The 534,902-nt window shown below is 42.1% G+C and overlaps 16 protein-coding genes across 44 annotated transcripts; 7 read left to right on the top strand and 9 right to left on the bottom strand.

The window, feature by feature from the left end:
• Window positions 1-58,160: 58,160 nt before the first annotated feature.
• Window positions 58,161-64,370, top strand: ATP5PO (ATP synthase peripheral stalk subunit OSCP). The gene is made up of 7 exons (XM_079974999.1): window positions 58,161-58,321; window positions 60,121-60,171; window positions 61,134-61,244; window positions 61,488-61,617; window positions 61,819-61,931; window positions 63,049-63,135; window positions 64,179-64,370. Exons 1-7 carry the CDS (start codon window positions 58,283-58,285, stop codon window positions 64,290-64,292), a joined length of 645 nt encoding a protein of 214 aa, XP_079831125.1. The 5' UTR covers window positions 58,161-58,282; the 3' UTR covers window positions 64,293-64,370.
• Window positions 64,371-66,329: 1,959 nt separating this feature from the next.
• On the bottom strand, window positions 66,330-149,823 carry ITSN1 (intersectin 1). Of its 3 annotated transcripts, none has more exons than XM_079974883.1 (39): window positions 149,525-149,823; window positions 132,015-132,074; window positions 130,926-131,018; window positions 128,549-128,612; window positions 124,603-124,763; window positions 123,146-123,325; window positions 122,744-122,837; window positions 122,417-122,517; window positions 120,564-120,627; window positions 120,156-120,293; window positions 119,135-119,247; window positions 118,195-118,457; window positions 115,842-115,991; window positions 115,493-115,633; window positions 112,726-112,813; window positions 112,445-112,584; window positions 109,005-109,126; window positions 107,589-107,812; window positions 105,925-106,046; window positions 104,738-104,985; window positions 103,657-103,816; window positions 102,281-102,486; window positions 101,040-101,119; window positions 100,196-100,362; window positions 99,419-99,464; window positions 98,726-98,847; window positions 96,645-96,762; window positions 93,366-93,557; window positions 80,817-80,938; window positions 80,088-80,194; window positions 78,798-78,981; window positions 76,955-77,053; window positions 75,582-75,749; window positions 74,166-74,378; window positions 71,894-72,015; window positions 71,032-71,114; window positions 70,862-70,945; window positions 69,795-69,968; window positions 66,330-68,609 (listed from the first exon to the last, which is right to left on the bottom strand). In XM_079974883.1, the coding sequence occupies exons 2-39, from the start codon at window positions 132,040-132,042 to the stop codon at window positions 68,461-68,463; spliced, it is 5,130 nt and encodes a 1,709-aa protein (XP_079831009.1). In that variant the 5' UTR covers window positions 132,043-132,074; window positions 149,525-149,823; the 3' UTR covers window positions 66,330-68,460. The 3 variants fall into 3 exon arrangements, with proteins under 3 accessions (XP_079831009.1, XP_079831008.1, XP_079831010.1); XM_079974882.1 differs by having other exon boundaries at window positions 119,135-119,250; window positions 149,525-149,822; XM_079974884.1 differs by lacking the exons at window positions 66,330-68,609; window positions 69,795-69,968; window positions 70,862-70,945; ... (6 more) ...; window positions 80,088-80,194; window positions 80,817-80,938 and adding an exon at window positions 88,441-93,061 and having other exon boundaries at window positions 119,135-119,250; window positions 149,525-149,808.
• A 48-nt stretch (window positions 149,824-149,871) lies between these two features.
• On the top strand, window positions 149,872-180,223 carry CRYZL1 (crystallin zeta like 1). 10 transcript variants are annotated; one of them, XM_079974956.1, is made up of 16 exons: window positions 149,908-150,015; window positions 151,428-151,522; window positions 151,767-151,911; window positions 153,096-153,167; window positions 155,275-155,352; window positions 157,214-157,286; window positions 161,902-161,946; window positions 162,946-163,014; window positions 168,226-168,359; window positions 170,282-170,393; window positions 173,222-173,242; window positions 173,950-174,048; window positions 175,185-175,303; window positions 176,163-176,268; window positions 176,791-176,836; window positions 178,962-180,223. In XM_079974956.1, exons 3-16 carry the CDS (start codon window positions 151,867-151,869, stop codon window positions 179,059-179,061), a joined length of 1,119 nt encoding a protein of 372 aa, XP_079831082.1. In that variant the 5' UTR covers window positions 149,908-150,015; window positions 151,428-151,522; window positions 151,767-151,866; the 3' UTR covers window positions 179,062-180,223. The 10 variants fall into 10 exon arrangements, with proteins under 10 accessions (XP_079831086.1, XP_079831082.1, XP_079831085.1 ...); XM_079974953.1 differs by lacking the exon at window positions 149,908-150,015 and adding an exon at window positions 150,025-150,507; XM_079974955.1 differs by lacking the exon at window positions 149,908-150,015 and adding an exon at window positions 150,518-150,829.
• Window positions 180,224-181,946: 1,723 nt separating this feature from the next.
• Window positions 181,947-192,390, top strand: DONSON (DNA replication fork stabilization factor DONSON). The gene is made up of 10 exons (XM_079972050.1): window positions 181,947-182,379; window positions 183,559-183,639; window positions 184,202-184,405; window positions 186,366-186,544; window positions 188,271-188,449; window positions 188,544-188,667; window positions 188,860-188,964; window positions 190,098-190,296; window positions 191,272-191,484; window positions 191,994-192,390. The coding sequence occupies exons 1-10, from the start codon at window positions 182,080-182,082 to the stop codon at window positions 192,129-192,131; spliced, it is 1,722 nt and encodes a 573-aa protein (XP_079828176.1). The 5' UTR covers window positions 181,947-182,079; the 3' UTR covers window positions 192,132-192,390.
• Window positions 192,391-192,516: 126 nt separating this feature from the next.
• SON (SON DNA and RNA binding protein) lies at window positions 192,517-228,245 on the bottom strand. 5 transcript variants are annotated; one of them, XM_079971978.1, is made up of 12 exons: window positions 228,086-228,245; window positions 225,940-226,106; window positions 212,489-220,102; window positions 211,314-211,477; window positions 209,853-209,996; window positions 209,030-209,212; window positions 208,239-208,349; window positions 207,130-207,246; window positions 197,603-197,750; window positions 195,141-195,209; window positions 194,422-194,537; window positions 192,517-193,432 (listed from the first exon to the last, which is right to left on the bottom strand). In XM_079971978.1, the coding sequence occupies exons 1-12, from the start codon at window positions 228,163-228,165 to the stop codon at window positions 193,274-193,276; spliced, it is 9,072 nt and encodes a 3,023-aa protein (XP_079828104.1). In that variant the 5' UTR covers window positions 228,166-228,245; the 3' UTR covers window positions 192,517-193,273. The 5 variants fall into 5 exon arrangements, 4 of the variants coding, with proteins under 4 accessions (XP_079828104.1, XP_079828105.1, XP_079828106.1 ...); XR_013837697.1 differs by lacking the exons at window positions 192,517-193,432; window positions 194,422-194,537; window positions 195,141-195,209 and adding exons at window positions 198,359-198,441; window positions 199,093-199,210; window positions 200,939-201,017 and having other exon boundaries at window positions 197,694-197,750; XM_079971979.1 differs by lacking the exons at window positions 192,517-193,432; window positions 194,422-194,537; window positions 195,141-195,209 and adding exons at window positions 198,359-198,441; window positions 200,939-201,017 and having other exon boundaries at window positions 197,611-197,750.
• A 2,808-nt stretch (window positions 228,246-231,053) lies between these two features.
• Window positions 231,054-258,143, top strand: LOC307213817 (trifunctional purine biosynthetic protein adenosine-3). Its single transcript, XM_079972027.1, has 23 exons — window positions 231,054-231,366; window positions 233,026-233,046; window positions 235,037-235,185; window positions 237,703-237,798; window positions 238,592-238,766; window positions 238,942-239,053; window positions 239,743-239,811; window positions 241,312-241,437; window positions 241,634-241,721; window positions 242,134-242,219; window positions 243,776-243,944; window positions 245,481-245,712; window positions 247,586-247,680; window positions 248,398-248,507; window positions 249,157-249,355; window positions 250,929-251,180; window positions 252,452-252,604; window positions 253,425-253,628; window positions 254,198-254,326; window positions 255,235-255,365; window positions 255,532-255,673; window positions 256,161-256,276; window positions 256,911-258,143. The coding sequence occupies exons 3-23, from the start codon at window positions 235,041-235,043 to the stop codon at window positions 257,106-257,108; spliced, it is 3,027 nt and encodes a 1,008-aa protein (XP_079828153.1). The 5' UTR covers window positions 231,054-231,366; window positions 233,026-233,046; window positions 235,037-235,040; the 3' UTR covers window positions 257,109-258,143.
• LOC307213815 (trifunctional purine biosynthetic protein adenosine-3-like) lies at window positions 257,138-282,957 on the bottom strand. 3 transcript variants are annotated; one of them, XM_079972022.1, is made up of 23 exons: window positions 282,845-282,957; window positions 280,158-280,302; window positions 278,681-278,776; window positions 277,364-277,538; window positions 276,432-276,543; window positions 275,526-275,594; window positions 273,819-273,944; window positions 272,889-272,976; window positions 272,463-272,548; window positions 271,802-271,970; window positions 271,262-271,493; window positions 270,847-270,941; window positions 268,894-269,003; window positions 268,290-268,488; window positions 266,607-266,858; window positions 266,008-266,160; window positions 264,144-264,347; window positions 263,170-263,319; window positions 261,840-261,970; window positions 261,407-261,548; window positions 261,039-261,154; window positions 259,709-259,978; window positions 257,138-258,286 (listed from the first exon to the last, which is right to left on the bottom strand). In XM_079972022.1, exons 1-22 carry the CDS (start codon window positions 282,914-282,916, stop codon window positions 259,745-259,747), a joined length of 3,156 nt encoding a protein of 1,051 aa, XP_079828148.1. In that variant the 5' UTR covers window positions 282,917-282,957; the 3' UTR covers window positions 257,138-258,286; window positions 259,709-259,744. The 3 variants fall into 3 exon arrangements, with proteins under 3 accessions (XP_079828148.1, XP_079828147.1, XP_079828149.1); XM_079972021.1 differs by having other exon boundaries at window positions 257,138-259,978; XM_079972023.1 differs by having other exon boundaries at window positions 257,138-259,978; window positions 264,144-264,302.
• A 4,417-nt stretch (window positions 282,958-287,374) lies between these two features.
• Window positions 287,375-291,466, top strand: DNAJC28 (DnaJ heat shock protein family (Hsp40) member C28). The gene is made up of 3 exons (XM_079972070.1): window positions 287,375-287,455; window positions 288,846-288,905; window positions 290,113-291,466. The coding sequence occupies exon 3, from the start codon at window positions 290,203-290,205 to the stop codon at window positions 291,322-291,324; it is 1,122 nt and encodes a 373-aa protein (XP_079828196.1). The 5' UTR covers window positions 287,375-287,455; window positions 288,846-288,905; window positions 290,113-290,202; the 3' UTR covers window positions 291,325-291,466.
• Window positions 287,399-304,276, top strand: TMEM50B (transmembrane protein 50B). 2 transcript variants are annotated; one of them, XM_079972105.1, is made up of 8 exons: window positions 287,399-287,455; window positions 288,846-288,905; window positions 297,820-297,985; window positions 299,709-299,821; window positions 300,498-300,565; window positions 301,539-301,631; window positions 303,613-303,670; window positions 303,990-304,276. In XM_079972105.1, the coding sequence occupies exons 3-8, from the start codon at window positions 297,887-297,889 to the stop codon at window positions 304,033-304,035; spliced, it is 477 nt and encodes a 158-aa protein (XP_079828231.1). In that variant the 5' UTR covers window positions 287,399-287,455; window positions 288,846-288,905; window positions 297,820-297,886; the 3' UTR covers window positions 304,036-304,276. The 2 variants fall into 2 exon arrangements, with proteins under 2 accessions (XP_079828231.1, XP_079828230.1); XM_079972104.1 differs by lacking the exons at window positions 287,399-287,455; window positions 288,846-288,905 and adding an exon at window positions 293,537-293,684.
• A 1,109-nt stretch (window positions 304,277-305,385) lies between these two features.
• Window positions 305,386-325,276, bottom strand: IFNGR2 (interferon gamma receptor 2). The gene is made up of 7 exons (XM_079972082.1): window positions 325,006-325,276; window positions 320,566-320,701; window positions 318,077-318,249; window positions 316,214-316,362; window positions 314,940-315,084; window positions 312,183-312,337; window positions 305,386-308,910 (listed from the first exon to the last, which is right to left on the bottom strand). Exons 1-7 carry the CDS (start codon window positions 325,073-325,075, stop codon window positions 308,752-308,754), a joined length of 987 nt encoding a protein of 328 aa, XP_079828208.1. The 5' UTR covers window positions 325,076-325,276; the 3' UTR covers window positions 305,386-308,751.
• Window positions 325,277-329,253: 3,977 nt separating this feature from the next.
• IFNAR1 (interferon alpha and beta receptor subunit 1) lies at window positions 329,254-349,658 on the bottom strand. Of its 2 annotated transcripts, none has more exons than XM_079972048.1 (11): window positions 349,421-349,658; window positions 343,365-343,488; window positions 342,506-342,699; window positions 340,993-341,147; window positions 339,370-339,508; window positions 338,867-338,984; window positions 338,006-338,205; window positions 337,288-337,448; window positions 336,561-336,705; window positions 335,662-335,813; window positions 329,254-333,353 (listed from the first exon to the last, which is right to left on the bottom strand). In XM_079972048.1, exons 1-11 carry the CDS (start codon window positions 349,641-349,643, stop codon window positions 333,123-333,125), a joined length of 1,842 nt encoding a protein of 613 aa, XP_079828174.1. In that variant the 5' UTR covers window positions 349,644-349,658; the 3' UTR covers window positions 329,254-333,122. The 2 variants fall into 2 exon arrangements, with proteins under 2 accessions (XP_079828174.1, XP_079828175.1); XM_079972049.1 differs by lacking the exon at window positions 349,421-349,658 and adding an exon at window positions 343,687-344,929.
• A 968-nt stretch (window positions 349,659-350,626) lies between these two features.
• IL10RB (interleukin 10 receptor subunit beta) lies at window positions 350,627-367,025 on the bottom strand. 5 transcript variants are annotated; one of them, XM_079972073.1, is made up of 7 exons: window positions 366,653-367,025; window positions 359,509-359,638; window positions 358,682-358,842; window positions 356,535-356,713; window positions 355,855-356,005; window positions 354,753-354,895; window positions 350,627-352,901 (listed from the first exon to the last, which is right to left on the bottom strand). In XM_079972073.1, exons 1-7 carry the CDS (start codon window positions 366,702-366,704, stop codon window positions 352,683-352,685), a joined length of 1,035 nt encoding a protein of 344 aa, XP_079828199.1. In that variant the 5' UTR covers window positions 366,705-367,025; the 3' UTR covers window positions 350,627-352,682. The 5 variants fall into 5 exon arrangements, with proteins under 5 accessions (XP_079828199.1, XP_079828200.1, XP_079828201.1 ...); XM_079972074.1 differs by having other exon boundaries at window positions 359,515-359,638; XM_079972075.1 differs by having other exon boundaries at window positions 359,610-359,638; window positions 366,653-367,022.
• A 4,764-nt stretch (window positions 367,026-371,789) lies between these two features.
• On the top strand, window positions 371,790-390,153 carry LOC307213829 (interferon alpha/beta receptor 2-like). 6 transcript variants are annotated; one of them, XM_079972052.1, is made up of 14 exons: window positions 371,796-371,931; window positions 375,105-375,209; window positions 375,945-376,041; window positions 376,940-376,998; window positions 379,544-379,585; window positions 379,719-379,839; window positions 381,041-381,112; window positions 381,358-381,438; window positions 382,848-383,020; window positions 383,887-384,029; window positions 384,654-384,816; window positions 385,045-385,166; window positions 385,988-387,351; window positions 388,530-390,153. In XM_079972052.1, exons 4-13 carry the CDS (start codon window positions 376,956-376,958, stop codon window positions 386,714-386,716), a joined length of 1,689 nt encoding a protein of 562 aa, XP_079828178.1. In that variant the 5' UTR covers window positions 371,796-371,931; window positions 375,105-375,209; window positions 375,945-376,041; window positions 376,940-376,955; the 3' UTR covers window positions 386,717-387,351; window positions 388,530-390,153. The 6 variants fall into 6 exon arrangements, with proteins under 6 accessions (XP_079828180.1, XP_079828178.1, XP_079828179.1 ...); XM_079972053.1 differs by lacking the exon at window positions 371,796-371,931 and adding an exon at window positions 372,060-373,171; XM_079972054.1 differs by lacking the exon at window positions 375,105-375,209 and having other exon boundaries at window positions 371,790-371,931.
• A 6,161-nt stretch (window positions 390,154-396,314) lies between these two features.
• On the bottom strand, window positions 396,315-407,311 carry IFNAR2 (interferon alpha and beta receptor subunit 2). The gene is made up of 9 exons (XM_079974558.1): window positions 407,157-407,311; window positions 404,635-404,736; window positions 403,320-403,361; window positions 401,822-401,942; window positions 401,389-401,561; window positions 400,334-400,476; window positions 399,035-399,197; window positions 398,653-398,774; window positions 396,315-397,826 (listed from the first exon to the last, which is right to left on the bottom strand). The coding sequence occupies exons 2-9, from the start codon at window positions 404,675-404,677 to the stop codon at window positions 397,098-397,100; spliced, it is 1,536 nt and encodes a 511-aa protein (XP_079830684.1). The 5' UTR covers window positions 404,678-404,736; window positions 407,157-407,311; the 3' UTR covers window positions 396,315-397,097.
• Window positions 407,312-468,486: 61,175 nt separating this feature from the next.
• Window positions 468,487-472,188, bottom strand: OLIG1 (oligodendrocyte transcription factor 1). Its single transcript, XM_079972094.1, has one exon. It carries the CDS (start codon window positions 470,627-470,629, stop codon window positions 469,931-469,933), a length of 699 nt encoding a protein of 232 aa, XP_079828220.1. The 5' UTR covers window positions 470,630-472,188; the 3' UTR covers window positions 468,487-469,930.
• Window positions 472,189-495,559: 23,371 nt separating this feature from the next.
• Window positions 495,560-498,696, bottom strand: OLIG2 (oligodendrocyte transcription factor 2). Its single transcript, XM_079974636.1, has 2 exons — window positions 498,574-498,696; window positions 495,560-496,918 (listed from the first exon to the last, which is right to left on the bottom strand). Exons 1-2 carry the CDS (start codon window positions 498,660-498,662, stop codon window positions 495,952-495,954), a joined length of 1,056 nt encoding a protein of 351 aa, XP_079830762.1. The 5' UTR covers window positions 498,663-498,696; the 3' UTR covers window positions 495,560-495,951.
• Between the last annotated feature and the right edge of the window lie 36,206 nt (window positions 498,697-534,902).

Genomic DNA, 534,902 nt, shown 5'->3' with positions numbered 1-534,902 from the left:
CGCTTGAGACAATTCCCACGATAAGTGGTTACACGAGCGCACGCAGGTGCTTCGGTGTTGCAGGAACGTCAGCACAACTTGGTTCCTCCAGTGCATCCGCCAGCCCAGTATTTCTGTAGTGTCAAACTAGGGAGGGGAAAGGGAATTGCCTGCACACACACGCATACGTAGCAGGAGTCTCTTTTGCAACACGTATGATCTGACCTCTGTCACAAGGGAAGCTCATGTATATTCCTGAACTCTAAAGTTTATATGCCCTCATCCCCAAAATAAACATTGGGCCACCCCGTAGATGTACATGATCAGTTAATGTTACTCAGTCAAAATGATGCTTTCAAAATGCTCATCAATACATGATGGTAGAACACCATAAAATAAGTAACTGGGGGTGCCCACCCCAAAATATGCTTTAGGCAAGCACAAGCCAATAGATCATCCTCTCCAAGGTGCAATGGATCCTGCGGAGCCCTGAGCTTCTTGTGGACACGGGACAGTCAAGTGTATCAAAGCAAGGCAACAGTTGCCAATATATAAATATAATAAGTACGGTAACTGAAGGTGTCCACCCCAAAAATATCCTTTGGGACAGCACTAGCCACACACTTAAGCAAATGGGAGAGTGTCTACTACAAGATGCCAATGGATTCTGCTCAGCAAATAGCTTCCTATGGCTGCATACCATGGACAAGGGCACCTAGGCACACCAACAATAGCTAAAGTATATTGGGGGGAGGGAATAAGTAACTGGCAGTACCCATCACAAAATATGCTTTGGGCCATAGCTGTCAACTTACAGATTTGAAAATAAGGGACCAGCAGCCTTGAAAATAAGGGACCAGCAGCCTTGAAAATAAGGGACCAGCAGCCAAAATAAGGGACCTGTTCCAGGCACTCCAGTCTTCTTGTCCTCCTGCAGTCTGGTCAAACTCATGCTGGTAGCTTCGAGAACACTGTCCAACCAACTTTGTAACCAGAGGTTCAACTGAATAGAATCTGAATCACATGCACCACAAGGCCTATGCATCCTCAACTTAAGGTGGCTCCCCGGTCTGGCTTTGCATTGCAAAGTTTGCAGCAGCACGTGCAACAAAATGGCATCCAGCATTCAAAACCCCCCTCAGCTTGCATTAACTAGCCACACACAAGGCATGCAAGCTTCACCCCCCAGTCTTTCTTAGACTTTTATTGGGTGAGCAACACAGCCAAGCAACACAGTTGGAGCCTCCCTCCTCCCTGGCTGACAGGGAGGGAGGGAGAGGAGCTGCTTCCTTTGAAGTTTAAGGGACATCATTTAATAATAATAATAATAATAATAATAATAATAATAATAATTTTTTATTTATACCCCGCCCTCCCCAGCCAAGGCCGGGCTCAGAGCGGCTTACAAGCAATAATAAAAACAAGATGAATGATTACAACTTAAAAACAAAAATAAAATACAACATTAAAATAATGGAACATTAAAATATTAAAATGTAGCCTCATCGCAGGAGGAGAAGGGGGAAAAAAGAGAGAGAGGGAGGGAGGGAATCAAATTGGCTCCAAGCCAAAGGCCAGGCGGAACAACTCTGTCTTACAGGCCCTGCGGAAAGAAATCAGATCCTGCAGGGCCCTGGTCTCATGAGGCAGAGCGTTCCACCAGGCCGGAGCCAGAGTTGAAAAGGCCCTGGCTCTGGTTGAAGCCAATCTAACTTCCTTAGGGCCTGAGACCACTAGGGTGTTGTTATTTATGGACCTTGAGGCTCTCCGTGGGGCATACCAGGGACATTTAAGGGACATCCATCAATAAGGGACAGCAGCGGGACATGGCGCTGGAATAAGGGACTGTCCCTTCAAATAAGGGACACTTGACAGCTATGCTTTGGGCAAGCACAACTCATACACAAAAGCAAACAGGAAACTATCCTCTAAGAGACACTTGTGGGTCCTGCTCAGCCCAGAGCTTTCTGTGGGCACATCATGGCAGAGTTAAGGATGTTGAAGGAAACCAGCAATCACCAATATACATTGATAAAAATAAGAAACTCTGGGTGTCCACCCCAAAATATGCTTCGAGAAAGCATACACTCTAGAAATGGGAGAGTGCCTTCTAGCCCAGAGTTTAGTGTGAGCACATGCTACAAACAAGGGCATCTGTGCATACCAATTATAGCCAGAATATGTACCCCAAAAAAGCAACTGGTGGTGCCCACCCCAAAATATGCTTTGGGAAAGCACAAATATATCCAAACAAACTGAAGTGTCTTTTACGAGATGGCAATGGATGCCACCCAGCCCAGAGCTTTCTGCAGGCATATCACCATTTGCCTTCTGATACTACCTTCCTCTCTTCAGCCAAATATTCCAGTTCACAACATCCTTCCCTGCCCCATCTTTCCCTAATTATACTACATTACTGTATAACATTTCATGTGTGCTTGTAGAACTGGTAGCTTGCCTGCTTAGCTTTAAATTCATAAAATTAGCCTATTGTTAGCATGCTATTTATTAAGGTTTATGTCAATTAACATTTGTTCAGATATAAGTATGTGAACTCCCTCGTCTTCATATAATAAAATGTACTTCTGATTTATCTTTGTTGTTCTAGTTAACCATTTGTTTCCCAAAAGTCTGGGCTATGTTCAAGTCTCAATGTACTAAGTCTCAAGTCTTGTTCAAGTCTCAAGGGTATAAATGCATACCAGAAATATGTCCGCAACATCTTCAAGGAAACCTCAAAGTTCCAAAATATTGCTGTGGTGTTAAGTGGTGGTCAAGGAGAAGGGCTATGGAAAATAAAGTTAGTTTCCATAGTTGCTACTTAAGTTAATGTCCAGGCATGACACAATGATTGCTCTTTCTGTACAGTGATAGACACTTTACCAAGAGAAGACCCAAAGGAACCCAAAAATACTGTTACCAAAAGTAGAGAGAGAACTTAGCTATTGTGGCTAGTACCCATTGTTAGCCTTTTCCTCCATGAAATTGTATACTCTTCTTTTTAAACCACTTTTAAAATTGTCTCAACGTAAACAACCAGTCCTACAATCTCTTTAAAAGACCTGATTAACTTTGATGTTGTGAGATGGTGTGATGAAGCTCAATTTATAATGTAAGGTCTCTCTTGAGATTTTTCTTTGGAATTGTCCCCAAAACAACACGGGGTTGGCATTGATCAGGTTATTTCTCCTTGGAAACTGAGCAAGATAGACAGTGAAATCCCAAGTTAACTCCATATTTGACCATCACCATTTATGGTGTGGTGTTTTAGAGCTTGACTTTATGCCCACCCTTACATTTTATCTGGCTTTTTTCTGCTATTCTGCTTGTAATACTCACTAACCAGGGCCTCCTGTCATACAGTTAAGCTAGTTTCCAGGGAGACAAAGCAGAGGGGATTTTGATCTTTTGCACACTTATTCAGTTTTCTAGGTGTTTTCCTTAGACACGTACCAGTGCACGATTTCCCATGAGATTAAATTAAAAGCAAATGTTAAAAACTGTACATGCCTGGTGAGGATGGCAGTAACGCATGGATGAACCAACATTCTCGAATGGTTCTTATTCTGTGTGTATTCTAGTCCTTTAATGACAATTTCATAAAACTAATCTTTCTCTTTAGACAGCATGGGTCACATATACAGTGGTGCCCCGCAAGACGAACGCCTTGCAAGACGGAAAACCCGCTAGACGAAAGGGTTTTCCGTTTTGGAGGCGCTTCGCAAAACGAATTTCCCTATGGACTTGCTTCGCAAGACGAAAATGTCTTGCGAGTTCCTGCGGGGTTTTTTCCCTTTTTTTCCCCTTTTCCTAAGCCCTAAGCCGCTTATCAGCTGATCCGCTGATAAGCCACTTATCAGCTGATCCGCTAAAAGCTGCTAAACTGCTAATAGCGCTAATCCGCTAAGTTGTCAATGGGCTTGCTTCGCAAGACGAAAAAACCGCTATACGAAGAGCCTCACGGAACGGATTAATTTCGTCTTGCGAGGCACCACTGTATAGCAGATCCCAGCAGGAGCTCCTGAAAAACTAGCTGCTTAGCATCCTGTTCTGCTATAGGCCATTTTCCCAGCAAGGCATAAGACAGAACTGAAGTCAAGTGTTGTGGTTGCTAAGCAATCCCCAGGTGGTTAGGGATTAACAGCTCCCTTCTCTCTTTGTAACCCACCTGTAGTACAATATCTGTTCTTCAGTCCGCCTGCGTGAAACACTTTCCAGTGTTTAACAGATGAAAATGGCCATAATGTCTCTGTACCAACTTCATCAAATCTGATGCTGAAGAAACCAAGTTTTTACACTTAAAAGTAATCCATGATGATAAAAAAACCTATATGTTTACAGCTTCTTATTTTGCTTAAAGTTGCTCAATTGGAGTTTTATGGAGTCTGGATTGTTTTGACAGGGAGGCATGTGATAGCAAAATGTTAGTTTCTAGGAGTGCATGACTAGGAGACCTTCATACACAAGGCCAACCCAAAACATTTGGCAAAGTATCGAAATAGCACTCCATAGGGCACAATCCACCTAGAAATTCTCCTGTGCACATTCCATTAGATCTTGTGCAGCTCCAGTTCACTGCAGTGGAGCTTACACAAGAGAGCCTTCTGGTAAATCATAGAATCAGAATTATAGAGTTGGAAGGGACCACGAGGGTCACCTAATCCAACCAGGGTCCATGATTCAGATCTGACTGTCTCCCACTCTGCCATTCTTAGCAATGCTCCAAAATCTGTCAGCCTAAGCAATTATCTCACCTTGCCTCATTGTAAATAAATCATTAGGCAGAGAAATGTCACTCTAAGAGCTCTACAGTCACTTGCAGATGCTGCTGATGTCCTTTCAAATTATACCTGCAAGTCTGAGGACTAGGAACATGGGGGTTTTTTTAAAAAAAAAATTGAAAGCTAGGATTATTATCAATTCTGTTTCAGAGCCACAATTTCACACTTAATGTGCACAGAATTTTAAAAGACAAAGTGAGCTTGAGGCTGCAAAAGCTCACACCATAATATATGTCTTTGTCTTAAAAGGCACGACACAAAAAGGCAAGTGCAATATGGAAAACAAGCAAAGAAAGATACCAGTTCTTAAAGTTACCTTTAAAAATGAGCAGCTGCAACCAGACTGAGCTGGTCTTTCAGTAAAATTGATGGGGTGGCTGCTTCTCAACTCTGCCTCTGCTTCAGCCCAATCCAAGGACTGTTTCTAGAAGACAGTTGAGGGAGGCAGGGGCCTAACAGAGCTGATCTGTTAGCCAAACTGATAGCACGGCTCTGCTTCCCACCTCCCTAGTATTTCAGCCTGATGGAATGGCTCCTGGCTTTATGGCCTAGTCAAGTGTTTTTCTCTCCACATGAGGAAGCGGTAAGCTGCTGAGCTCACCCTACCCCCATGCTCTCCACGCATTGAGGGAAGTTCCGCAACTCACAGCCACGGTCTGCTGCGCTTGCGCTGAATACCACCCACTAACTCTGCTGTAGATCTGACGGGATTTGAGAGGTGGCTTTTACAACAGGATTTTTAAAATATGAAATCAAAGTTTATAACTGGGTATCATTGGGTATCACAATAAGAAACTTTACACAGTGGTGTTTAGACAAGAGGTTTTGGTTTGAATTTTTTGTTCCAGACCTCTATTAGTACATTATAATTAATTGCTGGTTTGCTGTTGTTGTGTAGTTGTTCAGTCGTGTCCGACTCTTCATGGCCCCATGGACCAGAGACCAGAGCACGCCAGACACTCCTGTCTTCCACTGCCTCCCACAATTTCGTGAAACTCATGTTAGTAGCTTCGAGAACACTGTCCAACCATCTCGTCCTCTGTCATCCCCTCCTCCCTGTGCCCTCAATCTTTCCCAACATCAGGGTCTTCTCTTCTCATGAGGTGGCCAAAGTATTGAAGCCTCAGCTTCAGGATCTGTCCTTCCAGTGAGCACTCAGGGCTGATTTCCTGAAGAATGGATAGGTTTGATCTTCTTGCCATCCATGGGACTCTCAAGAGTCTCCTCCAGCACCATAATTCAAAAGCATCAATTCTTCGACGATCAGCCTTCTTTATGGTTCAGCTCTCACTTTTTTTTAAATTGCTGATTAGGGGTTATTTTTTTTAAAAAAAACACACACACATTTGGTTTAGCAAGTGGGGAATGCGGGTGGTGCTGTGGTCTAAACCACTGAGCCTCTTGGACTTGCTGATCAGAAGGTCGGCGGTTTGAATCCCAGCAATGGGGTGAGCTCCGGTTGCTCTGTCTCAGCTCCTGCCAACCTAGCAGTTCGAAAGCATGCCAGAAACGCAAGTAGATAAATAGTTATCGCTCTGGCGGGAAGGTAAATGGCATTTCCATGCATTGCTCTGGTTTCACCAGAAGCGGTCCAGTCATGCTGGCCACATGACCCAAAAAAACTGTCTGCGGTCAAACGCCAGCTCCCTCGGCCTGTAAAGCAAGATGAGCGCCGCAACCCCAGAATCGTCTGCAACTGGACTTAACTGTCGGGGTCCTTTACCTTTTTTTAGTTGCTAAAAATAAGTTATTCATTATATTTTACTTATTTATTACATTTTTATCCTGTCTGGGACTCAAGGTGGTATAGATAGGGGCTGGAATTCAATGTTATGGTCCTTTGAACGTCCTGTCAACACAAGCATTGTAGCATTCCGGATGAAATGAGCCCCCTCTCTTCCCCCCTCATGCTGTTCTGGGGGTCCACCCAACATCCTCCAAGCCAATTTCAGTGGGGTGCACAGGGAGAGGGGGGAGTCCTGAATGAGGTCAATGAGACTTACTCCAGGTATATAAGAGCACAAACTAAGTCAATTCCAGACTATCAAATCTTTTCTTTGTGTTCTTAATAAGGCAGTATTACCTATGGTTATGTGTTCAATTGGGAAGACTCCTCATCTGGCTTATCATAGAAGAACCAGCTTCGTCACCCAATATAGGTGTGCAGATTTATTTTTAAGGCCAGTATATGTATTTTTGATTTTTTTTAAAGAAACATCCCCCAACTCCCATAGGACATTTCCCCATGACATATGAATATGAAAGCAGCATGCTAGGGAAAAGGTGCCAGAAGAATGTTTTGATACAACTTGTCTATCCATTATAATTAATTGGCTGGCAGGCAGCAGCAAGCACAGGCTGGGGATGTGTTAGGATATAAAAGAAGCAGCATTATTACAGCCCACGATATGAATTCCGCAGGACTGTGGCATCTTTGTTGGCAAGGCACAACAAATTATCACATTGTGTCAGTCGGGGCAGGTGGGGGGGGGGAGCCAATGCGTAAGATGAAATTGTGAATAACATTCTAACAAAATAGAACGTTTCCTTGTTAATAATGTATTGGCTAATTCTAGTTTAACCTTTTAAGATAATGAACCTACTTTGGATTCTTATTTGAGCTGACAAATAAAATCAATTGAAGTGAAATGATAGTCTATTTTGTTCTTCAAAATAAATGAAACAGTGTGAAAATAACAGGAAATTGCACTGAGACCTGAGATTTTCCTTTTCCTTTTTATTTCTTTATTATTATTATTATTGTCATTATTATTATTGTATATGCAGGGATGGGGTGGGGGTGGGATGGATGTTTTGTTGGGAATTTGTTTGATTTTGATGGATTTGTAATTTTTACAGTTTTTTATTTGTATTGTTTTTTGGGGGGTTTCTTTTTTGTTTTGTTTTCATTGTTTTAAGGTCTTATTTTGTTCTTAAGGGGAGGGGTCAGGGCTGCCGGGGAGTGGGTCCCAGCCAACAAAATGGCTGCGGCATGTTCCACGGGGGGGATACATTGGGACAACCGATCTCAGTGATCTCGGGTAGGAGGAGGAGTTACACTAAGACCAGACCATGTCATTACAGAGGAGGCAGGTTTAGTCGTTGTCTGAGGACTATCCCTGCCTCCAGGTCTGGTCCTGACCAGATGGATACTAGAATCAGCAAGGGATACCCACATGACCTGAAGGTGCTGCTGTGCAATGCCAGGTCAATGATTCATAAGACCACTGCCATCCATGACCTGATCATGGATGGAGGATTTGACCTGGCATGTGTAACAGAGACTTGGTTGAATGAAGCAGATGGGCCTGTTCTTGCCACTGCTTGTCCACCAGGTTTCTCTTATGCACAGCAACCCAGGCCTTGTGGGCGGGGAGGGGGGGTTGCAGTGATTTTTAGGAAGTCATTAGTTTGCACCAGGCGTCCTATTGGGAAGACCCAGTTCTCTGAGTGCATGTTCTGGAAGTTGGGCAATAGGGGCAGTACAGGATTCCTTTTGGTGTACCGACCTCCCCGCTGCACCAAGGATTCCCTGCCCGAGCTGCTTCAGGTCGTGGCGGATGTTCTCCTGGAGACGCCTAGTTTGGTTGTCCTAGGGGATTTTAATATCCATGCCAACACGACCTTACAAGGGGCTGCTCGGGACTTCGTGGAAAGCATGGCCTCCATGGGGCTGTCCCTGAACAAGTTTGGCCCAACCCATAGCCGCGGACATGCCTTGGACCTGGTGTTTACCTCTACGGATGTTGGTGACCTGACACTAACTAAAAGTGAAACAAAAGAAGTGCCATGGTCAGATCACTTCCTGGTGCAACTGGACTTCTCCACGACCCTTCCCCTCTGCAGGAAGGTGGGACCGATTCGGATGGTCCGCCCCCGCCACTTAATGGATCCAAATGGTTTCCAGAGAGTGGTAGGGGATGCTTTATCCCATGTTGATGGCCTTTCAGCTGATTCCCTGGTGGCCCGCTGGAATGTGGAGTTAACCAGGGCTATTGACTGTTTGGCTCCGAAGCGCCCTCTCTGATTGCATGGAGCCCGGAGAGCCCCGTGGTTTTCCACGGATCTGAGGGCAATGAAACAATAGTTGAGACGGCTAGAGCGCCGGTGGCGGATAACTCATTCTGAAGCTGACCGGACACAGGTTAGAGCTCAATGTCGAGCCTACCAAGTGGCGGTAGCAACGGCGAAGAAGACTTTCTTCACCGCCTCTATTGCATCTGCAGAAAACAGCAGCAGGAGACTTTTTCAGGTGGTCCGCAATTTAGCGGAACCACCTGCTACATCAGGGCCCAGTACGGGCCACATGATCTTCTGCAATGATTTTGCAAAGTTTTTTGCTGATAAAGTCGCTCAGATTCGGGAAGAGGTAGACGCCACCGTGGGAGCAGGGCCGGGGCGGGAGAGTGCTAGAGTCCTGTCTAGTCAAATTGCATGGGATCAATTCCAATCTGTTACCTCCGAGGATGTGGACAGGCTGCTTGGACGAGTGAAACCAACCACCTGTCTCCTTGATCCTTGCCCATCCTGGCTTATAAAAGCTAGCCGGGAAGGACTGGGCGATGGGCTTCGTGGGGTGGTGAATGCTTCCCTCCGTGAGGGAGCCTTCCCAGACCCGCTGAAAGAGGCGGTTATCAAACCACTTCTTAAAAAACCATCTTTAGATGCGGCCACGATGGCCAACTATCGCCCAGTCTCAAATCTTCCATTCTTGGGCAAGGTGATTGAGCGAGTGGTTGCCAAACAACTCCAGGCATGCCTGGAAGAAGCGGACCATTTGGATCCCTTCCAGTCGGGATTCAGGCCTCATCATGGGACTGAAACTGCCTTGGTCGCACTGGTTGATGATCTCCAGCGGGCTAGGGACAAAGGTGAGAGCTGTTTCCTAGTTCTGCTGGATCTCTCAGCGACGTTTGATACCATCGACCATAACATCCTTCTGGACCGTCTTGAGGGGCTGGGAGCTGGGGGCACTGTCATACAGTGGTTCCGCTCCTTCCTCCTGGGCCATGTTCAGAAAGTGGTGGGGGGGGATGAGTGTTCAGACCCCTGGGCTCTCACTTGTGGGGTGCCTCAGGGTTCTGTCCTCTCCCCCATGCTTTTCAACATCTACATGCAGCCACTGGGAGAGATCATCAGGGGGTTTGGGCTGGGTGTTCATCAGTATGCGGATGATACCCAGCTCTACCTCTCTTTCAAATCAGAACCAGTGAAGGCAGTGACGGTCCTGTGTGAGTGTCTGGAGGTGGTTGGAGGATGGATGGCGGCTAACAGATTGAGATTGAATCCTGACAAGACAGAAGTACTGTTTCTGGGGGACAGGAGGCGGGCAGGTGTGGAGGTCCTGAATGGGGTAACTGTGCCCCTGAAGGACCAGGTGCGCAGCCTGGGAGTCATTTTGGACTCACAGCTGTCCATGGAGGCACAGGTTAAATCCGTGTCCAGGGCAGCTGTGTACCAGCTCCATCTGGTACAATGGCTGAGACCCTATCTGCCTGTGGACTGCCTCGCCAGAGTGGTGCATGCTCTGGTTATCTCCCGCTTGGACTACTGCAATGCACTCTACGTGGGGCTACCTTTGAAGGTGACCCGGAAACTACAACTAATCCAGAACGCAGCAGCCAGACTGGTGACAGGGAGCGGCCGCCGAGACCATATAACACCGGTCTTGAAAGACCTACATTGGCTCCCAGTACGTTTCCGAGCACAATTCAAAGTGTTGGTGCTGACCTTTAAAGCCCTAAACGGCCTCGGTCCAGTATACCTGAAGGAGTGTCTCCACCCCCATCGTTCTACCCGGACACTGAGGTCCAGCACCGAGGGCCTTCTGGCGGTTCCCTCACTGCGAGAAGCCAAGTTACAGGGAACCAGGCAGGGGGCCTTCTCGGTAGTGGCGCCCGCCCTGTGGAACGCCCTCCCACCAGATGTCAAAGAGAACAACAACTACCAGACTTTTAGAAGACATCTGAAGGCAGCCCTGTTTAGGGATGCTTTTAATGTTTGATGTATCATAGTATTTTAATATTCTTTTGGAAGCCGCCCAGAGTGGCTGGGGAGGCCCAGCCAGATGGGCGGGGTATAAATAATAAATTATTATTATTATTATTATTATTATTATTATTATTACCTATGCAAGGGAAACATAGCCTACAGGGAACCACATACCACGATTTGTGTGGCAACCCCACACACTCTCAGCTGTGGGAGGGGGCAGTATTACCCAGCATAATATTTTGTGTGTTCCCCCCCCACACACACACTTTTTTTGCTGTTGCTGCCCAAATTAGTAGAGGGCCAGAAAAACTGTTTGAGGACATCATACTCAGCCCCTGAACTGGTAGTCAGCTCTGACCTATGCAACAGATTCATCTTGATCAACTTTCTAGCCCAAGATTTCTAAAGATCTGTGCATGCCACCAGAGTAAGTGTCGTCTGAGAATAGTGCAGGCACATCAAAGGCAGGTAGATGTCATTCATACATAAGTGCTGGGGGTGAACATTCAGGACTAAACCAAGAAATGTTGCTGCTTCAGATAGAACAGTAAATGTTCTCCGCCATCATCACCAGACAAGGTTCATAATACCCAAGGTTGACTAAGCTATTTTAAGAGCTACACAACCTCCTGATTTGTACAGCACTTCCTTATGCATAAGGTCTTCTTTGCAAATCTAAATGGAGAATTTACAAGTGAACTTTAAAGGGGAACATTTCTCCAGGCTTATTCCTCATCTTTGTAATTTCAGATTAGACAGGACACATGCTTGCGCTGGTTCAACGACAACCAAATAGGTCTAGTATGATGCTGATGCCTAGCACTACAATAATCTGGTTAAGTATGACTTCTGTCCACCACTGCTGGCACCTACTTTCTAAAAAAGTAGATATAACTGGCTTTTACCTTTATGTCTGCATTTATTTTTTGCATTCTGCTTTTACTGGAGACCACTAATCTACACTACAGCTAAAACTGTTCGGGGGGGGGCAGCAATTGTGGTGTGTGCTGCAACTCTTAACAAGCTTAATATTGCCTTAAATATTGTTCTTTGTTTAATTTTCATGGGGAACTGTACAGTGATGTGTGCTGGGCTTAAGCCTTACTGATGCTGCCCTTGAACAACAGAAATGGGACTGAACAGTTCCTTTGCTTGCTAGCTCTGGAGTCCAGCTGCCTGACTAGCAACAGTGTATTTGTTTTGGTATTTTGCTTTAAATATCAGGACTATGAAATGCTGCAGTTAAAACAAGGAGGCTTGTGGCCCATCCAGTCCACCATCTTGTTCTTGCAGTGCCCAACCTATGGGAATTCTGCAAGCAGGACCTTAGCACAACAGCACTCTCCCTTCCTTCCATTCCCAGCAACTGGAGTATTACTGCCTCCAACAGTGGAGCTAGGGAACAGCCATCTTGGCTAGGAGTAGCCATTGGTCGCCTTATCCTCAATGGATTTGTCTAATCCTCTTTTAAAGCCATCCAAGTTGATGCCCATCACTGCCTTCATGGGATTTCATATATTTGTATCTTGCTTTTTCACCTAAGAGTGCAAGGCTGTGCACTCCTCTGCCCCTTTTATATTTGCAACAGCCCTGTGAGGTAGGCTAGGCTAAGTTACGTACATAAGCTGCACTTGTTGTCATTAGATTGCAGGGGTGGGTGCAGGCCCCCCCCTCCACATACAATGGACCATGCCCAGGAAATCCTATTGGTGCCCCTGGGCTCTGTCTTGTGCACCTGGACTCCACTCTGGCCATATTGGACCCCCATTCACTGACACTTCCTGGGTACCATCCTGTTCAGGATCCAATGGGTGAAACTGCCCTCCATGTGTATATTTCCCCCAGTTACGGCCATCTGTACTGGGCTTTGTACTCTTAAGTAAAACAAATGTTTTCCTAGTGGCTTTCTAATTTTTTATTTTTGCAATATTATTGCTACAGCATTACTACATTTGGGTGAACCTTATCTAGCTTTCTGTAAGGCACAAGCAGTTTCCATATGCAGAAAATTTAAATTTGATAAAATCTCTTAGGAAATTGTAACCAGAATGGGAAATGTTACGATTTCGGTCCATACCCGAACACATTTTTACAGTTCTCCATAAAGAGAACATTCCTCTCTGACTAAGATATCAGGTGTCTTTGATGGGATTGTGCTGTTCTTTAAGAACTGAACGTTTGTTACCTTTTCTTTTTCATGCCAGCTGGCTGTGACCTGTAATTTGACACTCTTTCTTTAAAAGAATAGCTCTGATTGGGCAGAAAGCTGGGCGAGAAGCAAGTTGTGGAATTTTCCTTTGCTTCTCAATCATATGAGCCAAGCAAGCACTGCACATCAGTGGAATGGCAGACAGGATTCTCCTATGGTCCAGCCTAGATGGCCACCATTATTCTGGAACTTACACCAGTGCTCTTGCAGCAGCAATGTTAAAAAGCACAATCATAGCAATAGACAAGGCACTTAACGTAGTGTTATAAGTTTGTGGGTTGCAGACCCATTTGAACCCCTGGATCCAGCAAATGCTAAAATATAAGCTAGGCTAGCTTGCTATGTTCAGGTAATTGTCCAGGTGAAGGGCCATTAAGAGAACAAAGGAGAGGGGACTCTGTGCCAGAGGAGAAATTTGGTGGGGCCACTCCTCCAGTGCTTAGATAGTAAGGAGATCAAGAGCCAGAGGGTAAAGCTGCAGGCTGGAAGGCCAGTGAGTCAGAGCATGATGTTTGATTTCTGTCTGAATCCAAGGCTGTGGCTATGGGAGAAACAAGACCCTCTTGGGGTCTTTATTGTAGGCTCAGGTTGTATATATGTGTAAATAAACCATATATCATAAAGACACCGCAGTCTGTACTGTGACTCATTCCCCAAACAAAACACAAACCCTGGGTGAGCTCCTGGAACCCCTGGAATCTCGCACTGCTCAGAGATTGGGGTGACGTCCAACAATAGAAATGGCAGCCACCCCCAAAGTCCCTGTTGATGGCATCTCCATCCCTTGTTCATTACATTGGCGGCAAAGGCACTCCCTAAATGAGTGTCTTCCATAACTAACGAACTGACAAGCAATAGTGGGAATACCATGATGCCACTTAAAACCTTCCATACCTACTCCCACGCAGAGGGCATAAGCATGGTGCCCAAATGAATTAGCAGTGCTATCAAAGCTCAGTGGCTTTCCTCAATTGCAAAGGGAGGAAGAGGAGTTTGGCACCACAGGTGTTTGGATGCTTTGCAAACTCACCTCTTTGCTCAGAGTGGAGGGCAGAGGAGGAATGCCTGCTTTTGAGGCATGGGCTCCTTTCCCTGGTCTTCTCTGTGTGGAATTATTTACTTTTTCCATATGAGTGGCAGACCCCACCCCACATCCAAAGCTGCTTTGCAAATTTTGATCCCTCTCAAATGAGGCGTACCATGCAAAATGGAGGACTACATATTTGACTGCATAAAACAAATCAAACCCTGCTCACGACCCAGACAATATCAATCTCCAAAATCACATGCACTATCAATTACTGCTATGCTTTTTTCCAACAGATCCCCTTCTTTGATTTTTTTTTAACAAAAATCACATTAGAACCCTGTCACACAATCCTATGGAACAATTAAGAACAGAACAATTTTGTAAAGATAAATGGGAGCTGAGCTTTCTGATGAAAACAGGAAAGGAATTCATAGTCAGTGGAATTTTCCTATACGTCTGTGTTTTATCTGAAGTGTCAGTATCCAAGTTACTAAAGGTGAGCTAAAACTGAAGCAATAAAATGTCATTACTGTACAGTAGTATTAGGGGTCTAAAGTTAAGGCAGGATTGAAAATGACTCATCTTTGCTAGGGTAGAATCATGGTGTAGATAATATGATATAGAGGCCCAATCACAATGAAATACATAGTAATGCCCTGTAAATTTTACATTGTTCATGCCTCTTCCATGTCACAATACCTTCATACTTAGGAACACAGGAAGCTTCCCTCTGATCCATCTAACTGAGGTTCATTATGAATCTGGAGGGGTCAGTCTGGATGAAACTCTGTGTCCTCTTCCAAACCTGTAGTCTTGTACTTGTGAGGGCAGAATGTACCAGAGGAAGTTTGTCAGACTGGTCCCTTTGCCAAGGTAATGGCTTTAGCTGGCCAGTGAAGTGCTCATCAGCATCTCAAAGTATGAGCCGAGTGATGGTGCTTTCTGGGAAAGGGGGTAGGCATTCCACATACATATTCTCCCCACACCTGGCTGGAGGCCAGGTGATCCTAGGGAGAAGAACAACAGCCAGAGTTGTTATATGTGTGAGCTGGAAGCTGAATACTAGAATCTGTAGACAGAGAGAAACATCTTGCTGTGCACTGAACATGTGCTGGACTTTAGAGCTTCTCTGGAAACCTCATGGAGAAAGCAAGATCCGTTAGGGTGTTAAAGCTGTGAGCCACTCCATTCTATGCATAGGTTGCATATATGGGTAAATAAAACCATGCATCCTAAAGACATCACCGTCTCCTTTGACCTTCATTCCAAGGAAACCGAACCCTGAGTAAATCACAGGTTCTCCTGGAGTCTCTCACTGCTCAGAGATTGGGGTGGAACATAACCGCATTGCCTACAACACTAACTGGCAGTGACTTTCTGGGATTCCAGATGGGAGTCGCTCGGACACCAGGGATTGAAATTGGGACCTTCTGTATACAAAGCAAATGCTCTATTCCTGAGCTACAGCCCTCATATTTTGTATGAATTCTAAGTGCAATATGCTGCTCACATTACCAGTTGAATTACAGCATAACAGAGCAAATCCCTCTCTTCCTCAGAAGCCTCCTGGAATCTTTTGGTCCATGATCCTCAAAGTGAGCCAAAACATTCTAACGTGAGACCACACAGATTCATGAAGGAGATGAGTATTAATGGCTACAAGTCATGGTGCCACCCATTACTTCCCAATATGCTTCTGAATATCAGCTGCAGGAGAATACAATGAGAGAGAGAGATTGCAACCATGTCCTTCTTCTGAGCTTCCCATAGGCATCTGATTGGCTGTTGCAGAACAGAACCCTGGAACAGATGGGCTGCTTGTCAGATCCGGTGGGGCCTTTCCTCATGCTCTTAGAACACGCTGAAGAATGCTCTGCTCCTATGTAAGTTAGTGACTCGTCACTGGAGGCTGTAACAATCTAGGATCAGTTTGCAACTACTGTCACCTTCAATTTATCTTTTATTTTCAAATCAAGGAACTATCTCCTTTCTTTCCTTAACTGAAGACTCTAATAAAAACACATTAAATCAGGCTAACTTGACACATACTGTAGCTTGGAACTTCACACCCACATTTATTTGGCTTGAATCCATGCTATAGTTTCATGAAGAAAAACAAATGTGAGTCTGGTGGGTAGGGACTGGCAGGCGTGAGAAGCATTGCTTCCCTACTCTCATGAAACAGTATGGCTGTTAAGCACCTCTCTCCTTTTGAGCAAGGGGACAAGCTGGGAGGTAGCAGTGGCAGGCAGTGACTGATCTCACAGAAGCGCCTCTCCACAGGGAGCCCCTCCCTATTAGTCACACACAGTATGGAAGCTATCTGAGTTAGTCTCTTCAGATTTCAGTATTTTTGAAATAAAATCAAAGGCTTCCCTCACAATATTTATTTGACGAGAAGATTTCATGCTATGGAAGACTAACAGAAACAGCATCATACCCCCTTAAAATGAGGAGTTAACCCACAGGACAGCAGTCAATGAATTGTGGGTCAAAATTTAAGCGACTTAAGAGTGCTCTGGAAAACCAACAGTGATTCAAATTATTGGACTGAAGCAAATCACAATCAGAATTACCATATCCAGTCTTGAAATAACATTTGTGGACAGTCAGAAAGCAGGGACAACAACAAAAAAAGGCTTCTGGGTCCCAGAAAAAAACTATTGAGGTTACTAATGAAAATATTTTTTGGAGATCAACAACTTGGGTGGCATGCTAGATTGGGCTGCAGGTTCCATAGTTGTACTCTTTAATGCCTAGGTTGTCCTTTTTATCTTTGAAATAATTTGCTAACCCTTGTACCACTCACAATAGATAGTAGAATCAAGTTAATGCCACACCCACTGTCAAGGTGGTATATAAAGGCTGTCTGGAATGTTGTAATTAATTATAACCAATATGTTAATATGTGACAGTGCACATGCATATCCTAGCTCTTTCTTGTCGTGCTGGTAATCTCAAATGGTCTTTGGGGAGTGTATGTATTTGAATGTATTCTAGTGGCTGATTTGAGATCATAACAATAGAGATTGATTGATTGATTGATTGATTGATTGATTGAGATCCAGTATACTAAATAGTATGCTATTTGCCTAAAGTGATAAGAAGTGAAAGATGGCAATTAACCATCTTATGAACAAAGTTTGATTTACACCACCACTAGTGATATCTAAACCTAAATTATGACCTCTTCTCATATACGTTCAATTGAGGCTAATAAATCTGACAGGAAATCAAGGGTCAACATGACTGGACATCAATTTACCTCAAGCAAGAAGTATTAACAAAGGGCAGAAAGAATTGGGAAGTCAAGAGTGCCATTCCTGGGATAGGGAAGGTGAATGGTACAATTCAAAGCATTACTCACAGACAACAATGATCACGTTTTGCTCAGTATAAGTATGTGTAGCATAAATAGAATGCACTTAATACAGCAGTCTTGTTCTTCGTTCCACATATTCACACAATTTCCCCATTTAGATAGATAATGTTGTGCATTCCCCACTTGAGAATGTTCATCAGCGCTGGATGGATCTTGAATCCCAAGCTCGAGTGAGGTGCCTGAGGGGGATTTGGGGTTTGTCAGGAGGTGAAGTGGGATTTGTACCAGGCAGCATGAGTCTTTGAAGTGTTCCGTGTAGCCTTGGCTACCCAGACATCAATACTCTGCTATAGACAAGCATTTGCTAAAAATGAAAGTACTATGGCTAACTTTATTGTATAAGAAATTACACCACAGAGGGCAGGGGGGAGGTTCACTGTAACTGCCAGGTCAAACCTGTAATCGGAAGGAATGATTTTATATGGAAAGTGTATGCCTTGTAATTCTCCCAACTACTGCCACTTTAAACTACAGTATAGAAAAAATTAAATTTGCAGGCATAGTAGCTGGTCTATGATAAATAAAACCTGCTTCACTCTGAGAAAAGGCCAGGGTGAATCCTTCATCAGAGCAATGCATTCTGAGTGAGGTGGCTAGGAGATCGCCACCACATAGCAGCTTGAAGTTTTGTTTAAACTACAGTAAAGAAAAAATAAAACCTGCAGCTATAACTATTTTTACTTTTGACAGATGCACATTAAATTTGCAGGCACAGTAGCTGGTCTATGGTAAATAAAACCTGCCAAATAATAGGCAAAGATGTCTAGGGCCTGGACCAGCAGAAGGATGGGAGAGCAAGTCACCATCTCCCACACTCACTGTTTGAGATAATGGTTTCAGTTCATCTCATGATTGCACTGGTCCTGAAGCTTTCAAAGCCTCCAGCACTCCTCATCAGGCAGCATGTTGCAGAAACCAGAAAGTGGTGGAATTGGGGGAGGGGTGTGGAGAACTAAACATAGAAAAGTTAGGTTAAATGTTATAGCCATGGGATTAGTTTTTAGCCTCAATTCCACTGGCCACGTTCAGATGAAGGATTAAACCTGGGAAAGAGGCGGAGGCACACAGTGTCCTAAGGAACACCTCCTGCTCTTCCAATCTTCATGTGATTAGCACAAAAGCCTGAAGAGTTTTTTAAGCACTTTGATTGAAATCTTCCTGCGATCGGAAACCCTGATAAACCTGTAGAGCAGCCAGCATGACTAGGGATGTTGTCTGAAGAGCAGCCAGCAGGCCTGAGGATGTTGGGGGCTGGGATCTGTGTGATGCTCTAGCCCTCATCTCTGTTCTTAACCTTTTGCATATTCACACAGATATAGACTTCCCGCATACACTGAACCTCAGAGAAACCAGTTCAACAGTGGGGGGGGGGGTTATGTATGGCCTCATATTTTCTCTCATGCCAGTAATCAAGGCAGAAATAAAGGTGGGAAGGAAATATGGAAATCCTGGCCTTCTGTTCAGTGTTTGTAATCTGCCACACACACTCCTGCCCCTCAAACATGCAAAATAATATGCCACTTGTTCCTCTTAGGGTGAATACAAATCCTTGCCTTCTTCGTCAACAGATTTTAAAAGTCACTGCCTCGTGACAACAGAGGGATCCAAAGGGTAGTCAAGCGAATGCCCCAGAGTTTAAAATGTGGCTGTGCCAATTTCAGTGCTGATTTATTGAAACTCCGACTGAAGCATTTAGGTTTTGCTTCTGCCAAATGATGTGGTTGGAATGCCCAGTTATTTTCCCATGTGAATAACAGGAACACAGAAAATAGATCTGGAAGACTTCACAGAATTAACTTCCCCTCTCCCACACACCCCTTCTCCCCCTCCCCTCCCCAAGTGCATACGAAGCAAACACTCCAGCTCCTTGCTTCTTTTAAAATGTTTAATCTGTGGCTACATAGTAAAAATACAGCACACCAATGTTTTCAAAGGGACTGCACTGCGTAAGATGTAGTTTCTAGGCCCTTTCCTCCAAATCCGTTCTCTCCTGCCCACTTTTTCTTGAGCGGCTGCCTAAAACTGTAAATGCCTCAAAACAAACTCCTCGCTTTGGACTCTTACTTATGTGCGCTACCAAGTAGGTGGGTATTTTTATTTTTCTTCTAAAATGAAAGAGCCAATTTATACTCTTTTATGGAATTTTTTTTTTACATTAGTAACAGCAATGGAAATATTTTCTAAAATAAAGGCTCCTTTGTTTATATAAGTCTTTTGTGTTGCAATGAACAATATCACTTGTTGTGCTTAGGGAGTGTCCCAAGAGCTCTTTTATACATAACAATAATTCACGTATTTTTCTAACCCTTTCTTACAGGATTGGAGACTATTGTTCACTGAATATTTGTGAACAGGACTGTGTGTTTTAATTATGGATTGGTTTTATGGTTGTAAACCACGTGGAAGCCACTTTGGCACATAAGTGGCAACTAAATAAATAAATGGAGTTGTGTCAAGTGAGGAAGTGTCCATCTCTTTAGGTTTTTCCATGCCTTGCTTTTTAAAGTTGCTTATTTATTGGGAGCTTAAAAAGACCTGCATACCAATCTGTAAAGATGAGGCTATAAGAAACAGTTTTTCAGCCTTAGAAAGTCGCCAGGGAAAGAGAGAGGGTTGAGTTTTTGCAATTGGCCAACGAGCAGCAGCCTTGGGAGCTATAAGGATGCTGACACCACTTTATATCTAGTGTGTCTGCCCCACTCCATCGCACGTGCATCTTCTCTGAGGGAAAACGACCCTGTAAAAGTCTGCCCTTGGAATGTCCAACTTCTCTGAGAAGTGGGGATCATGGAGCTTTGTGTTAGCAATAGTATTCTGTTTCCTTTGACGGAAAAGTGCTAAAAACTATCATCTGCAAAGGCTCAGAGTCTTAATTGGCAACTGATTTAACAGAATCAAAAAAACAGGTGTTTTGGTGGCCTGTTGTTATTATAATAATAATTTTATTATTTATACCCCACCCATATGGTTGTGCCTCCCCAGCCACTCTGGGCGGCTTCCAGCACATAGAAAATCATAAAACGTTAGACATAAAAAAATTCCTGACACAGGGTTGCCTTCAGATGTCTTCTAAAAGTTAAATTGTTTTTTATTTCCTTGACATCTGATGGGAGGGCATTCCACAGGGCGGGCACCACCACTGAGAAGGCCCTCTGCCTGGTTCCCTGTAACCTCACTTCTCACAGTGAAGGAACTGCCAGAAGGCCCTTGGCCCTGGACCTCAGTGTCTGGGCAGAACAATGGGGGTGAAGATGCTCCTTCAGGTATACTGGGTATACAAGAGCCAACTGCATGTTTGACTATCTTTTCTAATGAATTGACCAGGATCAAATTTAATTGATGTGACCGGAGTTTGCTATTTGATATGCAATCAAGAGAAATTCAGGCTACATATACACATTAGGAATTAAGTTTTGCTTAAATTAAGGAGATGTTAACAATTACTGGCAAACGGAGATTTATACAGCCCTCGGGAAAGTAACCAAGTGTCCAGGCCAGTTGATCACTGACCTGATATATTTATGCACATACTATAAAACACATTCAAAGCACATTTCCCCCCTCAAAGAATTATGGGCACTGTAGTTTAACCCTACACAGAATTCCAGTTCTCAGTACCCCTTAACAAACTGCAGTGCCCAGAGCTCTTTGAGGGGAAATATGTTCTTTAAAAGTACAGTGTGTACATAGAGTACAGTTTAATTCTATGCTTCGGTATTCTGCTATCCCTTTTTATTACTCTTTCCCAATCTCTGAAGTGAAATCATGACAATAATAATCATCACAATAATAACCCTATGTAAATTCATTTTAAAAGATTAACAAAGATTTTACAAACACAGTGAAAAAATCTTCTATTTTTACTGGCAAACGTATCAGGAACACATAAAAGTACACACACACACACACACACACACACACACCCTTCCTACCTTCTACAATCATAAATGGAAACAATCAGATTGTGACTGCCTCAGTAAAACAAAACAAAACAAAACTAATGGAATTAGACCAATCCTGTGGTGACCTTCTTAGTTTCTTGATGTGAAAAAGATAATCATGTGGATACACGAAATACCACTGCACAGAACCTTTCAAAATGTATGCCTTTCCTCAGGCTAATGATTTCTTAGTCGGTGTCTTTCTTAACAAGTAGGCTTAATTCTGGATATAATTTCAAGCAAGCTATTCCTTGTGCCAACCTCACTTTTGAAATCCTGGAGAGTAGGAAACACCAGCTCAGAAGCTATGCCACTTGTACTGATATGCTGCTGAAATATAAGAAATTGGTTATGGCCTGCCCAAGGTTCTTATGGCCAAGCTGTGGATCCTATCCACATGCATGAGGACCTGTTCTCTGATATGACCACACATAGTGAGACCTGGTAGCTTTGAGCTGGGCTGATGGCACCTGGGTACTTAGGGGGTGACTGTGAAATTTCAATAAGAAAATGGAAAGCAGGAACATATGAAGCTGCCTTATACTGAGTCATACCATTGGTTCTATACTGGGGGGGGGGCACTGTGGCACCCAGGGGTGCCAACTTGAATAAAATATTGTGGGGGCCCAGGTAAGCCCTTCCCTCGCATAATTGATTACATGACACAGTGCACACACACGATTTGAATGGGAATGTCCATCAACTTTGAGGGCACCCAGCCCCCTCAGATATTTTATTGTGGGGGCCGAAGCCTCCACAGCCCCTAGGAGTTGGCTCCTATGGTGGCACCTGTGGGTGCCGGTGTGCCCAACAGTACCTCCTATGGTGCCAGCAAAAGGTCTTGGTAAATATCCTCTTAAAAATCCACAATATATGAGAAACTGTTTGCTCTACCTGCTCAGTAGAAGCTCAGGTCACAACCCCACCACACATTTAAAGCATATTTATGCCCCATTATCAGGAATGGCTTCCCTCAAAGAGTTCTTAGAACTGTAGTTTGCTTCTCACAAAGCTACAGTTCCCTTGACACACACTATAGGATTCTTTGGGGCAAGCCATGTGCTTTAGATGGAGTGGGATGTGACCTCAGATACATTGAACACCTCCCTTAAACATGGCCATATTTCATTGGATGCAAGGATTAGATGCCAAGCCTCCCGTCTGTTCTGAATAGATTATTTCATATAAAACCCTTAAATTTGCTTATAGGTAGATTATTCTGGATTTCCCCACAGTCAATAAAAGTGTTACAATATGTGTGTGGTTTGTTTTCCTTCCCTAAAGTTTTGCATTATTCTTCAGCAGCTAGGAGAAGTGTGAAACACAACACAGAGATGCTATTAGATACTGCAGGGAAGGCTAGTCCTTTGGGGCAAATGAGGTGCTGCCCCATCAACTTGAGTCTGTCCTCAGCCAGCTCCCAGTTTCCTTTATTCTTACCAGTCCAGGGAATGGCTCTGTCAGTCAGCTTCATCCACCTTAAGTCTCACAGGGTTGCCTTTGTAGAACCCATCAGGGAAGAGGATGAAGGAAAAATTAGAATGAGCTGACTCCTGCCTGCCATTGGCTCAGTCTCCACCTACAGCTGGTTTGTCTGCCTTCCAAACCACCAGTCCCAATGGGCACCACTCACTACTGGTTACAAGATCCCTGACTAGGGCATGGTATTCTGGTGGATTTTTTCCTTTGATTTGCAGTTCCCCATTCCGCATCACCCACTCTAGGAAACCCCCTGGATACATAAGGGACTTCGCATGGAATTTGCAGACATGTAGGCTCTTCTTAAGAAGTACCTTTGGGAGTGTGAAACAAGTGGAGCTGATCCTTGGATCCTGGCCCATAAGTATTGCATGAAGACAAGGGGCTTTTGTATGGTGCCAAGTGGATATAAATAAGATGAGCCATGTTAAAAAATCCCTGAGTTAAAACATACACACTAGTATACTAGTAATGACAATAATCTTACTGCTTTCTACTCCGTTCAGTACATACAATAAAAAGCAGTAGACACTGCATCCCACAAAACACTTAAAATTTGTAAATTATAACCCTGTCCTTATTTGTTTCTCCTGCAGTGGAGCATATCTTGAAATTTCTATACTCAGAGTAAGCCGCTGTATTTCGCAAATGCCAAGAAAACCACGTCAGATGGTAAGCAGCACTTCTCCTGCATGTGCTCTCAGATAGGCAGGAGGAAAACACACGCTGTAACAATCTGATGCCATATATATGTCCTCCTGAGCTAGACTCAGGGTGGGGGGAGTCAGGGACTTGTCAATGCCAGTCTCAAAGGAGAGGCAAGTTTTGCAAGACCTCTGATTTTTATCCTAGTTCGGATCTAAACTATCAGCTTCCCCAGAGGCCTCAAGCTTGTGGCTTCAGATATGTGCTGCGACTTTCCTCTCCAGCCTGCAGTGTTTGTGTAGGGGCTGGTGTGCACTAACTGTCATAGAGGCACCTGCCAACCTGACTGATACTTTTCATGTACAGATAATGTGGGAGTGTCAGCTGCCGTGCACAACATTGTGTTTAGTGAATGGGTGACAAGATTTCCATGAGCACAGTGTGGGAGTGTCTGCCGCTGTTGCTAAGTTCTGTTTTCCACCAGCATTATTTTATTTTCTGCTTGGCTGCTGGAAATGCGTAAGACTGTGGCTACATTATGCTGGCCTAGCCATGGTATAGCATGGCTGCCTGAGATGTAATCTATGAGTCCAGCACAATACTTCCGCTGGCAGAAAGTATTAGGGCAGAATATCGTTCCATAAATGACTAAATGTCAGCAACTTTATTGTGACAAGTGAAACTATGGAGTACACCACAGATTTTCCTATGTTATGCAAAGGACTATAATTTCAGTAGGCATTGATACAGAAAATTCTTTCAGAGTACCTTGCAGATTGTTCTTAACAAGAATATTTTGCTCTAATGTACACAACTTTTTATTGCACATATTTCCTCATTGACCCAAATGGCTCAGTTGTGAAATGCATTTCCCTGGAAATGGCAGAAAATAATCAAACCGACAAACTTCTCTTTAGGCTAGGAAATAAAAGGTCATTGGTATCCCCTCCTGCACCATCACCAGCTTTCTTTTATCTATCTATACCCTATGAGACTTCACTGAGCACCATGAACCTGAGGCCCTTGGCTCATGCCAAAGAAATATCAGTGTTTGCAGAACTGTACATGTAAGTCCTAAGTGCTGTACCCAATGGCACTGCTCAGTATGGCAGTAGAATAGAAAGGGAATCCGTTTTCAGCTAATTCCGCTCTTCAGCCCCACTCGTAAATCTGCACTGGAGGGTCCCCCAACCCTCGGATCAGATTTAGGGTGGTTACAGAGAGTTGGGAAATCAGTAATGGCTTCCTGCTCTAATTCTGCTGACAGAAGGTTATGGGAAAGTAAAACACACTTGTTCATTCCAGTTCATTGCTGGGAATACATACATAAAATATCAAACTTTCAAGTTCATCTAGTGGAACTTCAAGTTGAAAATTAGAATACATATAGCACACTCAAAAAATAAACATAAGCAGGCCTTTTAGAAACCCATAAAAAGTTATTCTACCTATTTGTAAAGTAGAATATACATTTTCATATCCAATAACAATGGGCCAATCCACATAAAACAAACCAAGGATGGCTGTTCCTGGTGCCGTTTGGGGACAGCCCCTGCCATCCTCATTGTACAGGTCAGACACTTCATTTCCAGTACTTGGCTCAGATAAATGTGAGTATGGAACAAAGGTGATGTTAAGCTATTTTTGCCTTTTCTGTCCCAATCCCAGTCTGCTTCAAATTCTGCTGGGTTTGGTAACAGGCCCTCAGGGACAGTTATGCCAGCCAAGAATAGCTGGCTGGATTGTGCTCTGGTTGAAGTTCAGTCTTCTTTGGGTTGTTGTTGTTTCCAGTAAAAGCTTGCCTGGCTGAGGGCATATGGGAGCTGCAGTGTGGAACTCATCTCCATATCTTCTCTCTCATCATCAATTCTTCCCAGGAGAGCTTCTGCTACCATTTTATGCAGGACTAAAGCCTTGCTCTCCACTGTTTTTGATATCTCGAATGTGTGTGGTTTGGATATTTTAGTTTGTTATAATGGAATGGCAACAGCCTTCCCGTCCCCCTAAGAAATGGTTTCCTGGCACATGCTGAGGTCCTCTTCTTTCTTCCACTCATTGACATCATCCTCCATTTTTCATCTTGGTTTTGACATGACCTAGTTCCTTCTAGTCTATTTGTTCTCCTCATTCCAAGCCCATTTTCCCAAGGACTGTGTGACTTTGGGGTGTGTTCGGGTGGCCAATAGAGAGTAGAGTATTGGTGGCTTCTTCTGGGTGGTGATGGGGAAGGTGTGGCACTCAGGAATGTTGTTGCATTTCCTCCTTTCATCCATGACCATCGCCCATGCTGGCTGGGGCTGATAGGGGTTGGAGTCCAGCAACACCAGGAGGACTACAGGTTCCTCATACTGTCCTAAGCAGCTGAGATTCAAGATGGAGCAATCTGCAGTGGACAAACAACAATTGTTTGCTTTCCCCCACAGCAACCTCACTGGTACTCTAGCTGCTTTTCTTCTTGTGGGATTCCAGATGCATATTTATCATTCAGTTGCTTATCTGGAACCTCAGCAGGGGGAAAGTGACTTGGGTGGGAGTTTCAGCCAAAAAGTGATGGGAAAGGCTAAGTTTGGGGTCACCTGTGTGGCACCTATAGTCTATGGTTACCAGATTTTTTTCAATGAATCCATTTTTTTATTTTGAAGCTGAGTAGCAACAGGGAGTCAGTAGTGGGGATGGTGAGGCAAAAGACCCTGGGCCCAAGCACACATGCATATTGTATGAAGGTGCAAAGACCTTCTTTTGCACCCTGTGAAACATAAATGCACAGAGTTTTTTTAAAAAAAACTGGGCAATGGCTGCGTGTCAGTGGCTCCCGAGCCTCCCTTGATCTGTCAAAACAAAGGGGGAAGGGGGCAGGAGATTGGGGGAGGCTCGGGAGTCATGGGTGGGCGGTGCGCCATTGCCCAGTTTTTTAATAATTCTGCACATTTATGTTTCACAGGGTGCGAAAGAAGGGCTTTGCACCTTGCCCAGCAGACAAACGACGCGTTTTGCGCCCCTCCTGGGCAACGGCCACCTGCCCGCAACTCCCGAGCCTCCCCCATCAGTCAAAACAAAGGGGGAAGGGGGCAGGAGATCTGTACCACTGGACGTCCCCGGTTCCCCTTCAGCAGTGGTGGCGGCAGCAGTGGCAGTCAGCAGCCTGGAGCCAGCCAGAGCCAACTGTGCTACCAGGCTGGCTCCTGGCTGATGAGTCTGCCGCTGCCACGTTTCCCAGGGACAAATTTGCAAATCCAGGGACTGTACCCGGGAATGTCTGGTAACCCTACTATAGTCACTGTGGCACCCTCAGGGACTTCCCCTGGCACCTGTAAAACCTTGTAGCATCCTCACTCTCTTCCTTCTTTCACAGAAGGTGGCAATGCTGGTGACCTTTCCTCCCCTTGAAAACTACATAAAGCTGAAGGAGGAAGTTGGAAGGGTGACGGTATCACCCACTTCCTTTTAGCTGTATGTGCTTTTCAAGCCTCAGATCGATATCCAAGCTGCCAATCTAAGCTTTGAAAAGTACATGAACATAGTGTGTGTGAACCTTCTCTTTGGCCATCTAATGGGAGGGGAAGAATCCAGAGGAAGGGAAGGGAAACAGCTCAAGGGGTTGGTGCCCATGGCACTATCTCCAAATACCAAACATGCCCATAGGCCAAAAAGAAACTGGCAACCCTTGATCTAAGCAATGCCCGTCCTTCTTCTGCAACAGCTTTCCCTAGAAGAAGCTTTTGGGCTTTCATTATCCACATTTGCATGTAAAGTATAGTTCTGCCCAGGCTATTTCTGGAAGTTCTATTGTTTCAGAAACATCAAACAAAAGAAGGAGTCTGATAACCCTCACTGCACTTTCTGAGCTGACACAATACCCTTTGAAGGCTCCCACTTACTTCATTAGACTGACATAGGCTGATATAACCTTCTTAATTAATGTTGGCTGCTAGTCTTGTGACAAGCTCACAAGGCATTCTGGATTCACAACAACACAACATGGTCACTAAGATAGGTCTTTGAAGTTTATGCAACCTGGGGAGGTGTTCTTGTATCTTGTAATGACGAGAGACATTGACACTCACACCCCCCCCCCCCGAGGATGAGACTATAGTCAGCCCTGCTCCATATTATACTAGATGTATAGCTTCCAAATTTAAAAATAAACTTGATAGCGAGCTTCTGAGATATCATCTTAGAAGGAATGATAAATTAATTTCACTTAGTTCTCATGTGGAGTTGGAAAACACAGGGCTCACCCCACATTTTCTACACACTTTGTATAAGGGGAATAGCCATTGAAATCATAGCACATTGGTAGAACATATGATTTGCATGCAGAACATTCTAGATTCAATCCTTGGCATTTAGATGTATGGAAATGACCCCAGCCAGAAATCCTGGAGAGCTGCTGCCAGTCCGTGTAGACTGAGTTAGACAGACCAATGATCTGACTTAATATAAGGCAGCACATATGCTCCCATGTATCTAAGAGAGCGCAAAAGCAAATCAGAAATTGATATATGTGCATAAGAACATGTCCTCTGTGCCCATTCTGTCACTGCATGTAGTTTCTTCTTGTTAAGGTTGAGGCATATGACCAGAACCAGGAAATCTGTTTTCTCTTAGCAGCTGTGACAGAAATGCCATATAAGACCTGGACACTGGAGGAGTGGAAGCCTGAAACTTTTTACTCAAGCATGAACAAGAGGCAGCTGCAGTCAACAAAGAGTTCCACGTATTTCTTGGCCAGAGTTCAAATCTCCCCTCAAGCCATTTTCCAGTATACCACGCTAGTACAATTAATACAAACCAATCATCTGTGGCCTATTTAGCCATTTCTGCCATATACAACTGCATGGACTGGTGCAGGACCAAGCAAAGGAACGTTGCAGTCTTCAGGAAAAGACAAGCATCTTGGGGTTACCACGTATTTCTGGTATCTCTTTGGTCATAATGCATGGCAGGAGGATCCAAGACACAAATCTTTCTCTGGTTCTCTTCTCTGTGCACATAGTAAAGCGGCTGTGTGTGCAATTATTACATGCAATATGCACCCTTTGCAAGCTGATTCATACACATAGGTATAAATTTTGAATGTTCCCGTTTATGAAAGAAGGCAAATGCTTTAGAGTTCTGTGACACGGTTCTATTTAGAACCAGTTTGCATATTCATATTCAAGACACATGTTAAGGGCTCACCCTGCTTGTCACATGCCTAGAAAGAACAGGTCCAAGAGATCTTCTGCTTCACCCATGCTTTCTAGAAAACCTGGTTGCCGTTTGCTCCAATTTAGCAGGGGGGAGGGGGGGTGTCCCTGGGGGAAAGCAGCAGAGCAAAAGGAAGTGTGGATTGAATGCCTAGTAGGAACTGAGTAATCATGGTTACAGCATGCATCAAGTTTGGTGTTTCAAAGGGGTACTCTCCACAGCTGCCACTAATACAGTGGTACCTCGGGTTACAGATGTTTCAGGTTACATATGCTTCAGGTTACAGACTCCGCTAACCCAGAAATAGTACCTCAGGTTGTTACAGGAAAGTCTGAGGGCTCTCTTTGACAAATGAAGACACCAACCAGAGCAATACAGAGCAAAACAGCAGCCAGTAGGCTCGGTCTTTATTTAAGAAAAGACTGTCGCGACAGGACTCCCACCGCCCACGAGGTGAAGCAAGATGGAAGCCCCGAACAAAGGAAGACCCTAACTTTTATTAGTTGCTAATCCCCCAAGCTACACCCCCAGAATTACATCATATCTACATCATATCTACATCATGATTACATTAAAAATAGGAGGAGTCGAGGAGGGGCTACACAGGTAATCCGAGTGTCCTGACACCTGGCCGGAGCCTCCTCTCCCCTCCCCACATGAGTCATTTTTAAGAACAAAAGAGAAGGGCAAAGTTTCCTGCCCCCTGAGGGGAATCCGGTCAGAGCCCTTTGTAAGAGTCCGCGCGGAATACACTAAAATATGCAGGTTATTGTGTCCCTGATGGCCTTCTGTCTGAGCCCATCACGATGGCCATCAAGGTTGTCACGTCCGCTGGGAAGGTCCGCAGAGTATGTGACCGTTCGGTCAAAGGATTATGGTTGCCCTGTATCAGGTCACCCCCCTTTGATAGTCCTTGTAATATGTAGTGAAATAAAAGTGGTCCGATGAAAATCCGATGTACGGCTGATTTTTGGTGAATTTATAAAGAATATGGTCCTTGAAGTTCAAAGTACTTTCGCCTTTCGGACGCAACTTGCTACATTTTGATTAAATCAGTCACGGTCAATTGAACTCGGAAACATTGTATTGAGAGCTGTCAAAAGGTGAGGGAAAAGGTGCTTGCAGCCTGCAGTACCAGCGTGGCCGCCGCAAGGGACGCTGTTCGACAATGTTGATTGGCTGAGGCGGCTGCCGTTTGACCTAGAGTTCAGGCGGCCGGTCTACTCACAATAAAGATAGGGCGAAGCGGAGCGCTATGGCGAAAAGCTGTCAGACTAGCGCTTCCTTATTTACGGAAGGCTTTCAAGAGATGGCCCTCTAAAGGGACATCTCTAGGGTCAGGGAGGGGGGATGCGTGTATGTGTGAGTGTGGTGCTTGTGCGGTACACGTGTCAATGGAGGGGGGGGGTGTTTTCCGGCGACAAGGTTAAAAACTTTACTTCAGGATGAGAACAGAAATCGTGCAGCAGCAGTGGGAGGCCCCATTAGCTAAAGTGGTGCTTCAGGTTAAGAACAGTTTCAGGTTAAGAACGGACCTCCAGAACGAATTAAGTTCTTAACTCGAGGTACCACTGTACAGGAATTGGTGGTAGTGGTCATAATCATGATTGCCGTATCACAGAAACATATGACCCCTACAAATGCATTCCTGCAATGAATACAACTGCCCACATGAAGAAAAAAACTTACTGTGTGAACTGATCTGCCTTACAGAAAGGCCAGTAAACATAAACTTTGAGAGGCTGCAAAGTCATGTGAAAGGTTCTTTGTGTGCATGCTCTCTGCTGCTTGTTTACCTGTGATAAGCAGCCTGCCAGACAAAATGGGAAAGACTAGAGCATAGTGCCCTCTGATAATGAGCAGGGAAAGAAACTGCAGAAAGAATTGTGCCTTTCAGCAGTTGTGAACGAGAGGAGATAGGGGAACCACCCCTCTTGAATAGCTCCACCCCTCCCTCTTTCCATTTCCATCTATCCAGTGCACATGAAGGGCTCATTTTCCACCAAATTGCCTCTTTTCCTTCCTTCCTGAAAGCCACCTGCCAATTCTTCTCAGAAGAGCTGCTGTGACTACATTGGTGTGTGTCCATTAAGCTTTACTGTCAACTGTTTTTTTTTTGAGCTGGTGACTTGGATGTGGGCCAACCTTTCCTGGCTTTCTCCTCCCCGCAACTGGAGGCCATATTAACAGCTCCACAGAGGTACAAATGCAGCTGCAGGCAACTGGCTAGGCTCCAAGAGGAAGTTTGTGGAGGACCCAAAACAACAAGCAACACTCCAGATAGGCCAGGCGGCCTATCAGCCCATCCAAGGCACTGGCCTCTGGGAAGTCAACAGAATATGGCATGGGGAGCTGTGGGGGTTGTTTGCTAAAGATTCAAAAAGCACCCAAGTTTATAACTGCCATAATACAACGCAGGAGGACCTTGATAACAAGATCACCAGAGAACAAAATTGGCAGTCACTAGCAATCAACAGAAAAGGAACATAAAAGAAACGAGATTGGGCAACATAAGCGTTGTAATTTACTGTACTTCTCATCTGCTCCTATATAACTTTGTAGGCTAAGAATTAGCTCTGTGAGTGGGATGTTTGCATTCTAGTCTTGGTGCCTCCGTTCTGTTTGTATCTACAATCACTGTTGCTGTCTGAATTGTTCTGAGGTAAGCTTTGCCTTGTACTGGTGCCTTGAATGTGTTCCCATAATAACACATCTGTTGTAGAAAAGCACTTTCCCACTGAGCTATGAGATGGTTCATAGCACAGGTCCCTGCGAACTTCTTGCAGTGGTTTCCACCCTGCTTTGGGCTTGTGGCCCTGTCTTGCAAAGAAAATGGTTCACTTCGAGCAGGCAGCTGTATTTATTTATTCAATACAGGTATAGCCTGCCTTTCTCCCAACACAGAACTCAAAAAGCTTACACACAATTTTGCGATGTTTTAGTTGGTCTTATAAAGGTATTGCCGGGATACAGAAGAAGAATGTTATGCATCAAAATAACAGCCACATTTTTTCAATGGATATATTTCTACAAAGCCACATCACTTTACAGCAATAAACTTTGAGCTTCCATGTAACCAATCCATGTGACTGTAAGCCAACGTCACAAACTTGATATAGTAAGGTAAAGCCTTCTGCAGCGGTGGCAGGAAAGGAGCAAAGGGCAACCCCATTCACCATCATCAAAATATTTCTCATTCACAATAGACCAGCCAAAGGCATGAGTAAACTACTTGGCAGTTACAATGCTGCCCTCACTTAGCAATTAATTTGTGTCTTGGACGGAAGGGTCCTGAATTAAATCTTGTTAATATTTTAAAATGTTTTAAACGGGTGTTTGGCACTAAAGGTGTGCCCCTAAAGTTACAAAAATTCTAGGTAAAATATATGTAAAATGTCATTTAATGCAAATATTCAATTAAATGCAATAATTCCTGTGAACATATCCTCCTAACAGGTTCTTGCCTAAAGCAACTGCATTTTGATAATGTATATGTGTGTACAACTCACCTCTATTTTCCATTTGATTCCTTCCTGCTTTATAGTCCCTTTCTGGAGATCTTAATATAATATAGAGCAGGGACGGGGAACAATTGGCCTCCAGATGTTATTGGACTCCAACTTTTAAAATGACATTTCAGGTTCTTTCTAGAAAATCTTCAATCCAGATATTTCCAGACATGCATTAATTGTACTCAAAAAGTACAATGTTAAAAGTAACCAACTTCTCGGAGTCAGTAGCTCCATACTTTAAAATGAGTTAAGAGTGCATATGCTATATGGCTATGCAATTTCCTTTCATTGGACTTGCACAGAATGTCTACACTGCAAGCTTTTCAAAAGGTCCCAAACCTATTCCCCCCCCCAAAAAAAAAAAACTGGCCTTGCAGGGATGATGTTTATTAGCTGGGTTAAATTATGTTCATTCCAGCTGTGTTGGAAAAATATATGGATACATAGATATAGTGTTGTATAATTTACAGCTACATTATTATTAGCAAATATATATTTGCTAAATTGTAGTTTTACAGTTATTTTAATTGCAAGCCACTTTGGATGGGCATTTGTCCAGAAAAGCAGCCTGTGTGTCTGTGTGTGTATACACACACACACACACATATGTGTGTGTGCACACGCATGCTTTATAGTTCTTTTTTCTATATAGAGAGGAAGTTTACCCATTTGAACCATCCATGATCAGCTGATCTACAGTGGAGAACCCACCCAGTTCCCTCCTTTGGCAATTAGAAATGGGGATACCCCACTGAAAAACAGCACAAAAGGAGATTCAACACTTGATGCATACTGAAATGAGGCGTTTGTAGGTTTGTAATTTGAAGTGACACAGCTAATTGGATTTTCTAATGATTTGTTTATTTTTGTCCTGTCAGACAGCAGTTTCATTTAGCAATCGCAGTTTAGGTGCCAGGCATTTCCTGGGGATTAATAACTAGCCAGTGGGTGTGGAGGAACTGAAGTACAGCTGAGAGAGCCATTAACTCCAGCTGGACATTAATCCCCAGGAAATTTCCCTGAACCAACGAAGTTATTGTAATGGGAATATGGAAAAAGTGACAATATCTCATTGGTTTTTTTATTTTTTCCTTGGAGTGGGGAGTTCACAGGTGATATTGCCTTAGTTATGTTTCTCTGGAAAACAAATCCTGAATCAGTGAGCTAACTGGAGACCAGTTTGTGCTGCTGGCAAAATAGCACATCTATCAGCTCACTTTAAAATAGCTTTTAAGCTGCAAAGGATAGAGGGGGGTTTGCCCTGCCGGACTTAAGACTTTACTATGAATCGGCAGCTTTCTGCTGGTTGAAACACTGGCTACTTCTTGAGAACACTGACATTTTGGACCTGGAAGGGTACGACAATAGCTTTGGTTGGCATGCATATTTATGGTATGACAAGGTAAAGGTGTACAAAAGTTTTAAAAACCATATTGTGAGGAAAGCATTGTATAATGTTTGGATTAGATATAAAGATCTGCTGGAAAGTAAAACCCCTAGGTGGGTGTCACCAATGGAAGCTAGGGAAGTAAAAAAGCTTAATATGGACTCTAAATGGCCAAAATATCATGAAATTTTAGAATATGATGGTGAAAGGGTGAAGCTTCAGAGTTATGAGAAACTAAAGCCTAAGGTTCGAGATTGGTTGCATTATCATCAGATTAATAAGACATTTAAACAGGACAGAAAAATAGGATTTCAGAAAGAGAAGTCAAAATTAGAAACAGAACTGTTGGAACCCAATACTAAGAACTTATCAAAAATGTATAACTTGCTGTTGAAATGGAATACACAGGATGAAATGGTGAAATCAGCTATGATTAAATGGGCACAAGATATCGGTCATGATATTATGTTTGCTGACTGGGAACAGTTATGGACCACCGGTATCAAATTTACTGCATGTAATGCTTTAAAAGAAAATATTATGAAAATGATCTATCGGTGGTACATGACCCCAGTCAAGCTTGCAAAAATTTACCATTTGCCTAATAATAAATGTTGGAAATGTAATGAGACTGAAGGCACCTTCTACCATCTTTGGTGGACCTGCCCAAGGGTTAAAGCTTTCTGGGAAATGATCTATAATGAAATTAAAAAGGTCCTTAAGTGGACTTTTCCTAAGAAACCAGAGGCTTTCCTTTTGGGCATGGTTGGCCAAGTGGTGTTAAAGAAGGATAGGATTTTTTTTATGTACGCCACTACAGCAGCAAGAATTCTACTGGCAAAGTATTGGAAGACGCAAGAACTACCTACTCTGGAAGAATGGCAAACAAAGGTGATTGACTTTATGGGACTGGCCGAGATGACGGGCAGAATCCGTGACCAGGGGAAAGAGACAGTGGAAGAGGACTGGAAGAAATTTAAAATATATCTTAAGAACAATTGTAAAATTGATGAATGTTAAGATGTCAGGGGGTAAGAGGTAAAGAAATTGCAGCAGTAATCAAAAAAAACTAAATGAACTTTTATGAAAGGGAATTAAGATAATGGACCTAAGGGTTGCTAAAGAATCAATAAACAAGGATGCAGGGATGGGGAGGTATGGGGAAGTCAAAAGAAAGAAGGGTATGAAACGATCAGTTGGAAATTCTGTTGATTTGTGTTGCTTTTGTTATCTGCTTGAAAAAAGAATAAAAATTATTATAAAAAAAAAAATAGCTTTTAAGCGACTTCCGGAGGCGGCGCGAAACAGCAATGGCGGTCCTCTTCGTGCTCTGAAGAGGGGCTCCACAGAAAAGGGTCGTTCGCTGCGGCATAGCGGCGACCCATCAAGAAAAACCACGGGCAGAGTGAGCTCGTGGCCGTGGGACTCGGCGGGCGCCGGAAGCCCCCCCCAGAAACGGAGAAGGAACCCCGTAAGGGGCTCCGGAACGTGAAAGGGGGAGCGGCGCTGTGAGTTCATCGCTCTTTCTGCGGGAAGCAAAGCCGCGCGGCTGCTGCTGATGAGCGCCGACCTTTCTTCTTGGAACATCAGATTTGCAACTACAACCCGTGAGTAAGGGGACTTAAAAATTATCGGGACTAAAGTATTTAATTTGGCTGAAAATGGGAAACGTAACCAGGAAGTCCGTTTCCCGACCGTGCTAAAGAGATCAAAGCAAAGTTTGACAAGCGGGAAGCGCTTTGAAAGAACTATAAAAAAGATTGGATTATCGTGCAGACTATTGAACTTTTGGCAGGGATTAAAAGAGACAATTTCGGAGTATCTATGCTGATTTTCTGACTGGATCTTCCTTCTTCCTTTGGGATTTATAAATAATTGAAGAAACCAAATCTGTGGGCTGCCAGGGTAAAGAAGAACTGTCAAACTGCTGATATTGTTTTTAAGGTTGAAAGTGTTGCATGTAAACGTTACACCATAGAAGAAATAGGGAAACTGTTTCTTGCACCCTCTCTGAGACTTTGTATTAAGTTGGGAAAAGCTTAATGCTAAAAAGAAACTAAAAGACCTTTTAGAACTTCAGTTGTTTCTTCTTTGGATTATTGGGACTGTAAAGAAGGAAAAACCTCTTTCTTTCAGTTGAACTTTATTACTCCCCCTAGAGGACTTTGGATTTATAATTCTCTGGGAACTATATTTTGTTTTGATTCTCTGCTGCCTGGTTGATTATACTTTGGAACTGTCTCTCTCATGGGAACACATACAGTCTGACCTTGATACACAGACGGGATTGGAATGAGTGACGCAGGGAAAACAAGGCTGGCTAAAATAAAGGCAAAACAATTGGTACAAACAACTTTGACTTCCCAACCACGTAGATCATCTGTCCCAGCTGTTCTAGAAATACAAAAAGGGGCTGTTGAGCAGACATCTACAGGGGATATGGCTTCAGGAGGATCTGAAAAAGTTTTAAATCAGATCCTAGAACAACTGGCAATTCTAAATAAAAAGGCGGACGAACATTCGACTAAAATTGATCAAGCCACATCCTCAATAAATAAATTGACTGACCAGGTGGCTCAATACACACAAGCAATTGGGAATCTTCAAGAAGCAACAGCAGAGAATCACAAACTGGCTGAGGAAGCCAAACAAAAAGCAGAGGAAGCCAACTTGAAAGTTGAGGCATTAAAGGTGGAGGTGAAGCCGTTGCATAAACAGATTAGTGAACAGCAGGCCTACTGGTCGATGACTGAACTGAGAAATCGGGAAAGCAATCTTAGACTTAGAGCTATTCCAGAACTTGAACAGGAAGATCTGATTGGTTATCTGACATTAGAATTTTCAAAGTTCTGGGGTATTGAAGAGGATAAGGATTTTAAAATTGTGACTGCTTTCAGATTGGGAAGAGTGACGAGGAGGGATAAACCCAGAGACTGTTTGATCATTTTAAGATCTAAGCAAGAGAGAGATAAAATATTAGGCCTTCATTTTGGAAAATTACTTGACATCCACGGCAACAGAGCTGAAATTTACAGAGACATACCAAAACAGCTTTTGGATCTTAGAGCGACGTATATAGAACTTGCAAAATTACTGAGAGGCAACTCAATTCCTTATAGGTGGGAGTTTCCTCAAGGACTATCTTTTAATTTCAAAGGAAAGAAAGTTAAAATTAGAACAGCAGAAGACCAACAAAAGTTCTTGAACGACCACGAAGAGGATCTACAGAAAGGGACAACAGGAGCCTGGCCACCGCCACCGCTTACACCTATACTGGCACCTACACCCTCGGGACCAGAGGACCAAAAGAAAGGGACGTCACCACAGGACCAATAGATTGGCCCAGGATGTCTCTGCAGCTTCTTAGTTGGAATATAAATGGCGGAAATTCCCCAGAGAAAAGAAGAAGAATTTTTCATCTATTGAAAAAAGAACAATTGGACATCATCTGCTTGCAGGAAACACATGTGACCAGGCTCCATAGAAAAGTCTTGATTAATAAAAGATTAGGCCAAGAATTCATCTCATCGGATAAAGTAAAGAAAAGAGGAGTGGTGATTTATGCAAAGGAGAGCCTGTCACCAAAATTTTTATTCAAAGATGAGCTAGGAAGAGTTTTGGCTATTGAAATACAGGCCCAAGGAGAAAAATTTTTGCTATTACAAATTTATGCACCGAACGAGGGGAAATCAGAATTTTATAGGAAACTGCATGAGACAATCCTGGACTATTTGGACTACACCAACATCATTATGATGGGAGATATGAACGGAGTGGTCTCTACAAATATGGATAAGTCACAAGACCTAAGTCTAACAAAAGATGGCAGACTACCCAAAACTTTTTTTGAACTAACTGACAATATGGACTTAATCGATATTTGGAGGACTAAGAATCCCTTAGGTAGAGAAGGAACTTTCTTTTCTGAGGCTCATCTGTCATGGACAAGAATAGACCAAATATGGACAACTAGAAGGCTGGCACCTATGATTAGAAAAGTGGAAATCTGCCCAAAAACTTGCTCCGACCATAACGCTATGAAAATGGAATTAAGACTTACTCCAATCGGCTCCTTTAGATGGAAAATGAATGACACCCTATTAAGAGATCAGGAGATTGTGAAGAAGGCCCAAAAAACCTTGAAAGATTATTTTGAAATAAATTTGAATACTACGGTGGAAAGGAGAACAATCTGGGATGCAAGCAAAGCAGTTATGAGAGGGTTTCTGATACAACAGAACACGATAAAGAAAAGAATCTGGAATGGGAAAAAAGATAAGATTTTAGAGAAGATAAGAGATGGAGAGAAAAAGTTGAGATCTAAGCCAAAATCGAAGGAGATCTTGAGAGAAATTAAATTTTACCAAGCACAGTTCGCGAAACTGATAAATCAAGAAGTTGAGTGGAAAATTAAACAAATGAAACAAAGATCATTTGAATCAGCTAACAAGTGTGGGAAACTATTAGCATGGCAATTGAAAAAGAGACAAAAATTGAATACAGTCACCAATCTAGAGATTGAAGGGAAAGATATCCAGAAACCCGAAGAAATTAGGAAGTGTTTCCAGAGATATTTCAAAAAGCTCTATACTCAAGGGCCACAAGAGAAGAAGGAGATATACCAATTTTTGAAAACAAATGGTTTACCAAAACTTGCTCAGGAAAAGAGAACAATCCTGAATCATAAAATAACACAACAAGAAATAGAGGGTGCCATCCAGAATATGCAACTAGGCAAATCTCCAGGTCCGGATGGGCTTACCTCCAAGTATTATAAGATATTGAAAGATTATTTGATACAACCATTAATGGAGGTATGCAATCAGATTTTGGAGGGGAAGAAGGCACCGGAATCGTGGAAAGAAGCCTTCATCACATTGATCCCTAAAGTGGAAACTGAAAAGACTCAACTTAAGAACTACCGTCCCATCTCACTCCTAAATGTGGATTACAAAATTTTTGCAGATATTTTGGCAAGTAGATTTAAAAAAGTATTAAATGAAGTAATTCACAAGGACCAGGCAGGCTTTCTCCCAGGAAGACATTTGTCTGATAATACTAGGAATATTATTGATATTTTGGAACTTTTGCAAACCAACATTAATACAAAATCAGTGTTAATTTTTGTTGATGCGGAGAAGGCCTTTGATAACATTTCTTGGAGGTTTATGAAGAAAAATTTGGAAGGGATGGGAGTGGGACGGGGGTTTGAAAATGAAATAGAGGCAATTTATTCAGAGCAGAAAGCTAAACTGATAGTAAACAATGTGGTGACAGAAGAATTTAAAATTGAAAAAGGAACACGACAAGGTTGCCCCCTATCCCCTCTGTTATTTATTTCTGTTCTGGAGGTGCTTTTGAACATGATTAGGGAAGACCGGTTGGTACAAGGAATACAGGTCGGAGTGAAACAATTTAAATTGAAAGCTTTTGCAGATGATTTGGTTTTAACACTACAGGAGCCAGAATCTAGTACGAAGAGAGTGTTAGAATTAATTTATGAATTTGGTCGGGTAGCGGGGTTCAAACTGAACAAGCAAAAAACCAAGGTTTTGGAGAAAAATCTGACACCTTTGGAAATAGATGGGTTTCAGAAAGAGACAGAGTTAAATGTTGTTAAAAAGGTAAAATACCTAGGGGTAAACTTGTCTGCCAAAAATTTGAATCTATTTAAAGATAATTATGAAAAATGCTGGTCAGAAATTAAGAAAGATTTAGAGATCTGGTCAAGATTGAAACTTTCCTTGTTGGGTCGAATTGCAGCTATAAAGATGAATGTATTGCCGAAGATGTTATTTTTGTTTCAGACCCTACAGATCGTGGACAGAGTGGAGTGTTTTGGGAAGTGGCAGAAAGATATTTCTAGGTTTGTCTGGCAGGGCAAAAAGCCCCGAATAAAATTTAAAATATTAACGGATGCAAAAGAGAGAGGGGGGTTTGCCCTGCCAGATTTAAGGTTATATTATGAAGTTGCGGCTTTCTGCTGGATGAAAGATTGGTTACTCCTTGAGAACACTGACGTCCTAGATCTGGAAGGGTATAATCATGTTTTTGGATGGCATGCATATTTGTGGTACGATAAGGTAAAGGTTCATAAAATGTTTAAAAACCATATTGTCAGGAAAGCTATATTTATGGTCTGGACAAAATACAAAGACTTATTGGAAGGTAAGACCCCGAGGTGGTTATCACCAGCGGAGGCCAAGGTTCGAAAAAAACCCAATATGGAGGCCGGATGGCCGAAATACTGGGAAATAATAGAAAAAAATTGGAGATAATTGGAGGCTGCAGAGCTTTGAAAAATTAAAGAATAGGGTGCAAGACTGGTTTCATTATGCTCAAATTCAAGAGGTTTTTAAGTCAGACAAAAAAATAGGATTCCAGGTGGAAAAATCGAAATTAGAGACAGAACTGTTAGAACCTAAGACCAAGGCGCTTTCGAGAATGTATAACTTGCTGCTTAAATGGAACACCCAGGATGAGATAGTCAAATCAGCCATGATAAAATGGGCTCAGGATATTGGGTACAACATTATGTTAGAAGACTGGGAAAGGTTATGGACCACTGGAATGAAATTCACGGCATGTAATGCCCTGAAGGAAAATATTATGAAAATGATATATAGGTGGTACATGACCCCAGTCAAACTTGCAAAAATATATCATCGGTCTGATAATAAATGTTGGAAATGTAAGGAGGCGGACTTGTCCAAAAGTGAAGGCCTTCTGGGAAATGATCTATAATGAGTTAAAAAAGGTGTTTAGGTACACCTTCCCTAAGAAACCAGAGGCCTTCCTCCTGGGCATTGTGGACCAAAAGGTGTTAAAGAAGGATAGAACTTTTTTTATGTATGCAACTACAGCAGCAAGAATACTCATTGCAAAATATTGGAAGATACAAGACCTTCCCACGCTGGAAGAGTGGCAGACGCAGTTGATGGATTATATGGAACTGGCTGAAATGACTGGCAGAATCCGAGATCTGGGAGAAGAGACAATGGAAGAGGACTGGAAGAAATTTAAGGACTATTTACAAAAACATTATAAGTTGTATGAATGTTAAGAATCTGCATGACTTGGAAATTTTAGCTCCTGCAATTAGATTAGGAAAATAGAAAGTTAAGTTATAAGTAAGAAAAAGTTGAAATTTAAAGTTATTTTATGTATTATCTTAAGGTATAAATATTTGACAAAAGGTACTTTAAATTTAGAAGTAAAACACTCTGAAACATATAAATAAGATACGAAACAAGGTAATAATTTGCTGATATGTTTATTGTAAAGAACGCAGGGTGAGGGAGATGTGGGGAAGTCCAGTTAGTAACCTAAAAATGTATTTTGAAAGTTGGATTGTTTTTCTTTCTTTCTTTTTTCTGGTTTGTCCTTCTTTTTCTTTTCTGTAAACTGAAAATGTAATAAAAATTTTAATAATAATAAAAAAAAAGCTTTTAAGCTATTAGCCTATGACATTTCGGAGATATGGCAGAGATCTGTGAATCAAGGACCATAGACTAGACATGTTCAGAGTACTGAAATCCCAGACACAAACTATAAATTTGCTAGGAGTTAATGTCACATTCCCCAGATCTGCATATTCTGAAGTGTTGCGTTCTGAATAGTTGCTACAGGGGACTAACGTTCAGAAGGTTACAATTTTATACACCTTTTGCAGTGACAGAAGACTCATGGAGAATCCACCCTGGATTTATTTGATCATTCTTAAATTAATTGATGTAAGTGTTACCTTGCTCACGTGCTGTTAAATTGGTTACCGGATTGATTCCATTTTAGTTTTGTGGATAATGGGAAATATGACTGTTCCTGGTCTCCCGCAGTTTTATTATCAATTATTCAAAAGTATGAGGTGGCGGCAAATGTTGCCATTATATATTTATTAGACTGATGCAGAAACGCAATTCGAAACATTAGAGAGTAGATGAGAAAGCTCATGCTCATGGCATTACGGTTTAGTATCCTGGGCTATTATTTGTTCCTCCACCTTAATGTCTTGTTTATTTGTCTATACAGCATTCTGTACTGTCCATCCTCCTCCTCCTCCTCATTTTATTTGTATGCCGTCTTTCCAGTGTGGTGTAGTGGTTAAGAGCGGTAGTCTCGTGATCTGGGGAACCGGGTTCGCTTCCCTTCCCTGCTCCTCCACATGCAGCTGCTGGGTGACCTTGGGCCAGTCACACTTCTCTGAAGTCTCTTAGCCTCCCTCACCTCACAGAGTGTTTGTTGTGGGGGAGGAAGGGAAGGGAGATTGTTAGCCGCTTTGAGACTCCTTAGGGTAGTGAAAAAGCGAGATATCAAATCCAAACTCCTCCTCCTCCTCCTCCTCCTCCTCCTCTTCTTCTTCTTCTTCTCATAGTGAAAACAATGCTCAAGGCGGCTTACAACATGACAAGATGTACATAATTACCAACATAACAAAAGTCACAAACAATAAATAAAACACATCAAAAGGTACACAACCAAATGGAAAAAAAATTCCGCATAAATCATAAAATCTAAAACTAAAAATACATTAATATCAACTACAGTTTAAAATGACATACATAAAAAATAAAAACTATTTTAAAAAGGAGCCCTCTCTGTCGAGCAGCAGCAGCAGCAGGCCTTTATGAAGCCTGTCAGGCCCTGCCCCAAGCCAGGTGGAGAGAGGCAGGGCAGGGCCTTTCAGGCTCCCAGCAGGTCAGTCCTCTGCTTCCAAACCAAGGAGATCCTGGCACACAGGTTTTGTAAGGAAACTTGTAGGTGATTCCTTTCAGGTCCTGAATGGTCAATTAGTCCTCTCTCAGAATAAACCTCCAGCGCTTGCCTGTCATGGACTGGTCGGGTGCAGAGGAGTTGATGGGAGTCACCAACTGGGGAACCCCCAGGGGAAGAAGGCTCAGAGCCAGGGGGATGAAAATGTGTGGTCAGAGGGAGCAGAAGGAGTTGGAAGCTGAAGAAGTCACAGGGCTTAGTGAGCAGGAAGAGGCCATGGCAGTGAGCAGTCCAGAATCAGAGGCTGGAGAAGAGCGGGGCTAAGAGGCAGAGATACAGCAGGCTGTTGAAGAGACCAGGGGATTTCCCTCTCCTGCTGCGACTAGCTCCCCCCTTCCCTGGTCTCCCAGAACCTGCAGAGGTATGAAGAGGGTGGAACAGAGACAGACAAGGAGTCAGTGTCTCAGATTGTTTGGGAAGGAACCGGGAAGGAGGAGCCTTAAGATCTGTGGAAAGGTGGGGACTTCAGTCCTCGCAACTGCCTCATTGGGGCAAGACCTACTGGGAAGAGTTGCTGTGCTCACTAGGCCCGGGTTTTGTTTCTCTGCATAAAGAGTTAACTTCACAGACACCTTGTGAGTTATTGCTGACCTGCTCCCAACACCCACCTAGACATTGCCAAGACACTCAGCTTGCAATCCTCATCCCAGCCTCCCCCAGTTCCCCCCCCCTTGGACTACAACTCCCATTGGCCGCAGCCAGCGTGGGGAAGGTTGTGCTAGAAATTCAACATTCTAAACTTGTGGGTAATGAAATCTCTGTTGCTGTGCATTTGGGAGAATGCTATGAAAATGTTGCATACTGTACTCTGTCAAGCTGACATACACATGCTGAAAAATATATCCCCAAATGGTTGGAAAGGATGTGAAGGGAAGCAGGCTTGCCTTTGGCAGGAATGTTGGCAGGTGTGTGGGAGGGGGTGTTCTGGAATAAGGGGCTACCAGAAATGTCTAAATGATAGTGCAAAAAACTGAGAATTTCCTATTAGGGCTTTGTGTGAGAACCTTATTATAAAATGCTGGCAGTTTGCATTGCTGCATTTTGAACCAGTTAAGTTTCTGAAAAGTTTTAAACAGCAGCCTCACATTGCATTGTAGTAGCCTAGATAGTAAAGGTAAAGGGACCCCTGACTGTTAGGTCCAGTCGTGGTTGACTGGGGTTGCAGCACTCATCTCGCTTTACTGGCCAAGGGAGCCAGTGTACAGCTTTCGGGTCATGTGGCCAGCATGACTAAGCCGCTTCTGGCAAACCAGAGAAGCACATGGAAACGCCGTTTACCTTCCTGCTGCAGTGGTACCTATTTATCTACTTGCATTTTTGGCATGCTTTTGAATTGCTAGGTGGGCAGGAGCTGGGACCGAGCAACGGGAGCTCACCCCGTCGTGGGGATTTGAACTGCTGACCTTCTGATCAGCAGGCCCTAGGCTCTGTGGTTTAACCCACAGCGCCACCCACGTCCCATAGCCTAGATATTACTAAGACACAAATGAGGTCTGTCCTCGCTAGAAAAAAGCATAGTTGCAAACCAATCTAAGTTGATTAAAAGCATTTCTGGCAATCACTGCTATATGACTATCGAGAAATAGCACCAGGTTCAGAACCAGAACCAACCCAAACGATGAAACTGATTTTTAAATCCAATAGATGGAAGTCTTGAACCATAATCCTAAACGGTATGCCTGGAATTAAGTCCCATTGTTCATGTGGTACATAGATTTTCCTAACTTTGCATATTTGTCATAGCAGGGCAAGTTTAATATTTAATTGCTAATTGCTAACTTGAACATGGTTCATGGAGAATATGCACTGCAAGATTTGAATGGTAATTGCCAAAGCTATTGAGATTAATTTAGAACTGAACTGGAAAAAGTGCTTGCGAATATCCTGTAGGGAACAGTATTGTGCTGGCAGGGGGCTGATGAGCTAATAGATTTTCCCATCATTATATTATATGATTACCCTTTTTAATAACCTTCTAGAGGATCGGTAGCATTGGTTCACACCTTGCATTTCTTTATTTTAGCACTTGTTACTATCAAGGCATGATAGGATTATACCCAAGTGCTCATGTCAGCAATGACTTTATTACAGATCTCCAACACTGTACCTGTGCAAAGGGCTCAATAAGTAGGGCTGCCATACATCCAGGATTTGGAATTTGGCCGCCAGAAACAGTGTGTGGGCGGAAATCGCTTAAATGTCTGGGAACATCCGAATGTATGGCAGCTCATGTCAGAAGTGTAGATTTTTGAGATTTTGGAAAAACAGAATCACAGCTGTGATATTGTATCTATGTGGGTGTACAGACAATCCCCGTTTTAGGTGCGACCAATATGTGCACAATTGCACACACATGTACAGCACCAAACCCGGAAGTAACCTGGAAGCAGTGCTTTTTTTCTAAAAAAATGTTTAGGGGTAATCAATTTTTCCTACTCATATTGAAATACTGCCCCTCAATGAGGCCAAACTTAGCTTCAAAAAATGTTTAGGGGTATGCGTACCCCTGTGTACCCCCGAAAAAAAGCACTGCCCGGAAGTATCATAATAGATGTCACTAAAAGGGCAGGGTGAGGTGGGGCAGAGCAGGGTGTTTCAATTGCACACAACTTCATGCAAGCGCACAATGACCTGGAACACAAGCCCCACGCAAATCAGGGGTTTCCTGTATTCATGCACTGTAAGGCCTAACATGACACACAAGTAGATACAAATGCAATTTGGTGCACCCTAAGGCTTAAGTCATGTGAATAGTTGAACTGCCCATAATTTCTTCTTCTGACTAGCTGCTCCGGGAATGCAGTCAATCAGAGTGTGATCCACAGGGCTCTGGGCCCAATAGATATGGAGGGAAGGAACATGGGAGGAGTATTGCCAGTCTGCATTATTTCCAGGATGCCAGGAACAGGACTGGTCCACTTGCCAAAGTATAATAAAAAAGTATTAAGTCAAAACATAATACAGTGGTACCTGGAGTTACAAATGCCTCAGGTTACAAACTCCGCTAACCTGGAAGAGTTATCTCGAGTTGAGAACTTTGCCCCAGGATGAGAATGGAAATCATGTGCTGGCGGTGCAGCGGCGGCAGCAGGAGGCCCCATTAGCGAAAGCACACCTCTAGTTAAGAACAGTTTCAGGTGAATTAAGTTCGTAACTAGAGATACCACTATACTGTGGACAAGGCTCCTAAATTGTTCATAAATATACAAAACAAACATATTTTGCAGTCATTAGAAATTATGTACCTTATTATTTAATCAGAAGCTTGTAATTAGAAGTATGAATAATCTGATCAGCCAAGCATGGTATAAATCAGGGATGTAGGAAAGATGTGCCCCTCTAGACGTTGTTAGACTCTGAACATTATTAGCCCCAGCTAGCACAGCCAATGGGCTGGATTACAACTCCCAACAGGAATGATGGGGTGGTTGGTGACCACACCTGAATCTAGTGGTGGGAGCTGCAGATCAGTAATATCTGGATCAGTTTCCCTGTCACTGGTATAAATATTAGAAGCCTGGTCTTCTGCCCTTGCCTGATTCATAAAGCAGTACCTTCTGCCTGCTGCACTTCTGGCTCCAGCAGATTGACCACAGGTGCCTTGACCTGAAGAAAATACATCCACAACTGGACACAGATATGGCTGCTAACAGCCCCAGCCTGGCTCTAACACCTTTTTGCTACAAAATCTCGCTGGAAGCTTGAGTTCACTTTCTCATCCACAATGACTACCCCCCAACCCTTTGCAGCATTGCTTCTGCTATTCACTCACTTCTGATTATTTTGTTTTGGCATGATCTGTGAGAGCAGTTTCACAGATGCACATATAACACTTGGACTCTCATTACTTGATCACTCAACAGCTAATGGCTCTCAGCAGAAGGTGCAAATGCTTCCACTGAAAAATGCTGTCTGTGTAGCTCCTTTTATATGTGAGGATGAATCATACACAGAACTTGGGCTAGAGGAGTGAGCCTCTAGTCTCCCCACCAAGGTTGTGTGGCACTGTTAGATCTGCCTACAACATCCATATGTTAAGCATCAATGTCTGCAAGGGAAATCCTATGCACAAAGAAACTTCTATGCACCTAGACTTTCCCCATCATTCTGCAACCTTGCTTATTTGGGATTTCAAAATATGGAGAAAGTCTACACCAGAGGTTACCAACCTGTTGATTTCACTGTGCTCACCAGTACCTCCTGGTACCCACATGAAGACCTCTTCTACACTGAACACACACCCTTAAACATGTTCACATTTCATTGTTTGTCAGGATTGGATGCCCACCCTTCCGTGAGTTCTGAACAGAGGAAATTTGGCTCCAGGCTGAATGCACTGCAGTGTGTAGCGCCAGCCAACTTAAATGGGATGAGAGTGGACCAGAGTGAAGACTCCCGCTGCACGGCCCGCACCCCTGAGCCTGCTGCAGATTGGACAGATTTAAAAATTGGGTTTGGCAGAAACCCAGGATGCTCTGCAATGGCTGGGGGAAGCACCAATGGACACAGGAAAAAATGATGTGGCTCCAGGAGGATCCAGAGCCACCGTGCTGGGTCACAACCAGTGTCCACCCTTGGATTGGGTAAACGGCCATTTTAAACAGAGGAAATGTACAAAGAGCTTCTTTCCATGAGCGAGTGCAGTGGTGGCTAATGTAGGTGTCTTTCTCCTCACTGATGGGAGAGCACAGCTCTTTTGGATATACAATGGTACCTCGAGTTACAGACACTTCAGGTTACAGACTCCGCCAACCCAGAAATAGTACCTCGGGTTAAGAACTTTGCTTCAGATTGAGAACAGAAATTGCACGGTGGCAGTGCGGCAGCAGTGGGAGGCCCCATTAGCTAAAGTGGTGCTTCAGGTTAAGAACAGTTTCAGGTTAAGAACGGACCTCCAGAACGAATTCTTAACCCGAGATACCACTGTGATAGCCATTTTATACACACATAGAACAGCCATTTTGTGACTGGCACCCACAGCAGTTCTTCATGTTTTATTATGTTATTTATTGCTGGTAACCCGCTTTGGGATTCATTTGAATGAAAAGTGGCACAGAAATTTAATCAACCAACCAAATGTGTTTACTAGCTCGAAAAGGTTTGCGACCCCTGATATAGGCACACCTTTCAGAAACAGGAGTGTAGAGTTTGGGGAAACTGTACTAGTTGCTCACTGGAAATCTAATGAGGAACAGCCATTTTAGATCTGGTCCTAACCAATGTTGATGACCTGGTTAGTGGGGTAGAAGTGGAAGGATCATTAGGTGCGAGTGATCATGCTCTTCGGAAGTTTACTATACAGCGGAAAGGAGCAGCCAAGCATACTAGGACTCAATTTCTTGACTTTAAGAAAGCCGAGTTCATAAAACTTAGGGAAGTGCTGGGTGAGATCCCATGGACAGTAATACTAAAAGGAAAGGGAGTTCATGATGGCTGGGAGTTTGTTAAGAGGGAGATAGTAAAAGCACAACTTCAGGCAATACCAATGAGACGGAAACAGGGAAGGTGCCTAAAGAAGCCAGGGTGGCTATCTAAAGAACTTTTAACTGAGTTAACATTAAAAAAGGATGTGTACAAAAAATGGAAAAGGGGGGAAACCACCAAAGAGGAATTCAAACAAATAGCCAGCACGTGTAGACACAAAGTCAGAAAATCTAAAGCACAGAATGAACTCAGGCTTGCTAGAGAGGTTAAAAGCAACAAAAAAGGCTTTTATGGGTATGTTTGTAGCAAAAGGAAGAACAAAGAAACAGTGGGGTCACTCAGAGGAGAAGATGGTGAAATGCAAACAGGGGACACAGAAAGGGCTGAACTCCTCAATGCCTTCTTTGCCTCAGTCTTCTCCGATAAAGAAAACAATGCCTGACCTGAAGAATTTGGAGCAAATTATTCAGCAGAGGAAATACAGCCCAGAATAACTAAGGAGATAGTACAAGAATACTTGGCTAGTTTAGATGTATTCAAGTCTCCAGGGCCAGATGAACTGCATCCAAGAGTATTAAAAGAACTGGCAGATGTGATCTCAGAACCACTGGCAGTCATCTTTGAGAACTCCTGGAGAACAGGCGAAGTCCCGGCAGACTGGAGGAGGGCAAATGTTGTCCCTATTTTCAAAAAGGGGAAAAGAGAGGACCCAAATAATTACCGCCCAGTCAGTCTGACATCAATACCAGGGAAGATTCTGGAGCAGATCATTAAGCAAGCAGTCTGTGAGCACCTAGAAAGGAATGCTGTGATCACCAATAGTCAGCATGGATTTCTGAAAAATAAGTCATGTCAGACTAACCTGATCTCGTTTTTTGACAGAATTAGAAGCCTGGTAGATGAAGGGAACGCAGTGGATGTAGCCTACCTTGATTTCAGCAAGGCATTCGACAAGGTACCCCATGATATTCTTGTAAAGAAGCTGGTAAAATGCGGTCTTGACTATGCTACCACTCAGTGGATTTGTAACTGGCTGACTGACCGAACCCAAAGGGTGCTCATCAATGGTTCCTCTTCATCCTGGAGAAGAGTGAGCCCGGTCATATTCAACATCTTTATCAACGACTTGGATGATGGACTCAAGGGCATCCTGATCAAATTTGCAGATGACACCAAACTGGGAGGGGTGGCTAACACCCCAGAGGACAGGATCACACTTCAAAACGACCTTGACAGATTAGAGAGCTGGGCCAAAACAAACAAGATGAATTTTAACAGGGAGAAATGTAAAGTATTGCACTTGGGCAAAAAAAATGAGAGGCACAAATACAAGATGGGTGACACCTGGCTTGAGAGCAGTACATGTGAAAAGGATCTAGGAGTCTTGGTTGACCACAAACTTGGCATGAGCCAACAGTGTGACGCGGCAGCTAAAAAAGCCAATGCAATTCTGGGTTGCATCAATAGGAGTATAGCATCTAGATCAAGGGAAGTAATAGTGCCACTGTATTCTGCTCTGGTCAGACCTCACCTGGAGTACTGTGTCCAGTTCTGGGCACCACAGTTCAAGAAGGACACTGACAAACTGGAACGTGTCCAGAGGAGGGCAACCAAAATGGTCAAAGGCCTGGAAACGATGCCTTATGAGGAACGGCTAAGGGAGCTGGGCATGTTTAGCCTGGAGAAGAGGAGGTTAAGGGGTGATACGATAGCCGTGTTCAAATATATAAAAGGATGTCACATAGAGGAGGGAGAAAGGTTGTTTTCTGCTGCTCCAGAGAAGCGGACATGGAGCAATGGATCCAAATGGATCCAAACTACAAGAAAGAAGATTCCGCCTAAACATTAGGAAGAACTTCCTGACAGTAAGAGCTGTTCGACAGTGGAATTTGCTGCCAAGGAGTGTGGTGGAGTCTCCTTCTTTGGAGGTCTTTAGAAGATTCCGCCTAAACATTAGGAAGAACTTCCTGACAGTAAGAGCTGTTCGACAGTGGAATTTGCTGCCAAGGAGTGTGGTGGAGTCTCCTTCTTTGGAGGTCTTTAGGCAGAGGCTTGACAACCATATGTCAGGAGTGCTCTGATGGTGTTTCCTGCTTGGCAGGGGGTTGGACTCGATGGCCCTTGTGGTCTCTTCCAACTCTATGATTCTATGATTCTAATGCAGGCTGTTACCTACGCATAGGAATATATCTGTTAACAGTTCCACCAAAGATCTATCTGTGTTTTCTCCCTCTGAATACCACCCTTCCCAATCACATGTTCATGCAACTAGGAAAAATAGGGGTTATTCCTCCCTCCCCTTTGAGTGCTTGTACATAAATGCCACATAATTTGTGCGATGTCACCTTGAGAAGTGTTTGCATACGTCAGCCTCTTTTACCTCAGGCATGAGAATGTATTTGTATCTCATGAATTCTATCCCATGTTTTCCATGTCTGAGGCCAAATTCCCCCTGGGCTGCCTGTAGTCTCCACTAAAGTCAACAGGAGCTTGCAAGCCGCCAGTGAAGGTGGGGGCAGCAGAAGTAGGCCCCTAATCTCTGAGCATAGTTTCTATTTGCAAACTGAGAATTAATATTTTACAGCTTAAGAAACAGTAATTGAAATCTGTCCTGCACAACACAGTAGCCAGTTCTGTGCATCATGTATAGCCCTGCTGCCTAGCAATGTTGCTAAGCAACACGGCACCATCCAAGAAAATCCAGCATTAGCTTGGAGTGGCTGGTGGGGCCGGTTGGACGTGACACTTTGCAGATCGAGATACATAGAAATGCACACACTTTGCTCAAGGGAATTTTGGGTGGGTTCCAGATATTATTCTATTTTATAACTCCTTGAAGATGTGTGGAGCTACATCATATTATACAACATTCTGTAATTATTATTTGACTGAAAACAAATAACCATAGTCTCTTAAGTCCCCATAAACCTGATTTGGAGAGTAGTGGAATTTTACAGCTTAATCCCATCATGCTTTGTCTCAGTCCCCTGGCCTGCGTATTACCTCAGCCTAGCCATAGTCAGATCACAATGATGTGACTCACTATTGCAGCTAAAGATAGACGCTGCCAAAGCAGTCCTCAATTCTGCATGCTAAGTTTGCTTGTTTTTCTGCTCTCTTGAAGTTCGCTATGACATTTGGAGGTTTTTCTTCTAGGCTAGTGTGTGGGTGAGTAAACAGGTACTTACCATAAATATTTCCAGAAGACTGGGGAGGGGAAAGGCATTCAGAAGAGCCAAATGAGCTGCTGAAAGGGCTGGGACTTGCACAATTAAAGTGGATTTTTACAGATTAAAAGGCCAACACTATTTGCCCTCATGACAGACCTCATGAGTGACAGTGTGCCTGCCAATACTTCCTATTATGCCTACGAAAGATCTCAGTAAATATTCCCTCAAAAATCCACAATACATGAGATTGCTTGTTCTTTCTGCCCAGTTCCTTCTTACACTGATTCGGCCTGTCCTAAGCAACCCCACGGCAGCCATTTTTGTTATGCCACACCTTTACTGGCAGCCATTTTGTAACTGACGCCCACATTGTTTAAACAGAAGTGGAATCAAGCCTTCAAAGCAAATCCTAATGCTTCAATGTAAGGCTCTTCCTATGGCTAAACACAATAACATTTAGCTACCCCATGAATCTTACTGAAGAGTGAGGGTTGTATATGCAAGAACATTGCAAAATAAATACTTTCCCCCAAATTGTTTCCTCAAAGTGATACAGTGGTACCTCGGGTTAAGAACTTAATACGTTCTGGAGGTCTGTTCTTAACCTGAAACTGTTCTTAACCTGAGGTACCACTTTAGCTAATGGGGCCTCCCTCCGCCACACAATTTCTGTTCTCATCCTGAAGCAAAATTCTTAACCTGAGATACTATTTCTGGGTTAGCAGAGTCTGTAACTTGAAGCGCCTTTAACCTGAAGCTTCTGCAACCCGAGGTACCACTGTATTTGTTTGCCCATAATCATGCCTCTGTGGTTAGAAGACTGCAAGCAATTAGCTAGATATTTAGACTGTGCTTCTGTAAGAAAAACACTGGGGCCTGATTTGAATAGTAGAGTGCAGGGTATCTGGTGGGCGGGGCTTGTGTGTTTTGCTCCGGAATCAGCCAATCCCTTCAGTGTGTGTTCAGTGAAGAATGTCAGTTAAGGGGGACCAAGTGCCTCTTCTTGTTTCTTGCCTCATGTTGTTGTACAGTGGTACCTCAGGGTACATATGCTTCAGGTTACATGCGCTTCAGGTTGCACACTCCGCTAACCCAGAAATAGTGCTTCAGGTTAAGAACTTTGCTTCAGGATGAGAACAGAAATCTTGCTCCAGCGGCGCGTCGGCAGCGGTAGGCCCCATTAGCTAAAGTGGTGCTTCAGGTTAAGATCAGTTTCAGGTTAAGAACGGACCTCCGGAACGAATTAAGTACTTAACCCAAGGTACCACTGTATTTACTTTTCTCTCATTATGTTATTTTGTTAAAGTTTTCTTTATTATTAAAGCTTAGTTTACATTTACTTGAGCCACTTCTTTTTCTCAAAGAAAAAAACTCTGCTGAAGAATGATGGAATATCCTAAACTTGGGTGAGTGAGGGGATATTCCCAGTTTGCCAGGAAGATTGATTTTGTCAATCATCCCCCGCCCTTCACTTCCACAACAGCTTCTTCCACATTAAGCCAGGTAGGTCTCATCCACATTCTGTCTATGAATTACATCCACGGGAGGATAAGAGAGCCAGTGGGGGGAAAAGACTTTTATTCCTTCCCACCTAGTACAGGAACATAAGGGGCTGCCAGAGAAGGGACAGATTGCTCTGTTCCTCTTCCTGCAGCTTGTTTAGTTTAAGAGCTGGTCAAGCTGAAAGAGGCTCCTTTGCCTCCCTGCTCAGCATGGAAATGCAGCAACCTGCAGGAAGAGAGACAGATTGTTCTATCTCTTCTTTGGTTGGTTGGTTGGTTACTTAGTTCCGGTGAAAAAAGTGAGGGTGAAGTTGTAGGTCAGAGAGGAATGTACTGTGGGCCAGATGTGACTCAAGGGCTAGCAGTTCTCTACCCACTTTTAATAAAAAAAAACCTGAAACTGCTAAGGCAAAAGCAGTTGCAAACAGAACAAAATAAAAACACCACACATAATTGATCTAAAACACTTTACAAATATTATTTATAAGGTTATCACTGCTGCATTTCAACATGCGGAAAGATTCTTGAACCCATATCTCAGCTAGGATCTCAAATGTAGTTCTGCATATCCACCCACATTTTTCTGAGAGAGAAATTATCAGAAGTTGCCACCACAGTCATCACCAAGAACTCTTTAAACTTCCCTGTTTTGAAAAAGACATCTAGGGATTTGGAGTGGCAATGTTTTAAAGGGTTAAATAGCATGCACTCTCTTTTCATTCTGAGGTCAAGATTATGGCCTAGACCAAGCGCTGGTACATGTCTGATACATGTGCACTGGATTTAAATGGACTGTTCACTAAGACTGTACTGCAAAGGACAGAAATGCAAAAGCACTGCATAGCGTCTCGGTACTTTAATTTTCATAACTTTGTATTTGCATTTAATGAAACACTTGTTTGAGTTATGGGAAAGGGGTGTTGTCCACTGATCCAAGAAACACAATGTAAAATAGGTCTGTGTTTCACTGCTTCTTCTTGTGCAATGGCAAGGGGATAGACAACATTTTAATGTTTAATATTGCTGTGTTCTTAAAGTTTATTATTAGTTATATTATGTCATTCCACAATTATGGCAGCCAAAGCTCCACAGTAGCATTCTGATACGCCAAGTTTTGAAGATTTCCCTAGTTAGTCAACATTTCTAAATGTTTCCCAAAGCTAGCAAATATTCTGTGCTATACAGAGGATCCGTAAACAGGCCCCTTCCTAAACACCAACATTTCAGTCCAAACACTTAACACCACCCAAAACAACTTATCTAATTAAATAATTGACAGCTGCTATGTTACACCCCATCCTGTTGCTGGAGAAGCTTGGGACTGGCTATTTCCTGGGTACACATTAAAAAAGGTTGTACAAGAATGTTTTAATGCCTGCACCCAATAAGAACACTAAGTATATCAAGGGTCATGCTTCAAATCCCATTTGATTATAATCACAACAGAGGCTACTTGCTCCCAAAATGTTCAAGCTGCCAGACTTACTTGGTGGCTGCTCTACTAAATGTTACTAGATCAGCCACAAATATCCAAAATGTTGATGCTCATCTTAAACAAAAAGGCTTTATTTCTGAAGCCAAATGACCATGGGATTTGTTAAAAATATTTACGCCTTAGAAGTCTGAGAGCATTCAGGTCAAATGAGGGGGAACAGAATTTTCAACTTATTAGATTTAATATGAGCCAAGTTTCCCTCTGCGTGTGAGTAGGCTGTTCAAATTCACCAGAAAAATGATGAATATTGTGCTGTCCCAGCTTTCAGCTTCATACAAGCTGCTTGGACATTGCCGGCAAAACCATTAAATGCAACTTACACTACATTCAACAAACATTATTTTTAAGTGCCCCAATGTACATCTGCCTTAAGGAAATAAAGTATTTGTCTGGACAGGGAGACAGGACTTGTTTTCATATGCATTTTTTTCTCTAGCAATGATGAGAAAGTCCTGTTTCCAACACATATGTGAAATATAAGCAATATATAAGGCCCGAACCCTAGCTACACATTCATACTTCTTTAATGTTAAATGTTTGGGTTACCCCTTCCTCTTGCTTTACACATGAGTAATACAGATAAATGAACGACAAACATAACTGCTACTGGCATGTCTAGTCTGTCCCGAACACCCTTCACAGCCTAGGACCGAAACACCCGCGAGAGACAACTAATCCTGTATAATACTCATCCCAGTAAAAATCTTCTGATCAGGCCTTGTTACATGAGCTAAAATGAACAGTAAGCTGGGCCTTTATGGCACCAGAACAAGTGGGGGGGGGGACCTTTGGCCTTTCAGATGTTGTTGGACCACACCATTGCTAATTCTAAACTGTTAATTCTAATCTGCCTACAGAGATCAGGATTAGCACCTAGCGACTGGACTTAACTGTCAGGGGTCCTTTACCTTTACCTTTTTATGGCTCCCTGTGTGGTAGCATGTGCCTGACAAAGGTTAGCACATACTATCAAGGCAGGGCTTTTTTTCAGCCAGAACCCGCCAGAACTCAGTTCCGGCACCTCTCAGGTGGGCGCCATTGCCACTGAAAGAGAACAAGGGAGATGTTCATGGTGAGTTCCGGCACCTCTTTTTCTAGAAAAATAGCACTGAAATCTTCCTTCATTCTTGGCCAACAATCTGTCCCTTCCTGCTGTCTAAAACCATTTGGAAGATGGGAAAGAGAAGCAGGAAGCTGAGGGCAAGCATGCTAAAGAAGAAGGAAAACAAGTAGGCCTCACAACCATGCATTACTTCCTTATTCAGGTACTGGCTACAGAGGATATGCTTTTAGCAGAAAGTTGCAGGTTCAATCTTAGTACAGTTGGGAAAGGGCCCTGACCAAGACCTTGGAGACAGTACTGAGGTAGGTGGATCCATGGTCTGATGCAGTAGGAGTCTCAGACTTACACCCCACACATATCAAGGGGGACTACAGGGGTGCCTGGCAACCATGCCCTCCAGGCCACCAACATGTGCACCAGACCCCCCTCCCTGCTGGCACACAAGGGGCCTATGCATATAGGAATATATGTGCACAGAACTCTTCATGCAAGGGGATTCCTTTTGTGGAGGAAGCTCTACATGTGTACATTGATTCGGTACACGTTTAGAACTCCTCCTCAGAGTCTCTGAGCACATGGCCAGCAGGGGTCAGGGCTACCCTCTGTGGCCCCGCAACCCACTTGTGCACTGTTTCAGCATGTGAGAAGGTTCATAGGAACATAGAAAAGCTGCTTTCTACTATGTGAGACCAACATTCCATCTCACATCCTCAGCTCTACCTGGAGATACCAGGGATTGAACATGGCAACTTTTAAATGCAAAACATGTGCAAAACATGTGCTCTACCACTGAGCCACAGCCCTTCCCATTAGTATAAAGAAGCTTCAATTTCTCTCATGGGTCACACACTAACTTTGATCTCTTCTTGCCTCTCTACTTAAAGCTGCTACATAGATGAGAGGGGCAGTGATTGATAGAACGACTAATGTCAACATGCTAGCTGCTACCTATAGCGGAGAGGCCCTAAATTATTTGCCACTCCCCCTGCATTTACATCAAGGCTAAGGTATTACAGTAATGTCATCTCCAAATATGGCTCTGCTAGTTATCAGGCCTCTCAATCTGTAACAAGAGCAACATCTAGTGTTCAAAATATCTCCTGCACAATTTACACCATGCAAGTTGAAGAAATGCAGACCTCAGACCAGAATTAAGGCAAAACAGCCCACCTCTGCCACTCCTAAGTTGTTTCATAACAAATACATGTCTGAGACACACGTATATGGAACACAATGTTTAAGTATATATTGCTAGCTGGGGGTGAAGAGGGATGCTGGTTGCATTAGGATGGGATGGAAGGACAATTACTCACATTGTCACTGACTCTTGCACCCTCCACCCACAAAATCCGTCACATACAGTTATACCTAAAGCACTTGGCTTTCCTTCTTAAGCAAAGCCTTCCCAACAGAATGTCAGTGCTTGTTAAATGCTGAAGCTGCTAGTCACTTATTTTTCACCTGGTCATTTAATTAACAAGACTCCATGATGGCTTACAATGAAACAACAAAGCTACATTAAAATCTAGTAATAAAAGCGTAACTGATCATTCAAACAACAAAAAACAAAGTATTTTCTAACAAAGACCAGGTTGGATGTATTTGGATGGGGAGGTGGGATGTGTGTGAAATAGGCAGCCATGTTAGCCATTCCCCAAAGACCTGGCTGAAGTTCTGTTTGGGAGGCCTGAGCCTTGCAGGGATGCTCTCCTTTATAAGGTTAAATGGGCTGGTAGCTATGGGGGCAGCAGGTGTTGGGTTAAGAAACTCTGTGAATGCATGAGGGAGTGGAGCAAGGGATGGTCACACAAAGGAAGAGAGAATCATTTTCCAACCCCTACTACAACCCCTCCACTCACTATAGCTTTCAGTAGGTAACTGCTTGTATAATCATAATATCATTCACTATGGAGAAGGAATTGTATAGGTTTAGGAATTCCAATTTAGGAGTTACTGACACCACAATACGACATTCTTAACAAAGCAACTTGGTTGTGCATGTGTGTGAGAGAGATCATGAAGTTTACAGAAAACAGTACTAAAAAAAGTGGTTTGAACTACAGTGGTACTTCGGGTTACATACGTTTCAGGTTACAGACTCCGTTAACCCAGAAATAGTGCTTCAGGTTAAGAAGTTTGCTTCAGGATGAGAACAGAAATTGCGTGGTGGCAGCAGGAGGCCCCATTAGCTAAAGTGGTGCTTCAGGTTAAGAACAGTTTCAGGTTAAGTATGGACCTCCAGAATGAATTAAGTACTTAACCCGAGGTACCACTGTAGTTCAAACCAGGACAGGGAAAGGCACTTTTAAAAGGATTAAACCAAATTTAAGCATTTTGTGAAATTAGAATCACTTACAGACCATCTTGGCTTTGAGTCCATTATAACATCCACTCAATATTTTTCAACCGCATTGCCACTTGATTCTGATGCATGTGCAGACAAGATGTTACTCTGACAAGCGATATAACACTCTACAGCATGCTTTCACTCAGGTCCAGGATGATTTAAGCTTTAGGACTGGAAAACAGGTGCCATAATTTAGATGAAAAAAGGGGCCTGGCAGTTTTGGCAAGCAAAAAGCTATTATTTGATGAAAACAGGAGTCACACCAGTGAGAAAAATAATGGTTAAAAGAAACTAGGTTGGCAACACAGAGAGGATCTTACCAGTCACCTGATAAACAAAATGAAAACTTACAACACGTTTGAGAAACGAGCGTGCTAATATTAAGTACGACCGCAACGTGTATGCCTTCATGCGTAATAAGCATTAAGCTCCGTTTCAAAAAAGGCACGTAATAAATTCAGGGTAGCTTATTATTATTATTATTATTATTATTATTATTATTATTAATACCCCGCCCATCTGGCTGGGTTTCCCCAGCCACTCTGGGCGGCTTCCAACAAAAGAATAAAAATACATTAAAATATCAGTTATTAAAAACTTCCCTAAGGTGTAAATTACGCTTATGCATTAAAAAACACACAAAACGTTTGCCTTGCTTTCTTTAAGCACACTTTCTTCTCTCGGCGCTTTGCAAAGCAGGATACAGCACTCGGAACATGAAGCTGCATTCCCCGGAACCTTACGATCCCAAGAAAAAAATAATGTTCCTTCTCGCATACCAAGCTCGCACGTGCCGCCCTCCACGCAAACTTACGGTCTTCCGCCTTGCCTCTTTCCGTCCCGCCCACTCGGGCGGCTAGTTCTACAGAAACTACGATTCCCAGAAAGCCTTGCGCCTGCGTGCCCGGAGCCGAGACCTTGCGCCTGCGCTCCTCTCGTCTCGAGGACGGGGAAGGGCCCGGCTTGACCTACAGGAGGAGAAGATGGCTGCTGCTGCTGCTGCTGCAGGGTTGGCTCAGAAGGTGAGCAACGAAGCCTTGGGAAGGAAGAGGGAGTTCTGCTGGGGGCAGGTCTCTTACCTGAGGATGCCTCACTTGGCTTCCGAGACTGAAGCCTGGAGGCTTTGGGAGGAGAAGGAAGAGGAGGAGAGGGGAAAGTCTTAAACCCAAGTGGCCCCCCGAGGACTTGGAGGGTTTCCGGGGCTGCTGTGTGAGTGCCTGTCTGCAGCCTGGGCTTCCCTTGATGCCAGAGATAAGGAAGGAAGCTCAGCAAGCCAGGCTCCTCTGCTACATCCTCCTGCCACTGGAACCTAGGAAGGGGCCTGACTCTGAGTCAAACCATTGGCCTATCTAGAGCATGCATCCCCAAACTTGGCCCTCCAGATGTTTTGGGACTACAACTCTCATCATCCCTAGCTAACAGGACCAGTGGTCAGGGATGATGGGAATTGTAGTCCCCAAACATCTGGAGGGCCGAGTTTGAGGATGCCTGATCTAGAGCAGTACTACTACTACTACTAATTTATTACTTATACCTTGCCCAGCTGGCTGGATTTCCCCAGCCACTCTGGGCGGCTTCCAACAGATTAAACATACATTAAAACATCAGTCATTAAAAAACTTCCCTAAACAGGGCTGCCTTCAGATGTCTTCTAAACGTCAGATAGTTGTTTATTTCCTTGACGTCTGGTGGGAGGGTGTTCCACAGGGTGGGCGCCACCACTGAGAAGGCCCGCTGCCTGGTTCCCTGTAACCTCACTTCTCACAAGGAGGGAACCACCAGAAGGCCCTCTGCGCTGGACCTCAGTGTCTGGGCAGAACGATGGAGGTGGAGACGCTCCTTCAGGTATACTGGACCGAGGCCCTTTAGGGCTTTAAAGGCCAACACTTTGAATTGTGCTCAGAAACATACTGGGAGCCAATGTAGGACTTTCAAGACTTCTTTCAGGACTGGCTTTGACCAGGGTTTTGGGTAGGGGTCTCTCCCAGCCCAACTGGAGATGCTGGGACCATCTCCATAAAAGAGATGTGCTGCCATACTGACCTGTGGCCCATTGGCCCTGTTTGGTTTGCCTCCTTGGATCTTGCCCCAGCCCTGACCTCTCCTCTGTAGTTCGTGGTAGACAAGCGTAGGGTTCTGATGGGAGACCTGTGTGGTTTCTTGCCTACCAAAAGATGAAAGCAACACAAGAAATGCTTGGGAAGGAGCAGGGTGGATTTGATTTAAATCAAATCAATTTAAATCACTAGTCAGTAAGCCTTGATTTAAATCATTTTTTTACAGAAAGACATTCTTGCTGGTATAATCTTAATATTTACAACCAGATGAAGGTTTCATTTTGGAATAATAAATTTTCATAGTAGTTTTTACATTTACATCAAAAATTACTGATTTGGTTATACTGTACTATTAGAAATACCTAAACAGATAATTATGAAATTATTGTGAGGTTTAATAAGTTAACTGTTTATATTTGGACAACTTTTCTGCTGTACAGTTGTTTATTGGAAGGAGAAAAATAATAATTTCCTTAATAACAATTTAAACAATTTATTTAAAAAAAAAAATTATTTTAAAAAAAACCTTAGAATGAGTTTCACCACACATGAAAAACTTAAAACAAATCCTTATTTCCTGAAGAATAGCCTTTGGACTGTATAATGTAACTTAAATAGAAAACTATATTTAGAAAGATTTTTCCTCCAAAAGCATTTTCTTTTAAAAATCAGATTTAAATTAAAAAAATCAATTTTTGACTAATGTTGGATTTCACTGCTTTTTAAAATAATATAATGTAAATAACAACTTTTTCTTACTGTAGGTGCGCCACTTCAGCACCTCCCTAATCAGGCCAGCATCAAAACTGGTACAGGTAAGTTTGTTTATTTATTTTACAAAACTGTGCAGATTAATTGCACCAAGTTGCAGGTGGATATTGTTGCAGGTGGCAAGTGTACAGGAGCAACCTGATAAGAACCTGAAAATGTTTACCAGGAAAGAGGCTCAATTGCAGTTAGGGTGATTTACTTCCAATTAAAGATCAGGGTTCTAGATAAATATATCTAGATTGCAGAATGCAGGGCCATGTGTGCCACTTAAACTAGTGTCAATGTCCATATTTATAGCTAGCAATCATGAGGAATCTAACCTCAATATGATAGACGCAAGGTTTATAATGTGGCCAGTCACAATTGAAAACCAGCTCTTCATGTGGCTGAAGCTGCTATGTAGTGTGTTTAATGAACCATCTTATGCCTCTGCATTGTCTTACTGACCAATTTCCAGTGGATCAGCTAGCACCTGTCAGTTTCTGGGATTCCTGGGAAGGCTAGGGGTTTGGATGAATCTTGGTTTCATCTGCTGGATTTCTCTTATGCCCTTAAGCAAGAGTACAAATTGGCAAATACTTAAAACAAATTAGTTATGCCTTAATATTAAGAGTTCCTAATTATGCATTTTTGTTTTCTTAAAACACAGCAACGGACTATGGGAATTGTGTGTTGTTTTTTTTAAAAAATAAATAAATTCTGGTATTACACCTATCACTCCCTCTATTAGCAGTGCTGGCAGGGTGGAGTGCCAATCTTCATGTAGCCAACACAGCACCACTGACATGCAAGAGTAAAGTATTGCCATGCCTGGGAGAACTCAGAAGTTTACAGAAATACACACAAAAATTTGAAATTAATTTAAGGGAGAACCCCGCTCCCCACAAAAAGGCCCCATTGAGGAATTAGTATGCTTCCTAGGCAATGGATCATTGAGAATCAATTGAAATAGACAGCTTTGTCTTGTGCGTTAATTTTTATACCTTGTATTTTTTTTTCTCTGAAGCCACCAATTCAAGTATTTGGGCTGGAAGGTCGATATGCCACTGCGCTCTACTCTGCTGCTTCTAAGCAGAAGAAGTTGGACCAGGTTGAGAAAGAGCTGACTCGAGTTCTGGTAATGTGATTTTATATAGTCCTATTGCACACCACTTAGCATCCATTTCCACTGAAGATGCTGATGCAAGTCCTTTTTTTACTTATGCTGTTTCCTTCTTAGGGGAAAATCTTTTCTCCGTGGTTTGTTATATTTAGTTAAAAGGGCAACTTAAATACCTTTATGTTGCATTATAGTTATGTTGCTTTGACTAGAAGCAAACCTGATTTTGACCAAGAGATGCTTTTCTTGTTCCAAATCCAGACACTTCTGAAGGACCCTAAATTATCTGCCGTTGTCATGAATCCTCACGTAAAGAGTGCAGTAAAGCAAAAGACCGTGAATGAAATTTTAGCTAAAGAGAAAATGTCACCTGTCACTGTCAACTTTATCAGTAAGTAGTAGCAGTCTCTCTGTGGATGAACAAAGTAAAGTGGGTTGAGTTTCACAAATGGGCTTCGAATAATAGAACTGTAATATTGTAAACACAGTTTAGACTGGAAGGAGATTTTCTTTGTAATTTGGCACTGTTTCATTACACTTTTAGTACAGTTTGAATGTACATAATGTAACACCTGCTCAATCTTTTCCCAAGATTTGCTTGCTGAAAATGGTCGCTTGAAAAACACGCCAGGTGTAATTTCTGCATTTGCTAAGATTATGAGTGCATTCCGCGGAGAAGTTTTATGCTCCGTAACCACTGCTCAGGTAAGCAAATGGCATGCAAAACTTCATTTAGAGGTTTTGCGGTCTTCAGGGTTTCTTAGTCTAAAGCCACCTTCCCGAGCCTGATGTTCTCCAGATGTTTTGGAGTACTACTTTCATCCTTCTCATTGACCAGGAAGATGGAGCTTGTAGTCTTAGCATCATCTACAGGACCGCAGTCTGACCTATAGTGTAAAGAAGTTGGGGAAGGGTTATATTTGCAAAATGAATGGTACTTGGTTTACTAGCACTTAACATATGTCTGCAAAAGGGTTATTGGAACTTCAGTATTCATGTCACATTGAACTGTTGCAAGCACTTGTTCCTCTTCTGACTTTAATCTATTTAATCTATCTATTCCTCTTCTGACTTTAATCTATTCTTAAATTCATCTCTACAAATAGCTAGCAAACAGTTTTTCCTGTTCACTTTATATGCTCTCTTAATTTTAGGTGGCAAAATGTTCATATTCTGAGACAGGACCAACATCTTGCTTTTTTGGTAATAACTGAGGACAATGCTATATAACACTTGGATTAGTCATTAATTAGTACTCCTGTTTTCAGCTTTTTTTCAACATTTTCTAGCATTCTAGATCCTCTAAACAATTCTGCCACTCCATTCCTTAGAGCTTTCCTAGTTTTCCACTCTTGTTCTCTGCAGTGGAGAGGGCAACATGAGACAAGGGAAGAAGTCAACTTATTTTTCGCCTTGCTTTTAGCATTGGGATTTGTGAAAAACTCTTAGCCAAGTTTTTTTAAAATAAATAAATAAAACATACTGCAGCCTAACTTTAATGTTAGTCCAGACCCTATACTGAAAACATCATTGTGAGTGCATGGTACATCTTAAAACCTTTTTTACTCAGAAGATGTCACAGATTAAAACACATATTGCAGACATTTTGACTCCTAAAAAGTGAATTTCAGTTAACTCGTGTAAAATATCAAATTGCTATTTACTAAGCCAAGCAAGGATGCTGCCACTTTGTTTCCAAGCAGAAAAATGCCACAACCTTATTGTATTGTATGTCAGTCATGGGGGCTGATCGTTTATCTTTCTGTTACATCGTTGCTTGTTGACTTTCTGAAGCTCTCTGTTTTTGTCTCAATATGTTAAGCCCTTGGATGAAGCTAATCTTACGGAGTTGAAGGCAGCTTTGAATGGCTTTCTAGCTAAAGGAGAAATACTGAAACTGGAGATAAAGGTATGGTTAGAGCTATGTAAAACAGAACAAGAACACTCTCTAATAAATTAAAAGTGACTAAGAAGGGCCATCTCAACAATCTATAAGAACTTCCCCATCGGCCATAGAAAGCTTCCCTTAAAGGAAAATACATCCTCTTCCAGATGTGGATAATGCGTATTGGGCAGCCTAGCTGTCCAAGCTTATCATAAGCCAGGGATGAGGTATCATTATGACTTGGCAGGTCAAATTACTTTGTTCCCACCCTCTTATGTCAACATTGGCAGGCAGGCAGGCTAACTAACCTTTCAGTCACCTGACCATTATTCAACCGTGTCTTCTGCAGGGAATACCTGTACGGCTGAGTTCCCTACAGGGAGCTTTGCTGTACAGCAGATCCAACCACATCTCTTTATCTGCCCCACATCGGCCATCACTTATTATATCAAGTGTGAAGCAGATGGGCATGACTTGGGGAAAGAGCTTCATGGACCAAATTTGGCCTGATGGCTGGAGCTTCCCCATTGCTCTCATAAACCATAGGGACTTGGCCCTGAATCAAGGCTGCTGGCTTGCTGTAGCCACTGGTTTCAAACAGGCGCCCAAAGAAATGTCTTCCTATGGTCTGTTGGCTGTTCAATTGCTTTGGACTTAGAATAGCCAATTCAATTGGAAGCAACAAGCAAATCTACCCCTCCCGCCCCCCAAAAAACCCATAGGGACAAAGAGGCATAAGAGCCATAGGGTGGAATCTAATGTAGCGCTAATCGTAATATTTCTTCTGATCTCTGAAAACTTAAACATTGACAACAGAGGTATCAGTAAAAAAAAGAACCATTATATTATCCTGTCTTGTGCAGGATAAGAACCGTTCCTTAGCCAAACATAATGAGTTTTGGCCCGAGTAGCCTACAAAAATACTTCTTTGCAAAGGAACTTGAACATATGTCTAACACGATTGATTTGTCAAGATCTAAACCCAAGCATTGTAGTCTTTTATGTTATCATGTAGCCCATTATTCTTACTAGGGAATTCTAATTAGGAATCTTGGTTTCCCCCCTAGACTGACCCAACAATCTTGGGTGGAATGGTTGTCAGCATTGGAGAGAAATTCGTTGACATGTCGACAAAGACCAAGATTCAGAAACTAAGCAAGATCATGAGAGAGACTGTCTAAACATCTTGAGATGCTTCTTCCTTCTGCAAAAAACCTAGTCAGCTGTATGATGAAAACAATAAAAATGGTTCTCCTTAAGCAGTTGTTGTTGGTGCTTCAGTGTTTGGATTTGGTAGTTTGAAATGGATCAATATTTAGTGTTTCTTTGCCTTTAAGTCACCATCTCAGTACCTTTTTGCAAGAATTATTCCTTTATCATAGGTTTGCTGTTAAGTGCTAGTGACTGCAAAATTGGCAGTTGCAATCATATTGAAATTTCTTTCTTGGTTTTGACAAATATTTGTGAGTGATCAGCCCCCCCCCTGAAACTGACTGATGCTCTTATGGTCCAGCATACTTTTAAAATGGCACTTTTGAATGATTAAATAAATATTTGATTATGAACATTACGTGTGGAATCTTTCCAAAGGAATGGCTTACGTGACCTTGGCTTATTTTTACTCATTAATGTTAAAAGCACTAAATGGACTCTGTTGCTGGCCATTCATCTGTTCAAATATAAATGCAGTGCCAGGGGTAATAATTTGCATGCAGATTACACAGCTTAACGATATTGACATGGCATAGCCTCCTATTGGAAGGCTAGTGTCCAGATGAAGGGAAGTAATAGTACCATTCTATTCTGCCTCGGTCAGACTACACCTGGAGTCCTGTGCCAAGTCCTGGGTGCCACAATTTAAGGAGGATATTGATAAGCTGGAATGTGTGCAGAGGAGGGCAACCAAAATGATCAAGGGTATGGAAACAAAGACTTGAGGGAACTGGGTTTGCTTAGCCTGGAAAAGAGGCGACTGAGAGGAGATATGATAGCCATCTTCAAATATATCAAGGACTGTCACATGAAAGATACATGTCCTACTCCAGAGGGTAGGACCCACACCAATGGTTTCAAGTTGCAAGAAAAGAACTTTCAACTAAACATGAGGAAGACCTTTTTGTTCAACAGCTGAAGAGTCTGTTTTTGTCTCAATATGTTAAGCCCTTGGATGAAGCTAATCTTACGGAGTTGAAGGCAGCTTTGAATGGCTCCCTCAGGAGGTGGTGGACTCTCCTTCCTTGGAGGTTTTTAAGAAGAGGTTGGATGGTCATCTGCCATGGATGCTTTAGCTGAGATTCCTGCATTTCAGGGGGTTGGACTAGATGACCCTTAGGTCCCTTCCAGCTCTACAGTTCTGTGATTTTATAATGGAACCTTATTTATGCAGACTGATAAGGACCCATGTTTGTGGAACGTAATTTTTTAAGGGTGCTGAGATCTGTGTAGAGTGACTGGAATTACTGTTAATAGGCTGAAGTTAAGAGTTCTGCAGAATATTACAAAGACTGGGGTCAAGACTGGACCTACGATTTGCCTTTCCAAGGTTGTAGAATCTTAGAGCTGGAAGGGTCATCTAGTCCAACCCCTGCAGTGCAGGAATCTCAGCTGAAGCATCCATGACAGATGGACATCCAACCTCTGCTTAAAAACCTCCAAGGAAGGAGAGTCCACCACCTCCTGAGGGAGACTCTTCCACGGTTTAACAGCTCTTACTGTCAGAAAGTTTTCCCATAAGTCTATTACTCTTAAGTGCTTAATTCCCTAAGGCTTCTGTTTTCCTTTTAAACCTGGAATTAATATTTTCTTTTGCAGTTAAAAAATGGCAAGAGTGGTTTAGAAAGGAGCTTGGCAAAGCAATTATCTCAGGGGTGAAGAATCTACGGTCCTCTGGACTACAAAGTCCTATCTTATCTGACCATTAGCCATGCTGGCTGGGGCTGTTGGGAGTTCTAATCCAACAACATCTGGAAGGCCACAAATTCCCCACCCCTAGAATATACTATCAGGGTTATATAGGCAATCCCTTTCTTCCTCTGCGAGTCCCCCGGCTTCTCCAAAGACAGATAATTCATGTTCACCTCAGGGAGTATGGTCCCGGCTTTTTTCACAGTCTGAATGATAGGATTCTTTCCACATTATGATTATTTTTGTATCTATAAAAATACAGTAACACTCATCTTCATTACAACTCTGAGTAAAATTAGCCCAGCCAAAGAAGGTTAGAACGATGACATTTAATATTTTTCTGCCACTAAAGGATTTGTACCTTTTTTCCTCTACCACAACAATGTGTTATTTTCATATACATTATATTTCATAAAATGTTTTGATATGGAAAAAGGAAATCATGGGTTTAGTTCTATTTACATACTTTTAATTGAAACATTTTTGTACCAACATTGAAAAATAGAAACTTAAAAGTTTTTTTTAAATTGTGTTTTCAACCAGTCAGTGGTAAACAATTGCATGCCTGTTAAGTTAAACTTCCTCTAAAACTTGGTCATTTGAAAGTTTCTAACTAAAGTGTGTTTCTCTGTTCCAAAAAATACATAAGTATGTCATTTCTGATACAAAATTCTACACTATCTTCAATAAATAAATAATAAAGCGATTCTTAAAAGTATGAAATGTAAACTTTTTCGTCCCTCCAACATACAGGATTTTTTAAAAAATAATTGCTGAAAATAATACAGTGGTCTCCTTGGAAATAATAGTACACAGACACTTTCAAGCACAGTTTACACTTATCACCAGACCTTAGCTACCTATCAAGTATAAAGCTATCCTAATTTCCTAAAGGAAATCATAAAATTTTGCTGTGCTAGAGAACACCATCTCCACAGGAAACATGGAAACTGATACCAAAAACAACATGCAAAGAACAGTAAAGCCAACACGTTTCACAAGAACATTGACATGCTAACAGAACAGTCAACACCTCCCATTCTTAAAGTCCTTACAAAAATACCCATTTCTGCATGATCCTTGGGTAACAAACTGAAGAACTGGAAACACAAAGAATGAATGTGCCTGGTGCTGAAATGAACCCACTTGCAAAATTCCACCACTAACACTGTCCCTAGTTCAGCAAAGTTCTCAGGAACATCCTTCTCTTGTTTGAATAACTTTGCTGAATCAAGGTGGTCCTATGTGGGTCACTGTGAGAGTGAATCCTTACATCTGCAACATAGCAATAAATCCCTTTGCAAAAACTTGTGACACCCAATGTTGAAACTGAATTTTTTTTAGTGAACCACTTTTGCAGTTAACACTTCGTTGAGCTACAGTATGCTACCACCCTGATTTCAAAACCATGGTGTCAAATTTATTTAGGCACAGTACTATTTTCAATAAATTAAGTCCCTTCTGACTGCTGCTAGCCTCAGCTTTCCTGAGCTAGAGCAGCTGTTTTCTTGTCACTGCCTTTGCACAATTGAGCAGCAGTTTAATCATGTTTAAATGGTACAGTAGAACACACAGAACGACTCCGCCAAACCTTGGTCTACAATTATTTACAACCCCATTGAAATGTAACCACAAAAAGCATTGATGTGTGGATACACAGTACTCCATTTGGGTGAAAGACACCCCAATGGGAAGCAGCAGGGATCAGGTCCCATTTATATTCTTCCTAAACAGGGGGTACGCTTTGAATTACTGGTCCATAGACCGGGAATCCACCTACTATTTGCTGCTTCCTAATAAATACTTGGAAAAACCAACCTTCCACTCATTGAGAGCCTTCCAGATTATGGGCAGCTGCCATTTAAATTTCAACTTGGAATAGTCTTTTCTTCTTCTCCCCCACCCCCACCCCTTTTATTTTTCAAAAACAGATTCAAAGATCACCATAAATTTCTTAAAAGAAACCCAAATATCTTACATGGCAAGAATTCATTCATGTCATAGGTATTTTCTATATAAATATATTCACATTATGTTTATACACCACTCTGTGGGGCAGTAGGCACAACATTTCTAGGGGTAATTTACAGAAGTCTGCAAAGACATGTCAGTGCCACCCTCTCTTGTTGACACCACATGCTGCAGTACCCAGAAAAATGTGCAGTGTTTTAGCACGGGCTACAGCTCTGTTTTTCTAGAAATCCTGAAAGCCACAGCAGAAGTTCCACAGAAAACAAAACAAACAAAAACAAACAAACAAAATCCCCCAAAGTTATATTTTCCTCACAAACTTGGAATTCAATTTTCTGCAAGGATTATCCAGCTACAAAGAGTTGTGTGGCATTGATAAGTATTTTGTTTCATATAAAAGGTCTGAGGATTCCTAGACAGATTTTGTAGGCGCCTATTGCAGTGTTTTCAGGTTAGAAGAAGCGTCTTCCTTTTTTAAGGTTCATCGAACAGCTGCAGATCCAATCGGACAACTATCTCTCCTGTTGGAACTTCATGCAAGAGAAGACACTTTGTCACTGGTCCCTTTGAGCCCTGGTCCTTCTTAATGTCTGCTACTCGGATTTCTGTTCGGCCTAAAAAGTCTGAAACAGAAAACATACATAATGGTTAGAAATTACATATTCCCTGCTCCCATGAAGAACCACCTCTGGCAAGATGTTAATTCAGAAACAGCATGAGCAAACCAAAAACAGAAGCAGAAAATCTTGCTACGCATGCAGCAGTTTTATAATCTGTCAATGGAGATTTTCAGTTTCATTTCACTGGTGTTCTAGTGCTAGAGAAGAAGGGGCAGGGACATAAACCTGCAGCAAAACCTTCAAACTAAACAATTAATTGAAGCAGTCAGTGAGGATAGAGGCAATAGGAACAAGAAAATGAATATTGACAGAAAAAGGGATGGAAACAGGAGATGGGGAGTTCCTCTGCTATGTGCAGGCCAGAGCAAAAAACTGAGCAGGAAACAATCATGTACAGTGGTACCTCGGGTTACATACGCTTCAGGTTACATACGCTTCAGGTTACATACGCCTCAGGTTACAGACTCCGCTAACCCAGAAATAGTGCTTCAGGAACTTTGCTTCAGGATAAGAACAGAAATCGTGCTCCGGCGGCACAGCAGCAGCAAGAGGCCCCATTAGCTAAAGTGGTGCTTCAGGTTAAGAACCGTTTCACGTTAAGAACGGACCTCCGGAATGAATTAAGTACTTAACCCGAGGTACCACTGTACTGTAAAAAGGTAAACGGACCCCTGACCATTAGGTCGAGTCGTGACCAACTCTGGGGTTGCGGCACTCATCTTGCTTTACTGGCCGAGGGAGCCGGCGTACAGCTTCCGGGTCATGTGGCCAGCATGACTAAGCCGCTTCTGGCGAACCAGAGCAGCGCACAGAAACGCCGCTTACCTTCCCGCCGGAGTGGTATCTATTTACCTACTTGCACTTTGACATGCTTTTGAACTGCTAGGTTGGCAGGAGCAGGGACCGAGCAACAGGAGCTCACCCTGTCGTGGGGATTCGAACCGCCGACCTTCTGATTGGCAAGTCCTAGGCTCTGTGGTTTAACCCACAGCGCCACCCGTGTCCCCAATCATGTACTGTCTCTAGGAGTTTTTTTCACTCCTGTCTAGAGACCAAGATAGAGCCTGAGCCCACACACACGGACCTCAGCAGAGGGACAGCAAAAATGAGATACCCTACGTTGTCGTACACTCACATAGATGTGTACATAACCAAAAGACCAAGCTCAGAAGCAAGAGTGTCACTTACCATCTGGTGAGAACTGATCCCTCTCAAACACTGTTATGCAAAGAACATCCTGTTCCAAATCTTTGATAAAGAACTGGCAGTTAGAATTCCACTTGGGGTTCAGTGTGTCCTGTATGGTCTTGGTAATATGACACTGAGAGCCCATCGTCACTTCACAATATGGGTTACTCTTTCCTGAAAGCAGAAGGCAAGTAGATGCACAGCCATGATCAAACATTTGCACACACAAATTTGGTAACTTGCTTCTGTGGTTTTGACACGAGAGAATCGGAAAAGGCTTTTTGTACCTCCACCATTTGATTTAGCGAAGAAAACAATCAAATGCATCGGGCAGCCTGTGCTGCCTGTGGGTGAGTGCGCCAAAACTGAATCTGGCATCAGGTATACAAGACTGCTTTCTACATCAAATCTGACCCAGCCAGGGCTGGCCCAAGACATTTTGGCACCAGAAGGGAACCACAAAATGGCACCCCACCAGCTCGCCAAGGAAGAAGGGGTGACGGAAAACCTACACCAGGAACAAGGGGGGAGTGAAATTCTACACTGGAAACAAGGAGGGAGAATAGCAGCAGCAACAGCAAATGATGCATTCATTTGGGTGCCAGATCTGCCCCTATGGATCCTGCCACCTGAGGAGGTTGGCTCACCTTGCCTCATGGTGTTGGCCAATAAATAGGGCCATGAATACCATGGGTGGCAAATTTGGGTGGACATTTCTCCGGGGGGGGTGTAGTGGTCGGTAATCCTTATGTTTGACTGTGTGCCTGAGAATGCAGAAAGAGCTGGGACTGGCAAGCTACAAAACATGGCTAAAGGGGGCATCTAATGCTGATGGGAGGCTTTTACCATGTGAAAATCACTAACACTATTCTAAAATTTGCTGGCTATATCAGTCTATATAGAGTGCAACAAAACACCATTTTACAGAACTTAACATTTCCCCCCTGACTACCTGTTTTACATTAAATGATCAAAGCACCCAAGAAGTTTCCCTTCTTTTTGTCACATTTTACACACAACACACACTCTTATATACACACACACAGAGAGAGAAATGAAGTTCTTACCGTGGGATCTGCAGGGCTTCAGTTCAATACCTTCAACAATGTTCACCATTAACCTTCCAATACCGGTTGCCCTTTGGGATCGGACTGTGGCAAGAACAGGCAAGAGTCATTAAAATACTCTCTTGAAATTTTGGGGAAAACGTCTAAATACTGTACCCCCATTGCGGTACCTAAATAGGCCTTTTCCCTCTTCTTCTTCTCTGTTTCTATGTAAAGTTCAGAAGCAGCTTTGATTTTCTGAACCCAGGCCGTCCTTGAGAGAGAGAAAGAGAAGGTGAAAAGGAAATTACGTATCATTATGAAGTACATGTAAGTGAGCAAAGCTGACTGCATGCAGGTAGGAAGAAGATCTAGATAATGGCATTAACGTCTTTGCATTACAGTCATACCTTGGAAGTTGAACAGAATCCATTCCGGAAGTCCATTCAACTTCCAAAACATTTGGAAACCAAAGCGCAGCTTCTGATTGGCTGCAGGAAGCTCCTGCAGCCAATCAGAAGTTGAGGAACCCACGTTGGACATTCAGCTTCCAAAAATAGTTCACAAACCAGAACAGTCACTTCCGGGTTTGCGGTGTTCAGGAACCAAAACATTTGAGAACTAAGCTGTTTGAAAACCAAGGTACGACTGCATGTTTAGTTCTCAGGAGAAATATGGATGTGATGTGAGAGATCTGGGAATAGGACCTTCATTGCCATTGTTGAATGTTTTCAAGTTAATATTGGCCACAGGGACCCCAATTCAGTTTGGGATAGTAGTGCTGGTACAGAGGAGGTTTAACCTTTTTCCCTGCACTGTTTTCCCAGTTAAAATTTCTCTAAGACTCAAAGCAGGCAGCCCATGGTTGCTAGGGGAGGATAAACAAATCAGGGAAAGTGCAAGTAAAAAAGATGGCAACATCAGAAACGGAAGAAATCTCATTATGAAACTGTGTGTGTGTGTGTGTGTGTGTGTGTGTGTGTGTGTAAAAGAGCTTTTACATATTCCCATATTCCCATTATGTTCAGTGCCAATACAGAGATATTTTTTTACCTTTCATTTATGCTTTCTGCACGGAGTGTGTAGACCCGATCAATGTGAGAGATATGAAAGATGGGCTCATCGCCAGAAGGATCCGTGGGCAGTTTAACCAAGACCTCGTTTAGAAATATGGGCTGCAAGAAAAAAAATAGTTAGGTGTTAAGCTAGGTCAAGTCAGAATGAATGCTCTATAACAGGAGTCAAGTTCAGCAAAAAAAAATGACTAGCATGCTGTGCTTGGGACAGCTGGGCAGACATACCCTTAAGAACTAGGAGTGCCTCCGAGCACATGCTCAGCCCAGGAATTTGTGATCAGTACCAGAAGAAAGATCACACATCCTTTCACACAAAAATTCATTTCTGGTCTCCATCCCACCCAGGACCATTTTTCAGAAACCAATTTTTAAGGGAGAGTATGAAACTTTTTAGCTGTTGCGATTGTTAAGATACTTTTTAAAAAATCTTCTTACTGAAAACACATAGTGCAATAATATACTGAAATAAATATATATAGAGAGAAAACAAAACAATTACAAAAACTCTACAGTGCAACATTTTGTTGCAGATCCCACTGTTTTCTACTAGCATGGTACAATTTCTACGTGATTTTTAGCATTCACAGACTTTACCATAAAGAAAGAGGATAAGCATCTTACCAGACTGCACGAGGGAAATGGTATCCCAAAAGCAAATCCAAAACTCAATAAAAGTAAACAAGAAAGATGTGTTTTTCAACCATCTATGGCTAGTTAACAGAAACCTGGACCCTTAACACAGTATAGCTTTTCTTTTGGATTAAGATACATATACTCATTGGCGTTATCTGCCTGAACCATGAAAATATTTGAAAGTTTCTAGCCTGGGCATCAATCCAGATAAAGCTTTGGCCTGGGCCAATATCCACACAAGACTTTAGCATAATGATGATAGAGCAGGGTGGGGACTCTACAGCTAGAAATGTTGTGATGTTTTTCCTTGAAGGAATGTGTCAATAATGCATTAAATGTCAGCTTTACTCCCACTCATAGCAAGTAGCAACCTATGCTTTTCTTTATTCACCGGCATGGTAAAAACAGGGGGTTAGCTCACATATTATATGGTAACTAAACCAGGGTTATTACATGCAGCCAATTACATGGTGGGCATTCTCACTTCACATCTTTACATCATCATTGTGTACTTATGTGTGCACCTAAAAAAAGGGCTATATTTAAGCTGCATCAAAACTTGTTGAGTGGAGTGCTCCTGTACAATGTTGCAGTCAGCTAGGAAGCTATTATTCCATTCTCCCTTCCTGCCCCCCTCCCAGTTTATCATTGTGTCTGTTTGTTCCATCCTCACTAGGTTCTTTTGAGGGATTCCGCCTTAGTTGCCACCCCCAAGGTTTTCATATGTTTGCAGGTCTTGCTGTTTCCTTGCATGTGCTGACACCACAGTGGCCCTATTTGACTACAGTCCTGTTGGCAATCATCAGGTGAGTTCACTGTTAGAATACACGAGGTATGGGGAACTTTTGACCCTCCAGATGTTGCTGAATTACAACTGCCATCAGCCCCAGCAAGCATTGCTAATGACGGGGGGGGTGAGGGGAGTTGTAGTTCAACAGCATCTGGAGGGCCAAAGGTTCCCTGCACCTGGTAAATATGCCTGGAAAGATCTCACCTCATATTGCAAAACAGACACATTTGTGGTGTCCATGTGGTTTTCCTATACAGAAAATATATCCAAATAAGAAATTTCCGTATAATTAAAGCTATGGTTTCCCAGTAGTGATGTAATGGAAGTGAGAGCTGGACCATAAAGAAGGCTGATCACCGAAGAATTGATGCTTTTGAATTATGGTGCTGGAGGAGACTCTTGAGAGTCCCATGGAGTGCAAGAAGATCAAACCTCTCCATTCTGAAGAAAATCAGCCCTGAGTGCTCACTGGAAGGACAGATCCTGAAACTGAGGCTCCAATACTTTGGCCACCTCATGAGAAGAGAAGACTCCCTGGAAAAGACCCTGATGTTGGGAAAGATTGAGGGCACAAGGAGAAGGGGACGACAGAGGACGAGATGGTTGGACAGTGTTCTCGAAGCCACAAACATGAGTCTGACCAAACTGCGGGAGGCAGTGGAAGACAGGAGTGCCTGGCGTGCTCTGGTCCATGGGGCCACGAAGAGTCAGACACAACTAAACAACAACAAAGAAATTTCTTGTGTTGCCTAAACACCTTTTTCACGTGAAAAAGTAATTGGATGTTATCAATATTTCTGAATTTCCATTTAAAATAAATTCTTACCGTTTTGTACATTTTATACTGCAGATTAGACTTGGGGCTGAAGACCTTATCTGTGCCAGACGAGCCGAGAGGTTTTATTATCTGTGTCAGCAGGAGGAAGTCGTTGAACAGAAAGCCATACAGCTCCTTGTTGCTCTTGGCCTTGTAGAGTTTCCCACTGTGTAGAAATTTGCGTGGCCCCAAGCAGTTTGTAACAGAGTTAAAAACAAGTTGCTGATGGGAACAGAAAGGGAGGGTGGGGAGGGGGGGAAACCACAACAAGTGAGATGAATAAAAATATACTTGTTCTGATACTGTTGGATACAGCTGCAGAAAACTGACAGAATCTGCAGAAATATGGCAACAGCTTCAGCTCATTTGCAGGCATAATGATGGCTTAGTGCTTGACTCTCAGCAGTGAAGTGCTAGCACTTGGTGGAATGGCAGGGACACTTCCGTTATTCCTAGAATTATCCCTTTGCCCTTGTACCCTTAAACAAGGGTGGGTTTACTTACAATGAGAGGAGAAGGATTCTGACTGATGGCTGATCTTCTTCACTGGTGCTACACATTTGTGTACAATGTAGGAGGAATGTGCGGACCTAGTTAATGGCTGCATTAGCAGCTCAAACTAAGCCATAGTTTAGTGTGATGTCCACAAGTAGGAATGAGAGGCCGTGATCACTGGGCTCATGTTCTCCCCATCTCCATTCCACACACATGTGCAGTGAAAAAGGGGGAACATGAGATGGCAGCAGCTCGTTCCGGCTTGTGCACTGTACCTTAACCTGATGTGCAAACATGGTAGGTGAGTTATTACAGATTGGGGTCAAAGATTTAAAATGAATTCACCTAGTTTAGCTGACCATTTCCCTCCACTGTGCTGAATTGTAATCTGTACACTCTTTGGGGGCAGGGAGTTGTCTTGCTTTTATACCACAAAATGCTAAAACCACAAGGCACGTTGATGGGCCTTAGTAAGTAAGTAAAAAACAAATGCACAAGAATTTCAAGTGGTTATTTGTCTGGAATGCCTACTTTATACATTCCAGAAATTTCTCAATTATCCTAGAGTGATATGGCTAACAATTCCACTTTGCATCCTTCGTAAACAGAACTTGCTGAACTTTTCTGAATCAAAACTAGATTTTGCAACATACTTTATTGGGGGGAGGAGAGGGAAATTATGAACTGAATAAAAGCTGTGGTCCTCATTTCATTGCAGAAATGTTAAGTGACAGATGGCTGATGTAAGGGGTTCAAGAGATAAGTGGAAAGAGAAAATTGGCAGGAAAAAATGCCAAATGAAGAGCAGGATGAATTTGTGAAGACTTACCAGCATCTCTTTAGCTAGAGAAGTTTATCAGCATTGTTTCATAAGCCATCTTTTCTGGAAGATTAGTAACTACAGTCTGATTCTACGTATTTCAGCTTTACCTCTGATAGTCCTTCACACTGAACGTGAGCCTGGATCCATTCAAGCCTGTCTGAGTTTTCCTTCTCACGCACCCCTTCATTAACCTGAGAACAAAGTTCTTCCGCTTTCTCCAAAGCCTGTTTCAAGTGGCTGTGATCAGGGTGATTTTCAGGAGTATTTTCTAATATCTGCAGGCAAATAAACTGGATCAGGTTCTTATAAAACTGCATATCTATTCCTTCTTAAGCACCTGAAAAATTAAATGTATCTTTACAGATATAAAGAACATTAAGCACCCAAAGTAAATGTTATTAAATAAATCCTGCCCTAAATCAATGAAAAAGAAAAATATCACTGCCTCTTGATTGCCAAAACGCTATGAAGATTACTTCTCTTCAAATCAATCCCTTTTTTATCTTCCCTGTGTTAATCTAATAGAAATGGAACATTTCATTCTCTTACACAATCACTTATTTAAAGAAAAATGGGCCTGATCAGTCCCCACTGGACTTTTTGCCCTGTAGGTCAGGGTCTATCCTTCTGATTAAACTGCATGCTGGAAGTGAAGAAAGATGAGGAAGAGAACAGTCCTCTTACCCCAGGCTATAAACAATTCACATAACTAAAGAAAGCAACTTGCACTAAGAAGGGGGAGGATTTCTCTTTTGCACCAAGTGGTGCAAAACGTTGCAGCTAGACTGTTGATGGGAAAAGACTATTGCCAGCAAATAACTCCCATGCTCAAAAGCTTGCACCAGCTGCCTAGACATTACAGGGCCAGGTTCAAGGTACCTGTATTAATTGATAAGGCCTTTAACAACTTGGGTTCAAGATACCCCAAGGGCCCCCTAATTGGTTATATCCCTGTTGAATCACTGAGGTCTTCAGGGGAGTCATTCTTAATCTACTGACTCACAGTCAGTAGGCCCAGCAAGCAGTTGGCCTGCTGGGCCATTCTAGGCAGACCACCATGTCCTGAGCCCAATTTCATGTATGGAAAAGTTCAAGCCATGACAGAAGAAGAAGAAGAAGAAGAAGAAGAAGAAGAAGAAGAAGAAGAAGAAGAAGAAGAAGAAGAAGAATCAGGAGCTCTAAGCGTGCTTCTAGATCTTCCTTTGCATCAAAAATTCAGCATTTTGCTCTCTTTTTCTGTTGTCCTATAGAAGACACCAGAAGTAGTGCAGGGCACCCAGTTGAAAGAATACTAACTTTTAATGTGCTCCCTATTGTTCCTTTGCATCTTTGGTTTGAATTCAGACATACTGCACATCCTCATGACTTAATAGACTATAGAAATACGGATCCCATGCAAGAAAAACTTAAACTCTGACTCTGGCTTCTTAACAATAGCAGTTTTGGCAACATATTACCACACGTTCGCAAAAGGACTTACATTTTTAATTATCAGAGGGTATCGCGTCACTCGTTGCATAGGCTTTAGCAGAAAACTTGACAATGGCATTCCTTTACAGCGAGGCTCCATAGCTAACCTCTGAAATATTGAGAGCAAAAAATGTTGGCAGCTAGTTTATGAAGGTCAGACATAAGTATTTACAAAAATGCCCAAAGCACACTGTGGTCTCCATTTATTCTCTACAAATGTGGCTTCCTTGGAGTGGTGAGGACATGCCAGGAAGCAATTTCAGTGGCTGCTCACCAGTTGTGAAGTGTTCTTCCTTCAGAACGTTGACAAAGGCTAGGTCTGTTCTCGAGGCCATAAATGGTCTTTTGTGGTTGGAAATAAGCAGGCGGTTCTTTTATTGGCACATTTAAGTCAACATTTTAAATCCAAGTAGACTTTTTATTATGTGATCTCAAACATTGTTTCCCTTAGGTGGCAGAGACAGAATAGTTTAAAAATGAGGCCTGGATCACAATTACTAGTTGTTTGTTGTACTCTAAGATTCTGTAAAACAGTTAAGCGTATGCCTCAAGGAAACAACTGTTCAAGTGTTTTGAGGCCTGTGTTGATATACCACATGTTATTCCATTTATGTGTTGTATTGGGAGGAATCACACTGTCTATAATGTGTAGAGCAGTGAAAATTCAGCATTTAACACCTTCCTGTATCTAATTATCTGTCAACACACATGCTTCAGCAAGGCCAAAAGAGAAGGAGGGGAGGGGGAAAGCCACCTAGGTTTTAAAAACAGAACTCTCAAAATAACGCCATCATTCCACAAGTACAATGGGCAAGGGAAGACCCCCCTCCCACCCCATGCTCCTGTCCCAGAATGGAAAGAAGGGGATACAAAGCCGAAGAGCATTTATAACCAATTCACATAAGCAAGGGTAAAAAAGACAGAATTTCCATTTCCAATTCTTGCGTACAATCCTTTCCTGAATGGGCACAATACCCACATGCAGAAGGGTTCTCTATACTACCCTGGTGCATGTGTATAGGCACACTACAACTATCGCATCAGGCCATTAGGGGGAACAGAGAGCTAATATCCTGTGACCACGAGGAGGGAAGTGCTAGGCAGAATATGAGAGACTCATACAGTTCTGTCATTACTTCTGAAAGTCTAAGATCCACACTGGTGTGGGGGAAGAACCAAGGCTCTGTTATGTCCTTCAGCACATAGGCACTGTGCCCTGGGGGAGCATATATTATTATATAATAGATATATTTTCTTCGCTTGCTTGCCATGAACCTCTATTGTCTATTCATAGCAAGAGTACAGAATTTTTCCACAACGTGGCAATACAAACAGCTTTTTATTGGATTTGGTTGACCACTTTTGGAAACATGATTTTGGGAACAGATGGGTCCTTGGCCCGAACAAGCAGAACTCTTCATGCCTCTTTTGTGTACTCAAGGAGGATATATATATATAAAAGCAGTCTGCCATGCTGAATCACAAACTGTTTTTGAAACTCTGCTGATTTTCAAAAGCAACCTGCCACACTGTACAGAGGACTTCGGTTTGAAAAGATGTCAAAAGGCTTGTTGACAGATCTCTAAACCATGACCCAGTTATAGAGGAACATGACAGAATCAGGATCCTGGTTGGCAACCCTAGGTGGCAGTGTAGTGACTATCTCCACTGCCACTTTCATCTAATCTCCAGTCAATTGGTCACTAGTATAGGACAAATGCAGAGAAATCAGTTAAAATGTGTGAAGCTGCTTTTGGTTACATTTCCTATATGGCTCTTTTTAAATAAACTAAACCCAGAAAGTAGATGCACAAGTTTCTTTGAATAAATTACCAACGTGGATATTTTCTTACTTTAACGAAGTCCTTGAACTCGGGGACTTCGTCTGTCTTCTGCTGGATGAGGGCTGCTCCGTTCAGCTGGCAGCTACAGAATCGAATGTAAGGCTGCATGTGTGGAAGCTGTGCTGTCAGGATATCACCAATCATTTTGACAGGCATCCTCTCTCCTGACATTTTCTTACGAACACGCAGCGCCCTGAACGCAAAACAGAAAACGGGGAGAGATGTTGATACATGTTCAGTTTAATATAGTTGTACTATGTCTCCTGCCAACCTAGCAGTTCGAAAGCACCTCAAAGTGCAAGTAGATAAATAGGTACCGCTCCGGCGGGAAGGTAAACGGCGTTTCCGTGCGCTGCTCTGGTTCGCCAGAAGTAACTTAGTCATGCTGGCCACATGACCCAGAAGCTGTACGCCGGCTCCCTTGGCCAATAAAGCAAGATGAGCGCCGCAACCCCAGAGTCATTCATGACTGGACCTAATGGTCAGGGGTCCCTTTACCTTTACTATGTTTCCATATAAAAGCAGCAGAGATCTATTATGGTAATGAAACAATGCTGTCTTATTGTAAATTGCTTTGAGGTTTTTTGCTTTGAGTGATATTGAGATCAATCAAACCATAACAGGTTAGCCATAATGTATGCATTAATATAGAGCAGGGGTAGGAAACTTCTTTGGCCTAGCAGGTTAACTCTGGCAGGTGGGTGCAACAGCACACTTGTCAAGCTCCTGACACCAGATGATTGACATGTGGCTTGTCCCACCTGCCTGTCCCTTGCGTAGTGTGTGTTTCCTAAGCACCTAACAGCCAGCCGGTTACAGAGGATTATGTGAGTAGTGATCTCCCATTGCTTGTTTGGAAATGGCCTGTTAAAAATTCCCACCACTTACAAACCCAAGATCTGTACAAAAAGAAGAGACTGCTTAAAAAAGAAGAAAATAAATTGCACAGTAGGATTCATAAGTCGCTGGAGTGTAATGTGTCTCACTAGAAACATGCCCATTAAAAACTTGACTTTGACTTCAAAATTATATCTGGTGGGAAATTTTGTAAATGCACATTGCTTCTTTACTGCACCATCATATTTTGCAATTACGTTCCACCTATGTAAAGATTTATATACACCCCCTTTGCACAAACCATATTCAGCCATCATCATGAAAGAAAAAAACAGACTTAATGCATTATTTCAATCCCTACAATATTTTTTCTTTCCATGTGCTGCTGAAAAATGAGGAAAAATGAAGGAGAAAGCATCCAAATATGTAATTGGCAATAAAACATTTTCAAAAGCAACTTACTTCAGTAATTTGATATTGCACATAATCAGCTCTTTCCAATTTACAAAAATCATAGCAACCTCTTTTTCTGTCAACAGCTCGGAGTCCATCAGTGGCTTCTGGAAGATCTGGAGATTCAAAGGAACAATTTAGAACACACAATAAGCTTATTCACTGTGATTCATCTGCAGCCACTGCTTTGAATTAAAGCTCTGCAGATCTCACTTCCTGCCTCATTCTGATCATTTGATGGAGTGAAATGCAGTCAAAGATAAGCACTTTTAATTCCTTTGGTTTCAGCAGAAGATACTTAACTCTCCAATTCAAAGCAATCAGAGTTCAATAGCCTTAACTGCAGCGGGATCATATCCACACCTATTAGAATAGTTGATGGTGGGGGACTACATGCTGGCTTCTCCTACAGGAAACTGCAATAAACTGTTAGATTTTAGACTGTATTTTTTTAGTCCCTTCCAAAAACACTGCCTTCAGAAAAACAGTGAACAAAAATGCCTTTTATTTTCCTATTCGTTTGCAGTCTCCTTCAGGGAAGCTATTGATCATGGGATAACTGGGACACACAGTTTTGATTTCCAAAGTTCTCAAGTTGCACAATTCCCATTCAATCCTGCAAAGGTCTCCGGAGCTCCGGGTTTCAAAAATTTCATGTTTGACCCCTTTTACGATGAGGCCAGGGTGAGAAAACACACCAGGAGAAGTTGTTGTTAAAATGTATACAGTCAGCCTCACCTCTGTTACCAGCTGCAAGTCATTCACATAGTTCTCTTCTGTTACTATGAGTTCATGGATGTAGCCCTGCCGTTTCCTTTCAGTAGGTGTCAACATGTCTAGGAGGTGCAGATCAGCACACCCTGGAAAACACAAGGAAAGGAACAGCATTCACTCTTTGGAACACTAACCCAGTTCCTCATAAAAGGCAAGTTACAGTGCTGAGTTAACCATTCTTGTTATCTGTGCTACAAATAGCACAGAATGGAATGTGTGGGGTGTCTGGCTTGTTTGAAAAGAGTATTAAAACTGCGCCCAAGGCATAATTCTCTTGGAGATGGTAAACCTGTGTTTGAATCCAACCACTTCAGAGTGCAGGCTGAGGCTTAACATGTGTCTGAAGTGACAACGACTTGCAATGTCAGCCAGAACTAGGTCTATTGTGCTAACCTATTTAAAGCTGACAAACTAAGCTTTCAGACACAGCAAAAGGTAAATTATAAGGCATTGGTTGGAACCACCTCCCTTGCATTGTGTTACTGAGACAGAACACTCTATGTTTCTACACCTAGGAAGGAATAGTCTCTCAAGCAATTGTACACTGGATTCAGTTTTCAGTTGATAGCGCTTTGGAAAGCATCTTTGAACTGGCGATATTAACTATAATACTTTCACTAAATTGTGGACTGAATTTTTACACAGGTGCCCCGTTTTGCTTATCTAAATTGAGTTTTATAATTTACACTGAGATTTTATCATTCTTTATCTTACGCTACCTAGGATGCTTAACTGAAGCCCAATCTAAAAAACTGCTAAATTAAAAAATAATAATAAAGCTTACATTAAGACTTCAGGGTGATCTCTTCTTTCTGATGTGACAAGCAACTCATTTCCACCAGGATCTGAGTGTCATGCTTTTAGATGCCAAAGTTGAGAGCCTACTCTGGTATACAGACTTTAACAACTAGACAAATGGCCAACACCATTTGAGGAGAGGCAGTAACTCAGTGGTAGAGCACACTTTTTACATGCTGAAGGTCCCAAGTTGAATCCCTGGCATCCCTAGCTAATTCTGGGAAAGGGCCTGTTTGACACCCTGGAGAGTCACTGTAGATAAAAATGAGCTAGAAGATCCAGTGATCAGACTCAATAGAAGGCAGCTTTGTATGTTCCCAAGATCCAAATCTGAAGCTTGACAAACCCACAAATGCAGATCTTTCTGGAGAGGTGCCCTATAGCTAGGGAAAAATTATATTGAGCAATTGTTCACCTTGGAGCCCCATGTGCAAGATGAAGAGAGGCATAATATATTATTAAAATCTGTACTCATAGCAATAAGAGGCAAGTCTCAAGCTTATGCTGATTGCTGAATAAGGAGGTTTGTTATTGTACCATAAAAATCATGATAAAACATATTTTGATTCAAAATATTCCTCAGAGGCATTCCAATTCAATGCTCTTCTTTTTAAATTAAGATTTCTTTAGGTAGCCTTTCTTTGATAGCCAGCTCTAACAATATGCGGGTAGCTGACTTTAGCCAAAAAAAATTTTTTAGAAATGGCTCATCCAAGTTGTTTCTTTCACAGAACAGAAGTCACAGTCTCACGTCAGTTTGCAGCCCCAATAACACACTGCTAATTTTAGGCAGTTTAAGTGGGGTATTTTTTGCTCAAGTTGGTTGCCAGGGTATCAGTGAAATTAGCTCTACAAGGTCAGGGTAGGAAGCCTGTGGTCCTCCAGACATTGAACTACATCTCTCATCATCACCATCCCTGGCTGTTGGCCATGCCAGCTTGGGCTGATTGCAGATGGAGCCAAATAACAAATATGGGGGCGCTATTCTCTCTGAAGAAACACAGTATCAGATTCATCCTGGAGGAAGACTTTAGCTGAAATGTATTGTATTATTACTTTTTCAGTTCTTCATCAATAAACCCATTCTGTTCAGTGGGATTTGGTTTGTATCTTTTCACATGCCGTCCCCTTTCTGATGCTGCCTCCTGCCTTTTGATCTGTCAGTAAGGAAGAAACGGCAGCCCAATGACTGAAGAGTACTGCCATTAAGTAACTAAAAGTACTTACATCAGGTAATACACCAGTATGTCTCTTCTATACTATTGACCTAATCATATACTATACTAATTATTAATATCACTTTTCAGAAGTTTTCATCATTTTTTAAAGCAGCGTTTTCTTTTAAAAATAATAATGACAACCTATAGTATTATTTCAGCATAATGAGCGACAAGTTGGCAGTAGGGGGCTTTTCAAGTCAGTTGAGAGATACTTAACTCATACTTAATAATCATGGCAATCATGTGGACAGGAGCAGATTTTAGTAATACAGTCGTAACTTGGATCCCGAACACCTTGCGAGTTAAACATTTTGGCTCCTGAACGCCGCAAACCTGAAAGTGAATGTTCCGGTTTGTGAATGTTCTTTGGAACCCGAACATCCGACGCAACTTCCGCGGCTTCCGACTGGCTGCAGGAGCCTGGTTTCCGAACATTTTGGAAATTGAACAGACTTCCGGAATGGATTCTGTTCGAGTTCCAAGGTACCATTGTATGGACCCGATTTGGTGCCCTAAATACAGTGGTACCTCGCAAGACGAATGCCTCGCAAGACGAAAAACGCGCAAGACAAAAGAGTTTTCCGTTTTTTTGAGTCGTTCCGCAAGATGAATTTCCCTATGGGCTTGCTTCGCAAGAGGAAACGTCTTGCGAGTTATTGCGAGTTTGTTTCCTTTTTCTTAAAGCCGCTAAGCCGTTAATAGCCGCTAAGCCGCTAAGCCGTTAATAGCCGCTAAGCCGCTAATAGCCGTGCTTTGCAAGACGAAAAAACCGCAAGACGAAGAGACTCGTGGAACGGATTAATTTCGTCTTGCGAGGCACCACTGTACATAATAATTGTGGCCACTCTATCACACGTCTGATCACGGCCTAACTTTGAGTGGGTCCCTGTATAAAAATATTATTTTGTGCCCCCTCACTCAGCATACTGTGCTGATGTGGAGGGCAAACTGCAGCAGATGTATTTTTGTCTCAAGCCGACATGCTATCCCAACAGCCTGCACCACTGCTGGAAATTGGTGAAAACTGCTAGGCTGCCATTTTTAGGGGCAAAGACAGATCTGGTTCTCACACAGCAGGAACTAGGCTCACTGATGTCCCACAGAAGCAGTTGCTTCTCTACCGTGAATGCCTGAGTTGGGCTTTGATTTTAAGCATTCCCAGCCTTTGCAACAGCAGGTACCGTATTTTTTGCTCCATAAGACACACCAAGTTTTTAGAGGAGGAAAGGGGGAAAGCCCCGGTTTTTTTGGAATCAGCTCACAGTTGTGCAGCTTCTTTTGCAAAGAGGAAAAGCCCCATTTTTTTTGAGGATCAGCTCAAAGTTGTTGATCAGCTCAACTTTGAGGATCAGCTCAAAGTTACTTTGCAAAGGGGTTCAACTCACAGTTCTGCAGCTTCTTTAGGAAAGGGAGCCATTTCTAAAGTTTCCAGACAGATAATCTATTCAGCCAGTCACATGTCACTGGGGAAACAAACAGCCTCCGTCTGCAGAACATTCAACAATGGAGGCATGGGCAAGGGGACGGGGCCAGAAAGGGGGCCAGCAATCAACCACACATTTGCTCCATAAGATGCACAGACATTTCCCCTTACTTTTTAGGAGGAAAAAAGTGCAACTTATGGAACAAAAAATACGGCAATAGGAAATTATTATTATGTATTCTGTGCCATCAGTGGGCATGACTCCTTAATGAGTTTCGTAGGTAAGATAGCTATATTCTTGTTCCCAAGGAGTCTACAGTCTAACATAGGAAAGAACGGAATAACGTGGGCAGAAACTATCACATTTACTTGAAGGTCGGTTGCAATTCAGAATAAGCACGAACGCAATTGGCAGCACAGGGACGCACAGTGCTGTGCTATTCTAACTGACTCCCTGCTACGATGAAGAATCCATGTCACGTGTCACAGGATTGTAGGGTCAAGGGTCATCTACTCCAACCCCTTGCACTGCAGGAGTCTTTTGCCCAATGTGGGGCTCAAACTCATGACCCTGATATTAAGAGTCTCATGTTCGACTGACAGCTGTTCCAGTGTCAGCTTGCATCTCACTAGAAGACCAATATGAACATGAGACAGGCAAGTAGATAGATGGATATTTCCTTGTTTTGCTTTCAGTTGCCAGTCAACAACACGGAAGTATCAAATACAGTTGAGATATTTTATCAAATAAAATGTTAGTGGAATGCTTGTCTTAGGGGAAGTGTCATCTTAAGTTATAGCCACTTCTTAATCAAATTGAAGATGAAGTTCAATTTCTTGTTAAGCTACTTGCTAGCCATTTCACACCCTAACATTTAAAACGACTAATTTCCCTCCATAATATTGCTGGGACAGAAGAACACAACAGCTTTTACATTAAGAATCTTGGGGATGTGAGGAAAATAATTTAAGAAGCAAAACTCAGTTCCAACAGCAGCAGGTTTCTCTACTTTATTGTGAAAATAAGTAACACATTTCAAAAATGAAACACTGTGTCATTTGCAAATGAAAAATCACAAATCACTCGGCCATCTCCTTTTTCTCTGTTTAGGAATGCATCTCTTTCTAGAACAATAACTATCTCCAAGGGAGGTTAATGATATATATATCAGGGGGTGATTAATGTTCTTTGGGCCAAGGGCTGCATTGACCCATGATCAACCCTCCAAGAGCTGCATAATAATATTATTATAATGATAATGATAATGATAATAATGATAATGATAACAATTTTTAATACCCTGCCCATCTGGCTGGGTTTCCCCAGCCACTCTGGGCGGCTTCCAACAAAGGATTAAAAATACATTAAAACATCAGTCATTAAAAACTTCCCTAAACAGGGCTGCATGGTAAGATGGGTGTAGCGGAGGCGGAAAAGAGAGCCTGTCCAAAGTGGAAAGTTCATATATTTCATTTTCTTTCTATGCAAAGTCAGTCTAATCCCTTCCCAAACACATTCCATTTGTATTTTCTTTTAATTTTTAGATTCAATTACAGTATATTTTTCTGAATAAAATAAAGGTTAATAAGATAACGTATTGTGTCTTCCATCCAAAGTCAGTCTGTTCTGTTCTATCAGTTTTTCCTTATCCTTTTTTTAAGTGAACAGTCTGCTAATAAGTAGCACTATTAATAACAGAAGCAGCAACAGGAAATAATCAATTACCGTATTTTTTGCACCATAACACTCACTTTTTTCCTCCTAGAAAGTAAGGGGAAATGTCTGTGCGTGTTATGGAGGGAATGCCTACGGGTGGCATGCCTACAGATTTTCCTCCTCTAAAAACTATGTGCGTGTTATGGTCGGGTGCGTGTTATAGAGCGAAAAATACGGGTAGTTTAGAAGCCCCAGCTGACTTAAATGTGGAGAAAATAACCCAAGGACAATCAGGGAAGCCCAATGAAAGTAATCAACCACAGAAAAAGTGTATATAGGAGCAGGGGAAAGAGAAAATCACCAACAAATAAATAAAAATTAAGACACATAATTGTTGGAGATCCCTGTGGATCACCCAAAACCTCTTGACTGTATACAGCCCACAGGTCATTGGTTAGCTACCCTTGATGTATATGATTATTGCAGAATTTTAATATGGCAATTTGTAATGAATGACAAGTTCTGTATGAAGATCGTTTTAATAGTATTTCAAATATGCAAAATACCTTACAATCTTTGTGGCACCTTAGAGCTCAATACACTTGACCAGCATAATTAGGGTACCATTTCAATGGAAGGCCATATTCTTAGAATGCTGCTGGATGCTACAATATTCTCTTTTTCTGGCTGTCTTGCACTAATTTATCCAATTAATTTAGTAAACTTGGTGATTTGCTAGAGAAGAGACAAGTGATGGGATTCTAGAAATGGGAGAGACTCAACTTATGAAACTTCAAAGACCTGGAGTTGTTTCCTATGGACATCAGAGTGAAGTTAGAATTTGAGGGGGCCAGCTCTACCTGCCTTTGGTTTTAATGGAGTTATTACCCAATGACAGTGGTGGGATGAAACCAATTGATCCATTGGTGTCAGCTCACAGATGTAAAGTATGCAAGTTACTATAATTCAGGACCTTGTAAATGGACTGCTCTGCCATTCTGGTCAACATGTAGTTAAGCAACAAATTACTGCACATAAATTCAGATTCTTCTTAAAAATGTCATAGAACCACTGTCAGCCCTTTTATTTTGTGGCCTCAATTGTTCACAGAAACATTCTCTCTCGCCATCAGGGTGTGTGCAGTGGCAGCACACATCTGATACTCAAAAGCACATTACCTCTGAACAGATTGGGTTCCAAAGAACTAGCCTTACAAATAGCTTTTGATCATTTGCCCTGCATTTACTTTCTTTCTTGTTCCTGTTGACGCAGAAAGCTGGAATTCCCTAATCTTGGCCCAGAAAACCAGTTCTCGTTTTCATTTTCACTGCTCTGGAGATGCAGCCAAGTGATTAAAACAAACCCAGGTCCAAAACAATAGGTCTTCTGCAATACAAATCAAGCATCTCTTGCTTCTTTGAATTCACACACTCTCTGAAGAGGAGTTCAAAGTCATGATCTGAAGTAATTGGTTAGTTTTTTTACATTGAAAGTAAGGAATGCATGGGCCATTCATATTCAGGTTAAATGAGCAGCGAAGAGATTTATGTATAGGAGAGGGGAGACGAATGTTCAGTGTTCGTAATACTCTAGAGTAGAGCCACTGAAATCACACTATGTTCCTATCCCGAGGCTCACTTTCCGACTTCTGTTCTCTACTCAACACATGCAGTTCATGGGTAACTAGTTTATCCATTCAATTTAAGTTTGTTTTGATCACTGGCTTTAACAAAACATGCAACAGAACAAAAACAATAAAACAAACCAATAATCGGGCAGTAAAGAAAGGAGCACATACAAAAGGGCCCCATTGGTGTTAAAACTGCCCAATGTCAAGTGACACACAGTAGCAAACATGCTTCACATATCAGCGTAATCTAAGGTGGCTCTTACTTTTTTTGTATTAGTGAATAATTAATTTCTGGTGGTTGGACCAAAGTTTATGAACTTACAGGAGCAAATGTAGAAGTCTTCCATTGAAATAATTCCTGAAAAGGCCATTATCATTGGATGAAATTTTGGTTTTGTAGAGCCAGGTCCTTTAACAAGTCCATATAAATTGATGAGACATTGTCTCTATTTTCAACATAACAAAAGACGCTTCTAGAAAATAACATTCCAGTTCTATGGCTGTCAATATATCATATGCACTTTGGTGACTTATGGCCAAACATGATCATTTTAGCCTTATAATAATTTGTGGCCTGAAGACTTCTGGCTCAGGGCAGTGGGCAAGTGGTGTTAAGCCTATGTGAGGGTGGGAGAGAATCACTAAATACTCATAATAAAACCGAAAACGTTGCTTTGTTTAAATGATAGGGGGTTCTCACGTGTTATTTTAAAAATACGTAAAAAAAAAAATTGGGGCAAGGATGCAATCTTGTTTCACTACCTAGGTAGTTGGACCACTTTTTAACCAGCAAGCCTATGGAAGATAGCACTTATTCTCCATACTGTATCTTAATTGCTGTCAATAATCTGCAGTCAACATTGCTTTCAGGAAGTTTTTATTTTGATTTCTCAATCACCTTTATCAAAGGCTGCCTTGAAGTCCACGAAGGGAGCATGCCCCGACTGACATCTGCATTAATGTATACATGAAATACAAATCCTAGCACAAGAGGTGTAGAAATACCCAGCTCTAAAGCCTGCATTTCCATCTGGAAAAAACCCTCCCTCAGATTCAGCCCACATCTGAAGTTTTAACAGCAAAATGTTGGGATGATGCTTTGCCAGAATTTTGAGATGAACAGGCCTGTAGTTTCAGGCTATATTTGTTCCTCTGTTTTATTTATTTATTAAAAGTATATACTGCCCTTCATCAGAGGATCACAGGATAGCTTACAGTATAAAAACATCAAAATATGTAACATTATAACGAATAAAGCAATAACCACCACCCTGCAGAGCTTAAAAGGCTAAATGCTTACTTAGTCAAAGGCCTGAGAGAAGAGGAATGTTTTTGCCTGGCACCTAAAGATATGAATGAAGGTGCCAGGCAAGCTTCCCTTGGGAGAGCATTCCGCAAACAGGGGGCCACCACAGAAAAGGCCCATTCTCATGTTGCCACCCTCCAGATCTCTCATGTTTGTATCAGAACAATATAAATTATAGACTGGAGGCACAAGTCCAACAGAACAATTTCCCTTGGATTAATTCTTGCTGATCCATACTGAATTTAAATATTTCACTGGATTTACCAACTTTGACAAAATATTTGTGTACTTGCTTCTGTACTTCAACTGCCTGACTGTCTTGTAAGGTTCCCAGTAAACAGATTACAGGTTAGACCAATTTATTTAGCACCATAGCTCGATGACATGTTATTAAACACAGAATAAAAATGACGCTCCCATGCCAAGTTTGAGAGGTTGGAAGTAATGGAGCGGCAGTAGCTGCAGCACCTCTCACCCACCATTCCAAGAAGTATGAGAGCAAAATCCAAACACAGATAGTTTACAGTGTCTCTTCAAGTCCAGAAGCTCTTTTAGCTGTCACGCTTGTTTTTCTTTCTTTATTAAGAGTTCCATGCCACCCTTCACTAAAATAGCCACAGGGCAGTTTACAAAAAATAAATGAATTACATAATAAGCAAAACATTAAGAATCTCTCTCATCAATTACCTAAATAACATTGTTAGCTGCATTAGAAGCTTCTAAAACCCTGACAAATAGGGTAAGTTTTTACCAGGCATCTAAAATACATAAGGTTGGAGGCAGCAGTTCTTCAGTGAAGAGGTCATTCCACACACACTAAGCTACCACTGAGAGGACTATTTTTTAAAATAAGTAAATAAAATAAGCTGGATTTTCAATTTTATCCACTTTAAACTTTCAATTTTATGCAGCTCTCAAACTTTATCTTCAGTGTACTTAAAACTGAATCAGGTGGATCAATCCTAGAAAAAGAATTAGGGCATTTAAGTTGAAGCTACTGAAAGTGTCTTTAAAATACCCCATTATCACTCTGTGCACAACTAAATGCTGGCAGAGAAATTCTCAAGGTTCACGAGTTCTGTAAATACATATGAAAACCTGTTGAATTTATCCTTAATACTCTCATCAAAGTCTTGTTCCATTTAAGGTGCTTTGTGCCTCCAAGTTCTAGATTATTACTATCTGGAGAGTGCTACTAAAGCTTACTTTTGTCTGCTGAAACTTTAAAGATCACCAGCCAATCATCACAGCTACATGGTAGCAGCTCAGTGTTAAGATAATGCTTCCATTGTAGAGATGTAGAGACAGTCCACAATGCTGGGTCCCAAGGCAAAAATAAAATGTAGTATCTCCATTTTGATCCTCAGATACCTTATCATTCAATAATCTGGTTTAATTTATAAAAGGGTCTTCACAAAGTGCATGCCTTCAGAGTTTAACATCCCTCAGGGGCCAGAAGAAATATTCCGTCTAGTTTGTTATTAGCATTTGCATTTCTACAGGATTAATTGTGCAAAGGCTTTACAGTAATCATTTCATCAACAATTAGACAAGGTCATTTTCTTGTCTAGTGAAGTACTTCTGCATGAGTGCATAAAACTATAGAGGATAAGGTTAAGCTTCCTAAAGGAATCTTAACATGCAGTTTCCACACTCCTTCAAGGATTAGATTTCTCTTGCCCTAGAAGGCCACAAGGCACTTTGAAGAAGGCCTACTCTGCACTGAGATTCTGCAGTCCAGAACATTAAATAATTCACTGACCACTTTGAGAAACCTCAGTGTATTGATATTCTGCAGTGAATGGAATGGATGGCAATTTAATCAAAATCAAGGGAACTCGATACCACAAAATACACTGGGGATTAGGGTGTTAATTTCATTTCAGTCTTTTGGCAGCCCTAGTTATGGTGGTAAGGTAAGTTAATTTAAAGTTGTTGCAGCTAACCCTTCACTGCCTTCCCATTGCCAATTTTCATGTTGTTGGTTATGCTGGACAAGATTACATCACAGTGCTAGCTGGGCTCCACGGTCTTCAAATGGTTGACTCTACTATGGTCTCACAAAACACATTTTAATTATCAATATATTTATTTTTAAAAAACACTGCCAGGTTCAATTGCCTTTTTGCATCTTTTTATCATCCTATATAGCCCAGAACTGTTGTTTATAATTAGACTATTACGATTATTTTAAATTGTTAATTCACTGCAACGCACATGAAATTGGCTAAATGATTGTTAGGAAGTTAAGTGGCAGGCACTCTAGATATAAAAGGTATAGAATGGTATTTTAAACATCATGCTAGATAAAATAATGTGGCCCTATTGAAGTGTACAGCAGAATCGGATGATAAGGGAATGTTCTTTTATGTAATCAAAAATATATTGACCGAGAAAGAGACCACAATCGAGAAGGAGCAAAGAAAACAAATAAGTGACCTCATATATAATGGATAAAAAGCAGCACCTTTATAATAACAAGATGAAAACCCCACAGCAACCATTTAAAAATGGCATTACTGAAACACTGGCATTAGGGATGCATGTTGAAAAACAACCAGCTGTCCTTGGGTATTTAAAAAGTAGCCACTGCTGATCTTGGTCAGCAATGAAAAACCTGAAGTTTGGACTATTCTCTTGCAGTTAGTGTCACTTGCTAAATATACACAGTAACAATAAAACAGAGACATTTAGTCTAGCTTTTATATGAAGAATTTAATTATCTATACATGTAGCTAATTGTAAAGGCTGTATTACAGTTGTTAAAGCTGCAGGTTTCATATATTTATATATTTTACATTCATATCAATTAAAATACTGAAGTGCAATTGAATAAGGAACTTCACTTGTTCTTTGCACCACATGAATGAAGATAAAAGGAATTCTACATCGCCAGCATGAAATTTAGAAATAGAAGAAATACATAAACAAAAAGAAAAATGTTAAAGTTATTAGTAGAGTTGCTATATTGTGCTTGAGGCATAGGGCTTTTCTTCCTATGTGCTGGCCGCACCAGGCAATAAAGAGCTTATAACTAATATTTAAAAGACAAACATAGCTTAGAGTACAGCACAGCTACATAAAATTTGACTATAAGCTCCATTTAATGTTACTTGTATAAATTCCACAGTCTAGTTTAAAAAATGTAAACATTGGAAATTAATTGCAGGAAGGTATTTCTATACATTCTTTTTGTCAAGATAAGATAATTACTTCCTCAAGGGATGCTGTTCCATAGTTATTAACGTAACAGTGATGATAAAACGTAACTTGAAAAAAGTCATGTTAATTCTGAAGAAACAGATAAATGTACTCTTTTGATTTTATACCAAAATGCCAAAAAAATAAAAAATAAAATCTGAGACACAGAACAAAAAGGTGCTTACTATATGTAGTTACAAATAAGAGTGCAAAATATAACATAATGGGAATAACTGCATTATACATGTATATTCTTTCTTGCACATGGAAGGAAATTAATTTCTTATCCATGATGAATTACACGCACAAACATTCACTACAAGAACATGTAACAGTACAAGAAACAAAATACCTTAGTTGAACTTGTAATTGAGCACATTTTAATTTCCGTTAAACCAAACCAGACTAAATCCTGTTTTAGTAGTACACAAAAAGAAAAAAAAAAAGACAGACACCAACAACATTGGGACAAGTGGAAAAGCAAAAATACAAGTCTCAGATTTATGGACATTTGGAACAATTTTAATAGCACATGCAGCATTCCTTGATAGTGGGTCTTTTTGCAATTACAAAATTGCAATGACAAAATGCTTGTTTTTCTTTAAAAGGCTAAAATAGGCATTTAAAAATATTTCTACTACTGAAAGCACCTGTGCCAAGGTGGAGAAATAGGTGGGTAACTATGAAAGCCACAAAAGGACCCACTATCCTGTGTTGTTGTTTTTTTGTCTTTTTGTAATTTTGCATCTATATCTGTAGATATTAAATAAAAACATTGCGATTACATGCAACTAATGTAAAATGAGGTAAACTGCTCTGCAGTGTGTTCTTCTACTCAGAAGGCAGTAGATGATCATGCTGGAAGTCACATGATCAAGGCTGCATCTCCCATCATCCCTCTGGACAGTGATATGGGATAGTGGGTCTCTTTGAGGACTTTCAAGCCTGAGTGGGGGATGGACAACATATGATTCCTAGAAAAAGGAGGAAAACAACACATAAGCAAAACAAAACAATGAGCAAAATTCAAGCTAGGAAAATGAGCCAGGCATGTAAACAGCATGGTGCAAAAATGATAAAGGTAACATGCTACAAGGGGGATGGAACTAAAAACCAACACAAGTTTAGGCTTGCAATATAGAAGGTCTTCAAAGAGAGTTAGGCAAATATATAGCAGTGGCCAAGCTTCTGCAAAACACAGCAGAATCACAGCAATGCTGCATGTTTCTTTAAAAAAAATACTATGTAAGCAACTACTGAGATAAAATAGTCACTTACATTGCTGGCTTGGGTCCATATCTGTTGTCAGTTTCACATAGTTGGATGGGAAGAGACCCACTTGCCCATTCACTTCTCCTTTCCACCAGTCTGGGTCTTCCTTATTCAGGACGTTAATGATCTGGCCTTTGCTGAATGCTAATTCATCATCATTCTGTGCAATGTAGTCATACATACCAATTACTTGGCACACTGTTAAGACAATAAACAACATTTGAAACTGATAATATCCATGTCTACATATTTTTGAAACAATATGCTAGTGCTCCTAAAACATCTCCCCACTTAAGTCACTATATTGTTACTACATAGAAGAAGAAGAGGAGTTTGGATTTGATATCCCACTTTACCACTACCCTAAGGAGTCTCAAAGCGGCTAACAATCTCCTTTTTCCTTCCTTTCCCACAAGAAACACTCTGTGAGGTGAGTGAGGCTGAGAGACTTCAGAGAAGTGTGACTAGCCCAAGGTGACCCAGCAGCTGCATGTGGAGGAGTAGGGAATCAAACCCAGTTCACCAGATTACGAGTCCACCACTCTTAACCACTACACCACACTGGCTCTGTGCTTTAAAAGAGGAAGCTAAGCTATCAGGTCACCAATTAAAAAGTTAATTCCACCTCTCAGCTCACGAAAGGGGGTATAATGCACCCACTGACCTCACTCTAGCACATCTCAGTTCTAAACTATGACAATCTCACCTAATTGCTATTTTACTAGGGGCCAAAAATAGGGATATTGTTAATCCAAGTTTTTTTGAAATGCTTAGCAAAATTGGGGAAATGTAGTGATGAATACACTAGCCAGAAGATCACCAGATCTTCTGAAGATCAGAGAAATGATGTATTACAATGTGACTAACACAGCAACTTTAAATGACCATAATGAGCAGGCTGACTTCACCAGTCAAAGAATACAACAGAGTGTGGGAATATTTCAACATGTAGAAATTCCAGAGGAAATCATCATCAAACTGGATCAATACATTAAGATACTATTAGGGGTAAACATTCAAATTGATGGTTTCCATAGAGTGCTATGATAAAGGGGCTTGTATTCCATGAAGAATTAAGTAAGCATCCCGCTAGCACAATGATTTCTACTTGCACAAAAGGACTCCCCCCCCCACCCTTAAACCTCTCATTTCTCCAACCCTCTGAAGCAGATTTGGGGAGAGAGTGCTGTGCACACAGTGGAGGACAGGGTGGGATGTCCTGTTGCATAAGAATAAATCCTTTCACTGATAGGACAAAGGAGCTGGATACCACCCATAGTCTACAGCAGGGGTTGTCAACCTGGTTCCTACCACCCACTAGTGGGTGCTTCAGGATTCTAGGTGGGCGGCAGGGGGTTCTACGTAACAAGCTGAATCCTCCTTCCATCGAGCACTGGTGGGCGGGTAAGGAAATTCTACCATCAAGAAAGATGCATTAGTGTAAGTATAAAAAGGTTGACTACCCCGGTCTACAGAATGCTATCAAACAAAGTCTATATATATCTATGTACTTTTAAAATCACTCTGCTTTGTTTATATGTTCTCTTGACTTAAAGAAGATTCTGACCTATACTCCTGTTTTAGATGTGAGTTGTGATAATGAATCTAACAATTCTTCAAGAGCATGCAAATGATGGTGTTAGATTGGTGGATAAGATACATTCTACATCTGCACCAAAATTACCATCATATGTACATTTATTTTTAATCACTAATTATTATACTGAAGAACCATCTTTCTCCCACTGTTGCACCTATCATTCTTTATGAAGAATTACAACTGGATATACAGCCCAAAATTATTACAGAAACTATTTCCATTTGGATGGATATTTCTCATCTTTCAACTAGCTTGGCTGAAAACAACACACAATAGTAGATTGTAGGCCATATGAACTTCTGCCCCCTGCAATGAATAGTATATTTATTTAGGGTATTTATGTATCACCCATCACAATACTTTTACAGGGCAGTTTCCAACATGACTTAAACAAAATAATTATAAAATATACAATAAATCCATTAAAATTAATAGATATTAGATAATGCACAAATTAAAATAGTGATTAAAACAGTGAGGTAACTCCCAGTGTAGTAAAATAAAATACAGCACCATTTTAAAAGTACAAACTTTTATAAAGCTAGCACCAGGCAAGTAGGTGTTAGGAAGGAGATGTAGGACATTATTTCATCACCATCATCAATTTAAGTGGTTGTCAATCTATGTTTGATGGACTGATAAAATAGCTTAGAAGCTTATAAAGGGCTCCTTAATGAGAAAAGTCAAGCATGGTGGACAAGCTTAACTGAAAGACAGCTTGGCTACAACTACCTATTTCAATCTGCAATGTAAGGCTGCAGGGGAGGTATATTCTAGGGTACACTCTCCAGTCACACAGGGAAATAGATGTCAGTATATGAAAACATCGCAGCTGCAGACAGCCAGCTTGTTGACATCACATGATGCGGCTAGCTGTGGGAAAGAATTTCCCCGGAAGTTCACAGGCTTCTCAGAGCTCTGTGAAGAGTGTAATTTGAAACCTTCCGTTTGCGTATGTACAGGAAGTTTGTCAGACTTGCTAGAAGAACTGAATTGATCGGACATGCTTTTCTGTAGTGCTGTAAAGGTCAGAAATAAAAGAATGTAAATAGACGTTTCTGACTGTCTCCTTTTCCCTGCTAGGGAAGCAGGAGGAGGGGGTGTGCATTTACCCACGCTGGGAAAATGTCGCCTATCAAAATCTCCCTGGTCTGTCTGGGATGTCAGCCAGAGGAGGTTACCGGTAAACAAGCTCCGAGGACAGCGTGAGGGGCCAGCCTCTCTGAAGGGGGCTTGTAAACCAACAAGTGGTAGCAGAGCTCGATGGTTGCTACAACAAGTGGTAGCACGGTGGATGGCTGAGACTGTGCAGCACTGCTAAAGACAGCTGTAGAACCAGGTGGGAGACGGTTTTTTGCTGATAAGCAACGATCCACGGACCTCTGCGATTGCTGGTTTATAGCTGGATGGTGAACGCGAATTGTCAGCCAGAGGAGGTTACTGGTAAACAAGCTTCGAGGACAGTGTGAGGGGCCAGCCTCTCTGGAGGGGGCTTGTAAACCAACAATAATGAGTCCCCAAAGCCTGTCCAGCACTCTTCTGCATTACCCTGGGGGTTTCGCAGCTGAGATTCATGCAACCGTTAAATTTATACAAAAAAGGTCCTCTGAACATAGAAAGTTTGGAAACCTCCTGATCTAAAGCATAGGCAATAACATGTAATCAAATGCTACAGCATTACTTACCTGAAGGTAACACTACTGATTTAGATGGCTCGGTTGGTGTAGTTTTACTAGTACCAGGACTTAAGAGTTTCACATAGTTAGCAGGAAACCATCCTAACTGTCGTTTTTTCCCACGAGCCTAGTAAGAAAACAATAGCTTAGAATTTTGACTATCAAAATTATCTTGGCAGGAGCAGCTCTGTCTGAATTCTGTATTTGAAATACAAAAAAACCAGTCACTCAACAGTGCAGTGCTCTGAACTTGTTCAAAGTTTAGAGTTTGGATCCAGGATGAACAGAAGCAATATGCAGTGTTCAATGCCTCCCTGAAGCCCTCAATATATCACATAAGAACAGCCTCATGGATCAGGTGAATGGCTCCTCTAGTCCAGCATCCTGTTCTCACAGTGGCCAAGTAAATGCCTATGGGAAAGTTGTAAGAAGCAGAAGAGCACTCTCCCATCTTGCAATTTCCAGCAACTGGTATTCAGAAGCATACAGCATCCAACTGTGGAGATGGAGCATGCTGCTCTGGAGTTCCTACTGACCCACAGAAAAAGCTTATTGGATGTGCAAGACGCAGACTAGAAAGGGTGAGTCAGGAAAATACCATTGCACAAATGGAACTCCACCCAGAGTTGTTTGGATCTAAGTTTATGGATGGAATTCAACTTTGGAATTCATTTCAGGCAAGCAGAAATGAACTGATAGAACCATCTTCCCACAGAGCCAATTGCCGGGGGGACAAAGGGGGGAAACCATGTTGCACTAGCAGGATCCCATTAGTGCGACTGTTTAGTTGACTTTGGCGTTAGGCCTTTGAAAATAGTATATCCGACTGTCAATACTGTACCCTAAAGTATGGCCCTCCTAATAAAGTTGACCTGATTTTCCATTAGTTATGGCTGTAAATGTAATGACATCTGTTGCTGTGTGGTAATTGGTTAAGTAGATATAGCTGCCTCATCAATACACTTCCTTTACTGCATTGCAAAAAGTGAATTACAGATCTGATAGTTTTGACATTATCAAGAAAAAAATTGCCAAGGACCTCTAGCCCCTAGTATGGACCATAGATTTCAAAAGCAACTCTTAATAGTTGAGGTAACAACTATTCATTTTGTCCTGTTTTGACATTCATTATCATCCAGAGAGAAATAATTCTTAAATCATCACTCTCTTTACCGGTATAAAAAGGTAAAGGTACCCCTGCCCGTACGGGCCAGTCTTGACAGACTCTGGGGTTGTGCGCCCATCTCACTTAAGAGGCCAGGGGCCAGCGCTGTCCGGAGACACTTCCGGGTCACGTGGCCAGCGTGACATCGCTGCTCTGGCGAGCCAGAGCCGCACACGGAAACGCCGTTTACCTTCCCGCTGGTAAGCGGTCCCTATTTATCTACTTGCACCCGGAGGTGCTTTCGAACTGCTAGGTTGGCAGGCGCTGGGACCGAGCAGCGGGAGCGCACCCCGCCGCAGGGATTCGAACCGCCGACCTTTCGATCGGCAAGTCCTAGGCGCTGAGGCTTTAACCCACAGCGCCACCTGCGTCCCAATCTTTACCGGTATAGCTCCTTTTAAACAGGAGGTTTTTATATGCTGTTTTTATATATTTCCATTCTTTCTAAGTTTTAATGCCGTTAACTGTGTATGTGCAAAGCCTAATTAAGCAAAGGTATAAATACACAGCAACAGGCAAGCATGATTGCCATGGCCACAGCACCATAATCTCTTCAGTTTAAAGAGTGCTACTATCATTGCCTTCAAGGGTTTAATTCATATAGAGGGAACTGCTGTGCTGCCCTATTTAATAGTCTAAATGGGGCAGCATAGCAGTTCACTCCACACCAAGTTAAAAACTACATGCCATTTTTCTCATGAGTGATGGAATTGTTATCCCAAACCTAAAAAGGAAAAGAAGTGCCAGGAAGCTGTTGATGAAAAAAAATGATTGGTTTGAAAAGATATCACTTTCATTTCAGACTAGGTTTAAAAATAAATAAATAGCAACACCAGATAAATATTTCCTTTTATGTCTACAGTTTTTGTAGCTTTCATTCTCTTTATACATAAGTAAAAGGTAAGAACCAAAAATAGTCACTAACTTGAAGCTCTCCTTCCCACCATCCACCAGGATTCTTCTTCCTGATAAGTATTAGCTGACCAGGAGCAAGCGTAAGCTGTTCAGGACCTGTTGCTATGTACGAAGCAATAACTTGAGCAATTTCTGTTAATTCAAAAAGAAATTATTTTCATTAATCTGAAAATCACTTCCATTGTATTGTGTCTCCAATTGTTATAGTGTGGTTCTTGCCATTTCATCTACGGATTGCAAATAGGACAGTTTTCAATATAGCTATCAGGGAGTTTCTGTTTTTTAAACAGCAAAATTAGACCACACCAGAAACAATTGAATGATATGATGCAATGCAATCAGAACATTTTACTACACTACTTCAATTTATGCTTCCTCTTAAGCTAATCACTTGAAGGTCAGTTGTAATAGGAGCTCCAACAACGCAGAGCTGAGCTAAATGTAATGCCAGTCCTCAACACTGTGTTCTAAAAAGAAAGTCATGTGTCTCAAAGCTCATTATCAATTAGAGGATAAAGAGTCAGGCACCCCATCTTGCAAAATCTTCACATATAAGTCATGCCACTGGTATGATATTAAAAAGCTGTAGGGCAAATGCACTTATTCTTTAAAATCCTTTGTATAGTTATATCTGTAAAATGATTCAAGAGTGGGAAAAAAAATATTTTGAAAAAGTTATTTTGTTTCTCAGAGTACAACTTACCAGGTTTCTTGCCTAAGCTTCCTGTTTTTCCAGCTGTTCCAGGCACCTTTAAATAATAGAACAAACATAACTCACACTTCCATAACTCACACTTCCATGGCAAGCTGCTTTGGAAATAGAGAAGTTTTCAAAACTGTAATTTTGTAAGGTAAGATATTCTGCTGCTGAAAGTAAGTGGCAAAAATCTCACAGGGTTCATGTAAGCCCTTGGGCAAATTACAAGTCCTCATTCCTGGGCTAGGTATAGAGCAAGGAAAATTGATGGTTCTCATATATGGGAGGCCCTTTTCTATTATTCCTATCTTAAATGACAACATTAGAGTTAGAGCTATGTATACTCTGATGAAGGAAAACAGAACCTACGTTCTGGCAATCCGAACTGGGCACCAAGAAAGTTTGCAGCCATGAGGGCAAATCTGCTTAATTTAATTTGCATAATTTCATCTGAGTTCTTTTCACTTTGACTTTCAACGACAGCAATTGCACACACACATGACACAGCTACTGTATTACATGCAGATATAACATGTAAAAACACAAGCAATTTTACAGGATTGTCACACATTACAGTCTACATGAATGTTTAACGTAGGCAATTTGTAAATGTGTCAAGTCATATTCAGTAATTCTGAAAGTCAAACATAATACCACCTTGTGGTATACTGAAATCTAAATCCATTCTACTTTCAACTCTGCTTTATAAAATTAGCCCTCCACATGTGGCCCACTAATTATTAGGTTTTTTTAATAAAATGCATGCATATGTGTGCATTTTACCTCAGAGTCTTTGAGTCTAACATAGTTAGATGGAAATACTCCTGATTTATCGCCCAACGTTCCTGTCCACCAGTCTCCATCCTTCTTGGTCACAAGAATTAAATCCCCTTGCTGAAATGTTAAATCTCCTTGTTCAGAACTTTCGTAAGTGTACATGGCAACATATTCTGGAGGGAGGAAATTTTTAGAAATGAGAAGGTACTTGTCAATCATATTGTCCTAATGCCCAATAGAAAAAGGGTAATGTAATACAGGATACATTCTGCTCTCAAGTGCAGTGGTACCTCGGGTTAAGAACTTAATTCATTCTGGAGGTCTGTTCTTAACCTGAAACTGTTCTTAACCTGAAGCACCACTTTAGCTAATGGGGCCTCCTGCTGCCACTGCGCCACTGGAGCACAATTTCTGTTCTCATCCTGAAGCAAAGTTCTTAACCCAAGGTACTATTTCTGGGTTAGCAGAGTCTGTAACCTGAAGCATCTGTAACCCAAGGTACCACTGTACTGAAATCCACCAGCTATTTCTGTTCTCACAAAATGACTTCAAGCCAGTGCAAGATGAAAACAAGGCCTGAGGCTCATAACAATCAATAATAGTTTGCCATAATGTGCAAACTGTGCAATTTAGTTATCAAAACAATTGCTTTGCAGAAAATGTAACACAGGAAAGTTTGATGATACTGTTTATTTCACATAGTTTTGCTCTCAAACACCCAGTATTTAGGCAATAGTATCAACTACAACAACTTTATTATTTACATGCCACCCATCAGACTGGGTTGCCCTAGCCACTCTGGGTAACAAATCATGGTATTTTCAGGGCTCTCCAGTTAAAACATTCTTACCTTCCCCTGAAACTGAAGATTTTGTAACTGGTGATGTTCTCTTCAGGTTAGCAGGACTCTCTGAAGACCCAGAATCCATGCTTAAAGAAACAAGTGTAAACATTTTATTGTCTAAATTAATATGGTTACAGAATATGAAAAGAGTGCAGAGCACAATGATAAAAGTGGAAGTATTTCTTTTATAAACATTGTTCTAATTTTTATTTGCAATCTTAATAGTACTTCCACATCGTACAAAAGTAGTTAAGTCTTCATCAGTCCCCTCTAGGGATGGATAGTTTGAGGGTGTGAGACGCTGCCTTGTCTGAGCATTTAACCCATCAAAGGAAGGTTCTAAGATGGGTCTCCGTTTATATGCTTTATAAATAAAAATAGTGAACTCCATGGGCCTCCAACAACACAAAGCTCTGTGTGGTGAGGCTATTTTATTGATATGTTCCAAAATGTCCCTTTGTGGAATCTACTTTATTAAGATTTCTGGAAAAACATACTGAACTTTGTTTGTTTATTTTTTCTAAATGCAATAATGTGCTCCACACAATTCTTGTTCTTTGTTTTATTTGTGTTGTGCTTATTAGTTTCCAAAAACAACAGTTTTTTGAAGGTACTTAATACTTCCTCTGCCTCTCTTTTGTTAAAGGCACTCGGACCACCGTCCTATACATGCACATTAAAGAGAAACATGGCAAGGGCCTAAATAAAATTTTAGTGGGATTCTTTTCAAATGTTATTACACACCAGGGCTTCTGTTCCTGCTTGCTGCGCTCACCAGCTCTGCCTACTCCTGTGCCAATCGCACTTTCCCCACACCTGACCCCTCCCTTTACACCTCACCCACCCCTCTCGTCTCCCCTCCCCCCCCCCCGCACAGCTTGCCCCTCTCTCTCCTTTCACAGCCCAGCTCAACCTCCACCCACTTTAAAAGAGGGGAGTGCTTTACACAGCGCCTTGCTAAACACTCTGTGAAGCGCCTCTGCCCCCCCTCTCTGCAGCTGCACTTAACACAGACTCTGTGTGTGCTTCACAGCACAGCTTACTATACTGCTTTGTGAAGCATCTCTTCTTCCCACAGTAAACGCCTGCCACTAGTGCTGCTTCCTCACTCTCCTGCCTGCCGATTGTTACACTGGAGTTGGTGTAGCTGCCAATGAACTGCACATGAACTGCAGAACATGATGGCAGCTTTAAACTTTCATGTATAGAAAAAGAAAGGTCCTATAACATCTGACAAAATCAAATACCTTGTTGATTTCCTTATAGGACCTGAAATAAGCTTCACATAGGATTTAGGAAACCAGCCTTTTTGCCCTTGAACTTCACCAAACCACCACATGTCTTGCTGTTCTAACACTGTGATAATATCATTCTTGTTAAAATTAAGATGGTTGTCCTTTTTGGCTCTCCAAGGATACAGGGCCTGTGCTTGAAGTCCCTCCACTTTTTCACCCTGGTTAGATATAGGAAGAGAACAGTAATTTATGCAGTGTGTTTCAGGAAACAAGAGTGGTTTATCATGCTTTCTAAGCTCTTCCCATCTACTCCGTAAGAGTAAATTGTTTCTGCATTTGCATGAATTGTACACCACAATTCATTCTATCTGCAGCTCTACATTTATTTGCAAGTACTTAACATGAAAAGCTGTATTGTTTGTCATCAAGTTTGTTTGTATCAAGTTTGTATCTACACTGTCTGGAAGTGGCTTTCCAGGATTTCAGGCAGGAGTTATTTCTACCCACAGCAGAGATGTCAACTGCTAGGCATGTGCTCTCCCACTGAACTACTCCTGGAAAGCACTGATTTACTGAGAAGCTTATTTATATTTAACACACATGAAAACTATTTAATAAATTTAAAGGCTGACTTTAATGCATATAGCAAATGTACAAAATTATTTTGAGTTTGTCATTGTGCCACTATGTTTACATGGTATCAGGGTAGCACTACTGTGTACACCAGAGCTTTCCAAACTTTTCATGTTGGTGACACACTTTTTAGACATGCATCATTTCGCAACACAGTAACTCAGTTTAACTAGCAAACCAAAGGTTAAACTAACCCCTTTACAGTTCCATGGAAAGTGTTCACACGACACACCTACACACTTCAGCCAACACACTAATGTCTTGTGACACACAGTTTGGAAAGCTCTGGGGTACACTAATGACTGGAGAATCAAGAATACAGTCATACCTCTGGTTGCGAACGTGATCCGTGCGGGAGGCACATTCGCAACCCGCAGTGTTCGCAGCCTGAAGCACAGCATCTGCGCACGTGCGTGATGCGATTTGGCGCTTCTGCGCATGATGTCATTTTGCACTTCTGCGCCGTAACCCGTTCTGGTACTTCCGGGTTCGGCGCAAGCCGCAACCCGAAAACGCGCAACCCGCAGTGTTCGTAACCCGAGGTATGACTGTACCTGAAATGTTAATCACACTTATCATTCCAACTCTACAATTATATGATTCTATGTCTATATAGAATTTTAGCCCCCCCCCATTTATTTGTGTGATAATCTTAGAACTAACTCATTGACATATGCAGTACACAACATTAAACTTAACTTTAGACTTACAACCACATAGTACTACTCTACTCCTGTTGTGAAATGACAACGCACCTGACCCAAGACAGGAGAAGGAGATGATCCAGTAACAGTGGCTGGGGTGAAGGCAGATCTTTGCCTCAACTGCCCTGTGCTTGGAACAGTAAGGGAAGGTTGTGCTGCCCAAGCATCCCAGTTATCAGTCTCTTGTTTATCACTAGTACTTGCTGGCCATCTGAAAAAGAAAAGTATGATGGGTCTGAACTGAAAACACACACAATTCTGTTCCTCTTATTTCTTGAATATTGCATACTCTTCAAATTAATGCTTATTCCTGCCCCAGACTGTATTATCCTAAATCTCCCTCATCTACAAAATATTAACTGCTGCTGTGGCAATCTTTACCCAAACCTGAGAACTCAGAAAGAGATACTGATATTCACCAGCACATTTTTGCGACAGTCAGGTATTAGCTGGGTGCTGGTGCCTCTTTCCTCAGACACTTAGGATCAGCTAAGAGGAACCAGCAATGAAAGGCTCCCAGGCAACTATGATCATATTTTGTCTCACTGCCTTTGAAGTTACATGAACGGTGTTTTTTTAAAAAACCATTTTATTTCTTTGGGTTTTTTAAAGTTTGTAATATGAGGAAAAACAAGGTTTTTCCTGACAAACAAGCTTGTTTGATGTATAGGTCTTGGCTACAAAGTGTAATAATATAATGTTACTAAAATTATATATACATAAAAATTGCTACCACAAAAATGAAGCAGAATCTTAAACTGCTTCTGTGAGATGACTGGTGCTCCAGAATTGGAATTTTAAGAGAGAGAATTCTTCCTGCCACCAATAGGTGGATCTGAATTCCATCCTGATGTACTCTTACATGCACAGGAGAAAATATTTTCAATAAAGCAATTCATTACATGTGGCAGGCTAGTAATAATTTTGTTAGTATGAACTTTTGTAAGTGTATTTGCTATGATGCTGAATTGACTTCATAATGCTACCAATATGCCATAAACAACTAAGATATTATAGGTGGCTCAAATGTTTTGCAGACATAACTGCAAGACTACTTTAAACCATGTGGATTATTCACCTTTACAGTTATAAAGAAGAAAGAAAGGAAAATTGAACCCCAATGAAACCGTACGTTGAACTGAAGTCTGCCCAGTTGTTGGCAGTTGTACTTGAATCTGTAGGAACAGGCGGTGCCAGTGGTGTTGTGGGGGTTTCACGCAATGAAACTTTAGGTGCAGCTCCAGCATCAGTTACCGGCTTTACAGAATTTGTAATTTCATTTTCAGAAATTCTCTCTGCATAGTTTGCAGGAAACCATCCTGTTTTCCCTTTCAGTTCACCTCCAAGCCACCCAGGCTCTCCAGTTTGGCTTTCATCCACCTGCACAAATAAACCATGTATTATATAAGATACAATACACAATTAATAAATTTTCTCCAAAAAGCATGGCATCTGAAAGTTAAGGAACAGTGTTATTGCTGCATGTACTAACTATTCCATGACGTTACAGCTACTTAAAAACAACAACCCCAAAGTACATTTGTAGTGATTATGGCTTTAATAAAATCCAAATGTGAAATAAAAGCAGATATTTTGCAGAAACTGCTGTTGTCTCAAAATAACCAGTTGTAATAAATCAATTACAGACTGCAAAATTTTTGCAGCAATGTAATCTAAATCTTTCTAGATTTTCCAAAGGGTAGGAGAAACAATGAGTTGGAACAACTGTAATTGTACTGATATCTATAGATTGGTTTTTTAATGTTTTATGTTGTAAGCCGACTTCATATATTTTATGAAACTGCAGATCATAAGTACTTAAAAATGCTTCAATGAAGGTAGGAAAACACAAACAAGTGCATTCTGGGACAGCCACATCCCTCCCTCAGTTTGATTTCCTGCCTTTGACAACAAGGTGGAGCAATAGCTCATGTTGAAGACCTTTATGGTCATTGGGGAAGCCTGCATTATGGGCTGCACCTACTAAGACTGTGGGCAGGAAGGAACCTGATCTGGAATAAATCTCTCCCCAGTTTGGGGATGAATGATCCTTCAGATCCAAGTCTTTTTTCCTCCCCAACACACTCCCTTTTTGGCCCTACTAATGGAGCATCAACTTCATTCAGGTTAGGGCGGTGACAGTGTTCCATTTCCATTGTCAGTTCTATTTCCTCTAGGCTAAGTACACTACTTTAAGACACCACTCCATCTTAATTTGACCTTTCAGCCTCTAGGACGTTACAGTTTCACAACATGTTATCTATCATTATGATAGATACAACATTTGTGTTTTTGTGTAACACTGTATTCTTCTCTTACCATGATTATGTCTCCTGGCTGGATAGTGATTTCATCATGACTTCGGGATTCAAATGGATAAAGTGCTCGATAATAGACTATTTTTACATCTTCCGGAGCAGAAATTGTTAATGGAGCCTTTTCTATATGCACAAAAGCAAAAGCATAACAAGGTTTATTATATCTTTGAAAAAAGGGCAGTTTTGCTTGCCCAAATGTTACACTATTTTTCATTATACTTCTGCTGAACAGAATAAATGTTGTCTTCATTTTACCAAAGGAGAAACAAAGGAAAGTCAATCACATTTGCATGTAAAACTTTTGAAACTAAGTCAGAATCTAATCTGTATGTGATTTTTTTTTACTCTGTTGTATCTAAAGAATTGAGGATGCATTGCAACAAACTCATAATTGAAGTGTAATAGCCCTTATGGCATATATACTAAAGGGCTTTGTATCAGTACACTGCACACCCATGCATACAATAAAAAGTATATTCATAGGATACATAAAATCTATCAAAAATATAATGCCTGTTTTGGGAAAACATGTTCAAAGCATTATGAAAGATAAAGTTAACTAAGCATACAGGGAAAGCTAACCTCTGGAACACCAAGCACTCCCACTCTTTACTTACACTAGGAGGGAGGGAGAGTGTGGCTGCCATCATTGATGCTGAGGTTGCACTATAAAAGGGGTATAAATTTATCATTCGTGTGGAGAAAGTCATGAGACAAGTCTCTCTCTTTTTCATAATGCTATAACCATGGCTATTCAACAACCCCAAGGTGTGGGCAATTCAGGACGGACAAAAGGAAGTACTTCTACACAGAACACTGCTGAACAATGGATTTTGCTCCAACAAGATGGAGTAATTGCCACCAACCTGGATGGCTTTAAAAGAGGGTCAAGGATGGAGGATAAGATAAGACTATCAATCGATACTAGCCATGATGGCTATTATTACTTTGGTATCATAAGCCCTATGCCTCTGAACACCAGTTGCTGGGAAAGAGGGGAGCCAATTTGGGCCCCAGGTTATGCCCAGTGTGTGCGACATCATAACATCATGCCCCCCGCCCGCCTGGCCTTGGAACCTGACTTCTGGTGCCACCGGAAGTCGGGTTCCAAGGTCTCGCAAGCCCTTGGACAGCATCTCTGAGGTCTCACAAGGCCTCCAACGTTGACTTCCGGTGCTTTGCCGCGTTCGCAAGCCGAAATGATGCAACATGAACCAAACGCAACATGAGGTATGACTGTACATTTTTCTCAGAGGTCCAAGACTGGAAACAATGTGTCCTGGTATCATCTAACATTGACTTCTCCCAGTGATGGAGAATCTTTATGGAACTTACATTCCAAGTAATGCCATTTACCTATCCTGCAGGTCTATATAAGTTTGGGGTGGGAAGAATGAATAGATTTTCACCACAAGAGGCAAACTCTGAACCCAGTAACTAGAATGTATTTTCAGTTCTGTTCTAGTTTGGGTTTAGAGACTTTCAAGAAATGGTGCAGATTCATTTGGAACTGGGTTAAATAAAATACAGATTCAGACTTGCTTCTGTTTTGGATTAAGTTTTCCTCCCTGACGAAACTTGAATATTTTATTTTAAAAAGATACACATCTGTACATAATAATATGACGGGGATAACACTTCTCATGTACATAACAGGATTTGTACCTGCAGTTGACCAGGGAGCTTGGAGAGCTGGTTTTGTTGCATCTTTAAATGGATGAAAAAGTTTATCTAATTTTTCTTGCACTTCTTGTTTGCTCTTCTCATCATTCTCCTTCTTTTTGCTTAATTCCTCCCATTTTTGCTTTTCTTCTTCTTGAATTTTTCTTGGCCGTGGGAGTTCTTCCTCCTGTTGTATTCTGTCTAGCCACTGTCTCTCTCGGGTTCTTCTAATTGGTGCAGAAGAATAAAACAGGCATGATATAGGCACGTTGCCTGAATAGATCAGTGGGAGAGATCCAATGTAGTGTGAGTGGGTGTTTCTTCATGTAATGGTCCTTCTTTTCCCTGCCCCTCCCTGAAGCCCCCTGCACACCCAAAATCTGCTCTTGAGGATTGGAAGTATCTGCAGACCAGATGTTGGGGGTGCATGGAGGGTGGGAGGGAGAAGAAGAGAAACGTGAATTCCTGTAGTTTATGTGGATGTCTGTTGATTTAAAGGTGTATTATATTATATTGTTAAAATTGCTATAACCTTCCCTGGAGCCTTATGGTAAATGGTGGATAATAAAATAATTTTTATTTATTTCATAAAATATATACACCACTTGACTGAGAGGAAAAACACATCAAAGTGGTTTACAAAAAGATAATAAAATCAAGAAAAATTTACACCCCTACTTTAAAACATTAAAAACTTAAAACATTAAGAGATTAAAATTACTTCAAATTTCTAAGCATCAGGGTAGGCTTGTCTAAACAAGAATAGAGTGAAACTGCCTGCTTGATCTCAATAGGCAGGAAGTTCCAAAATGTAGGCGATGCCACACTAAACAATCAAGTTATTACAAAAGCAGAACAGGCACCTCTAGTATTAATCATAACAACAATTCTGTTTTTTGTAGGGCTGAGGCCTCTGCGTTCCTTGCATGAAATTCCCTTGCTCACCCAAATCAAGCAGCACTGAGCAGCCTGCACACAGTTCAGTTCTGTTTCGGGCAGGGATTAGTTGCACATGCTAGTTCTTCATGGGCAGAACTGAACTGTGCAGTCATACCAAGGACTGAATCCTCCACCCATCAACTGATAGGTGGAAGATTCACACCTGCTTTCTACAGGGATCAACTGTGTGTGCCAGGGAACTAGCATACGTAGTCAGGCTAAACAGGACTGGATCCCAACCAATCAGGTGACATCACCTGACAGGTTGGTGTGATTCACAGAAAATGGCCTTGTGTGTCAAATCAGAAACCCTGCCAGGCCAAGGCTGGACCAGAAGTTCTCTACACCCTACGCAGCCTTTCCTATATTTGTAGGCAATGTGTTCTTCTCTAGAATGCCAAATATATTGATGCACAAAGTTCTGATTGTATCCTTTTCACAGAGAATGTGAAAAGTACATTTTTAATAAATTTTACTTACCTCTGACTATCTTTTTGATTTTCCATTTCTGATTTCCTCTCTTGCTCCTTCTGCTTTAGCCTGTCAGCTTCAATGTTCTTTTGCTTCTGCAGCTGCTGCTTGTTATGTATCTCCCTCAGCTCCTGCAACATGGGGTGGCATGTTTTTCAGCATAAAGAACAAACGTTCATGTTTTGAACAGCCAAATGAACTAGTATTAGGAATATTGTTAAACGTTACTTTGGTACCCAGGACTGGTTACAACATGGGTTGCTAGTTAAAGTTTGCTGTTCTGATTGATTTTAATTTTAAAATTTCTACCCTATTTCTCCGAAGAGACTCAAGATGGCTAGTGAACAGTAACAGAAACCTCAGAAATCCCTTAAAAAAAAATCCTTGATTTTTAAAAACAATATCTAGTCCATTTAACAAACAAACATCTGATCTGGCCTGCATAACAGACACCTGAGTAGATGAGCCATGCCTGTCTGGGTACTTGGTACACCACCAGTCTAAGCTGTGTGTGTGTGTGTGTGTGTGTGTGTGTGTGAGAGAGAGAGAGAGAGAGAGAGAGAGAGAGAGAATCATCTATTAAAAGTGTGTCTTCTACATCAGGAGACCAATCCATATTGTATATTGTGAGGGGCAGTTTCTGGTACTGGGTCAAAGGGACACAACAGTGGTGTTGTTAGTGTACTGCCCACCGCAGTGAACTTTCCCCGACCAAGCTGGATGTGTTAGAGGACTTCAACATTCATGCTAAGACTGCTTCAAATGGGTCAACTCAGGATTTATTGACAAGCATGGGCCTGTCCCAGTACAATGGCCCAATCCATGTGCTCAGAGCCACCCTCAACTTGCTTGGTTCCCCCCAGCAAGTCAGCAGTACTTTGTTGATTGTGGAGTTTACTGTCATGGACAAATCATTCCCTGGTGAGGATTGAATTAGGAGCAACTATCCCACTCCGCAAGGGTGGAGGACCCATTGAGATGGTCCACTCATGGAGAATTACGAAATGGTTCCTGAATACTCTGGGGGATTTTCTGGCTGAGATGGCTGGTACTGAGGGTATTGCTATGGATTTGAGACATGTATACGGTGATTGATATTATTGTTCCTGAAAGCCCTTGCCACTGTGGAGTTCACAGGTCACCTTGGTACTGTAGTGACCTGCATGTAATGAAGCAGGACAGTCAAAGGCTAGAGTGGTGTACATCCCAATCTGAACCTGAAGAAACATGGATAAGAGCACTCTAACATATCTACCATGGGGTGGTAGGCATGATAAAGGGCTTTCTTTGTGGCAGCCTCAAAAATGTGGAACTCCTGTTTTATTAAGGTGCATCTTGCATCATCGTTCTTGAGTTTTTATTGCCAGCTGAAGACACAGCTATAAAAGTATTTTTTGTGATCTATGTAAAAACTGTTAATATGTGAATATTGTTGCATTTGTGTTTTAAAATTGTATTACTTCACTTATGCTCTTGTAACCAACCCTGTTGTGGACTATTGATCCACATTTACAACCCTTTAATAATTTCCTGAGTCTGCTGTCCCAAGCCTTAAGTTTTTAATTAGGATGTTAGAAAGGCTTACAAGGAACAAGAGTTCACAAGAGTACACAAGTTCTACTACAATCAGTACACAAGATTTGTAATCAAATTTTGCTGCTAAAAGGGATATCCTGTGGCCTCCAGAAACACTATTGCCCCAGCTATGAGGAAGGAAGTTATTTGATGAGAAACTGGGACATTCTTGGAAGACTACTGAACCTGGAAGCTGTCACTGAAAGGAAAGATACCTCTCAAACTTTGGATTCTGAATGCAAAGTTCAATTGGTCAACACCCAATGCGTACATTGCTTACTCAAGAGAGTGCTAACAGTAAAGCAGAGTATTTACTAATCACTTGGCTCAAATGTGGTGCTTATGGAAGCTCATATATGTAATTTTAATATATAAGCTGAAAGCTAATTTGTATACTATAGGCAGGGATATAAGTTGGTGACAGTAATATGGGACACATTTCATGCTCAAAGTCAAATTAGGGGATACCTTCAAAGAATAAGTGGCTTAGATTTCAAAGGCTCTCGGTGCCTTGAAACTTCCATTGACTTTTTTATTGGGCTGGCGGAGACAGTGTCTGGGGTACAGTAGTGCTGGGTGACTTCAATTCATACAGAGGCTGCTGCTGGGCAGGCTCAAGACTTCATGGCCTCCATAACCATTTGAATCTTAATGTCTGCTTGTGATGACTGTTTGAATCTCAATGAACATTTGAATCTTATGTCTGGTTATGATGGCCACAACAGCAAGCCATACGTAATGCTGGAATCACTGTAACCTCAAGAGTAACAGGTTACGTTCTTAAATAGTAAAGGAGACAGCCATCACCTTTGCTAATTATTCAACTGATCTATTGTGTCTTAACTGAATGTCTCGTTAATAGCGAGCACTTAAGGTGAGCTCTAATATTTCTGGATGTTATTTAAGAACTAACTAGATTACTGGTGAGCGATTTATGTTGAAAACTTAAGTAATCTCTAAAAATCATTAATTAGATGAGTTGTTTGGTGGGTTATGAAATCTCACATCAAAAGTAAAGTCCTAATCTTGTCTGCAATGCTGAAGTGAAAAAGGCAGCTTTGGCCAGAAAGCAGCTAACAATAATGAAAGGAAAGGGTCCAATTAGCTTTAAGAGAAATCACAGAATTCACAGGATGAGAGAAAAAAAGCTTTCACTAATGCCTAAGGATATCAGTTTACTGTATGGCTACGATTATGCTACAAGTAATGGATTTGTGCTTTTAGCATCACATTCAGCGCATCTCTTTTATTCAGAGCAATTTTCATTTTAGAAAGGGTGAAATGAAGGGCAAGGATAAGGAGGAACTTGATCTTTTTTCAATGCTCTCTATCTGCACAATCAGCTCATCCTTTCTTTTGCTTTCAATTATTTCATTTTTAGTACAGAAAAGAGCATCTAACCTACTAAGAAAGTAAGTGCTATGTGTCTGTTGATATAAAAATGGATTTACAAGCTTAAATCAAATATTACCACAATTTATTCTGTGTACCATGAACTTACATAGTAAAGCAAGTAAAATTCTGTAATTTAGACGTCTGACTTTCATGGTAATTTTATTTACCGGTAATGTTTTGCCTGCCTTTTAGGCAAAGCGCTCACAATGTTTTTTGAATGGTCAAGGATACACTTCTGCTACCTTGTAGCCATAGCACTGGCAAGGCATGGCTGTCGCTCAGTAGTAGTGCATCTGCTTCGCATACAGAAGATCTTGGGTTCAATCCCTAACCTCTCTAGGTAGGGCTGTCAGTCAGTGAGGACAGTACTAAGCTAGATGGGCCAATGGTCTGGCTCAGTATAAGGCGGCTTCCTAAAGTCCTAAATTCTTGGGCTTTCTGGATTTACTCAGAAAATGTCACAGCTTAGACATGATTACCTTTAGCTGATTATTGAAAATATCTATCTCTTGAAGTTTTGATCTTGTTTCTTTTTCTACTTCATCCAGCTGATCACGAAGCTGCTGGTGTGCTAACTCCTTTGCTTCTAAGGCTCTTTTGACAGTGATAAGTGAGTCTCCTGTTTTTAAAAACGTTGACAAATAAAGATACTTTCTTACAAATACGTAGATCACACAGTTTGGCAATTTTCAAGGCAAAAAAAAAAGGTTAGTAATAAATGTATGTTTCAAACATAGAACTGTGTTTTAATTATACTTACTGTGCAAACTGTTTTGCTGAACCTGCTTCAGCTGATCATTGAGTAATTGCTTTTCTGGAATCAACCTTCCAAGCATCTGTTGAGACTCCTACAAAAATAAAAAAACAGCAAAAAATAATCAATTTCAGCTTCAACTAAAATACCATGTTGTTAATTGCTCGACTGTACTATGGCAAAAGTCACCACCTACTACTGTAAATAAACCAGATCTGGGCGAGTTATATGTTAATATCCAAAGCAATGTCCTCACATGTCACAACCTCATCTCCCAGAGAGGTTCTGTCACTCTTTTTAAATGGATTTTTTTTTCATATTTTAGAAAATGCTACAAACGAATAGTTAAAAAAACCCCATTCATATCATGCTTTTTGAATGGGAAAAAGTAGACAACCACTTGAAAACTGATTGTAGGGAGGGGAGAAAGACAGATGAATATGATCAACTCCAAAGCACTAATATCAAGATGTTGCGAAGGTGAGGAAAAGGTGAAGTTATGGAATCTATATAAAACTACACAAGCACCATTTATTGCTGAAATGTACAGTGGCTTTCGACAATGGTTTCATTCAGATGTAATAATAAAATGATGGTTTCTTGTTGCATGAATGAGTCTTGGACACATCAGCTCCCCTCTCTTCCTCCAGCACTGCTGCAAGGAAGAAATTAGAAGCTTTTAATTTCATTTTTAATGAACCACAGGTGAGCAATGACATGTGGTCATGTGATATGTGGTTAGCCTTAACTATGGTTACTGAAACAAGGTCACTTGATCAGGAAGCTGCCTTATTTAAGTAAACCTCAGATAGGATTAACCACAGTTTAGGGTTTAGATGGAACACTGAACTTTGGTTACTTGAAAACAGAAGTGAAAGCTTCTGATCTCTGCCCTGCAGCCAGGAGTGTTTGAACTGAAGACCTGCTCATGTAACCACCACTTGATTCCTACCTATCATACTAATCAACATTAAAAACTGGTGTTCAAGGCGTACTATTTATCTTTGGCTAGACTGGGGGCGGGCGGGGAGAGAGAGAAGAGAGCCAGTGTTCAAAAATAAGCAATTTTCCATAGGTCTAGAAGGATAAGCTGAGCAACTGGTCGGAGTATTGTACTCTATGGGGGCTTACTTTGTTCCTGGTCCAGTTAGTACAGAATGCTGCAGCACAACTGACGAGAGCCGTTTGCAAATCAAGCTCTGAAGCACCTCCCTCTCTGTTAAGCATCAATGCAGTACAGTGGTGCCTCGCAAGACGAAAAGAATCCGTTCCGCGATTCTCTTCGTCTAGCGGTTTTTTCATCTTGCGAAGCAAGCCCATTGACGTCTTAGCGCGGCTTTTAGCTGCTTATCAGCTTAGCGGATAAGCAGATAAGCGGCTTAGCGGCTTAGAAAAAGGGGGGGAAAGGAAAAAAAAGTCAGAAAAACTTGCAAGACATTTCGTCTTGCGAAGCAAGCCCATAGGGAAATTTGTTTTGCGAAGCGCCTCCAAAACGGAAAACCCTTTCGTCTAGCGGGTTTTTCGTCTTGCGGGGCACCACTGTATTGCTTAAAGGAGGGTAGGAGGCACTTCAGAGATCGGCAAACTACTCTCTGAATTGCCTCACACCCTCCTTTAAAAGGCATTGGGGGGAGCTGTGAGGGAAGGAGGGGTTTGGGCCAAGCTATGAGGGGGAGTGATGGTTCAGAGACATGGGAGGGTACAGAGGAAGAGGTGGGTGAGGTGTAAAGAGAGGGGGGGTCTGCTTGGGCGTAAAGGGAGGAGAGGTTGGCCAGGTGTGTGAGGAAAGGCATTGGCAAAGGGGTTGCCTGCTAGGCTGAGTTGCTGAGCAGAATGAGCAGGGATGGCAGCCCCTTATTACTTATATTTTGATAATTTTTTTAGGTTAACTTGCTTCCTATGATCCAGCTTCTGAATTCTTTTAAATGCTCATTTTATATTCTATGTAACTACTTAGAGGTTATAGATGATAAAGCAGTATTAATCCTCTTGTGTAAATTAATAAAATAAAAATCAAAGATTAGTGTAATGTGCACAAGCAGAAATGAGATACATAGCATCTTGAATTTGTGTGCTGCCTACTTTTCCTTCTCCTGCACAGCCAATGAGTAGCTCAAAAGATATCACTTCCACATTTAGTGGAACAGTGGTTAAGATTATCTGTGGTTAGTTTAAAACAAGCTAACTTCAGAAAACATAGTTTTAATTTTGTTTGTTTAAAACTAAGTATTACAGTGGTACCTCCGGTTGCAGACGGGATCCATTCTGGAGATCCAGTCGGATCCCGAGGTTTCCACAACCGGAAGGACCGCTTCTGTGCGTGCGGCGAAACCCAAAAAAATACTTCCGGGTTTGCCACTTTCGCATCCTGAAGGATACACAACCGGAGGTGTGCGTATCCAGAGGTACCACTGTAATGTTAACCACAATGTGTTGCTCCAAATAGCACAATAAAAAGCAGTTAACCAAAAAGCAGAAGCTTGCAAACGTCTCCTCTTGGCTGTATGGTGGCAGGGAATCCAAAGCTCACGGTGCTTGCTTCTGTATGATGCAATAAACTAAGGTTTAGTGGTGCACCAATATGATAAAAGGGGGACTTCATGGCACAAGAAGTATGTAACAAAAATTAAACATGTTATTTTCTGTTATAATAAAATTTGACAACTACTAGTTTCGACCTTCATGCATTATTGCATTATGCTCTATTTAGTTTCATCAACAGCAGAACAGACAGCGTTTAGTAACTAAATATTTTCAGTAACTGCATACTCACTTGTAACTGCTGCTGCAAATGTGTTATTTCTGCAATTCTTAGCTCTCTAGATTTGTTTGTGCTCTCAATTTCTTGTCTTTGAGTAGACAATCTGCATCGGATATCCTGAAGTTTGCCCTCCAGTTGATGTTTTTTATCATTCTTCAACAAGAAAATAAAGAATTGGTTTAATCAAAATTTAAATTAGAATGCAATATTTGCTGCAAATACTTCTAGGCTGGTCTGTAAGTCGAAGAAGAAAAACAATCATTATGGAAATGATGTATTTGTATGGTTGTTTCAAATCGTTAGTTATATCCAAGGTGAAATACATTACTTTGAAAGATTCTGGCCAGTATTTCTCACTTACTAGAGCTTCTAATTCAAACTCCAATGTTTTTTTCTTAGCTTTCAGAACAACTATATCCTCTTGCTCTTTGTTCCTTTGATTCAGGAGCTCTTGCCGCCGATTGCGTTCCCACTCAAGTTGCCTTTGTCTTTCAAGTTCCCTTTTTGCAGCCTATAGAAGATTAAAATTATGTACACATAATTTGTAGACTTTTGTAATCTGTGCCACATTACAAGCCATTCAAATGCAAACTTTGCAATTTAGCAGATGTACCGCTTCCTGTCATCCCTTTATGTGTAACAAGACTGAATGGATTCTGGGCTTCTATACATTCTCTAAGTTCTCCCTTTCCCACCATGTACAAAGTATCATCTAAGCCAGGAGATTCTGTGAGTACATAAACAAACACATTGCTATTCTGGAAATTGCATCAATAGAGAATGTCTGTGGAACGGACAGGTAAGAGAATTCCTGCATTCAAATGATAATATCCTGGTTCAAATGTTACTACTACCCTGGAGTAAAAGATTACGTGGGCGGGGGAAGGGAGCTACAAAGCACTGGAGGGGGGGTTAAGAGGCTATTGAAACATTATTCCACTTCCAAGCAGTTTCATGTTATAGAGCAGGGGTTGTCAACCTGGTCCCTACCACCCACTAGTGGGCGTTTCAGGATTCTAGGTGGGCGGTAGGGGGTTCTATGGCACAAGCTGAATCCTCCTTCCATTGAGCACTGGTGGGCGGTAAGGAAATTTTACCAACAAGAAAATTGCATTAGTGGGTGGTAGATATAAAAAGGTTGACTACCCCTGTTATAGAGGGTTGTTGTATGTTACTAAGAATATTTCTCATATTAATTTCCATAACTGAAAGAAAAGGGAACTTGGGTCAAATAAAACACTAGTCAACTAGTTATGCTGACTGCTCTTTATTCTATTTAAATCAATACATTTAGTCCAAACAGTCTTTCAAAGCAGCTTACAAGCTAAACCACCACAATAAATATCACAAGATGACCTTCACAGATTGGAGAACTGGGCCCAAAACTAACAAAATTAATTTGAATAGGGACAAATGTAAGGTTCTACACTTAGGCAGGAAGAACCAGCTGCACAGATATAAGGCGGGGGACACCTAGCTTGCCAATTGTACATGTGAAAAGGATCTAGGGGACTTAGTAGATCACAAGCTTAGCATGAGTCAACAGTGTGATGCAACAGCAAAAAAGGTAATGCTATTCTAGGCTGCATCAACAGAAGTCTGGTGTCCCAATCAAGGAAAGCAATAGCCTGCTCTATTTTGCCTTGGTCAGACCACACCTGGAGCACTGTGTCCAGTTTTGGACGCCACAATTTAAGGAGGATATTGACAAGCTGGAATGTGTGCAGAGGGCAGCAACCAAGATGATGAAGGGTCTGGAAACCAAGCCTTATGAGAAACGGTTAAAGGAGTTGGGTATGTTTAGCCTAGAGAAGAGGAGACTGAGAGGACACATGAGAGCCATCTTTAAATATCTAAATGGCTGTGACATGGAAGATGGAGCAAGCTTGTTTTTTCCTGCTCTGGAGGGCAGGACCCAAACCAATGGATTCCACTTACAAAGAATGAGATTCTGATTAAACATTAGGAAGAGCTTTCTGATGGTAGGAGCTATTTCAGTGTACCAGACTCCCCTTGGAAAGTGGTGGAAGCTTTTAAGCAGAGGCTGGATGACCGTCTGCCATGCATGCTTTAGTTGAGATTCCTGCATTGCAGGGGGCTGGACTAGATGAGATTTGAGGTCCCTCCAAACCCTATACTGTAGTTCTGTGTTCCTAAACATGCCAGACACTACCAGAAGCCCAATAAACAAGCCTGGCAGGTCACTCATGGAAGCAAGCTCTACAGTGGAGAGAAAAATCACCTGTTTTAACTCTGAAGGAAGTGGTGGCAGGGAATTCAAAGCAGGGCCTCCTTGGATACTCATAAAATATGCAGGAGTATATACAGAAGAAGGCAGTCCTTAACGTAACATGGAACCAAGCTGTGCAGGGCTTTAAAAAGGTCAAAATCTGGAGTTTCAGTTTTGTTCCAAAGCTAAGGAATAGCCAGTATTGTACAGTGTAGCTATCAAGGGAGCATACATGAATCTATGTAGATTTAATTCAACATAGTCTCAAAACTCACATGATCATTTATCAGATCCAAGTGAAGAAATGGGTAATTACCTACACCCTTCCTGAGAAAATGTTGCACTGACATTAGATCATTTCTAATTTTATTTTTAAAATGATTTCACTTTGTACACATTTTGAAGAAAGCATAATATTCCGCAATATACCTTTTAAAATTTGTTTTTAGACAAGTAGGTATTTCTTCTGAAATTGTCCATTTACCTCACGCCTTTCTATTTCTTTCCTCCTTTCCTCTTCTCTCTGGCGTTCCAACTCTCTCTGTTTTTCTAACTGTTTTTCTAATTCCAGTTGCCTTTTCCGTTCCTGCTCCTGCCGTTCACGCTCTTTCCTCTCCTGCTCTGCCCTTTCTAACTGGGCAAGGCGCTCTTGCTCTTTTCTTTGCTGCTCCAAAAGGGCTTGTCTCCGCTTTTCAAGCTCTAGATTACCACGTTCAAAGTTCTCACGTTTCTTATCTTCAAACGTTACTTTAAGAAAAAGAATTACAGTAAGAAATCAATTTTGGGGAGGGGGTGAGATATATACATACATACATATATATATGTATATACACACACATATACACACACACACACATACACACACACACACACAAATACTACAATACAATACAAAACAATACAAAACACAATATAATATAATATAATATAATATAATATAATATAATATAATATAATATAATATTACTATATCCAACTGGAATTGACTTTAAAATATTAACAATTTGAGCAAACATCCTATTTTCATTCATTTCAGTATTCCTACAGATGGTTACACAAGAGAAAAATATTCTAAAATGTTTTGACGTTAAATGGACTTGGAGTGTGATAGGAAAACTTCTCATTTGTTAAAAATTCACCTCCATGTTGATTACAATAATTTGTGGAAGATAACGGGTTTTGCTAGTCACAACTCTTAGGCACAGACATGCAGTTCCTCTCTGTATATTATACTGGTCATTGTAAAGGTGTAAAGCAGTTAAATATGAACTAATTCCTATGAAACAAATGAGGCTATCCTTCCAGGAATGACAGCACTTCACCTGTTGACTCCAGGTGGCATTCTCCACCCCACCCCGATTCCTAAATGTTTTAGTGTCTCCCCAAAAGATGGTCAAAGTGCGCTTATTTACAACAACACTCACCTGGCAATTTCTTTTCTAATTGCTGCTGTTCTTCTTCTAACACTGGTTCTTCTGGTAACCTTTGGTCTGTGGACACCGAGCTTGCAACAGATACACCACTGCCAGAGCGAACTCTTCTGTCAGGAAGAGATAGTAGGTTAAAATGTGTATATGAATAATGCTTCTGTTATTAATTCTATTACAATTTAGTTGCCGAGTCAGAGTGCTGTGCAGGCTACTAACTTACTCATATAAAATTAAAATTCAGTAAGTAAAGGCCTCAACAAGGCCTGCCTTGAAAGCCACCAACAGGCCAGTTTACATATACATTTGTTGATTCCTCACCATTTAATTCATATATAAACCAATTCCGCTTACATTGTGGTGGGTTTGAGAGATAGTATTCTGTTTGTGATGGTGCATTTAATTTGCAAGCTACCACTGGGCAAATGAATGTGCATGTGTGAATCAATCGTATGACCAATCACAGTCAATGTAAATACTACACTATAGGAGGCAATTTCTACTGTGGCCCTAGACACACAAATACTGCACACATCTTGTTTTTTAGTTTCTTTGCCTTTGATGCAAACAGGTCATCCAGTGAATTCATTATGAGATTGCATGTCAGTGTTTCATACTGCCACAACTGTAAAAGGATTTGTGATGCCATGACACACTACAATTTGCATTCATGATTAATGATTGGGACAATGCCATGAATATTTCAATCCAGGCTAAAGAAAAGCAGTCTTCAATACACACAGTCAATGTGTGCCGGCCTAATGAAATATTTAATTTAGCTAACTTAAAATGATACATTCACCCAAAAATAACAACTACTACCATTCTTCAGTACAATTTTGACAAAGAGAACAACCAACTTCAACATAAAGGAATATGGCTCGTTTTTTGCATAATGCACACAGGAGATTATAACATTAACCTTTTCTTAATGCATTTTTCAGAAATCAAGCAAAACATAAATAATCTTCTAATTAATCACGGTTCAGGATCAAAATCAAAGCTATAATAATTTTACCTAAATGAAGGAGGAATATATTCCGGAGACAAGACAGGTGGCAATGGCTGTCCTGACATAGCCATATCAATTAAGTGCATAGCCAAAATAAACTCTTCTGCTGTAAGTTTTCCATCCTGGTCAATATCTGAAAGATTCCTATTGAAAAAAGATCCAATTACATGTTTGGAGTTTTTGCCCACTATCAAAACCAAGAAAAAACACAATCTACAACACTTGTTCCTAGAAAAATACAGTATATTGAAAACTTTCTTAGGGTGGGATAAGCTCTGTTTCTGGAAAGCCCTGCCAAGTACAGACTAAACTGTCATATTAATAACAACAAGGAAGACAGCTGAAAAAACTTAAGGATATGGAGAATTAAAGTAGCTCTGATGCTTAAAGCACAATTTTATGAAAAATATTTACCATATTGTAGCCAATTGAGCTTGTGGTAAGCTTGATTGCATAAGGATAGTTCTTGCTTGTGGACCTAAAGCATTGGAAACATAAGACCATGAAACTGACAAAATGTTCAAATTTTAGTATTTGATTTTCAAAACAGTCACTTATGTGATAAACCTTTAAGATCTTACAGTATCTATTTTCAACATAAACAGTAACACTGGGTCAATCTTTAAAATTGCAACAGAAATAAAGCCTTCCAATATCTACCTTTCTGAAAGCTATCAATCTAATTTTATGGGAAAGGTAGATACGCCTAATTAATTAATGAGTGAAGTTGTATATAGCATTTTACACTTTGAGTTGCCACAGAGTTTACTGTGGGGAAGCTGCACATTTGGTGGTCCTCATGAAGCAGCCCTAAGTCATAGCCAGTTACCACACCAACCCAACAATGTCCTCAACCCAACAATATTTACATAGTTATATACTCTGTTTCTTATTAATTTCAAATACTGTCCATAAACTACAAACATAAACACCCATAATACAATCTAAATAAACCAATACCGTGGTATCTCGAAAGTTGAACAGATTCCATTACGGAAGTCTGTTCGATTTCGAAAACATTCGGAAACCAAGGCGCAGCTTCCGATTGGCTGCAGGAAGCTTCTGCAGCCAATCGGAAGCTGCGTCAGACATTCGGGTTCCAAAGAACGTTTGCAAACTGGAACACTCACTTCCAGGTTTGCGGCGTTCGGGAGCCAAAACATTCGACTCACAAGGAATTCGGGGTCCAAGGTACAACTGTGTAACATTAAAATACAGTACCACAATAACAATACAAAGGCTAGAGAAGAAAGCAGTTATTTTCAAACTAACTAACTAAAAAGTAAAACACTGTAGAAGAGGAAGTGGAGGCAAACTTGGCCTCTTCGTAGGAATTCAGAGCGGGGCCTGAATCAAAATGCTGCCAAGAGGGAAGATGGCACATACACAAGATAAGCTGTTCTCTAGATAATCAGGACCCAAACTGCATAGGGATTTGTGACAGAAGAGTGAATGTTTGACAGCAGGGCAGTGGGACAGAATGCTGGGTGGAGTTCAAGTGAGTAACAAGGAGAATGACAGTCAAAAAATGACAGTTGAAAAGAATAGTGGCTGAAGATACAAAAAGAAAGAGGGAACGAGGTGAGAGAGATAATGAAAGCATATAATAGCACCATCATTAAAGAGATTTATGTTAGAACAGCATAACAGAACTCCGAGTATCCTGTAAAAATGATTACTTTTTCTGGATGTTATCTTCCTTAAATATTTGTTTTTGTTTTAATTATCTGTGTTCTGGCCTGGGTGGATTATAGGGGAAGTCTGCCTCCACCCATATATGTAGTAGCAACAGGTATGTCAAGGGAAGTCTGAATACAGCGAGCAGGTGAATGACCAACCTAGTGACTTCCTGGGGACAGGGCCATAGGGGTCGGCAACCTAAGGCCTACGGGCCACAAGCGGCCCACGGGGGTCATTTTACCAGCCCATGAGCTGCCCCCGAACTGAGCCGCCCGCTCGGTGAGTCTCTGCGCGATGCGCTAAACCAGCGCAATGCAGCGTGGGGACTCACTTTCGTGGCGCCGGAAATCACATAGTCCTATAGGGCGCAGTGGCCAACTAGATGTTGACTCACAGCATAGCAGAGCATAAAAGCCTTCCACGGCTGTTTGTTCCTCAAGCAACTGGTTGCCTCTGAATCTGGAAATTTCATCTCAGTATCATGGCCAAGAGACATTGATGGACCTGCCTCTTAACCCCTGCACTACACAATCTCTAACACATTTAGCAGAGTCCACAAATTTTTAAAATTAAAAACGAAAGAATACCTGTTAAGTGTCCACTCATTGTTTTATCATGGCTATTGAAAAGCTGCCTATATTTCAGTCTTGATGATTGAGGAACAGCCCATTCTGCTGCTGGAGATGCACTGGAGTTATAAAACAGAGACAGTTATCCCATTATCATTCCATCACAATCAAACATGACAGAGCATCTGATTAATTTTAAACTATGAATACATCTCTGAAACCACTTATTTACAACCAATCCCCTTAAACTGAATGGGAACATTGTGTCTGAGTAGCTGCAGGACTGTCACCTGTAACAATGCTGCCAAAGTGCGTTAAAAAGAAAAAGAAAACAGTCATACTTACCCAGGTACATCAAATGATTGTGCCTTTTGCAGTTTTGCATTTAACTGAGACCCTGCACCAGATCGACTGAAGGAAGAACTCTTTGGCAATGTGGCTGAAATAGAACAATTATGTTTCAAGGTCAGGGCAATTAAATATAAAGTACAGTCAACCAGTTAATGATACATAATACATTTTGGTAAGTAAAGGACAAGCTGTTAACTTAAGGAATTGATTTTTAGGTTAGCATGCTGCCTTTTGTTTTAAAATAGGCACTAAGACAGCTTACAACAAAAGCACTTTTTAAAAACAATAAAAAACTATACGCAAGAAAAGGCAAAAATAAAAAAGAGTCAAAAGATAAAATAATACTAAAGGAGAGAAAAAGAACACTAGAATGATACTGCAAGTAACACAGCTTACCAGGATGACCAAAAGCAGGTAGAGGTTGTATAACAGCTGGTGCTCCATTAGCAAGGGGGGGCACAGCTGCTGTAGGAACAGAAGATACTAAAGGTGGAGACATTCCCACTACTGGAATAGACGCCATTGGCACTGGAGCAACAGCCGTAAGAGGAGGCATACTGGGTAGGCCCCCAATACCTAGAAGAGAGAGATTTTCATAGTTACCATCATTTACAAGTTGAATGGCCTTGGGTTTGCCAACTACCTCTTTTGTGTCTTCTACCAACATGGCTACTAGGAAGAGGTTGGAAACTTTCACTTCCATTTTCAACTAGCTTCTGCTTATTAGTATGTTTGACAGTAACAATAACTTAACTTGGAGATATTGAAACAAGACAACTTAATCATTCAAAGTTAGGTCTAAACCATTGTTCGGGTTTGTATGCAAGAATGTAACTGCTTTTCATTGAAAACAAAGCAAGGTCTGCCAGTCTCTTTCTTGCTGTTGCACCAGGGGAGCAGAGTGGAGTGCAGGACTCAAGGTTCATGCATGCAATACCCAGCTTATTTCCTTGTCCTAAGCCCTGGAGTACACCAGGGAGCTAAGCGGACTCCATGAGGGCACTCAGTTCCATCAAATCAAATGCAATCAAAACCACCTCAGAATCTCCTATAGAAATTGGGTTTACTCTGTATTAGACTGAAAATAAATACTCTTAAAAGATTAAAATGTGAAGATCTTAACAGTGAGAATAAACGAATATGCTGGAAGAACTGCTTGCAGAGTGGTGGTTAAGTATGAAGTAAACTGAATTAGGCCAAAAAACCTAGTTTATTGGTGTAAATATTGTACACTATAAGGAAAAAAGGCAGGAAACTAAAAAACAAAACAAAACAAAACCCAATTCCTTGGACTGCTGAATGCAATCAAAAAGCAAAATTAGTAGTGTTTCCTCTTCTAGTAAAGGTAAAAGGTAAAGGGATCCCTGACCATTAGGTCCAGTCGCGGCCGACTCTGGGGTTGCGGTGCTCATCTCGCTTTATTGGCTGAGGGAGCCAGCGTACAGCTTCCGGGTTATGTGGCCAGCATGACTAAGCCGCTTCTGGTGAACCAGAGCAGCGCACAGAAACGCTGTTTACCTTCCCGCCAGAGTGGTACCTATTTATCTATTTGCACTTTTATGCGCTTTCAAACTGCTAGGTTGGCAGGAGCAGGGACCGAGCAACGGGAGCTCACCCCGTGGTGGGGATTCGAACCGTCGACCTTCTGATCGGCAAGTCCTAGGCTCTGTGCTTTAACCCACAGCACCACCCGTGTCCCTTCCTCTTCTAGTATCTCTGATCAATGTTGCACTTGATATTACTATGACTTTTGCAATGACTTTTGAGAGTTGACTAGAGCATCAAGAAATGGGGGAGGGAGGGGAGAAAGGCAAGTAAGATACCACATAAACATAAATGAAGTCTGCCCTTACCAAATCCTGGTGCAGTAGAAATGGCAATGGGAGGCTGTATCATAATAGGAGGCAATGCAGAAGGAAGCTGATAACCTTGAAGTTTTAGTTTGATAAGTTTCATAGCGATAGAAAACTCCAGCTGGTCCATTCTCCCATCATTGTTCATATCTGCCAGAGCCCTACATACAAATAAAGGTAATTCATGACTTGCACACCCTTCCAAAAGATGTAAAATGTTTCCTTATGTCCACCATCGGCAGTCAGTAACACTGAGCAGTGGTGGACAAAAACATTATGTTGTGACGCAGGTATACATGCCCAAATATCAAAGAGGAAGGAGGGAGGGAAAATTCAGTATCAGATTATTTTCTTTTGATGTTAGTCTCAAGTTGTCCATAAAGTTATTATTCCTCATATTATTTAGGTGCAATGTTTTTACTTCATCTGCATTTCCTACCATTTCCATAAATTAATGCCCTGCAGAGAAAACAACTATTTAAGACTGTGCAAACAGTACTATTGCCTAACAGAAAACACAAGTATAAAATAGTCAGCCCAACTAATCAAATCCAGCTTTAATGTTTAACATAGTAAACAACCTCAAGGAAGCCTGTTTTATCACCTTCTAGACTGAGAACTTCCTCAGTCAAAGGTGAACTAGATGTCAGTGACTCTAGAGTATTGTGGCTGCAAAAGGAGAGATGGAAATACAAAGTCCAGGAAATGATCTGATGTTAAAAATATTTAGTTTTTCCACAAATGAAGGTGGTACAGAAATTGTAAGATCATGGTTACAACAGGAATAGTGTAATACTGCCATTTAGTGATTTGTTTGTCTTCCCTCCCTCCAGTTTTCATATGTTTCAAGATGAAAGACTGACATCATTTTGACTTGAGTATAAGGACACTTCAAAGTCTGACCCTAAACCAGGCTTCCTCAACCTCTGCCCTCCAGATGTTTTGAGACTACAATTCCCATCATCCCTGACCACTGGTCCTGCTAGCTAGGGATCATGGGGGTCGTAGGCCAAAAACATATGGAGGGCCGAAGTTGAGGAAGCCTGCCCTAAACCTAGAGTGCTATTAAGATACACATCATGTTTGTATTAATATAACGCTACTCAACCTTTTTCCTTTTCAAAAACAACATGCTTACTCTAGGGGAGGAGCCAAAGCATAATGCTTTGAATGCAAAAGTTCCCAGGTTCAAAAGCCCTGCCCTCCTCAGCTAAAAACAGTGCAATAAAGTGTTAAAAGCAACTGTATAATCAGCAAGGAAACAAATCAATTACATAGTTGTAGGTGAATCTCACACAGTCACCACAAAATGCAGCAAAACACAGACTTCCAGAGAAAATACTTTAGACAGAAAAACAAAACCTTGAAGAAAGAAAGAACCTTGAAGGCGGGGACACCGAGAGGAAAATGTAACCAAAATCCTCAACACAGAATCACTTGTACACCCAGTGACAAAGCTCACAACTCTGAACCAAAACAAAGATCGCATACTGAACCAGAACAAAAGACCAGAAGAGCATCAGTGAAAACAGGTCTGCTTCAAGTGAGGCAGGAAAAACGAACTGTCACGCCAAGGGAGGGGATGACTCAGAGATTCCCTTGAAGTGATGACATTATTTCCCGCTTAAGTGACTGAAGGATTACAAACCACTTTGTGGTGTCCTAGTGTCCACTCGAGAATAATACTGAACAAAATGGACCAATGCTTTGACTCAGCTTCATGTGCAGATTTACTTAGCAGTAAGTTCCACTGAGTTTAATCAGTTTTACTGGAGTGTTGTATTTTTCATTGTTGTGTCTCAAAACGCTTTCCTTTCCTTGGTTTCATTATCTACCCCAGAGCCTAATTTTCTAGATCTCTACTTAATATTTATGATGTACTTCTATCACCATTTTACAACTACACACAGGTCCTGCTATCGGAGCACTTGTTATCCAAAATGACCACGTCCTTACTTCTTTCTGTTTGCAGGTTGGCAGCAGCCATTTTGGGCAGAAACCATGGAGAAAGGGAAGGGAGAGATGTGACAAATCAGAGCTAGTTGGCTGCAGCAGTTTGGGGTGGAAACCAGGGAGGGAGGGAGACTGGACAAATCATGGATTAGAAATGTTTCCATAGGATAATTGGAATGTATTTGGAATTTATTTGTATTTGTATAAATTGTACAACTGGGGTAATATTGGGGTAATATTAGAAAACTAATAAAAATTTATTTGGCAAAAAAGAAAAGAAAAAAGAAATGTTTCCATAGGAAATAATTGAAATCATCAGCTAATTATGTGAACACTCATCTAACAATCAATTTCCTGGGGACATGTTATGTTTGGATAGTAAGACCTGTGTGTAATTGAGTTATAATGTAAATGGTCATCCATCAATGCAAATAGTGCTCAGAAATCTACTTGGAAACCCCTAACTGAGGTCCCCCTTGTCTCCAAGGACAGACAGGGATGTCAAAGATACACCAAGTTAAAACAAGACACAATACAGACCAAGTGATACCCACTACTTTCCTGATGGTGAAGAGGTTGAGTGTAGAAAAGGCCAATACACATAATGGGTTGAGCTGTGTCTCTGGAATGTAATGAGTGAATGGGCTCAGAGGAAATGCCCTAATTTCTGGCTATGCTTCTTCATGCTACTATCAGCTTTTTTTGCTCCTTCCCAGGTAACATTTTCACAAGGATAGATCATAGCCACAGTCTAGAGAAATGGTCACGGAAACCTCAGCAATCTATGGCAATAAATCCAGTAACATATTTATTACTTTATGAACTCTACTCTGGTGAAGTCTTGTATCTACCATTTTCAATGTTTGAAATGTAGCACATTGAGCGATGTGTCTCATTTCAAACTGCAAGTGCCATAAATTACCACCTTGTTTACTATGATTAAATAAAACCTTTGCTTTCATTTGAAGTGTATGTTAACAATTCATTAGCTACTCAGGAAAGTATAACCTGCTTGGTCTCAAACAGCACTACTGAAAGTACATGGAACTTTTGTTAATTATGCTCACCAGAGGGAAGGATACACCCAACAAGTGGTTTTCAGGGAGTACAATTATCCTAGTAAAGCAAAAATCCAGTAATCCAGATTATACCTACTTAAATGCAGTTACTGTCTTCAGAACCATTACAGTTTGATTTGAAAGCCTACATAAGACACTTCTTAATGGATTATTGGCTTGCCAACTACAAATACTGTAAGAGGCCAGTAAAAGAAGGATTCAAGTAATAGATGCTATACTGTTTTTTAGTTCTACACATGTTACAAGAATTTAAGAATGTCAACATACATTCTACAAGTCTGTACAAATGTAATTTTTTTCCCCATCTTAAAGCACAACCACCTTTCACATCACCATGGCTGTCAAATTTGTTTGCAGTATCTTTGATTTAAAACAAAGAGACTTTTGTGACATAGCAGTCCTTGGCAAATAAGTTATGTGCCAAGACAGAACTTTATTAAGGCTTCAACAGATATGCATATTTAAAAGGCAATTACACAGAAATCCTAAAATTCAGTAAATAAAGGCAGTTTGCAGGTCAGAGCTTATGCTTTAGGTGACTTGTTGCTCTTCCCTAGACAATAAAAAACTTGCATGTATAGAATTTCTTTCGGCTTCTAATTTTAGAATCATGCTTCTACTTATTCAGCAAGTATTTCAGGTGGTTAATTTAAGGCTGCCTACACAAAGATATCAGAATGCAGTTTCTCAACTGCTGTATTCATGTTTACCACTTATTTCATTTCTTCATTTCTATTAGTTCTTTGGACTGTTAAAAAAATGGTTTCACAAAGGCCTCAATGATAGCCATTTTAACAAAAGTCCTTGTCTTGAAAAGTGCACTTTGAATAAAATAGATGAAATGTAACTGTAGAAAGTTAATATATTGCTTGTGCAATTTTTGTCTGAAATGAACTCCTGAAATTTACACTTACCATATCTGTGCTAAAACTGGTTGAGGTAACCCAGACTGGAAAAAAAAGTTTCTGGCTTGATCACCTGTCAGAAAGGAGGAAGTATTTCAAATGGAATGTCTTAAGAATGATAAGAGAACCAATGTACAATAAATAAAATTTCTAGGTTGCGCTTTTAGGGTGTTCAGTATATTGCCAGTTATCCTTACACCAGGGATGGGGAACTTGTAGCCCTCTGTTTGTCACTTGATTGACTCCAATCATCCTTGACCCAGGGTTTACCAAGCATGTATGGTAGATCAGTATTATATAAACTGGAGACAGGGGAGATTACGCCATTGAGCAATCTGCTCCCTTTTGCCTTGAAGGAGCCTCTACCTTCAGAAAGAACCCTATGTCAAGTTCAGTCTGGCCGCACCCATCAGTCAGAGAAAGAGCAGCTGTATGGTGCCTGCTTACCTCCTCCGTGCCAGAAAGAAAACTTGGTTCCAACTACCAATTGCCCTGGGATTGCAGGACTGAAGGGAGAACTCTCTGGCCTCAGCCTTAACAAGAGGAACAATGGCTGGATTATCAGCAGCACCTCTGTTGTCCAAGCAAAACCAACAGCAAGGGAAGAACACTGTGGCTCAGCTGGATGTAGTTGTCTGATTATAGCTCTTTATTCCTTGCAATGTCAAACCAATATTCTTTTACCTCTACTTCCCTTCCCTTGCATGCTTTGTGTTTTTAGTTTGTAAGGTTGAGGGACAGGCCTATATCTCATCTTTATTTATGTGAACTCCTCTGGGATGCAAAAATTATAAACAAATAAAGAGGGTGTGATTTGAACTGGGCACTTCTAAGTCCACAAGTAAGCCCCTTAGCTACAATGCCACACTAGTTTTAAAAAATCCACATTACAGCCACCAAAGACTACGTTTTATTAGATGAATACTGAGATACTGTATTGAAATGTGTTAAAGGGGACGTGAACAAATTCTGAACTGCACATTACTACAAACTGAAACATCCTCAATTTAGTTACCAGGAAATTCACATTGCATTAACATCAGCTTAGATAAAAGGGAAACATATGGTTCCTGCTGTCTCTCCATTGCAGCAACTCTTCCTTTATTAGAATTATGTGCCTTGTGAAAGTGAGAAAGCAAACACTTTATCCACAGAAACCGTTTTTAAAACATATGAATGACGATTTCTCATAAAACTTGGATATGCATTTATGTTCTTTTCATTCAAAAATGTGTGGCTAGAAGACACAGCAACACAGAAATGAGGCAAAACTGCCAACTTGTTACATTTTGGGGGATAAGATTTAACCAGCTATGGTCACTCTGTAAGTCTGATCAAAACCTCCATTCCTTCTAGTAAAAGGCAATCAAAATGATCAAGGGGGCTTGAGCGACTTCCCTATAAGGAAAGATTAAAACACTTGGGGTTATTTAGCTTAGTGGGGAAAATGTGAGTAAAGAGGAAATATAGTAAAGGTGTATAAAATTATGAATGCATACAAGAAAGGAGATTCAGACTAAACATAAAGAAAAACTCCCTGATGGTTAACAACTGTTCAACAACGACACAGACTTCCTCGGATAGTGGTAGACTCTTTCACTAGGAGTTTTTAAGCAGAGATTGGATGGCCATTTGTCATGGATGCTTTAATTGAGATTCCTGCATTGCAGAGGGCTGGACTAGTTGACCCTCAAGCACAACATGAAGACAACATTATTCCTCTTTGGTTTATCCCTGTATATAGAATTATGAGGTATACTACCTCTGAACATTTTACTACTGTGACTAGTAAGCGGCACTTGTATTGAAGAAGCTGGGGTGCAGCAAATAGAAGAAACATTGGCTGATAGGGCCAAGGGAAGTTGTAGTGGATCTTGCAGAACCAAATGTTTGGAAGCACCAACCATCATTTTTATATTAGCAAACTGCCTCACTTTCATACTACATCTGCTCCTCCTTTCTGCCGCTTATGGAGAACCATGCAAGAGGCAAATTTGACAGACAAGAATCAAACACATTTCCCCCCATGCACAAGAGAGTCTGCTTCTCTTTTATTTAATAATATTATCATTATTCTAGAACTTAAGATTCCAGTATGAAAAATAGGAGACAATCTATGAGCTAACTATACATATGATCAGAATCACAGAAATCACACAGCAATGAGTTTTGTATTTTTCCTAACTTCATTTTGGCAATGCATTTACAAACATTTCACTTCAACCATATATTATTAAAGGACTGTTACTTCCTTTGCTTCTCCTTGCAGTCTTAGAAAACAAGTAGCATTGCTAAGTTGCCTCTTGGATGCTTGATCTGGAAAACCTTAAATTGCATGATGGTGCGTATTTGCAATGGAAATTACACATGACAGCTATGGCATTACCAGTGATAAATCCAGATATTGGTTTCAAACTGTGGAACTGTTGATCATGTTTAGCTCTCTCTTCCACAGTTACGGCCCAGATGTCCAGGTTGCCTAATTCACAAGCAAGAGATTGAGATATTGTCAGGAAAAATAGGCATTACAAATAATGACAGCATCAGCTATTTTCCCAATGTGCTTTGAAGAATCTAAACACTGCTAGACTTGCAAATAAAAGCCCTCTACCACAGTGGCTGAAACAACTCCCATTGCCTCATGAGATGCTGAAGGAAGGAAAGCTCAGCAACTGTTATAGAGGAGACCAATAAGCATATATCCTTGCTGTGCATACAGCAAGCTGGTAACACAGGCTGCTAGCAACACAGCTACAGCTTGCTGCTGAAGATCTAGAATCTATGAATACAGTTGCCAGAACCCATTGGCAACCATAAATATCATTCTGGTGATCAAAACAGTAAAAAGATTCTTGTATTACAAGAAGATAGTGGTTTAGTCTTTTAAAATGGCATCAGGATGTATCTTATGCTAAGATGCAGCATCACTGAATGGGTTGGTGGGAAGAAGTTGTTACAATGCACACATCCTCTACCCTGTAACATCCCTCTAGTCAGCAGCAGGTACAAAACAAATAGACATTTACTGTAGCCTCTGTTGAACAAGAAGCAAAAAGCCTGATCTCCATCTAACTATTGGAAAAAGTAACTGGCTACCAAGGCCAGTCAAAATGTGTGAGTCTCCAGCAAAGGTGGAAGAGTTGGATCAGCAGGTGGGCCCCCAACTAATTTAAGGCATAAACCCCCATCTAAATTGTATGACACAATCTTATCAGACCCCTGGGCACAGGTTATATTTGAGCAACAAGCTCTTACTGCCTTTACCTTCAGCCATCCCCTGCATCAGCCTCCCCCACATTCAACAACCACCCAAGAACACTCAACACATATAAGCAGTAGGGTGCTTTTTTCAACAACTGCAACTACACACTAAGTTTATTAGTGTGTTCAAGCCCAACTATATTTTCCTCATGAAGCTGGAAAGCAAGTATGAACAAGAAGCATTGGGGGGGGGGGGGAGAATCCTAATACTTACCAGCAAAAGGTGTTGGAAACTGAGCCATGGTTCAATCACCTTTAACTTGCTAATAGATGCCTGGGGAGTAAAGAGTGGCACATTAAGACAAGCAGGTATACAAAAACAACTCCTTACTTCAGAGGTATTTGTTTACTATCATATAATTTACTGATATACAGAAAAAGAGAACTTCTTTATAAATGCAGTAGTCATATAAATATAATCAAGACAAAAACGGTTTCCAAATGCTATGAAATATGCCCAGGGCAACAAGAATAAAATGTTAAAGAAATACAATATTCATTTTTCTTCCTGCTCCCAGTTACAACATTGCTCCTTATTTCAGAACCTAGTTGTTCCTGGCCATCAAATACCCAGCCATCTGCACTTAGCTGCATCCTTATAATGGCCTTTTATTTTTACCCTATTGTTACCCTGCCTCGATCCTCCACTAGCCCCTCTGCCAGTTACCAGTTCAGAAATCTCACTCATTACCTCTGCCTACAGCTCTGGAGAATTTCCCTTTCTGTGTGTATTAATCAGTATAGACCCCTGTCCGTATACTGAAGATTGAATTTGGATAACCAAGTTCTAGAGTATCACATTATTAAGACAGAGAAACAGCAAATATAGTGAAAGCAGTGCTTTCAAATATTTTATCCATGGCCTGGAAAAAAATGAGACACAAGTTTTTCTTACTATGATAATCAGCAATTATGCTCTACAATATGTGCATGCCTGCTATGACTACAATAATTTTGCAGTCACTTTCTAAAATACTAAATAGCTTTTAGCCATATTTCACTGTTTCCCAGAAAACTCCATTGGAATTATATGTGATGTTTAGCAATTACAACATGAAGAATGCCAATAGCTCTTTGTTTTCCCTAAAATCTGATATCCACCCAAATAACACTAAGAATATGTACATCCCATATCTATCCAGAGGCAACCCATTTGAGAAAGACATCACCCTTGAGTAAGGTAAAGTATGTGGGTTGTATTCAATGTTAGTCCTACTGGGAACAGGCTCGTTGAAAATAATGGACATGACTAAGTGAGGTCCATTAATTTTAATGCAGCTACTCTGAGAATAACTTTAATGAAATACATAGGGTTGTATTCAACCAAGTCTCAAGTGGTTTGAGGGAACTGGTGAATCACTTAGAACAAAAGGCTAGGTAACCTCCTAACACACACAATAGCAAGCTCTGGAAAACACATAACTCAAAAATGTAGACCTAATAGCGATTTATTATGTTAACACTCAAGATTCACTGTTCAACAGCAACCAAAATCTGTTGTAAAACAAGGATAGGGAACCCACTGCCCTCCTAATATTGTCAGACTTCAACTACCATAAGTTAAGTAAGCATAACTAATGGACGCAGATAATGGGTACAACAGCCCAACATCATCTGGAGGACCACAGATTCCATAGTTCTGCTCATAAAAGTTGTCACCTATGGTTTGAAAGCATAAAACCTTTCTTAAACTTTCAGACTGGACGGAATATGAAGAGGAGTAGTAGTAGTAATACTACTACTACTACTACTAATTTATTTCTTGTACTCTACCCATTTGATTCCTTGTCCCAGCCACTCTGGGCAGTTTCCAGTCCTGCCTCTGCTCCTTACCTTGCACAACAGCAGAACATGGGAAAGGAGCTGCCCAGGTTTCATTGTCAGCAGTCTGTTGACTCCAGGTAAGGAAGCCCTTCAAACTCTCACCAACATAAAATGCTTAAGTACCATACTCCAAGAAATGAATGGCACTCACTCTCTCTCCCAAATGCTCCTTGAAGTAAAGCAAAATCTTCTCCTAATATTTTATAGACTCTGCATAGCTCAATATGTTAAAATATGCTAGCCACATTAGATGCCCCCGTGACTGTTGATCATTGTACCCCTAAGGGAAAAGATTGAACAAGATAGACCCCATTCCAACAATAAATTAGAACGCATAGTAAATTACACAGAGATTACCAAATTACTACCATAGAAGTACATACAACAGAAACTTAGAACCACACCCATTTGCTTAAAAGAAAAGTATGTTTTTCTTTCACTTTAAGTAGTTAAAGTTGAAAAGATTAAAGATTTGAAGAAATTACAGTCTGAGTGTAATTTCCAGTCTTACATCAGTATAAATCATGTTGATTCAGTTGATTAAGGAAGTTTCATGCAATATACCGGTAATTGAGAAATAAAAGACACACACCATGGAGTTCTCATAAGGTCTGGCAAAGGGACAGATTTTTTTCAATTAGGGTTGTTACTAACATTGTCACAGTGCTAACTTTGCTTTGTAGCTTAGAAGAATCTTAAGCAAAAATGAGGGTGTTAGAAATACATCAAAGAGGAAAAAGACCAAGCATCAACCTATGAGGGGCTACTTATTTGGAATGCTAATATTCTTATTTTATACAGCATCAGTGTGCATGGTGCTTTACAAATCACAAAAGAACAGGTACAAAAGAACACAGTCATCATGAGTTCTGGCCAGCAGTCCACCTGGGTGAGATCCCAAGGCTGGTAGCTGGGTCAGTGAGTTTTATCTGGGAGTCTGCATGAAGTTTACTCAAATGAGCAAACAAGACAGAGCTCAACAGCAAGAATAAATCAGCCTAGCAGGAGCGAGCAAGAAAGTACATAATGACAACCAGTACTTGGCAAGATGTCCAGGCCTGGACTGACCTACCGCGGGACGTTTCTATGGGGCTTTCATCCAATTGCAAGACTGAATGTTAATTGTATGGACAATGTTGTGACAATTGTAATGAGACCTCTGGGTACAGGGTGGTATATAAACCATTCATGAACTTCTGGGTGCAGAAAACTAGTATGCTCATCAAGAGGGCAATGAAACACAGAGATAACAGCATGATAAACCTTAATCTTGCCTTCAGATGTAGATTTGACTGGTATAAACTCCCTTGGATCCTTCAATGATGACCATATTGGTCCAAGTGCTGAAAATGGAATAGGTTTATTGGTGTGGGGAGATTATAGGCAAGATGGTCTGTGTAGGGATTTGTTTTCACTTCTAGAATTGGGGTGTTCTTGTCTATCCCGCTCCCTTTCTAAGGTTTAAAAAAGGTAAACAACTCAAGGGTGATCTTGCCCCCAAATGTCAACAACTTTGGCTAACTTCCCTCTTTGGGTGACCTCCACAAAAAAATATTGATTTCTTAATTTTGGGTTCAAAAAATTAGGGGTCATCTTATACATGTCTTATACACAGAAAAATACGGTAATAACAACCATCTGTTCCTTAGCAAGTCTGCCCATACAACTGGGAAGGTTTATAAGGCCATCACCACCAATTTTAAGTCAATCATTTTAGAGTGAGAAAGATTATTCAAAAGTGAAAAGGATTCAAGACAGTTGTGAATCTTCCCAGGAGTGGACGTTCCAGCAAATACACCCCAAGGTCAAGCTCTGCAATGGTCAAAGAAATTGCAAAAAGCCCAAGAGTTACATCTCAGGCTGTACAGGACTCAGTTGGCATGTTAAATGTTAAAGTTCATGACAGTAAAATTAGAAAAAGACAGAACAGGTATGGTTGTTTGAAAGAGTTGCCAAACCTTCTTCTCTCTAAAAAGAACATGGCAGCATGGTTTAGGTATGCAAAATTGCATCTTAACCATAAGATTTCTGGAACAATGTCCTTTGGACAGACAAGACCAAAGTGGAGATGTTTGGACATAATGCACAGCACCACATTTGGAGAAAACCAAACAGCATATCAGAACAAACACCTCATACCAAATACCAAGCATTGTGGTGGAGGGGTGATAATTTGGCCTTGTTTTGCAGCCACAGGACCTGGGAACCTTGCAGTCATTGAGTTGACCATGAATCTTGTGTATATCAAAGTATACTACGGTCAAATGTGAGGCCATCTGCCTGACAGCTGAAGCTTGGTTGAAATTGGGTTGTGCAACAGGACAACAATCCCAAGTACACCAACAAATCTACAACAGAATGGCTGGGGGTGGGGGGAGAATCAAGGCATTGCAATGGCCCAGTCAAAGTCCAGACATCAACCTAATCAAAATGCTGTGACAGGACCTTCAGAGAGCTGTGCATAAATACCACACCCAAGGAATACAGAGACATAAATCACAAACTAGACAACTCTGTATGTAGTTCACAAAAACAGTTAACAATAATGTAGAGCATTTCCATACTGTCTATTACATGAAATCTTAAATAATACATACAGTGCCAAGATAACAACATGCGCAACTCAGTATCTCAAAGCCAAACAGTCCAAACAGTTCTGAAGTAAGTCCATGAGAGCAACACTCTTTGTGTATACTTGTGCTGGTGTGATCCCAGCTGAACTCCGAGACACCTGGATTTCAATCCGTTTTGTGAATCTTCTTCTGGTCAGCCCAAAAAGGAACTATACAATGGCAATTCAATGCTCCACCAAATAGATCAGCTCCCAACTTAGAATGGCACTCATATACAAGATGGCTACATCAGACTCACTCTACCAGGCACCACACAAAGTGGTGGCAGGGAGTGAACTTGGGGCTTCTCCTTGCAGCTACAATAAAATGAAGGATCAGATGCAGCCTGGGCAAGTCAGAGGCTTCCACTGCCGCCCCAGAGAAAAGCACAGGAAGGACTCAGGAAAGTGTCCTCCTCCCCCCACAGCCTGGAGGCAATGCACACACACACACACACACACCACACATTGACAAAGCTGGTCATCCTGCGCCCTCCCTCTTTTTCCTTGCATGGCAGCTTGGGGACAGATGCAGGAAAGAGAGAGAGAAAGCGAGAGCGCAGAACAGGGGAGGAGCTGGCCTGAGGAGCCACTGGCAGGAAAGACGCTTCCCTCACCAAAGCAGCTGCCAGAAGGTAAGCAATGGTGGTGATGGTGCTCCCTGCGGGGGAGACCTCTTCACCTGGGTGACAGGCACCCTGGTAGGTGGGTGGACAAGGAAGCATCAAGCAGGTAACTTGCCTCCACCGCCCAAACTTTGAATCAGACTATGTCCCTCCCTCATACACTGCCCCCTCCCCTTGCCTGTGCCCCCACTTCCATCTTCTAATGTGAGTACCAGCACTTTTTCCCCCTAGAAAAGAAGCACTAGGAAATCCATACTGACATTCCAAGCTGTGTAAAAATCAGTGATACTTTTTTTTTGCAACTCTGAAACCTAACTCTGGCACCATATTGAGTAACGACAGCAGATAAAAGAGGAATTCTCAATTGCTACACTATATTAAGAAAAATTGACAGTTTTACCACAGTCAAAACTGAGATTTTTAAAAAGCAATGCACTTTTAAATAGTGAACACACTTGTGGGACCAAAAAGATTATCTCACTTCTGCAGATGATTCAAGGTTGAGGCATGAGTAAATATTAGCAGGAGGGTTAGTAATAAGTTATGAAAGATTGTATACCATGTTCACTGCACGACTAGCTGTAATCCAGACTTCCTGGATTAGACACAGTACAAGAATCAAGGCGGAAATAGAAATTAAATTTGTTGACAAGTAACACTACCAGCCTCAGTGTTTAAGAGTGCATTTTAGCAGGTATGGCTGCTGCTCCAACCATTTTTGGCCAAAGCAATTCTTACACTGGTAACCTCAAGGCTTGATTACTGCAATGCACTTTATGTGGGACTACCAGCATGCCTGATCTGGAAGTTCCAGCTAGTGCAGAATATTGTGGCTAAACTGCTGATCATAGAATCATAAAATTGTGGAGTTGGAAGGGACCCTGAGGATCATGGGAACAGGCTACTGACAGAATGTAACACTGGTGCTTAAAAGCTTGAACTGGCTGCCTAAAGTTACCAGCCCAAGTTCATGATTCTTGGGGGAGTCTTTGTTGGTGGTCCTCCATGGCTCAAATGCACAGCTTGTAACTACTAGAATCTATGCATTCAGTTAAAAAAAAAATACATTCATTATTGTGGAACTCTAACCAGACTGAGATTAGCCAGACATCCTCTTTGCTGAACTGCTGGCACATGCAAAGACTTTGTTATTTCACTAGATGTTTAAAGGAAGTGCTCAGGACTGAGATGAATTTTCCCTGTTCTTATTCTTTGTAAGGAATTGTGATATAATTTTATGTACATTGCTTAGAAATGTTAATGATTAAGTGATATATAAGCACCTTAAATATATAAAATGTTAAATAAATACTTTTATCCACATAAGATACCATATTGGTGCGGAAGATGAACTTTCTGCATTTTATTAGGAATATTAGAAGTAAATTCACTTGATAATGGGACACAGGTGGTGTTGTGGTCTAAACCACAGAGCCTAGGGCTTGCCGATCAGAAGGTCGGCGGTTTGAATCCCCACGATGGGGTGAGCTCCCGTTGCTCAATCCCTGCTCCTGCCAACCTAACAGTTTGAAAGCACGCCAAAGTGCAAGTAGATAAATAGGTTCCACTGTGGCGGGAAGGTAAACGGCATTTCTGTGCGCTGCTCTAGTTCGCCAAAGTGGCTTGGTCATGCTGGCCACATGACCTGGAAGCTATCTGCGGACAAACGCCAGCTCCCTTGGCCAGTGAAGCAAGATGAGCGCCGCAACCCCCGACTGGACTTAACGGTCAGGGGTCCCTTTACCTTTACAGTACAACTGCACAGGTCTCATACGTACGGCAAGACTCTAATTCAAAAAGCCAAAATGTTTACTTTTCAGAAAGTTGTGTGTGAATGCAACTGTGCACTTCTTGCATCTAACTTGAGAATAAAACATTTAGCAACATTTAATTTTAGAACAATAATTTGTTTTTAGATTCTATAGCAATTTTTCAAGCAAAGCCTTGATTTGCAAATTAACAGCATAATCAAGTAGTTCATTAGTTTAATTACCCTTGCATAAATCCAAAGGGAAGTCTGCTTAATGAAACACAATTCTTCAGCAAACCAATAGCTTCTAAGCTGTTTCAGGCACAGAGCCATCACATGTGCTTCTAACAACTAAGCATGAGTCTTCAGCAGCTTAAAACGATGGGTCAGCTGAACTGTGGATCAATTATAAACCGACACACAAGATCCAGATGGCAGAACAGCGCTGGGAAAGCACTAGCTCTGCCATTCCTACAGTAAGCAATACAAAGTATTGCTGTGCCCCTATTTGGAAGACAGGGACAGCCTAACTCCTGTTGTATATGCTCTGGTAATCTCTAGGTCAGATTACTGCAACCCTGTGGGGCTGCCTCTGAAGACAGTTCAGAAACTCCAATACAATGAAACATGCAGATGAGCCCTTATTTATACCTCCAACCAAACACACCTCAAAAGTAATACACCCTTTCTCTCCTGGCCATGCCAGAAGACTGGTGTACAGTGGTACCAACTTCCAGATATGGTACTTCAAAAATGGTGTGATTAAAATACTGGAAGAAACATTACAGTACAGTGGTACCTCGGGTTAAGTACTTAATTCGTTCTGGAGGTCCGTACTTAGCCTGAAACTGTTCTTAACCTGAAGACCACTTTAGCTAATGGGGCCTCCTGTTGCTGCCGCGCCGCCGGCGCACAATTTCTGTTCTCATCCTGAAGCAAAGTTCTTAACCTGAGGTAATATTTCTGGGTTAGCGGAGTCTGTAACCTGAAGCGTATGTAACCTGAGGCGTATGTAACCCGAGGTACCACTGTACAAGCCTTCCAGCAAAAGTAGCTCCTGCCCAGATGTGAAACACTACATGTGCACGCAAAGCAAAGCTCATCAAATCTAAACATTCAGAATATGGAGAACAGAACCAAGCTTTAAGGAGCCAGGAGCAAACATTAGCTACATATTGTGGTTAAGGCAAAATATAAGAACAGCCTACTGGATCAGGTCAAAGGCCTACCTAGTCCACCATCTTGTTCTCTTAGTAGCCAACTACTAAGCAGGATTCGAGCACAAGAGCACCCTGCCCTCCTGTGGTTTCTGGTAACTGATACACAGAAGCATTATGGACTCCAACTGTGGAGGCAGAGAATAGCCATCATGGCTAGTATCCAGCAACAGCCCTCTCCTCCATGAATTTGTCTTAACTTTTAAAGCCATCTAGGTTGGTGGCCTCACGTGGGAGCAAGTTCCGAAGTTAAGTGTATGCTGAATGAAGAAGTATTTTCTTTTATCTATGTTGAATCTTTCAACATTCCCCATCCTTCCAATCAATAAAACAGAGCAGGGAAACCACACACATTACCACTCTTTACAGCTAGACACTATAGGAGCAAATGAAGAACAAGGCTAAAGTTTTTGCATCATTCATAAGGTCTAATTCTACCTTGAGAAGCCACAAAAGTGCCATATAAATGAAGCTTTAATTCAATTACTGAAAACCATTATCTAGAGATATACTTCACCTGGTCCAAATTGGTTTCCAGCACAACTTTACTTTCAAATATTATTAACCCAAATTCTATGTTTTACATGTGAAATAAATTCAGACACCAAAAAGATTAAAGCAGCCAGAACATAGTTCTTTTATAACCAGTTTATAATCAAATTCTGTGGTGATCTTTAGTAATTTGTGAAATATCATTCAAACGTAATTAATATTACCGGCTTTCTTCATAATATATATTCTATATAGACTATGTATTTTATATCCTATGTATACAGACACTGCATTTTTAAAATATAAATGTGAAAAAATGCATTAGCTATCTACATAGGGTATTAATTACATGGTCTATATGGGGTATTTACTACCAAGAAAGCCCATGTCTGCTGAAATAAAGGGAGCTGAACACTACAATTAAATTGTAGTTCATTCCGAGCAAGTGTCTTGCTAATTCTTCCATACTGTACACTTAGGAGTATCTATCTTATTTGTGCTATTTTCAACAATATGGACTTGGCCGAGCTATTACGCTTGCCTTCTTAAACTGATTTATCTTGTAAATGAGACATAAGTTGTTTGCCTCCTCTTTGTGGATATTTTAATTAGAGATATCAGATGTTATAGATGTATAGGAATGGTCACCTGATCTCCTTTAAACTTCAGACAACCCAACTAAGATTACATGCATTTGCAGGGTTGGGAAGTGCTTTTATTTAACTACAGCAAAATACAGAACATTTACCATCAATAATTCATTTCTTTAGTTTGCCCATATAAGTTATATTTTAGGGAACATGAAACTGAATACAATTAAAAGAAGTTTTACATTTTAAAGATTGTTGACATGCTAGGCTGAAAGTCAGATTACACAGCATCTATTCAGCTTTACGCATATGAAAAGCATTTAGAAAGCAGACAGCTGAATTCTTCCTCCTTTATGACCTTCAGCTCTTGAACCATACACTCAGAAAATATGTTGATGTCTGCAGTTTTTAATCCTTGTTAGTCTTAATGCTGTTTTTTATTATTTGCATTGTTTTCTATTCTATTTTTCTGCTGATATATTGGTTAACTGTACTGAATTTTGAATGTTTTATTGTCAGAATAAGTAGAATTATATATATGAGATCATAACTGCTCTGTGGAGGAAGTTCCTTAAAAAGCAGGGTACAATTTTAAATAAAACAAATCTAAACGCAAGGTTGCTAACACAAACTAGCCAGTATAACAATGTATAGTTTAAATATTCAGCACTACCACTACATTGGTTTGATTTATTATACAGCTACTGATCTGATTACACAGCTACAGATTTTCAAACAACAGTATCACAGTAGTTTAAATATTCATTATGATTACCAGTTCTCCTTTACATAAGTAACAAAATATTTTTTAAAAAACAACAGCAATTCAGCCTCAAATAAGATGCAATACTCCTTGCAATCTCTTCAAATTTAATGTTTATAATTTATATTCTGCTCTTAAAAAGGTAAAGGTACCCCTGCCCGTACGGGCCAGTCTTGACAGACTCTAGGGTTGTGCGCCCATCTCACTTAAGAGGCCGGGGGCCAGCGCTGTCCGGAGACACTTCCGGGTCACGTGGCCAGCGTGACGAAGCTGCACTGCTGAGCCAGCACCCGTGCCGCACACGGAAACACCGTTTACCTTCCCGCTAGAAAGCGGTACCTATTTATCTACTTGCACTTAGGGGTGCTTTCGAACTGCTAGGTGGGCAGGAGCTGGGACCGAAAGACGGGAGCTCAGCCCGCCGCAGGGATTCGAACCGCCGACCATGCAATCGGCAAGCCCTAGGCGCTGAGGTTTTACCCACAGTGCCACCCGCGTCCCTAAAAATTCTGCTCTTAAAACCCATTAAAACCATAGTCACTATATTCTGTGGACCAAGTATTTATCCATCAGGAGCCTAACCAAAAAACCCCCCACAAAAACACATTTTCAATTAGTACCTAAAACCAAGTGAAGTTAGCGCCAGCCAAATTTCTGAGGGGAATGCTACAGATGAGGTGGCTTGCTTCCTTAAGAGCCCTTGCTGATGGCACTACTGACAAAGCTGAAAGAGCAGATCTCAAGTCCTGGGTCAGTTAATACTGGGTGACAGCCTCTCAGATAAAGCCATATAGGGTTCTATATGTCAAAACTAAAACCTTGAATTGGACTTGACAGCTAATTGGCAGCCACTGCAAATGCTTCTAGGCTGATGCAATATGGTCTCTAGGTAAGAGACCCAATAAGATCCCCACAGCTGCATATTGTACTAGCTGCAGCTTCTGAACAATCTTCAAGGGCAGCCTCATGTAGAATGAACTGCAGTAGTCCATATAGAAAATTACTATAGCATGAAGCAAAGTGGCCAAGCTACCCCCTTCTAGGAAGAGCCTTAGTTGGAGAACCAGCTGGATTTGGAAACGTGCTTCCAGCAATAGGTGGAATCCAAGAGTACTCCCCTCAAACTAAATACCTGATCTTTCAGAGGGAGCATAATCCTGCCTAGAACAACTCTCATACCCAATTCCTAGACATGGAAGCCACTAATCCACAGTGCAGAACTTATCCTCAGATATAGGATGAATGGTAAGTGGAATTTTCTTGAGAATTTTATTTTTATTTATGTCTGCCCAATGCAAGGCTTTTCCTTCTGCCAACATATGCCATATAGTCAACAACTGATTAATGTGTGTCTGAATGACTCACAGTCAAACCTGGAAGTAACCCAAAAATGTCACTAAATGGGTGGAATGGGGGCAGAACAGGGCACGCTTATATGCACTCCACTGATGGACGTAGTGGCCAGGAATGGAACCCCTGTGCATAATGGTCATTCAATGTCTTTTCCAGATCAAATACAATATTCACATAACACTTGCATCTGCTCAAAATGGATGCCTTTATAGGGCACTATGAATTTTTTATGTTGAAACATTTTACATGTGCTCTTCGTATTCTTTACATTAATGAAACATTCAAAAAGATGTGCAAGGATGCTGGCTTTTATGTCAAGAGAAACATTTAGTGGAGAAGGATAAGTAAAGGTTTCTTACGGACTGCAGAGCTGAAAGCCAGTATACTCTGGCCACCCACATGATGTGTGTGGAAGGGGGTCTGTGTAGGGGAAACAGGGATTAGCAAAAAAAGTCTCCACTTCCATCAGCAGGATCCCTCCACTGGATTCAAAAGCCATACATTGATGAAGGAATCTTTTCATCCATGGAAAATGAAATTAGAATCCAACCCAAGTCTAAAAGAAATCTGAAATTAAAAAATGTTATGCTATGCTCAGGGATGCTCCCACTCACAGGAGCGAATCAACAGCATAATAGCAATTATGATAGTCTAATATAATAGCTGTCATTCCCATTTTGAAGCTGGAATCTTCATTTATTTTCACTTTATCAAAATCAAAGTCAAAGAAAGAACAAGGATCAGAAGCTACATACCAAGGTACTTTACTATTCAAGCAGTAGTCACTACTACTTCTAATTGAGCATGAAGGCTTTAAGTTATTTTAAGCTTTTCATAATTAGCCTTTGCCATTCAGTTGCATTGCAAAAGGTTAACATTCTTAACCAGAAGCTGCTGCAGACATAAAATTTGTATATGGGAATGGTCAGTTACAAGTCTAATGACGTCTTAGGAACCTTGCCAGATTCATCTCAGACTCACAATTCACCTTTAGAAAGCTGTCTTAAGAACAAGGTCTTAAGAACTTATCCTCAGATAAAGGTCAGACAGATATTTGTACTATAATATAGAAGTGGAAGCCATATACATCTAATAAATATTTCATAATTAGCCTCATATATACGCAGACAATCAAGGTATGCTTAGAGAATTTTACTGGAAAAACAGAAATGTGTAGCTAAATGCTAATAAGCAAAGTTAGAAATGTTTGGTATGTTGCATGTCTACCAATATTGAGTTTAGGACATCATATAAGCACTATTTGGTTTAAAGTACCATCATATTGTGAATTTTGTGCACTATACCAATAAAATTATGTTATAGATTATGATGTTATGTTATAGATCATATTGTTATAGAAAGTATTGAAATATAACACTTAAAACACAATGTCAAAGTTTATACATTATGCTAAACCATAGTTAATGGTCCACCACAAATGAAGAGATTGTGCCTACTCCCTTCTAGCTAAGCAATATATATCCGGCTTAGCAATATATCAAAACCAGGGATCAGAGTATATTCTGTTCAAACAAGCTATGATTGGAAAACCAAGAACAAACCTTGGCTTAACAACAAACCTTGTGGCTCGCTCGATGTAGCTTGTTTTATCACATCTGGCCTGGACCACAGTCTCAATTATTAGCTGTTTTCTAGATCTATTTACTGGCATCCCAACCCTGAGCTTTATCTATTTACTTACAGGTATCCCCTATTGATTCCTATGAAACATAGCTCTGAGTAAATTATTACTTCTTAAAAAGCTTGAAAAAAACCAGACATTTGAAGATTTATCAAGTAAACCTGGAAAAAGCTAATGTCCAACTAGAGTACAACTAAAGAGAGACTCTAAAACAATCAATTCCTTTTACCGCAGTTTTAAGCAACACTTTGTCTGTTAACTCTGAAGCAAAGATTCTGGGCTTAATACAGTGGTGAAATTGTTCTCAAACAGCTCATCTGTGTGAAAACATGACTGCTGTAAAACTGCCAAAGTGAGAGCATACAAGTACTAATCATACAAGCTCGAACGGTCTGTGAGCTGCTTGAGCCTAAATGCCAATGGTTCTACGGTTTGAATTAAAGAGGCCTTTAAGTTAGACCATTTCCATCTTTTTGCCTGCCTTGCTAGAAATAAGCATTTCCTGCACATGCCACTGGCAGCTTTCCCTTATATCTAGACGAAACTACAGGCCCACTTTTAGTTACACAGAAGTGTTGAGATACAGTGGTACCTCTGGATGCAAACGGGATCCGTTCTGGAGCCCAGTTCACATCTTGAAGCAAACGCAACCCGCGTCTGCGCGGGTCGCAATTCGCTGCTTCCGCACATGCGCATGACGTCATTTTGAGCGTCTGCGCATGCAGTGAAACCCGGAAGTAATGCGTTCCGTTACTTCCGGGTCGCCGCGGAGCGCAACCCGAAAATGCTCAACCCGAAACTACTTCAACCCAAAGTATGACTGTACTGTAATGTTTCTTCCAGTATTTTAATCACACCATCTTTGTAGTACCAGATCTGGAAGTTGGGATTTATTTAAAAAGTAATACTTAGCTATAAACCACAGAAACAACAAGCATGCATTCTCATTTCTTATTCCTTAAGTTTCAGGAACTGAGGAGAAATAGGCTTTCAGTAACGTATATGTCAGTGTATGCTACTATGCACATACATTATACATGCAAACTCACAAGATTTAGACACCTCCAGCAGTAATTCAGTCTATAAATCTAAACATAAATCCTAGAGACTAGCATCACATTCCTTGTCTTTACTGAATACTTAGTTTCAAATAAACATGCATAGAAATGTAAGTAAGTTAAAATAAGTTCTATCCCATTTTCCAAAAAGTTCAAACCAAATAAAAAACAGTCAAAAGGTATAAGCAGTCAAAAACAAGTCAAAGAAGTTGCACACAAACACACATCTCAATTAAAAGCAGACAGTTGAATCCAGACTGTCATTTAATTCATACCCACAACTAACTTTTCTCACCATTTCAGTGAGCTCTAACGGCAACTGACCTCATCTAGATCTAAACTAGCAGCTACAAACATATTTTTTGAATGTAATTCAATTTCCTCATTTGATACATTTTTAATAAAAACTCTCAAACAGACTAAATACACTCCGAAGAGTCAAATAAGAAAAAACCAGAGTTCATCAAAGCTGCTAGAGTTCAAATAACTTCCTAAGAAGTTAAGTATTCACATAATGTAAGAGGAGGCCATCAAAGAAGGGGCAAGGTAGCCACAGAAAAGGCTGTGTGGATTGTGTTGCAAGTTCCAATACATTACTTTAGAGTAATCATGTATGAATCTCAGTTATAGTGGTACCTCGGGTTAAGAACTTAATTCGTTCTGGAGGTCCATTCTTAACCTGAAACTGTTCTTAACCTGAGGTACCACTTTATCTAATGGGGCCTCCCGCTGCCGCCACCAGCAAAGTTCTTAACCCAAGGTACTTTATTCCCCCCCCCAAAAAAAAACTAGGTGCGTCCTATGGGCCAGTGCACCCTATGGGACGAAAAATATGGTAACCTGTTTTATGAAAAATATTCAATGAAAAAATGCTGCTATCCATGCTCTGTTGACAGCTTATTTAAAGTACTTCAATGTATTGTTCAAGGAGCTGCTTTTGAGAACCACTTGGGAACTATAATTTATGCAAAATACAGGAACAGGTTTCCTAACTGAATTAGGTGCATGGAACTTCCAATTCTCAGACAGCCAGACACCAGCTCTCAGTCTTTTCATGGGACAATGTCAAGTGTTGATTTTAACCTTTGAAGTACTAAACAACTTGGGAACAGAGAATCTAAAGAATCTCCTCCTGCTACAGTTGATCTGGCTTGGCATTAGGTTACTGGTCCTAGTCATTAGAAGGTAGATGGTGACCAAATTTAGTGTCCCCTCAATCAAGGCACTCTTGCCTCTTAATTCCCTCTCTGGAGAACTTGACCAGTCGCTATTCCTGCATTCTTTTTGATGCTATATAATCTGTTTGGGCCTTTTAGATCTTTTAAATATATTTTATGGTATGAATGAATCTTACTCTACTGTATGTTACAGCTATTTTAATATAATTTTATATTTGCTTTAACTTCCTGTAAGCCACCCAAGCTTCAGCAGTAGAGCAGCTAAATAAATTCTGAAATCTTGCCAAGTATCCTGTACCATTCTTGCAAATAAGCTTTCCTAATGCTTGGTCCATGTTTTACTATTTCCACATATTTAGTTCAAAAATATTTTTCATGCCATCAGTATCAAAGATAGAAAATGGAGAATTTAATTTTTCTGCCATTTTCTCTCCTTTTCCCCATCACTAAGCTACCACAGTCATTTCTTAACCAACGAACATGCCTTCTTGTTTGCCTTGTTTTTCAGAATCCATTGCTATTATATTTAACTTTCCAATACCTATTTTCCCCTCAATATTTTCTACAAAGTATATACTAAGAATATAAGGGTCAAACCAACTAATAAGAGCCCTTATTAAAAATAGTTTTCCTGGAGGGCTACTTTGAGATGTGTGGGAGGGATGTTAATTTGCTATCACATTAAGCAAACTCCCAGCAAGTTCTGTACATATTTCTCTTTTATCATTGCTGGGATGTGTCAATTGGGAAGCTAGGTGGTATCTCTCAACAGCCAGCCTCTAGACTAGAGCATACTGTGATTCTGCTATTCACTCTGATATAGCTTTTAACATTTTGCAGCACACTATTGTTTATAAGTACAGTGGTACCTCAAGTTACAAACACCTCGGGTTACAAACGCCGCTAACCTGGAAGAGTTACCTCGAGTTGAGAACTTTGCCCCAGGATGAGAACGGAAATTGTGTGCTGGCGGCGCAACAGCAGCAAAAGGCCCCATTAGCGAAAGCACACTTCTAGTTAAGAACAGTTTCAGGTTAAGAACGGACCTCCGGAACGAATTAAGTTTGTAACTAGAGGTACCACTGCATTTAATTTGGGATGCTCTATAAATCCCAGATCTTTGATTAGAGTATTAATATCTAACTAATTATCTCTTTGGACTTCAGCATCATACTGACATCTTAAATCCTTCCAAAGGAGCTCACAGTTTCATAAGAGATCTAAGAATTTAACTATTTCCTTGGTCTTACCCTCAAGCATAATAAACTGAACTGGATATATATTTGTCTTTAACAAGCAGCCAAAAACATTTACTGTTTGTGAAGGATGGCTATGAGCAAGAAGTCACTATGTCACATTTTCATGGCTGTTTCATTACTGAACACTTACTCCAGCTGGGAATGCCTACAAGAAGAAATTATTTAATATAGTATTATTGGTAAGCAGTTTGTTCTCAGTAGTCAATTTCCTATGAGGAAAACACATCCAAGATGAAGACTATCTATAGGTACAAATGTAATCAAATAAATGTTGCTGTTCAACTCAGAGCAAATAGAAGTGACGTGATAAAGACCTTGCTTCTTCCAAGGCTAAATGCCAATCTTTGAAGTGGAGGACATGTTTCCTTCATTACAGGGCTGTGAAGGCCAAAAAAAAGGTCCATGGGCTAGAAAGTGCAAGGCCAAACCTCATGCAAAAATCCAGACACTTTTTTTTAGTCGGAGAATGTCACTGACGGAGATTCCTCTTTGGAAACCATGGCTGCCCGCGCGCAGCAATCTCAGCCAGGGACACTACTGTATAAGTTACTTCTGCATGCTCCACCTCGGATTCTCGTTGCATCTCTTCGCACCGACAGTCTACCGGCGAGTTTGTTAAAACAGACACGAGCGAGAGCGTGTTTGTTAAAACAGGCACGACAAAGACGTCGGCTGCTTTTGCAGGCAAGGCAATCTCGTTTGCCCGAGCCGGGCATACATAAGCTCTCTCTTCCCCACCCCCTACAAGTAGGGCCCGCTCATCACCCCGTACACTACAGTATTCCCTTCTGCTTGCTATATATATATATACCCCACCTCTAAGAAATAAGAGTCAAAAAGATGGGGAGCAGGAGACGAAATCAAAGGCGCCGCTTTCGGCGCCAGAAGACCAGCATTAGGAGATTATTTTTAAAGGAATGACGGCCGCCGGCGAAGAGCTCCCGGCACACACTCGGGGTCAATGGCCACGGATCGTCCTCCTCTCGCGCGGGAGGCGAATGGAAGGAGAGAGGGGCGCCGGGCAATGGAGGGGGGGTGGGTGGGCCGGGCAATGGGGCGGACTGAGGGAGAGAAGAACGCGGACAAAAATCATACCGGGGAGGGAGGGAAAACGGGCCGCCAACCAGGAATAACATTGGGAATAACAACAGGGCAGGCGGCGGGGGCGAATGCGGGGCCCCCGAAGAAGGGCGAGAGGGCGGCGCGCGTGCGCTGGGGCTGGTGGAGGGGTCCCTCCCCGCCTCGCACTCCCCAGCGCGCCTGCGCTCCCCTCACCAGGGTGACCCCCCGGGCTCGCCCTGCCCGTTGCCGAGCCCCTTGGCCCGCGGGTCCCCTCCGCCGCCGCCGCCTCACGCCGCTACCTCATCTCTGTCGGGTCTCGGGTGTCCTCTTCACCCCCACAGCAAGGACGGAGGGGCGGCAGGAGGAGCAGCAGCAGCAGCAGCCGGCGCGGCAGCGGTGGCAGCAGCGGCAAAGGCCACCGCCTCCCCGAGACGCACCATCCCCGCCCGCGTCTGCTCTTGCTCTAACCGCCGCCGCCGCCGCCTCAGAGTCACCGCCGCTGTCTCGGGCGGAGTGGGGTGGGGGAGGCTTGTGTGGGCGGAGAGAGGGAAAGAGAGAGGAGCGACCTGCCCGGCTCTCCCTCTCTCGCACACCCGCCGCCTGACTGCGCAACCCGAAGAGAGGCGCAAATCACCAGGCAGCCAACCAAGCCCTCGCCCAGCCCACAGATCCCACCCCTCTCCCGATGACGGACGCGCCCAGCCACCATTAGGAAAGGGGAACATTAGGAAAGGGGAACAGTCGCCGAAAGCGCGCTCTGGGAAAGAGGAGATAAGCCCAAGGGCGCGAGGTGAGGGGAGAGCCGAGGAGGGCACGCAAGTTTCGCACGGGCCGGTAGCAATTGTGTGAACGAAGGGGAACCGAGTGAGGCTGGGTGTGACGAGAAAGAAGCACGCATGAAAGTCATGCTTATTGAAAGGAGACCCCGGCGAAGCTGACTTGCCTCCCATCCTTATTATGCCTCTCACACGCCTAGTACGGCTTTTTATTGCCCACTCAGTAATTGGAGAGGCGCTGCATGCTGGGAGCAATGAGGCAAACCCGTGCTGCAAGGCTTGCTGGGAATTGTAGTTTTAACAGGCCAGGAACTCCCGTCGATAAGCTATTAGAGCGCGCCGCTCCGGAGGGCACCTCCCGTTTTTCCCTCGGTCCCCCGCCCCCCGTATAGAGTGACAGCCGTTTTGGCCAATTGGGATCTGCGTTTCTGCGCTGCTCCGTTCTAAGGCATTCCAAGCTAGGATTTGCCCTCCCGCGAGAATCAGAGAGAGGGGCCTAAGAAGAGGTAATGGGTTTGTCATGACAACCACCCGGGTCTCTTCTGCGGGGCAAGGGGCTGGGCACGCGAGGCAGAGGGAGCGAGCAGAGCAGCGCTGATCTTTGTGGCGCCTTCAGCCCTCGGGACCTGCAGCCGCCCTTCTTTGACCTCCCGTAGCTGTTCAGCATCCGCACTTATTTCCAGTCTTGCTAAAGAAGGGCGAGGTTCCTGAGCTCGGGAGGTTCCCTGCAGCTATTGCTCATCTCATATCCTTCCCTTTAGCTGGTGGTGGGAAATCAAGATCTTGCAATTTTGCATTTAAGAGACCCAGTAAAGTACTGGCACTGTGGTAGGGGCATCTGCTTATTTTGTTTACGCACCGGTTTATTTCGAGAACGTTATACCCTTCTCTTCAGAATAGAGCTGAAGCATAGACTAAAATGCAGTAATAGGATAAAATAATTTAAAAAGTGGAGTTTCCAAAACATGCCAGCGATTGCTAAAACAAAACACAATGCACCAGCAACGCTTCACTTAGAGAGGCACACTTAATTGGAAAGTGAGTCCCATTGAATGGAACTCAGCTGAACCTTTGAATAAATGTGCTTTGAGTAGTGTTGTGTAAAATGTCTAAAAGGCTGGCACAAATTGAAAGGACTTCACCTGGTGCTGAAAAGGCATTAAGCCCAGTGTCTGGCAAATATGCAAAAAAACAAGGCCCAACAACTGAAAAGCCTTGTTTGGCTCACAGCCCACTTCCCATCTGAGGTTAGGGGAATCCAGAGGAGTGGCTCCACAGGTAGATCTTATTGGCCAATAAAATCCAGATGGGCCTGCTTAGAATAAAATAGGATATCTGCAGAAATTTCCAACTGAGACCTAGAAATATCCTTTCATGCACAACAAATTTGTCATTTCACTTATTTAGAATTCTTGTGCTTTTATAGGGTACATTGGATAAGTAACCGAGAAGTGCTTAAGAGTGAGAGGGAAGATGAGTTACAGAATTGAGGATGAATGAAATGCACAAGAAACAGTAAAGGTTTCAGACAAATAATCCTTACTAAGTGGGCCATCATAACCGTTAGAACTAAAAACTAATAGCTCAGATTTACAAATTATATTAGGTGCTTTGTGTGACAGTGCATATATCACCTTCCATTTCCTTGTGTATATATGCATATTTTAGATAATTAGTAGTCCCATCACAAGCTGCTCCTATCTGTAGTCTTCAAGTACCATACCATACTATCACTTCATTTTTTTCTGCATCCGTTTGTCTGCAGAGAGTTGTGGTTTTGCTTTGGACGAACTATGCTTATACAGATGGCTGGCTAGACTTGGGCATTGAATCGTACAAACTGAGCACACCTTAGAATATACTCAATGCTCTTCAGGATTTGTTCTTTTAAGAAAAAAAAATCAGTTATGGTAGGTACTAGCCAAGCTAAGAATACTTCTGGGTAAAGGTTGTTCATTCCCTTGGAATAAATGGTGATCGTAAAAATAAAAAGGTTTGAGTTTGTGGTAAAATTCTACATAAATGTTTTACAATTTTCAATTTCTTGTAGTGCAGTCCTATATATTTTTTCTAAGATGTAAGTCCCATTGAGTACAATGAGACTTTCCCCTTGGTAAGTAAGTATAATAATGCAACCTGAACCAACTTAGTGTTGTTCCCATTTTTCAGATGAGTGAAATGAAACCGATGGTGATTTATCCCTAAAGCTAGTAACTGATTTTCTTTCTTAGATTTCCCAGAACTAAGCCCAGCATGCTGTAGTGTAATAAACTACTCCACGGTTAAGAAGTCAATGTATATTCATGAAGTATCTTTGAATTAGGGGAGGAAATAAAAAGAAACAGATAAATGTTTTTCAAACTGTGATCAGAAGTACCTTTGAGTGACTTAGAAGTTTATCAGGGTTCGTAATCGCTGATCAAGACTTACATTACCAAAGCAGGCTTTTCCAATAAGGAAAATGTTGCTTGTATTGCTCAATCATAGAATCATTGTAGGGTTGGAAGGGACAACAAGGGTCATCTAGTCCAACCCCCTGTAATGCAGGAAAGTTTTGCCCAACATGGGGCTTGAACCCACAACTCTGAGATTAGGAGTCTCATGCTCTACCCACTGAGCTATGGGGCATAATCAGAAGCATAATTTTTCTGTGGAGCTGATGTTATGAGGTGACGTATCTTTCTAATGGATAATAGTACAATATTATAACAGGAAGTTTTAAAAATTCACCTCTTTTGATTTGCTCTTTCAGTTATCAGAAACAGTGGTAATAACACAGATTTTATCTGTGGTCTCTAAATTTATACAAAACATATAAAGTCTTTTATTTGAAATCTATTTAGAAACACTTGGAAGTATATAATGAAACAGTTCCTAGTGCAAGCACTTTTGGCAGAGCAACCAAACTTTCTCACCTAATTTGTTCTGGGTTTTCCTGCAACGCTCAAGAGCAGATTTGTGGGACAGGGGCACAAGGAGAGGGAGAGGAAGTTTAATTGCTAAGTTCAAAGTGCTCGTGCTAGCAGAACTGATTCGATAGATATTGGCCTAAATTCGTATTTAGGTATTTCATTTCCCGCTCTATATTTTAAAGGTCGGAATGAAAGGCTTATATTGGCAGCAGAATTCATCTGGAGAAGAGGCCACTTTTGTTTTCCTGGAAAAGGTAAGTTATTTGCTTAAAGAAATATAAGACTGCATACACATCTAAAATATGTGATGCCATAATTTGTTTTAGAATAATGACAGCTTGCCATCTCATGTGATCTTGTACAAACTGTGGCTAGTTGAAAGAAGCCAACTTCAAACTATAGTTTAAAATGTCTTGATACAGCTAAGTGTTAAGACGAACCACAGTTTTCTGTTTAAATGGCATGCTAAGCTAAAGTTAGGGACGCAGGTGGCGCTGTGGGTTAAAGCCTCAGCGCCTAGGACTTGCCGATCGAAAGGTCAGCGGTTCGAATCCCTGCGGCGGGGTGCGCTCCCGCTGCTCGGTCCCAGCGCCTGCCAACCTAGCAGTTCGAAAGCACCTCCGGGTGCAAGTAGATAAATAGGGACCGCTTACCAGCGGGAAGGTAAACGGCGTTTCCGTGTGCGGCTCTGGCTCGCCAGAGCAGCGATGTCACGCTGGCCACGTGACCTGGAAGTGTCTGCGGACAGCGCTGGCCCCTGGCCTCTTAAGTGAGATGGGCGCACAACCCCAGAGTCTGTCAAGACTGGCCCGTACGGGCAGGGGTACCTTTACCTTTACCTTAAGCTAAAGTTAACCTAAAACAACAGCAGAAACTTCCACTCTCCTTGCACTAGCTCCAGAAGAGGAGGGAGACTTCTAGACTTATTATTGTAATTCTGAACCATGGTTTAGCATTACATCTAAATGCCATCCCATCTCAGTTGACTTATAATGGCCAACCCATGGTTTGGCCTTTGGGGTGTGCTTTGGACTTGCATGCTCCACTTTCTGTCTCAAGCTTAGATTCCATTCCTTCCTGGTGAGCATAAAACTGTATTTAGGCAGGATTAGAAGTCATACTTTGAAGTGGGTTTCCAAGTGCTGCATGCAGGTAAACTATAGTTTGAACACACCATAATTTGTCTGGTTCAGATCTAATTATAAACTATGGTCTGCCTAAATCATGACATGAGAAAGTGGACTGTATGTGAGGACTCGGAGTGTGAGCCTGAACAATAGCCCTGGTTGTCAAACTATGGGTTGGCCGTGAGCTATGAAGAAAGACTTAGATTTGACTTAAAGCTTTTCAAAGTGGGGAAATTATACAACAAAACAAATTACCTTTTTTAACTTTGAAACATCTGAGTGCAGTAACTGGGGGTTTTTAATTTGTTTCTCAATTCAGTTAACAAAATACATGAGAAAATAGTTACAGAACCAGAATTATTAAAACATGCATTCCACTTTTGACTGACAGAACAACCCCTATATATGTATGTGTTCATGACTGGAGCCTAAGATGGAGAAAAGAATATCAGACGAATATCAGTTGTGGGGAGGGAGGGGGGTCGCGACTCGGCAGAGTCAAAGGGAATGTATGGTGCTATTACAATTTGTTGGAAAAGAATATATAAGGAAAACAATAAAAATTCACTTGGGAAAAAAAAGAAAAAAAAGAATATCAGATGTACAATCAGAATTGTAAAAGGTTTTTTTTACTTATTTATAATTTACAACCCACTGTAATAATTGCATATAGTACAGCATCCCTTTTCTGGATATATTATAAGGTCACTTTTTCACTTCCTTCTCAAAGAGGAAAGTGACTTGGAAACTTTGAGTTAACTGCCTGAATCAGAAGAATTCAGCGTAAGATTTCCATAGAATTTAGTTCATTTGTGTGTGTGTTGCATTCTATGTATTGTTACTAAAGTCATTCCCTAGACGTAACTCGTACATAATCTTCTAAGTAGCTTTAAAACTTTGCAGGGTAGGATTGCAACACAGTTCATAGGAACAGAGGAAGCTGCTTTGATGAGTCATATCATTGGCCTCACTAGCTAAGTAGTGTCTACACTGATGGGCAACAGCTTTCCAGGATTTCACACGGGGCTTCAGGCCTAGCCCTACATGAAAATGCAGGGGGCTGAATCTGGGACTTCCTGTATACAAAGCTGATGCTCAACCGCTAAGCTACCTTTCTCACTGTAATCTAGGGGAAGGGAAGAACTCTATCCGCAAAATCAGTTAAGCTGAAATACCTAGTTGTGACATACTTACTTGTCCTTTTAGTGGGTGAATCATGTCAATTCAATCTTAGGATAACCTTCCTGTCACAAGAGACAACTATGTGAAAGTGAAAGTGAAAGCCTGTGCTCTAAGTCGGATCGATGATAAGGTACTTGTATTATTTTACTTCATGGAAAGTTGAACCTATGAACCTGCTCTTTGATTCAAATACATCAAAATGCTGTTAACCCATTCTGGTGGCAGTTTTGTTTGCATAAGGCAGGGATGGTGAACCTGTGACCCGCCAACTGTTGTTGGGCTCCGACTTGCATGAGCTCCAGCCAGCATGTGATGGGGGGAGTTGAGGTCCAACAACATTTGGAGGGCCACAGGTTCCCATCCCTGGCATAAGGTAACAGGCACCCTTATAATTAACAGCGTAACTCTCTATACATTTATTCACAAGGAAGTCAACAGTGCTCAGTGAAAGTTACTTACAAGTTGTATGTTGGTCCAAGTCAATGTAACTGCTATTTACATAAGGTCCCCCTTTTCAACTAAAGGATCACCTTTTACTGAAATCTACCTTATTCAACTATGTAAAACAGTAGTATAAATGAAGGGGGGGAATCCTAAGACCCAAATGGCTGGCTTCCATACCACTAAAGCATGGGTAGGCAAACTAAGGGCCGGGAGCCAGATCAGGCCCAATCGCCTTCTAAATCCAGCCCGTGGACGGTCCAGGAATCAGCGTGTTTTTACATGAGTAGAATGTGTGCTTTTATTTCAAATGCATCTCTGGGTTATTTGTGGGGCATAGGAATTCATTCTTTTTTTTTTTTTCAAAATATAGTCTGGCCCCCCACAAGGTCTGAGGGACAGTGGACCAGCCCCCTGCTGAAAAAGTTTGCTGAGCCCTGCACTACAGCCATTACTAGCTGCGGGGGGAGGGGGGAGTCCCTGTTAGAGTAGGTCCACACGATAGGCATAGTTGACAGTGAATTGTCCTTGTTTTCTGCAAAGTTTGTGTCCAGCTGCTACAAATGTTTGCTGTTGGTGTGGAGATTCTCCACATTATGAATGATAATTGCAAGGATGATCCTTGCTCTACGTGTTATGCCTCCTTCAGCTACCATGTAGAGGCTGGATCAAGCGCCATTCCCAGGACTGCATATAAATTGGCTCTAATAGAGGCTTAAGTGAATGCTATCTGCCCACACTTAAAGCTAAGCACCCCCTCGGGTACGCTGGTTAGTTCTATGGTCCCATAGTTGTAGAAATCAGTTGGACAACATGTACCCCATCGCTTCTGGGATTACAGCTAGTGTGCTGTGCTAAGTATACAAATGCGTGCAGCATAAAGACCTGTCTTATTACATTTACCTGCCTCTTAGAACTTCTCTAGCTTACTATGTTTTTTTAAAAAAATACATAATTTAAAAATTAAAAACGGATTTATGTTTGATTTTTCTTTTATTTGTTAGTGCAGGTTTTTTTGCTTTAGATGGATATCTGTCCTGCCCATAACATGAACCATTTTATCTTGTATTGAAGAAGAAATAAAATAGAGAGGGGGACAAAGCAAGGAAAATTAAGGCCTTTGCCAGGTGTTACTGCCATTATGACGTGATTTATTAAAATTATTAAAAGCAAAGGATGTTGTGTGTGACATTTTCATAGCATTTCAATAATTAGATAAATAACTAAACTACTAGATCATTTTTTAATCATTTTTGTACATAGAGAAGACAGAAGATGGTAACTGTAAAGACCTGGGGTTCCATAGCACAGTCAAGTTAGTATTTTTCAAATGTGTAAGATTTATACTGCAATCCTAATCATGTTACTCTAAGTTCCTGTGGAACTTACTTCAAGAAAAATGTGTGTATGATTTCAGCCTTACTGGACTATACTGTATTAATCTGCCATTAAATGTTTGGTGAGAGGCCGTAATAGCATTTTACTGTACTAATATGTACTCAACATTTATTATTCTTTACAGTAGGCATTCTAACCATTATTTGACTTAGCTTTTGTCAGAAATCAAGATCAAGAAGGAGTTTCTACCTGTTGGGAGGGAAATTGCTGGTGTTGTGTTAGAGAGTGAGTATACTAATTAGTATAATGTTGCTTTTTTCTTTGGCAATGAAAAATGCCTTGTAAACATTATTTGTACTATACAACATTGAACCCCATTAATCTTCTTAACATGAAACCCAGTTCCTAACATTCTGTTACCTTCTCCTGACATTCGGTCACATTACAGTGTGGCAAAGAAACAAGCCACAGTGGGACTATGCTGATTGTTAATGGCTGGGTTTATTAGGGCCACTTGAATTCCTGAGTGCTTCTGTTTACTTTCTTCTATATAAATATTTTGTTTGTGAATTCCTGGAAAGTATTTACACGTCTTATGGGTTCTATAACTGAGAATATGAAAATCTCACCTTATCGTTGAGGTCAAGGACTTTCATCTATGGCTTTCTGTTACATCTGAAGAGAGGCAAAGAAGTGACTTGGCACATGGCTGAGCAAAATACTTGAGTAGGCACCTACAGGCTTTGGGAGAAAGGGGACAGTGTGTTTCTGTAACTTCTCCCCATTAAAAGAACCCCAAGGCTAGAAGAATAAAACATGCAGAATCTGCAAGAGCTCTATGTTGGCTACTGTTTCTTGGTCATATGACAGAATGGGGGGGGGGGGTCACAGAAATCCACACCCTACTAATTCATCTCACAAGCAGAGAAGCTGACCTGACCTTGCTCTGCCCTCTGCAAACACAGCAAGCTCAGTGATGAATTGGGTGGCAAGGAAAGGCATTAGAGTTCCTTTTCCTGTCATCCCCTTCCATCTTGTCCATTATTAAAGACTTTTACCAAAGGACACGACAGGACTTCTTTTCCAAATGTGGTTCAAGCCCTTTTTTCTGTGAAGTGACAATGGCCTCCAGGCTCTACTGAAGCATTCCTGAACTCTGAACATCTGGAAAACCCCGGAGTCTGTTCTATGGTCTGATGCCGTTCTGCTTTATTATGGCTCAGACAGAGGTGAGAGAACATCCCTTCTAGGTGGTCTCCTAAACTGGACCCTCCTGTCAACTAAGTTTGCATTGGTTGAGGCTGGTAGAAGTTAGGAAGGAGTTGCTTTTGCATTTGGCTGTTTCTTTTTGCCCCACTCTCCTCAGACAGACCTGCCCAACCTGTGATCTACCAAGTCAAACAGAGACCACCAACCATGTCCTGATGCTTTCACAGTCCTAGATAGACAGAATATACAGGAGCTTTATCAAACTCTTGGTTCTTGTATCACCTGTTGTGTAGCCCTGCTCTAAGAAATTAGGAACTAGGGATAGGATCCTGAGTGGAATGCAGATACACCCAGTTACACTTCCCATTGGCTGATTAACATCCAATGAATGCCCTTTTAAAATGTGTTGGGGAGGGGGATGATTATTGAGTTTTTCTTGTTTTTTATTATGTATTTTATGTTTCTATGTTATGATCTTGTCGTGAACTGCCCTGAGATCTGCAGGTATAGGGTGGTATACAAATTTAATAATAAAATAATAATAATTGTATGGGAGTGTTGATTTGCCTGTGCTTTAGGGTCAGAAGAGCTTTTTCCCAGGTCCTGCTGGTAATGACTTCAGGTATTTTGCATTTCTCTGTGCCTTGTGACTCAGCTCATTTGAAAGAGTCACTTGGGTTTTTTCCCTTGTAAGTACCTTTCTGCCAGGGCAGCTGGTTTCTGTTTGTTGAGGAAGTTGAAAGGGAACGCAAAGAAGGTCACATAACTCCAGAATGCATGGAAGTTATTCAAAACCACATTAAAGAAGCTCAGCTAGAATATATACAACAGATCAGGAAAGGTACCACTGAGGCCAGGTGGCTAACAGTGTTTTTAAGAGTTGAGGAAGTTATTGGAGGCAAGAAAACCTAAGTCTTGGGGAGAACTAAAAGGAGCACAAACTTCGCCAAAATAAATGCAAGCAGACATTAAAAACAATTATTATTATTTTTTTAAATATTATTTTATTAAATTTTGACATAAATATATTTCACAAGGGACGCAGGTGGCGCTGTGGGTTAAAGCCTCAGCGCCTAGGACTTGCCGATCAAAAGGTCGGCGGTTCGAATCCCTGCGGCGGGGTGCGCTCCCGCTGCTCGGTCCCAGCGCCTGCCAACCTAGCAGTTCGAAAGCACCTCCGGGTGCAAGTAGATAAATAGGGACCGCTTACTAGCGGGAAGGTAAACGGCGTTTCCGTGTGCGGCTCTGGCTCGCCAGAGCAGCGATGTCACGCTGGCCACGTGACCCGGAAGTGTCTCCGGACAGCGCTGGCCCCTGGCCTCTTAAGTGAGATGGGCGCACAACCCCAGAGTCTGTCAAGACTGGCCCGTACGGGCAGGGGTACCTTTACCTTTTATATTTCACAAACATACAAAAGACAAAATGAAAAAGAAAAAACAGAAAAAGAGGGGAAAAAAACATGAAGTACATACAACTTTAATGACATTGATCGACTTCCCTTTATCTCGATTTCGGAAATTATTATCTTGTTTATCTATCTGCTGTGTCTATTCCTTAATAAAACTTTTTACGTAGTAAGCGTTATCTCATGCCTACTGTGATTTCTATAAGTACATATGTGTTTCTGATCAACATTTTGATTTTCCCCTTGTCTCTATTTCCATATATATCCTAAATTTATCCCATTCATTGTTAAATTTTGCACTTCTTTGATTTCTTATTTTCTGTGTCAATTTAGCCAGCTCCAAATAATTGGATAATTTAAGTTGCCACTCCTTTAGTGTTGGGATTTTTGGTGTTTTCCAGTACTGTGCTATGAGGGTTCTGGCGGCCACCGTTGCATATTGAAAAAAGGTTCTATCTTCTTCTTTGATATCCTTACCAATTATCCCCAGCAGGAAGGCTTCGGGTTTTTTAACAAACGTATATTTAAGAATTTTTTTTAATTCATTATAGATGGATTCCCAAAATTTTTTGAGAATCTCGCACATCCACCACATATGAATGAATTCGAGTACGTTGCTAAGAACACTAATGGAAAGAACAAAAAAGTACCGTATTTTTCACCCTACAGGACGCACTTTTCCCCCTCCAAAAATGAAGGGGAAATGTGTGTGCGTCCTATGGGGCGAATGCAGGCTTTCGGTGAAGCCTGGAGAGCGAGAGGGGTCGGTGCACACCGATGCCTCTCGCTCTCCAGGCTTCGCGGACCTCTCCGCAAGCAGCGGGAGTGCTCCCGCTGCTTGCAGAGAGTTGCCTGCGTGCTGAAGCCTGCGCGCACTGAGCTCAGCGCGTCCAGGCTTCGCAGACCTCTCCGCAAGCAGCGGGAGCCAGCGCTGGGCTCCCACAGCTTGCAGAGAGCTGCCTGTTTGGGGGCTGGAGTCGGGGGAAGCTCGGTCAGGCCTCCCCCGCCCCAGCCCCGTGCCTGGGGGGGAAATAATTTTTCCCCTTTATTTCCCCCCCAAAAAACTAGGTGCGCCTTATGGGACGGTGCGTCCTATAGGGCGAAAAATACGGTAATTAAATACATTATTAGCAGGAAACCAGCTAGGGAAGTAGTTGAATGACAAGGGAGTCAGAGGTGTGCTAAAGGAAAACAAGCAGACTATAGAGAAACCGAAAGGTTTCCATCTGTCTTCACCATGAAAAATGTAGCGCAGATTCCTATTATTAAACTAATCTTGAGCTGGAGTTAGGGTAAACGGTGAGATGGCCAAGCTTGCTGATTACATCAAGAGGTTAAGAACAAACTAGGTAAATGGGCATTAAAATGGCAATTGTGATTCACTGTAAGCAAGTGCAAAAAAACCCCAAATAAAATAAAACTGCCAACATAATAATGCCACTATGCAAATCTGTTATGCGGTCGCATTTGGAATACTGTCCTCCTCTGGTTGCTGTGCTTCAAAAAAGGATACATAAGGTTCAGAAAACACCAACCAAAATGATTATGGGGCTGAAACAACTGTCCTGCATTTGGGGCTTTTTAGTTTATTAAAAAAAAGTTTGTAAGGGGGACTTGACAGGTACACAAAATTATGCATGTTGCAGAGAAAGTAGAAAGAAGCTTTTCTCCTCAGTACTAGAACCTCAGGTAGTTCAGTAGAGTGGAACAATGAGAAGCTCGGGGCAAACCAAAGAAAGTCCTTTTTTTTCTTCCTCCTTCATGGACACAGCAGCAGATGGTGTGGGATAGAGCTTATCTGATCACCTGGCAGCAGATTTGCTGCTTACCTGATAGTGGGAGGGGCAAAGCATCAGGGAGGTTAGTGCTGTTTAAACACACCTACAGGCAGGGGCAGAATTTGCACACACACACACACTGGTGTTTTTATCTGTATTTTATGCACCCTCGGCTCAGCACCCTGGCATTGCCAACAGAAGTACCTCATTGGCTCTGGAGGTGTGTTTTCACAGTACCGACCTCTGTGAAGCCTTGACACCCTCACCCCTATCCTGATAAGCAGCTGCAACTCTGCTGCCCGGAGATGGGGTAAGTGGCGCCACCACACCCTTCCTTCTGCTACTGCTTAACATGGACTTTCACTACCTCTTCACTGACATCTGCTTAGGGATCAGGAATGGCAGGAAGTTTGCCTTGTAAATTATTGTTTTGCAAATACAGTTTTCAAAGTATAGTAATTTCTCTTGGTTTTTTTAATTTAAATCCCTTTATTTTCTTTTGTTCAAGCTGGAAATAAAGTGACCTTCTTTCAACCAAATGATGAGGTAGTTGGTAAGTTGCAGTTTTTTAATCTAAGCAGTGAATACTTTTTAAGCGAAAGAGCTGCATTGGGTTAGAATAGCCTTCCTTAGCCTGGCGTTCTCCAGATGTTTTGGGCATCAGCCCCAGACAGCATAACCATATTTTTAGCTTCCCAGTAACACTGTGACACAGGTGAGGGGCTAGGCCAAGGGATGGTGACATGTCTGAGGCTAATGAGCCTTATGTCTGCATCCAGATTGTATATGTTGACATGGGGCTACATGCGAACAAATAGCAAATTAAAATAACAGAAATTTTAGATTTCTTTCATTTCTTAAATCTTAAGTCTGAATTTGCCTTTTTATGAGAATCCCCATGATGCCTTGATGTGATAAATTTGGTATTGAAGAATACATAGGAATTGTTAGCAGTAAAATCAAAACTTAGCTATATTAAGGTGATCCTTTACCTATGTGAAAATGATCCACCAATGCAATTTGGACTTCTTTCCACCTGTATCATCTCTTTACTTCAATATTGTGAGCAGATAGTGTAACAAACTGCTAGTCTGAACATGCCCTAAGGCAGGCTTTGCTATGTACACATGAGTAAGCTTCCTGGAACTGCACATAATACATGTTCATTTCATTAATACTGAGTTCCCTAACTATCACTCATTGGTACCACACTGCACTGTCAAGTTCTTTCATAAAAGGGTGTTTGAGTCTGAGCCAATCTGTTATCACAGCAGCAGCGACACTTAGGGTAGAGCTTGCAAATTTTACAGCTTCATCCTTCCAGCTGCATTATATAGAGATGACAGAAGCTAAAGGTGATGTGCAGACTAATGATGAACAGCACAATCCTACATGTATCTAGTGAGAAGCAAGTCCTGTTGAATTCAGTGGGTCTTACTCCCAGGTCAGTGAGGTTAGGACTATAGCCTTCCCTTAGAAATGCAATTCTTATTTGACATGTGATACAGTATATATGTGGTTTGAGCTGAAGGGTTTTGTTTTGATTTCATAGGAATTTTACCGCTGGATTCAGAAGAGTCTGGTTTGTGTGAAGTTGTTCTAGTTCATGAACATTATTTAGGTATGTATCTTGTGTTAAGCACCACATGGAACCCAATTAGCACAAAAAAAACTATTTATAAAAGTCAAATTTGTTTTATTTGTATGTATTTCAGTTTATTTGCATATAATGCTCAAGTGTCCTCTGAACTGACGCCTTAAATGCTGCACAATTTATCTCTTCTAAAGAAATTGCAGCAATACATACTTTTCAGTGAGTTAATGTTCAAATAGAAACCACAAGAGCTGACTCACCCCTTTCATTTCTCCTACGCTATTGCTCTTGTTGCTTCACTCAACTATTTTTGCTGATTTACTCTTAAATTCTAAAAGCAAGCATTTCTGAAAGCAGTGTCCAGCCCTGCTTTGAGCTTTGCATTCTTCTCAAACTTCTTCGATTATTCTAGGCCAGACATCCTGGTTTTCCTCGGGTGCAATAGTTAGAACGTGCATTTGCAAACTAAACTAAACTAAATAAATAAAAGTAGCAGGCAAATCCAAAAGGTCAAGAGCACTGGGTCGGATCCAAAGTTATCACCGTTCTGTAAAAGGTTGCATGAGCACTCGGGGAAGGGTCTGCTCAACCAAGGATCTGGAGCAGCCTTGCCCAGCCTTGTGCCCCCATCAGCCACAGCCAGCTTGATTAATAGTCAAGGATGATGGAAGCTGTAGTCCAAAATTTTGAGAGAGCACCAAATTGGAGAAAGCTAATCTAGAACTGTGTCACAGAATTTTTTAAAAAAATCTTATGATCCAAACTGTAATGTATCATCATAATTTATCTACAAATCTAACCTCTTGTGAGGGCATGAATAGGGGGCATGTTGTTTCAGAAACATTCCCTTTAGGAAAGATGCTATTTCAGGGGTGGGCAACCTCCAGCCCTCAAGACCATTTCCCCCACTGGTAATATTAGCTGATGGGAGGGCAGGGATTAACCCTGTGTTTGCTGCAGGGCCCTGTTCCCTGGCCTGTGGTGTCATGGAAGAATTGCAGACAATTACGAATCCTGTGGAGTTTTCCACACCCCCAGCTTTGAACTTTAATTGCTATCTGGCATCAGACAAAATCATAAGTCTGTTGTTTCTATGTTACTCAACATGACAATGATGTCATAAGCCCCAGCACGCCTATAGTCTTGTAAACTTAAGTCACTCAACTAGGGGTCCAGGTGCAGATGTGCTTTGCCATGTACATTAAAAGGTTGCAGCTGCCAGAACATTGGGTCCTGGGTGGCCTTTGTGATGCAAGTTAGTTATGTATCCAGTTGTACATTTTGCAATGACTGCAGGCATCTGAGGCTGCTTCTGCAGCCTTGTCCCCCTTGCTGGATTGCGACTGTGGCCTTTGCAGGAATCTTTATATTTTTGTGTAACACAAACCTTTCTGAATATTTTGTATGACTAAAGTTCAATAGCAGAACGGCATCCTTTGAAACTATAGCTATGTTCTGTAGTACTCAATACATGGTAAAAGACAACAGAAAAAGAAACATTAAAAAAATCAACTCTATGTACTTTGGCTACAACCCAGAAATTTTCACTATCATTGCTGTAAACCCAGCAGGGTTCGTATTTTTCCAACAGCAGGTCCCACGAAATGCATAACAAGTAGGTTTTTTTTTTCAAAGTTAGGGAAATTTCAAAATTAGCATGCAGTACATTCAGGAGGGGGCTACAGTAAGGAAAACAACACTGAAATGTTTGAGTCCTGCAAGTCCTGCTGGATAACAAAGAATCTCACTATTTTGTGGCATTCTAGCCTTTCTAATACAGTCATACCTTGGAAGCCAAACAGAATTCATTCCGGAGGTCCTTTAGACTTCCAAAGCATTCGGAAACCAAGGCGCAGCTTCCGCTTGGCTGCAGGAAGTTCCTGCAGCCAAATGGAAGCCGCAGAAGCCACGCCGGACATTTGGGTTCCAAAGAAAGTTCTCAAGCCGGAACACTCACTCCCAGACTTGCAGGAGCCAAAACGTTCGACTCACAAGACGTTCATCAACCAAGGTATGACTGTATAAAGGACTGCTAGCAGCTGCCCGAAAATATGTGGATTGCAAGCACTCATGCCTTCATAGGGCTGTTCACACAGTTAAAGAAATCTTAGTTGGTTAATGAACCTTAGTCAATTGTTCAGTTATATATGGATAGAAATAAATGTTGTTCAGGACATGGACCTGACTGCTGGTGGTATATTCACTATAGCTAATGGAGCATTGCCTCACCAACCTCATCCTGTCCTCAGCCAAGCCCCACCTGCCTGCCTTCTTTCTGACAACCAGCCCAGAGGTTAGCTCTGCCTGGCAGCTTCCGTCTTCATCTCAGCAGGGAGGAGGATGGAAACAAAACAGGAATTACAGGCTCTAGCTGTCACTGGCTCTGACTTCACCTCCTGCTGATCTTGCTGCCTTCTAACCGACCAGTCCCAATGGACAGCAGCCACTCCTGGAACTGACCCAGAGAAGTGGGTGGCAACATCTGCCTACACATAATAATGAAGGAGGCTTTGTCCTCTCTGTTACGGAAGAGACTCAAAGAATAAAACTAAACAAAACCCAAGCTTCCACTGATGAAACATAAGGAGGCTGATCAGATTAAGTCTCTCTACACCTGGCATGTCCAAAGTCAACAACTTTGGGGTAAAATCATAATAAAAACTTAATAACTTCAATCCTAAAAAAAGGTTAACAACTTTGGTCGGCCCTTTGGTCAGCCCTCACGGCCCTTCACTTCATCAAATCTAGCCCTCTTTGCAAATGTTTGGACACCATTGTCTACACCCTTTGAGAAGGTTCAGAAATGAATTCTGCCCCAAACTAAGAAGTTTAAACCACCGTTAGCAAATCCCTTCTAAATTTTGGTCTGATGTATGGCATAAAAGTTTCAAAGCTGTCTGGCGTGGTGTTTACATAGACAGCTAGAATAATATCTGGATAAATTATATAATATTCAGGTTTTTGTGTGTTCTGTGGCCTTTTGTGCAAGTTCTGTTCTTAATAGATGTTATGGTAATTAATTTTCCTCAACTTACTTATGTCATGTAATTGTGCTATCAAGATTCAGGTTTTTAAGTAATTTTCAGCTTACTTTGAAAAACATTGAAGTGGCAGAGAGAAGGGAATATTGGAAAAAGAAAGCAGTATTTACTTAGAGTATTCCAGAAAAGGCAGGCCTGTGTAACACTTGCCAGTATAAATTTGACTCTGACCCAACACACACAAAGTCAGGTGTGGAGTTAAGAGCTCCCAAATTACTTAACCATCTAAACCAGTGGTGGCCAAACTTGGCCCTCCAGTTGCTGTTGGACTACAACTCCCATCATCCCTAGCTAACAGGACCAGTGGTCAGGGATGATGGGAGTTGTAATCCCAAAACATCTGGAGGGCTGAGTTTGTCTATACCTGTCATAAGATGTGCAAGTGTTCATTGTAGTTTTAAGAATCTCCTTGCGCGTTTCACATTGATTTTGAATATCCCAAGACTCTGGGCAGAATTTAGTGTTATGCTTTTCTATGTAAGTCAGATAAAATGATCCCCTTCTCTTCCTGCTGTTCTGAGAGGTTCTCCCAACCTAGAGCCAATTTATTTGGGGGCACAGCGCGGGGGAAGCCCCATTGTGTGAGCAGAAGTCCTTGTTCTTCCATTGAATGAATGAATTTATTATTTCGGTCACAGACCAGTTCCAGCCCACATACAATATCAAGGAAGTCATAAAACACGATAGGGATACATTTGAATTTGCAATTAAGTATTACAGGGACAATACAGATATAGCAACAGTTAAAAAATATATAAATTAAAACTAGTCACTAAAATATAACCTAAAATTATCTTTTAAGGCCTTAATCATTATGATAGCACAGCTTGTTCCCTAAGTTTTATGGCAATCGCACAGAATTTAGCTACCCTTAACGTGATCTCTCGTGGGACGCAGGTGGCGCTGTGGGTTAAAGCCTCAGCACCTAGGACTTGCCGATCGAAAGGTCGGCGGTTCGAATCCCTGCGGCGGGGTGCGCTCCCGCTGCTCGGTCCCAGCGCCTGCCAACCTAGCAGTTCGAAAGCACCTCCGGGTGCAAGTAGATAAATAGGGACCGCTTACCAGCGGGAAGGTAAACGGCGTTTCCGTGTGCGACTCTGGCTCGCCAGAGCAGCGATGTCACGCTGGCCACGTGACCCGGAAGTGTCTCCGGACAGCGCTGGCCCCTGGCCTCTTAAGTGAGATGGGCGCACAACCCCAGAGTCTGTCAAGACTGGCCCGTACGGGCAGGGGTACCTTTACCTTTACCTTTAACATGATCTCAGGATCCTTGTCCTCTACCAGGGATTTTAGACATCAAAGTTTGGATTCATTTGGAGATTTTTGCATAGCAGGGGTAATAAATACCGAGCATATATCCCCGTAGAAACAGCAGTGTAACAAGGCATGAGAGACAGCTTCTACCTCCATCAAGCCGCAGGGGCAGACTCGTTCTGCGTATGGTTTACCTTTGAATCTGCCCTGCAGTAAGAGAGACGGCAGCCTTGTGCTTCCATTGAGGAGGCTCTTTAGGTGAATCCTGCCCTGTGTTCCCCACTTAATACCTTGCCCTATGTCTTTTTTAAGTAACCGAGCAGGCTAATAAATAGCCTATCTTTCCAGACCTCACCTTAACGAAATAAAGTTCTGGTTTTTCCCTTTCCCTGTTTTTATTGTTTTATACAGTACTTTCCACTGGTTTGGAACAGCTTTAGAACCCTGAAGCTGGTCTTAGGAGCCTCATTTTTCAAAGTGATATTATTCCCAAGCATAATCTGTCATAGCACTTAAAAATATGTATATATCAAAGAAAGTATTTTTTTAAAAAATGTACAGTAATTACTTGAATCAACCCAATGTTTATATTCTGACTTTTATTTCTTTCACTGAGAAACAAGACATAATGCTATAAAAATATGGTGACACTTTAAAACATAAAGCTAATAGATTTGTTTAAAATGTTGCAAGCTTATATGACTGGGTTGAGGAAACCCATGCTGCCTTTTCTATCTCTGCAATATGTTTCTTTTAATTTTGATCTTTGGGGAGGAAGGAGAACACTGACCACCATTTTTTGTAATAGTCTGTTAGGTTAAACAACAAATTTAAGGTTCTGTTTCAAAAGTAGGCAATCACCAGCCCTGCTTTTTAAAATCTCTTGTCTGCTTCTCTCTCCCTTCCTCCTCCCTTTCCCCCCTCCCCCCGCATTATGAAACAGCTCATAAGCCAGGAAAGGTCTCCTGGCTTGAAGCAGCAGGTACCATTCGTGATGGTCTTCGTGCATATACAGCTCTACATTACCTTTCTTACGCCACTGCAGGAAAAACTGTTCTGGTGATGGATGGAGCAAGTGTAGGTACAAGAAACTACTTCAGAAACAATTATATCTTTTCTTAAATTCCTATTCAGTATATACTTGTCTTCATAGAATCATAGAGTTGGAAGAGACCACAAGGGCCATCGAGTCCAACCCCCCGCCAAGCAGGAAACACCATCAGAGCACTCCTGACATATGGTTGTCAAGCCTCTGCTTAAAGACCTCCAAAGAAGGAGACTCCACCACACTCCTTGGCAGCAAATTCCACTGTCGAACAGCTCTTACTGTCAGGAAGTTCTTCCTAATGTTTAGGTGGAATCTTCTTTCTTGTAGTTTGGATCCATTGCTCTGTGTCCGCTTCTCTGGAGCAGCAGAAAACAGTCTTGTTGGAATGGACTTGAAAAGTCTTATAGCCTGTGCTCTTTCTGATAAATCAGGAACCCATGGTCTCATCGTTCCCCACAAGGCCATTTCCCCCCAAACCACCTGCACCTGTCATTCAGCTCGTGTCACCAAATCAGCTGATGGGTACCAGGGTGGGGCTCAGTTATACTTTGGCTGAACTCACCTGTTCCTTACTGGGCTCAAAGCCAAAGTAGATAGATGATCCTGCCTTGGGAGGGTTTAAAATCCTGCTGAATTTGGCTGTACAAGCCTGTCCGCTGTTGGGAACTGCACTGGCAGACCCCCCCCCCCTTTTTTTTTGCAGGCGTCGTCAGCAAAAGAGACTCTTCTGCTTGCAACCAAAAGGCAAGCTTCTTTCTCCCCTCCCTAACACCTGATGGGAAGGGAAGAAAGAAGGCTTTACCAGCCCTATGCTTGGCACTTTGGGGATCCCACTATGAGGAAAGACTGAAGGAACTAGAGAAGAGAATAGCAACATATGCCTGGAGAACTATTGTATACTAAAAGGAAAGACTTGCCCTATGCTGCTCCAGAGGGCGGAACTAGATTTATTGGCTTTAAGTTATGGGGAGGTAGATTTCAGCTGAACGTCAGAAGAATCTTTTGACTGTAAGAGCAGTTTGACAATGGACCCAGTTCTCTAAAGGGGTAGTAGGCTCTCTCTCCCTGGAAGTCTTCAAGCAGAGGCTAAAGAGTTGGAGATGCTGCAACTCTGGATTTTCTGCACTGAGTAAGGGTTGGAGCAGACCCTATCCAGCTCTGTGATTCTTCTTGCTAACTGCTATTGCTGAGGTCATCAGTGGTGGAAGGAGAGGCGGCGGCAGCAGCCATGCATCCACCTGTAGCACCTGCATCCAGGTCTAGCTGAGAAACCCCCTTCCCCAGAAGCTATTTGCAGTATATTTTATGAAAGGCTGATTTAAAAATGTGATGTGTGCTTCCGTTTGCACTGGAAGCCCTCAAGGCGAGGCTACGTAAAGTGTTCAAAAAAGAAACTCACGCATCTATCTGCATGCAACATGGCCTATCCTGCTCTCTGCTGGAGTACTGGCTGCCATAGGAACAGATTTCTGGACCTGAAGTTTGGTCAATGAATGACAACATTTAAAATGTCCATACTTTCCAAGTTATCCCTGTATCTTAGACTACATGTACAGCATACCAGACTTATTGCTGATATGGTGTTTTTTCCCAAGCATTCTAAAGTATTTCCCCATTGAATGAAATGTGTTCGAAACAACATTTTCAGGCTTTCCAAATATTCGGCGATGAGGTGTGTGAACCTAAAGATATGCTTCCAATCTCACCAGGAGCAATAGAGCTATTGGGGCAGGGACTTCATCTGACTGCAGCTCATAGTTAAGGTCCTAAGGGGTGGGTGGGTGTATATAAGTTCGCCAATACACAAACAATTTTTAAACATATGTACTTGTTCCTTCTATTTGGTGTTAAAAGTTGTAGGCGGGTGTAATAGTTCTGTATTTTAGTTCACCAGTACCAAGGCAATATATTTAAACATATGCACATGCTCCATCTATTTCTCCTCCTGCAGCCATTTGGTACAATCGCTATTCAGCTAGCACAACACAGAGGAGCCAAAGTTATTTCTACTATATATAGTCTTGAAGACAAGCAGTATCTTGAGAGGCTTACGCCATCTGTGGGTGAGTTACATTGTTTGGTTCTAGCTGCGTGAGAGAGCTAATTCAGAACACATGTTTTTATTTTGAAATGTTCGTCTGCATTTCACGAGTGCTAACTGGCTTGGGACCCAGGTATGTGAAGGAGTGAACATATACATCCTTATCAGCCTACCCAAACTTTAAAGTGATCTGTGAGTGCTCTTCTCTAAATGCCTCCTGCATCAGAGACGAGATGAGACTGATGGCAAGAAGGGAAAGAGTTTTCTTGGCCTTTGTGCCCTGGTTACAGAATTTCCTCCCCAATGTTGGCAACATTATCATGTAGATACCAGGCAGAAACATTTTTCCCCCAGCCAGGTATTTTAAGTACTGTACTTGAGCTTTATCTGCAGTTTTTATTTGTTGTCTGTTTTAGTGTGCTGCTGTTTTGAATGTTGTGTTTATTGATGTGCATTCCCCAGTTGATGGATAAAATAAATGGCAAATATTTAGAACTGAGATGAAGTCTTTGTTGGTGAAACTTAATGCAGCTGACTGTTGACATTCCTTTTCCTTTTGTGGGGGGGGGGGGGGAGATTGGGCTGCAGTAAGCTCTGTCATCTGACCTAGCAAGCTACATGCAGCCTACCATCTATATATGGCTGCCCACCAGGGCTCAGCAAGGCTCCTGTTTGGTTCTGTACCTGTACCTGCAAAAATATTGGGTGGAGAGATGTCAAAATATATCAGGCCATCGTACATGGCTGATGAGTTACTTTCAGTTTAGTGGGTCACAAGTCAGGCAGACCTGGACTTATAAGCGCCTGCAAACTCCTGTTATATATAGATGGATATCAAACATTCAGCTTTGTAAAATTTACAAGCCTCTTATTAAACGCTGAAATGTCTACTTCAATACCTGAGCCCAAAATGGTTCACATCCCTCAAAGTATTACAATAATCAGACCTACAAATTATTGAGGATTATTTTAAAATGCAGGCGACTTTCTTTTTTCCACAGCCTTTGATTTATTTTTAATCTTATTTACTTTCCCTCTTGGCCATCCAAAAATAAGTAGGGCAGCAGCTGTTAGGCTGAGTAGAACATTAACTACAGCCACCGCTGACTTGTGAGCACATGTAAACATTTTCCTTATTATCCTGGCTTGTTTACATATTGTGAGCTCAGGGAATGACATGAAAAGATAGATGTGCTCTGCATGCCTTGCTTCTGTGGGAGAAACAGTTTTCTGAAGTATCTGGCAAGCATATCAGCTCTCCTCAGGGGTGCAAGGATAAATTCATGGACAGGACCACACAGTTATCTCTCATGTAAGCGCCGTGTTGGAATGGCATGCATGGTGGGTGAAGCTTGGTCTTGGACTTCAGAGTGGAGGGCTTTAGCAGCCTGCAGTATCCTCCCACAGATGAGCTGCAAAGAGAGGGGAGGCAAGCAGAATTTGGACAAAACAATGTCTTGCACAGATGGATCATGGCATAATTAAGAAATCTCTTTTAATGGTAAGCAGCTGCAAAGTGTTCCCCGTTAGTACCTCCCTGTGCTAATGTCAACTTTGCTATTATAGGGTGCCAGATGTCCTTTTTAAAACACATACCGCTTCCATTAAAAACTTACATTTCACTGTAAAATATCGCAGCCCCATATAAGTAATGAATAAGTCTTTTCTACCTTCAATTCTTGCTTTGAAAAACCAGTCTCTGTAGAACTCCACAGTTTTCCTTCTAATTTTGAAATGTTGTTCCACAGTTGGTTTGATATCTGATATTGTGTCTATTGTAGAAAAGTAAATGGCAGATACCTGCTTGAGCAGCTTCTAGATACTGCTATATAATGTGTGGAATCTGGTTTGAGGGTAGCTCTTCTTGCTGCTTAAAATTCCCTGGAAGTGTGACAAAACAGTCTAGATTAAGCAGCATCAGTATAATAAAACAGAAGTGCTAATTGCTAGTTAATATGACTTCCAAAGCCAAGCAGCCTACACTTCTGAACCATGTTAGAAATGGTCTATACATGAAATTAACCATGAAGGATTGGACTTGAAATTGGAACAGGATATTGTAAACTATTTACTACACAGGCCTTGTATATTGAAGCAGAGCATATCAGCTAGTGCTTTGTAAGCACAAGGAGGTTTAAACATGGAACACATTGACCCAAATAACAGCTTTCCAACATTTTGCTGAATGCAGCTTGAAATGTTTTCTATCAAGTCTTTAAGCGATTCCTGATAGCTTGAGAATAAGCTCTTATTTTGGCACAGTCAAATCAGTGTATTATATAGTTTCTTTTCTAATGTATTTGTATAATTTTTGCAGTCCAAAATATTTTAACAGAAGTGCTTCAAACTCAAAACAAGCAAAGGGCCTTAACTTCACACAGAGAACTTGCTTAGAGGCTTGAACATTTCTACTTAAAACTTGCTACCAGTTTGGAATATGGGAGCAGTGAATCGCTTTTAGAAAATACCCCAGTGCATTCCACTGAGCAAAATGTAAGACTGGAATCATAATTAATTTAAAATAAAGTAATTGTTTTTATTATACTGTGCTGTTAAAATTGTAATGATATGTAGCCGGCCTAGTAGCAGATCACACCTCCTTTGAACAGGAGTGGCAGAAGGCATCCACTGGCTTTCTGGTGAATAAAGACCAGAATGCTGTGGTATCCATGCACTGAAAGACTGTTAGGAGCTGAGGAAGAAGACGACTCCATTCAGCCCATGTCATCCCTTTCCTGTAGGCCAGCAGGAGCCCCACAGTGTTTAAGAAAATGCATTGTATTTAAATATTTGGAGTATTTCTTACCGTTTCATATGTTCCAGTTCTCATTTTGGTATTTTGCTTTACAGGTGTCAAGCAACCATTAGTAGGTGAGTATAAGAAAGAACCTTGCCATTTTTAATCACGATCTTCATTATATTCAAGTATTTCTTACACTGCATGAAAGAAAATCCAGATTGTTTGTTTTACCACATGGGGAGGGGAAGCTGCCTGCCTTGTCCTCAGCAAGCCTTGTTGATTGGGGCCCTGATTCTGCCTCGAAGCAGGTGGGAAACACAGGGTGTGGTGGGTGGTCCCTAGCAGTCCTTCATGGTGGCTCATGAACAAGCAACCATTTAGTTTCCTGGGCTGGGTTCACATGTTCAAGCAAACCATATTTAGGCTAATCAAATCATATTTTAGGATTATGTCTGAACAAAGCCTGAATGTTGATGATAGAAATGTTCATGTTCTGCAGAGTTTAAATATTTCCTTTGCTTTTGCTTCTTACCAATGAGTCCCTGGTCTTAAATCCCAGTTCTGTGCAAGTTCACTGAGCTGTCTGTAAAACCCACTGTGTTTATTAGAATTACTTTTGCAGCTAGGACTAGGATTGCAACCTAAGTCTTTGACAAGTGTTTTCTTTTGAATTCTGCACACTTCTACATTCTCTGTAAATATTGTTGAGGAAAAATAACTGTTTTGTTCTCGTGTTATTCTACATAATGGTTTCTGTATAAGTCTGAAGAATACTAAGTATATGCTGGTCTCTCCCCCGCCCCTAAAATATTGTAATTTACCTTGCCATCCCATCTAGCTCGTATTATAGATGAAACCAATGGAACATGTGACCTGACAGAAAGCTGTTTGGAGGAGACAGGCGGATTAGGAGTGGATATCATCCTTGACGCAGGAGGTCTGTAACTGCTACAAAACTCTTTACTCTTTACTGATGCAGTAAAATATTTACCAACAGTTCCATAGTATTTTATTAATTTTAAAACTTTGTATCATCAAAAACATAGCCAGTTTTATACAGTGCTGTTGTATACTATAGTGTCAGTGGCTCTATAGTTAGTATGTGAGGCACTGTCTGTTAAAATCATGAAAAAAAATTAAGTATGGAATTTGGTACAGAAGACCTATTGATGCTGGTGAAGCAGTTAATTGCATATAAAGTCCCCTGGAGAAGCAAATGAGAAATTTCTGCAGTACTAAAATCCATATATTGTTTATTAGGATAGGTTTTCTGTAGTCATAATCAAAATATTTACATATTTTCTGTTTTTCTACCTTTTTCTTTAATGTTTATGTTATATATATTGTGTTGGTGTGTAATAACACACATAACTTAATTCTTAACAAAAATGCGGTACAATCCACTCTGAGTACACCTTTCCTTGCAGAATTTACACAGCAGCAGATCAACAGCATAGTCCTATGACAGTGTCACCTACGTGATAGTTAAAAATGTACCCAAGATTCAGGCACTTACAGGCTGTAGTTTTCTGTACACTTTCCTTTCAAAGAGTATTTTGGATGAATGAATACCCCCAAAATTCCAACAATCTTTTATTTGAGGTTTGGTTTTTTTAACCTCAGTCAGTCAATGTAGCATGTTGGGATGAAAATAATTCCAGGGAAACTGATCGTTTTTTAAAAAAAATGGTCCAAGGAAGGAGACTTAAAGCTGTATGTGTAGGTTGCCCATGCAACCACTCACCTGTCTTCTGCACTGATTTATGCACTTGACCCTGCCATCAAACATTTACAGGAGACATAGTGAAACTAATTAATGGAACCTTTTCCTCAGTGTATGCTGTGCCCAGAATTCTGAGTAAAGAAAGTCATTTTAAAATAGACCAGAAAAGGGGGGATGTATATTGATAGATTATAAACATGAAACATTTTTATTGCAGCTTTTCTTGGGTTATAAAAGTACAGACATCGTCTCTACTGTATTTTCAGATCATAAAGTCTTTTTTACAGTTCAACACAGTTAAATGTGACTCCTAATTACTTAGCTTCTTTGCTTCCTTTGCTTCTTTTTAGTGAGATTATACAGTAAAGAAATTGAAGTAACTTCACAACAATTGCTGCCGCACAAACATGACATTATTTCATTGCTCAGTGTTGGAGGCCATTGGGTTACCATGGAAGAAAATCTCCAGGTGAGAAGAAAATCTGAAATTACGATGTATAAAAATATGCTGCCATTGATGGCTGATAATCATAAGCCTGTAAAAACTAAGTTACTATTAAGGCAGCAGTCCTATGTACCTGGGAGTAAGTCTGGTTGAACACAAAGTGACCTATTTCCAGGTAAACTTGCATAGAACTGTGGTGCAATACTTTTAATATCTATAGGGGGTAAAGAGGATCCCTGACCATTAGGTCCAGTAGTGGCCGACTCTGGGGTTGTGGCCCTCATCTTGCTTTATTGGCCGAGGGAGCCAACGTACAGCTTCCGGGTCATGTGGTCAGCATGACAAAGCCGCTTCTGGCAAACCAGAGCAGCGCACGGAAACTCCGTTTACCTTCCCACCGGAGCGGTACCTATTTATCTATTTGCACTTTGACGTGCTTTCGAACTGCTAGGTTGGCAGGAGCTGGGACCGAGCAACGGGAGCTCACCCCATCGCGGGGATTCGAACCGCCAACCTTCTGATCAGCAAGTCCTAGGCTCTGTGGTGTAACCCACAGCACCACCTGCGTCCTCCAAGTGCCGCATTACTTGACAGTAATAATCTAGCACACTTCATAATTAAAATAAAATGAAATTGCTACTATAGTGTGAATCAAACACTGGAGCACTAAAAGGTAAACTGTCTTTGTCTCAGAATGACTAATTGTTCTGTGCCTTCCAGGTCATTAATGTTTGTAAAACAAGAAGCCAATTTCATATATGTTGAAAATCACTTGCACTGCCTGTTACCAGGAAAATTATGTCAACCAATAATTAATGTGCTTTGGTTGTGCCATTTTTGTTTTGGCAAATGTAGCTTAACTGTTTTTCATATTTTAAAAAAGTTGGATCCTCCAGATAGTCGTTGCCTTTTCCTCAAAGGTGCTACAGTCTCTTTCCTGAATGATGAGGTATGGAATTTGTCAAATATGCAACAAGGGAAATACTTATATATCCTTTTTGTGCTTATATTTTAAATTGATAAGTAACTGGTTTGTTTTAAAGAGAGTGGGGGGGGGGAATGCAACATATATTGCATATATTGGAACTCAGTACAGCTAAGGGATCTTTACTGCTGACTGTCATAGTACTGGAAATATCATGATATGGGGAATTTAATTGCCATTTCGAGTGTGATACATATGGGTTTCTTTTCTGCTATTTTAGAATAAACATATAATTTTATATTTTAGATTGTAAACCTGGGGATATGGACTGTTGTCTTTAAGCTGTGCAGAGTGCTTAGTAAACCTGGATAGATTATAAATCACATTAATGCTTTAAAACACTACCAGGCATTTCTACCCAGATATGCAGGGTCTATATGGTGAAGCCAATCTCACAAATTAAAGATCTGCATCTCAGTCCTAGCCATGTTTCCTCATAACAGATTTGTTGGGATTTGCTAGTGTGTTTAGTAATCCACTCCAGTCACACGTGTACACACAGTTTTTCTTAACAATTCTCTTATACGCATTCTAGAAGATGTAATGGAGAAGCTATCCAGTGGTGTTTTCAGGTAAGTTGGGTGTGCTACAGTGAAATGGAAGCTTAAAAACTAATCTATTATAATTTATGAAGCTCCACATAATTAAAATGCTGCTGGAGACCTACTTTGTGGCTGTAGTTATTGTTTTTTTTTTTAATAATTTTTATTAACTGGCCAATCACATCAAATTAAATCACATCATATAAATTCCGAAATACAAAGCCAAATTTTTAAATTTTGTTTGGGGGAACCCATACTTCAAGATCCAAAGGGGAATTCAGATCATCTTCTTATTACTGCGTTAATGTCCAAATCAGTCCCAATCAGTCCAAACAAAGTTCATAATTCTATCCAGTCTTATCTTGGTGTTGCCACATCATATCTTGTTCGTATAATTTCTCTTTTTCCTTTACAATCTCTTCTGTTAGTCTCCTTAAGCCGATAGCAAGTGTAATAATCCTGTGTGGATTTCCCGTTCCTCCACTAAGTCCAGATGGTTTCCATATATCTCCTTCGTAGATAACATCACTTTTTCCATCGTAAATTTTGGCATTTGTCGCTCTTAAGTCCCACCGAGGAGTTGATTCACGATATGTAAACAACTCTATTTCTCTCTTTCTCCTCCCAGACCCAAGAGCTCCCACAATGCCTCACAAAATGGCGAACGGCATTTTTTCCTGACTGCGTCACTCCAAAACTCTTAGCTTTCCAGCTTCATCTTAAAACATTGCTTTGGATCGAAAGTTTATCTCCACACAGCCTTAAATCCACAGCTTAAGTCCTTAATTTCTGACTCATTAGGGGAGGGGGATTCTTGTTAAGTCACATAAAAAGGTAGAGGCAGGTTTTCCCCCCTCTCCCCCCTCAGTCATTACCGTATCTTGACGTTCTTCTCATATTTTATTGTTGTCTTGTTATCAGAGATCTCTTCTGTCAGCAGTATTTACTCCCCTTTTTCCTTGATGTATGTGCAGTTAATCACGTCCAAATTATTTCTTTTAAAGATCATTGCAACCAGCGGCGCAAATCGGGGACGGCGTCGAGGAGTGCCGAAAATCCCACAGGAGGGCTTTGTGCCTAGTGCCCCCACCCCCACAAATTCGGGGGTGGTATAGGGCACAGCAGGCAAGGGCCGTCCCCCCCATAATCCTGGGGGGGTTAAGGAGGCTAATTAACCCCATCATAGCCTCCAAATTACCTCGTGTGGGTCGGAGAGATGTTATTGTCAGCCATCTTCCGATGCGCCACCTAGTGGCCCCCTCTGTGGCTATAGTTATTGATCCAGAACTCCCAAGAGTCCTGAAGCCAGTTCCATGAGCCCAATAGGTTTCAGAGATACTTTTCTCAAAAAGCGAGCCCAAGGCAGCTTCAGAAGCTATGCATTATAATACAGCAACATAGGGATTAGCCGTTGATTAAAAAAAAAAAAATACCAGAGCCACTAAGTCACTGCAAGCTCCTTTAATGACTCTAAACAACCCTTGGTATGCCACCCATTAATATCAAATATTTGGGCAAAATTCTTATTTTTATTTTCAATTAGCCATCTTAGGAAATGACTTGGAGAAAGCCCTCTTCCCTGCAATCCTAATTGCTCTAATACAATCTGCCCGTTAGCCTGTACATTAAATAAACCCAGTTTAGACCAGACTTACTCTGCAGGTGCGTAATACTTATCTACAATCCAAGTGCATATTCATAATAACCACTGCGAACTGCAGCTAAATAAAAGTCTTTGTTCTTGCATGAATAAGCTACTAAAGGCATTCCTTCCAACAGTTAATATTCTACTAATTGTTACTACAAAGTTTATTTTTCCTTTGTCTGCTATGATTGCAGTAGAGTTTTTGGAAGCAGAAGGGCAGGAGCTGGAAGACTTGTTCTCAAAAGCAATATAAAATGGCACATCTTTAAAACTGCTAGTAAAAGCTATTTTGAAATGCCTGCAGTACATTAAACATCTGCTTCCTATGGGGGAAGCTGTTTTCTCTGCCCTTTGTTCCAGGAATCCTAGCCAACCTATAACACTTGCAGTGTGTTTGAGCTGTAAAGTTTGCATTACTAAAAAGTAAAGTCTATGGCAATTGTCCTGAATTGTGTACTTTTTTCTTTTGAGCATACATTAAGACACTTCTAAGGTATTATTCTCTTTTAGGCCTCATTTGGATGATCCAGTCCCATTATATGAAGCCAAAGTTTCTATGGAAATGGTTCAGAAGAACGAAGCAAGAAAAAGACAAGTTATCCAGCTCTGAAGCACAGATTCTTAGCTTTTAAGTGAAGTGTAAATTTGTGGACTTTGTCTCAATTGCCTACTTATAAAGGATTGGTCAATGAGTTTCAACTAATGTTTTAATTACTGTTTGAATATTCTTTACAAGTTCCGGGGGAGAAATTAGAGCTTTGATTTCCCCCCCATTACCATGTCTAAAAGAGTATTTCTGTTAGCAATTGAAAGTTTGCTCATATTTGTGGCCCTCCAACACGCCATCCATCCATTCCGCCCCCCCCCCCAGTCACTCCTGTGCTTAGCAGACAACACTTTCCTTTTGTCTGCTCAGTTTTATGCATTTTGCTGTGCTTTGTTTTACTTGGACCATCTATACACTATGGGGGTGGAAAGGTGTCCCTGGAACACACTTGTAACATTGGCAAGATTCTGAATGTGCTTTCTCAATCTGACCTTATTTTTATGGTGACTTTGCTATGTTTTTATTTAGCTTTTCCATCTAGAAAACACAGGATCTATCAGCACCTATAGATGACATGCATTCCCAAGGGTCTTTTTATACAAGCAGCGTTCTGTGGAATAAGTGTACATTTGTTAGGCATTTGTTTTGCACAATCCACATTTCTGTCTTTAAGACAGCACTACAGTGGGTAGGATACTGCATTTACTAAGAACCTAAGTGCAATATGTGCACTTGGAGAAAATGCAGTATAGGCTTTCATACAGCACATACTCTGTTATTGCAATTCCTTGATGAAGTGTTGTTTTTGTGACTGTCACAAGTACTTACTGGGTATATTCTGTGTTGTAATTTGTAATCTATACTCATGTAAATAATTGATTTACCATTGTTAAATGTTCAAATTGTATATGGCAGAATAGACCTTAATACAGTCATTAATTTCAGTGGGTCTACTCTGAGTAAAAGCCAGCTATTCTGCTTTTTTTCCTTTTATAAATTTAGCCTTGTGTTATATATAGTTCATGCATATAGCCCAGTCTACAAAAGAGGAATGGAAAGGCAAACAGGGCTATTCCCATCACCTGCCACACCATAGTGGGATATGCTCTGCTGCTGTGGGATAGTGGTCACACTTTGGCTCCTCATCTAAGACTGTCCTCTGTTCTTCTCCTCAATATTGTTTAATTTGTCCTTTCACTGCTAATAAAAGATGGTTGCATTCTCAGATATGCCACAATTGCAAGATGATTTATGGAAGCAAGTCCTATTAAAATCAATGAATTCAGCCCCTGCATAAACAGTAGGACTGTGTGAAACTTTGTACCACACAAACCCTATGGAAAGCTGATATTGTAGTAGATATGTGTGGTAAAAAATTTCCCAGCATCAAGTGATTGCTGTTAATTGCTAGAGAGAATGTGGCTTCCCACAACTGAAGTTGAATGTTGACAAGCCAAATTCTCTTAACAACTGTTCTAAGGAAAAATGTTCTGCCTTTCTCCACAACTGCGTATTTCTACAACTAATATGGAAAAGCTTCATATTATGCTCCTCAACACTTTCAGTGTGTGGAAATATTAAGTTAACTAGAACCCAGAAACACAGTTTGAGAATTCAATATAATGTTCAGCTAGCTTCTTGCTTTTCATAGTTCTTTTCTAACTTTGAAGATATATTTTAAAGAAGCCAACTAGATAAGATATGTTACATTGGCATGCTTGGCCCAAGGGTTAACAGCTTTTATTTTGAAAATTTCCAAGGTCACTTCATAGCAAACTTTTTAAGTGGACTGGAATTTTTCTTCAGAGTTGAAGAAGGTGGGGCTGAGAAAACAGCTCCCTTAATATTGAAGCCATATTGTCAGCATTGGTCAAGTCATATAACCCTAGAAGGGATAAGGGCATGTTTATGGGGATGTATCAGCTGAGAACACTCTGCCTCTAATTTCAAGGAAATCTGATGTAAAGCTTTAAGTATTATATGCATGAAACGTCATTCACCAAGAAGAACAAAGCAGGAAGTATCATTTAGAAGACATCTGAAGGGAAGTTTTTAATGTTTAATTATGTTTTTGTTTATGCTGGAAGCTGCCCAGAGTGGCTGGGGCCACCTAGTCAGATGGATGGGGTGCAAATAATAAGATGATGATGATGATGATTCAATCATGGGCGTAGCCTGGATTTTTATGGGTGGGGCAGAACCAAGCTATCTGCGATGCGACTGGTCAGTGAAGTATATTTATTTACTTGATTTGGGGAGGGGGCCTTGGCTATGCCCATGGATTCTACCTATACCCAGCCTTGCTCCCTGGGACTGGGATTCAAGGCAGCTGACACGAAGCAAGACAGAAAATACAAAAAGCCAAAGGAACACAAGTGAACAGCAGAGAACCTGCACAAACAACGCTGACACAAAACCCCAAATATATTAAGTAAAATAGAAACATCACCACCGACCCCACCCCCACTCATCTTTCCCTCCTTCCACCTCTTTCCCCCTATTCTTCCTAATGTCTCAACAAATGAAACCGATTTGTTTTTTTTAAAGTGTTACGAGTAAAAAAATACGAGAGACATTGCATATACCTTTGTAAATCAAGAAAATCTTTAATAAGAATACATTAAAAACAAAAGAAAATACAAAAAGCTAAAAACATGACATGTAATAATTAAAAACTAAACAGAATCAAAACAAATTACTGTATTAAAATACTGCTACTAAAAACACAGCACAGCCCTTTCCTTAAGGGGAAAAAAACAGTAAAGAGACAGGAATCCGGAGAGGAAACGCGTAGGATTTGGCTTGGGGCATGATGGATGCTGCGCCCAGGGACCAAATAGTGGAGCTCTCGGCTCGCGCGCGCGTGTCTGCAGCGCAGCAGCGCCCTCGCCAGGGCAGGAAAGGCGGCCGCGGCGGGGCCGACGGGTTTCCGGATTGGCCGGTCTCCGCGCGGCAACCAGGAGGCGCTTCTTCCCGCCCTCAAGGCGGAGCCTCCTGCTGCCGCGCGCCAAGTTCGTATCTTGCAGCCGGACGCCGACCCCGCTCCGCTTCTTGTTCTCGGCCTCCGCCGCCGCCGCCGCCATGTGCTCCGTGGTCCCCGGCTACTCCCCCGGCTTCAAGAAGCCTCCCGAGCTGCTGCGCCTGAAGAGGAAAAGGGCGCGGAGAAGCGACGCGGAGCCCGGCCGCTCTCCCAGCGCGCCCGCCGCCCCTTGCGCGCTGGGCGGCTCGGCTCTGTCCCCTCGGCCTTACCCGGGGAGCCGCAGGCGCAACCCCTTCTCGAGCCTGGAGAACAGCCCGCGCCCTCCGCCGGGGACAGGCCAGGCCCTCTCTCCGGCCCGGAAACCGAGGGCGGGCGGCGGCCCCAGCTGCTCCCGCGCCCAGGTAAGGCGTCGCGACCAACGGGATTCGGAGCCTTCGGGGCGGGAAAGCGCTGCGTTGCAGATCGCCGCTTCCCTCTTTCCTCCTTTTTTGCGTTTGTCAATGTGCACGCCCCGCCTCCGAATTTAAACTATTCGATTATCATAGGGCAGCCAAAGCGCATTATTTATTTGGATCGTTTCGAAACGGATTAGTATTAAGACCGCTTATCGAAATGTTATATTGACACGATATGATTATTATGATTATTGCTTTATTTTTGCATTGCGGTTTCTGTGAATCGCTTTGGGCAGTTCTGGTAATTTTGGGGGGAAATATTCGATAACTTGGTAAAAGCGCCTTGGTGATACTTCTTGAAAGAAAAGGTGGCGCATACATTATTCTAATAATATTTATGCGGGAAAGCACATGGGAGGAGACGCAACGTCGGGGTCAACAGTAATCAAGCAGGACCCTAGGTTGTGAGAGGTTAAATGGGGGGGTCTTTAGCTTTCATCCAAGAAACTTACCAGGCACACATTCCATTGTGCACTTTACACGCAAGTAGACCAGTAGGGCACCCCCCCCGCCTTCCTCCCATAAATGTCACCTATACAGTGTCCCCAAACTTCAGCCAGTTACTGGTTACTGTTTTCCTTCTGGAAACAAACAAAAAAATCACCTGTGGCATATAATGTCCTAGGAATGCATTGAGTTGGGGTGTGTTTACTACACCAGCCAATGTTAGTAGATTGGGATAATAACAACACCCCACACATATAGGAAAATGGTGAAGGAATGGTTAAGAAAGTGTGAAGTGTCTGTTGACACAAACCATGTAATGTTGTTGAGGGACATTTTACTAACCTAGGACAGGTTTCTTAATTGGGTTAGAAAAACAGTCCACAATTGTTACTCATTTTTGTTACTATGTTACATATTTTGTGTTTTTATATAGTAAACCACTCTGTAATCTTTGGATGAAGGGCAGTATAAAAATTAATAAGTAAATACAGATTAATAAAGTATGCCCATTGATACTTAAGGGATTACATAAGAATATCTAGGCTTGAACTTTGCAGAGTGACAGAATTTTAACCATTTTTAAAAAAAAAATAATCTTATGCTAAACACTGCAGTGGATTATTTTATTCACTGTTCATTGAATCATTGGTGTTCTCTTAACTTTGAAACTTTTTCCAGTTTTTAAATGGTCTGCAAGACGACGAGTCTATTTGGAAAGAAGAGTTTTCTGAAGCAGCATCTGTTGACTCATTGATCAATGTAAGAATCATTGTAACTGTTAAATGTATCTATATATGAGAATATTGGATTTATTTTATCACACAGGGCTCAAGCCCGTTGTCTTTTGAATGCACCCCCACTACTCACACTCCTCCAATGGGGATGACTTCATGGCAGAAAGCTGCACTCGTAGAACAGCGTATTTATTCCTAGTGATGTGAATAAGGATGCAGCTGAAATTGGGCCCCTTGTGATATTCACAGCAAGGCAAACATAAAAAATGCAACTGTGTATGTGGAAAGGAAAGGCTGCAGTTTTTGCTAGATGACTTGAGTCATTCATGCTGCTTGGGGCATGGTCAGAGAAACTGACGGGGGTCTGATAGTGTGTGCTCTTTTCTACAGCCCTAGAGTACTCCTATTACGCTTTTTAAAAAGCAACAATCTTTTCTACTCTTCACTAATATTGGTGCATATGTAAAAAGACGCTGTCCTTAAATGCTAGCAAAGGAAGGGCATGCTTCTTCTAAACATTTAAGTGATGGCATTTTAATGAAGGAGCTGCTTCCTTGTAATTTTTTTCAATGTTTATATTTTTCAAGGACCCATATCTGGCCATTTCCAATAGTGATGTTTCTTCCTCACCAAGTTATGAATTTCCTGCGGACTGGAGTATTAAAACTCGCCTTCTGTTCACATCTTCCCAATCATTTGCATGGGCAGATCACTTAAAAGCACAAGAAGAATCCCTAGGATACGTCCAGCATTGTAGAGGAGCATTAATAAACTTGCCTCAAAGTATTCAGGTAATTCGTTCTGTTGAACTGTTGATCAGGAGAATAGACTTGAGACATTGAGGTAGAAAGGTGCCAATTCACACCTGCAGTGAGATGTTCAAAACAAATCAATATATTACAGCACAGTATATATTTTTAAAACTTGCATGGCCAATCATGTCTTCCTACCATGTTCAAACTGCCTTCTTCTCAATGTTTTATGGTGTATATTGAGCAGGACAATATTGATGAAAAGATCTTGGCTCTATGATGGATTTCTGCAGTATATAGATCCTTTTTCTCAGTAGCACTGTGAAGCTGAGACAAATGATATAAGACTCCCTAGTCCTCCAGTGTTACCCGTGACATTGGTAACTTGCCAGGCTAATGTTATTCAGAAAGGAATAATCTGCCTGCAAAGAACATTCTGAATCACCTGACGTTTTGTGTGTCATAAAGATAAAACTTAGGATAATAGGTTATGGTTATAAAAATGGTGGTATTTTTTCACGTAGAGAAATTATAACAGGATTGTGCCTACCCCAAAACATAAATAGGCTTCTTATTCAGCTTATTAACCCTTAGAATCTCTTTGAACTTTTGAGACCCTGTGCATAAGCTGCAAAGGGACCTACCACTGTACTCATTGGCACCAATACATGGTACTGTCCTTGAAGAGTACTATAGCAAAAGGGTGGCGCTCTGGTCTAAACCACTGAGCTTCTTGGGCTTGACAGAGTGAACTCCTGTTGCTCTGTCCCAGCTTCTGAAAACCTAGCAATTTGAAAGCATACCAGTGCAAGTAGATAAATCTGGCACTCGTCACGGTCCTCCATGCACCAGTAGTGGTTTAGTCATGCTGGCCACATAACCCGGAAAGCTGTCTGTGGACAAACGTTGGCTCCCTCGACCTGTAAAGCAAGATGAGCACCACACCCCATAGTCACCTTTGTCTGGACCTAACCATCCAGGAGTCCTTTACCTTCTACCTACTATAAAGGTAAAGGTACCCCTGAACATTAGGTCCAGTCGCAGATGACTCTGGGGTTGCGCGCTCATCTCGCTCTATAGGCCGAGGGAGCCGGCGTTTGCCCGCAGACAGCTTCTGGGTCATGTGGCTAGCATGACTAAGCCGCTTCTGGCAAACAAGAGCAGCGCACGGAAACGCCGTTTACCTTCCCGCCGGAGCGGTGCCTATTTATCTACTTGCACTTTGATGTGCTTTTGAACTGCTAGGTGGGCAGGAGCAGGGACCAAACAATGGGAGCTCACCCCGTTGCAGGGATTTGAACCGCCGACCTTTTGATCGGCAAGCCCTAGGCTCTGTGGTTTAGACCACAGTGCCACTATAGCTCCCTTTAAATGTATGCAAAATATATCACTCAGACTGGAGTTGTTATAGAGATTATGGGATGTGGCAGAAATGGCCTGGTCAAACTACCAAACTTAATGAAGATTAGGAATGATTGCAGTATAACATACAAGAAGTTTGTAACACAGTGAGTATCTTATATACTGCAATGAATTTATTGATCTGAAGTAGAGCTCTCAAAGTCGCTTTGCTATTCCCTAAAAAAGTCATACTATTTCTTCCTGGCCTCTTACTGATTGCCGTGTAAAAAAATTAGGGTTTTTAAAAATGCACTTCTTTCCCACTCCTTTCCTAAACATAGACAGAGGTGCACTCAGCAACAAGTCCACTTTCTATGTAAAGTGTGAATCAGCTTTTAGTAATGTTTCTCCCTCATGGCAATTGGGCTGGTAACTCATTTGTGGTTTGATTACAGTTGCTGCATAAATTTGTGTTGAATCAGGGTAGATAGATGGTGCCTTACAATTCCACATAATAAATTTAATACTTCTCATACTCTCTTGAAAAAAAATACCTGCTTTTGTGGCATTTCAGCCTACAGGGTAAATATGAATGAAGGTTTTTCAGGCATCTTATGAATAGCTTTAAAAATGTAATTTCAACACTTTGCTATCTTAGGAACCGAAGCTCTCCACAGAACTCCGATGTGCTTTCCAGCAAAGCCTTGTATACTGGCTTCATCCTTTCCTGCCGTGGCTAAAGCTGTTCCCTCGTATTGGAGCGGATAGAAAAATGACTGGGAAAAATAATCCTTGGTCATATGATGAAGGGCTCCAACAAGTTCTCATGAGTGAATGGTGAGTTGAAGTGAATGGAAATACATCACCAAGCAGCTAAGAGTCAAATCGTACTGATACTCACAGGATATTTTCATAACTACCACCACATTGCAAAATTTGAGCTGAGTCATAATGCAAAATCAAGGAATTCATTCTCAATAATCAGTATAGCAGCTTTGGTTCTGGGGCCAACTGCAATTTGCATGCAAATGCTTACAAAAATCTGGACACTTCTATTTCAGATAAGAAGCTATATTTGGAGAGGGGAAATTTATAGAAGGGAGGATGTATTTGTTTTCCTCTCCACCCTTTCTCTGCTCCCAAGCAGCTTTCCCCTCTATAATGTTCAGAACATTGGTTTGGCTGATGCATAAATTTGAAGGAGAGAAAGGGTTAAGCATCCCATTATTTTCGCACCTCCAGTCCTACTCTAAAATTTCTCTCCTTTGTAAAGCAACTTTCCACTTTAAAAAGCGGTGTTATGTAAGGCGCTATTTTGCAACTTCAAGTTGTGAAAGGAAGAAACATTACAAGCCGTGTTCTGTGGAATAAATATGCATTAATCCACAATGTCAGTCTTCAAGATAGCACTACTGTGGATAAGGATATCCTGATTTCCCACTGTCAGAAACTTCTGGCCTCCAAGCGATTGTTTGACTTCAACTCCCATCTTCCTTGCATGGGAGTTGGGAGTCTAACAAGTTCTGGAGGACCAAAGGTTCTTTGTCCATTGCTTGCTGCCCTTCACTTGGCCAGAGGTTCCTTTTTTGACCTGGAGAAGGGGTTGGTGATTTTTGTTTTAAAGGCATTTTGTCCATTTGTGTGAATGTGTGTGTGTGTATATCTCAGGCTTCCCTTAATCAGCATTCTGCCATTTCATCATTATTATTGCTTTTCTCGGTCTGTTTAGATTTTCAGTTAAAATGTCAGTAGCTTGGTTTTGCTACTAGCAACTTCCCCTCAACTCTTTGTGTGCTGGTTTGCTGTTTCTTTATGCTTGAAGGTGTCAGTTTGCATTTCTTGGTACAGAAAGTATTGATCTGATGTGTTGAGATCTTTCCTGTTCTACTTAATTCAGGAGGGTTCTGGAAGCTTCTCTGTGTGAAAGAAGGAGCTGAATACAGCTGCTTTAAACTGGTTCTGTTATCTCTTTCTGTCAAGGTCATGCTAACAATAATAATGAGGCCAGAAGGAGCCTGGGTTTCACTCTCTCCTTCTGTCTCTCTCTCTGGTGTGGTGTTCTGTATGCTTAGTGTTATAAGTTACTGTAAATTTACGTTAAGTCTGCTGCAGCTAAGTTTTTTATGGACAGTGCCAATCCTGAATGTATTGGATTTGTGACCATTATGTTCATTTGCCTTCAGTAGCGATAAAGCTCTGCTGAATGAAATGCCTGTCTATTTTGGGGGAATACTGCAACGTGTTTAAGTTTTTACTCTGCTAACAATACATTGGAATCTACTGTGGATCAATTTCAATGACAGAAGGTGGGGTGGGAATCCAGTCGCCCATCCTGTCCTTGGTCTGTGGCTGGTGGAACAGACAGGAGCTAGATTGGTCTGTCCTTCAACTGTCTTCCACTGCCCACACACCAGAAGCACATTTCAGGTTACGTACCAACTTCCTGTTGTAAACTACTCTCTGTGTGCGAGTAGTTTTGTTGTCTCTGTGTTTTCTTTTCCTCAGTTTTGCTGTTTCCAAATTGCAGGCTGATCATTCTGCACCTTGATTCTTTACCCTGCAGGTGTCTCAGTTTTACCTCCCTTTATAATCTGCTGAGAGCCAAGCTTTGCCCCTATTTCTACGTTTGCACTTACCAGTTCACGGTGTTGTTCCGTGCAGCAGGGCTTGCTGGAAGTGATGTGATCACTGCGCTAATTTCACCCACAACTAGAGGCTTAAGGGAAGCCATGCGAAATGAAGGTGAGAACAGTGTGTTATTAAGCCAAATGACTTACAAAAGCCCTCTTGTATATTGTCTCTACACCATTAATTTGCTTTTTCCACCCCTTCTCAGGTATTGAATTTTTGTTACCTTTTCAAGAAGTTAGAAAAAGGAAATCGAATGTGTTGGCATCCCACTTAGAAACAGGACTTGCTAGTGACTGTGAAAGAACAGGCAAGGATGCTGAGAATGAAGAGTATGTAGTTTTTGTTATGGGGTCTTTCTCGTTGGAAAAGCTGGCTCTGTCTTGTTGCATTTTTCTAGCACAAAAACTACCTTTCTGGTGCAAGATAAATCGTGTATATATTTTTTTTACTCCCAAACTGATTTCTGTATTGATAGATGGCTCACATGTTGCGACCTAATAAAGTGGTGTCTCTTTGCTTAGGGGACGAGGAATGAGTGATGTTGATGACGATGAAGGATTTTCATGGTTGGAGGAGATGGGAGTACAAGACAAGATTAAAAAGCCAGATACAATTTCTATCAAACTGTATCCTTTCAAAAGTGAAACACTTAAGCTGTGATTTTAAAGCTGTGCACAAGACTTGTCTAATATACAGCTGAGAAAGCAATACAACTACTGAGGGTCAGGAACATTTGATGCTTGTTCCTGATATTTGGAGTCAACACGGTACATTGACCGCAAAAAGCTTTCAACATGTACTATGTTCAGTTAAACTCATTTTGATACGGATTATAATCAGTGCAAGTGGGATGATTGCTAAGGATGGTTAGGAAAGGGCCTTCCTTTCTACTGCTCCTTATCAGACACATAACATGCCAGTGCTGAGGGATTTGCAGCAGCTGTGTATTAGCCACTGAGACAGTTTTGCATGCAAAGCCCTAAAAAATCTCTGGTTCGGGTTACCTGAAAATCCATCTTTTTCTTCACTGCCCAGTAAGGGTGCTTTGACCAGTAATTGGAACTCACAATAGTTTTGCCATGTCCTGGTGTCGTATCAGCATGTGTTAACCAGGAGGTGTTGTTGAATTGCCTTCCCTACAGCTCTTGAAGACACACCAGTTTAGGCAGACATTCCCCTGAACTAAGCTTGTGTTTTTATGTTAACTGTTAACTATGCTTCTTAATATTGTATGTTTTAATTAAGAATGTCCATATGTTGCTGCACATTTTAATTATGGGTTCGTTTCATACCTGTAAACTGCTTAGAAGCCATTTTGGTACATAAGCAGCATGTGGATGAATTAATAATACTGAAGTAGGCAAGAGTCATATTGGCTAGCAGTTTCAGATACCCTTGATGTGGTATGACTAGCACATCAAGGTGAGTATGAGGAAATCACAATTTTTTCCACAGCAGGTTTTTTCGGTGGGAGGCGGGGGATTGTTTCTTTGCAAGTATGACAAGATCAAACCTTTTTCATAGCTAGGCGAATTATTAGCTAAAATTTAAATAGTAACACAGTATTACAGTATTACACAGCACAGTATTAATGTGTACTTAAAGCACATTCCTTGCCTCTGAGACAAGGGTGAAATGTGTCTTTACCTTGTAAATCACATGCAAAAATTAAATAAGTTTCAACTTGTATTGACTTTGTATTCATCTTCTGCTGTTGTGTGTGTGTGTGTGTACCTTTCCCTTGACATTTGGTCTGTAGCTGTAAGGAGAGAAATGAGGTACAAATGGATCACAAGCCAGAATCTGTTGTGCTGGTGAAAGGAACAAACACATTCACTTTGCTAAACTTCTTGATAAATTGCAAGAGCTTAGTGGCTGCTGCAGGCCCTCAGGCTGGCATCCCTCCAACACTGCTGTCACCAGTTGCCTTTAGAGGGGCAACGATGCAAACGCTCAAGGTAAAAATTACTGCAACATGATTTCACATATTGTTGGCTTTATGGCGGGGGCGAATGGCTTGTGTGAACACTGGTGGAAGGATGGGGAAGCTCATTTTTTGGTTTTGCCCTCCCCTTGCAGCTTCTTGTGCCCTTTGAAAAATCTCTTATGGGGGGTGGAATGCCAGGATAATTTGAGAAAATTGGCTTCACCCAGTCCTCTTAGTGGGGTCCTCCACTGGATCAAAAGCCTTCTATGAAAGAAAGGAGACCTCTTTGTGGAAGACGGTTAGGATCCAACTTGCCAAATTTAATTCCTGGAATCTGTTACTAATCATTATCACTTAGCATGACCATTGTTGGTCTGATAATTTACCATGTGTTTCAAAATGCCTGCCTCTATGATTCCGTGCTCCCTTCCTGTGTATTGGTATAACATGAAATGATTACCAGACATTTGCCTTAGTATTGTATCATACGGTGCAGCAAGACCCAACTTTTTAAGAATTTCTCTTAGAATCTAGAAATAGAAACTTGTGTCGCTGCAGACTTTGCTCTTAGCAACCATTTGCTTTGTCTCCATTAGCCTAAATCAGCTGTACTAGCCACTCCCTATAGTAAATCACACATTCAGGCACTCAAATTATGTAATGTGTGAAGTTCTTAATACTGGAGGTGATAGCTGGGCTTTTTTGCATGCGGGCAGAGGGCAGTATCTAAGTGGATATTTTGTGATTTTGCTAGAATTTTAATAGGCACGGCTTGAAGTTGTAAATTCTCCCTTTTCCATAATTCATCCGCATGACGACACCATGCTTACACCCAACTTCTTGAGCATCTATCAATAGTGTGTTCACATTCCTTCTGTAATTGCTGCCTTGTGTTTTTCCTATATGTAGAATTGACCCACTGTTAAACTTTGGGTGCATAAAAAGGTCAGGTTTAATTTCAATGTTTTTGAACCTTCGTGTCATATTGCTTAATATTTTTCCACAGGCTCGAAGCATAAATGTGCGGACACAGGTTCAATCACATTACAAAGATTTATTTAGTCTGGAGATTGTTGGTCCTGTCATGCCTCACTCTATGCATTCCTTGTCCATGCTGCTCAAATCTGCTCAGAATGGATCTTACTCTGCTGTGTGTTATACACATGACCCAACAGCTGTGTTCAACACAAGCATCAGTAACGAACAGAGCATAAAAGTGGTAAGGAGATTTTACTCAACATTCATCTGAATTGGAAAGAATCTGATTAATGGAAAAGAGAATGCATGCTAGCCCTGTTATAGGTGTCACATAATACCCATTCCGCATTTGTAAGAAATTGATCTTTTAGTGTGGTGCCACCTACATTCTGGAACCCCCTGCCTATTGACACTACACAGATGCCTTCACTGTATCCTGACACTGCTGTAAACATTTTTGTTTAGACAAGCCCCACTCCATACATGTAAAATGATGATGTATTTTTAATATGTTTTTAGTTCATTGCTGATTTTATCTTTTGATTGTTTTAAAGAGTTGGTTTTTACTATATTGAATTATTTTCTTTGTAAACCACTTTGTTTTTTAACAAAGCGGTGTGTGAACTTTTTAAAATAAATAGTTCCATGGGTGCTCAAAGGATAGGGTGTTTGGTAGACTTAGTTCCCTTGTGAAATGGCATGTTATCCAATAAGAAATTGTACTAGTAATACTTTTCTTAATTTTTACAGGAACCCCATAGCAAGGACCTTAAGAAGTGTGGATTGCATCCTAACACTTTAGAACAGCTTACTCTTTGCCCAACGTTAGGAAAGTCATCCATAAGGCTCCTAGAAATGAACAATTATGCCTACACATGGAAAGCCTAAACAAGCAATATTGGTCAATGAAGAATTGCCATTGGTGTTCCTGAGATGTTTAAGCCATGTTGGGTGGGTACAATAGCATTCTGCCAATAACAAATTGTACATGTTAATGTGCAAAACCTACTGGCTAGATTAGCCTTCCTAAGCAGAGTTGATGGAAAACTGCCTATTCTGTGTTGTATAGTTAACTCAACCTTTTCCTTTTTTTTCACGATTGAAACCTTGATATTTATAGATTTTTAATTAAACTTTAACCCTAGAATCTTGTGTGTTTTCTTTGAAGCTAAAAGGCAGAAGTGAGATTATACAGGACTATTCTGCAAGGTAAAACAAATTAAGTAAACCATTTGGTTCACTATAAACAGGACAAATTGCACTAGACAGTAAATAAGGAACTTGTGCTGCTTTATTGACCAAGCCGAGTACAACATCATTCTACATCCCCATCCAGTTATAGCTGAAAATTCAGTTACCACAAATGTATACAATCAACATCAGGCATTGTGTTTGACTCAAATTACAGTTTCATGTTTCTTCTACCAAACATGCAGGCAGATAAATTTATATTGCAGTTCTTATTTCTGTTGCTGGATGTGCTTCATTCTCACAAGTGTAATTTTTTTTCTGAGCTAGACAATTTTGCTAGACTCAATGGCATTTGGATAGGGAGAATAGCAGTAGTTAGCATCATCCAGCAACCATATCCATTTTCTCTTTGCAGATAAAATAGGAGGGCCTGGCACTTGTCTAGCATGAGCTACCAGTCATTGTCATTGTAAACTTAAGACTACACAGCTTTAACAGAAAGTTTACCAAAAAACTATGGGAACTGCATCATGGTACAAAACAGTAAAACTTTAAATTTTATATTGAAGGTAAAGATCGGTTGAGCTTTAAAACAAATTACAGATAACTCCATAGTCATGTGTTTGGATTTTTAGTAATTTAAGAAATGATGGCATCACTAACATCAATATACATACCAAAACCATGTGATTTAAATACTTTCCATGTACAAAAAGAAAAGCCTGAAGGTGTCTGTACAGTTTTTACAATGAGCTGCTAATGTATTTACAAAACCACAAAAGAGAAATATCCTTTGCGTAGAATAAAAATATCTAGGATGTCAATATAAAAACAGTTGTTTAGTTGTGTGAGGCACTCCTGAAGCTGGTGGCATTAGCCAAGAGCTCCTTTGGTACGAGTCCCAATGCCTGCAGAGCCACAGTTGCGGCCATGGCTTTAGCATGCTTCTTATTAGGACTGACACTGTTAGGCTTGTATTCAATTCCATTGACCAATACCTGTAAGACAAATAAAAACAGGACGCATGTAAGACTTAAGTTTCACATTTCTCCTTTCTAATGAAGACTAAAATTTTAAGGACACACACCTCTCTTAGTTTTTTGCATACCTCCAAACTCAGGTGCTCTCAAGGAGTTAACCCTTACATCTGAGCCCAAGCCTAAGGCTTGTCCACAAAGTTAAACAATAGGACTCAAATTGTTCATGTGACTTGCAATGTATAATCTCTTGATAAAAACCTTGGTTTGGGTAAAAATAATCCTTCTGATGTGGTCAGCGCAATTTCTTTGGATTGGAAACAAAGATTCCCTTCATCTAATGGAAGGTCTCCTTCGATCAACAGAAGGGAACCTCCAGGTCCAACCATTTGTTTTCATGTGACGTGAGGCATCATCTTAGGCCTTCGCTACATGAGAAAGAGGGAATTCCTCTTCCAGTCTGCATTTTTTTGTAAGTGATTGTACTGAATTATATTTTTATACCTTCCGTCACTTTGGGTGTGCTTTTTGTAGATAAGTTTTTAAAATGAATTATCTAAAGCAAGCATTGCAGCCCTACAAAATGAGTACATTTTCCGTCAACTTTCAAAATAGTCAACTAACTTCTCCTCTGTCCAGACAACTTCACGTAATCACAGCCTGAGTTAAAAACTGCAAACGGGGAAACAAAGCGAAATGCACTTTCTAAAAAGACAAGTATTTGCTTTGTGGGCTCAAAATGCAAGTTTTGAAATTATTATTTATTAAGGACCTTCCACGTATGTCCCAAGCAATGCACAAATATAATAAAAAGTTACAAAATAGTATACAAATAATAGAAGATGAGGTTAAAAAGAAAACAAGATGGACACTTTGTTGCTGTGGCGGTTTGGAGCCATGGGAAGAGTAGAATAGATCAACATTCCTTTTGTGCTATTGTAAGCATCTACTTTTAAGTGCTAAAATTAATTTCTAAGATAACTGACCATTACAAGAACATTCTAGCTTACCTTAAAGAGAAAATGCTTATTGTGTTCAGGTCGATTATCGTTCACCAATGCGAATATGGGAGGCAGCCATCTTCGTTTGTTACAGACTTCCAGCAATGCAGAAACGGGATGTTTGCCTTAATAACAACAGGTTTTGTTTTAAAAATGTAGAAATACCACAATTAACAGAATTACTAAATCTGCCTCATTCATACCAGGTCAAATGCTTTCTCCATCTGGCCATATTCTCTGCTAAGGGATGGGTGGCAAATGCTTTTTGGCTCGAAGGTCACACATTCCTTCATAGATAACCTTCCAGCAACCACATGCCAGTGGTGGACTTGGCCAGACACTGGAAGTGGCTCTGACCTTTGCACAGGAGGCCACAGGCCAGTCATGCAAACATCACAGGTTCCTACACCCACACACGAACCTCTCCAGCCTCAATTCAGGTAAGCCAGAGGCATCATCACAGTCAAGCAAAGCACTTGAGAGGTGTGGCCTGCAGAGCAGACCTGGGCTGGGAGAGTCCCGATAACTGGATAGAGACACCTGGTGGGCCATCTTTGTTCCCTGGGCCTAAGGTTCCCCATCCCTGGTGTTCTGACAGCAGGTCTCCCGGGTCTCTGGACCCTGCTACCTGGTCTTTTTAACAGGAAATGCAAAGGATTGAACCCAAGACTTGCAATATTGCTGTACCCATGAGATATGGTCGCTCTCCTTGAATTTTTAAGTCTCACCTGAAAGATCTTTCACTGCGCTGAAAGGTCCATGTCTCTTCTGTGTCTTTTCTCCCACCGCAACCAAGCCTGAAGAAAGCACATTAAAAGGTGTGTTTTCATAAGCTACTGAAACCTGGTCTTTTAAGCCAGCATTGTGGGACTCTCCAAAGTAGGAATCAACCGGTATAGCTGGCAACCACACCATACATACTCAGAAGCCTCTTGGGCAGACCAAATGCACTCTTTAAATCTTAGCTAGGGTTTCTTTAGTATCAAAATACCTAGTAAATGCTCATACTATGAGATGTGGTGGCAATGTAGTTACTGGCCCTTGGCTGGTTCTGAAACCTGTAAGCTCAAGTGATCATACATCAGATGTTCTCTCTAGTACATCCAAATATAAATGGAAGTCCTGACCCCATTTGGTTCAAGTCAGTGGAACAGTGTACCACAGAAACTGGTATTCTTGAATTCACATACCAACGGGAGCAAACTTTGGCTTTTATTTGAATGAAAGCCAAATATTTAACAAAACCATAGCAGATGACATAAATTTCCAGTAAACACAGGAATGCAGACAACAAAGTCCACAGCAGTTTTTTGGGTTGTTGGTTTTTTTTTTTTGCAGAGTTGAACAACCTACCCACCATACAATTATCACCCAAAGACCCATCTAGTCTACTGTTCTGTTCTCCCAGTGGCCAACCAGATACCTATGGGAAGCCCGCAAACACAATTATCCCTCGTCTCACTGGTGACCCAACACCTGTTATTCAGAGGCATGCTGCTGCTAATAGAGGCAGTACAAGGTCATCATGCCTAGAGGCAATTGATGAGAGACATCCTCCTTGAAAATATAAGCTCCTTTTAAAGCTCTCCAAGTTGGGGGCATTACTATATCCTCTGGCAGTGAATTCCGTATTTTAACAGGCAAGCTAGTTGGGCCACACAACGGTGAGCTATAGAAAACCATGAACATTTTCAAGCAGTAATTTTCCATTAGTCATCGAATGACTTGGATCATAACTTTCCTTCAATAAACAGAACTCGAGGCTTTCCCACCTCTCCTCTGCATTCCCCCATGGCTTGGAAAAGAAACCTGTGAGGGTATGAGAAATCTTCCAAGTTAGGCTGGCATGCCGCACAGAAGACTGTAGAGGGAAGAGCTTTTGATGAAAAATGTCGCCTTGTATAAGCAGAAATGCCTTCCGCTTGCACAAGAGCACACTGAGATCAAAACCAATGTTTTTATTAAAATATCCTTTCAAGTACCAAACATCCACTATATTAAGTACAGTCTTCTGAAGCTGTAATATTTATATTGAACCAAGCGTAACTAAGATATATAACATCTGTTGAAAGGTATACAACTATTAGTAAAGGTAAAGGTAAAGGTACCCCTGCCCGTACGGGCCAGTCTTGACAGACTCTGGGGTTGTGCGCCCATCTCACTTAAGAGGCCAGGGGCCAGCGCTGTCCGGAGACACTTCCGGGTCACGTGGCCAGCGTGACATCGCTGCTCTGGCGAGCCAGAGCCGCACACGGAAACGCCGTTTACCTTCCCGCTGGTAAGCGGTCCCTATTTATCTACTTGCACCCGGAGGTGCTTTCGAACTGCTAGGTTGGCAGGCGCTGGGACCGAGCAGCGGGAGCGCACCCCGCCGCAGGGATTCGAACCGCCGACCTTTCGATCGGCAAGTCCTAGGCGCTGAGGCTTTAACCCACAGCGCCACCTGCGTCCCTTACAACTATTGGAAACCAGCAAATAAATTTATTTTTATATGTTAGCCGGGAGCTGGTTGAAATAAGAATAAAAATTAGAATAAAACAAAATTCATGTTTTAGAATACTGCCCTGGCCCAGACCTTTTAGCCTCAGAAGGGGTAGTGAAGCTAACATACAATGTAATGTATAAAGCATTCAAAATGTGCCCTTGCGTGTCTTTTAAGTCAAACTAGAAATTAGTACAGAGAAAATGTTCTAGGAAAATAGACAGTATATAACATTTTTACATAAAAATGGAACTACTAAAGAAAAATTAGGCTTGATTTCTGGGTCAGAAAGAAAGAACTGTTTAAGAAATGGGAGTTAGATCATTTTGGTATCTTATGAAAAAAAGTAATTACAGAGACTCCTGATCTTCTGCATCACTTTAAGAGGGCTCTTTCTGTACCAGAGAAGCAATGACCCAGATACAGAAATTCTTTCATAAGGAAGACATTATTGTCGGTATTCAGCTGCACACATCTGATTCACTCAACCACTACAACAGGCAATAGGCACTGGCACAGTATCGTTTCGTGTGGTATGTATTGTACATTAGAAGTGTTGGGATGAAAGTGCTGAATGTAGGGTACCAAAGCCTTCCTGGCTTACACAGGATTTCTATTCAGAACAAGAATCCTCACAAAGGCACCTGTTTCCCCAGTGGACGGGGACAAATCAGTATGAAGTTGTTAACATCAGAGAAAACAACTCACCTTTCCGATCAGTCTTAAAATCCACTAGAATTGGTTCCTTGTTTCCTTCTTTATTTTTACCCAAGCCTTCTCCTTCTCTCCATCCCATTTTCCTCATGAGTTGGGCTCCCATTCCTCCAGTTACAGGGGCAGCTCTCAGAAACTGATCCTACCCAAAGAAAGAAAGTAAAAAGGAACCCTTCATTTAGCACTCTGGAGGAAAACTACAGAACTTTCTAAAGCTTCTAACTATTAACTATCAAAGAAATAGGCATGTACTTACATTACATACATTGAAGAAATCTACCTAGACATATTCTTAAAGTAAAAGTTTCAATCAGCAAGTGGAAATATAAATATCCACTGCTTATATATACACATAATATATTTTACAAGCATTTTAAATAATAGCACTTTGGTTCCAATGCATCTCTTCTCATCTTGTGGAAACATTTAACTGGCAAAATGTGTGCCATGTATACCTAGTTACTGAATAGAAAAAGCAAACATTTACACATATTTTAAATATTTTTAAAAAAATTTCTCCCACTTTATTACACAACTGTATGATCATTTTCCACCTGAAAATCCCTGTGCATGATACAAGCAATTCTTTAAAAAAGAACTTAGCCACACAACTCAACAGTAGCTTGTGACAACTGCTCCAAATAACCACAAGAGTCATATTATTATTATTAAATGCTGTAAGATCAAACATAGGTTTTAAAACATATCAGCTTTAAAGTACTTTTTAAAACTCCTTAAATTTTTACGTACCTAGGCCTCGATGGCCGCAGTGTTGTGAATAGTAGGGCTGGCATTGACCGTGGCAAGAAGGCAGCTACAAGGCAGATTTGGCCCTGAAACAAGTTTCCATATAGAGGGGTGAAAGTTCACAGGCTATTCTGTGAACTATCATCTCTCTTTTCTGCCCCACCCAATGACCCGACGCAACGAACGGCTTGTGTTAATAATATACATTGGTAGCATCAACACAATATATTATTCTCACGTTCTCTTTTACAAAGGCACAAAGTTTAGTATTTGGGTATCAACCTACACATCAAGTATTTCTTTGCTTTCATTCTACATTCCATTCATTTTCATTTACTGAAAATACGATTGCAAAAGCAAATGAAGAGTACAATCTTCCTTATGATTTCCTCTTCATGGCAGACAATTATGGCACACACCCAGTTCAATATGAATCCCCATTTGGTGATGTTAAGAAACCATAGAGCAGTATTTCCAGAACATGTGTGACTTCAGTTCCATAGGTATCCTATACCCATAATATAATTAAAACTGCTGCCTGTAATCATGCAATAATTGGATATTACTCTGGGGGGAAATGCTCTGGTATAAGGAAAGGCAAAACTGAGACAGATATTACCTCTCATGGAAACGTTTTGACTGGTGCAAGCCATGCAGTTTGTGTACACAGAGACATGTTAGCTGTTGCCAGTTACCAACTGCTTTGAGTTGAGGCACCTAGAAGGGCATTTACTTACTTCCATTTTCATCCTCCCCTCTCCTTTCCAGGAACCTCTCATTAGAAAAGGGCAACCATGCAGAGGATACAAACCCCAGTCAATGTCACCCAGGGCTCCGACTCCTCTTTTGCACCTGCTTTGTAATGATAGAATGTTCATCAACAATGTCTGGTTCATCACCAATGTGTATCCAGTTCACAAAGACGACAGAGAGCAACTTTCTGACCAAGGTCTTTTGAAGGTTGCAGGAACTTCTCATATACTTTCCAAAATCATTGGGTGTGCATGTTTGTGCGTTACAAAAATAGCCCTTTCAGGTGTAAAAGCAAAAAAAAATATTTAATGGGTATTTTGCCTAGAAAGGTGGGATATAAATTTTAATAAAATTATGGATTTTAGTCAATTGTCTCCCGCTGCTCATAGAATGCTCTTTGCTTCCATTAACAGAAGAGGGAAGGAAGTGGGTTTTTTTTTTAAAAAAAATCTTTTTCCTGCAGCCATGTCCCATGGCTGTTCAAAAGAGTCTCCCAACCCACTAAAGTAGCCTGGGAGGGGGCGTGTTGTGGAAACCACCCACCCCCACCTCCCTTCATAGAAACCTGTGCCAGTCAAAGGGATACAGCTGGCAAAAGTTTTAAATGCAGTTCAGCTCTGAAAAGCACCTCTGAAAAAACGGCACCCCCATTCCTAATTGGCTGGACGGGATAGTCATAACAGATACAGCCAGATACATTTTATGATGAAATCCAAATGAAAACAGTAGTGCTTAGGCTACATCTGTACCCACTTATTGTAAGCCCCACTGAACTCAATGGGACTTATTTTTAAGCAGATGTGTAGGCCTGCACTGCTAAGTATTTAATAGTGCATTGAGGTGGTATTTATTTCAATGGGACTTCAGCATACCTTGCTCTCTGGATAGTACCTCACAACTCCTTATCAAATGCAGCAATCAAGGAAGCTCATTCTGTTAACTAGATATTTACCACCCAAGCAGGCCTCTAAAGTCCCACAAGTTACTTCAGAAACTTTTCTAACGGTAGTGATACGTAGGTTTCACTATTCTAGATGGGAGAAATAATGTTTATTATATACAGCAACTGCCAACATAGTAAGGCAGAATGTCAGGTTTATATGCCACCATAATGTTTATAGTCTTTTTATAAGCACAGAAAACATTATGTGAAAACTGAACCACTGCTTGAAGTGACAGAAACACAATTCCATTTTGACATAATTCACAATGTCACTAACCCTTCTGTTTCAATCTGTTCTAAAAATTCACACAAAAGTACTAACTGGTATAGTTAAGTGTGTGTGGAATAGTCAAAGTAGGATTAATTTCCACTTAAGTAAAGCTACTGTTAGCAAGGCCAACAATTTGAATCATGTAGGGAATTTCTAAAATATTCTAAAACTTAAGATATAATTAACAGCAAGATTAATTTAAAAGCAAATGCTTAATAGAAGCAGCAAGAAAGAGCAATGGGGAAACTGGTACTTTATTTTGTTAGCTACCCAAAGGCATTTATGTTTTCATTTGAATATTGTCACTTCTATGGCAATTTACCATGTGTGAATCTTCAAATTTTCCTACGCCACACAAAACTAGTTGAGCTTTAGGTCTTTTGCCACTAGATGGTGCTAAGCTATTTCCTCTTCATGAGGTGGGAAAGGGCTGGTGGATTCATCTTCAATTTACAGGACAAGGAATTGAAACCTAATATGCAGGACCTAGTGATAAGAACTGTGTGTACAAGGAGAGGAGGGAATCGACACTGGCACAAAAAAAGAAAGGTCCAATGCAATACTAGACTGGCACAAGCAGAGTTAGAAACCAAAGAGGTAAGAAATTACAATTTACCAGATTCATTCAATGCCAAGAGAAGCCCACACAAATGGGAACTCCAGGAATACCCAATCCTGGGTGCAAGGGTGAATACCTATAAGAAAAACACAGAACGGACTACAGTGAGCAGACCAAGTCTGCCACTGATAGTATTTACAATATTTATAAAGAAGTTAAACTTAATACCAGTGCTTTACAGAGAACCTCTTCTGATTCAAATAAACATTTCTCACAGACACCAGGACTTCCCCATCTACAAACATAGTGGTTATTATAGTTTTTTTGTACATGGATCGAGGCATGGTAATATGGTACGTGAATTACAATGAATGCCGGCACTGAAGTTGCCAGGAGTGGGGAAACCTTTGAGCCCAGAGGCCTCATGGGTCAACTTTGGCAAGTGGGTGGGACCTACTCAGTTTTCAATCATCTGACATCAGACAGATAGGTGGGCAGTCCCACCCATCTGTCAAGAGTTGACCTGCAGAGTAGATGAAGGAATCAACTGCTCTGCCCAGCAGCTGATGGGAGGAACATTCAATCCCACTCTCTGTAGGGGTCTGCTTCACCCTAGACCCTAAACCATGGGCAAGGGTGTAATATGGGGGAAATGGCCTTGGTAGGCAAAACTGGACTCCCTGGCAGCCGAAGGTTTGCCTACAGGCCAGAGGTTCCCCATCCTTGCTCTATGCCTGTACTTGTACCTATAGGTAACAAGCCCAGAAGGTCAAGTATGCTGCCAAACAAGCAAAGACGGAGGAGGAAAACAGCAAGAAAGGTTGCCAGTGCAGTCAAATCTAGTAACACACAATCCAATATTTTGCACCTAGCATAGGTTTTGCATGTTTACTTTCCCATAATACACTTCTTCCTAAATTCAGGATGCTGAGATTGGTGTAACATGGCCACTGATGTGAAAATAAAGAATACAATCTTGGTGAACGGATTGGGAGCTGCACAGGGTAGTGAAATTCTAGAACGGTATCCAACGAAGTCATATCCTAAGCAGATCCCCAGAAATCAATGGACTTGTGGCAAGGTTTTACTTCAATTATCTCCTGCTTCTTGATCACTAGAAATCACAACCTAGTTCCATTCTGCTTTATGAGTCTTCAGAAAAGGCACAATGTATTTTTCCAAGCTGTTTTCTGCAACCACAATGGCAGAAACACACCTTTTTAAAAATGCTGAAATTTCCAGGATGCTAATTGCCATATTTTGCATTTCTAAAGTGGGTGGGTGTGCATGTGTGCAAGTGCACACACATTTGTATGTGTGTGGACTTGCAGCTGAAACTATTTGCCCTAAAATATATTACCCATAGAAAGCCAACGATTACTTTTGTGACTTCATGAGAAATAGATATTTAACATATCATCTTGTTTAACTTGCATGTAGAGAAAAAATATCATGAGGGGTGAGGTACCTGTGGTCCTCCAGCATGGCCAGGTCAGGGATGATGGGAGTTGTTGTCCAGCAACACAACTCACGTTTCTCATGCCTGATGTACTTCCAAGTTAGGTTGTTGTTGTTTTTTACGGTTAGATACATGGGCTACTGCTTAAGCCTCCGGAAAGAATCCTGAATTAGTGAAACAACTTCCCCACTTTTTAGAAACGTATACACCAATCCAGCTCCTTAAGAGAAATTAAAACGTCTGTCCTTGCTCACAATTTCCTTGTTTGTTGTTATCACAAAATGCTTACTTTGTTGGAGATCTTGCAATTGCTCTCAGGAAACATTAATTTTGGCAGTCACTGATTTCTGAAGTAAGGGAAGATCATCATTACAGTCCAACACCAATGAAGCACTACCCCTCTCTCCTATAATTGTTTCACCTGGGCACTCTCAGCAGCACGAATCCTGTTCATTGCAGCAATCACAAAGGTCAGCGTAGTCAGGGCCCTCCAGATCCTGAAGTGGGACACAGTACTGGGACAGGGGAAGCTTCAGAACAGCACAGCATCCAGAACAGCCACAGCATGCAGGCAAACATTCTCACCTCTTCGCCCTCCACTCATTCACAACATTCTGCATCATGCTAGAGCTCTGGAAGGGCTGTCCCCTTCCTTCCAGTAATACCATACAGTGCCAGTTCTCGTTTCACAGAACCTTTTCACTCTCTCGTTTAGCAAACAGGATGTAGAAGAATATTATAAACTTTCTATTGCTTGGGGCGCCCAAAGATCTTTTTGTGTACATGGTGACACACTACAGTAGCTTTTCTACAACTATGTCATTATAAAATACAGTCGCTCCCGAACACCTTGGGAGTCAAATGTTTCGGCTCCTGAATGATTTAAAACTGGAAGTGAGCGTTCTGGTTTTTGAAGGTTCTTTCAGAAGCCGAACGTCCAACGGGGCTTCCACAGCTTCCGACTGACTTCAGGAAGTCGAACGTTTCGGAAGTCAGACGGACTTTCGGAACAGATTCTGTTCGACTTCCGAGGTACGACTGTAATCAATCCAATTGTGCACACAAGTCACAATACAATATAGGTTGAACAAAAAAAAGGGACTGCAGTCCCAAGCACTTACAAGATGTAAGCCTCAGTGGATACTATAAAACTTATTTTTGAGTAAACGTGTGCAGAATTGGACTGTGGCTAGACTCCAAAGAGATACTTTAGGCATTCCCAGTGAAACTTTCACTCCAGCCCATATCACAAATGGCTTCCCTTCAGTTTCAAAAGAGGCTTTCGATGTGGCATGGAGGATCGTTCTTCCAGAAACAGACTTCCCACAGGCACATGGAATTAGTTGCACAGTTCTTTGAAACTAGGCACAAGTATTTTAAAAGCATTCCCTCCAAAAAGTCTAGTAAGTAAAGTAATCCTAAAGGAAGAATGAATGTCTTGCACGTGTGCTGTGAAGAGTTTAATATATTTGCATTTGTGAACTGATTACATCATTGATGATAATGCAAAACAGAAATAATTTCTGCCTGAAAGTGTTCTTTTCAGAATACTGTTCAACAACCTAATGCCCAAACATTTGATATCACACTACTAAAAGTCAAACAAATTTAAATAAAACCAAACAACGAATTGCTACTGGGTTTTTTTAATGTGGCCTTCTCTCTATCCCATGAAGCATATTGACAAGAATATCTCAAGTTAACTCTATAGTGACTGAATTTTGTTATGCTCTGCCAAAACTAATTTAAAAAAATTAAAAATGCAACACTGATGTAATATTTCATTTCTCAAACAAATCACCAATTCTACTTTAGGTTCCTTAATTAATTCACCACAGAATCAAAGTAGTGCAATATCTAGAAGACTCCAAAGCACCCCGATTTCTGCGTTCATAGAAAGTAAAGTGAGATATTATTAATCTGGGTAATGATGAATGAATCTGATTTTCTTATGGTTTCATTTCCCACCCCCACCCCCAAAGAAAATCCCCATCATATTCATGTTGACTTGGACACAAGTCCTACTGACTTCACCATGAGATTTACTTCCAAGGAAAAGCACCTAGTACCCACAGGATAAATGAAGAAAGTTCAAATACATTGTAGAAAAGTATTTTCAACCTCTGGGATTCTACACTGTGGGCAGCAGAGAGATCTTGTCTCCTTTGCATCTCACAGCCTGACTTCCATCACTCAGCTAGAATGTTTTGAATAGGAAAGGAGCATCATTCTCCTCATAATACCATTTTAATTTTTCAAATGAAGTGACTTTTTGAATAACAAATTCTAGAAAACCTACGAGGAACTGTTTTCCATAGACATCTGATTTGCCTGTCACTGGAAAGACTTAAACTTTACAAGGAGGGGGCCCACCGACAGACTTTCCATTAACCCTATGTGAAAACAATTCAGGAACACTCTGAACTTGAAGAAGCATGTGAAGATAGGGCCAACTATTACCAGAGAGCATGGCAACTCGATCTCACAGACTTCAGGAGAAATGTTCTACTCAACATTTCTTTGGTATCTAAGGTGATACAGGACTCAGGATACAAAGTGGGGGTGGGGGGATGGGACACAGGATGCAAACGCCAGTGCTTTGCCATCCCCACCTATGCTTACAATTCAGCAAACTCACACGAAAAGTTCCCCAGCAGGATTCTTCCATGCTCCATGTCCTAGGCCCTCAGTGCTCCTTGCATCACGAGTACCAATGACTTGGATTTAGGCATAACTAAGCAGATTTCAAAAAGGGCAGAAAGCAATTGTGCCTACAGCCCACATGATAAGCTTATATTATCAAGTAGAGAAAATCATTATAGCACAGGAGAACCAATGAGAACTCTTGGTCTATGAAAGTCTAAGGACAGTATATCCTATTTCGAGAATCTTAAGCGAAGGAAGTCATGAGCACCCTAGCACTGCTATCAGATGGCATCATCAACAACACCTTGCTCTTGAGCGTTTTAAGATGGTCAATCCAAGGTCAATCTCTAGCAGCTGAATAGGGCCAAATACGGAACCATTACTGCTTGAAGATGGACATACCCCCAGACACTTCTTGCTACAAAGAGCAAAAAACCATTATTTGGAACTCTTCAGTTTAAGGATGTCATGATTCAAGAATCATTTGTTCAATCTTCTAGATTTTATTAAAAATAATTGGTGTATGCCTAATTGATACACTACCAATTAAATTATAGCAAGTATGACTTTTTTGTGAACTGTACATGGGTGATGAAAGACAAACACACAATGGAAGCTTCAGCAAAACCTTCCGTAAAATGGCGGCTGCCATTCCATAATTACCTCTAGCTCCCCACTTTTATTTCCACAAAGAAAACCTTTTCAGCAGGTAATATTTACAGATAATAATATATTTACAGTATTTCCCATATAGTTTAATTACAAAAGTGTAAAAGAGTATAGTACATTTTATCAACAGAATACAGTTAAAAAACTCTCTGGTTACTGTATCTAAGCGCTTATATTGACTCAACTACAGCCCATTTTTCAAACCATCGGCTCCAAGAAATAGTGCTACATAAAAACCATTCAGAGCTAGAAGGTAAAACTATTTCTGTTGGAGGACTGTACGTGGGGAAAGAATTTTCATTGAGACTGTAAAAATATACTTGCCAAGCAAACAAGCTAACTCCACCCCAGTCTTTTGAACTCTCCAGTACTGCGTAGTCAATTCTGAAACCTAGCTGCACAAATTCTGACTCATAAGTTCAAGGCACCTTTGATGTTTCTCCCTTTAAAGTCATCAAATACACCATTAAGTTCTACAAGCGGGTCAGGGCTTGAGTTATAAAAATCAGCTGTGAGTGAAGTATCCAAGCATCCTTTTTTTGTTGCCTTTGTTGCCTTCTTAACTTAAAGGCAAATAAATATGTTCGGCTTTTCCTCTGGCCCCACCCTACCAACACATACACTCTGCTAATCCCTTGCTTAGCAGACTGCAATTCCCTCCTCCATCTAATATTTGTGTAAGATGCTCAGATCAACTTGTCTATCCCTCACCAATACTAACTTCATCAAGCCAGCCAATAATTCTCCCTTAGGAAGGACAACAAAAACAAGCCTTTTCCCTATTCTACCCCACAATTCGGGAAAACCTAGGGCAAAGCCTCCTCTATTCATACCTGATCAGGCAAGTCCAGATGGTGCTGCAAGATCAGGCAGGGATTAGGAGCCCCCCCCTCTCTCTCTAAATGAGAGAAAAGTTAAGTCCTCTGCCTCTTAATAAGTGGTAAGGACATTAAACTATGGAGAAAAAGCTCTCCTGCCATTTTCAGATTCTCATCTCTCCGCCAACAGAAGCAAGCAAGTGGATTTTTACAGCCCTCTGGCAATCATTTATTGAATTCACTGTCAAAATTTTACTGAAATCGCAACCAGATTGATCTCTTGGCTAGGTAAGTAATGGAACGGCATCATTTAATTATACCCCACATTTCAGGACAATTTCAGCACAAGATAACAGTAACCGTGGGAGTAATTAAAACAACTCTTTTCAAACGTGAGCATAGATCATTCTCCCAGTTTCTACAGTTAACCTATGAAACCAGTATTAACACAGAGCTAGTTAGGCATAGTAGATACAGATTCCAAAACAAGAGTGCAACACATCTTGACAGAACACAGAAGTAAATTAACTCATTTATTTTCTGCACCTATTTTAGGAAGCTATTAGTGTCCTAAGTGGGTCACTGTCACTTCTTCCAGTGATTTCAAAGGAATTTATCATGTGACATTTGGACTCATCTGTCTGAATATCATCTACCTTTTTAATCCAAGCCTGGGGACCGCTGTTGGATAACTGTTCTGATGACAAGACCTGTGCTCCAGTGCTTCCTGTAAAATGGCCTGGGATGGAATTCAGCTGAGCCCAGGCATCAATCTGCAACCATAAATGAACATAACAATATAATTAATTACTAAGTTCTCAAATGCAGACACGCACTGTGGTAGCAACAGCCACTATATACTTTTACATGGTACACAGTAGAATCATAATCCATTTCAAAATAACTTAAAATTGGATGTTCTGAGAAAATTCCCACTGGCTAATGCTGCTTCACCTACTGTTATGTTTCTTTTGTGATGTTGTTCTTTAACTGAGAAGAAAAACCGTATTTTGCTCAGAATCATAGAACTGCAGAAATATGCAGCTATTCCATATGGGGATTGAACCTGCAACCTTGGGTCTTAGCAGCACCACGCTCTAACCAACTGAGCTATCCAGGTACTTCCTTAAAAAAAAAAATCACCTCAGAAGCATTTTTCTTTGTAAACCACTTCATTTCAAAGCATGGTACTGTACTGGGAATCTAACTTGCAAAAATAAAAGGAATTATAGCATCCTTTCAATGTTTGGAAGTCTAAGTTTAGAACACACGAAAGCTAACTTGGTTGTTTCTAGTCCACAATCTACCCAGAATTATGGTGAGTTCAGACTAAACTTCAAAGTATAAGGAATTTGGAAATTAATATCACCACTAGTATATGAAACAGTAAAACGATTTCAGAAAACACAGCAGGTTGGATCCAGACCTGTCCTTCTATGTTTTGGAAGGCGCCTTCTGTTCACGGAAGGGACTGAGATCCATCAAAGGCTCCTCCACCTGTGTATGAGCAGGGAGAGGCGATTTTTGCCAATTTCCCCACTGCAGCCCCCAGGGCCACCTCCCACGCTGTTCTAGAGAGTCCCACAACCCATCAGAGTCGCTTTTGAGGGGGCGCAGAGGGTTGCAGGGGGGATGGGTAAAAACGGCCCCCTTCCTCCAGCACAGCATCTGATGGGTCGCGTTCTGCCCACAGGTAGTCTGGCTCCAACCCAACATGTCTTCAACTTTCCCTTTCCGGGGAGATAAGAAAGAAACTGCAACCTACCCGTTCCTGTGCACGATTTAACAAACACATTGCCTCCATGTCAAATGTATTTTCTGTAAGCCTCTTTTGGGCTATGGTCCGCTCAGTCAGTGCTGACGAGATGTCCACAGGCTAAAAAGTAATAAAGATATCATCTGTTTTGAAGATCTCCAGAGCTAAGGCAATGCATCCTTCATAGAGGGTGTTTAAAATTATGTAGAAGGCAGTTCCCAAAATTTGAACACACTTTTGCACAACCAAGAAACAGAAACTAGGTGTGAATATACATAAGAAAAGACAGTGGGCTTTATCCTTTTTGAATTACTGAAAATAGGACTATAATTCAGATGGACATACAAATGACTTCTGCGCATATAGAGGGTCTTCCTCCCCGCACCCCACTCCCTCGCATGGTTTGGCAAGCCAGTTTTGAACACAGCGAGCTTCAAAAACAGTCTGAAACACAGCACAAGGAACAGTGCTGAGGCTAAATCAGAATCTCCTCTGCTGGCACACCAATCCTTTAAATATGCCTCTGCATGTTCTCTGGATTGCTGTCTAAATTCTACAGATTGCTTTTCAAAGATTGCCAGTAGCTCTTATTTCTTTCAAGGGAACATATTTGTATCTGTTTCATCAAGCATTTTTAGAGAATCTGATTCTGTGTTTGTCATCTGTTTATGATTTCATAACTTTATGATGTTTTTATTAAACACGACCATGATTTTTAAGTGAGCTATAGATTCTAAATACTCATGTATCTATAAGGTAATGAATAGGTATCCATGTGTTAAGATCTTTATGCTTTTTACCTCCAGATTGGCTGGGTTGGGGAACACATCGTCCTTGTTCTCATCCTTGTTCTTTTCAACTGGAACCCATTCTCCATACGCACTATCTGATTCTTTTTTCCGGTGTTGAGATCCAGAAGAGACAGGAAACTCCTTCGTCAAAGTAACCTGATTTTTCGGAGCTGCCGGCTTTATAGTAGGAGTCTTAAAAGGGGGGGGGAGTATTATAATCATAAGTATTTATTTCTAATATTTCTTATAAGATTTAATCATTGTAAGGTCCCATGTAGGTTACAACAATAAAATGTGGTTGTTGGCATCCATCTGTCTCAAGAACATACAAATAAAAAACAGCTAAAACTCTTGCAATTATAAAACAAGTAAAGCTGCTCCAAATAGAGGCCTCTACACTTAACACACAAATGTAGGATGGTGTGGAAACAGGGATGCAACGTCATGGATAGGGCTCGAAGCACCAACCCATGTCTGTTGCCACAGAACTGCCCTCTACATCAGTAAACATGTGAATAGCACTAATGTAAAATGCTTGTGCATTCAATGCTAATTAGATAGATGTTTGAACATCTGCAATTCAGCTCCAAAAGCCATTTCCTAAGCAATTTAGAGTGTGTCTAAACAGGATTAACTATTGCAGTCAAACACTTTTCAAAAGTTGTTGAACATGGTTATTATTGTTATACATTATAGCACGATTGGTTGCTCTAACGTTAATTGCAAATAATAATTTTATAATAAACCATTATTACTGAGTCTCATTTGTCACAATTATTTTCTATAAAATTATCATTAAAGACTTTTAATGCTGCAATTCTGCAGTACTCACAGTTAAATTGAAGAAAATAGGTTTGGGCTCATTGAGTTTAAAGGGATGGTTGATAAAAGGATGCTCTTCCTCCTCTTCGTCAGACACATGAGGCTTGTTCACAATAATATCATCCTCCTGGCTTTGTGCAATCTTCTTGCATTTCTTAAAAAAAAAAAATCACAATAATAGGAAATGAGGCAACGGTTGAGCAACTAAATCTATATAACGTCCGTTACTAAATACTGAAAATTATGGGAATCAAAGACTTTGACTGCTTGGCAACAGCACCGTATTCAACACCAGGCCTGGAGATGATATCCATTATACCTGCAAGACCATAGTCCTAATACAACAGATGCTACTGAGATTGCTGTGAAATCATCACGTGCAAAAGGTCTAATGCCATCTGGCTTGCTTCCAATATAAATGGATTTATCTTATACCACATAATGACTAATTCAGTTTTACGATGCCCATCACTAAACTGAAATAGTGTCATATACCAAAGGAAAAGCAACAAAACCCCTGTCATGTGGTCCACCTCTCGCCTGAAATGCCTGTGACACAGACACGCTGCTCAGAGTGAGAAGCAAGCAGTTTATTGCCCTTGCTTCCTGGAGGATAAAAAAATCAGTACAAGATTGGGCAGAAAGCAGAAGAGACCTATTATGGGTGTGAAGCCTGAAATCTGAAAACTTGGGCGGAAAATAAGCTGTAACTAAGATCCACCAAAAGGAAGTACAGTCGTACCTCGGAAGCTGAACAGAATCCGTTCCGGAAGTCCGTTCACATTCCAAAACGTTCAACTTCCAAAGTGCAGCCTCCTATTGGCTGCAGAAAGCCGCAGAAGCCCCCTCGGACAATCGGCTTCCGAAAGAATGTTCGAAAACCGGAACAATCACTTTTTCGATTGTTCGGGAGCCGAAATTTCCTAAATATGCAAGATGCTATGGTTTTATATTCTAAGTTATAAGTGATACATTTGTGTGGTAAATAATAAGCAGTTGTTTATTATTATTATTATTATTATTATTATTATTATTATTATTCCCCACCTAAAGAATCTCCAAGCAACCTGCCATTTTTAAGAGCATAAAAAACAACATAAAATCAGGAAAAAAGAATACATTGTAATAAAAACCATACAACATATAAAACCAACCCAATAAAGCAGCAGCAAAAGCATGCCATCAGTAGACAGCAAAATCAACATACTCTATCAAATGCCTTGAGGAAGCTTACATTGATAAGGAAATAAAGATTTAACATATGTCAATGTCTCCCAAAAACATACTGAAAGGATGTGCTTTTCCCTCACAGTTTGAAAATTTCCAGAAATGTTTTATCTCTACCCCACATCCCTCATTAAGTTAATCTAGAAATCCTGCAATTTTAAAACAGATTTTAGTATCTTACTGGATAAATGCTGCATTTTGTATTGAAATAGTAATAGTTGCAAGTTTCATTTGATTCTCTTACCTCAGTGAGTTCCAATATTGTCTCTTTTGCAGACTTTTGTGCAACCTTTTCTTCCTTTTTTTCTGGAGTAACAACAGGCATCAGGCTTGGCGGTAAAGGAACACCAGCCTTCGCACACATGGCAGCTGCATTTGCTTTAGCTATTTCAAGTAGCTGTGCCTTGTCTACAAAAATAAGAATTTATTCATTACTTCGTATCATGTCCATTCTCAGGATGAATTCCTACACCGCACTTAGAATTCCAGAACTGCACTTAGAACTTGGAAATATGCCTGGCTCCTATTCTAAAGAACACTCAAGTAATGGAAGATTCAGTTCTAAAAGCATTTCCTCTCCTATCTCTGAACCCAATTCAGACAAACTCACAGAACAGATCACTTTGCACAATCAGCTATCTTAAAATAGGAATGGAGAACCTATGGTTTTCCAGATGTTGTTGGACCACGACTTTCATCATCCCCGAGTCATGGCTGATGGGAGCTGAGGATTCACCCAGTCACCGTGTGTGAAGTGGGGCACTGCCACTGAGCAGCCCCTTGTACCACCTGACAGGATGTGAGAGGTAAGGTGACAGTGAGAGCCCTGGACTGGCAGTAGGTGCCAAGTATGTGTGCATTGGCACAGGCTGCTGTCACTAACCCAGTGCTTTCCCTGCCCCCTTCCAGTCCTAGTGAGCAAGCAAGCAGGGCGAGAGTAAAGCAAGCATCAGCTGTAAATTTGTCCAACACCATTCGGAGGGCCGCAGGTTCTCCGTCCATATTTTAAAATACCAAGTTATTTCTCATTTCTTCAGCATGAGCATTAAAATTATCTACAATAACACATATGTAAGTTTCAGTTTGTGAAATATACCGACACTGGGAAATATCCAACATCGTACCAGCAGATGAAACAGGACTTCCCGTTCCTCTGCTGCAAAGGGTCCCCCAAGCTTCCAGAGCAGATTTTGAAGCTGTGCAGGGAGATGCAAGGAGAGAGCAGGAAAGAGAAGCCTGATACGTGTGAGCAGAATTCTGTTGCACAAGCAGGCTGCCACTTTTGGAATGTCCCTCTTTAACAACACTTAAAAGAAATTGTTTTAAAATAAAGGAATCTTAGAAAACCCCGAGAACTTAAGAGATACCAATTTATCTTCATAACATTATCTATGTAACAAATTGCTGAATATTAATTACCCAAGTCAGTCAGACGCTTAGGTGACCTGCTTGAAGTTCTGGATCTTCGATGATCAGGTGATATACTGGTGCTCCGTCTTCTCCCTGTGGATCTAGAGCATCTTGGACGAACAGGTGTTCGACTTCGAGATCGTAATCTGAGGGGTATTCTGTAGCTGTCTCTTGAATCAGACCTCCTCCTCCTCCTGTCAATAGACCTGGACCGGTTTCGCCGAGATCTCCTACGCCTTTCCCTGGATAAAGACCTCTGTCTTGACACAGATCTTGATCTAGTCCTCCTCCATCGTCTTGAACAGGATCGGGAGCGAGATCGGGAACGTGTTTGAGAGCGATGATCAGATTTTGATCTTGAGGACCTCTTCCGTGTTGCTGATCGAGAACGGTTTTTTCTAGATCGTGATGCTGTTCTATGCCTGCGGGATGGTTCAGAGGACTTGGAGCCTTTACTCCTTGATCTTCGCAAAGGGTCTCGCTCTCCCGTTTTTTCCAAAGATTTAGACCTAGATTTAGATTTATGATATTCAGGAGACTTGGTATGATTAGGTGCTTCCACAGATTCAGTTCCCTCTGTTTTTTCAAGCGATTTGGACTTCGACCTAGATTTGGAGCGTTTTCTTCCTGAAACATCTGAAGAGTCTTTATCTTTTCTTCTTTCAGGTGATTTTGATCTGGACTTTGATTTAGACTTAGATTTTCTGTGTCTGGATTTTAGGGAGGGATCTTCTTTTTCAGCAGATTTTGTTCTACATTTATTATCAGCCGACTTGGATCGTCTCCTTTTTGATCTTGATGAAGTTTCTAAGTTTTCAGCTGATTTGGATCTAGATTTGCGATTATCAGAAGACCTAGACCGTCTCCTTTTTGCCCTGATGGAAGTATCTCTTTTATCAACAGATCTGGATCTAGATTTGCGATTATCAGAAGACCTGGACCGTCTCCTTTTCCCCCTGAATGAAGTCTCTCTTTTATCAACAGATTTAGATCTAGATTTGCGATCAGAAGACACAGACTTTCTTCGCCTTGTCCTCAATGAACTCTCCCTTTTGTCAACAGATTTAGATCTAGATTTGCGATCAGAGGATCTGGACCGCCTTCGCCTTACTCTCAATGAAGTGTCCCTTTTGTCAACTGATCTGGATCTACTTTTGCGATTATCAGAGGATCGGGACCGCCTTCGCCTTACCCTCACAGAACTCTCCCTTCTTTCATTTGATCTGGATCTAGATTTACGATCAGAGGACCGAGACCGCCTTCGCCTTGTCCTCACTGAAATTTCCCTTCTGTCAACTGATCTTGATCTAGATTTGCGAACATCAGGGGACCTGGACCGTCTCCGCCTTGACCTCACTGAAGTTTTTCTTTTGTCATCAGCTGATCTGGATCTAGACTTATGGCGATCAGAGGATATGGACTTTCTTCTCCTTGTTCTTACTGAAGACTCTCTTCTGTCAACAGATTTGGATCTGGATTTGCAACGATCTGAGGACCGAGACCGCCTCCGCCTTGTCCTCACTGAGGTATCTCTTTTGTCAGTTGATCGTGATCTGGATTTGCGACGATCAGAAGATCTAGACTGCCTCCGCCTTGATCTTATCAAAGAATCTCTTTTGTCAACTGATCTGGATCTAGACTTGTGATTATCAGATGATCGTGACAATCTTCGCCTTCTTCTGACCGATTCTCTTCGGTCAACTGATCTGGATCTAGACTTGTGATGATCAGAAGATCTGGACCGTCTTCGCCTTGACCTTACAGAAGTTTCTCTCTTGTCAACAGACTTTGATCGAGATTTAAGCCGATCAGAAGTCCGCGAACGTCTCCGTCTAGACCTTACTGAAGATTCTTTGCTCTCTTTTTTGTCAGAGGATTTTGATCTAGATTTATGACGTGAGGTAGAGTCCTTTTTTCTTGAACGAGAATCATTCTTACTTCTAGAACGTGCTCTTCTTGATGCTACCTGTCTAGAGGTGGAACGTGATCTAGATTTTTTTTTACGTTTTTTAGACTTAGAAGGAGATTTTGATCGACTCCTTTTTGCTTTTTTCCCACTCTTACTTTTATCTTTACTTTTGCTGCTTACTTTTTCACTTTTCTTGTCTTTTAAAATACTTTCTTCCTTTTCCTTCATTATATCAGAAGACTTTGGAGCGGTGTCTGAAACCTGATCCTTCAAAGAATCCTGTAGAGTTATTTCCAATTCCTTCTCCTTGGCCATTTGCAAAGGTTCAAGAGATGCTTCTGAATCTTTCAACAATTGTTGGTTTGATTTCAGGTTTTCTGCTGTTACACTTACAGATTTTATAGCTGCCTTTAAACCTTGTTCCTCCAAAGAAACTGGTTTCATTCCATCTAAGTCTTTTTCCTTTGGCTTGTGCAAAGGCTCTGAAGTTGCTTCTGAAGTTTTTACCTCCACAGTGAATTGTGGAATCATTTCTGAATTCTTAGCTTGTTGTTCTGTAGTTGACTCCAGATCTATCACCTCTGCCATGCACCTCTCTTTGGAATTTTGTTCTGTAATGTCTATGTTCTCTGCAGTCATAGGAGCTGGTACCGAATCTTTAGTACTAAGAGCATGGGCAGATTCTAAAGATGCTTCAGGGATCTTTTTTTCTGACAACAAAAAAGGAGTTGAATTTCTTTCCAAATCCTGAATCCCCAAAGCTAACGCAGATTTTGAAATTCCTTCAAAATGCATTTGCTTCTCTTTTCCCATTGCTGTTTGGGCAACTTGCAGATCTTTTACTTTCCCTATAGAATCGCATTTAGTGGTTGCTTCAAAATCTTCTGGTTCTTTTGAGTGTACTGATTCTGGAGCAATCTTAGATTTTAATAAGGATTCAGTGTCCTTCAACTCTACTATATTCATAACCCCTGCATTTGCCTCAGAACTCTTGCCATCCACAATAGATGCTATTTCTACAATAGGTTTAGAGTCATTTTCTGTACGTTCTAAAGCTGTTCTTGAACATGTTTCATCAAAACGCATTTGTAATTCTAGTTGTTTTTCTGAATCATTTGCTGTTTCTGTAGCTAGAGATGATATTGTGGCTCCAGAACTTTTTTCTTCCACAATACTTGAAAATTGGGGGGTAGTTTTTGAAACATGCAGCACTTCTTCACATGTGCCACTTCCTTCCAAATCACGTGCCTCCATAGTACACAGGGATTGTGAAGGAGTTTCTAAGTAGGTTTTTTCTGGAGGAAGTTTAGATTTTGCAATAGTTCCTAAATCTTCCTTATTGACCAAACCTACAACTGCTGAAGTTGTTTCTGAAAGTTTCTCTTCGATCACACTTTCAGATTCTGGAGCTGCTTTGTACTGATGTGTCTCAAGGGCATATTCTGTTTCTGAAGCCGATTCTAAATATTTTATTTCCAAAGTATTTTCTGCTTTGCTATGTTTCTGAGAGTCTATTATTTCCAGTACTTCTGTCCCTTTAATTGTACCAGAAGAATCTGAATTTGTTGTACTTAGATTTCTTGGAGTAATTTCCAGTTCTCGGGTTCCTGTAGAGTCAACTAGTTTTAATACAGAGACTGATTCTGAAGACTTCAATTCTGGTGTATTTAGCTGTGCTGCAGTAGCTACTGAATTTTTTATTTCCAATACTGTTTCATAATTTAGAGCTTTTCCTAAATCTTTGGTTTCTGCTTCAGGTATGGATATAGATTCTACAACACCATCTGAATCCCTCACCTGTGGCACACAGAGTTTAGAAGTTGTTTCAAACTGCATAGCTGCTTCTGAATTTTTCATCCCTCTTGTATCTAAAGTACTGGAGCTTGCTCCCAAATCTATGGCATCCAACATTAACTCAGACTGAATTTTGTCACTATCGTTTCTTTCTGAAACAGTTGCAGATTTAGAAATTGATTCAGAATATTTTACTGCCAATTTTGTGTCTGGTTTTAGAACTCCAAAATCCTTCTGTTCTGCTTTATCTGCAGTTGTCAACGTGCCTTCTGAAATATGTGCACCCAAAACTGGTTTACGTCTTTCAAAGGTTTCTGAACCAGTCACATCAGCTTTGGGAGTAGATGTGAGCACATTATTCATCTCGTTTTTGTCCAAAAATGCTAGATTTGTTTCCACCTTCTGACTGGTTTCTAAATCTTTCACACCTGTTATGCGAATGGGTTCAAATGTATCTTTCAATACATGCACAGATTCAGAGGATGCCTTCAATTTTTCTATATCCACCACCATTTCAATTGTTTTAGCCGCTTTTAATCCTTTATCGTCAGTTCCATGGAGAAAGCTGGGAGTTGCTTTTATATCTAACGCATCTGGGGCAAACAAAGTTGCTAGAGCCATTTCTGGTTTTTTTACTTCAAATTCTTCAGTATCAATCACACATATAGTTTCTGAATCTGCTTCCAAATCTGTACCTGCCAGTGCTTCACCTCTGGGTTCTGCATCTGACACTTGCAATACTGGTGTGCACTGTGACATTTCAATATGGTGGGGAGTTTCTGAAGCAATTTCCAAAATTTCTGATCCTACCAACAATTCACGTTTTGGAGGATCATTTGCAATTTCTACACCTGCTTGAACAGTAGATTCTAAATCAGCTTCTAGGTCTATGATTGCAGATTCTGATGCTGTTTTTGAATCTTTTGCTTGAATCAAATAGAAAGGTGTTAGGGTGGTCTTTGAAAATGTTTCTGTCACATTCATAGATTCTGGACTGTGTTCCAAATCTATTACTTTGTTAATCTCGTCAGATTCTAGAACTATAATCTTCTCTTTCTCTGATACACAGAGAGATTCTGGAGCTGTAAATCCTCTTGATTCTGTCCTTTCTTCCAATTTCTGCTTCTCTTCCTGACTAGTTAATTCATCTGAAAACAGAAACTCTGGACTTGTTCCTGCATATTTAACTTCCAAAGAATACAGAGAATCCAAACCAACTCCCCTGATTTTTGTCTTCACATACTGGAGTTGTTCTAGATTTTGTTCTGCATGAGAATCAGGAATTGATGGCAAATTCTTCAATGCTAAGGGTTCCTTAGGACTGCTCACATCCACCACAGTTGTTTCTTTTAATTCTTGCATCACTGCTACATCCTCCAGTTCTGGAATTCCTTCTGAACTTACTATATCCACTTCTTGCAGAGATTTTGAAATGAGTAATGAGCCTTCACTCTCAGCATGCAGCTTATTGTCAGATATTCCTACAGCTACTTCTTTAGTTACTTTCTGATATCTTGGTAAAGTTTTCAAATCAGCTGCCTCAGCACCATTCTGATTTTTCTCCACGTGCGCTATAGCATCAGAAGGCTTCTCCTGTATTCGGGGCACAGGATGAGATTCAGTTTCAGTGCTTTTGCTTTTGGCCACAGTTTCAGATGCTACAGCAATCTCAGAATACTTTCCAGGTGGCACTGAAGTTACTTCCATATTTTTCACCTCTCTGTCCAGTGGTTTTAATTTTTTACGTAAATCATTCAACTCAACTATTGTTTCAGGATCTACAGTTTTAATGCCTTGGGTTTCCCCAGTTTGTAGTGCTTCAAATTTGTTTGCATCCACCATGTGCAGTGACTCAGGAACATTTTCTGAACTCTTCAACTTCATCATAATTTCAGATTCTGTATCAAGTTCTAGGCTCTGTTCTGAATAATTTGTAAATATCATATGCAGTGAATCTGAAGTAGCATCCATCTCTCTCCCCTCTTGCTCTTCTTCTGTCTCTAGACTAGTTTCTAAATCTTTTCTCTGAGTTACTGCATCAAGTTGCAAAACATCTTTTGCACTTTTCATTTCTTTTGTGTATTGAGATTCTGAAATGCTGTCCAAATTTTTCACAGTCATTAATGATTCTGGAACTTTTCCAAAATCCTTTACATTCCCCACAGTATTACTTTCTCTTACATCCACATATTTTGAAGCTTCCAGATATTGTGTTTTTACTATCCCTGGAGCCATTTCTAAATTATTAATATTTAGAACAGTTTTAGATTGTGAAATGCTTTCAGGAACTTGTACATCAATCACTGCCTCAGAATCTTCAGTAATTCCTGACTCTCCTCTCTTCCCTACCACCGCTTCTAGGGGAGTTCCCAAATAATTCACTTGCCTATCTCCCTCAAATTCTGGAGAACTATCTAGATTCTTCACACCCTTCATTGTAAGAGGTTCTGGCACAGCAATCCACTTTTCCATTTCCGTTATATGTTTAGATTTTGCTTTTATGCATCTCATGTCCATCTCCCCAACTTCTATAGTCCTCACTTTTAAAGTTGAATCTGTGCTTTTCATGTCCTCTAATTCTGGTGCATCTTTTGCATCTGCTACAGTTTGCAAAAGTATTTGATGTTTTTCTGCATCATTCAACGTTGTCTTGACTGGCGAAGCTTGAGCTGCTCCTAATTCTTTCACCCCTGCCCTTGTCTCAACATCAGGGGTTGCTGCTGTGCATTTCTGGGCATCCAACTCTGTAATTATTTTTAATTCTTCTCGATGATGCTTCAGTTTAGTTACTAGAGCTGGTTCAAAATATTTTTCAGAGATTGTATGCAGAGATTCTGAAGCTGCTTCCAAGTCTTTCAACGCTGCTGTTGACTCAAACTGTTGACTCAGTTGCAGATCTTTCACTGTGACGATGCTCTCAGAGTCATGTAGTAAATCCTCTTTCATATCCGTAACGGTAGCCTGATCGGGGCTTATTTCAGAAGCTTTCACTTTTGCTGTATTCAAAAATTCTGAAGTGGCTTCAAAATCTTTTCCTACCACCATAGCCAAAAACCCCAGAGTTGTCACTGAATCTTTGGCTTCTGCAGCTGCCTCTGATGGAAGGTTGGCGAAATTACAGCCAGCAGTTTCAAATGAAGTTGCTACTGCTTGTTTCAAGATTTCAGGATTGAAAGATTCTGAGACAGAGTCCAAATCTTTTACCTCCATTGTGTCAAATGTTGAACTTGTTTCCAAATATTCCAGTTGTACTGCTACAGACTTTGGACTGCTTTCAGGAGCACTTGTTTCTTCCATAGCCTCCAATGTCAAACTAGCTTCGGGCTGTTCATATTCTTTTATGTTTGCCACTCTACCTTCAACATCAGCAATATTTAAAGATTCATTCCCTATGCACAAATTCAAAGCTACGTTGGTAGGTTGGTAGGTGTTATTTTCCAATTCTCTCTCATTTGTAAGCTTGACTTCACTGAGTTCTTGAATATTGGCTAAAGTAGAATCTCTAGTTGTATCCAGTTTACTGTTAACTGAATTATTTGCATTATGTGAATTTGATGTGGCTAAATTAAGGTTTTCACATACAGTTTTTTCCAGAAGCCACCCAGAAGTCTGTTTTGAAGAAGATACAGGCTGTAGATCTACATCTTCTGCACTTGGTATGGAGCTCGAGCTTTCTGATTTTGAATGAGAAATGGACTGCGTATCTCCACATTCTTTATGCTGCTCATTTAGTTTTGATTCCTTGGGTTGCTTTTTATACTTTTTCTCCCTTTTCTCCTTCTTCCTTTTCTTCTTCTTTTTCTTATCTTTGTGTTTCTTATCCTTCTTAGACTTTTTCCTTGGAATTTCATCTTCTACTTCTTCGGATAAGCCTCTTTTAGTAGAGTGAGATTTATTTCTCACTGTATCCTCGCCACCATCTAATAAAAGAGAAAAAAAAACTGTGTTAAAATTAAAAATCAGAAGCTAGATTTCAGAATACTGAGCAAGAAACTCCCGACATTTTTGCTGTAGCTATAATCTGAAAAATTATGTTGCATGTACAAACTAGATCCTTTTTGATCAAACAGAGAAAATACTTACTACAAAATTATAGCTTTAAATCAAGGTGTTCAAGCAAGATTACCTTTCTCCATGCCCACTGATTCCTCCATTTCAAGTATAGCTAACACAGGGGAGAATCCAGATAAATAAAAATGCATATTCAGCTACATTTAGAACAGGTGACTGGCATAGTCAAAGTTGGCAGCATCAATCACCTCAATTGTACTCGACACACAGTATGAATAGAATAGTGATGTAAAGACCCAAAAAGATGCCCAAACAAATGAGGAGGAACCATTTCTCCCCCAATTTTTCCAGGTCTTCACATCTCCAGTGACGTATCATATGCTGGATTTGGGAAATAGTCCAGAACTAGAATCTACATATACAATTTCTAATTAAACACAGAATGAACATGCACATTGTCCTTGCTTAACTGGAATGTTCTTTTTTATATATAAACAGCGGGAGGTATCCATCAGCACAAGGACATCGAGCTCTGCAACAGAACATCCCCTCCTTCTCCTCTCCCTTAAATCTGTCCTGGGGGTTTCGCCTAACTCTACAAGACAGCTTTTTGAGAAGTAAAGGAGAAGAAAGAAATTCCCTTATCCCTTCCTCTGGGAATGGGGTCTCATTAGAAGAATTCTATTCATGAGATTCTGGATCCAATCCTTTATTACTACTTATTCTTAATTACACAGCACCATTAGTATGCATGGCGGTTTATAGAGTATAAGGGAACAGGTTGGTGTACAAAGGTACATCTATGTCAAACTAAGGATGGATGCCACAAGCAAAAGCTAATACTCTTCTTCACTCTTCACCTACTTAATGCATAACTGCGGTGCTTCTTATAGCCCATGTGATACAAGTGTAACACCTCTTGGATTACAAATTTCACTACATTAAAAAAACTTCAGGTTTCCAAAAAGTAGATGTAACTATGAAATAAAGAACCTCATTGACCCAGGTACAAATTGACAATATTTTCAAATTTGGCTTCTTGAACTGTCAGGGCCTGAATTTGTATGGAATGCTACAGAGTCTTATTCAAGAGGTTATTATTAATAAATGAGCTTATAAGAAATGGAAAAATTAAAAGAAATACCAGAATTGACCTTTAAAGAAGAGAATATGAAAGCACAATATAACACAACCCTTGGTAAACAAAATATATTATAACTTAAGATAGCCAATAATGTACTGGGCTGTATGCAGAGATCTACTCACAGAAAGGGGTGGATGGAAAGTGAATCCCTGTCCCATCTTTTCCCAGGCGTGCCCCAGGCCCTCAAAAAGGCTCACCTGAGTTTAAGGGGACCCTGTTGAATGAGACAGGTTATGGCATAAAGGGCTGACAAGGAAGAGGGAGATAGCAGAAAATTAGGCCAAGGAATCTTCTGTGATGGTGCTTCTATCAATTTTTTGTGAGGATCAAGTTTCCCTAAAGCAACATTTTTGAGAGTTTCTAAGGACTAGAAATGGCAGGAAAAGCACCTTCCTCTCATACTCTTCAACGATCTCTCTAGATCCAACCCATTTAGATTTAAAAGCTTGAATTTTCCTGCACCCATCATACATGACATCAGCCACAGGAAAGGTGGGCATGGTTTGGCCCAAATGGCCTGGTGGGTCTAAGTAGGTGGGTCCCCTACCAATGTTATACATGCTTACTCAGAAAAAGATCACACTATATTCAATTTGCCTTACTATCCAGTAAGTCCGTTTAGGAGTGCAGCCTAAGTAACATTGATGAGTTTCAGAAATGGATCAGGAGATATACACGGTGGAGTCAATGCCATACAACAAAGTATTATAAAGCATAACAAAATAATAAATCAATACGAAACAGAAATACTTGCACAATACAATCTGATGGCTTTGTGTGCAAGCAACATTAACCAGAAAATGCCTGTTAATAAATATGTGTGTGCTAACAGACACCAACAAGAGGAAAAATAGCTACACCAGCTAGGACAGAAGAGGAGAGGACCTGAACCATAGGTGCATCAGCCCCTGGAACGCCTGTTTTGGCTTCTACCACCAAGAGTCGATAGATGCCTGTGGAGCTTTCAATGGATGTATCAGGCAAGGGTCTCCAGGGTGAAAATGCTGCTCTAGCAAACTTACGGATCCACCCATCCTAACCCCCTTCAGCAAGATTACAATTGCTCAGTTGTTACTTTTTATGCAAATCTGTACATGCCTGATAACCCTGATGTAACTCTAAAACAGAGCTTTCCTGTGTGTTGTGACACATTAGTGTGTCAGCTGCAGTGTGTCAGTGTGTTACACGAACGCTCCCCGCGGTCCTCCTGGGGCTGGAAAGGGCTACCGTATTTTTCCATGTATAAGACGAGGTTTTTTGCTTTAAAAAAATGGGGGTCATCTTATACACGGAACATGGGCATTGGGGGGGATTTATTAAATATTTAAGCATATGTCTGGGATTTTGGCTTGGGTGGGCTGAGGCGGTCCCTCCTGCTGCCGTCCCCCCTTTCTCCTCCCCCTCCGGGCTGCATGCTGGTGACTGGATCGCCTCCTGAAGCCCCCACTGGCTCAACCACCGGAGCAAGAGCAGTTGCCACCACCACTGCTGAGAGCTGCCTCAACTACCTTTCCTTGCCCTTCTTTCCATTTTTTCCTTCTTCCCCTCTCAAACTCCCACCCTGCCCCCAACCCGCTCACCACCTTCCTCAGCTCAGTTTGCTCAACGGCATGTCCGCTGTCTTCCCCTCGCTTCCCCGCAGCAGCAGCAGCAGCAGCACCTACCACTGAAGGAAAGCATGTGGTGCCCCAGCTGCTGCCTTTGCTTCTGCACCATGGTGCACTGTATGTACCTCATGCTGGAAACTTTGAAGGCAATTGCCAAAAAGAAGATAAACTTGCCACCGCAGATCATCCAGATTTTCACTTCTATTTTAGTGTTTTGTTTTCTTAATTTTTGGTTCAAAAAATAAGGGTAGTCTTATACATGGGGGCGTCTTATACATGGAAAAATACGGTAGTTTAACCTCCGGTTTGCTAGTAAAACTGAATTACTGTGTCACGAAATGAGGCATGTCCAAAAAATGTGTCACTAGCTTGAAAAGTTTGGAAAGCTCTGCTATAAGAACACATTTTTACAGAATCTGAATATGTCATACAACTATTCAGTGTATTTAGTGTTGTTGTTGTTGTTGTTATTTTTTAAAAACTAGGATATCAAACCATGTTTGATTTAACTAATCACAATCAGAATAAACAAGTTCTCCAAGTTCTAATGCAACAAGTAAAAAGGTAAAGGACCCCTGACAGTTAAGTCCAGTCGCGAACGACTCTGGAGTTGCGGTGCTCATCTCACTTTACTGGCTGACGTTTGTCCGCAGACAGTTTTTCTGAGTCATGTGGCCAGCAAGACTAACGAAACCAGAGCAGCACATGGAAATGCTGTTTACCTTCCCGCTGGAGCAGTACCTATTTATCTACTTGCACTTTCGAACTGTTAGGTTGGCAGGAGCTGGGAAAGAGCAACAGGAGCTCACCCCATCGCAGGGATTTGAACCTTCCGATCGGCAAGCCCTAGGCTCAGTGGTTTAGACCACAGCGCCACCCATGTACCTAATGAAACAAGTAACTGTGGCTCATTCAAAAGGAAAAACAAAGCTGTTTCTCAGATCCTCTTATATACAAAGGAGTAGGGAGCTAGACTTAAATAACACTGCAAATTTTAATTTCACTAGTCAATCTAACACTAATTTTAAAAAATACATCAGTATGAAAAGAAGAGAGGTGATTTAAGTTGAGGAACAGAAGTTTATAAGTAAGACCTGCAGCAAAACATTGTGGTGTATCCTCAACTAACAGGATTGTTCCTGTTTGGGGTTCTAGCCAGGAAGCTAGCCATGCCCTGCTTCAGGATACTACATTCCATTCCCACCCCATTCACCAGTTTACTTTCCTCACTGACAATTCACTTCCATGATTACTTGGCATAGTCAGTCCACACTGGACTGTTGAGTGGGGGACAGACTGTTGCCCCCTTAGGTGTCACTGGGTTTTAAAAAATATTTTTGTACTTCTGCAAGCCTTGGGGATTTCCTGAGCATGCCGATATATCCCTCTTGTTTATCAGTGGTTCTATTTTGGTGTCAACACTCACACCTGAGTTTCCTATTAGGAGTGAGGTTTCAGGGTTATATAAGATTAATTTAGTCCGGCCATAATAATTTATGGTACAATTTACCATAACTGCATTAATACTTCTGGAACTTGGGTTCTGACACCATGTCTGAGGTCTCACTATTCAGGTGATATGTTAATTTTCTACAAAAGATAAATGAATGATAATAGTTTTTAAATAATTAAACGCAACTCAAATGATTCACATTAGGCCAGAGTAAATTGTGCACTATCTTTTACAGAAATTACAGTCGTACCTCGGGTTACGAATACTGCGGGTTGCGTGTTTTCAGGTTGCGGACCGCGCCGAACCAGAATGGGTTACTTCCAGGTTTCGGCACTCGCACATGTGCAGAAGCACAAAATGGCGTCACGTGCATGCCCAGAAGCACCAAATCGCATCACGCACGTGCGCAGATGCGGTGCTTCAGGCTGCGAACGCTGTGGGTTGCGAATGCGCCTCCTGCACGGATCATGTTCGCAACCCGAGGTATGACTGTATTCAGCAGTTGAGTTGACAAAAAACAAAACAGTGATCTGAGAAATCAGCTATTGTCCAATATATTGGTTTTTTGCATATAACTTTAAAAACACATGTGTTTTAATACCATAGGTATATGGCAATGACTTCACACACATGAAATGTGTGAAAGCTTAACCAGCAGCTTTCTCAAAAATAAGCACATTTACACTGGGTTGTATTCAATGAAGTCAGACTCAAACATACATTTAACTAACTTACTTAGCTGCATATAACCCACTGAATCCCATTCAAATAATCAGAAAAAATAACACTGTATTTTACTATTAGTAAATGAATTTGACAATTACAACTAAATCCTAAATCTGTTTGCTTACAAATAAATCCTAGTAATTTCAATATGCTTTACTCCCTAGTGTGCATAGAGAGCTGCAGCCGTAATTTAACATATACATGAAAATACTTTATATATACTTGTTCTAACTAGTTTTACACAGTACATTGATACACTGTTAGTTTTCCCAAATGTAAAAGATCAATAACTTAACTCATTTTTGGAAATCAGAATACTTTGAAAGACATAACTGTAAAACTGCCAAAACCACCAAAAACAGGCTTCCTCAAACTCGGCCCTCCAGATGTTTTTGGCCTACAACTCCCATGATCCCTAGCTAGCAGGACCTGTGGTCAGGAATGATGGGAATTGTAGTCTCAAAACATCTGGAGGGCCGAGTTTGAGGAAGCCTGACCAAAAAGCACAGATGGCACAAATAACATATTGAAGAGCTTTCTGTTAAATAAAAATAAAATTGAGGACAATGTAGTGCAAACAGACTTCCCCTCTTCCTCGGCTCCCGCTGAGGTTCCCCATTTCCCCCCAGAGGATCCCACAATCCTCTGGAGCAGATGCAGACACATGAGGGACTCCTGGGGGGACAGAATTTGAAGGGGAAGTCCCATAGTGGTGACAGAATTCATTCCACTGGAGAATGTAGAGCATTAGATTTCAACCTGAAGGAGCACACTGAAAGAAAATTATATACAAGGGTTAAAATATTTTTTATGTACCTGGTTTGTACTGTGACTCTGCACCCAACACTTCTGATAATACTTGTTCTATCTTCTGCACTAGTGGATCATTCTGAAGATTCCCAATAGACGAAATTGTATCATCTGAAGAGTTCACTTGCTCAGATGAGTTTATTTCACCATTGTGCTGGCTTCCTAACTTTGCACTAATAAAGAAAAATATGCAGGTATACATTAAAAATAAATGGCAATAATATAAAACAATAACATTCAATTAACATATAGAATTGGATGCAGACTTGCTCATTCATGAACAGAGAGGAATTTCAGCGTACTGTACAAACACAACTAGGAAGAAGAAGCTGGATGTGCCTCACATGTGGCGTACTGCTATACACCATCATTCAAGGACAAAAAGCATATTGCTGTACAGTAGGTGGTATGGACATAGATGTGTTTGGATATTGATACAATATTACTCCCTTTGGAAGCCTTGTAGATACATACCCTTTCAACTAACTAACTTAGGTTAGATGTGGTGATTTAAGACAGGAAAGAAAACAGTTAACAATTAAGGATTAACATACTGCTTCATTAAAGTATCTTCTGTTTACTGTACTGATTTTTGGGTGCTAGTGTATAAGGCTAGTGACAGGCACCCTATTGGACATTTGGAACGGTTTTGAAAATTTTCAGGGCCTTGCACTGAGACACTTAACTGTATAATAATGGAGAATTTTAGATCTTGCTAACTGAAAGTGAAAGAGTACAGTAAGAAATGTGGTTGTTTACAAGTTTAGCGTGCTTCTGTGTCTATTATAGCACTGATCTCGACTGCAGACTACATGTATCGCCATTATATCCTATTTTTCTATTTAAAAAACCACTTTTGTACTAAAAAATATTCCTGACATAACAGATGTATATGATTTAACTCATTTTGGTATTTCATTTACTGTTTCTACAGTACTTAGCAATGGGATTTGACACTATGTGATGAACAGAATCATTGAGAACTCTATTTTTTGTCTTTTGTGGACGGTATACTTCATGTGACACTTTGGTTACTTTTTCTATTTATTTAACAAAATTTGTAAACTGCTTATCCAAGTGGTTTGCATAAAATGCTAGGCGCTTTAATAAATGAAATTTCTCATCCATTCCAGTCAAGGAGTTTGCACAGTGAATGAAACTTCCACCATGAACTACATGACTAAATGATGACTGTTTTACAGTCAAGTTGTGTTATTTTTCTTTTCACAGTGCTTAACAAAGAAACCCCACAAAACAGCAATATTATTAAGGAGTCAGTACTACTGTTTACACTATAAGCATCAACAACAAATAACCCTGCAATACATGCTCCAAAACGTCTACAGTACAAAGTAGAACAAACCACTAAGAAAAAACCACTAGGAACCTCTACCAACCTTCACAACTAAGTTAACATTCCCAGCATTTCTGAAAATACTTAATTCTCATAAAAAGCAATTACATATTAAGAGAGAATCAACTCTTGATGTTTACTGTAAAATCCTATGCATATTTAGAATTGGCTCTTTAGCCTCACAAAATGTTGTCTTCATGAACACCATCCTTTCATTGGATTCCTCTTTTCTTTAATACTTTGTTTACCGGCCAGAACCACTGAAGGAACAGCTAACTTCCTGGAGAGCAGTTCTTCGAAACACTGGCTTCCTTAGAGCAGGAGTGGAGAACCTTTGATCCTCCCAAGATGCTGCTGAACTACAACTCCCATCCGCCCCAACAAGCACAGCGAATAGACAGGGGTGATGGGACTTGTAGTTCAGCAACTTTTGGAGAGGCCTAAGGTTCGCAAGGCCCGCTTCAGCGGCTTCGCAGCTCAGGGTCCGTTTGTAAACCCTTATTCCTCTGGGTGCCCCCGTCCGAAGTCGGCTTGAGCGCCAATCCTCACAGACGCCGTCCTTCTGCTCCGCCGCTTCCCTCAGCAGCTGCCCTTCATTGTCTCTCCCTGGCGCCTCGGTCCCCCCGGCGCCCCCCCACCCCGGCCGCTGCCACAAGCTCTTCGCCCACGGCCTCCCCCCCCCCGCATCCCCTCCCTCGACATCCCTTCCGGTCCCTTCGCTCTGCCCCTCCCCCACTCCGCCCGTTACTCCGCGTAATGCCGCCGCCAAAAGAAAACCCGGTCCCTCTGACCAATTACCTGCCGAACTGCTGCTCCTGGATCTCCCGGAACTTGCTAACGACAAAAGACCGAAAAATCTGCTCGATGCTAGTCGCCATGACAGCCTCGCGCAGCACAGGCCCCCCCACTTCCCCTTATCCCCCGCTTCGCTCGCTCTCCGAGACGCAGATCCGCCTGCGCTCTACAATGCAACACCGGAAGAAGACGCGGCCGGGCTCTTCTTCCCCTCCCCCCCTCCTCCTCGTCCCGCCCTCCACTTCCGGATTGCCCTCTCGTTCTCCTGATTGCTCGTTCCGACAAGGGGCGGAGCCTGAGCCGGCTTGGGGATGGGCGCTCTGTAGTCGAAGTAAACCATAGAGCGCCTACTCAGATGCCTTGGAGGTGCGAGGCGGACGTGACTCCGGGCGCCCCTCCTCCCCCCCCCCCTCCGCCTTGCGTAACTGTATATGGCCGCCTTCTGGCTTCTCGTCAGCTCAGGCGACGTCCGGAGTTGGGAACACAATGACAATAGCAGCGGTTGAGTCCGGGACAGGAAAAAAATCTAAAGGCCCGCACTTTGTCCTTCTGTTCGCCGAGGGGGACGCTTCGTGTCCGCCCGCCCCCCGCCCCCCGTTTCAGACGTGGTTGTGCACAAGGTCAATGAAACTGAATGCAAAAAAACCCCAAGGTGCCGCGCGCATCTGGCGGCTCTCGGCGGAGAGGCCCAGTCCTTCGGAGTTGGACGTTGCACTGCCCCCCCTCCGACCGGGGAACAGCGGCCATGTTGTTGATGCCGCAGTTGGAGGCGAGGTGCCGCCGTCCTTGCTTCCCGGCTCGGAAGGACGCCATATACACGCACAGTCTGAAATACAGATATACGTATACACAAACACACCACTTTCTCTCACACACCCGACACCAAAAGCTTTCCGAGTTTGCGTGCTGGGCGGGCTGAGAACCCGACTCCGTGCATGTTTACTCGCAAGTAATTCAGCATAAGATCGCAGCATTATTTCCAAATTCAGTGCTTTGAATTCCGTAAGATGTTAACGCGCACACCACTAGCCCAGAACTGCTAAAAATAAATACACAACAGCTCCCGAGACGGGCCTTAAAAGGCATCAGTCGTAAGTGTTATTCACTGCTGAAATACTGTAAATGAATGCGTTTCTAAATAAAAAAAAAAGTGTTAGGCTAAGGTACACCTGGAGCATGTACACACGTTTATAACACGGTTGAGGGAAGGACCGCAGCTCAGTGAAGGGAGCACATGCTTTGCATGCAGAAGGTCTGGGTTTAATCTTTGAAAGTAGGCAGAACCTGAGATCCATATAAACCTAGTCGATGTCTTGGGCTGACAACAGCTGGAGGAGCACAAGACTCCACATCCCTGTATTAGTGGAAATATTTTCCATGTCACAGGGTTTTAAAACGAGAGTTTTAAGTGGAAACTACATTGGTTGCATCTGGATTGTTAATATAGTGTTAATAGAAAAATATAATTCTCATAACAATAGTTTTATGGTGCACATAATTATGATCTTTCCCTTATATAATCCACTTAGAAGCATTTATTAAGCAGGCCATAAATCTTGTCAAAATCAATGTGGTGCCTTAACCTTTAGATACTGTATTTTTAATATTAGAATATTCCTCAAAATTGTCTAACTTTCATTAGTTATCTCTGGAGGTAGTGTTTGTTTCTATATTCAGTATAACTGCCCATCAGTAAACATTCCCCGGGAGGCTTACAAATAGAACAAATTTAAAAATACAATACAAAATAATTATCGTAAATCATAAAACACAGCAAAATAAACTGAAACAGCATAACCCAATTTACAACCCGGATTTAATGTCAATTAAATACTATTCTATGGACTTTTTACTTGAAAATCATTATGAATTCAGCTGGACTTAAGGCTTATTTGTGCCAAGATTCAGCAACTTAGCGCCATAAATTGTTTTCAGTGTCACGAGTTCAACCCTAGAATTTCTCTGCAAGTTGGAAGGATAGGAAAGAACGTTTCCAGTGCAGAGTGAGTGTTTCTAAGACAGTTGATGTCTAAGTTCTGCTGCAAGGGGCTTGCTCCCATGTAAATGCATAGAACTAAGGCTGTAGTAGGCTTTGGGCTGGAGTTTCATAACTGCGAGATAAATTGGTGGGCATTTGTCTCTTAACTATCTGTGTTATGCAACCCATTATCCTGTCCTAAAGCCATTTAATTCGATCTCTGGCTCACAGCTCCCCTGTAGCTTATTAGTAACGATAGAGGTTTGCTACAATACAAGGATCCGGCCCAGCATCTGCTTGTTTTCAAAGTGCTCTTACACAGATCTGGTTAGCTTATTACGTACGTAGCTGTTACTTTTCTGCTCTAGAGTATTTGTTAGACGACATCCCTTCCGTTTACTGTATTAGCAAATCTGTTCCTTTTCTTCTTCCCCGCAGAGGGTTAAATATTGCTACATTTGAAGCATTCTGGGAAATGTAGTTTTTGCCGTATGGTCCGGGAAACTGCCCATTTTTAAAAGCTACCCGAAAAGTAAGTTTTTGCTTTCGCTGGGGGTGGAGGGTGGACATCGATAAAAATACATGGCTGTGTTATGTGCTTCTTTACAGTGCGTAACAAAACTGTTGCCCTTACTTTGCAGGGAGAGAAGTTTCTTTTTCAGATTTTCGTGACCACGTGTTTTGATTTGCTTTGCTTCTGAGGTTTTACATGGCTTCCTTACACTTCTTACAAAACCCGCGTTTGGAATGCCAAATATCTTTTGCGTTTCTCACGGGTTGCTTCCATTTCAGTTTGATACAGGCATTTTTAAAGTAAGCAAGATGCCAGCAGTACTGGCATCCCTCCAAAATGTTATAATTTGTATGAATATAGTTTCGCATACTTTTAAAATGTATGTTGTTGCTTTAAGATCAGTGGGTGCTACAACTTTACGATGCAACTCTCTTTTAAAGTTTCATGGGTGTTTGTTGTAATGCATGAATTGTGTGTTCTCTAAAGACAACTGATCCCATTCGTTTTTCACAAGAATGGAGAAACATTTGCATTAGGGATGAGCTTCCCATCTTTCCTTTCACATTAAAGTGGTATTGCTTAATCATAAGCAATGTGACCAGCATAAATAAAGTTTAACTTAATTCCTAGGTACCATGTTATGGGTGTTCAATGCCTTGCAAGTTTGTTTTTTATATGGGGTGGAGCTGAGTGTTTGAGATCACCTAAAAGGAAAGCGGGTGACGAACTTGGTGTTGACAAAATAAATGATGCAAGGAGAGAAAGTTGCAGCCCAAGACAGGAAAAGAGCTGGTAAGAGAACACTTAGCTACTTTAAATAAATTCAGATATCCAGGGCTTGATTTCTTCCCAAGAGTAGTAATGGAGCTTGGTGATACAATCTCAGAGTCTCTGCCTATAATCTTTGTGAATTATTGGAGAATTGGTGAGGTCCCTATGAACTGGAGGTGGGCAAATGTTGCCCCTATCTTCAAAAGGGTGGGGGGAGACCCAGGCTACTACCAACTGGTCACTTTGTCATCATACCAGGAAAGGTCCTAGAACAGATAATTAAACAGTCAGTTTGCAGAGAAGCTGATAAAATGTGAACTGGACAAGCTAACTGTTAGGTGGATTTGTAGCCTGGTTGACAAAGAGTTGCTCACTAACTGTTCCTTGTCATCCTGGAAAAAAGTGAAAAGGAGGGGTGCCACAGGGTTCTGTTCTTCTGTTGTTGTTTAACATCTTTATAAACATCCTTTTTCTGTTTAGTGTGTCCTTCTCAGCATAGGGTAATTATTCTGTTCGCCTAGTAGTGGCCTACTAGACCCTCCTATATGGCTGCCATGTCAAAATGAATTGTTACCTAGAGGGTTGCAAAGACTTTTGACTTCAACCTTAAATTGATGTAGATTATATTTCCCCCTTCCATTCCCTCCCACAAACAGCACATAACACCATGTCACTTTCTGGTGCAGTTTCAGAGCTCTGAACTGTAACATATTTAAATGATTTTTTAGATTTTTTTAAAAAGGCATCTGAGCTTCCATATCTTTCTGTTTTTCTCCTTAAGATACAAAAGTAGCTTGTGTTAGGAATGCATCCTGTACCAAAAGTATACTGGGTTATTGTTTCATTTGCAACAGTGGTACCTTGGGTTACAAACACCTCAGGTTACAAACACTTCGGGTTACAAACTCCACTAACCCGAAAGTACCGGTAGTACCTCGGGTTACAAACTTTGCCCCAGGATGAGAACGGAAATTGTGCGGCAGCGGGAGGCCCCATTAGCGAAAGCGCGCCTCAGGTTAAGAACGGTTTCGGGTTAAGAACGGACCTCCGGAACGAATTAAGTTCGTAACCAAGTTAGACTGCAGAAAGTGTTCTGTGCATGGAGATCCAAGCATGGTTATAAGCGATTTTGAATCGATCTTTCTATATCATCACCCCAGCGGTACCATGTTACATAGGCTAGTTTCATTAAGGATAGGATGGAGGTTTGGAGTAATATTGTGCATATTAATTTCCAATAGAGATAGCTCATAAAATATGGCCAAGATCCAAAGAGTTGCTTTCAGTGTGCCCAAATTTGGGAGTGTTTATTTGAGAATTTTGAGGGGGTCTATTGTTACTTTTGAACGTTTTAAAAATGGATTGGCAAGTGGCTTGTGGGGCACTGTTCTTTGAGAAGCGCAAGTCAAATGCCCTTTGGGAGTTTTGGACCTAGATGCATGGCTCTTTGATCCCAGTCTTTGTGAAATTGTGAGGCAATGCAGTTTTAAAATTTAGATTTCTTTTAAAAAGAGCAAGATCTTATCTACCCTGAAAAATGTTGTAACCACCCTCTTTACGCTAAGCTGATGTCTCCTCTTCATTGGTCACTCATTAGTGGGGTTTTGATAGGCATATAGCCAGAGGCGGCTGCTTCTTTCTTTCTTTATTGCATGGCTATTGGAAACCCACTCTTTCCAGATTGCTGCTGTCAAGATCACAGTAAGTACATTGTGTGTCATAGTGTAAGCCTCCAGTTCTAGCGAGAATGACTTATGTAAAACCAGTCCATCTCTATTATATTAGTCCTAAATGCACTTACTTGAAAGTAAATCCCATTGATTTACTGCAGTGCTAAGCATGAATACCAGGAGGTGTTTTCATCAGAAGTCTCTTGGATTTGCTACCAAATGCAAATGTTTGGGCTTGAGGATTTACTGTATATTATTTTGTGTTGATTTTTCTTAACTTGCACTTCAGGCATGATAAATCAGTCATCAGTTGAATTATTTATCGTACGAAAGTATATATTTTTCACTACATATTAAATGTTTTAGTTACTAAAACATTTACTAGTAACATTTAGTTACTAAAACATTTAAAGGACAATTTAGTTATTTGACAAGTACTGGAGCACTGTAAGGGAGATGAGCAAAATTGAGTTGTATATTGCATTTATTGCTAAAATGCCAATGATTGCTAAATAAAGCATTGCTTCGTTGTATTTTCCTAGTTTACTTAACCATAATTACCATTTTTATGCTCAAAGCAACCTCTGCAAAGATCTGTAACAACCCTGTGTCTGCTTCCTGAGAACAAAGTATGCACATCTACACATGAGTCTTGATAGGTGTATTAAATCCTGAAAGAACCTCAATACACCATATTCTACTCTTGCAGATTTGTGATTGAATTACTGTGGAGGCAGCTGATGACTTTCTGTATGCATAGTTATTTTTAAATTGCTAATTTTATTATTTAATTTTTTTGTAAGCTACTCTGAGGTTTTTGTACAATCAAGAAGTATATAATTTTTATGAAATGAATGAATAAATAGGGCACGTTTTATCTTATTATGATGGTATTCAGCTAAATTTTACTCAGATTGCCCCCACTGAAATTAATGAACATCACTAAGTTAGGTCCACTCATTTCAGTAGATCTGCTCTGAGTTGAATACCACTCATTTATTTTTCTATTATAGTCATTATTCTAAAATTGTTATACAAATTTAATATACAAATAGATTAGCATCTGCTACTGTTATGCAAATCTGTAGCCTCTTTCATCCTGTTTTCTGGCCAACTGTAGTTGTGACAAGTTGGGAAGTCATTGACTTGGAAGTGGGATATATGCATACGTAGTGCTACTATGCAAAGTGGATTGAGTTTAGAAAGGAGCATAACAGATCTTATTTTCCCCCTTCTCCAAATGGATTGCGTCTCTGCATACCCAGGAAGAAGTGTTTGGCAGGGTTTGCTTTTTATCTGTGCCTGAGGTTGGGAGGAACTGTACACATTGACTAGAGTGGGGTTAATGACCAGCCGCTCTTGAGGATTATACTGGAGGGGGGTAGGGAAGGGTAAATGCCATGTTTGCAAAAATTGCAACAGGGGGACTCCTTGTTTAAGTGAAATTCTTAACTAGTTCGGAACCTATTCCCTCAGGAGCTATACAAAGGTTTTCATAGCAAAGGCAGCCAATTAACCATGCATTTAAAAATGTATAATCTATATTGCACATTTCAGCAGCAAAAATAACCAACCGTTAGTTATTTTTGGCATTTTCAAATATTTTTAAAGTTAGTGTGGTATGTATAAAGAAAATCCTCTGTTATGGTTCAGTTGAAAATAAATTGTTGCACTATACAGTGGTACCTCGGGTTACATACGCTTCAGGTTACAGACTCCGCTAACTCAGATATAGTGCTTCAGGTTAAGAACTTTGCTTCAGGATGAGAACAGAAATCGTGCTCCAGCCGCGCGGCGGCAGCAGGAGACCCCATTAGCTGAAGTGGTGTTTCAGCTTAAGAACAGTTTCAAGTTAAGAACAGACCTCCGGAACGAATTAAGTACTTAACCCAAGGTACCACTGTATACTTTATGTTGCAAACAGCAGTGTGATATGGAAAGCAAAATGACACGTTATGCTACTACAGCTGTTGCTCAGTACAGCACTCAATATTTTGCATATCCTGCTTCTTTCTGCACAGACCGATGGCTGAGCACGTGCTTGTGATTGGCAGCGGAGGTAGAGAACATGCTCTGGCTTGGAAACTGGCACAGTCTCCACATGTGAAACAGGTACTGGTTGCACCTGGAAATGCTGGTACAGCTAAGGATGGAAAAATCTCTAACGCAGGTAATTGAAGAAAATGTAGAGTAAGTTGAAATGCTTCGCTTCACAGCATTAATCTTTCAGTAGCTCCCACTGATAAATTGTGGTCATTTTCAACTTTCAGACTCTTTTCTTTGTGAGTCTATTAGAAGAAGCAAAAATTAAAATGGCTGGCATCAATTACTCTGTTCTGTGCCATAAACTCTGAGTCTCTGAGATGCCATTTCCCCCTTTGTGAGAAGAAGGGTTGCTGCATCATTTAAAGTCCAATATGCTCTATTTAGCTATCCTTTTCATGAAGAGTGAAAGAGATGCCTTGGGCATTCACGTGGCACTCATGTGGTCTGTTCAGATGTAGAGCATGAAACAAAAATCTTTGTCTCTGTGCTCATTGAATTAATGTTGATTTCCTCTCCCAAAAACCTTGTCTTTCACAGGACAGTACCAATGTTATGGTCAAGATTACTTTATTTTCATTTATATAAGTGTTACATTTTTCCTGTTGTTTTCCCCAATGAAAATAGAATATGCAGAAATGTAATCTGTGTGTCTGTCTCTGTCTGTCTGTCTGTCTGCCTCTAAATATTAGAAAAACAGCTTCTTAAAATAATTTTTTAAAAAGAAAACTTTTCTCATGATGATGTAATGCTTAAAAGCGCACAATCTGTTTGCATGACAACCTGATCTGTCTTTTAAGGTACACATTTTTGCTATGATCTGCCTTTTAAATCTGAAGCAGAAGAGATAGCAAATTAGTTGTGGGAAAAGGAAGTGGTAATGTTTGGTCCCTGGAGGCGTTTATATACATTCAAATTTCCATAAAGCCTAGACCTCCTTTTACCCACAAACTACCGTATTTTTCGCCCTATAGGTTGCACTTTTTCCCCTCCAAAAATGAAGGGGAAATGTGTGTGTGTCCTATGGGGCGAATGCAGGCTTTCGCTGAAGCCTGGAGAGCGAGGGGGGTTGGTGCGCACTGACCCCTCTCGCACTCCAGGCTTCAGGAAGCTATCTGCGTGACTCAGCACGCCCCAGGCTTCCGGCTTTGCGCAGCTCTCCGCTAGCCGTGGGAGAGCTGCGCAAAGTCGCGCAGCTCTCCCACGGCTTGCGGAGAGCAGCCTGTTCTGGGGGCTGGGGTCGGGGGAAGCTCGGGTTTCCCCTGCCCCAGCCCCGCACCTGGGGGGGGGGAATAAAAATTGTTTTCTTTATTTCCCCCCAAAAACCTAGTTGCGCCCTATGGGCCAGTGCGCCCTATGGGACGAAAAATGCGGTATATTCTACATTTCATCTTTGTGGAATAATTAAATCCTAGAAGACAAAAAAGCATTCTTAATCTTAATCCTGGTATGATTCTTTTAGAAATGGGGGAAGTCACTCAAGGGCAGTTTTTCCAAACGTTCATTCAGCATTAACCAAAGTGAAAATTTATTCTATACCCAACCTTCATCCGAAGATCACAGGACAGTTTTGTGAGAACACAAAATACATAATAAAACAATAACGAACAGATCAGTAATCTACCCCCAACACATTTAAAAGGTCTTAGAATGTTTAATCCACCTAAGACCTGGTTATAGAGAAACATTTTCACCCGGCGCCTCAAGATATGTAATGAAGACACTAGGCAAGCCTCCCTGGGGAGAACGTTCCACAAAATGGGGAGCCACTGCAGAGAAGGCCTGTTCTCAAGCTACCGTAAAATGCTACACAGCACCTTTATCAGCGCCCACCCCCTCTGCTATTTAAGAGTTGTCAAATCCATATCAGGAATCACATCACAGAAGGAAAGAAGGCTACAGGTTAAATACGCTTGGCCAATTAAAACATATTGCTTCATGTTTGTCAAGGGATGAGCAGTTTCTGCCTCTGTAACACCCCTTGAAACTGCCCAATGCTTGTCATGTGGAATGAGGGGGTAGGAATTCTCCGGGCCAATTGGTTCACATGACCCAGTTCACTTCAGACTTTGGATTTATTTATTCTTGATAAAAGTCAGAGCATAACATTTTCTTTACTGTGTGTGTGTGGGGGGTGCTACCTGGTTTTCTTTCCCTTGCTGGCACATACTGGTGTTTGTGTGTGCCTGTCTGGTGCTGCTTATTAAAATTAAAATAACTCTCAAAAATCTCCTTACAAAAAGTAGGGCAACTTTGCCATCTTTACACACAGAAAAGTCTCCCCAGTATTGTCCCGGAATTAATGTAACACCAGGACTTAATATTAACTGCAGTCAGTGACCTAGAACTCATAATTCCCACTTTAGACATGTGGCTTTCTGTGTACAATGCGACTTGAACCATTAATATTTGCAAATGGAAGATTGCATAATGGAGCTGTTAGGTTCGAACTCCTGCTCAGCTCTGAAGCTCACTGTGTGACCTTGGACCATATCACTGTCTCTCAGCCTAACCCACCTCAGTGGGATGCTTTGAAGGTTAAGTGCCTCTCTGAGCCATGTGGAAGGGCAAGAAACAAATGTAAGCAGTAAATAAAAACCACAGCTAATTGCAACCGATCTATATTTTTTTTGTCCATTGATAGTTATCTCAGTCAGTGATCACGCTGCTCTTGCCAAATACTGTAAAAACCAGAAGATTGGACTTGTGGTGGTTGGTCCAGAAGTCCCTCTTGCTGCCGGTATGTCTAAAAGAACTTATTCTGCAAATTCCTGCCTCCTGTTTAATCTACTAATTTATGACTTTGATATGCTGATCTGAGCGTATAAAAACACACAAGTATGCTAACATACATGCGGTATAGGGCATCTCTTCTACCAGAACATGGTAATGAAGGGAGCAGACATTAAAGTGGAAAAGTACTTTTGGGCCTTTGTGGTTGGCTAACAGCTCAGAGATCTGGAGTGACTCTGTTTTGGTCACAGTGTTTGCCTCAAACAGTTCTTTGCTCGTTGTTTGTCTGCTTCAGCTTTTGAAATAGCTACTCTAGATGATAGCCAAGGAATGGATTTGGTTACTATGGCCTCAAAGTTCTCTAGCTGCTACTTCTACCAACATTTATAGCTGGATACCATTTCTGTAATCTCATCTCAGTTGTTTTGTTTTGTTTTAAATTAGGACTTATAAGTAAAACATGCACAGAATATTGCTGTGTGAAGTGCCTTTGCATCTTCCATGGCGATCCATTCCGTTTTATTCCTTCTTATGCAAAAGGCAGCTAATATTCCACAGCCACTGTGCATGCTCAGAGTTTGTTGCTTCTAAGCAGAGGATGGTGACTGCCCCCTTAGGGCGTTTTCTATAAATGGGGGGATGGTATTTGGTACCTCTGCTACCTTTGAGGTTTCCCCGAGGCTGTGAAGACCTTCCTCTGTGTGGATGGTGTACTCAGAGTACAGTGTTAGATCCATGATTGTGTTTCAATTAACTCTTTTCATAAAACCCATAACACTTTGGATTATTTCTGCTGCTAGGAATTGTTGATGACTTGACAGCTGCTGGCGTGAGATGTTTTGGTCCTACTGCAAAGGCAGCTCAACTAGAGTCCAGCAAGAGCTTTTCCAAAGCCTTTTTGGATCGTCATGACATTCCAACTGCAAGATGGAAAGCTTTCACTAATGCAAAAGAAGCATGTGCCTTTATTACCAGGTACAGCATCTTTCAGCACGTGGATAATTCTTTGTCTATTTTTGTTGCATCTTCCCTGCTTTTGAGAATATGTATAGAGCTTGAAATCTGAATGAAATTCCTCTTACTTACTTACTTACTTGCTTGCTTGCTTGCTTGCTTTCCTCTCCCCCCCCCACCCCCCACCCCCGTTAAGTGCGGCTTTCCCTGCCCTAGTTGTAAAGGCAAGTGGTCTGGCGGCCGGAAAAGGTGTGATTGTGGCCTCTAATAAAGAAGATGCGTGCAAAGCTGTCCATGAAATAATGCAAGTAAGTTGGGAATGTGTTAATAAAAACAATTTTATCATTAAGATTACATCTAAAATTGATTTCTGGGAGCCTAGTATTGGGCCAAACCAGGACTGAGGCTGCATCCTCAATGCACTTAGTGGAGAGTAACTCTCACTGAATGCACTGGACTTGCTTCTGAGACATGTTTAGAATTGCAGTGCCACTTAGAATGCAATCCTATGTATGCTTACCTGTGAGTAAGCCCCAACAAATGCAGATAGACTTACTACTGAGTAAGCATGAACTGTGCTATTAAGGATGTGTAGAACTATAATTTAAGGCAAGGGTAAGGAGCCTGTGAGCTCCAGTTGTTGCTGGATTACAACTCCCATCATCCCTGACCATTGGCTGTGATTACAGAGGCTGATGGGAGTTGGAGTCCAACAGCATGTGTAGGGCCACAAGTTCTCTATCCATGGTTTAAGGGGGTGTCTATTCTATTGCTTTCATCTGAGCGAGTTCTTCCATGGAACTTGAAATGTTGATATCTTAAAATAGAAACAGTTTGAGAAGGTCTCTGCTATATTGCTGGGTTTCTGAAGAAGATTGAGAACATGTTTCAAAGCATTTGTTCTTTCTTCTCTGCTGGATCAGGCAGATTCTATTTGTTAGAATACTGTTACAAAGGAAAGTCTGTGTTCAGATATGTATGTATACTTTTCATGCAGGATAAAACCTTTGGAACAGCTGGAGAAACGGTTGTTGTTGAGGAGCTTCTTGATGGAGAAGAGGTCTCTGTAAGTATATCCTATAATGTCTGGCAGCCTTTCTGACACAGCTTTTCTTCCATTCACTGAAATTCCTTCCCATTCATGTAGCAGCTCTGATGGATCGCATCTGATGTCCATCATGCAACGCATAAAGCAAGTCCAGTTGGTTAATCACTTTTATCACTTACTGTTTTCAGCAAATGTTCTTAACTTTGGCCAGGTAATGCCCATTCTGTATATTAAGTACAAGTCCTTACTACTTAAGGACTCAAAAGCTACTCACTGAGATAGACTATGGTGGTACTGTTTTGAGCTCTACCTATGTGAGTTGCCAAAACAAAATATATTCTATTTATGTAATCAAAATATTGCATTGCTGAGTGGAACTTGGCCTTGCAATGTTACAGTTGTTCCATCAGTGCAAGCATTTCTGCTTTCCACACAGAACAATCTCCCCTCTCCTCCCAACATGGACTGTACTGACTCCTCAGAGCTGATTTAGGAGGGCATGTGGGGAGAAGAGGAGGTCGGAACGACCCAGTTACACTAGCGGGACTCATCATATTAGCATCTACTAGTGAAACTGTTCAGTTGAATCTGTCTCCATGCTTTCAAATTGGCTTCCTTTTGACTGATCCTAAATATTGATCCCTGGCTCTTGCTAGATATTATTGATCAGTCATAAGAGTAAGAACTCCATTGCAAATCAAATATGGAATTTTTTTGGGGGGAGGGGGAACCCTGTGCCAAAAAAAACCCCCAGCAACAACAGCAGCAGCATATTAATAGTACAAAACACCCGCTCCTGAGGCCACACATAAAGCATGGAATGTATATTTAATTGTTAGAAAGGAATTTAAAACTTGTGTTTTCCAGAAATGGTGGGTGGCATCCTGCTAGATCATATTAGAGCAGACCCATTGAAATCAAATTACTTCAGTTCACTGATTTCAAGGGGTCTGCTCCAAGTATGACTATTATTGGATTTCACCAAGCACCTTCAGAAAAATATTATGAATTATATTAACATTTACATAATTTGCCTGGCTCCTAATTTGTATAAGAAATCTCCATTTTCAAATATTGCATTTATTTAAACCTATTGTTTAAAAGTATTGTACCATTGTATATTGTTTAGAGAAATGCCAACTGAATAAAAGTAAAATATCTTGGACTAAATTTAAAAAATTGTCCAGTAGCACCTTAAAGACCAACTACGTTTGTTCTGGGCATAAGCTTTCATGTGCATGCACACTTCTTCAGATACCTGCACACGAAAGCTTATACCCAGAACAAACTTAGTTGGTCTCTAAGGTGCTACCGGACAATTTTTCAATTTGTTTTGACTGCGTCAGACCAACACGGCTACCTACCTATACCTTGGACTGTCTCCCATCATTCGGAGGGCACTACTTGTAATTAGCAACTTATTAATAATCATCTTTGAAAACCTGGACACTGAGTTAATTTCTATTATCACCTGGCATAGTTATAAACCATCCATGGTTTATCTTATTTTTCTTACAGTGTTTATGCTTTACGGATGGTGTCACTGTTGCCCCGATGCCACCTGCCCAGGATCACAAACGCTTAATGGATGGAGATCAGGGCCCAAACACAGGCGGCATGGGTGCATATTCCCCAGCACCTCAGGTAAAATTCATGTTTACAGTGCTTCTTTGTCAGAGCTTATTACTAAAGAGCACCTGTCATCAGAGCTGAGTAACAGGAAAAACAGATTCTTGACACCAGGAGTAAAAAAAAAAGCATGACACAATAGATTCTTGTTCCTAGAATTGGTTAAATTCTCTACATTCTTAAAAGCTCTACTTTTGTCACATTTTATTAGCTGTCCAAGGAACTTCTTCTGAAAATCAGAAATTCTGTTCTCCAGAAAACAGTTGATGGTATGAGAAAAGAGGGTATTCCTTACATTGGTAAGTGGGAGTATCATTATACGAGTGATATCCATCATTAGCCATATGCAAAGTAGACCCATTGAAGTCAATAGATTTCAGTAGTTCTGCTTTGAGCATCTGCTACATGAGTTAAAGCAGTGTTTTGTTTTTTAAATGACAGCAGTCCAAAAATGCTAATAATAATAATAATAATAATAATAATAATAATAATAATAATAATTTATTTATACCCCACCCATCTGGCTGGGCTTCCCCAGCCACTCTGGGGACTAATTGTGGACAACTGCAGTGAATGCAAACAATTGCTGACAAAGCTCCACATACTTCTCTAGATGGTGGAAATAATAGTCATAATCTTAAAACAATGCAACATTCTTTTAAAATTTACCAGTTGTGCTTGTCCTCAATATCTTGTGCCTTTTTCTTTAAGGTGTCCTGTATGCTGGATTAATGCTAACCAAAGATGGACCTAAAGTCTTAGAGTTCAATTGTAGATTTGGTGACCCAGAATGTCAGGTGAGTGACACTGTATATCTTGGGCTGCAGTACATCCAGTTGCCTTGGAGAAAGCCCCATTCAACTCAATGGGATTTAATTTTGAGCAGATATGTGTTAGATTGCGCTTTAACCTTTTTTCTTTCCCAAACCCCTCTATGGATTGGATCATGCTGGACTAATTCAGTTATCCCTCAGAATGCATTACTCCTGCAAAGTAATGTTACTATGCACTCTTACAATACTGGAAGAGTTGAAGTAATTGAGATGCTGCGGGAGGCCTATTTGTATGATAGCACCAAGAAGCAGTAGTTTCTAACACAGAAAGCTCATTGTTCTTTTTTTCTTGTTAAGTTCCAGCAACCAGAATTTTAATAAAATTCCTGCAGTTGTGCAATAGCAAAAGTCCTGCCATTTTTGTATTTTTTGCATCAAAGATGTATTTGAAGGATGAGTCACTATTTGTGCACTTGAACTGAGCCCCTCCCTTCTTTGTGGGATGGGCCAAGGCTCCACCAGTCTTGCTAAGTGCACTGTCAGCAAATCTCATTCTCACAGCCATCAATCCTGCCATACACTTCCATTGCCTCTTGGTTAGTGACTGGAGGGGGGCAACTGGTACTCCCAGGGAAGCAGATTTGACAGGTAGATGAGAGAAAGCTGTCATATGGAGATAGTGTACTGCACTGCAATTTAAGCCAAAAATGTGCCAGTACAAGTAGCATATCATGTTGTTGTACCATGGCTCTAAACCATGGTTTCTTCTGAATGATTAAAAAGCAATTGCATTATTTTATGTGTTTTGAGTACAGTAGGATCTTGGAAGTCGAACAGAATCTGTTCCGGAAGTCCGTTCAACTTCCAAAACATTTGAAAACCAAATTGTGGTTTCTGATTGGCTGCAGGAAGCTCCTGCAGCCAATCAGAAGCCACAGAAGCTTCGTTGGACATTTGGGTTCCAAAAGAACGTTTGCAAACCGGAACAATCACTTCCGGGTTTGCGGCGTTTGGAAACCAAAATGTCCAAGTTCCAGGGCTTTCAACAACCAAGGTACAATTGTATAAGCATTGGTTTAAATGTAACGTGTGATCATATTGTGAGCATCGATCAAGCAGGTTTATTTGCAATATCATTTAATAATCACATATTTACTTACTCTTTGTTTCTGGTTTGAGGATTCTTGTTTTGTTTTTGTTACATCTTTAATAAATAAAATTATACACACACACACACAAACACACATATATATGATAGCCACAATTTTAAAGTACCACAGTCTAATTCTGTGATCTTCATTACTGTACTATACTGCACTGCAAGGTATATTTAATATATTGTTAAAGTTCAGTATACTTGTGTGTCTACACCAACTCATTCTACATGTTTTAATAAAATATGTTTCCTAATCAATGTGCTTGGGATGGCATACATAATATACTGTAATATACAATGAAATGCTTCTTTAACTGTCTTGTCATTTCCATGGTATTTCATTGGGAGTTAATTCTCTAGTTTTCTTATTTTTTTTAAAGTAACACCAGAAAGATGTGCCTAACTCTGGTCTATATTTGTGTAGGTAATTCTCCCACTACTTAAGAGTGACCTTTATGAGGTTATACAAGCAACGATGGATCAAAAATTATCTCGCCACATGCCTGTATGGTTAGAAGACTGGGCAGCTGTGACTGTAGTCATGGCCAGTGAAGGCTATCCAGGAAGCTATCCTAAGGGTTTGGAAATAACAGGTAGGAAACTGACACCCAGGTTTTAAACATGTAGAACATTATATCCTTCCACTTTCATGTGATTGACAAGAGACTATGTGAGTCTCTTGCAGGCTGGCTATCTCAAATAACGAACGCTTTGGTTTTAACCAGTTGAGTGTCTGCTTTTGATTTCTAAAGCGATAGTTTCCACTTTGTCTCATAATACAAAGAGCAAATTTAATTTCTGCAAGAAAAGACTGGTTACAGTATAGCCAGACACTGGTTGTATATTTAGGTAATAGATAACTCCTTTTACATAAGTAAGTAGTGAGTCCCTTTGATTTCATTGGGGTTTATTCCCTAGTCAAACTGTTTGGGACTGCAGCATTACAGAGCAATCCTATACATGTCTACTCTGAAGTAAGCCCTACCGAGGTCAAAGAGGTTTACCCCAGGGTGTTGGGCTATAGCCTTTGAGACCTCGCACTCCCACTTTCAATCATCATATCTACAGGCTGCCAAAAGAAGAGGAGCTTCTCACTAACTTGGCCCCACTCAGAGCAGTTGCTTTAGGGCCCTTTCTGTTTGGTATCCCTTTGCAAAACATGTGGCCATCTTGGTAACTTACATGGATGTCTTGGTGGCCATAGACACCTTAGGGAATGACACCTTATCAGAAGGGGAGAAGGAACAGCAACAACTGTAAAATACAGGCAGTCTGGCTACCTGGAGATATGCTTTTGCCCAGCCCTGCAGTAAACCATACGTCTCGAACAAGATAAGGTGGAAGGGAGTGAGGAGGTCTTTGGGTGGTTGGGTGGGTGCTTTTGTATCCGTCATCTTTGTGTGTGAATGCCAGCAAGTAAACTGAAGCCTTTGTTTGCCCTACATTATCAAGAGAAAGCCTTGCATTTTACATGTTTTTAATTTACCATAAATGTTTTCAATGGCTTTTTATTTTATTTTTAATTGTTTTAGCACTGATTGATTTCCTGGCACTCAAGTCACAGTATGGTGTCAAATGTCGGGATGTAATTTCATAGAACAGGGGTACCTAACTTATGATTCTCTAGATGTCATTGGACTCCAGCCAACATAGCTAATACCACCATCAACATCTCAATAGATATTCTGCCCTTCCTCCTGAAGGAGCCCAGGGATATCAGCAATGAAAAAGACATATTTTAAAGTATTCTAAAAACAGTTTCAAAACATTCTCTCAGCCAGTGATTTCAGGGTTATCGGAAACAGTATCTTTCAGCCATATTTTTAAATTCTTCCTGAAGGTCTCAATGAGGGAGGCAGACACAAAAGGGGATGATGTTAGGATAGATGCCACATATGAACCAGCAACTTCGCGACAACCACATATAAGCCACTCCTGCCGTAGAGGTTTCAGACAGATCAGTTCTGGCCCACACGTGTCCTTTTTCATCAACTTTTTATTTATTAATGGGTTGAGTTCACTGCCATTTTTATTTGGTTAGGCATATTTATAATTGCTTGTGCGCTCAATAGATGTATGGCAAAAGATTTCAGGAAACTTTAAAAAATAAATAAATTCTCACCTTATAGGATTTCCTCGGGCGAAAGAGCTGGGTTTGCAGGTGTTCCACGCAGGCACAGCCATGAAAGATGGCAAAGTGGTGACCAATGGCGGCAGAGTCCTCACTGTGACAGCTATCAAGAAGGACCTTGTCACCGCACTGGAAGAAGCCAACAAAGGAGTAGGAGTCATCCAGTTCAAAGGGGCCATTTATAGAAAGGATATTGGTTATCGGGCTATAGCTTTCCTTAAAGAATCCAGGTACCTATCTGAGGCCAAATCAGAAGGCGATAGTAAGAATATGTGTTAAACATAATCCATAATCCATGCAAATCACTACATAATCATTCCATGTTTCAGTAAAATTTTGTATCAATATATTATACAATATCCTCATATAACTATTCTTAATGGATATCCTTGTGTGTTATCACAAAAACAACTAGGATTAATTAATGGGTAATGAATACGTATTTCTTTTACTGAAGACTTTAAAACACTGTTGAATAAAACATAAAATAGCTTACACTTACTTTTTTCACGGCTACTAATGCAACATTCATGACACAATATTAAACCAGTTTATCTGTCCTGTTTTTGAGAAGATTAGGGCTCTCACAGAGAGACCCTTTTTTGTTTCCTCCTGGAACTACATTGCCCAGAATTCTTTGTAAGCTTGTGTAGATTTGTTGTTAACAAGTGAAAAACTAGTGGGTGGGAAGAATGAAACAGCAACATGCACCTACATGAAGTTGCTACTCCCAAAATGCTTAAGAGTGACTACACTGACATCTCTTCATATTACTACGAATTAATCCATTTTTTGAGGGAAATAAAAGTTGAGGATGCAAGAGGCTGGTACACTTAGGCTTTAGAGCAGGGATAGGAATCTGACCACCACCACCACCCCAATACTATTGGACTACAACTCCCATCACCCCCCAGCCCTGTCCTAGCGTGTGAAAATCTTCTGACACAGCCATTTGGAGGCTACTCTTATAAAGATCAAGCAAAGACATTTTTACCAGTATAACTGCATCAATTGCCATCTTGCACTAATGCAGCTACACTGGTAGAATTAATTCAACCTTTAACCTAAATGTTTTTGTCAGTGCCACAAAATATAAACTGTTGAAGAAGTACTACCTTTTTATAAAATAGTCTTCTTCTATGAATGAAATACACTGTTAGTATAAAACTGAAAGCATATGGCATCAGGTGTTAGTATACTGTAATACTAGTCTTTTGTATATGCAATAAAGTTTCTAAGAATGGTGCAGTATCTAGCTTTATTTTTACGGAATGTGTAGTGTTTGATTAGAAGTGGTAAATGATATGAATCTGTGTAGTGTGCTCTATCCATTGAGTTGATTTCGCCTCTCCCCCCCCCCCCCCCGAAGCAGACAAGACAATATTTGGCCAGATGTAAGAGGACTCTTTCTATGCATGTTCATGCACATTCTAATCCTAAACAGCGATAGTGTATTTGAGTTTATAGCTAGCGCATCTGAGTTTATGCCTGGAGAGTAAATGGTGTACTCAAAATACATTTGGGCTTAGCTGATGAAGATGATGTGTAGCTTTAAAAATATTACAAGTTATATGCAAGATATATTTTCCAGGGCATGTTCCCTTTTTACTTCTGCTAAGCCTGGAAACCCCTGAAAAATATATTGCTGATTACAAAAGTCAGCATGATCCATTTAACAGATACTGGACTGGGACCTGGGAGTCTTGGGCTCACATGTCAACTAAGACTGCAGTCCTAACTCCCACTTACCTGTCCGTAATTCAGTAGGAATTACTTACTTCAGAGTAGACCTATTCCTTCAATAGCATGCGGTTGCTGTGATACACATCTGGGAATTTGAAAAGTGTGGAGCAGGGATGGGCAGGGAACTAGTCCCAGCTGAGGGACCACTCATTCCAAGAGCACAGGGATCATAAGGACTGCCACAGAGCTACTGACCTTTGAAATCAGGCCTTTTGGAGCAAACACTCTCACTCATACTTCTTAAAGGCACAGGAAAAGTTCCCAGCGAATTCTTACACCTCTATACTGGCACTGGAAAATACTGCTATAAATGGATTGTATGTATGAATCAATTGACTATTGGCTATTCTGCCCTTTTAGGGGCCTGACTTACAAAGGCAGTGGTGTAGATATTGCAGCTGGTAACACGTTGGTTCAGAACATTAAACCTTTAGCAGCGGCCACATCTAGGCCAGGTAAGATAAAATCTGTACATTCTAATTAAAACATTTGTAGAATAAGTTCATGAAAAACTGAGTTCTTTATACCCATACCCCTTGCTATTTTGTAAAAATATATGTGCAACTCTTGTATTTTACGTTTTGCACTAAGAATTCCAGATGAGGCATGCAGTTTAGCCATCATGCAGAGATTTTAGAATACTGGAATTGTGCTGTAGTTAGGACCTGCAGAATATATTTAAGGAAAATCATTCCATTTAACATATCTGTACCATATTGGATAGATACCCTTTATCTGACTGCAGCTTCAGGATCCCACCCACCCCTCACCTAACATTTTTTGTAAAGCAGAGGTTAACAGAGCAAGGTGAACTTTTCTCCCAGTTGATTACAGTGGGACTTGATTCTGAGTAAAAATGCATTGGATTACATTGTGGAGCAAGTTAAATGTAGGAGAAAGGAGAGCAGGAGGGAGAGGCTCATCCCTCACCTTTGCTGTTAATTCCAATTGATTGGCTGCAGAATGATCTAGGCACCAGGGAGATCCATGGTGAGAAGATATTTTGTCCCCTTTCCCTGCCCAGTTCGTTCTGCGGTGCTGCTTCCAGATCTGAAGAAGGGCAAAACCAATCAGGGATGTGGTTTGACAAATAATTCTATAGCCGCCTCTAAATCACCTCCATCATGTGAACAAGAACTTGGTGAATGAGTCCTTTTCTTCCTGCTTGGTAGGCTGCAATGCTGACCTAGGAGGGTTTGCTGGCCTCTTTGACTTGAAAGCAGCTGGATATAAAGATCCAATTTTGGTATCTGGAACTGATGGTGTCGGAACAAAGCTCAAGGTAAGGGAAGGTTGTGTGGGCTGGGAAGGTTTAATGGATTTTTGAAGGTGTTAGGCTGACGACAGGATTTTTACTTAGTAACTGAGTGTTTACTATGCAAAGGGATCATCGTTTGGCAGCAGAGCATGCAAAAGGTCCCTGATTCAGTCCTTGGCATCTACAATACCCTCTTTCCTCCCCCCCCCCCCCCAATTGAATAACTTTATTTGCATCACATTGAGATATGTGTCTGAAATGGATGTCAGTCCTTCACAGGAGAGCAAATGGAAGGGCATAGTTTCTGAGGCCAGGAAACAAATTTTCTAGTATACTTTTGAAAAAATGTCCAAGAGCACAATATGGCGTCAATGTCCCTTTCCCAAGCCTGGCTGATATAAATAGGAGTTGCATAAAAGTATATTGGGGTCTCCTCTGATTATAGTCACCTATGTACCTTCCATGGCAGTTAAAAATGAAATCTCAGTTATGTTCAATACCATTGGCTGGGAATCAGAAGTGGTGAGAGTGCTATTGCATATATGTATCTGGTTGGTCACCACAAGAACAAGGAGGCTGGACTAGATGGGCCTGTGGCCTGATCCAGGAAGGCTGTTCTGATGCTCCCAAGTCTTGCCTAGCTCAGGTGTGATTTGTCTAATTCTCATTACAGATTGCCCAGCTATGCAATAAGCACGACACCATTGGTCAAGACTTGGTTGCCATGTGTGTCAATGATATCCTAGCTCAGGGAGCTGAGCCCCTCTTTTTCCTGGACTATTTTGCCTGTGGGAAACTTGATGTCGGGACAGCTCAGGCAGTCATCGCTGGAATAGCTGAAGCTTGTAAACTGGCAGGATGTGCGCTCCTCGGTAGGAATGATCACTCATTCCTTGTATGTGATTAGAAAATTCTCAGGTTCCTGCATTTAGTTAAAAGCAAAACTTAATGTTGCATAAGGTTGATTCATATACTTATACTGTGTCCGGCTATTATGGATCCAAGAATCAGTTTACACATTCAGTTTGCAATGGGTCATCACAGTGTGCCCTGTTTTATGAGTGGGTGGAATTTAAAAGGGGAATCTTCTGAAGAGGTGAAGAGTGTAGAAGGCAGGGGGCAGGCCTTGGAATATGGCACCTTGTGCCAGGCCAAAATTCATGCTCCCCCCGCCCCCCGCCCTTGCGCTGCCTTCCCAAAGCCAGCTAAGCAAGGGGCCATGCTTTGGGAAGGAGGTGCAAGACTCTCTCAGGGTTTTAGAGCCCTCCTGTGTCCTTCACAAAGCTGGGTAAGTGCTAGCTAGGCTTTGGGAAGGAGGTGGGAAGGTGCCCCCTTTCAGCTCAGCACCCTATGCAGGGAAACCAGTCACACTGCCCTAAATCTGCCTCTAAAGAAGGCTGGATTCAGTCCCAGTCCTTTCCCTCTAACATGCTAGTTTTCTGTGTGCAGGAAGCATTTATATAACCTATATATTATAGGTTTCAAACACATGATCTGTTCACCACCAGCCCCAATCTGCATTCTGAAGTGGCACCACAGCAAAAGCTGTCTTGTGTGATTCTCCTGGTTGTGTAACTTGGTACAGACATTTTGGCACCTGAGTCAAATGACAAAATGGCAACCCCAGTCCCCACCAGGGAAGAAGGGGTGGGTGAAGATCTACATCAGGAACAACAGGGAAAATAAAGATCTATCTCTGCTACCCCTGTGAATCCTGCTGCCTGAGACAGTCGCCTCTCCTTGCGTCATGAGTGGGCTCACCGTGACTTTGTACTTAGGCAAACTCTCATAACGACCTTTTCCTAGATTATTTACTTATCAGAACTGCTGTTTTGCTTGTTCTGGCTGTTCCATTTTGAAATCCTTTGTTCTTTACTTAATCGTGTAACACACACATACCTCACACATGTTGTTGACTGATTTCTCCGTTTTAAAATGGGCAGAATTTGAGAAACCGAGTCATTTTTCATGGCATGATCCACAACATGGGAAGGGAACATGCTCAGTGGCAGAATATCGGCCTTGCACACAGAAGGTCCCAAATTTAGTCCAATGGCATCTCCAGATGGGGCTGGGAAGGACTCCTGTGGAGAACCTTGCAATGTTGCCAGCAGTCAGTGTGGGCAGTATCGAGCAGGATAGATCTGTGGTAGGAGTCTGTTTAAGGCAGTTTCCTGTTTTTCTGTGTGCTATTCCTTAAGAGTACCAAAAGCACCTATGATTTTGTTGTTCTTGTTTTTCGTTTCTTCCTTTGGATGTACAACTTTGAAAATTCAATAAAATGTAATCAACAAGCAAAAAACCACAAAACCCCATCTAAGACAGGCTGTGCTTGCTATACTTCAGTGTATGTAAGAATCTGGGAAGTAGAGTTTCTATAATAGTCACCAGTGGTTTTGCTTTAACACTCACAGTCCCTTTCTCTGTCTTCTATTGCCACCTCAGGAGGAGAAACGGCTGAAATGCCTGGCATGTATCCACCGGGAGAGTATGACCTGGGGGGCTTTGCCGTTGGCGCTGTGGAACGAAACCAGATGCTTCCCAAGCTAGACAGAATTGTCGAGGGAGATGTGATTATTGGAATAGCTTCCTCTGGTGTTCACAGCAACGGGTTTAGCCTTGTGAGAAAGATTGTTGAAAAGTCCTCTTTAGATTTTTCCTCTCCTCCAGTGGGCCGCTCTGGTAACCAGACATTAGGTAAGATCAGTAATTGCAGCATTTTCTTCTTCTGTCTACGTTTGGTCAATTTTCAGTTATTAGGACATTTGGGGACTTTTTATCAAAGGGGGACTCAGAACCTGGGGCCAAATGTGGTTTTCCAGGCTTCTCTTTTCTCTTTGGCCCCTGGAACTCTCTCCAGGCCACCCCCCTCACAGACCTAGCCCCTCCCTGAGTGTTTTTATTTCTTTAATTTCTTTCCTATGCTTTTGGAATGTGACCTCGAGCTGTGATAGTGACTCCAACTTGCTTGGATGTGGGGAGGTGCATTGAGGCCTCTCAATTTCACGTGGCTTGGAGGTAACTAACTGTTTTAAGACAAAAGAGTCACACTTGATGCTCCTCACTAGTTGCCTCAGCCTCTGGAATATATGGCCCCCAGATCATTGCCCATGAGAGAATGTGACCCTCACGTTGGAAAAGGCTCCTGACCCTGGTTTCTATCAAAGGGCAACTAGTGAGGAAAAATGAGTACGTGCAACTGTTGGAATACATTAACTCTTTCCATTTTTGTGTGTACAGTGGTACCTCAGGTTACATACGCTTCAGGTTACATATGCTTCAGGTTGCAGACTCCGCTAACCCAGAAATAGTGCTTCAGGTTAAGAACTTTGCTTCAGGATGAGAACAGAAATGGTGCTCCGGCGGCGCGGCAGCAGTGGGAGGCCCCATTAGCTAAAGTGGTGCTTCAGGTTAAGAACAGTTTCAGGTTAAGTATGGACCTCCAGAATGAATTAAGTACTTAACCTGAGGTACCACTTTACTTGTGTGACATTTGCACTTCGTTAGCTGCCTTCCGATGCTAATCTTATGTTTCCCCCCCAGTCCTGCCTCCAACATCCATGGATTAGGCATAGACATCTGCAGATGGAATGCCTGTGTGCATAGGTATCCTATGTAAAACCGGTTTGGGCTTGCTTACAATCAAGCAGTGTGTGCATTTTATGAAATAAATAGAAATAATAAAATGTAAGCTAGAGTGCCAGTCATGCAGAGTTCCAGCTCCTGTGTAGGCTTTCTCCCCTCCCCCCAGCCCTTATAGACACCCCCACGTTGAACGTGGATCCCAGGTGCAGGACTGCGGAAGCCATGCAATGCAATTAATATGGAGCCCCTTTCATGCAGTAAACACATAAGGAAGGGCCACAGCAATATCTTCATAAGGCCTCCTTGATGCATTTCATCCTGCATGTGCTTTTGGGCTTTATCATGCTTTTGCATAATAACCTGTTAATGACTTATGTTCGCAGGAGAACAACTGCTTACACCCACTAAAATCTATAGCAAGATTCTCCTGCCGGTTCTTCGTTCAGGCTACGTGAAGGCCTATGCCCACATCACTGGAGGAGGGCTGCTGGAGAACATTCCACGTGTACTCCCAGCATCCTTTGGGGTAGTTCTAGGTAAGAATGTCTTGGTCATGGTGAACACCTACGCAAAACTTGCAAGCTTGATATATTTCTTAATTTTTATCGATGCCATTTTCCTTTCTTTAACTCGGTTTCTCCCTTCTCCTCCTGCCCCCATTTATTGAAATCCACATTTTATCTCAAAATTGACTGATTGAAGATATTTTTAAGGATGGATTGTCACATTCACTAATAAAGAGTAGAATGAAATTTAGACATTCCCTTTCATCCCAGTTTTATATGGCTTTCTGTGGGCACTCAGCCTAAGTTTACACTATGTTGCCACTTCAAACAGTCATGGCTTCCCCCAAATAATTTTGGAAGCTGTAGTTTGTTAAGGGTGTGGGAGTTGTTAGGAAGTACCTATTCCCCTCACAGCACTACGATTCCCAGAGTTCCCTGTGAAAAACAATTGATTGTTAAACTACTATGGGAACTGTAGCTCTGTGAGGGGAATAGGTGTCTCCTAACTCTCAGCACTCTTAACAAACTACAGCTCCCAGAATTCTTTGTGGGAGGCCAGGCCTGTTTAAAGTGGTATTATTATGCCTTAAATGTATGGTGTGAAGGTGGCCTTAACTTGAAAAGATTTTGGATCAATTGAAAAAGATAATAATTTTAAAAATAGGTGGTTAGATTGGTTAAATACATTTCCTTCAATTGCCAGTGATAACCATCAGATCTTTTGCTATTACTGGGCTTATCACTTTTATGTTTATTAAGTTCAATCAGAATTGTCAGTTTCATTTCTCTGTAATGCTTGTTGACTGATTTTTTAAAAAGTGTGTTACCATACAACTCTGGTTATTTTCAGATGCCGAAAGCTGGAAGATACCCGACATCTTTTCTTGGCTTCAGAAAGAGGGAAATCTGTCGGAGGAAGAAATGGCTCGAACATTTAATTGTGGGATTGGTTCAGTCCTGGTTGTGCAGAAGGAGCTGGCTGGGCAGGTCCTGAAGGACATCCAGAGGCATGAAGAGGCCTGGCTGATTGGAAAAGTTGTACGCCGTCAAGCAGGTCACTATGCAGAGCCTCATCTATGTGGGGATGACTTGTGAGGGTATTTATTTTTAATGGGGTGATGGTGCTGCATCTGAATTAGGACTGCATCTGCTTTGCATGCAGAAGGTACCAGCTTCATTCCCTGGGGAATGTCCCCAGTCTGAAACCCTGGAGAGCAGCTGCCAGTCAGTGCAGACCAGGAGTTGGCAAGGTTTACCTTGCCTGAGCTGGTTCACTCCAGCAAAGATCCCTTTGTGGACCGGATCGCGTGTGTGTGTGTGCGCGCGCGCGCCCACCCGCGATTTTCGGTAGACGCAATTTCTAGCACTGCAAAAGTGAGTCCCCGCACCGTGCTGGTTTAGAGCAGCACACGGGGACTCACCAAGCGGGTGGCTCGGTTTGGGGGCGGCTCAACGACCCCCATGGGCCGCTTGTGGCCCATGGGCCCTAGGTTGCCGACGCCTGGTGTAGACAGTACTGAGCTATGTGGACCAAATGGTCTGACCCAGTAGAAGGCAGCTCCCTTTGTTTCTAATTATTTAGTTCTATTTATTTACAGCTAATGTTTCTTTTTTTAATTGAAGGGTCTGCCCACGTTGAAGTCAATAACTTACTTCAAGCCTTACAGGCAAATAGGATAGAGTCCTTCCACAGCCAACCAAGCAAAACCCAACCAAGCAAAACAAGGGTCGGCGTCCTCATCTCTGGAACAGGTGAGACTCCTACATTCTCCATTGTGAGAAATGAATGCCATCTTTGAGGCCATAGGTTGGGGTATTCTGGAAGACTGATTTGAAGTAGTTTGGTCAGACCATACCATAAACAACTTTGGTCCTGCACACCTGAAGGAGTGTCTCTACCCCATCATTCAGGCTGGACACTGAGATGCAGCTCTGAGGGCCTTCTGGCGGTGTGTGAAGCTACAGGAAACCAGACAGAGGGCCTTCTCAGTAGTGGCACCTGCCCTGTAGACTGCCCTCCCATCAGATGTAAAAGAGATAAACAACTATATGACTTTTAGAAAACATCTGAAGAAAGCCCTGTATAGGGAAGTATATAAAAAAATATTCCTGAGACAATCATGAAGGCACGTTTTCACAAGCGACAATCTTCACGTGATCAGACACCTTTCTGCCTAAACACAGAATGCAAGGTGCTGTATTTTGCAAACAAACAAAAGCAGAGTTTTATGAGTCAGGATTTTATGGGGTAGAGGTGCCTTTCAAAAACTCCAGCCGAATACCGGAGGTTTAAATGGCAGGATTTCTGCAGCTTTTTTCTTTTTTTAAAATATGCACTATGGAACAGAAATGAAAAGAACCATGAGAGAAAAGACACTTGTTCAGAGTTTGAGTGGCATACAGTTGGAATAGGAAGAACCCCTTGAAATTACACAGGTTTCTTTGGATGTACTTATAATGAAAAACTCGTGCCTCAAGAAAAAAAAATACTTAACATTTAAATGTGTGGAATGTGCTGCAAAAGTGTATTTTGCCATCCAACCTGGCGATGGTTCTATACTTACTGAATCAAGTTGCTATTTTGCTGCTTTTAAAAATCTTTTCAGAATATCTGAGTCCCTCTTAAATATATTTTCACTTGATTGTCTTGGATCCTTCAGGTACAAATCTGGAAGCTTTAATAACCAGTACAAAGAAGCCAACTAGCTATGCAGAAATAGTCCTTGTCATTTCTAACAAAGCTGGTGTAGAAGGGCTAAGAAAAGCTGAAAGAGCTGGCATTCCTACAAAAGTAAGTAAATGTTCAACAGTTTGGCATGTGTAACTTAGCGGTTAGGTGTCTGTGTCTGACTGTTCAAAAAGTTCAGCATTTCTGAAATATTCTGAAATATTCAGCATTAATGATTGAGGGTAAATAAATGTATCCCATAATCTCACAATGCTTTACCCTTTCTTAGGTAATTGACCACAAGCTGTACAGCAGTCGCACAGAGTTTGACAGCGCAGTTGATAAAGTCCTTGAAGAGTTCTCAGTTGAGCTGGTCTGCCTTGCAGGATTTATGCGGATCTTATCTGGTCCTTTTGTCAGAAAGTGGAATGGTAAATGCATCTGGATATACTGCACTTGGAACTAGAAATGCCCTTGCCGTTAGACAACAGTTTTGTTTTCAATTAATAGATTTTGCTAATTTCCTAGTTTAAAAACAGCACAGTGTTTCCCACAGCTTGAGAGGGATTTCTCTACATTTTTAAAATAATCATTATTGATGTGAAAAAGGGACATTGATATTCTCTATGTTATTAGTGAACCAGCTGTATCATAGCTGTCCCATTATTTCTGATTCCAAAATGCAGCTGGTTTCAGATTCTCAGTTGATGGCTGCCGTTTGTCTGATAATGTTGATTCAGACATTATAGTTTCTAGTCTATATCTAATTGTTACCAGTTCATTCAAGAAGATGGAAATTGCAGAAAAAACCTGCTTTGTTTTACATATTTTGTTTCAATTAGTACGTCAGTAATTTCTTGTTTAAGCATTGTAATGCTAGGAGAACTAAAAAAAATGAATTTTGTTTTTTACTTCTAGGAAAAATATTGAATATTCACCCATCTTTGCTGCCTTCATTTAAAGGAGCAAATGCCCATAGACTGGTACTGGAGGCTGGAGTCAGAGTCACTGGTTGTACTGTGCACTTTGTTGCCGTATGTTCTCCTTTTTTGCTACTCTGTTAATAATAATCTTAGTTGAATTGATTGTCAGATTGCTTCTCAGCCAACAATGAATGCAGAGGGATTAATTTACACAGAATGTGAAAGGGTTGGCCAGTGATCTGAGCACAAAATGTACTAATTAGACAGTTGCTGCACCTCCTGCCCACTTCAGCATAGTCTGACGTCTACTACAGCTCAGTAATTGGGGAATCTTTTTGAACCCAGCCTAGCCTGACTGCTGCCAGCTGCAGACCAGGTCAAGGTTAAGTTAAGGAATCTATGCAGCTGTTGAGCACAGTCATTGGACTGCTTCATTTACTTCACAATTTAGAAATAATTTATTATTGTGAACTGTAATAATATTTTACCTGGTTTTCATAGTGGTGTGCGTTTTACAGTTTTCTCTTGAATTCTCTTCTACAGCTAACTAGACCAGACTGGAGTCAGACTAAATATTTGTGGTACAGAATTAGCCAATTTCAAGATAGCTTGTAGTGTTGAAGATAATTTCTTAAAGGGGAAAGAGTCCCATGAGAGGTCATGAAAGCAAACCAAGGCCATGTTCTAGAGCTCATAATTTCGTCTATCTCTCCATCTTGTCAACGTTTCTGACCTTCCTTTCTAGGAAGAAGTTGATGCTGGAGCAATCATTTTTCAAGAGCCAGTCCCTGTGAAGATTGGCGACACAGAGGAGACTTTATGCGAAAGGGTGAAGGAGGCAGAGCACAGAGCCTTCCCTGCTGCTATGCAGTTAGTGGCAAGCGGAGAAGTACAGCTAGGAGGAGATGGGAAGTTACGCTGGAATTCGGGAAAGCACAACTGAAATGCAGAGGACAAGAAAACAGCAACAACCACGATGCATAATTTTTGCTTTAATTCTGTAGCATAGGGCAGCAAGATGAGAAAACCAAACAGAGCCAAATTGGGAAGGGGATGAATTTGCCATCTCAAATATTCAAATACTTTTGCCATAATACAGGTTCTTAAAATGGACCTCTGCAGACACAGGACCTCATGGTAAGCCATGCGTGTGATTAACACCAGGGTCACCCAAAGCATCGTGAAAGGTGCACTGAAATATCCAAAGCCCTTGTGGGCAACCATTTCACTCAAACAGATTGCCACCTAGTACACACTATGCCTCACCTGTATCAAAGGGCCAGCTACATGGCAGTGCCCTTGTCTAAATCAGGCATTGCCTTCACAAACAGACCGTGCCTACTCCCAGGAAAAGGGACTATACAATAAAACTATCTGTGGTCACAGCATTAATTAAGCATTTTAATATCCATCCTTTTAACATTTATTTCTGAATAGCAAGGTGAATCAGAATCAGGTTTTTTTGCCATAGTGCTAAAGATTGAAGTATTTCATAACGATTGGTGAGCACAAGAAAATCAAAGAAACACATGGCAGTAACCAGGGCTGTATTCAGCTAATCACGTGGGAGATTTAATCCCCACCCCTTTTCTAAATATATTATACTATGAAACATATTGTTTATTAAAACTTAACCCATGACATCATGGAGACATGCAATAACATGTTCTTCAGTATGTTTTTATCATAGCTAGAAAGCACAGTGAGGAAGGAATTGACCTAACTTTGAAAGAAAAGAAGTAAGTAGCTACATATTACATGTGCCTTTAAAAAAAATCACCATGATGGTTCATTAAAGGAGAGAATACAATATTTCCATTGTGTTATGATTTTGCTATTTACAAAACTAATCAGTGTTCAAATGCTAAGCTTCCATAGGGATTGGACTATATAGCACAATACTGTTACATTCCTCTTATCTGTTTTGTACCCAAATGTTCAGTGATATCAAACCCCATTCTAATAAAAATCATTAATTTAAGAAATTACATACATATCTATGTTAATTTCTGGGTGATAGTTAAAAGATTTCTCTCCTTACAGTTGCTAAAGATGCCTTGCAGTGTCTTGTCAGTTCCTAAGCAAGTCTTGCTGGTGGAAACCTTCCACAAAAGAAGCAACCTGAAGCCAAAAATAAACCAGAGGTGTTCTGCTTTTAATGATCAGGTCATGTAAGAAGACAAGCTTACCCATTGTATCTAGCTTTTAGCGAGAGTATGTCATATATTGTTATCAAGAGAGGTGACATTGGTACACTAATCTCTGGCTAGCCCCTACCCAGAGCACCATGTTCTACCAACAGCCCAAGCTTACCCCAAGGAGGATGGTTCTGTGTACTCATGCACCACTGTCCCATTTAAACTGTACAAATCAGTCCTTCCAGGAGAGACGGCTGTGTACACTCAAGTCACCGTGTGTGAACAATGGCTTTGCAATGCAATTTTATTCAATGTATTTGTACATAACAAAAAGTGAGTGCGAGAAACATTCTTCTTACTATGTACCATCTTACAGTTTCCAAAACATGATTGTGGCACACCCTGTGAGAATAGAGTTGAGGATCATTTGAAGTGAAAACATTTGAAGTGAAAACTATCATAGCTAAATGCAGAAAATTTGGGAAAATTATCAATCATGTTATGCTGGATATCCGTCATATATTGACTGACTGACTAGTTTTATGTGGGAAGTTATTTAAAAGGGGATTCAGGTGTGCTTTGAATGGCATATCAGGGAGCTCTCAGAAGTTCTGGTTTAAATATCTTTAGAATATAAATCCAGTTGCAAACCTGAGGGGAAAATAATATCCTTTGCCTTTACAAGTGACACAAACACACACTGATTTTATACAGTTCAGCACGTGCCTGCTCAAGTTTCTCATTCTTGTTCCCTGCAGTTGGCAAAACCCAGCTACAACATCCCCTTACCTGTTTTTTTTTTTGCTGTGGCTGGTGCCACAAAACCCATAGTGTTTTTCTAATACCAGCAAAGGCCACAGAAACCTCTCCTCTGAGGTCAGCAGTGATGTGGCCAAGACAATGCAGAATGAGATACAGAATGAGAAAACTTTGTGTGGAGGATGGGGAAAGGAATCCTAGGTAGCTGCCTTATATAGTGCCATCTCCATTGGTCCATCTACCTCAGTATTGTCCACACTGACTGGCAGCAGCTCCCTCCCATCTCTACTTGGAGATCCCAGGGAATGAACCTGGGACCTCCTCCATACAAAGCAGATATTCTGCATTGAGCCACAGCCCCTCTCCACCTTATCCTTTAGGGGGGAAGCTATGTTGGTGCCAGAGATTTCCCCCCCTAATGCTTATTATCTGGTGGGGTATGCCCATGAATTTCATGGAGTCAGGGGGAGAGTAAAATCACCACCTAGGCTACCCTTAAGCTAATTATGCCCCGTATTGTGTCCATTGAGCATGCTTTCCTCACTTGAAGAAGCAATATTGACCCACATGCTCTGATTTTAGCAAAGGAAAAGCACTTGGATAAGAGGAATTTGACAGTTTCAGCCTTAATTATTGTAACCGTCACTATTCATTGCTGCATTGTAGCTGCTTATAGGAAAGTTTAAGAGGAGGAGCAATCCTGCCTTTCCTTTTGATGGACCAGCTCCCGACTCTCTCGTTTCCAGTAGGTTTTGCCATCCTTTCCTAGTTGCACCATTCCACTGGCAACCAGCTGTAGGGCAACAGGAAATACCCGACTCTCTGCTTCTTTGACCTTTTCTGACAAGGTCTCTTCCGTGTCTTCTGCCTTCACAGAGACGGGCTCTTGTAAGATTACTGCTTCGAGACTAGTATCCTCCATAGAGAAAGAGAGAGAGAGAGATTCCATTAAGATAGGTGACTTTCCACATGAAGAGCAACAGAAGCAGAAAGTGCTTGGGGCAGAGTAGTGTTACTGAAATTCAGTCTGGAAAAGATTAGCAGAAATTTAAGTTGTAATATAAAGGACAGGTGGCAGGTTGAAAAGGGATGAGGAGCACATTATGGCCCAAACTGCATCCAACCTTGATGATATAAGTAGCAACCACTTTTTTAAGTGATCTTGATAACAATTCCACACACATACACACCCTGGGTATTTAGGTTTTTTAAAAAAATGCCACCTAGTTGTTCATCTCATCTTTACAGTCACTTGTAGTTAGGTCCTTAGAAATGGCATGTAGGAAGACAAATGGGTAATACAACTAGGCAAAGGGTCAGGTTAGGAATTGGTGGTTGGAGATGTTTATTCAAGAAGGTGGTTAAGGTTTCAGTTCTAATCCCACTTTCAAGGGAATAAGCACCATTAAACTTAACGGCACTTCCTTCTGGAGGAACAGGCCATGCGTTTATTGCAATGTAAATGAGCTTGGAGTTAATATTGTTACGACAGCTAGAAAACCTCCATCAAGGGCTGAGGAGAACAAGGTGTAGGTATATGTCGCCAGGAACAGGGGGGTCTCAGAGACTTTAGTGCAGGCGTAGGCAAACTCTGGCCCTCCAGATGTTTGGGACTACAATTCACATCATACCTGACCACTGGTCCTGTTAGATAGGGATGATGGGAACTGTAGTCCCAAACATCTGGAGGGCCAGAGTTTGCCTATGCCTGCTTTAGTGAACTGATTCCTTTGTTCAAAGCAAATTGGAAGAATAGCAATATTACATAGTCCTTTTTTGGGCGGGGGGGACCAAGGCAACATTTATGCTAAATAACATCAAACTCAGGGATTAGAAGTGTAGCCCAATAACATCAGGAGGATCACAAAAAACCCCAACCTAGATACCCCATCTCTGCCTATGTCAAGAATGAGAATTATTTGCAGGTGTGCAGAAGCAGAAAGAGGTGTTTTCTTTATTCACAGGAAGATACTTACAAGCACAAAATGGACTGTACAGCCAGCAATTTTGTATGCAGATGAGAGTGCCTGCTTGTGGACATTTCCTCCTTTAGTTAATGGTGAAAGTGATGGATAAGTGCTCAGAATTTTCCCTATAATTAATGAAAACTCTGTTCAGACATATCAAAGAGACAAACAAGAATGTGCAAAATGGAAATGGTAGCCCCACATGCAGATCACTAATTGAAAATCACTGCTTTGATTGAGTATATGAACCCAGCCTGGAAATTCTTATGATCCTAGTTTGCTTTATACATGCTGAATCCTCAGCAGCTGTCAGCCCTTCTGAGGAATTAAAAAAAAAAAAAAACTTAATACAACAATAGTTCATTCCACTTGCTTACCACTCCATTTCCTAAGGAAGTTGCTAGTCAAAACTCTTATAAATCCTGCCAAACAAATCAGTTCCACAGAGAATTCTTCAAGGACTCTGTCAAGTGTGCCTTCATATTCGGATCTGCTTCCATACAGTTTATGGTCAATTACCTACAATAATTAATGCAAAAGATTAATGCAAAAGAAACTTCCAAGCACCATGCAAATCAAAACTGAAGAACATGGGCAACCTTTTGAAGACCCTCAAAATTTACATTAAATTTATACAAACCAGGTTCTAGATGATCTTGTTTTTTTACTCGTAGACATAATTGTCTCAAGAATACGTATCTAAATATGAGGCATGGGGCAGTACTCTGCAGAGAAATATTGTAAGTGAAGATACTTTCTGGCAATGTGGGATTTTTTGGCCATGAAATTATACTGCAATGTTCTCCTTACTCTGGTGGGGATGCCAGCCAGGGTTGCATTCTTCAGTTCTTCCACCCCAGACCTGTTGGCGATGACAAGGACTACTTGGGCACAGCTTGCTGGCTCTTTTGCATATCCGAGAAGTGCTGTCAGGCTTGTACCTCAAATGAGAAGATTAAGACACAGCCAGTTTCTAGTAGACATCGCAAACGTGTACCCAGGGAAACAGCAAGTGACTGCTCCAAAGTATGCACTTATAATATCATTGTGAACTAACAAACCCATGTTCTCTGTCAACCTTCTACATAGGTTGCGACTGCATTTTAGCTCTTTGACTATACAACTGCTTAAGAATTCCTGTGCTTTTAAGGAAAGATTTGTGATAGGCAACATTCATGTTGTATAAATGGTTGTAGTAACCATCAGAACTTTGCATATTTGAGGCTGGAGCAGAGAGGACTCTCTGTTATATTCAGGCAGAATACCAAGGCCTGCATATGCCTCATTTTGTTCTACAAAGTTTCTGTATCAGCTAATATAGCAAAATTAACAATAACGCGGTTAAACTGGATGATAACTTTCTGATCTTCAATTAATGATTCTGTGTTGTTGGTTGTTGTTTTGGTGTTTTTTATGATCAACTTCTAGTGAATATCTTCATAACATTCTTAATATTCTCCCCCTGCTCTTATTCCCAGTTAATCCATAACTTACAGGTAATTCTATTCATTTCTAAACCAAAGTAAATCCCATTTAGTTTAATGGGGTTTTCTTCCCAACTGAGCATGTGTAGGAAAGTTTCTGAAACATGCTTTTCTGCTTATTTTTAATAAACCAGTATGGATAATTCTTCAATTCTTGTAAATCACCCTGGCAACTAAAGCGTGCTTGCACATTTTTCAATAGTTGTGATAAACTTTGATTTATTTTTATGGAATTACAGTATACAAATATTTTTATAAAGAAATTAAAACATAAACAAGTCAATGACAGAAGAGTTCCCCCCTTCATATCATCTTCCCAGTTTGTCCCAATCTGGCTTGCTTAGAAGTCCTTAAGACATTAAACATAATTTCAAAGTAAATTTGAATGATGTGGTGTGATGCAAGATTTGGATATCAGGGGTTCAACTGGATTTCAATTCTGATCAAAAATGCAATTAATATAAGAACTATCTGCATATTAACAGCAATCAGTTCTATTAATATTGAATGATTCTTATAAAGCACTTTATAAAGCATCTTCAATGAGATGTAAGTTCACACAAGCAACTTTGCCATAATATATCAAAGTCTACATGCTCTCACAAAATCTCCATTGCAGAGATGGTTATTGAGTGCTGTAGCAATTGCAAGCTCACCCATTCCCGAGATAAGAACTGCTACTTTCACTTTGCTTTTTCTGCATGTGGTCTGGATCTGGCTGTCTACATTGGAAAGATTCTTCATAAATGGATATTTGTTTTGCAGCAATGCTTCAAGAAGATTCTTGATTACTACACGAGAACATCCTGAATAAAGGAAAGGTAATTCAGTGCACATGCTTAAAATATAGTAGCTAAAAGCACATACATTGGAAAACTAAACTGCCAAAGGGATAGGAATGTCTATAATATCCAGTTGAAAGCTCTTCTCCTTAATCCATTTGTTTACAAAAGAGTTGAAAGCAAATAACCTTTAATTAATTGGTGTTTTCATATATATTTTTTGCATTGTGCAGGACTTGCAAATGGACACCCAAATACAAACTAAACATTAGCCCAGTTCACATGTCATATTATACCATAGTTTAAAACAAACTATGGTTTAATGTGAACAAGTTCTTTCAGAGCTCCTTTCCCACTCTTGCTGATGCCATGCACAGAACAAGTCATAATCTAGCTTGTTGTGTTGTCCAAACTGAGGTTCATGGCTTGTTTCCCCAAAGTAAATTACAAGCATGACCATGAACAAACCTTGGTTACCACTCACAGCTTGGTGAAAACAAGCCATAAGCCTGGGTTCAGAAAGCATAGCAACCTAGACTTTGATTTGTCCTGGCTGTGGTGTGGCAGCAGCAGGAACAGAAGAGAGATGCTGAATTTACCCCTGCTACCGAAGTTAAGTTACATAGCTACAGAAACTTAATACAATTACGGTCCAAATCACAGTGCAATCCTATGTATGTCTACAAATTAAAGTGCATTCCTATATATGTCTGCACAGAAGTAAACACCATCATTTTCAATGGGCCTCACTCTCATATAAATTGGTATAGAACTGAAGCCTTAGAACATTTTAAATGCTTTTCTTGGATTTTAAGCTGTTTCTATGTCTGAATAAGAAATGCAATAACCTGCAAGATGGTGGATGACTTTCCCGATCAACCACGCATCCTCGTATTTCTGGAGATCTTTCAAAATCTGTCCAGCAAACTCCTTTTGTACCACCAGCACAGCACCAATCCCACAGTTAAACATTTGAGACATCTCCACTTCTGAAAGGCTTCCCTCTTCTTGAAGCCAAGAAAATATTGAAGGAATATTCCAACTATGAGCATCTACAAATAATTGAATTTGTAAAGAACAACACTGTCCTTAATTCCATCCCTGTTAAAGCCATGGCACAGGTTCATCCTTCCAGCCTCAACTCTCATTAGCAATATTGGATACAATCCAGCAAAATATAGGAACTACTATGTCATGCTGAAATTATCTATGTGAAGGACATAGAGAGACCTGAACATATGAGTAAGAGAAAGAAATTCATTTCAGAGGGGTGTTCTGATTTTTCCTCTCAAATGCTGGGATGAGGGACTGCAACTGTGCAATACTCTTGGATTAGTTATTTCACGATCAGACTCTCAAGAAACCTATTGTCATGGTTTGGAACTCCATCTGTCAGCAGAGGTCTCTTGAGACTCCTAGGAAGGAGAATATTCAGTTCCTCCAATGCTACAGGAGACAATAGTTGAAATAGCCACCCCCTCCAGACACTTCTATAGAGGAGGGGCTCCAGGACACAGTGAGGCTTCCAGACACTGTCCCTTAGAAAGTAGCTCTTTTAGACTTGCATGCATCACCCCACTGGTTACTGAAAACTCTCCTTTCCACCCCACTAAGCCCAGGGTCTGGAACAGGTCTTTCACCCTTAACGCAGCACATGCCGGCATAAGAAAAGTGCAGTCTCTTGTTATTAGGCAAGGCTCCTTTAAGAAGGTGTGGCTTGACAGGAATATTTAAAATGGGGGGCCTATGTGGTGCCCTCCTGATGGATTCTAATTCTGTCAGGTGATCCATTATGGTCAGTGTTCAGAGATGATAGGAGTTGTTCAGTCCAGCAACATCTGGAGAACATCACTTTGGGGGCTCCTGATTTAAACATCCATTGCTGCGAACTACACTGAAGCAACAATCTCAATCAGTTTTGGCTCTGGCCTGACTTCAAACCCAAATCCCCACAATGAGCTGTCCATGGTGTTGGTTCTTGGCTCATTGAATAGTCATGCCAGGCTAGAGTTGCCCCTGTGGTCTTCCATCTGGAACAGAAAACTTATATGGAGTTTGGAGTCAATTGCCCCAGATAAAGAAATACTGGGTTCCAGCCAAGAAGGTCACGATATACACACGACTGGTGACTGCTGTTCAGAGGGGCAGAGGGAAAAAAAATCCCATCTTGCTTGCCTTCTATTTGGAGCGTTTAGGCCAGAAGTATTTCAGATGTTTACATATATACGTACATAATTTTGTTTGTATGCTGTCTTTCCACAGTTCAAACCATGCTCAAGGTGGCTTGTAACATGAAAAAAACCACACACAACTGCAACATAACAAAAGTAGTCATAAACAATAAATAAAACACAAAAAATACACAGCCAAACTGCACAAATTCCACATAAACCAAAAGATCTAAAATAAAGATTCAAAAAACGAATAGCAACAACATCAACAACACCCCCAAACAACACCCCAGTCCCAAAGTCTGCTCAGCAGCCTCAGCTTTCGTAGCTGGAGTCAGTCAGCATCCTGCCCTCCCAGGTCAAGTGGGAAAAGTAATGCAAGGCAGGGCCTAGCCAGTCTTCCAGGACTCACAGCCAAGGTGGTTTACTTGAGGGTGTGTGCATATGGCTAGTTTCCAAAATGCCTTTATTAACGTCATGCTAAAAAAGAATCATGTGTATATTACATATAGATAATACAACAAGAACAAAAATCACTTACCCAAAACCACACTAAATTGTTCAGGAAGGATTGTAGAAAAGCTTCCCAGCAACCCTCCTTCTGCAATGTGGATGTAGGCTTTCACATTTCCTGAACGGAGTACAGGCAGCAGAGTTTTGCTATAGATTTTGGATGGGGTTAGCAACTGCTCTCCTGTGAATGTATGAGAAGTTTTAAACTGTAGATAAAATCATTCATACAATCTTATAATAAGCAGGACAAGATTCCTTCCTCACCAAGCTGCAGCCTTTCCCAATCTGATGCCCTACATATATTGCTGGACTACAACTCCCACCAGCCCCATCCCAACAATATTTGGAGGGCATCAGGTTGGGGAAGGCTGTCATAAGGTCTCCTTTGTTTCTTTATGTGGAAAAGAAGAGGACAACAAGGATGTCTCTGAAGACACTGTGGGGGAAAGGTGCAGTAAAAATCATGATGGGGAACTAAAGCCGAGAAGTGTGCAATGGCTTCAAAATCAGGTAATTATATACAGCAGAGCGAGCAAGCAAGCAAGCAAGCAAGCAAGAAAACAATACGTGTATAGTATTAATTTACAAGAAATGTTCAGGGTAAGAAATTGGGGGAAGCAGATATACCTAAAGTCTGGGGACCACATCCACCAGGAACAGACGAGAAATAGTGTAGGGATGATGTTAAAAGAATCTTCCTCACAAGACTAAATCCTTGGTTGTGAAGTCCTGAAGAAGCTATGCCAATGAGGAGATCACCACTGACAATCTTCTCCTGCTGTGGAAATCCCATTTCTTGTTCCACAGCAGCAACCACAAAGCCAACCAGGTTGCACTCTCCAGGTGCAAAGGTGCCAGACATTTCACTGGTCTCTCTTCCTAGGAAAACGGAAGAGAAACCAACAGCAGCAAATACCATAAATGCCCACGGAACTTGCATTCTATATGGGTATACTCAGTGCTTAGTGTGCAGCAGTAGTCACAAATATGGAGTACCGTCACCTCTCTTCCCCCCCCCCCGCCCAGCCTATGGCAGCCATTTTGCTTTGGCAAACACAGCACTTTTATCAACGTATGAGTACCAACACCTCATTTTTGCGGGGGGGGGGGGCATTGGGTATGCTTAAGATTGCATAGATTGTAAAGGTAAAGGTAAAGGTACCCCTGCCCGTACGGGCCAGTCTTGACAGACTCTGGGGTTGTGCGCCCATCTCACTTAAGAGGCCAGGGGCCAGCGCTGTCCGGAGACACTTCCGGGTCACGTGGCCAGCGTGACAAAGCTGCATCTGGCGAGCCAGAGCCGCACACGGAAACGCCGTTTACCTTCCCGCTGGTAAGCGGTCCCTATTTATCTACTTGCACCCGGAGGTGCTTTCGAACTGCTAGGTTGGCAGGCGCTGGGACCGAGCAGCGGGAGCGCACCCCGCCGCAGGGATTCGAACCGCCGACCTTTCGATCGGCAAGCCCTAGGCGCTGAGGCTTTAACCCACAGCGCCACCTGCGTCCCACATAGATTGTAAATACCGGTAAATGAAGGATGTTAATAAATATATGCCTATCTTCATCCATCTACAGCACTGATGAATTTTGGAATAATTCCTAATGTCTGGTTTTAGGGAAGTGGAAGAAAGATGCTCATATTGGTACAAGATAAAAATGTTTAGAAGGGTGTGTGCATGTGCCTCCAAAGCCTGCACATATGCCACACAACAGACACAGATGCACCAGCAAGTCACATGCATCACCATTTCAAAGACCCTACAGCTGACTTGTGCCACCCAGTGTGTTAAGACTGGCTTGAAACAAACAGTTTCTACAGCCTCTCCACCAATTCTAGTTTGTTCGCTATGCACTTGGGCACCTCTTAAGATACTGGATCCCAATTTTGCACGAGGGTTTCTAAGATCAAATAGCAGGTTTTTGTTTATGTATGCATACAATTATATTTTGAATCAAGATGGTGGGTTGAACCTTACAAGACTGCACTGAGTTTAATCACTGATTTTCAAAGCTGCATCTTTTTTGTTTCTTAGAATTTCTGATCAACGTTGGTGACAAGGCTTCTAGTTCTAATATATATTAGTGAAGGGCTGGAAAGCATAGCTATTTGCATCACAGCAAGTCTTATCTGCTCCCCCTCTATAAAATGGGAACATGATATTGATGGTGCCAGCCATCTGGAAGAACCCCCAAATAATGTTCAATGTCAATTGGAAATTTATGCTACCACCACCACTACAACTTACAGATCCTAGGACACAAAGAAGAAATTTCAAAACTGAGAAGAGAAATACTGAGATGTGGTCATACCCAGAAGTGTACATCCTGCCAGTTTGCAGGCTCCATCTATTCCATCTCTTATTGACTGAGCCACACCAGGATCCAATTTTCCATAGGCAAAATGGTCAAGGAAGAAGAGAGGCTCAGCTCCCTGAACCAGGACGTCGTTGACACACATGGCCACCAAGTCCTGACCAATCATGTCATGTTTATTGCACAGCTGGGCAATCTGTAATGGACAAGGGAATCAGTCTGGGATTTTAATGTGAATGCATTACTCTGGTATAAAATATTACTTTAGGCAGCTTCAGACACTGGTCTTGATGTTCTTTTCCTATATGAGCAACTGATGCCAAGCAAAAGGCAGGAGCTTGTGGTGGATCGCCATATAGGACAGCTGGGATGCATTCAGCTTAGTACATTTCAAGTTCTATAGGGGCTAGCTTAGAAAGGTCAAAATTGTATAATTATATTGATCTGAAACATTTATAAGTGCCGGTTACTTCTGTGTTTATGGAAAGGCCGTTCCATCTTGCTTTGACCAGTGTAGCTTTGTGGTCTCACATGGAAAAATGATGCATCACAAGAGACATGGGCATAGCACAAGCTACAGTAGGGACATGCCTTGGTTTACCTTCATTTTTGTCCCAATGCTTTTAGTTTGGGATACTAGAATGGGATCATTATAACCAGATGCTCTCAAATCAAAGAAGGCAGAAACACTCCCCCGATGCCCACAGCTGCCTGAAAGATACACAGAAGTCAAAAACATTGTGGGAAACAGCATTGCTTCTGAAAACTTACTACTACTCCCCCTTGCAAATCCTCATGTTTGCAATAGATCACTGAGACAAGGCTGAGATGTTGCAAAAGGCAGGAATATAGGAGTGCTTCCTGTTTCTGTTTTAGATTCTTGCTATATAGAATATCTTTAGAAAACAGGAGCAAAAGCAGAGCATCAGGTTTCACATTCAGCCCCATGTGCAATATGATATCATAGTCAGACAGGTGTTTACACATTCCATTCAGCTATTACAATATGTGAAGCAAGAAGAAAAGAGATAAGTTGACATTTCCATAGATAAAAACATTGCCTGCACTGGCTTCCTGCTATATTGTTGACCTATGACAAATTAGGTGTGGACAACAGAGCAGCATACAAAAAGCAGAAATAGTCCACAACAGTCTGAATTTCCATATAAAGATCATGACAGCTGCATCCCAATTAAATATTTTAAATTGATTTATCGTATTTGTTTTAGTTACTTGATTAAAGGTAAAGGTAAAGGTACCCCTGCCCGTACGGGCCAGTCTTGACAGACTCTGGGGTTGTGCGCCCATCTCACTTAAGAGGCCAGGGGCCAGCGCTGTCCGGAGACACTTCCGGGTCACGTGGCCAGCGTGACAAAGCTGCATCTGGCGAGCCAGAGCCGCACACGGAAACGCCGTTTACCTTCCCGTTGGTAAGCGGTCCCTATTTATCTACTTGCACCCGGAGGTGCTTTCGAACTGCTAGGTTGGCAGGCGCTGGGACCGAGCAGCGGGAGCGCACCCCGCCGCAGGGATTCGAACCGCCGACCTTTCGATCGGCAAGCCCTAGGTGCTGAGGCTTTAACCCACAGCGCCACCTGCGTCCCTATAGTTACTTGATTAATCAATGGCTAAAAATTATGATGGCTTTATACCACCATCTAGCATCACCATTAGTATGGCTCTGAATAAATATCAGTTCCTGGGAAACATGGAGCAGGGGGAGAGGGCTATCACTCATGCCCCACAAACATCTAGTTGGCCACTATGAACAAAATACTCAACTGGATGGACCTTTGGTCTGATCTGGCAGGGCTTTACTTACGTTCTTATGCTATCAATTAATTCTACCCATGGGTAAAAACAACATTTCTAAAGCAAGAAGCTTATTTTCTTTGTTTTTAGATGATGCATCTCAGGCATCATATCAGAAGATGCTCTCTCTTCTGTATGAGGGGAAAATGAGAACGATTCTTATGAGATGGCATTTGCCACCTGTAATTGTTTTACAAAAATGTTTTATAACAAAAAAAAAAAAAGCTAGATACATAAAATGATATGGATATATGCTGTCCAACATAGGAGCCAACTCCTAGGGGCTGAGGTCCTTTGCCTCACCCCCAATAAAATGTTTGAGGGGGCCAAGTCCCCCAAAGTTGATGGACATTGTCATTCAAATGGTGTGTGTGCACAGCATCATGTGATTGATTAGGCAGGGTGGGGCTTATCTGCCCCCCCAATATTTTATTCAAATTAGCACCCCTGCTGTCAAATTAATTAGGAGCATCTAGTTAGATGAGTAAATGTTTTTAATCACTTAATTTCCTAAAGTTTAGTCAATTGAACATTGTAGCCCTAATCATACATAATTCTCCTGCTACTCTTTGTGCAAGATATGCAAAGAGCAGTAACTTCTGAGGATAAGGAAGGACAATGAAGTGAGCTCTTGCCAGAAGCTGGTTAGTATATCCATTTAATAATTTGGTTCACATGGAATAAATTTGAAAAACTGGTCTTCAAAATCCTTTGGGAATTCATCACTTCATCTGATCCTTACCTAATTTGGAACCACTTGCAGCTGTTAGGTTAGATGGGCGAACCAAGACATTGCAAACAATAGGATCTGCAATTCTGTCTTCATATGATGGACTCCTAAAACAGAAGCACACGTCATGGTTGTTAAAACATTTTTCAGTTACGATTGTGGTTGCAAGAGAATCCTGGCAGTGGCAGACTTTGGACTTTCAAATGTCAGTAGCACCCTGTGCAATGCCAAAATTTGGTGTGTGTGTGGCCCCCCACCTCTTGCCTTCTAGTCTAAGGCATTGTTGCAGCGCCTCTGCCGCACCCTCTCAGCTGGGCACCCAGTGCAGGTGAACCAGTCATGTTCCCTTAAATCTACCTCTGATCCTGGGCAAAATAATAAACATTGGGTTAGCACACATTATCTGCCAGTGCCTATGTTTACATACGCAGACTGTCTGAGAAACCTCATAGCTTGGTAACCAACATCTTTTCGATAAGTTGCACCCTGGAAATAAATGGCTGCCAGTCCTTTGTAGGCAACTTCAAGCGCTGACGCAAGGTCCTCCTTCATGGCTGTTACTGTCAAGACTTTGCTGCCATTAACCAGCACTTTGTCATCCACTGCTATGGTAGCTCCATGGAAGATCTCCAGGCCTAGCTCTCTTGCCTGAAGGAGCCCTACAAAAATTGAAAGGAAAATGGGCTCGATTATTATTTTTAGAACATATTCTATAGATGTAGGTGGTTGTATTATCATTTTACGGGGTCTCAAAATATCAGTGGAAAGTCCGCACTTCACGTTTCACTTAAGTTTCCCTGCTGAAACATTTAACAAGAAATACATTTAGTAAATAATTCAAAATACTGTAACTGAAAGATGATTATTGTGGTATTTTTTAAAAAAGGAATAATGACTGTCAGAAAACATAAAGCGAAATTATTCATTGTACCTTGTAATTAAGCTGTTCAGAATAAAAAAGAATTACCAGTGATCTCTTTGCCCTGATTAGAACATTCCGGATGCCCTTCACTTGCCATGACAATCGACACAGCAGTACAATTCTTTGACCAAGCCAACATGGAACTGCAGAGCCTGCCATCAATAGTGGCTTGGATCACTTCATAAAGATCATTTTTAAGAAGCTGAACAACTACCTGCAAAAGTGGACATAGGTGGCATTTTATATATGATTATATACAATTCAGCAGCTATAGTTAGTTCATTATATCTAGTTCAAATCACTGCTTTTGCAATGCTTTTCTATTTCCAAAAACCAGTGGAAATTAGCTTACAGTGATTACAAGTTAGAAAGCAAACCTAAAACCAGATGACCTCTTTATAGAGCATTTGTCCTGATTTGTTTGGATAAAGTTTGCAGCAGTCAATCTGATTTGACTGCAGGGAGATTATACTACTGTCAACTACTGTGAACTTCCCAAAGGAGAGACTATCATAGCACATATTGATTCCGTTTAGTTGCTGTGCTACACTGGCTTTTTTTCTTTTGTTAACTCACAATGTCTACCATGCAGCACTACAAACTGTAATGCTATGCTGTTGGAGCAGAAATTACACGCAATCTGAAATATTAATTTGCTGTCTTGGTGGTTCATAGGATTACAGTAGGTTGTATACCTCTGATTTACCTGGCATTGGGGGTCACCAAAATAGCAGTCAAAACTTAAGACTTTCACACCATCTTTGGTAAGCATTAATTCTATCTGCAGCACACCTGAAAGGAATCAGAGAATTATAGATAACAAAATCAAAGTATATATTTTAATGTGTATTTAAAATGCAAACAGCTAGACTAAGGTATGAGATGGAAGTGAAGCATTTTTTTTAAAATCTGCATATTATTATTGGTAGAAGATCAAGTTCTCCATTCATAAAATAACTCCTCCAGAAGTTATCATTCATTAAGCAAGACTCAAAAAATGGTAAGTTGTTACGTGAAGACAAGAATGAGTTTTCAATATGATGAAAATCCAAAACATAAACATCAGACACAGTGATGTCATATGAGAGAATGATCATTCCTAAGGAACTTGATGTTGAATGTAACTTCTTACCTACATAAAATATGCCTTCTTGCTTCATGCTGTTGATAATGTGTTGAAGAAGTGTACCTTTAACTTTTTCTAGAAGGACTTCGGAAATCTAATGAGCAACAGGAGAAGGACAAATGGCTTTACAACAATTTTTTCCTCGGTGTAAAAAATCAAAACAAAAGTAACCGAACACCAGTAGGGGCTGGTTCCCATTGGAATTGTTCACACAAAGACCAACAGTAGATGGAGCCAAAGCCAATGAAAGGCAGAGGCAACTAATTCAAGTTTTGTCCCCATCTGTCTTCCTGCCATCATCTACAAGGGCAACACTAAGACTAAGGAAGTGCATACTCGAGCAACAAAAATAAACATTAGAGTTTCGCACCATTCTCTAGTTTGCATCTAGTTTACATGTCCATTTCTTAGAATAATTTATTTTAATTCTGCTTGTCACATGGAAGCCCCCCCCCATCAACTGCTGAAAATTCCCCAACCACTATCAGATTTACATCTGCAGTCTTGGGGGCGGGGGGGATGGAGGGCGAGATTATCAAGCTGCTAAATTTCATATTCAATACCAATTTATGTGCTTCTGAAGTATGACTGTGGAGTACAACACACCTTTGTCGGCACAGCATTAGCATGCTAGAATCTTGTTATATGATTTTCCATTAACAGAGGCACCGACTTGTACAGAAGACTGGAGGGGAGGCAATGACATGTGTGTTCTTCATTTGCGGTTGCCCCCCTCCAAAAAAATTGGGAGGGCAAAAGAGCTTGGCCCCCAGGAGATGACGCCTATGTCCATTATTATTCCAAGGTCAACAATTGTCATGGATTACCCAGAAAGATTTGAAAGCATCACTCAAGAAATTACTTAGAAAACAGACTATATGATTTCCAGGGGAAAGGCATATGGAGTCCTAAGCAGTGAATAAAACTTGTTGGCACCTGAGGTACTGGACCATAAGCTCCCATTCCAACAGTGCTTGGACCCCAGTCTTCATCAGATAGTTGCTTTTGGATCTGGACTGGTGGCATGAGAGCAAAAGTGACTCCATCCACAAAGCATAAGCACTGAGAAGAAAATACATGAAACTGAGCAACAAATATAACAAACTAAAATCACACACATTATACATCAACATGCATAAGTTTCTCTCTTATTAATTCAATCCTTGAAGTCCTGCCTTTCACAGCAGTGCTGAAATTAGCAAGAGCTTTTCGCCACACAGAGGTGAACATTTTCAGCAGCTAATGGCTGCAGCTCAAATTGTAGTTAAGGTCACAGAGTCAGTGCTACCATGTGAAAAGTTGGTCCCATGCTATTCTCTACTCCTCCACCTTCTGACTGCCACAGTCCACCCTACCACTAGGCAGAGTAAGGAAGCTGCCTCTGGCAGCAGAAACTGGGGGAGACAGGGAGCAGTGATCTGTTGAAGGAAAAAGCTGTGTGAGCTATGCATCGTTTGCCCCGCACTCCCTAAGGTAGCATGCTATCCCCAGATGCAATGGAGAATGTTGTCCTGTTGCTGGTGTTGTAAGATTCAGCTGCCAATCTGTCTGACTTCTGTGCGTAGAATTGGGAGGGGAACTGGGACCATCTTGTCCTTCATCTCAGGCAAGAAAATGCCTTAGGCAGATCTGTTAGCTCCTTCCTCCCCCAAATCCACAAGCAGTCACCAAGTCTCTTTTCGTTTCTTTGGAATCCTTCTGGGGAGATGAAAGTCTGTGCAGCAGGTCCCTACCAATTGCTTCACAAGGAAGAAAAGCAGAAGTATCCAGTTATGTTTCTGTGCTTTCCCCTTCTGTGCCTGAAACTGCTGACTTTGAAAATCCTGCCTGTATTTTACCCTGCAAAGGTTTACAAAGCAAGTCCCCTTAGTATCCCTTGAAGGAAATACTAATTATTGTGTGTCAAAGTTTACAGCATGCTAAAAACTATGATAACAATGCACAATAAAATCCCTATATTTGCTGATAGTTCTCATCAGACACCCAATTAGCACCCAAAAAATTAGCACCCAAAAGCTCAAGAACTCCTTGTGGTTCAGCAAGTTATGTGGTTCCTCTGGAATTTACCCTGCCGTTTCCCCAAGGATTTATGGGCCTCCTATTCTTATCCACAAAACTGGGAGGCAGTTAGGCTCAGACCATGTGAGTAGCCCGGGGTGACCCACTAAGCTTCATGGCAGAGTTGAGTTTTGAATCTACATCTTCCCAGTCCAACAAACTTTCCACTAAACCACACTGGGAAATAGTAGTAAATAATGCTGATGTTGTGTTAACATTGTGCTTCATGCTAAGTGAACCACATTGCTATAGTCAGGGACAGCCCATCCATGAGGCTCAGTGAGATAGTTGCCTCAGGAAGCAGACTGAGGGCAACTGCGGGGGACAGCAGATCCAGGGGACCTGGGAGTGTATTGCTCGCCATGTCCCGTACTTGTTGCTCAACGCTTCCTCAGTCTCCCACCAGTATCTCCTCTGCTGCTGCCTCCAATGCCCCAACTGCTCCTCTCTGGGCTCGTTACCACCTCAGGTAATGAGGTTGCCTCAGGCTGGTCTTGGCTATTTCTATTAATAACAATTAAAGTTTGTGGACTATACAAAAACAATACAGGGTAACTCTGGCTGCAATACTTAATGAAAACGCACAGAAAACTCTTCCCCTTTAAGAAGTTCTTCAATTATTACGGTATCTTGGGTGTCTCCAAAAACATTGCCCTACATTAAAAAAGAAAAGAAAATCCACTGGTCAGATTCTACTTTCATTCCATCTTCCATTTTTAACAATACAGCTCTTTTTTAGAGCATTTCCAATAAGGTAACTTTTTTTCTTCACCTGTAAACCTTCATGTAGTCCACATTCTACTCAAGTAGAGTCCCTGCTAAATTTTTATGAGGTGTGACAATTTGCTGGTTAAACATATAACTTGTTTTTGTACATCAGAACACTATTTAAAATACTATATAATTACGTCACTGCACAATGTCACAGTAGAAGAAAAAACCTACCCAAAGTACAAACATAGGTAAGGTAAAAGGTAAATGACCCCTGGACAGTTAAGTCCAGTCAAAGGCAACTATGGGGTGTGGCGCTCATCTCGCTTTCAGGCCAAGGGAGCTAGTGTTTGTCCACAGGCAGCTTTCCAGGTCATGTGACCATCATGACTAAACCGCTTCTGGCCCCTCAGAACACCGTGCTGAGTAACAAAGTGCATGGAAATGCCGTTTACCTTCCCCTGTTTATCTACCTGCACTGGCGTGCTTTTGAACTGCTAGTTTGGCAGAAGCTAGGACAGAGCAACGGAAGCTCACCCCATTGCAGGGACTAGAACCGCCGACCTTGCAATTGGCAAGCCCAAGAGACTCAGAGGTTTAGACCACAGGGCCACCCGCATCCCCATTTACCTTACCTTACAAACATACAGCTGCATATTCCTGCACTGCAGGGGGTTGGACTACAATCTAACTCCTGAGTGTAAGATTTATCCTTACATAAAAAAACCATGATAAACGAAATTGAAGCACACAACAGCTTAACAAAGAGGCATAAATCACCTGCAGAATTTCTTGCGCTGCATTGCAGGCTTCCTCTCTGTTCGACGCAAGAATTATCTCTTTTCTAGGACCCAAGCCACTAGGCTTTACCACCAATTCAGGAAAAGCAGCACTTTAAATTAAGATAGAGCATATTAGAAGAAAATCACTCCTTTTCATTATATGGTCAAAAATTTCCTCTTTTGAAAAAAAAATAGTTCCTGGACTGTCTGGAACACAACATTTTAGAGAAAGGAGAATTTTAACACATCTCCAAGCAAGGCTGAGAGAGAACCATGGAGAGTTACAGTCACTCTGTGTAGGCAATACTGAGCTACGTGAAAATATTCTAATTTATATTCTAAACTTTATCCAGCCTTTCTTCAAGGAAGGCTTGGGCTAGGCATCTCTGGAAGTTTCCCATCTAAGTATGAGATGCAGCCTTGCTTAGAGTGATTAAAGGCGTGAGGGGAAAATTCACCCTGATAAATTACTGCATTTTAAACCTTGTTTAGAAGTATCTAAGGAATAAACATTGTGAAAGGCTTTATCATCCTTCTTATTTTCTTTTGGTATCTCCCCCCAAAAGAAACAACCAATAAAAAAAATGCTGTTGTAGTCAAGGCTGATGAATAAATAAGAGGAAGAAGTGCCCCCTGTTTTCCGGGACCCAGTAGCTGACTGCGGAGCCTTGTGGTTGTGATCTGCAAGCAGAGCCTAGCTGTGGAGGGAGCAGGTGAACCAAGCAGGTCTAGTGTGTAGTGAGGGAGAGAAAGTTGAGGTTGAAAGTGGAGAGACTGAGAACTAGAACAGTAAACTTGTTGATTTTTGGCCATTTTGCAATATTCATCAAAAATTTTCAATACGTTTGGGGTCCCTTTTTAATTTAATTCATGAAAAAGCTATACCATCAACTCTAAAGAGCGCAAGCTAATGGAGAAAATAATGCTTACCTTTTAATAAAAGTGCAAGCGTCTTGCGGATTTAAAAATTCATTCCATCTTGCTGTTGGAATTCCATGTTGATCAAGAAAGACCTTAGCGAAACTTCGATTGGTTCCCAGTTGTGCTGCCCTGGCTGTAGGGCCAAAACATCTAACTCCAGCTGCTACCAAGTCATCAACAATTCCTAACAACAAAATACTGAAAGGCTCAGACAAATCTTGCTATGGAATTCAGCTTTTTTTTTTATTAATACTCCTTGCCTGTCTCAGAATGGTATCACAGAGCTAAAAGAGCAACTAAAATTATCAGCAGGCAGCTCACCAATATGGAGGAAGGCTTAAGAGTTTGGGGTTTTATAGTTCAGAAACAAAAAACGATGCAGTTTATCATGTCACCTTGAACTCTCTTTTTAAAAGTCTGCCTGCATCTATAATAAACTTATCAAACCTGTAGCCAAGGTATGCTTTGATGCCTAATAAAATGGTACCTCTGGTTACAAACTTAATTCGTTCCAGAAGTCCATTCTTAACCTGAAACCGTTCTTAACCTGAGGTACCACTTTAGCTAATGGGGCCTCCCCTTGCCGCCTCGCCACCAGCATGCGATTTCTGTTTTCATCCTGAGGTAAAGTTCTTAACCTGAGGTACTACTTCTGGGTTAATGGAGTCTGTAACCCAAAGTGTTTGTAACCTGAGGTGTTTGTAACCCAAGGTACCACTGTAACACCATGGTTTTTAAAATAGAATCTACATCAATATGAACTCTGGTCTAACAAGGGAGTTATTTTATGTAATGTTCCAAGATGCTACATGCATATGCTCATACAAGAGGCTGGTGTCTGCTGTCTATCTATGTGCAGAATTATCAGTCGGAATCACACTGTCCAGAGTTTGAAGAAGAAGAAGAAGAAGAAGAAGAAGAAGAAGAAGAAGAAGAAGAAGAAGAAAGGCCATTTCTCAGTTGCAAAAAACCCCAGCTATTTGAAACCCATTTTGCTCTCCAGTTGATGATACCAAATACAGTGGTACCGTATTCTATTCTTAACCTGAAACTGTTCTTAACTAGAGGCATGCTTTCGCTAATGGGGCCTCTTGCTGCCACTGTGCCGCCGGCACACGATTTCCATTCTCATTCTGGGGCAAAGTTCTCAACTTGAGGTAACTCTTCCAGGTTAGCGGCGTTTGTAACCTGAAGCATTTGTAACCTGAGGCATTTGTAACTCGAGGTACCACTGTACTGGGTTCCTATGCTACCCAAGGCTGGACCTTTATTTTTTAATCAAGAGCACTTGTTTTTTTCCTGAGAAAGGAGTTACTCTAACTTTACCTGTCACAAGGAGAGATTCTGGTCCAGCGATCACAAACCCAATGTTATGATCTTTGCAGAACTGGGCTAGGATAGTATGGTTGCTAATTAAAACCCCTGAAATAGATAATAAATAATAATAAACACCAGGATCCAAAACGTATGACGGTTATGTGGCTTCAGGAACTACAAAAGGAAAACATGATAAAGATTTATTTCAATATGTTAAATAAAGATATAGTTGTGCATATGGATCTGCAATAAAGAATTTGGTAGCTTAGATCCCAAGATAACTTACATCAAAAGCCTATGTGCCCTGGCTCCCACAGTAACTTTAATGCTCTAAGCAGTACAGTACATAAGCAAGACAAGGGTTGAAGGTGCAAGGAATGGCTACACAAGCTAAGGTGTTGATCCAACAAGTGCCTTTGCCCTCTGGGCTCCCATTAGAAAGGAACAGGGTGGGCATGCACCCCTTAAAAGGCTGAGCAATGTGGGATGGGCATGTGGGCCATCTGAAGAAGCAGAAATTGACTAAAATTGTGTTTCCAAAAACCACTTTGTTATCTAGATAGGAGTTTCAAGGGCTAAACATGTTTGATTACACACTCCAACTCCTTCATAAGCAGTCAAGGTCAGTCAGTCATCCCCGATCTGCAGAACTTAAAGTGCATCACAGATTCAATGAATGTCTTGTATTTTTTTATCCTGTAGCGCAGGGGTTGTCAACCTGGTCCCTACCACCCACTAGTGGGTGTTTCAGGATTCTAGGTGGGCAGTAGCGGGTTCTATGGCACAAGCTGAATCCTCCTTCCATTGAGCACTAGTGGGCGGTAAGGAAATTTTACCAGCAAAAAAGATGCTTTAGTGAGCAGAAGGTATAAAAAGGTTGACTACCCCTGCTGTAGAGCTTGCATTTTGTATATGCATTCTGCTGAATTAAAATAAAAAGTCAGACATGTTTGAAGCATTGATTTTTCTCACCCAGCATTTGCATTTATGCAATACATTGTACACTGTTTTGGAAAGGTGGCATGGGTGTGTTTCTCCACTGTAAAGGTAAAGGTAAAGGTACCCCTGCCCGTACGGGCCAGTCTTGCCAGACTCTGGGGTTGTGCGCCCATCTCACTCAAGAGGCCAGGGGCCAGCGCTGTCCGGAGACACTTCCGGGTCACGTGGCCAGCGTGACAAAGCTGCATCTGGCGAGCCAGAGCTGCACACGGAAACGCTGTTTACCTTCCCGCTGGTAAGTGGTCCCTATTTATCTACTTGCACCCGGAGGTGCTTTCGAACTGCTAGGTTGGCAGGCGCTGGGACCGAGCAGCGGGAGCGCACCCCGCCGCAGGGATTCGAACCTCCGACCTTTCAATCGGCAAAGCCTAGGCGCTGAGGCTTTAACCCACAGCGCCACCTGCGTCCTTCTCCACTGTATGACCATTCAAATACATTAAAATATATCCAATGCAGGAAAAGTCACCAAATACTACAAGCTATTCACCTGAATTAGAGATTTTGCCATCATTAGCTGTACCGGCATTTCCCGGAGCAACCAGTACCTGTTTCACATGTGGAGACTGTGCCAATTTCCAAGCCAGAGCATGTTCTCTGCCCCCGCTGCCAATCACAAGCACTCGATCAGCCATCTGGATATGCAAAATAAGAGGTGCATTGTCATTTATAGGTCTAATGCCTCAATCATTAGCATTTTTATTGGGAAGGCAAACCAATTACTTATGAGGAAACTGACTTCTAAACTGAGGCAAATTTAGATGTTTGGCAGAGCCATCTCACACATTACACATTGCATTTTAAAATGGCATCATATTAATGGTGAATATCCTCTAAAACGGAAGCATTTGAAGCAGCTACAGGCATTTTATACTAATTGTCCATTTGGTAGAGAATAAGCAAAAACATAAATCAGTATTTGTAATGTCTTTAAGGCTGCAATCCTAAACCTGCTTACTGGAGTGTAAGCCCCACTGGACTCAGTGGAATTTACTGCTGAGTAGGTATCTATAGGAGTTCACTGTAAGAGGCAAGAACCTACTTATCTCACCTTCCTTGAAATATGTAAGTTATAGTAGGCTGCCTTGCACCAAGTCATATCAATGATCCATCTATCTCAGTTCTGTTTACTCTGTACTGTACTTGTAGTGGCTTTCCAAGGTTTTGGTACACACAATTCTCCCCTCATGTTTATCTTTTCAAAAAATGCTGAGAACACAACTAGTCAAAAACCACCTAGTGAGCTTTGTGGCATTTGAACCTTGGTTTTCCAGGTTCTATTCTGACTCTCTAACCACTACACCACACTGGATCTCTGAAGTCCCCACTCTGGTAATTTCATCAACCACTGAGAGATCAGAATGTGAACAGCTTGTGCTTCTGCACACTTTGCTGCTCTGACAAATTGTTGGAAAAAAACAAATAATTTCCTTCTTCTGAGCACTTGCTTGTGGTCTTTGATTTGTCTGAGTTAATTTCACCCCTAAAAGCTGAGCCATTTTGTGTATTGTTCTTTTGCAGCTTTTTGATACAAGATGTTATTTGCTCTCATCTCCTCTCATACTGTAAATCAGAGGTTTTCAACCTTTTTGAGTCCACGGCTCCCTTGACCAACTACTTTCTTTCTGTAGCACCCCTGTGGGGCTCAGGAGCCCAGTTATGTCATGCCTTGACTGCAGAGCTGGCAGCCTCTCACCCTTTTTCAAACACCCTCCCTTGGGAGTGTTCCCTCAGCCTCCTCTCCTCTCCCCTTCCCCCAGCTGCCACCATAATCTTTGAGCTGCCCCCCTGCCCCAAAGTGAGGTGCCTCCTTACAGTGCCCTACAGGGGCCTGGGAAGCACCCCTGGCCAGCCCCAGAGGCACCATTTGCCTGGGGAGCTTGTAGCCAGGGCTGATGCAACAAAGAGCTGTACAAACCTTTGGGAGGTAGAGACACAAGAGGATATCAGAAGAGTGAGGGAAGAAAAAAGGGATGGAGACCAGTTTTGCCCAGGGCACCCCTGACCATTATTCAAGGCACCCCACAGTACCATGGCACACTGGTTGAAAACCACTGCTGTAAATAGTTCCTGCATGAATAAAGCCTTTGAACTCCAGAAACTAAGTGAATATTCCAATCTAATTCACCCAAGATGCAAGGACTGTTAACACAAATAGCCAAAGGGGCACACACACAGCATCACAGCTGAAGTGCAAAAATGGATGTGGTTGGGTGTTATGCATCTTGCAAAACAGGCATCACTGCAGTGTGCAGTTTTGCTGTGCATTGCTTTTCATACTGCAATTCTCAAAATAGCAGCAAAAATAATAATAATAAGAAACCAAGAGGGATGTTGTCTGGAAAAAACAATATACTTAACTATCCCAATAGTATTTTTTCAAATGATTTTTTTAAAACTTATTTCAATAACATCACACCTTCATTTAGTGCCCTTGTTGTTGATATGAAATGGGAACAAGCTACTATAAATGCCGAGGGGGAGGGGGAGAGACACACATCAATTGACCTTTAAGAAATATGCTGTTGACATTAAGCAGCTATTGCCAAGAAGATACATAATTAAAATACTGTGAAATATGCCAACATTACCTCTGTAATGAGTTTGCTGAATAATATATAGAAGCCAGGGATTCAAGATATAATGTTCTGAAGAAGACTTAAAGAACAACCAAGTAGAAGCCTTCTATCTTCTAACAAATGTAACAAGTAGCTCTATCACAACAACAGAATTTTCTACTTGATTGTATTAATATTCACTTAATATATTGAGGAATTTAAAAAAAAATATCTCATTAAAAAAAAGTTTTAACAAAATTAATTGTGAAGAACTACATTGAAAACCAATCCATTATTCACTATGATGAATGCCATAATTAATATTAATTTCTCTATTCACATTAACATAAGGCTGCACATTGTTTATCTTGTATTAGAATAATAGGTACAGGACAAAGTCCCATTCTGAGTAAACCTTTCTCCACATCTTTTAAAATGTACCTTATATTTCTTTTTAAAATGTACCTTATATTTCTTTGCCAATCAAATTTGAAAATGATTTTTTTTTTAAAGTATTATAGCCAGTTGATATAAATGTCCAATAGAATGTGGCATGTGGATGTGTAAGCAAGGGACAATGAAGTATTAGTGAACAGGATGCAACCAGAGAACCTCCTACCTTTGCAGAAAAATACTGGGCTGTTAAAATGTCCTTCTGAAAAACGCTCACCCCCTGCCCCTCACCCCACATACACAATCTTCAAAAATTGTCAGGGAGCCGCAAGTTTGTACATCCCTTTTATTGACAGGAAATGTCAACAATAGAAAGTCTCAGTCAGCCAGACTAGCAGGCTGATAAGCAAGCAGCTGTGGGTGGGAGGAGGAACTGGCCTTGGAGAACATATTGTTGTGCTCTTTCCAAGCTCAATTTCCCCAAAAAACATAATTTAAATTATGGGGAGAAATCGCTCTCTTTCATGACTTAAAAGGGAGCTATGGAGGGGAAGGGGTGTGAGTGAGTGAGTGAGTGAGTGAGTGAAATGGATTGGCCAATGACTTAAATTTTAGATTGCTATGACACCCCATTTCCCCAAGATAACTTGTGATAAGGGGCAGGATATAATTCCTATAAATGAAAATGCTGCAAGAGAGCAGTTTGATCATGCAAACTGGGGCGACGCATGGATCATTCAAATTAACTCCACTATTCCCTCCTTTTTCCAAGGAGCTCAGGGTGTTCCCTTCACAACAACCCTGTGAAGTAGGTTAGGTTGAGCAGTAGTGACTGTCCCATCAGCACCGGCTGAGAGGGATTTGGTTGCCCCCACTACCCAATGCCAGCTCTCAAAATGTGCTTGTCCCTGACATATACACAACATACTATATATTAAAGATAATCCATATCACCACCCAGAGGAATGTTTTGATTAGAAAGAGGGCTATTTTGGAGTTATTTCTATTATATAGGTACCAATTTGAGGCATTGAGTAACTTTTCTGCATATCTGAGAATTCTGTACAGAAACCTAATACGTCAAATTACAGATAGGTAGCCGTGTTGGTCTGCCATAGTCAAAACAAAAAAAATTCCTTCCAGTAGCACCTTAAAGACCAACTAAGTTAGTTCTTGGTATGAGCTTTCGTGTGCATGCACACTTCTTCAGATACCGGTATCTGAAGAAGTGTGCATGCACACGAAAGCTCATACCAAGAACTAACTTAGTTGGTCTTTAAGGTGCTACTGGAAGGAATTTTTTTTGTTTTGACTAATACGTCAAACTCTGACATGTACCCACCAACATCCAGATGGGGTAGATGTCTGAGCATGTATTTATATTCTTACAATATGGAGTTGAAGAGACCCCTTCATTGTGGTTAGTAAACCATTTCATTGTGGTGATCCGTTGTTACCACCTTTACAAAGAAATCGAAATTTCCTGTGCTGCTGTCCCACAGTGCTGATACTCTATCTATATCCCAATCCTGTAATTTCCAGGAAACAGCAATGCTGTGGATCTAAGGGTACTGTTTACTTTTTGGAACTCAACTGCAGTACTTCTGCTTAGAAGCTGTTGAGCAAAATAACCCAATGGCTGCTGTTGTCCAATGCCACTAATCTTTGTTTTTTCTGTTTACAAAGATTCCAATGTCGTGAGTTTGAACATAAGAAGAGTCTTCCTGAATCAGGCCAAAATCCATCTAGTCCAGCATCCTGTTCTCATAGTGGCCTATCTGTACTTTTCTTGTTCTAGGTTGCAGGCAGAAAACCAAATGAGAAGCAACCATGATGTTACTTTGCCCTCCTCTACAGCCCTCATTAAGCCTCTGAGCAAGCCAATGTCCACCACTCAAATTCCCATCTTAAAAGGATGCTTAATTTTACAATACCAAAAAAGAAAGCATTGCATAATGTAATAAAACAAGTCAATATATTACATAATCTTTGATACCTATTTTGTGTCTGTAAACTGGGTGCATTTAGGATAAAGCTGATATTGCCCTGCCCCAGTTATACTCTGTCCCCTTCTCAAAAAATTTCGGGTGCTTCCAGACTGGTGTTTATTGTGGGATCAGTGTGTTGCTTGCATGTGTGGTTTTGTGTGCTTTGCGGCATCCACATGATCCTGCGAGTATTAAATTCACATCAAAATGTCACACCATATCCCGCTCCCTCCACTTTCCCCTTTCTGTAGAAAATCCAGAAAGTTATGAAACAATATTGTCAAAGACCCATTTGCAACATTAAGCCCCCAAGCGGAAAACCCCATAGCAATTGTGCTAGCATTCACCCTTTGAGATTCTCACAGACATTCATTCAACATGATAACATTTCCAAAACAGTTTCCCTGAGTAGACCACCAATCTGTGGTGAAACTCAGCCTAAAATGTTTCATCAATCCAAAACAAAAATAGTGCTGAGATCCTGCTCACATATAAAACTGTTGACTATTTTCAGTATTTCCTTTTATCTGCTTCATGCTTGAGTCCTCTCATTCTGACACACCAGATGTAAATTTAAAGACTACAATGTAATACGCTCCCCCTAGAACTATTGCCTGCTAAAAATTAGCAGATATTTTATCTTAGGACCTCATAGAAAGCCTCATTTAGGAACACATATGTAAACATAACTTACCGAATGTTTCTAAGGTATTCTGCAATCAATGTAGGGAAGTCAACAGCTTGTGTTCTTTCTTGTATACAGTACTGTACTAAGAAGTACTAAAAGGAAACTCTTCAACTTGATATCAGATTAAGTTACATGAACATTTGGTGAAGGGGGGAAAAGATTGCTTTGTTGCTGGCAGAGAGAATGCCTTGGTCCAAATAGCTGAGAGAACCCAGTGCCTAAAACTCCATCTCCTTGTGACCAATCACAACAGAGGAAGATACAATACATTTGCATTAATTGCATTGTACAATGTGGCTCAAATAACTGACTGATTTAAAGTACATGTGTCTGGTATGAGAAAGAAATAATGAACAAAGCATTGGGGGGGGGGCATGTTGCTATGCTGTATAAGGAAACCATCAGAAATCAGGAAGGAGTCCAACTTGTCAGGTATCTAAATCAGAATGTAATGGTTCAACACAGACTACAAGACTGCAAGATCTATATTCAAAATGCAACAGGCAGTCTAATTTTGTTAGCCAACAAGGTACAGTATGAGAGTAAGCTCTAGTCATTATTCATTTAAAATTTTTATTTAAATGGTTTTAGACTTTCTTAAGCATAAGCTTCACAAAATTATTTATAATACATCACAGTACAATTTTAAAACCTAATACAGTGGTACCTCTGGTTACATACGCTTCAGGTTACATACGCTTCAGGTTACAGACTCCGCTAACCCAGAAATAGTGCTTCAAGTTAAGAACTTTGCTTCAGGATGAGAACAGAAATTGTGCTCTGGTGGCACGACAGCAGTGGGAGGCCCCATTAGCTAAAGTGGTGCTTCAGGTTAAGAACAGTTTCAGGTTAAGTACGGACCTCCAGAACGAATTAAGTACTTAACCCGAGGTACCACTGTAATAGTATAAAGCATATAGTATTAATTTAAAAAACAAAATCTTACTAAAGACACTTGATTTATTACTCTAAAATATGATTGTTTAGAAATATTTCAGGAGTCAGGCTCTTTTCGGTGCTAGAAGCATTTCTGAAACTTTTTGTGCTCCTTCACAATAACATTTTCTTTGTCACCCTAAATTTCCTGACCAAATAGAGCAAACTTGCTGCTCTCAGTTTGGCGGTTGTTTATGTCTCCAGAATTAGATCTTGGTGAACGACTGAAGTTCTATTAATCATTTCAAAGACATATTGGACAGTTTGATGTTTCACAAGGTTTACAAGACAAAAATCTTTTAAAATATATTCTTCTGACACATTCACATTACTCATGTATCATCTGCAACCCATATATGCTAGAGAGACTAGCAACCTGAAGTGATTAACTCTGTGAAGGACAGAGTGGCCAGAAAGATATCATATGTTAGAGTCCTGGGGGGAGTCCATCTGTTTTTGATGTGCAAATGTACTGCAAGTATATACATTTAGACTGTTGTTTCTCCACACTAGTGCAGATGTTTCAAGAAACAAGGGCAGAAATAGGAAACCACTGAGCGTCCATGGATTTACAAATCGCAGATTGGCTATGTTTACGAGCACCCTGTGCATGCTCAGAGGTACTCATTGCTGAACACGTAATCTACAACTGAGTCCTTGCAACGAAAACCGATTAGCCGTTTTAGGCGGAAAACCCAGATTACATTACAGAGATTGCTAACGTGTAAATTATCTAAAACTGTAGGTACAAACGGCGAGTAACATCAACCTGCCTCAGACGGGTATAACGACAACTATGAGAAGCATCACCAACATTTTATGTGCACAAAGGAGCCACGGTTAAGTACCAAAAATGTAAAATTAAAAATGAATCTCAGCCCAGCCACACAGGGAAAAAGAGAAGAAAAGCCAGCAGCTGTGAGTTATTCTAAATGCAGATGGTGCATCTACTTCCGCCCTGCTTTCCTCTCCTTTTTAGCAAGTCCGCCGCACGAAACAGGCTTCACCTTCCTCTCCTTTGCAAAGAGAGCGGATGACGCAAACGCCGCCTTTACAGGAACTACGTCTCCCACAATCCTAAGCGGCACAACGAGCAGCGAGTGGACCTTGGTCTAGGGCAGCGGGGGCGTTAGGAGGGGAAGGCCGTTCGTTAAAGGGCACAATGATAAATACATAAAACGCAGCAGGCGCGAGAGAGGTGGCTGGATGGAAGGGCAAAGAGAAGGTGAAGTGGGCGGGAGTGGGGCAGGGGCAAGGAAGGCGTGTGGAGGGCTTGGCAGGACGGATGTGTAGCTTGGGCTGCTGGTGACATCCAGGCTCCTGTTATTTCACTCTGTCCAAGGGGAAAAAAGGGGGAAATAATATTTTAATGCAACCTACGTTTTAAAAAACAATTATTTTATTTATTGTATATCATTTTTGTTTGTTTTTAAACAAGAATATAGAACAGAAGCAGTCATACAGATGTAAACGAATTTACAAAGTCTGTCAAAAAAGGGGGACTAAATATATAAAAAAGGGACGCAGGTGGCGCTGTGGGTTAAAGCCTCAGCGCCTAGGGCTTGCCGATCGAAAGGTCAGCGGTTCGAATCCCTGCGGCGGGGTGCGCTCCCGCTGCTCGGTCCCAGCGCCTGCCAACCTAGCAGTTCGAAAGCACCTCCGGGTGCAAGTAGATAAATAGGGACCGCTTACCAGCGGGAAGGTAAACGGCGTTTCCGTGTGCGGCTCTGGCTTGCCAGAGCAGCGATGTCACGCTGGCCACGTGACCCGGAAGTGTCTCCGGACAGCGCTGGCCCCTGGCCTCTTAAGTGAGATGGGCGCACAACCCCAGAGTCTGTCAAGACTGGCCCGTACGGGCAGGGGTACCTTTACCTTTTTAAATATATAAAGAATGGTTATAGTTTTAACCTTGGAATGTTATTATGAGTTATGATGATAAGAGAGAGAGCAGCTGTTACCTTTGCAAAAGGCTGGGTGGGGAAGTGGAATATATATATACAGCAAATGTATCAGCCCTATTTAAAAACAATTTTGAGCTGCGGGAAAGGCTTAACTAGCATTTTCTGACATGGTTGTGCATGTCTCCTTCATGCTTGGAAGAATGATCCTGTATCTGCTTAAGATTAAGCCCCACTGAACTGCTGAGGCCCTGTCCACCCTCTACATTTAAAGCAGTATCATGGCACTTTAAATAGTCATAGCTTCCCCTGGGAGACATAGTTTGCTTAGGGTGAGAGGTGTTGGGTGAACCCTGTTCCTCTCACAAACCTCATTTTCTCATGGAACTCTGGGAATTGTAGCTCTGTGATGGGAATAAGCGTCTCCTGACAACTTTCAGCACCCTTAACCCTTAAGCTACAGCTCTCCTGATTATTTGAGGAAAGACATGGCTGTTTAAGGTGGTATCATACTGCTTCAAATGGTACACATGGGGCCGGAGATTGTCCTTAATAAATTTAGAAAATGGCCAGGATGGGTAATACAATGAAAACACTGTTCAATGCATTGGTATAACAAAATATATGTAAGTGCTTTAAGTGATGCACCAGCTACTCATCTTAACTGATAATTTACATTTGATATCATTTTTGATAGGGATTTTCATTTTTCAACAGTCTAAAAAAGCTGGTGGGAGATTTTAGCGTGTTCAAGACATGCTTCTGGAAGAATGGAAGGTAACATGCTAGTAGTTTTTTGCTTTCCGATAAAGAACATTTCATAATTGCACATGGAATAACACGTTTCCTGCTGTAATTGCATGAATGGGATTAGGCTGCTTGAAGTGGAATTACCTGTATGTAGCTGACCTGATTACATGTTTGTTTAGTTGATTAAAATCCTGGTAAATGACCAGTTAAATTGAAATTTTGTGATACCTACACGTAGCTAGATAGTACCTTTACAAATTACTAAACAAAAATGAACATTGATTGTTTGGAGGAAAACCCATCTGTAACATTATATATACAGTACAAGTGAGATTTGCAACAAAAAATTGCTGTGTATCTTTGCATATCCTCGCAGAAGTGTTCCTGTTCAGGTTCCTGCCAGCAAGCTATGTTCCACTCCAAGGTACAGTGGCACCTTGGGTTACATACGCTTCAGGTTACATACGCTTCAGGTTACAGACTCCGCTAACCCAGAAATAGTGCTTCAGGTTAAGAACTTTGCTTCAGGATGAGAACATGAGAACAGAAATCGTGCTCCGGCAGTGCGGCAGCAGCAGGAGGCCCCATTAGCTAAAGTGGTGCTTCAGGTTAAGAACAGTTTCAGGTTAAGTACGGACCTCCGGAACGAATTAAGTACTTAACCTGAGGTACCACTGTACTGTAAGATGTAAAGAGCTCAAGCAGGGCCTTTTACTATGTTACTTTTTTTTTTTGTAGCTACTGAGCATTGTAGAAATGCATATGCATACAAATAACAATGTGAGTTATGCTAACTCCTCACTGAGCCATTTTTTGTGGGGGTGCGCCCTTTTGGGGGGGGATGGTTTAACTTCTGAAAATCTTGGGGTTCTTTTGAGCGTGCTGCTTCTTCCCTCTTGTTTCTCAGTGATTCTGTTTTGGCTCGGTTTCTTTCATCACTCACAACTTGAGTTCATTATGAGTGATTCCTCTTACACTAATACACAGCAGGCCAATCAGCATAGCTTCAAAAATGTTCAAATTCCATTGCTACCGTGGAAGTTCCAAACATGGTTATAAAATGTAATACACAAAGCACAAAGGCTTGCAAAAACAATCCTATGCATATTTACTCAGACTTAAACCGTACTAAACTTAATGGAGCTTGCTGCTTAAGATTGCAGCCTGGGCTCCAAAATAAGTGCATGTATTTGTATGTCTTAATTAACTTCTCTTTTCTAATATTATCTCACAGAAAAGAGCTCAGTTCCATCTGAACTTGTTCAGATTTGCAGTTAGATGGTTTATACAAAAGCTGCATTGAAGAGCTGTGAAGTGGCACTGTATGATGATGCTGAGAAAAATACAGTGTCGTGTCTGGATGTGCTCAGCATTGGTTCCAAAGAAAGACAAACCATTTCTACATCATTTTATCTATCACCATAGACTGCTGTCAGATCTCAGACCTAAAAACATCAAAGACTCTTACAGGCTGCTTAACCTTCAGGAAGGCTGTTCACTGGATGATGTCAGAAATTCCTTTCGAGACCTTGCTAAGCAATATCACCCAGACAGTGGATCTGCTACAGCAGATTCTGCAACTTTTGTGCAAATAGAAGAAGCATACAGAGTTGTGCTTAACTATATGACCAAGAAAATGAAATCAAGTGAAAACAATGAGGAGGATGAGGAAGATAAATTCAAATCTAAAACACCACAACACAGACAGTATTTAAGTTTTGAGGGTGTAGGTTTTGGAACTCCAAGTCAGAGAGAGAAACAGTATATGCAATTTAGAGTTGATCGGGCCTCTGAACAGGTCATGGAATACCGAAAGCAGAAAATGGAGCGTGAACTAATAATGAGTGAGGCTATGTTAGCTAAAGATGTAAGGCAAAGTAAGAAGGCAAAAATCACTCAAGCGATCGAACGGTTGGTTGAAGACCTCATTCAAGAATCTATGGCAAAAGGGGACTTTGAGAACCTTAGTGGTAAAGGAAAGCCATTGCAAAAATTTTCAGACTGTCCACATATTGATCCTATGACTCACAACCTGAACCGTATTCTGATAGACAACGGATACCAACCAGAGTGGATTCTCATACAGAAAGAAATACGGGAAACAATTGAAAAACTGAGAAAGGATATGATTGCTTCTAGGAATAAACTGGGTGAGCCAATGACACCACAAAAAGAGAAACAATGGAAGGAATCTTGTGAACAGTTTACTGAAAGAATCCAGGCACTAAACAAAAGAATTAATGATTTCAACTTGGTTGTTCCTATTCTTAGCAGGCAGATGGTACATTTTAATGCTGGCAAAGAAATTTCACGTGCACAGGAGAGCTGCAAAAGCCAGATGAAAAGGAATTCTGAAAAGGAGACAAAGAAAACAGAAAATGAAAGTAGCAGATCATCTGACATTAAAGCCAGTTTTTTTAAATGGATGAATCTTATTTTGAAATAAGATTACGCTGATAGCCATGTGGTTTAGCTACTAAATGTACACTAAGATTCATATTACTTCCAGAAGACAATACATTTTTCTGTTTATTGTTTTAACAGTGTTGTAGAAGTGTAGGAACAAATAAACACATTTATACCTGCCAGCATTGTTTTGGCATTCCTTTATTTTTGGATATGTTGAATTAAATTTTAGAAAAATAAAATGTTAGGTTACATTTGCAAATTAGGACATTTAAAAATGGAAGGGAAAACAGACAAGTTTTTGTTCTTGAAGCAAAAGGCAAAAAAATGATATTCCTTCTCCACTCAATTTTGTGACTTGTAAGTGAAGGCAGTTGAGAACATAATGAATTTGCAAATTCTGTCTGACACAGCTGTTGCATATTATTTCATGGTTCCTGCTGTTGTTCCACATTTGTTGCTTTTAGCTGCAAGGTGAGAAAAAGTGAAAACTTGGCCTCAGTATTTTAAAAATGTATGTTTCTGGATTTCTCCAATGATGACAATATTGCTTTCTTTTCGTGCTTTTCGTGCAGTTAATAATATGACCAGTTAATTTCAATGGGTTTGCTTTGAGTAAAGCTTATCTGAATACCACCCATCCTAGCCCAGGCAGGGTGGAGTTCCATTGTACTGGGTCCAGAACACTAAGTGTACTAAATGTTTACATGTAATTTGGCTAGCCTGGGTAGTAAAATATTATTATAATAAAATCATATTTAATAGGAGCTGATGGTTATGATATCAGATCTACTTGTATGCTTTAGTAACCAGCACACCTCAAAATACGAATAAGATGTCTATGGCAGCTATGCTTAACCAGCCCGGAGGAAAGTGTGAACAAAGGTGAATAAAAAATCAGTGCATATGACAACTGGGAAGGCAGGGCATACATCCTCCAGGGAAAATAGCCATAGCAACTAACAAAACAACCAGTTCAACAGCTGAGTAACAATTATAAGGTTATTGTGTAAAACACTGTGGCAAAGCACTATGAAGGATCTTGGCAGCCTTTCCCAACCTGGTGCTCTCCAAAAGTTTTGGGTTATCATTCCCATCACCCCCTGCCATTGGCTATGCTGGCTGTTACTGATGGGAGATACAGTCCAAAACAGTGGGAGGATACTGGCTTGAGGAAGGCTCTGACGTTTAGATCTGATATAGTAATAATAATAATTTATTATTTATACCCCGCCCATCTGGCTGGGTTTCCCCTGCCACTCTGGGCGACTCCCAACAGAGTATTAAAAAATAAAACATCAAACATTAAAAACTTCCCTAATCAGGGTTGCCTGTTTAGTAAACTTGTGGTTCTTCACATGTGTGTGTATGTATGTCTTCATTAAAAGCCTAGCCAACCCTTCTTCCCAAAGGAGACCATGACAGCAAAAAACAAATCAGCAGAGCAGTATAATTAAAAGAATAAGGTAGTAGAGGCAAAGTGTAAAAACATCTAAGAACAAGATGCTGCTGGTCCCATCAGCCCCAGCCAGCATGGCAAATAGGTCAGGGATAAGGGAAGTTGGAAGTCCAAAACTGTATGGAGGGGCACAGGTTCTCCAGCTCTAGTTTAGAGGGAATAAAAAATTATTAGCACACACTCTGTCAATATCATTTGAAGTCTGCAGAAAAGAAGCAGTATCAATGGAAATGAATATGGGAAACGTGTTTTAACTACACTCATTTTGAAGACCTCAATAGGCCGTGTAGTCCACGTCCACCCCATATAGCTAGGAGCCTGCCCGCCTTACAGCTCCTTGCCAAGGGCGCAAGGCAGCCTAGGTAGGCCTCTGCCTCCCTCCCCCCCGCGCCTAAAAAAATCTTGTGGCAAAGAGTTCCACAGTTTAACTTCGCCCTGTGCTAAGAAGCACTTTTCTCTCTTATTTCCCAACGTTTTAGCTTTACTGAACGACACCGGGTTCAAAAATTACGAGGGGATAAAAAAAACCCCTCCGAAGTCGACGAGGTTGCGCGCGCTGAGGCCTTGGGCGAGCTTATACCGCGAGCACCCTCTGCACCGCGCCCTGATCCTGGAGGCGGCGAAACCGCTCCGGCGACGGCAGCCACCTGCCTTCCTCGCCCTCGCGGGAGGAGTTCTTTTGCTAACAGCTCGCGAGGAGGACGGAGGCGGGATCTGAGCGGGGGCGACAGCGCTAGAGAGCCTATCGCGAACCCCCCTTTCCAACCGGCAAGCCTCGCGCGGCGTTTGGCGGCCCAATCAGAGCGCTCCCTGCCGAGCGTTGTGACGGAGGAGCTCCGGAGGTGGATTGGCTGAACACCCCGCGACTTCTCCTCACGCCTCCGGCCGGCAGAGCAAGCCGGGTGACGGCCGCGGATGGAGCGGAGCGGGGGGTCTTCCAGGTGAGGCGGTCTCGCGCGGTGGTTGCGGCTCTTTTTCCCCACCCCTTTTTTCTGAGGGGATAACGAGACGCCTGGGCGAATATTTTCTCTCCCCCCTCCCTCACACCTCCGTAATTCAAAACAAGCCCCTTGTGAAGGTGGCTCTTCCTCGGCCTGGAGAGAGACCGGCCCCGTCACGCCTTTTAGGGGCACGGCCCCTCCTTCTTTGGGGCCTCTCTTCTCAGAGGGCCGCTCCCTCACTTTTTTCGTTTCTGGAGGGACGTTATTCCCCCTCCCCATAGCTGCCCGGGGGGGGGGGCGGCAAGGAGCCTGGCGCTCGGCTGCTTGGTCGATTGACCTTCCTTAATGTCAAGAGGAAGGAAGGGGAAAGGGAAGGAGGCCGAAAAGTTTCTTGCCTCCTTGCCACACTTTGAGGGAAGCATAAATATCTAAAGAGGGGGGCGGGTTGGGTTAAATTCATCAGGTCTGGAGTCTGAAATTACTTCACTACACCACTGAGTCTATTATCCACCAAGAACAGACGCATCTAATTGTATATTTCCTTCCCACCCACCCTCCTGCAAAGCGGGGTTTATACTCCCCTTTTACTTTCGCTCGCCAAGCTTCTTGCATGCATGGATGCATTTCTGGCTTCGTCTGCTCGCACGTTTGCGTATGTGACCCCCCCCCTTTTTTTTTTTAGTTTAAAGTAGTTCGTGGGAATAGCTGGGGATGCGATCTCCGCTCATAGGTGTGCATCCACAGAGCTTTCAACTAAATTACAGACGCGATTACCTTGCACATTATCTTTGAATCTCCTGAAACCGGTTCCACTTGTGGGACCATGCCCTGAGATGGTGACGAAAGCTTTTCTGGGTTCTTACGAGTGGAAAAATCATCAACTGAATGAAGCCTTACTAGCATGTACTGGAATTTCTTTAAAACTCTCCCTGCCCCGTCTCCCTTTTAAATTTTTCAAACCAGTGTTTGAAATGCAGGGATTTAAACAGCGGTGCTATGAGGATTCACTGATGGACCATGTTTTGTGTGGATGGGCTGGTTGTCAAGTTGCTGTTTGGGGCAATGTAACACAAGCAGCAAAGAGAGCTTTGCTTATTTGCTAGATGTTGGGGGTTGACTGGGCTGAGTTCTAAAGGAAGGCAGTCACCATCAGCGCTTTTGGAATAATTTAAAGGTTCACTTCTTTAAACTTCTTAAATTCGCCTTGCAAGTTTGTGTTTTTAAAGCAGCCAAAAGCGGTGGAAGTAAAAGTTAGCAGGTGTACAGCTTAACTAATGATTCACACATGCATATATATCATTAAAGCACTTCTTTATGACTTGCAATGGAATATGTGAACTGTTTTTATTGAAAATTGTTGATTTATTATTATTACTATTATTAATAATTTCATTTCTATACTGCTTTATTTTTTATAAAAAAATCTCAAAGCAGTTTACAGAATATTAAAACATCAATAAAACAATTTGAAGAAAGTCAAATATGGAATATACAGTCAAAACAACATTTAAGCACTTAAATCTAATTTATTTCAATGAGGTTATTTTTAAAGCATCTTTATATGGTTAATTCCCACGCGCCATTTGAACTAAATGAAATTTGCAACCCAGTCCTGCAAGTTGTTTGTTCAGAAAATGGGTCCCTAAAAGTTCAGTAGAAACATGCATAGGATTGTAACCTTGAAATGCATACCTTTGGCTGCATAATGCCTTTTGTTTGCAATTTCTGATCTTCAGTGGCTGTCTTCCATCATCAGTTGATGATCTAATTGCTGAATGATTGACATGTATTGTAAGCCTGTTTTAAGTGAGTTTTTGAGAAAGGCTTACTGGATACATTGATTAGAGATGGATGGATGGTGAGAGTCATCTTCATTATGAGATGCTGACCACAAGTATATTCACATTCTACTGTTTTTACTAAAGTGCCTGTGGAGGGAAATCTGGAGAGCTATTCCATAGAATTTGGCTATGTTGTCTAATTGGCTTTTGCTCTATAAGTATACATTTTGCTCTATAAGTCTGTGTAATTATCCTTGCCATGTTTTCAACACTCTTTGGTAGCCTAACTAGGATGTCTAGAGTAGATTTTAGTGTTTCAGTTAATGGAGATTGTGGGGATGTGTTTTTCATTCTTGATAAATACATTCTTGATAAACGAGTATAGCACCAAGATTGGAGTGGAGGCCTAGGATAATGCATGTAGCACAAAGGTTGTAGTGGAGTGCCATATTTGCTGTGGCTTACCTCTTCGCTCCTGGTGTTTGTTATAACATTGTTATGGACTATTTGGATCAGTCTTTGAGACTTTGCTTTGTGGGTGATGCTGTCTCAAGCCTGTAGTTTGGGTTTGATGATCTTCTGATTCTTTCTTATACTGTAATTACAACCTCTCAATGTGTTACAAGGCATGTGGAGTTGGGCATTATCTTCATAGATAATGCTCTTCATAGGCAGAAACTAACAATATAGGAGTCTGCTTTGAATCCTGTGTTAGCTGAAATCCCTCAGTGAGAAATATTTATCAAATGGCTTGGGATACCCCTGATCGGTACAGGAGTAATTTGAATTTGCATACTGATAGGCTTGAGCTGTGGTTTTCTAAGAAAGCATGGGACTGTTCTGCCCCGCCCTAGTTTGTGCTGCATTAGACAAAAATTGGGGGGTTGTGGTGACTAATACACAATAAGTGCTTCTTGTTTTTCAAAGGCATTTTCATTTCCTAGTTTTGCATCCTTTTAGACCAGTGAACACATTTTAGGCCTGTCATATAAACCTCTTTTCATTTTGTCTGCCTCTTTCCAGAAGCATGATTTTTTTTTTGAGGGTATACATGTTGCACCACACATAATCCTATAAGAAGAGGGAATGCCATTTTTTTAAAAAAATGGAGGGGGCTTTTTAAGTTTAAAAAGGTGTTCCTTCTTATTTTGTTTGCTTTTTTAAATATTAGCATGCTTAGATGGCAAGCATCAACTTTTAATAGATCGATTAAATGCCTAATACTTATGAATAATTTACAACTGAAAAAAGAGCAGAGAAATTAAGATTGCTTGCTGAGGACTTAGCTAGAGTACAGGTTTCCACTGCCTTTTTGATTCTGTATAACACTGAATCTCTTATATTGCAGTCCTTTGCATGTTTACTTATCAGTTAGCCCCACTATGTTCTGTGGAGCTCCCAGGTAAATGTGCACTAAGATTTATTTTTTTTAAGTGAAGTGCTGCAACACTTGATATAGCTGTGGAATACAACAGTTCAGCCTTAAAGGTAAAGGTAAAGGTAAAGGTACCCCTGCCCGTACGGGCCAGTCTTGCCAGACTCTGGGGTTGGTGCGCCCATCTCACTCAAGAGGCCAGGGGCCAGCGCTGTCCGGAGACACTTCCGGGTCACGTGGCCAGCGCGACATCGCTGCTCTGGCGAGCCAGAGCTGCACACGGAAACGCCGTTTACCTTCCCGCTAGTAAGCGGTCCCTATTTATCTACTTGCACCCGGGGGTGCTTTCGAACTGCTAGGTTGGCAGGCGCTGGGACCAAACGACGGGAGCGCACCCTGCCGCAGGGATTCGAACCACCGACCTTTCGATCAGCAAGCCCTAGGCACTGAGGCTTTTACCCACAGCGCCACCTGCGTCCCCCCAGTTCAGCCTTAAGTATCTCTTTATTGTCCTACTTTTATGTGTTGGGTGGTGTACTCTATCAACTCCTAAGAAAAAGTTGCTGATATATTTTATATTTCTCTCCTGCTCTTCTTCAAAGGAGTTAGAGCTAGTATTAGCTGTGTGAGAGCTGTGAGCCAGGGAGTCCTCAGATGAAATCTCTCCTCTTCTGTGAGCTTGCAAGAAAGCCTTAAGCCACTGTCTCTTAAGTTGCCCCCCTGCCTGCCTCCAGCAATTCTGCCCAACTTTATGTTCCTAAGTTTTCGCTTTTTTTCTAAATTCCAAGAAATAGAAGGAACATAAATCTAACCCACAGTTCATTTAGTTTTAAGATCCTTTTCAGCCTTATCCAGGACAAAGCATGAATGTAGCCCCGCTGATCTTATCTTTTGTAATAGCTACAACTAGACTAAATAAGTAAATAAATAATACACTGATCTTTTGGTTTCTCTCTCCCCCCTCCCTTTTTTTATTTAGGACTTGGAAGATTCATGAAAATCTAATGTAAATAACACAGGTAAAAGAGACATCCTGAACTTGAGAAATGGCAGGTTTCCTAGACAATTTCCGGTGGCCTGAATGTGAGTGTATTGATTGGAGTGAAAGAAGAAATACAGTTGCTTCTGTGGTAGCTGGGATTCTGGTAAGTCTTAATACAAATGCAATACGCCAACTGGTCTGTTGGGAGTACATCAGATTTGCCAGTGCCTCACTTGATGGTAAAAAAATTTTTGGTCACATTTACAGGATGTTTGCTCAGTTGCTTTGTTTGTATTGAAAGCCAACTTGTGAGTTCTTGTGCTAAATCACAGGTGGGCATCCCATGAAACCCTCCCAGGTCCGGGAGAGCCTGCTCAGTTTGCTGATAATCAGCCATCAGCTGCGTGGCAGAGAAAAGATTCTTGTCCCATGTGGGAGCGACTTTCTTCTGTACGCTAGAAACAGAAGGGGCTTTAACATCACCTCTAGCATTCCCAGTGGAACCCAACAATATATGTACCCCTGCTGGTGGCTGGGCAGCAGGGAGAATATGTGTGAGTGGGGACGGGCAGAGGGAGGATCTGAGTGTTGGGCATGTGGATGTTAATGGCCACATTCACCATCAGGGCTGGCCATGCCTGCCACCAGGCTGCAGTGCTGGATATTTGCCTACCGTTAAGTTCCATTCAACTGAGAGGGATTCTGAAAAAACAAGCTTGGAATTGCGCTGTTAGTTGTCTATCTTTTGAACATGTGTTTTGTGTACACCCATTTTGCGTGCTAGGCACATAGCCCTACCAACACAACTGTGTCTACTTGAGAGGAGCCACAACACTTGCTATGTTGGTTAAGGCAAGGATGTTGCTGTTAGCATTCTTAGCTTGCCAGAAAATGCTCTGAGTGTGGTAGGAATTGCAAAGTGGGGAGCTATTGGTTTTTTTGTCTTAAGAGCTAGCAGCAATTTCTTCCTGCCCATACAACTGGAGTACTGAGAACACAGATTTCTTAGATAAGCATATTTGCATTGATGGCTACTTTGGCTTTATTTCAGGCACACTTTGTAAATGTTTTAGAAGAGGCGGCTGCATTCCTGATTAATGTTTAATTTTTTTCCTCCTCAAGTGATGTCTTCAGTCACTATGAATTCAGATAGTATAAATTATTAATCAAATCAGCTTCTGTTTTCACGTTAATCATTAGCAGAAATATTGAGCATATAAGGGAAAGACATCTCCCCAACCTTATCTATATTCACGAACAAGCACATTTTAAAATAAACAAATAGGTGTTGGTTGTGCATTCGTATATTGTTTATATGGTAAAGGGAGTATGATTATGTGCTGTTTTAATATTGCATTTATTGTACATTGTGGTACGTATGTTTTAATGGAAAAGCAGTCTTAAAAGTTCAAAAAGCACTACCATTTATTTATTTTTTACCACAGAGGGGCACTATTTTCATGAAGCCGGCTGTTGAATCTTACAGTTAGAAGCCAATACCAAAATACGGTGCCCCTTAATTAGTTGGCTGGGAGGCCTTACTTACCATTTGAATAAATATGGAATCTGTTTAGTTCTTCACTGCGGCCTCCATATTGAACTCATCTATGGCAGGTAGATCTGGTAGTATGGTTTATAGTACACGTTCACATGAATACTTTAGTGGTACCTTCTAGTCTTTGTGGCTGGGACGGAAATGAGCCTCTAGCTAAAACATTGCACTTTGGAGGGGTGGGTGGGCTAGGAAGTTTCTGTTAATTGGAGTGGGTAGCTGGGACTCAGATGATTACAAAGCCAGTGGAGTGAAGGAGAAGAGAAGCAGCAGAGTTATGTGGCTGACCTTTCTGTAGATATTTGCCATGGTTTAATGATCATGTGTTTTACAGTTTTTTACAGGTTGGTGGATAATGATAGATGCAGCAGTAGTTTACCCTAAGCCAGAGCAAATGAACCACGCATTCCATACTTGTGGAGTGTTTTCTACTCTAGCTTTTTTCATGTAAGTACATATAATGATAGGTCCATACAAAAATAGCAGTTGTTCATCTCAAATGGTAAAGTGCACCTACAAAATAATTCCCCCCATCTTTCTTTTCTCTTTTCCTCTTGTGTTCTACTACTATTTCTCATCCTTTAAAATTGTTGAAGTGTGCATGCACAGCTTACTGTTTGTTTTGTGGAATGAGGATAAACAAGGCTTTCTTTCTAAAAACAAGGGTTTCCATGCATACATAAATGTATTTCTCATCTTCTTCAGGGACCCAGTTTCCCCCTATCCCTCCATTTCTTTTCCTACTCAATTTGTTCTCATGCTTGGTATCCACTCTACTAGAATATAGTGACAGCCCTCTTTTACTTTTTGGCACTGTAGTACTGCTCATCAGACACTGTCATTGGTAACAGTCAAAAAGAGATTTAAGGATTGTAGTAGATAAATGACTAAACAAATATGAAAACTAGTATCTGAGAGAATATGCATATACTGGGCATTTTGGTTTTGTTAACTGATCAGGTTTAGCATCTGGATTCAAAAGGAAGACTGGGAAAGAAAAGAAAATACTTAAAATTGGAGAGGGAGTATTTTGTGGATCCAGAATAGTGGACTTGCTGCCTTTTAGTCTTTTGCACAATTCTTAAAAAAGTAATTTTAGCGGCTGTTTTTTTATGTGTTGCAGGATAAACGCAGTATCAAATGCTCAAGTGAGAGGAGACAGCTATGGTGATGGATGTTTAGGAAGAACCGGTGAGGGTACTCCTATTTATGCAGATAAATTCACACTTCAGTCCTCATTTCAAAACTTGGCTGTGCAAGCAGCGAAGAAAACATAACAAAATGTTATGTCCTGGCACATGTCACAAAAAGCAAGATGTTAGACTGGTGCTGGTGGTGCTGTCAATGGTGCACAGATCTTTTCATGCTCATGTTAAAAAAATGTTAGTAATGATTTCTAATACTAACTAGATTTTATAAGAGATTTCAGATTTAACAAATGAGGGGGTGAAATTTATTGGTGAATCCTAGAAGCTCACTTGGTTTATCACTATCTTTTCTTGCGTTCCATGGGACTCTTGTAGTTTTATCCTCTTTGCAAGCATGTTAAGTAGGTTAGGCTGAGAGATGCTCTTAGAGTTATCAACTAAATTTTATGATGGGGCTATGGACCCAAGCCTCCTTTGCTCAAGTCTAAATTTTCCACCCCCACTAAATCACTTTGTATTAGCGTTGCCAATGTTGTTGTTCATACCACCTACCTCATTGAACTTACAAGTCAAAAAGCTTAGACTGAAGCATATTTCCCTGGCAACATATTCCCAGTTGTCTTACACCTGGTAGTACATTTATTTTCCTAGAATTTATTATGGATCACTGATTTAGCGGTTGAAGGTAAACTCTCCTTTATGTCATGCTGTGGCATGCTGTGATGATGAATGCAAGTCTTGTTATATTAATTCATTTAAAAGCATTTGTAAACTGCTGAGTATTTTAAAAAATCTCTTAGTATATACAGCAGAAAAAAACAAAATAAACAAAATAAAATAGTAGTATACAAGCAAATAAAACAAACATTCAGGGGATTAATGCACGTAAATCAGGGTCCAATCTTATGAGTTGAAGAAAGCTTCAGTGGGATGATGAGGGATGCTGTTTCCCACTGCCCCCTTATTTCTGCGTATTATTACCCTAGCATAGTGCTTAACTTCATGTGTTCTTGCAGGTGCTCGTGTCTGGCTCTTCATTGGCTTCATGTTGATGTTTGGCTCACTTATTGCTTCTATGTGGATCCTTTTTGGAGCATATGTTACCCACAGTAAGGATGATTTATTTTTAATCAAGGGGAAAGAAATGCACTTGTAAGTGCCTTTGTTTTAAAGGAGAGAGATGCACATATCACATTATTAAATACCTTATTTTATTTTGAAATAAAATTAAATATCTTCTTTCGAAATCAAATCAAGGTATGCGTAGTTCTCTTCTTAAAAACAGTGGTACTTAAAAGTGCTTCACTTTGGCTGGATCATGCCCCTGCTGTTTTGACCAACATTTTCCACTCCACTTGCTGAAGAGTCCGAAATGATGTAGGACTGATCCAGCTGCTTTGTTGGCTGCTTATTTTCTGTTAGAAATTTTTAAGGGCAGAATTACTGGATGTAAAAACAATAAAATAAAAGATACAATGTTAAAACAAGAAAGAGATGGTGATAAACACAGTCTAAATAAAAGCAGCAGGTGGCAGTATATTAGAAGTATTGGTAAATGTTAAAAATAGTCTAATGGCTGAATGTCGATGATAAAGTTGGCTTCCTTGTGGATGATTTGGGGTGGATGGGGAAGGTTTGTATGAGAGATGTTCCTGGAGGTAAGTGGGGTCTAGGCTGTTAAATCTTTAAGGGAATTGGGTGAAGCTCAGGTGGAAAGGTGCTCTTGAGACTTAATGGGTCTGATCAGGGCCTTGATAAGAGTTAATGTGATTACTTTTCTTGTTCATGGTACTTCCTAGAAACCTGTTTACCTAGCTTTTCCTCTTACTGCTGTGAGTCATGCAGAATCGGGTTCTATACAGAAGAGAGAGATCCTGCTGGCCTAATACCCGTGACTAAACTTTAGTTGACTTGGTGTACAAATACATTGTTTCATGACAAAATTACCAACACCCTCTATATATTTTTGAAAAGTCGACACTTTGCACTCCAGGTTGTTGCTGCTTATTCTATGTTGTTTTTGCTGCAGCAGTCTTAACATGGCTACAGTATGGAAATATGCACATGTCTGTAAGTCACAGAGTATAAATCGGCTTCTTACAAAGAATCAAGGGAGCTTTTTAGGGAACTGCAAGCTTCTTTGTTCCTCTTCTGCTTAACAGCCACAACTCTCAAACACTGCGAAAGAAAAATGTTCTCTGGGTTCCTTTCACCCAGAAAGGCTTCTGCCACCTGCTGGAAGGAAAACAACAGATGTCCTTCCATTATTTACCCACAGACTGTTTTTGACTCTGTGGCAGTGAAAAAAAGGGGGAACTATTAAATTTGGATGGGGACGTGGGTGGCGCTGTGGGTAAAACTTCAGCGCCTAGGGCTTGCCGATTGCATGGTCGGCGGTTCGAATCCCCACAGTGGCGTGAGCTCCTGTCTTTCGGTCCCAGCTCCTGCCCACCTAGCAGTTCGAAAGCACCCTAAGTGCAAGTAGATAAATAGGTACCGCTTTATAGTGGGAAGGTAAACGGCGTTTCCGTGTGCTGCGCTGGTGCCGGCTCGCCAGAGCAGCTTTGTCATGCTGGCCACGTGACCCGGAAGTGTCTCCGGACAGCGCTGGCCCTCGGCCTCTTAAGTGAGATGGGCGCACAACCCTAGAGTCGGACACGACTGGCCCGTACGGGCAGGGGTACCTTTACCTTTACCTATTAAATTTGGGCAAAGGGTCAAAGCGTGGAAGCCAGAAAAAACCAACCCATGTGGTTTCAAGTCCTATCCTGTAGCTGTAAATGTTCAATATGCTAATGTAAATAAGCTGAATGATGGCTATTTATGGAAGTGTGCATGCTTAGGACACAATCCAAATATCCCCTTCTTGAGACTTTGCTCCCTCCTCAGTCTTGCAGCATTTCTCCCATAGATCAAGCATACTCCCATAGATCAAGTCTTAATTGTTTGTAGATAGAACTGAATTATCCTGATCCATCTCGCCCCTTTTAAAAATACTGTTTCATAGCTAAATGAGCACAAGATAAACTTAGTAGTGACAGGTTTTGAAGACTTGTCTCAATACTTATTTATTGCATTTTTATTTTATAGATATTAATGTCTACCCAGGCTTAGCAGTGTTTTTTCAGAATGCTTTGATATTTTTCAGGTAAGTAACTAATGCCTCCAAAGTCTAATAGTTATAACGATACAGATGTTTTCGGTTTACACAATTTACTCAGACGATAGAAATGGGTGTGTGAGGGTTCATTGTGGTGTTCTAAATCTCTGTGAAAAATGATGTTACTAGAAGCCAAGTAATGTTCATTAATCATAATACACAAGTGACAGAGATAGGGCATACTCACAGCTCCACCAGTATAGTAGTGCCAGTTATCATGTCATCTTCTTCTAGAATTTTGATGATTTTGCCATATCATCATTGGAAAGAATGTCTGTCTTACAGATCTAAACTTTTGTTTTCATAGCACCCTTATCTACAAATTTGGAAGAACTGAAGAACTGTGGGCTTAAGAGTACTTTTTTCTTCATCTTGCTTAGCGAGCCTTGTATGTAAATATAATTTACATTTCTGTTTTATATTTTGCCAAATAGATGTTGCATTACACCTTTTGTATGTTTACTTATTTTTGGAAAGTGAACTGATTTAAATATTCTGCTCAAAGTTAGCTATCTTTTCATAGAATGGATAGTAATGTGAATATGTACATACTATGACTATCTGTAAAATATAAAAGTGAATGTTAAACTTTCATTGCACTTGGCAGGTTTTTTCTGCTCTGATATGTGAATAATGTTTTAGGATTAAGGCTCATAGTTTGTTAAAGATCATATACTGTTCTTAAGCACAAATGAGCTGTAGTAGCTTCTTGAAGAGTTGAGATTTTGATTAGGTGATCAGAAAGTGAAGTTAAAGAATATTAATCTGAATGGCATCTCCAAATAGCCTTTGATGCATGACCCCCAGTAGAAAAATACGTTATTTGGAAGTGTAGTATACTCTGGCATCATATGCTGAAACTTCATCTAGCGCTAACTTCCCAATTACTAGGAATGTTTTACGCCGTACTACAAAATGTGTACTGAACAAAGGAGGCATGAAGTATGTATGGAAATTCTATTTAGCAAAAAAACTCACGTGAAAAACCAAAAGATCTTAAGCATTTATTTGGTAGTGCAGCATGCCTTAAAATGGAATGGGCCAATCCTTTCTCAGTGAATGCACTGTGAAAAATATTTAAGACTGACGTATTGTGTTTGACAAGCTGTAGGAGAATTCTAGGTTTGACCTTTTAAGGTGTGTTGTCATAAACCCCCCATCAAAATGTCTTGTCAGACATTACCAATTTTACCATGAGACTGACTGATATTTCACATGCTTGTGCAATCGATATTCAGAACAAAGAAGCGATCCCAAGTTCAAAGCATCACAGGACTGCTTGTTTTGTTGCTTACTATACAAGGAAAAAAGGGACACGGGTGGCACTGTGGTCTAAACCACTGAGCCCTAGGGGCTTGCTGATCAGGTCGGCAGTTCGAATCCCCGTGACGGGGTGAGCTCCCGTTGTTCAGTCCCAGCTCCTGCCCACCTAGCAGTTCAAAAGCACGCTGTGCAAGTAGATAAATAGGTACCGCTCCAGCGGGAAGGTAAACGGCGTTTCCGTGCGCTGCTCTGGTTCACCAGAAGCGGCTTTGTCATGCTGGCCACATGACTCGGAAGCTGTATGCCAGCTCCCTCGGCCAGTAAAGCAAGATCAGCGCCGCAACCCCAGAGTCGTCCGCGACTGGACGTAACGGTCAGGGGTACCTTTACCTTTATACAAGGAAAAAGCATATTTAAGCACGATTCACTAGATTTTACTCCTCCCTTTTGTCCAGAATCTAATCAGCTTCTCTGATGAGACTATCATCTATTTTCCATGTTTTTCTGAACTTTATTGTAGCGAATTACACTATGTATGTTAAGGTACTGTGATGTTAACTGGAACTATCTGTATTTTATTTCACCCAAGCCAAATTGTGTACTGAGAAGCATATCAAACTGCATCCTTTGCAAAATGTAACAAGGACTCCATGTTAAAAATATTTTTGCAAGACAGGGTCTAGGGGCATGAAGAAGAATCAGATGAGGTAAAGGTACTCTACATTCTGATTTTTGGAGACCCTGCAAAATGACCTTTTCCAAACATTCTTCACTTTCAGACTTTTGGACTTCTCTCCCCACCTAGGAAATACAGCTGTGTTAGTTTGTTTTCTGAAACTATTTTCATTTGTCTTCAGAGCCCTTTTCAGGACAGACTATGAAGCAAATACTATGCTAAGAGTTGTCCTGTTACAACATTAGACTATCTTGCTTGTTTATTGTAAATACATTAAAATCCAATAAAGATTGGTAATGTATTTTGTTTTACAAATGCTAAAACTGCTCAGTATTCTGTCTACAGTGTAATATTCTCTCTTTCACACAAACACATATAGATATATCTGTTGTACAATGACTATCCGCTCAGGCTGGATAAAGTGCTTTTAAGTGAACTCTGAGTTGAACTTCAGTGTCAGTGAAGTGACCCAAGTCAGATCAGGGCCTTTGCAGAGCCTCGCATTGCTCCATTTCTATAGGCATATGAGCTTTACAAGATGTGAGGCTGCCCAGCATGGCATAGTGAAGAGTTGGGGTTTTTAGTTGTTAAAACACAGCAGTGTTGCTTCCCCAAAGCTTGAGAGGTTAGACTTTAAAGTTGATTGAATACATAACATTTTAACAATAATTGGTAAAAAAAACTGCCCGTGTCCTTTGATAAAAGCATACATTAGTCTTCTGAAATCAATTAACCTGATGTCCTTGCTACTGTTCACTAATTTTGGTCTCAGCTTAGGATTCACAATTCAAGTAGGCATTTTATTCCATAAGTGCAACATTCCCCCCCCCCCCAAATCTCTGAAGTATTTGCATTAAAGTAGTAAAGGTGATTTGAACATCAGTAGCATACTGCCCTGAGGGGTCTCCAAAAAGAAGGTAGCTGCAACTGTTCTTCTTAAAGGAACCAATTTTTACAAAAGATTGAAAACCACAAGAAATCAGTCAGGATTACACAGCAATGTTTACACTACTTGAAGTGGACAGAAACTTGTTTGTAGGGTATGGCTGCTTCCTTCTCAGAAAGAATGCATTGGCACAAAGCACTGAATATTTATATTACACTCAGGATTAACCTGCACTTCTAGATTATTTTCTTTTACTAAAGATTAAAAATGAAATGGAAGTGGCCTATTTCATTGTCATTTAATTTATTTATATCCCACATTTTCTTTTAGGCGAAGCCCAAAGTGGTAAATAGAAAACAGAACACAAAAATAGATGAGTCTAAAAACAAAAATAGCATATAATAAAAAACAAGTGAAAAGAATACAGTACCACCATTAAATTAATAAGAATGTACACTAGTTTTACGACCCGATCTGATAGCGATAAATACCCGTTACTAGCCGAAAAATAATGGGTTAATATGTATCTCAGACAAAATATATTAATAACCCTTTATACTTTGCAACTGAATTCCTGTATTCTGTACCTTCTTCCCAGTATTGTTTCTAGGGTTTTATCACAATATGACAATAGATTTTCTGCTTTTAAAATGGAGCTTGCAAGGCAATGGGCAAAACTAAAACAGATTCAAAAACACATTTAAAAATAAGGGCACACAAAATTTATCCAAAATAACATGTAAAATGTGCAAGAGTGCAAATGCATTTAGAAACAAACATTTTCATCTGTGACTAGAAATTATAAAGTGAAGGCAGAATACGCAGGTCCCCGGTGAGCATTCACATAACAAGTTGGCGATTCCTATAGGAAGATTTCTAATGTGTTCTTTACAATGAGATGTTGACCCCTAAAAGCAAACACCCAGGAAAACCCTCTTGATCTTACTAAAAGTATCACTACAGTTCCTCAGCCAAACAGAAAAAGGCAAACAAGTTAATAATAAATGCTCTCTCCTTAGCTATTTGAATCTTTGCTGTGTAGTGAGGGTTGGGTACTAATTCCTCCTGTTCAGATAAGTGAATTTTCACATAGCAAGCATTCAGAAAGTGGGACCTCTGTGTAATTTAATTACTTGATAAAGCATCACACAACATAAGTGCTGCAAAATAAAGATTCACCAGTTTAGATCTTGTTACAGTAAATGAAAGAATGCAGAGGAAAACCATTTCAGGTGGCCCCAGTGAAGAGCAAAAACCTGTACGGCCCAGTGCTTTAGAAAAAGATCAAATAACTTCAGTTGATTTTTCCTCTGCGCTGTAGTCTGTGTAAGGGCCGACGTAGTCTGTACCAGCTGAAGTACTCAAACAATCTTCAAGGTCACCTTATTCCAGAACGGATACAGTAACCTAAGTGAGAGGATATTGCATGAATGATGGAAGCAAGTACCCAATCAGCAAAGAAAGGGCTGGATTCAACTACTTGGTTCCATTGGTAGATGCCGGCACAAAGACTCGCAAGCAGCAGAACAAAGTTTTCCCTGCTCTCCTCCCCCAAATCTACTCTGGAGGGTCCGGAGAACACCCAGAACAAACAGCATGCAAGTGGAGGAAAGAGGAGATGGTTGTCAGGCAAGCAGAAACACTTGTGCTGGTGGAACAATCTCCTACCACTAACGTGAATTCCACCCAAAAACTCCATTAGCCAAAGCCCATGGAAAGAGCTTATGTACATTAAGCAGCAAGGGAGTATCAATTGGCACCTCCAGATTGTCCTTCTGCTCTTTCAGCAACCAAGACAGGTAAAATTGCTAACCTCATTCCATCAAGATAAATTATACAATTCAATTTCACTTTACTATTGCAGTCAATTCCTATAAATACTGCCACAGGCTTTTTAGAAACCACACACATACACACTCTGAGACTAAATCAGAGCACCCTTATGTGTTTGCAAGGTTGTTAAAAAGCCTGCGGCGGGTAGGGGGTACCCTTCACAGTAATTTGACAAGTGTTCAAATACATCCATAATCAAGTCACAGCATATAGCATGTGTGTCCTCTTAATGCTTTTACTGCTGGTTTCTAGTTCACAGTTTCACACATGGATAGGGTGGGTGTGTGTGTTTTGCAACTTAACTGTTCTTAAACAGAGGGCATTAATACAATTTCTCTGTAGTGAAAGTCCACAAGTTGACGTTGAGGTTTAGCATCAGTACATGAGAGTTGAAGGCACTTCATCATCTTGTCATCTATGTTCTTCCACTGTCAACTCTTGATTTTGATCAGTAAAATTGTCTGTCACAGTTTCTATTTGTTCAGAGATTTCTGACACATTGTCCCAGTGGTCTTCTCCAGCACAGTTCTGAAATTCTTCAACCACAGTCACGTGAAGATTTTGTAAATCCTGGAAAAAAGCAGCATTATATTGTTAGAATCTAGTAATTCTATTCTGCTGGTTTAGTTCTGCCCTAATGTATATGGTTTGCTATTATAACTGCCCACATACAGAAAGGCAAATTTCAGAACTTTTGCTTTCAGGCAAATTCTACTGAAGTCAGTGGGAATTTCATCTAATGTCATGTAAACACATCTTCATTTGGTTGGATGAATAAACCAAGAGAGTAACTTTTCTAGAGTTCAAACTTCAAATTAACTAAGAAGTTTCATGGCATGATATCTACTAATTCAACTGGGTTTGTGCTCAAAATTCCGGCTGGTTTATTTTGCTGTTACATAATATTTTGATAACTTCAAGGCTGGCATTTTCAATATCTATGAGAAGCATTTCTTCAAATATCTGAAAGTTATCTCACTACATCAAAACAAAAATATTTACTGTAAGACAGATAATACAAATGCAAATATTCACTCACAATGCTAAAGAGGTGGCTGCAGTGATAAAAAGCAAAATTTAGCAGCATAATTAAGTTGTAGCACTTCAGATCATGGTATGTTCCCATGTTACTATTTCCCCTAATTCAGCAAGCTGCTAAATAAATATGCACATAAACCTATATCCATTCAGGTATCTCCAACTGGGCAAACAGTGGTATCCAAATGGCCAAATTTGCTCACTAAGGAGGTGCCACAGTGGAGACAGCCAAGACTCAGACATCCTAAGCTTAAAGCTTGAGACTGCAGCAGGAGAAGTGAAGGGCACATCCACAATTCCAAGCTGTGGAAAAGTTGAAACTCATCCGTTATCCCCATGCATTTTAGAGATGACTGAACAGAAGATGGACAAGCCCCAGCTTCAGGAGCTTGAAGAGTTGGGGAAGGTGCAGGACTCAAAGGTGCTCTAAGCATTTTCAGGTCCAAGAGCAGCCAAAATGCAGGGACTACAGAAAATGACCCTGTTTTAAAAAATCACATGCTGACATTCTGCTAATAAGCTGCTTGGGTGGGGAGTAGAAGAGGTGGATTCATTCCTACCAAGCAGCTGATCAACAGAATTTCAGCTCTCTTGTTTTTCAAAAGGAGTAGCTTGTGCTGAAGCAGCCAGGAGTATTTAATACAAACAGACAAAAGATCTAATGAGGTATTCAAGATGTAATTAGGGTAATTAAGATTTTCTCCTGCCAAGCACCCTCCACAAAAAATTCAATGTTCTCAAAAATCTGTAGGTTACATCTAATCCTATAATTTATCCAGGTTTTATATAGGAGCTCCAATCCCTTCTCTAGTCATACTTCCCAAGGGTAGAAGCAGGCCTAAACCCATGCTGTTCTCCACTTGATATATTGCTCTTAGCCTCTTTGTCAGACCTAGACCTAGCCCCAAAGCATCAGCATCCTATATGCCTTGAGATACAAGTGAGGAACAACTCACTTGCCACTTCCAAGCCCTGGCTGAAAGCAGAAAATGCATTACATTCATATTGCCTCTTTCTCACTACTCTCAAGCTGCTTCCAGAAGGAAAATCAATTGATCTCTGCACTCTCCTCCATTTGTTTTTTCATACCTAACTTTCCCCACCTAATTTCCCCAAGAACGCAAGGCAGCTATCAAATCAGATAACAGTATAAAAACAAAATAATCATAATCCCACCCCTGCCATGGGATCCACAACAGCCCTCTGGTCTCTCTCTAGGCCACACCCCTTCCTGGCTCAACTCCACACCCTCTTCAAGCACATAGTTGCAGTACTGGCAGCCATAATTGTGCGTGTGTTTAATAAATACCTCTCTCCACTGATAAGCACCAGAAAGGCAGAAATAAGTTTGATCTATTCCTGAAACATTTTCACTGGGTGTTAAACTAGCAAGCTTAAACCACCCTTAGGCTTCTTTTTCACCGAGTTGGTAAATCTATCTGGATTGTGCTACCTTTATGCAACAAGTGGAGGCTCACATAATGGAGTGTTCCATATATATATCAAAATGGACCTAATAATAATATGAATAATAATTATGATAATTTTATTTTTTATGTGTCACCCATCAGACTGGGTTGCCCCAGCCACTCTGGGCAGCTTCCAACAAAGTATTACAACACAAAAAAACCACAAACATTAAAAATCCTCCCTGTACAGGGCTGCCTTCAGAGGTCTTCTAAAAATAGTAACAAGCTCATCTATGTCAATTCTACTCCACCCCATGCTACCTTCTCTCTTTGAGAGAAATGGATCAGTCCATCTTTGTAACTTCAACATTACACAACTGATGTTCATCAAGCCAACATTAATACTTCAGTTCTGGAAATCCTAGCCTTCAAAAAGCTACTGATGAAGTACATTATTTGCTGGTAAAAAAAAGAACCCACCAGGAATTGTGAACCAAGAGTTTTGTGAACCACTGTAACTCAACAATTGTTCACATGGGTTCCCTGAAACATGGACAGCTTAACTTCATCAAGAAGGTTCTCCACAACAGACTAAATTATATCTTTTTATAAGGAATATAGTCTTTTGCTTTATAAAGCGGAAAATACTAAAAAGTGGGTAACTCCTCAACTATACAGCACTTTTCATGGTTGTACAACAACTTGCAAAAATGCAAAAGGGCACAGAATGCTAAATGACTACATACAGGAAAAGAAAGGAAATATGTGGGAGGAATGCAGAGGAATTGGTGGCTGGAATCCTGAATAGAAGCACTTCATACTACACTATTTTATTGGGGAGCCCAACCACCAACTTTCTAAACTCTACTATTACTGTAGGCTATCCACTTTATTTCACCCTATTAATCTCTACAGCAACAGCAACCTACCAGATGAGCACCTCATCGTTTTCACAAGGAAAGACTTGGAGTGCTAAATAAACAAGAAATCTGAGATGTTCTGCTGGGCGGGCCAAACCCAAGAATTATATTGATAATTGCATTTTATATCTGGCTAACTTCTGAGGTCATTGAAAAACTACCCAGTGAAATGTTAACTGAAGTTTCCATCTAGTCAGGAAGGAACTGAGAAAGAGAAGTTGAATGACGTAGGTTGTGTGAAGAAATACTGGAACTGCTCAAACACTCAGTTGACTCTTTGACTAACCAAGGCTTTCCAGATGTTGGAAGACAACAACTCCCATAATCCCTGACCACTAGCTATGCTTGCTGAGGCTGATGGGAGTTGGAGTCCAACATTTGGAGGGCCACAGGTTAGCCAGTCTGGCTCTAAGTCTATGTCACTACAGATTAACCACACTGGTTTTAAAATCAGCGGAAATCCCAGTATACATACCTCTTTGAAGTGGGATGGAATTGTTAGAGGCGGCTTCCAAAGTGCTTTGATTACACTTCTGTATTTCTGAATAAACATTATGCACACAAATATTCCAATGAGTATAAATATTGCAAATCCAAATATCAGTACGATATGCAGAATTCTCATTGAGTCTGGAGGAAAAAACAATTATTACTAATTTTATCTCAAGAATTATAGATGAAACAATTTCTCAATCAGAATGTTCACAATATCGGGACAATAGCACTGACCGCAAAGGCAGCTTCTGTGAGGGAAATGAAATGTGAGTTTATCTAGATAAACCCCACAGAGATCCTGCCATCTGGACCAAACTGCATGCAGTGCTTCCTGTCTGTGCTGTTGACAGAAAAAGGTGGGCTGGTGGACAGAAAAGTCCACAGACAAGTTTGTTAAAGGCAAGCGGTACGGGGGGTAGTACACAGCAGAATAAGCGGAGAAAAACCCAATGGAAAAAGAAACTCTCAGTGGGGGAGAAAACGAGGTGCAGTATACTAATAGGAGAACAGAAAGACGAGAGAGCTTTGGAGGTAGGGAACTACAAGGCTGGGAGCCAGGGGACTTTTGGATATGCAAGGCTGAATTTCACAGTTGAACTAAACAGTCCCTAGTAGTTTATATTTGGAGAAAGGGAGCAATGAATGTTAGATCATGACAATTGTACCAAAAAAAGAACTGCTTCCTTCAGTTAGGGTTAGAACTAACATTTCCACCACTATCCTGAACACATTGTGCAGTATCCAGCTGAACATTTCCACTAGCACAAGGAATTTGAAGTGTGCAGCAGAACTTCTCCACCCCTGCCACTCCCTGTACAACCCCTACATCTGTCATGGACTTCCCCCTAACCCTTCAGAGAATACTTAGGGGTAGCACTGGGAGAGGACAGGACAGGGAAGTTCAACTGCAAAGCTTCAAGTCCTTAGGCTAGTGTAACTGTTTAGTTGGATACTGCCCATTATATAGTCCATGTGTTGGTAACCTCAAGGTTGGATACTGTAACATGCTGTATGTGGGGCTGCCCTTGGGTCTGGTTTGGAAGCTCCAGCTGGTGCAGAATGCGACAGCCAGACTGCTGATGGGGGCCAAGAACATGTTTCACCGTTGTTAAAACAGCTGCACTCGCTGCCCGTCTACTACCAAGCCAAGTTTAAGGTCCTTATATTAGGTACAAGGTACTTCAGGGACGGAACCCTTATATCCCAGCTTGATCATGGAAATCAACGGCAGGTGTGTCATTGATCATTCCTCAAATTGCTAAGGCCCACCTGTCAGCAAGAAGAAACTGAACCTTTAATATCATCAACTCAGCCCTGTGGAATATTCTGCCAACAGAGATTCAGAAGGCACCCACTAAAACTTTTAAATGCCTTCCGAAACTTTTCTATTTCACCAAAGAATTTTAAGAATACAATTTTCCACAACAGTTAATTTTCCACAACAGTTAACAGTCAAGTCTGCTCTTGAAGCCTAGACATGTGTTAAAATGGAAGCACATCAATGAGTTATTTACTAATTAACAGCTACATTTAGTAGCACGTTTATACATTTGGGGAACACGACTCTCTCAAGCATCACATTGCAGACCTGCTGCACAGGTAAGGGAAGCAGCAATCTTGTTTTGCCTCATAGTCATGGTCCATAGGAACCTACATTGCGACAGTCTATTTGTGAAGCTTTAAGTAATATATAATCTGGTAGGAGCAGAAAAAATTAATATGTGAGATACAATTAACAGCAGCATACTTTCTAGCCATCACATTTGGAAAGGGAGCAAAAAAGCAGATAGATGTAGCAATTAGAAATGCTTAGATTTATTTATTTTTACACATTTCCTATATAAGAAAGTAGAGAATGTGTGAAAACAGCATGAGGATAATCATGTCCAATAATTGCTAACATCTTTTTTTCTGAGTATACATGTGTTAGGAAGATGCAGATGGCTGTAGGTTCTGGAGCAGGGATAGCTAACCCACAACCCCCTCAGGCAAATTATTTCTCACACACTGCAAAGATCCCACCAATTTGGGTGCTGGTTGTGGGGGGAGTTAAAATATCTGATGAAGATGCAACTCGCCCTCTCCATGGTCATCAGCTTGATCATTTGATGAGGCAAGGGGAAGCAATAACCCCCTTTTGCACGGATCAGGCAGTCTGCGCATGTTTATGTGTGGGGAAGCTACATCCACCAGTAGCATGCACCCCTCACAGAACTGACCAAGAGTGGATATGACCCTTGAGACAAAAAAGCACTGTGTACATACAGCAACATAGATATGTTCTGTCTTCAAACATGGAAATCTGTTTCACACATTTTTAAAAATCTTACACAGAACGAGACAGCAGAAATGACCCTTAACACATTTCTCAACCCTGATCTCTTTACAAAATATCTGGCATACAGAATTTCCAATTCTGTAAAAAAAAGAAAAGAAAGAAAGAAAATAAATCAGAAGTTTAATGAAAACATGCTCAGTGTGAACATTTTATTCCAAGTGCAGAGCCCAAGGCTTTTTGAAAACTGAATGCTGCATACCTACAGCTATATTGATTTTATATTTATTGCCAATGTAGCTGCTCAATGAAGTCATTTAGGTGCCCCAAACTCCTCCGTAATATATTAATTGAAACAATTTTAGCATTAGGAAATAAGTAGCCAAAGTGACCTCACATCCTAAGCCCATATCAGTTTCATGACACAGAAATAACTGTATTGCTTATGAAGAAAATACACACCAGTTGTAGTTTCTTGGCACTTGATTTCACTTTTTTGGCATGTTAGGATTACATGTGGGATTGATGCTGTTACTTGAAAGCAATATACAGTCCTTTCCTTCAGATTCTTGAATGTTTCCCTCCTATTCTTGCTCAAAACTCTCAGCTGTGCAGATGGGAAGATGGAAAAAGTAAGGCGGTATTATATAGCAATAATAATCAAATTGACTTTACATCTATTTCATAGAAGCTGCACAGTTAGACCTTATTAGAATGTGGAGGTATGTTTTAGTTTGCACAAGCCATTCTCCAAAATAGTTTTACCCTGATTCCACTAAAAACTAGACGAAAGTCACCAGGATTTCTTTCGACTGCTGAAACTTATGCTTCATAATATGTTTAAACAACCACAATTTGCCTTGGCTGTTAGCATAATGTCACAGCAACAGAGATCTAATGCCATGTTTGACTATGTTGCAAAGTTGGCATTTCTTATCCCAAACTTTTACAGCGTAACTGCTGCCCCCCCCCAAATCATGGTGATCAAATTTCTGCCCATCTCACCCAAGTGATTGCCATCTGTCCTTCACTAGCGGCTCAGATATTTTTGCACTTTAGAAATGATACAAACAATACACAGATGATCAAAATGTACCTGAACATCTGCAGCAGAAATGAAGAAAATATAGGTGCATTCCAGAAGCCTTCCAAATAAACAATAATAATTGCGAAACACTATTTTCAGAAAATTCATACTGAAATAGCCCATCCCATTCTTACTAGAATAACTGATTGATAGCAGGCTGAAATATCCCTTTAGATGTAGCTCTCTGTCTCCCTAAAGTGTGTATGTATTCACATTCAAACCCATACCCACCCCTATACAGTGGTGCCTCACAAGACGAAATTAATCCGTTCCATGAGGCTCTTCATATAGCGGTTTTTTCGTCTTGCGAAGCAAGCCCATTGACAGCTTAGCGGATTAGCGCTATTAGCGGTTTAGCGGCTTTTAGCGATCAGCTGATAAGCGGCTTAACGGCTTGGGAAAAGGGGGGGGGAAACCCGCAGGAACTCGCAAGACATTTTCATCTTGCGAAGCAAGCCCATAGGGAAATTCGTTTAGCGAAGCGCCTCCAAAACGGAAAACCCTTTCGTCTAGCGGGTTTTCCGTCTTGCGAGGCGTTCGTTTTGCGGGGCACCACTGTATCGTAAATAGGGCTTTTTGCTACTAGTTTTTTTTAGTCTTTCAACTTTTCCGGGAATTACTGGCTTGTTGAGCAAAGGCAAGTACTCACTATTTCACTTGTTGATTCCTCCCAGTATTCAATTAAATATTCAAAATATTCAGTTTTATTTTCTGCAGGCTCAAAGGGAGGCAAGAAGCCTATATGAATCATGGTACCTTCTGAGCTTACGTTGATTGCTCTTGGAGGTCCTAAAATAGCTGAAATGGGTAAATGCAAATAAGTATAAGTTAAGTCACATTTTCTACTAATCAAGATCAAACATAATCCAATCTGAAGTCTCACATGGATTCTAGGATGGACTTGTGCTAGGTATACTAACTACAGTGAAACCTCGGGTTACGTACCGTACCCTTTGTGAATCCTTCAGGATACACACGCGGCAAACCCGGAAGTAGCGGAAAGGTTTTCACCACCCGCACATGCGCAGAAGCGGACTACCGCCACGCGCACCTGTGCAGGTCAGGTGCCTCTGGATACGAATGTTTAGGGGTAAGAACGGACTCCGATATGAATTAAATTCATATCCAGAGGTACCACTGTAGTTCATATCAATTATGGCAGTGATCTGCATTCACAAAGGAGTGCACAGCTGCAGCATTTCTTGCTACTGTCATTTAAATAAGTGGAGCAGCCTTTGCAGGAGTGGAATATCTTGGTGGTCTCTGATACCTTTCAAGAAACCTCTGGAAGAAAATCTTATGAACCCTGGAGAAGTGATGATGGCAAAAGCAGTAGTGGGAGCAGAAATCAGATTGCCTATCCATGCACCCAAGAATTCACCTTCCTATAGAACAGAAGGGGAGAATTTGTTGCCCCTCAGATGTTGCTGAACTACAACTTTCATCAATCCTAGCAAGCATGGATAATGGGATAATGGGAGTTGCAGTTCCCCAACATCTGGAGGTGCAAAGGTTCCCTACACCTGCTGTAGAATTTGGTAGGGAATGTGATATGACAGGTATTCTTAAAATATCTGTACAAGTTAATCTTATTACATGTATTGGGAATATTTCATTCTGGCAAATGATAAAAGTTCTCATTTGTTACTACCACTCAGCAACATCCGTGTAACACTGGTCTGGTTTATGTCATGCTAAACCAAACCATGACAGAGCACAAATGCACAAGCATGTGGGCACCAGGAGCGGCGATCATGACTGCTTTGCTGCTGCTCCCTGGTTGTTCTGCTACTGTGCTGCACTAAGAAATGGCTTGCTTAGATATCATCCAAACCAAGACTCCTGGTTAAGGTTTCCCAGATAATCCATAAAATATAAACCACAGGACAAACCTTGGTTTCAGCTCATGGCTACTCTGAAGAAAACTAAACCACAATCCTGGTTTCAGACAATATACTGAGTGGTATTCAGTTTAGACCAATTGAAATTAATGGGCCCAAGTTACATCATGTTCAATGTGTATATTCTGAGTAAAACAAAGTTGACCACTACCCACTAAGCCACACCATGGCTTACAGCAGTACCAAGGAGGAGCAAAATGGGTGTGTTCTTCTCTCCAGGAGTCCACACAATTGCACTAAACCAAAGCTTTGCATGGTGTGTGAACCAGGCCATTGTCTGCATTTTTTCTTGCGCTGAGAAAGGGAATTGGACAATACAGTTGTACAAGCAAAAAAGACAGATGGCAACCCTAATCTAGAAGGGCTATTGTAGCACCAGCAAGGTTATGATGACTGAAATATAAGATGTTCATAAACACATTTCCCCAAGGAGTAGCAACATTTTGTTTTTACTGCATCAGACTAGAGTCTTGTGGCATTTTAAATACTTTAAGATGCCATGATACCCTTGGCTGTTATTTTATTTCAGAATATCATTTTGTGGAAGAGAAATATTTCTCCCCCAGAGGTACTGAATAAAATACAGTAGATGAAAATATAAAGAAACATACTGTCTTCCCGTGCTCGAAAGGGCTTAGTTTCAGTCCAGGCAGATTTTAATTCCCCTTGTTCAGCCCTAACATGTAAAATGATGCAGTCATGATTCCTCTCATGATTGAAATTACATTCAGGCTTTGTAATATCTTTGCAATTCACTTTCTTCCATACTTTGTCTTCTGATGCTCTGCAAAAAAAATACAAAGAACACGCCATTATTTGAACTCCTTATTGTTGCATTTGTGTATGATCAATTAAAAACTTCCTTTGAAATACCTAGTTGAATCTTGAAATACCAGTTTATACATTCTTCATTAGTGGTAAAGAAATATCTTGCTGCTTGGCAATGCACAAGTGTTGAAAAACCAAACAACGCTAAGGCAATAGCTATGACAGGGCTCACAAAGCCACCCTGTGCCCTGTAGTTCCATAAAGTCACACAGTATAAGACATCTCTGCCTCAAAATGAAAAGGGGTTACATTACCATACATGAATCAGTTATGCATAGTGACAGAAAAAAATGCCCATTTTGAGAAAAAGAACTGTCCATAATATGGCTTCATGTGATCTTACCATGAAAGGTAAGCAGAGAAGCCACACTTCCTTTCCCTGTCCTCTTATCTCCCTTTTACATCAAGTACTACTTTACAGGTACAAATAAGGGCTATTTTAGTTTAACACCTGCCACTTCCCCAGACAAGCAGCCAGGTAAGTATAAACATGACTGAAACCTCAATCTGGAACTTTTACTGGAAGTAAGCCTCTTTAAAATTCACTGGGAACTATTTCTAAATGTTTGAAACAACAATGCCAAATTCAAATTTGATTAATTGTTACTTACAACTATGTACCGTATTTTTCCATGTATAAGATGCCCCCATGCATAAGATGCCCCCTATTTTTTTGAGCCCAAAATTAAGAAATAAATATTTTTAAGTATTCCGTGTATAAGACGACCCCCAATTTTAAACTTTAAAAATTTGGGAAGAATATACACAGAAAAATACAGTAATTACCCATTCTCAAGAGCAACCACCCTAACATGCAGTTCAGTCCTATACACAGAAGTCCCTCTTTGATCAACAGCACTTATTCCCAAGAATGGACTGGATTCAAGCTTCAGTTAAGCAACCAATTTACAACAAGGTTTTACAACAGGCATGTGCCACCTTAATACATAGTACATTTAATGTGCTCAAAATCTTCACATACATTGGGTGCTATATAATATTAGTCGTACAGTAGACTCACTGAAGCCAATGGGCAGTATTGAATTGAATGGATCCATTAGCAGAAGGTCTTTTGACTGCCCAAATGAACTTCCCCTTTCTTCTCCCTACCATGTCCCCATGCCCCTGTTCTGGGGGTTCTTTTAATCATTCAGAGCACATTTAAGGGGGGGGGAGGGAAAGACCCACTGTGCAAACAGAAAGTCCTGCATATCCATTAAGTCTGCTCTGAGTAAGATTAACATTGCCTTATCCCTTATTATGTGCAAAACTATAAATTTACCAACAGCTAGTAGCTTGTCAATTATATGAACAACAAGCCCACTCTAAACATGATTACAGTGGTACCTCGAGTTAAGAACTTAATTAGTTCCAGAGGTCTGTGCTTAACCTGAAACTGTTCTTAACCTGAAGCACCACTTTAGCTAATGGGGCCTCCTGCTGCTGTCATGCCGCCGCCGCACGATTTCTGTTCTCATCCTGAAACAAAGTTCTTAGCCCGAAGTACCTATTTCTGGGTTAGCGGAGTCTGTAACCTGAAGTGACTATAACCTGAAGTGCTTGTAACCTGAGGTACCACGATAGTCAGAAAGAAGAAATGAGGAGTTCAGTGGGGATTAGCTTACTGAGTAATTCTATACATAACCACTCAATAGCAAGTGTGCATCCAACTACATACAGTCTTGGCATTGCTAAAAACATTCCTGTTCAGACAAGCCTACCCAGAAGCTTAGAAAGTTGGGGTAATTTGTATATTTTAAAGTAGGATAGAAATTCCCCTTGATTTTAATGTTTTATCTTTTGTAAACCACTTTACACGGTTTTTGTAAAGTTGTTTTTTTTTTTTTACAATCAAGAGGTGTATAAATTTTATGAAATAAATAAATACAATTAAACTCTACTTGGCAGCAAGTACTATGGTTTCCAGTGGAATCTCTTTGCAAAGCCTGAAATAGAAGCACAATTCATTTCAAACTGCATTAGGAAAATTAGAGCAGAAGGGGACAATTAGGACTAAAATAAAGTACAGATTATGTCTTGTCTTAGGATATGAACTTTTAATTTAAAGAACACTTGCACATTTCCATTTCTTTAATTCAACCACCACTCTAATTTCCATTATTTCCAACACAATTTGCTAAAATAAACTTCAGTAAATATGTTTAAACAGTAAAACCCAATATACAGATCTTACAAAAGCAAACACTATATACCATATATACTATATACCATAGAATGCAATTTTGGAGGTATACAGGAACCATTTACTTACATGCGTGTTTTAAACCTCCATTCAACGCTATAAGTCACTGAACCATTGATCGCTGTAACTGGAGACCATTTCAATACATTATCAAAATTATATGACTGAATTGTCACATTCTCTGGCGCAGATAAGGAGAAAGATTCTACAAAGACATTAACAACAGAGTATTAATACACATTAACAAAAATGCAGGTTTAATGTAGATTCCTCCAAAATTCAGGACAAATAAAAATACTAATAGTGGCAGTAGTGAGTTGGACCCTGATGCTAGTGCAGGTAGAATATGAATAGGTATAATTACAGCTAAGCTAAACTGCAAGTGACCATGACAATGGAATTTGGTGTGGCACACAATAAAGTTTGGCCTGGACCTTTATGGACAGACTATCCAGTTTAAGTACTGCACAGAGGCTGCATACAGCTTCACTGCCCTTTTGGTCAGGCATTATTGGTTCAAAATGTTCAAATTACCATACAACCTTACATCTAAGGGATGAAGAACCTGTAGATGAAGAATCCAAAGGTTGCTGGACTCCAACTCCCATCATCCCTGAACATTTGCCATACTGGCAGAGGATGATAGGGTCAGAGTCAAACACATCTTGAGGGCCTCAGGTTCCCCACCCCAATCTAGATTATCAGGGTAGCATATGTGGGATTGCCTCCCAGGAACTGACCAAACCCAGTTTTAACTTCAGAGATGGAACTCTAGAAGGCTTCTTCTGATTCAGAAGGTGAGAAGTCATTAATTTAACACTGTACTAACTAGTTAATTTATATTTGCACATAATTTCTCTTCTCTGAATTGAAATGGGGAAATGAACACACCAGAGCTTGGTTACTGGTCTTTGTTTTATACTGCCAAACAAATAAGAGAGAATACTTGCTAGTACAAGGCAGCACCCCTATTTTTTGTCTTCCATTGCTATAAAACCTAGAAAGATACACCAGAGACAAAAACGAAATAAAAAGGGTGTTGTCGTCAGGAATTCCAAACGATGATCGCTTTTCAGTGCATAAGTAGTCACACAGTAAGGGGAGGGGAGTTGGTGAATCCCACAGTGTCTTAGAGACTTACTGCTTTTGGTTTTCACCCGGCTACAATATTTCAGAGCTACAGACAACACTTTCAGAAATAACAGGGAAATAGAAAAGTGACAAAGCCTATTAGCAAATAAAACTAAAAGAAGGTGAAACAAATTCACTAGATCCAATTTTTCATCTATCAGTTCTGAAAAAGGAAGGGGCCCATGGCACCCTAAATCTAATTTATAATGGCTTGAGTTTTTATAAATGCTCAATACACTGCTTGCTTCATCAGATTAGTTATAAGAAAATAATGTTGAAATAACTACCATATTTTTTGCACCATAACACTCACTTTTTTCCTCCTAGAAAGTAAGGGGAAATGTCTGTGCGTGTTATGGAGGAAATGCCTACGGGTGGCATGCCTACGGATTTTCCTCCTTTAAAAACTACATGCGTGTTATGGTCGGGTGCGTGTTATAGAGCGAAAAATACGGTAATTCAAGTAGTCTGGATCACCTGGTCCAGTTTAAAAGCTAGCTGCATAGTTTATGAAGAACATCCATCCCACCATGCTATTAACTGAACAGCAACTGAAGTAGTTCCAGATTTGTGGTGGGAATTCCTGTGTGTCATCCAAGTAGGTTGGGGGCAATCCTTCTTAGCAAAACTAACTGCAAAAAATCAGCATGTATTAACAAAACCAAAGCGGCTTTCCTCCCTCACTCCTAATCCCCTTCAAAAGGAAAACATCACAATACCCTTCTATTAGACAAATCAGTAAGTAAACTAGTCTACCCAAAAGAGGGTATGGGAATGGGACATTTCTTCTTTCTGATTATTATTCTTTCATACCCCTCCAAAAGAATCTCTCCAGACGGGGTGATTGTGCAGCAAAATGGTTAATGTGCTTCAGTGTGGGCCACTGTGAAGTGATGAAAACTGGGGCAAAAAACCCTAATTTCACCTAAAGGGGTCTAAACTGGTGATGTCTGACAAGGAACAAGTTCTTGTGGTGAGAATGGATGCCTCAATGAAGGTGTTGACAGTGTGTGACTGCTGTGAAAAAGGCAAACAACATACCAGAAATTTAGAAAAGTGAGTGCAAATAGAATTGCCAATAGCATAATACAATTATATAAATCTATACAATTCTGTACAATTCTGATCGCCTCAACTCAAAATAATATAGAGATGAAAAGGATTAAGAAAAAGGCAACCAACAATATCAGTAATTTATATGATATTGTTTGAAGATAATAAATTATTATGTGGGTCTAGCTGTTACTGTATTTATGGTGTCTATAAAGTCTACATTTTCTAATTAGTAAAATATTTTGTTGCAGTATATTGCAAACATGGCCATGTCCTCTTGTCTCATGCTCAAGTGGACGCCGTTCAATGTTTGCAGGCACTGAAGAAGGCTATGCAGTTGAAACGCTTCTGGCGTGTGTGTGTGTGTGTGTTAGAAGACCATTGTCTTATAAAATCTGCATGTCTTTTTCAATTTACTGAAATATATTTTAGTATATTGTATGTTTATTGAACAGCTGGCTATTAGTTTGTCCATACAAATTTAATTTCAAGTGGCTCTATAAGTTGTAGATTGCATTTTAATTACTGACTATATTGTCTTTTTGTTTGCATGTAGTAGTATCTATTGGTCAGGAAACACCTACTCTGGTTTGTATCTGTTTAAAAGATTGGGCAAATTCATGAAAGATAAGGCCATCAGTGGCTGCTAGCCATTGTTCTACTTCCGCTGGTAGAGGCAGTATGCCTCTGGAGACCAGTTGCTGGGAAGAGCGCTCTTACTTCCACGTTTTGCTTGCAGGCTTTCCATAGACCCCCGAAGAACAGGGTGCTGCACTAGGTGGCCATTTGGTCTGGTCCAGCAGGACTCTACAAGAATTCTACAACTCTAAAGTCCAGAGCTCTATCCACTGGCCTAGAAACCCCTGCCCCATTATCAAGAAAGCACCCACAACCACAGATTATTTTCACAACGCTTTGCTCTCCATACCAGGCCACTGTATGCCACTTCTCAGCCCCAGGACGCAAACACTACACAATCCTAATCAACACTGTTTTCATGTTGGCATTCATACACAATACCCCAGAATCACATCAGTATGCAGCAGCAGAATACAGTGGTACTCCGGGTTAAGTACTTAATTCGTTCCCGAGGTCCATTCTTAACCTGAAACTGTTCTTAACCTGAAGCACCACTTTAGCTAATGGGGCCTCCTGCTGCTGCCGCGCCGCCAGAGCACGATTTCTGTTCTTATCCTGAAGCAAAGTTCTTAACCTGAGGTACTATTTCTGGGTTAGCGGAGTCTGTAACCTGAAGCATATGTAACCTGAAGTGTATGTAACCAGAGGTACTACTGTACTATCAACAGCAGCAACCAGTGGCGTAGCGTGGGTTGTCAGCACCCGGGGCAAGGCAAGTAATTTGCACCCCCTAACCCATGGATTTGTGCCCCCTAACCCGTGGATTTGCGCCCCCTAACCCTAACCCCCATATGTTGCGCCTGGTGCGGCCGGCCCCCCCTGCACCCCCCACGCTACGCCACTGGCAGCAGCACCCCCCCCCACTACCTATTTTGCACCCTCATTTGTGATAGCCTTGTGCATACACCTCCCACTTCCACATATCAGACATGCCAAAGTGTGGGCCATTTCAGTGCATCCTTAAGTGCACAAGGGAAATTCTAGTTACAACTTCTCCAGGGATGAGTCCCGGGAACTGTTTCCAAGGACACCGCTCCAACGTCAAACCTAAGACATGCCAGCCCTCTGAGCATATCCAGAGCGCAAGTTCTTCCACACTAGATTGACCAAATTAGGAGCCCCCCTTGTGCTTTTAACAACGGTACAGAAAAGTACAGCAGGCGCGGGGTTTCCCCAGGACTGTATCTCTATGCCAGGGAAATCCTACCAAAACACCAGAAACACCAAGGAAACCTTCCGGGTGGAAGAGACAGCAACTCAAATCTGAAGGACCGTAAGAAGAACCTGATAGATCTAGCTCAGCATCCTGTTCTCACAGGGACCAACCAGATGCCTGTGGGAAACCAGGATTTGGGCACAAGAGCCCGCTCCCCTCCTGGGGGTCCCAGCAACTAGTATTCAGAAGCACGTAGAGGCAAAGCATAGCCGTCAACTTCACGAGAACGTGTCTAGCCCTCTTTTTTAAAAAGTTCGCGGCCGCCACCGCCTCCTGGGGAAGCGAGTTCCTTAGTGAACCCAACCCCCCCCCCCCTTATCGGGGAAGGAAGCTAGAGGAGGAAGAGGGTCTTTCTTCCACTTCGCCTTAATAAAAATAAAAACTAAGCCGCCCCGGGCCCTGCGAGTTACCTTTGCCCCTCTTCCCCCCGCGCGCTGGCTTCGCCCTTCTCGGCGGCGGACGGGTCTCACCTGGGGCGGCCACGCCGAGCAGCGGCCTCGCTAGGCAGAGGAGCACCCACAGGGCGCCCAGGGGCTGCATAGCAGCCGCTGAGCTCCGGCCTCGCCTGGAGTCTCGGTCTCTCGCTCTCTCTCAGGCGCCCCAGGACTGGGGGAAGAGCCCCGCGCTCGCCTCACCCGCCATTCACGCTCTCGCCTCCTCCGACTAGAGGCGGACGCCGCCCCGCCCTTTCGCCTTCTCCTTGGCCTGCACGCCTCCCAGCCAAGGCCGGCCTCTTCCCGGACTTCCCCGGGGGTTGGGGCGGGGCCTGCTCCGGCAGCTCCCTCGCACGCGAAACAAGCTGCACGCCCTCAGAAGGAGGAAGAAGAGGAGCCGGCCGCGGCCTGGACGTAGTAGCGGCGCCGGCCTCCGCCTTTGCTATTAGGCTGGGGGTCTCGGGCAGAACCATAAAGGAGAGGAAAACAGCCTTTGGGGACCCCGCTGGCTCTCCGCTCTGAACTAGGTTTGGACAGGCAGGCAGCTCTTCCAAGGGGATGAGACCTTTAAATACAGAACCCGTCTCTGAAAAGTAGCGCACATTGCCTTTTGGTCAGCTGCTTTGAATGATGGTTCTGTAAACAGAAAAGTAGTCTATAAATGCAGGGGCAACAGGGTCAGAGGTCACTTGCCTGGTGCCTCAGTGACACCCTGGAGCCACAGCATTTTAGGAGTTGCTACTGCCACTGCCAGCAGTGGAAAAGGTGCCCCCTGGAAGGTTTGAAGCCCCTGGGGTGGGGGGCAGAAGGGATCAAGGAGAAGGAAGTTGGGTCTCACTAAAGGAGACACGCACACCCCAGCAGTAAAAGTTGCTATGAGTACAGGAATTCAGTGATACCAAGGTCCACCTGGCGGGGGAAGTTATACGACACATCCCTGCATTGTAGGCAGATGGTCTAGAATCTAGATGACCCTTGGAGTCATATATCGAGTCATGTCATGCTTTATAATTTCTGTGTACACATAAAACCATGACATGACTCACAAAAAATGGGACACTAGAGGGGTAAAAATCTTAAACAGTCAAAGGTTGATGCCAGCAACCACCATACAGTGTAAAAATTATATTGTTCTTTTCTCTCCCCCTGCCACTTTCAGTTTTTGCAACAACTTTTCCGTTATGGCTGTTTGCCGGACTATATTATATCAATGATCAATATTCATTAATTGCAAGGTTTTCCAAGTTCTGGCGATTACCTTTCTAGCTGCTGTTCATAAATGTGCTTTTAATTTCCGACTTCCTAATTAATAATTCTGAATTCCTAATCCATATCTGAAGTATGTAAATTAAGTAAGTGTGAAGCCAGGGATGATTCAGATGTAATAGACATAGAACTAGCATCATGCCCCGAATCTCTGGATGACTGCTCCCAGTAGCTTCATATTTTAGCATAAGGGGGGGAAGCTGTGGTCCACCGCATCTCACAGCACAACTACCAGAGGGGCTGAAACATACGATAATCTCCCAACACTATTCAGTAAACCACAGTGCCACCAACTTCCAATTCTTTTTCCAGTTTATTAATATTACATTTAAAAATATTAACATTTTATTTCCTTCTACAGCTCCTTTGGCCCTTGTCTTCCAGAGGAGGGAGAAGACACTTCTTGACTTGATAGCAGGCCAGGCAGGCAGGAGGACTTCTAGCATGGTGCTAGAAGTCCCAGCAGCAGCCCTGGGATCTTTCCCTTAGTCCATCTGTTCTGCTCCCTCCTTCCCATTGTTTCTCTTCCTCCTACCAGAGGCAGAGATGACCGACAACTTGGGTGAATTCAAAAGAGGCTTAGAAAAATTCATGGAAGAAAAGGCTATCAGTGGCTACTAACCATGATGGCTGGAAACTGCAGGAAGGGCAACTGCCGTTGTGTGCAAGTCCTGATTGTGTACTTCTCACAGGCATCTAGTTGGCCACACTGGGAACGGGATGCTGGACTGGATGTTTTGGATTAATATTCTGTTGGGAGCCACCCAGAGTGGCTGGGGAAACCCAGCCAGATGGGCAGGGTATAAATAATAAATTATTATATATTATTATTATAAAAGTCTCATGTTCAATCCTTGATGTTTCCATGTAGGGCTGGGTCATCATGATTCAGAGATCACACTCTTGTTCCCTACCCTCTAGCCATACCTGTGACTATGAAGAAGCTTGGATAACTTGCTCATATCTTTAGTTCACTGCATGAGTCAAATCATTTGGAGACTAGAGAAAGTGAAAGTGGGAATAAAAAAGGCAAAATGAATTCGGTATGTTTTCACTTTATTCTGCAACCACATATGTGGTGTGCATTTTACACAGCACAAGCAACATGTGGTTGCTGTGAGAAACCCTTGCACTAGCTCCAACTTTGGTGCTCCAGCTGTTGCAAAACCCAACTTATATCAGCCCCAGCAAGCATGACCAAGAGTTGTAGTTCAGTAGCACCTGAAAGGCCAAAGGTTCCTCGCACCTGCGCTAGCTGGTTCTAAATTCCTAGAGACGCTTCCAACAGCTTCCAGGTACAGTAAAGAAAGCAGTCGTGACAAGAGCAACTGCTCCTCGTGTGGCCCCTCATTGCATTTCATACCTTCTTCCCTCAGTCTGTTCAGTGACCTGTGTAGGCCACTGACATGCTCTCCCACCTCATTATTTGTAGAAGGGGGACTGGCAGAGTTACCTGTGCATCTCTACTTAAAACAGAGTATGGAGTTGGATGTGGAAGATGGCCAACCAAGGCAGAGCCATCTTCAAGCACCCCACAGCTGTTGCAGAGACTGTCATAAAAAATGGGGGGGGGGTGTCTCTACCAGAGGGGGGTGAGCCTGGAGAGGTGAGCCCAGCAGAGGAACCTTTGTCTTGGACACAGAACATTCAGGAGTGAGCAGAAGGTGGACCTTGCAAATTATCATTTTATTATATTGAAATGGTTTGAGAGGATAGGAACTGAAAGGAGTCCTGTCTCGTGACCCCATCCTCTTTCATTTCAGGTGTTCAACCCATCCTCCTGGCCCCAGCTTCTGTTTCAAGGTTTTCCATTCTCTTTCCCTTTTTGTGTCATTGTAACACATATTCTACAAGACAGCCCAGTTTTGTCTACTCGGTGTAGGTTTTTCATATTTGTATTCCACTGTGACGCTTTAGTTATTGCCCTAGTGCAAGGCAATGGTTATGGTCATGTTGACATGGATGTGCTAATGCTTTGTGTAACTTTTTCCTATGTCTCACCCTATGTGCAATGTCAGATTCTGCTACAATGCATTTGTCCATCCTGAGGAGCTAAAAATCTACGTAGTTTTGCTGTGCTACAAGATCATCACTTTTACTGTTGGCAGTTTCAGGCTACATATACAGTAGAAACCTGTGATAACGCTTTTCTGGGATTGTTGAGAAGCCCTAGACTACAAGCAGGGCAGGATGTGTTTGCTTCTCCAAACTAGCCTAGAGAATGGTTCTAGGGTAGCTTTTTCCTCAACCTATTATTTTCTAGATGCAGGAATGCCTGTGGTGGTGCTTGTTTGAAAAATAGTAAAAGAATCAAAGCATAATCCTTTACTGATTTTTTCTCTCCATAAATATTTAGATTATGTCATTCTCTACTTATAGCCTGGGAATTGTGGTATATAGTTCCTGAGAAGTTGCATTATGTGTTCATACTATAGGTATAGACCAGGGGGTGGGGAACCCCTCTCAGCCCAAATGCTACATTCTCTTATAGACAACCTTCTAGAGGCATAGGCCAGTGGTGCACCAGGTGAAGACCAAAAGTGGATGGGACAGGTGTAAACATACTTGCACATCCCTCTCTATTCTCCATCCAGGCAAACAAGAAGCATAATCAGCGTTCCAGGATACATTCTAGACAGGTATGCACACTCAAGGAGGTGGCAAAAGACGACTGGTGAAGAAGTGGGGTGGTCTGGGGAGGGTCCCAACCACCAAATAAAGGGAGGCCTGCAGGGCTGCAGTTGGCCCCTGAAAAGCCTCATTTCCTGGTACAGGCTGATTTTAAATTTCAACTATGAGAGATTGTGTCACATATGTTGATCAAGTTACAATGGCCCGGTTGCCTGGAACAAAGATCAGAGCAGAATCGGTTGTATCTGGCATTATTTCTTTATTTATCAACACAAATTTCCTTATAAATAAAACTCCTACAAAGTTGGCCTCTTAAGTGCCATAATAGAAAAGTGGAGTACAATGTAACAGGATAAAAATTCCACTAGGGTAAAAAAACAAAACACAGAGTCTTAATATGTTATATTTATACATTTTAACAGTACATCTTTAGATCTCTTTATCCTCACAATCGGATACAATTGCTCACTGAACTTAAGGACACTGCAGAGGAGTCCCACTCCACATGTAAATGCAATACAATGTCCACAAAATAGCAATACATGGAAACAAAAAATAATCAGTTATGTGTGCAGAGGAATAGCATTGATTGTTGCTTGTCATAACAGCATCTATGGATAGGTGAGAGTATGAGTCATGCATCATGTGGGTTTAGTTATTACAGCAATTTGGTTTCAAATCTGATGTATTTCCTGTTTTAAGTCCTGAGATAACTATAAACCCAACAAGTAAGAAAGACACGGAGTGGGGGTGGGGATACAGCACAGTGTTACAAATGCCTTCTCAGACTCAAGTCCCATTGAGTTCAATACGAGGAAGTATGAATAAATATGTTTTGCTATGATGGAGTAGATTAAATAAAGACTAGAGTACCATACAAATCAGGATTGAAGGACTTCACACTTTTTAACTTTAAAAGGCACTACATATCAGCATCTTTAGGATTAAATTAAGCATGGGAAACTTGGTTTAGGCATTATAGTTTCTTGGTCGATAGTGCAACCCTAGTAACACAACAGAAATAAGATCCTGTTGACATACATGCCAGAACACAAGTGAGCCCTTTACACTAGGGTTGTCTGAGAATTCCACCAGAAACAGAAGCGGAAGCAGAAATTGCTGCAAGTTGCATGTTTGTTGGTCAGTAACAGAAATGTGAGTATGAGTTATGTTTGCTATTGTTCTTTTCTTAATCGGCAAACATTATGTAAATAACTATGTTATTTTCTGAATTGTTTTTGACCTTTTCCTTCCACTGAAATTGATTACATAATCAATTACCTAATTAATTACATTAGTTTTGGCCATAGCGGTTAGCGACATGAAGATAGGTTTTAGCGAAAGCTGAAATGTAGCAGAATGGGAAAAGCATTGATTTCAATGAACTGAAGACAGGGTGGAAATGGCTGACTCCTTACATCCTTACTTTTGACAGGAACATTTCAGGATGCTCCCTTCAGAACATGTTCATCACATGCAGTGCTGAAGTTAGGCTTCTGCTGTTACTTGATTTGAGGAGTGAGGTTATCACCCCTCTATTATTATCCATTCCAGGTCTGCCAACCACTGCCAGTCTCCTTTCTCTTAGCAGACCAAGAGGAGCAAGTGACAGCAAAGGTTGCAAGGTTCTTAGCCAGGGCAATTAGAATAAGATCCACTATTTGACTATTGATCCAAATCCCCAAAAAATGTTTATATAAATGATTTTTTTTTTTTACCTTTATCCTCTGTATACTGCATTTTGTTTGTTTTATTCCTATGGCTGGTGGCTGATGCAAATAAAGATTCGTTCATTCATTCCGCTGTTACTTGTTTTGCTGTCTGCTCTGGTGCAATTTTACATAATTCTGATCTTATTATGTTATTCCACACTATTCAGTTCAATGTAAAAGAAATGCCATGTAAATGGGAAAAACAGTGATAAAGTATATATCATCTGTGGACTGAAACAGCAACAACAGTGAACGTTGATTGCTGGATTGATTTCTGCTCTGGACAGGGGACAAAAAAGCAAACTGGCAATTTCCACTCCTGTTTCTGTTGGAATTACCTGACATCCATAGTCAGAACACTGAGTTATTTCACATATAAACATATGTAAGCATATACTTGCTTCCTCAGCCCTTCATACATTCTAGAAAACATATCAAGCCCCTGTCTCCACATTAAACCAAATAATATGTGGAAAGGAGGCGTCTACCTGAAAACAGATGGCGGAGGCGTGCCAAATTCTCTCTCTCTCACCCACCCACCCACCCACCCACCCACCCACTTACATTCTGACCTTCCAAGGTCACCTAATTTAGTTTCCATTAACTATCAGCAACAGTTAATATTGCAATACAATCATCGTACACACTTCACTTTAAAAAAACAACTATTTACACAAAGGCATTTTTGTTTTGTTTTTTACCAAGGCAGTTGGGTGATAATATGCTGGGTAGGTGACCTTTTGCAATGCTGCTTGTACACACATCCCCCCAAATCAAACATAAAGCTAAATGAGGGCCTGCACCTAAGCATTGTGCGGACCCCCTTTTGTCCCACTCTACTGGTAAATGGAGATTGTGCTTTGTAAACATTTTCTCTACTTCCCACATCAGCTAGCCATCTACTCAGAAGAACAGCCAGATGACACAGATGATAACTGTGCCTTAGGAACTCACATTTCAGCAAAAACAGGTATTCACTGATGGGGCTAAGTACACTGGTGTGTTAACACTGAATAAACAACGCTATGCTACCATTTGGACACTTCTAAACAGGATAGTGAATTGTGAAACTGAATTGCACAAACTAATTGAAATAACAGTAGCAATGGATTGCAATAATTGCAGTCACACATTCTCATAGCATTAGCTTGCTAGACACCTATACAGACAAACTAAATTTGGGCACACTCTTTATGCAAGTGAAAATGCTTTCATTTCTCACATTGCTAGTGAGAGTAGTTATCAGAATAAATCCATCTTGTTCACAAACGTTGTGTTCCCATTTCCCCCCCCCCCAAGTATATATTAATTTTCATCATCCTATAAAAAGGAAACACATTAGAAAGTAAATATATTCTGAGAAATACTGAAGGCCTGGTCAGTAGCTGCAGTTTGTTTCCCTGGTTGGCAAGGACTAAATGAAGAAATCACAGTAAAAACCACACTAGTTCCCAGAAAGTAATTTAACTAGGGATGTCTCTGCTCATTCTAAAAAAAAGTCTTAACTTTTTGAGAATTGGCTAGTGATTTCCTTGCCCCAAATCAAGTATTTATTGGTGACCCCCTAATTACCATTCGACTTTTTTGATTCTCCAAGGCTTAGTTCCTAAGATTTTTTGTACTTTTTATTACAACTAAATTGTAGGTAAGACTTTTTCTTTAAAAAACCTTCTCAAAAGGAGTTTGCTTTATTTGCATTAAAACTGAAATGCACTAATGGTCAGGCAGCATGTTTTTAATATACGGCAAACAAAAAATGTGGGTGGTAAATGTCTAAATTCTGAAGGAAGGCTGTTCAATATAGTAAGTGCGACCACCATTGAGAGAAAGACATTTTATACTTACTCTCCAAAGTATCCACGTGGCTGAAACCCTTTATCTGTTTTGAATACTTGGTATAAACTAATACTGGCTAGACTATATGTGATCTTGAATAAGGTCACATAAACAATGAAATACAACACAGAGAAGGCATTGTGTTAAGACTGTGCTCTGTCAGTCACCTAAAGTCAACAACATGGTAACAATATTTGCATGCGTTTGGTTATAGCAAAAATTATTTCCCTGTGAAAAGCCATCCTGTCAGTACATTTCAAAACTGCTGTAGTCTGTGTTACTCTGCTGTAACCTATAGATGTTCAGTAATCCTCACAGTTATTTATGCTTTATCAACCAACACAGCATCCATAGTGGTAAAGTCTAGCTTTAGGATTGTCTTAGGATGTTTTTTGTATTTAACATACACACTCACACACAGACATATATTACATGTTTGTAAACTTCCATTTAAGCACCAGCTTCCCGTCAAAATGAAGTAAACATTTTGATAGTGAAATCAAGTGTTCTCCATACCTAAGCCTTTGTGCCAATAGCAATACAGAAAACTCAAAATCTATGGTGCAAGAACCAGTTGTCAGGTCATGTCTTGGCACAAAGTCTTTCTTATATGGAAGCTAACAGCAAGATGCATAAATTGCAAGTTGTTATTTATGCACACCCCCCCATCTACCCATAATATTGGCTTCTACCCATTATTTTACAGAGTTATTCTGCTTTCTGTTCTTGGATTAAATGGGAGTCTTTAGTCCTAGAGATACCATCATCATTGGAATAGTTTCCCGAGTCTTGGCTGATCTCTTCCAACTCTTTCTGGTCTTTAAAGTCGGTCAGATCAACTTCATTTAGAATGCTACTGTCAGCTATGACAACACAATTTTCTGTTGGCTCTTCTGAAGTTAGCAAGTAGGAACTGCGCAAATCTTTTCCTTCAATGTTCTGCAGGTGGGAAAGTACACAGAAAGTAATGAGAATTACTGATGTCTACATACAGGGCGCTATAGAAAGCTATTGTGTTTGGTTATAATAATGTACTATTAATATTTATTAAGGATGGGGGTATGGTTGGCATATGAAACACTGAAAAAGATGATAAAATCCCTGCTCTGAAGCATTAAACAGGCAACACCAGTCACTAGAATACAGTTTGAGATCTAGGAACAAGTGATTTAGAACCACGGTACACATTATGTCTAATGTATGGCTGCCCACACCAAAGTTTGTACCCACATATTTAGCTTCTGCTTCCCCATCCATAATGGCTCCTAACTTGTGCCCTGATGTCACAACATTTTACACTTCCCCATACCCCTCCAGTCACTGATATGACACAAGTAGAGATGTGGACAATCAGTTAGATGCAGAAAAGCGATACACAGAATTTTGTAACATCAGCATACAAGTTAAGCTCTCCTAGATGTCCTAGTGGGAGATGGGGAAGTTAACTGTGCAGCTTCTGTTTCTGGTAACAGCTGCTTCTTTAAGTGGCACTTTGGGGGAATTTGACAAGAGAGAAGTAGTGGTAAAGAGACACATAGGAGGCAAAAGGAATTAGTACAGGAAAGAGTTGTGCTCAGGCTGCAATGCAAGACTGTACATGCTGACTGCTATGTGGTGAAGGATGAATCTGGTTTCAGCTTGTAGCCCATTGACTAAATTGGCAACAGCCAGGTGCATTATTACTCAAGTGCTGATTCCTTGGAAAAGCCTTCTGATGTACAAACAGCCAGGGTGCCCACCTGTCCATCACCCAAAGTCACAGTGACAGCAGGTAATAGGCTGTTGCGCTGAGCAAGGCTCTTTTGCAAGCCTTTTCAAAGATTGGTGTATCTGTTCCCAAGGAGCTTGAGATCAGTGCCTATCTGCTGATTGGCAAGAGAGTTTACTTTCAATCCCTGATGTGCAACTGGAAGTACCCTTTAAGGCTCCCTCAGGAGGTGGACTCTCCTTCCTTGGAAGGTTTTAAGCAGAGGTTGGATGGCCATCTGTCATGGATGCTTTAGCTGAGATTCCTGCATTGCAGGGGTTGGACTAGATGACCCTTGGATCCCTTCTAACTCTAAGATTCTATGATTATGCACTGACAGCCACATTTCCACCTGCCCCTTGGGGGGGGGGGGAGTGACCTTGCAGGCAAAACTGGCACCTATGCCAGTTATTAGGCCAATTATTATTATTTATTATTAACTATTGTTATTATACATTAAACAAGAGGAAAAACTAAAATAATGTAAGGAGTCTAAATCCAGAGTAGGGGGTGTTATACAGGATGGACAAGTGCATTAACAAAATGTCTAAAGTATTTCCCCAAAAAAATCCTATTTGTCAAGAATAATGGGTCTATTTGATGTTTATTCCTATACAAGAAAGAGGTCCACTACATAACAGCAAAGTCCTCAGGCTCAGCATCACTACTCAGAACTGTAGATGAGAAGCAAGTTTTTCAGAGACAACTATGTGAAAAGTTTTCCCCTATGATCTGTCTGGAGTGTTTTATCATTGTGTGTTTATGGCTCCAGGCTACTTTAGAAGGAAGGTCGACATGTACATTTAAATAATGAAAACACCCATGGGCCGGAAGTTCTGAACTCATGCTGTAAATACATTATTGAATGCATTGTGTGATCTCCGATGTTATTCATAGAGTAGACCCACTGTAGTCAATAGAGGGAGAAGAGCAAGGCAGCAGGATCCCTGGGCTGGTGCTGCAGTGGAACCAATCTGATGCTTCTGCTGCTGTGTCTGCACTGTGCCTGCACCACATTCCTGCTGCCTTGCTCCTCCCTGTCTCAGTAAGGGCAAGTCAACTTTCACATTCGGGAGATGAGAAAACAGCACAGCCATGCCAGCTGCTATTGGATGTTATACACAGCAAGATATAATAAAAATGCCATTTCTATACCCACTATTAGATCTATAGGATGTCCCAAGTAATATGTCAGGCAGATTCACTACACAATATATTCAAGGGTAATGCAATATATACACCCCAGTCCAGAGATCCTTGCATGAAGAGGAACTCCAGGTACAGGCATGCCATTTTTGAGCCTGCAACAACCTATCTGTTAAGAACACTGGGAATATCTCAGTTTGCGCACACATTCTCTTTCTCTCTGTGTAAATGGCAAATGTATGCTTATTGTAAGCACTGCATACATAATAAGCACCCATGATGTGATTTCTAGAATACTTGTCCTATAATTTTACTACTGCAAATAGCAAAGTAATAAAAGCCATATATACATACCTCTATGATCAGTGGAGGGTGGCATGATGGAAAGAATGCATATTTGATCTGCTTGCGTATATAATATATAACACCAATTAAGACCATTATTGAAACAATAACACCAAGAGTAATTCCAAAGACTTTAAAAATGATTGGATATAAAGATTTTCCTGCAAAGAAAAAGGAATTAAAATGAGTTATATATTGAAAAAACTTCTGCAATAACCACTTTCTTAAGCTTATTTTTAAAGCCAGCAACTTAAACTTATGGCACTTGGAAAGTTGTTGTGGCAAGAAAAGATTTTGTGAAGGGGGGAGAGATGGAGATATAGCGCACTTGCTCACTCTTCCCTATACAAAACCTCAAAAATTAAATCGGTTCCAGTAAAAGTGCATGCTAATAATTGTCAAATTTACATATAAGATACCTTTCTTTGTCAACCTTTCTTTGTAAACATTCCATGTTAAATAAAAAGTGCATGGTTTTGGGGTATTTTTCATAATTATCCCAATGTGCCAATCTTAGTTTACAATTAACTTCTGTTCAGTTACTTGAACTAAGCTTACAAATTTGTGTTCTATTTTTCATATAAAGTTATATACATAATTTGTATTGATAATGTAATAAGGGCAGGGTATAAATCTTACCACTAGTGGTAATAATACCACTAATAATCAAATATGAGCCAAGGTTAATATATTCTAAACCAAATGTTAAAAATTGGTGATGTTGTCTGCATATACAACCAAGAGATTGGATTGTATACATACTCCTGTTTTATGGTTTTATACGGAATTGTTGTTTTGTTGTACAACATAGAATTTCAGAAAAACACATCACTTTATATTTTTTAAAAAAATACAAAGCAATGTATCATTTTTTAAAAAGCCAAACACTAAAAATAAGTATTTCATACCTTTGGCAGTTTCAGTGCATGTCTCACTGCTAAGCTCGCTACTTTTATTATATGCTGGTGCAAATGCTTGTACTTTTAGGCAGTATACAGTAGAAGAGCTCAAGCCTGGGATTATAAATTGTGAAGATTTATTTTCCAGTTTCTTCTGTACAACAACAAAATACATAACAATGTAAACCAGAGCAAGCACTTATTGAAAACAAAGCTTGAAGACTGACATTCTGACTTTGGGTGCAAGTTGTAATGGCTGTACTATAGGCTCTGCAAATTCCAGGTATACTGTACTGAGGGTCAAGAAAACATGCAGCCCCGGGTTTGGCAACAACTGACAGGTGCCCGTGGGGAACTGATCCTTAGAACCTTAGTGCCTATGACTACTCCAACCAGTTGCAGCAGGCCTGGTTGTTGTATGTTGCTGAGCTATGCATTCTTTCAACCTCAAACACCTGTAGGATTAGCCAGAGATTAGCTATCTGTGTCAGATGGGCACCCCTCAGCGCATTTGGGACAGTGTGTGTCTAGTATTTCGTATGATGCTGAAGCACTTCACTACATACAGGCACATTTGACATTGAATTAGCTAGCCAGAGAAACCATATTCAGCATAAACCTGAAGGGGTTATAGATGGCCTAGAGAAAGAACAGGAGGGCTACATTATGAGTCAATTTTTAAATACATACTTTTATCTATGTTTTATTTTATTTTTTAAAAAACAAAATACATTACCTTGTCTTGTGGTGAAGAGTCTGCCCAGTACCAACCATGGTAAATCAACTTCTTATAGTGTTTACTCATCAGATTTTTTTCAGATTCTCCCGGAGCAGTAATGAAAATGTTAAGTGAATTTTCACTGGCATTAATCTTGACACTTGGTGGGCCCAGTTTAGCTTAAAAACAAATGTTATACAATGTGTTAACACATTTGAATTCAACAAAACATGTTGCAATATAATGTTGTCACTAAAGCTCAAGCACAAGGCAAAATCTCTGCTTCAGTAGAATGTAAAATGAATTAACTGATGGAAATTGTGATACTGTGGTATGTTAAGTTGCAACATATATACACACTGTTGTTGTTGTTGTTGTTGTTGTTGCTATTGGTTCTGGGGGCAAGTTCTAAATCTAAGCATATATTTTTGACGACATCTGGGAGTTTTAGCAAGCAGCCACCAGGAACTAGTGATAGGTAACTCCAGTTCATTTCAATGGCACTGGTGCCATTGTGGTACAAAAGAGGTTGCACAGGAGTAGAGCTTGCTGAACTTTCAAACTGTTGTGAGCTATAAGTTGTGAAGGTCTTAATTTTTTCTAACCACACAAGAAGAAAATGAAACAATGTGATGATGTATAGGCTGCTGTACGAGATTGCAAAAATTAACAAATACATACACAAAAAAGCAACACCTATAAATGATAACGCATATCAGAAGAAGGTAACACTTACTGTCTTCTATAGGCTCAAATTTTAGCATTTTAGACCAAGGTGATTTATTATGCCTATTCACAGCCTGTACTTGGAGATAGTAAATTCCAATGAAGTTGACGGAACGTGATAAATCGCAGTATTTGGTTGTAATGTGTTCACATCCAGATACATTACGCCAGTTTTTTGAGATATCATGAGACGTCTGTGCTTCAAAACCACTATTAGAACAACAGAAGGTTGATTAAATAAGTACAATACATGTATCAGCAGACAGTTCCTAACTGTTGATGTTTACTTGAATGTTAACTCCACTGAGCCTCATGTGAGCTGCATGGGATTGCAGGGTTAATCAGACTTGGCAGTCAAATTGATCTGATACAATCGACAATTTAATTGTCATTGAATATGTTGTCTTTTCATAGAAGGGACAGCAAATAACCACCACATACTTCACCCGATCAATGACCTGCTTGAATCCTTTGGTTTGCAGTGTTCCAGCCCATGCAATGGAAGGATACGCCCTCAGAAATATAGCCCATAGTGGGGAACCTTTTTGGCCCATTGGTCCCCTGTGGTGGAGCCCACCTGCTTATCCTCTAGTATCATACTGACATCATGTGCTTGGCAGGTAGGTTGGCCCACATACCTGTGAAAAATGGCCCTTGGGGATGGGGGGAGATACCATCCAAGCAGGATTAAACTCCTCACACATCAGATAATGGTTTGCAAACTGGTCCAGTCAGATTGCTCATTTTCTCAAGTGCTCCTGCTCAAAGCTTCACAACTTCCTTAAGTTACCTATCAGGCTTGCTTTTTAATCATAAATTAGATGGAATGTAGAAAGCTAAGACTGAAGACAGGCATGGCAAGGATTCTTACTTGAGAAACTGTACAATGAAGCTCACATTTCCATCATACATATTATCCCAATGCAAAACGAAGTTTGTATTCAGTGCGTGAACCTGGAGCTTTTCAGGACGAGGCAGACCAGCCCAAGCTATAAAAAGGAGGAAAGAAAAAATTACAAACAATCCATCCAGTTAGGTTCATGAACCATGTTACACGTCAATAGTTTGGAACTCCAATCCTATAAAGAGGCCAGGACCAAAAGGTCACGAAGCTTCTGAAACTCAGGAGTTGCTCACCAAACCATGCCCAGGGAATATACATATACCATATTATACAAATAAATGCCACTAATATTATGCAAGACATGTTCTTTACAAACAAAAAGCAGGGATAAGGTGCTTGTGGAAGCACAAGAAGCACCCTGCTTGATTCTAGCCACAGAATACCCACTTCAAGGAGATTTATTCCCCACCCACCCCCGCCCAGCACACTAGAACAAATTTGAATTGTTAAAATCAATAGAAAATAATTACCTTTTGGTGTCTGTATACAGGTGTCTGGACTATTGAAAGCATTGTGATCAACCATATGTACTTTAACCTTCATGCAGTAAGCAGTCTCTGGCTCAAGGTCTTGAATGCTTTGTCCTGGAAAAATATCCTGGATTTTTTCCTGCAGAAACAGACAGTTGCATGTAACATATTACAATTGTTGATTACTTCCATGGGCAGTTATTTTTATGTGAATCCAGGAAAAAAAAGGTAAGATAAAGTAATCTTTTATTGGGTCAACAATACTAATATTGGTATCATTATTTCAGAAAGACAGATATACAGTATGACATCTATAGCTTGAATGAACAGATTGTATTTTATTATGTATCTGAAGGCAGCTCTGTTTAGGGAAGCTTTTAATGTGTAATAGACTATGGTATCTTAATATTTTGTTGGAAGCCGCCCAGAGTGGCTGGGGAAACCCAGCCAGAAGGGCAGGGAATAAATTATTATAATATTATTATTATTTGAACATTTTAAAAACATGCTCAATCATTCAATGCCAGTTAAAGGACTTGGGATGCAAAGAGATCCAGCTTAAAACATGTTGGTCTGCCACCTCTGTTTTACTATACTCAGCAAAGTGAGTATCTGCTTAGGTCAAATTTTATCCACAACATAAAAATGGCACCATTGTGCGTAAGACAGAGCTTCTTTTTCAGTTTTTCTGTTTCTGCAATGAAATCCATCACTATATTGTATTTTAAAAAATCTTACTATCAGGAAGATAATCTGTACAACAAAGGCTCATCAGGGCCAAATGGTCTGAGCATACAACAACTGCAGACTGCCCAACTGCAGACTGTCAATTAGCTTCTTGGTCCAATTTGAAGTTCTGGTTTTGACCTATAAAGCCTTAAACAGTTCAGGATCACAATACCTCAAGGACCACTTCTTTCCATATGAACTGACACAAACCCTGTGTGGCAATACCCTGCAGTGGCTCCCGGTCTGTGGAATGCTTTCCTCAGGGAGGCTTGCCTGGCGCCTTCATTACATATCTTGAGGCACCAGAAAAAAAAAAAACATTTTCCCCAGGCCTTTGGCTAATTAAACAATCTACAGTATAGCCTTTTAAAGTGAGTGTGTGTTGGGGGGTGTTATTGTTTCATTTGTTATTATGTTGTGTGTTTTTATACTGTAAACTGCCCTGTGGTATATAAATTTAATAAAGAGTAATAATAATATTGGTTTAAACATAACATGCAATAGGATATGCACATAAAATGCTGCATTTATTATTTCTAGTATTATTTATACTATGGAATCCTGTTCATGCATTTTGATATAAGGTTTAATTCCTTCCTGGCACCTCTAAAGCTGAAAGCAAGCAACTAAGCATCTCATGCATTCAGGTTACACAAGTAAGCTGAGATACTGGCAAAGAGCTCTCAACACAAACTGAACCACTACCATGTGATTTTGCAGGCTAGCGAAAGCACTATGGAGTTCCATGGGATTTCTAAATAAATGGTCATAGGAGTGCAGTTTTAGATATTTAGCATTTTTTGCTCTGGAAGTGAATACATGTAACACATGATTTAAATGGGAAGGAATATTTCTGCAAACAAAGCAAATCTTAAGTGTAGAGAAATTTAGCACCTGAGGATAGGATGAGTTTTTCCAGATAGTTAGCTTGTAGCTTAGAGACAGGTCCCACATTTTTCTTTGCTGGTTTGCTTCAGGACTGAAAATGATGATTTTCACATCTCCTCCATATATTGATTCTAACTGAACTCTTGGGGGACCGACTTGGGCTGCAGACCAAGATAACAACATAACTTAAGTACACTTAAAACTTTGTACGATTCATATTCATAGTGCTTTTGATGAAGCAGCATACATTCTGATTATGGTGAGTCTGCTCCCAACCACAATAATAGCAGCCATAAGAGTAATAATAATAATTTATTATTTATACCCTGCCCCTATCTGGCTGAGTTTCCCCAGCCACTCTGGGTGGCTCCCAATCGAGTGTTAGAAACAACACTGCATTAAATATTAAAAACTTCCCTAAGTGATGTTTGCCACAAAGTTCACTCTTGCATAGCTGTTTTACCTAAAAAATAAATAGCTAGTGCAGGGGGAATAGAAAAACTAGACCGTGACAGTGGCAGGAAGAGAGAGGGGCTTTAACTTTTGCCCCTGCCAGTCCCAGTTGAAACTAGGCCCCTCCTTGCAGGTTATACACCATGAGAATTTTTATTCCATTGTGAACAGCAGGTGTGAGGTAGCTGTGTCTCATTCTAACAGGGACCATAGCAGGGTCAAAGAGTAAGTACCCTCCCTGTGTGCCACGGATGCACTCCAGCTCACCCAACAATTACACGAGTGCATATTACATAGCATATGTCACCTCTAGTTTGGCGCTATGGAGGCAAAGAAACAATAAACTCCTTGCTCACCTTCCCTCCTACCTCGTGCAGCTGGCGTGATTCTAATCCCACTCCTCCACCACAACAGACAGGAAAGGAGAGTGGAAGCAGGATTAGCATCAGCGTCTAGCGTTCTTGGGTGGCTGTCAGGGCCCCAAGACTGAGCAGCGTCAGGTGGTGGCTGCAACTAGCTTTTTAATTTCCCACAATACACTTGACCTAGCACCACTCTGGGGCATTGTAGAGAATTAAAAGGGTGGCTAGTCAAAGCCACCCAGCACTGCTTGGAATGCTAACACCACAGCCGAAATTTGAAACTAATACTCTATTCAATGAACTATGAAGCAACCAATACTGTGAAGTTGGAATTTACTCATTATTGTTCACAGTGAAAAATAACATTTCACACCAGTGTTTCTCAACCTTTTGGGCAGCAATGAGTTCCCCCACCCCACCCTGGACTTTAAAACAGAACTCAATTGTGTGCCACTCTCCTCTATGAGAAGATATTCCTTCACTTTAAAAAACAACCCATAATTCTGAGCAGCCACTGTTTGCCACCTTCAGTGGATGGAGGCTGTGATCCTAAACACACTTACTAGGGAGTAAGCCTCAGAGAGGAACAGTTTGGTATCTGGAAGTCAGATAATGAAACAACTAGGCATTTGCAACTGGTTACCTGTCCCATATTTAATAACTGCATAAAGCGTAACTTGAATAAACCAGGCACACATTCATACCTTCTGTATAAGGAGAAAATACTAAATAAGCCCAGGAAGAGTGTTCTTCTCCTGTGTCTGCTCTTACGCTCACATTATAAAGCTGAAAATAGTCTGTTATAGCTGATGAAAGGTCACATTCTGTGATTCTTACAGCCTGACACTTGGGAATAAGTGACCAGCTTTCAGCATTGCTCTCTTCACTGTCTGATTCACTGAAAGAAAAAAGTAAAGCACTCCTCAGACATTATGGATCAGTAAGCATTCCTTACAGTATCTTTGTGTAAAATTCATTTCAATTTTGATCCACAGCACCCGGAATGCAAAAAAAAAAAAGGGAGCCGCATTTTTATTTTTCCAATTCATCAGTATCAGTCTTTTTGCTGTGTAGTTCTCAACATATACATAGGCCGAGCCATAAATATATGCCCCTGATTTTAGTTGTCCACTCGTTCATGGATGGTATTCTCATTCCGTCCGTCCCCTGCCCCTGCCAATTTTAACAAACAATAATTTTGGCAGTAGTTAAGAGATGTTGCATTAATCCCATGTCTTCTATTAGTACAATTTCTTTAACATATCCAAATAGCAAAATTAGAGGATCTGTGGGTAAAGTAAAGCCAGTTATTGCTTCAATTTCTATTGCTATGTCTTTCTAGAATTTTCTAATTTTGGGATAGGTCCAAAATATATGCTACATCATAGCATTTGCAGTTTTACCCCTCCAACAGGCACAACTGGCTGTTCTGTCTATCTGGTGTCTTGTAAACATTTTCTTTGGCAGATACAGCAACTCATGGACTAGGACGGAACTCACATACTGAAGAAAAGTCTCTGTTATAAGTCTTTGATGTGAGTCACAGCACAACTGAGAACTTACCTTTGGTACTGAACTGAAAAGGTCCCATTGAGGCCACATGAATTATTCCAGAGCCATTTCAGAGTGATGTTCGTATCAACAATGAAAACTGTAACGTTCTGAGGTGGTTCCAAACATGTGAACCCTATGGATATTTTTGAAAAATGAAAAGAATTATGTCAAGGCTATAACAGACACAACTGCATGCAGTGTGCCATTAACCACCTTCTGCACTTTACTGAAGAACTTAGTAAGAAAGCAACAGGAAACAGACATGAAATGCAAGTAAGCAGATCATATACATCTGCAACCTAAAGGAAGTGAAATATGGAGATTTCCTTACCTTTTTTCAGAGTAACCCTGTGTTGAGGTGGCATAATATTGACAACATTTCTGATTCTTATGTTTTCTGGACAAGGTACTTTCTATTCAAGTCTTCTGAGGAAGTAGTCAGTTTTTAATGTTTGCTCCAGCAAAAGTCATCAGAACAGTTTAAAGCACACCCATGCAAATGTGCACTTGCTTTTTCAGCAGTATTGTGCAATTTGAAGCCTATTATTATTACATGTACAGCTTGGGAAACTAGGTCTTGAAGCTGATGCCTACAGAAAGCAGACTTTAGCTCTACTAAAGCCTCAGGCACTTTAAAGCATTATGCAGGATATCTGCAGGCCCTTTGTGGTGCTTTGAGGTCCCAGCTACTAGACTTCAAAGCACCCAATCATCTGCCATCATTGGGAAATCAAGTGATTTGCAGGTGGGAGGTCCCACACATCTGTTCACTTTGGCCTGCACAGCTAGGACCAGATAATTGCCGTATTTTTCGCCCTATAAGACGCACCAGACCATAAGACGCACCTAGTTTTTGGAGGAGGAAAACAAGAAAAAAAATATTCTGAATCTCAGAAGCCAGAACAACAAGAGGGATCGCTGCACAGCGATCCCTCTTGCTGTTCTGGCTTCTGGAATAGCTGCGCAGCCTGCATACACTCCATAAGACGCACACACATTTCCCCTTACATTTTAGGAGGGGAAAAGTGAGTCTTATAGAGCAAAAAATACGGTATTTGTCCACAGAGCACACAAAATTCCACAATTCTGGCATACCTTATTCCAAGAGATTTGTATGAAGAAAATATGTTATTTACAGTATTTGTTTTCTGACTCTTTCCTAATGATCTCTAACATGAAGCTCACCTTTTTCACAGCAGCTGTACATTGAGCCAGCATTTCTATCACATTATCCACCACAACCTACAACATCCATTTCCTGGTCAGTCACTGGCCAGGTCTCATCAGTATTTCTGTGAAGCTGGATTTTTTTTGGTCCTAATATACATCACTTTTTACTTACTTGCACTGAACTGCATTTGTCATTTTAATTCCCATTCATCCAAACTGGAGAGATCTTTTTGGAGCTCTTTGCTATACACCTTTTTGTTTTAACCATCCTAAATCATTGGATATCATCAGCAAACTTGACCACCTTATTGCTCACCCCTAATTCCAGAGAAGAAAATAAGACTTTGAGTGAATTAGCTTTTTAATGCAATTAAAGGGGAAATACACAAAGGATCTAATGAAACATTGGACTTCACTTATTTATGAAGTCCACATTTTTTAAAAAAACACACACCCAATATCCATGTATTTAAAAGAAAAAAATCAAAGAATAGGCCTAAAAGGGGACCAATGCCATCTAGTTTTACAACTCTTGCTAGAAGTAGAATACCTAGATGTAAAAGGGGACAGGGCTTCTGCACCTTTAATAGCTGTGTGATTCTGCTGTTATAAAGTTAAATCAATACATTGAAAAAGAACTTTTCTTCCTATGACCTCTTGTGATCCATAACTGCTGTGTCAGCTTTTACATAAGAGGTATTTCCCCAGACTTTTTTGTGCCACTTCAATAAGGGAAGTCCTTGTAAATCTTTCCAGTATTTAGCAATCTGAGTTCTTGCTGCCACTAATAAAAACCTGACCTGTTTCTCACAACATCTTGATTTTTTTCCAGTGAACACATTTCAAAAAGCAAGTTCTGGTGTCTTTTGTAATGGTGTTCCATTTATCTCTGAGATCTCCCAGTCTTCCCACATATGGGTGAACAACTCCACTTTGCCACATGGTCTCCGACAGATTGATGAGGAGGTTTTAGATATACATGACAGTCTCAAAAATGTTAAATACAATTTTTGAACCATTTGGAAGGATGTTTCTCTGAACATGGTTGAGGTTGCTCTATACAGGAATTTATCCCAGAGACACAATGCTTTTCTATTGTTATATTCCAATCCTTTCCCCATAACATTCTAAAACTGTTTCCTGCTTCCGGCCAGCAGCTACTGCAAATCATCTCTGCAATTTACTACTACATCCACACCATACCCTGAAATACATCTGTACCCTCTCTCCAATTCATTGAAACTGAATCCTCTTTAGCCCTCCCGTCTAAATGTGCTAAGACACAAGCAGGAACAGGCAGGGCAATCCTTGTTCCTTCTGGGAACACTGTGCAGCCTCCCTCAGACAAATACTGATCATGCACTGGTTGAATACTTTGGCTGGAAGACACAGTATCTGTGGTTTACCCCTTTTGCATCAGTTTGCTTCTTCACAGTGTCAACCTGAAGACCTACAGCTGTGATGTGAACTTCCTGGAAACATTTCCAATCCCAATTAGGGCCATCTTAATAGGATAATTTGCACTGGGAAATTAGAGTGATCTAATCTAGCATTTTTATTTAACTTGCAATTAGTAAACAATGCCCAAAGTACTGAAACTGCCAAGTTTCCTTATTGCATTTTCAATTGGCATCCATTCATTATTGTTATAAGAAACAGACTGACATTATTTTACTGTATTTAAGGTAGCAACCCAAAGTACTGTTTAAAAGCTGTATTGCTCCTAATTGTCAAGCTTCCCTTACAGGATACCACAGATGAGGACATTATTGTACAATTCTACAGTTGGCCATGCCAATGCATAGAATGGCCTTCGTCAACTAGATGTTTTGGGCTACAATTCCAATCCACTCCAGCCAACATGGTCAATGGTTAGGGACAGTGGGAGTTGTAGTCCAAGACATGCAGAGGGCTCCTTGATCCAAGAAAGCTCAGTCCTGTCCTAACATGTTTTCTGGTCATTATATAGTGCCATCAGCATACATGGCACCTTACAAAGTGTTGTAAGGAAAAACAGGCATCTCCCTGTTCCAAGGAGCTTTCAATTTAAACCAGACAATAAGGGAAAACAACACCAGGAGGGTTGAGGGTAGAGAAGATTAATGCAGTCAAATGCAGTTCCAACACACTTAAAATTTGGGCTGCTTTGGAATTAGGATTAAGTGAATATAGCAAAGGTTGTGTGGGTTTTGAGAAGAGCACTGAAGGGGAGAAGTAGTACCACAGATATTTAGGGAGGGGCAGGTACACAAGTGCTATAGTATAGAAACAAAAGTATCTACAGAACAAGATATTACACACGTTTTGAAAAGCAGGATTCAAAGTTCTGCATGTTTTACATTATGGGTCCATACAGCTTCCAAGCTCAGAGGCAGCACACTAGTCACAGGAGAACACCAATGAGGGAGGTGTTCTGCCTGTAAGCATCTGTAGTAACGTCAGGGTGTCAGCAGTATCCCACCGCTGTCACCATGTCGTAACGTAGGGGGCAGCAGTATCCCACCGCTGCCACCACGTCGTAATGTTATCCCCCAACCGCTTGCCCCTCCCTTGCCTGTCTCTGCTCTCCGGCCAGACCAGGCTTCCTAGGGCAGGGTTGGCAGGTACATTACTTTTTGCAAAACAGAACAAAACGACCCGGTAGGGCTGCCACCACTCCCTCTGTTCCAGGGGACCCAGAATCACAACCCAGGGAGAAGACTGTGACCCGTTATCCAGGCTATCCCCCACTCCACAAGTTGTTTCCACAACCTTGCAGACAGAAATTCTACGGTAGAGCGTAACCAAGCGTAAGGCTAGGACTTAGCTATTCCCCCGGGAAGGCACACAAAACTAAAAACCAGTTTCTCTTTTCTGAAAAGTTTATTTTAAAATAACATAAAGAACATGCTAAAACAGCAGGCACTTCTTTTGAAAAGACACAGACGAAAAATAAAGACGTTGCATAGTATAGCTAACTAACATACTCACAAGCCTAACACAAATAGGATAGTTGAAATCTTTTCAAGGATCCGCAGACTGAAGGCTTTTGAAGATCTCCATTTCAAAAGACGAAACGATGCTATGGCTATTAGGTGACGACAGCCGGGCATCCATGCAGATTGCAGTGAGCAATGGCAAAGAGCAACTTCTCAAACAATTCCCTGGTCCTTTATTCCCAATTCGCACTTTGCGTCGTAACTCTCAAGCCAATCATAAGTCTTAATTAATATTTAAATTCACCAATGACCGGCTTGCTAGTCAATCAATCTACCCCTTGGCAGCTGGGTCGATTTAGAATTCAGAACTCAAATCAAAGGGTTTCCTCCCTTCCGTGGAAACTTTGCAGATACACATTCCCAAGCAATTCAAGGACAGATAACATCATTGGGGGGAGATATTCACACTCTTAGACCCAGGTGTCAGCCCTTTCATTAAATCAAGGCTTCCTTCATCCCAATAAACCTTTCACGCCAAGGAGCCTGCTAGTCTGGAGTTTAAAGATACACAACCTCTTTCCCAGGGTCCTTGTGGCTGATGAAACTCCCACAAGGCTTCACTCCTTTTACTTGACCAAAGAATAATTTCTAAATAATACTAACTTTACTACAGCATCCCATAGACATCAAGTTGGCCACAGTGGTAAGTAAGATGCTGCGCTAAATAGGCCTGGGGTCTGATCCAGCAAGGTTTTTCTTATGTACTCATCATAACAGGGTGCAATATCTATTCACAAAAATACACACATGAGAATAAAGTTCTAGGACTAAATATAGAGTGCTGTTTCTGTCATGCATGTTACTACTTCCAAGCAGCACTTTTTTCTGGGGGGGGGGTGCAGGGGTACACATACCCCTAAACATTTTGTGAATCTCAGTTTGGCCTCATTGAGGGGCAGTATTTCAATATGAGTAGGAAAACGAGAGTACCCCTAAACATTTTTTAAAAGAAAAAAAACACTGCTTACAAGCCTTCACACCCTGCGCTTGTGGTAAAGGTCAAAACCCTGATAATGACAGCAAAGGGAAACAGCGGTTTAACATACAGCAGGGTATGCCCATAACTATCCATGTTTTCAGCACCTATTTTATTTTGCTATTACAGTGGTACCTTGGGTTAAGTACTTAATTCGTTCCGGAGGTCTGTTCTTAACCTGAAACTCCACTTTAGCCGTGCTGCCGGAACACGATTTCTGTTCTCATCCTGAAGCAAAGTTCTTCACCTGAAGCACTATTTCTGGGTTAGTGGAGTCTGTAACCTGAAGCGTCTGTAACCTGAGGTACCACTGTATTGTGCGTTTTTGCAAGCTACTCCATGAAACACACCTCTTAACTTACCCACCCGTGCCCCCAGTATGATCCCACCAAGCAGCTGCCATTGGTTCATCTGGTATTGTCTGCTACACTAACCAGCACGCAGGTCAGCTCTCCGAGGTTTCGGGCAGCCCTGCCTGGAGATTCCGGGAGCGGAGTTGAGGGGGACGGACGGACCTTCTGCATTCCAAGCAAGTCTTCTTCCACCGGGCCACAGCCCTTCCCCCCAAAGCCACCGCAGGCAAATCTACGAGCGCAAGCGAAGCGGAAAGCGAGCCCGATTCCTGGAAGCCCTGCATTATCAGCGCGCGCCAGCGCTCGGAGCCGAGAGAACTCGCGCCGCCTTTCCTGGAAGCCCGTCTTCCTATCCGGCAACGCGAGGCTGCACCAAAGCGAAAGCCCTCTGCTTCGCTGTCGACCCTCGCCCGTCCCAGAGATGGGGAGGAGGGTCGCCCACGAGCAACGGGAGGCCCAGGTGAACGCCCCTGCCCACCCCCAGTTCCTCTAGAGAGGGAGGAAGAGACACACACCGGGGTCCCGCTGCCCCGTCCTCAGTCCCCAGAAAATGCGGCTCGGCGACAAAGGAAGGCCCTGCAAACGCACCTGTGCAGAAAGGCGCCGCTCCCAGCGTTGCTACGGCTACAAGCAGAGCGCGCGCCGCCTTCATGGCGAGCCCGGGGCGAGCGAGCGAGCGAGACGTCCCAACTGCCGAGTAACGTTTCTCGCTGCCGCCGCTTGGCCCCAACGCCAGCCCCTGCCACGTGATCGCGACACGGTCAACAACAAGGAGGCTAGCCCCCGGCAGCGTCGCTTCCGCGCGGAGCATGCGCAAAACTCTTCGAGCTCGTAGAGATAAAACCTTGCAGAGCAGATCCCTCCTCGTTTTTGCGGGTTAGACGGAAGCTGGTTTGGGGGCTTTGGGAAGGGCGCAGGTGGAGGAGAAGGGCGGGGATATCATTAGGTTTAACTGCCTTGGACGCAGCAAAGGCGCGTTTCGTATGAGAGAGGGGATTCCCTTCGCAGAAAGGGAGCGCGGCTCGAATTTAAATGAAGTTCAATTCTTCAATTAGCCCAAAATCCTTCAGAAACACGAGAACTGTATAAAGCAAACGTCCTCATTCAGTTGGACTGTGATGGTCCCTTTGAGACGAAAGCACCCCTAATGAGCGAGAAGTCGAAGGGCAAAGGAAGCCTGTGTTGGCATTTTTGGAAAAGATCTCATTGCATTGTGACCGATACTGGTTTCAGGAAGAAACTTTGTTCCAGCCACCAAGTACTGAGGCTACAAAAATAGCAGCCACATAACTAATGCACAAGTTTTCCAGGTAGCGGGAACTTTGAGCTCCCTGTAATATGTTCCATACGTTTATATGGAAAAGCACTATACAAATTTAAATAATAATAAAAATTACATATAATTCTGCTTCCCATGGGGAACAACACAGACATGAAACATGTTAAGAATTGTGGGGAGTTTCAAAGTATTTTCCCAATAAGTTTTCTTGCACCAGTTGTCTTTGCCTGTCTATTCTGTGATGAAGGTACAATTGGAAAACAAATGTCATCTGCAGGTTTCTCAAGTTAGTCTCCAATTCAGGCATAGCAAGCAGCTGATCTACCGGTAATTTCAAAGGTCAATAGCAATACATACAAATATAAGTAGACGGTTAAATCTTCCTGCTAGATCAGAGCACTATACTGATTGTACTTTAATCATTAATATGAGTAAGGGTATGAATTGTTAAATTTGTTAGATTTGAGCATTGCATCCCAAATGTAACTATTAATCAGCTTCAGGAAAAAGAGAACTTCTGAAAGGCTTCCATACATTTATTCAATCAAAATAGGTCAGGTACCATCATTAAAAATTGAAATACATGCCAAATATTTTAAAATAAATAAATGTCCTCTTGTGCACATTTGTCATAAAACATTGCTTTGTCTCTGAAGCGGTGTGCATTTATTTCAGAACACTTATATGCATATAAGTGTTGTAATAAAACCTTGAGGTTATTTACAAAAAGAATAAAACAATAAAATTATCAGTAAAAAGGCTAAAAACAACTATTTAAAATGGTAAAAAAACAATTAAGATCAAGCAGCTATGCCATACAAAGTGCACTTCTACACAACTACTCAGAAGTAAATTCTGCGAAGTTCAGTGGGGCTTATTCCCAGGTGCATAGTAAAGGTAAAGGGACCCCTGACCATTAGGTCCAGTCGTGACCAACTCTCCAGTCGTGACCAACCAGCTCATCTCACTTTATTGGCCGAGGGAGCTGGCATACAGCTTCTGGGTCATGTGGCCAGCATGACTAAGCCGCTTCTGGAGAACCAGAGCAGTGCACGGAAAACCATTTACCTTCCCGCCGGAGCGGTACCTATTTATCTACTTGCACTTTGACGTGCTTTCGAACTGCTAGGTTGGCAGGAGCAGGAACCGAGCAACGGGAGCTCACCCCATCATGGGGATTCAAACCACCGATCTTCTGATTGGCAAGTCCTAGGCTCTGTGTTTTAACCAACAGCACCACCCACATCCCACAGGTGCATAGTACTACAGTCTAAATACATGGAGATTACTTCCGTGTATTGGAAAGAATCCAGTGGAAGTTCGTAATGACTAAGGACTCGTCCACACTTCCTCTTGTCCCATGTGAAAGCATGTGTCTGAGTGGTTTTCCACTTGTCCTGTGCTTTCTAGGCACGGATCCAAGTGATTTTGTCTTTGCTGCACTGCTTTTCTCTGAAAACCCTGCTCTTTCGTGCTAGATCGGAACAAATGTCAATCCAGAGAAAACTCAATTTGCTCTGACTCAGTAGTAAACAGAGGGGTTTCCCGGGGAAACCAGTGGGACAAGCAGAAGTATGAATGAGCCCTAGGTTCTACTGAAGAGGGATTTAGGCACATACGAGCTACACATACGAGAAACTGAGCCGTTGAACAGGTATCCCCAGGTTGAAAAGCCAAGCCCAGGAACTATGTTTCCAGGGCTCAGCAATAGCCAAAAATCATCTTGTTCAGGGACATAGTGAGACAGGACAGTGGATAGTTGGCTGGCTTCAGCCTTCACTCCTCTCAGGCCCTGGCTTTGCACGCGCAACACTAATTGATGTTCATTATATAGCTAACATTCAGAACATATGGTGAACATTCAGAACATGCTACTGTGAACATATGTATCTAGCTGGATCATGGTGTGAAGACTGCAATCCCAACCCAACTCTATTTGTGCCTTTAAAAGATGCAATTGGATGCGCCAGAATAAGGTTGGGAAAGCATCTTGCAATACAAATCGCATTGAAAACAATGCTGTGTAGATAGATGCCAGCTATACAAGATGTACATTAGATGTACATAGCAAATGAGATGCACATAGGAGTTTGCTTACAGGGATAGATGTTCTTACCTAGATCCTATGTATGATGGTGTTACTTGAATACAGACACAGTTTAAAGCAAATATGGATCAGAAAACATAATACTATGGGAGCATCATTATTTTATAAATCCCAGTATGTTTCTCATAATGAATTTGAACTATTCTACACAATGCACAAATCCACTTGTAATAAAAGATTTGGAACTTCACAATTTTGATATGAGTGAACTTGCTTAACTAATACTTCATTGATGGTTTGTTCTAAAATTAAGGCTTCAATATATATAAAAATAAATCTTTAAAATAGATAATTTGTATTTACAAGATTCTTTAAAAATATATTATAACAGAATAAATATAGTTTTGAAAATAATGTTCACAAAATTAACAGTTTTAAATCTGTAATTTGCAAGGTGTTTGTTGCTTCCTTGAAAGTGCCACCAACTGCCTTCAAAACACACTTTCCACGTTTTTTTCTTCCACTTAAGAGTGTACCAGAGGCGTAAAATCTGAAACTTCTTTTGGCCTAAGGATTTCTTCATGAGAACCTTGGAGCAGCTGCTTTGCATTTCTCATTTGTTCCTCATATTCATTATCGTTTTTTGACTCCTCTGAAAGGACAATTATCTTGTCATAGGACTGTTCTTCTCCTTGTGACTGAGATGCAAGAAACTGAGAACTGTAAAAAGGCTTGCTTAAAAACTGGGAGGGAAAAAAAGAGAAGAAAGATGAAGGAACTTGTTTTTTTCTAATCATTCCTGCTGCTTTTAAGAGACGCTTTAAACCAGGCATACAAATTTCCTATTTTCTGGTTTTCAGGAAAGACTAAAACATTAATCCAGGTGACTAACTGTCCATTACAATTCTAAGAATCTCAAAATCTCAATGCTTTTTCTTACCTTCAAGCTACAGATAGTGCCCTATAAACTGAAGTACAGTGGGCAAATAAATACAGTGGTGCCCCGCAAGACGAACGCGTCGCAAGACAAACGCCTCGCAAGACGGAAAACCCGCTAGACGAAAGGGTTTTCTGTTTTGGAGGCGCTTCGCAAAACGAATTTCCCTATGGTTTGCTTCGCAAGACGAAAATGTCTTGCGAGTTCCTGTGGGTTTTTTCCCCTTTCCCCCCCCCCTTTTCCTAAGCCGCTAAGCCGCTTATCAGCTGATCCGCTGATAAGCCGCTTAACAGCTGATCGCTAAAAGCCGCTAAACCGCTAATAGCGCTAATCCGCTAAGCTGTCAATGGGCTTGCTTCGCAAGACGAAAAAACCGCTAGGCGAAGAGCCTCACGGAACGGATTAATTTCGTCTTGCGAGGCACCACTGTAGTAGGTATTATTCATCCATATGTGGAAGAGGATCTGCATGGAGCTCAGTGGAGCCATTGGAGTCCCATTCCCCCCTGGCCCCCAGCCGTATGCATATAGTCAAAGTGCATTGTTCAGTCATATCTGAAATGAGCAGCTTCTTTGTGCCTCACAAAGAGCAATTTGGTGAGATAATGGAACATTTTGACACTGTAGAGAACTTCAGTGAGTGTCACCATCTGATGGGACATTCAGAAGAAAGGATTATTGTCAGGGACTCAGCGGGAGTGCAGGGAGGAGAGGAGATGGAGAGCGAGGGGGAGCAATCCGAGGGCAGCGTAGGAGAATATGACAGCAGCCTGATAGATTCCATGAGCCTCTCCAGCGAATCGGAAGATTCACAGAAGGGGGCGCCGATGGGCAGGGCAAGGGGCGACCCAAGGGGGACACCCCAGAAGCAAGGGGCCAGCGGGGACTCCCAGAGCAGCAGTTGGAAATCAGGACCAGCTTCCCCACCAGAGCGTAGTGGGGGGGAGGAGCCCCAGGTGTCAGAGCCCACATATGCACCACCAGCGAGAGAAGATGAGTCAGGGTTGACCACGCCTCCATCGGAGAGAGAGTTAACGGTCAAGAGGAAAGTTGCAGGCTGGGCGCGCGCGCCAAGTTCAAATGTACAGGCGAGTGGCACAGAAGGTAGCCCGGATAGGGAACCAGGTCCTAAAGCCCGCCGGAAGGAGGGGCAAGAATCGTCAGGGTCAGCGTCAGAGGAGTCCAGGAAGGATGAAACCCTAGCGGGCAGGAGGGCCCAGAGGAGAAAGGAACTTAGGAAGAGGTGGAGCAAGGCTAGAGTCTTAAACTGGTGTGGAAGGGGAGGAGACTCAGACGGGACTTCGCCGGTCTAAGGTCGAGACGTAGAGCTGCACGCTGCGGCTTTAAAATGGAAACTGAACCTCAATAAAGACTTTTGTACATAACTACAGCCTAGCGTTGGTCCTCTGTGAGCTGGGACCTGGAGGCAGCTCTGACAATTATGATACACCAGTGGAGGAAAAATGACCACATTATTGCAGCTTTCCCATGATTTTTTTTTTTAACTGGGCTTAAACAAACCGAAACTATAGAGGGTTGTACTTATATTTACATATCTTGGATCTCCATGGAGAATAACTGGTTAATGGATGGATTGAGTTTTTAATTAGTTTTAGCAACAGATTCTTAAGTAAACTGTAAAGTACAAATGAACAAACCTCTATGAAATGTTGTGGTAAATAATACGAAGGTAAGAAGATGTATTTGGCCCATCGATAAACATGTAAAATCATAAAGCAGATGAAAGGTAACAAAGCCAACACTGATAGCAGGATAATAGTCAGCTGCACTGTATTTATACCTACATGGGGGGGCGGGGAGGGAAAGAAACTGTTAATTCCTTTTGGAGTATATCATAGAGGTACATATTCTCCAACCCCTCACTTTCCTGTTTGAAAATTTAAATACTTCATAAGACATTCCACAGTAAAAAAATTATAACTAAGACAATATTTATATTGATAGGGGCACAGAAGAAATGAAAATAAAATTTGGTCTGTTGTAGGCTTGTTTCATTTTAGCCAGCCATTTTCAGATGTCCTTATGCACGTAAGCTTTTCATGTGCACCTGGACAAACTTAAATGCAGTTACCAAGTGTGCTGACAGCATGAGGACACCTGCATGTTAACATTCCACTGGCATGTGAATGGGCATATGCATTAAGAACACAAGAGTCTAGATCAGCTCAGTGGGCATCTAGTCCTGCAAACTGTTCTCATAGTGGCGAACCAGATGCCTATGGGAAGCCTGAAAGCAGGACATGAGCCCAACAGCATTCCTTCTACTTTTGATCCCCAGCAGCTGGCATTCAGAGCTATACTGCCGGACAGTGGAGAAAGAACATAGCCACTGTGTCTAGTAGCCATTAAGTGTATTCAAAAATGACTTGGTCAAAATCTCAGATTGGCAAGTGCTGACCCTGTGGCCCAAATCAGACGCTTGTTTTTGCTTCAGTAGGAAGATGACCTAGTTCTTCCTAGTTTGGATGTGCTTAACAATACCAAGGAGCACAAAACTGAAGTATTAAAACCGAGATTCTTAGCTCATGCTCACTTACTTGAGTGTAAATGACGTGAAATTCAGAAGGATTTATTTGTGAGTGACCGACCATGCATAGGACTAGCCTAGATTTTTATATAAATCAAAGCACAAATCAGTGAGGTTTCACTTTAATTCAATAAGTGGGGTGTGGGGTGGAGAAAGAGTACAGACTTTAAAAATGTCCTTTATGAATAGGTATTCAATCCATTAAATATTACCATTGTCAGTTGTAGTGATACATAAAGCGTTACTCCAGTCCCCATTTTTATTTAATTCAACAATAAATGCTTGAGCCTGAAGGCAATATGTTGTCCCAGGATCCAGATCAGGCAATGTTTTAGAAGACTGTGTTATATTCACATATCTAACCTAGTATGAAAGTAGGAAATTGACAAATGAGAATCTTCACAGCACAATCTTATCCTCCTTTCTAAGTCCTGCCCTTTACCTTAAATCAGAAGGCTATGCTTGGAAAGTTAGCTGGAGCCTACTGGCTCTGACCCACTTCCTACAAAACCTCTTACTGTTTTGTGCCACAGCTTAAGGTTTCTGTACGTCAAAAAACATATGGCAAAGGATGCTGTCCCTTTTCAACCCTTCCCAGTGATGAAAGAATAAGGTGCTAAATCCTTATCTTAGAGAGGCCTGATTCTCCCATCCTACAAATCACTCATTACAAATCACTACCAGCAACACACTTCTGTACCAGTAATCGAATGCTAGTAGAAAAGAATAGACTCCTACTGGAAAACGTAATTAGAAACTAACGTAGCCTGGCTGACCCTGTCAGTGCTATCTAATGATCAGGTTTAAGTTTTTGAGACACAGAACTCACTAAAGCTTTCCTGTACTTGTTTATGTAGCAACATATTTAATCACCATAACAGATTCACTCTACCTGTTCACCATCATAATCTTTCTTCCAAATTCGCATCTTGTAAGTCACAAAACCATGGCCATAAAAATGTTTTATGGAATATTTGCCACCATCTCTAGAAACAAGTGGGTCTGTGATTTGTACAATCAAGACCCCGGGTGTTGTAGCTTCAGCTTGTACAGCAGGTGGTTCAATGATTGCTAAATGAAGTGGAGGAAAACAAAAGTTAACAAATTTGTTTGTTTTTACTTTGCTCTTAGATCCATTTAAATATGCAGAACACCATATAAGAAGTTTGCTTTTTTTCACATGAGAAAGTTCGAGAAAGTATTTAATATAGAATGAAATACTAGGGAAGTGGCACCTGAATAGTTGTGGCACCATAAGAACACTATGTTATTTCTGCTTTTGCTAAGAACAAAAGCAGGAGTATGGAATGTTTTCATTGCCTCATCTTTTCAACTTCTTTTGAGGTTACATTGTCTCTGTTGAACAGATGGATGCAGGTTCAGTTTGTTAAACATGAATAAGAATGGTTCTTAATTTTGAGGGACTGATAGTTTATGCATTAATCGACTGTGCTCTACCAAAATGCCTCTAGTTATAAGCAGCTTCATTGCTATGACTACTGAAACAAATTTCTATGTCCATGACTGAGAACAGGTTTCCTGTGGATTTTCCCAGGAAAGGTCTGGGATCATAGCCTACATATGTTTTTTGAAGCTTTATGACAGAGTATAATCAAGCACATCATATTTCTCATTATATCATAAATGATCTGCACTTCCTTTCAAAGCACCTCAGCTACCTCTAGTTGTTTCTTAATGGATGCCTTGCGAATCGATTACCAAGAAATAATGCCTGCAACTAGCTTTTGGATTCAGAAATGAAGAAATAAAATATAAAATATAGACAGGCCCACTTATTCTCTGGCTCCAATAGCATTTCAGAAGTATTTATTTTGGTTATAAAAAGGTCCAAATGCGTGTCACATTTTATGCACACCAACAAGCTAACCATCGTAATATTCCAAAACTGCAATTAGTAACACTAGCTTGAGAGAGAGAATGTGAAAATGACTGTGGGGCCATGTCCCCACCTCAACCCTCCAGTATTTTGACATAGCTATTTTGACTTAGCTTTCACAAGCCTTTCTCAGTGCATTGTTCAAACACAGCAGGGAAATACCCTGCTTTTTTTATTCAGAGCGGGTGTAGGAAGGGGAGTGCCTTCAGGGTAAGATCTATAGAGAAAGTTTGCAGATAGCATACAACTGTTTAAGTGGACAAATAAATGGGATCAAATTATAAATCCTTTGGGAACACCAATCGGGAACCTGTGGTTGTGGGCTTATAAAACTAGCTGCTGAAAGAGTACTTTGGATGAAGTAATCCAGGTAAGTCAGATAAATGGAAACTAAAATGAAAAGTGAAACTATTCCAAAGGGCACAACAAGCCAAAGAGGCCCACAGAAAGCTGTACAAGCAAAGGAGCGGAATCCTAGGAGTGTGCCAAATCAGAGCAAAGGTTGTCCATGGGAAACTCTCTCAGTCTATGAAAAAACAGACATTTTACTAAGTTGAACATGGTCTTGGAACTTATGCACAGTATCCAACATAAGCTGAGTCCACTGAGCATACTCAGGTAGATATCACCCTGTGCCTTTTTCTTTGCTCTAATTGGTCTTAACTAACCCTTCACCGGGACGCAGGTGGCGCTGTGGGTTAAAGCCTCAGCGCCTAGGACTTGCCGATCGAAAGGTCGGCGGTTCGAATCCCTGCGGCGGGGTGCGCTCCCGCTGCTCGGTCCCAGCGCCTGCCAACCTAGCAGTTCGAAAGCACCTCCGGGTGCAAGTAGATAAATAGGGACCGCTTACCAGCGGGAAGGTAAACGGCGTTTCCGTGTGCGGCTCTGGCTCTGGCCAGAGCAGCGATGTCACGCTGGCCACGTGACCCGGAAGTGTCTCTGGACAGCGCTGGCCCCTGGCCTCTTAAGTGAGATGGGCGCACAACCCCAGAGTCTGTCAAGACTGGCCCGTACGGGCAGGGGTACCTTTACCTTTACCTTTTAACCCTTCACCATGATGTCGTTCTAAATAAACCATATTGTTAAGCCAGACAACACAACCTTTAAAAATAATATTCCAGTGAACTTGAATCTTCACTTACTGTCACTGAATGGTGTGAAGGTGATGTTTACCCAATTTGATCGCTCCTCCTCAACTTCAGTTCTAACTCTTACAATGTAACTACCATGAATAGGGATACTTGAAATATTGCACTTTGTGACATCAGTTCTTTGGCATAAATCAGTGAACCCATTTCCATATCTGTAAAAATGGAAAGAAAATCAATGTGTTATTGAGGAAAGAATAGCTCTCTCTCTCTCTCATTTCAGGCAACAATTCATTTTCAATTCTTACTCTTGTATAATCAATGCATCATTTGAAACATCTATCATGTGGTATCCTTGGGCAGCTCCCAGTGCCCTTACAGAGCCCAGTAGCGATGACTGCTCTGGAGGCCCTTATCTCCCCACTCCCAGGCTCCACAGTGCTGAGTGGCTGCATCAAGCTATCCTTTAATTCCCCTTTATCCCCCTGCCCCAGCATCTCTGGGACACAGTGAGAAATCAATAGGGTGCCTAGACCTAGCCATAGCACACTTTTTAAAGTGCTGCCTCTACAGCAGTCACCAGGGACCAGTGATAGAGAAAGGTGCCCAACACAGGAAACTTTGGCCAAGGGCTCCACAAACCTGGAGCTGACCCTGGCACATTCCTTTTGCCTTCCCTTGCACCAAAGCATCCATAACAGGGGGAGGAGTGGCTGTGGAAGTCTCCACAACTACAAGAAGGGGGTCTCTGGGGAGGGGAGGGGAGCTAGCTGTTGACAAAGAAGATTTGCTTTATTCTATGGCCTCTGGGATGCCCTTCCATAGATGATATGATTGTGCCCTTAAAATAAACTATCAAAATTATAAGCCATTTCACTCACACATACACTTTATACTGAACTGTGTAAGTCATGCTTCCTTTGTGAAAATTAGGTGGATCCCACTGGAGAAAAGTGTCGAACATAACTGAATGAAGTCTTACATTCTGAGGTTCTGGTACCATCCCATGCACTGTAAATACAAACATGATATGCTGTTTAAATACTGGTATGTAGCCTTGAATTTCTGTCACTGGTTGGGAAAATGTATTTAAACAATTGAGGATATAAATGTGGTTAATTCTTTCCTCCTACGCTTTTTAAAAAATACTGTTTTTATTTATTTTCATGGTACAGAAGATAAATATTGAGAAAACAATTGTTACAACAGTAAACAACAAGTAACTTGTCCTGATAAAATTACAGACTTTTATCATGCCATGTGTTAAAGTTTCATTTGATTACTCTAAGAGATCACACTACATTTCCCCATGAGTGCTGGGTGGATTCCTGCCACAGTCTGAACAATTGATGTATTCAACAAACGTTTGCCATATGTTATAAAAGGTATACGGATTGTGTTTGCTCTTTGCCACTCTCACCTGGCACGTTAGTTTCTCAGCCAATGCTATTGACCATAGTCTGTTATACCAAGAATCAATGTTTTCATCACCGGTTTTCCAACATCTGGCTATCTCCATAACAGCAGCAGTCAAAAGAAAGACTAAGAGGTGATCTTTAGAATAATCATGAGCAGACAGGATCCTAAGCCCAAGTAGTGCTAGTGCAGGGGACATTTCAATTGTTTTGCTGTATACCAAGCTTATTAATTCTCCTACTCTTAAAGCACTCTTCCCCAACCTGGTGCCCTCCAGATGTTTGGACTACAGCTCTCATCAGTTCCAGCCAGCAAGGGTGGCTAGGGTTGACGGGATGTATAGTCTAAAACATCTGGTGGGCACCACGTTGGCAAATGCTGTTCTAAATCGTCACCATCCATTTGTTATTGTTGCTACTTCTTTATTAAGATACAACCTCATCTGTATCACCTCACCTGTTGTGTTATTTTTGGTTGAGATTTACAGCATGATAAATTTATTCAGAAAATGAAGGTATGGAAGGAAGGTCATATTTAAATCAGAGAAGGATTGAAGGAAGATGAAAGAAAACAGAGGGAAATGTAATAAGGAATATTGAAAGATGGAAGAAAGCATCATATCAAGGATGTCAGAAATACAGAATATAAAAGTAGTTAACCAGCATTACTGAATACAAAACGCAGAGCAGCCAGCCCTGCCATTTGGTGGAGAGAAGCAAGAAGAAGCATACTCAGAAGAGACTAATGAATTGTGGCATATATATTACAGGAAACTGGAATTTGGTTATATATTAGGAAATCTTTTTTCACTATGAAAGTGGTCTACGAAAGGCTTCAACTGGAGGTTATCCAGAAATGAATTGTGGCATATATATTACAGGAAACTGGAATTTGGTTAAATATTAGGAAATCTTTTTTCACTATGAAAGTGGTCTACGAAAGGCTTCAACTGGAGGTTATCCAGAAAGGGCTGAACAAACATCTCTTTGTGAAGCTTTAGCATTTTTCTTAGAGTCAAGGGCTGCATAGATGGCTGAAGGGTGAATTGTAACTCCCTTTTACGATTTATGAGCTGATTTCTGTCAATACTTACTGAACCTTTTGTTTTTTTAACTAGAAGGCAGAAAACAGAGGGGTTTTTTTAAAGTAAAATACAAGAATATATGGTAATATATGTTGTGAAATAGTTCAATTGCAGTCTGAAAATGCATTTGATCAGCAGTGAATTTTCAGTATCAGTTTACTCAATCTTGTAAAATACCATGATTGTTCAAGTGCTATGACTCGAGAATGAATCATATTATATTACACCCATCAGTTAGTTCATGGTGCATGGCTGTCCTTTCCTGTTCTTTGTATGTTTTTCAACTTACCTTAGTTGCTACAAAACTGAAACTAGAAAATGTTCCATTATTTTCAGAGTGGATAAAAATGATCTTCAAAAGGTATTTTAATGTTGATCTCATTATTTCAGCTCTTGGATTCGTTGCCTATAACAACTGCAGGTCATTACAATATAGCAAAAGAAATATATCTACTACCCTGATCTTATGAGGCAATTTCACTTTCATCTTTCTGATCAGTACCATTAAGTGTGGCATAAACCAGGGCTGGAGTACCTTTTTAAAGTCTGAGGGCCACACTCCCCTTCTGGGCAACCTCCCAGAGGCCACATGCCACTGGTGGGCAGGGCCAGAGGCAAAAGTGAACAGAGCAATGAATGGGAATTCTTCCTTTGTACAGTAGTCAAGTTTCTACACACACACAGCCCTGGCTACCCTCCATCCAGCCGAGCAAGAAGCATTGCCACAATCTAGTAGTTTGGCATTTTTAAGTTAGCCTCTGGCAACCTGGTGATTGGACTATAACTTACAGCTGTGCTGGTTGGGGGGCAGATGGGTGTTGTAATCCAAGATATATGAAAGCCGGTGAAGGCTGAAATTCCACGTATTTCAGCAGGATTTAAATGCACAAAATGTACCAACTACATTACTTTTCCAGTGCAAGACCACTTTTAGTAAGTACTGTGAATTAACAGTACAGAGCAATATTTTTGTTCCTAGTGGTTTAATTACTGAGTAAAAGCAATTGCAATGTATTCTTGGTAATGTACATAAGTTGGATTTGAGAATGTGGGATTCAAAGATGTTTGGCTCCAGAAGTTTCCATATGAAAGAACTTTCTACAACTATGAATACAAGATACAGAATGGACTATGCTATCCCACTATCTGCATAGAATAAAGAGATCCAAACTCATCTGTTTTGCCTTACAAGTGGGAATGGAATCAGGCGTCAGCATTGTCTGGCACCTGCTGAGGCTCACACTCTAGCAGAGGGCCCCTTGTCAAGCATCACAGTCTCCCTATGTTGCTGGTTCTCTTCCTTGCTGTTGCTGCCTATCCTCATGCCCTCCCCAAGCACTGACTGAATGAGAAGGAACCGCTGCCTCCATTCATCTTTCACTCTTCCACTGGGCTGACTGGTTGGACACAGAGGAAGACAACAGATGACTGGGCAGTGGCAAGAAGGATGTATGCCCATTTAAATCTGTATACCACTCTTCGTCCCAAGATCTCAGGGCGGTTCACAGGATAAAAACACAGGATAAAAATACAAAATACATAATAAAAACATGAACAAAAACAAAACAAACCAGTAACCTCCATCTCCCTTCAAAAAACCCCATGAAACCCTGGAGCCAGCAATGTTTTCAACATGACTTTCAGTAGCATGCAGCTATAATGAACAGTTAGGTGCTTGCCAGTTTACACACAGGGCTATGGAAAAATAAGCAGTTCTAATCTCACTCCAGCCTTTGATTTGTTAACATAAGAACTGTCTTCTTGGATCAGACAGGGAGTTAATCATTCCATCTCCAGCTGTGGACAACAAGGTGCCTCTGAGAACCTTATAATCAGAGCACGATCGAAATATCAATCCTCTTTCATTCCTTTTCACAGGCATTCCATTCAGCTGACTTCACTGAGAAGAACCATGACTGGATTTGTTCTCCATGAATTTGTTTAATCACTTTGTAAACAGCATCTATCCGCCTATTATAGGAAAATTTCACAACTATCAATCAGGGTGTGTGTAGTCAAATTTTGTTATCTATGAGAAATGGATGGTTGCATCAGAACTACCAACCCTAAGATTAAAAAGAAAGAAAGAAAGATGGCTGTGTAGCCCATAAGAAAAATTCCAAAATCCATATTAGGGCAACATCTTTATTAGGCCAGTCAAACTATCACAAGATAGTATGCCAACGCTCAGATTTTCTAGAACTCTTCATCCAGACTATGGCAAAGAAAGGAAGTGTGGATTCATGCAGGTGAATAAAAGATGGGGAGAAACCAAAAATTAACCCAATTAAAACCTGAGGTACCAAGCCCATATACTACCTGAATCTTGATTGTATAAAGGAAGTCAGTACTGTGTGCAATCTAACATGTTCTACACAACTTCTATATGACTATATTGTCCCAAATAGTGCAATGAGAAAATACATTCTAATTACTGACGCTGTTGTTCAGTTATGAGCTGTACACCTACAATAATCCCCAGGAACTGACATTCAGAGGCATGATGAACCCAGTGCCATCCAATAATAGACGAAGCATGGGTGAGTAAGGCAATGAGGCGGCACTTTCTTGAGGAGCAGCCACCAACTGTTTTGCTTTGCTTGCTCACTGTGAATGACACCATTGAGCTCAATCCTTCCTGCTGTGTTACCCAAAGAGAGAGGATGTGTGATCAGGAAGAGACTTCCAGTTGGAAAGAATAGGTAAGGCATCAGAGGAAGTGTTGACTGCAAGTGAAAGAGGAACGCTGAACAAATATGTGGAGGCAGCAGCTACTCCAGAAGAGAGGACTACTTGATCACCTGCCCTCTCTCACTGGGCAACAAGAGGATGGAGAAGAGGATTGGGCTCCTTAGGCCCAGTGCCTGTTCTTGCACCACTAACATGGAGAGCACAGGGAAGCCAGCAAAGATGAGATTTCCACAACCAACCAGCTATGCTGCACTGCTGGGGTGGGGGCAAGCAACTGGGCAGAGGTAGCTATTTGCACTCTCTTTAGGCAGCTCCATGCACCTCATCCTCACTGCTGCTGTGTCCAAAGAGGATGAGCGAGAGATGGGATTGAGTAGTAACTTGTCTTGTTTGCTAACTTCCTTCCCTACCAAGCGGCACAGCTCAAAGGAGGAAAAACTGGGAGGGTGAGTGTGTACTCCAGGGGGCTTCATGGCTGTGTGTGTTTCCCCTCACCTGCATCATTCTAGCTTCCAGCGCAGGTCAAAGGAAGCGAGGAGAGAGTCATATTTACTGCTTGATTGCACCAGCAACAACTGCTGGTGAACTGCTTTTTCTTCAAACGTACGGTGACAGTGTCAAGCACGTTTCTTTAAAATTCTTTAATGTAAGGCACAGTGTGACCTAAAAAACTGATTTAAGTTTCACGAAAGCTACAGCTGTTCCATCCAACTATGACAGGCACTGGAGTTTCTATAGGGTGTGTCTGGTCACCGTCTAAGCTGAGTGGGTTGATTTAGAGCAATTATTTAGATCTCTAAGGGGGGGGGGAGATGAGAGAAACTGATTTAAATCAGTTTCCCATTGATACTTCTTTATATGTTTCCTAAACAACGGTGCCAATCTGACTTGTAAACCATGTTAATTCACAGCTGCTTGTAAAAAAGCCAACAAAAGTTACTGACATGCAAACTACCTTGTTGAGAGCTGGCAGGGCAGGGATATAAAACTGCATTCCTATGCTGGGCATGGAAGAGGACTCCCTCCTCCAGCTGTCTATTTGGTTTATTTGCCAAGCACAAAGGAGGAACAGAGCAACCTGTCCAGCAAGTCCACTTGCCTGCATGAAATGCCTGGTCACTTTATGGCAACCAACGCAAAAGTGAAAAAGATCATTATTACACTTTTGTTTCATTATTGCAACCAGATCCTATGTCTTTCACTTTGAAGGACTGGTCTGAATGAGCTTAAATCATAGTTAAACTATGGTTTAAATGGGAATGCACTGCATACGTATTGGTGCACACAGCTGAAACTGCTGGTGCTTCACTCCTCTCCTGCTCCTGATGAGCTTCTAGGAAACAAGTTGCGGTCTAACTTAGCATTGCTTCCAAATCCAGGCTCATTGGTTTTTTTTAAAAAAAAAAAATGAGTCAAGAACAAACCTTGGTTATGGTTCATGGGAAAGAAACAAACCAGAACCTGAGTTCAGGTGCAACGCTATGCCAGACTATGGCTTAGTTCTCAGCAGCAGCAAGACCCACAGAAGAAGCGCCCTGTGCAAAAACACCCCTATGTGTTTCTGAGGCTCCATGTATACACACCGTCAGCCGTGTGCATCAACATGTGTGCACAGCAGGCTACAACAACAAACCATTGCCTGGGAGCCTCCAATTTGCCTTTGATCTCATCCCCACCCACCTTTTTGTGTTTTAACAGTAAAAATTCTACAAACACCTTCCATATCTCCTCAGAATCATTTCTCCTGCACGTTCGCTGTCTTACCTTAAAGGCACTTGTTAATTTATCATTAACATACCATTACACCTCCTTGCACCATACTAATATACCTCTTTATACCATTACAGTGGTACCTCTGCGGATGGGATCCCTTCCGGAGGTCCGGTTGGATCCCAAGGTTTCCGCAACCTGTGGATCGCTTCTGCGCATGCAAGCTCGGCAAAACCCAGAAAAATACTTCAGGGTTTGCCGCATTCGCAACCTAAAGTTTACGTAAACAGAGGGTTACGTAACGCGAGGTACTAATGTATTCCATTTTATATTCTACTTGCCCCTTCCACTTCCTAGCTATAATAATTTGTGCTGCTGTCAATAAATTTGTGAGCAAATGCTTCATAGCCTGCGAACCTTCCACCCCATCGTAAGTAATGCTACCTCTGGACTTTCAATCACTTTTAACCCAGTGATAACCCTGTTATTTCCTTAAACACCCTTTGCCCCCCAAAATGTACATATTTACACCCCCACCTCATGTGAACATAATTCCTGGCATCCAATCCAACATAACATCGAATATTCATTGTTTATTTGATTTAATTTGACCAGTGTTAGATACCTTCTCCAAACTAATTTATGACAGTTTTCTTTTATTCCTATGGACAACATTTTCAACCCATACTTTCCCCCATATTTTCCTCCAGCTTTGACTATCTGCCCTGTCATCTCCTTTCCCCACACCCCTTTTAATTGATCTTCTTGATCCTCCATTTCTACTAATGTTTTATAAATCTCACTGGTTCCCTCGCCCCCGCCTTCTGATGACTCCGGGCTTGCCATAGGTCCGGAAAATCCCAGGTGGCGAAACAGCTCAAGTAGCTTAAAATCTGGCTTTGTTCCCAAACAATTGGGTGGTTTCCTAAAAAAAAAACTCAACAACTTTGCAGCTGTGTCAGGAATTTTACTTTTCGAAATATAGCAGCGCAGCAGCCGGACACGGGCGCGGGAGGCGCAGAGAAATCTCGTCCCAATTCCGAGGGAAAACAGCAGCTTCTGGCCGGCCGCTCCCAGAAGTAACCCCGGGAAGCCCTGGACGAGAGGAGGTCCCCTTTCCTTACCTGACCAGAAGAGGCAGCTGCAAATGAGGCAGGGCCAGCCTCGCGGGTCCATCTCCCACGAAGGCTCCCTTCCCGAGGGGGCAGTCGATGCCCCCCAGAACTCGCCTGGGCGGACTCCTCCGTAAGGCGCCCGCACGGCTCTCTCGGAGCGGCTCAGTCACGTCCGGGCGCCTCCTCCTCCGACCTCTCCCTTCTCCTTTCTGCGCTTGGCTCCCCTCATAGCGCCCAAACCGCGTGGCCTCAGCCCAGCGCGGCCACTTCCTCGCGCTCGCTGTCTGGAAGCAGCCCAGGTGAACCTCGCTCCCCGGACGAAACACACGGGAACTCCCGCCTCCCGACGCTGCCCTGGGAGGCGGGAGGCAGCAACGGAGCCGCGCCCTCAGCGCCCCTGGCGAGCCAACATGTGTTGCTGCAGGTGTTGCTGCTGCTGTGTGTCCCTACGGCCTACGAAGCCCGCTCAGGAGCTGTAAAGAGGAATCATTCCCATCTGCCTCAAGGCATCACATTTTCTGAACGCAGGGACCAAAAGAAGATAGGGGACTGCTTTTCATAGCCAACTCATCACAAGCCCCTCATAATTAGATATTCCCAGGTGAACAAACAACACTGAATTTATTAAAACCAATTCGTCCTCAATCAAGAACATAAGAAGAGACCTGCTGGGATCAGGCCCAAGGCCCATCTAGTCCAGCATAGGTTCTCACATTGCTCAGCCAGAAGCCCAATGAGCAGCTCACAAACAGGACCCGACTGCAGCCACGCTTTGGCCACTTGTGATTCTTAGTGAATGGTGTTCAGAGGCATACTCTACTGATCCACGGATACTAGGACCACTCAGCAGGGAAAATAACCACAGCACCAGCAACCCAGAAAAATATATCGCCCTCTCACTGATTTGTTCTCATCCAGGGGGATAACTTTAGTCACAGCCAAGTACATGTGCCCTTGATTACTTGCTGCTACTGCTGCTCTGTATATATAACAAATGGATAAAAAGCTGATTTGACTGGCATATTGCACTTGGTGCATTCATGCTGGGTAACTTTGCTGCAAATGTCTGTTTTCACTCTTTCATTTACCTGATTCTCTTGCATTGATATGCAACCTTTTTTCCCATCATGGGGCTGAAGTTAATGTACATGTTGTCCCATCCAGACAGTGGCCAGACCCGGATCTTATTTGCTTCAGCAAGGTGGTGGCTTCATATGCCTTCTGACGTAAGCATAGAACTCCACATGCTTACTTGTATTTATTTCCATTTTAGTCCATCCCTACTCCAAGGAGCTCATTGTTCTCCCTGATTTTCCCCTCACAACAGCCCTGTGAGGTAGGTTTGTCAGAAAGAATTATCAGGCAAAAGTTGCCCATTGAGTTATATGGTGGATGAGAGGAATTTAAACTTGGGTCTCTCTAGTCCTAGTTCAACAGTCTTATTATTTTTTTTTAATAGTTTTTATTTGATTTTACAAGTATATAATTATAACAATACAACCATTCACATCCACATTTACAGATTCCTCCGAATCTCTGGACTTCCCACCTCCCCTCCATGGATCCTATTATTAAACCTTTTCTACTGCATCTTTTCCGACACTCATCATTCCAAACAGTCTTCACCACTGTAACCAAGTTTGATCCTAACAAATCTAATGCAGAGTGTATGTATTGCATGCTTTATACTCGAGGGGGGGGGGGACTGAGCTGGACAAATGCAATCTGAATTTGTGCAAATAATTTCTTCTGAGAGTCCTAATTTGAGGAACAGCACTACTGTCCTTGAGGGTTGTAATCTTTTTGTACACCAGAAGATCTGTGCCATTACAAACAGGGTAGCAGGAATGAAGAAATTTCATTCTGCTTTGCCTTGAAATTGACTTGGTTTGTACATAACGTTAAGCCAAACCATGGCTTAGCACAAACGCATGTGGGATCCCAGACAGAAGACTACAGCCACTGCACTCTTCACTTGGCCCTACTGCTGCTCCGCTACCATGTTTGAATGACGTGTTAAGTCAAACCATGGCTTAGCCTAGGTGGTGTGGCAGCAGGAGGACTGAGGGAGAAATGCAATGTCCACTTTCCAGAAACCTACACACATGCATGCTCACACACTAATCCTTGCTTTGGCTTAGCATTATGTGAGAACTTAATGATGCACTTCCTTGAGGAGGTAGTGAGACAGACGGGTATCTAACAACTTCTTCTCAGTACAGATTTTTTTTTAAAAAAGGAAAAGAAAACCAGCTGCTCTGTTGAAAAAGAAACTCAGACAACACAATAACTTGCATTGTAGTAGATTAGGAAAAAACTCACAAGATGCAAATACAAATATTCTCCCCAATAATCAGTGTTCATACAGCTTCGATGAAAAAGAATCCCCTTCTCAAAGACCTAACATTGTCAGTTAACATTCAGTTTCAGTGATTTCTTAAAGTTTAGATTTACAGGATGTTTTAGGAAGGCCCTAATGGGACTCACTCCTAGTGGGACTCACTCCAGAAGTGGTGTTCAAAACAATCTGCCTAGCCTACCAAGCCATTCTTGAGACATTTTCCTTTGCCCACCCATGGAAAGCGCCTTCTGCCTAAAAAACTGCCAATGGAAGTCCCTCCTGCCATATTAGGCAGAATAATGAAATTAATAATCCCTCTCCAGAGATAGAATATCCAATTCTGGGGATAGAAGAATATAAGGGGAGCCCAGCTGGGTCAGACAAAAGTTCCATGTTTTCATATATCCTCTTTCTCATGATGGGCAATCTGGTTCTAGGAAGACCACAATCGGGGCATGAAAATACCAGCCAAGCAACTGGTACTTATGTATTTGCATTATTTACAGTTAATCCAATAAACATGAAACAAACAGGCAAAAGTACAAGTATACAAATATTTAAAATTTCTGTTATACACTCAAATAAAGTATGAGTTTCATAAAGTTCCTAGCAATATCTGTGGGTTACCTTGAACCTTATTGCACCAGTAAGTTATAAAAGCACTATTCCCCCCCCCCAACACACAAATAATCATATGATTGCCTTGCCTCTCTACCTCCTATTATATTTTTGAAGCTCAATTCAGATGAGACTGAGGCACTGTTAGTTCTGCAGACCAGATGGATGGAAGGTTGCCTGCTTTTGCTGGAGTTTCACTTCCTCTGAAGAGGCGGGTACTCAGCTTGTGGGTATTTCTGGATCCATGGCTGTTGCTTAAGGCTCAGGTGGCCTCACAGTAGTTCATACTTATTTATTGTACAGTGGTACCTCGGGTTAAGAACTTAATTCATTCTGGAGGTCCATTCTTAACCTGAAACTGTTCTTAAGCTGAGGTACCACTTTAGCTAATGGGGCCTCCCGCTGCCACTGTGTGATTTCTGTTCTCATCCTGAAGCAAAGTTCTTAACCCGAGGTACTATTTCTGGGTTAGCAGAGTCTGTAACCTGAAGCGTCCGTAACCTGAAGCGTCCACTGAATATTCATTAATTCACACCCAGTTCCATGTTCTCCAATCCAATTTCCTGTTGGCTGACATATTGCATTTGAACTGCCCTGTGATCTTCAGCTGAAGGGTGGTATACAAATTTAATTAATTAATTAATTAATTAATTGATGGAAACCCAGGAGGCAGGGCTTTGTCTAGGTTTGAAGGGGGGCAGGGGAAAGTGCCTTCTGGTGGGCCCTTCCTTTCAGTGGGCTCTTGCAGCTGTGGCAGCACAGGATGATGCTAGGCCAGGGGCATTGTGGGCAATTCAAAGGGTTGCTAGGTCCAGCCTCCTAGTGCTTTTTGGAATGCTAGGACAAAAATTTTCTAAGGGGAGGCATCAGCAGTGGGCCCTGCCAGGGTGTTGGGTGTGACTGACAACTGCCCAAGGAGGGCATCCAAAAGGGAGTTGTATGCAGTGTGTGATTTTGCTGCAGTTTGAGAAAGCAAGTGCAGGAACTTTGACTTTAAAACACTGCAGTGAGCACTATTTAAAAATGCTTGTGTGTGGTGGAAGTCCATGCGGAAGTGGTTTACTACGCTGAATACCACATAGTTGAGATTGCAGGCGCTAGGCAAGAATTTTTCCTCTATAGCCAGGCCTCTGGCTGCTTAAACAATCTATGGCTTTTAAAATGTATTTGTGGGAGGGGGTTACTGGTTTTTGTTGGTTATTATAATATTTTGTGTTTTCATTTTGTATTTTTATGCTGCAAACCGCCCTGTAATCTTCAAATGAAGTATATAAATTTAATAAAAGTTAAACAAATAATTTAATCACAGATACTGTACCATATTGTGGGGTAGTACTTAAGAGTGTATGACTAGAACCTGGAAGACTAGGGTTCAAGTTCCCACTCAGGCATGAAGCTCACTGAATCAGGTCTTCAATGTTGTGGCATCAAGACCTTGAATTTTCTCCCCTTGAATAGAAGGTGCTGCCTCTGGTGCTTTTTCGGTGCCTATTGATGACTTTCCAGTGGCGTAGCGTGGGTTGTCAGCACCCGGGGCAAGGCAAGTAATTTGCGCCCCCTAACCCGTGGATTTGCGCCCCCTAACCCGTGGATTTGCCCTAACCCCAGATGTTGCGCCTGGTGCGGCCGGCCCCCCCTGCACCCCCCACGCTACGCCACTGTGACTTTCCACTTTCAACCGGTCTTTTAACCTGAGCTCTTTCCCAGTCTGCCTCTGTATTAGAATTGCTTTTAAGCCATTGTTACCGTTTCCTCGCTTGCTGCTTGCTGCCCTGGGCTCAAATTTAATAATCGGTAAATAAATGAAAGTAAGACCCGCACGACAAGGCTTACATTCTTTTGCATTAGGCTGCAACCCTATCACCCACCTGGCTGCAAGTCCCCCTGAACTCAGCCGGGCTTAGCAGACACGGGGCAGAGATGCTAGGGAACAGGCGCAAGACACGCACCACCTCGTTCAAACGTTACTCTCAAGCAGGGTGTGCATTAAAAATTGTCGCTCAACCTCTTACAAACCTGACGGCTAAACTAAGCTGGCTTTTTCCAGGGGGATGAACACAGGAGGAAGAATTTAAAAAAACCCACCCTTCCCTTCCTTCCAACCAGGCCCCAGTCAGTCCCCCCCACCCCGCAAGCAGAGCAGACAAAGGCCCGCCTTCCCCCCTGACTGCCCGACCCCTTTGTTTTCGCTTTCGGATCCGGCGGAGGCGCCTCGGCTGCCGAGCGAGCGACATGGCGTCCGCCTGGAGGAGAGCCTCGAGGGCTCGGCCGCTGCAGCGGCGCAGGCGGCGGGGATGAGAGCGGCGGCGGGGCGCTCGGGCGCGGCCAGGTGAGCTGCGGGTGGGGCGGGAGCGCTGCCTGCCCGCCTTCGAAGTGTCCGCGGGGGAAGCGAGGCTGGCGGGGTCGGGCTGGGGCTGCGCCTCGGCGGGTCCCCCGCGCAGCCTGGAGCTTCTCGGCGAGGCGGGGGAGGCCGGGACAAGCCGGGCTCCTCCGCCGAGCCTCGCCCAGCTCGGGCCTTGCAGGCTGGCGAGGAAGGGGAAGGAGGGAAGGAAGTTAGCAAGGGATGGCGGCGCTCAGGCGTCGTCTAGCGCCGCCTCGCGGGACGAAACGGGCGCCCATTTAGTGCCCCCACGCAGGACTCGGCTTGAACTTCGTGGGGAGACCCGTTTCCGAAGGAAATGGCAGCTGAAATAAACGGGCTGATCCCCTGAGCTGAAGCCTTAATGATGATGATCCATCCAGATGCTGGTTATTTGTGGTTGCTGGCTTGTGTTTAAAGTCTCTCTGGATTTTGTATTGTATTCTGTTTTGTGAGCTGTCCTGACCTATACTGTAATGAGGGACGGGCAAGGTGTAAAATCTGTGTAAGAAGCAAAGAAACAGTTCCTCCTAGAAGATTATTTGTTGTTTTTAAGACCATTGATTTCAGTGGGTTTCAGTGAACTTAAGTTTGAAAGGCAGACGTGCTAGTAAGGGCATTGGACCTCACTTCTAGGATGAAGCCACAAGACGGCTCATAAATTTGGTATTAAAGCAGTATCTTATTCTATTAGCAAGTGTGGCTTAGCTTCTAGGCAATTTCTGGCTGTGCTAGCAATCCAAAAGGAAAAAAAGAAGCCTGGAAACAGTATTGAAAAATGAACCTTTATCAAGTAATAATTGTGCCCAAGCCTTTTGCTTGTTGACAGCCTTCTTCAGGGGTATAAGATTAAGGATCTGCTGACAACAGAAATTCTAGTCTGGTATTTGCCCATGGGCAGATAATGAGGAAGGAACAGGTCACACACACACAATCCATTTCCCAAACATCCTCATATGTTCAGATGAAGACACTTAGAATCATCTTGGCAAACTCTTTATCAGGGTTCAAGCATTCAGACCTCTCTTCGCAACACAGGAAGGGCTGTGGGTGCGTGCAGAGATTTGGAGACAGGGTTTGCATGTGCTTCCCAAGCCTTATGTTTCCCGCATATGTTTGCCCAAAATTCCTGAAGAAGGCTAAACAGAAGTTAGCTTGTCATGGTAACCTTAATCTCTGCTGCTGAAGGAGGTTGTCATCAACCAAATGTGTGAGGCATTTTAATTGTTTTAATTGTTAATCAATTTAATTGTTTTAATTGCTTTAATTCAACCAAATGTGTGAGGCATTTTAATTTGTTATTTGAAATAAGATGGATTTTTCAGTACAGTACCACATTTCTCTCTCTCTCTCTCTCTCTCTCTCTCTTGCTTCCTTTGATTTTGGGGGCTGCCCCCATTTCCCCCTTCGCTGATAGTTGGGAAGGCATTAAAAATCCGGTGGATGGATAGCTATGCTAAAAGGCTGGGAAGGACCTTATTGGTTTTTGTGCATCATGCTACTTACCTATGGACCTGCACTAATGGGAAGATGTCAGTGAATCTTGTGTGAATTTTATGTTAACAGTGTAGATCCTCTGGCCTTTGTGCCTTGTTAGGTCTAGGAATCTGTTTTCCTTAAGCCATGGTCACCTTCCTCGCACTTAATGTCATATAGGCTGTCAGATGTGGCACAGGCAAAGTTGTCATTGCAAAGGAAAAAATTGAGATGCTTTAAGTGAGCATTGGATTGTTCCTTGGGAAGTGAAGCTTGTATTCAGCATCTTTCCTGCATGGCTGAATTTTTATTTTGTGGGCTGGTTTTAATTCAGGCCATTGTGTGAAGGAAATTATCTCACCTGACATTATGGCCCTGCCCTCCTGGCAGAGTGGCCATTGCCTGGATCCCTATCTCTGCTTTATGTGAATGAGCAAACATGGCAGCTACCACCATGCTTAATTTAATCCTAAAAGTCATTACAGAGCATTTTTTAAATACACAGCTTTCTTCATTCAATCTATATTCACAAAATCATAGAATTATAGAGTTGGAAGGGACCACAATTCCTTTTGCCTCAAAGGGCTGTTGGCTTGTCATGTGAAAGGAAGACATGTGGTGCAATTTTAAATGTGTTTACTGTACTCAAAATTGAGGCCCTGTGGTTTCATTGTCACTCACTTCCTGTTACGTCTCTTCTTGTGAAAGGGAAATGGTGATTACTTAAACATTACAGTATTGTCTTTAGATGTGTGAGTTTCACCAGAAACCAGGGTATTTTCCTGATGCTTTCAACCTTATACCAAGCACCTCATGTGAAAGCTTTTAAAAGTAAGCTTGGTGTTTAATTAATTTGATGCCTTCTTAAGTGTAGTCTCAAACAGAGGACAGGACTCATTTTGCAGTAGAAGGGATATCTGTAGAAATAGCTTATGCTAGAAGTGTTGAGATGCAGCTCATCTTGTATTAAGGCTGAAGAGATTTGAATGGGGGAAAGTCGATGGAGAGAGAAATCTCCAAAGGCTCCCTGCCTTCTTTCTCTCTGACATCTGAAGCAGAGATTAGACATCTTCCTTTCGTAATATGCTTCTGCAGACATCAAAATATGAGCAGGTGTAGTTTATGCTGCAGTTTCTAACTTCTCTTAATGTGGGGTCACTCACTGATCAGATTTAAAAAGAAAATGGGACTGGCTGATTTAGAGGACAAAGCTTTTGTCAGGGTGCATCCACAAATGATATTTAAAATGGTGTTTACACAATCCAGGGCACTCAGATTATTAGAAAAGTCAGCTAGTAAAAAAAAATATGCACAACAGAGAGTCTCCCTTACCATATCTACTAGCATACCAGCAAAGGGCAAAGCAAGTTAAGGGTCAGGATACAATCATGCAGTAGATATCCCCCACCCCCCCAATTTGGCTTAGTCTCAGATTAGGGAAGGGATTTGCAGTGGCAGGAGGGATTCTGGAACCAAGTCTAGCTGCATTGATGAAAGAATGGAGGAGTGTGGACACTTCACAGAAAGAGAGAAAACATTCCTGCACACACTTGGGTTGTCTAAGGAATCTACACACATGTACAGCTAACTTAAAACTGGACTATGCTTCTAGCCAGGAACAGTTCGGGGGGGGGGGGGGGAGACAAACATTTATTTTGCCACTGCAGTCTTTCCCAGGAATTGCATGATGGTGTAGCTGTAGTTAACAGGTGTTGCAGCTTGCTGTGTGTCAAGGACATCGCAAGGAACCATATCACTGGCCTACTGTGAAGGCATTTACAAAATGTTTGTCATAAACTAGAGTAAAAGATTACCTGTTTATCATATGGGCTGAATTTAGATGTCATGCTAAGCCATTAACTATGATTAAATAAACCCTGTGCACAAGCTCCATGCTGATGAATAGAGCACTTCTGTTTTCTCCTTCCTTAAATGAGTAGGATCACAAACCACATCTAAAGCCATGCTTGAGATTTATTTATCACAAGCAAATCAACATTCAGAAGCCAAGAACAAAGCTTAGGGTCAGATCATGGTTTGGAGAGAACTAAATGTGCTGGTTCAAAAGTAACACAAAGCCAGTAACACCATAGTTTGTCTTCTCACTTGACTGAATGAGGAGTAAAGCAGGAGAGCTGAGCCTATGAGTGCCGGTATGACATCTCATGTACAGGATCATTTGCTGAACCATAGTTAATGACCTAATATTCTTTCTGAATGTGGATGTGTTTACCTGTTGTCCAATTTCGTTGGTTATTTTTACATGCTGTGTTTCAAGCTGTTCCTGAACCCTATGAAGGGAATAGGCACAAGGTTGATTTCCCATTTGACAAAGTAGTACCTGTTTAAGGAAAATCCCAAACTGTATTGTGTGTACAAGAATACGCCAAGCCTGCCAGTAACTTTGCCTCCTGAGAAGTCAGACTAAAGATGTTACGCTGTATTTTAGTGTTAACCGTTCAGGTTGAACATTGTTTTTATCTGAAAAGAGTTTCATTTGATTGCAGATGCAAGAGTTACGTCAGCAGTAGGGATCACCCAGTAGGATGTGATTTTAAACTATGATGGCACTTTCCATGGGACCACTGCATTTCTGCAAACCTGGTGAGTTAAACCTAGAAAGAATTGAGCTCTTTGGGTCCCCATCACTTCATTTGCTTCTTGTTTGAGCAGCTTTTAGAGGCTCCTGCTTCTTCTTTGCCAAATAAATTTGATTCTCAACTTCTGCCATTTTCCCAATAACAAATCTACTCAGTTGAATCCAGGAGTAGCCAGCAGGGAGGTGAGCTGTTGTGGGCCTGGCCTCCAAGCAGCAGCAGCAGCATCACTGCCTGGTACTAGGGCAGAGCAGGAGAGTAGCAAGGCTACGGCTGTGGAGGTACGCAAATGGAAACAATAAGATGCTTCTGGCAGGGCTCCTGCACAACCCTGACCTCCACCTGCCTCCACACCATTCTGATATTTGGTGGTGATGCTGCCGCCATCGGGTTAGGTCCGCCTTTTGGCCCTCCCAATCATGGCTGAAGGTATTAAGTGAAAACTGTGTAAGGGTAATTTTAACACACACACCCCCCCCCCTCCAAAAGGAGAGAAGGTTGGAGACTTTGCCCCCATATCCTTAGACTTGCTGTAAGTTTAGACATGGAAAGCAAACCATTGAACTTGCTGACTCTGCACCTGTGGTTGCGCCACACATTTATTCTGCAGATATTGTAGAAGCTCTTTCAGGGAACTGTACTTGTGATTTGCTAATACACTAGGCTGTAAACAGAAGAAAGAGGATCCTTTAGTGTACTCTCAGAATTCATTAAAAAAGCTGTTTCCCATCGTAAGCAGAAAAGAACTCTGTCTCGTACAGAGCAGAAAGCTTGTTTTACTGCCTGCCTGAATGCCTGTTTTTAAAATTTGAAGATCCTCTTTGTATTCTAAGCTTTGTACTGCCCCTCATTGATCTTAAATGCATATGCTGCATCCTGTTTGTTTGTGCTTTTCCTGCTTCTAGGATGCGGTTTTAAACTATGATGGCATTTTTCATGGGACCACTACATTTCTACAAATTTGGTGAGTTCAGTCTAGAAATAATTTAATAGTTTAGGCTCCCAACCCTCCTTTCTTGTCTCAGCTACAGGTTCTTTTTCTTTGCCAAATAAATTTGATTATTAACTTCTGCTAATCATAGATGGCTCAGTGAAGACAACTTTCACCAAGAAGTGAAAATACATCGAGACTGCCTGAGTCTCTTGCCATAAGGGGAAAATGTACTTGTGTTCAGTCACTAAAAGAGATGGAATCACGAAGCCAAAACTAAGCATTTAAAAATTCCATTTAGGTCAATGGGATACACCTAAGGAATGTGCAGCCTCATCCTGTGCAAGGATCCTCAGAAGCAAGTTTCACTAAATTTGTGGTTTTTGCTTGAAACCACAAGGAAACACCTGTAACATCACGGTTGTGTCAGGAGTCCTGCAACAATGGCATTCCTGTTTTTGAAAGGCGTTTTAGCCATTCTTTGTCAGTTTTTGGACTTTCTCTTGTTAAAATAATATAAGAGAGACTTAAGTAATTTTACTGCAGTATGAGCTATGTTAGGCAGAAGCATTCTCCATCTGACGAATTAGAGCCAATGACCCTCCTCTCCCGTTTCAATTAATTATGTTGCAATCTTACAGATGAGTGGCATAATAAGGTGGTTGCACCTCTTTTTGGGAGGTGTATTTTGTGATTTTAATGCAACTACTTTCACAGCTGAACTGCCCAGCTAGTTTCCCTGCTCATTTTTGTATGTAATTGTAGTATAAACTTAAATGGCGCCTTCAGCTGTATGCACAGTTCTCCTCTTTAAGCAAACGCAACACGGCTTTGTGGGATGGTGGCCTCAGCCCCTGAGGTGACACAGCACTTATTGCCCTTTGATTCTGCAGACTGGCAGAATTAACACTGCTGTTAAAGGTGTACTTCAGATTGAGATCCACTGCAGTACTGATAGTATAAAGGTAAAAAGTCCCATCTGAATAGATCTGCAGTCCTGCTTCTGGTTCACGTAGTCCTCTTAGCCAATGCTGTTTACACCTGTTTATGATGTTTCTTTTTGCAAAAAGAATGAGGAAAAGGAAGGGCATGTTCAAATCAGGCTTTAACATGTATTGCACCGGATCTTTGTTTTTTGGTGATTTGTGTGCCATTTCCAAAAAATACTGCTTGGAGGATCAATACATTGTTTAATACATATCAACAAATGGAGAACTGGTACGAAAATATCCTATAAATTAAATGTGATATGTGTCGTCCTACAGATAATAAACAGGAAACTTTGTATATAGAGATACTATAGTAAGAAATGGAGGTCATTTCACTGAAGCGCTACCCATATTTATTTACACCCTGTCAGACTGAAATTCCTCTTCCCCACACTGTTTGACCATCCTTTGAGTATCTCATCCGTTGTAACCCCTTTCAGCAACTTTCTCAAAAGCACATCTACCCTGTTTTAAAGCATTGATGACAGACAGAGATAATTCTTCAAAATCTAGGGTTGTTGGTCCATATGCTTAAATAGAAACAGTAAAATGGGTAAGGCGAAACAGCTTTTGGTGAAGGACTCTAACAACCATCTGGCAGCATGAAGCTAAACAGAAAGTAGCAGAAAGGCCAATATTTAGCATGTCTTCTGTTACAAGTGTGATGTTGGGGAAGTAGAAAGGCCACCACCTTTTAAGGGTTCTGACTTAACACTAGCAATTCATAGATATGTATGAAGAAGAAGAGGAAGAGTTTGGACTTGATATCCCGCCTTTCACTCCCCTTAAGGAGTCTCAAAGCGGCTAACAATCTCCTCTCCCTTCCTCCCCCACAACAAAAACTCTGTGAGGTGAGTGAGGCTGAGAGACTTCAGAGAAGTGTGACTGGCCCAAGGTCACCCAGCAGCTGCATGTGGAGGAGCAGGGAAGCGAACCCGGTTCCCCAGATTATGAGTCCACCGCTCTTAACCACTACACCACACTGGGTGTATACTTTTCGCCCTATCTGAGCAGATGCTGCGCATGTTCTCACCCCAACCAGCTATGGGGGTCCCCATGCAGAAGCTATATTATTTCTTTGTGGGTGGGATCTGTCTGCTCTGATTGCAACAACAACCACCTCCCCATGGTCCACACAAGCAGAAATTTGAACCTGCAGAATAAATTATGCTAATTTACATTGTACTTACTTGGCATGGTTTATATCGATAGCTGCATATATAGAAACTTGAAATACTTTGGACACAATTGGAGATTTAAAACCTAGGGAGGAGAAAGATTGAAATGTGGGGTTGGAAGGAGGTGGAGTATAGATTGCTTAGAACTAGGAGCCATAGAGGAGGAGAGGGGGAATAGAGGTGACTAGCCCCTCTCAAGGTCGCCCTGACTTAACACACATTTTCAAACTTCCCCAAAAGTCCACTTCCACCTCCCCCCCCCCCCAATTTGGAGTGATAGCAACAAATCTTGTCTTTTGAGTTCTTTTCCCAGGAAGTACATTCCACTTGGCATACAAACAGTGTTATGTATGTTTTCTACATTGAACAGATTTTATTCCCCCCTCATGTATATATTGTTTTAATTTATAGTGTACATCGGTGCTCTGATTTCTGCTCTGTGCAATTTAATTGGTAAGTATTTTTAAAGTACTTAACATTTGCTGCCAGGTTCACATTGTATTTTGTTGGGAATGAGCAGCAAGATACACAGCTATTTCATCATGTATGATTGATAAACCTTGTATATTCTATTTTGCCCCACAAGAAACATCTGCTGAACTCAAGTTGAAAATGAAGGCAGAGGATTTTGAGTACATTTTAACATGGGAAGCTGGAAATAATACAGGGACAGCCACATGCTACAATGTGATGTATAAAGAGAGAAGGTACCTATGCTTTTCCTAAAATATATTCCCACGTTTTGTAAATTATTATGAATGACTGATATATGGTACAAGATCATTATAGGTTTGGATGTATCTAGTTAAGGTCCTGTCATATGAAGAACAGAAACCAAGAGTCGTCTGGCAGTTTAAAGACTAATAGATTTGATATGACATGTGATTTTGCAGACTGCGTTCCACTTTATCAGAGGCATGAACTGTTATCCTCAGAAGATATATATACACATGGCTGTAGAGGGGGAAACCTGCACATGTGGGGTCACATGATCATTAAGTGCAATACGTGCTAAGTCAAGCCAAACTTTGATGGATGCAAATTAACAGCAATAAGGGGGGGGGGGGAGCTAACAAGAATAAGAGTGCAATCCGGACCCCAGTGGGATGGCAGTGGGGCTTGGCAGAGTGACAAAGCCACACCACATCCAGAGTCCCATTGATTTCACCAGCTAGGGTGGAAGGTGGGGTCAGGGGCAGGAAAATTGTGTTTTGTTGCTGTGACAACTCCAGTTTGGAACGGCAGGTGGGGCTGGATTGGGCCTGTTTCCACATCTGACTGGTAGCTGGGCTGGCATTTGATGCCTCTGGTAAAGTGGATTCTCAGTCATGAAAATTTATCCCATAAGTAATTTACTTAGTTTCCAAAATGTTACAAGACTCTTTGTTGGTCTTGCTGCAATAGACCTGCAGTGCTATCCTTTCTACGTCTTCTCAGAAGTCAGTCTCATTGCAATGAGAGTCTCAGGCAAGTGGGTATCTGACTGCAGTCTTTAAGACAGCAGTTTTGAAATGGTCAGCATGGAAACAAAATAGAAAAGATCCAGAACCAGACATCCACATGAGGCTGCATTAACTGTTATTTAGGTATCTGAGGCCTCATAGGAGAACAGCCATTTCAGGTTTGTGTTTCCTATTGATGCAGCTATAATAACCAGCTGTTACTCAAGTCTGCCTCATAGTTCTCAGGAAGGTAAGAGAGATGAGACCTGAACTTGGGTGAGGTGACAGCATTTAGCCATTAGGAAGCAAACACCCCTCTGTTTGGTCAATTAACAAAGTACATTATCTGATTTGCACATAAACTAACATAAGGGAAGAGTCACAGGCTGATCTTCCTACAGAGTTCCTCACAGGAGACAGATAACAATAAATTAATCCTCCAATATGCTTCTCTCCCCTTTGAAAGCTCAGTTTGTCCTTGGCTATCAAAATCAGCGGGAAGAAACCAGGTGCATGATTCTTCTTTCAGTAAGTCCAAGTAAGTAAGGCATATTTTAGTAGTCAGTACTCATACGTATATGTTTGTCCTTGTGACGTTTCCCAGTCAGGGCAAACTTGGGGGCAAATTCCCAGGGGAAATCTAACATGTTTCTGAATGGAAGCACAAGTAATTGAATTCTAGGAGCAATTGGTAGCTGGTCCTGGAAAAGAAATTATGTTTGGGGGTTGCTCTCCCCTGGGAACTTGCTTCAGACAGACACCCTCTCTTCTCCTTCTTGCCAGGTCCCAGCAAAATGAGGCTCCAGTATCTGGGGAGCTGGCCATTTGTCCAGCTGGTGCATGGTCCAAAAGCGGCAAAGACCGGTAAGCACTCAAAGGCGAGCAGATGTTGAGATCCAAGGCAATATGTAGGAACTAGGCACAGTCCTCACACAAGATGAGATGCAGCGGCTGAGACGCAGACTCCAAGGCTAGGACAAGGGCAGGAAACCTGAGGCCCTCCACATCTTGCTCAACTCAAACACCCATCATTCTGTACCATCTGCTGTGTGGGCTTGGGCTGATGAGAGTTGACATTCCACAGCATGTGGAGGGCCCCAGGTTCTTCAGTCCTTGGCTATGCCTTAATGTGGCCTGGTACACAAGGGTTGGCTTTGGGTCCAGCTGACAATACTCAGGAAGTACTGCAGCCTAGAGGACTAACTTGAACTACAGTGTTCAGTCTTGGCTGGAGCCAAAGTCCCAGTGGTGCAGCATGAGAAAAATATACACCTCTGTTTGCCTCTATTGGCCTGCCGGTCAGTTTAATCAGGCCCCTGTGGGCAGTTTATTTCCTGGGGTAAAATCCTTTAAAAAGGTCAACAACTTCAATTCTAAAAAAAGGGCAACAACTTTGGGTCGGCCGTCACGGCCCTTCACTTCATCAAATCTGGCCCTCTTTGAAAAAAGTTTGGACACCACTGCCCTATCCCCTGTAAAGAAGAGGTGGTCTTGGGATGTTTGTGGCAAAGAAACACAGGATGGAAATGAGAAAGGCAACCGTTAGTAGGAACTGAGCAAGAAAGAGCAGAGGGAAGGAGCTACTTGGTTCTGGAGATAGACAAGACCTTTGTATTGGCTGGGGATATGCATCCATAAACTGGATAAATATTGAGTCATCTGCACGCTAAGAGAGGAATTGCCCCTCCTGCACTGCCTTCCCACAGACCTAAAAGCCATCTCTCTCACTCTGCCCACCCACAAATACAGCCCTCTGCCCTTTTCTCATCACTGGAGGTGGCAGTAGAGGAGTCCAAAGGAAGCATTTGTGAGTCGAGGACCCTCCACCCGCATAGAATTATAATAAGACACACAGACACATTATTTTAGGTTAATGGGCAAAATTAGGCCACAACTTTTATTGGTTACAGCATGTGAGTAGTATTGGCTTAGGCATTGGATTAAACAGCAATACACGACTCCACCCCACACAGCCAGGAGTCATAACAGGGTTAACAACCAATGGGAGAAGCTTGTTGATGCAAATACAACTGGAAGCTCCCCCATGACGTCACCAAGGTACCACAGTATTTGAAAAGCCACCAAAGGTACATTTGCACTGACATCCTTCTCACAGAATGGGACACTTCATATCAAATTAGGGGATGAGGGTGAGTAAATATATGCTTGATCTCACTCCGGCATTCTGGACAACTTTCATGTGACGCTTTTGAATTTCTGCTTTATATCCAGTTGGGAAGTACTGATTGGCTCCTTCTTGTTTCCATTTACAGTTATCCCAGACTGAATATGAAGATTGTCGCAGAGTGTTCCAGTATCACACGTTCATTCTGTAACTTGACAAAAGAGTTCACAGATCCCTGCAAGGCATACATAATTGTAGTGGATCAGGTCACAGAAAGTGGAGTACATTATTCAGCTATTCAGTTCAGTCCATATGCTGACAGTAAGTAATTTGCTCCTTATTTATGTTTGAAGCACATGCCTTATGCTTCCTATAAGTCCTTGTCAACCACACAGGTTTCACACTGGCCAAGGCAGAAGGTAGAGGCCAGTTGTCAACCCCCACTAGGTCATCTCCCAGCAGGCTCCAAAGCTGTCAGTGCCCTGCCCCACGGGCGGAGGGAACACAATACCACTGGCACCATGGGAGAGGGAGGTACCATCATGGCTGCCCCCCCCGGACACGTGCCGCGCACCCTCCCACTGCGAACAGTGCGCCACGCCCCTGGGACGTGCGCCAGCCCCGCCTCCGCCTGCTCACCGCCCCCCGGTGCCAGAGCATGCAGAGCCCTGGCACCAGCAACCTCATGCAATTCTAGCCCCCCCAAACCCCCAAGACTCACTCCTTCTTCAGTGTATAATTTTCAGTTATTTAGATTATCATTCTTTAAGTGCCAAGAGGTGTCATGGTCCTGACAAGCTTTATCTCCAGCTCTCTATGGGCATCCTCTTGCTTTTCAATGGAATGAATGACAATAGTGTGACACCACACTAAGATCAGAACTCAGGACTAAGCACCATATTCAGAGCAGACTTTCGGGAGCAGAAATGAGGATCAAAGAAGGCTGAAGGCCAACAAGCTAAGAGGCTTAGAGTTCGGTTATGGGAAATTTCCAATCAGTAGAATCCCCACCGTACCTATTTAGCCTTAAATCTGAAAGAAGCATACCTGGGAGAAAGTTGTATCATTTCATTTGAGATCTTATGTCCAAGTTAGTAGTGCATTGGATTGTAATTTCATTAATTTCTCTAGGGCATAGCTTCCCAGTCACATTGATTCCTTCTTTTCTTCCTTTCTTTGTTCAACAGCATGCCTAACACCACCCCAGTTTGAGATTTCTGCTTGTCCAAGCTGCGCAAATGTGACAGTGAAACTTTCAGCCTCGTTACTTCATGTATACCAAGAGCTTGATTATACGGTCACAGTGATAAGAGACAATGTCAAGGAAAAGGTCGGTTGCTTATGATTAAAAGGGAAATGGTAGACAGTATCAAAATTAATTCAATTCATCTGTAAGAAAGCTGATATTTCTGTTTCTAGTTCAGGTATATCCAAACTTAATAATTCTGCTCCCTGATCCATAGCCCTGTCTATCCTCCAAGGCATGCCTAGAGGTCCTATCTGGGTGGGTTTCGCCCATTTACTTCAATGGAGTGGGCAGCTCCCCATGTTTTGCCCTTTCAGTGGCTGTTGACATTGAGATAGACCAGAAGGGCTGTATATATTTTGGAATGCCAGCAGGAATTGCTGGATTGAGATGTGTTGGATTAATAGGGTAGACCACTTCCCATGCCAGTGCTTTAGGATTGGGCATAGCAACAGCTAAACCAGCAGAATCCAAAGGTTGGAGGCTATGTTGGTATTGCTGTGCCTTTGCACTGTTGCTGCAAGAAGAATTGGCAAGGCAAATATTTAGCAGATGAACAGAAATGATAATGTTACTTATATATAGCTTTTTGTGTTTCCACAGCACTTTAGGAAACATTTTCAAAAGTATCCTTTCAATAGCCCATGACATAGGCTAGTGTAATTATCCCCACATTCAATTGTCAATCTTTTTCTTCTTCTTTTCTAGCGTGTTGTCAATACAACCAGACAAGAGAGTTTCCACACTGTCATTGGAGATTTGAGTTTCAATACAAATTATTGTATTGCTGTTGATGTGAGAACAAGTCTAAATAACCAGTGCACTCCGTCTGTCCCCAAATGCCTTATCCTCAGCTCCAATAATATATCAGGTATAATGAATTAAGGGGAGGGATGGGGTTGCAGAGAATTAATTTAAAATGATTATTTTCTTAATTTAAAAAAACTAATAATAGATTATTGATTTTAGTATTTCAAGTAATGGTTTAAAAAAAAATTATGAATTTTGGTAATCTAGTGCTCTGTGTGCCCAATGAAACCAGAGTGTTTCACAATTGCCCCCATATTCACTTTTCTTTAATCACCTTTTTATCTTACAGGTCATATTATATCACCAGCGTTGCTTGGCATATTAATCCCGTTGGCAGTAGCACTCATTCTATTTGTCCTGTATAAAACCGGTGTTATTTGCTTAAGATGGAGGAAATGGCCAAGAGTCTTGGTATGTAGCCTTGAGACGGATTCTTTTTTTAAGATAAATAGCTTAATAAGCTCTACTGTATGTATGTATATAGAATTTTATTTATTTTCTATCTTCTTTTCATTAAACATTCATTGTTGAAAAGACCTAAGGGTCAGTCCCAGGGTCAATGCCAGTTACATAGGGTCAGGTGATATGAGAGTTTGCCCTGTCTGCCTGGAGAGCTGCTGTCAGTGATGGACAAATAATCTGACCAGTTTCTCTATCCTGTTAACACTTGATCCTCACTGCGAGAAGTGAGGTAACAGGGAACCAGGCAGAGGGCCTTCTTGGTGGCGGCGCACACCCTGTGGAATGGCCTCCCATCAGCTGTCAAGGAAATAAACAACTATCTGACTTTTAGAAGACGTCTGAAGGCAGCCCTGTTTAGGGAAGTTTTTAATGTTTGATGTTTTATTGTGTTTGAATATTCTGTTGTTGTTGTTGTTGTTGTTGTTGTTTGATAGGACTTGTAATCAACAGCACCACAACATTTACATTTAGCCTTGTGTCCCGGGTATCTGGCCTCGACCATAAAAAGCTGGAATAAATAAGTGAAGAAAGAACCAGACTGTTCAGGGCTTTTTCAATAAAACCCCCTTTATTGAAAATGGAAGCAAATCCCAATGAAAGCCAAAAGATTCTTACATCTGTGGAGGGTTTCGGGATTAAGGCCAAACTATTGACATCCAATTAATATTTATTAATATTAATATTCAATTATGTATCACCCCCCCATCTTCTTTGAAGGCATCTATTTTATTTTTCCCATCTGTAAATTTCAAAATTGTTTTTCTTTTCAGAGCATCACACCAAAATTAAACTATTCCCTTTTTAAATCAGAACCGGAAGAAGTGCACACAGTCCAGGTCACCCAACAAAGTAAAAAAAAAGTATGTGGATACGATTCCGATGAAGAGGACAGTGACAGCGTTGCTGGAAATGACGATTTATATACTGCACGTGGTTTTTTTGGGCAGACTTCAAAGCCCTGCTCGCAGGAGGACAATGCAGAGCCACCGTCCCTAGACTGCTCATCCACTACAAGTAAAATCGCTGACCCCCAGGATGATGAAACAGAAAAGCTTCTGCTCATCGGCTGCTCATCTGCTCCAAGTGAAATGCCTAAACCTGTAGATGCTGAAGCAGAAAACCTTCTGAATGATATTAGCAAAGAAGAAAGCCCAACAATTCAAATATTTCATCCTTCTCCTGAAGTGGACTCCCCTAATGAGCCAGACCTGGAGTGCAGCAGCTGTTCCAACGTAAACTTAAATACTGTGGTGCTAGGAATATCTGGCAAAAATATGGACATTCCTGCAACATTAACCCCTTTCGAAGAGGATGCAGCAGACTCGAAAGAGTTGTGTGTTTCTGATGCATTTGAACTGAAACATTTCACTGATGCGCTAGAAATGCAGAACTCTGACGTTCATAACCTCTCTTGTTCCTGGCAAAATTCTAATGGGTCTGGAGAAAGTGAGTCATCGGATTCAGAAACCGACTGTGTTGGTGAATACATGAGCAGATGAATCAATGAATGCTCAAATTAGCATTTTTCAGCTTCCAGTAAAACAATGTATTCCCATGTCATGGGACTGGGTGGGATCTGCTGTCTAATGCTATCAGTATTGTACAAGTACATATGAAAATGCAGCGCTGTTGTTAATTTCTGTAGCATTAATATGGTATGCTCTTCAATGGTTTTTGGCAATCCCATGGACTAATTGTCTTCCAAAATAACAGAGACCTTGCCTGTCTTGAGGATGAATTTCTCTTGTTACAATGATCAACCATTGCGCTTGATCATCAAGTGTTCTTAGGCATGATACAACACTTTGCTGGTAATTGTTCCAGAATGGTTCTCCTGTTTTCCTGCCAGTGATCTTTTAGACCCCTAGGGTTCATAGCCCTTTATCTATACCTCAGTTTATTTTGTGAACCGGAATGTTTACTGCCATCACATTTAATATCTGTCAACTCACACTTGGACATGCACTTCAGTTGTCCTTTTTCACTGGTCCTATTTGTACCCATGTCTGTTTTTCTTTATGAGGATGAAGTAACTCTCACCCTTCCTTATATTATTGGAAAGCTTTAAACCGGTTCTGTGTGATCCTTTGCTTGACAAGGGCTCCAGCGATGTGGTTAGAAAGGAGGCAAAAAGGTATACTATTTTTTTTTTAAAAAAATAATATTTATTCCAGTTTTAAAAGTTACAAAAAGAAAACACTAAATTAGGCATGAAAAAACAAAGCAATGCATCACAATAGATACAAACAGAGAAAAAATAGAAAAAAGAAAAAAAACACACAGAAAAATACGAACAAAAAACAAACCAAACCTTCCCATAACTTATTTTTCATCTGCTTATTTCCTTGACCTCCTCACACCTCCCTTTTTTGTATTCTAGTTCAATTAGATGTTTCAGCAAATCCTTTCCAACTTTGTTTTTATCCTAATAATTTATCTTGATATACTGTTATTCACGTCTTTCACAAATTAAGAAGTCAATTTTAACCTAATCCTTATATCATTTCTGCTAAGACCACATTACTTCATTCCAACAACTTTCTAACATTCCTTAATTTTACAATGTTTCTGTAGATAGACTTTAAATTTTTTCCAATCTTCTTTCACCGACTCTTCACCTTGGTCTCGGATTCTGCCAGTCATTTCCGCCAATTCCATATAGTCCATCAGCTTCATCTGCCATTCTTCCCGGGTGGGTAAATCTTGTGTCTTCCAATACTTCGCGATGAGTATTCTTGCTGCTGTTGTTGCATACATAAAGAAAGTTCTGTCCCTCTTTGGCACCAATTGGCCGACCATGCCCAGGAGAAAGGCCTCTGGTTTCTTCTGAAAGGTATACTTAAATACCTTTTTCATTTCATTATAGATCATCTCCCAGAAAGTCTTAATCCTTGGGCATGTCCACCAAAGGTGAAAGAATGTACCTTCGGTCTCTTTACATTTCCAACATTTATTATCGGGCAAATGATAGATTTTTGCAAGCTTGACTGGTGTCATGTACCACCTGTATATCATTTTCATTATATTCTCTCTTAAGGCATTGCATGCCGTAAACTTCATACCTGTGGTCCATAACTGTTCCCAGTCAGCCATTATAATATTATGTCCAACATCTTGTGCCCATTTAATCATAGCAGATTTAACCATTTCATCCTGAGTATTCCATTTCAACAGCAAGTTATACATTCTTGACAAATTCTTAGTTTTAGGTTCTAACAGTTCTATTTCCAGTTTTGATTTTTCCACCTGAAAACCAATTTTCTTATCCAAATTGTAAGCCTCCATTATTTGATAATAATGAAGCCCAAAAAGGTATATTATTGTCCTTGAACTCTTCCTGCCTGTCGTAGTTTCTCATTCTAGAGAATCTGATTGTAGCAATGGTCTGGAATGGATGTTGCCATCTTTATAACAGCCTTGAGTTGCATGAAGTTTAAAACCATTTAATGTGAATACATTTCCCTCAACATTCCTGTAATCAAGACTACGGCCTTCTTTGTACTGTGCAAGATCATCATGTTGAACACAGAAATAACGGCTGATGGATGATGAATGTACTGGGCCCCTGCTGTAACCTTGTTGGGTCTAAAAAGCTTGTTGCAGCTACTCTGTGCAGGGGGAGAGGGGTTTTGAGCAGAGATGTGTTTAATCGCCATTTGTCTGCTCCACATTGTCCCTGAAGTGGGCAGGAGCCACTGGCCTTATTTCTGGTCAGGCAACTTCTGTATAGCTTAGTGGTAGGCTCACGAATTTGAGCCTTTAGTGTGATCAACCCAGTCCTACTCTGCCAAGAGAGATTCAGGGAGTGCCTTCTGTGCCAACTTTTAAATGCCTGTTGAAAATGTTTCTATTCCACCTGGCCTGTGCAGGCAATTGAAGCGTATATCCCCCACAATGCTGTACTGACGGTTGTTTTTAATTATTTTTGCCTTAACTTGGTTTTAACTTTTTATTGTTTTACTGTATGGGTTTTTTTATATTGTTGTAAACTGCTGTGATTTTTTTAAATAATACAATGGTATATTAATCATTTTTATAAATAAATAAGGCAAGAAGGCATGGAGTGAATAGCCATGCCATACACAGTTAGAGCAAATCAAATGTAACTTTTGCTCAATGGATTTGTATAGCAGCTCTCTAAACAGTTACTGTAAAGATGTTCCATGCAAAGGCACAGGAAGGGCTTATTTTAAAACAGCTTGAACATTAGCCATTACAGGAAATGAAAACAACATGGGAAAAAGCATCCAGCTAAACCTGGCCTAAACTACGCCAGCGTTTGGCATCTTCTGCTCCTGGAGTCTGGATGCATAGCAGCCTGTTAGCATTTTCCTTCATTTTAGCGTTCTTTGCAAGCTTTATTTGCACACATTATTTTAAATGTATCCTCCCAACATTTTGGGCAGTCAGAAAGGCAGGAGACTTCTTTTTCAGTTTCTCTTTTGTGTAATCTCTTGGGACTTCTACAATAGTGTTTAGGTTTTATTTTCCTCTTAGATGTCAGGTTCTTGGACTGAACAGTGGACTTTTCTGTGATCTTCTGATCCTCCTTGTCAGAACAAACTAAAACTCTTTGATAACCCCAAACAGGACACAAAATGGTTTAAACAGTTTCATTCCTTCACAGTGGGAAAGAGGAACACCCTTCCTTGCAATGTTCTGTGTGATTTCTGAGCATTCTGAGAACAGCTGCCTGCTTCATGGGAGCAGACCTGCTGTCCAGTACTTGAAAGAGCAGGTTGAAGTTCTTGCCATAACTGGACTAAGGAAAAATAATGCCAGAATATTTTCTTACCCAGCGGAAGTTCTTGCAGTTACCTCAGTATTATATGTATTTTCTCTGTACCTATTTTAAAGGATTAATAATTTTGTATGTATTGAAGTATCATAACTGTACTCATTTTGCACATAAGTTTACTAAAGTAATCTGAAATTATTTTGTTCACTTCATTTTCCTTGTGGTGCATAACCCTTTGTGAGGAAGGCATGGGCTAATCCATTGGGAAAACTGAGTTGCACAACTAATTTTACACAGAGGAGACCTTACTGAAACGAATGGACCTAACTTAGCCATGTTCATTAATTTCAGTAGACCAACTCTGAGTAAAACAGTTTGATATTGCACTGTGTCTGATACTCAGGTAATAGGTTTTGGTTGCGCAGTACAAGCCTACTCATGAGTTCAATAAGGCTTGCTCTCAGGAGCTGTGTATCTGCAGCCTTCGTTTAGCTACAAATGTAAATGTTCCCTTTAGCAATTGTAGAGAAGCCACATTTCACTTGGACATGGCATTCCAAAGATGGAAGACAAAGCTGCTTGGATTCATTGACCTGGGTGTAAAAAATTCTCTTGTGTGAGTGGACAATGCTGTCCAGGGTTGTAAAGACTGCAGAGAGTAACTGGGCACACTCTTCCCACCTTAGATCAAATCTAGGCTGCCAGGTGCCATAAGAAAGCTGCAGAGATAGTGCAGGATAGTTCGCACCCCAGAAATGATCTCTTTCAGCTTCTGCCTTCTGGAAGAAGGTACAGGGTTATAAAGACTAGGACTAGCTGCCTGAGAAACAGTTTCTACCCAAATGCAATTCTGCATTTGTATAAGGAGTATATAGGAGTATATTGTATTTTAAAATGGGGTTTCAGAGTTTTTAGGGGGGGTTGAATGTCTTATGTAGATTTTTCAGTTTCATTGTTCTGTATGGGACAATGACAATAAAGACATCATATCGTATCAAAGGCATTTCTGTCTATAGAATAATAGAATTGTAGCATTGTAGGGAATCCAAGGACCATCTAGTGCAGCTCCCTGTAATGCAGGAATCTCAACTAAAGCATCCATGACAGATGGTCATCCAACCTCTACTTAAAAACCTCCAATGAAGGAGAGTCCACCATTTTTGGAGGGAGTCCACTCCACTATTAAACAGCTCTTACTGTCAGAAAGTTATTCCTAATGTTTAGTCAGTATTTCTGTTCTTGTAACTTAAATTCATTGGTTTGGGTCCTGCCCTCTGGAGCAGGAGAAAACCAGCTTGTTCCATCTTCCCCCGATAGCCCTTTAGATGGCTATCACATCTCCTCTCAGTCTCTTTTCCAGGAGAAAAGCTAATTTCTGCCAATGCCTTCCCACCCCACTCTGTAGGGCACAGTCCCATGCAACATTCTATAAGGCTGCCATACGTCCAGATTTTCCCAGACATTACCAGAATTTCAAAGGTGGAATTGACGTCCGGGGGGGGGGGGTCCAAAAGGCAGCGCTTTGTCAATCGAAAAATCGTCCTTTTAGTTCTCATCTTATGCTGCATTTTAGAGTTATTTATTATACTTCCAAGTTTTCCAAATAATATTTAACAAAATAGTAAGCAATAGTTATAATAATACAATGCTGTCAGCACGAGTGAACACCACACTCTGTTGCATTGCATATTATACAGTATACCTCAGGTTAAGAACTTTGCTTCAGGATGAGAACAGAAATCGTGTGGCGGCAGCGGGAGGCCCCATTAGCTAAAGTGGTACCTCAGGTTAAGAACAGTTTCAGGTTAAGAACGGACCTCCAGAACGAATTAAGTTCTTAACCCGAGGTACCACTGTATATAGCCTTCATGCCTGCTTGGCTAGATGTGACTTTGCTTCAATGAGATAACATGGACCACGGTCTGGTTTAACTGCAGGAATACTCAACCTCACACTGCAGTGTGTGCCAAATCTCCCAGGATTGCTTTGAAATGGTGGTTCAAGTAAAATGAAAGCCAGTTGGAAGCCCACATAGAAATAAGCAGGCACATTTGAGATACAGGCCCACGTCAATTGCAGTCTAATTATCAGGGCTTGCCCTGAAAGGGGGGGCTAGAAATATATTAATAAAAATAATTAATTGTTAATTGTAGCAAGAGAGTAATCTGGTCACTAGATATATCCTGAATTAAAGGGGGGTTAATGATCACTTTTCCATGGTGTTTGGTGAAATAAGCAGTATAATACTGAAACCAATACAAAAGCAATGCAGATGGGGGAAACTAGATGTGTTCTCTGTTAACAGCTGCATGCAAGTGTTTAACTGCAAGGCACGTGTTTCATGACTAAATATAGGTGGTTTTAATGTAAGGCCTCCAGTCATCTTTTATTGTTTAGTGAGAAGAAACGCCATGGTGCATCTGCAGCAGCACAACCGGACGCCTGCATCTGCCCCAGTTGCAATGAAACCTGTGTCTCCCATATTGGTCTCTACAGCCACAGCAGCAGCTGTAACCTTTTGACAGTTTGACAGTTTGATCTAAAAAGGCACATTCCTCCCTTGTCTCCCAAGACAAGACAGATGCCAACCAGTCTCAGATTTCTGATGTGCTGTTTGAATGAAGTCTCTCCAAAAACAAATCCATTAAGGAAGTCAATGAAAGTTATCATAAACAGGATAGGTCTCTGAAGTTTACAAGAGCAAATGCCTGGGAGAAAATGAAAGTGTTCAATAACTGCCTTAAAGGAACCAACAGAACAGATTTGGTATATTCCACATCAAAATGCCCTGTTTTAAGTAGTAGCCAATATCTACCAATGGAAAAAAGAAACACGTTCTCTGCAGTAATGCAACCAACTGGGATTTATTTATTTATATAGATATTTACAGGACGCAGGTGGCGCTGTGGGTTAAAGCCTCAGCACCTAGGGCTTGCCGATCGAAAGGTCGGCGGTTCGAATCCCTGCGGCGGGGTGCGCTCCCGCTGCTCGGTCCCAGCGCCTGCCAACCTAGCAGTTCGAAAGCACCTCCGGGTGCAAGTAGATAAATAGGGACCGCTTACCAGCGGGAAGGTAAACGGCGTTTCCGTGTGCGGCTCTGGCTCGCCAGAGCAGCGATGTCACGCTGGCCACGTGACCCGGATGTGTCTCCGGACAGCGCTGGCCCCTGGCCTCTTAAGTGAGATGGGCGCACAACCCCAGAGTCTGTCAAGACTGGCCCGTACGGGCAGGGGTACCTTTACCTTTACCTTTATAGATATTTACATACTGCCCTTTACCTTAAGGCAGTCATGGCCAAACTTGGCCCTCCAACTGTTTTTGGACTACAACTCCCATCATCCCTAGCTAACAGGACCAGTGGTCAGGGATGATTGTAATTGTAGTCCCAAAACAGCTGGAGGGCCAAGTTTGGCCATGCCTGCCTTAAGGTCACGAAGTGGTGAACCGAAAGAAGACAAATAGAAACTGTTAGGAGGTGGGGGCATGGGACGTAGGCTGTACAGTGGTATCTTGGGTTAAGAACTTAATTCGTTCTGGAGGTCTGTTCTTAACCTGAAGCACCACTTTAGCTAGTGGGGCCTCCAACTCACCAACCTAGGAGCCTCATTCTGCACCAGCCCCACCATCATCAAGGGCAGCCCCACTTAGATGGTATGGCAGTAGCAGAGAGGAGGTCTCTAGACCATGGGCAACTGAGGCCAGACTACCAGGTCTGTGAATGGACATAGCTGGAGTGGGGTACAAATAAATTATTAGTATTCACAAATCAATCTATGCTGGACGTAAGGACTCCAAATAGGACTCCAGTGGCAGACTGAAATTCAGGAATACTCCCAGACTAGGCAACTGTTCCTTCAAGGGGCTCAGTTAGCTATTTACTACCTGATTTAAGGTGTGGTGTGCTGATAAGAGAAAGCTGAATTCTAGATTTCTCCCCCAAATATGTTGACTCTTCACGAACATCTGCCATAGTTGCAAATGGGAAGCAGTACAGTCTAATAATATGTGTGCAACCACAGCAATGATGGGGAACCATAGGTCACACAGATATTGTTTACTCCAGCTTTCATTAGTCTGAACCAGAGCTCTCCAGAGCTACAGCAAACAACCTGCTGGGCCTTAGGAAATCTTACTGGCCACTCATAATGGCTCTTCCTGCTGTAAGTTGATATAGAAGATATAAATTATTCTGTATTTTAGAAACATGGTGATATCAAATGACACTTTTAGGTGCTAAAGCCTCTCCTCCCAGAGGGGAGGTGTTGTGGGCGGGACGCGATTTCTGCATCACGCAGGGGGCGTTATGCCCCCTGCCCCACTCACCTGGCTGGCGCACCATGCCCACAGGTAGGCGCCCAACCGGGCGGCTTGGTGGGGGCATGGTTTGTGGTTCAAGATACCGCTACGCCAGCCATTCCGCCTCACTTTTTCACCTTCGCGTCGCGAGTCACCCACCCACCACTCCCTTAGGGCTTAGGTTTTCTCTTGACCTTGCTATGGACCTATGGTCGGTCGCCCAGGTTGCCCAGGGGGCCTGGTAGGAATTTTTCCAGTTGGCGTTAGATCTTTTGGTTTTTTCGCCTACCTCGTAGCAATCGTCACAACTTTCTTGGTATTGGGCGGTTAGGCATTGGAATGTGTTGTTGGTGTGTGGAAGGGCAAGGTGTGGCCATTGCCTACCCATTCAAATTTGGGTATTCCGTTAAAGGAATCCGGCGGTCGTGGATCCTGTCTGATGCCTGTGTGGCGGGGGGCCATGGCACGACCCTCGGTGACATCATGGGAGAGGTTATAGTTGTATTTGCATCAACAGGCTCCCCCTACTGGTGAATAACCCCTCTTTAGGCTCACCCCTCTTCAAGTGGGTGGAGTCAATCTTTCGTGGTCCAATGTCTAAGCCAATACCTTCTCACTTGCTGTAATCAATAAAGTTGTGGCCTTTTCTTGCCCATTAACCTTATACACTGTGCCTGTGTGTCTTTATTCCACAAAGCAGGGATCGGGTCCTCGAACCACAACTACTCTTTATATTCAAATGCATACAGTTAAGCCACAGAGATGTCTTTATAATTTTTTAAAAGGAACCTCGTGGCTCAGGAGCAATTTAGAATGGACATATGATAGTTAAGCTCCCTCAGCTACACGTTTGAAAGTGAAGTGCAGTTTGAGAGGCTAACATTACACGATTGCACTGCTGTTGGGAATCTGATATAAGATGCACACTCATCTTAAGTGTGTGCATCTTGCTTGCAGTACCAGACACCACACAGAAGCAGACTAAGGTCCAAATCTTTTTACTGCTGTAGAAGTAAATAAGCTTAGCAAACAGCTCTGGATAAAAGTTATACACAGAAAAGGAAGTTCCAGCTTGTAGGCTTTTCAGATACGGGTAGCTCAGTTGGTTAGAGCATGGTGCTGAGAACACCAAGGTTCTGGGTTCAATTCCTGTAAGGGTCAACTGCATATTCTTGCATTGCAGGGGGTTGGACTAGATGATCCTCAGGGTCCCTTCATATTCTATGATTCTATATACAAAATATCATCATTCCTCTAACACCAACTAACCAAGACTGAACTAGTTGGCATACATTAATTACAAATATAGTCTGGGCTCCGAGCCATTTGACCTTGCAACTGGCTCATTTGACCTTGCACCTGTGATTTACCTTACCCTCGGGGTAATTTATGCTCATGAAGGAAATTAACCCCTTCCTACGTCCAGCCACTCCAACAACTGCTACAATCAGATTCTCTGTAATGAGAAACTGATCAAAGATTATCCCAGTGTGACAGACAGAAAAGAGGTCACGTGCATTAGCATATCTCTTTGCCACCTCTCTAATTACATCACTGGAGTCTTTGCCACACAAAAAAAATCACTGAGCCAGTTTAAATCCTGCCAACAATATGAGGGTGAGGGAATGCTTCATACTGATAGAAAAACAGACACAGGTATGAATTGGATCAACAAGGCACAATGAACGCATTCCCTAGCATAAGTTCACATATAGGCCACCTGAAGGCCCTGAACCCTCCAGTTCTCTGAATAAACAGGCATAATGGGTTACAACCCTCAGGGTCTTAGGCTATGTATTTCAGATAACAGGAAATCCATTCACAGTCAATTAATTACAAGTGAAGTGCTTCACCATGGTCAACAACACTTGATAAACTGTGATCGACAAATCTAACCTCAAGACAGTGGTTATATAGAATGAACATAGAACAGGATCGGAAGATATTGTGATCCATGTCTGCAATTAATTCTATTCTAGAAACACAAAAAGCTGGGTTTATTTTCCAGCTTTCACAAATGGTTGTCTCAGGAGTCAGTCAGCAGTAAGTCACACGGTGCAAGCTGGAGTTAACTCTTTATTAGCAAAAACACAATCTGTACAGGAGTGCCTGGCCTAATGAGTGCAGCAAGTCATGCCTGGTAGGTTTGCTCCCATAAAGCAGTTGCTGAGACTGAAGGTCCCCACCTACCCACAGCTACCTCTCCTCTCCAGGATTTTTTCCCAAGCAATCGGAGGTTACGTCTGCGCATCACCAATCTCTCCTCTGCACTTTTCATGCCCCTTCTGGTTCTAGGAGACAAGGGGAAGGGGAGCTTGTTGCAGTAGAAGAAAACACCAGGGAGCCTTCATCAGCCTGACTCATCTCTGTCTCTTGGCCTCTCTCCTCCCACCCTCCTGCTTCAGTCTCTGCCTCTGATTCTAGACTTCTCTCTACCACAGACTCTGCAGGCTCACTAAGCCCTGTTAGCTTGCGACACCTTTTCTCTGTCTTCTCCTTCTGACCACTCATTGTCTTCCCACCACCACTCCCTGGGCTCTGAGCCTTCTTCACCTGGTGATCCCCCAGCTGGTTTATCCAATCATTTCTCTGCATCCAACCAGGCCATGACAGATTGTGGGTACTCAGTTATACTGGAAGCAGATTAGTAAGTGGCTTGTCTTCCCGTTAAAAAAAAAAAAAGAGAACAGAAAACAATATTAATGCTGTGGGAATTCACAACAGTGCTGCATTCTCATATGTACTTGTACAACACTGATAGCATTAGACAGAAGATCCCCCCCAGTCCCTTGACACTAGGAATATATATTGTACAGGAAGATGCTATTATTTTATCCATCTTTGATTCATCTGCTCATGTATTCACCAACACAGTCCGTTTCTGAATCTGATGACTCACTTTCTCCAGACCCATTAGAATTTTGCCAGGAACAAGAGAGGTTATGAATGTCAGAATTCTGCATTTCTAGCGCATCAGTGATATGTTTTGGTTCGAATGCATCAGAAACACACAACTCTTTCAAGTCCACAGCCTTCTCTTGGCAAGAGCTTAATGTTGCAGAAGCATTCACATTTTGGCCAGATATTCCTAGCACCACAGTATTTAAGTTTACGTTGGAACAGCTGCTGCACTCCAGGTCTGGCTCATTAGGGGAGTCCACTTCAGGAGAAGGATGAAATATTTGAATTGTTGGGCTTTCTTCTTTGCTAATACCATTCTGAAGGTTTTCTGCTTCAGCATCTACAGGTTTAGGCATTTCACTTGGAGCAGATGAGCAGCCGATGAGCAGAAGCTTTTCTGTTTCATCATCCTGGGGGTCAGCTGTTTTACTTGTAGTGGATGAGCAGTCTAGGGACGGTGGCTCTGCATTGTCCTCCTGCGAGCAGGACTTGGAAGTCTGCCCAAAAAAACCACGTGCAGTATATAAATCATCATTTCCAGCAACGCTGTCACTGTCCTCTTCATCGGAATCGTATCCACATACTTTTTTTTTGCTTTCTTGGGTGACCTGGACGGTGTGCACTTCTTCCGGTTCTGATTTAAAAAGGGAATAGTCTAATTTTGGTGTGATGCTCTGAAAAGAAAAACAATTTTGAAATTTACAGATGGGAAAAATAAAATAGATGCCTTCAAAGAAGATGGGGGTGTGATACATAGTTGAATATTAATATTAATAAATATTAATTGGATGTCAATAGTTTGGCCCTAATCCTGAAACCCTCCACAGATATGAGAATCTTTTTGCTTTCATTGGGATTTGCTTCCATTTTCAATAAAGGGGTTTTTGTTGGTTCCTTCTTCATTTATTTATTCCAGCTTTTTATGGTCTTGAGGCCAGATACCTGGGACACAGGGCTAAATGTAAATGATGTGGTGCTGTTGATTACAAGTCCTATCAAATAACAACAACAACAATAGAATATTCAAACTCAATAAAACATCAAACATTAAAAACTTCCCTAAACAGGTCTGCCTTCAGATGTCTTCCAAAGGTCAGACACAGTAGTTGTTTATTTCCTTGACATCTGATGGGAGGCTATTCCACAGGGTGTGCGCCACCACCAAGAAGGCCCTCTGCCTGGTTCCCTGTTGCCTCACTTCTCGCAGTGAGGATCAAGTGTTAATAGGATAGAGAAACTGGTCAGATTATTTGTCCATCACTGACAGCAGCTCTCCAGGCAGAGAGGGCAAACTTTCATATCACCTGACCCTATGTAACTGGCATTGACCCTGGGACTGACCCTTAGGTCTTTTCAACAATAAATGTTTCATGAAAAGAAGATAGAAAATAATACACACACACACACACACACACACACACACATATATACATACATACATACAGTAGAGCTTATTAAGCTATTTATCTTTAAAAAAGAATCCGTCCAAAGGCTACATACCAAGACTCTTGGCCATTTCCTCCATCTTAAGCAAATAACTCCCATTTTATACAGGACAAATAGAGTGAGTATTACTGCCAACGACATTAATATGCCAAACAACGCTGGTAATATAATATGACCTGTAAGATAAAAAGAATGTGATTAAAGAACAGTGAATATGGGGGCTATTGTGAAACACTCTGGTTTTATTGGGCACACAGTGCACTAGATTACCAAAATTCATAATATATATTTTTTAGACTACCAAAATTCATAAGAATTTTTTAAAAATCCATTACTTGAAATACTAAAAGCAATAATCTTAGTTTTTTTAAATTAAGAAAATAATCATTTTAAATTAATTCTCTGCAACCCCTCCCCACCCCTTAATTCATTATACCTGATATATTATTGGAACTGAGTATAAGGCATTTGGGGACAGATGGAGTGCACTGGTTATTTACACTTGTTTTCACATCAACAGCAATACAATAATTTGTATTGAAACTCAAATCTCCAATGACAGTGTGGAAACTCTCTTGTCTGGTTGTATTGACAACACGCTAGAAAAGAAGAAGAAAAAGATTGACAAATGAGTATGTCATATGAAGGGCAAATGCAAATGCTGATGAAACACACTTGACTGTTACGTGGAAAGTCTCACCTTTCCATGAGGTCAAGACACAACCTTGCACACTCTTTTGCAGTCAAAGCCCAGCATCTGCAATATGGGGGGATAATTACACTAGCCTATGTAATGGGCTCTCAGGGACGCAGGTGGCGCTGTGGGTTAAAGCCTCAGCGCCTAGGACTTGCCGATCGAAAGGTCGGCGGTTCAAATCCCTGCGGCGGGGTGCGCTCCCGCTGCTCGGTCCCAGCGCCTGCCAACCTAGCAGTTCGAAAGCACCTCCGGGTGCAAGTAGATAAATAGGGACCGCTTACCAGCGGGAAGGTAAACGGCGTTTCCGTGTGCGGCTCTGGCTCGCCAGAGCAGCGATGTCACGCTGGCCACGTGACCCGGAAGTGTCTCCGGACAGCGCTGGCCCCTGGCCTCTTAAGTGAGATGGGCGCACAACCCCAGAGTCTGTCAAGACTGCCCCGTACGGGCAGGGGTACCTTTACCTTTACCTTTATGTAATGGGCTATTGTAAGGATACCTATGAAAATGTTTCCTAAAGTGCTCTGGAAACACAAAAAGCTATATATAAGTAACATTATCATTTCTGTTCATATGCTAAATATTTGTCTTGCCAATTCTTCTTGCAGCAACAGTGCAAAGGCACAGCAATACCAACGTAGCCTCTGGCCTTTGGACTCTGCTGGTTTAGCTGCTGCTATGCCCAATCCTAAAGCACTGGCATGGGAAGTGGTCTACCCTATTAATCCAAAACATCTCAATCCAGCAATTCCTGTTGGTCCTCCAAAATATATACAGCCCTTCTGGTCTATCTCAATGTCAACAGCCACTGAAAGGGCAAACCTTGGGGAGCTGCCCTCTCCATTGAAGTGAATGGGCGAAACCCACCCAGACAGGAACTCTCGGCATGCCTTGGAGGATAGACAGGGCTATGGATCAGGGTGCAGAACCATTAAGTTTGGATATACCTGAACTAGAAACAGAAATAGCAGCTTTCTGACAGATGAAGTGAATTAATTTTGATACTGTCTACCATTTCCCTTTTAATCATAAGCAACCGACCTTTTCCTTGACATTGTCTCTTATCACTGTGACCGTATAATCAAGCTCTTGGTATACATGAAGTAACGAGGCTGAAAGTTTCACTGTCACATTTGTGCAGCTTGGACAAGCAGAAATCTCAAACTGGGGTGGTGTTAGGCATGCTGTTGAACAAAGAAAGGAAGAAAAGAAGGAATCAATGTGACTGGGAAGCTATGCCCTAGAGAAATTAATGAAATTACAATCCAATGCACTACTAACTTGGACATAAGATCTCAAATGAAATGATACAACTTTCTCCCAGGTATGCTTCTTTCAGATTGAAGGCTAAATAGGTATGGTGGGGGTTCTACTGATTGGAAATTTCCCAAAACCGAACTTTAAGCCTCTTAGCTTGTTGGCCTTCAGCCTTCTTTGATCCTCATTTCTGCTCCCGAAAGTCTGCTCTGAATATGGCGCTTAGTCCTGAGTTCTGATCTTAGTGTGGTGTCACACTATTGCCATTCATTCCATTGAAAAGCAACAGGATGCCCATAGAGAGCTGGAGATAAAGCTTGTCAGGACCATGACACCTCTTGGCACTTAAAGAATGATAATCTAAATAACTGAAAATAATACACTGAAGAAGGGGATTTGGGGGGCTAGAATTGCATGAGGTTGCTGGTGTCAGTGCTCTGCCACTGTGGAAGCCTCGGCAGCATCAATTAAAACAAGTAGAAGCAGGGCAGGGCAGGGCAGGGCAGGGGCCAAGCTGCATGCTCTGGCACCGGGGACGGTGAGCAGGCAGAGGCGAGGTTGGTGCACGTCCTGGGGTGTGGCACGTGTCCAGGGGGGCAGCCGTGATGGTACCCCCTTCCCCCATGGTGCCAGTGGTGCTGCACTCCCCCCGCCCCCCTTCCTCCGCCCGTGGGGCAGGGCACTGACAGCTTTGGAGCCTGCTGGGAGATGACCTAGTGGGGGTTGACAACTGGCCTCTACCTTCTGCCTTGGCCAGTGTGAAACCTGTGTGGTTGACAAGGACTTATAGGAAGCATAAGGCATGTGCTTCAAACATAAATAAGGAGCAAATTACTTACTGTCAGTATATGGACTGAATGAAGTATCTGAAGAATGTACTCCGCTTTCTCTGACCTGCTCCACTACTATTTTGTATGACTCGTAGGGATTTGTAAATTCTTTTGTCAAGTTACAGAATGAACGTGTGATATTGGAACACTCTGTAACAATCTTCATGTTTGGTGTTGGATAACTTTAAATGGAAACAAGGAGGAGCCAATGAACAATCAGTACTTCCCAACTAGATATAAAACAGCAATTCAAAATGTCTGCAAAATCACATGCCATACCAAATTTGTTAGTGTTTAATCTTCCAGATAACTCTTTGTTTCTATTCTTCATATAACAGGAACATAACTAGATACACCTACGCCAATAATGATCTTGCACCATATCAGTCATTCACAATCATTTACAAAATGTGGGAATGTATTTTAGAAAAAGCATAGGTACCTTATTGTTCTATACATCACATTGTAGCATGTGGGAGTCCCTGTGTTATTTCCAGCTTCCCACGTCAATATGTACTCAAAATCCCGTGGCTCCATTTTCAACTTGAGTTGAACCGATGTTTCTTGTGGTGGCAAAAAAGAACAGTTGTAAGTACTGGTGAGAACTCCCAGAACTCCCAGAAGTGCAAGCTGGATTTAGAAGAGGCAGAGGAACCAGAGACCAAATTGCAAACATGCGCTGGATTATGGAGAAAGCTAGAGAGTTCCAGAAAGACATTTACTTCTGCTTCATTGACTATGCAAAAGCCTTTGACTGTGTCGACCATGGCAAACTATGGCAAGTTCTTAAAGAAATTGGAGTGCCTGATCACCTCATCGGTCTCTTGAGAAATCTCTATGTGGGACAAGAAGCTACAGTTAGAACTGGATATGGAACAACTGATTGGTTCAAAATTGGGAAAGGAGTACGACAAGACTGCATTTTGTCTCCCTGCTTATTTAACTTATATGCAGAATTCATCATGCGAAAGGCTGGGCTGGATGAATCCCTAGCCGGAATTAAGATTGCCGGAAGAAATATCAACAACCTCAGATATGCAGATGACACAACCTTGATGGCAGAAAGTGAGGAGGAATTAAAGAACCTTTTATTGAGGGTGAAAGAGGAGAGTGCAAAATACGGTCTGAAGCTCAACATCAAAAAAACGAAGATCATGGCTACTGGTCCCATCACCTCCTGGCAAATAGAAGGGGAAGAAATGGAGGCAGTGAGAGATTTTACTTTCTTGGGCTCCATGATCACTGCAGATGGTGACAGCAGCCACGAAATTAAAAGACGCCTGCTTCTTGGGAGAAGGGCAATGACAGGCCTAGACAGCATCTTGAGAAGTAGAGACATCACCTTGCCAACAAAGGTCCGTATAGTTAAAGCTATGGTTTTCCCAGTAGTGATGTATGGAAGTGAGAGCTGGACCATAAAGAAGGCTGATCGCCGAAGAATTGATGCTTTTGAATTATGGTGCTGGAGGAGACTCTTGAGAGTCCCATGGACTGCAAGAAGATCAAACCTCTCCATTCTGAAGGAAATCAGCCCTGAGTGCTCACTGGAAGGACAGATCCTGAAGCTGAGGCTCCAGTACTTTGGCCACCTCATGAGAAGAGAAGACTCCCTGGAGAAGACCCTGATGTTGGGAAAGATGGAGGGCACAAGGAGAAGGGGGCGACAGAGGACGAGATGGTTGGATAGTGTTTTCGAGGTTAGCAGCATGAGTCTGACCAAGCTGCGGGGGGCAGTGGAGGACAGGAGTGCCTGGCGTTCTCTGGTCCATGGGGTCACAAAGAGTCGGACATGACTAAACGACTAAACAACAACAAAAGTACTGGTGAGTACGAGGTTTGCCAATCATACGTGATGAAATAGCTGTACATTTTGCTCCTCCTAAGCAACAACATACAACGTGAACCAGGCAGCAAATGTTAAGAAGTTTAAAAATACTTACCAAGTAAACTGCACAGAGCAGAGATCAGAGCACTGATGTACACTATAAATTAAAACAATAGATATATGAAATTTTAAAGTATCTGTTCAATGTAGAAAACGCTCTTGAAACTGTTTGTATGCTGAGTGGAATGTACTTCTTGGGAAAAGCACAACAGCTGAGATTTGTGGCTTTCACAAGTTTTGGAGAAGTTTGATAATGTGTGTTAAGTCAGGGGACCTTGGGCAGGGCAACCAATCACGTCTAAGGTATGTTCTACAGTCATATCTTGGGTTAAATATGCTTCAGGTTGAGCGTTTTCAGGTTGCGCTCCGCGGCGACCCGGAAGTAATGGAACGGGTTACTTCCGGGTTTCGCCGTTCGCACAGACACTCAAAATGACGTCATGTGCATGCGCAGAAGCGGTGAATCGCAACCCACGCACATGCAGACGCGGGCTGTGTTCTACTCAGGATGCGAACAGGGCTCCAGAACGGATCCCGTTCGCATCCAGAGGTACCACTGTATTCCCCCTTTCCTCTTCCATGGCTCCTAGTAGTCCTAAGCCAATGAAAATGCCTTTCCTTCCACACCCCACATATCTGCACTCTCTCTCCTTCCTAGCCTTTACATTTTTTTCTAAAATATTAATGTTTTTACATTATACTGAGATCTATATAAAACATGTCTAATAAATAAAATGGGCCGTATTCAAGTAATTTGTTGTGCTCTTGGCAGCCAGCGCAGCAATTGCCATTAGTGCAATGGGACTTTGCCCGCTCCTCCCCCAAAACATGATTCAACTAACCAGACCCATTGAAATGAATGCACCTGTTAAGTCAGGGTCATTACTTTCAATGGGTCTACTCTGAGTAAAAGTTAGTTGAATAGGGCTCAATTTAAAGTAGCATGATTTATTTCCATGTTCAAATTCAGGCTTCCTTGGACCAATTTTGGATCCCCCTTCCGCTACAATCAATAGTTGACATGTTCTTTTCTACAGTCCAGAAACAATAATTCAAAATCAAATGAAACTGGAGGTGCCATTTAAATTTCTATAACAGCCACTTAAATGCTGTTCTAAAATGCTTAACTTTGGGTGCATGTTTTCAGCTCCTTTAGCAGCTAGGCAAAAGTCTGTTTCCCTTATCTTAAGAGACTCAGGTACTCTAAGCATAATTTCATTTATTTATAAAAGCTGTCTTCTTTCCAGCCTGGACAGTTTGAGACTAGAAACTAGTTGAGGATCAAATTTATTTGGCAAAGGCGAAGAAGGCAGCTGAGACAAGAAGAAAAAGAAGCGCGTGCTGTTAAATTCTTTCTAGATTTAACTCACCAAGTTTGTAGAAATGCAGTGGTCCCATGAAAAATGTCATCATAGTTTAAAATAACATCCTATGCGGTGGTCTCTACAGGTGGGTAAGCGCTGATGTGACTCCTGCATGTATACCAAACAATATTTTTTTTCAAAATCCCAGAGAAAACAGTGATTCCAAAAGGGTAACATGAAACGTTCTTCCAAACTGTCATTTAATATGGGTGACATCCATTAATTATCTTTTGCCCATATGATAAAAAGGTAAAGGTAAAGGTACCCCTGCCTGTACGGGCCAGTCTTGACAGACTCTGGGGTTGTGCGCCCATCTCACTTAAGAGGCCAGGGGCCAGCGCTGTCCGGAGACACTTCCGGGTCACGTGGCCAGCGTGACATCGCTGCTCTGGCCAGAGCCAGAGCCAGAGCCAGAGCCGCACACGGAAACGCCGTTTACCTTCCCGCTGGTAAGCGGTCCCTATTTATCTACTTGCACCCGGAGGTGCTTTCGAACTGCTAGGATACTCGGTCCCAAATCATTTCTTTCCCTCTCCTTTTGGATCTTGTCATACTCTAAAAACAAGATGCATGAGAAAATTTGGGCTGAGAGAGGGGAAAGTGTGGTAATGAAAGATTTAGAGGAGAACTAGTAGTAAAGGAAAAAACAAGGCAGACCCCCCCCAAAGAAAACGAACGAACGAACGAAAGAAAGAAAGAAAGAAAGAAAGAAAAGGTGTGAGTGACAGAAGAGGCTAAGGTACTGAAAAAGGAAGCCTTAACCAATAATAATAGTCTTTATGAAACAATATTTATGCATCAGCCACTTAAGATTAAGGTTCTCATGTCAAGGCAGGATTTTGTCACACAGGGGACATACAAGCCCCCCCCCCCCCATCCCTGCATAGACTTGCTGCACTTCAGACTTTCTCAGTGCATTCAGCTGAACATGTGGGGATGTTTGGGGCAGGGATTGTGGGTGTGCCCCTGTTCCCTTCCCCCCTTTCAGCCCATGCACATTCAGTCAAAATGCCTGGTTATGATTTCTGCTGCTCAATCTCATGCCCCTGAAGAATGTCGCCAACAACGCCCTTGGGGCACACTTATTATTTGATTATTATTCATTTTTTTCCCCAGGACTGATTTTGGGCTTTGTTTCTTAGATGCTAAGCCACACACTTTCCAAAAAAGATGCCTTTCATTCTAATACAATACGTAAGAGCTGCTTTGTAGTTTGGCCCTAACAATGAAGGCAACAAACACACTTACTGGCGCTCTTGCCATCCAAACCTGTGCAAGTTGAGCTCACTTGAGCCGACTGAAAGAAACGTTATTTAAAAACAGGGAAGGCTTTTGTAGGGCCTTAATGACGAACACTTTATTTATTATGTGGATTTTATACTGTGCTCTTCCGTTGGCGGTTATTTTAATGTGAGTATAACTGTAAACTGACTATTTTTATGTTTATGTTTCTATTGATTTATTGGTTATAGTCTGTATAAAATATTCTGTTTTTTAATGTTGAATGTTTTATTATGTTTTTGTATATGCTGTAATTCGCCCAGAGTGATTGGGGAAACCCAGCCAGATGGGTGGGATATTATTATTATTATTATTAGCAACTCAGGGTGGCTCACAACACTGAATATGCAATGTAAGACACAATACAGTGGTACCTTGGTTCTCAAACACCTTGGTACTCCAACAACTTGGAACCCAGACACTGGAAACCCGGAAGTGTTCCGGTTTGTGAACTTTTTTCGGAAGTAGAATGTGCTCCGTTTTGATTGTTATGCTTCCGTTTTGAGTGCCACACTTCCGTTTTGAGTGTTACACTGAGGTCTGTCTGTTTTTGCTATTTATTTTGCATTTTTGTTTTTGCCGCTCTTTTGGGGGTTTTTGTGACTGTGTGGAACCCACTTCAGCTACTGACTGATTGATCCTGTGACTGCAATACAATGTTTATTTCTTTCATTTTATTTCGTTAGACAGTCAAATTCATGTCAAACTGCTGTTTTAGGGGTTGTTTTTAAAAGTGTGGAACGGATTGATCCATTTTGCATTCCTCTCTATGGGAATGTGTGCCTTGGTTTCGGAACGCTTTGGTTTCGAAACGGACTTCTGGAACAGATTAAGTTTGAGAACCAAGGTACTACTGTACAGAAACATGCAATTAAAGAAGCCTAAAACCATAGACACTTTAAACACAAGTCTGCAGCCATATATAACCAGCATCGCTCAGGAGACCAGCCCGTTTATTTCAGCGGCCATTTCCTTCGGAAAGGCGGCGCTAGACGACGCCTGAGCGCCGCCATCCCTTGCTAACTTCCTTCCCTCCTTCCCCTTCCTCGCCAGCCTGCAAGGCCCGAGCTGGGCGAGGGTCGGCGGAGGAGCCCGGCTTGTCCCGGCCTCCCCCGCCTCGCCGAGAAGCTCCAGGCTGCGCGGGGGACCCGCCGAGGCGCAGCCCCAGCCCGACCCCGCCAGCCTCGCTTCCCCCGCGGACACTCGGGCGCCTCGTCCTCGCCTGCCTCCCCTTCGAAGTCGCTCACCTGGCCGCGCCCGAGCGCCCCGCCCGCCGCCGCTCTCATCCCCGCCGCCTGCGCCGCTGCAGCGGCCGAGCCCTCGAGGCTCTCCTCCAGGCGGACGCCATGTCGCTCGCTCGGCAGCCGAGGCGCCTCCGCCGGATCCGAAAGCGAAAGCCACGCAGGGCGGGCGGGCGGGGAGGCTTATCTTGTCTGCGCCGCAAGTGGCCGGGCTCGGGGAGGGCGAAGAAGGGGAATTCTAAATACGTACTCGAAAGAGCCCCGTCTCTTTCCCTTATTGTGGAAACAAGGCTAGCTTGGTGGCGCAGTTCCATCCGCGAGGAAAGAAAGGCAGGTTATCCATATACTGTATACCCAACTAATGAAATAAATATATATTTTTAATGCATTTTAATGTGGTGTTCTCGGGAGCGAACTTGCAAAACCAAGCACTGAGCGCATGGGAAATGAGAACAGGCGACGAGTTCTGCACCGCAGCTGATCACGGTTGGGTCGGAGTGTCAAAAGAGCTGGTTTTGCCAAACATACTGAGAAAATGTACAAATCGATAATCTCCAAATGTTTTTTTTAATAAACTCCACCATATATGGTGATTAAATTTACCTCTTGAGGTCTTCAAAAGTAGTTAAATGGGATGTACTAGATATCAGACTTGTGCCCCATATTGTGAAAAATGCAGGGTGAGATGTACATTTGCACCTGGCATTTGAACCTATATGTAAAATCAAACAGTCAAAAGTTCTCGACAAACGTTTGGACCATAGTTGGGAGCAAATGATAATCGTAAAATTATCATTTAACTAGTTACATCTGAGCAAACTGATAGCAATTTATTTCCCTTCCGAAAAGTCACTTAGGAGATGATTTGGGGCATAGCTGCGTATGATTAGGCCTTAAGAATTTGTTAATGGAAAATGATTCCCAAAGCCTGCTTGAGTGTGTTCTGGCCTGTAGGCGGTGCTGTTTCTCTAGGAACAAACTCTCAGAAATGCTACATAATTCAACAACCAAGTCCTTAATGCATTCACACAATAAATTGTATTTGATTTATGTTGTTATATATTTCGAAGTCCAAAATAGTCTGGGCTTCGGATACCTGAGGAATGCCTTCTATATACTGCACTCTCTTGAATAAGATGGAGACAGGTGCCGACATTGTCTGTATTTCCATTAGAAATACAGCTTTCTTCATCCTTTAAGATGCTTACTCCCCTTGGGAAGTCCTCCAGCCCATTCCAATGAAATATGTAAGTGGCCATGAAAAAAAGACCTATCTGTTTTGCAAATAAATTACAAACAAATGCATACTGTTTGGACAGCCTGTTTATTCAGCATTCATCCTGATTTGCTTGTGCAAAACTCATGCAGTTTTTTTAGAAGAAACTATTAATTTTTAAAATAAGACAAAATATAAACAATATTAAACATAGTGAAGGAAAGAGAGAAAAGGGGGAAAGAAAATGGAGTGGGTAAGAGGGAGGGGGGGAGATAGGGAAGGTAATATCAGACTTTAATTCATGTGATGCATCTTTTATAGTCACAATCCAAGGCACTGAGGAAATCACCTTAGCCTAATCTTCTAAAACATAACCACTAAGGGTCTATGTTCCATTTCAGTTGAATTAATGTATACCAAAAAATTAGACCAAGTAGCATAAGAATGATAATAAATCCCTTCCATATAATAGTGACAGTCTGGAAGAACCCTTAGAGTTTAAAAATTTTACATAACATTTCCACTGATAACTAAAACAAAATACCTCATGCTTCTTCTCTGCAATTGACACTGAAGTGGGAGCCTTTCTCTGTCAGGGATTCCATGTATGTTATGTGGAAACCTGCCCTTTAGATGTGTGTGTGCCTTTCACACATCCCTGAAGGTGCCATATATGTATTTTAAAATCACATAGGTTTTGTACTTTCAAAATGTTAAGCTGGCTTCTACAGTGCTATTATATACGCATCTCATCAGGATTAAATCTCACTGAGTTCAGTGGGGCATACTCCCAAGTAAGTCAGTATAAGATTACAGTCTAAGGCATCATTAACAAATTGTATTGTGTACCGAAATCTCTTATGGTTTACCCTCACTAGGTAAAACTATATACCTACCAGCTTTCCAGGTTGCTGCATCCTTCTGATGAAGCAGGCTGTAACCTACAGAAGCACATGCCACAATAAATTGCTTAGTCTTACAGTGCTACAAGATTCTTTTGATTTGTATTTTCCTGCTATATAAACTAACGTGGCTACCCTTCTGGAATTTGTTATTTGGTGACAGGAGTAGCCTTGCTATATGATAACACATTATACCCAATGTGAGACCATTAGTTTCACATTTTTTCCTGAGATGTTTAAACATAGGAGCCATAACAAGTGGTGTACATATCATCTGGGATTTCACTGCCTGCAAATTTCAAATTCAGCATGGTCCCTAAGGACTAATCAATATTGACGGCAATTATTCTTAGTACAACCAAACCAACTGCAATGGTTGTTTTCTCTTCCTAGTTCTCCTTTTATTTCCCCTTTTCTTTCAAAGAGTAAACAGAGAGCTTGTGCGCTTTTAAACCACCACAGTGTCTCTTATATAGTGCAGTTGGGCTACCTAATAACTAGTTATTTTACAGTGGGTTTTCTTTTCCCAGTTCTGGGGAATAGCCTGCTTAATGATGCTGTTACTGAAGCTTTTTGACTGGAATAAGGTATGGAATATGCATTTAGAAGCAAACTGCTTTGCACCACAGACAAAAGAAATAAAAAGCTTTCTGAGGTCATCATAAAACAACTGGCATTGCATTATTTTCCATGTTCCAAGTTTTTTCCCTGCGTGTTTCTCCGACTCCGGAGGACTACCCTATAGGAACAGGGGGAGGTTATCTGAATATACAACAGACCAACAAGGTCACAGAGGCAAAACCCAAGCATTATTGCACATCTAACAAGGTCCTGAACCCATAAACATGGCCGTGCAAGTGAGGAAGGACTACTAGCTGCAGTGCTGCTGGTGGCCACAGTGTTTGTGGCAACAATGGAAGAGAGATCGATGGTGGTGGTGGGTAGGCATCAGCCCCATGAGGCCCTGGCAAGGCTCCTGGTTCCTTGCAGCTGACACCAGGTCTATCTGTAGCTGTGGCAGGAAGACCAGCAGAAAAAAATGAGTTGAGGTAGTCAGTTAAAATGTGCAGCATGGTGTACTGAAAATTAATGGAAAAGCAGCAGAGTTGTAAGAGTGTTGAAGAGCAGTGGCACCTAACGGCTGGTCCTCACAACCATTTCAGTATGTGGTGTTTACGGATCTAGTTATCCTGCCTGTGGATTTAGCAAATTCATTCACCGCCTTGCATGCAGAATATTTAGCAGTGGCATGCTACCATAAGGCACACTTAGGATGCCGTGTAGTGCTTCTGTTATCATCAGTTATGTTTGGATAGATACGCAGTTGTAAGGCATTAGGATCAGGGCTAGAGCTATGTGGAAAGCTGTTCCACTTTAAAATATTTTTAAAAATTTCATCTGTGCAAGTTGTCTGGGTCTGAAGAATTAGCTCCCTGTGGTCCCTAAAATTGGGCCACACTGTTACAGTGCTTTCAGTTCTGCCTTGTTTTCCTTCTTGTGAATAATCACTTAATGATGTGTCTGCAAATAATTGCTAATATTATAATAATGTAATTTACAGCTCAACTGGCAAGAGCTGACCATAGCCCGCCTACACACGTGAAAATCATTTTCAGCTCCCTGCAAAAATAAGCTTTGTTTCTGCCACACAAAGTAAAAGGAGAGGTGCTTAAAATAGTTCAGATGTGAACACAGTGCAAAAACGTAAGATCAGGCTAATTTTCAGCGTAATTTATGAGAAGATAGCCAAGATAAGGAACACTATATATTAGAACAAATGCTTAGGCTGGGTTACAAGGACTCCAAATTCAGAAGCAATTCCAGCTTTGTGCAACTTGAAATTATGTCTATGTGGGCATGATCCACTCAAAATTAAGTCTTTTTGGTCCCACTGATTTCAGCAAGGTAGATTAAGGCATGTGAGTATCTCTTCTGTTTAAAACAGTGGACCTTAGAAATGTTTAACTTGTGCCTGCAGTGTGTATACATGTTGGTGTGAGGTGAGAGGGGATAGCAATTTTTCATTCTTTCTCCCACATCACAGAGGGCAAAATAGCGGAAGGTATCTTGCTGTCTCTTTCTCTTTTACAAAACAAACTGCCCACCCCCTGGTTTTTAAGCCTTTGCCAGCTCTTGGAATGCTTCGTGTTCCCATTTCATACAGAATAGTTGTGCCTGTCAGCTTTTGTGTAATTTAAGAGCTAATTTGTAGTTTTGTCAGGCAATAATTATTAACAGGGGTTATTGTGATACTTCAAGTAATTTGTGAATCTTATGTAATAAAGGGGCTAGATTATGGTAATGATGCATGGTTAATTATTGTTAGACTTCTGCTTTTGATTAATGCTGTTCCAATTAAGGCGCTGATGATGCCTTGGTGCTAAACACCTGGGCAGATTGCCTAATTAGCTGAAAGAAACATGTACAGTGTTTTCAGGTAATTCTTTTAATTTTTAGCAGTTGTTTTGTATCAAACATAGATGCTTGTTTCTCCCACTTTGCATCAAAGTGTGAGCAGCAGACCTCAGCTATGTACAGATATGTGCATGGTGATTATGGTGGCAAACACCATTGTTTCATTTTATTTTTGGATGCCAACTTCTGAGTTCGAGCAGTAGATGTGTGAAAACAGTTTTCATAAAAAATCACTGGGAAAACATAGTAACAGACCCAACAAGTATATTTGAAAAAGTTAACAAAAGCCCAATTTCTATACATGATTATTTGGAAGTAAATCCCATTCAGGTCAGTGGAGCTTATGCAAAGTAAATGTACCGTACATGCACAGCCTTACAGCAATTTCACAGGCGATACAAAAATTACTAATTAATCTTACAGTTTGGGCAATATGCAAATTGCATTATTCAGCTGAGTTATCCATTGGTTAATAAACTAAAATGTTTTAAATATCAGGCAGCCTTACCATTTATATTTGCTGGATTTCTGTGATTGTCCTGCAAGCAACTACCTGATTTGCAAATGTTGAGATGGCAGACTTAAGTTTTTGCTCCAAGAAGGGGCCAGATTTTTTTAAAAAAATTAGTGCCCCTAATGTACAAAACCAGGTCTGTTCAAACAAATAGAGAAAGGTGGATCAATGGGACATTTCACATTATGACTAAATGCTTAGAACTTTCTTTTGGATGATTGAAAAGGCCTGCTTTCCACGTGACAAAAATGCTCTCCACTTTCACAAGTACAAAACCAGTTGCTTAATATGGGGCCATTTATTTTCTACACTGAAATAAACCTATTTTAAGAAAATATGCAGTATTGCATATGAAGTGCAATGTGAAAACTGATGCCACAAGTACACAGGTTACCACACATATCTTTGGATGAAAGAATACACGTATGACATAGACCTCAGAAGCAATGGAGGCTGGTGAATTAGAATAAATGAGGGATTGCCCCATGGAGTTCAAGTCTGCCCTGAACCAGATGAACACCTGCCTATATTGTACTGGCTGTCACCTGATTAAATTTATATACTGCCCTATACCCGGAGGGCGGTTCACAGAATAAAATCAAAATATAAAACCACAAAATACATAATCAAAATAAAAACAACCCAATAGCCCCCCAACCTCCTCCTGTTTCATCCAGTAGGGAAGAGGATTGGGGAGGGGGGATACTGGAATGAGTTGGCCCCACCAGCCATTTGTTATGGCTCCACCCACTATTGGCTTCTCTTCCTTCTTCTCTATGAGCCACAATCAGCACCAGTGTCCACTGCTCTGGAGCATGCATTTTCTAGGCCACTTTAAAAAGTAAGTTCCATTGAGATCAATGGGGCTTACTCCCAGGTATATGTATAGGAATGCAACCTTATGGTGCTCATGCAAGAAATGAATTTCCTGTATCTGTGCAACGCCATCCTAATCCCACCTAATTTTCTAATACAAGAAAGGCCAAGAAAAGAGTCCATATACTATGTTTCTTTATGGGATACATGGGGGCAGAAAATGTGCATATTTAATGCACGCTTGTGGGAACATGGACCCAGAATGTCCATATCAACCATATTAAGCAAGCGCTCTCTCTCTCTCTCCACAAATGAATCCTTCATTACGAAAATATTGTAAATATTATAAAAAGTAAATGAGCTCCTCTAAGCGCGACTTCCTTACTACATATTTGGAGAAGGAAGTTGTTAAGAACTGAAGATATGATAGGGTGCATGTACAATTTTCACATGCATGTAGGGGCTGCTTATTTGAAAGCTCCCTCTTATCCAGATCTCTCTGTGTATGGAAAGGTGGCATCAGGAAGAAAACTCCCAGATGAACACGGTACAAGGTGTGTGTGTGTGTGTGTGTGTGTGTGTGTGTGTGTCATGTGCATAGTTAGAAGACTTGTATCTCATCATCAGTGAGGTTACCAGTGCTATCTAGTAGTTGCCCAGTGACACGCAGGCAACATTCTTGACAGCGCACACCAAATCATAGGTGCCAGCTTCTGGGGGCCAAGGCAATTTGCTCCCCCCATATATTTTGGGGGGGGCTGGGTCCCTGCAATGTTCAGAGGGCCATGTGCACGATGTCAGGATGTCGCAAGACATCATGCGTGCAATGTCAGGATGTCGCATTGGGTCCCTTCAATCGTCTGGAGAAGCTGGCGCCTCTGCACCAAATTGCACCAAATCTTTGCTAGTTGATGAAGAATCACATTTCCCCCCAACACTATACAGTATTTTGGATTGATTGATGGGGAAAGGTAGTATCTCTGAAGCAGAGGTATCTTTCCCCAAACAAGCAATACTTCCCATATATGTAACTCAATTAAACTGAACATTTAGTACATGCCCAACAATCCCCTTGGGTTTGCAAGTTGTCACAACGTATTGCTGTCATGCAAAGCAAAAAACAAATTAGGCCCTCACCTTAATATTGGTGCGTGCCTGTTTTACTTTATAAATGTTGACCTGACTCCATGTCGCTTTCTCTTTCCAGCCTATCACACTCACCTGTCTTCAACATTTCCTCCTAATTCCCCATATTATCAAGGGAGATAGAAGTTTAGATGTAGTCAGTCATCCATCAAAAAACAGAAGGCTTATCTTGCTTATAAAATGAATGGAAACGTCTATCTTATTAGTAGAGTGACTCTACAGTCCGAGCTGAAACTGTTGCCCAGATAGTGCTGTCCAGGCACTCTGCAGACACAGTGCTCACTAGTTGCAGAGTAACAGACACACTCTTATCCAGCCCACAACTGACACCTACTCAGGCAATACATCTCTCGGCAGTAAACAGGCTGCAGGACTAACTGGCAGTTCTCCAGCCATGAAATTATTGTTTGGTGAACAAAAGAAACAAGTGTTTCTTAATTCTGAAAAGAAACAGCAAACAAGTGTCCTGTTGTTTCTCTTGGAAGGATAGTGTAAAAGAAGCAGATGTATATCAAATCTCTGCTTGATTGAAGGCACATAAGCTGTTGGGAACTAATGGTGCATGTGGACCTTAAACAAGACAACCCTTAATTGTTGTCTTTCCTTTATATAATCCATGGAGCGATTTGATAACATCTGTAAAGTTACAGCATGCAGAGTACTAAACAATTAGATGCTGATTTGCATACAAGTCAGCATTTATTACAAAGCATGCATTTAAAAAAATAATTGAAATTACAAAGTGTTGACATTAGGTTTACTTTGGTTAAATACAGTATATTTAACTAAAAGCAGCTGAGATGACTGCGGGAGCAAATTTTCCTAACTGATCCTGCAGTATAATCTTGAAATGTAAAGACAGTAACGACTGGGAAGCTTTTGGAGAGTCTCCATTGGAGGGCACCATAGATAGCATCACCAAGCATTTTCATCTTAATACTGTGGCTGTCGTGGAATGTCACGAATGATTCTGCATATGAAATCAGAGAACTATGTGTTTTGAATTATGAACTCCTAATCAGTTAGGAATTAACAAGCCTTGGGTTTAGCAGGGTCCAAAAATGGTGTGCCGTTTAGGGATCTAAGGATGGTAGGGACGCTGGTGGTGCTGTGGTCTAAACCACTGAGCCTCTTGGGCTTGCCGATCAGGTCAGTGGTTCGAATCCCTGTGACAGGGTGAGCTCCTGTTGCTCTGTCCCTGCTCCTGCCAACTTAGTAGTTTGAAAGCACACCAGTGCAAGTAGATAAATAGGTACCACTGTGGCAGGAAGGTAGACGCTATTTCTGGGCGCTCAGGTTTCAATCATGGGTTTCCGTTGTGCCAGAAGCAGTTAAGTCATGCTGGCCACATGACCCAGAAAGCTGTCTGTGCACAAACGCCGGCTCCCTCGGCCTGAAAGTGAGATGAGCGCCGCAACCCCATAGTCGCCTTTGACTGGACTTAACCATCCAGCGGTCCTTTACATTTTTACCTAAGGATAGTGCATCCTTTAGAGCAGCTGTCCCAGAGCCTACACTGGGGAAGCCATTCAGATATGTGATGCATTCTGGCTGGGACTCATTTTCCAAGGAGGGTTTCCCATCCACCTCAGGCTGAGGCAGCTGGAAGGTTGTGACAGGTTCTTGTTGCTCCTGGCTCTACTATTGCAACTGGACACTCAGTGCATAAAGGCATCCAGGTGCATTTTTGTCAAGACCTGCAGCCTGGGATCTGACTCAGACAAGGGGGCAGTGGTGTGTGGTCAGTGGACTAGGGGGACTAGGCTAGTTCCCCATATCTTCCCCTGGCGCCTCCTTCCCAAAGCCCAGGAAGCTTCTCCCTGACTTAGGGAGGGAGGTGCGATGCTCCATCGGGTCCAAGAGTCCTTCTACCACCTTCTCAAAGCCCATCTGGGTTTTGATAGCTACCTGCTCTCTCCTTGTGTCATTTGTCTTGTGTGAGTTAGCAATGCTTGGATGATCATTGTCTTTGGCTGGAGCGGAACTATCTCACCTCCCCCCCCCCCCCCCCGTAATCCTGTGATTTCTGTATCACTATGTTTTGGTTGCATATATTGTGTACAGAGGGTTCAAATGGATCCCCCAAACTGTTAATCTTCTAGCTAGATAGGCACCAGGAAACTGAAAAGCATCTTAAAGGCATTTGTGTCAGCTGTAAAAATACTTTTTCTCGCATGCTCTCATTATCATTCATTTGGAACTAATTTTCAAAGAATTACAAATGCAACTCTGTGTCCAAATCCCTAGATCGCTCTTAGAATTTGTGAGGCCCCCTGAAAGTGCCCCTTTCTGCGCATTATTGACTCTTAGTAAAGAGGCTTCTTAAATACTTTCGAAAGAATACTAGAAGCCTGAAGTTGAAGAATAACTAGTTAGCTCAAATCACTATGTAAAATTCACCCCTCCCACACACATGATACTTCTTGACCTACATTGCCCTGCAGTGACCTTCAGGTTGCCAGGTTACAGTGCTGCAAGTGACAGGATTTTTTTCCTATGCAACTGTTAAAAGTGCAAGAGAAAGAGAAAGGTATCGGGTGGTGATAAGAGTTAAGAGAAACATGCCATCTTGCAGTTCCATAACTCTACCCATTTGGGCCATTCTTCACCCACTTTTGGCTCTGGTCCCACTCACTTTTGTCTATGACTCCACTCACCATTGGTTGTGGCCCCTTATTGGCTGCCATGATCAGCAGCCCTTCATAGGAAGGGTTTACCAGATGGAGGGGACACCATCTTTAAACCGAAATTCACGGTAAGATTTTTTTTTCGCTTTTTCTTACCCTGGCCTAAACTCTAGTCCTAGCAGCTTTATGCTTGTCTCCAGCCCCCTGTCCTCCAAACCTTAACATCTCTTGTTCCCACTGTCCTTTGCCCTTTTCATCAAACCTCCTTCATCTCCTCTTCCCTCGGATTCCTGCTTCTCTTGTGTTTACGTTTGAGGAAACCACACAACTGGTGCCAATGGGGCAGCCAATGTCCTTATGTTGCTGGACTACAACTCCCATCATTCCTTGTCATTGGCCATGCTGCTTGGAGCTCATGGTTGTTGGAGCCCAACAAACAAAACTGTCACAAGAATGGGTCACAATACCCCCCCCCCCAGCTTGCCATTGTATCTTCCCTTTTTTGCAGTCAGAACCTTTTTCATGCTCTAATTAAAAAGTTGAACCTGCACATACCCATTTGGTTTGCCTGCCTCGCCCTTTGTTATCTGAGTCCTTTTCATTTTAAAATATATACAAAAGCTTTTATACATATTCATTCATTTCTTCCCTCTGCCCATTTTGCTCTGGTTATATTAAGATTTTAGGTCCATGCAGGTGGAGGAGGTGGAGCCACAGCCAATGATAGGCAGAGCCAACTAATTCTAGTTGGTCCCCATCTGCCCGCCTCCCTGCAAAATTCTATAAGGGCAACACTGACCCTGAGGCCTACTGACATTATTGAACTACAACTCCCATTAGCTAGCTGGGTGCTGAGGGGAGTGGTAATCCAAAACATCTGGAGGAGACCAGGTTTAATTTATTTATGTATTTATTAAATTTATTGGTCGCTGACAAAGCAACTGACAAAGTTGGCCCAGGATGTGTTAAGGAAAAATTCCTGAGGCAATGAGGAACATATGGAAAGGGAGACAAATGTGACCCCAGGAGGCTGGTGTGGGCACTCGCATTATTCTCCATGTAATAGTTCTTGCCCACACGCCACAGGACTCTAATACAGAAAGGCATGTGTGGGCCTGAGACTGAAGAGGAATTATTAACTGGTCAAATTAAGCAGACTGTCACAGGCATTTTAAAAGGCAAGGAAAGCGCTGGCCTGTCTTTGATCAGTTTCTGATTAACTCTGCATCTCTGACTTCTAGAGAACTAAGGAAGCAGATGAAGGGTGACCTGTAATCTTGGATGGGCAGAGAGGGGGTGTTTCCTGACAGCATCTGAGGTTGGTGGATGGTGTTTGCTCCATGGCATAGCACGCCTTCTGCCTCGTATTCTGAGGGGGAATGTCCTTGGCCTGTTATCTTTTCTGCTGAGTGGACTTTTCTCTTGGCAGCCTGAAATAGACAAAGAAACCATGGGGAAGGTGGAAGCAAGTGACATGGCTGAATTGCTTGCTGTCGCCCTGTTGCTGCGCTGAGTCTAGGGATCCTTTTGCCTGAACATCTTACTGCTCAGGCTGTACTGCTTTCCCGTGGGATGGTAAGACCTCCACACCACCCCTCAGTTTCCAGGCCTTCAAGTTATCCTGTTGGTTAACGAAGGCCAGTTGCCTCACAGGTCCATTTCCTCTCTTTCACTTGATCTAGCTGTGCAAAACTTCCTTCAAGGTTCATTCATGATTGTGTAATGAGTTTGGGTGGGGCAGACCCCCCTAAATTCCTGGGTCTAATAAAAGATATTCTTGGAGGGTTAATTTGAAAGTTAAGACTTTAAATAGCTGGACTCAGCTTTCTCTGTCCAGGATACCGCATGACAGAGGAGTTATCAAGAGGAACCATGAAGATCTACTCAACAGAATGGCTGAGTTATTGACCTAACAGCAGACAGAGAGAAAAACCATAAGACTAAGACTATGTGCCCCACCCTGCACTTTCGGTAGTTAGCAAAAGACAGTGCCAGATTGGAGCATGGGAGGGGGAGGGGAGTCTCAGGTTTGCGGTTAGGATGATGTAAATGAACAGAAAAGAAGCATCAGCTTTGAAAGTTGGAGACAGGAGGCCAGTGAGAAGGCAGGCTGCCTGTTTTATGCTGAAGAGAGGGTCAGGCATGATGTTTGAGGTCTCTCGGGATCCAAGGCTGCAGCAGTGGAAGGAAGACTGCACTCTCTCCATCTAGGCTCAGGTAGTATATATGTGCAAATAGGCTATATATCATAAAGACACCACAGTCTCTGTTGTCCCACATTGTCCAAAAGGAAACACAGACCCTGGTAAGCATGCCTGGTACCTCTGGAATCTTGCACCATTCGGAGACAGCTTTAAGATATCTGAACTATGTGACAATACAAAAGCACTGATCTGAACTTTTAAAAAATTAAGAACTTTAAGGGGGAAAAGTTTTATTTTTTTTAACTGGATTGTACTTATTATGATTTTATATTTCTAATTGTTTGGTGGATTTTAGCTGTGTTTGATCTACCTTCTTATTTGTACACTATTTAGAGATCTCTTTGACCGAGTGGTATATACATCTTCTAAATAAAATACTTTGCAACTGATAAGGAATCGATACTTCAGCTAACCTGTTTGCTTTTTGTTGTTGTTCCTGTGGGAGATTTAAATGCAACCATGCAGCCCTGCAAACAAGTAATCTTTAGACCATTAAAAAAGCAACACCTTGTTAGACACCCAGTTAAGAAATATTAAACATTTAAAGCACATTTAAGACACACTCTCCTGTCCCCAAGAATCTTGAGAAATGCAGTTTACCCCTCACAGAGCTATAATTCCCAGGACTCTTAACACACTGCAGTTCCCAGTTTGTTTGTTTTTGGAAGGGGGTGTCCTTTAAATTTAAACCGCAAGAGAAAGAGTTAAGTTGAAGATTCCTGCCTCCATTTTCACAGAACCTATGTCTGGCTGATCTACTTCCATCAAGTAGCTTTTCTTAACTGCATTTTTGGAATGCAATTTGCCAGCCAAGGCTGTCAACTGAAGACATAACTTGACTTTATTCCACCGTATCAAAGCAATATAAGCAGCATTTTCTTTAGGGAGGGTGGGGGCAGGGAAGGCCAGTGATGGAATATTAGGCTCTTGCTTGCTCCAACCCAGTCAGAAGGCTGCAATGAGTCTAGCATAAACAGAAGCAGCTGGTTGCACAGCATGAAGTGGCGGGACCACGAAACGTGGCAGATGCTGCTTCAGCTGTTAATGGGTACAGAGCATTAGCGTCCAAGCCTGGGTCACATGAAGGACCCATTTTAACTGTGACAGGACACTGTCAAACTGCCATTCTCACTGCTTTTTTTTTAAAAAGAAAATCTGTCATATCTTTGTAGCAGCAAACCCCTAGCCTCAAGTTCACAGGATAAGGGACAAAAAAATAGAGTACATATTTCAATTCAAATTTTAATCCGCTGTAAATGGGAGAGTCCCACTTTTAGAAGAGAAACACTTCCTTTTTATCTATTTTAAATACGACAAAGATATAACATGGAATGAAGTTGCTTTTCAGAACTTCTAGTTTCCCTAAGAAAACCGTAACGACAAATCAATTAAAAATACTTAGGTGCAGAATATGAAACACCGAATCCCAAACTCAGTTGAAAGTATGTCACTTGGACTAGATGGTAACGAAACTCTAAAGCAATGTATTTAAAGTTAAGTTTATTAACTGGTGTCATTTCACTATTCCCAGTGCTTTCATGTTGTACAAAATGAAAATTCTAAAATGTGATAAACATACTATTTGTCATAGAAAGTCTAGTTTTCATTCATAAATAGCAGTGTAGTAATGGTGAGAGAAATCTAATTTATGCAAGCTTGTCTGCTAGCCTAGGGGAGAAGAGCTAACTTATTGGTTAACTAATATGGTGAACTTGACAAAAATATAATTTGGGATCCAGCCCTGGGAGATAAGGCTTCGATCCTATACTCACTTATCTGGGAGAAAACCCCACTGAACTCAGTGAGGCTTACTTTTGAGCAGACATTTATAGGATTGCACTGTTAAGTGTTAAACTTTTTAAATCTATTTCTGTTTGGCTAAAACCCAGATTTCACTAGCTGCTGTGGCATTTATGGTACTGTGCAGCAGGAGAGTGCTAACTTAGATTTGCATTCTATTTGCATTAATGTCTTGGACTGTGTACATAACGGTGCAACACTATTAAGTTCTCTAAAATGTCATTCTAAAGCTTCATACAATGAAATCTTAATTTTTTTCTTTGACATGGTAATTTTTTAAGCAACCAAACACACAAATGAACACATGGAAAATAAAGAGACAGACCAAGCAAAGAGATCAAGGGAAATAATTGCAGTGGGTAAGCAATAGCCCTGCAACTTAGAGGGCATTTTCTATAGATCTTTTTCATTGAAGAGACTGTGGTTCTGTTTGCTAAGGGATCAGTTGCAAGCATTTGTGAGCTATTATATACTGAAACCTCCAGCAACATTGCTTCAGGGCTGGCATGGGTGTCTATAGAAACAGATTTAAAAGGCTAGTTGGTTAAGAGGTTGAGAAAACAGATATTAAGATAATCTAATAAAATTCAGTAGCCAGGATCCAGATTATATCACATGTGTTTGTTTTAAATATTTCCCCTCTGAATTTCATTTTAAAAACTTCCATGGCAGCTTACAATGTTTTGCAAATAATATTTGAATGCAATGCAGAAAATATATAATCTGCAACAGTTTTTAAAAGTGCACACAAGCAGGTAAAATTCTATGCATGTTTATTTGGGTGCAGGCCCCATTTAATGCAGTAAACACAGGATTGTACTGTTAAAAACACACACCTAAAAGCAGCAGGATAGCAATATCAGTACCGAAGCATTTAAAAAGGCCTGGTTAAACATAAAGTCTTTCACTAGGCGCCTAAAAATATTATGTTCTGTGCCAGTCAAACTTCCCAGAGTATAACATTACATATACCACATAGCAGACACAGTGAGAAAGGATGGGAAAACATTTATCCATAAACATTTAGACACTATTAAGAGATTTTCCCCCACCCTCCATTTGCATGGTCTTGGGTAAAGGCTAGCAGCTGCATTGTGGACAAATTGGGGATCAAGAGATCAGGCTGGATCTCATAGCAGCCTAAAAATGCAAATCTGATCCTTAAAGTGGAAGCTACAACTACGACCCCATCTAGAACAGGTTGAACACCAAAATAACCTAAGACAAAGCCTTCCAAATCAGACCAGCGGTCAATCTGGCCCACATCCTGTTCTCACAGTGGTCAACCAGATGTCTATGGGAAGTCCCAGTACCAGGACCTGAGTGTACACAGGATACATTGAGTCCACTTTAAACTGCCGTGCAGCCTTGAAGCATTGGCCACTTTAGATGGTCAGCAGGATGAGCTGGCCTGTGCTCACCTCTGTTCTGTGAACTGCATCTGCCGTTTCTGTCTCCCAGGCACCCAGAAAGCTTACTGAGGTGGGGGAAAGAGTAGGTGGCAGTGAAAGAAGATACAAACAGCATTATTTCTAGGGTTTCCTATTTCAAAAAGCAAAAACAGGACACCCTGAAAGTTGTTCAGGTTTTTTATAGGCATTTTTTTTTTACAAAGATGCCCAAAAAAACCCCATGATTTTTTGATTGACTTGTCTAAGATCCAGGACAAAGCACTGCCTTTCAGGAATCCCCCCGGACATCAATTCCCCCTTTGAAATCCCAGTAATGTCCAGGAAAATCTGGACGTATGGCAGCCTTGGTTATTGTTACAAATAGCATCTGCAAAGGATACTGGGAATGAAAGTCTCTGTACCTTCCTCCGTGGGAAAGGAATCTCTGCTGAGATCCTGCAGCCCCACTGCTGCCCCTGCCTCTTTCTCCTTCTGTTGCCCCACAAAACTTACCAGGAGCAGAGAAAGGAAGCAAAGGCAATGGCAGTATTGGGAACGTCAGTATTAGCAGGGAGGATCCTTTTTCACTGGGGATGGGACTGAAACTACACGATTCAGCATCCTCAGTGGGAAAATAATGTGTTTGAGTCTGTTTCTTCTTGGGATGGTAGGAGCGGGAGTTAGTCCCAATCTTAGCCCTGGAAGGAAAGAATACTGGGCTCAGGAGTGCCTATTGCCCTGCTGCCACTCCCACCCCTCTCTTGCCCTATTCTAGACTTGGGGTAGGGCAGTGGCCATGGTGGAGGCAGAACTGAGGTGAGGAAGACCCTTCTTGTCTGGCTTGACCATCTATAAATTGGCTTCTGCAATTAGGGTCCTAGTTCAAATATGTGTGTCATTGACATAGAAACAAAATGAATTACTGTAAATGTTTAAAATTTATGGCTTATTCTCCATAACAGAAATTTCCTTATAGGCTCAGTTCCGGCACTATGAGCATTGCAGAAATCAACGTTTGAGGCTGAAGGAAATCTCCACGCGCGGTGAGAAAACAAAGGGTGTTTATTGCTATCAATAAAGGCTCAGTGGGATTACTTTCCAAAAGCTGAGCAAGGCGCAGAGGGGTGGGGCCTCCTTAATATACATAGCTGTTATCTGTTCAAGCAATACATACACATAAACTTCCTCCAATCTAAAGTTACAACACAATACTAATTATACCATGTATGGTCTTTCCTTCATGACCTATTCATTAGTCTCAAAACAGGGATGTGAGTGGCACTGTGGGTTAAACCACAGAGCCTAGGACTTGCTGATCAGAAGGTTGGCGGTTCGAATCCCCATGACGGGGTGAGCTCCCGTTGCTCGGTCCCTGCTCCCGCCCACCTAGCAGTTTGAAAGCACATCAAAGTGCAAGTAGATAAATAGGTACCGCTCTGGCAGGAAGGTAAATGGTGTTTCCATGCACTGCTCTGGTTCGTCAGAAGTGGCTTAGTCATGCTGGCCACATGACCTGGAAGCTGTACGCCGGCTCCCTCGGCCAATAAAGTGAGATGAGCGCCGCAACCCCAGAGTCGGCCACGACTGGACCTAATTGTCAGGGGTCCCTTTACCTTAGTCTCAAACCAAAGGACTCTTTCCAAGCAACCCCCGCTGTACGTGATCTCTTTGCATTCCTTTCTACCTGAGGGGGTTAGGACATTTGAGCAGAGCACGTCTCCTTTTCAAATGCAGACACTTAGGAATGTGTTTACAACCTTGGGAGTAAACCTGCTCCTAGCACAAGATAAGGACGACCTGGAGGTTTCTATATGCATCATGAGTTCCAGCATGTTGTTGTTGTTTACTTAATAGGTTATTCAGCTGAAGAGACTGCATTTGCACTCTGGAAAAAGCCAGAGGTCTGTACACACACCTTCCTCCATGAAGGCAAGGTACTGTCACAGTTTAAGGACACATTTCAGTCAGGGCAAAGTCTGTGGCATGGTCTGAGGAAAGTCTTGTAGGCCAGATAAAGTTGCTTAGATGGCTATATTCATCCTCTCAGCCAGAACTTCCCTACCTCTCACATAAGGGCAGGTGCTGTGCTGAAATTATTTGTTGGACACGATGTCATTAATTACAGTGGTGCCCTGCAAGACGAACGCCTCACAAGACGGAAAACCCGCTAGACGAAAGGGTTTTCCGTTTTGGAGGCGCTTCGCAAAACGAATTTCCCTATGGGCTTGCTTCGCAAAAAGGAAAATGTCTCGCGAGTTCCTGCGGGGTTTTTTCCCTTTCCCCCCCCTTTTCCTAAGCCCTAAGCCGCTTATCAGCTGATCCGCTAAAAGCTGCTAAACCGCTAATAGCACTAATCCGCTAAGCTGTCAATGGGCTTGCTTCGCAAGACGAAAAAACCGCTATACGAAGAGCCTCACGGAACGGATTAATTTTGTCTTGCGAGGCACCACTGTATGTGTACGTGTGAGATAGAGTTTGTAACTTCAGAACTTATTTTGCCCTTCCTTTCACCCCACTATATATATTTTTTCTAGTAGTATCATTGAAAATTTGTTGAAAAATCAGAAAGATTTCTAAGGAGCACACAGCAGAAATCTATTGACTTCGATTAATCAATCAATCAATCAATCAATCAGATATTTTACCTCAAAATCTATTTCAATAAATGTAATGGTGTCCTGAAAATGTCCAAGCAGGAAGATAACTAGATTCTTTCTCTCTCTTTTGTAAGACTGGACCAGGGTCAAACAAACAAGCTCTGTGTCAAGAGAGTTGGAGGCAGCTGCTTCAAAGTCAAGAAGATGCAAAATAAAAATAAAAATCGGAGCTTTTCCCCAACTGTTAATGTAGCTGATGAGGTAATCTAGAGGGAGGTGAACTCAGAGGAGCTGTAGAGAAAGTCAGGTACCAGTAATATTCAGGGACTGGAAGAGTTTAATTTCAGAGATTAACCATCAAGAAAATGAGAGAGTGAATCCTTCGAGCCCTGAAATAAGGGTCAAATGGACTAAAAACAACAACAACAACAAACCCAACTGAGGGGTTTTCCTCTTTTCGAGACACAACTATGGGAGCACTTTTGAATAGTTACTGTTTTAAACACAGATAGGTACTGAGTGCTTGCTTATGATTGCAAAGCCTAAGCCAAGAGGTCATGTAAGTAACACAAGTGAAGGACAGAAATACACGCAGGGAGGTGTGTCTCTCCAGATGTTAGAAGTGAACACACATCTCATCTTCCCCAAAGAAGATAATGCTCTTTGCATCTAAAAACCTTCCTTCCTTTTTCTTCTTTCTCCTTTTAAAAATTAATATTTTGGCTTTTACCATTAAATATTCTGTCATGTTCTGCATTCAAATGTGTATGGGTAGTAACCAGCATGTTTAGGGTTCTGTACCCAAGGAAAGGAAAGGAAACAAATGACATCATTATCAACTGAAACATGGAAAATTACACGAAACCTTTTATTTAGAACCCCCCCTTCTATCATCTATCTATCTATCTATCTATCTATCTATCTATCTATCTATCTATCATCTATCATCTATCTATCTATAGGGGACGCAGGTGGCGCTGTGGATTAAAGCCTCAGCGCCTAGGACTTGCCGATCGAAAGGTCGGCGGTTCGAATCCCTGCGGCGGGGTGCACTCCCGCTGCTCGGTCCCAGCGCCTGCCAACCTAGCAGTTCGAAAGCACCTCCGGTGCAAGTAGATAAATAGGGACCGCTTACCAGCGGGAAGGTAAACGGCGTTTCCGTGTGCGGCTCTGGCTCGCCAGAGCAGCGATGTCACGCTGGCCACGTGACCCGGAAGTGTCTCCGGACAGCGCTGGCCCCTGGCCTCTTAAGTGAGATGGGCGCACAACCCCAGAGTCTGTCAAGACTGGCCCGTACGGGCAGGGGTACCTTTACCTTTATCTATCTATATCACAAGCAATGAGCTAGCTTTTGAACTTCACAGAACTCTTCCTATTCCAGCCTCACAGAACTCTTCTAGTTAAACATGAAAATAAAAAGTTAAATGCAAGAAATGGAGAGGGGAAGAGAGGGGAGGGGAGGAAGACTAGGGCTAAAATGCTGCTACTAGGAATAATGCAATATGTTAAGAAGGCAACTTCAGAAGCTGTATGCAGGCTAATTAATTTAGATTGTGTTCGGTATAAAAGGCCACAGGTAACATCACTGTATACAGAGACAAAGAAGCAATATTGCACCATGTTCCATATTACACATAAAGCTTTGCTAGCAGCTTTATATCTGCAAACTCTTGATGCTTAAGGACACATTACTCTTCCTGCCACCTTTCTTCAAACCGATGTTAAAAGACTGCATCCATTTCTGTATGTTATACACAAGTACAGGCATAGGCAACCTTCAGCCCTCCAGATGTTTTGGCCTACAACTCCCACGATCCCTAGCTAACAGGACCAGTGGTCAGGGATGATGGGAATTGTAGTCCAAAACATCTGGAGGGCCGAAGGTTGCCTATGGCTGCACAAGTATTTATTGTAGACAACAGAGATGTCCAAGGCTCGTGCCTTTGTTTCCTCATCTGCCTGCCCGCAATGCATTTTCTCTCTCTGGAGAATATTTCAGCAGTACATTTCTGGCTATAAATGTTGCCAGCGCTGAGGTCCCCCCCCCCCGAGCTTTTGAACTGCCGACTAATGAGCTGTAGAGCATCACTTGTGTAGAAATCATTGTACTTGGTCCCTCTGTTTACATGGCCGTTGTCAGCGAGAGAGCAAAGGGTCTGTGATATCTGTTCATTTGGAGTCTTGGCAAGCCTTGATCGCACTAGACTTCTATATTAACATCTGACATGGTAATAAACATCAAGGCCTCGGTGCCTGATGTTAGCACAGGGTGCCTTTCTGCTCAAAACATCTGGTCCCTTGACAAATTGTTACAGTTACAGCTCCTCAACACACCGTTGGTCCCTGGAAGATTGCAGAGCCCTACGGCACACGTACGGCCAGGGATCTGTTCTCAAGTTGTTGCCATGAGCCGGCCGTATGATGACAATTAGAGGCAGTTAGTGTGCAGATGAGACTTGCGAGTGGCAGGTGGCGAGAATGGGACTCAATTAACGAACATGCACAAATCCCTTCCTAATGAGGCTGGGCCAGCCCCAATGAGAAAGGAAGCGTGGGTCCCTGACAGCAACAGAAAATCTGAAACAGAGAGGGAGAGAGAAGCTGGTCAACAGGTAGCAGCAGCGCCAGGAAAACAAGCCTCATTGACTCTCAGCAGTCAGGAAGAATAGTGCAGTCATGCAGAAAAGGGCAACCCAAATGATCAAGGGGCTGGAGCAACGCCCCCATGAAGGAAGGAGCTCTTACAGTTTTTATTTTGTGGGGGGAGGCAAAGGAGGGAAGGATGAGGTAGAGGTGCAGAAGATTGTGCACTGTGTGATAGAGAAAGCAGCCAGAGAGAATATTTTCTTCCTATTGCATTACTAGTAGAATCCGGGATCATCCAGTGATAATGAATGGTAGTGGGAGAGGCAGGAGATGCCCTTGGACAGCTCAGCTGGTTAGAGCGTATAACACCAAGGTTGCAGGTTCGATCCCTGTATGGGACACTGAATATTTCTTCATTGCAGTGGGTTGGAATAGATGATCCTCAGGGTCTCCTCTACAATTCTATGATTCTATGGAAAGGAAACACTTCTTTTCACAGCAGGCCTCTGGGCAACATGTCACTCCTTTGCTGAGAGAGCCGCACTGGTTGCCAGTTTACTACTGGGACAAGTTCAAGGTCCTTGTACTAATCAACAAAGCATTAAACAACCTGGGACCCAAATTCCTCAGGGACCAATTGATCCCTTATGGTCCACTTCGGTCACTTAGATCTTCTGATAGGGTGGTTTTAGTGGTTCCCCATGCTCCTTAGGTTTGGCTGACCTGCATCAGGGATTGAGCTTTTAAGAGAGACAGGGCCTGTCTGGAAGCAGTCACTACCATAAAATGTAGTGATGATGGCCAGCAACTGGGATAGCTTTAAAGGGGAATTAAACAAATTCATGGAGGATATGTCTATCAGTAGCTTGTAGTCATGATGGTTATCTTTTATCTCCAGTATTGGAGTCAGTATGCCTCTGATTGCCAGTTGCTGGGAAATGTGAGCAGAAGAAAGCTCTTGTCCTGCTTTTGGACTTGACATAGGCACCTGGTTAACCACTGTGAGATCAAAACAATGGAATAAATAAGCCTTTGGTCTGACCCAGCAGGCCTCTTCTTCTGCTCATAGGGTTGATGACTACAGGGCACATTTGGTTAAAGAATAATAATTATTTTTAAATTCCTTTCCATTTTTAAAAGATTGTTGTTGCATTTTACTTTGGATAGCTCATTTTTAAATGTTCTCCATAGTGCTGCAGGTACCATTAAGGTAACACATATCTGCACTGGGCAGTTTGTAATACAGGTCAGATGAATCTTATACTTGCAACTGCTAAGTTTTATTTCCATTTTATGCATTTTCTTAATTTATACCCCACCTTTCTTCCATTATGAAACCTTAGGTAGTACCAGTGGATTCAGCGAGTGTGGTCTAACTATACAAATTAATACCAAGGTTTATAAACTGACGTTGTTATTACAGCGAGGAAAATAAGTGCAAAAAAATCTCTGTTGTCCAGAGGGGCACTGATGCCAATGAAATCAAACACACTTAAATTCTGTGTTGGATTGGGGCCAAAATGTTTTGTTGTGGTTTCAGATTATGAACCTTTCCAACACATGTCATATTATCCCTCTCCCCAAATCTTCCAGATTTCAATATTGAAAAATAATGAGTTAAATTAAGGACAGAACAGCCTGTACCTAATAATTATGTTCAAGGTGTTTTTATGTCATTTAACACCATGCCAGATTTTTCTCCACTTCTCCTCAACTTGCTAAACACCAGCATGATGAAGGATTCTGAAGAACTCAAAACCTTGATCACTGTTTTGTGACATTTTGATTGGTATTGCCCTAGGATACATTTCGGATTTTTAAAACATTGATTGGCATGACTACCAATGAATTAAGAAACCATTTGTGCTAAAGCATTTGTGTACAGGGTTTTTTGGTCTGTTCACCTTTGTAAATAATTTTACCAGTAGTAGTAATAATCAATCAATCAATCAATCAATCAATCAATGAGTATTGGGCAGGGGTGCTTAAGGCTTCTGTTATCTGCTGATTTCCCCCTGAAAATACCCTCCTGCTGGTCTCTGAAATGGAAAGTAAGCCTTAAATGGAGGGGGACAGACTTAGGGGGGTGGATACTGAGGAGTGTCAGGGAGAATTAGCAGGACTGGGATAGGATAATCTCATCTCATCTCCCCATCCTCTCCTCACGTCCCCCCACTCCTGAATTCATTTGATTTGAGGTGCAATCTTATCCCCTGAGCTGTCCTTACAACAAAACATTAAAGAGATGCTTCAGACTGCAGAGTTGATACCATTTTTCTAGCTCCTTGTACACCACATATAAGTATAATGTTAAAATACTGAACAGGAAAAAGCTAGGCGCTCTGACTTTTTCCTTGTGACATGACAATGTTCAGGACTGAAAAATTCCCCCATACAGGATGCAATATATTCTTGAGATTTACAGAGAGTGTTCATTGTGCTGCACCCCTCCCCACTGCTGTGGCAACTCTGTGTGTAGTCAAACCAAACAAACCATGCTCATGTGGTAAGCGATGTATAGATTAATTGAGGGGGTTATTTTGTAGTGTCTGGCAACCTTGTTTGCCTTGCTCAGCAACACCGACTTCTGCAAAACTGCCTGCTTCATTTCTGTCATTTCTTTTTCCCTTTGGCCTCAATTCATTTATTGAAATTAATATGTGGGTTTTAAAAAAATAAATACTGAGAACCATGCAATGGAGAGGCACTCAAGCTGATGTGCACCTCAAGCCCGACTCATGCCAACTAGTTCATCATAGTCCCAAACACTAATCTGCAGTATTCCTGGATATCTACACAATCCCCAAATCACAAACACAATTATTATTATTTTAAATGTTTTGCTGCTGTTTAAAACCAGCTCGGGTGAAGATATGGCACTGTGCAGAATGAAAAGGGCTCTATAATTTAATCCACAGTGCCACGACTATAAACAGGTCTAAGCAACAATATAGTACAACAGGAAAATGTTATTTGGTAGCTGTGCTGGATTTTCCAGGTCTATTCTGCAGCAGTACTGTGACAATCCATAAAATCCTATTTTCAGTTGTAGAAAATAAAAAGTACTGCAGGCTACCTATTAGATCCAGCAAATCATAGCATATTCAGAACTTAAAAACAACAACCCCAATGTCTGGAACTGCCTTCCAAAAGTTTAGGCTCGCTATGTTTCTTGCCTGTGACTAAGCTGTCAAAATTACCTTTGTCTGAAGTGGCATGGAAACACTGGATTTAATTGCTATGATCATGCTCAGTTTTGACAGCTGCAATACCTGGTTCAGGAAGGCAGTTAACAAAAAAAGTCAACCGTTAAACATGTTTTCTACAACAGAGACTGCTAAGTTGCTACCTTTCAGCATCCCCAGCTAATTAGATGAGACGAGTTGAAGTTAATTTGGTGGAAAACATTTCTTGACTTAATGACATTTATGGGTAATTAGGCATGTTGTAAGAAAGGGATACACATTTACATCTCAGCTTTATTTCCAGCCCTTAATAAGAACCCACCTCTTTCTCCACTGGAGGTTTGGTATTCTCTAAGGAATGCCTTCAACACAGACAGCACCAGCTCCCCTTGTTATTCTGGAAACCAACAATTGTTTGCATGAAACACAGTAATGAGGCACAGGAAGCTAAAATTAGGCACAGCGATAAAATAAAACAAAACACCTGCCTCTTCACTGTCCTGAAAAGGACTTTAAGCTATTCTAGGGAAGAAGAAAAGTGAATTTTGGGTTCCTCAAAACATTTTATTTATTTATTTTGTTCTTCTCCGCTCAAACAGAAATTCTCTCTTATGCTTATGCCAGTTCTTTAACAGAACAGGAACATTCAAAATTTTAGATTTTGCTAGATTTCTGATTTTAGTAAGCCAGCAGTCGCCAACTTTTCTGGACCAGTGTGTGGGCACATTTTCGGTTTTGAGCAAGTTCTATGGCCCCCAGTCACAAAACGACTGCTTTGGGGTGTGTGGCATAACACAATGTGGCTGCTGTGAGGGCATGGCAGGATACTAAATTAGTGAGAGTACCATCATTGGTGTTGCCCCGCTCTCTGGAAAACCTCATACTTACCAAAGGGCGTCAGCTTTGCCCTGCTGGTCCCTGTTGTCACAAGCACAATGATGCTGTCTAACAAAAACAGGGAGCATTCCCCAGTACAACACAGATGCAGCTCTCCCTCTCTCTCTGCCTTTAAAATTCAACAAGTGAAGCTTTCCTCACCTAATAATGCTAAGGCATTGTTAACCAGTAGAATTCTTGCCTGCTAGGCAGCAGTTATAGGCATAGATGCCCTGATGGTGACAATGGTAGGAACCCTACTGCCAACTCATATCAAATCTGATGAGTATTTTTTTTTCCAGAACATGCATCTTTGATTTGATTTTTGCCTAGTGGACTTCAATTTTGTAGAGCTGGCCTAGATAATTCAGTCTGTGTGGATCACCAATATATATATATATATATATATATATATATATATATATATATATATTTGGGGGGGGGGGCGAAAAAGCAAAGGCAGGCCAATTGCTGCTTGCCTCATTCTGCTCTCGGGGGTTTTCTCTGACACAGCCGCATTGGCTGCTGGCCACAGATGGCTGAAATCAGGGCAAAGTCCCAATGTAAACAAGGCCTAAGATGGCTGGGCTGGGATTTGCCTCTTCCAGAAAGTCCTGCTGCTTGAAGTGCCATCCGCCATCTCTGGCAAACAGCAGCGGAATGTTTAAAAATCATTTCCCCCTGCGTCAGAGAAATGATTGAGAAGTTCCTAGGCAGAAATAGGAGGTGGGGGTGGAGACACAGCCTAATCTTTTCCTTGGTAGTTATTTTTGGGCCTTCCAGATGTTGTTGAACTACAATGTCCATATCTGGCCATTGGCCAGGCTTTGAGGGGCTAATAGGAGTTGTGGTTGTGCAACTTCTGTAGGGCCAAATGTTCCTCACCTTTGCTGTACACACTTACCTAGGAATAAGTCCCACTGAGCTTAATGGTACATGCTTCTGAGTAGGATTACACTGGAGTTCAGGGGTTGAATTGTGGCTGATATCTGCTGATCAAAATGAGAACTCATTAAAAGTGATATTTGGGTATAGATTGGTGTTAGTGTGTGGTTGCTTATCTTAAAAGGAAAAGCCTTAGTCATTGTAGTGTCTTAAATATAGGTGGGTTAAAGCCTCAGCGTCTAGGACTTGCCGATCGAAAGGTCGGCGGTTCGAATCCCTGCGGCGGGGTGCGCTCCCGCTGCTCGGTCCCAGCGCCTGCCAACCTAGCAGTTTGAAAGCACCTCCGGGTGCAAGTAGATAAATAGGGACCGCTTACCAGCGGGAAGGTAAACGGTGTTTTCGTGTGCGGCTCTGGCTCGCCAGAGCAGCGATGTCACGCTGGCCACGTGACCCGGAAGTGTCTCCGGACAGCGCTGGCCCCTGGCCTCTTAAGTGAGATGGGTGCACAACCCCAGAGTCTGTCAAGACTGGCCCGTACGGGCAGGGGTACCTTTACCTTTAAATATAGGTATCTGGCATCTTACACCTGCTTTCACCATGGCACGACATAAAATGGCTACTGTGTAAAATAATATGCGTGGCACTTTTTAGTAATGAATTGGTGAGTTTTGTTTCAAGTAATGGAGGATGACTTGTGCCCAATTCTTTCCAATTACTATTGTTCTATGCAGTCCATATGGGAACAACACCGAGTTCCTGCTTATTGTAGCTGGCCTGAATGAAGTAGGAGGGTTGGCTGAAAGGTTTCTACAAAAGCAGAACCTCCTCCCATCCCACTGGTTGCTACTTGATAGTTCTTCTATAAGATACTTTCCCCTCTACTATTTGTTTAATGCCACCATAGCTAGGGAACATCCTTATTTATAGATATTCTCACGTTTGAAATTCTTAATCTGAAATGCTTTATTTGGAACACTTCATTTCAGTTATTTTGTAAGGGTGTCTGACTATGGGAAATTATTTGATTGTATTTGTATTATTTGAAGTGCTTATCGGTTGAGAAATAATCAAGTTAACAGCACAATCCTATACATGTCTGCTGGAATAGCTCAGCTGGTAGAGAATGAGACTTTTAATCCCAGGATGGTGGGTTTGAGTCCCACATTGGGCAAAAGAGCCCTGCATTGCAGAGAGTTGGACTAGATGACCCTCGTGGTCCCTTCCAGCTCTACAATTCTATGATTCTATGTCTACTCCACATTAATTCCCATTGAGTTCAATGGGACATATACATTCATGTAAATGGGTATAGGATTGCAGCGTACATCTACCAGAACTGGAACATGAAACAGACTGCAAAGGAGCACTAATCCCCAAGTGGAGATTTCAATGTTTCTTATTCCTTCTTACATTCAACATGCAATAAACACATTTGTTAAACTATTAGGAAAGCCACATATATATGGTGTGGGTGGGAAGAATTGTAGACAAAACTTTTTTTCTTTCAGCTCTCTGACCAGTAAGGGGCACTGTTGGTTGTGAGAACTATGGTAATTGGTCAGTAACTGAAGGACCAGTTTTCATTATGGACTGACTGATTCATAAGCACAAACATCAGGTGCTGTTCTCCAAGCTTCAAAACGGAAAATATATACCAGTTCTCGCAGGTCACACAACTGTAGGAATCTAATTGTAAATTAATGACATATTTCCGAGTTGCATTGAGATATTCTAAAGATGCTATCAGCAATTACTATTATCATCACTGTGCTTACATTGCATACATTTAAGCATTTAATTGAATCGTTGAATTTAATTAATATTTGAGTCTGCATTTTACCCTTTCCCCTTCTTCTATACTCACATATCTAAGGATTTGCCAAACAAGGAAAACACTTCCTGCAGCTGATAAAGTGGACAGGAGTCTATGTAAACTTAGGCCATAATGAATTAATTTGTTTTTAAGTTGCCACAAGACTCATTGTTGTTCACAAGCTGATTTATCACTAAGTATGAATGCCGATGAAACCTCATTTCTTCCACCTGTTCCACAGTTCAATTTTCTTACAGTCTAATAAGGCTCCCCCCCCCTCTGTCTAATATTTTTATTTATTTATTGAATTTATATACCTCCTTATGCCTGGAACAGACGCGAGTGGCGCTGTGGTCTAAACCACTGAGCCTAGGGCTTGCCAATCAGAAGGTCAGCAGTCGAATCCCCGTGATGAGGTGAGCTCCTGTTGTTCGGTCCCAGCTCCTGCCCACCTAGCAGTTAGAAAGCACGTCAAAGTGCAAGTAGATAAATAGGTACTGCTCCAGTGGGAAGGTAAACGGTGTTTTCATGCGCTGCTCTGGTTTGCCAGAAGCAGCTTAGTCATGCTGGCCACATGACCCAGAACAAACAAACGCCGGCTCCTTCGGCCAATAAAGCAAGATGAACGCTGCAATCTCAAAGTCGTCCGTGACCAATGGCGTAGCGTGGGTTGTCAGCACCCGGGGCAAGGCAAGTAATTTGCACCCCCTAACCCATGGATTTGCGCCCCCTAACCCGTGGATTTGCGCCCCCTAACTCTAACCCCCAGATGTTGCGCCTGGTGCGGCCGGCCCCCCCCTGCACCCCCTACGCTACGCCACTGTCCGTGACTGGACCTAACGGTCAGGGGTACCTTTACCTTTACTCTGCTATGCCTGGAGGTCTCAGGGCAGTTCACACAATAAAATCAAAATATAAAACTACAAAATACATAATCAAAATAAAGACAACAACCCAATAGCCCCCCCCCCCAAACAGGATGTTAGTCAAATCAATCAAATCAAATCAACCAAAGGCCTGGTTAAAAAGGAATGGTTTTGCCTGGCGCCTAAAAGTGTATAATGAAGTTGCCAGGTGAACTTCCCTGGGGAGAGCATTCCACAGATGGGGAGCCGCTGCAGAGGAGGCCCATTCTCATGTTGCCACCCTCCAGAGCTCTCAAGGATGGAGGCACACAAAGAAGGGCCTCAGAAGATGATCCCAAAGTCTGGGTAGGTTCATCTGGAAAGAGGCAGTCCTTGAGGTATTGCAGTCCTGAATCATTTAAGGCTTTATAGGTCAAAACTAGCATTTTGAATTGGGCCCAGAAACTAAATGGTGGCCAGTGCAGTCGGACAATGATTGGTGTAATATGCTCAAACTGTTTTGCTCTGGTGAGCATCCTGGCTACTGAATTCTGCAAAAGCTGAAGTTTCCAAATCGTCTTCAGAGGCAGTCCTACATATAACACATTGCAGTAATCTAACCTTGATGTTACCAGAACATAGACAACAGTAGTTAGGCTATCCCTGTCCAGATAGGGGCATAGCTGGGCCACTAGCCAAAGCTGGTGGAAGGCACACCTGGGCCACCTGAGCAACAGCAAAGGATCCAGGAGTACCCCCAAGCTACGAACCTGCTTCTTCAGAGGAAGTGTAACCCCATCAAGAGCAGGCAATCTCCCACCCATCCTGTCTAGGGAACCACCCACTAATAGTGCCTCAGTCTTATCTGGATTGAGTTTCAGTTTGTTGGTTCTCATCCCATCCATTACCGAGGCAAGACACTGGTTCAGCATTTCCACTGCCTCACCTGCAGATGTAAAGGAGAAATAGAGCTGAGTGTCATCACCATACTGCTGACAACATAATCCAAACCTCCAGATAACCCCACCCAGCAGTTTCCTGTAGATGTTAAACAATGTGAGGGATAGGATTGAGCCCTCGGAACCCTACATTGAAGGTTCCATGGAGCTGAAAAACATTCCCCAGGCAACACCTTCTGGGAACGACCGTCCAAGTAGGACTGGAACCACCTCAAAGCGGTGCCACCCAACCCTAGTTCGGAGAGTCGCTCCCGAAGGATACCATGGTCGATGGTATTGAAAGCCACTGAGAGGTCGAGAAGAATTAACATGGACATGTTTCCCTTGTCTCTCTCGCGGCAGAGGTCATCATACAGGGCAACCAAAACAGTTTCTGTGCCATAACCGGGCCTAAACCCCAATTGAAATGGATCCAGAAAATCAGTTTCTTCTAAAAGTGAAGTGCCTGGATCTGGTCTATTTGAAATGAGAGCCAAAGTGATCTCTCCTGGTAGTTTGTGTGCAGCATCATTTCAGAACTGATATGCACACAAGCAAACATTCAAAAAAAAAGTACAGCTGCCATCTTCAAACAACTCCCAAGTATTAAATTAAATTCCACGGGGTCCCTAAGGTTCTTGGAGGACATGAAAAAGAACAAGAAAGCTGCTCTTGTCTTACAACTATCTCTCTTTCTCTTTTTATGCACTTGTTGATATACTTCCCTATATATTCTTGCTTAATAGTTCATCTGCAAGCACATAGATGATTGTAACATGCCACACCAACATTTGAGTGGTGCAAGATTCCAGGTGCTTACCAGGGTTTGTTTCTCCTTTGGGAATGAGGCATAGCGGAGACTGTGGCATCTTTATGATATATGGTTTGTTCACACGTATACAACTTGAGCCTATGATGGAGGGGCTCACAACATTAACAGCCCAATAAGGTCTTGCTTCTTCCATCCAAAATCACGAAAGTCTCTCCTTCACAGGCTTCAACCTGCAGCCTGCTTCCAGCTTCCAGCTCTCTCACACAACTCAGCTCTGGCTTTTGTCCTTCTAACTATCAGCTAGTTGAGGTGGGGGCCACCCATTTGTTCCCTGGCACAGAGCCACTTCCTTTGTTACCTTAACGACCCATACTTAGCCCATTACCTCACTAAGAAGCTGGCTTGGCTATTCCAGCAATTGAACCCCTGCTGGATCCAGGAATTAGAAGGGGATTCAGGCATATAGCCTAACCCCCCCCCCCCCCACTAAATTATATTACATGGGCCCCCTAAGTTCCCTGAATGAAGAGAGAAAGAAAGAGAAAATCTGCTCTTGTCTTATGACTCCCCTCTTCTCTCCATGTATACACTTGTTGCTGTGCTTCCTTAAATCTTACTTGGTAATTGTTTATTTGCAAACATGTAGATGATTCTAAGCATACAACAGTGTGATGCTATGCACACATAATCTCACCAAGTTTTGTATTTCTGCAAACTGTGCCGTCCCATGCCTTGTGCATGTGTCCATGCCCATAGTGTCATATTGGCTATATTAAGCAATGACACAGTCTGAACACTGAAACTAGAGGCAATGGTATGTTCTGCATTATGCACCTTTAGTGGAATTTAGGTATAAACAACCTGGCATTTAATCAGCTGGACTGGAAAGGTACTTACCAGCTTTGACAAATCAACTATGTCAGGCTAGACGTGCTGCCTATAACCCAGTGCCTATCAGCTATCACCATTCAAAAATCATAGCTTAGGATATATATTGGATAATTATTTTTCAGCAATCTAGGAATAAAGCTATTGGGGTGGGGGAAAGTAAAGATGTTCTGTAAATATGTCAAACTGATCTGGATCTAGTTTGCATGCAAGAACTGTATGACTTTTTAACTGGCAATGAAAAAGTTAAAACTGATAACTGATTCATGAATTCTTCCTTTTTAAAAAGTGTCCTATTAAAATGCAGATGCAGCTTGCCATTTGCAAAGCACATGGTTATTTCAGATTCGGTATGGGAATCCTTTCTAAGTGTATTTGTATCTTTTGGCTGGAGAGTCCAGCTGTCTCTTATAGGCTTGCATGTATTGCTTCAGATGTCAGCAAATCATTGAAAAGTGTCAGAAAGCGGGAAATGAAAGATAATTACCCAAACTGTAGTGAGCTACTTTGAAAATGAATAGGATCTGTCAGATAGTCCTTTGAAAGCAAGGAGCTAGCTGCCTGAACCGGACATATTAAATGGATATATCGAGAGGCAAGTAATGTTGCTTTAGATTTTGATAATCAGCATGTGCTGGATATTTGGGAGAGAGAAGCACAGAATGGCAGAGAATATCTAGAGGCAGATATTTAGGCATGCAGTGTCTAGTATTGTTCAGCATACGCAAAGATGTTTTTGCCCTTTATCTTTAAGAATACAGAGTATGCCAGTTATGGACTAGAATGGGGGTGATGCTTTCCTCTCCAGAATTTTAGACACTTTATTGCCTCCAATAAACATTATATCCCCAACATACAGTGGGCAGCTTTTAGAGCTTGTTCCCATTCTTCCTTTCCCCCTTAAAATGTCATGCGTAGAGAAAGAGGAAGAGGCAAGGAAGAAGAGACGGACCCTTAGCTAAGCTTTCCAACCACCCCATTAGGTCAGAGGTGGATAACTTCCAAGGCAGGGTCCTGATCTAGCCCAGCTTTCTGCCTCCATTCTATATCAGGGTTGGGAAAGCTGTGCTCCTGCATGAGTTGTTGGACTCCCAACTCCCATCAGCCTCAGACATCCCTGGCCAGTGGCCAGAGATGATGTGAGTTGTTGTCCAGCAGCATCTGGAGGGACAGAGGTTCCCCAGCCCTGTTCTATATGCAAAATGATGCACATGGCTGTTTGGACCATGCCTCTTGCTGGATAGGACTCCAGGTTCACTGCCAGGCAGTGATGGCAGTTCTCACAATGCAGTTCCAGGTAAGAGGACTCGATTCTAGTTATTTTCCTACTCTCATCTCCAACAGTTAATCTGGATGGTTAGAGTGGGCCATTTATTTTATATATGTGGGTAGTATTCAACTTTTACTCAGAGTTGTTGGCATCAAGAGACAATGGAGTGCGCCTCTGGGGGTGAAACCAAACTACTTTGTTAGCAGTGCTGAAGTGGCCTCCCCAGGACACAAACATGGGCAATGGGTATGGAGATCCTGGGCTGCCCAGACAAGACCCCCTTGCTCGGCCTTGCTGATGTGGTCCAAAGGAAAGCAGAGCAATACATTTGGCACCAGCTTGGCTGCAGGAGTTGCTGGAAGGAGGCATACAAGGTGCCATCCAACCACCTTAGAGACTCCACTAGGGTTTACTCCTTCATCTTTTCATCTCTCCCAAGATATCCCACAAGGCAGCTGAGGTTTAGGATCAGAATTTTCCTTCTCCTAGATGGGCAGTCTTGCCAGGTTGATGAACCCCATCTTCCTCTTCCTTCCTTCTACAGCACATGCAGAAACCGCTTTCTTGACTGTTGGACCTACTATTAGTCTTGTGTGCTCAATATGCCTGAGGCTATCTTCACATTCAAGGGACCTCCCTAACTTACTAGGGGTTTGAGACCATTGGCAACCCTCACCTGGTTTAGCCAGCCAGCCAAAGCCATTTCCCAGGGTGTGCCCACTGCTGCGCACTGACTGCTTCTAGAAGCAACAGGTGAGAGCTGATTGCAGAGTGGGGACCAGAGGTGGACGAACTACCCCAGAAAGAGCATGACCTGTCCCTCACCAGAGGTACTACTCCTTTCCTAACACCCCATACACCCCTTACTTGTAGATCCATTGAAATGAATGAACATGACCAAGTTTCATCCATTAAATGAGCCTATTCTGAGTAAGTTAAGTATCATAAAAAATAGGGTGGTAGTCAGCTAGCTGGAAGCCCTTTTCAGCATTAAGCAGTGCATGTGTATCCTTAAAAAACAGAGTAGTATTGTCCTTTTTAATTATGCTTGTCCACTAACTTAGCTGACATTCAAGCTTAAATTTTATTGATGTCAAAAACATGCTGCATTTCAATGAATTGATTTGTTTTTGGAGGCTTGATTTAAATATCTGAAAAGAACGCAAAACAAAACAAAGGAATTGAAAATGAGTGAAGTTTTAAAAAGAGAACAGATCCTTGTCGCTGAGGAGATGTGTAGCTTCTCCAGGGAATTTGGTTGCTGCATAATCCCTGCGACCAGGAAACAAGGCGCGTCAACCCAGAAGGAAGCGGAAAGTAAGAAAAAGAGAGACAAATTCCTAGAACTCTTCTTATGCTAAGTATGCCTTTTGCTGCTCGCCTTCAAAACTCATATTTATATTCAACTACTGAGGTTGGCTCTCATTTTATTTGTTTAGTTACATTCATAATATAATATTCATAATATTCACTTTCATAAAAATGTGTCAAGGTGGTAGATGACGTATAAGAATAGAAGCATCAATACAAGGCTTCCATAAAAACATCAGTAAATCAATTGATGGATGAAAAAGAGAACGAATCACATTAGCAAAGGCCTGTCTAAACAATACAGTTTTAAAAATTCTGAAGGAATAGACTGACAGGACATTTCCACAGGGCAGGGATCTCTCACACTAAACACTTGGTCCCTAGTGAAGGCCAACTGAATCTTAGGGATATGAGGAACTTTTCTTGGGGTATATATGCGTGTGTAGTGCGTATTCCCATCTGTCAATACTGATTATTATTTTTTAAATATATGTATATAGCCTGTCGGGTTTAGTCTAATGGTTTAATGTATTATGGTACAGGGCTGGCTCCAAGCTTAAGGGGACCTTCAGCATGAGGCCCGTTTTTGGTGGGGGCCAAACACTGGATCTCTTGCAGTAAATATAGCTTTGGCTATATAGTAATGTTAAGGGACGCGGGTGGCGCTGTGGGTTAAACCTCAGAGCCTAGGGCTTGCCGATCAGAAGGTCGGCGGTTCAAATCCCTGCAACAGGGTGAGCTCCCATCGCTCAGTCCCAGCTCCTGCCCACCTAGCAGTTCGAAAGCACGTCAAAGTGCGAGTAGATCAATAGGTACCACTCTGACAGGAAGGTAAACGGTGTTTCCGTGCACTACTCTGGTTTGCCAGAAGTGGCTTAGTCCTGCTGGCCACATGACCCGGAAGCTGTACACCGGCTCCCTCGGCCAATAAAGCAAGATGAGCGCCGCAACCCCAGAGTCAGTCATGACTGGACCTAATGGTCAGGGGTCCCTTTACCTATATACTGTAGTAGTATTAACCATGTGACATGCATTTACTTTGTCACTTTAGCCACAAATATTCCTTGTTTCAACTGGAATCAAGCTGAGAGGTAGTTCACAGATTTTTGCAACTTATTGAAACTCCGCTTTTGATATGCTGCTGTAAAAATCTAAAAACACACTTCAGTAAAAGAAATTCTGCAGTGTTGTGTGTGTGTGTGTGTGTGCGCGCGCACATGCACATGCACACATGAGTGGAAACATGGCCATGCCTCGTACACACGTGTAACATTCTCCTGGAGCAAGGAAGGGAAGCCCATCCTCTGATTGTAGGTGAACTTTTTTTCTTAACAAGGAGCACCTCTTCCCATCCAATATCCTATTTGTGGGGACCTCAAAGACAAGGGTAAAACTCATCATATAACAACTCTTGTAATTGTATCTAGCTTAGGTTGAAGACTAACGAGGCCCTTTGTACTAATGGCAGGAGATAATTAGCACTTACACAATGCTAATCTTTTTAGAATGAGACTTGTTACACTGATACCTTGAAAAGCGTGGAAGTGTGGCTAATGCACTTGAGCAAACTGGAGATGCCAGGGTCATAAAAGAGACGTTAGCTGAGCTCAAACAATTAACACCAGTCATATCTCCACAAGTCAGCTCAGATTCATATTAGTCTTCATTAAAAGGGTTAGTCTTTAACTGGATTTGCAATTCCTCTTAACTAGACGTTCCTTTCAAAGGCTGCTGCAAAGCAAACACAGCACGGGCAAAGATACATTGACCTTATTTAGAAAGTTTCATTTATTTCACTGAGATGAGTTGTTCTTTAGATTCCCTTCCTCCCCCCGCCCACTCCTTTATGAGCTGCCATTCAGGTAAAGGAGCATTGTGAGTGGCTTCTTCAGCTCAGAAAATTATTTGTAAGGCTGTGGCAGACTTTGGACATCCCAGTTGGCAATGAGGAGAAAGGGCTGCTTGTTTCTGGGGTGGCAAGAGAAAAGGCTGGTGCAGGTGGTGAACCATCAGTAAAACATTGTTGGAAGGGAAGCTTGCAGGTGCTAATTCTGCAAATGGATGTGTACTTCCTGGACTGAGCACAAGCTAAAGATGCTTGCCAATACACAACAGAACGGCACTGTTGCCTTATGAGTGAATAAAAAAAGATGTTTCAATGCTGTCGTCGGATCTCGACGATTTGCCACGGAGGACAAAAAGTCTCCTATAAAATTTGATTTAAATAGTCCTATCTCACTTGCGCCCTTGGTGACCAGATTCAATTGTGCTGGTGTCTCCTATGCAGTATGATATCATAGCTTCAGAGGAAGGCTTTCTTTGGAGGTCACATTAGTTTGTCCTGGGGATGCAATCATTTTTGTGTCATGGACAATGTTTTACTGTGAAGATATGGGCCAGATGGCTCAGTCACTTGCAGTCCAGAGCTAAACAGGCTCTTTATTGTTGGGGAATAAACAGAACCGATTGTCTCTTGCTCATGAAACTCTAGTGCCCGTCACTGTTTAAACATGAGCTATTAAATTTCCGTGCCTTGGTGAGAATATGCAAAACAACCAGGGGACAACCATGAGCTTTGAAAATATGTATTTTTTATTTATCCATTTTTAGTTAAGATCCACCAAGCCTCCAATATCCCCTTTACCTGTGACGTAAGGGCATCTGTAGAGATGGTGTCAACTAGTAGCCAGGGATAGCTCTCTCACTAGGCAGAGTGAAGCCTTCACCTCAGGTGACAGACACTGGAGGCATCTCTCCCTCTGGGCATTCCCCTCTCTTGGAGATTAAGCACTCCCAAAATTCAAGTGCAGTGGGTCATGTCATTCAGCTTCTACTGTTGAAATAAGTTCACCTGCCATTCCACAAAGTTTCCATACATGTAATGGGTGATACGCCATCTTGTCAAAATGTCAATCTGCCAGTGGTTATCACAGTCACTGCCTCAGCAGTTACCCCTACACCAATCTGAGTACATGGTGCTGGTGCACAAACTTCTGAAGGCAGTTCTAGCCTCTTAAGTCTAGAGTACCATAGGAGCCGACTCCTAGGGGCTGAGGTCCCTTTGCCCCCCCTAAAATATTTGAGGGGGCACCCACCCCGTTGACGGGTATTGCCATTCAAATGGTGCGTGTGCACCGCATCATGTGATCGATCATGTGGGGCAGGGCTTACCTGCCCCCCTATTTTATTCAACCTGCCACCCCCGTAGAGTAGTTCCAACTACAAGACACCCACCAGCATAATCAACCCAGAGGTCTATTTCCAGGGAGCTTTGCTCCATGTTTGTATTACAAGGGCCAGATTAAGGGAAAGATTAATTTCTTAACTGTGCATTCGTTTAGAATCATAGAATCATAGAGTTGGAAGAGACCACAAGGGCCATCGAGTCCAACCCCCTGCCAAGCAGGAAACACTATCAGAGCACTCCTGACATATGGTTGTCAAGCCTCTGCTTAAAGACCTCCAAAGAAGGAGACTCCACCACACTCCTTGGCAGCAAATTCCACTGTCGAACAGCTCTTACTGTCAGGAAGTTCTTCCTAATGTTTAGGTGGAATCTTCTTTCTTGTAGTTTGGATCCATTGCTCCGTGTCCGCTTCTCTGGAGCAGCAGAAAACAACCTTTCTCCCTCCTCTATGTGACATCCTTTTATATATTTGAACATGGCTATCATATCACCCCTTAACTTCCTCTTCTCCAGGCTAAACATGCCCAGCTCCCTTAGCCGTTCCTCATAAGGCATCGTTTCCAGGCCTTTGACCATTTTGGTTGCCCTCCTTGGGGCACGTTCCAGTTTGTCAGTGTCCTTCTTGAACTGTGGTGCCCAGAACTGGACACAGTACTCCAGGTGAGGTCTGACCAGAGCAAAATGCAGTGCTGCCCCGCAAGACGAACGCCTCGCAAGACGGAAAACCCGCTAGATGAAAGGGTTTTCCGTTTTGGAGGCGCTTCGCAAAACGAATTTCCCTATGGGCTTGCTTCGCAAGACGAAAATGTCTTGCGAGTTCCTGCGGTTTCCCCCCCTTTTTTCCCCCTTTTCCTAAGCCGCTAAGCCTCTTATCAGCTGATCAGCTGATAAGCCGCTTAACAGCTGATTGCTAAAAGCCGCTAAACCGCTAATAGTGCTAATCCGCTAAGCTGTCAATGGGCTTGCTTCGCAAGACGAAAAAACCGCTATACGAAGAGCCTCACGAAACGGATTAATTTCGTCTTGCGAGGCACCACTGTACAGTGACACTATTACTTCCCTTGATCTAGATGCTATACTCCTATTGATGCAGCCCAGAATTGCATTGGCTTTTTTAGCTGCCGCGTCACACTGTTGGCTCATGTCAAGTTTGTGGTCAACCAAGACTCCTAGTGTGATGGCCTGGGATTCTGATTCAGAGGCTGAACCAGAGGAATCCCAGCCTGCACAGGAGTCCCCGCCTCCAGGGCCGGCTGAATTGGGGCAGGGCCTGGATTCTGAAGCGCCTGCACCTGTGTTGGATCCTCAGGAACAGGCACCAGGTGATCCCACTCTGGCTCCAGAGGTGGCTGAGGACTCAGTGCCTGCAGGTGAGTCTCCCCCTGGGCCCAGTAACCCTTTAGCCTCTCCTGAACTGCAGAGACTCAGGGCAGAGAGGCGAAGGGAACTGGTTGCTGCCAGGAGGAGTGCTCACCTTAAGGCCAAGAGAGGCGGGTCTCCTGGGGGCCGGGACCGCCCCTAGCCTCAGAACAGATAAAGGCCAGTCGGCCCGGTCCCAGGTTGTGGGAGCAACGTTGTTGTTGAGTTCCTGTTCCTGCCCGGACCCAGACCTGACTCTTCTGTGCTCCTGTCCCCGCCTGGCTTCCTGTTTCGGACCTCGCCCTGCTCCTTGTGGACTGATTCCAGGCTAGTGACCCAGGACCGGACTTTGACTACGCCTACAGTAACCTTCCCCCCGGGATCAGCACACCTAGATCCTTTTCACATGTACTGCTCTCAAGCCAGGTGTCACCCATCTTGTATTTGTGCCTCTCATTTTTTTTGCCCAAGTGCAATACTTTACATTTCTCCCTGTTAAAATTCATCTTGTTTGTTTTGGCCCAGTTCTCTAATCTGTCAAGGTCGTTTTGAAGTGTGATCCTGTCCTCTGGGGTGTTAGCCACCCCTCCCAGTTTGGTGTCATCTGCAAATTTGATCAGGATGCCCTTGAGTCCATCATCCAAGTCGCTGATAAAGATGTTGAATAAGACCGGGCCCAAGACAGAACCCTGTGGCACCCCACTAGTCACTCTTCTCCAGGATGAAGAGGAACCATTGATGAGCACCCTTTGGGTTCGGTCAGTCAGCCAGTTACAAATCCACTGGGTGGTAGCATAGTCAAGACCGCATTTTACCAGCTTCTTTACAAGAATATCATGGGGCACCTTGTCAAATGCCTTGCTGAAATCAAGGTAGGCTACATCCACTGCGTTCCCTTCATCTACCAGGGTTGTAATTCTGTCAAAAAACAAGATCAGGTTAGTCTGACATGACTTATTTTTCAGAAATCCATGCTGACTATTGGTGATCACAGCATTCCTTTCTAGGTGCTCACAGACTGTTTGCTTAATGATCTGCTCCAGAATCTTCCCTGGTATTGATGTCAGACTGACTGGGCGGTAATTATTTGGGTCCTCTCTTTTCCCCTTTTTGAAAATAGGGACAACATTTGCCCTCCTCCAGTCTGCCGGGACTTCGCCTGTTCTCCAGGAATTCTCAAAGATGACTGCCAGTGGTTCTGAGATCACATCTGCCAGTTCTTTTAATACTCTTGGATGCAGTTCATCTGGCCCTGGAGACTTGAATACATCTAAACTAGCCAAGTATTCTTGTACTATCTCCTTAGTTATTCTGGGCTGTGTTTCCTCTGCTGAATCATTTGCTCCAAATTCTTCAGGTCGGGCATTGTTTTCTTTATCGGAGAAGACTGAGGCAAAGAAGGCATTGAGGAGTTCAGCCCTTTCTGTGTCCCCTGTTTGCATTTCACCATCTTCTCCTCTGAGTGACCCCACTGTTTCTTTGTTCTTCCTTTTGCTACAAACATACCCATAAAAGCCTTTTTTGTTGCTTTTAACCTCTCTAGCAAGCCTAAGTTCATTCTGTGCTTTAGCTTTTCTGACTTTGTGTCTACACGTGCTGGCTATTTCTTTGAATTCCTCTTTGGTGGTTTCCCCCCTTTTCCATTTTTTGTACACATCCTTTTTTAATCTTAACTCAGTTAAAAGTTCTTTAGATAGCCACCCTGGCTTCTTTAGGCACCTTCCATGTTTCCATCTCATTGGTATTGCCTGAAGTTGTGCTTTTACTATCTCCCTCTTAACAAACTCCCAGCCATCATGAACTCCCTTTCCTTTTAGTATTACTGTCCATGGGATCTCACCCAGCACTTCCCTAAGTTTTATGAAGTCGGCTTTCTTAAAGTCAAGAAATTGAGTCCTAGTATGCTTGGCTGCTCCTTTCCGCTGTATAGTAAACTTCAGAAGAGCATGATCACTCGCGCCTAATGATCCTTCCACTTCTACCCCACTAACCAGGTCATCAACATTGGTTAGGACCAGATCTAAAATGGCTGTTCCTCTTGTTGCTTCTCCCACTTTCTGGACAATGAAGTTGTCTGCAAGGCCATTGAGGAATCTGTTTGACCTTATGCTCTTGGCTGAGTTTGACATCCAACAAATATCCGGGTAATTGAAGTCCCCCATTACTACTATCTCCCTTCCTTCTGCATGCTTGGCCATCTGTTGCAGGAAGGCATCATCTATGTCCTCCGTTTGGCTTGGGGATCTATAGTAAACTCCCACAATGAGGTCACTGTTATTCTTCTCTCCCTTAATTTTGACCTAAATGCTCTCACTTTGGCTTTGAGGTTCTAAATCTTGGATCTCTTCACAGGTATACACATCCCTGACATATAACCCCACTCCTCCTCCTTTCTTGTCTGGTCTGTTTCTCTGAAATAGATTGTATCCCTCCATTATTACATTCCAATCATGGGACTTATCCCACCAGGTTTCAGTGATGCCTATTATGTCATATTTAGTTTGCTGTACCAAGAGCTCAAGCTCATCTTGTTTATTTCCCATGCTTTGCGCATTAGTGTACAGACATTGAAGTCCATTAATCATTCCCCCGTGTCTCTTATTTAAGGATTTTTTCCTCCCACCACTAGGTCTGCGTGCTGTTTGCTCCATTTGGTCTATGACATTTGGATGATCATCTTCATCAATTGATAGACTCCTACCTTCAGGAGCACTGTCTCCCTCCCCCACATTAGTCAGTTTAAAGCCCTCCTGATAAGGTTTCTGAGATTTTTGGCAAAAACATTCCTCCCAACCGTTGTGAGGTGCAGCCCATCGCTTGCCAGAAGTCCATCTTCAAGAAACTGCAGTCCGTGATCTAAGAATCCAAACCGTTCCTGTTTACACCATTTGCGAAGCCAGCTGTTCACTTCCACTATTTTTCCCTCTCTCCCTGGGCCACGTCATTCAACTGGGAGGACAGATGAGATGACAATTTGTGCATTTAATTGCTTCAATTTCCTGCCCAGAGCCTCGTAGTCTCTTTTGATCTTCTGGAGGCTATTGCTTGCAGTGTCATTGGTTCCCACATGAACCAAGAGGAAGGGGTATTTGTCAGTGTGTTTTATGATTCCTTGCAGTTGTTCAGTTACATTTTGGATCTTAGCCCCAGGGAGACAGCACACTTCCCGAGACATCTTGTCAGGCCCACAGATCACTGCTTCTGTTCCCCTCAGTAGGGAATCCCCTATCACCACTACACGCCTCCTCTTAGGTCTGGTTCTTCCGTGAGCTGTCCGTTCCAAGGTCGCCTGCACATTCCCTGAGGACTGACTTTGCTGCTCGTCTTCATATACCTGATCGACTGTAATGAGGGAGAGATCCTCAAATGGAGTCTGCTCTTCGTCTTACATGCTAGGGGAGAGGACCTCAAAGCGATTATGTATTTCTAAACAATCAGAGCGAACCCTGGGCCTCCTACTTCTTTGAGTCACGTTTCTCCGTATATCTGGCTCCTGTGTTGGTGAACTAGCCTCCTTCTCAGGGGAGTCCCCTGTCTCCTCCTTGGTGGAGACGGTGCGCTCTGTTGCTTCCAAGAAGAGCTCCAGCTCTCTAATTCTTTGGAGCGTAGCTACACATTCCTCCAGTTGCTGGACTTTGTCTTCTAAGAGGGCAATCAACATGCAATTGCTGCAGGTAAAGCTGCCTGCAACCTTTGGCAAGATGGCAAACATTGCGCAGGAACCGCAGGCGACTGCAGCTGTTCCCTCACCCTCCATCTTGAGAAAGTGTCATTGGGGGTGACTACAGCGGTCCTCCATCATAAAAAGCGTGAAGACAGGACAAATAACTCCCCCCCAAAAAAACCTAGGTCTCCCCCAACAAACGTTTGAGACTAGCTCCCCTAAATCTAAAAGATAATAAATATACATTTAATAAATGTACATTTAATAAATGTATACGCTGCCCTTTAATGTACAAACATGTCAAAAACAAAATAAAACCAATAGTTTGTTCTTGTTGTTTTAAATGCAACAATTTATACACAGCAAATTCCCAGAGTTACCTAGCAAGAAGGACTGACAGTTAAACCACACCGAGGACTGTAGTTTTGTGAGGGGTATAGGGATTTCCTAACAACATGCAACACAACATGTGTCTGTGGCCCCATCTGTACTATAAAACTGTGTCATATCATTTTTAACAATCATGGCTTCCCCCCAACTGTACAGTTCTCATGATTCTTTGCGGGGAAGCCAAGATTGTTAAAAATGATATGACACAGTTTTATAGTACAGATGGGGCCACAGACACACAGGCACCCAAAATTCCATGCCCACTGAGCAGCCACAGATATCATCAGACTATTCTGGGGAGCAGTCCCTCACCTCCCAGATTTTTTGTACTTGTGCAAAAATTAATAATAAATGAGGTTCTTGCAAGCCAGCTGATACCTTCCTCCTCAGGCCCTCTGAGAACTGAGATTACTGTTAGTGATGCCTTTCAGGTCAAAATTGGACACCAGCATCACATTTTAGAACATGGGAAGGCAAACTAAGGCCCAGGGGCTGGAGCCGGCCTAATCGCCTTGTAAATCTGGCCCGCGGATGGTCCGGGAATCAGCGTGTTTTTACATGAGTAAAATGCGTCCTTTTATTTAAAATGCATCTCTGGGTTATTTGTGGGGCATAGAAATTCATTCACCCCCCCAAATATAGTCCGGTCCCCCAAAAGGTCTGAGGGACAGTGGACCGGCCCCCTGCTGAAAAAGTTTGCTGACGCCTGTTTTAGAAGTACAGACAGCGGCATAGTTAGCTGCTTGGGCTTTAAAGCCCAGGGAAACAGGGCCACTCAGCTCTCCCCAGTCTGGTGAATGCTCCCCCCCCCCACACCAGTGGCATAGCTAGCCTCTCAGACACCTGCACAGCGGGCAGGATGAGATGCCATGGGGCAGAGCTAGCTACCCATGGGGAGGGAAGCCACCCACTGGGTAGGGCAAGCCGGGGCAGGGGCCAGCCACCTCCTCCTCAGCTGGAGGGCGGTGATGGCCGGGAGGGAGGTGGTGGCTGGGGCACCCTGCAGGCCGCACGCCTCACGTGTCCCATGCCACATCTGTGCTGCATTTGCAGGCAGTGCTGGGCCTGGAGGGGGCCCTGCAGCCCCCGTGCTGCCCGTGGCATCCTGCCCCCTTCCACCGCTACCGAGTACAGAATAACTCAATTCCCTTGTGAAGTGTGACTTAGCCATTTTATAATGTATGCTGAAATTGTGTAACAAATTGATGTTTTTTTAATAATAATTTTTATTGCATTTTTCACAAAAAAGAACAAAAAAGCAGATTTTCACAAACATTACAAAAGAAAAAGAAAACATAGACAAAAAAAGAAAAGAAAAAAAGAGATTTTAACATAAAAAACTCACTTTCCAGTTATAGCCTTTAAAACCTTATTTTCCTTACTTTCACCCGCCTCCCGATCTTGTATTCTATGTAATAATTAGTTCAGCAAGCTCAATCTTGTTCATTTTGATTCTTGATCCCTCCCTTTGTACTCTTATTTAACTCAGTCACTAGAACCCCTTCTTTTCCTTTTCAATGTCCTCAACATTCAAAGATTTTACAGTGTTTTTGTAGATAGACTTTAAACTTCTTCCAATCTTCTTCCACCTGCTCTTCTCCTTGATCTCGAATTCTGCCGGTCATTTCAGCCAGTTCCATATAGTCTATTACTTGCATCTGCCATTCTTCCAGGGTGGGTAGGTCTTGCGTCTTCCAATGCTTTGCAATAAGTACTCTTGCTGCTGCTGTAGCATACATAAAAAAGGTTCTGTCCTTCTTTGGCACCAATTGGCCGACCATGCCCAGAAGAAAGGCCTCTGGTTTCTTCAAGAAGGTATACTTAAATACCTTTTTCAGTTCATTATATATCATCTCCCAGAAAACCTTAATCCTTGGGCACGTCCACCAAAGGTGAAAGAATGTCCCTTCAGTTTCTTTACATTTCCAACATTTATTATCGGGCAAATGGTAGATTTTTGCAAGTTTGACTGGGGTCATGTACCACCTGTATATCATTTTCATAATATTCTCTCTTAAGGCATTACATGCCGTGAATTTCATACCGGTGGTCCACAACTGTTCCCAGTCAACAAACATAATATTATGACCAACATCTTGTGCCCATTTTATCATAGCCGATTTTACCGTTTCATCCTCAGTGTTCCACTTCAACAGCAGATTATACATTCTCGACAATATCTTAGCATTGGGTTCTAACAATTCTGTTTCCAACTTTGATTTTTCCACCTGGAAACCGATTTTCCTGTCCAAGTAATAGGCCTCTCTTACTTGAAAATAGTGTAACCAGTCTCGCACCTTGTCCTTAAGTTTCTCATAACTCTGCAATTTCATTTTGTCTCCCTCCTGCTCCAAAATTTCCCAATATTTTGGCCAATAAGATTCCATATTAAGCTTTTGCAGGGCCTTTGCTTCCATAGGTGAAAGCCACCTTGGGGTTTTATTTTCCAATAAATCTTTATATTTCATCCAGACATTGAACAGTGCTTTCCTGACAATATGGTTTTTAAATGCTTTATAAACTTTAGCCTTACCGTACCACAAATATGCATGCCACCCGAAAACATTATCATATCCTTCCAAATCTAAAATGTCCGTGTCTTCAAGAAGTAGCCAATCCTTCAACCAGCAGAAAGCTGCTGCTTCATAATATAACTTAAGGTCCGGCAGGGCAAACCCCCCTCTTTCCTTTGCATCAGTAAGAATTTTATATTTTATTCTGGGCTTTTTGCCCTGCCAGACAAATCTAGAAATTTCTTTTTGCCACTTCTCGAAGCAGTCCATTTTATCAATGATTTGTAACGTCCGAAACAAAAACAACATTCTTGGCAATACATTCATTTTGATAACAGCAATTCTACCCAGTAAGGAAAGCTTCAAATTTGTCCAAATTTCAAGATCTTTTTTCACTTCTGACCAACACTTCTCATAAAATGTCAATCAAATCCATACTGTCTCTTAGTTCAAAGAAGGTCTTTGGTAGTCTTCCATCTTTACAAATTGATGTTTTAAAATGGTGGTTCTCAAACCTTTGTAGTCCACCGCTCCCTTGGTTCTATAAACTCATCCTACTGTATAAAAAGCACCATATTCAGAACAGCAGCAGTTCACAGAACCTACTAAGGAAGATAGTATCACAATAAAATTGAAAGTAGTAACAATTAACGACACATTTTTTTCAAAATCCAATTAACACTATTTGACAAAATTGATGAACTTTATCCAGTGATAACAGCTTTTCAAAGTCTGTTAGTCATTTACATCTTCAATGCCCCCCACCTGCCTGCCTCTTAGTACCCCCTGAATAATCCCAGCCCCCTTCGAGGAGGTGGTACGGCCCACTTTTGGGGCCACTGTTTTAAGGATTTGCTTTTAAATTGCTGTGTTTATATTATATGCTTAGTTACTATAATTTTTTTTTATTTTTATTTACTTTTATTTTTTGCTTCGGAAACATTTCATGGGGAAATGGTTTATACATTCTGAATAAATATCCCCTTCTCGTCGTTTTGGTGTGTTGTGGTGGCCTGATAGTATAGCTGGAAAAAATGTGACAACAAATAAATTGATTGGGCTAACTACAGATCAGTAAAATAGTAATCTCTTCTTTCTCCCTCGGCTATTTTTTAAAATAACTGTTACAAGATGGTTGTGTGCAATCTCACATTCTCAGCCTCGGCAGCCATTGACTCACAGAATGCCCCCCCCCCCCAAATCAAGAAAGGATGATAACAGAAACTTTCACGTATAATACTTTCCTGTTAGGGTTTTTGTTTTTAGGCAGTCAGAGCTCTGAGTGTGTGTGTCTCTGCCCCCATCTGTGACTCTTTCTTTCTGTGCAATGTCAAAAGTAGTTCTTCCTTTCTTTAATTGCACCCAAAGCCAACCTTGACTGGCAAGGAGAAAGTCACTGACAGGTTTGGGCTCAGTCCAGACCTTCTCAGAGATCCTGTCAGCTGGCTGTTTGACAGCATGCAAATTTATGCAAATACAGGGGCAGTGGATGAACACCTGCAGAAAGTGACCATCCCCCGGTCCTTCTATGCTGTACCGCCTGTGTAACTGGGGTTTTCTCTCCCCCCCCCCCTGAAATCTTGCTTGGTCTCTGCCAGTTTATTATGCATTTGTCAGCAGAATATGGGGCGAAACGGAACTGCACTCTTCTTTGTCCTGAGGAGCAACAAAGCTCCATGTGGAACTGCAAGTGCCAGGAATGGTGAAATGGCTTCTGTTCAGCCCTTGTGAATCTGACTTTCTGTCTTCTGGACCTTCACTTCAGCGTTTGAACTCATGCTGGGTTATCCATGTCAAGGAAAGGCTTCTGTTTTCCTGGGAGTAAAGGCATCCTCTTAGCTGAGTCGTTGCAAAATGAGAAAGCTCATTTGAGCAAAGTGAGCAGCTGGAACTTTGGGGCTTTTTTAAGAGCACTGTATGAGCTGCATAAAATCTGCATGCGATTTGCATCAGCTAGCCGAGGAGGAGAGGCAGCAGGCCGATGTGCTAAACTAAACTATTTGACACGTATCTCACAACACAACAGGGTGTGAAGCTGCATCTTTAACAATTTGTCGTCAAGGGATACTTTGTCCAGGAATTGTTTTGGTAGTATCTGCACAGTTGTTGTTGTTTTTAATTAATAACAGATGGATTTCTTGAAATTATAAAAGAGCTTTGTTTTTTTGTTTTTTTTAAAAAATACAATTTTAACTGTCACCTCTGGATGCCTAGAAATGTTAATGGCAAATTAACTCTGCCCTCCTAAAATTAATAATAATACACAGAGATTAATGTTGTATGTGTATGTCACACATCTAGGGAGTTATTAAAGGCAATAAAATAAGGTTGATCTATTATTATTATTATTATTATTGGTAATATTATATTTGTAATATTACGCAGCATCAATAGCAGACACAGTACTTTACAGTGTGTAGCCTAAGCAAGAAAGACAGGTTGGAGGACTTTGTTGTCTAAATGTAAATATGCAGATGAGACAACAGACGGAATGGAGAGGAGGAAAATCAGATAAAATGTACCAAAAGGAAGAATAAGCTTTGAAAGGGCATCAAAAGTGTAACATGTGTTATGAATAGACTCTGTGAGAAAAACTAGAGAATTATTTGTAACTAATTATCTGTCAATTTTGGTCCACTTGGTTTCTCATTTTCCCAATCTTAAATGCAGTTCTTCACATTTATGCCACAATTTGTGATATTTTTGAATGAAAATCATACTGAAAATTCATCAACATTTTAGTGTGAATTTCTTATAATAAATGCAGTTTTATATGCAGTTTTGACTAATATACAGTGGTACCTCGGGTTACAAACACCTCGGGTTACAAACACCTCGGGTTACAGACTCTGCTAACCTGGAAGTAGTACCTTGGGTTAAGAACTTTACCTCAGGATGAGGACAGAAATGTGCGCCAGTGGCACAGCAGCAGCAGGAGGCCCCATTAGCTAAAGTGGTACCTCAGGTTAAGAATGGTTTAAAGTTAAGAAAGGACCTCCAGAATGAATTAAGTTTGTAACCAGAGGTACTACTGTACACATTTTTGCAAAAAAATTACCCCTAGTATATTGATTTTTTTGTATGTTGGTTTAACTAATATGTTTGTTTTTTTGTACACTTTCCCCTAATACAGTGGTACCTCGGGTTACATACGCTTCAGGTTACAGACTCCGCTAACCCAGAAATAGTGCTTCAGGTTAAGAACTTTGCTTCAGGATAAGAACAGAAATCGTGCTCCTGCGGTGCAGCGGCAGCAGGAGGCCCCATTAGCTAAAGTGGTGCTTCAGGTTAAGAACAGTTTCAGGTTAAGTACGGACCTCCGGAACGAATTAAGTACTTAACCCGAGGTACCACTGTATATGCATTTTTGTAAACCTGTATTAGAAAAGTGCATCACAAAATTCAGACAAGTGCAAATTTCAAAAGACAGCTCTGCTGCAGTGCTCATATTGTTTTGAAAAGCGCAATTTTGCTTGTCTCCTGAGACAGATGGATGCCTACCAACAATATTGATAGATTCATTGTTAAACTTAAACTGAATCATTCCCCCCCCCCTTTTAACCCAACTCCAAAATTCAGAAACCTCTTTGAATCAGAGTTTAAGGGGAAGGGATCCTTTTATTTTAATAAATAAAAAAAACTATCAACAACTAGTCCAACAAGCTCTGGGGGACAGTTGCCTTGAAATAGTCTGTTTTGAGCTAGGACTCACTACACATTTACTAAAGTAATACTCTAAATAAATGCTTTCTTCTTTTTGGGATGCTAACCAGCCCTAGTCCTTAGCCTGTTATATACCACATATTCCATAGCACCCAGTGTAAAGATCCTCATACAACATTTTTACTATTTACTAGTTGGCCCACTTTTGTCAACAATTTGTTTAAGCTATTTAAAAACATAAGGTGCTGGTAAACATATTCCACTTTCCTAATAGAGAATATAAAGGTGACTACATATCTTTTTAGGCAAATAGCTTGAGAATTTCTAGTAGAACAGGGATGTTTTGAAGAAGCAGATCTACGTTGTTATCTACTATTACCCTGTTACTTGGATATAATCAAGAACAAAACCACTAAATTGACTGGTACATCTCCTCTTTGCTATACTCATCCTAAGTGAACTGTAAGGAATCTGACAGATTCCAAATTCCATATTAGAGAAATGCTTTTATCAACAAAAATATCACAAAACAGGGTACAATCTTTTGGGTTCTCCAGAATTCTTAAATCAGGCTAGATGGTAAGAGGAGTAACACGGGGGCGAGATTCAAATTGCCTGGTGTTGAAGCCATGGAGTCTGCATATGGGGAGCAAAAGGTAGCAGACATTCAAACATGGTTCTTTAGGTGCTATGCAGGTATTTGATTGTACCAAGGCCTACAGGGATCAAGAAATACAGGCAACTCCACACCTCTGCATTACCATGTGGCACAAGAACCCAGAAGTGGTGAGAACAGGAAAGTCTGTGGCTCACGAGAAGACTCCTGTATAACAATGGCTGATTTCCCATCTCTGAAAATATAAGAACTGGTTGCTACCCAAGTCTATCTCCTTTCTTAGGCAAAACATACAGTTTCTCCGATAGGCAGAAAATGAGCATCAAGAGAAACTAGCTAGTCCTTATATTAGCAAAGGCACAAAGTAATTTTGGTAGCTGTGCCTAGGTAAAAGGTAAACAAGTCGGGTAGCTATACTTAGCAGTTGGAGAGAATGTTCCCTAATAGAAGGCAGTCCCCATCTTAAGGTGATGTAAAATCGCCTTTCTCCCCTTTAGGATCTCCCTGTTGAATGGCCATATGACAGACAGATGTTAACTTTATGCAAACAAAGTGGCCCAGCAGAATTTCAACAAGGCCATTGAGACTGAGAGGACTCTTGAGAAGCTCCATAGGACAAAGAAAACCTTGAAAGAATGCACATGTCCAGGCGTGGACTCATTCTTTCCATAAAACATGGCCGTCAATTTACTGCTTTGCTTGCAGGAGGACGGCCACTGTTGGAATTCAGCCCTGTGTCAAAGAATGAAGAAAGCAAGTTCTAAAGATGGCATTATTCAATACACGTCAGTTCTAAAGTCTGAAGCATTTTATTATTCAGCGTAAATCAGTTCAGGTGTAAACTGACTGAACCAATAAACATGAGTTTTGCAGTTAAAAAAAGAAAATCGGGTTTTGCTGTGTTTTTTCCCCTTTTCATTTTGCAGACTGGGAGGAAGAACCAATCTACCAGCTGAATTTCTTCACCATCTATTGACAAATACAGTTTAAGAGAACCCACTGTTTGCCTTTAAAAAGGGAAGAAAGGAGAAGATACAGAAAATGTTTCTCGATGCTGGCGCTCTCTCTCTCTCTCTCTCTCCCACATTGTGAAGCTGAAGGTAGTTGCATTTAAGCAGCTGAATGTGCTTTCACTGCTGCTGCTGTTGCTGAAGGGCTGTGGTCACTCAGGCAGCAGTAACTTTGAAAAAATGACCCGTCTACACCCAAACAATAACAGAATCCCCCTTTCTATGTTGGCAACGCCCACGGCTTTCTGTTCATTTCAAGACTCCCCACGTAGATGCAACTGTTTGACCAGCCTTCTTCTGAACAACTTAATTAAGCAAAAGAAAAAGTGTCAGTTACTGCCAACCTCCGAAAAACAGAGCTGTGGGGGTAAAAAGGGGAGGCTGCATTAACCCACATTCCTTAACCGGTTAACTAAAAGGAAAGCTTTGCTTTATAGTGGTGCCAGGAATATTCTAACACCAGCTAGCCATTCAGATGATCAAGACATATTGTTTTGTACATCACACCAAACACAATTAAGAGCTTGCAGCAACCTGTGTCTTAACAACTGGTATTAGTGTGATCCTGAGAATTACCAAATCTTTGTCAGCACACAGCACGGACCCTGTCTCCCCCGCTCCCACCCCCCATTCATTTCGAACTATCCTAAGGAGACCAAACAGATTTTTAAACTCTTTGAAACTGGAAAGGTTTTTAATTCTCTCCATTCTCCTTGCACCAGCGGCATCATGGGAAATCTCAGTGCGGGAGATTTGCTCCTGATGTTCACAGGGGCTGGTGGGATTGGGGGATATGCCATCCTTATATGGCAATGCCCAGATTTACATTAGGAAGGGATAAGCAGCAAGCTCAGGAAGGCAGATGTCTTAATGGACCCCGGGTGCTGTACCACCAACAAGAAAGAAATAACTAGGAGGGTTTTGTTCGACTTGTAGACAACTTGCCTCTCCCAGACTAGCTTTTGCAAGCTCTGAACAGGCTGAGAAGTCTTGCAACTTTACTAGCTACTTTGATGGTAACTGTGAATCAAGATATGCAGATCTAGTACTGAGAGTCTTAAAAACCTGAGTGTGTCTCATTAACTTCAATGACAAGAGATAGATGCTTTCTTATTGAGAGTCTTAAATCATACGAACAAGCACCAAAGTGAATGGAGGTTGCTCCAGGTGGTGAGCCCATGATGCGCATGGCTTGAAGGAGCGTCTCCTCCCCCATCATTCAGCCCGAACACTGAGGTCCAGTGCCCAGGGCATTCTGGCAGTTCCCTCACTGAGAGAAGCAAAGCTACAGAAACCAGGCAGAGGGCCTTTTCAGTAGTGGTGCCCGCCCTTTGGAATGCCCTCCCATCAGATGTCAAAGAGATAAACAACTACCTGACATTTAGAAGGCATCTGAAGGCAGCCCTATTTAGGGAAGTTTTTAATATCTGTCATTTTAATGTGTTTTTAATCTTTGTTGGAAGCTGCCCAGAGTGGCTGGGGAAACCCAGCCAGATGGGTGGTGTACAAATATATTATTATTATTATTATTATTATTATTATTATTATTATTATTATTATTATTTTGTTGTATGAGTTCATCTATTTCACCATCCTATTTGCTGGAAACCAGCATCAAAGTAGTTTGCAGTGATGTCGTGAGATGGCCAAAGCGGTGGATCCTTCTGGCCAGTGGGAACACACAATCAACTTACAATGTAGGACAACCTTCACTTGATTTGGATTCAAAGGGGCTCCGGGTGGCTGATAGTACGTATGAACCAGGCTTTAGATACTTGCCCCATATTTCAACGTCTGTTTTGTTCTGCATGCTTGTATTCGAAGAGTCTGGCTATTTGTGTCTGTTTCTAAATGAAACAAATGTGTGCATGCATTTATTTATGCACCCCTTTGCATGAATGCACAGCAAATAAAGTACTGCCAGATGGCCACTTGTGGATGACCATAACCTAATGGCAGGACATGTAGGGTGGCAGCTCCTAAACCTGGAGTTATCACTATGGCACCTACAGATGCTAGTGTGACTGCCAGTGCCTTCTATGGGGCCTGGAAAAAGCCCCCCGTCAATGGCCACTCAAAAATCCACTCTTAGCATCCAGCTAAGTTCCCATTTGCATTGTCTCAGTTTCTCCCACACTGAACACCCCCTTAAACATGCACACATTTAATTGCATGCCAGGATTGGACTCATACTCTACCCATTCATTCTGTACAAAGGAGAGGTGCAAAAGAGATAATCTCTGTGGGCAAGTGTGGCAGTTGCTGATGTAGGTGCCTTCCTATGGCAATTTTTCTGCTCTGTTGGATTTGGCAGCCATCGTGTGCTCTGCCACATACTCTGTGGGAGCCATTTTGTGCCTGACACTGATGGCACTTTCTCAAAATTCCAAATGTGCCCACTGGCCACAAAATAGGTTGGCAACCCCTGTAATTCTGTGGTGCCCATACCTTCTGTTGCTGAACACAAACACTATTTTTAGATTTTGACTCTGAAAATACACACCGAAATTAACCAAGCCAATTTTTAAGAAATTTTAACTGGGTGTCCACTGTCCACCTACATTGCAACCACAAAACACTACACAGGTGCCTGCTTCAGTTCAGGGTGCTTTGAACAGATCTCACTGCACCTTGGACAAGCCCAGAATCCCTCACTGGTTCAAGATTTAGAGTTCATCCCAATCAGCTGCACAGCCCAAATACTAACACATTTTTCATACAGTTTAACTTAGTAGTTTGTAATATATTAATAGCATTTAAAATAAGGCTTGTGACTTCATTTTAATTATTAATGTTGTTAAAAATGGTATACTTAAATATATTACAATTTATTTCATAGTCACTATGTCTTAAATTATTGTTTTCTTTTTTGATGTTATGTGTCCAAAGCATACAGTATTTACTACCTATGTCCACTAGCTGGGAATGAGTGTCCATTTAATTATGAATTTTAGAATGATCTGATAGGTATTCTCTAAAAGGAAAATGACCAGATATTATTTTGTGTGAAGAACTATCATATAGAAACATACCTAGCATTCAAAAGACTGATTAGCAACCACTGAAACAGAGAATAAAAAACAGTCCCACTGATGTCATTCACTGTTGCTCAGTTGGGTTGAGGTTATTTAAATTTTCTACAGAAAACCATCCATCCCAGTATGAATTGGTAAGGAAAGATGCAAGGGTCACCCAGAGCTATTGTAGGTAAATAAATAGGATATGCCCATAACATACATCCCACTTTCTCATGTCACTTAGCTTACATCCAGCAATGTTGCCTCCCATCAAGACTACCATAAAGGCAAGACTACATTTTTTAAAAAAACAAAAGAAAACCTCTCCATTTCTGCACCCTCCAACTGTTTCATTCTTTCTACATCACACTACAGACACTGTAGACTTTATTGTGATTAATATCTGGGAGGCTCTTTAACAAGGCCAAACTTGATAAGTGGCTCTTGTTAGGTGAAATTTATGGCCTGGTACTTCCTCAGGAAGACTTCCCACGTTGAATTGTTGAGCATTAACTGACCTTAGTGCCCAGCACAAGGCAAGGGGAGGGGCTGGATGGAGATGGGCATTTTACACAGATGCCTGGTAACTGTGGAAGGTGCAGAAATCCAGAAGGAGAACACAACCTGAATCCGCCTCCATTGGAAGGGGCTGGTGAACAGAGGTCAGGGGGAGGCCTTCGCCAGCGTGTGAGCCTCAGTGTTTTGGTGCAGTTTGTTTTTTGATTAGCGCAGTTCATGACCGGGCCATCCCACCTGAATAACAATCAGTTTGATTCACAGCAGGCCTGGAAAGGGCAGAGGAGGCCGGCAGCGCTGTGCATATGGAGCCAAGCCTGGGGAAGTGCAGAACCTTCCCAAACCCAGATGGTTCTGTTTGACACATTTGGCAAAACACCAGAAACAACCTATTGGGAAAGAGAAGCCATCAAGATGTTGCATGGACTGTATTTACAGCAACAAAGCCAGATGGGAAAGAAAGTACAGCTTTGTGTTAATGACCATTCATGAAATGGAGATGCCGCTGCTTTGCAAGGCAATTGTTAAGAACGGCCTTGTACTCCTTCCCTTTTAAATCTACTCACAGGCATAGTCGTGACAATCTTTTCTTCATCGAGAATATGCGTTAATGGGCCCTCGGCAATGCTGGTGCAGGCCCTTGACAGTCCTCCAGAACAGAAAGCTGGAGCCATTCTCTTCCCAAATTATTCAGGAGCAGCAAAAGACCAGAGACACAGAAGAGGAGCTCACTTGCTGCTTTGGTTGCCACATCCACAGGATTCCCTAACGCAGGTTCATGGCTATGCAGCCTGCACTGCTTTCTCTAAAGCTGACCCACCAGTTTGGTGAAAGTGAAGCAGAGTGGTGGCACACCTCCTAGTTAAGCACTGGGATTAGGATGGAAGGTATCTTCAACAGCCTTGTGTGGTTGTATTTAGGTGTGCAGGTATCTAAAAGATCCAAATATCAGCTTCCACACCTAGCCCTAGTACAGAGGTCTGCTTGCCACCCCAATCTTGGAGCAGTGTGAGATTCCAAGGTTTCACTGCTGTTGCTTACTTGAGTCAACTTAACACTTACAGGAAATAAAACCTAGCAATATGGATGGTGTCAAAGTTACAGCAGGTGGAAAAGACATTCATGCCTGTGCTTTGATTATTGATATAGAATTCACTGGTCAGCAGGCGCATCCTACTGAGGTGAAAGTCAGCCGGGGTAGCTGCCCCTTTCAATTGCCTGAGAAACAATGTGAATAGGCCTTACCCTTCCAGTCTCCTGTTTCAGAGTTTCATTTGAAATTCTTTAGTCCTCTACATCCAAGGTCCGCAGGCCCAGAACACAGTTAATGCCTTGTTCCATATTCTATGCTACTTAGCAGAACCTCTCTTCGGTGCTCTAACCTGGAGCAGTGGCAGATAAGTGTTTAGTGACCTGTCACACCAGGACTTCAGTCTTTTGTCCTTTGAAATTGGCCTTCCTCTTTTCATTTGAGAGGATTTCTACAGGGTTGTTACAGCCATCATTCTCCCTTGGAACACATTTAATGGCGAGAGTCAAGGGAGTGTCTTGTCTAAAATAATTGAAACAGACTAAAAAGACAACAACCCCAAACCACTCAGCTTACCATAAACTAAAAAACAGAAAAATTGTAGAAACTGAGTACCTTGGAGTCACATCTGTTGTGACTTGTGGATTGGGATAGAATGGAATTATCTGATTTTATGAAGGTAACATATTGTAAACTCAGAGGTGGTGACATGTTCCAACTGCACCATGATATAAAATATTGGAAAATGAATGTGAATCAATCAATCATTGAAAGTGAAAAGTATGTGAAAGGGGGCAGAATTGAAATGAAGATTTTCAAATATTTAAAATTCAGTTTATAAACATCTTTCAAATTTGAAATGCAAATTCAAAGTGTAAAACCTTATCAATGTTTAACTTGTTTTTCTTAAAAACACTGCTATACCATCCTTCATCAAATCAAGTTCTGGGGCAGTAAACTGCAGAATAATACATTATTTTAAACCTAAAATTTAATAAGATATTGGCTGTCAAATGCTAAACACGGGGGCTGTTAAAAATGGAATGGAAGTGGTTTATTTAAAATACTAATTTTTTAAAAAGCAGGTGTTCCTTGTTAGAAGAGAGGACTATGAGCAAGTTTATTCACTTGGCACTCTCAAAAATTCATTCTGACTCACAAACATTTTAGTTTTTAACACCCACAGGGAAGCAACCTGAATCCCAGAGACATTCCTGTTTTGATGAGTTGGCTGGGCATCAGGCTTGATAATGATATTTTGAAACTGATACAATTCTGGTTGTAGCATATTTAAAAAGAGGTTGTAGAACTGGAAAAAGTGCCCAAAAGGGCAATCAAAATGACCATAGGCCTGGAACTCCCCTACAAAAAAGGTTACTCTGGGTGGTATGTAACTAATGTATTCTATCAATGCAAGAATTTCCACTGCCACAGCAGAATTCCTCCCTCTCCCATCCTCTCCCCAAAAGCATCTCAGACCCACCCCATGCCACATATGCTCTATTGGGTTGGGTGAACCCCTAGAACAGATTTAGGCAACACACAAAGAAAAGAGAGGGAAGTTCTGTTGAGCAATCAGAAATCCTTGTATTGATGGAACATGATAGTTGTATACTGCCCTCTAATTGGTGTGGGGCTATTTAGTTAATGGGGGTCATGGCAGACCTATATAAAATTGAACTTGCAGGCACTGAATGCTAGTCCTACTCACAGTAAGCTTATTAATTTAATATACACAACTACCTAAGGTTCATTAGTTTTAACTCTGAGTAGGATTTAGTTGAACACATGCCATTGTTGCACAAACTTTGATCTCACCTAAGTGATACCAACAATTGTGGATTATAGTTTGGCATTGACCAGAGCTTGTTGGATTCCAGCTCTCATCAGCCCCAGCTAGTGTGGTTAATGGTCAGAGATGATGGGAGTTGTAATCTAACATATCTGGGGGACAACACATTGGCTCAGTTTAAACCACTATATGCTCTTCACTGCTATTATGGATTAGACAGAGGTGGTATATTTTCTTCCTCATTTGTGGGCTCCCACATACTTTTTCTTTTTTTGGTCAGGACTCCCTTTGTTTTGCAGTAGTAGCACCATGATTTCTAAAAGGTCTTTGCTAGTAGCTTAGATATCTAAACTTTTATCGATGAAACACTCATTAACCCATTTTTTAATAAATTATTTCCTCTATACATGTATGACTATTAAAAGTAGCATTTGGAATGCCGTGTGAGAGGATTCAACATTTCTTCTGTTGAATTCCATTTATAGCACAACCTGTTGTCATTCATTTGAAAACATATGTGCTGCATAAAACCTTCAATTCAGGAGTTTACTCTGTAGTTAATGAGCTATTAAGCAGACAACACAACCAATTAATGAACAGATATAATGGCTTGGACCTTTGTACACTTTGGCAGCAATCCTAAGCAAGTTTTCTTGGGTTGACTAGGAATCGGTGGGAATCGCTTCCAAGTAAATCTGCCTAGGATCAGGGCATTTAACATTCTTAATTTATGGAATGGAAACTGCATAGCCTCAAGTGGGGCTAAATTCGGAAACAAATAACTTACGGCATCTGAAAACTCCTCAGCGCACCAAAGAAGCAAGATCAAACTAGCGCAATTAATTAATTTCAAACAGAAACAACAACAAAACCCCCAAAATTAGCTTGGCATTCATTAAAACATGGGTGTTCTACCAGCAGAATGAAAAGAAGGCACTTTTCATGGGAGGTATTGAATTCAGATGGATACTTAGGAATATTGATACCTTGGGGTGGGGAGGAGAGATGAAAAACAGGACTGGAGGTTACTACAGCAGCTTTTTGTGACTACCTGATTACAGCTATTCTATTCTCATTGACCCTCTGCTGCTGTGGGTTGTTGTTTTTTTTTACTTGGTAGAATTAAAAATTTACTTGGAGGAATTATTCATGGACTTCCATGAATAAATATAACTGTTAGCACCATCTTATTAACTAAAAGCAATTTAGAGATAAATACAGTGAATGTTAATGAAAGGCAAAGAATGGAAAATTGTTTAAGTGGCCAAAGAAACTTTATCCTATTGTGATGCAAGCCAAGCTATGCCAGCTATATGTAAATGTATGCAGTAGCTGGTGTGCATGTGTCCACTTTGAAGTTGCCATCTGAATTTAATTCTGCCTTTGTGATTAAATCAGGCCATTACGTTTAATCTCACTTAATAGTAAGAAACGCTCTTTGTTGTTTTCTATAGGCAACATATTCTGCCCCTAACATATACAGCTTGGCATTCACACTTTACTATTAATCCCCGATGGCTGATAATTGCTTCATCTCCAAGTTCTCTGTCCAATGCACAAGGGAGCTGATTGCAACTATTCTTCCCCTATACATTAATGCACTGTTTTGGTCTTACTTCTTTGGCTCAGTGAACCCTATCAAGCTGTCCACATTTTCTGGGCATGTGGATGTATTGTAAGTTGTTAAATTAAATTCTGCACTGACTGCCCCCCCCCTTCTTCCCCAACCATCAGAATCTATTAGCACTGCAAGTTAGCTGATTGACAACTGAGGCTATTTTTCTACTCAGAAACCTGAAATAAAAAGGCAGAAATGTGTGTTTCGTGTGAAAAACCAAGGTCTTCTGCCAGCTGTCTTTCTACTTACAATTTCATTACCACAGCTGGAACAGTGGCGTTGCCAGAGTGTTCTTCCATTGATCTTTCGTATGCCCGTTGAGAAATTCCTTTCATATACAACGTTTACTAGGAAATTAAAAGTGTACCTTCAGTCATTTTGGAATTGGAAGAGAACTGAATGATTTACATCACATTGCCAGAGAAATGCAAGGTCTCTCCCAATTCCCTAGAGCAGGCTAGTTCATAATCATTAAGGTACCATGGAAGGCACAGATCCAAATTGCCTTTTCTCTTGGTCAGTTATTTAATTTATATGAGAATTAATTCATACAGAAGTCTCCCTGTCCCTGCTAATAGCAATTTTTGCTAGGCGTGTTGGGGGACTTACATAGTGAACCCATTTTTATGTGAACCTCACCACACAACAGCCACATACCAATTCAGAGTTAAGCACACCTAAACCCATTGACATAATCACTAGGATAATGGTTTGCACAACGTCCTTGGGGTTCTTATGTATCAGTATAAGAATATATATATATATATATATATATATATATATATATATATGAGAAAGGAAATACAAAACTGAACCATTCTGGCCCTTAGTGCCTATGGAAACAGATTATTGATTAAATACCACATTTAGGGCTTATCCACATTTATCTTTCACCTGCTCTTTACAAGCATAGTCTGTGTTTTACAGCTCCATGTCTGAGTGCCTTTTTTGGGCTTTGGAGCTTTCCCTGAGAAAACCCACTATTCAAAGCTCAATCGGAGTAAACGTCAATCTATGAAAACACCTGAATTGACAACTGCTCTGACTGAGCACTAAGAACACTGGGGCAAAAAAGAACCCCACTCAGACAAGGAGAATTAAAGCACGGGCGTGCACCTGGAAAGGGTGGGGCAAAAAGTAAGTGTGAATAATAATTGTAAGGACTTACATAAACAAACAGGTTTCTGTCTCTCCAAGCTGTTGTCCTTAGCGTTGGGTCCAATGGCACCTGAAATAAGCCTTTTAACCATATGCCAGTATTCAACCTTGAGGTAGCCCTCATAACTTGATGCCACTCTGAGGCAGTAAGAGCAGTTACTATTGGAGATATCATCTCCTCTCCCACACTTTAGGTAAAACAATGGCATGGAAGCCAAGAGAACATTTGTTTATTTTTCATGGAGCTCCTGCCTCTCAAGGCATTGCACATAATGTGGCCTCACATTATGTCATCGTCAGATCTTCACCTTCTGAAGACATACTGACACGATATCCTATACATGTCCACTTAGAAAAAAGCCTTGTTGAGTTCAAAGGGATTTCCTCCAAGGTAAGCATGTGCAGAATTGCAGCTTTACTTTCTTATTCTAATCTGTGAGATTGAAAATAATCTGTGTATAATGCAATCACCCTGAGGACAGTTTCATTTTTAGCTTCAAGTAATGAAGTACAAAATGTAGCTAATCTCTGTATTGAATTTTTATTCTTGTTTGCATATTCTCTTATTATCTGGCACACCCGCAGCTTTCATTCTACAATGGTCGGTTTTCTATGGCCATACTTGGAGTGAATAACTAATATTATCTTATTTCCAGTTCTTGGGAAATGGCTGTAGCTCCTGATGGATCATTCTCAGTAGATCCCATGTCAGTATTTGTTGTGGGTAATTTCATGGTTCCTAGCCAATATTTTCAATCATTCATTCAGTGACTAATTAACATAGCTAGATTTCCAGTGGGTTGCTGTCCAGCATCTTCAGCAAAATTGATTTTGCATATATTGCAAGATGTTTTTGTGCTGCCTCAAAGTACAATTCTATGAATAACAATAAAGTAAGCAGTTTCTTGGCAGCTAAATATTTTGTTACAGCAGGAAGACTCTGTGGATTCAGAGAACTCTAAACAAAAACATCAGGCCAAAATATTAATGTCCCATGGCAAGAAACACAAACACCCTCCAATTTGTCTTGTTGGCAATTTCCACTTCTCTGGGTCTTTTGTATCCCCAAAGATCTGAAATAATAATTTAAGTGAATTTGGTTACATTATTAAACTACCTGACTTAGACATGATACTGTCCCATTACTTACTTACTTACTTACTTACTTAATAACTAGTCTGCTCAATCCCATGGATTCAGAATGGCTTAAAGCAGTTTTCTCAAATGTTAAGAGATTTTCTTTCCCCCAGGGGCTCAGTCTGAAAGAGTTAAATCGGGTATAAAAGAGGCAGGAATAAATGGGGAGAAATGATATTATAAACACACGTTAATCTATTTTTAAAATGCATTAATCAGCTTTTAAAAACAAACCAATCTTCCCAAAGCACACCATAAATAACCAATCCCAAAAGCTATCTATAGGACTATATTTTGCTATCACCCACCTGCTCTTCAGCTCAGATCGTAATGTCTCCCCTGAATTGCCTTACACTTTCCTTTCTCTTGCAGAGTATGGAAGAGGCATGAGCTTTGCAATGTGTGGCTACAAGTGTGCTTCTCAATCTGCAAATGTTCTCTATAAGAAGCAGGAGAAATGAGGCTTTCCTTACCCATTATTTTCACTCACATCTTGTTGTATTTCATCTGCATTCAGGTTTACCGTTCAGTAGTTTGGCCAACTCCCTCTGGATTTCTTCATGGCCTTTTCTAGATTAGTTAAGCGTTTTCTAGATATGTTTGCAAGTTAAGCTTTCTTTCTTTCTTCCTAGGCTACTGCACTCATGTTTCTAAAAAAAATTGTTCAAACGGCATAAATGTATGTGGAAGAGCATCTGCCTTGAATGAAGGTCCCAGGTTCAGTTCCTGGCATTTTCAAGTAGGGCTGGGAGAGACCCCAGTCTGAAACCTCTAGAGCGGCTGCCAGTCATTGTGGACAAGGCTGAGGTAGATAGACCAATGAGTGTGACTCACTGTGATGCAGTGCCCTATATTCCTAGGCACCATTACACATGGATTCCACTGTGAATCACATTAAATTTTTCGGCTGTTTGTTTGCCCTGCTATCTGAGCCGGAGTATTAGACGTTCTTTCCTTCCCTCTGAATGAAAACCGAGCAGTCAAAAACAGGGGAAACCACCTGGGCAGAATTAATCAAATTGAACTGAGGAGGCCAAAGATGCAATTTGTCCATACTTGCCTGGGAATATCCCGTTGACACACTGGGTCTTACTGTTGAGTTAGGCTGCTTAGGGATTGAGCTGTCAGGCTGGGATCAGTCTCCTCTCAGCTCTCCTGCTGAGAGTCCCTGAGAGAAGGCTTCCAGCTTCAGCCTAGAAGCAAGGAAAGGGTGTGCATGCTTCAAGATCTGAAAACTCCCCAGCAGTAACCAACCTGAAGGAAGATTTGGACACGGGAGAAGGAGGCCAGCTCTAAGGACTTCATTTACACTCCATGTTCAGCCGTCCTCTCTTCCCCACTTCACTGACTTAGCTTTCCAGATTTAATTTATGTCTACCATTTTTTAATCATCTTGAATCTTAACAAGACATTCTGAAACTACCATACAGTTAACAATGAATTGCAGATTCTACACAGGGGTGTTTGCTTATGTGACTACTTCATCGGAGGCAGAGTCCCTAATTATTCTGGGGCTCTTCTCCTTGATACTAGATTGCTCCTATCTCTAATAAAGCTTAGTCAAATTTGAGACTAAAGTGAATTACTGGCTCTCCTTCAGGCATAAATGGATTATGACAACATACTTTGCCTCTCATTGATACAGATGCATTGGGCATGTGAGCAGATAGATATTATAGTTTGGTGTTTATTTGTGCACATTATAATGGTAAACTCACAATAACTGAAGTGAACAAAAACTAAAGGGGAGAATAAAACCATTCAGACGTAAGTGAATTTAAAACACCATTGTTTCTAGAATTATAGAGCTTCATTTGTATATAAAACTGGGAAAATGGATTGAAAGATATCTTAAAAGGCTGTCTCAAGATCTCTCTTTAATCAGAATCAAGTATAAATAACTAAAGGATTAAAAGAAGGGGGGGGGCTTCCAGTGGCACAGACTCTGTAATATATTATGGTATCAACATATTAGAACATTCTGAGTTGTATTTTTCTAACATCATCTCTTAAACCCAGGCTAGAAACAGAATATATCAAGTACTAAAATCAGAAGCAGTAGATCAGGAGGTGGAGCTATCAAATGAAATTACAAGCATTTCTTTATTAATTTTTCTCTGTTTCCAAGACGATGGCTCTCCTGTTTCACTCATCACCATTAAAATAGAGACTTTATGGATTATCCGCTCAGGGTAATGTTACAAATTTATCATTATCTTTTAGGTAATGGAAAACTGGAATCCTGGGAACACTTACTAAGTGATAAGCTCCATTCTGAGTAAGCAAGTTTAGGATTGTGCTGAGGGCTACCATGATATGCAAACTTACTTGCGAGTCAGTCCCATTAAAATCAATTACTTCTGAGTAAAAATGGATAGGTTTGGGCTGCCCCATGATAGCTGTGGTGGTATTATCTTCAAACAATACATCAGTGGCGACTAATGACTATACGATCTACAATTAAATACTAGGCAATGAGGGAGAACGGGTGGCATCTCAGGGTTGCCAAGGTAAATGACAAGACTCGCTTGTTACTGCACTGGGTGAAGACAAATACAGTTGCAGAGGCATGATTAAGTTAAGGACTTTTGTGGAGCATGCGCACTACGTCAATTGGACAAGCAGCCCGACCTTAAGCACGTTCACTTGGGAAACAAGCCTCGTTGCTTTTTCCAAAGTGAACGCGCACAAGTTCTCATCATTCACGGTACATAACTTTGGTTGGTCTTTTGCGCCTTATAAAACTGTAAAGCAAGTTTTCTGGGCAACAGCTTTATTTTTCGTTTTCCCTGGCAATGTCTCCCGCCTCCTTACACGCGCGCCCCCGAAGCGATCTCACATCTGATTTGAAAGAACACTGAAATGCATGCAACTTGTCCTGTTAAAGAGCCGGACGCCCCGGGGATTCCTCTCTCCCGTGGCTGAACTGTCTGCACTCTCGCCGCCCGACCCCGGCGAGGACTAAACGGAGGAGGAGGCTCACCCTCCGCTCGCGCTAGTGCTCCCGCTGCGCACGTGTCCTTGTCCTCGCCCCTCCCTCCAGGTCCGATCTTCCGCCTCTGCTCTCCTCTAACCCCCACCCCCACCCCCACCCCGCCGCAGTCCCGGGTCAGTCACTTGGAGAACTGCGCCTGCACTGCCGTTAAACTGAGGCCGGACGACGGGATGAAGTGGGGGAACTTGCAAAGGGCGCAAGTGCACAGGCTGGCGCCGCTGGGCAAGTGCACTTGGCCGCACTGCTGCTCTTCCAGGGCCACCGAGAGGTACTTGCTGGCCGGGTGCGGGGCGTGGTGGTGATGGGCATTCACGGCCCCCGGCGTCAAGAGCACCGGGCCCGGGGCGGCGGCGGCGAAGAGGGGCAGGCCGGCCAGGAGCAGCCGGGGGCCCGAGCCGCTCATCTCGCCTAGGATCCTCCGGAGCTCTTGCAAGGAGCTCCCCAGCAAGAGGATGTAGTTCCTGGCCAGCAGCAGCGTGGCGATCTTGGAGAGCTTCCTCCCCGGCGAGCTCTGGCAGTGCGCGGCCGAGTAGGGCAGGATCACCTCCCGCAGCGCGTCCATCGCCAGGTTGAGATCTTGCATCCGCTTCCGCTCCCGGCTGTTGATCTTCCTCCGCAGCTGCTGCTGCTCGCTCTTCTGGTCACTCTTGGGCGTGACGCCGCCGGCAGGGGCTCCTGCCGCGGTCGCCTTGGCGCTCCCGGGTCCATGGAGAGGCTCTGGAGCAAAGTCGGGCCGCTCCGGAGCTGCTTTGGCCAGCAAGGCGGGAGGGGGCTGCCTGTAGCCCACCAGCTCATAGAAGGGCGGCTGCCTCAGCATGATCGCTTCGCTGCTGCGCTTTCAGAGCAGGCAGACAACTTCCATAGCACAAAAAAGGAGCCGGGGTGGGGGTGGGGAGCAGCTGGAAGGAAAAGGGGGGCGGGGAACGCGCCGGTGATTTGCCGTGAGATGTGAGGAAAGGGATAATCGGCCGAACCCTCTTTAAATCCAACTCTGTTGTTAAAGTAAAGGAATGTCAGGCCGGCGGCCAATGGGAGTGCAAATCTGGGCAAAGAGCGGCGCTCATTGGCTGCCGCGTGGCGTGGAGGGAAGACGCTGCCCTGGGCAAAACAAGAAGTTTATTGTCGCCTCCGGGCTCTGCGGGTTCCGCCGCCCAAACTTCCGCAAGGGCTTCTGTCCATTCCGCTCACCTTTTGGAGCGCGCTTGTTTTTTTCTCCTGTTTATATGTGCTCTGGTTCCTTCTCCTGCGTTTTGACTGCTGGCAGGAATATAAATGCCTTCCGAAGGCCTGCGATCTGTAAACTTGCTCTGCTTTTCAGACTGCAAAGTGGTGTTTGATATTTGTTTGTTTTGGTCATAAAATAACTTGGCCCCCCCAACTGGTTAAAAACAAGCTATTTTAAAATAAAGCAGAAGACAGAGCTGAGTTATCACATGTGGAAATGGGACGTTGCAGGACTTGTGTTTGCACCCACATGCTTATTTAACTTTGACATACAGCAAAGGATTTTATAGCCCATTGAATGTGCTAATTGGCTTGCCAATGACAATATGTCTGCATCATCAAGCACTGTTTTGTGAACTACCACTATCAGTTTATCATTATCTGTCCTTTTCACTTGCCTCTGACCTCCCATTTTATAACCCCCAACCCCCATGTGAATATAAATTCAACCTATAATTCATGATAATGCTTCACGCATCTGATGAGGTAGACTGTGGTCCATCAAAGCTTATGTCATGATAAATTGGTTAGTCTTGAAGGTGCCACAAGACTCTTAATTGTTTATGCTTCAAAAGCCTAATGTGGTTACTTGCCATGATCTCCCCCATCTATATTTCACAAATGTTTTTGCTGTGTCTCAGCCTTGTTTCATTTTGATTTCAGGTATTTATTATAAGTATTCTTCAGCCGTTCTGTTAAGGCAGCTCAAAGTATGAAATAAAGCAATGTAAAATTCAGTATCAGTAAAAAACAGTGCAATCCTAAACATTTTTCTTTAGAAGTAAGTCCCATTGAACTCAATGGGCATTGCTCCATAGTAAGTGTTCTTACAATTGCAAACCATAAGTCAAGAACAACTTTAAAACTTTTTTCACATTGAACTGAGATACAAAAATTCAGTAAAATCAAAGACAATACAAAGCAATAAAACGAAATGATAAAACAGCAGGATAATGTAATTCAGGTTAAATCAGATAGATGCAAAATGCCCAGGCCCATGGTTTTTCTTATTTTTAATTCTATATACCTCACAGCTAGATGAAAGGGTTTGGAGACAGAAGTAAGTTGTAGCCCATTTTCCTTGGAGATACTTTAGACATGTGTGCCCTAAGGGAAAGTAGAAGGGGAGAGGTCAAGGCTGTGGTAGGTGCCAGGGACACTGCTCTGAGGTGCAGTGGAAGATCCTGTCCTTTCATCGGTATTGGAGTAAGATTCAACTGCCAGTCAAATTGGCTTCTGCATGTGCCATGAGGAAGGGCACCATCTTGTTCTTCTCCTCAGGCAGCAAAATGTCTCTAGCCAGCCTTGGCTGAAGAGGATGAGATCCTGCAGATTGATCTTCCACCTTGGTGCTTTGCTTTTGTAGGCCCTGGCTACTTCCTCCTTTTTCTTTTCTTTTCCCAGCCCAATGCACTTAGTCTACTTGGAAATCATGGCCTCTGACTTCGAGTTGATAATAAGGAGCTTTCAGAGCTCCATCAGTCCATTATTATAAGCTAGTGTGGCTTGGCTTATGGAGCTTTCTGCACTGTTGTAATGAATTGAACAAAGGCACAGTTCCCAGTCCTATTTTACAGAGCAATCCTAACCATGTCTACTCAGACATAAACCTTACTGAATTCCATGAGGCTTGCTTTCAGGAAAGTGGGATTAGGATTGCAGCCTTAGTCACTTTGGAAATATGCTGATGGTGTTGATAATGATGTAGTAGCAATAATAATAATAACATCATCATCTGAGAACCATTGCCAAGCATCTGTCTTGCCACTGACTTTTGAAAGCTGGGAGCCATTAATTGAAGGAAGGGCTCCAGAGTTATAGGCCATGAACTCCAGGTAGGATTGAGAGCTGGAAACTCTTAATTATGCCATGTTGTAATGGGAGGTAAGGATAGGGCAAGACTGGAATATGCACAAGAATGAGGCAGTGGGTTAAAGTGGTTAGAGTATCAGACTCCCTCTGATCTTGTTTTCTTTTTTTGTAAAAAAAAGAATCTGCAACAGGTCATTGATACAAAAGCTATGATTTGTGGTGGATTTATACCAGACTGTCTACACTGCTTCTCCAGTGTCATGAATTAAAGCCATTGGGAGGGGCATTTGCTACCAAACCAGGACAAAAGAAAGAAAGAAACCAGAGCATTTGTGGTATAAAAAGTTACAGGATTTCAGCAGGAAATTATGGGACATGTGCTGGATAGAAACAAAGCAGTATGTCCACCCAGGCACAAACAGTATGGAAAGCAAGATTGCATATAACCACCCCAATACAGTCCTGAGCACAAACCATCACAAATGTACAATAAAATGTGCAACTTCCATGGTGATCTATCTCTCAGCCTAGTCTACCTCTCAGAGTTGTTGTGGGGATGAAATTCCAGGATGTGCGTGTGTCCATGTGCACCGTTTTGAGATTGCTGTAGGAAACATAGGATATAAATATGGTAAATAAATAAACAAGGCCCCTCCTTTCACTAGCTAGTTCAGGTCTCCACTTTTGTTTGCAATGTAGGTACTAGAAAATCTCAGTGGTTATTTTTTTGCAATGTTTGCATCTAATTTTAATATAATAAGAACTTAATGCTTCTAATAACAAATAAATAAATGTGTTTTTTTAAAAAAACAAAACCAGAAATCTTCTTTTCAACTGTTGTTCTTTAAATTGATCTGCACAATTGAGCTTATCAAACTCTGGATGCCTGGGAGAGAGCACATTCTTCAAACTGATGGAAACCGCTTTGATCTGAGCACTTTAAACAAAAACTGTTAAAACACACTTATTGGGGGGAAATTAACATAAAAATTATTGTTGCAAATTGTGGGTTGTTGGCTAAAATAGGTAAGGATAAAAAAAAAAGGATACTGAATCTTAAGTGTCAAGTTTTCTAGTTTGAAAACAAACCCCAGTGCTTAGATCTATCAAGCCCATGGAAGAACCTACTTTCTGTTTCAAACAAGAGGGAAATGACAAAATACTTTTGTTGACACGGAAGGTTGGTGGGGGGAGAGAAATGCCATTGAAAAAGATGTCTGTTTCCTTTTTCTTTATAAATGGGTTTAAGATAGGCAATCAAACATTCACTTCAAACTTCAGAATAGGTTTGAAAGTGTACTTGTGCATAGAACAGCCAATCTGCCTTAAAACAGTGTGATCCAGTGTGCTGTGAAATTGCACACACAAGTCTATAAAATCAATTTCAAAGGGCTGGCTTTCTTTGCAGGAAAAAAAAGAAATAACGATATTCTTTGAGCCATTCTAAAGTTGGTAGCTTAAGCCAAACACTGTAGAGGGTTCTCCCTGTTGCCATAAAAGAGACAGTTTGCTTAGACGGCTGTGGCTGATTTATAACACAGTGCCCAATGTCATGGTCAGGTTTTTTGCGTGACAAAACCCTGGCAGTTTAACTCGGACTCTCCGTCAGACTCAAAAGATGTGAGTGATTCTGGCCGGTGCAGCTTCGCTTGCGGGATGTTCCAAATGGTTAAAACGAACCCTTTCATAAGGACACATGGCCAAGTGTGTTCAAAGGAACGAAGTGGAGAACAAAGGTAGCTCTGAAGTCATTTCCCTGCACTGAATCCAGCCATCCGGTTTGACTCTTTCTTCCATGAATAGGCAGAATGCAACAGGAAGAACAAGCCTGAAAGAGAACAAACCAGCCAAATGTACTGGCAGAGGGACCTGAGAGAGAAGGCAGGGGCAGCTTGATGCCCGGCTTCTATTCTTTGCCCTTGGAAAGGAATGAATGATAAATTTATAGCATCCAAAAGGTAATAAATGTGTCTAGCTGAAGTGCCACGGCCAAGTTCCTAGGACACCTGCAAAGACAGGGGGGGCTTTATGGGAGCACGTTGCCCTCTCTTTATTGGAAGCAGACGGACTGCAGCGGACACAGAGGGATACTGTTCCCAGTTTTGCCCCGTTCTTCTGCTGCTGGCTCAAAGTCCTTATCAATGTATGCAGCAGCCAGGCCTGCTGGCCTTCTGCATAAAACACCATTCAATCACGGTATGAGAGAGAGGGGGACAGGCAGGCAGCAAACAGCTAATGAAAAAGGACTTGGGATCTGAATTTGTCCAATGCATCCGCCATCCGCAATCAACCTACCCAACTAGGCTGCATACATACCGTAAAATTAGAGCCCATTCATCACAGCTGCAAAGGATTATGGGAACTGTACTTTACACTTCACAGAACCACGAACCATAGCACTCTTAACAAACTACTGCTCCCAGGCTTGTGGGGTTGTGTGTGTTTTCAATGGGCTTTAATTGTAGAATTGTAAAGTTGGACGGGACCACAAGGGCCGTCTAGTCCAACCCTCGACAATGCAAGCATCTTTCACCCAATAAGGGGCTTGAACCCATGACCTTGAAATTGAGTCATGCTCTTCCCACTGAGCTAGCAGGACATAGGTGTGGTGCAGTTGCAGTAATTGTGGAGCTTTTAAGTGAGGCCTAGTTACGAGTAAGGGACACGGGTGGCGCTGTGGGTTAAACCACAGAGCCTAGGACTTGCCGATCAGAAGGTTGGTGGTTCGAATCCCCGCGACGGGGTGAGCTCCCGTTGTTCGGTCCCAGCTCCTGCCCACCTAGCAGTTCAAAAGCATGCCAGTCAGCGGCGTAGCGTGGGTTGTCAGCACCCGGGGCAAGGCAAGTAATTTGCGCCCCCTAACCTGGGGCAAGGCAAGTAATTTGCGCCCCTAACCCCTAACCTGCCGCCGCTGCCAGCTTCTTCTTGCTGCTGCATGGGCTGGGGTATTTACGGTAAGGTAGCCATGGCGGCGGCGGCGGCGGGTCCGTGTCAGGTGATCTGAGGCGAGTTGCCGCTGGTGCTGACTCCGGAGGCGGCGAGCGCGCCCCCCAGATGTTGCGCCCGGTGCGGCCGGCCCCCCCTGCACCCCCACGCTACGCCACTGACGCCAGTGCAAGTAGATAAATAGGTACCGCGGCGGGAAGGTAAACGCCGTTTCTGTGTGCTGCTCTGGTTCACCAGAAGCGGCTTAGTCATGCTGGCCATGTGACCTGGAAGCTGTACGCCGGCTCCCTTGCCCAATAAAGCGAGATGAACGCCGCAACCCCAGAGTCGGCCACGACTGGACCTAATGGTCAGGGGTCCCTTTACCCTTTACCTAGTTACGAGTACCCCACCCTCCCAGGCCCAGAATGACCCTCTCTCAATCCATGGCAATTATCCTACTGCTTTTACTTCCCTTGGAGAAGATTAAGAAACACACCCTGTATTTATTTGCCCAACAGGCCTGGCTGTGCTACTGCTGAAGGACTGCGGCCACTGAGGAAGGCAGAAGATGCCATAGCACGTAATGTGCTGAGCATCTTGTTGGGGCTGGTGGCATAAGACAGCAGTGGGCAGAAGGTTGGATTGGGATCTATTGGTCCTAGGCAGAGTAGATGTAGCTAAAGGAGTGTGGCCTACTCACAAGAGGAAAAGATCAACAGCTTCAGGGGAAACTCCAAAGGTCTCTAGAAGTATAAAGAGAACCCCAGCAACAGATCTATGAGGACTGGGCATACTCAGAAACCATGGAATGTGGCTGACTGCTAGAGGGAAGTGGAGGAAAACCAGGAAGGAGGACTGGACTTCAGAATCCTGGAAGAATGCAGACCTGGCTGAGCATTATATGCTACAACATTTTGTTGTAGATCGGATCCCACTTACTGAACCAAGTTTTATTCTGTCATAGGAGTGGCTCTTTGAAGATGGGGAAAAGGCAAGAGTCTGTGTCAGAGTGAAGTGGGGATTGTCAGATTGTCAGTCATGCCTGGCACCTGCTTGCTCTGTTGGAGTTACTATGAGAAAATGCCTGCCTGCTTCAGTGAGGAGCAGATGGTGGCTAAGGGTTGTCTATAGTCTGCAGAGACTTCTCCCTTCATCCAAGTATTTGGGATACAAATCTCTCCCTCTCCCCCCCCCCCAACACACAGAGAGACAATGTAGAAAAGAAGATATATTTTGATGCAGACAAAAAGGGAAATATTGCTCTGAGTTATTCAACTCCTAAACAACTGCATGCAGACAGAAGCATATCAGTCCATATCAAATATCTACAGTATGGACAGGCAGGCTGGAGCTGATGCAAGTCACAGTCTAAGGGCTGCCCTCCAGAATACATTTTTATTGTGCATTCATGATGCTGCTACATTGTGGATTGTGCTGGGTTTGTGCGATGCTGTTTTGTAACCTCAGGTCTCTTTATTTCACTGTTATGAACAGCAGATTTATATGAACTAAATGAAAAAAAATAAAATACTTATTTCTTTTTAAGGCAGCAAAAAGGTCGAAATATTATACTTTTTTCAGTGTGTGGGCATCACTTATTAGACAGAATCAAACTAAAATAACTGTGGAGGAAAATACGTTCGGACATCAGTTGTGTATTTTATATTTTTGGCAGTGCAGGTGACACTCCTAACAAGTCCTTGTGAGCAGATGAGAAATGTATGGGCTGTTAATAAACTGTAACTAATCGGTGAATACTGCCGGATTTTGTTCAAGCTGCTTGGGGCCACAGGTCCTTGGGAGAACGAGCACTTGCTCTGCTTTTATTTCAGCATTGCAGAAGCTTGTGGCAGCCTCTTGATGTTTGTCATAGTGAATAGACATATGTCTCTTGCACAGTCATGTAGCATATTCAATTAAGTTGCACAATGATAGCTTATAACAAGGGCAGTTTTGAACAAGACATCGTCATTCTCTTCGTTGACAGTACAAGAAGAAGAAAAAATGAAGGCTGGCTCAGTCTCTGGACATTGTGATGTGAACAATGTACTCTCCCAATGCTTTAATTTATAAATTCGAAAGAACCATTAAGATGCACTCTGCTTCCATATTGCTCTTCCTAAAGTGTTGCTTTTTATGAAAAGGGCTAAGGAGCAGAGCTATTTACTTATTTCTTTAGTATTTTAGAAAATAAAACAGGCTTAGAGTGCAATCCTCTGGCTGCCTACTCAGTCCTATTGACTTCACAGAACTTCCTCCCAGATAACTGTGTGTAGGGTGGCAGCCTTAATAATATAATCATAGATTGTTTGCAAGATAAGCAAAGACCTATCTTTTGCTTACAAAGTGCTGTGAATCTTGATGGCACTATATTAGCACAGTAACTAATGACTTGAATCAGTGCCAGCAATGCAGAGCATATGGATTTTATTTTAAAACTGCCCGGTCACACAGTGCAAGCTTAACTGAAATGAGAGGGAGGAACATATGGACACAAAGCTTCACCGATCTCTTTCCCTCCAACACAAAAGTTATATATCTTTTTGCTTCACAGTACCCAAAGGAAGACGGTGATGTGTTCTTAACAAACTGTAAACTGATTGCAAGGATTGTGGGGGGTTTTTAAAAAAGAGGTAAAAATAATAATCAGTAGATGTCAAGCACCCTAGAAATAACAAAAAGTCAATTAGTGTGTTTTGAGTCACACAAGGAAACATTTATGTATCCAGATACTTTCAAATACCCTGTTTTTGTGACACAACTAGCGTGTTTTGTTTTCTGTATTAATTGAACAGTCTCCTTATATGATTCTAGAGTATAGCTGGGGTTTGCGTGTATGAGGAAAGAGAAAATAAGGTTGATTGTTGCACCAGTAAATTACACTTGAATGGCTGGAGCTGTGGAGAACAAAGACGAGATCAGCATCTCTTATATCCAGCTGTTCCTCCCAAAAGGGACCAAGGCAGCTAACATCAAATATACAGCATCAAAAACAAGCAGAAGCACAGTACAAAGTAAAGCTGTCCGTTGAACGCTAAATTACATAAATACAAATGATGTCACTCTTATTATGTTTAGTATAATTAATAGTGCTTTCTAGTGGATTAGAAAAAGCAAGAGACTACATCAAATGTGTTCAGGTAGTTCCCCCATCAGTTTTTGCACCTGATAGGCCTTGTCTTTGCAGTGCGCTGTACTCAAGTCACACACACACACACACACACACACACACGTCTTCTTTCTAGCTTCGCATTGCATGGGCAGATTACTAATGGTGAAGGCGTCAGGAAACGTTGCCCACTGTTTGTAATCACCTCATTGAGGAATCCCTGCTAAGCATCCAAGGAACCCCAAATTTCTCAGAATACAGTTCAAAAAACAATGCATTAGTGGTGTCCAAACTTTTTTCAAAGAGGGCCAGATCTGATGAAGTGAAGGACCGTAAAGGCTGACCAAAGGGCTGACCAAAGTTGTTGACCTGACCTTTTTTTAGGATTGAAGTTGTTGAGGTTTCCTGTTAGAACTCTTCTGTTATGTGCACTTTTCTTATTTACCTAATGGACAAGTCTTCAAGAAAGGTCCCTCTCCCCCAGTGTGACACTTTAGCACAAAACTCGGGGGGGGGGGATGGACAGAAAAGACAAAAGGATGACATTGCACACAGATTTTCCATGTCTTTCTCCCTCTGCATGAATTGCTCCACTGCGCTGACCATATTCTCCCCACCAAGTTGTCTTATGAATTACTAGTGTGAGGGTGGGGGAAACCTTTGATCCTCCAGATATAATTGGATTCCAATTCCCGTCCTACCTGACTATTGAATGCGCTGGTGGGGGCTGATGGGAATTAGAGTCCAATAAGACTGGACTAAGGCGCTGTGCTAAGGTGCACTCTCAGGCTACATGAGGGCTCCCCATAGTCTGCATTGACCACAGATGTCTCACCACATTGAAGTAGGTTTCCCCTTCCCATTTCTACTTGAAAGATATTTTAGGAGAGATAGCAACTGGAGGATCTTCATTTTGGGTTACACAGATTTGCTAGCACCTCTACTCTGTTTCTGCCCGTCTACAACCTTACACAACTAAACTGATGGTCTTATATTTGAAGCCACAAGCTTTCAGTCAGTAGTGTAGCAGAAGCTGAGCACAGAAAAGCCCACTGATATCAATGTGTTGGAAGCATACAACTGCTGTATCAGGATAATTAATCCTGGAAATGACACATTAAAATGCAGATCGTAACAACTGAGTAAAATCTGATTTGCTTTGTGTTTGATGTTGAAAAGACCACTTTGGTAGAACATCTAAAGGCACACTTTGATTCAGGCAGTTTCATTTGCCAGGGAGGTATTATAATATTTATTTTAAATGGTTCATCAATCAATGAACAGTTAGATTCAAGACAGGTAATTGACTAAACATTGCTGTAATGGGTTGACAGCCCTACTGTTCTCCAGATTAGTGAGTAGAATATGAGCAAAGCTTTGTAACCAAATCAAAAGGGCATGGGCTGACATTGCTTCCAATTAAAGATGTACATTTTTACTGAAAATAGGAATGTCACAATTGCTTTTGCATCTGTAAAACTCTCAGACAATCCAACACTGTGATCAATCTCCACTCTGATAATGTATGGTGACAGTGATGGATTTCTTTCTCTTCCAAGAGGATCAAGCCAGGGAATATATTAAACTAAAAGGCACACTTCTTACTTTCAAGGAACACTCTTGTGCATTGGGCCTGATCCAATTGTATTGGTTTTGGCAGGGGAATACAATGATTGATGGTGGCTGGGAAGCTGAGGTCTGCTTAGGCACAGAGTCCTGGAGTCTCTTGTCTTAGAAGACTTTCTACTGGCTCCCTGCTGGTGTCAGGACATGCATGGGGAGGGACAATGGGACTGGGTGGCCCATCCAAATCACCCCTTCAAATGCACATGGCAAGTTCTGACCTGCCAGTTCAAGAAGAGGTGGCAAAAAGCTGATGGGAAATTAATTCTCAAGAGTTTGTCAAGACATCTCCAACAAGTGAAGATAAATGGCAGAGCAAAACTTCTATGGATAAACTCAAGAATAGGGATGGGGGAGGGAAACTTTATTTTGCATTTATGGTGTGTGTGTGTGTGTGTGTGTGTGTGTGTGTTATTTAGGATCAGGGCATGGGGCAGAATGGAATCCAAACCTTGGAAAGAACTCAGTTTTCCAAAGATATATTCTATCCTATTAATATGCTTTATAAAATATTTATAGTTTAGGAGAACTTTTTGAGAAAGAAAGAAAGGAAGGAAGGAAGGAAGGAAGGAAGGAAGGAAGGAAGGAAGGGAAGGAATATGTAGCAATCTGTTTGCACCGATTCTGGCTCCAATATCCTTAATGACAGAAGAAAAAAGTTATTGTTTTTGAAAGGTCAAAATAAGACCTGCTACTAACTGTCCATTCACCTACACTGTACTACACACACACACACACACACACACACACACACACAGCTCTTCAAGAGAAGTTTCTTTTTTTGCAGGGGGGGGGGGAGAGATCATCCTTTAGGCTAGAGAGCTGTTTATGTAACAAACATATGATATGGATCATAAAAACAATTTGGGACTCAATAATTTGAAGGCGAGTCATTTCTGACTACTGCTGGTCCAGGCCTTAAGACTGGCAGTGGAGACCCTCCCACAGATGCCTGTGGCCCATTGGGTCTTCTCTCTTACACTTGGGGAGATTCCCTTCTCCTGGAAGTGCAACTGCCCCCCTTGCTGGCAACTTCTCAATATCAAGTGAAGACATATACCTACCTTTGGACTTTGAGGGCAAATGAGCTTCAGGGCTGTCTTGTTTGCTGCAGGATTGCAATAATTTCAGTGATAATATTTTTTTGTTTTAAGATGTTAGTATTTATGTTATTATGTGATGTATGTTATTGAGCTATTTGCATACTGTCCTGGGATCTTTTAGGGTGAAAAGCAGTTTTAAAATGTTAATAACAGTAATAATAATAATAATAATAATAATAATAATAATAATAATACTTTTGTCTAGCTGCTGAACTGCTGAGAAGTCTGGAAGCAGTTTGAAACATTGGGGGGGGGGGGGGGTTATAATCCTCACCACAATACCCAGCTAAAGCCTACAGACAACTGATATTTTACATAGGCAGAGATTGTGGGATGTGAAACACAGAGCAGTCAAATACAACATTCCTAGAGAGGGATGTTTGTCCAGCCAGTAGATAAACTTCCTGTTTCCTCCTGGGCTGGGACAAACTTTCCCTACATGTGACCAGAGGTGGGCATGACCTTACCTGTGCAGGTAACAAAATAGCACAGGGCAGGCAGCCATCTCTCTCTCTGACTCCATTACTCGAAGAAGCAACATCTCCTTAGCCTGAGATGTGAGGACAAAGGAACTATCTCCTTATGGGATAGATTCCAAGTTTATATATTTTGTAACTTAAGTCTGCCTTCTGGGATCCATCTGTGCACAGAATGTGTGAGTAAGCTATTTTATACCTTTTACACAAGACTGTGTCGTGTCTATTCTTTTTAGCAGGGAATAAAGGGGAATTACCAGGAAACATATTTTAGAGGCTTAAGCAAGCCTGGCAACAACTTATCCACTGTGTAAGTTTAAAAGGGAAAGTTATTCTGCTAAGTTATAGAACTTGCTAACACAAGTTGGGAAGGATGTTATTAAACAATATATCCTCTCCTGCCTCCCTGAACATTCCCACAGAGATGCCACACGAGGTGCTTTTAATCTTACTTTGCCAAGCGGGATCACTAAGGTTGGCAACTGACTTGAAAGACAAAAATAGTCTGGCCTATTTCTGTGCCTTTCACAGGCGGCTGCTCAGCAGGAAGACAAGTGAAATTCGTCAGGGATTGAGATCCATGGCATATCTTGCAAATGTCAACACATCTGTCTGTTAAAGGCAGAGTAGTAAATTCTCTTAAAACAGTGTCTTCCTTTTTGAGCCAGCCTACCCAGCAAAGAGTAGTTAGGCCATTATTCCTGCCTTACAGAAACTGTCCTCCCATAATCAGCAGCGAGCCATGCAGATGTCCGTATGAGTGGATTCTCTTAGGCCTCCCTCAGGGCAGCCCAATTTCCCATTGCTTGAAGGCAAAAAGGTTTGATTGACTCTACTGAAACTAGAAACTCTGCAGCAACACTCCCTGAGCCCATCAGAGCTGGCAGTATTCTTGCAACCATCTGTTGCAGACTGTGTTGCATTAGCACATTAACACCCTGCTATGTCTAAATGGTATACGGTGTCCATTGCATGCAGCGAAGTTAACACAAAAGCTGGCTCTTTTTTTCCATCCATTAAACATAAATAAAGACACAGTCCAGAACCACCACCTTCTCCATGAGAGTATTCAAGCCAAACAATGGTTGTACTTCTACAGGGTCATAGTCACATATGCAGAGCCTGAGTGATCCATAACACAGCTAATGTAAAATAATCAAAGACAGGGTGAGATCCAGTCACCTTCCATTTAAGTGCTTTGATCCAACAGAGTCATGAACAAGGCTGTTGAAAGTTTTTGTGTAATATGGCTTGAACCATTTTTAAAAGAAGACCTGAAAGTCCAGAATCATGACGGCTGTTCCAAACCTATTGATGCCCAGTCCAGGATGGTGCAAAACAAGACAAGGCTTCTCCACCTTTAATAGTTGTGTAGAGTAAGAGATTTCAGGCAGAGGAGTCCTCTCCTCTGTTGTAACTGGTCACCATAACTAAGGTGCAATATCACACCAATATTGCCTAAGATTAAGTTCTTTTAAAATTAGTGGGATTTAATTCTGTGTAGACACCTGTAGGAGTGAGCTGTAAGTCTCATCATGAATAGGAGGGTCACAGCATGAATAGATTCATCACACAGTTTCAGGAAGGACTGTGTTGATTCTTTCACAGAAGCTTAAGAAAACAAGCTTAGGGTTCTGGGTTAAGCCAGTCAAGCTTTAGTCCCACCATGACTAACATTAATCCCACATGAGAAGTTTAAGGTTTGTCCACACTTGTCCCATGCCTAGAAAGCACAGTCTGAGCAGTCTTCCACTTGTCCCATACTTTCTGGGCAAGGGTCCAAGCAGTTTTGCCTCTGCCCCATCACTTCCCCCTGGAAAATTCACTTTTTAGCACTAAATCGAAACAAATGGCAATCCGATGAAACTGGATTGCCATTTGTTGTGATTCAGTGCTGAGCCCTGAGTTTTCCCAGGAGAAAGTAGGGGGGCAAATAGAAGTGTGCATGAGCCCTTAGGGCTCAACCAGACTTCCACTTGTCCCGCTGCTTCTTCCCCCGGGAAAACCCAATCTTTACTGCTGAATTGGAGAAAACATCATCAAGTTTTCCCAGGGAAAGTGGTGAGGCAAACAAAAGTCTGCTCAGACCCATGGTTAGAAACCTCAGGACAAGTAGAAAACAGCTCTGTCCCATGCTTTCTAGGCAGGGAACAAGTAGAAGTCTGGACAAGCTTTTAGTGTGGATCCAATGCCTACAAATTTTCACCTGACCTCAGGTTTTCACTGATAGTTAAGTGGCTGCAGTGCTGCAGCAAAATCCTATAGATGTCTACTCAGAAATAAGTCCCACTATATTATGGGGTGGACTCTCAAGTGCATGGGATTGCAGCCTGGAGAAAAAGGTGGTGGGAAAAGCTTCACATCTTGACTGGGCAGATGAACGAAGGCAGGGCTCCTGTGCTTTTAGCAGGAAGCTACCCTCACTGGATGTGGATGGCGCTGTGGGTTAAACCACAGAGCCTAGGACTTGCTGATCAGAAGGTTGACGGTTTGAATCCCCGCGATGGGGTCAGCTCCCCTTGCTCAGTCCCTGCTCCTGCCAACCTAGCAGTTCGAAAGCACGTCAAAGTGCAAGTAGATAAATAGGTACCGCTCTGGCGGGAAGGTAAACGGCATTTCCGTACACTGCTCTGGTTTGCCAGAAGCGGCTTATCATGCTGGCCACATGACCCGGAAGCTGTACGCCAGCTCCCTCAGCCAATAAAATGAGATGAGCACCGCAACCCCAGAGTCATCCACGACTGGACCTAATGGGCAGGGGTCCCTTTACCTTTACCCTCACTGATATACCTTCTGCTGCACAACTATTAAATGTGCAGTAGCCCCCTCATCTTTTTGAAACGGGTCGCCCTGTTTGCATGCCTAATTCCTGCAAGTTATGTTTCCACTGGAAGGACAGATCATGAAGCTGGAAGGACAGATCCTGAAGCTGAGGCTCCAATACTTTGGCCACCTCATGAGAAGAGAAGACTCCCTGGAAAAGACCCTGATGTTGGGAAAGATGGAGGGCACAAGGAGAAGGGGATGACAGAGGACGAGATGGTTGGACAGTGTTCTCGAAGCTACCAGCATGAGTTACAGATAGGTAGCCATGTTGGTCTGCCATAGTCAAAACAAAATAAAAAAATTCATTCCAGTAGCACCTTAAAGACCAACTAAGTTAGTTCTTGGTATGAGCTTTCGTGTGCATGCACACTTCTTCAGATACCTGTATCAATAAAATCAATAACTTAAAAAGACAACAAACTTAGAGACTGGTGTAGTTTCTCTGAACCATGCTAATTCATTTCAATTTCTTTGGAGAGGAAGGCACTCCCTGCCTGCAAACAGGAGGTTTAGTGCTGCTAAATCTTTTCCTTCCTGCTTGGCTAAGCAGATCAGTTTTCCACCCTTCTTTGCATGACATCCCTTTCTCTTATCCTGTAGAGCGGCTCAGAAGACTTGAGGCACACATCTCAGCTGAGGCGACAAGATTTTCTATTCCACTTCGGGTGGAAGGCTATCAGCATGAGAGCTAATCCCTCCGCCCATCTGCTTCTTGACGCTTTGTTGTTTGCCTTATAAGTTTCACATCACGTGCTACCAAGAGTGCAGGCAAGGCTATAGTTTTTGTTTGCTGAGCCTGACGTTTTTTCTGACTTTTCTGTGCAGCTGTTACGAAAACCACCTTGGGGCTCATCCCCAATTAAAAGAGATCTCAGTCAATTAACTGCATGGTTTTATCCATTCATTGATTAAATCTGAATAACTTTGCATACACATAAATAGTTGTAAAGAAAAATATTTTCCTTTTGAACTATGCGTGCATGTCACAGAAAGCATAAGATTTTAAGATAGTGACCACCATATGCAGTTTTGATAAGCATTTATATTTTAAATAACATTGTTGTTTAATGCTGTCCCATTTGTCTGGGGTTCCTTTTTAAAGAGCAGACTTTTTTAACCTAGAGCCATTAATTGACTTGAGACTGCAATCCTGTAATGACTGGCATGTAAGTCCCACAGAATTCAATGGGATTTACTTCTGAGCAGATACAGTGGATTGCACAGTAAACATTGTAGCCCTTCCCTATACCGTTTAAACAAAATGATATGCAGAGACTGAACAGGTGAGGGTCTCTCTCTCTCCCCACCCTCCACCCCCAACCTGCAGGTGCTGAGATGGGGAAATCTGCCTGTCACTGAATCCTCATGCTGGAGAAAATTTCCATTCCCGCCTTATGCAGCTGCAAAAGGCACAGGTGCCATTGGGCTTGTTTTTCATACTTTATGCAAGTTGCCAAAAATACTTTTGGGTTTGCCTTCACCAGATTTTTTTTATTTTTAAAAAGGTTGTAAAAATCATTCATGCACAATCCTACTCACAAGAATCAAATAAAAATTTGGAAGATGAAGGGTTGAGTTGAAGTGGCTAGTGTCTGAGAGAGAGAGAGAGAGAGAGAGAGAGAGAGAGAAAGAAAGAAAGAAAGAAAGAAAGAAAGAAAGAAAGAGTTTTGAGTGGCAGGAAGTGCTTCATGAAGCTGGTAGACTGTCTGTGTTCTTTCAGAGTGGCTTATCTACTTAAGCCATGTGGAACAGAAGGTGCATTCAGTTGTTCTTGCCCGATGGACACCTTCAGTTTGTTGTGACTTGCCCACCATTCCTCAACCCAGATCTTCACCTAAGGGCTAATTGTGTGTGTGTGTGGGGGGGGGTGAAACACAGAGCAGTCAAATACAACATTCCTAGAGTGGACATAAAAAGGGGGTGTCTGGACCAGCCAGTGGGAACTTCCTGTTTCCTCCTGGGCTGGGACAAACTTCCTCTATGTGTGACCAGAGGTGGGCGTGACCTCACCTGTACAGGTAACAAAATAGGACAGGGGAGGCAGCCATCTCTCTCTCTGACTCCATTCCTCGAAGAAGCAACATCTCCTTAGCCTGAGATGCTCTTCCAGCCAAGAGAGGACAAGGAAACTATCTCCTTATGGGATAGATTCCACGTGTATCTATTTTGTAACCTAAGTCTGCCTTCTGGGATCCATCTGTGAACAGAATGTGAGTAAACTCTTTTATGCATTTATACAAGACTATGTTGTGTCTATTCTTTTTTCAGAGGGAATAAAGGGGAATTACCAGGAAACTTATTTTAGAGGCTTAAACAAGCCTGGCAAAGACGTTATCTGCTGTGTAAGTTTAAAAGGGGAATGTTACTCTGCTTAATTGTAGAACTTGTTAACACAAGTTGGGAAGGATATAATGAAATAATATATCCTCTCCTGCCTCCCTGAACATTCTCACAGTAATACTACCTGACAGCAGGTCATTGGACTAGGCCATGTGTTCCCCAGTCTTTCAAGATCTCATTTGTACTCCAGATGCTCAGGCCTTCTGAAGGGAAAGATCCTCCCCTCACTTGCCTAGCTTGCTACACTGTCCTATGCCAGTGACTGAGCCACCTTCCAACCTAGGATTGCTCTTTTATCTAAAGGTAAAGGTAAAGGTACCCCTGCCCATACGGGCCAGTCTTGACAGACTCTGGGGTTGTGCGCCCATCTCACTTAAGAGGCCAGGGGCCAGCGCTGTCCGGAGACACTTCCGGGTCACGTGGCCAGCGTGACATCGCTGCTCTGGCCAGAGCCAGAGCCAGAGCCAGAGCCGCACACGGAAACGCCGTTTACCTTCCCGCTGGTAAGCGGTCCCTATTTATCTACTTGCACCCGGAGGTGCTTTCGAACTGCTAGGTTGGCAGGCGCTGGGACCGAGCAGCGGGAGCGCACCCCGCCGCAGGGATTCGAACCGCCGACCTTTCGATCGGCAAGCCCTAGGCGCTGAGGCTTTAACCCACAGCGCCACCTGCTCTTTTATCTACCTGCCACTAATTTTTTAATGAAATGGTTGATTTAAGAAGAGCCAGGTTAGATGCCAAAGGCCCATCTCCTCTTAAGTCCCATTTCCAAACAGGCCCATTTGGAAGCCTTTGGCAAGCAAGCAAGCAAGCAAGCAAACTGGGTTTGCAGTGATATTACTCAGTCAAAGAAATCAACCTAGTCTCACCCTTGGGTGACTTTCATTTGCAATCTGATGGATCTTGCATTCAGTGAGACTTACCTCCAAGTAAGTTATTATGCTGAATTTAATATTGTAGCATCAAGTAATCCCTCAAAGGAGCAGGATTAGCTGCTAATCAGTGTGCAAAGAGTTAACAACAGCATCCTATAGACATGTTGGCTCAGAGGTAGCTCCCCTCGCCCCCCTTCAACGGGACTTTTCTGAGGAGAGTGCACACACTGCATGGGATTGCAGGTCCCCCCCAAATGGGGTGGCGCAGGGGCAGGAAGTGATGTCAAATAAAACTAACTAGGCTCAGTTGGAAGCATACGGGCGACACCCTACCCCTGCTAATTCTGCAACGTTATACGACCCGATTTAAAGGTAGGACCTACGGAAAATATAATAAGCAGGTCCCTCTGGGGCGCTCATCATGTCGAGCCAGCAGGCGAACATATGGAAACAGCACACGGCTGATGAGATCGGCGAAGAAAACCCTGCGTGGCTTGACATTTCTTACTCCTCACCCCAATGGCTCTATAGGCAAGAGAGAGCCAGGAGGGAGCAGGGCAGCAGGCGCGCAAAATCACCTGCAGGGTTTCTCTCGCCTCCTTCCAGGGCATCAAGCAGCTTTCTGCTCTGGCTGGCTTAAGGGAAACTACATAGAGTCATAGCATTGTAGACTTGGAAGAGACCCCCAAAGGTCATCTAGTTCGACCTTCTACCGGGGTGCCAGCTTGAATAAAAGATGGGGGAGGGGCAGGTAAGCTCCGCCCCGCATAATCAATCACATGATATGCAGGCACGCTATTTGTATGGCCATGCCCATGGACTGTGCTCCCTCAAATATTTTATTGTAGGGGGCGAAGGGAGTTGGCTCCTATGGCGCCTGCAATGCAGGGATCACAGCTGACGCCTCGTTAGGGATGAGGCTGGGCGCTGTCACCTCTTCGCTTGCTTTTCCCGCAGGATCCGCATCTGCGGGTCTGACTGGGCATAGGGCAGTTTCCAAGGTGCCTCTGCAGCTGCTCAAGGCACAGTCCTTTGCCCGGATGGGAGCCGCGTTTCCAAAACCTGGAGAGTTCTCGGTCCTTTTCTTCCCCCTTCTATCCTGCCAAACTAAGGCGATGCTGGCTTTCTCCTTTAACTTCCGATCCTGGGAGGTTAACAAAGCGAAACCCGTACAGACAGTTTCCAGCTGCGCCCTGACTTGCTTATTCTCAAGAAATATGCCCACGGCCACATTTAATGCACCCTTATGCTACTTTAGCAGTCCGTCCAAAGAATCCCGGGAACTGTAGTTTAAGGGCGCTGATCTCACAGAGCTACAATTCCCAGCGTGCTTAACAAAATGCAATTCCCAGACATCTCGCTGGCTGTTCCAGTGGTATAAGAGGGCTCTGAATGCACGGGGTGGGTGTGTCTCCCAGGAAGAGGCAGCGATGGGAAATCCTGAGATCCACCAGAGGGACCAGACCCAGACGAGGTCTGGAAGCCTGGCAGCCCCCGACCCACCATCTCCTCCATCTGGAACTCCTGCCTGCCTTGGCTCTTTCTTCCAAGCCACCTGGAAAGAAACCCCTGCTGTGCATCTCCCAGGTCGCCGCTAACGGAAGAGGCCGAAGGCCCCCCAAGTCCAGCCAGCTGTCCTCACAGTGGCCAGCTGGTGGTGCTGTTAGTGGTTAGAGCATCGGACTCAACCTTGAGCCAGTCACTGCCTGGCCTACCTCACAGGGTTGCTGGGATGAAATGAGGAGGGGGAAAACCATGTAAGCCACTTTGAGCTCCGTGGGGGGGGGGGAGGTGGGATATATATAACCAAATAAATAAATGCCCAAATAAAGGAAGTCCGCAAGGAGACTCGGAGCGCCCAGATCGCTCCTAGGAGACCCTAAGAACTCCCCAGTCCCCTCCTGCCCTTCCTGAGGGATCCTCGCCCCGAGAGATGTGGAGTAAGGAAGTCCTGTCATCACCAGGGAGCAGCGGCCCGACTTTGGGGGCAGAGCGTACCCACTTGGAAGAGCACGCAGGAGGGCCTCCTGAAACACATATTTTATCTTTATTATTTTATTTTTATTACATCCATCTAAAGAGCAATCCCCTTCCCCGCCCTGTAAGGCCATTCAGTCCTATGGAGACCTAACTGCGCCAGTGCCAGGGACCGGATTGGAATCGGAGCAGGTGCTGGAAGGAGAGGGGCGTTTAAACCAGGAACCCAGCCCAGTCCTTCAAGCTCGAAGCGCCATCCTGGTCCTCCAAGCTGAGCGCCTCTTTGCAGGTGGATGATCCCGGCGGGTTCAGACGCGCCCGATGCCGGACAGAGTCCTTCTGCAAATCGCACGTACTCTGCACATGCTCAGGAGTTCTGTTACTTCTTCTGTTCTACCCAGTTCAGTCGTTTGCAAGCGCCAGCTTCTCTCCACAGAAGCGCTATAAACAGATTAAACAGAAGAGGAATAACCTATGTGCAAATAACTGAATAATCCAGTCCAGTTCCCCTATATTTGTTCCATAAATTTCGTGCATTTAAGGGGAACTGATCCGGGGTCTCGCTTCTGGAACTGCGTGGTCAAATGGCGCTGCGAGGAGAGCGGAGCAGGCGGAGAGACGGACAGGAACACGGAGCTGCCCCGGTTCAACCGGTGAAGCTTCCGCCATTCCACTGCATTTCTTGTAGTCAGAAAGCTGAGTTTCGGTGTGTAAGGTTTTTAACTGAGGTCAGGAAACCAATTTGTTTGTCGCCTTCAGCTCTGAGCCTAGATCAGACTGAAAACAGAAAGGAAAGCGAGCGGCATAAACATTGTCAGGGGAAACGGCTAGATCCGGCCTTTGACTCCGTTTGGGCCTATTAGCCAAAGGGGGGGGGGGGGGCAGGATCTTGCCCCATTATAGCAGGCATTGCTAACTTCGGGTTAGCAATCGTCATCATCCTTTATTCTTCTTATCATTTTGCCTGCCCTGCACCTGAGCATCTTAAACAGCAACCTGACACCCTGCAGCAGCTTAGCAGGTAATTTGTAAACCGCTGCCTTAGTGGTTTGTTTTGCAAGCAAGCGGTATATAATTTTTTGCTAAACAAAGTAAGTTTGGTTCTAGTGCGGAAAAAGCGTCACCTGCCGGTTTTCTCCAAGCCAGGTTGTTCTAACAGGTGCGCGGAAGCACAGCCGAAAAGGACACCACGAAACTTGGCGACCCTATAATTTGAGAGGCAGGACCAGTTTCCAGGAAATGGTTCTGAACTTGGGGGATCATTGGGCGTGTTTGCAAATTTTAAAGGAGTGTGGAGTGTGCCTCGCCAAACAAGAGAATTTGGCCTTAGCCTTCGATTTATTACTGCCTTGGATTAATCTCAGCAGCAGTAATTTGTTTCGAAAAGGTTCTGATTAGCTGCCTTTACAAATAATTTTAATTTATACGTATGGAAAGCAACGGAGAAGTACGATCTGCTCGTCCCCTAAGGAGACAGCCACGTCCAGTTATTAGGTAGCCTGGCCCCGCTGCTTCCCCCAGCGCTGTGCAGACTGTCTCGCGGAAATCAGATTCTAGGAAATGCGTTTTTCTCGGGTGCCATTTCAAAGATCGCTGTCTGCTTTTGAAGGTATGAACTGTTTCGGCGTCGCCCTTCTTCAGCCAGCTGAAAGAGAAAATGTTTTCTATCTAGATCTCCCTACACCAAGCCGGTGGGAACTCGGAAGCTGTCTTCTGTGACCTGAGCCTCGAACCTCGGCTCTCCTCCAGCGCTAAATCTGTTAATGAGTCCTCCTGCGGAGCAGATTGAAGGAGGCGTTTCCTATTAGTCAAACCCCCGGGATTAGAACTCAGAGCCTTAACATATGGAAACCTGAGAGGCAGAGTTTGTTTTTTTAATGGCCGGTGCAGAAACTTAAGCCTACCTGGAAATCACACCCTCTTTGAGACCTGGCGAACTCATCCCAGATAGGCAGCGTTTGAGTAGCAACACTTGGCACATGCTCAGAGATGCTTAGGGCCTGTTTACGTGCTTCAACAAAGATTTAATTTTAAATGTCTGCAACGTAAACTTACTTCCACGTCTTCTAATGATTCAGAAGCTATTAAATCGTTGTGTGAATCCAACCAAGATTGTTTAAAACCTTTGCTTTGGGAAATTACTTGAAGGGGTCGGGTTCCCTCTCAGCATTTGAGGGATGGTTCCCTCCCCTCGCTAAAATGTTTATAGAGTGATTTAATTGTAAAAAAAGAAAAATAATGAGGCTTAGAAACTTGAAGGAAGTGGGCGGTGAACCGAAGGACCAAGATGATGGCTGCAGTGCGCCACTTTTAAGGAGAGGAGAGCAGTTTCGAACTTCTGTTCTAGTCAGATGAAAAATAGTGATTTTCAGAACATATAATATGCCAGGATACCTTTCAGAAATAGAAGTATTTTTGGATTAAAGTCCTGTCTCATTCGTTCCTAGGATTGCAATTTCCCCGGCCTCCTCCAGCCCTTTGCGATCCCTGTGCTTCGAATCCGGTCCTGGGCTGGGTAGAAGATGGACCGGGGTAAACTAACTGGTAATTTGTAGTAGATAGATCTGCAAACGTATTTGGACTCCCGATTATTTAGCAAGAACGAAAAGCGTCCTCCCCTCTCAAATCAAGTTGCTGAAATGGGAAAGAAAATATAAAAACAAAAAAGACTTGGGGAATGCGCGCAGGAGTGATTTGTATGTAAAAGGACTGAGGTCCCGAAAAGGAGTCTTGGGTTGAGCATGTCCCTTCCGACCCCCTGGCCCTTCAATCTAAAACAGCAGGAATAATCTGCGCCATCATTTTGCAGCTGTCTGTGACTGGTGGCTCTAGAGAATGAGTGAATGGATGGATGGGTGGATAGATAGATGGGTGGATGGAAAAGTAAAAAGCTGACAAAGCCACTGTCCACGGCTGCACGTGTCACTTGGAAGTCAATTCCCCCGGATTCCAATGGAATACTCCTTGCCGCAGGGCTGGAGGTTTCCACGAAGTTGCTTCGGAGCACGCAATCCTAAACACAGTTCCTTGGAAGCAAATCCAATGGAGCTTCCGTGATTCGGCCCGGAATCCTCTTTCTATCTGAGCTCGGTCAGAAAGTCATAAGCCTACAGATGGTGTGATCCCAGAGGATGCGTTTGGGACCGCTGATTCCAAGAACTTCGAGATCGCCTGCATTAGCTCCTCCCGGGGGCAAATTATGTAGGGCCGGCCGGGGGATCTGCGGGCCTCCAGATGTTGCTGTACTACAACTCCCATTATCGCTGAGACCTTGACCATGGGCCATGCAGGCTGGGGATGTTGGGAGTTGAACAACATCTGGGGAACCGCAAGTTTCCCGCCTCTGGTGTTGGTGCACCATGATGATGGTGGAGGTGGTGGAGGTGAAGATTCCATCCCACCCATTTCCCATCACTGCATCTAGGGCTGAACTGTCCTAAAACGACTAAGAGCCTCTTTGCCCAGCACAGCCCACTGGATACGCAAGGCGTAAGATCACACTTGAGATTGAACGCCTTTGACTTCCTCCGTCTTTAAAAAGACTGGACACCTGCCCTTATTTCTGTTCTTCCTAGGTGGCAATTTCGCCCCTTAGAAACAAGATATATAGCTGATTCAGAACTCCCCGAGCCTTAAGGTTGCAATACTATGCGTGAGGAAAAGGCGCAATCCTATCCATGCCTTCTATTTCAACGGGATTTACTCCCAGTGAAGTGTGCGTAGGATTACAGCTTCTCTTTCATATGGATGTGCAAAGGCTTGGGCTGCATACAGAAAGAGTTTGTTGCAAAGCCAAGCACGCACCCGGAATGATAGTTTGGAGCCGCAATCCAAGACACAGTTATTGGAAAGTAAAACTCCACCGACCACCGCGGGGCTTCCTTCCCAGTAGGCATGCCTAGGAGAGGGCCGGAAGCTGTGGGTCTTTTAATAATGTGGCCCCGATCCTGCGCCCATTGAGTGCCCATAATATGAGCACTTGAAGCTCGAGCCAACCAATGTTGTACTCAGAATAAAGTTCCTATTTAAGTGAAGGGGGAGTTAGTTTTTCAGAATATGTGCTCGAAGAAAAGCGAGGGGTCTTCAGCTTCATCGCCAAGGTGCTGGCCTTCATCCCGTGACGATGGCGATTCCTCAGCTGAGTCTCATTCCCACCGAATGGCTTCATTATCCTGTCTGGAGAACATCTCACAAAGGAAATAAATGCAAAACGGTCGTGTTTTCTCTTTCTTTTATTTCTTTTATTATTATTTAAAAATGTCAACAGTGGATCACTTTTTTTTTTTTTGCAACCAAACAATAAATATTATTTAGCAACTTTTTTCCATTTCTTTATTTTATATAGATAATATATATAAAAAAATAAACAGGTGATAAAAAATCTCTTGAAGGTGACAGCGCTAAGAAAAGAAGAAGACAATAGGTTATTCAGAAACAAGCGTGGGGTGTGTGTGTGTCTCAATACTGCAGCCCAAACAGTGCGGGGATCTCGTCTGCGGGGCGCTTTCGAAAAACCAGTTAAGTTTGATCAAGAAAGCCTTAAGGCCACGCGCCCTGAAAGAAGAAAAGGCCCTTAACACTCACCCCGCCCTTAAAGGTTTTACAGAACAAGCCCTCACAATCACAAAGCGCAAGAGGGAACCATTTGCACCAGATCTGGCAGCGTATATACAAATCCGACTCCCCAGCAGCAAAATGCAAAATTTCCCCCTTAGCTTGGCCGCTCTAATGACGCAGGCCCAAACTGATCCCGCTCGGCATTTTAGCGAGGCGATCCTAACCAGCTTGGGCACGATGCAGTCAACATTTATGTTGCAATTCTTCACGCTCAAGGACCTTGGTAGTAAGCCCGGTTGCATTTCGCCGGACTTACTTACATGCATGTAGGATCAGGTTTAGAGACCTACGGAAAGTCAAGAGGGGGGGCAGCGCAGCGAGACCGACCAAGAGCCTTGTAGCAAGCCACGCACCTGATGACGCAGCCTTTAGCCCGCCAGAGCTGATGCCAAAATCAATGCCTCGAAGGTGCAACAAGATTCTTCGTTGGCTCTCCAAGCTGCCTGACTCTGGTTGGATCGTGTCCACTCTTTGGAAACCACAACTCACTAGTCTCAGTGGCCCCTTCAGCCTAGCGGGTTCAGGATTCAGTTGCTGCTACCTGGAATTTAAACCAGCAGCGGAGCCTACTTGTAAGATAATCTGCTCAAGTTCTGGTGGAATTAAAGTCCTCTGTGATACATTTCCTGGGAAGTGAACCCCACGGATTTCCAAAGGACTGGACGTCCAGTTATAAAGTGTGCAGGACTGAATATTCCCCCCACCCAGAGAGAGAGAGAGAGAGAGAGAGAGAGAGATGCTAGGCTGCTAAGGCAGTTTGGGTTCCTCTGGTTTGAAGGCGAGTGCCTAAACTTACTTCCACCTTCTACCGTTTTTAAAGAACAACAGCATACAAGGTTCCGAAAGCAATGCGCGGTGAGTTTACGCACAACAGGGACTGAGATCAGAGTGAAGCCAAGCGATGGAGTTCAAGAGGAATCCTGTCCCGCCCGGGCCAGCTTTCTGCAGCAGTTCGGCGGAGGAGGCAGAGGGGCTTTAGCGTCCGGGGTCTTGAGTTCTATTCCCTCTCCAAGTAAGTAACGGAGTCCTAGTTGGGGGAGCGGCCGGGGAGAGTTGTTGTGAAGCAATAAAGGGTGGGGTCAAGTTTTGTACGTCCTGGAAGGGAGAGCTTCAGTTTGTGGAGTCCAGGACAACCCTCTCTTTTTTTGTCCTTGGGGTCCCTTTCTGTGCGCCTTCGGCCCCTCTCCTTCCCACCCACCTTCCCTCTCTCCCGTCCCGTCGAGGCCTCTTCATTTGGCGTCGCTGGTTAATCTGGGCAGGCTGGCCGTGTTCATGCTGGAGACGTGGTGGTGCGACGGGGCGGGCACCTGGCACATGCTGCAGGGACACGGCATCCCTCCCCAGTGCTGGAAGCTGCTGCCCAGCGGGCCCGAAGCCGCCGCCGCCGCCGCTGCAGCAGCTGCAGCAGCGGCCGCGGCGGCGGCGCTGGACGGCGACTTGAGGAGGCCGTGGCTGGGCCGGATGGAGCTGACAGCCGACAAGCCCGCGGAACCGGGCAGGGAGGCGCTGGAGACAGCTGCGGGAGGCAGGATCGGGTGGTGCACGGCGTGCGAAGCCGGGTGCCCCGGCAGAGGCGCGGAATGGCCCACCATGCCGCCCGGACAGGCGGCGGCGGCGGCGGCGGCTGCGGCGGCGGGGTGGAAGCCGGCGGCGTGGTGGCCGCCGTAGATCTCGCTGAGGAGCCTCTTCATCTCCTCGAGGGAGTTGGTGAGCATGAGGATGTAGTTGCGCGCCAGCAGAAGGGTGGCGATCTTGGAGAGCTTGCGCACCGACGGGCCGTGCGCGTAGGGCATCACCTCCCGCAGGCCGTCCATGGCGATGTTCAGGTCGTGCATCCGCTTGCGCTCGCGGCTGTTGATCTTCAGGCGCAACTGCTGCAGCTCGGGCTCCGTCATTTGCTTCTTGTCCTTCTTGGACGCCGACGAAGAGGACGACGACGACGAGGAGGAGGAGGAGGAGGAGGGAGACTTGAAGGCCAGCTTGTCTACCATCACCACCCCGGCCGCGCTCATGGCACTGCGCAGCTCCGCGCTCAGCTCCGCTGGAGAGTCGCTGGGCGTCGAGCTGGACACGGCGCCGCCCGCCGAGAAGCCGCCGCCGCCGCCGCTCTTGCTCCTGGACGACACGAAGAGCTCATCGGGCTCCGGCGACGAAGGGCGGCTGGACACCAAGCTCGCGTCCGAGTCCATGCTGGTCCTGAAGAGGGGGAGCAAGAGGACAGAGGCGCTGGGCGTCAGTCAGGGTCAGGTCGGCCCGACGTGCCCCAGAAATCGAGGGGATGCCTTGCCAAGCTCCGGTCCTGTGCGCCGTGACTGGAAACTGGAGAGGTCGACCTCCCAGCCAATGTGCACAGGATCCGGCTGGAAAGAGGCAGCTCCGAAATCGCTCGCTGCAGTCTTAAAACACGCTCCCTCCAAAGGCAGCTCCGCGGGACTCACCTCTGGGTAAAGTGTTTTAAGATGTGCCTCCCCTCGAGTTCAGTGGGACTTAAACCCGGGCAAGGGCGCAATTCTGCAAAAGTTAGTCGGGACTGATTTCCATGGGAAGCAACGGAACGTTAATTCCCATCGATCTCAATGGGGCTTAGTCGTAAATTTGTCTGCTTGCTTTGCTGGATTATGGCCAATTATGATGACACACCTACAAATCACAGTTCATCCCGGATCAATAAATTCCCAGGAAAACCTGTTCTTATACTGTATTCTACTCCCGGTCACTCTGAATTAGACTATTCGCAGATAAACCACAATTGAAATAACCTCTCTCATGTTTCTAGCACTCATTAAACGCCCAGATTGTGCATTCAAAAAAGTTTGGTTAAAACGCATTGTGGGAGCAAAGCTGCCCTAAGGGGGAACATATTGTGCCAAAATCCATTTGTTGGATTCTGAGAAACTGCGTCTTGGGTTATCCGCTTTGCTGATCGAGCTGCAACCTCCTGTTCCAAAACTCAAGGCAACCCCTGGCCACCATGTCGTTTCTCACTTCCCACACCTGCCAAGCAACATAAACTAGAGCCAAAAGGATTCTCTCTCTCTCTCTCTCTCTCTCTCTCTCTCTCTCTCTCACACACACACACACACACACACACACACTTTTCAATTCAGAGCAGTTTACCAAAACTATCCAAACCAGAAAGGGCAGGTCTTTGGATGCGGCCCTTTCTACCTAAGCAGTACTGTTCGCATCTCTCATCTAGATTGCACTCCCCGTTCTTCCAAGATCCCGCCCGAGCCTCCAACTTCGAACATCACAGGCAATACCATTTATAACAACAACACCGCTATTCGGCTGTTTCCCTGCAACTGGCAGATGCCTGAACGGCCACCGAGACACCAGCCCAAAGTTTATCGCGTGTTGCTTGTTTTCAAAGTCCCTCTTAAGACGAAGAAGTGGAAGAGGAAGAGGAAAAGCTCCACGATGCTGAACTTCGGGCAGCTTCAAAGAAAATTCGCTTGTCCTCTTTAAAGGTGGACAATGTGATCTTCTCCAGAGTTTAAATATTTTCTTGGCAATGTAAGAGCCACTCGCATCTATTTCTCCTTAACCTGGAATCACAGCCAGCCTCCCGCTGTTCCCAAAAGTGACCAGTGGGCGTTTACTCGGGAGAAAGTTCCATCAGACGAACTTCCTTCTAAGCAAATGCGCCTGGCTCAGGCCCAGCGCGTCCAGGGAAGGAGAGAAGAACCGATCAAAGAAGCAGGCGCTTCTTTATGGGCGCTGGAAGAAGGTTGCGCGTGTACTCGCTCGCCTCCACCCTCCGAAGCGCACCTGGTTTGTGTTTTAGGGGATTTACGCTCCCGAAGCGACCCTGTCGGCGATTCTGCCCCGCCATGGAAAGGGAGGAGCACTTACAGTTTGCAGGGGGATCTCTCTGAGCGGCCGGATCCTCTCCAGCAAAGCTGGTGGCTGTCCCAGAGCGCAATGAATACAGAAGCATCTTTGCGCGCCTGACTGCTGTTTTTATAGCCACCTTGCGCAGCGGAGCTGGGCCAGAACAATGTTATTGTCCGGGACAGGCGGCTGCACCAATGAGCGAGGCGCTGCCGGAGAGGGGGGGGGGCAGCAAAGTGAAGTCACGCCCGCGAATTCCGCTCAATGAAACGGGCTGCGAGCGCACGCCCCTCCTCGCTCTGCGGGCCAATGGCGAGAGAGATCGAGACCCAGAGACAGAGGGAGAGCTTTGTCACTCTCGCCTGAAATGCCACAATGACAGCGCTCGCAACAGCTGGTGGGGAGAAAGTGGGGAGGGGGGGGGAATCGAGCAAACAAGCCTCGGACCCCGTACAACAATAACATTTGGTGAGCGGTGCCCCCCAACTCACCCGGGGCCAGCCACTCCACTTGGCCGCCCTGGCTGGAGAGTTTTAATAGGGTTTCACAAACACTTGGGCATTTCAGTCTCTTCTCTCTCCGCCCTCCCTTGCAATGTAAACACTCACGGGTCACAATGCGACACCGTCCCGCACTTACTGAGCCACTTATCTTCAGCCCAGGCAAACTCCCTTTGCTCCCGGGACCCAGATCTCTCTCTCTCTCTCTCTCTCTCTCTCTCTCTCTCTCTCTCTTGGATTGCCTTTTCCGTAGAGCGCAACTGGAAAGATGCGCCCAGGACCCTGCTCCGCTCCCCTCCGCATCGCCTCCTTCTTCCAGGAGGTGAGGAGAGCTTGCTCAAGGAAGTAGGCTAGAGAGCGTTTTCTCTTGTCAAAGGTGTGGTTTTAAAGACCAGACGGCAACAACAAAAACAAACAAACCCAGAACAAATCAAACACCTAAGCTACTTTAAAAATCTCCCCCTATTTAAATATTTTGACATAAATAGTAGGAAAGGGCACTTATTGAACTACCAGGAACCATACGATCGTTATAAATTTGATCATAATACTCTTTACAGGCTTTTTTTTCCTTTTAAAAAGAAACAAAACTTAGTAATTATTACAGCCACATCCAGGCGAGGGGTGCTTAGATCTTTAAAAACTCTATTAATGTTTAGTGTGTCGACAGGTTAGAAGGCTGCATATGCGACCTCCTACCCCTGCACTTCCTACGCCTTCATTCAGAAAGTAAGAAGTCTCTAAACGGCGTGCGTTTCCTTGGCTGCAACTCCCACGAATTTTAAATGGAATTTACGCTGCGCTCATCCCGATTCGCTGAGCTGTGCGGTAGGATCTTGCGTCCGTCTACTCGGAAGCAAGTCCCAGTGGGCCCAGTTTCAGTTACAGTTTGGCGGGTCTGTAGAATTTACAAGTGCACTTCAGGATCCACGTTCCCGAAAGCGCCTTGCACGTTCTACCCCTTTGGAAAGTGGTTCGCGCAATTTGGTGTCAAGACAAAACAATGCCTCTCCTATTTGTTCTTGCATGGTGGGAGGCCTTTGACAGGCTGGGTAGGGGGCGGTTGGTGGCGGGCAGAGGAAGACAGTTATAGATCTAACTGAGTCTTCCCACTCATTTGAACAAATTGTACTCCTCGGCTCGCCCCCAAAGCCTGGCCACCTTTTGTTATATAATTTTGAGACTCGTGTGTTTCCCAGCTGGCTCGGGAAAGCCCCAATCATCCGTTAAAGATGCATTTAAAACGCAAAGAAGTGACGCGTGGAAGTGTGCTGCTTCTAACGGTTCTGGTGATGATCCATAACAACGCAATTAGATTAAAAAAAAAAAAAAATCTGTCAGGAACAGGCTGGCTCCTCCCGGCCTCGTTGCTTGGCTGTCTGCGTCAGGGAGTCAAAGAAAGACCCGCGTCTGCCAGGCAGCCCTGGAAAGAAAGTTGGAGAGAAATAGGTTGAGTTCGAGGGTTGAGATGAAACAGGTCGACGCACCTTGGCTCGTCTGCAAGCAAACTTCTAGGCGCTCGACAGGGAAGGAGGCTTCCTCAGAAGTCTATCCCCTGGAAATCCGTGGGAGCAACAAATTTGTAGCCCTTCCGGAGCCAAGAGAGGCAGAGCGCTCTCGCCGGCGTCTGCGCTCAAGTCCTGGGGGGTTCAGTGAGAAGGAAGGATGGAAGGAAGCAGTCTTCACCACGTGTTTCCATCTTTTCCGTCGAGTTCAGTGGGACTTTTGGGTGCTTAATTTTGTCTGGATCATGCTCAGTATAATAAGGACCGCACCTGGGTTTGAAACATTAGCATTTCCCTCTGGAAATGGATCGTGCGAAGAGTCTCTCCCAGAAGTCTGAATTAGAAACCCTGGTTACATTCCAGCTTTAAATTCGTGTCTTTGTTTAACTGGATAATGAATCCCCTCTCTCTCTCTCATTCACACACACACACACACACACACACACACACACACACAGTCATGGAGAGAGAGAGAGAGGGAGAGAGAGAGAAAGAGAATCCCAAATTCTATAGATATTCTTTATGGGCCTACACGCGCAGTGTCACAAGGCGAATCCAGTGAAATACGGGTACTTAGAAACTGGTGGGATTAAGTAAAAGCTATCTTCCTTCACTTTTATGGGACTGGTCGATTTCCTAAAAGAGCAGTACCCCTCTTTAAACCCTAGAAGCCACTGCCACGCCTTATATACTTGCTCCTTTGCGGATGAGCTATTGCTGTTCAGGATCGCTGGGAACGATTGCTTGCACGTGATTTGTGATCCTCCCTTTCATTTTACTTGACATGTTGTTTCATAACTGAGCCTCAGCTTTGGACATTCGCCTTGATGAACGCTACTTTTCGTTTTTACGCACAGGATCACCGTGCTCAGGTATTTATTTTTAGTGCGCGGTTGGGCTCAACTTTGACTGCAATCCTGTACACCTATAACTAGGAGCTGAACTATCTGGGGTTTACCTTTGAATACACACGCATAGGATTGCACTGTTTAAAATCCCATCGATTACAACCGTCACTCTCCTCTACTGAAATGGATCGGTCGAAAAAGTGCTGCCTCCCGCTCGGCGCTATGAATGGAACAGAAGTATTTGATTATACAGAGGATAAAAACGCACCTTAGATTATACGCGGATTCGAACCCTTTGCAGGGATATTTATTGCTCAACGATATTTTCGTTTTAGCGTCCATTTTCTGGAGCGGAGGAATTCAGACTGTCAAGGCCTGGTGGCCTTCAGAGAAGCACCTACCCTAAAAGTTTGCCCAGTTGCATGTCTGCCTGGCATGCTGACCTCTTCAAAGCACAGAAATTCTACCAGGGAAAAGTGCTAACCCGAGATGCAAATGCAAATCACATATTTATTTCCCTTAAAAAGTAGAATTGCATTTATCCGCCTCTTTGCAAGGGGATGACTGTTCGGGATCTGGCCCACACACCAGCTTAACTTCGGCAGTTGCTCCCAACCAACTCACTGGGCCCCGACCTTCCCCGCCCCTCTTTTTAAACAGCTCCCAATCATTCGGGATCAGGAATTCAAATAAAATGCACGGCAGTCCTTGGAGAATACAACAGCTTTAAAAACTCCTCAGGACGGCCAGTTATTTTGCGGGAGGGTCCTCTGTTTGGCTTACTCCAACCGGGGAGAAGCCTCTTCGGTGTGATCACTGTCCCTGCTAAGCACACCGGCGGCCCGATCCACAAGCACGTCACGTCAATGGGGATGATTCCCAGGTACTACCTGTACTACCTCATACAGATGAGTGGTCTGACTTGGTCCAAAGTCATTCCGTACTGGTTGCTATTCCAAAGTTATAAAAGGGGACAATCTCTTTGCCGGGTGGTGCTCTTAGCGACAGCCAGGGCAGCAACAAGCCCCGCGGGGAAAGAGGACTCTACTAGAGCATAAATTTTGCTTTCCAAATCTAATTGGATTCCTTTTAACAGGAAAGCTGGGAGTCCAACAGGTGAAGCTTTCCTCCATCAGGGCATTGGCGTGGCACCTGGTAATAGCTCGGTGGTCAATGCAGCTCCCTCAGCAGGGTATCTCAGCCAAGAAGCTGCTGCATTCGGCGCCAGCTTGTAGTTTCTGGGTGGAGCCCAAGGGAAGCCCCACAAAGAGCACATTGCAGTAATCTAAGACTGAGGTTACCAATTCCAAGGCCTCGGAAGCCAACGAGTAAGCCTCATTGAACTCATTGGGACTTACGGCCGAATGAACAGCGATGCAGACTCGAGGAATCCGAAGACCTTCGGGTCCCTTTCGACTGACTGTTGTGCTGTTTTCTAGCTAGCCCCATTTCATTAAGGTAGCAGGTCAAGAAACTGGGTATTACTCTTCAGCCGACCTTCTCTTCGTCTTCTCCCCGCGTCGGGGATGGCAGAGGCAGGGAGCGCGTTGGCGCCCCCACACGGCGGGAGCCCCTTGAATCCAAACGACCCGAACAGGGCGCTGCGTAAAGTTCTGGAGTTTCGACGTGGAAGGGAATCTGGCCGCTTTCAGCGGAACATGACATCTCAGGAGTCCTCGGTCGGCACATCTGGAAGAGAGATGAATCCGGGCCATCTGGCTGGGTTGCCAACTCCGCAGCCGGGGCGATCCGCAAAAGGGTTCCCACAGGAGCGAACCCTAAATGGTTCCCGGAGAAGACAGCTTTACGCATGGTAAAAGCCACCTTTACCTTTTACCGAGGTATTTATTTGCCTTAAAAACAACAACCCAGGATCGGTGGAAATAAGTGCAGATCTGATTCGCCATCTGAAAGGGCGGTCAAGCCAATGTGGGAGAGACATAGGAGCCAACTCCTCAGAGTATTTTTAAATTAAAATTTATATCCCACCCTTCCTCCCAGAAGGAGTCCAGGGCAGCAAACACACAAGCAAGAAAGCAATCGAAACATTTAAAAACAGGCATAGGCAAACTCCAGCCCTTCAGATGTTTGGAACTACAATTCCCATCATCCCTAGCTAACAGGACCAGTGGTCAGGGATGATGGGAATTGTAGTCCCAAACATCTGGAGGGCCGGAGTTTGCCTATGCCTGTTTAAAAACATCTAAAGAGTGGACCTATTGAAATAACTGGATTTAAGTTAGTATTCTTTTATGAATAGCTTCTGTAAAACACCCCAAAGCAATGTAACAGTAAAGACTCCAACAATAAAAACATCTATAAAAACAATTTGAAGTTCAATTCAGATACAGCGATTTTTAAAAAATCTCCAATGCTTGTTGGAAAAGAAAGACCACAGAGACAGTGCCTGTCTTATATGTAATGGAAGTTACAAGAGGGAGGTGCCAGCACACAGAAGTTTGATTTCTATGTTGTACAGAACGGACCTCCTGGTGGGATGGTATTGGCAAGAGACCCTCGGTTGTAGATGGCAGTGACTGACTGGGATCCAACTTAGTTGGACAAGTTCTTCATGTAGGCACCTGCCAAGTTAAGCCTGGTTGGGGAGACCATTCCAGAACAAGGGAGCCACCACTGAAAAGGCTCTCTCCTTTCTCTTACAGGGTGGACTCAGCAGCACAGGTGATGTGTGGACTTCTGAAATGCTTTATAGGCAATCCAAAGTGGGACTGACACTTCTCCCTATCCCAAAGAGCAGCTGTACAACAGATAAAAACTCAGGGTATTCAACACACTCACAATCATGTAACTGTTTAACACAGTCAATTATTAAATTGCAATGTCAGTTAGTGTCCATTTTAACACAAGGTCTTTTTCAAGTCCATGTAAGACTTGGTCAGAATTCTGTGGGGACAATTATCCTTGAGTTAGAATTGCCTACATACTTGCAGGCATACATACCACAGTGATTTTTCAGTGTTTGATGGAAGCAAGTTTGGAGACCCTTTTACCTATATCTGATATAAAAGGCACCCAGGTTTCTGAAAACTGATCCTGTGGCACCTGCCCCCTGCTGAATCAACTGTGACATAGCATAAGAACTCAAGGAGAGTCATGCTGGATCAGACCCAAGGCCCACCTAGTCCAGCATCCTGTTCACACACTGGTCAACTATAGGTCCATGGGAAGCTCATAGGCAGGAACTGAGTGCTTTCTATTCTGTTAAGATTCCCATTCTTCCTTCAAAATCTACTGTCAGTAGTTCTCATTTTCTACCTGAAATAATGTGATTTAGTAAATAGTTTGTCGAAATCAGTTCCTGCTTTCTAGTCCAGCCCTAAATAAAATGGGAAGAAAGGACTCTCTTTTGGATTTGAAACTGCTTACAGTGGTATCTCGGGTTACATACACTTCAGGTTACAGACTCCACTAACCCAAAAATAGTACCTCAGGTTAAGAACTTTGCTTCAGGATGAGAACAGGCCCCATTAGCTAAAGTGGTACCTCAGGTTAAGAACCGTTTCAGGTTAAGAACGGACCTCCAGAATGAATGAAGTTCTTAACCTGAGGTACCACTGTATATCCCCTGCTCAGCAGAGCCAATCATTTATTTTTGTTAGGTAACCTAGATTTTTCAATAAGCCAACCCTAAAACCACGTTCCCTGTCCTGTGCATGTTTATTTGGAAGTAACTCCCACTGAGTTCTATGGGGGTGGGGGTGGAATAGAACCTCAGGCTGTTAGCCGCACCCCAAAAGGCAAACCAAAAGAAGCCTACAGTGAAAATCAAGGATTATTAAATAAATAAATAAATAAATAAATAAATAAATAAATAAATAAATAAGAAAGATTTAAGGAAGGGGATGTAGTGGTATCATGTCACACTGGGACTTAATGGAGTCCAGGATGACATTAAATGCATTAATAGAGGAACAGCTGAACTAAGAGTTGAGAATGAGCATATCAAAGGCTGTAGTCTGTATGACACTCCTGCTTGTATCCCATGATGTCAAAGGTTGCTGCAAATATATCCCTTGCTTTCTGGGAGGCATTGTTTGGGGTACTGGCCCCAGCAGATGGCCCAAAAACACACCTCGGCGGAGCAAAGGGGGACCACATGTGATGAAGCATAGATGTCTCATTAGCAAACAGGGGGAGAAAGCAGGGATGAGGGAGGGGGAAGATAAAAGGAATACACAAAGACATTTACATATTTACATTGTTTCTCCCTCATTTCAAATTCTCCTTTAGCTGAAGTGTCAATGTGCTTGCTTTTCTCCTTCTGTTTGTATGTTTACTTGTGCTAAATAGATTATGATAATCAGGCACATAAATGCATGCAACTGTTATTATGGCATTTAATCACAGAGTTTTTCCACTGGAAGCCTTCATTAGAATTCTCATAATCTCACTTGTTAGTGTAACAAACAGTAATAAATGCCAAGGAACTTGGATTAAGTCAGAGACATTCAGACATTAAAGGAGGAATATGGAAATGTTGTCAAATCTCTGCATTTATTTATTGAAATGTCACATAAATAGTTTAGGACTTTAAATATCTTACTCATTATGTGGAATCGGGAGCAGTGCAACCTGAAGACAGTAATTACATTTTTGGTGGTGTACTAGAACCATATGTCTCTCGTAGATTCATTCCAACTTCGTGGAACTCTAGGAGTCTTTAGTCCTTCTCTAATTCTGCTAGCAAACATCCCGTGTGGTTTATTTAGCCAGCTCGGTGTGCAGCAGCAAGAGAAAAAAAGGCAAATTCTGCGGTGGGAATCAACAGGAAAAGGCCTGAAGATAAAACAGTATATAATCATTTCTTCTATTTCCAGTCTTTAGGGGAAGAGCACCATTGCGTATGTAATCAAGATGGCACCACTCATGTACAGGAGATATCAGCCTACTTGGGGGGAAAGTAAAAAAAAAACACCGTATTTTTCCGTGTATAACATGCCCCTGTGTATAAGACGCTTCCTATTTTGGGGGACTCAAAATTAAGAAAATGGGGGGAGATTGTTCCCATGTATAAGACTACCCCCCCCTTTTAACATTATTTTTTAGTAAAAAAAATCCTAGTCTTATACACGGGAAAGTGCGGTAATAATTCAAAGCCCCTTTTGGGGTTTCCCACAAATCACCCAGTCACCTACCAGTAGATTCTCATCTACTTTCTGCCCACTCTTCTCTATTGAAAGGTAAAGAGGGGGGGAAGGGCTGTAGGGGCAAAGATCTCATAGGAAATTCTGTACACAGCTTACTGAAATGTACTCATTCGCAAAGCCCTGCTCATTTCCATGAGTCCTGCACAAGCACGTGTTCCACCTGAATTGAACAGATCATTAAACAAATGACAACACCCAGTCACCTCCGTACTTGCCCAGCTTCAGCAACCAGATGAAACTCAAATGAAAGGATCTTAGGCTCCATTCAAATGTGCAGAGGAGGCGTGTGGTAAACTCCTCCTACAGGCTGAACCACTTCAGCATGCATGAAGGGGAATCACTTGAACATGATGCTCCCTATTTCCATAAGATGCTGCACTTTAGGTTACAGCTGATCTCCCAGGAAAGAAGACCCTCTCAGATTATGGGCTGGCCACTGGACCACTCAATTTTCTATGTGGCCAGGTCTAATAGAGACCGTATTCCACAAGAGAAATTAAACTCCCTCTTCATTTTCATGCAATTTCTTTAAAGGCAGGGAAGCTCTGTTACAAAATATAGATCAGCAGAACCTCACAATATTTTTAGAATTTATTAATTTGTGAAGGATAAAAAAAATAGGGTAAGGTAAGAGCATCCTAGTGAAAGATAACTGCATCTTATTTGTCAGATCACTTAACTTCCAGTTTCAATGGAACTTATGCAGGAAGTCTCTGTGGATTCCGTGTTCTGGTAACAGAACAATAATATGGTAACAATTATTTGTGTAGCCTAGCAAGAACATCTAGCACCGAGCCATTTACAGGGCAATCCAGCACACATCTACTCAGAAATAATAAACCTGGCTTAAATCTTCACATGGACTACTGTAATATTTTCCTCCCTGCCCTTCTCTCCACTTCTCTCTTCATTGGTCATTTCAAATAACGTCCGACAAAACCATCTCTCTGCCATCCTCGTTCCCCCCGAGGATGTGGACAGGCTGCTTGGACGCGTGAAACCAACCACCTGTCTCCTTGATCCTTGCCCATCCTGGCTAATAAAAGCAAGCTGGGAAGGGCTGGGCGATGGGCTTTGTGGGGTGGTGAATGCTTCCCGCCGTGAGGGAACATTCCCAGATCCGCTGAAAGAGGCGGTCATTAAACCGCTTCTTAAAAAACCATCTTTAGACCCGGCCAGTATGGCCAACTATCGCCCAGTCTCAAATCTTCCATTCTTGGGCAAGGTGATTGAGCGCGTGGTTGCCGAACAACTCCAGGCACGCCTGGAGGATGCGGACCATTTGGATCCCTTCCAATCGGGATTCAGGCCTCATCATGGGACTGAAACTGCCTTGGTCACGCTGGTTGATGATCTCCGGCAAGCTAGGGACAAAGGTGAGAGTTGTTTCCTAGTTCTGCTGGATCTCTCGGCGGCCTTTGATACAATCGACCATAACATCCTTCTGGACCGTCTAGAGGGGCTGGGAGCTGGGGGCACTGTTATACAGTGGTTTCGCTCCTTCCTCCTGGGCCGTGTTCAGAAAGTGGTGGTGGGGGATGAGTGTTCAGACCCCTGGGCCCTCACTTGTGGGGTGCCTCAGGGTTCCGTCCTCTCCCCCATGCTTTTTAACATCTATATGAAGCCGCTGGGAGAGATCATCAGGGGGTTTGGACTGGGTGTCCATCAATATGCAGATGATACCCAGCTCTACCTCTCTTTCAAATCAGAACCAGTGAAGGCGGTGAAGGTCCTGTGTGAGTGCCTGGAGGCGGTTGGAGGATGGATGGCGGCTAATGGAATGAAGTTGAATCCTGACAAGACAGAAGTACTGTTTTTGGGGGACAGGGGGCGGGCTGGTGTGGAGGACTCCCTGGTCCTGAATAGGGTAACTGGGCCCCTGAAGGACCAGGTGCACAGCCTGGGAGTCATTTTGGACTCACAGCTGTCCATGGAGGCGCAGGTCAATTCTGTATCCAGGGCAGCTGTCTACCAACTCCACCTGGTACGCAATCCAATCCACCTGGTATGCAGGCTGAGACCCTACCTGCCCACGGACTGTCTCGCCAGAGTGGTGCATGCTCAAGTTATCTCCCGCTTGGACTACTGCAATGCGCTCTACGTGGGGCTACCTTTGAAGGTGACTCGGAAACTACAACTAATCCAGAATGCGGCAGCTAGACTGGTGACTGGGGGCGGCCACCGAGACCATATAACACCGGTCTTGAAAGACCTACATTGGCTCCCAGTACGTTTCTGAGCACAATTCAAAGTGCTGGTGTTGACCTTTAAAGCCCTAAACGGTCTCGGCCCAGTATACCTGAAGGAGCGTCTCCACCCCCATCGTTCTGCCCGGACTGAGGTCCAGCGCCGAGGGCCTTCTGGCGGTTCCCTCATTGCGAGAAGCAAAGCTACAGGGAACTAGGCAGAGGGCCTTCTTGGTAGTGGTGCCCGCCCTGTGGAACGCCCTCCCATCAGATGTCAAAGCGATAAATAACTACCTGACATTCAGAAGACATCTTAAGGCAGCCCTCTTCAGGGAAGTTTTTAATCTGTGATATTTTAGTGTATTTTTGGTTTCTATGGAAGCCGCCCAGAGTGGCTGGGGAAACCCAGCCAGATGGGCAGGGTACAAATAATAAATTATTATTATTATTATTATTTGAGAGAGATTAAATTTGCTTAAAACCTGAAGGATGCTGTCCATTGTAAGTCCATTGGGGAGAGGCTGTACCTTTTCAGTATGACAACACATAGCACATTGTTGCATACACAGTACAGTGTATATGTGTGTGTACATATATATCTAGATAGATCTAGATCTAGATATATAGTGTTGGTGATGACAGTGAAAAAAGGATGCAGGGCTCCTCCAATGTTTTTCTGACAAATAGAGATTTTCTTTGCTGTTGTTTTTTAAAAAGAAAAAAATCTATACAGCAAACCTACAACTTACGCACATTTAACTTGTGCTCATTCAGCTTTATGCGCTTGGTAAAAAATGGAAAAATAAAAAAAGGGGGGGGCATCCAGGAAAAAAGACTTTGGCAATCCCACCTCGCTTTTGCACCCAATGTGTTTTGATTTATACACGATTTTGGCTTTAGGCACGATCCCAAAAGCCCAGCCCCCAAGAAAGTTGAGGGCTTACTGCATATAAATTAAAATTTGCCTTCTCAATTAAGTCCATGGCATTTTAAGATATTGAGTCTATACACCCGCAAGTTCTCTCTTTCTGGATTTGCTAGGAACCTGAACATAAGAAGGCACGGTATACCAAGCCAGACCCATGTAGCTGTCTACACTGACTGACAGTGGTTCTTGATTTCAGGAAGGAGCCTCTTCCAGCCCTACCAGGAGATGCCACAGATTAGTACATTCTGTAGGTAAGGTAGATGCTCTAGTACCACTGAGCCACATCCCTCCCCAAAGGGTTGATGGTTGCTCTAAAGCAGAGGTGGAGAACCTCTGGCCAGAGTGTCGAATGCAGTCCTGAAGGCCTTTTGGTCTCATCACTGGGACTCTCTCCAGGCTGCTGAAGAATCCATGGAGTCTCCTCCCTCCTGCTGCAACCAGCTCCCCTCCCCCATGTCTCTCAGGACGCACAAAGAAATGAAGAGGGCGGAGCAACGAAAGGCAAGACGATGCAGCCATTGGCTGCTGGGGAAGGAACAGGGGGAGGAGCCTTAGAGAGCTTTTAGTCCCCACAACTGCTTTATAGAGGCAAGACCTACAGTGGTACCTCGGGTTACAGACACTTCGGGTTACAGACTCCGCTAACCCAGAAATAGTACCTCGGGTTAAGAACTTTGCTTCAGGATGAGAACAGAAATCGCGTAGCAGTGGGAGGCCCCATTAGCTAAAGTGGTACCTCAGGTTAAGAACAGTTTCAGGTTAAGAACGGACCTCCAGAACGAATTAAGTTCTTAACCTGAGGTACCACTGTACTAGGAAAGGCTGCTGTGACCGCTAGGACTTAGCTGTTTGTGTTGTTGTTTTTTGAATAAAGAGTGAACTTCACTGACATTGGGTGCTTTATTGCTGACCTATGCCTGACTCTAGCTCCTGACAGTATCTCAATATACATACTCTTTTCCTCTCCAGCTCTGGGATGCATTTAAGCCACACCACATAAAGCAACTTCCAGCAGGTGGGAGGAGTCTGTAAGGGAGCCTTCCATGCCAAAAAGCTTGTGTTTTCTTCTCTTCCTCCCTCTGTTCAGGCAAGCTAGAATCTGACTTACCCTCTGGGAAGCAGAAGACTAGAGGGATTTGTGGGATGAACAGGCTAGGCTGAGAATGTAGAGATCTCAGTCACATATGACTGTGACGATAGGCACATGCCATAGAACTTTTCAGATGACTCGTATTATGCAAAATGGCTACATTTCAGCACGTGCTGAAAACCAGGGGATAGCAGAGCTCTTAGGCAGTGGCAAAGAAAACCTGAGTCGCAAACTAGAGCAGGGTGTGGTATTGAGTCTTACAGGAGAGTCTACAAAGGCAAAGTTGGAGGTGGGATAGTGTTCTCACATAATTCACTAAATTTAATATCCTTCTGATGTCCTTTAAGTTGATAAGAATATATTTGTGACTACTTTTAAAACAATTCAGAGCAGTATCTAGACAAGGAATCAAAAGTTCTAAGGCCAATCAGATTTAAGCAGTGTGCACGATGAAGATTTATATACCCAAATCACATTCTTTCCCTGACGTTTTCCATATTGTTCACTATGAGAGGCAGTTTATTTAAAAACTTTAAAAGCTGCTTTAGACTGTTTAGCCATTTCCCCCAGTTTTATCTATTCTGACTGGCAGTGGCTTTCTGGGGTCTCTGGCAGAGAGAGCTTTTTTTTTACCACCTGCTTTCTGATCATTTTATTTTATAAAACTGAAAATGTCAGGGATTGGAGCACAGGGTATGTATTCTACCAGTCTCTTATAAAAGGAGAATCCACAGGCTTCCAACTGCCCAGCGTGACAAACATGGGCCCTAAAACCACAGCTTTGCCATTATTAGCACCACATTTTGACAAACTGAACTAGGCAGCCAATGGAAATAAAAATAATATTATATTACCCAGAGCACAGTTTCTGTCTTTTGTAAAAAAAAAAAAAAAAAAAAAGATTTGAGCAACTATTAATTAGTGTCTGAGTGATGAAAGGTTTGATTACTTTGATCTAATTATTGTCATTTCATTTTAATGTGATAGTTCCATTCAACATTTTAAGTTCAAATACCAGTCCAACTCCCACATACTTCTTTAAAGGGGAAAGGGAAATGTCAAATAAAATCCAACCTAATAAATTAGTTGTAAGAATGCCTGAACTAATGTATACAAGGCTCTCCGAACACTCAGAATGGAGCTAATGATAGTGAGGATGCTCTTTTAAGTTTGCACATAGTTGTAATTTAAAGTGTAGTGTTTTATGGACTTACAGTCTGGTTCTTAATGTATTGTACTGAAGGAAACCCTCTCTGTTTTAAGAGGAACTGCACAGACAGAGCCTTCAGTTCACTGTCCTCATAAATATTTGAAACGCTCTGATTTTAACAACCTCATTTTGATTGCCAGAAATTCTGCAACCGAAATAAATAGCATAAATGAAAGTAACCCAGCGAAAGGATGTGTGTACAATTTATTCGAACAAAACCAAACAGGGATTTGCGCAAGCTGTGAACTGTTAACTAAGGGGGGGGGGATAAACTAATGTCCAGAAAAATACCCCCTGTACATATATGTAATTCATATTAACATATTAATTACCTTAATTATACTTCTGCTGATATGTGAACACACCCAGCTTTGGCAATCTGTCACAAAACAAAATGATCAGGTGGCTACAAGGTTGGACGCGAGCATACTTTTTCTTTCTTCCTCCTTTTCTTCCCTCTCACTTTCTCCCTGCACTCATTTTCCCTTGTGCTGCCTGGGTGGTGGTGCAGTTGTGATGTCTTGAATACCAATAGTGAAGTTGAACATATGTGAACCTTTCCTAATCCTGCTAATCTTCCTTCAAAAACCTTTCTGAAAGTGTAGGCAACAACCAGATTTGAAGGGAGGGGAGAAACTACTGAGCATTTTAATGACAAATAATCTTTGCAAAGGGGGAAGGGGGTTGCTGCCTCAGCTGGAGATGGAGCTTATGAACTACAGCAGGTAGAAATAACTGCTGTATTACCTCATGTAATCTCCACCATTCAGGGTCAGATTAGGCCTGAATGCGAGATGAAATAAACTTCTCTTTTAAACAGGGGACTTTGTCCCTTCAACGGCTATTAGGCAGTAATTAGTTGTGACACAGAATTACCAGCCACACAATGGTATCGGGAGTCTTACAAGTCCTTTGAAACTGATTAGAGAAATTGAATTGATGCTACTTGTAATTTTAAAATTATGTCCCAGTGTATGAACTATTCCCGTTTTTCACCCTTCCCCCCATGCTTGGCTGCATGAGTATGGCACTTATTAAGCAAGGTTGGGTAAAGATCCAACCCCACAACCCCTCCTTCTCCCCAAGACTTCCCAGCCAGAGGCCCTGATGGCTGTCAGGATACAGCTTTTTGCAATGCTGGTTAGATAAAATGCTTTGATCTCCTTAGCCCTCGCTGGCTTTGAGATGACTTAGGGCAGCATTGAGATGTTGGGTGCTTCAGTGCTTACCAGTGCATGGGAAGCAAAAATAAGAGAAAATGTGATCTTTCAACGCTGAGGCATTTCCCCATTGGGTTAGTATGCTTTTATTAATGCCAAAGATGTTAACAGGAAGATAGGACCCCAACGATTTAAATTATGAGCTGGTGATTTGTTGGAGGTATATGAAGAACTAGCTGCAACTAGTTTGCAAAATGCATCCACATGCACCATTTTTGAAATGATGAACCTTCAACCTTCTCACCCCCAATGGAAACATGATCAACAGGGACGATGTGCCAACCATGGGCAACAAATGAGTATTAAATCTTCATTTAGGCACACTTAAAACAGAATGCAACAAGAAAAAGCTCCCTAAATTATGTAACCTGTAAAAGAAATCAGAAACAGATTTACCTGAAGTTACAAAACACCATCAGCTCAAAACACAAGTGCATTTTGGACCACAGTTTCTTTTTAAATTCTCTTGTTTATTTAAACCTTGCATCTTCTTAACATACACAGTTCTTCTGATGAAGGACCATTTGTGCCCTGAAACAGATTAGACTCCATGAGCTGATTTGTCTGTTGTTTTGTGTAACTTCAAATAAATCTAATTGTGCACCCTACTACAGACTGTTCTTATCACTCTGCACTACCCCGCCCCCCGCCCCCAAGAATCTGAGTAGGTATTTAGGTTCTAACCGTTCTCATGAAATGACATGTCTACAAAGAAAGGCAACTGCTATGAAGGGCATTTCAAAATAGCTGTGAAAAATCGGAGTACAAGCTGAATCACTCTCACAATTCTGCAAATTAAGTTTCTAAGGCTGCAATCCCATGCACACTTATCTGGGAATAAGATCCATTGAATGCAATGGAATATTTCTAAATAAGCATGCCTAGGATTGCATTGCAAAAGAAAAATGTGTTGCTACAAGATTTGTAAGCAGCCTACCTACTGCTGCTATTGAAATCAGTGAGAGCTGCCTTTGGAGCAGTATTGGGGCCATTCTTGCCTGAGGACAGAGCCTTTTCTTCTAATGAAACTGTTTATTCTAATTAATGATCAATTTATTGGAGCACTTCCTGGCTCTCAGCATTTTCAACATTGTGGGCAGGCCGTTGGGGCAACGCTTGACCCTTTGTCAACCTTTAGCCTTGACTTACCCACATAAATCTTGAAACCTCTTTAACTTTGAAAAGTTGCTTTCTATGTGGTCGCTTCTTTCATACGGGGACATGTTTGATCAGGATCATTGTGCTCTGGGCTCCTTCAGAAGCTCTATACTTTGTCATGCTGCTTGCTGTGGTTGCAAGGACTTGTGACACCTTTGAAATCCTTGATCAGTAAATACAATCTAGCTGCTATGAACATCTTAAAATCAGGTACTCACACACTTTTCTTTGAAACACTCACCATTTCCCTCAACACATAGAATTGTGTCCTCGGATGACATAACGCTAGGTCTCACCAAGAAATGTTATCTAGTGCAGGGATGGAGAACCCCAAACATGTCCCCCTCTACTCAGTCCTATGGCTTTTGCCCACACCACATCCTTCACCAGCCCAGTGGCTGTATGGCTGATCCATAGGAGTCCTACCAGTGCTGGATAGAAGGCAGCCCTGTATAGGAAAGTTATAAATGTTTGATGTTTTATTATTTTTGTGTATGTGCTGGAAGGCACCCAGAGTGGCTTGGGCAACCCAGTCAGACGGGTGGAGTACAATTATTATTATTATTATTATCAATTTAGCACTGCCCTTGAAAATGCAGGTTCAGTTTGATCATCGATACCCAGGTGTTGCCTGTAATTAGGGAAGTCTTTCTCCAGTGCAGGCTGGTGTGCCAAAATAAGCCTGGAAACTGCAAATCTGGCCATAGTGACTCATACCTTAGTTACATCACCTCTGGATTACTGCAATGTGCTATACACAGGACTGTCTTTGAAGAGTACGTGGAAATTACAATTGGCCCACAATGCTGTGGCCAGACTGTTAACAGGGGCTGCATATGTGGAGCTCATGCACTGGTTCCCAGTTAGTTTCGAGACCCAATTCAAAGTGCTGGTGTTGACCCTTAAAAGCCCTTTAGGGTTTTTATGACCAGGTTATCTGGAAGACTGCCTCCTATACAAACCTGCCTTTCTATTGAGATCACTGGCAGAGATCCTCCTGTGTGTCCCCTCCTACCATTTCCAGAAATGTGATTTGTTGGGCCTATGGACACAGCCTTCTGATTAGCCGTGTGTGCGCAGACTCTGCAGCTCTCTCCCGAGGGAGCTAAGTCTAAAGGCCCTCAGGAAGAGAGTGAAAACTATCATTTTTAGGTGGACCTTTGAAGTTGATTTAGTTGGTAAAAGCTGTGTGGTTAAATTAGTTCTGAAAGCTGTTTGCTTTTTTTAATCTACATTTTCTGCTGCTTTAATGTTTTGCAGCTGCTTTAGTGTATTACGGATATTGTAAATGGTTTTAAAACATTTTTCAGTTATTGCTCTAATTCACCTTTAATAGTAGCCTCCAGCAGTTTGAGGAAAAAGCTGGGGTATAAATGTTTCAATATAAATCAGTGCAAAGGTACCAAAGAAGCACTTGAACTAACATAGCTACAAAGCCCACCCTAGCTGTCCTGCCTGCCAGATGTTATCATATTCTACCAACTAACTGACAACAGAAGGCTGTATCAATATATCTGACTCTGTGGTGGTTTAGGTAAGTGATTATGGGGTGCAACACTTATCTCGCTTTCAGGCCGAGGGAGCTGGTGTTTGTCCACAGACAACTTTCCGTGTCATGTGACCAGCATGACTAAACCGCTTCTGGCACAACAGGACACTGTGACAGAAGCCAGAGGACATGGAAATGCTGTTTACCTTCCCGCCGCAGCGGTACCTATTTATCTACTTGCACTGGTATGCTTTCATACCGCTAGGTTGGCAGAAGCTGGGAAGCAATGGGAGCTCATCACTGTGGAGCAGATTCGAACTGTTGACCTTCTGATCAGCAAGCCCAAGAGGCTCAGTGGTTTAGACCACAGCGCCACCCGCATCCCTACTTCTGGGAATAAAGAGATCCAGCCACTGATAACGTAATCTTTTCTGTACAGACCAACATCATGTATAAGTCTCCAAACTGATTTGATTTCAGGGCATAGCCCCTTATCTCAATTTATGTATGCATTTTGCTATTCCTGTTAAGATGGCATCCTGCCCACTTACATGTTTTCCAGTTAGCACAGATACCAAGTAATCATGACCTTATATGGGAAAACTGTGTGAAAATGCAGCATATTGCCGCTGTCGTTTCTGCTGCAGGGACATCTTGTCTCTGTGCTGTATCACTGTCATTGCAGTGCAATCATTTCTACAGGACTTTACTGCCCATAATAATAGTTTTAAATTCAAAATCCTTGAATGTAACACATGAAAGAAAGGAACAGGTGGCATTCTCTCTGCCATACCACCAGTCATGAAAATGCCCAGAATTGAAGAAGGGCATTTGAAAGAGCTTTGGAGACCTTTTATAATGTTAGGAACTAGGGAGGCATTTCTTTATGCTCATAATATGCTCAGGTCCACCTAGTCCAGCATCCCTGAAGGCCCTTGCTACAATGGGCCAAAGTCTAATACATAGATTTTCAAGTGGTTCATGTTCAAAATAGCTGGGGAACCACAGCTGATAGTGCAACAACATTGTTGGAAGCTCCCTCATCTAGCTGTGTTCCTCAGAGTCTGCTGCCCAAATCTGCTGGACAGCTCCCCTACTGGTTCAGGTCTCTAGACTGAATCCTTGCTCTTGCTGTTCTGCTGGGCAGTTCCTTGGCTGAGGTAACATACTGTATGTTGTTCTCCTCAGCTGGCTCCTCAGCTGAAGTTGTCCTGAAATAACATTAAAGCACACATTCAATGCTTTTATCTGGATGAGGTTTAAAGGTTTCCTATCAATTCTTTGCCATTTACCTTACGTTCCAAAACAGCCACATGAAGGCAAGATACCTTGATATGCTGCACTTCCCTTCCTACACAGTGTTGATCCCGAAAGGAAAGCACACATAAAATATGTATTAAACGTGGCAGGAAAAAACCAATTTATACCATTCATACCCCACTTTATACATTACCATGGAGTGGATAATCTATGGCCTTCCATACGTTGGTGGACTACAGCTCCCATCATCCCTGATCATGCTAGCAGAGACTGATGGAAGTTGGAGTCCAACAACATTTGGGAGAGGGCAGCACTTTGGCTGTCCTTGCAGTACAATATACCAACACATTTCCAGATGGAGATTTCCAAGAGAACCTCCCTCCCTTCCAAGCACTGAAACTGAGGTGTCATTCTCCTTAGTTCATCAGAGTTAAAAGGACAGAAATGTTAACAGAAAAACTTAACATGCATTGTTGCTACTTCCCATCAAAATAATTTAATCTCTTTAAAGGATATTACTTCACAGACTTCTGATGATGTTGTTTCTGCCTCCGAAATTAACTAATATGAACACACTCTTCAGCACTGGCCAGGCTGGTACACCATTTTACAAAATGTATTTGAGTATCTCAAATACAGAATGTTTTTTCCCCCATGGGACTCATTTGGTGTAACAAGTGCTGATTCCTTACACTCAAAGCCTCCCAAAGCCATGACCCAACAGAAGCCAAGGATCTTGATTTATTGGTGGGGTGCTGCTTCTGTTTTCGTATTAATAGTAATTTACAATGCTCAATGCCCTCATAGTCACCTTTCCCTCATCTCAAGTAGGTGAACACAATGTAATTGTCTTGGTTGCAGAAAAAGGGATGCTTTCTCCAAGGCCCCATTAATTGGAAAAAAGCACACAACTGACAGGAGTGCAGTGAGTACGATTATCAGCACCAGATGAGAGCCATTAACAAAATGGAGAGTGTCATCTTCAGAGCACAAATATTTTCCCTTCTTATAATACCCTCTTAAGAGGACCTGAAGTGGATATACATTGTCACATGCTCTCCCAATCAGCACCACCAATCATTTTTTTACTACTGCCCTGGTTCTCAGAGAGGGAGGGAAAGTTAAGCGATTTTACCACTTAGGCTTATTGTATTTTATCCTTTAGACAAAAAATAATAATAATAAAAAAATCACAAGCCTTAGCTCCTTTAAGCTTTGTCAATAACTTTAACACCCATAGAAGGAGGAGGAGGAGATTCCACCTTTGCCTAGGAATCTTGCAGAAGTATTTCCAGGAGATTGTTGTTGTTGTTAAGATTAACACATTTTGTTTAAATTCTTTCTTTCTTTCTTTCTTTCTTTCTTTCTTTCTTTCTTTCTTTCTTTCTTTCTTTCTTTCTTTCCCCTCCTTTCGCTGCTTTTCCCTTTTTTGTTCAGAAACTCTGTGGAACAGAAGATGGGTTTGTAGGCCTGAATTGGGAGAATGGTTTCACATCATCAGCCTATTCATGCTCTCCCCTCCCCTGTTGTAAAACACAAGCCATTGCCAATGGAACAGTGGTGGCATTGTACTGCAGCACTATACCACCCAGATTTTACCTCAGCGCTCTCCGATCCCTTTTTTTGTTTTCAGTCAAAAGAGCGCATTTGCTCAGGGGAGGGGAGGGGGTGTTCCTATTGCTTCCACTAACATGGAGGTTAAAAGAAAGATTGATGGGAGAAAGTTCACCTAGAAAACCAGGATAAATTTCTTGCTCGCCAAGGCCAGTTGTTCCATTGTCTAGAGGCCATGTTTTTTGTTAATTATCTCTCACTCTCTCCTTTTATCAGGGAAACTGGCAGCAAAGCACGGAGAAAGGAACAGGATATAGGGGTCAGGGGGTCCCATTTGGCCACCTAGGTATTCTATTTGAAATGCTGGGTTAGGCACAGCTAGCTTATTTTGGTGAGGGGGCGATGGCAGTTCGGAACTTCCAATGCAAAATTAACAACAACAACAACAACAACATACTGTAATACTAAAACTTGACTGCAAAGTGACACCATTAAAACACACTGCGAGGAAATTTAAGTACACATGTATACAAAAAGTTGCTTTCACCCAACTTTGTGTTGTCAAGGAAATAAACCATAGCCAGGGCAGGCATTAAGCACACAGCTGCTAGATTTGGCGAGCCCAGAGACACTGGTGGTAATGACAATGATTCTTAGTGGCAGCAAACCAGATCTAAACATAAATAGGACGGCATGAAAGGAGAGGAAATGGAACAAAACCGTTCCTTGGGTGCCACTGGCAGAGGAGTAACATCAATTTTGAAGAAAAAGCAAAAGGATCCTCCTGTTTCCACACATTAGTAAAGGCATGTAAATTCATAACTCGTCAACAATGTACCTTTGAAATGCAGCTGCACTCCACAAATAGGCCTTTTTCCACTCAGAGAAACTGCCCTGTTTTAAGAAAGAAAACAGCTATTGAAAAGGCCACAAGAAACTGTAAAAGTGGGGAGGGGTGCTTTTGGTAGTGATGCTGGTGGTGATGGAGGAGGAACTGTGTTCATTTTGGCAGATGCGACAGAGTCACATTCCTAATATAATGAAGCCTTCTTATGGGGGTCTGGCTGAAAATGAATGGTTTTTGGACTACTCTGAGGCTGCTCAGGCCAGTCACACTTGGACAGCTGTTCGTGATGTTAAGAACGAAGCAAACTGTTTTTGTGTGATTCCCACAACAGGATTTAGTCCTCAATGCTCAAATCTAGGAGCATCCCCAAGGATACAATTCTGGGCTTACTGGGTGGCTTTGGGCTTGTCATATTCTCAGTCACTGCTATTGGCAAATGGTTGCTGTGAGAAAGAACATAGAAAATATTCACCCCGGTTCATAGATTCCTGTATAAGTGAGCACTCCATCATTTCCCATATGAGTAAACTTCACTGTATATTTTCATGGAAACACCATTTTGTAAACACAGAGCTGTCGCTTTCATGCCACTCCATGCAACTGAAATCACCTGAGCTTTGATAGAGAAGTACCCACAAGCCGTGTTCTTGTTCCTTCAGAGGAAGTATATCCCAATCAAGAGCAGGCCACCTCCCATCCATCCAGTCTGGGGTACTGCCTACTAAAAGTGCCTCGGTCTTATCTGGCTTGAGCTTCAGTTTGTTGGCCCTCATCCAGTCCATTATCAAGGCAACACATCAGTCCAGCACATCCACTGCCACACCTGCAGATGTAAAGGAGAAGCAGAGCTGTGTGTCATCAGCATATTGCTGACAACGTACTTCAGAACTCAGGATCACCACTCAGTGGTTTCATGCAGATGCTAAACAGCATGGGGGATTCAACTGAACCCTGAGAAACCCCACACTGAAGGCTCCATGGAGCCCAAGAGCACCTCCCAAGCATCTCCCTCTGGAAACGACCATCTAAGTAGGATCAGAAGCACTGCAAAGTGGTGCCCCCCACCCTAGCTCAGACTGTAGCTGCAAAAGGATACCATGGTTGATTATATTGAAAGCTGCTGAGAGGTTGAGGAGAATTAACAAGGACACATTGCCCCTGTCTCTGTCCCAACGCAGGGCAGCCCAAGCAGATTCTGTGCCAAAACTAGGCCTAAACCCTAATTTAAATGGATCTGGAAAATCTGTTTCCTCCAAGAGTACCTGGATCTGATCTGCGACCACCCACTCAAGAACCTTGCCCAAGAAGGGGAGATTTCAACGCTGCTATCAAGGTGAGTTGTGAACACTTTGTTCTGACTCTCCAATGTTGCTTCTTATGGATTTAAATGACATGAAGAGCTTTTAAAAAGTCTCATTAGAGATTACCTCCTCCCTTCTGATGTGAGGCACAGTGTTTGCCTTCCCCATATGCTTGCTCCTTTTTATTTTTTTTATAAGACTCTTTTCTTACCATTGAATAAATCAGCCCTTCCATTTTATTCGCCAATCACCATTCAAAATGCCCACAAAAAGGTTACAAGACATGTTGGGTGGATTTAGGACATTTCAGTTGAATTAACTGCATGGCTGCATTCCGTTTCATATAGATTTCTCCTGGTCTATTTTCATTACTTGTTAACATTTTCAAATAGTCCTGTCAACAAATCTGTGAAGCTGCATTACTTCGATGTTAGCCAGTGAATAGCTCAGTGGAAAAGCATGTTCATGGAATACAGTGAAAAGGATCAGATTGCAGGTGATGATAAAGAGCTCAGTCAGAGAACCTGGTTAGACAGTCAAAACAGACAATACTGGGCTAGGTGGGAAAGGTAGCCTAAGAAGCTTCCTATGGTCTTAATCTAAGACCTGCAGGGTTCAGAAGTGTGTTGAAATTGTGGATCAATCAGTTAATCTACCAGAGAACTCTTTCAAAATAGACTATTATGAGCTGCTGCATGTACTCAGTGGCGGAGGAACCCTCTCTGGCACCCGGGGCAGGACGCTGAGGGGCAGGGCAAACTGCCAGGCAGTGCACACGCAATGTCCGTATGTGCAGCATCCCATACAGACTGTGCACATGTGGCAGCCCGTATGGACGGCGCGAGTGAGCGGTAGCCCATACGGATGCCATGCAAGCTGTGCCCATACTAACTGTGTGCGCACCCTCAGCCACTCTACAACTGGGGGGAGGCAGCGGGCCATCCTGTCAAACCTCCCCCCCCCCCCCGAGTGGTGCCTGGGTCAGACCACCCCTCCACCCCCCCCCCTTTCGTACGCCCCTGCATGTGCTGGTGGTGGAGAAGTACCACCGCCATCAGTGCCAATTTCAGGCAAGATTGTGCTGGTTTTGTATGAGCTCTTGCCCAAAATGGATGTCATGTTGCCCAAAAACGGTGCTGATGGCACCACCACTTCTCTGCCACTGGTGGAAGTGGCAGGGCCCACAGGCACCCTTGGGCATGCCACCTGAGAGGCTTCTGCTGCCTGATGCAGTGGCCTCACCCTGCCCAATGGCTGGGTCGGTTCTGCCTCCCCCCCATAATGGAATTTATTGAGGAGTTGTTATTACTTGTGTCCACAGCACTACTCAGCTCATTCTCTTATGGAACCGCCCCCCCTACCCTGTCCTGCTGGATCTGCGGAACTAGTCTCTCTGCTACAGACCCTTCTATCCTGTCAAATGTGCTGTACCCATCTGTCAGAAGCCTGATGAAGGAGGAAGAGGACTCTGGGAAGCTTTATTTGCTATTTATTATACATATTTACATTTCCACAGATCATGCTCCAAGCAGCTAACAACAATAACACACACACACAAATTATTTGATAAAAGGTTTTTTTAAAAAACACCAAATATCAAATTCAAAAGTTAAAAATCAGCAAACAAGTGGAATTAAATCACAACAAAAAAGCTGGTAAACTATGGGCATTGGGTCAGATCCGGACTTAGCTGCAGATCCTTTGGAATGGGTTGGACAAAAGTTATTCATGACTAACTTACGTTGCATTGAGTTTAGTGGGTCTTACGGCTGTGTAAAACACTATGCATTTAAAGGACATTTGACACACATTTCCCTCTCAAAAAATTCTGGGCACTGTAGTTTGTTAAGTGTTCCTGAGAATTGTAACTCAGTGAAGGGTAAACTACAGCACCAGAATTAACTTTGAGGGAACTAATGTGTTTCAAGTGTGCTTTCAAGGTATCGTGTGTAGGCAGCATAGGAGCCAATTCCTAGGGGCAGAATTGAAAGAACAAAGCAGCAAGCACCATGATCTGAGTAAGAAGGATTGTCTCCTTCAAAATTAAGGCGATCCCATAATGCCTTGAAGTATATTGGGACTGCTTAAAGCTCTCAATGGTGAGAACCAAACCTAGAATATTATTTAAAATGCAAAGAAGATTATAAATGGATTTTGGTATCATTGGTTCTATATCTCCCTTCTGAGCTGAATAAATAAAAGGATGGAGAGGTATGTGTAGAAACCAGCCTATTGTGCAAAAGAAAAATTTACATTTGTGGGCCCACCCACTTTTGCCTCTGGCCACACCCACTGCCCAGAAGGTTGCCCAGTAGGGAATGTGGCCCTTGCTCTAAGCTCTAAGATGAACTCCAGCCTATGTTCAGTTGGACTCAAGTTGCAGTTTTCTTCCACTTGCAAGCTGTTGTCATCTCAACTGCTTCATAGCCTCTGGCACCCTGGAACTCGTGCAACAAAGAAAGCACTTAAAAGTTATCCTATATATGCCGTTCCAGTTTTCTGTAATCCACAAATCACCCAGAACCTTGACATGAGCAAGCAGCCATGTCAAGAGGAAATTCCATCAAAGACATCAATAAAACCAGCTGGATCCATAAGGATGTCAAACTTTGTGTGAGAAGCATTTTTCCTGCCAGGTTTATCTGTGTGCAAAGCAGCCCTAGGAAGGGAAATAATCTGAAAATTGAAGTAAGTTTCAAAATTAACTTTAGCAGAAGCTGGTATTAGTTCAAGCAGGAGGACTGTAGAACCAGAAAAAAGGAAGCATTGCTGCATTAAAATGAAACTGCATTATTGTTTTGGGTTTTTTTTGCTTACCTGTGATTCCCATAATTAAAACTTGTTAAGTGAGCTATTAAAAACGGTTCATACAAATTCTGGAACAGAATCTGTGCTTTTCATATGTCCATGGAATGCTCTTTCCAAAACAATGTAAGCACTGAATTTATGAATTGAAATATAGCCCTCCCCCAAAAAAAAGCCTTCACCCTGTTACATGTCCCCAGAGTGAAACTATTAGCTTTGGAATGTTTCACATTTGCTGAATTTGCATGTAATGGATTCAAATTTTAGTACTGGCCCAATTCTGATTAGAATCATAATTTGAAAATCACAACTTGCTTCAATTCTATCTCTAGCTTCTTCACACTCCGCCTGTATGAAAAAATAAGTCCTCCCCAAACAGTGTGCGTTCTTTTGGCCAGAACAGAAAAAGCCACTCCACTGAACTACTTTGGTCTTGCAGTCCTGTTTTATGGCTAAGGAGCAACCCTAGTTTGAATATTTATCACAGCTCATAAATGGGTCTAGATAAGAGCAGTAAGCAGGGAAGGGGTGGGGACGACTGCGAACAAAAGAGTTTGCAGCAGTCAATGTCCTCCTGCAACCATTCCCTTCTATTGAAAAGCGGCCAGATCCAAAGCGGCAACCCACATCTCAGTTTCTAACAATGGACAGCTCCCTGCAGCCCCAACAAACTAGCTGACGGAGCCTGCAAAAGTGGAGGGGAGGGGGTGGAACTGGAGAAAGAAGGAAATAGGAAAAGCTTAGACACAAAAGATTTCCACATTAGATGGTGCTGGTAAATAATTCATGCTGTGACACCAAGACTACAAAAAAACTACTCCACATGTAGACGGCCCTTTTTTCCCTTCTCTCTGAAGTTTCAATACATAAAAATATGTTTTATAATGTAAATGTAAATAAGATTGTCTTATGCAATGCCTTTTTAGTATTGCCTTCCCCCGCCTGGAGTTTACCTCCCCTCCTTTCTTCTTCTTTTTGAAATACCGCAGTTGGATTTTGATGTTCTCTCCCTCCCCGTTTGTGAGTTTAGTTTCATTTTTGTGCGGGGCCATCAAGGAATTCCTTCAAAACTGATGGGGCACCAATAGAATAGTGGAAAAGTTAGAAGCAAAGCAAAAAAAGTTTCTGCAGCTGAGGTCTTTCTTGAGTGTGCAGATAATTAATTGCCCTGTGACATATATAATAACAATAACAACAACAACAACAACAACAACAACAACAACAATAATAATAATTTATTTGTACCCCGCCCACTCTGGGCGGCTTCCAACAAAGATGAAAAATACACTAAAATTTCACATATTAAAAACTTCCATGAACAGGGCTGCCTTCAGATGTCTTCTGAATGTCAGGTAGTTGTTTATCACTTTGACATCTAATGGGAGGGCGTTCCCACATAAAAAGCAGTGAAGAGGAAGAGTCAGCTGCAAGAGGCAGATCTCCAAAAAGTCATTTAGAACACAAGTTTCAAGGCTACCATATTAAGAAGCAGAGGAAAATAAAGTTGGGTATCACTTAGCATGCAAGTAAAGATGGTCACACCAGGCATTGTGTCATACAACAAATAATTATGCAATTTGGCACAAACAACAATAAGAGTAGGAAGCATCTACTTTGGCTGCAGTCCTCAACCAATTTACTCTAAAGTAATCCCATTAAAGTCAATGTCACTTGGCAAAATGAGTTTATGCAGTCTAATGCAAGATACTTATGATGACTGATACAAATTTGAGAAACAGTTGGCAAATGTGGTGTATGTATTTCCCCCCTAGTTATAACTTCGTAATTTTCATTTGTACAACATTTAAAAAATATTTACAGGCTGATCCCGTACTTGTTTACTTAGAAATAAGTAAAATCAAATCCCATGAAATTTCTCCATGGGCAGATGTGACTAGAGCTTTGGTGCAAGTCTTGCAAAAACTAAATATATTTGCAGGATGAAAAAAGTTAGAAAAATATATTCCACGAAACAAAAGACAAGATCAATATGAATTACTCCAACCATATATGCATTAAGGAGGATTATACTCAGAGAGCTCTGAAGTGTTCTAGTCTAAGAATCAGAGATGTATTAAAAGTAATGTTAGTTTCTTTAATGTGCCACCTTTTACCCCACATTTGCAACTGCTATCAGGCAAACATGGCAATGCAATCTGTTCCTTCCATTTTGTTAATAGGCCATCCTGCCATTCCAGAGATGGTAGTTTGTAATGTAAAGAGGCTGTATTGTTTATTTAACAGTCAAGTGACAAATTATTTAATTAGCACATATGCCATTTGTCTCCACAGCTGTGTTCATCACTCTAATTGCAAAGTAGCCTTAATTTATTGCTGATATCGTCCTCCCTAATACTAACATAGCAATTATTTGCTTCTATTATACCCTTGCATCCTGCGTAAAAATTAGTCATTCCTCAACACAAAACATAGCACCCTAGATAAATTATTCATCCCCGGGGCTGAACATAAACACCAGTTGGGGCTTCTGAATCAAATCTTCCTGAAACTTCACCCCTCAAAAAAATAAAATAAAACAGAGCATTTTTCATGCTTTGAAAATCCCTTATGACCACCCCTGCTGAACAGATCACTACCAGGTGAACATGGGAATACCTGAGCATTTCAACAGGTACATATTTTTCTGTGCTAATTTATGTCTGTCTTAATGTCTCCAGTTTAGAGCCTTTCTTCATTAAGGCTTACTTCAAAGTAGACATGTGTAGGATTGTGCTGTAAGTATTGTTGTTTTGACATTGTTCATTTTATTATTCCAATAATTTTCTAACCACCTTGTAATAAAAGCAAATGTTACAGGGGTGGATATCTGTGTTATGCAACCTGGTGAGCGAGGTTTCCAATTGTCAGTAGACTCCATACATATGCCTTTCACACACACGGGGGGGGGGGGGCTTCTTTGCCTTTAACCCAGATAAAGGCCCTCAAACCAAAAATTTGATCAGGGCTTCAGAAATATTTTATGAATAGCCATTTTATACAATTATATACTATCAGATATTGGCCTGGTTCTGATGTAACACCAAACAACAGTCCAACATCAGGGGATCAAGCCCACCTGAACCTGGGCACACATTCCTCCTCCAGCACAGCCATAAGGAAGGGATCAGAAACATTCTGATTCAAACCAACCATGGTCTGCTGCCATGGCCAAACCAAAACCAGTTCAAACTGCAGCTCATGCAAACCACTTAAAAGCAAACCATGGTTTCTGATGCTGGTTTGCTTCGACAAATCACAACCCATACCAACAGCAGCTCCTGATTTGGATGCAGTGACAAACCACGGTCAGCCCAGAGCAGGAAGTGAATGTTTACAATGCCCTCTTCATGGCCACCTTGTAGAGCTGGGCATGGGAGTGCTAATACCCTAGGCCCAAGCAGCCTAACCACTGTAGTGTTCTAATATCAGGTCGAAACTGAATCATATTATAGAATAGAAGCATATGAGTTGGAAGGGACCATGAAGGTCATCTAATTGAACCCTGAGATTAAGTCTCTCCTGCTCTACCAGCTGAGCTATCACCCTTCTTGGGTATGTTTGTTTCTTTTTCAAATACTCTTTGAGTTCTTCTTATGCAATGTTTTCAGAATGGAAGTGTTAATTTAGAAAAACACACAAATCCAGATTGAACCTGCCTCTCTTCATTTTTTCCATGCAAGGTAAATATCTATACACAATTATGTTGGCCTGTACACTGATCTTTGTTTTTGTTTGTGTGTGATGTGTGTAGGGGGAATCATCACAATAAAGATCACCCATATCTCTCTCACCTGGTGTACATCATTGGTTCATTTTAAATATCGTGAAGGCTAGTAAACAACTTCTGCAGCAAATTTCAAAGAGGCATCTGGAGCTTCTCATCAGTTGGGAATCCGAGAATGCACAGGTCTCTCAGACGCAAGTCTACGAGTCCTCTGAACTCCACTACCTACCAGATCTGCAAGTCTTACAAAATACGTTTTGAAAAATGTAACATTTTAATTTCATTTGGCTTTATTATGCATCAGTATAATGCATCAGCCACAGAACAGTAAAGCATTCTCAGTTTGTGTAGTCCTGTGTGTAGTTTAAAACACACACAAAGTATGTGTTAAATAAAATAGATAACGACATTTTGAAGATTGGTCTTCAATTATCTGTTGTGACTGAATTTGATATATTGCCTTCCCCTGATTAAACTTTGCCCACGTGGTTCTGTGGGCAGATGTGCTATATAAATTCATATCTATTTTATTGCATGCATCGGTTTCTTTTTATTTAAAGCCCCTCCTCTTTCAAGGACTCGAGCTGAGTAATGTTACGTCTTCTTTCCTAATATTATCTCATGCTCTGGTTTCTTCAAGTTGCATTTCTGGTTTTCTAATATCCATTATCTATTCTAATCCAAGGAGAGGGACCAGAGGTGTAAACAAATGCCAAAACTGTGTGCTATCCCTGCATCCTGGGCCAACACATGTCTTCCACATATATGTATCCTACTCTGAAGAGAAAGGAAAGTTCCAGTGGATTGGTCCAGGTCCCTGCTTTCAGGTGGCAATCAGGCAGGGCCTCTTCAGCTGCGCTTCCCTGCCAGACGCCAAATTCAAAACAGCAAATGTAGCTGTATTCTCTCTCCCCCTCCCAATCATGCCCACTCTTTTTTCAATGTGGGATACAAGGCCACTGCCAAAAACATATCCCGCACAATCAAACATCAGATGGTGACTCCTTTCCCACAGCTTGTGTGAGTGAAAACAGTGAAATTATACCCATGTTTTAGTAGCGAATCCCCTGGTGTTCGAGCGAGGCAGGCCCAGCCCAGGGCTCTTGTTCTGCTGCTTTTTGTTCCTGGACTTGCACTGTTCTTAGCACTGGGCACCATTCAGCCTCCATTCAGCATTGTATGTCACTTCACATATGGTTCATCCGCTCCAAATGTGTGCATGTACCCAGAAAATGCAGCTTTTCATTATGTATTCTCTATGTAACAGAAAAGATTAAGATGTAAGCCCGGTGAATGCAGCAGGAATTAGTTGGACAGATGAATAAGGGAAAAATGAATCTGGAATGATGGCGGATTTAGTCTAATGATTGTGGGAGGGCGTTAAGAACTTGGTGGTAGGTTTCAGCCCTTTTAATCCGACATTCTGTGTGTATTTTGACAGCAGAAAACATTTCTTCAGAACTGCATCTAGAGGGATACAGTAAAAACATTTCAACCTGGTGCAGATGAAAGGCAGCAAGAGTGACTTTCAGAGAGTAGTACTTTACTTCTTTTATTTGTTTGTTTATCAGGATTTATATACATCTTAATCACTGAAAGCTCTAAGCTGTTTACACAAAATATTAAAAATACCTATAAAATCCGGCATTAAAAACAGTGACCCTGAACATTTAAAAAATAAAATCAGCAGATATATATATTTATATATATATATATATATATATATATGGGTGGAAGCAAACTAAGTTTCAGTCAAAGAAGACTTACTGAAATTAATAAAAATGACCAAGTTAGATCTATTAATTTCAGTAGGTCTGCTCGGAGTAAAACTTAGTCAAATACCACCCATACATTATAAATAAAATTGTATCTTAAAATACATGTCAGATGTACATATGGACAGGCTTGCTTAAAAGAAAGTTTTAGCTACTTGAAGAAAACTGACTTCTGTTATTGAAGACTTTCAATGCCACATTTAAGCCAACACCAACAGCAACCCAAATGAGAAGTTATTGTATAGAATGTCATTTAGATAACCCAGCAGAGACCTTATTTCCCATTTAAGAAATTATTTGCAGAAATTACTGGTAGTGTGTTATTTATTTAATATATTTGTTGTCTTACACCAAACCCCCAGGGGTTGCAACCAAAACAGCCATTACACCGTGATATAAATATAAGAAATATAAAACACATCCCAGGCAAACTACTAAATATAATCACCACAGTACCTCTAACCACTTTCCCCGAGTAGCATAAACACAATCAACATTAAAATTAATCAGAGTGAAAAATTCCCAGCAACAACAGTGACGCACATGCATACACCCCGCAAAAACACACACATTAAAAATCATTCAAAGGCCTGAGAAAAAAGAAACGTCTTTGATAGTCTTGAAAAGATTTTAACGTGGAGTCAAGAGACAAAAAAAGAAGTATTTTTTTCAAGGGTATTTCTTGAAGAGTATTTGAACAGTCAACAGAAGACCCCTAGATCACCTAAATTTCATTGCACTTTTCAGTCCTGCTCATTGTTCAGAAAATATTTCTTGGCTTCTTAGGTAAAGTATAGAGAAATTGGCCATGTGAAGCCAATGTAATGAAACTGAAGAACCTTCAAGCTGATTTCACTGTTATATAAAAAAAACAAAGAAGAGAGGGAACCCTCCACCTTCAATTGGTGGGGGGTGGGAGATGGAGTTAAGCTTACTTCCTACAGCACTTTTCACAGGGTGCTATTTTCCCCACCAATCCAGTTTTGATTGAAAATGAGTATTTGCATCACAATAGAGATATTTCAAAAGTATAAACACAAAGGACTGCAACTTCAGAGACTACTTGGTTAGCTGCGTTCAGTTTCTAGCACATCATCTCATAAGGGTCTTGGGAAAGGGACATTTAGTCCTTCCAGACCCCAGTCGGTAGTCTCTCAACTGCCACTGCAAAAATTATATGCATTTGGCTTCTTTTGATGAGGGAGGTTTAATCACCTTGTGCATCCTTCAGTTGTCTGGGCACTATCTGTGGCTGTCATTTTAAATATTTTGGGACATACAAAAGAACAGGCTGTTTTAAATGCAGCATCTTATATTTAAGAACGTTGGTAAATTAAAGCAAAATGGAACAGTAAGTACATTCATTGGGAACTTGTCGGGAGGGGGAGGGACTTAAATTCTATACAAACCCACACTAGATATTGCTACTTTTTTTTAAAAAAAGGGAAGTGTATAATGGAATTATCTATATCTATGTTCTCGAAGCTACCAGCATGAGTTTGACCAAACTGCGGGGGGCAGTGGAAGACAGGAGTGCCTGTCGTGCTCTGGTCCATGGGGTCATGAAGAGTCGGACACAACTAAACGACTGAACAACAACAACAGGCACGCTAGACAATATTGGCTTCAATCCCAGTAAAGCTAATCACGACCAAGGGGGCTTTATATCCCAAACCAACTGTTCCAGACCAGTTTTCTTATTTGTGTGGGGGAGATTGGCACTTTAAGTACCACACACTCCATTTTCTTCAGTGATGGTATTTGTTGCTATTCCACTACTTGATGTCCACACCAGTAAAAAGCTTGATGGAATCTATCCAGGCTTTTTTTTTTTTTTGGTCCCTCCCCTCAACCACTCCTCTCTCCCCTTCCACAACCTTCTTCCATTCTGGGCATTCACACAGTTATTTCTGTACTTGAGCACATCACCTTTTGGAGGAAACAAGAAGTAGTAGTAGTAGTGTGCAGGAGTGCAGCGCTTAGTCATGTTTCAAAATGGGCAAAATGGAGACGGGTACAATATCAAGGGGAGCAATATCAAGTTTCTTTTAGTTTTTTCAAATATTTTTCATATTAATATTCAGAAATGGATCTGAACCAATTATAGAAAAAGCCTGTTGGGTGGTATTCAACTATGTTTTATTCAGAGTAGACCCAATGAAATTAACGGACCTAACTTAGGAATGTTCATTAATTTAAATGGGTTTGTGCTGAGTAAAGCTTCATTGAATACCCCCCAACTGCAATAATCTCAAGCTTCAGCTTCAGAAGTCATCAATGTTGTTTTACCTATTATAAAAAATGCTTGTCTTGCAATAATAATAATAATAATAATAATAATAATAATAATAATAAAAACCTGAGGTCTTGCACGAAAGCAACATTTTGCTATGTGTTCTGCTGTTTGATTTGACAGGGTTTGATTTGGCCCCCATAACATTAATAACAGAGCCAAGTATTCCTCCATTCAAAAAACCCACAGCAGCAGTGAAATTCCAAAATTTAGATAGGGGTGTTGTTCAAGATCTCCCATTAAAAAAAAAAAAGCAACTCAGTGTATGTACTGTGATTACGGTCTGCCAGGTAATCTCCCACATCTGCAGTGTGGAGATCTTGAAAAAACAGCTCCTTTGAAGCAGGTTGTTAAAATTTGGGTGTGCTTTCAGTCAGTCAGGGGAAACAGGTATCTTGTATTTGGTATTGGGGTTGTGCTCAGATAAGGAGCAAATAGAATTAGGGGTGTGACAACAGAGCCCTGAAACACCACCACACATGTAGCAAAGTGCCTATAAAAAGTCAGTGATGATTTCATGTTTTGACTTCACAGCTCACATTTTATGTCAAAACTTACTCAGAATTCCTTAGTTCTCGTGCTCTATTGCAGCCTTCACCAACTTCCATCAGCCTTGGCCAGCATGGCTGTCCTGGTTGGGTTGCTGAGAGTTGTGGTCCAAAATATCTAGAAGGCACCAGGTTGACCAGGCTAATGTAACTTAGCCTGTAGGTGAGCTTCAGGACATGCAGCTGAAACAGCCATATATTTGCTTTCCCGCTTTCCTCTGCTTCCATCTCCCTCCCCTTCCTCAGTGTCAAATGTCGGTTTAGAAGCTTCTCAAGGCAGGTATGTCCTGTGCTGGGGTCCTGCCACTTCACATGGCCAGGAGGAGAAATTGCAGCTGCCAGTCAAGGCAGGGATCAGGGGCAACAGGGATTTAGTGGGGGTCCATCTAACCTATAAAGCAGGACTGACTAACCCTCTATGGCCCACATGCCACAGATGTTTTAAAAGGATAGTTGAGGGGAGGGTTTGAGAGGGGACACAAAATCCTTTTCACATCCCAGAATCTGAGGCCCTTCTTCATGTGCCTCATCATAATCATAATCTGAGGCCCTTCTTCATGTGCCTCATCATAATCATAATCTGAGGCCCTTCTTCATGTGCCTCATCAACAAGCGGTCCAGAGGGCAGTAAGGGCATAGCAGGGGGTGCTGGTCTCCACAGACTTTGTTTATCCAGGCTGACCATATACGACACACCTTGAAATATATACTTGAAAGTGTGAATTTCATGCTCTTTATTCAACTATGGGTTCTTCAGACAGCTTCATAAAAGTGTGCCAGTATAGTATATTGAATATACTTCATGCAAACCTAACGCAACAAACATGCCTCCATCAGGGACCTGCTTTACAGAGGGAGATACAAATCTTTTCATTAAGACAGCTAATCTGTGGCTCATTTCCCCTAATTCTTTTACTGCTTTCCCAACAGGAGTCCTGATTTAGTCTGAAATTCTAAATCTAGCAAATAAGCTCCTTTTCCTTCAGTGAATCTATTTGCATGCTAGAATCTAAACAAACATTGCAACATTACAATAAGCAGAAACAAAACAAAAATGGCGCCAACAGAAAGTATAGATCATAACTTGCCTGTAGCAACCAAAGAGGCATGCCCTGCCTTTTGTCAATGTGCATATTCAGGGTAATCACCACTGGATGGGCTTCTAAAGTCTCTTTCTGTTATAAATACAGGGCTGGACCGTGGAAAATCAAAAAACAAACTGCATTTGTAAGGGCAATAACTTTTTCCTAAGAGAAGAAAACCGTGCCTTTAGCCTATTATCTCAGACTTACTTTTGGGTCTGTGCCTCTTCCAAGGTAACAGGCAGAGATGGATTACGCACATCACACAGATGGATCACCCACATTACCTTAAATCTTATAGAAGCAAAGAACCCCTAGAGTCACCTTCTCAGGACACTTGCAAAAAATAAATAAAAAAATCATTTGTTTTCTCCAGGCACGTTACCAGATGGTTTGAAATGAAAGTACGGTACATTATTTTATTTCTTTTTGAATTTGTTAAAATTGATTTTAAGAAAGTACATTCCACACTTGGTATTTGCAAGGGGGGGGGGAATTCTTATGCTGGAATCTTTACGTTCAGCACTATTTCCATGACACCTTGCTAATTAGATGAAATGAGAGTAGAATTGCGAATCAGACCTGTGACACAGATTGTGGTTGAAAGCAGCAAACTATTAATTATCAGCTGATCAAACTGATATTGCCCAGGGACTACAAAGCTGAAGGGCAGCACATTGTGGCCTCTGTCATAGGCTGTGGGTCTAAGGACCACTTGGAGGCTGTTGCTCTGCCTCCCAGGAAGAACATGATGGCAAGGAGGGAGACCATCCTGATACCATCCATCAGCCAAAAGAGGAACAGCTGCAGGGATCTTGTGACCCACCCTCTCTGCCAGAAATGACATTTATTAGAACCTTGTAACGTAGATCCAGTGCCTGTGTTTGCTGTTTTCTCCTCCCTCCCAATCTTCTTTTCCTTTGGTTTCATGTATTTTAGATTGTAAACCAGATTTAGGGATGCATGACTGGTTCATTCACACTGGGTGCAGATCCTTGGGGGCGCCACAACTCTTATTTAGAATGGAGTATGGGAGACAGAAGGGGTGCTGAATTTTGGTGTTGCACAGGACACTGCTGAAATTTGAGACCCCAAGATCTGCCATTGCCTGAGGGCAGGAACCATCTTATTGCTGATAATAATTCTAAGCTGCCCTGTGAGCTTTTTGCAATATGGTAAAAAGACTTTAAACAAATATTAATCAGAGACATGGTGTGCGAAAGGGTATTCTGTGCTGACAGGAATCTCTTCACACTCTGTTCCTCCGTACAGGGTGCCAAGTGGGTGCGAAATTGAGAAGATCCATAACTGAGAAGATCCATATGGGAGCACCAAATTTGGGGCTCACTCAGAGCGCCATATTACCAAAGATTAGCAAAGGCCGTCCCTGTTCTTCATTCAGGTAATGCATTTCAAATAATATGGAATGAATGAATGACTGTATTTAGCCATCTTCAAGTATCACCTCTACCGGCATATAATTGCAGTCATTTTTTTGTTGGTTGGTTAATCAGTGATATCCCTAATATCAAGGCTATTAATTGGCTAGACCTATAAATGTATACACTAACTCCAGAACCGAGGGGGGCATACTTCAATCTAATTATGTCAAACAAGAGATTTCTGTTGACCCACAATACCCTCTCCCTGTACAGGTATATATGGTAACAGAGTACCGTATTTTTCCATGTATAACATGCCCCCGTGTATAAGACGCTTTTTTTGGGGGGGGGTTGCCCAGAGTTGTTGAGCTTTTTTAGGGGGGAATGCTGAAAATCGCTCACACACCGCACAGATGCTGACAATCGCATGCATTGCCGGGGCCGTCCAATTGCTGCAGCAGCAACCAATTGCT

This window comes from Podarcis cretensis, assembly GCF_951804945.1.
Source record: "Podarcis cretensis genome assembly, chromosome: 4".
In the NCBI taxonomy this organism is placed as follows: domain Eukaryota; kingdom Metazoa; phylum Chordata; class Lepidosauria; order Squamata; family Lacertidae; genus Podarcis; species Podarcis cretensis.
The sequence above is the reverse complement of the archived record's forward strand: the minus strand, read 5'-3'. Positions and strand labels throughout refer to the sequence as shown.

Bases quoted from the DNA above. Each gene is read 5' to 3' on its own strand.
- SON (XM_079971978.1), bottom strand. From the start codon at position 228,165: ATGGCGACTAGCATCGAGCAGATTTTTCGGTCTTTTGTCGTTAGCAAG. The intron at 220,103-225,939 runs GTACATAAAAAA...CTCTTTTATTAG, and splicing joins AGAGTCACAGTACAAACCAG to ATGGTGGCGAGGATACAGTG. The intron at 207,247-208,238 runs GTAGGTTGCAGT...TTATGGTTGCAG, and splicing joins TAAATCGTGCACAGGAACGG to ATTGATGCCTGGGCTCAGCT.
- DONSON (XM_079972050.1), top strand. From the start codon at position 182,080: ATGTGCTCCGTGGTCCCCGGCTACTCCCCCGGCTTCAAGAAGCCTCCC. The intron at 182,380-183,558 runs GTAAGGCGTCGC...AACTTTTTCCAG, and splicing joins CCAGCTGCTCCCGCGCCCAG to TTTTTAAATGGTCTGCAAGA. The intron at 183,640-184,201 runs GTAAGAATCATT...ATATTTTTCAAG, and splicing joins CTGTTGACTCATTGATCAAT to GACCCATATCTGGCCATTTC.
- LOC307213815 (XM_079972021.1), bottom strand. From the start codon at position 282,916: ATGTGGGGTGAGGGGCAGGGGGTGAGCGTTTTTCAGAAGGACATTTTA. The intron at 272,977-273,818 runs GTGCCAACAAGT...GTTGCTCATTAG, and splicing joins CTTATGGTCCAGTACCTCAG to ATTTCCGAAGTCCTTCTAGA. The intron at 269,004-270,846 runs GTAAGGATCAGA...TGTATCTTTCAG, and splicing joins TGCAAGTGGTTCCAAATTAG to GCAGCTGTGGGCATCGGGGG.
- CRYZL1 (XM_079974956.1), top strand. From the start codon at position 151,867: ATGCTCTTCAGGATTTGTTCTTTTAAGAAAAAAAAATCAGTTATG. The intron at 161,947-162,945 runs GTAAGTTGCAGT...TTGATTTCATAG, and splicing joins ACCAAATGATGAGGTAGTTG to GAATTTTACCGCTGGATTCA. The intron at 174,049-175,184 runs GTCTGTAACTGC...GCTTCTTTTTAG, and splicing joins TATCATCCTTGACGCAGGAG to TGAGATTATACAGTAAAGAA.
- IFNGR2 (XM_079972082.1), bottom strand. From the start codon at position 325,075: ATGCAGCCCCTGGGCGCCCTGTGGGTGCTCCTCTGCCTAGCGAGGCCG. The intron at 312,338-314,939 runs GTGTGTATTTTC...TTTTTCCTCCAG, and splicing joins GTGCCAAGAAACTACAACTG to ACTCAATGAGAATTCTGCAT. The intron at 308,911-312,182 runs GTATGTATACTG...GCTTTTTTCCAG, and splicing joins TTCCATCCCACTTCAAAGAG to GATTTACAAAATCTTCACGT.
- DNAJC28 (XM_079972070.1), top strand. From the start codon at position 290,203: ATGATGATGCTGAGAAAAATACAGTGTCGTGTCTGGATGTGCTCAGCA.
- LOC307213829 (XM_079972054.1), top strand. From the start codon at position 376,956: ATGATGGCATTTTTCATGGGACCACTACATTTCTACAAATTTG. The intron at 376,999-379,543 runs GTGAGTTCAGTC...TTTAATTTATAG, and splicing joins ACTACATTTCTACAAATTTG to TGTACATCGGTGCTCTGATT. The intron at 381,439-382,847 runs GTAAGCACTCAA...TTCCATTTACAG, and splicing joins TCCAAAAGCGGCAAAGACCG to TTATCCCAGACTGAATATGA.
- LOC307213817 (XM_079972027.1), top strand. From the start codon at position 235,041: ATGGCTGAGCACGTGCTTGTGATTGGCAGCGGAGGTAGAGAACATGCT. The intron at 249,356-250,928 runs GTAGGAATGATC...TTGCCACCTCAG, and splicing joins GGCAGGATGTGCGCTCCTCG to GAGGAGAAACGGCTGAAATG. The intron at 256,277-256,910 runs GTATGTTCTCCT...CTTCCTTTCTAG, and splicing joins GTACTGTGCACTTTGTTGCC to GAAGAAGTTGATGCTGGAGC.
- IFNAR1 (XM_079972048.1), bottom strand. From the start codon at position 349,643: ATGCTCCGCGCGGAAGCGACGCTGCCGGGGGCTAGCCTCCTTGTTGTT. The intron at 343,489-349,420 runs GTGCGTTTGCAG...AAATATCCATAG, and splicing joins AGCGGCGCCTTTCTGCACAG to GGTTCACATGTTTGGAACCA. The intron at 339,509-340,992 runs GTGCTAAATTTC...CTGTTTCTGCAG, and splicing joins AAAACTCATCCTATCCTCAG to GAAAAAATCCAGGATATTTT.
- OLIG1 (XM_079972094.1), bottom strand. From the start codon at position 470,629: ATGCTGAGGCAGCCGCCCTTCTATGAGCTGGTGGGCTACAGGCAGCCC.
- ATP5PO (XM_079974999.1), top strand. From the start codon at position 58,283: ATGGCTGCTGCTGCTGCTGCTGCAGGGTTGGCTCAGAAG. The intron at 58,322-60,120 runs GTGAGCAACGAA...TTCTTACTGTAG, and splicing joins CTGCAGGGTTGGCTCAGAAG to GTGCGCCACTTCAGCACCTC. The intron at 61,618-61,818 runs GTAAGTAGTAGC...TCTTTTCCCAAG, and splicing joins TGTCACTGTCAACTTTATCA to ATTTGCTTGCTGAAAATGGT.
- IFNAR2 (XM_079974558.1), bottom strand. From the start codon at position 404,677: ATGATGACATTTTTCATGGGACCACTGCATTTCTACAAACTTG. The intron at 403,362-404,634 runs GTGAGTTAAATC...TTTAATTTATAG, and splicing joins ACTGCATTTCTACAAACTTG to TGTACATCAGTGCTCTGATC. The intron at 398,775-399,034 runs GTATAATGAATT...TTTATCTTACAG, and splicing joins CAGTTCCAATAATATATCAG to GTCATATTATATTACCAGCG.
- IL10RB (XM_079972071.1), bottom strand. From the start codon at position 365,792: ATGCGGCAAACCCTGAAGTATTTTTCTGGGTTTTGCCGAGCTTGCATG. The intron at 356,714-358,681 runs GTAAGTGAAGAT...CACTTCATTTAG, and splicing joins CTTCACACCATTCAGTGACA to CAATCATTGAACCACCTGCT. The intron at 356,006-356,534 runs GTAGAGTGAATC...CTTTCATACTAG, and splicing joins AAGATTATGATGGTGAACAG to GTTAGATATGTGAATATAAC.
- OLIG2 (XM_079974636.1), bottom strand. From the start codon at position 498,662: ATGCTTCTGTATTCATTGCGCTCTGGGACAGCCACCAGCTTTGCTGGA. The intron at 496,919-498,573 runs GTGCTCCTCCCT...CCCCCTCTTCAG, and splicing joins GATCCCCCTGCAAACTGTAA to GACCAGCATGGACTCGGACG.
- TMEM50B (XM_079972105.1), top strand. From the start codon at position 297,887: ATGGCAGGTTTCCTAGACAATTTCCGGTGGCCTGAATGTGAGTGTATT. The intron at 299,822-300,497 runs GTAAGTACATAT...TATGTGTTGCAG, and splicing joins TCTACTCTAGCTTTTTTCAT to GATAAACGCAGTATCAAATG. The intron at 301,632-303,612 runs GTAAGGATGATT...TTTATTTTATAG, and splicing joins TGGAGCATATGTTACCCACA to ATATTAATGTCTACCCAGGC.
- ITSN1 (XM_079974882.1), bottom strand. From the start codon at position 132,042: ATGGCTCAGTTTCCAACACCTTTTGCTG. The intron at 124,764-128,548 runs GTAAGTGTAAAT...ATTTGTATGTAG, and splicing joins CCAGTTTTAGCACAGATATG to GGCTCTGGCAGATATGAACA. The intron at 118,458-119,134 runs GTGAGTGTTGTT...TTTTTCTTAAAG, and splicing joins ATTAGAAAAGAAATTGCCAG to TAACGTTTGAAGATAAGAAA.